The following is a 576,716-nucleotide window of genomic DNA, read 5'->3' on the forward strand; positions in this document are numbered from 1 at the left end:
CAGCTGTGGAGAGGCGGAGCCGGTTTGGTGCCTAGTGCGGCAGATGCTGGCTTATCTCTTGCGAGTTACGCCGGAGCATGTACCTGCACGCACGTTATAGTTTCTGGATGAGACATTTTACCTCAAGACTCTGACCAACTCCGTCACCTGGATACGTGGACATGGACCTCTATCGTGACGGACTCAAGAATTTACTTGACTTCTGGCTCTATTTGCAAGAAAGACATCATGCAATTTCCGGGCTTACCAGATATCGACAATGCTTCGCAAACTACCTATGGAGTGCCTTTCACAGCCCGCCGTGTAGCTGGAATGTTCCAGGCAGTGGTAGATGAGGTCAGAACGAACTGCAAACGATCATATATTGAACTATCTTCATCAGTGGGAGCAGTCGCTGGGAAGCCTAACTACGAAGTGGTAGCTTTATTTTCATATTATTTATGTTTACTATCTTCGATGGTGTCTTCATTCTGTTTTAGTTTTCCAGGCTTCATTAACTATGACTGCTCGCACATTGATCTCTCTCTCTCTCTCTCTCTCTCTCTCTATATATATATATATATATATATATATATATATATATATATATATATAAGATGGTAGAGCACTTGCCCGCAAAAGGCAAAGATCCCGAGTTCGAGTCTCGGTCCGGCACACAGTTTTAACCTGCCAGGAAGTTTCAAACGCTGCACTGAGGAATACCACAGAACTTGTCGTTTTTAATTTTAAGGAAACCTTTGGCCAAATATAAGAATATTTAAGCATAAGAACTAAACGCTGGTCCACATACAACAATCTGTCTGTGCAGATATTCATGCAGAGGTCTCTGCACTCAATATCGTCACAAATATCGGATCCTAATCTGCAATTAGGTGGTCAGAATTTGCAAATAGTCTTACAAAAAGTGCAAATCAGGTATCAGAGGTGGAAGGAATACCGTATCTAGTTGGTCAACATAGTACCTCGTTAAGCGACGGCTGTTTTCACATATTAATTTACTTCGCGAGTTCGGGGCGAACCTGTCATCTGACGAAATTATTCGCGAACGGATGTGGAGACGCACATATCTCTATTGACTCTAGCAACTCCTCACATTCCTTTTCCTCTGACACTGCTTCTCCAGTTTCGTCGTTCATGTTGGGTCTCTGCATTTTCCGATTGATCAGTAAGCGAAAAGGTCAAAACAGCACAAACTTGCATTATATATTTGGACGTCCTAAGTTCTAGATCGAATAGATTTCGTTGCTTTGCTTAACTCTTTGTGGTAAATGAAATTCTCTTTTTTTTATTATTCAGTTACAAGAAGCTATCTTTTTATCCTGATCGCTGCTCATAACTTGCACAGACGTGTGTGACTCCTACGGATTTAAGTAAATTCAGTGATGTGTTCTCTAGAGCACTAACGCGTATCAGCTATTCTGTATTCAGTGCCCACGCTAGGCAGTTTTGCTCAAACCCCCATCTTCGACTTTCAGTTTTGCGCATCAGATCTGCGCAAATTTCTGGTTCGCACTATAAAATTTGCGCAGTTGCGACGAGATCGTTGTGTGTGGACCGGCATGTGGCATAAGCAGCACGAGCGCCATCTGTTGGGGAGAGCACGAACCATTTGCCCGCAGACAGCTCTGTCTCCTGCAGTTGGCAGCAGTTTCCGGTAGTTAGCGCACACAGATATGTAGGGCGGCCGTAAATCGCGTTTAAGGGTAGAGAGTGTCTTTCAAAGTTCATTGTAGTTGTCACATTTCATCTAAGGATTTCTAATATTACCGTTTCCTTTGCGTTTACCGATAATAAACGTTTACATAATTGTTTATCGCACGAAGTACGTCTTTTTAGTTCGATGTACTGTATGACGTCTCTAGGGGGAATCACGGGTAAGCTTACCTTTTGAAGGAAGTAGTCTCTCTGTACTCTGTAGTCGTGTTCAAGATCGGTTTGTGGAATTTAGTAGTTTATGATGCTATTATTTAATGAGGCTGTTCAATGACGCCAGTGTTATTTTGCCATCAGCTTGGTCACTACTGTAGATAAGTTTCTCTTGCTTTTGTATTACCAACGTGGATTAATGTCTAGGGTGTTGCGAGTATTTGGATGGTGCTGCGTTCTTGTGTAAGGGGATCGTATTGCAAGCAGTCGTTTTTGCGACTTTGATGTGTGGTGTCGCAGTCTCAGGTGAGAGTATTGTTCAGTAAGAGGTGATCGAGCGTGTGTGTAAGTGAAGTATTTATCCGGTAAGTGTCCGTGGCGTATTCTGTGAACCATGTACGCGAACGACAACATAAGAGCACTCCACTCTGCGGTAAGAGCGGGCAGTTTGCACGATGTCATGGAAATTCTGGCGAAAGGCGCAGATGTCGAAGCTGCAGACATTTGCAAGGTACGAGCAGTTCATATTGCTGCGGAGCAAGGCCATTTGAACATTCTTAAAGCGCTTATCGCACGGGGCTGCAATGTAAATGCACAGGCGTCTTGCGTTACGCCTTTGTTTAGCGACGTGGAGCATGGTCTGACGCCGTTACATTTAGCAGCAGCAAATGCTGACCCAAACCTCGTACTCGCTTTGATCAGTGCTGGCGCTAATGTTAACGCCAAGAATAGTTCCAAAGTGTTTCCACTGCACATTGCCGCACAGCATGGACATTTGGCCGTGGTGAAGGCACTAGTTTCAGCGAATGCAGAGGTAAATGTCGAGGACGACAAAAAAGTCACCCCTTTAATTTCTGCTGCGGCGCAGAACTTTGAAGACGTAGCCAAATTTCTTGTACGTAGCGGTGCTGTTGTTAATGCTAGAAATTCAGACCGTTCGACACCATTGCATTTCGCAGCAGAAAAGGGAAACATTGACATAGCAAAGTTGCTGATCCACAACAAGGCCGCGATTAATGCAAAGAATCTGAAAGGCTTCACACCACTGCATGTGGCCATACAAAACAGACAAGCCACAGTAAGCGTGTTTTTGATTAACAGTGGAGCAGATGTGAATATGAGAGATAACGAGGGCTGGACGCCTTTGCTTACCGTGGCACAGAGCGGATATCCATCAGAAACTGCCCAACTGTTGATTGCGAAAGGTGCTAGCTTGAATGCGAGGGACAGGACTGGTAGAACACCCTTGTACCTCGCTGCAGAGAACGATTTCACTGACTTAGTGAACATCTTGATCGAAAGCAAGGCTGACGTTAATGCAACTACCGATCAAATGTGGACGTCGCTGCATAGCGCAGCTTACGAGGGCAATTTGGATGTTATAAAAATTCTTATTGCCAGTGGTGCCAAAGTGGATGCGAGGACCTACAAGCGGACTACACCACTGCATTTTGCTGCAGACTACTGGCACGTTGAAGTAGTTAAATACCTCTTGGCAAAAGGAGCTGAAGTTAATGCACCCGATCACACAAACTGGACGCCACTTCACTTTGCGGTGGATGAGAGTTCCACCCAAGTCCCTCTCAAAACGTCTGGACACTCAGGTGCACAGCCGCAGGACTCTAAACTGAATACCATAAAAGCTCTCATTGAAAACGGAGCAGACATAAACTCAAAGGGAAGCAACGATGAAACAGCACTGCTCCTAGCTATAAAGTATAGTGATTCAGCAACTGCTAGGTATCTACTAGAGAACGGTGCGTATTACGATGTGACGAACAAGACTTACCGTGGTGACATTATTACTCTTCCACAGATTGCTGTGCTAAAAAGAAATGAGAACATGATTGCTTTATTCTGTGCTACTGAAAAGCTGTTTCAAGCTGTAAAAAAAGCCAAGTTTGCAGAAATTGAAAAATGTGTTCAAGAAGGGGCACCAGTCAACAGTAGAAGTATCAAGTATGAAACACCACTTATGTATGCATCCTGGAAAGGACATTTAGCCCTTGTTAAAGTTTTGCTTCAAACTGGGGCCGATATTAATTTGAGCACCAGTAATGGAATTACTCCTCTACATTATGCAGCAAAATTTGGGCATCATGATATACTGTGTACCTTATTGCAGCATGGTGCAGTATACAATGCAAGAACCAAGAAAGGCAAAAAAACACCGTTACATTTCGCCCAAGAAGGAGGAAAGAAAGAAGTTGCAGAGACCCTAGGACTAATTGAGTGTATGTTTATTAGAATAAGTAAAAAGGATAACACAGTGCTAAAAGAGTTAAATGAATTAAAGGAAATAAAATATGCTGAATTTCTTGCCATAAAAAACTGCAAAAATGTAAATGAAGAAACTGTGATGCAAATAGCTTCCAAAAATGGATATGCAGAACTTTGTAAATTGTTTTCTAGTTTGTAATATAGTAGAGTACTTGTTTATTACTCATTTATATCAGTGAATGGTCTGACAAAAGCAGTAAACGTTACATGATGTGGTATTGATTTTCCAAGATTTTGTATACTATCAAAGGATATTTTACTGTTGTAAACAGCAAAGTAGGAATCGTCAACGGATTCACAGAAAATAAAATTGCTTCCAGTGTAATTACAAACTGTGTACATTGAAGATGTTTAAATGGTTATATTTCACTTTATTCTTGTGATGGTTCATTGATAAATAATGAAGTTAAGGTTTGCACATCTGTCACTGCTTACCAGATTGCTTTGTGTGCCACAGTGTATCAGTACCTGTACTCATATTTGAGCAAGTTGGGGTTAACTGGACCTATTTTATTCTTCCCTTCAAATCTTACTTAAAAATTGTCTTTTTTAAAATTTTTATTCATGAATTTGGTGAAAAACTTATACAAAATTTATAGGTGCTTTCATTTGTGCATTATCGCACACAGATTTTACAGAATTGGAGAAGAACTTTGACCTGTCTTTTGAACTGTTTAACCCCAGTGGCTGTGTTAACTGGACCATATGTCAGGGTTAAATAGACCTCTTGGTTAAATAAATGAATTACAGGAGCTTAAATGCAAAATGTTGCTCTGACAACATTAATAAAAATGCTATACACACAGTTATAAGTATATTAATGAAAAAAATTGTGGAAATAAAACTAGTGCTCAATTAATTTAGCACCATTAATCTGGAACCAAATCTCGTTTTCATATTGACCTGTAGAACCACGTATTGGATTGGGTAGTTTTGCAATTATTTAATTTCAAGCAATAAAGGTATCATTTTCTTCTGCAATTTCAAATATTGTAGTGGAAACAACTCTATTAAAGAAATTTACTTCACAGCCATCATTGTACATTTTAAAGACTTGAGCAACATAATTGTGACCACTTCGGCAGTTTTTTGTTCTACTTTGCCTACTATGAACTCCCCTTCTTCACTGTTATGTCATCTTCATCATCACTTGGGTAGAAGTCGGTATGGGAGGAATCAATGTACTGGACATAATCAGCAACTTCAGAGTTGCTGCTGCTCTCTTCCAATACTTGGCATTTGGCTGAATGCTTTACTTCATTTAATGTATGTATTTTGGAAGCTGCTCTGACCTGTCCTTTGCTGCTGCATCTAACTGTTGTTTAACTAGTGTATTGGTACAGACAGTTGACTTCCCATTCTTTCTACCTCTTGTTGTTGTCCTTGAACCAATCTTAGAATATGGTCAAACTATCACAGGATGTGTAATATCTGTTTGCTAAACTTGTCTGATTTCCAGTATTCTGCACACTGCCGTCTGCTGATTTGCTAGCACTGTCTGTCAGTGAGTCATTGGCTGTTTGTTGCTGACTTGGTAGAGGTCTGTTCATTGCATTCAATGACAAAAAAATCTTGGTCGGTAAATATGTTTGAATTGGAAGGTGCAATACCACTGATATTTTTCAAGATGTTAGAGACAATAAAAGCCAAAAGATATGCTATGTCTGCAAGGCTGCAATGCCTTATATGATAATTCCGGGTTCACTAGCAAGTGTTCCTATGAAGTTACTCATTATATTCATTCATCAGCAACTTTCCACAGTTAACTTAACTGTTCCATCTAACACTAAACTTTACTGGTCCAGTTAATCTCACCTTCACTTTATCAAACATCTTCAAAATAGTGGGAAAATATGTCCTTGCACAGATTATATTTCATAGAGTATCATAAAACCATTAACACTGAATTTAACTCAAAGAAAAAAATGTGTACTATTGATAATAAAAATTTTAGGAGAATTTGTTAGATGTGAGAAAAAATTTCTATCACTGGATTACACATTTTTATATATATCTGCGAATTTAACTAACATACAGCAGTTCAAATAGGTAGTACTTCCAACCAAAGGAAATAACTATATGTGACATAATTTTCCCTCTTGAATTATTAACGTGATCTTCCTGTTAACTCCAAGGTTCAGATAACCCCAACCTCTTGTAGCATTTATCACTAAGCATTCTCTAATGTGACATATTTCATAAGCTCAGTGTCTATATTTATGTGTAAATTTTCATAATATATATGTTTTTAGTAGGGGAATGATACTACCTTATCTGTCATACCTTTATGTATTTTATGTTCTCTCTTCTCTCTCACTTCACTGTTAGAAGCATGTAAAAATAATCAGTTAGTCAAATATTTCTTTGAAATCTCACAAAGCGTATGATTTTCTGAACAGTGCATGCGTTATTCATTCCGTTAACTGTGAAAAAGATGTTTATGATGTTGACATTTCAGAATGTATGATGCTTCATGTTTAAGATGTATTGCAAAAAAATAAAAATAGATTCCCTGTATTAAAATAACAATATGAGATCCTGAACAGATATATACTGTAGCTGATATTTATAAGTCATATGCATTTTATCATTCTCATTTTAAAATACAGTAGTTCAGTAAAGTCTTTCAATAATTGCTGTAAAATTTCTGTAACTTACCTGGTTTTATGATATGTGGGGAATATGTTTCAAATAGGCACAGTGTAGCCTTCAAACTATGCTGAAGCTACTAACTTTTTGTAAAGTGCAGGGTGATGGTTGTCACATCATAAAAGCAAATAAAAAATCAAATGTTTTAAATAATAAATAAGAATTAATGCTCTTTACATACGAAAAAAATTGGGACCTAAAATGACTGGTAATGCCAGTTCATAGCAAAATGAATTTGTCTTTAATGTACGCACACTGTGATTCATGTTTATAAAATCTAGTAACAGCCCCATAGCAGTTTTTGTTGTATTTGCAACATCTGCAGCATTTATTACAAAATATGAAAGTAGCAAATACTGTCCAAGTAATTTGCTCACACATCAAGGACGTGTACATAAGTAAATAAACAGCTCCTAGTCACATTAAATGTAGGTAAAGTGCTCATAAGGACCCAGTCTGAAACTATAATTCAATACATGTAGGGAAGCAGTAATGATTAAAAGTGAAATTGAAAAGAAATGATGGATATAATGGGAACATAATCCAAGTAATAGACATAATAGTACAGGGCATGGTAGCCTTTAACATTTTTAGTAGTGTCTTGTTATGTTTATTTATTACCTTTCAGTTTCATTCTCAGTATGTTCATCAAAGCAAATGTGGTTTCATGTAGTGTGGAAACATAAATGTCTACTTCTGCTGTGAATCATGGAGTCCTATTCAGACACTGGTTGGTCTGTGTGTGACAGGGTTGAGTTTGGACTCTTGATTGACATTCTTGTCATCACCCAACACAGTTGAACAGTCTTTTGAAGCTATTAGGAGGTCATTTATACAGGGTTAGACCAGCACAGAATCTTGTGGATCTCCATATCTTACACTCTCCTATTCTGAAATGAGTTTTATTCCTGTTGTGCTGTTTTGTCAATGTGATGTGCATTTTGTTTTGCGTCAACTCACTATAGATGCAGAATGGATGTTGCCATTAAAACTTGCATATTTTTGTTCATCTCTTAGAATTTTATGGTTCAAACAATCAGAGGACTTGGTGAAGTAATGGGACATACCCATAGGGTAGTTTTTGCTGTTTAAGCCTGCTGGGATTTCATTTATGGCTTTCTCTGTGGATAATCCACTATGAAAGCCAAATTGCAGAGAGCTCAACCAGGTTTGCTATGAATAAGCATTAATAAAACTGGAATGAGTGAAACAGAATTTCAGTTTGCTGATTTCTGTTGTATCTGTGTACATAGCACAGCATGCAGTATTTTACACCAAAGTCTTGTTTGTGATATTTGTATTGTGTGCTAGATTGAATCTGGTTCGGTTTATTAGCATGTGCAATATTTGCTGCTACTGTAAACAAATAGTCATTAAATTTTGTGACCAAGGATTACAGTATGTCATTTCCTTGGCTATGTGGGAGTTTATGTTCATTTGTGTAGCTGCTTTTACTTTAGTTTTGGCTACCAATGCTTCAGATTGTTTTTCTTTATTCTTGGAATATTTTATTGCTTGTGCATAAAACAGGGTTCTGCTTTTCAGATAACAGACTGGAAAACTTTACAATATTTATGGTAATGGAGTTTTCACTACAGGTTTTCCTCTTTATTAGGTTAAACTCAGGCATATGTACTGTAAATTGAAAGTATTATCCATCCTCTGTTTCATTTTAGCCTCTTTTGCTTCAAGAAAAACAGGATTCATTAGACTATAGGAATGTGTTTTAAGGGAAAATTATTTCTCATCTGAACTGTTTGCTTTACAAGTATGCTTACAGTTCTCTTACAACTTTTCCTTAACTTCATTACTGAGTTACTAGTCAAGGTTCTAGAGTCCAATATTTTACTTATGTCAAATTTTGTGTATTCTGCCTGAGTAAATTGAGTGAAATGCTTTGATATTTCAATGAGAGTGATCCCATTGTTTTCTGGAATTGGCAATTTCACGTAGCTGGAAACTTGAACTTTAATTTAATTCAACTTTAAATGCAGCAGAGTGGATGTACACCATTTGATACACTATTACTCTGCAAATAACTATTTTTTTTTCTTTTCTGTTAATCAATTCCACTTATACACTGATCAACCAGAACAGTATGACCACTAACCTACTATCAATATAAATCCGTCCTGGTGGTAGCAACATCACCTGGTGGGGAATGATTCCTAGTCACAGACACACATGAAGCATGTAGTATCAGTGTGTCCAGAATGAGGAAGGCATGCAATCTACCTGAATTTGACCAAGGACAGATTGTGATGACTTGGAGGCTTGGCATGAGCATTTCGGAAACTGCACCACTTGTTGGGTGTTGGAGTAGCGCTGCAATGAGTGTCTTCAACAAAAGGCAAAAGCAAGGTGAAACAATGTCCAGAAGTCATGGAGATGGGCGGCCACTCCTCATTACGGACGTCAGATGTTGTAAGCTGGACAGACTGGCAAAACAGAACAGGCAGCGAACTGTGGCAGAACTAACATCAGACTTCAATTCTGGGCAGAGCACAACTGTGTCTGAACACATACTGCACCAAACACTGCTAATGATGAGCCCCCACAGCTGATGATCCAAGCATGTGCCAGTGTTAACATAATGATATCGGCAATTACAACTGAAATGGGCACATGACCAATTGCACAAATCCTGATACCTTCTTCTTCATGCCAGTAGGTGGGCATGAGTCTATCATCTTCCAGGGGAACAGCTCCTTGACACCTGTACTGTGGGATGGAGACAGGCAGACGGTGGCTCCACTATGCTCTGGGGAACATTCACATGAGTTCATACAAGGCACCATGACAGCCAAGGAGTATCATACACTGGTTGCAAACCACGTACACTTCTTCATGATGTCAGATGCGGTGCCAACTCCTTCCAGCGACCTACCAAGGCCTCATTTCTGCCATGACACAACACAATGCAGCTGTTATCCATGCCAACTGTGGACATACTGGCTTTTAGATAGTTGGTCATACTGTTCTGGCTGATCAGTGAACTCTTGATGTATATACCATTGTACACTAAATTGCCAAGTTATTGTTCATGCAGTATTTTACATAACCTTAAATCCACTTTATTCTGTATAATTTGCCTATTCCAGTGATACATTTAGTTTTGCTTAAAACATTGTGAATTATGAGAAATTGTTCCAACCGAATGTTGCAGTAAAAATAGTCTAAGCTAATAACTATTTATTTACAAAATGATTGAACTCATTAGAAACCCCTAATTTCACACTTTTCAGTAACTAATGTATTTTCTCTGAAAACTCATTAACTAGGAAAATACTTGTAGCTAAAAGTTTTACCATACCCAAAAATTCTTTTGTTATTTGCGACCTTAAGCTGATTTCCCAGGTTTGTTGCAATACTTTTGTTACCCTAATTTTCCTGAATCAGATGATGCATTTGTTTACCTAAATAAGCCACTAATTGAATGTGTCATTGCAGAAAGGTACATAAATCACTTGAAGCAAATGTTGAAGAACAACAGAAAACTGTCCATCTCAATAACTAAGGAATATACAATCACAGAAAAAATGCTAGTTAATTTTCTCATAAAATGAAATAGATGTTCTATATACAAGTGCTTGATAATGACATAATATAGTCTACAAAAATAAACAAAACAGGTGACTTACGCACCTTTCTGCATTGAAAGTATTAGATGCCATTCCAAAATTAAATTATTGTCATAGATTAACTTTATTACCTGAAGAACATTGTTATTATCCACATACATTAATAGGATAACATCACAGGTAATAAAACATAATGTCAAAGAATATGAATTATTTCAGTTTGCTATACATGCAAAATCAAAAGTCTGGATAAGTTGGCCTCGCGTTTTCTTGATAATATTTTGCTTATGCTGAACCTAATAGCTGTGCTTTGTTATTTGCAAAAGATTTAAATGTAAACATGTGGCCAGGATAAAATCGCGTTTTCTTGATAATATTTTTCTTGTGCTGAACCGAATAGCTGTGCTTTGTTATTTGCAAAAGCTTTAAATGTAAACATGCGGCCAGGATAAAATTTGTTCATAAAAGTTCATATCTTACTCACAGTTTTACAGGATTTTTATCAACATTATATAATGCGTGAGTGGGAAATGTGTGTGGAACAGCTCTTCCTGACGAAGACAGATGGGAGGTGTGTTCAGTCAATTCATCAATCCAGGTGCTTGTTACAACACACCCTTTCTTTTCCAATGAATACTTGAAATAAGGAGACTAGAATACACTGAAGTGCTGTTTACTCGCTCTAGAATCATGTGATGTTTTTAGTGATACCATCATCTTCTTATAAAACTGAGGACACCATTTGCTAAAATCCTTAATATCATTTGTTTTAACAATTTTAAAAGTGAATGCACTGGTTTCTGAAGATGCGATATTCATAAGATTTGTAAATCCTGTCTCTCTTGAGAGCATGTTTTATCGTGCCAACCTTCTGATTGCACGGCATGAATGAATGTCTTCTTACTGAATAGAAGTGGATAATAATATCAAACTGACTCTTTATCACTTAAAAGCCAAGCAAAACCTTGCAAGATGGTTATTCTCATTTTGTCCACTACTGTTGGTGCTTAATAAGTTAAGTGTTCTTGGGGACAAATTTGGCAATATAATCATCAAGAAATGACACCACTTCATTTGCATCTTTTCTCCCCTGTCCTTTGTGGTACACATAGAAATGTGATTTTTATGTCTTCAGATTGTGAATGCAAAATGCATGTATGGCTAAGTGCCTCAAATAGAACATATCTTGAAGTGGTATTGCTGGCAGGTATAGGTTTTACATGAAGCCAAACACTAAGGCCACAGTATTTTTATTATTCATACACTTTCCTTGTTTTCCTTTAAAGTACTGTAAAATTTATTACTTCTCCCTTTGTGAATCATTAGTTCAGCTACTGCTGCCCATTTATCTGTTTGATTCAGATCGGGGTTTTTAATTTTATTGTTTAATTCCTTACAAATACAGCACACACCAAACTGTGGGCATCCAAACTGCAGTGCAAAGTTTTCATTGAAGTATTTGTTATAAAACTTAAACTATCTTAGTATTTGAATATTTCGCTGTAAAGATTGAATACACCTTTCTCACAGACAAGGGTGCATCTAAATAATGGCCTATATTGCCAGAGTAATGGCTTTGTTTCACTGAAAATGTTTCAATATGTTTCTGAATAAACCTTGGTTGCCCTACCTTTACCTACATTGCATCATGCGGTGATTCTCCCAAAAGCAGCAATCTGCGAAAGCTTCTTATGTGTTTATCAGACAAACTGTATAAAGAGTAGACAGATTCCCTTAAAACTTCAACAGTTTTCACATGCAACAAAACATTATATTTAAATGCTTTGTCTCTCAGACTTGTGTCTTCTTTGCATGGTTCTGTGTTGCACTGGATCCACCACTTCAATAAGTCATTGCAAATTAAGACCCTGTTCATCCTTTGTGTTTATTTTATAGAGAGTTAAGAATATTTCTTCCTGTTCCTCTTCAGTGAAAAATCTCAATACACTTCTTATGGTACCTGTAAGTTAAGAAACCAAATACAGTCCTATAAAATCATTTCATATCAAAACTGAAAATCTGTAACATGTTATTACTTGTGGCAAAGAAGTCAAATGTAGTATGATTCTAAAAAATCCTGTTGCACATTTAAGTATTGAATGCTGCCACAGCAATCAATGTAAATATTGACAATTAAACATTATTGAACAAACAAAGGCATACAAATAGGTCTACCCTTACAACGTAAAAATCAGCCCTTGAACAATGTCTCATAATTATCTATTATTGAATTTTAAATTATTTAGTTTGAGAGATAACAAACAACATGCAGCATGCTAATCGTTGCACCTACAGTTTAAAGCAATAAATCAGTAATGCAAATTTCTTGATATTTGCCTTCATTTTGAGCCTACTTCTCAGAGAGGTATTATCTTTCCACTAATGGAAATGTATGCTTCAGATCTTACGTGTGCTTAATAGCATTTATTTTGTATCTTTCACTTCTCATGACACCCTTCTTTCTTTTCATAGGAGAAACAGCATTTTAAAGCTTTGTAAAAGTTTTGACGATACTAGCACTCACGCATGGGAAAGACTAATAGCACCCCGGTCAGTGACTTAGGAACCTTTCTGCAGTACATCTTATTTTTGCATAGGATTTGTCACCCTTACGATATCAGTGATATAAGCACCTCTCCATTTAGAATGTGTGTCTGTGAGTACGGATCCCAAAATTGGTTGTATCTTAGTTCCCCCCAAAAAAGTGTCTTAGCTACCTTACTTCAACGACACATTTAGTTAAGAGCTTTGACTAAAGTAGAGAAGTTGAGAACTGGAAACTTTACTAGTTTACTTGAAAATAAATAATCCACTGTGTAGTTGTACAACTTATCAATAAAATAGCTTGAGCTTAAATACATTTCTAACTATCTATCATAACACTTTAAACAAAATTATTGTTGGAATCAGTATGTTGACATCACTCTTAAATATGACCTAAACAGCAATGTAAACTAAGATCTAATTACTACTTTCACAAAGTATTCATACACCTGTCTTTATATTCCCCTGCCAGTGAACAAGGCAGCAGTTCGTGCTTGGATCAGGACACACCAACATCACATAAGAATTCATGACCATATACTATTTAAAAGTCAGAGCTTAATTTTCACACAGCTAACAGCTCTATATTAGTGTCTACTATTATGTGTAAAAAGTAAATTAATACCACCATGTATAAAACTGCAAGTAGAATTCCTTTAAGCAACATTTCTGTGTCACTTGTGCTGAAAGTACAGGATTAGTAGTGGATTACTGAACATTTAAGTGCAGAAATCCTCTGCTCTGTTGTTTTATTTGTGAACTTCTGCTTCAGAAATGACTGTGCATTTAGTCATTAGCTCATGAGCTTTGATGGATGGATGTTTATACAGACATTTTTGAGTATGGATGCAGTACTCAGCTAATGTTAATGTGAATGAAAGTGATATGAAAAGGGATGCTTGCAATGAACTTGTTCAAGAGGGACCTCTGGATTATTATACTACTGTCCGCTATCAGTATGTAGGATGACTCACTTGGTTGACTGGTAACATTGTTTTGGAGGAAATTGCACTGATCAGATAAAGATTATTAATGTAATTCTTACTAACATATGGCTAATCATACAAGGGACTCAGATGTGATCCAAATTGAATACATTGGTACATATGCCAATAATTTAACCTTTAAATCAAAGGTATTGTGTCCATTGTTGCTCAACTTGTCCATTGTTGCTCAACTTAGTTAACAGTTCAAACTGTTTTCAGCAAGAGACTACAAGAGGAAAAATAATCTTCAATCAAGCAATTAATCTTATCAGATCACCAGAAAAGACATAAGATCATAATATTTATCTTTTTATGAAATACAACATTTTGGCCATTCAAAAACAACAACAGTTTCTGTGTTTGCTAAAACAAATTTTGTCAGGTGCAGTTGCATATATGTTTATAGAGTATTGATTTTGATTGTTACAAATAGTTTTAAGTTATATGGTGCACAGGAAGACCATGCATTTTTTTAATGATCTGGTCATGTTTTACTGTCATCATTTGGCCAGCACAGTCAGGTATAGTATTACACCAAATTACTGGAAGTATTTATGTTTAAGGACAACTTGTAGTGCCTATGCTCTTCAGTTTGCACTGGAAACTTTACTGTGGAAATAAACCAAAACTGGGCGTCAACACTATATAGATGTCCTTGATCAGTAGTATCAGACAAAAAAAACATTAAAATCTCCCCAAATAAGGAGTCAGCAGTTAAGTCTCAAAATATTTTTTAACACACTCTACACAAAATGCATGAGAGTTAATCAATAAATGAAACAGAATATTCTAAATTCTTAGGTGTTTATATTGATAAGAATGTGAACTGCAAGTCACATGTTAACAGACCTTTTTAAATGTGTAAGCTCTGTAACTTTTGTGTTATGGATAGTAACAGATTTTGGAGGGGAAGACGTCAAATAGTTTATTTACTTTTCCTGTTTTCCCCCACTACTGTAGTATGGCATTATATTGTGGGGTAACTCATCTCTGAGGAAGAAACGTTTGTTAGACAGAAGCAGGTAATAAGGATAATAAGTGTATACTCTAGAACCTTGCAGACAGGTCTTTAAAAACACAGCCTCATACTACATTAACTCATTCATGAAGTTTGTTGTTAACAGTCAATGAAAACTTGAAAATGGCCTGAGAACTAGGAAACCTGCTACACTAAGCGAGGATATTTTATGGTATTGAGTAAGCAGAAAGAGAACATGGAAGAGGATGTAAGTAAAACAGTCCATCTTAAATACCAGTGTGACAATAGTGAGAGGAATATAAACATAGGACAAAGATATGACCCAGGTTTAATGACACAAGCTGAAAAAAAAATCCCTGCATAGTAACAGAAGCAAAGGGAGCAAGTGAAGTGCTTAGTATATTACAGGAAGGGGAACTATTAAATTTAAAGCCAACTGTTAGAATACTTAACCAAAATGTTCTATACATAAACAATAAAACAGAGGAGCTAGAGGTAATATTACAGTAATATAGGCCAAACATTCTAGTAGTTACAGAACATGGGCTAAAAGAAAATCACATAAGAATGTACAATTAAAAGAATTATGTGAAAGTAGCCAGTTATTGCAGAACTTCCTATAAGGGTGGTAGGGTTGCCATTTTTTCTAACTATAAATCAACTAAAGCCATAAATATAACAAAATATACTATAGAATTGAGCTTTGAAGCTACAGCACTGGAAACTGAAATTGCTGGGAATTTATGTTGTGTATTAGGCTTGTATCGATCACCAAATGGTGTAATTAAAACCTTCTTTGAACAGCTGGAAGATATAATCCAACACCTCTCAAAACATATGCTTATTTAATCATTATAGGAGATCTGAATATAGACACAAGTAAAAATACAGACAATACTAAGACCCTACTGGACTTATTGTGCATATACAATCTAAAAATAAAAATAGATAAACCAACCAGAGTAACAAAGCGTAGTGAAACTATAATTGATCATTTAATAACAAATACTCCTACATGCTATTGTGACACACAGGTAATAAACTCCACATTAGCAGACCATTTTGCAATCATGATAGACATAAATATAAAGACTAGTGATTCAGTGCAGAAGATACGGGAGCTGAGAAGACAGAACCGCCCCCATAACATAAATCTACTAAAAAAAATGTTAGAGACAGAAAACTGGGAAACAATATATGCAGTTAAAGATGCAAACACCAAATGAAACCGGTTTTTTCTTTATTCAATTATTATTATGATGTTACATGTCCTGTTAGTAAAAGGCTTGTCAAAAGGCAACAAAAAAAGAAAAACTGGGTGACTGGAAAAGTAATCCATGCCAGAAATAATCTGAGAGTGTATTATGACCTCTCCAAACAAAAAAATACTGAGGCCTACAACACACTGTATAAAATAAAAAAGAACGAGTACTGTAGTTTTATCAGAGAAACTAAAGCATCATTCATCAGGATGTCTATAGATAAGGGAAATAACTACTCAAAAGGTTTATGGTCTTTCATTAATGAAGAGAGAGGAAAAGTAAAAAAATCAGGCAGAGGACATCTGCTCACTGATGAGTGGGAAAAGCAACGCAAACCCTCTAGAAATAGCCAATATTTTTAACAGATATTATTTTACTGTAGCAGACGAATTAATAAGACAAAATAAAACAAATGCAGTAAGTAAACTGTTAAACCCCCCACATACAAATCATACTATGGGTTTCATACCTGCAACAGATACAGAAGTGTCAATCCTAATAAAACAACTTAAAATTAAACATTCATCTGGCTTGGATGGTGGCACATCACATCTCATAAAGGAATGAAGGGGATATATATTAAAATCATTTACACACATGCTGAATGCTGCAATAGGAGAACATATATTTCCAGATTCACTGAAAGTAAGTTAAGTGAAGCCAATATTTAAGAAAGGAAACAGGGATGAATTAGGAAATTACAGGCCAATGTCATTGATCTCAACATTTGCTAAAATCTATGAAATGATAATAAAGAATAGAATTGTAAGTTTTATAACAAAGTACAGTATACTGCATTCATCACAACATGGTTTCAGAGAAGGGAAGTCAACAAAAACAGTGTCAACAGATATAATTGAGCACATTCTTAATTTACTTGACAGGCAACAAAAGACTTGTGGGATTTTTATGGACCTATCTAAGGCATTTGATTGTGTGAACCGCTCAAAATTAATGGTGAAATTATATCAGTATGGAATGAGAGGAAAATGCTATGACATACTTAAATCATACATGCCAAATAGGAAACAATGCACAGAAATTAGACATACTAGTGGGGGAAATATAACAAACTACAGATCAGAATTGCAAACAGCTAAACACGGTGTGCCGCAAGGGTCGGTGCTTGGGCCACTACTGTTTATACTCTACGTAAATGACTTCCCTAGCTATATAAATCAGAAACTTATAATGTATGCTGATGACACAATAATCATTTGCACAGCTGACACAAAGGAGGATCTTGAGAAGGAAGCACTCCTGAATATCAAAAAATGGCTCTGAGCACTATGGGACTTAACATCTGAGGTCATCAGTCCCCTAGAACTTAGAACTACTTAAACCTAACTAACCTAAGGACATCACACACATCCATGCCTGAGACAGGATTCGAACCTGCGACCGTAGCAGTGGCCTGTATTTTCTTCTGCATTGCTTATGGCCACATTTGGTTTCATTGCTCCTGCTGATCTTTTATTGGCCATCACCATAGGTTACGAGTGAAACGGGCACAGCAAGAGAAAAAAATGGTTCAAATGGCTCTGAGCACTACGGGACTTAACATCTGAGGTCATCAGTCCCCTAGAACTTAGAACTACTTAAACCTAACTAACCTAAGGACATCACACACATCCATGCCCAAAGCAGGATTCGTACCTGCAACCGTAGCGGTCGCATGGTTCCAGACTGAAGCACCTAGAACCGCTCGGCCACACCGGCCGCCTTCTGAATATCGAAAATGCAAATAAATATTTAACACAAAACAACCTGTTTATGAATCAGTCTAAATCAATGAATGTAGTATTTCAGACCAAGCATAGAGAAAATTATAATATAAATGTTAATATAAACGGTCAGACTATTAAAGAAGTAACCAGCACAAACTTTCTAGGAACTATAATAGACAAACATTTGGCATAGGGGGAGCACATAGATGCACTGTGTAAAAAGATAAACCAACAGATCATCATGCATAAAAGAGCTACGACTGTGGATGATAAAGACCTCAGATCAATGTATTATGGACTTGTCTTCCCACATTTGTCTTATTTAGTTCATATATGGGGAAGTGCACATGCTGGCTACTTAAAAAGAATATTCACAATTCAGAAAAGGGCAGTGAGATGCATTGCAAAAATACCATCAAGACAGACCTGTAGGCAAGTTTTTGTACACTATAATATTATGACTGTATATTCACTGTACATATACCAAAGCATAATGGTGGTAAGGTCAAGCAATAAACACCTCCTAAATAAAGATGTACACAAACATGGTACAAGAGGAAATGAAAATTACTACATGATAAACAGAAATATAAAACTGTCTATGACTGCCCCTGAAGAAGCAGACAAAAGGTTTTTTAATAAACTCCCCAAAATCATTAAATAGGAAACAGACCTAAAATGTTTTAAAAATCATTTGAAACTATATCTCACAGAGAAATGTATATACAGTTTGAGTGAATACTAAGATGGTGTTTAAATATGTTATATCATTACAGAAATGTACCTTTAAAAATTATCATTTGTGTATGTTTGGATTTGTGTGTATATATAATGTGAAACATGTAATACCTTTGTATGCTTATAGACTATTTCTGTTTAATTATTTATTTCATTTATATATAATGAAATCAAGTTTGATGTTAATAGCCTATTGTATGACACATCCAATACTTTCAGCTGGATTTTCAGCTAGAGTCCATGGGCAAAGAATAAATAAATAAACATTCATAAGTCTAATACTAGAAAGAGAAATAATGTGCACTATCCTTCGCTCTGCTTTAATATGACACATATTTCTTCTCATCTTATCTAGTAAGTTTCCCCTGATCAGGGGTTCTGGTTGACTTTTCTGTAACTCTTTTTCCCATTTCCTCAGCATCACTAAGCTTTTTCCTCCATCTCAACCATTCTACCAGAAGAAGGAGCCACTGGCTCTGAAAGCTTGCACATTCCCTTATCTTTTATATATGTTTTCTCCTGCTGCTACTTGGTGAGTAGTTTTTTTATCTATCCAGTTACATTCCACAAAGAGGGCCAAGAATTCCTGAAGTGGTGACAATATTGCCTTTCAGAGGGAGAGGGAGAGAAAGAAATTGAACTGATCAGTAGGTCAGCATTTTGCCATATTATAATTGTAGAACTAACTCATTCCACATCACTTTCTCATTTTTCTTTGTCCAATAATTTCTATTCTTCTCCTTCCTATTTTGTTCTATCCTTCCACTGTAATTTTCATAGCTGGTGTTACGATTCATTTTTCTTGCAGTCTGCTTTCGTTTTCTTAACCAGGTTTAGGAGAGTCCATTCTTTTTATATCTTTTCCAGTACTTCACTGTTCTTCACTTTATCCACCCATTTTATTTCCTCCATTCTTCTCCAAACCCACAACTTAAATTCTTCAATTATGTGTCTTTTTCTCTTCATCCACGTCCAGCTTTTACAACACCACAGGAAAAATTCCACACAAAGCATTGACCTTTTCCTTAACTGTAACATGAATTTGTTGCATAATAAACATTTTTTTCTGGAAAATTTGCTTTGCAATTGCAATTCTTGGTCTTATTTCTTTTCACTCATCCAGCTAAAGTAATCCCAGTCCACAAAAAAGGTGACAATAATTTGCCTAGCAATTATAGGCCAGTTTCTCTTGTACCACTTTTATCCAAGGTCATTGAGAAACTAATGAGTATTCAAATAATCAATTTTCTAGATTCTCATCAATTACTTTCAAATAGCCAGTTTGGGTTTAGGAAGAATCTATCAACATGTGATGCTGTTATGAGCTACATATGTAACTGTCTTGAAGCAAAAGAAGAAAACTTTATTGTAAGTACAAAGTTTTTTGATTTATCAAAAGCATTTGACACTGTGTGCCACAACACTCTGCTGCTGAAATTAAAAACTGTAGGTTTCTCAGTCTCTGGTGTTAAAATTATTCAGTCATACTTATCTAATAGATCTCAGACTGTTTACTTCAATAACCAATATTCTAGTTTCTTACCCGTTAACCATGGTGTTCCTCAAGGGTCAATCTTGGGCCCTCTCTTGTTCATGTTATATATGAATGACCTACCTAGCAATGTAATAGATGATACTGCAAACTGTTACTTGTATGCAGATGATATCAGTTTAAGTGTTACAGTGACTACGAACAATAACATAAGTAACTCTACCTCACTCAAGGTAGATATACTTTCTGACTGGTGCACTGCCAATAGCCTGTCTATGAAAATAAATAAAACACAGGAATTAAACATTTCTTATAACAATAGAATCACCTTAGAGACAGTTCCTGTAAAGTCTCTTGGCATTGTTTTGCAAAATAATTTAGGCTGGCAGGCACATGTGAATTATTTAACACCAAAAATTTCTAAAGGAATATTTATGCTCAGAAAATTACAAGCAACAGTAGATGAGAAAATTTTGTTTTGTGTCTATTATAGTTATATTCACTCTCATTTGACGTATGGGACAATCTTGTGGGGAAACAATTGCTACTCAAAATGCTTATTTACAGCCCAGAAAAAAGCTGTCAGACTGATATGTAAAGTACCACCTAGGACTCACTGTAGAGAATTATTTATTAAACTTAGTATTATGACCTTGCCATGTATATACGTATTTCAATGTCTCTTGTGCATTAAAAAGAACTTGTCTAGTTTTGATCTGAATTCTGATGTACATAGTTATAACACACAACACTGTAATGATGTAAGAAAAGGCTACTGCTCATATACCAAAACTCTAAACAGCTTCAAGCACTCATCTGTAAAGCTATTTAATAAACTGCCAGAGTCGATTAAGAGTCTGGAGCTGAAAAAATTTAAGATATTTGTAAGAACTTTATTAATTCAGAATTGTTTTTATACAATGGAAGATTTCTGTGAGCATTATTTCTAACATAGATTAATTATTTGTGTATTTATTGTCATTGTTGTTTGTACATTTACTGATGTTGCTTATACAAGCTTTACATCCCTGTAAATGTTTTGTTTTTGGGCAATAAAAATCAATCAATCAATCAGTTCTCAGTTAGCATTTTTCGCAAATATCTACACTGTGCAACCTATTTATTTTGGCTTTCAATTGTTTACACTTTCTTACCTTCTTTGTCGTATACTGTGACCACATTAGTTTTCTTTGTGCTGATTTTCATTCTGTATGCTTGCAATCCTTCAATAGTGTTCTTGGAAGAGATATTGCTTTATCTGCAAGCAGTACCATGTCATCAGCAAACCTGATGTAGTTGATCTTCTGGCCTCCTATGTTTACTCCCTTTTCTACTGTTATTGTCTTCACTATCAAGACTTTAATATATATGGTAAACAGATTTGATGATAGACAACTACCTTGTCTTACTCCTCTTCGAATTTTTAACCACAGTCGCACTTTTTCTTTGTTGTTTTCTGTCTTATGTGGAGCTGTTTAATTTGTCTTCTGTCCTTCCAATTCACCTTATTCGGTTTTAGAATTTCCATCTTCTTGTCCCATTTCACTCAGTTAAAGGCCTTTCCAGGATCTATGAAGCACAAACGTGTTCTGTTTGCTCTTTCTATATATCTTTCACGATCATTGTAATTAGTCCAGTAGCATCTCTTGTACCTCTCCCACTTTGAAACCAAATTGCTATTCCCCATGTTCTCTTCCATTATATGTACCAGTCTGTGATTCAATACCTTCTCCATAATTCTGGCAGCATAAGGAGCTATGCTTATTATTCTGTATTCTGTAACTGATTTTTTGATGATTGGAAACATCAGAGTCTTGACAGCCACCTGGCCATATGCCACTTTCATATATTGCATTGCACAAAGCTGTCAATTCTACTGTTCCATTCTCATCCATACGCTAAAATAATCCTATATGGAAACTATCCAATGCAGCAGATATACCTCTTGTCATTTCCTTTATTGGAGGTCAGCACTGAAACTCCTTTATCCTCTGCTTCTATCTCATCCTCCATTTCAGTGGTTAAGTGTGGTTTCTCCTTTGCTCTAAACATCTTCCATATGGTCTTTCTGCCTTTCTTATTGATTCTTCCTTGTAGAATATCTTGCCATTTTCATCCACTATTTTTCTACTCCTACAGTTCGTTGCCCATTTATCCAAAGTAACTCTGCACCTACTTATGAAGCAAGTCATATTGTCCTTTACTTTCGAGGTCCTCTATATCAACACATTCTTTTTTTAACCACTGGTGGCTCATGAAAGTCCCCTTCTCAATTGATTATTATCATCTCCTTTGTTTTTATATTGTCTTCTTTCCATCATTTTCTTTATCATCGGTGTTTTTTTTTTTTTTTTTTTGCTCTTTTTCCTTGGAAGTACCCTATTTTTCCTTCTATTATTTTGTTTACTGAGCTTTTGATAGTTGTCCATTTCTCCCTCTGGTTCTTCCTTTATTATCCTATTTTATAATTTGGGTTATCTTTTTGCCCATTGTTTTCATTCCTTCTTATTTTATTCTTTCTCTTTGTATGCTTTATTCAATTTTTTCAGTGTTTAGCTTGTTTTCATTATAAATAACACATGATCAGTTTTAATTCCAGATCCTGGTAGTCTGAGAGTATCTGGTTCTCTATCCTGATAAGATTCATATCTAGTGCTGTTTTGTGGTTAATAAACCATCTATTAGTGCCAAACATTTTCTTTTCCTTACAAAATTCAGTTAACATTTCTCCTCTCTCTCACACACACACACACACACACACACACACACACACACACACACACACACACACACATATATACCCAAAAACAAAGATGATGTGACTTACCAAATGAAAGTGCTGGCAGGTCGACAGACAGACAAACGAACACAAACATACACACAAAATTCAAGCTTTCGCAACAAACTGTAGCCTCATCAGGAAAGAGGGAAGGAGAGGGAAAGACAAAAGGATGTGGGTTTTAAGGGAGAGGGAATGGAGTCATTCCAGTCCCGGGAGTGGAAAGACTTACCTTAGGGGGAAAAAGGGACGGGTATACACTCGCGCACACACACACATATCCATCCACATGTCTGTTTGTGTCTGTATATGTGTGGATGGATATGTGTGTGTGTGCGAGTGTATACCCGTCCCTTTTTCCCCCTAAGGTAAGTCTTTCCACTCCCGGGACTGGAATGACTCCTTTCCCTCTCCCTTAAAACCCACATCCTTTCGTCTTTCCCTCTCCTTCCCTCTTTCCTGATGAGGCAACAGTTTGTTGCGAAAGCTTGAATTTTGTGTGTATGTTTGTGTTTGTTTGTGTGTCTGTCGACCTGCCAGCACTTTCATTTGGTAAGTCACATCATCTTTGTTTTTAGATATATTTTTCCTTCGTGGAATGTTTCCTTCTATTATAACCATATCATATATATATATTTCTAAAAAGAAAGATGATGAGACTTACCAAACAAAAGCGCTGGCAGGTCGATAGACACACAAACAAACACAAACATACACACAAAATTCTAGCTTTCGCAACCAACGGTTGCCTCATCAGGTTGCCTCTTTCCTGACGAGGCAACCGTTGGTTGCGAAAGCTAGAATTTTGTGTGTATGTTTGTGTTTGTTTGTGTGTCTATCGACCTGCCAGCGCTTTTGTTTGGTAAGTCTCATCATCTTTCTTTTTAGAAATATTTTTCCCACGTGGAATGTTTCCCTCTATTATATATATATATATACTACCCTTTTCCTTTTACTGATCTGCAGTAACATGATTCCAGCTTGGAATTCCAACTTGTATCCATCTAGATTCTCCTGTAAACTGCAGAGACTTCGAAAGTGACATTAGAGGTTAATAGTTTTATTTATTAGATTGCTTAGTTTTTTACAGAGACATTAAAGGAGTTTTCTTTTTGTTCTGTAACTTAGTCCAAGCTGCAATGGTTTTCTTTGTTGCTAGTTGTTTCAACAGTAACTGTATATACTCTCCAGCTCTGTCTACCTGAAGCATTCATCTTATAACAGTGGAAATCTTTTGCATGATTCTGTTTTGTCAGGTTTTATGCTTCTGGCAATTAGTCATGCAAGTAGCCCCTATCCAAAGTATTCAGATGACCACCTGTATGTTGTGACTCAGCTAAAGGCACTTCGTCAGTCATCTTCATTCATTCAATGTATTAATGAACGAATATAGACAGATGTGAACTCCCCACTTTTCTTGAGTGTTTCTATAGCAACATCTATACTCTGCAAACCACTGTGAGGTGCATGGCAGAGGGTACATCCCATTGTTCCAGTTACGAGGGATTCTTCCTATTCCATTCACGTACGGACCATTCACATATGGAGTGCACAAAAAATGATTGCTTGAATTCCTCTGTGCATGCAGTAATTATTCTAATCTCATCTTCACAAACCTTATGTGATCACATAAGGAGTTGCAGTATATTTCTAGAGTAATCACTTAAAGCTGTTTATTGAAACTTTGTTAACAGACTTTTTCGGGATAATTTATGCCATCTTCCAGCAGTCTTCCAGTTCATTCCCCACAGTATCTCTGTGACACCCTCCCACAGATTAAACATATGTGTAACCATTCCTTTTCTGTGTACTTTCAGTATCCCTTGTTAGGCCTATCTGGTACAGGACCCAGACACTAGAGCAATATTGTAGAACCTGTCACACAAGTGATTTGTAAGCAATCTCCTTTGTAGATTGATTTAAATCTACCACCTGATTAACCCTCAGCTGAACCTAAGTGATCATGCCATTTAATATCTCTACAAAGTGTTACACCCAGGTATGTATGAGTTGACAAACCCCAGCAGTGACTCATTGATATTGTAATCATACAATACTATGTTTTTTTCGTTTTGTGATGTGCAAAATTTTGCATTTCTGAACATTTTAAGCAAGTTGCCAATCTCTGTATTATTTTCAAAGCTTATCAAGGTCTAACTGAAGGGAGAACCGATAGAGGTACTGAAGGTACCCTCCGCCACACACCGTCAGGTGGCTTGCGGAGTATGGATGTAGATGTAGATGTAGAATATTCATGCAGCTTCTTTCAGACAGTACTTCACTATAGATAACTGCATCATCTGCAAAAAGCCTGATTTTACTATTAATATTGTCTGCAAGGTCATTAATGAAGAGCAAGGGTCCCAACACACTTCCCTGGGGCACAACTGAAGTTACGTCTATATCTGATGATGACTCTCCAACCAAGATTATTATTTGAGTGATAGAGAACTCTCTCTGCTTGTCAGATACTTCGGTCACATGTGTTACCTAAAGATTTCACCATTTCATCCTCTTGTTTTATTAAGGCAAAATTGGTATGAAATCTTAAACACAGCTCTGATTTGTCTTGTTGGCTACTGTATGTGAAAAACATTAAGCTTATGAGTTATGCTTTGCACCTCTATCCTTATTTCCCAGAGGTAATTCCTGTTCGTTTGTATACTACCTATGTACCTACATAAGATATGATACATAAGATGATTAGAAAATCATATTTATTTATTTAACTGTGAAATGTAAGGTATAGAAAGAAATTGGCAGGAGTAGTTCAATTTTTCGATGTGAAATAAGTTAAAAGTAGACATTAATGATTATAGTACTCCACAGTTGCTCTGCCTTAATATAAAATTATTAATCATGCTATATCAGGTATTAGATTCTTTCAGGACAGCTCTCTAAATTATTTAAATATTTTACACCACAAGGAAAAAGTGAAATGAAATAAAACCCCTTGTGTACATATTCTTGAAATATACTGTTGCTCAGTAAGCATCAAAGGGTATGGCTCCTTAGATTATCTTATGGCACACTGCATTCCCATCTTACTCTTGGTTGTGATCTTTAACAGAACAGTAACTTACTTTGAAGAGATAGTGAGTTTTAAAAAATCAAATTCTAGAAGAGATTGTAGTAAGTGACATTAGTATGAATGTAGTTTCTGATTTCTTAAACTTATTTTTAGGCTCTTCTTCACACTGAGATCGGTCATATGTAACATGTGGATAAGTAAAGAAGCTATTTTATGAAGTATTTGACTTATGTGTTTGAAAAGTAATAATAATGAAACTTTTATTGGGAAATGGACAGCACTATGAAGAAAACATATTAATAGTTTTAATATTATGTGATACTCAAAGCAGTAAATGTAAATATTTATAATTATGTGTTATTACATGTACCGTACATTGGCTGAGCATTATTATAAGAATGGTGGGGTAAGTAATGTGTGTGGCTAAGGGACAAGTTCTTGTCCTGAGAGTGAAGGCCTGTGTTTTGAGTGAAAAATGCAATTTTTTTAAAAAACATGGTTCGCTCTTTGATTAAAGCAGTTCATCTAGTGAGCAGGTTTCATTTCTGAAAAGTGAGTGGGAGGTTTGTAAATCACCCAGTATCATCTTCCATAACCTATTCACTGGACTTGAAAAGTTTTCCTACCACAAATTTCTTTAGACATTGGAACTTGTGGAAAATTCAGCATTAGGACAGATGTTCCAACAGTTTATCAGTTACAGTGTTCACTCTATTTGCAGCCATATGTGATTGCTGAACTGTTCAGAATGGCAATCAGTTCACACAACTTAACCAGTCATAGCTTGTATGGGCTAGAAGCAACCAGGGCATGTGGGTTGTGGGCTGGTCATCACTGACAGTACTCTGGTACTATGTGTGCTGTGCAAGATTCAGCAACCACTTTAAGATGTGAGTTGTGTCTTGGTAAATAGGATTCTTTGTTTCACCACATGAACTGTGACGATGGGATAAAGAACCTTTACTTCCTCAATACCTTGTTGGACAACGATGAAATATTCACTCTTCTTGTGTTACTGGTATCAGTTTACAGCCTACTAAGATAGCTTGAGAGCCCTTCATTAAAACAAACAAAAAAAAAAAACAACTGAGCTGTTATGAGGCATTACAGTGTCAAAACTACTATTATTAACAGAAGGGAGGACAGAAATGACACTTTTTGTATTCAGAAAAACATTTCCAATACCTTGAAATCTATGAAAAAACTGTACTGACACCCTTCTCATTGAGATTGTTCTGGCACAGCACACAATTAAACCATGAAGCAAGTGATAACAACCAAGTCATCTGAATTTCACATCTTAACTTACCTAAGAGTGGTGTGTCATGCTGTGATGTAATCTATGTTGATGTGAAAGAGCTACAAGAACTTTGAGGTTATGTTTGTGTCACTGGAGTGAAAAATATGAGAAAAATAATGGTGTATTAGAGAAAAGGCAACATTTGTATTAATTGTCAACAGACCCATGTTACTGGACAACAAGATAGCTGGATGAGTATGCTTTGAGGTTCAACTATTTATTCCAAGTGTCATAAGATGTTTCAATTGTAGATGGTTTAGACACACATTGTACCTTGTAAAGGCAATCTTACCCATGATAAATTTGATCATCAACCTACAATGTAGAATAAACATGAAGTGACCAAAGTATGTTAACGCCCAGCAATTGTCAGTGCGTGGAGCAGAGAATGTAATAGATATTTAGAGGAAGGGAAAATCTAGGGATGTGATATGACTAGAAACATTTCATTTGATAAATAAAAGTATAAAGCATTCTAGTCAGTGACATATGCAAGTCTCATGACTGCCTCTGCCATGGCTATTACAAAATAACAATGAAACATGAACAGAAGTCACCAAGACTGTAAAAAACATCTCCATCCTAACATAGTTAGTATTTGGCTTGCAGCAACTTGTCATTTTGTCATTCCATATTTCAACAATTTCTCTACTTGTCTTCATTTGGTGTGGACTACAAATTTTGTTCCTTGTTGTTTTGACTCCTGCCAAACTGTGAATGACGCATGCCACCCATGCCATTGCAATTGTTTTCTGGGTGTTAAACAATAACAGAGTCCAACAAAGGTTATGCAAAAATGTAAAAAGGTTTAAGTAAGGAAAGTGCAGTAAGACTAAACCTCTCGCTGAAAAGCCTCTAAACAGATTTTTGTGTATGAATAGAAAGAGATAGAGAGAGCATTCAGATGTTTCCCACCATGATTTAAATAAATTGAATCTCGGATCCCACACTAAAGCCTCTGACGTGTTGATTAAATTACCCACCACTCTTATCTCAGTTGCTTCATTTAATACACTGTCCCAGAATGCACTACAGGGCCGATATCTTTGTGTTTCATTTCATGCTTATGAATGAGACAGTATGCAGTGACATTTGATTTAGTTGGGTGATTGAGTCAGAAGTAATGCTTGTGTTCTTTATGTCTTTGTTCAGCACTTCTTATTGTCTGCACAGTATATGAATGCCTCTTCCACACTTTATATAATATTATATATGTGTCCAGTTTTAGACTCCTTGATCATCATTCAATAGCACAGTATACTTTCTAATTTTGTTTGAAACCATAATTTTGAAGTAGTCTGCTGATCTTCCCAGAAATAGATCCAGCATGCAATTTTAGCTCCTTCTTCATTGCTGTCGACTCCATCAGTAGCCAGTGCTGATTTGTGGTTTAGGGCATGCTCAATCTGTCGTTGTCAGTTCCTGGTCATCTTTAAAACTTTCATCAAGAGTCTTGAGTTCTGTGGTGATTCTTTCTTTGTCTGACAGCAAACACACTGTTTTCAGTACACATGCTGAACAATTTTACAGTACTGCTTCTAATGCCACCCTTTTACTCAGCTACATCTGTAACTTTCCGTGACCCATTTCTAAAGAAAACTGCATTCATACTGTTCTAAGAACACAAAAAAGCATTAAATTTCTCATCTACCATTTGTTCTTAGCACACTTCTACCCATTTTTCATCCTTTCAAATGGAAGCTATATGGGATAATATTTCTTAGGATTTGGCAGAAAAATAGATATGATAGAACTGGAACATTGGAAAGTGTAGAATTTGCAATGAATAGGGAGAAGTATATGAAAGGTTGTGGATCAGCCAATTCCTCCATTAAATTCACTGTGCCAGAGACACTAGGCCTAGAGTGTAATGAGGACCTATGATATTTGGAAGCTGTAGGACTGTGGAGAAACTTGAAGTTTCAAGTCAGTTTGTGAGGTGTGCTATTACATGCAGTTGGTAGGCACTGGCACTGCCTTGCATTTGTAATGAGTAGGCATGGGTCATTCTTGTCTACAGACAAATATTTTTATGGCTGACATACTGGGCACACACACTACAATACAGTGTGGCAGTGATCATCAGAGTTGATAACAGTAGCTCTGGAACTGTGAACTGCTGCTATGACTGCCATGCAGCAAAAGGACGGAGCATAGTACTTACGGGAATTGAGGCCAAATGTCAAGCAAGTACACTGCTGGCAAGTTTGTGACATGCTTGGAATTAGGATTAGTCTCCGTGCTCCAGGCTGCTCGACCAACCCCTGCATCTTGATAAGAGTTGAGGAAGTGGCAGAGAAAATATTGAGGACATGATATCAACTCTGTTACATAAAGGTTTCAACTCCTCTTGACTAAAGAACAGCATCGAAACCGCAATTGTGCTAAGGAATCAGCATACTTTCCCATAAACAGTGTGACATCCAAAAGACCCAAGATACATAATTATTATTAGTCAATGTATTTACTGTCGCACATGGCAATGGTAATGTTACTGATCTGGGTTTTCTGCTCTCCATAGCAGCATTTCCTGATGTTGTTCTTCCTGCAATTCTTTGGTGTAGTGACCATGTTTGTTAAATGAGAAACACAAGATTGTAAGAGTTGACTTGAAAGCTTTTCACATTTATTAACATTAGAGACACTACAATGATCAATTTGTATTAATGTAGTTATATCACAAATAACTTTAAGTTTATATTTTAACAACTAACTACTGACTGAATCACAAAAAAAACTGTACATTTTGGCTGATAGTGACCTGGAGCTTTGACATCTTACACAAAATGACTGTGTGTTGTGCTATCTGATACTGACACAGAAATGTTGATCAAATGAATGTGATCTACAAACAACACCAACAATTCCAGTCTTGGGTAACAGAAGAAATATTGAATTTAATTGATGAAAGGAGAAAATATAAAAATGCAGTAAATGAAGCAGGCAAAAAGGAATACAAATGTCTCAAAAATGAGATCGACAGGAAGTGTAGAATGGCTAAGCAGGGATGGCTAGAGGACAAATGTAAGGATGTAGAGGCTTATCTCACTAGGGGTAAGATAGATACTGCCTACAGGAAAATTAAAGAGACCTTTGGAGATAAGAGAACCACTTGTATGAACATCAAGAGCTCAGATGGAAACCCAGTTCTAAGTAAAGAAGGGAAAGCAGAAAGGTGGAAGGAGTATATAGAGGGTCTATACAAGGGCGATGTACTTGAGGACAATATTATGGAAATGGAAGAGGATGTAGATGAAGGTGAAATGGGAGATACGATACTGCGTGAAGAGTTTGACAGAGCACTGAAAGACCTGAGTCGAAACAAGGCCCCCGGAGTAGACAACATTCCAGTAGAACTACTGACGGCCTTGGGAGAGCCAGTCCTGACAAAACTCTACCATCTGGTGAGCAAGATGTATGAAACAGGCGAAATACCCTCAGACTTCAAGAAGAATATAATAATTCCAATCCCAAAGAAAGCAGGTGTTGACAGATGTGAAAATTACCGAACAATCAGTTTAATAAGCCACAGCTGCAAAATACTAACACGAATTCTTTACAGACGAATGGAAAAACTAGTAGAAGCCGACCTCGGGGAAGAACAGTTTGGATTCCGTAGAAATACTGGAACACGTGAGGCAATACTGACCCTACGACTTATCTTAGAAGAAAGATTAAGGAAAGACAAACCTACGTTTCTAGCATTTGTAGACTTAGAGAAATCTTTTGACAATGTTGACTGCAATACTCTCTTTCAAATTCTAAAGGTGGCAGGGGTAAAATACAGGGAGCGAAAGGCTATTTACAATTTGTACAGAAACCAGATGGCAGTTATAAGAGTCGAGGGGCATGAGAGGGAAGCAGCGGTTGGGAAGGGAGTGAGACAGGGTTGTAGCCTCTCCCCAATGTTATTCAATCTGTATATTAAGCAAGCAGTAAAGGAAACAAAAGAAAAATTTGGAGTAGGTATTAAAATCCATGGAGAAGAAATAAAAACTTTGAGGTTCGCCGATGACATTGTAATTCTGTCAGAGACAGCAAAGGACTTGGAAGAGCAGTTGAACAGAATGGATGGTGTCTTGAAGGGAGGATATAAGATGAACATCAACAAAAGCAAAACGAGGATAATGGAATGTAGTCGAATTAAGTCGGGTGATGCTGAGGGTATTAGATTAGGAAATGAGACACTTAAAGTAGTAAAGGAGTTTCGCTATTTGGGGAGCAAAATAACTGATGATGGTCGAAGTAGAGAGGATATAAAATGTAGACTGGCAATGGCAAGGAAAGCGTTTCTGAAGAAGAGAAATTTGTTAACATCGAGTATAGATTTAAGTGTAAGGAAGTCATTTCTGAAAGTATTTGTATGGAGTGTAGCCATGTATGGAAGTGAAACATGGACGGTAAATAGTTTGGACAAGAAGAGAATAGAAGCTTTTGAAATGTGGTGCTACAGAAGAATGCTGAAGATTAGATGGGTAGATCACATAACTAATGAGGAAGTATTGAATAGGATTGGGGAGAAGAGAAGTTTGTGGCACAACTTGACTAGAAGAAGGGATCGGTTGGTAGGACATGTTCTGAGGCATCAAGGGATCACCAATTTAGTATTGGAAGGCAGCGTGGAGGGTAAAAATCGTAGGGGGAGACCAAGAGATGAATACACTAAGCAGATTCAGAGGGATGTAGGTTGCAGTAGGTACTGGGAGATGAAGAAGCTTGCACAGGATAGAGTAGCATGGAGAGCTGCATCAAACCAGTCTCAGGACTGAAGACAACAACAACACAACATTACTGGTGATAAGAAATGGTGTCATTATGCTAACATAAGGATAAGAAAGTAATGGTTGAGACCAAACAAAGCAACAGCTTCCTGTGCAAAGGCCTGTACACATCCACAAAAAATAATGCAATGCACCTGGAGGAACAGCAGCAGTGTGGTGTTCCAAGAATGGCATCCCTGTGGTATAATCATCATTGCTGTTATTTATTGTCAACAACTGAGGTGTCTTGCAGATGCAATCCAAGAACAACAACCAGGAACACTGTGTGAACTGATGCTACTCCTTGATAACACCCACCCACAGTCTACTAGACTGGAAGAAAACACTATACAAGAGTTAGGCTGGGGCAGCATTCTGTACCCATATTATTCACCTGGACTTTTGTCCTCAGATTTTCACCTTTTCCATTCTCTATCAAACAACCTTCAAGGAAGTTCCTTTCTGGGTGAAAATGTGATCTGAACATGGCTCGACAAGTTCTTAGCCCGAAAATCACATTTCTATAGTCACAGAATCAAAACGTTAACCCACTGTTGGCAGACTGTTGTAAATAGTGAAGGAGAATAAATTATTGATGAGTAAAGCCTCTGTTATGTGTATCTGTTGTGTTCATTACATTTATGGAAAAACACTACGAACTTCTGCACCAACCCAATATTATGTAAAGTTCCTTGCCAGTCATCCCTCTGTACAGTCCATTGTTTGTGGTTAGTCATGGCTCGTCTTTGGTAGAGTAGTGTTATACAGTCACCACTGAATTACAGTCATGAAGTTTCATACCAACACTATGTACATAAGTAATATGGAGTTAGTTTGCAAGCTACTAAAATACACAATCACATGGACTCAATTGTTATTGATTATGAACAATGAATTACTGCCACTTGTTTGTGCAATTTAGACTCACCATAGTTGTTGTCAATTTATTAATCTCTACTGTAAAAATATGTGAAGTTTACATTATATGCAGTGATCAGCAAGCAACAATTGTGATGCTGTTGTACAAAGGAAAACTGTAATGCCAGAAATCGTCGTAAGAACATCATGCCCTGGGTGGGAGTATATAGGAAAGCTGTGGCTCAAGCTCAGTTCACCAAGCACTGGAAACGTACACAGATGGGACAAAACATTGTGACCACTGACCACCATGAGACTGAATGCCAGCTGGTGCCAATGCTGGTATGTAATGCCATAAGCCATAAATATCACAAAAATGGATGTACATATACACTCCTGGAAATGGAAAAAAGAACACATTGACACCGGTGTGTCAGACCCACCATACTTGCTCCGGACACTGCGAGAGGGCTGTACAAGCAATGATCACACGCACGGCACAGCGGACACACCAGGAACCGCGGTGTTGGCCGTCGAATGGCGCTAGCTGCGCAGCATTTGTGCACCGCCGCCGTCAGTGTCAGCCAGTTTGCCGTGGCATACGGAGCTCCATCGCAGCCTTTAACACTGGTAGCATGCCGCGACAGCATGGACGTGAACGGTATGTGCAGTTGACGGACTTTGAGCGAGGGTGTATAGTGGGCATGCGGGAGGCCGGATGGACGTACTGCCGAATTGCTCAACATGTGGGGCGTGAGGTCTCCACAGTACATCAATGTTGTCGCCAGTGGTCGGCGGAAGGTGCACGTGCCCGTCGACCTGGGACCGGACCGCAGCGACGCACGGATGCACGCCAAGACCGTAGGATCCTACGCAGTGCCGTAGGGGACCGCACCGCCACTTCCCAGCAAATTAGGGACACTGTTGCTCCTGGGGTATCGGCGAGGACCATTCGCAACCGTCTCCATGAAGCTGGGCTACGGTCCCGCACACCGTTAGGCCGTCTTCCGCTCACGCCCCAACATCGTGCAGCCCGCCTCCAGTGGTGTCGGGACAGGCGTGAATGGAGGGACGAATGGAGATGTGTCGTCTTCAGCGATGAGAGTCGCTTCTGCCTTGGTGCCAATGATGGTCGTATGCGTGTTTGGCGCCGTGCAGGTGAGCGCCACAATCAGGACTGCATACAACCGAGGCACACAGGGCCAACACCCGGCATCATGGTGTGGGGAGCGATCTCCTACACTGGCCGTACACCACTGGTGATCGTCGAGGGGACACTGAATAGTGCACGGTACATCCAAACCGTCATCGAACCCATCGTTCTACCATTCCTAGACCGGCAAGGGAACTTGCTGTTCCAACAGGACAATGCACGTCCGCATGTATCCCGTGCCACCCAACGTGCTCTAGAAGGTGTAAGTCAACTACCCTGGCCAGCAAGATCTCCGGATCTGTCCCCCATTGAGCATGTTTGGGACTGGATGAAGCGTCGTCTCACGCGGTCTGCACGTCCAGCACGAACGCTGGTCCAACTGAGGCGCCAGGTGGAAATGGCATGGCAAGCCGTTCCACAGGACTACATCCAGCATCTCTACGATCGTCTCCATGGGAGAATAGCAGTCTGCATTTCTGCGAAAGGTGGATATACACTGTACTAGTGCCGACATTGTGCATGCTCTGTTGCCTGTGTCTATGTGCCTGTGGTTCTGTCAGTGTGATCATGTGATGTATCTGACCCCAGGAATGTGTCAATAAAGTTTCCCCTTCCTGGGACAATGAATTCACGGTGTTCTTATTTCAATTTCCAGGAGTGTATATGCATGTATGTTCCACATCTTCTGCTAAAGTGCTAAACCACTGGATCAGTTTCAACCACACATGGCACACATATTGTTTACTTATTGGTTATCATTGCTGTGGGGGTAAGAACTGCCTACCTTTCAAAGGGGTGGGGGTGAAAAGCAGTATAGCCCACAATGTACGAATTCACACACTTTATTCATCCAGCATTTGAGAATGAGATCTATTAGAGACTTGCAACAAACTTTTCACACAATTTCAAACCTTTACAACATTTTCTCTTGCTGACAACCCTGACAAAATGTTAAAAGGAAAAAAGTTTGTCACTTACTAGTTACTACATGTTCGCTGTTTGTAGAGTAAAACTGCCACATCAAGCATAATGTTTCAATTTGTTAGTTCTTTACTACTAACTGTATTCAAGACATTTTTCTGAATAGTACTCATCTAAACCAGTGAATGTACCTTCAAAATTATATCATTGTATGAAACAATGTTCAGGAGTTATGACATCATATAGATTGAGCTTTGTGAAATCAAAACTGCAGGATGAAATTTACTATCAATACAAGTGAAATATATGTGAAATATGTTAATATTATGAAAAGGATAGATTGCTACTCACCATATAGTGGAGATGAGTCACAGAGGGGCACAACAAAAAGACTGATAAACAAGTAGGCTTTCAGCCAAAACGTCTTCTTTTGAATTAGACAACACACATACACATTCTAGACTATGTCTATACTCTGCAAATCACTTAGGGGTGCATGGCAGAGGCAGTTATTAATGTTTCTTCCCGCTCCATTAACTCATGGAGCACAGGAAGATGATCATCTGAATGCCTTTGTGCATGCAGTAATTATTCTAATCTTATCCTAATGATCCCCATATGAGTCATACATAGGGGTTGTAGTATACTACTAGAATTGTCAGTTAAAGCTGGTTCTTTAAACATTGTTAATAGACTTTCTCAGGATAGTTTGTGTCTCTCTTCAAGATTTTTCCATCTCAGTATCTCTGTGACATTCTCCGATGGATCAAAAAAACCTATGACCATTCATGCTGTGCCCTTCTCTGTGTAAGTTCAATATGCCCTGTTAGTCCTATTTGGTACAAGTCCCACACACTTAGCAATATTCTAGAACCAGTCACATGAGTAATTTGTAAGCAGTCGCCTTTGTAGACTGATTGCTCTTCCTGAGTATTCTGCCAAATAACTGAAGTCTACCATCTACTTTACCCGTGACTGAGCCTATCTGATGATTCCATTTCATATTCACACAAATACAACTCACACACATGACCACTGTCTCTGGTTGCTGAGGCCAGACTGCGAGCAACAGCGCGTGATGGGAAAAGCAGTCTGGGAAGTGGAGGTAAGGAGGATGCTGGAACAGGGATGGGGACGGTAGCAGGATAGGGGTGGAGGATGTTAAAGTGCTGCTTATCGGAGCATACAGGGATGAGGTGGTGGGAGGGTGGGCAGCTAGGTGCAGTCAGAGAAGTTATACAAAACGCTTGGGATGGGGGATTTGGGGGGCACCCAGAAAGGATAGAAGTGAAAATACTGTAAGTGTGTTGGTGGAGTAGAAGGCTTTGTAGTGCTGGAGTGATGGACAGTGACTAACAAAAGTTGATATCAGGAAGGTTACAGGAACATAGGATATATTGCAGGGATAGTTTTCACCTGCACAATTCAGGAAAGCAGTTGTTGGTAGGAAGGAACAGATGGCACAGGCTGTGAAGCAGTCAACAAACAAAAACATTGTGTTGGGCAGTCCACTCAGCAACTGGGTGGTCCTGTTGTTTCTTGGCCACAGTTTGTCAGTGGCCATTTATGTGAACAGACAGCTTGTTCCATAAAAATTTCTCAGTTCACTTGCTGTGTCAGATTCAGACAAATTTCCAAGTTTTTGGTGATATCCACCATAATCTTCATCAAGGACTAAAACTGACTGTCGTGAGCTGGCAACGTTCCTTCTCTTATATCCCCAGAATGGCATACAACTGGCTGAGTTACACTGTGATGGCATGTACAGAGGTGGTGCACTCTACGTCCACAGATTTTGCTTGTGCGCGCTATCTAGCGTTACACACAGTGGCATCCAATGCATCAGGCAGTGAACTGCAGGAAGTATTCCTCTGTGTTTTTTCGTTGTCAAGTGCATGCTTCCATTGCTAAGTGCATAGCTGGTGTCCATATTGAAGATGTTTTCAAAACGTCTGATTTCAACACCTTCCCTGATCACAGAAGCCCAGTAGTTCAAAGCATGAACCAGTATTCTTGTTTGTTCAAACAGATATAGTACTTAACTAACAGGCTGTGCTCTGCCACTGCTGATGTATCTAAATGCTTAAGGTGACATTGCTTGATGCAATGATTGGCAACTGTCCATATAGACTGACCAACATGACTCTTTCCCCACACACAAGGAATTTTATAAATTCCTAGCACTCTCAGGCTGAGATTATTTTTAATGGTTTTCAACATTTCATGAATTTTCATGGGTGGCAGGAAGACTGGTCTGATTTCCTGCCTGTTTAGGACTCTACTTATCTTGCTAGTTATTGCACCACAGAATGCAAGCTGTGCTATGTGTTTGTCCTCTTTGCTTGTTTGAACGGAGTTGCATCTTGGTTTTCTCAACAGCATTGACCTAATGTCACAGACAGAATAGCCATTCCTTCTGAACCAAAGTGGTGGTCCACGTCCAAAATAAGGTGCTCAGCATATATCTCTTCTGAGCTGGATGGTGAAAGCTATGCCCATTGAGATGCAGACGTTTATGCATTGGTTTTCTCTAGACAGGATGGCCAAGTCATCCATCTGATTTCCATTCAACCAACTCATCTAAGAAAGGTAACATCCGGTCCTTCTCCACCTCCGCTGTAAATGTTATGTTGTGACATATACCATCAAATGATGAATGACTCGTACAGTGCCTCACTGCCATGTGACCAGATTAAAAATGTTTCGTCAAAATATATGAAGAAACAAGATGGCTGGAAGGGAGCATTGTTCAACACTATTTCTTCAAAATCTTCCATGAAAAAGTTAGCTAAGGTGGTGATAGTTGCAAATCCATGGCTGTGCCAACAGTCATTTCATAATAATTTCCACCACACAAGAAGTATGGGGTCATCAAAATGTGGTGAATTAATTTCATAGTTCCAGGGGAGAAATGAGTGGCCAACAGTTTTAATGTGCCTTTCAGTGGTACCTGCATAAACAGGGAGACCACACCAAGGCTAACAATGACTTCATTTGGGTCAACACTCATTTGTGAGTGTTTAGTATTGATGTCTACAGATACCGACTACAGGTGCCAATAGTTTAGTCAGATACTTTACCAGCTTGTATTTAAGAGAGCTGATAGCACCAATAATTAGCAGTAATAATTGGTCTTAATGAGACACCATCTTTGTGTATTTTAGGCAGACCATAAAGCCTGTGTGACCTCTGTGCTTCTGACCTTAAATTCTTTACAAGTTCATCAGAGAGACCAGAATTCTTGTTTTCTTATGATAATCTGTAGTACTGAGGAAAACCGTAGCATTCCCCTTGTCAGCTGGTAGGACAACTAACACTTCATTCTTCTCTAATGATTTAAGTCCTTGTTTTTCTGTTCTGCTAATGTTGGACTTCACAGGTTTTGACTGTCACTAAAATCCAGCTAGTAGCAAGGCTTACTTCATCTGCCATTTCCTCACTTAGATGCCTAACAACTTGTTCTACTCCACTCATAATCTCAGCCACCGGTAGCTTTTGTGGAGCTGGAGCAAAGTTCAGCCCTTTGCTGAGAAGCAAAATAGTGGCTTCACCAATTTCTTTGTCAGAAAAGTTGACGACAGTGTGGTGAACAACACCAGGCCCAGCAGTTCCTTCACAGTTAAGGAGCTCAAATTTATTGGTCTGTTTCACAGTTGTTTTGCTTAATTTGGCTCATTGATGTACAGCCAAAGTTACGTCTACCCGTTCACAGTCCCATCATGAGAGAAAAACAGACAGAAGTAGATGGCAACTATATAAGGAGGGAGCGTTGGCATGAAGTTCATACTTTGTATAACGTATCCTCTCCTTGATGACAGCATGGGTTGTCTTCCATAAAATTCTATTTATTGCAGCATTTCTGAGGCAGTGTTTGACAACTGAGAACTTCGGTGCAACCTGCTTTTCATGACAGAATTGTAGAACAGCCAGCTTATTCAGCAGCTGAGACAGTGTGGCAAGAGTTACATGGGCCTGGCTATACAGATGGTTGCCAGTTGTTGAGTCGAGCAACAACATCACCTTAAATACAGGCATCTGGATAAACCACCAGTGGCAGAGCACTGCCTGTTAAATAAGCCCAAGATCTTGTGCTTGTGAGCCTTGAGCAGCCGCTGGTGAAGTATCAGTGCAGCAGTAGTGCAGCAGCAGTGCAGTACGGAGTCGCATATTTAGCTTTCATATTTGTTTCGTAGTTTGATTCTTAATTTCTTTCTGAGCGTTTGTGCGCTTACATATTTAATTTCATAAAATCCTTGCGTATTAGGAGTTATATTGCTTATTGATAGCTGTAAAGGATAAATTTGTGGAGTCGTTAGTCAGTTGTTTGTTTTGGACAGCCAGTGCTTTCTGTTTATTTTGTAGAGTCAGTTAGCAGCAGACAGACTTGCGTCTAGGGGACACCAAGGAATTGGGTCTGCTGATTGGTTGAGGCTCATGATGTCATCAGGGAGACAGAACGTGTGTAGCAGTGCCGCCTGGTGACAAGAAGTGTAATGAGCTCTATTGACATTAGCGGCATCGCTCACCTGTTGTTTAAAAATCCATTACATGTAGATCTGCACACAGCTGTCATTTTGGAACGTCAAATAAGTCCAGATTATTCAATGGAGCTTAACTTATGGGAATTAAATGTAAAAACCTGGTTTGAATGCAAATAATCGCGAATGCGGTGACAGACTAACCCGGTTGTAGCTGTGGCAAATGTGGAAAAGCGGACCAAATATATGTAAAAGTTACATACATATTCCTTGCATTTTCTGCAGTTTATGTGTAATATTGTTCATAATATGTATCAAAATATTCTTTGACTGCTTATTCATTAACTATATTTTCTGATTTTATGTTGTTCTTTTAGGTTTTATTGCGAGAAGTGCAATAAATATGGTACCTTCAAATATAACGCAAACGTAAATATTAGGCAATGCCATATGTCCGATTGTCAATGCAACAGTTGTTCCGCACTCAAACTTTACGAGTTCCACAACTAACAAAACTATCACCCTTCAACTAACCTAGGCTTCAGACAACATCATAGAGAAGTCCATAGATTTTCAGGGGGACGGGGGGGGGGGGGGGGGGGGGGGGGGGTTGCACCAGAATGTAAATTTCTATTCTCAATCCCAGACACAGAAACAGTATATCAAGCATTTAATTTCACAAATCCTAAATTCACACTTCCTATTAACACCAAATAAAATTAGGGGGTTAATATGTTGACATGAGAGTGTAAAACTCAAGGACAATGAGGTGGCTTCTGTAAGATGTCAATCAATAACTTTTACACAATAATCTTACTCACATGGATAAAAAGTTCTCTCATATAAGACTCCACATCAAATCTGAATAGAATCCCATGCTTTTGATCACCACCTCCATCACCATTGTCGGGAGCCAAGTCTGTCATACAATTAATGAGGTCCACACTTATGCCCGGTGGATGCAATGCAGTTGGCTAAATTACATCATGGAAAAATCAAATGCTAGAGCAACACCCTTCTGCATCCATAGGTCACATTTTCACAAGCTGTCCAGCATAGCTTGCAGTGCCATCACTTGTAACAGGTGATGAACTATGTTAAATTTTTCTCTGTAATTTTTCTTTCTGAAGTGCATGCTTCCATGCATTGCTTAATTATACTAATTAATTTGCAATTGTGTGAAAATGTTGTGTTATATTCATATATACTGCCTCATGTGCAACACGTAGTTTGGCTTTGTATTAGAAAATAGCAAATAAATAAACTGATAACTACATAGCCAGTGTGTGTATTGCTGTGATCATACAGTCTAATTTCAGCTGCTTCTGTAGAGACCCAACAGCTAGAAATATGGGCCAGATCCTCATCTGCTTAAAGGCTATCTTGCATTTACTCACTAAACAGTTCTTGGAAACTGCTGATTTACATTTTTTAATGCTTGAGGTGATGATCAAAACAGCAATTAGCAGTAGTTTGTATAGGATGTCCCATATAACTGATAACATACTCACAAGGAATATTATAACTTCCTGGTACACAGAGCCTGAGAGTATGTTTGTCAGGTCACAATCTTTCTTTAATTTACTTGGTGACAAAAAGACTCCTCTGATTCCTTGCCTGTTTACACTCTAACTTACCCATTGCAGCACAGAATGGAAGCCATGCTGTGTCTTCGTCCTCAGGAATTGGCTGATGATTTCTTCAACAGATTTGACCTAATTTCATATACAGAATGTTTGTTTGGAGGGGGGGGGGGGGGGGTTGGATTGTGCAAAGAGCAATGGCAAGGTGAGGAGGTATGGTCAAGGGTGTAAGTAAGATAAATAGTGACTAAATGGTGGTGGCAAGGTGGCGGGGGTAGTTTTGAGTCGTAATAAATACAAAACCAGAAGAGATTATGTCACAACATTATGACAAGACTATGGACTACCCGTCCTAAGGCATGATCCCAATTTATACAGCAGTGTTCTGTCTGAATTAATAGCAAACTGACTTACAACTGGGAATTTGTATAGGTAGCCAATACATATATTACAAGCCTAATACTGCAAAGAATGCAAACATTATAAACAATAACATGCTTTGCTGAATATGCAAAACACACACAACAATTCAATAATAATCATGAAGATAAAAAACATTGTTTGTAATATATAAACAAAGATGATGTGACTTACCAAAAGAAAGCGCTGGCAGGTCGATAGACACACAAACAAACACAAACATACACACAAAATTCTAGCTTTCGCAACCAATGGTTGCCTCGTCAGGAAAGAGGGAAGGAGAGGGAAAGACAAAAGGATTTGGGTTTTAAGGGAGAGGGTAAGGAGTCATTCCAATCCCGGGAGCGGAAAGACTTACCTTAGGGGGAAAAAAGGACAGGTATACACTCTCACACACACACATATACATCCGCCTTTGCCTTTACAAATGTCTGCTTGTGTCTGTGTATATGCGGATGGATATGTGTGTGTGTGAGAGTGTATACCTGTCCTTTTTTCCCCCTAAGGTAAGTCTTTCCGCTCCCGGGATTGGAATGACTCCTTACCCTCTCCCTTAAAACCCAAATCCTTTTGTCTTTCCCTCTCCTTCCCTCTTTCCTGATGAGGCAACAGTTTGTTGCGAAAGCTTGAATTTTGTGTGTATGTTTGTGTTCGTTTGTGTGTCTGTCGACCTGCCAGCACTTTCATTTGGTAAGTCACATCATCTTTGTTATTAGGTATATTTTTCCTTCGTGGAATGTTTCCTTCTATATATATAAAGAAAGATGATGAGACTTACCAAACAAAAGCGCTGGCAGGTCGATAGACACACAAACAAACACAAACATACACACAAAAATCTAATTTTCGCAACCAACGGTTGCCTCGTCAGGAAAGAGGGAAGGAGAAGGGAAGACAAAAGGATATGGGTTTTAAGGGAGAGGGTAAGGAGTCATTCCAATCCCGGGAGCGGAAAGACTTACCTTAGGGGGAAAAAAGGACAGGTATACACTCGCACACACACACATATCCATCCGCATATACACAGACACAAGCAGACATTTGTAAAGGCAAAGATGATGAGACTTACCAAACAAAAGCGCTGGCACATCGATAGACACACAAACATACACACAAAATTCAAGCTTTCGCAACAAACGGTTGCTTCGTCAGGAAAGAGAGAAGGAGAGGGAAAGACGAAAGGATGTGGGTTTTAAGGGAGAGGGTAAGGAGTCATTCCAATCCTGGGAGCGGAAAGTCTTACCTTAGGGGGAAAGAAGAACATGTATACACTCGCGCGCGCACACACACACACACACACACATATCCATCCGCACATACACAGACACAAGCAGACATTTGTAAAGGCAAAGAGTTTGGGCAGAGATGTCAGTCGAGGCGGAAGTACAGAGGCAAAGATGTTGTTGAAAGACAGGTGAGGTATGAGCGGCGGCAAATTGAAATTAGAAATTAGCGGAGATTAAGGTCTGGTGGATAGCGAGAAGAGAGGATATGCTGAAGGGCAAGTTCCCATCTCCGGAGTTCTGACAGTTGGTGTTAGTGGGAAGTATCCAGATAACCCGGACGGTGTAACACTGTGCCAAGATGTGCTGGCCGTGCATCAAGGCATGTTTAGCCACAAGGTGATCCTCATTACCAACAAACACTGTCTGCCTGTGTCCATTCATGCGAATGGACAGTTTGTTGCTGGTCATTCCCACATAGAAGGCTTCACAGTGTAGGCAGGTCAGTGTGTAAATCACGTGGGTGCTTTCACACGTGGCTCTGCCTTTGATCGTGTACAGCTTCCGGGTTACAGGACTGGAGTAGGTGGTGGTGGGAGGGTGCATGGGACAGGTTTTACACCGGGGGTGGTTACAAGGGTAGGAGCCAGAGGGTAGGGTAGGTGGTTTGGGGATTTCATAGGGATGAACTAAGAGTTTACAAAGGTTAGGTGGATGGCGGAAAGACACTCTTGGTGGAGTGGGGAGGATTTCATGAAGGATGGATCTCATTTCAGGGCAGGATTTGAGGAAGTCGTATCCCTGCTGGAGAGCCACATTCGGAGTCTGATCCAGTCCCAGAAGGTATCCTGTCACAAGTGGGGCACTTTTGGGGTTCTTCTGTGGGAGGTCCGGGTTTGAGGAGATGAGGAAGTGGCTCTGTAGTTATTTGCTTCTGTACCAGGTCGGGAGGGTAGTTGCGGGATGCAAAAGCTGTTTTCAGGTTGTTGGTGTAATGGTTCAAGGATTCTGGACTGGAGCAGATTCGCTTGCCACGAAGACCTAGGCTGTAGGGAAGGGACCGTTTGATGTGGAATGGGTGGCAGCAGTCATAATGGAGGTACTGTTGCTTGTTGGTGGGTTTGATGTGGAGGGACGTGTGAAGCTGGCCATTGGGCAGGTGGAGGTCAACGTCAAGGAAAGTGGCATGGGATTTAGAGTAGGACCAGGTGAATCTGGTGGAACCAAAGCAGTTGAGGTTGGAGAGGAAATTCTGGAGTTCTTCTTCACTGTGAGTCCAGATCATGAAAATGTCATCAATAAATCTGTACCAAACTTTGGGTTGGCAGGCCTGGGTAACCAAGAAGGCTTCCTCTAAGCGACCCATGAATAGGTTGGCATACGAGGGGGCCATCCTGGTACCCATGGCTGTTCCCTTTAATTGTTGGTATGTCTGGCCTTCGAGAGTGAAGAAGTTGTGGCTCAGGATGAAGCTGGCTAAGGTAATGAGGAAAGAGGTTTTAGGTAGGGTGGCAGGTGATCGGCGTGAAAGGAAGTGCTCCATCGCAGCGAGGCCCTGGAAATGCAGAATATTTGTGTATAAGGAAGTGGCATCAATGGTTACAAGGATGGTTTCCGGGGGTAACAGACTGGGTAGGGATTCCAGGCGTTCGAGAAAGTGGTTGGTGTGTTTGATGAAGGATGGGAGACTGCATGTAATGGGTTGAAGGTGTTGATCTACGTAGGCAGATATGCGTTCTGTGGGGGCTTGGTAACCAGCTACAATGGGACGGCCGGGATGATTGGGTTTGTGAATTTTAGGAAGAAGGTAGAAGGTAGGGGTGCGGGGTGTTGGTGGGGTCAGGAGGTTGATGGAGTCAGGTGAAAGGTTTTGTAGGGGGCCTAAGGTTCTGAGGATTCCTTGAAGCTCTGCCTGGACATCAGGAATGGGATTACCTTGGCAAACTTTGTAAGTAGTGTTGTCTGAAAGCTGACGCAGTCCCTCAGCCACATACTCCCGACGATCAAGTACCACAGTCGTGGAACCCTTGTCCGCCGGAAGAATGACGATGGATTGGTCAGCCTTCAGATCACGGATAGCCTGGGCTTCAGCAGTGGTGATGTTGGGAGTAGGATTAAGGTTTTTTAAGAAGGATTGAGAGGCAAGGCTGGAAGTCAGAAATTCCTGGAAGGTTAGGAGAGGGTGATTTTGAGGAAGAGGAGGTGGGACCCGCTATGACGGAGGACAGAACTGTTCAAGGCAGGGTTCAATTTGGATAGTGTCTTGGGGAGTTGGATCATTAAGAGTAGGATTAGGATCATTTTTCTTCGTGGCAAAGTGATATTTCCAGCAGAGAGTACGGGTGTAGGACAGTAAATCTTTGACGAGGGCTGTTTGGTTAAATCTGGGAGTGGGGCTGAAGGTGAGGCCTTTGGATAGGACAGAGGTTTTGGATTGGGAGAGAGGTTTGGAGGAAAGGTTAACTACTGAATTGGGGTGTTGTGGTTCCAGATTGTGTTGATTGGAATTTTGAGGTTTTGGAGGGAGTGGAGCTGGAAGTGGGAGATTGAGTAGATGGGAGAGACCGGGTTTGTGTGCAATGAGAGGAGGTTGAGGTTTGCTGGAAAGGTTGTGAAGGGTGAGTGAGTTGCCTTTCAGGTGGAGGGTGGCATGCTGTTCTAATTTGCAGTTGGCCTGTAGGAGGATGCTCTGAACAGCCGGTGTGGATGTGGGAGAGGAAAGATTGAGGATTTTTATTAAGGATAGGAGTTGACGGCTGTGTTGATTGGCTGAGTGGATGTGTAGGTGAAGGATTATATATATATATATATATATATATATATAAAGAAATATGATGAGACTTACCAAACAAAAGCGCTGGCAGGTCGATAGACACACAAACATACACACAAAATTCTAGCTTTCGCAACCAACGGTTGCCTGGTCAGGAAAGAGGGAAGGAGAGGGAAAGACGAAAGGATTTGGGTTTTAAGGGAGAGGGTAAGGAGTCATTCCAATCCCGGGAGTGGAAAGACTTACCTTAGGGGGAAAAAAGGACAGGTATACACTGGCACACACACACATATCCATCCACACATATACAGGCACAAGCAGACATTTGTAAAGGCAAAGAGTTTGGGCCCAAATGTCACAAAGATGCCAGCAACCATGGCAGATGGCTCTGCTGTGGCTGGTGTTGGCCTCACAGCACTTACCATGTTAAGTAATTAGCAGACATTAACTGAATTATTGGGCAAAAACATTCCATTAGTATTTTGACTGCACTTTTTAAACAAGACTTCTAGATGCATATACTTCATTCTCAAGGTCCCAAAAAGCTATTAACACATCAACTGCAGTATTGTCACTAAAAGCCACACACCTAATGCCATATGCCTGGTGACAAAACATCCATCACCAAGCATGTCATAACCAACATGTTAAATATAGAAAATTAGACCTAGGTCCCGAAAAGCTATTAACACATCAACTGCAGTATTGTCACTAAAAGCCACACACCTAATGCCATATGCCTGGTGACAAAACATCTATCACCAAGCATGTCATAACCAACATGTTAAATATAGAAAATTAGACCAACAAAGTCAGCAAAATAAATTCTTGGGGACTGTTTTAATATAAAAAATAATAACTGGAACTGAATAAACAATTTTCAGCTTGTCCAAGCAAATTTTGCTTTTTGACTTCATTCAGTTGTCAACTGGAAAACATTTGTACTGGGGGATTCTGGTGAATACCCATACTTTACCCGTGACAAATAGCAAAACCATTTGAAATGGCTATGTACATAGTCCAATTAATGTTATAGTTTAGTAGATATTTCAATTACATTTTGTTAACTATATGCAATAGGATAAATGAGTCAAAAGAAACACACAAACAGTGACATTTTCTTTATTAAGAACACTCGTATTTCCACATCACCTTGAGGTACCGAGTATGATGCGTTACTCATTTTTTTACATGGCGAGTTTCCCCAGTAGGCCTATAAACCATGATACACAAACATGCACACGCAACTGTAGGACAGATAAATTTAATTCTTAGAGTATGTGTGATCAAAGTCAACATGTACACTCAACACTTCACTGTCAGGTTGCACCAAAGCACTTGCAGCATTTGACTTTTCAGCCAGGGTTGGTTTACCAAAGACACTTTTTGGACTGAAGTTCTGTTTCTTAGATGTTCTTTGAACTGGCATCTTCTCATTGCTGGCACAGTGTTGACCTTCTTTCTTGGAGCGAGAGTTAAGAAGTGACAGCAATTTCTACCCACAGCTTCATAATTCGCTCACTATCTCCCGGTATGTCTAAATTGTTCCTTTTGCTAAGAGGAATCTGTTACACATGAAACTGGATTCCAGTCTGGGTTCCATGCCTTGAGCGAACAAAAAAAAAAAAAAAAAGTTTCTACACAATTTATGGACAGTAAAAATAAAGTTTATTAATTACCCATTGTGGATTACAACGATTGTGACTTTAATGTCTTCTAAGACTAGGCCGTTAATACAAATAAGCCTTTCATGTGAACTGAAAGAAACTTTGCAGTACGACATTGCACCAGATTACTGAATGCACAAAGCACGAAATTCTGTAGTTTTACCTGAAACATTCCTACTATTGAATAGTAAAAACTAATTATTATGCGGTGTTTCTTACCGTCCATTGACAGGAATACAATCTTTATATCCACAGTTTGAACCATGTGCTTTTTCTCCACATGTGCTCTCAAATTACCCAGTGTATTGAACGAATAGCTGCAGTCGACTTGTAGGCACTTAATCTTACCTTCTGTATTTGGCTCTACATCACGCATTTTCGTGATGTGCGCGTATAAAGTTTTTCGAAGCTGAAATGCTTTATCGCACACAAAACACATGTTGGAATCTGCAATTATAGACATAGGCCTAGAACACACAACAGTGAAGTACTATAAAGAGTTACCCACACAACGTATCGACAGACAAATGTCCTCGTTTAAAGAACAGTGCGTTTCAGAAAGCATCAACGATCTGAATTGGCTGGTGTGGGAGACGACGTCATGGCACCACGTGGCCAATCAGCAAAGTCAATTCCTCGGCGTCCCCTAGACGCAAGTATCAGACAGAGGCCAGTGCAGTTTCATCTGTGCTTGCAGAGTGACGTGTGCGAGCAGCAGTAGCAGAAACTAGTCGTATATTCAGTTTTTCGTGTTAGTTCCGCAGGTTTAATTCAAATTACTTTGTGTGCTTGCGTGGTGAAGTTTTTCGGATCTTTGCATATTTTCGAATTAGAAAGGGTAGTATCAAATTTTAATAATGGTAGAGTGTAACATCACTTAGGCGGTTGTCATTTGTACTAAGACAGGGGTAGGATCGCATTGTATTATCTGTATAGTGGCGTAGTCGTGGTCATTTGATTGCTTAGTTCGTAAGTAACTGTTCATATATCGCAGCTCAATCTGGCGCTGATGACGCAACTGTGCAGTCGCATATTGTGGTTTTATTTGTCTCAACGCTATACGTCCAGATATTAGCAGTAGGATGAATAGGGTGTGTGTGTGCTGTGTGCGGGCGCATGAGGAACTGGATGCGGTTCGCGAGCAGCTGAGCGTGCTGTTGGCCACTGTCAGCCGCCTTCAGGCTGCTGCCTCGAGGTGCAGCGATGGCGGAGGGTCTGGCGCGTCACTTGAGACACCCAAAGTGTCGCTTGCTGCGTCCGCTGACTCAGCCGCCGAGGCACCTTCTAGTTAACCCGGCGCGTTGGGGCCGCCCTCACCTCAGGGTGAATGGCGGACTGCAACCCGTTCGCGTCGTTCGAGGCGGAGGGTCAATGTGGAGGCTGGCCAGCTGGCCTCGCTCGTTCATCCTGTCAGTGGGCAGGTGGCTGCTCTTTCAGCAGGGCCCGAGCAGTCACATGGGGCAAAGGCTTGCTGGTTATTGGGAGCTCCAATGTTAGGCGAGTGATAGGGCCTCTTAGGGAAAATAGTGTACAGGGTTGGAAAGAATTCCAACATGCACTCGGTTTGTCTGCCGGGGGGCCTCATCCAAGATGTGGAGGCAGCCTTGCCTGCGGCTGTCGAGCGTACGGGGTGCAGTCGTCTGCAAGTAGTTGCTCACGTCAGCACCAATGATGCCTGTCACTTGGGTTCTGAGGCGATCCTCAGTTTGTACAGGCGGCTGGCGGATTTGGTGAAGACCGCTGACCTCGCACGTGGGGTGCAATCAGAGCTCTCTATTTGCAGCATCGTTACCAGAGTGGATCGGGGTCCTTTGGTTTGGAGCTGAGTGGAGAATCTCAACCAGAGGCTTCGTCGACTCTGTGGCGGTCATGGCTGCAGATTTATAGACTTGCGCTATTGGGTGGGGAATTGTAGGACGCCCCTAGATAGGTCAGGGGTGCACTAAACAAAGGAAGCGGCTACTCAGGTAGCAGAGTACTTGTGGCGTGCACATGGGGTTTTTTTAGGCTAGGTGGTAGTGTGAGTTGTCCTGACGAACACTCACCAGTCGACGTGTAGGCAGGGAAATCAGGATGTGCTCAGTGTAAAGACACTTCAGCTGTCAAGATATTAGCAGTAAATTTTCAGAGTGTTCGGAATAAAGTTCCTGAATTTACTGCCCTCCAGGAAGCGTGTGGCGCGCAAATTATTCTCGGGGCTGAGACCTGGCTGAACCCTGAGATAGAAAGTTCTGAAATATTAAGTGAGGGTTGGAATGTGTATCGGAAAGACAGATTAGACACCGTAGGAGGTGGTGTCTTCATTGCAGTTGACAAAAATATTGTGTCTACTGAGGTCGAAGTGGAGTATGATTGTAAAGTTATCTGGACACGCTTAACAGGGATAGGTGAAATAAAGTTAATTGTTGGGTGTTATTACTGGCCACCAGGTTCCACCGTGACAGTTGTAGACTCATTCAAAGGGAGTCTACACTCTGTATCGCAGAAGTACCCGGATCATACTATATTAGTCGGAGGCGTTCAACCTACCTAGTATAGACTGGGATGTCTATGGATTAATTACAGGTGGTACAGACAAGCCGTGAATTACTTTTGAACACATTATCCGAAAACTGTCTTGAGCAGCTGAACCAACAGCCAACGCATAATGGAAATATTTTAGACCTGGTAGCCACGAACAGACCAGACCTCATCGACGGTGTCAGTGTTGAGACAGGGATTAGTGATCATAATGTTGTCATTACAACTATGGTTATGAAAGTTAAAAAGACAGTCAATAAGGCTAGGGGAGTATTCTTACTAGAAAGAGCAGATAAGCAGTTGTTAGCATGCCACTTAGTAAATGAATCGACTTCATTTACTTCCGGTACGATGGACGTAGAAGAATTATGGGCAAATTTTAAACACATTGTAAATCACGCATTGGACAAGTATGTGCCGAAAAAGTGGGTTACGGATGCAAAAGACCCACCGTGGTTTATCAGCGCAATTCGGAGAATGCTCAGGAAGCAAAGACAGTTGCACTCGCGGTACAAGAAAGATTGGGAGAATGAGGACAGGCAAAACTTAGTAGAGATTCGTGCTGCTGTAAAAAGCTGCCTTTCCCAGTGATCGATGTTTGGTGCACTTTGATCCTGACAAAACAGTTGTGGTGCAAGCTGACGCTTTCTCTTATGGAATCGGTGCAGTGCTTTCGCACAGAATTGGTGATAAAGACAAGCCTATTGCTTTCGCATCTAAAGTGTTGTCCAGCAGCATTAGCTACTGTATATAGTGTCACTAAAGTCCACCACTATTTGTATGGCAGAAAATTCTACTTAGTAATGGATCACAAGCCATTGCAGTCCTTGTTTCATCCGATGAAGCCGGCTCCTCTAAAGACTGCCCAAAAATTGTAACGATGGGCTTTGTTGTTGTCTCAACATCAGTACGAGATTGTGTATCATCCAACAGCTAAATATGGTGGTGCGGATGCACTTTCACGTCTTCGGATTGGCCCTGATACAGACTTTGACACTTCTGCCGCATCTTGTTGTCACATCAATGGTCAGGATTTCGAATTGCTTCAGTCCTTTCCTCTGAATCATAGGAAAATTTCACAGGCCACGGAAGTTGATTCAGATTTGTGAATTCTGCTAACAAACATTCTCAGATCTTGGCCTCGCTCATTGCATAGCATAAAGAACTCTGCAGTGCGCCGATATTTTGCACGTCGGCGTAGCCTCGCTATACAGAAAGGAGTGATTCTTGTTCAAAATGACAGTGGACAGTCGCGTGTGTTGATTCCCAAAGCTTTGCAACAAGAAGTGTTGCAGTTACTGCAGCAAGGACACTGGGGGGTTTGTTCGTACAAAGCAGTTAGCGCCTCAACACTGTACTTGGCAGGAAGTGGACACCCAAATAGAACAGATGAGATCACGGTGTCACGCAGGTGTAGAAAATCAGTCCGCTCCACCACAAAAGTTCTCTGCTTGGCCTAAGTTGCAATCACCATGGCAACGTGTGCACGTAGACTTTGTGGGACCTTTTGGAACACACATTGGTTGATTGTGGTTGACTTGTCTAGCAAGTTTGTTTTTGTTGTGCCAATGAACTCAACAACATCACGTAACACAATTCAGGTGTTGCCCTCTATTTTTTGTTTCAAAGGTTTACCTGCAGTCATAGCGTCACACAACAGCTCTCAGTTCACGTCAAATGAATTTGAAACATTCTGTGACTGCAGTGGTGTGCAGCATCTAACTATTGCACTGTTCCATCCACATTCAGATGGTGAAGCGGACGTTATGTCAGAACCTTCAAGTAGCAGATGACCAAACTTCGCACCGCACACACCGAGGATGAAGAATTGCAACTATTTCTTGCCTCCTATTGTTCGCATCCATGAGACGGACCATCGCCGGTGGAATTGCTACGTGGCCCCTGCCATCGGACACAGCTCCACCTGCGCCACCCTCCTCAGCATTCGGCATCAAAGGAAGGCCGCAAGTATCACTTCGCACTGCATGATATTGTGCTTTTCAGGGTTTTTAGCGGTGGCAGACGGTGGGCACGAGGCGAGATCATTCTTCGACATGGCGGATCCATGTATCTCATTTCAGGCTCAGATGGACTGTAGCGCCAACATCACAGTGCATGGTGATCCTTCTATGTCTCTTCCCCCAGAGTCACAGATCCCGAGGACAGCGTGGCCACAGAAGCCACCAGTGGGTGTCATCACGATACCGCGGGACGACCCGATGGAGACAGAACCTTTGCCGCCTCCGCCTCCTCTCATCCTACGGATTGAGTTAAATCTGCCCACACCGCAGCAGCTAACACATTCTACATCTTGTTTTGGGCCTCAGGAGGTGGATGTGTACCGTTCTGGTCGTTTTCCAGGGGACATTTCCGCCAGAGCGAAGGTCGGATGGCGGGGTACGACCGGAAGCCTGACGTCCCCTGCGGCCACAGCGTCTTCTGGTCCAGTGCATCATCCACACTCCTGTCCCCCCTCCCCGCTTTTGTCAAGCTCCTTTTATCTTATATGACGACAGTCTGACACTTTGAGGGGGAGGAATGTTCTGGTGTAAAAGTCAAGTGCCGGCACAACAGTCAGGGATGGTAGAGCAGAGAGGGCTGTGAAGAAGACGTCAGTCAATACTACGCTGACCGACCCCTCTCTAGGATGACACCGAGACAGTAGCAGCCTCTAGGCCTGCGTGCCTGGTCACACCCAGGCGAAGACTAGCCATTCTACGAGCTCTGCAGCAGCGTCTTTAGCGCATTACTTGTGACACAACATTGTAAATCCACAAAGTTAAGTATTGTCATCTGTCTTACTGTAATAAAAATTGATTAATATGATTTGCTTGAATTATCGTCTAGTGATCCGAGAAAGCATGTTTCCTAGGCACTGCATATTCTATGAGTAGCTAGGACACAACAATGGAACTCGAGGGGAAAAAATATGCTGTTTTAAATATGGGGATACAGACAGTTGCTACAGGAGATGACCATCATTTCTTTATGAATTTGCTTCCATGTGTGAGTCGTTTGGATGACCTGGAATAGCTTCAGTTACCCTCCAAAATTCAATATTGTGTATTGCAGGCTCTAAGACAACATGAAACGAGGAAGGCACATGAGGAATATCCTTCTTCAGGAACAAACAGATTCATGAACAAAATGAAAAACTGATTATTTCCTATGGTTACTATCAAAATGGATATAAAGTGTAGACTCACAATAACAAGGAAGGCGTTTCTGAAGAAGAGAAATTTGTTAACATCGAGTATAGATTTAAGTGTCAGGAAGTCGTTTCTGAAAGTATTTGTATGGAGTGTAGCCATGTATGGAAGTGAAGCATGGATGATAAATAGTTTGGACAAGAAGAGAATAGAAGCTTTTGAGATGTGGTGCTACAGAAGAATGCTGAAGATTAGATGGGTAGATCACATAACTAATGAGGAGGTACTGAATAGGATTGGGGAGAAGAGAAGTTTGTGGCACGACGTGACTAGAAGAAGGGATCGGTTGGTAGGACATGTTCTGAGGCATCAAGGGATCACCAATTTAGTACTGTAGGGCAGTGTGGAGGGTAAAAATCGGAGATGGAGACCAAGAGATGAATACACTAAGCAGATTCAGAAGGATGTAGGTTGCAGTAGTTACTGGGAGATGAAGAAGCTTGCACAGGATAGAGTAGCGTGCAGAGCTGCATCAAACCAGTCTCAAGACTGAAGACCGCAACAACAACAACTATCAAAATATAAAATATTTCAAAACTCAACGACAATGGATTCCTCATATAACAAGAAAAAAGTATATTTAACTTGGGCTCTAACATACTTCTCTTATGAGCTACAAGAATTTCTTCATCTTTGATACAGTGAAACAAATCACTTCCATTGCAAGCTCTTCATTTTTCATATTTTGGGAGGAGGTAGTATGGAACTAAGCAAGAAAAAATTGTATAGTAAACATGGGCTTTAAAGCAGATTCCTTGAGAGAAATGGACACTTGTTCAATAGAAGAGAAGTGTTTCATAGTAGCAAAGATGAAGAAGTGCTCATTGCTATTGAGGTATGAATTTTAGATTGTATGTTTACTAGACTTATTTTTCTTCTTGTAATATGAAGATTCCATTCCTGAAGTTTTGTAATCAACTTGTTTCCAAAAGGTACCAAATCCAAATGGGAAGATCCTTGAGTAGAGCTGAAAAATTCCCTGTAGCCACAACAGTTCTCATAAGCAAATCATAGTTGATATACTGTTTGTCTTGGACTCACTGATATGTCTTTTAGAAAAATTTAAGGCACTCCTCATTATTATTGTACAGTTATTACGAATTTAATTTTGGATTTGGTATGTTTCGTCATAAAAATTATTTTAAAAGTTTACAAATTATGCTTCATGAACAAATAACACTCTCCTCACAAAATAAATACATGTATAGTCAAGTCTGGAGGCAAGTTTTTTCTTAATGGGGGCATTTTTTCCTCCCAGTGTTGTTATCTGCATTTAAAATTTGCTATGTGAACTATAATTTCATCCTGTAGTTTCTTCATATAATCACCAAGCACTGGACCACCTCTTGTTCCAGAAAATGCTGTCTCAATATTTATTTTTGTCATCAGCTGCATGCTCAACCTTCCCTCTCTCAAACTTAAAAACACTTAGGAATGTAGAGCTACAAGCAGGGATCTTCCTCTGAAGAGCAGTTTGTATCCTGTACTTTACAGTTTTCTTTTTGGTTGAACATCCTTTCTCGCCTTGATCAGGCCTGCTTCTTTTAAGGTAGTTCACATCAATACATTCCTTTAAAAAGTTTCTCTGATTCCCAGCATCTGCAGTGTTCCAGTACCTGTTATTTTCATGTATCATGTCATCTTCTGATATGCATAATGCTTTGCAAAAGTTATTATGTTTATATGTGATTTGAGGTTTTGCAATTGCAGGAGTATTATGTTTTTCATGTCTCAGAACACTCTGTTTCCATGTGTTTGAAGATATTTTACATTTCCTTGGCTTTTCTGTAAATTCAGGCATCTCAACATATTCATCAGACATATCAGAATGCATTTGAAGTGTTCACCATAAACAAACACAACAAAAAACCAAGAATATCACGTGAAATAACGTAATAACAAACTGAAGTTGACGGACTATGTTTGTGACGTCACAGCACTCAGCCATATCAGTTCAAGGGGATTTGGTACATCCTGCTACGGAAGTTCAAAGAGATTTGATATGTTTTGGTGTTAAATGCTGAATTTGACTAATTCTGTATAAGAGATTTGATACTTTTTGCAGGAAAATATTTCCTTTGTAGATCTAACAAGCTGTTAGGTAGTGGCTGTCGTTTCTAAGTAATTTTTTGTATTTGCTACCTTTTGGAAACAAGCTCCTCTTATGTATATTATAAAGTAAGACCAAATCCTTGTTAACTTAAAAATAATAGATATTGAATTGAAACTGGAAAGAAACTGATTATTTTTTTTATTTTGTAAACATTTTAAGTTAAGTATCTTTAATTTAGTAAATGTCTTTTTTGTATACTTCAGTGTTACAACGAGTTTCCCTTGTAATGATCTTTCCTTCTTGGGGGATCACAGCCACATAGATTTTTTTTTTAAAGAAATTTCTGCCATTTGATTGTTAACTGTTCATTTATTTTACACCATCGCAATTTTGGTTTTGTAGCAATTCTCAAGTGCACGTTGAAATGTTAAAATATGTCTGACCTGTCTGTGACATCTCATTGTCGTCATTACATATTTTTGGTCTTATAGACCAGTTGTTGTATTACAGGATTGGAGAATATAGAAAAGATACAAAAGAAGGCTGACATTGTGCACCATGAGAAACCATTAACAGAAAGTGTAGCGCACTTATCAGCTAATATGTTCCTGTGACCAGCATTCATCAGAATGAACAGAAGTGATGAATGCTGGCCACAGGAATATATTAGTTGTTAAATACTCAATATTAAATGTTAATGGTTTCTCATGGTTCACATTGTCAGCCAGCAAGGGTGTCACCAGCCCGGCGACTGGGGAGGGGGGCGGCAGCAGGTGAGTGGATCGGAGATATATATATATCTAATGTATGGTGTAATAATTTAAGAAACCAAATGTCTAGTTCCTTCTCTAGATTGTCGCACAGATGACAAAATGGTAGATATCGAAATAGACGACAGAGGGATAGAGAAACAATTAAAATCGCTCAAAAGAGGAAAGGCATCTGGACCTGATGGGATACCAGTTCAATTTTACACAGAGTACGCGAAGGAACTTGCCCCCCTTCTTGCAGCGGTGTACCGTAGGTCTCTAGAAGAGCGTAGCGTTCCAAAGGATTGGAAAAGGGCACAGGTCATCCCCGTTTTCAAGAAGGGACGTCGAACAGATGTGCAGAACTATAGACCTATATCTCTAACGTCGATCAGTTGTAGAATTTTGGAACACGTATTGTGTTCGAGTATAATGACTTTTCTGGAGACTAGAAATCTACTCTGTAGGAATCAGCATGGGTTTCGAAAAAGACGGTCATGTGAAACCCAGCTCGCGCTATTCGTCCACGAGACTCAGAGGGCCATAGACACGGGTTCACAGGTAGATGCCGTGTTTCTTGTCTTCCGCAAGGTGTTCGATACAGTTCCCCACAGTCGTTTATTGAACAAAGTAAGAGCATATGGACTATCAGACCAATTGTGTGATTGGATTGAGGAGTTCCTAGATAACAGGACGCAGCATGTCATTCTCAATGGAGAGAAGTCTTCCGAAGTAAGAGTGATTTCAGGTGTGCCGCAGGGGAGTGTCATAGGACCGTTGCTATTCACAATATACATAAATGACCTGGTGGATGACATCGGAAGTTCACTGAGGCTTTTTGCAGATGATGCTGTGGTGTATCGAGAGGTTGTAACAATGGGAAATTGTACTGAAATGCAGGAGGATCTCCAGCGAATTGACGCATGGTGCAGGGAATGGCAATTGAATCTCAATGTAGACAAGTGAAATGTGCTGCGAATACACAGAAAGATAGATCCTTTATCATTTAGCTACAAAATAGCAGGTCAGCAACTGGAAGCAGTTAATACCATAAATTATCTGGGAGTACGCATTAGGAGTGATTTAAAATGGAATGATCATATAATGTTGATTGTCGGTAAAGCAGATGCCAGACTGAGATTCATTGGAAGAATCCTAAGAAAATGCAATCCGAAAACAAAGGAAGTAGGTTACAGTACGCTTGTTCGCCCACTGCTTGAATACTGCTCAGCAGTGTGGGATCCGTACCAGATAGGGTTGATACAAGACATAGAGAAGATCCAACGGAGAGCAGCGCGCTTCATTACAGGATCATTTAGTAATCGCGAAAGCGTTACGGAGATGATAGATAAACTCCAGTGGAAGACTCTGCAGGAGAGACGCCCAGTAGCTCGGTACGGGCTTTTGTCAAAGTTTCGAGAACATACCTTCACCGAAGAGTCAAGCAGTATATTGCTCCCTCCTACGTATATCTCGCGAAGAGACCATGAGGATAAAATCAGAGAGATTAGAGCCCACACAGAGGCATACCGACAATCCTTCTTTCCACGAACAATACGAGACTGGAATAGAAGGGAGAACTGATAGAGGTACTGAAGGTACCCTCCGCCACACACCGTCAGGTGGCTTGCGGAGTATGGATGTAGATGTAGATGTAGAAATTTATTACAACACAGAGTTCCGGTCTCTTTTCTTCTTTCGTTTTAAAACATTTATTCATTTTCATCATGGTTTCTTAAAATAAGCTTTCTGTGAATTTTTATTTAATCTGCTTAATAACACACCACAGTACTACTGTACAGGTTAGAGCCTCAGACACCAGACCTGCGCTCCGCCTAGTGTTTTCAGTGCCCAGCCGTTCACCTGCCGTTTGTCTTACCTGATACAGACTTGAAGAGCACTATTTTAAAATGATTCGATAGCACTTCATAATGTCATGCCGTATCAGGTAGCGCATCAATTTATTGGGTGGTCAGTGTAATAGAGTGAAGCCTGCCAGTTGTGTTGTGACAACACAAAACCTACTCCAGAGGAATATGCCGTGTGTTTACCATTGTTGCAAGAAACCCTTGTGCATTGAATGCTCTACTGCATGAGTCATGACAATGTTTCTTGAACTAATTAATGTTTTTTTTTTTTTCAAACTGAAAGCTAAACCACAGATAGAGGCTAGATTGTCAATGTGTATCACGTGGATGATGTAATGACTGTATACACATCATGGTTTTTTCGCTGTCCTGTCAAGTCTCAAATTACTTATTATTCTTAAATCTCTTATCAGTTGCTGCACACCAAACAGTCGTTGTCTACACTGAGCCTCATTCAAAGCAATGGTTTGGTTTTTACTTTTTTGGGGCGTTACTATATTGTGAAACATAAGCTCAAAAATATGAAACTTTACTTCCATCTGTGATGGATCTATACTACATCGACAAACAACATTCAGTGGCCAAAATTAGTGTAATGTAGAGCTATAAAGATCAAGTAAAAGGAAACAAACCACACTACATTGCCTAACAGTGCACCTTACCAGTAGCGCCCTTTTTCAAATGTCTCCTCTTTCTTGGCTTGCAGTGAGATTTTACTTTGAGATATAGAATTATTTAATTTTAATTGGCAGCCATGACCAGGAGGTCTGAGATGTTGTGTCACCAACTGGGTGAACAGCATAAACTTTTTTTTTTTTTTTTTTTTTTTTTTTTTTTTGTAGCTTTGAATTAGCGATGCTCCTGTAGCCATATTTTGTATCTTGGATGTGAGTAGCCCAGATGCAAAAGCCGCTAAATGCATTTTTGGTCGATTCTGAAATGACCACACTGCAGTACAGATTTTTTCAGTGCCTGTATGATGGAATAGGTTTCAGGTAGTAAAACTCGCTATAAACGGATGAAAATGGCTGTAGAAACTCGTGTTCGGTTGCTAAAGCTGCTAGTTTCACGTTCTCATCCAGTGCAAAGCTCGCTAAATGTCCAGCCTTTGCAAAACCCACCAAGATCAACAGGCAGGGCGGACGTCGTTCCATGTCCAGATTCAAATCACGCCAACTGACATCAGACTTACCAATCTAGATATCCTCCGGAACAGGCCATGAAGACCGAAAGGTACCGACCGGCCGCCGTGTCATCCTCAGCCCACAAGCGTCACTAGATGCGAATATGGAGGGGCATGTCGTCAGCCCTCCCCTCTTCTGACCATATGTCAGTTTCCGAGTCCGGAGCCGCTACTTCTCAGTCAAGTAGCTCCTCAGTTCACCTCAAAAGGGCTGAGTGCTCCCTGCTTGCCAACAGCGCTCGGCAGACCGGATGGTCACCCATCCAAGTGCTAGCTCTGTCCAACAGCTCTTAACTTCGATGATCTGACAGGAACTGGTGTTACCACTCTGTCAATTCCGTTGGCCAGTCTAGATATGCAAAGCTATCTTTCAGTTTGTTGGGACTGGAAATGAAGTCCCATGCTTCTTGACTGAGCATAGGGGAACAACGCGGACCGCCATACTAGGTGAGGTCCTAATGGAGGTGGTTTGCTGTTGCCTTCCTCCGACAGTAATGGGGATGAATGATGATAATGAAGACGACACAACAACACCCAGTCATCTAGGGAAAGTGAAAATCGTTGGGTGGCCAAGCGGTTCTATGCGCTACAGTCTGGAACTGCGCGACCACTACGGTCGCAGGTTCAAATCCTGTCTCAGGCACGAATGTGTGTGATGTCCTTACATTAGTTAGGTTTAAGTAGTTCTAAGTTCTAGGGGACTGATGACCTCAGAAGTTAAGTCCCATGGTGCTCAGAGCCATTTTAACTATTTTGAAAATCGTTGACCCCACTGGGAATCAAACCCAGGACCCCATGCTCTTGAAGCGAGTTGTGGACTTTGTTGGGACTGGAAGGGATATTTTTCTTATCCAGAGTGAGGTTGGCTGCGCTGTAGCAAACGCTTACACAACAATGAAGATCTCACTGCCAATGTGTTGTCTAAATATATGCCGGAGCGGCAGTTCAGCTGATCAGTAGGATGTTTGTTGACATGTTTACGAGAATGTTTCCAAGAAAATGAGTGATTTTGTGGATGGTTGAAATGCAGAAGATGGCACAAACGAAGTGGGAGTAATAGAATTAATAGGAATTCTTCAAGAAATCGAACTCATAATAATAGTTGAAAATGACTAGAAGGAGGCAGAGGCCGATGGTCCCTCCCAGAGAAGGAGTGGCATCCTGCTCAGTGGAAAATAAATGTTTCTAAAACAGCAAGATAACAACATGAAAATTATTATTAAAGCAATGTTACACAATGCAAACTATGTTGACACTAATTGTTATGACATACACCGATGGCTTAGTGAAAGTGACTGGTAACAGGCATTTCTAGATTCAAAAAGCCAAATAAAGAAATCATTTTCACTAAAAACAAAAGCAAAAGGATTTGTCTATTTCATGGAGAGTCTTTCCACACTTCTGAAGCTGGAGAGGGTAAGAGGGGAAAAACTCGAACTCGGGACCTTTGCCTTTCATGTATAAGTGCTCTACCAACTGAGTTACCCGAGCATGTCTCACTTCCCATCCTCACAGCTTTACATCTGGCAGTTCCAATCTGCCAGGAAGTTTCATATCAGCGCACACTCCGCTGCAGAGTGAAAATTTCATTCTGGAAACATCCCCCAGGCTGTGGCAAAGTCATGTCTCTGGAATCTCCTTTATTCCAGAGTGCTAGTTCTGCAAGTTTTGCAGGAGAGCTTCTGTGAAGTTTTTAAGTAGAAGACGAGGTACTGGCGGAAATAAAACTATGAGGAGGTGTTGTGAGTCGTGCTTGGGTAGCTCAGTTGGACAGTCGGCTTTCGCCGTGACATGGCTCAGATGCATGGCATACTGAGCAGTGCTCCCCACGTGTTTGTTTACATGCTGCGCAAGGTACTGCATTCGCTGCTGTTATTTAGAGCTCTCACTAGATATGGTGTTCTCTTACCACCAGGCAATGGCGAAACTCACGTTCAACGATTTCTACGCACGTCCAAAGTTTTACTAAATCGATCGGTTTTTGAGAGACGACATGCATGTCGATCCCTACAAGCTGATAGGCATACATCTGTCTATCACTTCCAATACAGTCTATCTCAAGATGAAGAACAAAGAGGCATGTGACGATGCGCATATTCAAACTGCCATTTGAAGTCCTGGCCACACTCGTCACTGATGCGTTACAGCCATTTGGAACGATCCTAAGCTATATATAAGAGAAGTGAAACACCTTTGAAACCTATCGTGTTCTCAATGGCATCTGACAGATACACATTGAACTCCACTAACACATGCTGTCATATATGTTCATCGGAGGTTGCCAAGCCATCATTATTTATGACAGACAACTGTGGACATGTGCCAGCTGTGGACAGGAAGGCCACGTCTGATCCAACAGCCTCCAGCACCGCCTTGTCCAGGTGCCAAATGAGGAACCAGTACAGACAACTGTGCCGACCGCATCACTGCTTACGTACATGGAAGCGGTGTGGCCAGTGTGCCCATGCTGCACTCCCACATGATCATGAGCTCAGCTGCTGGCGATGCTGTGATGGCGGCGCCACATGCTGAGATGCCCTTGAAGGACACAATGCCCACCACTGCTACAACCTCAGTAATCATACCAGAGGCTTCGGTTCTGGAAGCCAGCCTCGGCCGAAGGTAGTGACCCCAGCCCTTCGACAGGAGCGGACACATGGATGTGGAAACAATGGTCACCAAAGCGTCGTAAGAAATGCTGCCTCTCGACAGAAGATGACAAACAGGGCAGAGACAGGGAACAAGCTGCCAATGCTGTTTCTAACATGTCGTTGCCCTCAGACTCTACCAGTACTGACCCAAAGCAAGCATCTTACATCACAGACAGAATGTGGCCTCACCCAGCCCAGACTTTCCCATGACAGAAGCCCCTCAGGACAAAGATCAGGTGATGGAGCCCAATGCACATGATGACATTCCATCACTTACTTCTTTCCCACTTGGTGACTGGGTTGCTGAAATGAAGGCAGAAGATGCATCAGACACCCTTGACACTCCTTTGCCACATGGGACCAGTGCCCCACAAGGGGAGAGCCTAATACCTGCAGAAGGGATGCATTAAAGATGCCTGCCACAAGGATGGGTAGCCTAGTGGCCCCATTATCACCAAGAGGCCGTCATTGGCATCTACACACTCCACATTAAGACGTCCCAAGCCTAACATGTGAGCACAGAATTAACGGCATACACTCTGTCATCTAAATGCACATGTTCCATGATATACTCTGAGCAGCCCCAGAGCTGCATCTGAACATTTATGGATACATAGCCTACAGGATCCCATCAAGCAATGGTGCCGGCGGAACCGCCATCCTATTACGTAATGCCATCGAGGGATATCGGAAGTCACGAATCTGCCATCTGCACGAGGTGTTGCCATCACAGTGGGAGCAGTCTGCATTGTCAATGTGCACACACCCTCTGGGTCATCTCGTTGCAGTGAAAAGATCACCTGTTATTCGGATGAAATTGATCCACTCCTAAATTGGAATATGCAACACTACATCATAGGCAGCGATTTTACACTACTGGCCTTTAAAATTGCTGCAACAAGAAGAAATACAGATGATAAATGAGTATTCATTGGACAAATATATTATATTAGAACTGACATGTGATTACATTTTCACGCAATTTGGGTGCATAGATCCTCTGAAATCAGTATCCAGAACAACCACCTCTGGCCGTAATAACGGCCTTGATACACCTGGGCATTGAGTCAAACAGAGCTTGGATGGCATGTACAGGTACAGCTGCCCATGCAGCTTCAACATGATACCACAGTTCATCAAGAGTAGTGACTGGCGTATTGTGATGAGCCAGTTGCTCGGCCACCACTGACCAGATGTTTTCAATTGGTGACAGATCTGGGGAATGTACTGGCCAGGGCAGCAGTCGAACATTTTCTGTATCCGGAAAGGCCCGTACAGGACCTGCAACATTCGGTCGTGCGTTATCATGCTGAAATGTAGGGTTTCGTAGGGATCGAATGAAGGGTAGAGTCAACGGGTCATAACACATCTGAAATGTAACGTCCACTGTTCAAAGTGCCGTCAATGCGAACAAGAGGTGACCGAGACGTGTAACCAATGGTACCCCATACCATCACGCCAGGTGATACGCCACTATGGCAATGACGAATACACTCTTCCAATGTGGGTTCACCGCGATGTCGCCAAACACGGATGCGACCATAATGATGCTGTAAACAGAACCTGGATTCATCCGAAAAAATGACTTTTGCCATTCATGCACCCAGGTTCGTCGTCGAGTACACCATCGCATTTGCTCCTGTCTGTGATGCAGCGTCAAGAGTAACTGCAGCCATAGTCCATGCTGCTGCAAACATCGTCGAACTGTTTGTGCAGACGGTTGTTGTCTTGAAAACGTCACCATCTTTTGACTCAGGGATCAACACGTTGCTGCACGATCCGTTACAAGCATGCGGATAAGATGGCTGTCATCCCGACTGCTAGTGATACGAGGCCATTGGGATCCAGCAAGGCATTCCGTATTACCCACCTGAACCCACCGATTCCATATTCTGCTAACAGTCATTGGATTTTGACCAACACAAGCAGCAATGTCGCGATACGATAAACTGCAATCGCGATAGGCTACAATCTGACCTATATCAAAGTCGGAAACATGATGGTACGCATTTCTCCTCCTTACACGAGGCATCACAACAGCGTTTCACTAGGCAACGCCGGTCAACTGCTGTTTGTGTATGAGAAATTGGTTGGAAACTTTCTTCATGTCAGCACGTTGTAGGTGTCGCCACTGGCGCCAACCTTGTGTGAATGCTCTGAAAAGATAATCATTTGCATATCACAGCATCTTCTTCCCGTCGGTTAAATTTCGTGTCTGTAGCACGTCATCTGCGTGGTGTAGCAATTTTAATGGCCAGTAGTGTGATAGCATCCTGGAGCCAGCAGACCAAATACCTCACTACTCTACTGCTTGGCGCTATGGGCTCTTGTGTTAGATCTGGTACCAAACAACACATGGCATGTTCTTCACGGGGACCACTGTGGATATACATATTTCACCAACCACTCTGCCAGCTGCCTCGACCAGATATATGTTTCCCAAGGACTCCGCACCACGACAAGAGATGCAGAACTGTGGCCGGCAGCTTTCACCAACCATTTGGCATACATCTGCTCAGCCACACTCCCGCAGCTGCTCACCTACCACAGCTGCGATCCATGGATGCTGAATGTTTCCTACCTGTACGAGGACGCATGTCGGTGGGAGATCGCTGCTACATGGGACCACTGCCTCCGGAGTTTGCATGCACATCCTTCTACCTTACATTGGTGGCTCGACTGCACCAAGCTGGGTCTCTGATGGACACTTACGGTTATGGCCGTGCCAGTGTGTGCTGGCATCGGGCGACGTCGGAATTTTATTACACTGTGCTGAGGGAGCTAATGACACAGCCACCATCACGAGAAAGGCACACAGTGGTTAATCGTCTGAAAGCTCACCTTCTCTGTCTCACCGTGGAACAGCTTGATGGAGCCCAAGTCTGGGCTAGGGTGCAGGATACCATACCCACTGAAATGGCGTCCATATATCACATTCTCAGAGAGAGACACCACTGCAAGCACTACCTTATAACATCAGTAGAGACAGCAGCAGGTGGATGTGTCAACTTGTAGTGTGCTATCACTGAGGTATTTGTCCAGCATTGCAGGACGTTTTATGCCGAGGACCCACAGACTGTTCGTGAGTGCGAAGACATCCTGTGCAATCTCCCTGACTCCAGAGTAGTGGTCCAGGGCGACGCCCTGCTGGCTCTCATAACTGCTGTACACATAGCAAAGGCCATGGCAGGTGGCGCCCCGAACAAGTCACTGGGCCCAAACGAATTCTACCATGCCTTCTATCCCCTGATGGGCGTTCAGTGGATTCAGATGTTTCAAGACCTCCTCCACGACGATTTTACTGTCCCCACAGATTTCCATGAAAGCATCATGATACCCGTTCCCGAATCGAGTGTTTCTCACTATTGTCACGACTATTGTCCTCTTACACTCCTGAAGGTTGCGGTATTCGCTTTTTTTCCCATTAAAATAGCAAATAGTTAACACTTTCAGCCAGAAGGCGAATACTTGTTTATAAAGAATGATTAATCTATAATAAGGCATCGCATAGCGACGGTGGAATTTCCTAAATAATATAATTCGTCGTCTTTGGGCGGCAATATAAACAGAAGAATACTGATCGATATGCGATCCTTCACTATTTTGTTCGCTGGAGAACAAATGAAGCCTTGGGCGCTAAATACTTGTACTGTTCTTCTTAAGTAAGACGGACGCAGATTTGTGGCAGTCTGATATAATTTTTACTAAATGTATAAAAAACGTGTTCTGTCTAAGTTTGAATGAAGTGTAAAAAGAAGAACTGTTATAACTTATAGTGACGACGCACGAGCGACTCAAGAGGACAATGGCTACATAAAAGAGCGCTCAATGGACATGAAACGGACATAAAAATCTACCGTCATTGTAGTACTATGCATAAGGTACAATATATGTTTTAGTTATAATAAATATTTGTTCTGGAAATATTGAATCATTTAGCAGTGCTCTTTCCTATCATCTCCTCAGTACTATTTTCATTTTAATTATGTATTTTGCAAAGATTACAAACACCAAGATCAGCAGTCCAATGTGTGTGTTACATTGACAAAAAGAAAACTGTTTTATCGTCTTCTTGCATCAGCTTTAGTATTGAATTTCCCGTTTGTGTGATGTTACAGTTGTTTTTGCTCCCTTAAGAACTTTCTGGCCCCGTAGGAAATTGTTGTGTCATAACAATAACTTCACGACCGGGTATGATCGCTCCTAAGATCATGAAGTAATTAGAAAGACGATAATGCAATTTCTTAATCAATAGCACGCTAGCTGTGACTGCTTCAAGCCACGAGAAACTACAAGTAAAGACTATTCACATTTCATAATGCAATATTTTATGACAAGGGTAAATCCATGATTCTTACGCCAATTGTGATTGATAAAACAGTAAGCGAAATCTCAAGTTCCAACTTTTCCATTGAATAACAACATCACTTTTATTTTGTTACATCACACTTGGCGCCCGAACAGGGACATGACCAAAAATTAGTTCAAATACCTGGAAAATTTTCTATGTGCTTGTGTTAATAAACGTTCTGCCGTTTCATGTACACATCATCCCTCTGAGAAAAAGACGGAAAATATGCTGGTCAATAACGCAGTTTTATTACCGAGAGAAAGGAAAAGAAAAGAGATGCGAATTTGCTGAGAGAGCATAGCGGTAATTAAGGCATCCTTAATACGTAAGAAAAATCGCAAGTGGCAACATATGTATCAAGGACCTTACCTTATTTTAAGGAAACCGCACATGGGGAGTTATTTATTAACTGACCCTGCTACGGGGAGAGTAAAAGGCTTATTTCACCACCAAGACTTAAAGAAATTTTATAATGGTAGTGGTTAAGTACTGTAGTGGAAATGAATTCTTGCGTAGTGGAAATTTCCTTGGTAACGGCTGCTACATGGAAACTTTAAGTATTAAATATTAAGTATGGAAAAATTGTTTATAGTGATGGACATGAACTGATATTTCTTCAACAAGCTGAAGCAGGAAGTTAAGGTTGCAGAAAGAATTTCAATTTAAGTTAGTATAAAAAAAAAGTGATTGCCTGGAGCTATGTAAATATGTAAAGGTGAGAAATGGAAGAGAGTTCGTAAATAAGCACTTCTCTCAAGGTACAAGAAGATTTATAGATTTATTTTTAGTTATGTAAGTACTTGAAGTTCTGTTGTAAATGCACAAATTACCTGCTTAAAAAAAATACATGTTCAAAACGTCCAGACAGTGAACAGGAGTGGAGGAAATATCTTTGGTTAAAGTTCAGTTAAAGCGTGCTGTTAAATGAGAAAACAATCGGTAACTAGGAATCTTATGTGACTTACCTGCCGAGGTCATCAGTCCCTAAGCTTACACACTGCTTATCCTAAATTATCCTAAGGACAAACACACACACCCATGCTCAAGGGGGTACTCGAACCTCCGCCGGGACCAGCCGCACAGTCCATGACTGCAGCGCCTTTTTTTTTTTTAATCCAATTGTGTTCGTTTTCGTTCGTTGTATCTGCTCGGGGCGGACGTCCCAAGACACCCGTTTCAGTTCGTCGTTGATTCATTAACTCAGTTTTTTATTACAGAGCTAACCCTCTGACTGAACACGCTGAGTTGCCGTGCCGGCGATTTAATCGTATGGCTAGGGCCCCATGTCGGGCAGACCGTTTGCCGGGTCAGACCGCTCGGCTAATCCCGCGCGGTGCGGTATCTTACATGTGTTCACGCAAGGAGACAACAAGCCGTAGTAAACTAAGTTAGTTGAAATACAGTACAAAGAGAGACAAACCATGAAGCATGAATAATGTAGCATTAAGTACGCTACGAGATCATTAAGTGCCATGAAAGTAAACTGTTTCCCTGTGATCTGAGCCCAATCTAAAGAGTGTATGAGGAATGTTAGCTGACGAATTGATTTCGGTAGAATCAAGGTACCAATTAACCACACAGCAAGCCTCCTGTATCATAAATAAGTCCAAGTAAAGATCTTCAGATGCTTTGTAGTGTAATCTAGCCACCATTCAATACCCTAATTGAAGGCTAATCTAAAGAACAAGCAATGCAGTGATATTTAAACCTAATACTGACTATAACGAGAGTAAGACGTAGAAGTTAGGGTGACCAGACGGCCGGATTAATCCGGACATGTTTTCCTTTTTAGCTCCTTGTCTGGGGTCCAGGCGGATTATTACAGTGTCCGGCTTTTTCTCAGAGTTGAGAGTAATACAGTTAAATTTACAATTCGTCCTGTTCTATTGCTCTTTTCTTAAATACTTTATCTACTATACTTTAACTATTATACATTAACTTTTATTTTGTTACATCCCGAGGTGGATTATAAACTTTTTGCCCACATCCTCTGCACATGTCTTCAGTGCACCATTGGACATACGATCCATCCTGATCAGACATCCTCTGCACATGTCTTCAGTGCACCATTGGACATACGATCCATCCTGATCAGACATACACTCCTGGAAATGGAAAAAAGAACACATTGACACCGGTGTGTCAGACCCACCATACTTGCTCCGGACACTGCGAGAGGGCTGTACAAGCAATGATCACACGCACGGCACAGCGGACACACCAGGAACCGCGGTGTTGGCCGTCGAATGGCGCTAGCTGCGCAGCATTTGTGCACCGCCGCCGTCAGTGTCAGCCAGTTTGCCGTGGCATACGGAGCTCCATCGCAGTCTTTAACACTGGTAGCATGCCGCGACAGCGTGGATGTGAACCGTATGTGCAGTTGACGGACTTTGAGCGAGGGCGTATAGTGGGCATGCGGGAGGCAGGGTGGACGTACTGCCGAATTGCTCAACACGTGGGGCGTGAGGTCTCCACAGTACATCGATGTTGTCGCCAGTGGTCGGCGGAAGGTGCACGTGCCCGTCGACCTGGGACCGGACCGCAGCGACGCACGGATGCACGCCAAGACCGTAGGATCCTACGCAGTGCCGTAGGGGACCGCACCACCACTTCCCAGCAAATTAGGGACACTGTTGCTCCTGGGGTATCGGCGAGGACCATTCGCAACCGTCTCCATGAAGCTGGGCTACGGTCCCGCACACCGTTAGGCCGTCTTCCGCTCACGCCCCAACATCGTGCAGTCCGCCTCCAGTGGTGTCGCGACAGGCGTGAATGGAGGGACGAATGGAGACGTGTCGTCTTCAGCGATGAGAGTCGCTTCTGCCTTGGTGCCAATGATGGTCGTATGCGTGTTTGGCGCCGTGCAGGTGAGCGCCACAATCAGGACTGCATACGACCGAGGCACACAGGGCCAACACCCGGCACCATGGTGTGGGGAGCGATCTCCTACACTGGCCGTACACCACTGGTGATCGTCGAGGGGACACTGAATAGTGCACGGTACATCCAAACCGTCATCGAACCCATCGTTCTACCATTCCTAGACCGGCAAGGGAACTTGCTGTTCCAACAGGACAATGCACGTCCGCATGTATCCCGTGCCACCCAACGTGCTCTAGAAGGTGTAAGTCAACTACCCTGGCCAGCAAGATCTCCGGATCTGTCCCCCATTGAGCATGTTTGGGACTGGATGAAGCGTCGTCTCATGCGGTCTGCACGTCCAGCACGAACGCTGGTCCAACTGAGGCGCCAGGTGGAAATGGCATGGCAAGCCGTTCCACAGGGCTACATCCAGCATCTCTACGATCGTCTCCATGGGAGAATAGCAGCCTGCATTGCTGCGAAAGGTGGATATACACTGTACTAGTGCCGACATTGTGCATGCTCTGTTGCCTGTGTCTATGTGCCTGTGGTTCTGTCAGTGTGATCATGTGATGTATCTGACCCCAGGAATGTGTCAATAAAGTTTCCCCTTCCTGGGACAATGAATTCACGGTGTTCTTATTTCAATTTCCAGGAGTGTATTTAGGCAGTGACAACAACATCCACAGGGTACTTGGCACCTACGGCGACATCACGGCGCTGGTAGCGGCCTGCTGCCTCCTAGGCGCCCTTGTTGCCGTCGATTTTGATCACACCGTTTCTCATATTGACCTCGGCTTCCTTCACGTCGGGCTTGAACACCTGGGCGCTGACAGACATCAGCAGGGGTGATCTTATGCTTAACCACGGGGTGCGCTCCCAGATTATGGTCAATGGCCACCAGAATGAACACATCACTCTTGGACAGTCAGTGCGACAGGGATGTCCTTTATTAGGAATCTTACTCGTGGCGGCCCTCGAGCCTGTGCTGCATGGCCATCGGCAACGACTGGAAGGCATCTGCATTTGAGACATGATCTTCCAATGAGCTGCTTTGGCTGGCCGGAGTAGCCATGCGGTTCTAGGCGCTAGAGTCTGGAGTCGAGCGACCGCTACGGTCGCAGGTTCGAATCCTGCCTCGGGCATGGATGTTTGTGATGTCCTTAGGTTAGTTAGGTTTAATTAGTTCTAAGTTCTAGGTGACTGATGACCTCAGAAGTTAAGTCGCATAGTGCTCAGAGCCATTTGAACCATTTTTGTGCTGCTTTCGCTGACGACATGATGCTCCTGGTGTCGTCTGGCGACGAAATTCACGATAAGCTTCAGTGGTTGTGTCGCTACGGCCTGGTACGAAGCAGCATCGTCAACATGTGCAATACGATGTACATGGATGTCGGGAGAGGCCTTCTCCACCCGACAGTGATCCCCTTCCAGAAGGTTCCCTCACTGAACCCACTGGGGGTGCAGTTCTCCAGTATAATTCTCCGAACTGTGGCAGCCACGTATTGCCGGCTACTTCAAAGGACATGGGCACTGGTATGTGATAGCAGATTCCACAATATGGATATGATTCTCTGAACATGTTATGTCAACACTTACATAGCATCCAAACTGAGTTATTTTGTACACATTCTTCCACTAACAGTCACCATGGCCCACAGATTCCAGGCGGCATACGGACAATTTGTGAGTGTGGCCAACACCAACTTTATGGGGCTGTTGCTATAGATCATCGCACTGTGAGATCTTCATCCATCAGTCGCCGTGGGACACATAGCTCCATCTCTTGTCCACATCTGAGATTTCCTGGTCGAACTGAGCTAGATGACCAAGGAACTACCAGCGACAAAGGCACCAAGCACGAGAGATTAGTATCGCATCTATCAGGCATGACAACCCCGTGACAATGTTGAACAACAACACCCAACCATCCATTGGACCAAGTTGTGGCGAGCCGTCCACACCCCATACCTGCCCATATATGCTCATTCCTTGTGGTATGTGGTGGTGAACGGCAAATTAACCACATGCCAGCACCTCCATTCCATCCATCTCACAAACGATTCTTTGTGCCCGCACTGCACAGTCGTCAATTTAGACATGCACCACTTGACATGTGCTGTGACAGGCAGCTGCTGGGATCTTGTACAACATATGCTAGTGCTCCTGTTGCGACACAGCCAGAATTCATCACGCCAGACGAACTCCTACACACAGATACTGTTTACTTTCCCACTACCAGAACGAACACCATCAACTGGCTGAAGGGCATGGTGCTGTATTACAGTTCACAAGCCGCGCCCGAAAGGGCTCTGGACTTGTAGGTCTGTCTGACAACGACTCATGAGGCATTCCGTCACCATACATTGTCGAATTATTTAGGTGCATTATTCGAGGATCCTCCTGCCCATTGGAGCGTTCCAAGGTACTAGAAGGCACACTTGAAAATTATCACATCACACAATTGATCCTTTGAAAATGGTTTAGAGGGAGTCCCCCTTAAATTCATTACGTGAAAATGACTTGGAATCTTCTGGTGGCAGTTGTATGATCCAGTTGAAAATAATTTAAAAAAATTAAAAAACCCAAAAATATAAAAATTAATAAATACACGAAAAAAGAATATATACATATGTATACTCATAAATAAATGAATTTGATCCAATAAAGTTCTCTTGATCCTGTCAAAGCCCTTTCCTTCCTTGGCTCTGGGAGGGCAGGAGTGGGACATTGAGTCCAGGCCTTGGAAGATGACCCCTGTCCTCTTTGCCCCCATCCCTTCTCTCAGGTCATTAAAAAAAAAGTTGGTAGAGCACTTGCCCAAAGGCAAGGGTCCCGAGTTCGAGTTTCGGTGCTAGACACAGTTTTAATCTGCCAGGAAGTTTCATATCAGCACACACTCCACTGCAAAGTGAAAAGTTCATTCTGGAAATAAGTGTTTTACTTATTTTTGAAAGAGAAATGAAGTATTTAACTTTAATAGTTTGCTGGGACGAGTTTTTCGCGATTATCAAGCAGTTAGCGCATTTTGCATCTGGGCTACTGATGTGTACTCACATCCCGTAGTACGACAATTGTTCCATAAGACCAGAAATATGTACTATCGACGATGACACATCATAGACAGGTCAGACATATTGTGACATTTCAACTAGGGATGTTAATAAGATATCGATATATGGACGTATCGATACTTTATGCAGAAATCCTCGATACAAATTGCTATACTGTTCTCATCTATATTTTGATGTCGAATTGGATATATCGAGTGCTGATATTTTTATTTTACATTTTATTTGCAATTTTCAGTAAATATTTGAAAATGTTCTTTTCAAATTGTAGTAGAAGATAATTTTACTTTCACTATGTGAAGGGGTCTTGCTACTTTATGAGTATTCATCGCATCCAGTCTTTCTCTTCGACAATATGGAACAAACATAGGTGGCACAAAGAAGTCGGATCGCACTGGGGAGCGGCGATGTAAATGGAATAACAAGATTTCCAGTGTGAAGAAATAGCACACAAAGCGTTCTTCAAAACCAGTTGCTGAAAGCAATGAACAAAAATCTAAATGATAAGATTGGTCTTTGCGGTGGGCAGAAACATGTGAGGGGAAATTCTGATGTAATCGGAGCTCCGTGCTACTGGCAGAAACTGCAAAGTTTAACTTCGGCACAAAATTTAGACATTACGACTGCTAGTCGGTGGCGTTTGCAGATAACAAAAAAAAACAAAAAAAAAGAAAAAGAAAAAAAGAAAAAAAAAGAACAGATAAGTCGACATGAAATGTCCCGGACAAAACTCATATGTGACGAAACTGAACAACAGACCCATAGAACACCTTTCATTGTGCCATTTACATGCAGTTACCAATGTTAGCAAAGTGGTTATTGTCTAATTTGAACGTGGATCGTTTTCCTTTCAATTCATGCTCTAAGAGGGATGCGCAAACTGCTAGCTTGTTGATGTAGAGAATAGCTATTAAAAAATCAGTACTTAAATATACAGCTCTAAAACTGGTAATATACTTACAATGTACAGCTGATATTTTTATAGGTCGATGCGTCGATATTTTTTCCTTCGGTATCGATACATCGATACTTCTTTCAATATCGATGGCCAATAACGATATTCTTTTAAATTCCAAACAAACAGTCCTAATTTTAACGTGCACTTGAGAATGGCTAGAAAGCCGAAATCATGGATGCGTACAATAAATAAACAATTAACAATAGTAAAATGGCGGAAATTTTTTTCAAAAAAGGAAAAAAACTGTTTCTCTCCTGGTGTCACTTGCAGTGGTAGGCCTGGCCTTCGCCAAGTGAGGAGTTATTTTCTGGAGCATGTAATCGAATGTTCAGATAGGCATTCTTGTATAACAAAAAACCCTAGTTTCATCATTTCTTAAGTCACGAAACAGATGGTTGTGTTCTTGTGAACTTTCCTACTCCTATTAATCAGATTAATTCCATGATTCCTCTTGTCCTTCAGTAACTCACGATTCCATAAAAGAGACTGGGTTCACTCAAAATGAGGAGATTAGTCAGTTCACATGATGACTCCATGCTCGGAAGTGAAGGAAAACAGCGCTCTGCCGCTTTTATCGTAGTCAGCATCTCTTGCCGCTCTACGGCTCTGTCGCTTTGACACCCGCCACTCACCGGTCGACTCATCTTATCGTAGACGAGGCATTATTCTTTCAGTGCTTTCCATTCAACATTTCTCTACAACATCGCATCTTCAGAAATAACGACATATTCGCAAATGTTCCTGAACTATTGATCGTAAAATAAGCGTTTCACTTTCCGGAGAAAGAAACGTCAAGTGGTCATCACCATAGCTTAATGTAGTTTTCCAGAGATTTCACCATAACCTGGAAAATTTCAGGGATGACGTTAGATTTCGATCCAAAGAGATACCTTGAATGGCAACTTCAGACTGATGTAACTATCCCTGGTAACAGCAATCAGAACTGTCAGGCCTAACCTAGTTGTTACTGTTATAGCATCACCTAATTTTTTTTTCCTTCCCTATCAGTGGCCCAACAGGATGAAGTTTATTAAACAGAATACTCATTGCCATCTGTATCTCTTCCACCAAGCTCACACACGCATTGGATAAAAGGCATTAAGTATCTCATTTCTTGTGCTCCTCTCTTCTATGCCGTCTTCGTCCTCTCAAAATACAGGTTACGCAAAGGGCCTCACGTAAAACGAGTGATTGTTGGACAAGAATCTTTGGGGAAACATTTGTAAGGACGTGCAGAAGAGATACAGCGAGTAAACCACTGAAGCAAACACATTCTAATTTCTGCATGAGAGAGTAACATTTGCTAATTGTGTACCACATTTGCCTTCCAGAATACAAATGTCGCTCTCTGTAACGATCATCTGCATCCACGAAAGCCCGGAACCACACTACAGATTCCCTTTTTGCTGCCTGAAACATCTCAGCTGTGGTATTGACTACCTCCCTCACTATGCTCGTCTTCAGCCTCCAACATGTGTTAGTGTCCCGTTGATAAACCCTCTCCTTCAAATACACACACATGGGAAACCACACGGCTTCAAATCTGGTGATCTTAGTGGCCACGCAGTTTGGAATTGTCTGCCGATGATTCTGTTTTCTCCAAATGTGTTGCAGTGTAACCGAATGACCTCACGAGCAGTGTGAGGTGGAGCTGCATTTTGCATTAAAACGGTTGTGTCCAAAGTTCTTTCTGAGTTCCTCAATGAAAAATGGACCAATTATGAACTGTGCCTTGAAGCCATACCATACAGTCATGCATACATTGTGCAGGAGAACTTCATGAAGCTGCTTGATCCTCGTGTTGTCCAGACCCATGTTGACTGACTGCAACTATAATGCAATATGTGATGACAGCAGGAGGCGTGAAGGCGAGGACACTAGGACACAGCGTCTACCAGAAGACAACCCACACCGATCTGTACCTTCACGCCTCCAGCTGTCATCACCCGTCGCAAAGGGAAGGAGTGCTAAATACATTGGTTCACAGAGCTCGTGTGATCTCCGACGAAGAAAGCTTAAAACTGGAACTAGACCACCTCAAGGATGTGTTCCAGAAGAACGGCTATAGTGACCGCCAAATTCGACGCGCCTTCAAGCAGAAGACCACACCACAGCCGACACCTGATGATGATCCACCGAAAGCGACAGCCTACATATCATACACGGGCAACGTATCTGGAAAAATATGCAGGATTCTAGGACGTCATAACATCAAGTGCGTCTATCACCCGCCGCCAAAGATCAAGTCCCTTGTAGGGACAGTGAAGGACGATTTAGGACTCCGGAAATCTGGAGTTTATTTCATACTGTGCGAGTGTGGGAAAGCATACGTGGGGCAAACTATTCGCACGATCGAGGAAAGGTGCGTTACGCCGTCGAAAATTCGTTCTCCAACGACCAGTCAACCCGGCTGCATGCCCGAAAGACCTTCAAGCATGTAACAATGACTTATGTTTATGTTAATGTGTAGCTGCTTAATATTTTTATGCATTTATTCATAGCAATTTCTGTAGTAGTTGCAGTCCTAGTAGAAATATGTAATTAAGTTACTTTGGCAGTGCTTCTATTATCCAAGTTTTTGTCATAAGCTTTTTTTTTCGAATTCGTAATTCTCAACCTACCCTACAAAAAATGTCACGCTTTGCGACTGTCATTTTTGCTGATCAGATCCATTTACACCACTGGCCATGAAAATCGCTACAACAAGAAGAAATGCAGATGATAAACGGGTATTCGTTGGACAAATATATTATACTAGAACTGACACGTGATTACATTTTCACGCAATATGGGTGCATAGATCCTGAGAAATCAGTACCCAGAACAACCACCTCTGGCCGTAATAACGGCCGCGATACGCCTGGGCATTTAGTCAAACAGAGCTTGGATGACGTATACCGGTACAGCTGCCCGTGCAGCTTCAACACGGTACCACAGTTCATCAAGAGTAGTGACAGGGGTATTGTGACGAGCCGGTTTCTCGGTCTCCATTGAGCAGACGTTATCAGTTGGTAAGAGATCTGGAGGATCTGCTGGCCAAGGCAAAAGTCGAACATTTTCTGTATCCAGAAAGGCCCGCCAGGACCTGTAACATGCGGTCGTGCATTATCCTGCTGAAATTTAGGGTTTCGCAGGGTTCGAATGAAGGGTAGAGCCACAAGTCGTAACACATCTGAAATGTAACGTCCACTCCCAAAGTGCTGTCAGTGCGAACAAGAGGAGATCGAGATGTGTAACGAATGGCACCCCATACCATCACACCGGGTGATACGCCAGTATGGCGAAGACGAATACACGCTTCCAATGTGCGTTCACCGCGATGTCACCAAACATGGATGCGACAATCATGATGATGTAAACAGAACCTGGATTCATCCGAAAAAATGACGTTTTGCCATTCGTGCACCCAGGTTCGTCGTTGAGTACACCATCGCAGGCGCTCCTGTCTGTGATGCAGCGTCAAGGGTAACCGCAGCCATGGTCTCCGAGATGATAGTCCATACTGCTGCAAACGTCGTCGAACTGTTCGTGCAGTTGGTTGGTGTCTTGCAAACGTCCCCATCTGTTGACTCAGGGATCGAGACGTGGCTGTACGATCCGTTACAGCCATGCGGATAAGATGCCTGTCATCTCGACTGCTAGTGATACGAGGCCGTTGGGATCCAGCACGGCGTTCCGTATTACCCTCCTGAACCCACCGATTCCATTTTCTGCTAACAGTCATTGGATCTCGACCAACTTGAGCAGCAATGTCGCGATACGATAAACCGCAATCGCGATAGGCTACAATCCGATCTTTATCAAAGTCGGAAACGTGATGGTAACCATTTCTCCTCCTTACACGAGGCATCACAACAACGTTTCACCAGGCAACGCCGGTCAACTGCTGTTTGTGTATGAGAAATCGGTTGGAAACTTTCCTCATGTCAGCACGTTGTAGGTGTCGCCACCGGCGCCAACCTTGTGTGAATGCTCTGAAAAGCTAATCATTTGCATATCACAGCATCTTCTTCCTGTCGGTTAAATTTCGCGTCTGTAGCACGTCATCTTCGTGGTGTAGCAATTTTAATGGCCAGTAGTGTAGTTGTACGATGTCTGCTCCCCAATGGCGATGCTGTACTCCCAGACGACAGAGCCTCTGTTCACACAGCTCGTATCATCCAGGAGTGGCATTGTGAGCACAAGGATGAACTGTCGACTTTCTCCTGGCCACCACAGTCACCAGACCTCAACACCATTGAACTTTTATTGTGTACGGTACTTTGGAGAGAAGGTTTCGTCACCGCAATCCACCTCCATCATCGTCACCTGAACTTGTCGCTATTTTGCAGGATGAGCGGTATAAGATTTCCTTGAAAAGCTGGATCTATCCATTACGAGACGATTGGAAACTGTTTCGAACGCCAGCGGGTTTCTTACACTGTATTAGTCATGTTGTTGTTTTGGTCTTCAGTCCTGAGACTGGTTTGATGCAGCTCTCCATGCTACTCTATCCTTTGCAAGCTTCATCTCCCAGTACCTACTGCAGCCTACATCCTTCTGAATCTGCTTAGTGTATTCATCTCTTGGTCTCCCTCTACGATTTTTACCCTCCACGCTGCCCTCCAGTATTAAAATGGTGATCGCTTGATGCCTCAGAACACGTCCTTCCAACCGATCCCTTCTTCTAGTCAAGTTGTGCCACAAGCTCCTCTTCTCCCCAATTCTATTCAGCACCTCCTCATTAGTTATGTGATCTACCCATCTAATCTTCAGCATTCTTCTGTAGCACCACATTTCGAAAGCTTCTATTCTCTTCTTGTCTAAACTATTTATCGTCCACGTTTCACTTCCATACATGGCTACACTCCATACAAATACTTTCAGAAACGACTTCCTGACACTTAAATCAATACTCGATGTTAACTAATTTCTCTTCTTCAGAAACGCCTTCCTTGCCATTGCCAGTCTACATTTTATATCTTCTCTACTTCGGCCATCATCAGTTATTTTGCTCCCCAAACAGCAGAACTCATGTACTACTTTAAGTATCTCATTTGCTAATCCAATTCCCTCAGTATCACCCGACTTAATTCGACTACATTCCATTATCCTCGTTTTGCTTTTGTTGATGTTCATCTTATACCCTCCTTTCAAGACACTGTCCATTACGTTCAATTGCTGTTGCAAGTCCTTTGCTGTCTCTGACAGAATTACAACGTCATCGGCGAACCTCAAAGTTTTTATTTCTTCTCCATGGATTTTAATGCCTTCTCCGAACTTTTCTTTTGTTTCCTGTACTGCTTGCTCAATATTCATATTGAATAGCACCAGGGAGAGGCTACAACCATGTCTCACTCCATTCCCAACCACTGCTTCCCTTTCATGTCCCTCGACTCTTATAACTGCCATCTGGTTTCTGTACAAATTGTAAATAGCCTTTCGCTCCCTGTATTTTACCCCTGCCACCTTCAGAATTTGAAAGAGAGTATTCCAGTCAACATTGTTAAAAGCTTTCTCTAAGTCTACAAATGTAAGAAACGTAGGTTTGCCTTTCCTTAATCTTTCTTCTAAGATAAGTCGTAGGGTCATGGTAATGTGTTTTAGGTGTTTCCAGATTTTTCTCCAACCTCTGTAGCTGCATCTAAGTTCAAAAGTAATAGCAGTGTGCATAGCTATAACACCAGGAGAAAGGATGATCTTCACTATGCAGGGTTAAATCTGACTTTGGCACAGAAAGGGGTAAATTATGCTGCCACGAAAGTCTTTGGTCACCTACCAGACAGCATCAAAAGCCTGACAGATAGCCAACCAACATTTAAAAATAAATTAAAAGAATTTCTAGATGACAACTCCTTCTACTCATTGGCTGAATTTTTAGATATAAAGTAAAGGAGGGGAAAAAAACCAACTTAAACATTAGTGTCATGCAATATTTTGTGTAATGTAATATCTTGTACAGATATCTTTTGTTAACCTGACACGTTCCACATCATTACGAAGTGTCGTATTCATGATCTATGGAACAAGTATTAATCTAATCTAATCTAATCTAATCTAATCTAATCTAAAGAAGCGACTACGTTTGAAGGATGTTACGATGCCCGAAGTTCACATCGACGGTCAGAAGTCGTGCCGAATTGTTGAGACAGCGGTCAAAACCCATGAATACGCGGAAATCGTATACATCTAGCAGTTGACAGCATCCCGTTCCATGTGGTGGTATCGCCACTACGGGCACTGCAATGTCTTCTTCTCCGCGCTCATCATGCACTGACAACTTTCCTGACTGGAAAATTAGTCCACTATTAAGTATGTTATACTGTCATCTTGTACAATTTTAGAAAACACAGTTCATCGCCACATGCCCAAATGCTCTTATTGACTTCAACCTTTGCTTGTCTCACTGTCCAAACATCACGGTCAGCTCTTCACAATTTTCAAACAGAGGTGAAAGTAAGTGTCCATCTGAAGATACCATTAGCATCACTGTGCAGCTGTGCGTCGTGTTAGTCACGGACTGCAGCAATGTCCTTTTTTTGGCAAGAGATCAGTCGGACGCGATTTATAAATTGAACCCCCTCTAATCGATATAATACCCATTGTTTGTTTCAGCTTTCTCCATGACAGCTCCAAGCGACAAATTCTTCATGCACAGTAAGTATGGCTGTCTTCTTAGCTAGTTTTTTGGTTGTAGTACCATGGGTTATACAGTGACGGGAAAAAATCGCAACACCAAGAAGGAGTTGTGCGACATAAAGGACAATTCGTAGGCGTGTTTCTACGTCTGAAAGTTGATGACTGTTCAGATTTCGCGCCAGCAGGATAACAGTGGCGCTAGTAGCGCCACTATGATGATGTAAATTAGTTACCGTTGAGACTGGACGCGGTGAGTTGCTGTTAGTCAAGGATGGTCTTAAGGGGACAAAGACTCCATTATCAAGAACTCACCCAGTTTGAACGAGGTCGTGTAATAGGGCTACGAGAAACTGGATGTTCCTACTGTGATATTGCAGAAAGACTTGGCAGGAATGTAGCCACTGTACATGACTGCTGCCTGCGGTGGGCACGAGAATGTACGTTCGCAAGAAGACCAGGCTCTGGAGAGGAAGCTGGCACTACCGAGAGGGAAGACCATCGTGTTTGGCGTATGGTTATGGTGCATAGTACTGCATCTGCAGCAGCAGTCTGAGCAGCAGCTGCAACCACAGTGACACAACGAACACTTATATATACACTCCTGGACATGGAAAAAAGAACACATTGACACCGGTGTGTCAGACCCACCATACTTGCTCCGGACACTGCGAGAGGGCTGTACAAGCAATGATCACACGCACGGCACAGCGGACACACCAGGAACCGTGGTGTTGGCCGTCGAATGGCGCTAGCTGCGCAGCATTTGTGCACCGCCGCCGTCAGTGTCAGCCAGTTTGCCGTGGCATACGGAGCTCCATCGCAGTCTTTAACACTGGTAGCATGCCGCGACAGCGTGGACGTGAACCGTATGTGCAGTTGACGGACTTTGAGCGAGGGCGTATAGGGGGCATGCGGGAGGCCGGGTGGACGTACCGCCGAATTGCTCAACACGTGGGGCGTGAGGTCTCCACAGTACATCGATGTTGTCGCCAGTGGTCGGCGGAAGGTGCACGTGCCCGTCGACCTGGGACCGGACGGCAGCAACGCACGGATGCACGCCAAGACCGTAGGATCCTACGCAGTGCCGCAGGGGACCGCACCGCCACTTCCCAGCAAATTAGGGACACTGTTGCTCCTGGGGTATCGGCGAGGACCATTCGCAACCGTCTCCATGAAGCTGGGCTACGGTCCCGCACACCTTTAGGCCGTCTTCCGCTCACGCCCCAACATCGTGCAGCCCGCCTCCAGTGGTGTCGCGACAGGCGTGAATGGAGGGACGAATGGAGACGTGTCGTCTTCAGCGATGAGAGTCGCTTCTGCCTTGGTGCCAATGATGGTCGTATGCGTGTTTGGCGCCGTGCAGGTGAGCGCCACAATCAGGACTGCATACGACCGAGGCACACAGGGCCAACACCCGGCATCATGGTGTGGGGAGCGATCTCCTACACTGGCCGTACACCACTGGTGATCGTCGAGGGGACACTGAATAGTGCACGGTACATCCAAACCGTCATCGAACCCATCGTTCTACCATTCCTAGACCGGCAAGGGAACTTGCTGTTCCAACAGGACAATGCACGTCCGCATGTATCCCGTGCCACCCAACGTGCTCTAGAAGGTGTGAGTCAACTACCCTGGCCAGCAAGATCTCCAGATCTGTCCCCCATTGAGCATGTTTGGGACTGGATGAAGCGTCGTCTCACGCGGTCTGCACGTCCAGCACGAACGCTGGACCAACTGAGGCATGGCATGGCAAGCCGTTCCACAGGACTACATCCAGCATCTCTACGATCGTCTCCATGGGAGAATAGCAGCCTGCATTGCTGCGAAAGGTGGCTATACACTGTACTAGTGCCGACATTGTGCATGCTCTGTTGCCTGTGTCTATGTGCCTGTGGTTCCGTCAGTGTGATCATGTGATGTATCTGACCCCAGGAATGTGTCAATAAAGTTTCCCCTTCCTGGGACAATGAATTCACGGTGTTCTTATTTCAGTTTCCAGGAGTGTACATTAGTCAATGGCAGCTCGAAGCCACCCGCTCTATAGCATGCATTCCACTGACCCCAAACCACCGCCATTTGCGACTTCAATATGTGTCAAAGTGAGCGCTCATTGGAGGGTAGGGTGGAGGTCTGTTGTGTTTTCTGATGATAGCTGGTCCTTCCTCAGTGCCAGTGATGAACATGTGTTGGTTAGAATGGGGCCAGGTGAGGCGCTGCATCCAGCCTGCCTGCATGCTAGGCAGACTGGACCTATAGCTGGATTTATAGTCTGGGTGCGATTTCATCTACATCTACATCTACATTTATACTCCGCAAGCCACCCAACGGTGTGTGGCGGAGGGCACTTTACGTGCCACTGTCATTACCTCCCTTTTCTGTTCCAGTCGCGTATGGTTCGCGGGAAGAACGACTGTCTGAAAGCCTCTGTGCGCGCTCTAATCTCTCTAATTTTACATTCGTGATCTCCTCGGGAGGTATAAGTACGGGGAAGCAATATATTCGATATCTCATCCAGAAACGCACCCTCTCGAAACCTGGCGAGCAAGCTACACCGCGATGCAGAGCGCCTCTCTTGCAAAGTCTGCCACTTGAGTTTGCTAAACATCTCCGGAACGCTATCACGGTTACCAAATAACCCTGTGACGAAACGCACCGCTCTTCTTTGAATCTTCTCTATCTCCTCCGTCAATCCGATTTGGTACGGATCCCACACTGATGAGCAATACTCAAGTATAGGTCGCACGAGTGTTTTGTAAGCCACCTCCTTTGTTGATGGACTACATTTTCTAAGGACTCTCCCAATGAATCTCAACCTGGTACCCGCCTCACCAACAATTAATTTTATACGATCATTCCACTTCAAATCGTTCCGCACGCATACTCCCAGATATTTTACAGAAGTAACTGCTACCAGTGTTTGTTCCGCTATCATATAATCATACAATAAAGGATCCTTCTGTCTATGTATTCGCAATACATTACATTTGTCTATGTTAAGGGTCAGTTTCCACTCCCTGTACCAAGTGCCTATCCGCTGCAGATCTTCCTGCATTTCGCTACAATTTTCTAATGCTGCAACTTCTCTGTATACTACAGCATCATCCGCGAAAAGCCGCATGGAACTTCCGACACTATCTACTAGGTCTCCCCTGTGGCACGCCAGAGGTTACTTTAACGTCTGTAGACGTCTCTCATTTGAGAACAACATGCTGTGTTCTGTTTGCTAAAAACTCTTCAATACAGCCACACAACTGGTCTGATATTCCGTAGGCTCTTACTTTGTTTATCAGGCGACAGTGCGGAACTGTATCGAACGCCTTCCGAAAGTCAAGGAAAATAGCATCTACCTGAGAGCCTGTATCTAATGTTTTCTGGGTCTCATGAACAAATAAAGCGAGTTGGGTCTCACACGATCGCTGTTTCCGGAATTCGTGTTGATTCCTACAGAGTAGATTCTGGGTTTCCAAAAACGACATGATACTCGAGCAAAAAACATGTTCTATAATTCTACAACAGATCGACGTCAGAGATATAGGTCTACAGTTTTGCGCATCTGCTCGACGACCCTTCTTGAAGACTGGGACTACCTGTGCTCTTTTCCAATCATTTGGAACCTTCCGTTCCTCTAGAGACTTGCGGTACACGGCTGTTAGAAGGGGGGCAAGTTCTTTTGCGTACTCTGTGTAGAATCGATTTGGTATCCCGTCAGGTCCAGTGGACTTTCCTCTGTTGAGTGATTCCAGTTGCTTTTATATTCCTTGGACACTTATTTCGATGTCAGCCATTTTTTCGTTTGTGCGAGGATTTAGAGAAGAAACTACAGTGCAGTCTTCCTCTGTGAAACAGCTTTGGAAAAAGGTGTTTAGTATTTCAGCTTTACGCGTGTCATCTTTTGTTTCAATGCCGTCATCATCCCGGAGTGTCTGGATATGCTGTTTCGAGCCACTTACTGATTTAACGTGAACCAGAACTTCCCAGGATTTTCTGTCAAGTCGGTACATAGAATTTTACTTTCGAATTCACTGAACGCTTCACGCATAGCCCTCCTTACGCTAACTTTGACATCGTTTGGCTTCTGTTTGTCTGAGAGGTTTTGGCTGCGTTTAAACTTGGAGTGAAGCTCTCTTTGCTTTTGCAGTAGTTTCCTAACTTTATTGTTGACCCACGGTGCGTTTTTCCTGTCCCTGACAGTTTTACTCGGCCCGTACCTGTCTAAAACGCATTTTACGATTGCCTTGAAATTTTTCCATAAACACTCAACATTGTCAGTGTCGGTACAGAAATTTTCGTTTTGATCTGTTAGGTAGTCTGAAATCTGCCTTCTATTATTCTTGCTAAACAGATAAACCTTCCTCTCTTTTTTTATATTCCTATTAACTTTCATATTCAGGGATGCTGCAACGGCCTTATGATCGCTGATTCCCTGTTCTGTACTTACAGAGTCGAAAAGTTCGGGTCTGTTTGTTATCAGTAGGTCCAAGATGTTATCTCCACGAGTCGGTTCTCTGTTTAATTGCTCGACGTAATTTTCGGATAGTGCACTCAATATAATGTCACTCGATGCTCTGTCCCTACCACCCGTTCTAAACATCTGAGTGTCCCAGTCTATATGTGGTAAATTGAAATCTCCACCTAAGACTACAACATGCTGAGAAAATTTATGTGAAATGTATTCCAAATTTTCTCTCAGTTGTTCTGCCACAAATCTGCTGAGTCGGGAGGTCGGTAAAAGGAGCCAATTATTAACCTAGCTCGGTTGTTGAGTGTAACCTCCACCCATAATAATTCACAGGAACTATCCACTTCTACTTCACTACAGGATAAACTGCTACTAACAGCGACAAACACGCCACCACCGGTTGCATGCAATCTATCCTTTCTAAACACCGCCTGTGCCTTTGTAAAAATTTCGGCAGAATTTATCTCTGGCTTCAGCCAGCTTTCTGTACCTATAACGATTTCAGCTTCGGCGCTTTCTATCAGCGCTTGAAGTTCCAGTACTTTACCAATGCAGCTTCGACAGTTTACAATTACAATACCGATTGCTGCTTGGTCCCCGCATGTCCTGACTTTGCCCCGCACCCTTTGAGGCTGTTGCCCTTTCTGTACTTGCCCGAGGCCATCTAACCTAAAAAACCACCCAGTCCACGCCACACAACCCCTGCTACCCGTGTAGCCGCTTGCTTTCGTATGGTAGCAGGAGCATTCTCGTGGTTATCCCACGCACCCTGACTGCCAATACGTTTGTCGGTTTAGTGATTCGAGCTGTTGCGCTATCATTCACGAACAGCACTCCAAGGGAATGTTTCCCAGCAGGATAATGCTCGCCAGGGAGTCCACATGATGCCTTAGCCTGCTCAATCATCAGATCAATCTAGCACGTATAAGACACCATCGGACAACTCGAGCGTCATCCACAACCAGCATTGATCTTCTCTGTATTGACTGACCAAGTGCAACAGGCATGGAACTACATCCCAGAAACTTACATGCAGCACTGTACAACACAAAGCATGCATGGTTGCATACCTGTCAACATTCTGGCAGTTACAGCGGCAATTAATGTGTCAGCATTTCAAATTTGCAATGACTTATCTCACGCTTGCTTTAAGCTGTGAACTTGCAATATTAATCACTTAAATAAGCAACCTAGAGAAATGTATTTGCGAAATTTCATTACTCTATATTAATTATTTTTTGGTGATGCGATTTTTTTTGTCAATTTATTTCGTAGCCCAAAACTGTTTTCATCTCGAGAGATTGCACCCACCCAGTAAGTGCTTTAAAAGCTGTTAGTCCCACTTCAGATACGGCTCACTGCCACTGCCGAGCATTAAAGTCGTAGATCGTCATCTTTTTCCTGCATGCGTATGACACTTGAAAACATCTGTTCGTGCATACCCGGTTTCAACGTATTTACTCCAAATGTACATCCCTTTTATATTTTATTAATGTAATGCTCTTCTTGATAGTCCTCAAAGATAATTTCCCTTTTTTACACTTTTCCAAAAGGCAACTCCTCGTTTCTTTTATGAACAGGGATGAAGTTTTCTCCGACAATACTACATCTACACAGTAAGCTTAATCATCACTTACTACCTCGTTTTTACATCGCCGTCCCGTTGTGCCGATAAAGCTACTCGTTAAATATGACCGTGGCGAAAGGGCAGCCTCACCGTCATCCTCATGTAAAGAAACATTGGACATCAGTTCACTTCTTTGCTCTATGTTTAGCGAGTTTTCATTCGTGATGTTGTCTACTATGTTTTATGCTACGAAACTGAATGGCACACATAATAACACGCTTTGGCTTGCCTTATATAAAAGTTACTCGAATAGCCGCATAATGATGTTTACCAGTCCTGACTTCCACTTTGAACATCGCAAGTTGACCATAATTCTGCACCCCTCCTGCAGCTGTTTGCACTATTTGTTATTGGTTCACCGACATTAAGAACGCAAACCTCTTACTCACTCAACTGGTTTTATGGTCAGGCATTAAGTGATCGCAGTGGCGTGGAGCAACTGACAAACAACTAATGTGCTAGCGTGTTTAGAACATATATGTTCAGAAGATCACAACTGTGTACTATCAAAATTACGGCCCAAATTTTTGCACGGGAGCGATTGCTATGGTTGATATCTCGGAAATGTGCTTCTTTATCCTAAAAGTATGAGATCAAATTGGTGATGCTCCCTTGTGTGTTATACTGTTCAACTCTTCTCGAGAGTACCTAGTGGTAATCTTGCTCTGAGAAGGGAGGGAAAAGAAAACAAATTACTTTACAATCCTATACAATGTTTATAATCGGCACTTGTATGCACCCTGCAGCTGAACGCTGTCTATGAACTGCTGTTGCTGGATCTACTAGTGTTGCACTGCATGGACGTCCAACACCCAAATTAGCCCCCACTGTTTCTTCTGACATAAAATGTACATGTGCAGTCTTCTCTTGTGCATGTACGAGGGAGAATAAAGACACATCCAGCTAGGTCCAGTTGATTTACATCTATTTGAGCTGTTCTGCAGTGGAGATCCAATGCTCACATCCAGCAGGTGAGGGGAGGGGGAGAGTGTCTGGTGGCCAACCCACAGTCTTTGGCGGTGGTGTATTGTCGTATAGCAGTCTGTGGCCACCTCCATCAGTGCAGCCTGGGGGCAGAGCGACCTTGCATTATAGGCGCTCCTGTAAGGGCAGTGGAGCTGCGTCAGATGCTGGCACTGCACGCAGACATGGCTATGCTATTATCAAGCGTGCTAGTAGGCTGGCAAGCAGTGGTGAAAGACAGAGGCGATGAGATGCGAGCAGCAAATCCCGACCCTGATATCTAGGTGATGGCGCCTGGCATCGGTGGATGACCAGCAGATTGGTGGCTACATGTATCTTTGTTTGACACTTGTCTCTTTGGAGCTGTTGCTAAGCCATATGTCAGGCTGTCCTTCAGGATGGCGGACAATGATGGTTGCTCCAGCTGATCGCTATAGAGTGATAATGGCTCCTCGGTCACATGGAGGTAGGCTGCTCCTGAGCAGTCGCCAGTTCTGGACCTCTTGCTGTCTGGACGGCTGGTATTTATACCTGCAAGTGTCGATCATGTTCACAAGTAGACATTCAAGGTGTCACTTAGTCCCCTTGCCACAGTGCTGCCAAAGCGTTCTGTGGTCATGCCAGCTTACTGAGGAGGGCATGATGGCAAACTGTTATGCCCGGTGATTACTTCAAGAAGCATCATTTTGGCAACAAACGCTTTCACCGACCAGGGCCCTATGTTTGGATGGGATTTTGCACTCAGCAGTGAGATGATCGTTGTAATGCAAGCACTTTCAGCAGATGTGAAACTGGGGGTGGGATATCAAGGGTTCGAATTAGTGGTGGCAATGATGTATCAAGGCTTCCTCAGTAATTAGATAACCTAAGATGGAGGCTGTTTTACTTGAAATGAAGATGAGGAAAGTGAGGCCTGACTCATTTCTGACACAGAGCTCTTTATAGATTTCTATATTTAGTTAGTGGTGTAGCTCAAATTCTACCAATTCCATGACGATATCAGTCTTGACTTCTTTCAAGACAGTGTATAGGATGGCAGAACAGTGAGTAAGTTGAGATCGGTGGTCAGTTAGGTGGTAGCGAGATGTGCTAAGGAGCCAGATGACAACGTGAGCGATTTTACAGAGGAGGTCGTCATTGAAATTGCAATGAGGATACTTGATTTAGAGCCACTTTTGGGTATCATTTGTTGTATTTAGAGGACTGAGAAATTGTTTTTAGGTTCTAGGGCTAGGGATTTTGTCACAGGATAGGACAAACGTAAGAATTACAGGGAGATAATGAAGTAATAGGAGCTGTGTCTACTGATTTAATTGGGTTCGTTATGTTTTCAGATGTAGCAGTGGAATAGTCTTGTATTTATGAATGTGGCTCATTCTTGGTGACTACGGGAGTGAAGGTGGTTCAATGTGATGTTATTGAAAGTTATATGTTGCTGGTAAAGGTTCCTCAACGTGATTTGCTTTCATGGGAGTACTGTGACTTGTTATTGGAAAGGCTGAAATTTCAGGTGTTGCCATTCTTGCTTGTTGGATCGTAATTCTTGCTGCATGGTGGATTGGTGGCTGACGGTTGTTTGCTGGCAGAAAATTAAAAGCCAGATTTTGGTAGGATGGGAAACACAGTAGATATGGAAGTGGTTGAGGAGAAACTGTTGCTGAGGGTGGATGGTGCTAAGGTAGCAGATGAGAGGACATGGGGATGTTGTAATAGTGGAAGCTGGAGACGAAGAGATGTAAATGACTGCTGTAGTGAGAATCTCCTTATTGATGATGTAGAGCTGTGATCAGTGGTGTAGAATCCTTCCAAAGCGGCGATGGGCTGTTGTGATGCTGCAGACGATGAACAAAATTAAATGATAGTGTGGTATTTTTGGCCGGGAGGCCCAGTCCAATGAAGTTCGGCCGCCAGATGCAAGTCTTATTTCAGGTGACGCCACACTGGGCGAGTTACACGTCGGTGATGATGAGATGACGATGAGGACAAGACAACAGCCAGTCCATGGGCGGAGAAAATATCCAACTGGCTTGGGAATCGAAACCAGGTGCGGTGCTTGGTAGGCAAGCACATTACCACTCAGCTAATCAGGCAGAAGGGTGGCAAGATGTTGTCTGCTCTCTGCCAAGCGGAGATGAGAGTAGTAGTTGGCGTGTTATCCACAACAGAGGCAAGCAGGCTGACGGCTTGACAAACTTTTAATGCAGTGGCAGTGAGAAACAGTAATGATGCCAGACTGCATCGATGCAGATGATGAAACAGTGGCGGCAGTGGCACCAACAGCAACAAGTGCAGAAACAAATTTTAGCTTAAAGTAGAAATACCTTATGAGTATATTTTAGCTTACAAGTAGAAAAACCTAGTGAATATACAGGGTGGTCCATTGATAGTGACCGGGAAATATTTCTCACGAAATAAGCGTCAAACGAAAAGGCTACAAAGAAGAACGAAGCTTGAAGGGGGTAACCAGATGGTGCTATGGTTTGCCCGCTAGATGGCGCTGCCATAGGTCAAACGGATATCAACTGCGTTTTTTTAAAATAGGAACCCCCATTTTTTATTACATATTCGTGTAGTACGTAAGGAAATGTGAATGTTTTAGTTGGACCACATTTTTCGCTTTGTGATAGGTGGCGCTGTAATAGTCACAAACATATGGCTCACTATTTTAGATGAACAGTTGGTAACAGGTAGGTTTTTATAAATTAAAATACAGATCGTAGGTACGTTTGAATATTTTATTTCGGTTGTTCCAGTGTGATACATGTACTTTGTGAACTTATCATTTCTGAGAACGCAGGCTGTAACAGCGTGATTACCTGTAAATACCACATTTTTGCAATAAATGCTCAAAATGATGTCCGTCAACCTCAATGCATTTGACAATACGTGTAACGACATTTCTCTCAACAGTGAGTAGTTCGCCTTCCGTAATGTTCACACATGCATTGACAATGCACTGACGCATGTTGTCAGGCGTTGTCGGTCGATCACGATAGCAAATATCCTTCAACCTTTCCCACAGAAAGAAATCTGGGGACGTCAGATCCGGTGAACGTGCTTCGACGACCAATCCACCTGTCATGAAGTATGTTATTCAATACCGCTTCAACCGCACGCGAGCTACGTGCCGGACATCCATCATGTTGGAAGTTGGTTGGTTGGTTGTTTGGGGAAGGAGACCAGACAACGTGGTCATCGGTCTAATCGGATTAGGGAAGGAAGTCGGCCGTGCCCTTTCAGAGGAACCATCCCGGCATTTGCCTGGAATGATTTAGGGAAATCACGGAAAACCTAAATCAGGATGGCCGGACGCGGGATTGAACCGTCGTCCTCCCGAACGCGAGTCCAGTGTCTAACCACTGCGCCACCTCGCTCGGTATGTTGGAAGTATATCGCCATTCTGTCATGCAGTGAAACATCTTTTAGTAACATCGGTAGAACATTACGTAGGAAATCAGCATACATTGTACCATTTAGACTGCCATCGATAAAATGGGGGCCAATTATCGTTCCTCCCATAATGCCGCACCATACATTAACCCGCCAAGGTCGCTGATGTTCCACTTGTCACAGCCAACTTGGATTTTCCGTTGCCCAATAGTGCATATTATGCCGATTTACGTTACCGCTGTTGGTGAATGACGCTTCGTCGCTAAATAGAACGCGTGCAAAAAATCTGTCATCGTCCCGTAATTTCTCTTGTGCCCAGTGGCAGAACTGTACACGACGTTCAAAGTCGTGCATAGAAATATGGTACGGGTGCAATCGATGTTGATGTAGCATTCTCAACACCGACGTTTTTGAGATTCCCGATTCTCGCGCAGTTTGTCTGCAACTGATGTGCGGATTAGCCGCGACAGCAGCTAAAACACCTACTTGGGCATCATCATTTTTTGCAGGTCGTGGTTGAAGTTTCACATGTGGCTGAACACTTCCTGTTTCCTTAAATAATGTAACTATCCGGCGAACGGTCCGGGCACTTGATGTCGTCCAGGATACCGAGCAGCATACATAGCACACGCCCGTTGGGCATTTTGATCACAATAGCCATACATCAACACGATATCGACCTTTTCCGCAATTGGTTAACGGTCCATTTTAACAAGGGTAATGTATCACGAAGCAAATACCGTCCGCACTGGCGGAATATTACGTGATACCACGTACGTATACGTTTGTGACTATTACAGCGCCATCTGTCAGAAAGCGAAAAAAGTGGCCCAACTAAAACATTCATATTTGTTTACGTACTACACGAAGATGTAATAAAAATAGGGGTTCCTATTTTTTAAAAAACGCAGTTGATATCCGTTTGACCTATGGCAGCGCCATCTAGCGGGTCTACCATAGCACCGTCTGGTTTCCCCCTTCAAGCTAGACGAGTTTCGTTCTTTGTAGATTTTTCGTTAGACGCTTAATTCGTGAGATATTTCGCCTGGTCACTATCAATGGACCACGCTGTATATATGTGGTGTCTGTTCTTTCAGACATGTCCAAAATGACAGACACCATTTTGATCCAGCAGCCATTATGAATTAACACACAGAGGAACTGCAGACAGTGGCTGCAAGTGGCCACTGATGTAAATCAGTGGGGAAGGTTGAAAATTCGTGCAGGAGTGCAAACCCAGACCTCCTGCTTACTAGGCATATGCTCTGACCACTAAGCCATTCAGACACAGTGGTCATCGCAACTGCATGGACCAACCTAACACATCATCTGCCACACCCAGATTCTCAACTTATCCACAAACTAATTATGTAGTGGCCCTTGCCCATTATCCCCACTACTCGTAGGATTTCGCCGATTTCCATGAGTTTGAGCTTGGTGTACATCCGCACTGAAGAGACCATTGGTCATCCTCACCTTAATTATACAGAAATCAACAAAACGTTTTGTATCACCTCGGTTCCGAGAGTTCCGGAACCTGTACAGGAAACTGGTACAGAGATCAACGTAAACATGATTTTCCACCCTTTTTATTTCTCATGGAAACCACACAGTGCATGTTGTTCCACCATACAGCAAGACCTTCAGAGGTGGTGGTCCAGATTACTGTACACACTGGTACCTCTAATACCCAGTAACACGTAGTCTTGCACTGATCCATGCCTCTATTCGTCGTGGCATACTATCCTCAACTTCATCAAGGCATTGTTGGTCCACATTGTCCCATTCCTCAACGGCGATTCGGCGTCGATCCCTTACAGTGGTTGATGGGTCACGTCGTCCATAAAAAAGCGCTTTTCAATCCATCCCAGGCATGTTCGATAGTGTTCATGTCAGGAGAACATGCTGGCCACTCTAGTCGAGCAATGTCGTTGTCCTGAAGAAATTCATTCACAAGATGTGCACGATGGGGGTGCGAATTATCGTCCATGAAGACGAATGTCTCGCCAATATGCTGCCAGTATGGTTGCGCTATCACACGGAGGATGGCATTCACGTATTGTACAGCCATTACGGCGCCTTCCATGACCACCAGCGGTGTACATCCGCCCCACATAATGCCATCCAAAAACAGCAGGGCACCTCCACCTTGCTGCTCTCGCTGAACAGTGTTTCTAAGGCATACAGCCTGACCAGATTGCCTCCAAACACGCCTCCTATGATTATCTGGTTGAAGGCATAGAGATCAACGTAAACATCATTTCCGCCCTTTTTATTTCTCATGAAAACCACACAGTGCATGTTGTACCACCATACAGCAAGACCTTCAGAGGTGGTGGTTACAGATTACTGTACACACTGGTACCTCTAATACCCAGTAGCACGTTGTCTTGCACTGATGCATACCTGTATTCGTCGTGGCATACTATCCTCAAGTTCATCAAGGCACCGTTGGTCCATATTGTCCCACTCCTCAACGGCAATTCGGCGTCGATCCTTTAGGTGGGTCACGTGGGTCATCGGTGAAGAGAACATGATGCCAATCCTGAGCAGTCCCATCGGTACCGTGCTGTATAGTGCCGTGGTTGCAAAGATGGACTTCGCCATGAACGTCGGGAGTAAAGTTGCACATCATGCAGCCTATTGCGCACAGTTTGAGTTGCAACACGACGTCCTGTGGCTGCACGAAAAGTGTATTCAACATGGTGGCGTTGCTGTCAGGGTTCCTCCGAGCCATAATCCGTAGGTAGCGGTCATCCACTCTAGAAGTAGCCCTTGGGCAGCCTGAGCGAGGCATGACATCGACAGTTCCTGTCTCTCTGATCTCCTCCATGTCCGAACAACATCGCTTTGGTTCACTCCGAGACGCCTGTACACTTCCCTTGTTGAGAGCCCTTCCTAGCACAAAGTAACAATGCGGACGCTATCGAACCGCGGTATTGACCATCTACGCATGGTTGAACTTCAGACAACACGAGCCGTGTACCTCCTTCCTGGTGGAATGACTGGAACTGATCGGCAGTTGGACCCCTTCCGTCTCATGGGTGCTGCTCATGCATGGTTATTTACATCTTTAGGCGAGTTTAGTGACGTCTCTAAACAGTCAAAGGGACTGTGTCTGTGATGCAATATCCACAATCAACGTCAGGAGTTTTGGGAAATGGAGTGAGACAAAACTTTTTTTGATGTGTGCGTAAGGCGAGGTGGCCAATGATCTCTTCAGTGCAGATGCACAACAGTCTCGAACTCTTACAGAATCGTCGAAATGTGGTGACTAATGAGGATAATGGGTAAGGGACACTGCATCAGTAGTTTGTGGGTAAGTAGAGAATTTGGGTCTGATGGGAGAGTAGTCAGAGCATCTGCCTAGTGAGCAAAAGATTGGGGCTCAAATCCTGGCCAGGCACAAATTTTCAACTTACCCCATTGCCTTATATCAATGCCCAGTCACATCCTACATCTGTAATTCCTTTGTGTCTTAGCCTAATGAGCAGCCTTTCCATTGTGTGTGCATGTCTCTGTTGAACCCCATCCCACAAAAGTATACTAATTTCTCTACTTCATCCAATATACTTAAGTGAGACAATATAGTGTGTGTGAGATAGCTCATGTACAGATTATTTTTCTCACAGGCAGATAATGCTCAGACACATGAGAATACTTTCCATATTATGTTTTCAATACCTTTCGACAGTGGCTGGTGAAATGAAAAAAAAATCACAAAGTGAATGTAAAACACTACTGGGAACCTTAGAACATACGGCCATCCGACATTTTCAGTTGCAAGTAGGATAGTGAGGAACAGGGAAAGACTTTTGATGTTTCACAACAAATGGCTTCAGTCACTTGCTGCATCCATGACATGTTGTAGTTTTCGTCATAATGATATCGAATGGACATGTCTGTCTATGTGGCAGTACAAGATCTGAACTTTGTTTGCAAAGATTATAATATTTTGTCTGGGAGAGGGGAGGGTGTAAATGGACTGTCTGCCTCGATAGGTTTCGTTTGCTATGCTACAATTGAAAAAGAATGGTGATGTATTACGTGAAACCTCATCAATGACGACTGCATAACTTGCAACTGGCAATGACATCGGCGCACTACACATATCCAGCAGTTCGTTGACTTTACAGTATTTTGCACATAAACCAATAGGCTCACATTAATACCAGTTTTTCGAATTTCTTTCTCAGATATTTTGCTCCAAAACTGAATTAAAAATAGTTATTATCCTCTGGTTTTGACCAAGGTTTTTGAGAGTATTCTTTGCGCACTGATTCTTCCTGACTAGTCCCATAAACCTGCCTACTCTTCATCACTACTAAATTGTGATCTGAATCTATATCTGCTCCTGGATACACCTTGCAATCCAGTATCTAATTTTGAAATCTCTGCGTGACCAATTAGTCTTTCTCCTCTGTCATTCCTAGTGTCAAGCCCACATATTATCCCATTACCTTCTCTTCTCCTCCATTCTCTACAACTGCGTTTCATCTCCCTTTACGCGCTGAATTACCCATACAATACCCTTATATAATTCTCTATCTCTTCATCTTCAGCTTGCAATGTCAGCATATATACATGAACTATTGTTGTCACTGTCGATTTGCTGTTGATTCTGATGTGAACAACTATACTGCTGAACCAATCACAGTAAGTCACTCTCTGCCTACTTCCCCATTAATAACGAATTCTACTCCCATTACACTATTTTCTGGTGCTGTTGATATTACCCTGTACTCACCAGACCAGAAACCCTTTTCTCCTTTCTATTTCACTTCACTGACACACACTATGTCTAGACTGAGCCTTAGCATTTCCCTTTCTAAATTTTCGAACTTCCCTACCACGTTCAAGCTTCTAACATTCCAAGCCCTATCATGAAGAACATTATTGTTTCGTTGTTTATTCAGTTTTTTTCTCATTGTTACCTCCTCCTTGGCAGTCCCCTCCCAGGGGTCCAAATAGGGGACAAGTCCGGATTATTTTGCCAATGGAGAGATTTTCATGACACTTTTTCAATTACAGTTATGTTATCTGAAATACAATTAATTTTTTAAATCGTAAGTTCTTTTAGCAGCTTTATTTTATTTTTAATATTTAGCATAAAAAGTAATGTAAGTTATTCAGTTTTGTAAACAATTGATCCATTTCTAAAAGGAAAAAATCAAAACAGATCTTAAAACTTTTCTGATGTTATGAAAAATTTGAAACACAAATTTAATCAACTGGAAAACTTAAATTTTAGGTAACATAAATGAGACTGATAAATACCATTAGCAAACAAGGACAGCTCAGCATAAATCATTGTTTACCTGTTAGTTGGTTGCATGAAGTACAATTACTGAATTTAATAGATCTGTGCCAAAAATATGTTGTGTAGTATTAGTGGACCAATTACCTCAGCTGAAGATTTAGATGGAAGGGAAGTTTTCTTCTATAATAGATACCAAAACAATAGATTTATATTTTGATAATGAAAGTAAGCATATGAAGACTGAATTCTGTAAAGCTCATTAAAGGTTTTCTTATATGAATAAATCAACCACTGAGACACAATCTCAACAATATACCTAATGAGAAATTGTATACAAAACTACATAATTTCAATAAATATGCAGAGTATTTTATAATTGATGTTTATGAGAGAAATACTAAAATGAATTTAAAACATCTGTGGTACTTAATGATTTGTTAGCAATTGAAGCAATACAGCACTAGAAACTATAATAACTGTATTCATAACTTTGTGGTGTTGCTGGATTGAAACATTGGTTCCACTGTGATTTGTCTGTTTCGTGACTCTGTGAATTCTTCTAATGAAAGTGGAAAGTCTGGTTTTGGGATTAGTTTAAAAAGGTTGGGTTTTGAGTTGGCAAAGCATCTAGTGGTGTTCCCAGCCAACACTACAAATGTTGTCATATTTATGGAAAATGGTGCAGTGATAGTAGCCAGTAGATGGATTGGCATGACAACAGTGTCACAGATCATATCACTAATCAGCATTTCGTTATCCAACAATTTCACCCTTGTCATGGCCTCAAGCTTTCCTTGCTCATGACAGTTTCCTATCATTACTTCAGAAGAAAATACCAAGTAAACGCAATACATGCCCACTTTCTGAAGATAGGGTGTGGCAACAGCATTTCCCTACACAACTCTGCAAATCTTTCCTGCAATCTTTGTATCTCATTTCTCACTTTGCACATATTGTAAGTCAACCTTTGTGTCTTGAATACAATACTAGTGTTTGAAGTGGCTAGATTTATAATGCGTCAGCTACTTGTTATCTGAAGAGGTGGAGAATCACCAAAATTATGACATCCATTGTGGATGCTCTTGGAGATATGCCACCTTGGAGAAATGGATTTCTGTTAATTTCTCCCCCACTTACAAAAAGTATTCATACACAAGTCACTAATGTACTCATATTGCCTAACAATATCCCATGTCCTAACCTTTAAAACCTATACAGGCCCTATCAAAACAGCCCCCCCCCCCCAAAAAAAGCAACACTTAATAACAACAAAATAAAACACTTAATATACTCTGAACACATAAAAACATAAATTAAGTTATTTAGTTATTTACCAATGTGATCAAAGTGCATAAGGCATTTTGTGTATACTTTGTTCATCAGCTTTCTCCCTTTTTTCTCTAGATTTAACGTCTTGTACTGGTGATGATCCTGATACTTGTGGCAATGCATCCATATCCCCTCTAAATAGCTTGACACATCTCACAATGAGAGTTTTCATTGGCAGTTGTGACTTGATGTTGATAGATGATGTCAACTCTATGAGCTTATATGGTCCTTGGTATTGGGTCAGCAATTTCTTTGTTTTACTCTTAGATCTATAGGGATTCATCAGCAAAACTCACTGCCTGACTCTCTACTATGGTACTGTACTAACATTCCCTCACATTTTTTCTTGTCACTCAAGTGCTTTTGTATTTGCGTTCTTCAACTTCTGTCACACATCCAATAATGTTTTTGCAAATTTCTTTATGGAGCCTCCATTTTTCCTGAGCTTAGGCATAATTACCTCAAAAGGAGAAGGCACCTTTCTACCATATACTACCTCATATAGTGTGAGCCCAGCATTGCTGGGTCATTTAGTGGCATACACTGACACAAAGTGTGGAGCATATTCCCCAATCATTGTGAAAACTGTTTCCATAATTACAAAACATTTTGGCAATTCTATGATGAACAAGTCCTGTTTTTTAACTAGACTGAGGTTAAAAATGGCTAGTCATGTGCTTCTGATTGTGTAGCGAATGGTGTAACTGTTTCATCTGTGATTACCATGCTAGGAGCACCAAACTTTAGCAGCCAGTTGTTCACCAGACCTAACACAGTCAACATGTAACAGTTATCCCCTGGTGTTTCTTTGAAAGGCTCTAGAATATCTGTTACCACAATTTCAAATAGTTTGGATGTTCCCATCAACCTTTGTAATTCAAAAAGTATTTGTACACAAATCACTAACGTGCTCATATTGTCTGACAACACCTCATGTCCTATCCTTAAAACCTATATAGTCTCTATCAAATGGCTGAGACTGGCACATTTTGCACACAGTTTACAATTTTTGACACATTCTTCAATGCCCTGTCTCCTTGTTTTCCACCAGAACTTTCTGCTGCTTATCAATCAGTTGTTCTCCAACCCACATGACCCATTAAAACGTGATCATGTGCTTGTTTTGACACCTTATCCTTGAAAGCTGCATCCACGGCATTGTGGTCTGCATTTTGTCATTCTACACAACAAGCGCTCATGTACTGTACATTGCAGCTGTGCCCTAAATACTTGGTAGACAGCAGTAGGAGTTTGTGGTTCTTGTCACTCAGCAATACTCTTACTCAGTGTTCACAAGATTCCAATGTTTCGACTCAAGCCATCAGTATTGCTATGGTTTTTGTCTGGCTTATATACCACTGCATAATCAAATTCACTTAATTTTATTGGCCATTGTATCAACCTAATCAACGGATTCATTAGTCCCAGCAACCACTTCTGGGTAGCATGGTCTGTTACAACTTTAAATTTTCTCCTGTTCTCAAAACAATGGAAATATGTAATGCCATAGATGATAGCCAACATCTCCTTCTCTGTTGTCGAAAAATTTCATTCCACTCTACTCAACTGCCTCAATAGATATGTCACTGGATGTCCATTTCCATCCATAGTTTGGCTGAGAATGCATCCAATTTGCCAGAGTTGTCATGTGATGCGATAAAAAAAGTATTTCTCAAAATTTGGGAACATCAGTACTGGACCTGCTGTCAATGCTTGCTTTAAACTCTAAAATGCAATCTGACAATCAGCAGCCCCTTGAAATTTCTCAGTTTTCCTATCAAATGGTTTAACAGCTCAGTAAGCCACTGAGATAACAAAATTCTATATATTTAAACAGTAGTTTATTATAAAAAAACTGAACACTTTACTGTTAGTAAAATACACTCTTTAATAGTGGGAGCACCGCTGACTAGCAAATAACGTGGTTAAATCCAAGAATCATCACTTCAACAAATCTAATTTTTTAAATATGTGGGGGTGCAGGATGGTAATTAAAAAAAGATCACTGCATATAACGAATCTAAAACAAAATCTCCTTCCTTTACTTACCAAACTACATTCTAAGATGAAAAAAAGACATACCATTAAGAAGTTATCCAAATGGGACGGAAATCACTAGATGTAACACATGTACAGACAACTAAATGATTACCATTTCAGAAAAGGTGGGTGATTTATTCAAGCAAAAGAGCTTCATTAGCTGAGCAAGCGAATAACTTGTTGGTCCACCTCAGGCCCTTACAAAAGCAGTTGTTAGATTTGCCATTGATTCATAGAGTTGTTGGATGTCCTCCTGAGGGATATCATGCTAAATTCTGTCCAACAGCTGAATTAGGTCTTCAAGATTCTGAGCTGGTTGGAGGGTCCAGCCAGTAAGACTCCAAACGTTTTCAGTTGAGGAGAGATTCGGCAACCTTGCTGGCCAAGGTAGTGCTTGACATGCACAAAGACAAGCAATAGCAACTCTTGCTATATGCAGTGGCCATAATCATGCTGAACTGAAAGACCAGGATGGCTTGTCATGAAGGGCAGTAAAATGGGGCGTAGAATGTTGACAACTACCACTGTCCTGTGTGGTAGCCTTGGGTAACAACCAAAGAGGTTCTGATATGAAATGAAATGGCACCCTAGACCATTACTCCTTGTTGTCAGGCCATATGACAGGTAACACTGAGGATAGTATCCCACCACTATCTAGGACTTGTGTCTTTGCTGGTCATCAGGGCTCAATTTGAAGTTGGACTTAACCCCCAAGACAGTTCTACTCCAGTCAATGAAATTCCAGGGGTACTATTTCTTTCCACAATAGGATCCCTTTGGTTGTCATCCGCAGCACCCTTACAATACAGCAGCACATTGACGATATTAAATGCCCAGTTTTGATGTCCTTCATGGCAACCCATCCTGGGCTTACTTTTTAGCAAGATAAGCCCACCCACACATGGTGAGAATTTCTACTGCTTGTCTTCGTGCTTGCCAAACCCTACCTTGGCCAGCGAGGTCGCCAGATCGTTTCCCAATTGAAAACATACAGGGCCCTCCAACCAACGCGAGGTTTTCATAACCTAACTCGACAATTTGATAGAATTTGGCACGATATTTCTTAGGAGGACATCCAAAAACACTGTCAATTAGTAGCAAGAAGAATAAGTGCTTGCATAAGGATCAGAGTTGTACCAACACGTTATTCACTGCTCAATTTATGAAGGTCTTTCTCTTGAATAAATCACCCAGTTTTTCTGAAATTGTAATTATTAATTATTTTGTACAAGTACATCACATGTGTGTATTTCTGTCCCATTTGAATAATTCCTTTATAGTGTGTTTTTTTTAATATTAGTATTCAAAGTACTAAGCAGTTGCAGTAAGAATGATTGATTGCCATACAGTGTTGTGAGTTGACAGACAATTATAGGTCAAGAAGTTCAACTGATCAAACAAATAAGTAAACTGATGGTAGATATGAGTCAATCATTGAGACACATTTGAATTGTTATATTCTTCTTAAAAACCTGGTTCATTATGCCGCTTGTCAATCTTTTTATTGATTTCCAGTATCGACAGATCTGCGCTGTCATCATAGGATTTGAAAGTTCAATAAATAGAAATTCCAAGTCAGGATGTCTAATACATACACTCCTGGAAATTGAAATAAGAACACCGTGAATTCATTGTCCCAGGAAGGGGAAACTTTATTGACACATTCCTGGGGTCAGATACATCACATGATCACACTGACAGAACCACAGGCACATAGGCACAGGCAACAGAGCATGCACAATGTCGGCACTAGTACAGTGTATATCCACCTTTCGCAGCAATGCAGGCTGCTATTCTCCCATGAAGACGATCGTAGAGATGCTGGATGTAGTCCTGTGGAACGGCTTGCCATGCCATTTCCACCTGGCGCCTCAGTTGGACCAGCGTTCGTGCTGGACGTGCAGACCGCGTGACACGACGCTTCATCCAGTCCCAAACATGCTCAATGGGGGACAGATCCGGAGATCTTGCTGGCCAGGGTAGTTGACTTACACCTTCTAGGGCATGTTGGGTGGCACGGGATACATGCGGACGTGCATTGTCCTGTTGGAACAGCAAGTTCCCTTGCCGGTCTAGGAATGGTAGAACGATGGGTTCGATGACGGTTTGGATGTACCGTGCACTATTCAGTGTCCCCTCGATGATCACCAGTGGTGTACGGCCAGTGTAGGAGATCGCTCCCCACACCATGATGCCGGGTGTTGGCCCTGTGTGCCTCGGTCGTATGCAGTCCTGATTGTGGCGCTCACCTGCACGGCGCCAAACACGCATACGACCATCATTGGCACCAAGGCAGAAGCGACTCTCATCGCTGAAGACGACACGTCTCCGTTCGCCCCTCCATTCACGCCTGTCGCGACACCACTGGAGGCGGGCTGCACGATGTTGGGGCGTGAGCGGAAGACGGCCTAACGATGTGCGGGACCGTAGCCCAGCTTCATGGAGACGGTTGCGAATGGTCCTCGCCGATACCCCAGGAGCAACAGTGTCCCTAATTTGCTGGGAAGTGGCGGTGCGGTCCCCTACGGCACTGCGTAGAATCCTACGGTCTTGGCGTGCATCCGTGCGTCGCTGCGGTCCGGTCCCAGGTCGACGGGCACGTGCACCTTCCGCCGACCACTGGCGACAACATCGATGTACTGTGGAGACCTCACGCCCCACGTGTTGAGCAATTCGGCGGTACGTCCACCCGGCCTCCCGCATGCCCACTATACGCCCTCGCTCAAAGTCCGTCAACTGCACATACGGTTCACGTCCACGCTGTCGCGGCATGCTACCAGTGTTAAAGACTGCGATGGAGCTCCGTATGCCACGGCAAACTGGCTGACACTGACGGCGGCGATGCACAAATGCTGCGCAGCTAGCGCCATTCGACGGCCAACACCGCGGTTCCTGGTGTGTCCGCTGTGCCGTGCGTGTGATCATTGCTTGTACAGCCCTCTCGCAGTGTCCGGAGCAAGTATGGTGGGTCTGACACACCGGTGTCAATGTGTTCTTTTTTCCATTTCCAGGAGTGTAGAATGCCAAAGTAAGGCAAACACATAACCACAGTCGATTACAGGCAAGCAAACAATGGCAGTTGCCAATAAAAGATGTAGAAAGAATTAGCTGAGCCTGGTGGTCAGAAATAGCAGAGAAACAAGTCACAGTGTAATTACTACACAGATAGCTAGTTTGGTAGGCAGCTATTAACATGTACAGGGTTATTACAAATGATTGAAGCGATTTCACAGCTCTACAATAACTTTATTATTTGAGATATTTTCACAATGCTTTGCACACATATACAAAAACTCAAAAAGTTTTTTTAGGCATTCACAAATGTTCGATATGTGCCCCTTTAGTGATTCGGCAGACATCAAGTCGATAATCAAGTTCCTCCCACACTCGGCGCAGCATGTCCCCATCAATGAGTTCGAAAGCATCGTTGATGCAAGCTCGCAGTTCTGGCACATTTCTTGGTTGAGGAGGTTTAAACACTGAATCTTTCACATAACCCCACAGAAAGAAATCGCATGGGGTTAAGTCGGGAGAGCGTGGAGGCCATGACATGAATTGCTGATCATGAACTCCACCACAACCGATCCATCGGTTTTCCAATCTCCTGTTTAAGAAATGCCGAACATCATGATGGAAGTGCGGTGGAGCACCATCCTGTTGAAAGATGAAGTCGGCACTGTCGGTCTCCAGTTGTATCATGAGCCAATTTTCCGTGGGCTACGCGTGAAACTTGCCCGCACGCGTTCAACCGTTGCTTCGCTCACTGCAGGCCGACCCGTTGATTTCCCCTTACAGAGGCATCCAGAAGCTTTAAACTGCGCATACGATCGCCGAATGGAGTTAGCAGTTGGTGGATCTTTGTTGAACTTCGTCCTGAAGTGTCGTTGCACTGTTATGACTGACTGATGTGAGTGCATTTCAAGCACGACATACGCTTTCTCGGCTCCTGTCGCCATTTTGTCTCACTGCGCTCTCGAGCGCTCTGACGGTAGAAACCTGAAGTGCGGCTTCAGCCGAACAAAACTTTATGAGTTTTTCTACGTATCTGTAGTGTGTCGTGACCATATGTCAATGAATGGAGCTACAGTGAATTTATGAAATCGCTTCAATCATTTGTAATAGCCCTGTATTTCGGATTTACAAAAATGATCTGGCCAGCCGTCTTACAAAAATAGATATCTTTTCCATAAATGTACAGGATATGTAAATTATCAAAAAAAGATCTGATGAAAGTCACAAGACCAACTAAAGCATGCAGCAAGAGCCGTTTCTGGATTCGCTCTTGAGTTCAATAAACAAGGCATTGAACAATGCTCAGTAACATACAAACATGAGTAGAATTAAACACTACTCTAATAAAAAATAAAACACCAATAAATGAAACAAGGTTGGCAAGCACTGAATAGGTCATACGCCAGAAAATTAGGTTACAGAAAGATTTTAACAGTAATTGCAGGCTTGTGTATACAGTCTACCAAGCCACTCAACCTAGTAACATGGTAAGTTGCAATCAAAATCCAAATTACAATTCACGTTCGCCACAAATCGCAAATATATTTCCAAAAATCGACTAAACACATCCTGGTGGACAAATACAAATGAGCACCTTTGCTCTCAAGGAATATTGGAAGAATGACCACAAGTACAAACTAGACCTAAAAGACACCAAGATGCAGCTGGTCACAAGTCAGATAGGAATATAATTAGTGCCCATTACAGAAAAGGGCTCGCCATAAAGTTCACGATACAGGCACTCAGTGGTTCCTCGAGCAGGCTTACTTCCTCCAACTGTCGAGTAACTGACAATTGAACTCCAACCAGCGTGATGATACTAATAACACTCCACAGGCTAGGCCGCCATCTTCCAGCTATGTTCAGCCCAACAGATCACTCACACTTCCTAGGTGACTCTGGACCTTCAACTCGCCTCACTGCTGGGAGCAGATCACCTCTCCTGCTTGCCACGCTTGCCCCTGTATCCTGGGCCATTGCTGCTCATGCCCTCTTGCAGGCCTGCATCCTCCACTTACCAGCAAAGGAGCGGAGACATACATAGGACAGAAACTATCCATAACTGAGCACCAAGGAAGTTGTGCAGGCACAGAACACCTCTAACTGCTTCACCCTTTCAGATAAAGCATAACTATGCATTGAATGGTTGCTTGCAGCAATGGTCTCCACTCGACCCATCCAGATCAATCTCATCTAGGATATCCAAGTTAGCAACCAATAAAACCTCTGATAGACTCGCCTTGTCCCTGCCAAATTTATCTACATTCACTGAAACCATACAGTTCCCATCCAGTTCTCCTATGTACATCCCACTTCTATGCAAACATGCAATATACCCATCTCGTCACTGCATTGCAAAGCCTCTACCATACAAAATATCTCACTTGATAGGCCAGTACCCATACTCACCCACACTATGTTCCCTGTACCTCTCAGTACTTTATCATGTGAATAGATCTTTATTGCACATGTCTGCAGTTTATTTGGTGCTAACTACATGACTAGTGAACCTTGCAGCAATGTAACACTTGTAGTGGTCGTTTCCAGCTAAAATAATAACCCACTGAGTTTGATAGTATGTTACAAAAGGCCAATTTTTGCTTGTTGTTTATCCTGAAAGTCCAGCCCTAGGACCATGCAGTACCCTTCACATGAGTATGTCTTGCTACAACACTGACTAGCTACCAACACATGAGTTGCTATGTTTACCAAAGATATTCGTTCTGTTACATTACTTGTGTCAAACAATCAGCATTTCGCCTCTACCCATGTTTTTTCAGTACTCCGTTTTTATGGGAATTCCCATTGGTATTTTAAGAAACTCTTGTCCCGATGCTGTCCATTCAGCTTCTTACACTGACAGTTTTGTGCGCAGAGCCCCATTTCTCCACATTTGTATCATTATGGTTGGTGGTATCACTTTCTAATGTGGTCCTTACAACCACATGTACAGAATTTCACCTCGGAGGTAAACACCTTCATTTATCTTGTCCTTGGGTCAAAATGTAAACTTAAACAAGTTGCATAGCAACCATAATAGTGGCAGCTAAGTCCCTCGGGTATTCTATTCTTATCCGTCTTGATATAACTATTGGAAACCCCCCTCAAAACCATGTCCAGCGTCCCGTTCTCTGCCTCCTGCAGAATAATTCTGTCTGCCTCTGAGTTTTGCAGTAACATGTTGCACAATAACTTCCATAATTATGCCCGAAAATGCTTCTACCAACTCATTCCATTTCTGTGTTAAACCATTAAGCTGTTCTCTGTAAAAACATCGTACTGTTCCGATTTACATAACGTTTGTTAAAGCCCCTTGCACGCTGTTCAAATGTCTGTGCTTTAGTTAATCACTCACGCTATGTGACACACGTTTTTGTATCAACAATTAATCTTAGCTTGATCATATGCAAGCACAGCTCATCTGACCAATTGCCTACAAGTAATTTAGCAGCTGCTTTCATGACTAACAAACACTGAAACATCCTCAATCAATTTACACAAAAAAGGATTTACTAGACTAGCTGCAATACTGTCTATGGAAGTGATAGTTACATTAAACATCGATTGCAAATACCACGACTTACATTACCTCTGAACTGAGAGAGATAAGCAGGTTATTGCGGCTTCACAAGTGCCACTTTTAAACTTGCAAATACCACGACCTACGTTACTTTTGAACTGAGAGAGATCAGCAGGCTCTTGCGGCTTTGCAAGTGCCACTTTTAAATTTCTGTGGTCATCATGCATACTGTTCATGATCCTAACAGAAAACGAAAAGGCCAAAACAAAAGAGTCACTCATCAACTCATAGTGCTGGACTGCAATCTGCAACTGAAGCTGTGATGCTGGTCTCACCTACTCTTCTAAAATCAGATGTAAGATCAGAGGAACGGATGTTGCATTTGGTGGCAATTGAAGGCCGTTCTAGGTCAGGATGATAAGGACCACCATCACAGGATGTGGATGAATAGTGGCTTGTTGAGTGAGCGCCTGTCTAATGTTAGTAAAACGGTATTAAAGAATCAACGGCAGGCAGTAGTCGCTTGTGAAGTGTGTGGAGTCGTGCTGAGTCATGCTATGGCCTCCATGGAGCAAGTGGCTTGCAGCAGTGGGGTCTGGCCGCAGAAATGGGAGGCAGGCAGTGGAGACTGCGCATCCTCCCAATGACAGAAGAGTGATTGTGCATCTGAGCCTTAAGGTAAACCACCAAGTGGCCCACTGATCAAAGGTGCCTAGGTCTTTCTAATCAGACTCGTCATGGATGGTGACACTGCTGCTAACAACTTCCAGGTCCCCAGAGTGGGACATGTTGTTCTGCAGAAGAGCAAGTGGTAGACCAACGTAGGCCTCTTTTCCCCCCTGGTCAACTGCAGACTACACAACTCCACTGAAAACCGAGCAATATTTTTATGAGACCAAGGCCTGCTTGTTACCTTACTGTACTGGTTTCTTTGTCCCAACTCACAACATTGCTGTGGCCTGCACATGGGGAAATCAGGCCATCTGAGCCATAGTTCCTCCATCTTTTTCCGGTATTGGTAGTATTCATCACAGACTATCCAGTGTGTTTCTGCTGTAAGGTAACCGGCTCGTGGTGCAGCTGTAATTTAATAATTGAAATTCCACTTGGCTGATATGGCTTGAAACCACTTTCCTCTGTTTCCTGTTTAGCCAAAGAAGGTATCTGAATTTTTACTTGGCTGTACCAAATACATTATTATTTGGCACAACAGTACCAATCTTGTTAAATTGGTTTATTAAATAATGTTTTTCTTTTGCAAATTTATTGCAACTAGATTTTCATTAATGATCGTTTCCCCTTGAAACTTGGTTTAGCTATTAATGTATATCACGATAAAAATGCCTGAAACCAGTTTTGTATCTACTCTTTTTCTTATAGTCTCCATAATTTTTTCCAAACACTGAATTATTATTCAGTTTGTAGACATCTTTCTCAACATAATTTGTTGTTTTTGTTCTGATTTGTGTATTCAAATATATATATTTTAACCAATCTCAATGACTAGTTTGTGTATTTCTGTTCATTTCGATCCACATTTTAAACATTGTTTTAAAGTTATCTGGTGAGATACATTTATGTTTCATTACGTAAAGTTTTCAGTAGTTTAGACTGATTTGCTATAGGTATTGTTTTTTGATCTGGAGCAAGTGAAAGATCTTTTGCTCATTTCATAAATCATTAGGATACACCAGTCTACTTGAAGAATCTTTCATATTAGATATTTATTTCACAAAACTAAATAGAATTTGGAATAATTAACCAATTAAATCTTCTATAAGGAAAAACGTAAACAAAACTCAGCCATCCATAAAAATAAATAGCATCAACTACCTTTGTTAGTTTGGTTCTTTGCTTTTTGAGATGTTTTTAGTATTTCTCTGGGCTTTTACATATCTCTATCAACATTGCAATATTCACCCCACTCCTCCGCGCTTCATGATTTCTTGTTCAGCCATCAAAATCAGTTCATAATAATGTAAAAAATCGAAAATTTGCTTAGACAGCTTCATTCCACCCCAGAATAAGCAAGTTGTTGTGTAGTACCAAGCTGTATTTACATAATATGTAGATATACATCATTCTCTAAGTTTACAGATATGCTTGCTAATAACAAAGCATCAGTATAAGTGCAGATTGTGATATTTCCCTGAGTTCTGCATATTTACTTTTCCCTAAATTACTTTCGCATTTCATAACCTTCATTACATACATCACTTTAATTTATTTTCCTGTAGAATTACCTTCCAGTGCAAGTTAATTTTCCTCACATCTTTACCATTATGCATGTAATCATTAGGATAAACGTAATTTTGTATGGCTAGTACTGTTTTATCTTATTAAAAAGATCTTTTTGATGATCTTCATCTTTATTCAAGTTAGATGACAAAGTATCTTACTATGATGCCACAAATCTACATGTATTTGTAATCAGTTTTCTTTTCAGAACTTACATATTTTCTTCAGTACTGGGCATTGAGTGAAATTTTTCTTTCAAGTCCTATTTCTTAGTGAAAAGATGTGTCTCATCCCTATATTAGTAGAAATTTTGCATATTTGTAATTTAAATTGTAATAACGTTTTACTTATGTTTCTACCTTTCTTCGTTATGTGTAATTTTTTCAATGCATTTTCATTTTTCTCTAGACTTTGTTTAAAGTCTACTGACATTTAAGCAGTTATTATACATATTAAACTTTGTGTTCCAAATTGTTCCATTATTATAAATCTCAGGAGTATATTTTAAATATATCAGAATGAAGGTGGTCGATACTTCTGATGTTTCATTACTTAAGAATCTTCAGGATTTGGTTTACAAGTGTGCAATTTTTCTGTTAAACACTCAAGATGAGCATGAACTGAAAATTTGTGTGGACTTTGTTAAGTCAACTGGAATATTACTAAGCAACCGAAGGTTTAATATAAGTGAATATTGTGAACCCATAAATGTTCTCTAAACACTCCAAATACGAAGTATGTTAAAAAAAGATTTGAAACATTTGTAATTTCGCGCCAGATGTGCTGGAGCGAAATGTGGTTGGCATCCCTGCACATGCCTACTGTAAATGTATAGCTGCTCGAAGTTTCATTGTTGTATGTCTGTTAGTTATTGTTCATTGCTATATTAAGTAGAACTTTGTGTCACACAGTTAGAGGAGCAATTTTGCGTGAAACTCAAGACAATCTTTACAGAGTCACCAAATGATACACAAAGTCTACAGCGATAAGTGCTTAAGCTGAACTCAATGTTACAAATGGTTCACGCTGTTTAAAATTGGGTGGAAGGAAATTAAAGTTGACCCTTATTCAGGACGTCCTTCATCGTGTACCAAACATCGATGAAATTAGTGCTACAGGGAGAAACTGTTAAGCAATGGTACTATCGGGACGTGTTGTGACGCCTGTGAGAAAATGAGAGAAGGAAACCACCTGAAATGTGGTGAGACAATTCATGGTTCTTGCATCACGAAAACGCACCTGCACATTCATCTCTGTTGGTGCATGACTATTGCACAAAAAATGAAATCTCTGTGCTGCCTCAACCTCTGTACACTCCAGACCTGGCCCCTGTGGACTTTTCTTTTATTTCCAAAGTTGAAATCCACACTGAAAGGACGAATATTTGCAACGATGAACGAGATAAAAGAAAATTCAAAGATGGTACTTCACGTGATAGCAAGAGGTATACCGAGACTGCTTCCAGAAGTGAAGCTTGTACCAATTGTGGAGGAGAGTATTTTGCAGGAGACCACACACAGTAAGCAAAAGGTAAGCGTAGAAAAATTTGTGGATGTTCCAGAATTTTTTTAACAGACCTTGTGCATTAAGTTCTTAATAGGTTAGGACAAGTGTATGATCAATTAAGCCTATAGAATTTTCTGTATTCATTGTTTGAAACCTCATTTGAAGAGTGTCTTAATATTCCTCACAGTGTTTGTAATACTTTTTTCCAGCTGTTCAAATATATCCCTATGGAATGGAAATATTTTCTTTCATTCTTTTCCTTTAGATTCATATTCATCTGCTACATCTGTATAATGAAATGGAAAATCTATTAGATTTTGTTTTATTTTTATTTATATGTTCATCTACATTTCACTTACTCTTCTTCCCACAGCTAAAGTATTTCTAAATCAAACATCTTATGTCGTTTTTCTAAAATACTTCATTTTTGTTAACACTCTTAGGTGAACCACTTTCATAGAGTTGCAATTCATTGTATTTGAAATAGCTGCCTACAACTTGTTCACTAATTTAATATAGAGAAAAAAGTATGTAAGACTGCAGTTTCGGTGGTAGCTAATTTATTCTCTAAAAATTAATCAAATCACACCAAATTTCGTTTGAGTTTATATAAAGACATAGAGACAATGATCACATCTTCATTTATAGATTTTTAAGCATAGATGTTACTATGTTTCAAATGAAATTAGCTTATAGTTAACTGAAAATTTTCATGGTACAAATCCCTTTATATAAATGTAATATTATTTCCTAGAAAATCTAAAAATTTATTACAGGATAAATGCAATGAAGAAAAAAACAGAAGAGAAGTTTAGTAAGGATTGTTAAAGAAAAGGTAAATATTGTTCACCAGTTTGTTAGATCGGAATGAGTGGGTGAATATAAATTTTGCAAAGATGTTTAATTTCCAGAAGATTATAACTTAGAAAAAAAATGGATCTGTAGAATTTTAGTAAACATGGAAAATAAATGTTATATTCTTAATGATGATAGGAATCAATATAAGCATAAGAAAATTATAATGAACAAAAAATTTAAAATCGATTTTATTAGGTTTTTTCAGGTTTTAGTAAAACATTGCATAATGTGTAGTCCATTCTCTATAAATATTTATAAGATAGCACTTTTTTAAAAGATTAATGAAAATAACAACATTAGAAAATTTAAGAGGCATATTCAAAAGTGGAAAATGTTTTGGACATGAAACCTTAAGAATATTTACAAAATCTAAAGCAATGTGAAGAAATTTTGACATAAGGCCTTAATTTAGCAAAATTTATTACATCTTCATCTGAACCATTTAAATAAGAAGTTATATTCATGTATAAATAATGATTTTTGTTAGTAAATTCAATTGTCACACTCATCTAGGAATAAAAAAATTTAATTCTTGTCTTTATTTCAGTATAACTCAATTATTTGTTTAATTTTATTAATGATTCCAGAATGAAATTTTCACTGTGCAGCGGAGTGTGTGCTATTTTGAAACTTCCTGGCAGATTAAAACTGAGTGCTGGACTGAGACTCGAAATCCAGACCTTTGCCTTTCGTGGGAAAGTGCTCTACCAACTGAGCTACCCAAGCACGACTCTTGACCTGTCCTCAAAACTTTGACTGCCCGCAAAAGGCAAAGATCCTGAGATCAAGTCTCGGTCTGGCACACAGTTTCATTTATGATGGTTAACAAATTATTAAATTATATACAAATAAAAGTAGGTCTTAACGTTTTATATATTTGTACTAATTTAGATATTTTAATTAAAATAGTTTTAACTATAGTATTGTACTTTACAACTGGGGCTAAGATGTTTTCCATATATAAATGGAGACCAATTCAGCAACAATATTTTTTAAAGAAGTATTATATTTGATGAATGACATAATCTGCGTTTTGGGGACTCTTTTGTTATGAAACTGTTAGGATACAAATAATCCAATGCTCTATATATAACCATGTAGATGGTGAAGAAAATACGTTTAGAAATTAAATGTCCAAATAAATCATGTTCACAGTTTAATTTGCAATCAAATACAATTTTTGTAACAGAATCACACACTTAATTAGTTAATATTTAGATCTAATATGCGTATTGTTGGAAGTTTTAGTACTAAATATTTCTATCTTAATTTTAGAAGCATGGAGGATAAGTAAAATATATAATTTATAAAAACTTTGGAACATAATGTACCATCTAATTGACAGTTTAACAGGAATTATTGTAAATTCAGTTAATATTATGAAAAAAAAGAAATTGTATGTGATAACTATCTGTTACCAAGTATTGCTCTAACAAATGAAAACATACAGGAGAGAAACATGTTTCTTGTCTTACGATTATTTGAGGCCACAAAAGAAAACTTCAGATATAATTATTTCTAGTATAAAATGAACATATCAAACACAAAAAATACTAAAAGTGGAGTATAATCCAAATTTAATTAATGTATAAAGTGCAAAGAAAGAACAATTGAATGCAAATGTCGTAATTTTAAGTAATTACTGTAGTTTAAATAATGAATTTATTGAGTCATCGATCTTGTGACTAGTTTGAAGCAACGACAATGAATTTCTCCATTGTGCCACCCTCTTAATCACAGAGTACCACTTGCAACTGACACATCCTGAATTATTTCTTAGACATCTTCCATTCTCAAGTTTTTATCCTATACATCACTGTCTATCACCATGGAACTTATTCCCTGGTGTCTTAACACGTCTTCTATCATCCTGTTCATGTTCTTGTCACTGTTTCCATATATTCCTTTAATCGCCGATTCTGCAGAGAACCTCCTTATTTCTCAATCAGAACAGTCCACCTGGTTTTCAACATCCTTCTATAGCACCACATCTCGTACAATCTCTTCTCCCCTGGTTTTCCCAATGACCATATTTCAGTACCATACAGACACTGATTATAAGAAATTTCCTCCTCAAGTTAAGGCTTATGATTGATACTGTGAACTTCCTTCTGCCTGGTATATCTCGTTTGTCTGTCTTAATATGCCTTTTAAATCCTCATTGCTTTATTTTTCATGTGTTACTTTGCTTCAAACGTAACAGAAATCCTTCACTGTGCCTACTTCATGGTCCCCAGTTTTCATATTAACTTTGTCACTAATTTGTGCAACTCCTCTTTACCCTTGTCTTTCTGTTATTTAGTCTCAGTCCATGCTCTTTGGTCAGTAGGCTGTTCATTCCATTCAACATGTCCTGTAACTCTTCCTCACCCTGAATGAGGTTCAAAATTTTATCAGTGAACGTCATCATTGATAAAATTTCACCCTGAATGTTAATCCCATTTTGGAACCATCCTTTTATTTCCTTCAATGCCTCTTCAATGCATAGATTTAACAGTAGGGACGAAATGCTGCATGCCTTTCTTGCAGCCTTCTTAATTCGGGCCCTTCATTCCTGGTCTTTCAGTCTTGGTTTTCCCTTTGGATTTTGAAGATTTTGTATATTACTCATCTTTCCCTATAGCTCACTCCTCACATCTCAGAATGTTGATCATCTTGAACCATTTTACATTACTGATCAGTTTTTGTAGATTGACTAATCCAATGAACATGACACATTCTTTCTTAAGTTTTGCTTTCCTTACCAAGTACAGTGTTGGAACTGCTTTTCTAGTGCCCTTCCCTTTCTGAAGTATAAACTGATCCTCATCTAAAAGTTCCTCAACTTTCTCTCCCATTCTTCTGTGTAATATTCTTTCCTCAGTTTGGATGAAATGTTGAGCTGACAGTGCAGTAGTTGTAGTATTTATCTGCACTTACTATATCCAGGAATATGTTAACGATATTTTTTCAAGAGTATGATGGTATGTCTCCAAACCCATAGATTCTATACACTAACTTAAACAGTCGTGTGGCACCCACTTCCACCAACGACTTTAGAAATGTCAGTGGAATTATCTGATCACATGTCTCCCTAGGCTCTCCTAAACTCTAATACTTGAATCTGTATGCCTTCCATTCCAACTCCTATTTCTTCTTTCATCACGCCATCAGTGAAGTCTTCAGGCTCTCTGCTCTCTCTGATCCTTTTAATAGTGGGACTCCCAGTGTGCTCTAAATCTCACGCTCTTTCTTTGAATTTCACAGAAGGTTATTTTCACGTTTCTGTATGCTGAATCAGTGCTTCTGACACCCATTTCTTTTTAGATTTCTTCACATCCTTTCTGCAACCATTTCGCCTTGGATTCCTTGTGCTTCCGATTTATTTCATTCCTAAGTGCCTAATGTTGCTGCATTCCTACATTTTCCTGAACATTTTTGCACATCCTTCTTTCATCGAAGAACTGAAGTATTTCTTCAGTCACTCAAGCGTTCTTTGCAGTTACTTTCCTTGTACATATGTTTCTCTGTCTGACATCTGTGACTGGCCTTTTTAGAGATGTTCATTGTTCTTCAACTGAACTTCCTATTGTGGTACTTATTATTGCTGTGTCTACAGCCTTAGAGAACTTCGAATTCATCTCATAAATCCTCAGTACTTCATTGTCCTGCTTCTTTCCACATGGATTCTTGTGGATGGTTCTCCAAAACTGAAGTTTAGTGTTCGTTACTAAACTGTGATCTGATCTGACATTGCTCCTGGATACACCTTAGAATACAATATCTGGTTTCAGAATCTGCCCGACCAATATGTCTTCATTCTTTTCCAAGTATACCTCCTCCTCTTGTGATTTTTGAATAGTACCTCTACTATGAATGACTGAATTTTACTGCAGAATACCCCGAGGCTCTCTCCTCTCTCATTCCTACTACTGAACCAAAATTTTCCATAATTCTGTCTTCTACTCGGTTTCGTACTACCAAATTCCTATCCCTAATGATAATTGTGTTATCATATCCCTTTACATACAGAAATATCCACTCAGTATACTCATAAATACTTTCTCTTCCTCTTCATCTTGTGCTTGTGATGTCAGCATTTATTTCCTGAGTATTATTGTTGGCACTGGTTTGCTGTCTATTCCAGTACAAAATAGACTATCACTGAAGTGTTCACAGTAACTGACACTTTGCCCCACTTTCCTATTCACAACTAATCGTACTTCTGGTATATCATTTTCAGCTGTTGTTGATCTTAACTCATACTCATCTAATTGAAAATCCTCATCTTCTCCCAGTATCGTATCATTAACTCCTCACTATATCTAAATATAGCCATTCTATTTCCGTTTTGAGAGTTTCTATCTCTGCTACCATGCTCAAGTATATTACCTTTTCCTAGTGTTTTTCTCATTGTCACCTCTGCCTTGGCAGTCTCCTGTCAGAGATATGAAAAGGGGACTAATTCAAACATTTTTGCTAATATAGAGATCATCATGACACTACTTCAGTTGCAGGCCACGTATCCTGTGAATATCATTTGTGTGTCCTTAATGATGTGGTTTTGATTACCTTTTGCATTCTTAGTCCATTGATCATTGCTGATACTTCTGCCTTTTAGGGGCAGTTTCCCACCAAAGATCATATGTTTACCCTGAAACTCTGTGCACTGCTTCATTCTATTTGGCAAGGTTGCTGGCAGAAGAAGTGTGACTTCTTATACCATTGCTGATGATTTTTATTCATAATTTAAGCACTGGCTGTTTATGAACCCAGGACTCAGGACATTTGATTACTAGTCAGAGACACCACCCTTAGATCACGGTTTTAACCATAATGAATAACTAAGTGTCGACTCTTAAGGTATGTAAAAAATGTTTCATAAAATTGAATTATCTCTTATATAATTATTTTATCAATTCACATAACTATTATTTGAATTTTCAGAATCTAGCCTTGTACTACATGCTTTCATTTACTTTCTGATTTATAACTTAATCTAGAGCTACTTCTGGATATTTTATTTTCTATTTTTTGCAATTCCAATTCATAAAAAGTACCTTCTGTATGTTTTAGTCTCTTTGTTCCTTGATTAGAGCATATGGAATGATCAGAGTCTGTAAATTTTTTTACACTTCAATCATCAACTATGAATTTACAAATATGTCTACACACACACACACACACACACACACATGTATATATATATATATATATATATATATATATATATATATATACACTATATATATATATACACTCCTGGAAATTGAAATAAGAACACCGTGAATTCATTGTCCCAGGAAGGGGAAACTTTATTGACACATTCCTGGGGTCAGATACATCACATGATCACACTGACAGAACCACAGGACCATAGACACAGGCAACAGAGCATGCACAATGTCGGCACTAGTACAGTGTATATCCACCTTTCGCAGCAATGCAGGCTGCTATCCTCCCATGGAGACGATCGTAGAGATGCTGGATGTAGTCCTGTGGAACGGCTTGCCATGCCATTTCCACCTGGCGCCTCAGTTGGACCAGCGTTCGTGCTGGACGTGCAGACTGCGTGAGACGACGCTTCATCCAGTCCCAAACATGCTCAATGGGGGACAGATCCGGAGATCTTGCTGGCCAGGGTAGTTGACTTACACCTTCTAGGGCATGTTGGGTGGCACGGGATACATGCGGACGTGCATTGTCCTGTTGGAACAGCAAGTTCCCTTGCCGGTCTAGGAATGGTAGAACGATGGGTTCGATGACGGTTTGGATGTACCGTGCACTATTCAGTGTCCCCTCGACGATCACCAGTGGTGTACGGCCAGTGTAGGAGATCGCTCCCCACACCATGATGCCGGGTGTTGGCCCTGTGTGCATCGGTCGTATGCAGTCCTGATTGTGGCGCTCACCTGCACGGCGCCAAACACGCATATGACCATCATTGGCACCAAGGCAGAAGCGACTCTCATCGCTGAAGACGACATGTCTCCACTCGTCCCTCCATTCACGCCTGTCGCGACACCACTGGAGGTGGGCTGCACGATGTTGGGGAGTGAGCGGAAGACGGCCTAACGGTGTGCGGGACCGTAGCCCAGCTTCATGGAGACGGTTGCGAATGGTTCTCGCCGATACCCCAGGAGCAACAGTGTGCCTAATTTGCTGGGAAGTGGCGGTGTGGTCCCCTACGGCACTGCGTAGGATCCTACGGTCTTGGCGTGCATCCGTGCGTCACTGCGGTCCGGTCCCAGGTCGACGGGCACGTGCACCTTCCGCCGACCACTGGCGACAACATCGATGTACTGTGGAGACCTCACGCCCCACGTGTTGAGCAATTCGGCGGTACGTCCACCCGGCCTCCCGCATGCCCACTATACGCCCTCGCTCAAAGTCCGTCAACTGCACATACGGTTCACGTCCACGCTGTCGCGGCATGCTACCAGTGTTAAAGACTGCGCTGGAGCTCCGTATGCCACGGCAAACTGGCTGTCACTGACGGCGGCGGTGCACAAATGCTGCGCAGCTAGCGCCATTTGACGGCCAACACCGCGGTTCCTGGTGTGTCCGCTGTGCCGTGCGTGTGATCATTGCTTGTACAGCCCTCTCGCAGTGTCCGGAGCAAGTATGGTGGGTCTGACACACCGGTGTCAATGTGTTCTTTTTTCCATTTCCAGGAGTGTATATATATATATATATATATATATATATATATATATATATATATATATATATATATATATATATATATATATATATATATATAGTAAGAATCCTACAGTTCTGTTTTCTTTGTCACCTTTTTCAACAGGTATTTAAATTAGAACATACACTCCTGGAAATGGAAAAAAGAACACATTGACACCGGTGTGTCAGACCCACCATACTTGCTCCGGACACTGCGAGAGGGCTGTACAAGCAATGATCACACGCACGGCACAGCGGACACACCAGGAACCGCGGTGTTGGCCGTCGAATGGCGCTAGCTGCGAAGCATTTGTGCACCGCCGCCGTCAGTGTCAGCCAGTTTGCCGTGGCATACGGAGCTCCATCGCAGTCTTTAACACTGGTAGCATGCCGCGACAGCGTGGACGTGAACCGTATGTGCAGTTGACGGACTTTGAGCGAGGGCGTATAGTGGGCATGCGGGAGGCCGGGTGGACGTACCGCCGAATTGCTCAACACGTGGGGCGTGAGGTCTCCACAGTACATCGATGTTGTCGCCAGTGGTCGGCGGAAGGTGCACGTGCCCGTCGACCTGGGACCGGACCGCAGCGACGCGCGGATGCACGCCAAGACCGTAGGATCCTACGCAGTGCCGTAGGGGACCGCACCGCCACTTCCCAGCAAATTAGGGACACTGTTTGCTCCTGGGGTATCGGCGAGGACAATTCGCAACCGTCTCCATGAAGCTGGGCTACGGTCCCGCACACCGTTAGGCCGTCTTCCGCTCACGCCCCAACATCGTGCAGCCCGCCTCCAGTGGTGTCGCGACAGGCGTGAATGGAGGGACGAATGGAGACGTGTCGTCTTCAGCGATGAGAGTCGCTTCTGCCTTGGTGCCAATGATGGTCGTATGCGTGTTTGGCGCCGTGCAGGTGAGCGCCACAATCAGGACTGCATACGACCGAGGCACACAGGGCCAACACCCGGCATCATGGTGTGGGGAGCGATCTCCTACACTGGCCGTACACCACTGGTGATCGTCGAGGGGACACTGAATAGTGCACGGTACATCCAAACCGTCATCCAACCCATCGTTCTACCATTCCTAGACCGGCAAGGGAACTTGCTGTTCCAACAGGACAATGCACGTCCGCATGTATCCCGTGCCACCCAACGTGCTCTAGAAGGTGTAAGTCAACTACCCTGGCCATCAAGATCTCCGGATATGTCCCCCATTGAGCATGTTTGGGACTGGATGAAGCGTCGTCTCACGCGGTCTGCACGTCCAGCACGAACGCTGGTCCAACTGAGGCGCCAGGTGGAAATGGCATGGCAAGCCGTGCCACAGGACTACATCCAGCATCTCTACGATCGTCTCCATGGGAGAATAGCAGCCTGCATTGCTGCGAAAGGTGGATATACACTGTACTAGTGCCGACATTGTGCATGCTCTATTGCCTGTGTCTATGTGCCTGTGGTTCTGTCAGTGTGATCATGTGATGTATCTGACCCCAGGAATGTGTCAATAAAGTTTCCCCTTTCTGGGACAATGAATTCACGGTGTTCTTATTTCAATTTCCAGGAGTGTATATGGGGGATGTGTTAACTGGTTCTTAAAGCTTTATAGTACAGAAAGTACCCAAATCTATTACTATTACTAGTGAATGACTTTCTAAATTGATTAAACTGAGTTTGTTAAGTGTTGAAATTACTGTGTAATCAAAAAAATCTAAGGAAGAAATATACTTAAACCAAAAATGCAAATTTTACAGAAATATTAGCAATCTGATTAACATATCAAGGAAATTCACTACATTCATAAACATTCCATTCTCCATATTCCTCTTACCTTCATATTTTAGGGAAATATGTTTATCAATTAGTAATTTTAAAGCACAATTAATTTCGTTACTATGTTATGTCTAGCATTTCAGAATCAGAGTTTTTTATTTCTTACTAATCTTAAGCTCAGATAGTTTAGCGTTGGAATGGTTAGATCAGATTAATACTTGTTCCATAGATCATGAATACGACACTTCATAATGATGTGGAACGTGTCAGGTTAATAAAAGATGTCTGTACAAGATATTACATTACACAAAATATTGCATGACACTAATGTTTAAGTTGGTTTTTCTTTCTTTTTTTCCCTCCCTTAATTTATATCTAAAAATTCAGCCAATGAGTAGATGGAGTTGTCATCTAGAAATTCATTTAATCTATTTTTAAATGTTGGTTGACTATTTGTCAGGCTTTTGATGCTGTTTGGTAGGTGACCAAAGACTTTTGCGGCAGCATAATTTACCCCTTTCTGTGCCAAAGTCAGATTTAACCCTGCATAGTGAAGATCATCCTTTCTCCTGGTGTTGTAGCTATGCACACTGCTATTGTTTTCGAACTGGATAGGATTATTAACAACAATTTTCATAAGTGAATATATATACTGTGAGTTTACTGTGAGGATCCCTAGATCCTTAAATAGATGTCTGCAGGATGACCGTGGGTGGGCTCCAGCAATTATTCTGATTACATGTTTTTGAGCAATGAATACTTTTCTACTCAACGATGAATTACCCCATAATATGATGCCATACGAAAGCAGTGAATGAAAGTAGGCATAGTAAGCTAATTTACTTAGATTCTTATCACCAAAATTTGCACTAACCCTAATAGCATACATAGCTGAACTCAGACGTTTCAGCAGACCATCAATGTGTAGCTTCCAGTTTAACCTCTCATCAATGGACACACCTAAAAATTTTGAGAATTCTACCTTATCTACAGACTTCTGTTCAAAGTCTATATTTATTACTGGAGTTGTGCCATTTACTGTACGGAACTGTATACACTGTGTTTTATCAAAATTTAAAGAGAGTCCGTTTGCTGAGAACCACTTAATAGTTTTGTGAAAAACATTGTTTACAATTACATCACTTAGTTCTTGGTTTCTAGATGTTATTACTATACTTGTATCATCAGCAAAAAGAACTAACTTTGCATCATCATAAATGTGGAGTGGTAAGTCATTAATGTATATCAAGAACAGTAAAGGACCTAAGGCCAAACCCTGTGGGACTCCTTACTTGATAGGCCCCCCAGTTTGAGGAATCAGCTGTTGTTTTAACATTACACGAACCACTTATTTCAACTTTCTGCATTCTTCCAGTTAAGTATGAATTAAGGCATTTGTGCACTGCCCCCCTCAAACCATAATGATTTAGCTTTTCTAAAAGAATTCCATGATTTACACAATCAAAGGCCTTTGAGAGATCATAAAAAATACCAATGGGTGATGTCCGGTTATTCAGAGCATTTAATATTTGATCAGTGAAAGCGTACATAGCATTTTCTGTTGAAAAGCCTTTCTGAAAACCAAACTGACATTTTGTTAGTACTTTATTTTTACAAATATGGGAGGCTACTCTTGAATACATTACTTTCTCAAAAATTTTTGATAGAGCTGTCAGAAGAGAGATTAGGTGAGAGTTGTTGACATCCGACGTATGTTCCTTTTTATGCAATGCTTTTACAATGTCATATTTCAGTCTATCGGGGAAAACACCCTGCTCCAAAGAGCTATTACATACGTGGCTGAGAATCCTACTTATCTGTGGGGAACAAGCTTTAAGTATCTTGCTGGAAATGCCATCAATTCCGTAAGAGCTTTTACTTTTCAGTGAGTTTATTATTTTACTGATTTCAGAGGGAGAGGTTGGTGGAAATACAGTTGTTTCAAACTGCACAGGTATAGCCTCTTCTATTAGAAGCCTTGCCTCTTCTAGTGAAGATCTATATCCTATTTTCTCCACAACATTTAAAAAATGATTATTGAAAATATTTTCAATTTCTGATTGTTTGTTAGTACACTTGTCATTCAGTATTATGGCACTAAAGTCTTCCTGTCCTCTTGGTTGCCCTGTTTCCCTTCAATAATATTCCAAATTGCTTTAATTTTATTATCAGAGTTACTGATCTCAGACATGATACACATGCTTCTGGACTTTTTAATAACTTTTCTTAGTACCGCACAATAGTTTTTATAATATTGAACAATTTCGGGGTCAGTACTCCCTCTTGCTGTTAGATACAGTTCTCTTTTACGGTTATTCCTTTAGTTACGGTTATTCCTTTAGTTAGCCAAGGTTTTTATGTTTTCTTGGAATTATGTTTAACTATTTTCTTGGGAAAACAATTTTCAAATACCCTTAAAAATGTATTAAGAAATAAGTTATATTTCAAGTTTGCATCAGGTTCCTTATACACTTCATCCCAGCCTAGCTGCTTTTAGGCTTTCCCTAAAGTTTGCAATATTTATATTGTTAATTGAACGCACTGCTTTGAAATTCTGATTTGATATACTGCATGGAGCTATGTCATGTACTGTAACTAGCTGTGCACCATGATCTGAAAGACCATTCTCAACAGGATAAACATTTATGTCCTTAAACTTATCTTGGTCTATAAAAAAGTTATCTATCAATGTCCTGCTGTTCTTTGTTATCCGAATAGGAAAATCAATGACGGAGCTCAAATTGAAAGAACTGAGTAATACTACAAGGTCATTCTTCCTATTACACTCTTTCAGGGAATCAACACTGAAATCCCCACAAATGATAATTTGCTTCCCCCTGTCTGACAGATAGCACAATAAAGCATCCAAGTTTTCTAGAAATAGCTGGAAATTCCCTGAGGGGGACCTATACACTGTTACCATTATGAAAGTGCCATCATTTAGTTTTAGTTCAGTGGCACATGCTTCCTTATGTTGCTCTACACAAAATTTTTTCGTTTGTAAATTTTTTATTCAGCTTTGTGAGCAACTGATCCATTTATATAAGGAAGAAAAATGATTTCCTACAACATTTGTAATATTTTCGATGTTCAATGCTTCTCTTGCCCTCTAGACACACCTCTACACAGAGGCTCATCTACTAAATTTAGAGAAATGCTGCATTTTTATGAAGTGCAATTCAGTATACAGGTGAGAGTGAAAATATCTTCACCAAACTGGCAGCACTACTGAGTAGAAGTGTTGCTGTCAACCCATCTTTAATATTTATAACAATCTGGTTGTTTCTTTCGAATACTCGAATTGGTTTTAATCTTTTTATTTTATGAAAACGATTGACACTCGTGGATTTCATCTCTGTTCATTTATTTAAGAATAACATATTGCATCCCGTTTCTAGAATTATACTTGTATCAGTTCTGAAAATCTCGACTGCTTTTTCATTCCCATATTTTATAATTATTATTAAATCTTGAAGTTTATCATGAATGGTACAGATAAAGATTTGTTTTGCCATACGTAACAGGAATAATAAGCTCTGCACATGACTCAAAAAGTGCAATAATATTAGTTTATCTACAGCAATGATCATATTCAACAAAGATACCAACAGCCAAACTGAAACCGATATTAATTAGTTGAGACTATTCACTGTGAATAACAGCATTGGAAATCATTTTCGTTTGGTGCAATATACTGATTAACAAAACTTAACTTGTGTTAAATGCTCTTTTATCTCCATATGTAATTGAAAATCATTCTAATTTACAGGTCTTTCTCTGAAATTTCATCTGCATTAATACTTACACTACACTGCTTTGAATAAATAAATTTTGCTACATCTACGAAACTATACTTCAGCAGTAACAATAGTCTACACCAATTTGATAAAATGCATATCGTGAGGCTAGATTCATTAGTTTTTGTTTCAGAATTGAACTCCTATCACTGCAAAGCCAAAATCTACTAGTTTACAAAGGAAAAAATTTTGTTAAGTAAATATAAAGTGACTGGCAGACTCAAAACCACCAGGTAAGAAGCAGCTTCTACAATATATTCAACAAATTGTGATCGTGATTGTGATTGTAAGTGTGATTTTTATTGCCTCTATAAATTATCATTCGTAGAGGTCTTACAGGTCATTTCCCTTACATCTAGGCAGTATACATACAATAGATTAAACAGTAAAATAGACAATAGCTTTCTCTGTATGTTCAAGATCATAAATGATTTACATTGAGTAAAAAATCCTTTTTTTGAATTTTATATTTTTAATTCTAGTTTAGTTCCTTACACTAGTTTGTAATTCACTGTCTACTGTTGTGCTAAAAACTTAAATGACGTTATTTCTTCCAGTTGTTTTTCTCCTATAAAAACATTTACATGTTCTTCCTTTTGTTTAATTCTTGGTGTTCGTTTGTAGAAAGCATGAGCCCTGTGGGATGTCTATTTCCTAGGTCCTTTACAATGACCACATGATATACCGTGTCAAAGTGCTTGAACAAGTCAAGAAAATCCCCAGACACTACCATGCTAATGTTGTAAACTATGTACATAGTTTTTTCTGAATAATAGTTAACTCATTGACCTTGAGCCATTATGCTGCTTTATTTACTGCTAAGAAAGTGTTTTTCTTAAGTGCTCCAAAATTGTTGGAAAGTTTAGCACAGTCATATCATATCTGTGCAGTATCCTTTTTTTATTGTCATATGTTTGTGATTATTTACAAATAAACTAAAGAGGGTATGTCCCATAACAGATGCTTGAGGTACTACCATTCTGTTTTCCAAGGGCTATACAGTAAATTCTGTTAATTATTCAGATGCTGTTTCAATGGATTTCCATTTCTGGTATCTGTGTTGTGCTGGAGTTAGTATATATGCATTTTCAGGTAAGCAGTTAGTCTGTTCAGCATGATGATTTCTAATATTTTGGAGAAATCTGATGCTAAAAGTAATGGTCTGTAATTATTTGGACCATAATCTTTTCCCACTTTGTAAGCAGACATTACTTTAATTAATTTAGGTTGATCACGAAATATTCGTTCTTGGAATGAAAAACGACAAAGGAACAGGTGAAGATGCAATTATTTCAGAATTGTGGAAACTTGCTGATGGAAATGTATTCCAAACATTAAACTAAATAGTGCAGAATATTTGTCTAATAGAAGAAATTCCAGATAATTGAAAGCATACATTAATTAATTTTTCACATAAAAAGGAGAAAAAAACTGATGCAGAGGACTACAGAGGAATACCACTGCCACCTCTTACATAAAAGTCCTCTCTAAAGCGCCACATAATAAGCCAGAGAAGAATAGTGATGAAAAAACTGGGGTGTGTCAAGATGGACTGCAGTAGAGAAGGTCACATGTGGAGCATATCCTGGATTTTAAGACCATGCTCCAAACAGAATAGCAAGGTTCACACCCCATGTCACTGTGTTTAAGGACTTCAAAATGGCATATGACTCTAACTGAAAATCTAAAGCTTAATTTTTAGTAGGGGGTAGCTTTCAATGTTCAGACAGGTAGTTGGACATTGAGATGATCTATTGCCTATTTTGTTCAATTGTACTGTTAAAAAGGAGATCTGATAATGGGAGGAAGAACTCAGAAAGAATAGAGGAAACAACAATAATGCAACTGGTCTTAGAATTCACTGTTTCGATTCTGCCAATGATCATGCAATCTTAATGGAGACCCAGAATTGGTAACAAGAAAAATAAATATTTCGGAAATAATTCCCTAAAAAGCAAGCAATCAATTATATTACACTAAAGCCAAATATATGACAAACACAAAATATGCTCCAAATTTCATGAACACAGATTAAGGAAAATCAAAAGAGTCAATAAATTTAAATATTGTAGCGAGGTAACACGAAGAAGCTAATAAAATCAGAACATGAAAATGAAAATGGTCTTTCAGTTACCTAAAGATGCGTACAATATTGGTATACATCTTCTAAAGGAAAGTTACTATTCTATGTTACAGTACTACAACCAGAATGTTTATACTCATCTGTATAGCTGAAACTAAGAAGAAAGAAATACAATACATGGAAGAGAAAGAGAGGAATATCCTAAGATAAATTTCTGGGCTAGTAAAACACAACAGTGGCTCCAGGAGCAGGACTGATGAAGATCTCTACAAGGAGATTAAACAACTAAATTAAATGATGAGAAAATGTGTAATAATGTTTTACAAGAAACTGATTCGAATGATTGAAAAATGGATGTGCTAGAAAAATTCTACAGATGTCAGTCACAAAAATCCCGCTGGTGTTAGTGTCTCCAAGAAATGAGAAGTGATCTAAAAGAAATGAAGACTGAAATTGACAAACATGAAAATCAGAATAGTGACACATTCCAAACGAAGGTTTTAGATACCCATCATCAGAGAAAACAAAAATATAAAATTGTAATGAAGTGATTAGAAGTTGGGAAACAACAGCACTGTGAACTTGGTCTGTAAGAGGCCCAAATTAAGTAAAAAAGGAAAATATTGTAAACCAAAAGTAAGGGTATAACAAAAGTCAGCAAAAAAGACAAACATGGTAAATTATCGCCTAATTTACAAAAATGTGCAATCATAGATCCAAGAGGACAAAACAACTTCCATTACTAATAATTATGTTTCAGCCCTAAGACAGTTCAACTGGGATAAAATAAATTGTGTGCTGGTTCATTCCAAAATTTTAGATTGACCTAATTGTCAAGAGTTAATAAAGAAGTGTAATTAGACTGATTAATAAAATTGCTACTTTTATTATAAATAATGAATATAAATATAATTCAGTTGCTTATTTGATGATTTCATTCAAGAAAAATTAGGATATAGTTACTGTACTAGGGAGTGCTTAAAAATAGATAATAGAACTCATTCAAAATTCCTAAACAACTTGTGGCACTGAAAGCTGGCTAAAGCTGGATACAAGCTCAGCCGAAATTTTTGCGAAAAACCTAATGGTGTTCCCAACACGGTTGGCGGTGGCGTGTTTGTTGCTGTTAGAAGTAGTTTAACTTGTCGCAAAATTGAAGTAGATACTTCCTGTGAGTTAGTATGGGCTGAGGTCATTGTTGGCAACTGGAATCAAATAATAATTGGATCCTTTTACCGACCTCCCAGTTCAGAAGATATAGTTGGTGAAAGGTTCAAAGAAAACCTGAGTTTGATTTCAAACACATACCCGACTCATACGATAATAGTTGGTGGTGACTTTAATTTACCCTTGATATGTTGGCTAAAATACATGTTTAATTCTGGAGGTACGAATAAAATATCATCCGAAATTGTGCTAAACGCATTGTCTGAAAATTATTTCGAGCAGTTAGTTCATGAGCCTACGTGAATAGTAAAGGGTTGTGAAAACACACTTGAACTCTTAACAACAAATAAACCTGAGTTAATAGCCAGCATCAAAACCGATATAGGTATTAGTGAAAACAGGGTTGTCATACCAAGACTGAATATTATAATCCCCAAATCCTCAAAAAATAAGCGAAAAATATACCCATTCAACAAAGCAGATAAAAATTCACTTTACTCCTTCCTGAGAGACAATCTCCACTCATTCCAAATTAGTAATGTAAGTGTAGACCAGATGTGGCTTCAATTCAAAGAATTGCATCGGCAGCAATTGAGAGGTTTATACCAATTAAACTAACAAACGACGGAGCTGATCCTCCTTAGTACACAAAACGGGTTAGAACACTGTTGCAGAAACAACGAAACAAACATGCCAAATTTAAACAGACGAAAAATCCCCAAGATTGTCGATCCTTTACAGAAGCTCGGAACTTAGCGCGGAGTTCAGTGCGAGACGCCTATGACAGTTTCACAACGGAACTTTGTCTCGAAACCTGTTAGAAAATCCAAAGAGATTCTGATCCTATGTGAAGTATGTTAGTGGCAAGAAACAATCAATGCCTTCTCTGCGCGATAACAATGGAGATACTATCGAAGATAGTACTGCCAAAGCAGATTTATTAAACACAGCCTTCACAAAAGAAGAAGAAGTAAATATTCCAGATTTAGAATCGAGAACACCCCCCCCCCCCTGCCCCCCCATGAAACATGGACCTTGCCGTTGGTTGGGAGGCTTGCATGCCTCGGTATCTGTTGAGAGGCCAGACAAATGCGTGGTTCCTGAAGAAGGGCAGCAGCCATTTCAGTAGTTGCAGGGGCAACAGTCTGGATGATTGACTGATCTGGCCTTGTAACACTAACCAAAACGGCCTTGCTGTGCTGGTACTGCGAACGGTTGAAAGCAAGGGGAAACTACAGCCGTAAGTTTTCCCGAGGGCATGCAGCTTTACTGTATGGTTAATGATGATGGCGTCCTGTTGGGTAAAATATTCCGGAGGTAAAATAGTCCCCCATTCGGATCTCCGGGTGGGGACTACTCAAGAGGAAGTCATTATCAGGAGAAAGGAAACTGGTGTGCTATGGATCGGAGCATGGAATGTCAGATCCCTTAATCGGCCAGGTAGGTTAGAAAATTTAAAAAGGGGAATGGATAGGTTAAAGTTAGGTATAGTGGGAATTGGTGAAGTTCGGTGGCAGGAAGAACAAGACTTTTGGTCAGGCGAATACAAGATTATAAATACAAAGACAAATGGGGTAATGCAGGAGTAGGTTTAATAATGAATAAAAAATAGGAATGCGGGTAAGCTACTACAAACAGCATAGTGAACGTATTAATGTGGCCAAGATAGACACGAAGCCCGCACCTACTACAGCAGTACAAGTTTATATGCCAACTAGCACTGCAGATGACGAAGAAATTGAAGAAATGTATGAAGAAATAAAAGAAATTATTCAGATAGTGAAGGGAGACGAAAATTTAATAGTCATGGGTGACTGGAATTCGGTAGTAGGAAAAGGGAGAGAAGGAAACGTAGTAGGTGAATATGGATTGGGGCTAAGAAATGAAAGAGGAAGCCGCCTGGTAGAATTTTGTGCAGAGCATAACTTAATCATAACTAACAGTTCGTTCTAGAATCATGAAAGAAGGTTGTATACATGGAAGAACCCTGGAGATACTAAAAGGTATCAGATAGATTATATAATGGTAAGACAGAGATTTAGGAACCAGGTTTTAAATTGTAAGACATTTCCAGGGGTAGATGTGGACTCTGACCACAATCTATTGGTTATGACCTGTAGATTAAGACTGAAGAAACTGCAAAAAGGTGGGAATTTAAGGAGATGGGACCTGGATAAACTAACTAAACCAGAGGTTGTACAGAGATCCAAGAAAAGCATAAGGGAACAATTAACAGGAATGGGGGAAAGAAATACGGTAGAAGAAGAATGGGTAGCTTTGAGAGATGAAGTAGTGAAGGCAGCAGAGGATCAAGTAGGTAAAAAGACGAGAGCTAGTAGAAATCCCTGGGTAACAGAAGAAATATTGAATTTAATCGATGAAAGGAGAAAATATAAAAATGCAGTAAATGAAGCTGACAAAAAGGAATACAAACGTCTCAAAAATGAGATCGACAGGAAGTGCAAAATGGCTAAGCAGGGATGGCTAGGATAAATGTAAGGATGTAGAGGCTTATCTCACTAGGGGTAAGATAGATACTGCCTACAGGAAAATTAAAGAGACCTTTGGTGAAAAGAGAACCACTTGCATGAATATCAAGAGCTCAGATGGAAACCCAGTTCTAAGCAAAGAAGGGAAAGCAGAAAGGTGGAAGGAGTATATAGAGGGTCTATACAAGGGCGATGTACTTGCGGACAATATTATGGAAATGGAAGTGGATGTGGATGAAGATGAAATGGGAGATATGATACTGCATGAAGAGTTCGACAGAGCACTGATAGACCTGAGTCGAAACAAGGCCCCGGGAGTGGACAACATTCAATTAGAACTACTGACGGCCTTGGGAGAGCCAGTCCTGACAAAACTCTACCATCTGGTGAGCAAGATGTATGAGACAAGCGAAATACCCTCAGACTTCAAGAAGAATATGATAATCCCAATCCCAAAGAAAGCAGGTGTTGACAGATGTGAAAATTACCGAACTATCAGTTTAATAAGTACGGCTGCAAAATACTAACATGAATTCTTTAATGACAAATGGAAAAACTAGTAGAAGCCGACCTTGGGGAAGATCAGTTTGGATTCCGTAGAAAAATTGCAACACGTGAGGCAATACTGACCCTATGGCTTATCTTAGAAGCTAGATTAAGGAAAGGCAAACCTACGTTTCTAGCATTTGTAGACTTAGAGAAAGCTTTTGACAATGTTGACTGGAATACTCTCTTTCAAATTCTGAAGATGGCAGGGCTAAAATATAGGAAGCGAAAGGCAATTTACAATTTGTATAGAAACCATATGGCAGTTATAAGAGTTGAGGTGCATGAAAGGGAAGCAGTGGTTGGGAAGGGAGTGAGACAGGGTTGTAGCCTCTCCCCGATGTTATTCAATCTGTATATTGAGCAAGCAGTGAAGGAAACAAAAGAAAAATTCGGAGTAGGTATTAAAATCCATGGTGAACAAATAAAAACTTTGAGGTTCGCCGATGACATTGTAATTCTGTCAGAGACAGCAAAGGACTTGGAAGAGCAGTTGACCGGAATGGACAGTGTCTTGAAAGGAGGGTATAAGATGAACATCAACAAAAGCAAAACGAGGATAATGGAATGTAGTCGAATTAAGTCAGGTGATGTTAAGGGTATTAGATTAGGAAATGAGACACTTAAAGTAGTAAAGGAGTTTTGCTATTTGGGGAGCAAAATAACTGATGATGGTCGAAGTAGAGAGGATATAAAATGTAGACCAGCAATGAGAAGGAAAGCGTTTCTGAAGAAGAGAAATTTGTTAACATCGAGTATTGATTTAAGTGTTAGGAAGTCGTTTCTGAAAGTATTCGTATGGAGTGTAGCCATGTATGGAAGTGAAACATGGAACGATAAATAGTTTAGACAAGAAGAGAATAGAAGCTTTCGAAATGTGGTACTACAGAAGAATGCTGAAGATTAAATGGGTAGATTACATAACTAATGAGGAGGTGTTGAATAGGATTGGGGAGAAGAGGAGTTTGTGGCACAACTTGACTAGAAGAAGGGATCGGTTGGTAGGACATGTTCTGAGGCATCAAGTGATCACCTATGTAGTATTGGAGGGCAGCGTGGAGGGTAAAAATCGTAGAGGGAGACCAAGAGATGAATACACCAAGCAGATTCAGAAGGATGTGGGTTGCAGTAGGTACTGGGAGATGAAGAAGCTTGCACAGGATAGAGTAGCATGGAGAGCTGCATCAAACCAGTCTCAGGACAGAAGACCACAACAACAACAACAGAATCGAGAACAGCTGCCAACATGAGTAACGTAGAAGTAAGTATCCTTGGAGTAGTGAAGGAACTAGACTCACTTAATAAAAGCAAGTCTTCTGGTTCAGACTGTATACCAATTAGGTTCCTTTCCGAGTACACTGAGGCATTAGATCCATACTTAACCATCGCTCGAAGAATGATCCGTACGCATAAGACTGTAAGGTTACATAGGTCACACCAATATTCAAAATGGGTAGCAGGAGTAATCCACTAAATTACAGGCCCATATCGTTAACGTCGATATGCAGCAGTATTTTAGAACATATATTGTGTTCGAACATTATGAATTACCTCGAAGGTAACGGTCTATTGACACACAGTCAACATGGGTTTAGATAACATCTTTCCTGTGAAACACAACTAGCTCTTTATTCACATGAAGTGCATTGCAATAATTTTCTTTATGTGGACAGTGAGACTGTTTGTGGTGAAAATTTTGTAATTTATGTGGTGCAATTTTGTACTTTGTGTATTGTAGTTCTGCAGTAGTTTTGCCTTTTATTCATACAGTTGTGTCATCTGCAAATTTTATATATTTTTGGGAATCACTAGATGATTCTAGGTCATTGATAAATATTAAGAACAACACTCGGCCCAAGATAGAACCTTGGGGCTCACGATTTTTAATTTCTTTTCTTTTAGATTGGTATGTGTATATCATGTTTTCTTCCTGATGCTTGGTTCAAATGGCTCTGAGCACTATGGGACTTAAATTCTGAGGTCATCAGTCTTCTAGAACTTAGAACTACTTAAACCTAAATAACCTAAGGACATCACACACATCCTTGCCCGAGGCAGGATTCGAACTTGTGACTGTAGTGGTCGCGCGGTTCCAGACTGTAGTGCCTAGAACTGCTCGGCCACTCCCCTGACGCATGATTTCAACTATATGCTCTCTGCTTTTCAGGTTTGATGTTGTCCACTCATGTGCCAGGCCCCTAATTCCTACATACTCCAATTTTTGAAGTAGTTAATTGTGGTCTATCACATCAAATGCTTTTGTGAGATATAGAAATATTGCTGGTACATGTTCTTTCTGGTCTACTTGAGTTGAGGCTTGATTAACAAAGAGAAATGTCGGATTCTGTTGATCTGAGTTTTCTTAACCCATTTGGGGTATTTGATACGAAATTATTTTTTTCTATGAATGAAATCAGTTTTCTGCAAAAAAACTTTTTTTTGGAATTTTAGAAACACCAGACAGCAGCGATATTGGTCTATAGTTTTTTCAATTGTCTTATCTCACTTCTTGAAATCTGGTATTTGATTTTGCGAAAATACCACTACACAATGAATAATTGCAAAGATGAGTTAGGGGATTAGTCAATACTGTAGTACATTTTTTTAAATATATAATTACGGACATTGTCTGTAGATGAATAAAATATTTATTTTAATTCCTTTACAATATTCAGTACTTTCTTTACACTTGTTGGATGCAAAAAGGTTAATTTTTTGCACACCTGTGTTTCCAGAAGCTGTTTTTCCACCATTTTGTTAGCTATTTCTGTGGAATATACATTAAATACTGGTGGTCAGAAATTTCCTCTCCATTTTCAAGCAGAGCAACGTTACAGTCTTTTCCTGTGTTTAGCCAGTTTCTCTCCTAGCAATAGCAGACTTTGGATTCCTTTTATTTGTAGCCTTTTCTGTGTATCTGTCATTTACTAGCTTTCTCGACCTTCTGATAATTTTATTTAGGATCTGTTTGCATCTTTTAAAATATGCATCAAATTCTGGAGTTGTTTTGGTTTGATTAGCTATGTTATAGAGAAGTCTCTTTCCTTCAGTGGAACTTTTATGCCTCCAACTATTTTCTGTAATTTTTCTCCTGATTTTCTTTTTTTCTGAGAGGAAAACACAGTTCAAAATAATGTTCGATGGTGCTTAGGAATTAATCAAATTTTCATTTGTATTGCTACAGCTGTATATTTCCTCACACATCTCTTTAGTTAAGCAGTTAAGAAATTTATTTATATTTTGGACACTGAAATTTCAAGCAGTAGTTACTAATGTTTTGTTAGGCTGTATAGTATGATCTATTTTCGCTGATATCATCGTGCTATATGATCTTCAAGATCTGTGGTGAAACATCTTGTACTACTTGTATTACGTTTTGTAAGAATATTAGTAATTATTTGGTCTATTGTTGTTGTTGAAGTATTTGTTACAGGTGTTTCTGTTTCTATTGTAGGTTTAAAATTAAATGTGAAGAGGAGGTTCAGTACGTCAGTTTGTTGTTTTAATTTTAAGGAAAAATCAATAGTAAAGTCACCAGAAATAATCTCTTCTTTTTTGATAAATTGAGAAGGAAGTATTCTAAATTTTGTAGTAAAGCATTCATGTCACCACTGGGAGTCCTGTACAAACAAATTATGGCCATATCTTCATTTAACAGTTCAACACCTGATATTTCCAGACTTCTTTCTCTTGGAATAACTTCTAGGAACTGAATGAGTACAAGAATGTTATCACTTCTAATGTAGATGCTACTGCCACCATAACCTTTTGCTTTCCTGTAGAAAGAACTGCCTAATATGAAGTCTGGAAGATGAACCACTTACAGTGTTTCTTGCTGCAGCCAGTGTTCAGTTATACACAGGACTGAAACAAACGTAAGTCATTCTCTAGCAGTGTTTGAATTTCACTAATCTCGTATTTGTTGGTGATTGAATATTTTGGTGACACACTACAAGGTCAGTGCTTAGTCCTGAAATTTGGAGCTTGCTTGCCCTTGTTGCTCCATTTTGGTGAGTCTTGGCTGTTATTCTGGAGTGCAGTAAAGTCCTCATACTTCATACAGGCTGCTTTCGATCTTCCACTGGGTTGCCAAACAATGGGAGATTCTTCTGTACAGATGGTGGTGTATCTTCCTTCTCTTCTGGGAGTGAACGCCTGCAGGATTGTGGTTTCCCCTTCCTTGAATTTGAATTTTTTGGCAGAGTGTTTTTCCATAAAAAAGCACACATACCTTGTTTAGGAGTTTCCCTGTGTCTTTCTCCGGTAGTTGATGCTGACGTTGGGGATGTTTACGCTTCTTCTTCAGTAGCTAATTCTAATTTTAGTGCTGTTTTCATATCTTATTTGCGTTTAGTATACACAGATTTCGTTCGATTTATTTCACATGGTTGTCGAAGATTGTGTTCTTCTGTGACTGGTTTTATGTATGTTGGTTGTAGTACAACATTCTTTCCTAATGTACATGTCTACACAGCTTTTCGTTTCCCTTCGTCACCGTGTGCAAACCATGTTTCGTATAAACACTTCACCTCCAGAACGTGTTTACATCCACGATGCTGACTCACCTGAGCTTCAGAGTCACATTTACCAAACAGCTGTTCATTTGGTGTATTTTATTGTTCCAATGTAACGCATCAAATGTATAATGAATTGTACAGAAGTTGATTCTAATATGTCTTTTTTATTTGTAGCAGGTCAGCAACAATCTCTGTGAAGTCACAAGTCTTGATTTTGATGTCATTTACTCCACTCATGACGATCAAATAGTCGTCTTTTGTGAAATTTGCAATCTTGCCTTCCACATTTTTCATGACTTCTTTAAATAGTGCATCTGATTTTATCAGAGTTGGACTGTATTTTTTGGTTTAAGAGTCTCTCACAATGCCGTCCATGATTGTCTGCTAACAGAAGAATTTTTCGTTTCAAATCTCCATTCATCTTCTCCAAATTGTTATTTGTATTTGTATTGTCCTCACCAGTTGAGCTTTGTTGATTTTTTGTGTTTTTTATCGAATAGTCACCTACTGTGAACTGTGGATTCTCGTTCTAACATGTTTCACTGGTTATTTTACATTTTTCGATCACAGTTTTGCTCCTAAATTCGCGTGTAGTATTGGTTTGTTCGTTATGTTCATTTTTCTGGATAACGATTTCAAATTAACTAACATTATATTCCAGCGTTTTGAGTTTCTTCAATAGGCCACAGTTTTCTTGTTCAAGCACATCTATAACTTCGTTTTTATTCTCGAAATCTCATGCTGGAATTCCTCAATGTTATTTGATACTTTTTCATTACCAGTATAAGCCTGTAGCTACTGGACTTACGTTTTTCAATTTAATTGCATCAGGGCTGCAAGTACTTACATCTTTTTAACACAACTTTTCGCACTTTACACACAGGATTCTCGAATTTACACAGTTTTTTGCACCCAGTGCACCGTTCATTACTTGTCACCAACTTCAGTTTCTTCTGATCGTTTCAAATGTAGTGTACTTTCAAATTTAATGAATATAATGTAATATTACCGGAATTCGATAAGCTCAAGATATAGAAAATAAATTTCTAAACTTTCAAAAATACTTTACTGAAGTGTAGTAATTTCCTAGATAGAAAACCTACTTAACATTAATTATTTGGTTGATGTGGATGTAATTAGCAAAAGATACCTACCAACAGAAGTAGATGAATCTCATGTTAAATAAACGAATCTCTTAATTACATTTATTAAATATCGTTGTGATAAATGGTGACATATTTATTGAGAGATGCCACAACTGAATGCTTTTAAAAATGTTTGTTATTTATTTTATAGTTTGAAATGTGTAACGGAATTTAATATGCGTATATATATATATATATATATATATATATATATATATATATATATATATATATATATATAATAGTAATAAATATATAATAAAAAATGATCTAGTAATAATTATTATTTGGATATTAGTAGTATTAATTCTTTCTTTCTTTGCGAGAGAGGCTACATGTACGAATTATCAATTAATTATACACTCCTGGAAATTGAAATAAGAACACCGTGAATTCATTGTCCCAGGAAGGGGAAACTTTATTGACACATTCCTGGGGTCAGATACATTACATGATCACACTGACAGAACCACAGGCACATAGGCACAGGCAACAGAGCATGCACAATGTCGGCACTAGTACAGTGTATATCCACCTTTCGCAGCAATGCAGGCTGCTATTCTCCCATGGAGACGATCGTAGAGATGCTGGATGTAGTCCTGTGGAACGGCTTGCCATGCCATTTCCACCTGGCGCCTCAGTTGGACCAGCGTTCGTGCTGGATGTGCAGACCGCGTGAGACGACGCTTCATCCAGTCCCAAACATGCTCAATGGGGGACAGATCCGGAGATCTTGCTGGCCAGGGTAGTTGACTTACACCTTCTAGAGCACGTTGGGTGGCACGGGATACATGCGGACGCGCATTGTCCTGTTGGAACAGCAAGTTCCCTTGCCGGTCTAGGAATGGTAGAACGATGAGTTCGATGACGGTTTGGATGTACCGTGCACTATTCAGTGTCCCCTCGACGATCACCAGTGGTGTACGGCCAGTGTAGGAGATCGCTCCCCACACCATGATGCCAGGTGTTGGCCCTGTGTGCCTCGGTCGTATGCAGTCCTGATTGTGGCGCTCACCTGCACGGTGCCAAACACGCATACGACCATCATTGGCACCAAGGCAGAAGCGACTCTCATCGCTGAAGACGACACGTCTCCATTCGTCCCTCCATTCACGCCTGTCGCGACACCACTGGAGGCGGGCTGCACGATGTTGGGGCATGAGCAGAAGACGGCCTAACGGTGTGCGGGACCGTAGCCCAGCTTCATGGAGACGGTTGCGAATGGTCCTCGCCGATACCCCAGGAGCAACAGTGTCCCTAATTTGTTGGGAAGTGGCGGTGCGGTCCCCTATGGCATTGTGTAGGATCCTACGGTCTTGGCGTGCATCCGTGCGTCACTGCGGTCCGGTCCCAGGTCGATGGGCACGTGCACCTTCCGCCGACCACTGGCGACAACATCGATGTACTGTGGAGACCTCACGCCCCACATGTTGAGCAATTCGGCGGTACGTCCACCCGGCCTACCGCATGCCCACTATACGCCCTCGCTCAAAGTCCGTCAACTGCACATACGGTTCACGTCCACGCTGTCGCGGCATGCTACCAGTGTTAAAGACTGCGATGGAGCTCCGTATGCCACGGCAAACTGGCTGACACTGACGGCGGCGGTGCACAAATGCTGCGCAGCTAGCGCCATTCGACGGCCAATACCGCGGTTCCTGGTGTGTCCACTGTGCCGTGCGTGTGATCATTGCTTGTACAGCCCTCTCGCAGTGTCCGGAGCAAGTATGGTGTGTCTGACACACAGGTGTCAATGTGTTCTTTTTTCCATTTCCAGGAGTGTATATTTTCTTTGAAATCAGTTTTGTAATGTGCATGAGAGTTGCTTCCCTAAGCACTTCGACTTGAAACTGTGAATATAATTTGATAGCTTTTAATAATTTGATAGCTTTTAATAATGTCTAAACAAAAGAGAAATAACTCTAATAATACTATGATTACAGTTCTGTTAGATAATTATGCAGACTGTCTCCCAATGATTAATAACACAACATTACTATTAGCCCAAAGTTGATTAGCAGTCAGCAAACTCTGTACTCAGGGTGGTTATGGGATTATAAATAATTAATTGTCCCTCTCTTGAATTATCACAGATATTCCTCAATATATAGCAAAAGTGTATTTAAAACTCATGTGCTTATAGCACCAGATAATATTTCATAGGTCAGTTCAATTCAAAGTAATAAAACCCATAACTCCAGATCGTGGTTTCATTTCGAATAATTACATAAGATAATAAGCATAATCTTTTGCAGATGATATTTTATACAAGAACTAAAATCCTATGACCAGGCCTATCTGCCTGGGAGTTTCTCGCAACCTTCAGAAAATGTAAAAGTGAAGTATATTGAATTATTCATAACCACCATGTAGCTTGTGGAATCTGAAAGAAAGTTTAGTGTCCTAACCGGTGGCATGTCTCGAACATGAGCTGAAAAAAAATTACTAATTATTTTCTAGTATTGTGCCTAACAATGGTCAATGTTCCGTTAAGGTCACGTCTACTCAGGACAAGCAAGGTTTAGGTTTGTAAATAATTATGAACCAGACACAAGTTTGAAGTGATAAACAACTATATTATTGTTTCGTTTACAACTTACATAGGTTGTTACAGCAAGATAAACCGCAGACAATCGTTCTTTCCTCTTTGAGTCCAAGAACTGAAGAAGTCAACCAGAATATAAAGTTCAGACACCAAATCTTGAATGTCCATGGAATATTCATTAAAGTATACATTGCAGCATAATGTATTTGTTTACTCTTTGGCATACATCTCCAGCTATTCATACAATAATTATCAATACATGGCATTTACAAACTTCAAATACATGACCACCCCAGGAGATACATTACAATTTTCCACAGGGATGGCTGGGATAAAATTATTTATGTGTACCAGTCATACGAAGGTACTGTTCGATTATAGTTTCAAATTTCACAATGTTGTACATGTATGTTTTTTAAAAGACCTTTTCTAATATAGTTTGTGCACAATAATAATTAACATATCTGATTTGCCTAATTCTAAGGGAGGGTAACTACAATACTTCCCAGTATGGCAGATTGTTTCAGTCCAGAAAGGTATTAACAAATCTCGCCAGAAAATAACATGAATTAACTCCCTTACCTAGGTTCGTGGGCATGGGAAAACCAGGAGTTAAAAAGCAGCCCAGGGTCGGACAGCTACCATGGTCACATTCATTCAGTGTCTCCATAAATCTTAGTTTAGATTTTGCTTCTACTTAAGGACATGTTGACTGAATATTCCCCAAGTTAAACACATCAAGGAATACAATACGAGTAAGAAAATAGAAATAAAAAACAACTTGTAGGTGATAAACTGAACATTTTTCACTTATAGTGGAACACACACTTCGAATGACGCTACAGGACCTTGTTACCACAACACATGTGCACTGATCACACGCAATACAAGTCGTCAATCACCGATTTTCAGCCGTTGTGGCGCCAGTGTGAAAAAGACATTGGTGCGACTATACTGCAGGTGACGGAGCTGCCAGGTGCCCCCACCACCTCCACCCGTGCCGACAGGCGATTGTTGGGCGGCGGCTGTTGGCTCTCCGATCAGCTGATTCACCTCTGCTCTCGCGCTGTCTCAGCATCTTGTCCGTTGTGGGCGTGTGAATCTGAAATAACCCACAATAGCCTTAATTTTAACTATTTATGTAACAGATGTTACTGGCTAGTGGGAAAAGGAAATTATTTAGTGGTGCAGTCATCCGATATTCGCACATGAATGTTCGTTTTAATGTTCTGTAATACACTCCTGGAAATGGAAAAAAGAACACATTGACACCGGTGTGTCACACCCACCATACTTGCTCCGGACACTGCGAGAGGGCTGTACAAGCAATGATCACACGCACGGCACAGCGGACACACCAGGAACCGCGGTATTGGCCGTCGAATGGCGCTAGCTGCGCAGCATTTGTGCACCGCCGCCGTCAGTGTCAGCCAGTTTGCCGTGGCATACGGAGCTCCATCGCAGTCTTTAACACTGGTAGCATGCCGCGACAGCGTGGACGTGAACCGTATGTGCAGTTGACGGACTTTGAGCGAGGGCATATAGTGGGCATGCGGGAGGCCGGGTGGACGTACCGCCGAATTGCTCAACACGTGGGGCGTGAGGTCTCCACAGTACATCGATGTTGTCGCCAGTGGTCGGCGGAAGGTGCACGTGCCCGTCGACCTGGGACCGGACGGCAGCGACGCACGGATGCACGCCAAGACCGTAGGATCCTACGCATGCCGTAGGGGACCGCACCGCCACTTCCCAGCAAATTAGGGACACTGTTGCTCCTGGGGTATCGGCGAGGACCATTCGCAACCGTCTCCATGAAGCTGGGCTACGGTCCCGCACACCGTTAGGCCGTTTTCCGCTCACGCCCCAACATCGTGCAGCCCGCCTCCAGTGGTGTCGCGACAGGCGTGAATGGAGGGACGAATGGAGACGTGTCGTCTTCAGCGATGAGATTCGCTTCTGCCTTGGTGCCAATGATGGTCGTACGCGTGTTTGGCGCCGTGCAGGTGAGCGCCACAATCAGGACTGCATACGACCGAGGCACACAGGGCCAACACCCGGCATCATGGTGTGGGGAGCGATCTCCTACACTGGCCGTACACCACTGGTGATCGTCGAGGGGACACTGAATAGTGCACGGTACATCCAAACCGTCATCGAACCCATCGTTCTACCATTCCTAGACCGGCAAGGGAACTTGCTGTTCCAACAGGACAATGCACGTCCGCATGTATCCCGTGCCACCCAACGTGCTCTAGAAGGTGTAAGTCAACTACCCTGGCCAGCAAGATCTCCGGATCTGTCCCCCATTGAGCATGTTTGGGACTGGATGAAGCGTCGTCTCACGCGGTCTGCACATCCAGCACGAACGCTGGTCCAACTGAGGCGCCAGGTGGAAATGGCATGGCAAGCCGTTCCACAGGACTACATCCAGCATCTCTACGATCGTCTCCATGGGAGAATAGCAGCCTGCATTGCTGCGAAAGGTGGATATACACTGTACTAGTGCCGACATTGTGCATGCTCTGTTGCCTGTGTCTATGTGCCTGTGGTTCTGTCAGTGTGATCATGTGATGTATCTGACCCCAGGAATGTGTCAATAAAGTTTCCCCTTCCTGGGACAATGAATTCACGGTGTTCTTATTTCAATTTCCAGGAGTGTATATTTAATTTTCTCAGTAACCTTTAGTCCAATTTTTGTGACATCATGTATTCTCTGTTTAATTCATTTGAGAATTACACAATCTATTGGTTCATGACTAGCAATGTTTCTCCCCCTTAGAGTGTCTTGTAAACTGATGCAGTCACTTTACATAAAATTACAGTTCTGTACCATTGTTGACAACATGTGCATATACAGTTGTATAACATTCACTGAGTCTATCTACATGTCATTATGGTTGGTATCCAAAGGTAGATCTACTTTTGTCAACACTCAGTATAGTGTTCACAGTGTTCGCTAACTGTAATGCATTTTAGATTGACATGATATTAATATTCACATTATTCCATGAAGTCATCTTTGCTGCACAGCCGTAATCTCAATACACTAAATACCAAAAATTTTACATGCATAAAACAAGTTACTATGCTAACCTTGACACTCAGACTTCTGAGTCTTTTTCTCTCTAAACTTTTAACTGATAAAAGTGCACATTGACAGAGTCTTTCACGTTCTTTATGCATTTGCTAGACTTTTTTTCACTTTCGTAGTACACACTGATGCTTTTCAAATTAAATTGCTTTACATATTGGTTCTATCGAAGCATTATTCAACATGTTGCTGTACATATTAGCTTTGTCGTTGACATTACAACTTTCAGTTTTACAGGTCATGACTTTAACATTTAGTCCACATTAGGATTTGATGTTATTTGCATAAATTTTATGTCATAGACTTCCCTCAACCTTTCGTGCCGAAAGTAGACTTTTGACCACTTGGGCTACCGATTCTCAGGCAGTTATGTGTGTGTTATTCAGCACTTACCATAGATCACACATTTAATTATTTGAAATTTTAACTGAGGAACTGTCTGCCTGAAAACTAGGTCTCAGTTACATGTGTGCAATTCGTGCTTATGCTCGCATCATTCCTTAATATACCGCGGCTCTAAACCTTATGCCAAGCAGTTTCTTTCTCTACACAAGAACATATATTCCTTTAATTCTCAATAGTCCCCCCCAGACACATGCAATTACATGGCTGAAGGTCAATACTGGAGCAAACAAATCTTACTTAGATCTCAACAGTGTTCTTAAGGAATTAAAAAATGCCTGTTTACATTCACTCTCCGAGAAATCAATGAACCATCATGAGAATGCATTGATACATCATATGCACTTCTGTAAGTACTTTATCATATTATTAAATCAAACCTTCTCCTACTTACTAAAACTAGTTATTCACAAAAAATGCCAAAGAAATTATCCTACTGAATACACAAAAAATTGTAATATTTCTCTCGGTTATATTTTCAGTGAAATTATTTCTTGCTAATTCTACTTTATATGACGATCTCAAATCGATGTTTGAGAGAAATTTCACGGCGTGAAATCTTTGTCTTTGTTCGTCAGGGTTTTCTGGCCTTGTTCTTACCGGTATTATAATTTTATTAATATATCTAGCATCAAGTACCGATCTGATATTCCCATTACCTTTTCCCACAGCTATTAAGGCACAACTATAGGGAGAAAGGGACGGTTCAATTATTCTCCAATACACCATTTTCTTTATTTCCTTCGACACAGCCTCGCGAAAGTTGCCTCGCTAAGCACTCTAACTTGAAACTGAATATGCTTTGATAGCTTTTAATAAAGTGATTTGAAAGCAAAAGAGAAATAACTCTAATAATGCTATGATTACAGTTCTGTTAGATAATTATGCATTCTCTCTCTCTACGGTTAATAACATAACATTACTATTGGCCCCACGCTGATCAGCAATCAGCAAACTAGCGCTATATGCAGAGTGGTTATAGGATTATAAATAATTAATGGTCTCTCTCTTGAATTATCACAGATATTCCTCAATATATACAAAAAGTATAGTTAAGAACATGAGTTATTTTCACTCAGAATATCCCATCCCAAGGTGCAAGTTGCAATTAAATTCTTAATAATGAGGAACATTGTAATATCGCACCATTTCCTACTTCTGTTCCTGCCTGCACCTGAGCTTTGACATATCGCGACTTCCCTTCATTGCTCCCGTAATTTTATAGTTTTGAACCAGTAATGTAGGTAATCTTTTATTTTTGTTAATGACATTAAAGAAATTCTCAGACTTCACCGACACAACTGCTCCTGTGTCAATTAAAACCGTTGCGAATACACCATTTACTTTTACATGTACTGCACCTTGTAGGATCTTGGTTTGTTGGTCAGAACATTTACGCGGTTCTGCGATTAATTTCTCCCCCAAATCCTGGCTGTCATTATAATTCAGCATAGGAATCTGATTATTATCGTTTTCTAGTTTGCCTTTGCTTCCATTCCTAGTGGCCGATTGCCGAATGCTTACATCGACGCCCTGTAGTTTGTTGCCTGTTTATCATCTGTAACTTCTACTATTTGCATATTGTACTGTCAGTGTATTATGTGCTGTTAACCCATGTCGACGTCGAAGCATTTGCCAGCATGGGAATGGCTTCAGAATTATTGATCTGGAGTACCTGTTCCTATCTACTTGACGGTGCAGACCAGTTAACAGCCATATACTGACCCCCCTGGCCACCTTCTTGTTTCATACTTGGGCTGAAAATTACTTCCGTAATTCTCTCCATTCGTCCTTTTCAGATTCATCATATCGCTTCTATTCTCATTGGGAGAGCAGTTACCGCTTGACATACCATTTACTCTATTTCCATTCCGTCCTTTTTGTCCATTCGATCGCTCATAGCTATTACCAACACATTTGTATTCCCAATTATTATTCCAATTTTTGTTTCCATAACCATTATTCCTATGTTTGTGGTTATTACTTGTCCCTCTCCGTTATTAATTTGTTGTTCTGCATACTCTTGTATCAGATTCAAAGAATCCATGACCGACATGAATGTCTCTAAATCATTGTGAGGTACATGTACCAATTCTTTCCGTGTTGAGATAGGCAACTTGGATTTCAATATCCTAAGCACTTTGCGTGTAGCAACCGGCTCTGACCAGTACCTCGTTTTGTTGATATACTTCTCAAAATATTTTCTGAGCGTTTCTAGCTTGAAGTTGTACATCTCAAGGTTATATACTCGTTTCTGTGGTCTTTCCTGTATACTAACTGACCAAAACTTGGCCAAAAATAGTTGCTCGAACTCTGTAAAAGAGTGACAATTCTCTGCCACCTCTAATGCCCATATGTGGCACCTTCAGTCATGTATGAGATAACAAACTGTATCTTTGCCTTTCCTGCCAAAATGCAGGTAACACATTCTTAAAACTCCTTATCAATATTACTGGATGAATAGATTTCTTTTCTTTGGAAAAAAAACCTGAAAGTGTATGTGTTTCAACAATGACTCTTCATGTTTCAGTGTAGCAAGAGTGGGTACATCATTAAGCACATCTGCCAGATTATTTCTACATGTTTTCACTGTGTATGGACTAACAGTCACATTATTTGGTGGTGAATTTCCGTATTTGTCCAGATTTGACACATTATTTCCACCTTGCTGTACATTAAATGAGCTACTGCAGCTTGGACTAAGTGTGGTACAGTTAATGATTCTATGATCATAATCACCCAATGGTTTTCTGATAATCTCAGGTCTTAAAGGTTCGTGGTTTATGCTTGTACCTTTATGACTCTTATGTCCAACATGGTCAAGCATTACTAACTTCACTTCAGCTTATACCTTTCGTTCTGTGTTTAAAGAAATCTGCTTGGCGCCCATGGTTAGTTGTTTGACTTTGGCATAGGGAGATTCCTGTACCTCTTTGGCCTCAGATACTTCTCCAGCCAAATTATTTGCCTCATCTGGTAAATCTCTCTTCTTAACTTCAGACACATCTGATTATATCTTTTCTATTTCGTTATTAACATGTTCCAATATATGTTGATCCATGTCATCTAGAGCACAATTGAGTTTCTGGACTAACGCTTGTTTGCGTTTGACTGACATCTCTTCAACTTTAGCGATTATGTTAGTCTCAACCTTCCAAAAAATTCATTTTGTCATTGGATATCTTCCTCACGCTCTCTTTTTCTATGCTGTTCCATGATTTCCAATTTCTGGAATAGTAACGCAAACACATGGCTTGGATTTGCTAGCTTTGCCTGCGTTTGTTCACTTTCGGCTGCTCTCTCGCAGCTGATTTCAACTGCGAGTCCGACAGTCTCTTGTTTCCCCCGACGATTGTAAACCCTGTTGATAAATATCAGTCTGCGATTCTACACTGTCAGGTGGGATCGTAGTTCGTTCAGCTTCACTAACTACAGTCCCTCCTATCAACGACCCAGAAATATTCTCCACTTGGTCGTCGGTTTCATAATTTTCGTGTTCCAAACGGTTACGTCTTGTACTCGGTGTAACCATGGTACTAACTGATGTAAATAGCGTCACACGCAAAAATCAGACAATAAATAAACAGCACTTTCTACACTAATAGTTACAATCGGAATGGTAAAAGGCAGCTATGTCGAAAGTTTGTTATTAATTGCATGCGCCCAGGTACTACTGACTAGCTTCAATTAGAAACCTGGGCGTGTGCTTTCAATTCCTTACCTCACAGTCTATTTTGAATGTAAGGAACAGTGAGGGTCTACGATCGTGCATCCATACATTTAATAAATGACAACAATGAAATTAGGTCTCAGGATTCTAATTTCGATTTCGGCCTCACTCTGAGCGCCAGTGTAATGTAATTTATATATATACAGTAGTGATTAATAAAAAGGAGAGAAAATGATATAGTAATAATTATTATATGACTATTAATAGTAGTAATAGTAGTAATTCTTTCTTAATTATCAATTAATTATATATTATCTTTGAAACTAGTTTTGTAATGTGCATGAGAGTTGCCTCCCTAAGCACTCTGACTTGAAACTGTGAATATGTTTTGATAGCTTTTAGTAAAGTGACTTGAAAGCAAAAGATAAGTAACTCTAATAATGCTATGATTACAGGTCTGTTAGATAATTATGCACTCTGTCTCGCTACAGTTAATGATGCAACATTACTATCAGCCCCACGCTGATCAGCAAACTAGCGCTGTACACAGGGTGGTTATGGGATTATAATTAATTAATTCTCTCTCTCTGGAATTATCACAGATATTCCTCAATATATACCAAAAGTATAGTTAAAATGCATGTGCTTATAGCACCAGATAATATTTCGTAGGTCAGTTCGGTGTGAAGTAATAAAACTCCAGATCTTGGTTTCGTCTCGAATACCTATATAAGATAACAAGCATAATCCTTTGCAGATGAAATCATGTACTAGAACTAGACTCCTGTGAAAAGCCTGTCTGCCTGTGATATTGTCTTGCAACCTTGAGAGAATCTGAAACTGAATTGAATTGAATTATTCGTAGCCGCCGCGTGGCTCGTGGAATCTGAAAGAAAGTTTAGTGTCCTGAGCAGTGGCATGTCTCGAAGAAGAGCTGAAAGAAAATTAATAAGTATTTTCTAGTATGGTGGTTTGTTAAGGCCACATCTACTCAGGACAAGCAAGGTTTAGGTTTACAAATAGTTATGTATCACAATAAGTTTGAAGTGATGAACAACTATATTGTAGTTTCGATTAAACTTACATAGACTGTTACAGCAAGATGAACCTCAGACACTCCTCTGTCCACTTCGACTCCAAGAACAGAAGAAGTCAACCAAAATACAAAGTTCAGACACCGAATCTCGAATGTTCATGGAATATCAATCAAAGTATACATTGCAACATAATGCATTTGTTTACTCTTTGGCATACATCTCCAGCTATTCATACAATAATTATCAATACATGGCATTTAGAAACTTCAGATTCATGACCACCCTAGGAGATACATTACAAATGGTCACATATTATAACTAGCTTTCATCGTTTAATTATCAACTTCTGATATGATGAATTGGTTTTTACCACCTAATGTTCATCTTCAGATCTGATAAACGACAAGTTCTGAAAAGTTATTTTGCATTAAGAATACCACTACATGTTGTTTTAAGTCTGCTGTATTGCTATTCCTCACAAATTGTGATTAAATCGATATTAAGATGATCATTAAATAATACATATTTTCAATTATTAGTAAAAAAATGAGATTTAGAAAACTGTGTCATATCATTTAATTAAAGCATATAGAATACCATATAGTACTGAAATAAATAGTTTTCAGTGAATTGAAAATTACAAGCACAATTCGCTTTTTTTTACAGGAGATGAAGAAGAGGAGCGTATTTTTCAGTATAACTTTAAGCTAGAAGAATTAACGTAGTTAGTAAAAAATTCTAATCTACCAGTATGAGTTACGTACTTTGATATTTCTCTATTGAAATAAAAAAGGAAAGTATCACTTTAATGCAGTGCAAAAAATATGCATTTTAATATTGTAGCGACTGCGATAAAAATTGCTTTATCTGCGATTGGATACTACCAACGTGATTTTTGGCGCTAAAAGCAGCTTTGTTGGTTTGCAGGTTGAAGCATTGTTACGGTGTAAGTATCTACTGTGTTCATAATGTTGTAAGTTCTGAAATGTGTCATTGTCTTTTAGGCGTGAGTAATAAATATAGAAAGTAAATTATACGCGTTATGTTGACGAATAGTCCTCTAATTTGTCACATACAGAAAATTGTTGATACCATTTTCGAAACCATGTAACTTAACTATTAACATGTATAAAGTATTGTGTAGCGGTGGATTATAATTAAGAAGTGCATATTAATTAGAAAGCTCAGCATGCAACGTTTGGTTTGAATGAGATTATTTAATTATTGTATTGTACATGGAGACCCGTTAGAACTGGTAAGGACCGATGACCACAGCAGTTTGGTCCCTTAGAACATCACAAATTTCCAGAACTGGGTAAATGGAAAGTTGATAGTTCGTTTCAGTGAAATAAGTGACTTGAAAGTAAGATTACGTTGGAAGCATATTTATTCATTGCAATCAAGGTTTAGGGGAATTAAAGTAATAAAACTTACGTATGAATCGGCAAGTTGATTATTACAATAATGGCTATTACCTTTACACTTTTAGAATAGTTATCTATTTACTTTCGCCCCTTTTCCAAAAGCCATTCCGTTCGTAGTTCTACTATTTCGGATAGTGCGACTGCATCGGTACCGGTATTGTTACAGAGTAAATTGCAAATAATTCATTACAAGAATTGCTGATGAGTTTAACCATTAGCTTTATATTGAGGGACTGGCGTTCTGCGACTGTGTTTAAATGTAAAAGTTACGTAGGGGACCCCATTTTTCCTAGTTAACGTACTCTCAACGTTAATAATACGCAGTAAAATGTTCGTCGGGTGTATGTCAATTGTAGCTATATTAGAGGTTGCCTGACTGTTCGGTTTTACTTCTTAGTGTTGAATGTGGCAAAGTGTATTTAATATAGCGCGAACATAGACATAGGCAACACGAGAATTCAGTGTGTTACCACTCCCCTTATTTTCATTCGAATTCATTGGTTTTGTCAACAAACAACCAAACGTAGGCCTTCGGCTGCGCTACATATCAGTAGACGCGCATCAAGGTTTCAGGGGTGCCGGCTATCACATTGTTTGCCTAAAGGTTGTATATACGCACTTCATGTAGTCTCATAGAAACGACGTTTGTGTTTAGCAAGAGTTAGTAAATAACAGTAATACAAGAGGATATATAAAAAAAATATTACACGAGTGTATTGATGAGCATTAAAATTGGAAAAGCTTAAATGGGTGTATTGATGAGCATTAAAATAGGAAAAGCAGTGTTTTAGAAATTCAGTTATTTATAGGTCTTCACATCCATCTCTCACTGCCTCTTTTAGTGGCCAGTATTTTCCCTCGGCATCATACCTTCCTAGTGTTATCATCTCAGTCACACATAGCATTGAATTCCTCATCACTGCCTTATAGTATTTGATCTTTGCACCTGTAGATATATCACTTCATTGTATATTTCCATGGTCATACAGATGATAGACCTTGTCCTTTTCATTCTGTCTACTATTCCATCCTTATTCCTCTTCATGTTCTGGATTCTCTCAGGTGTTTAAATTTCATGTACTGCCTTCTGGTATTTTCCACTTCTGAGTGGTTATCGATGTCTTTTTTCATGTTTTTAAGTGAGACGTAGTCCCACCCATTCAGCTGTCTGGCTTATGTTGTTGAGTTATTCCATAGTCTCTTCTTCTTTCTCACTATTGTTATGTTGTCTGCAAAGGCTATGCCATCCACTTGGGCCCTATTGTGGGTTTTTCCCCACCTGCAACTTTGGTATTACTATTTTCTTAATTTATCACCCTACACTGTCTGATCATATTATGCCCCATTTTGTTGAACAAAACTGATGACACTCCAACACCCTGTTTGACACTGTTCTTGATCTCAAACTCTTTTGTTGGTGCTTCTCTGAATCTTACCCTAGCTCTTCTGTTTGTCAGAATTTCTGTTATTAGTTATTGTACAGTAGGCTACTTTTCTTCCAAAAGTCCGTCTGTCGATGAGGATATATGTCTTTGTGCAGTTCACGAAGGTCACTACTGTCTTTTCACACTTTAAGGCCCTATATTCTATCAGATGTTTCATGGTAACTATATATTCTATGCATCCTGTTTCCTTCCTAAATTTTTCTTGATAGTCTCCAACTCTACTTTCTATCTGTTCTACTCTCCTCAGGAGGAGTTCTGACAGCACCTTGTGGCTGACCTCTAGTAGGGATAAGCCTCTGTAGTTGTTTGCATCCCTGTAGTCCCCCTTATCTACCGCCACTATGATCACATTTTTTCATCCTTCTGGTAACTTCTCCACCAGATGTGGCACAAAACCTTGTTCATGTTGTCTGTTGCCTTGTTTCCCCCACATTATCATCTCAACTGCTATCCCACCTTCTCCATTTGCTTTAAATTCTGTATTTCATTTATGGCATGTGCGACCTCACACTATGCTGGAATTTGTCACACTCTCTCTCTTCTTGTGTCTGCCCTCCTTTCCAGCTGGTTCACAGTTCAACAGGTCATGAAAGTACTATGCCAGTATCCTACAGTTCTCCTCCCCATTAATGGACAGTTCCCATGTGTTATCATAAATAATTCTCTGCCCCTATATCCAATCACAGTATTTTTGAATTTCATCAAAAGGTCTCTACCATTGTTTTTCCTAAAGTTGCCATTGATCTTGTCCAGCTCCTCCTTCATTCTCTGCTTGTGGTCTGTCTTGTTCATTTGTCCAATACTTTTCTTATTCCTAAGAAAAGCTCCAGTTTCTCTGGGTTCTTTTTGCTGTTCCAGTCTCTCCAATCTTTCCTGCAGTTCTCTGCCGTCTCTCCCCCCCCCCCCCTCTCCCCCTCCAATCCATGCTCCACCACAAGTGCTTCTTTTGCATTTCTTCCTTTTTCCATAATTCACCCTGCTTCCCCTGTTCATGCCTTGACATTCATAGTATTCTATTCTTGTGTTCTTCCTGAACTTTGTGTTCATTATCACTTCAGTATTTCTCTGACTGATTGCTACATTGCCAATCTTGAATGCCAGAAGGTGGGAGCATATCCCTTCCCATGTCTTTTCCATACTTGCTTTGGCCTGAAGTGTGTTGTCATCAGTGTAACTTTATGTTACCTTCATAGTTCAGTTCATCTTCCACCATTCTCCTTTCCCCTCTGGTGTGTTGGGTACGCCACCATTATTTCCTTATGTCGAGTCTCCCTTACAGTCTGTATTTTGTAATTACTATTAGTATCTTCACGTGTCTACATGGTATGCTTTTCAGTATGTCATCTAGCTAATCCCAGAAACTGAATCTACTTTTTGGACCTTCCTGTTCATGTCATTAGTAGGTGTGTTTCTGTTTACTATTATATACTTTTTGTTTCCTGCCCAGATCACCAGTGTAGATATCCTTTGTGATTTGTTCTTTCGTCATATGTCCTGTCTACTATGAACTCTATACCTGTGAAGGTGAGTGTCTTTCCTTTCCCACTTTGATTCTTGGTTTCGCCTTCAGCGCTGTGGGACCTTCTGACACTGTACCACTGTATCTTGTTCCTTGGATGGCTAGTTAGTATTCCAATGTTGTTGTTTTTTTTTTTTCATTTCATTTAAGGTGTTAGTTATCTTAACTTCAACAGTACATATTTTCTATCACAGAATTTATCGTAATCAGTTCAGAAGCAATAATTACAATTTTACACGAAAAAAAAACTGTTTTTAGGACTCTGTTCAGAGAGTTCAGAAAGTGATGAATAATGGTGCTACATAAATCTAATTGTTTATCTAGAGGTGTTACACACCTGATAGTAAAGCAAAATCGGAAAGTAGGAGAAGATAAACCATTTTCTTCTGAGCAACTGCTATTCTAGAGAACAACTTTTGGTTAGAAGCTTGGAGCTTGTTTAGTGCAAAAGTAATCCATACCTCCATATATTATTAAACTAAACAATATTTTCTTCAATGTGAACTCAAATGATAAGTTACTCATTACATATAGTTACAATATGTCATGTTAGTGGCCCACAGAACATGCTGCTGTATTGTGAACTGATTGTGCAAGCTTATCACATATCTGAACTGTCATTTACACTTATTTTTGGTCGTCTATGTGATGCTACATCTTAGAAAATCATTTCTAATGGTACAATATTATTGGCTTATGTTTAAATTTACAAAATTATGCATGCTTCTTTCACTTTCAGCGTAAGAAGTACACTGGAAAGGAAATATGAAAAGCAAGGCTGCCAAATACATCGAGCCTCCTAACACACTGGATTCCAAGTCTCCTCCATTACAGTGTCCAGTAACAAGGTGAGATTTTGCTGTAAGGGAAGCAGTGTTTATTAAATTGTGTATGAGAATTAATTTCTTGTGGCTTGAGGTTGTCAGGTAGTTTTGGGCTCCAAGCAAGTGATGATATGTTCATTAGGCACAGTAAAAACAGTTTTCCTGCTATAACTTCATTTTTATATGAAAGGAATGTCACAATGATCTCTAAATGCTACAAACTACTTCCCTAAAGTAACATTTTCTTTCCACATCTTCCAAATATTAAAAGTTGTAGCAAGTTTACCAGTATATCGTCTTTCCTCTCTAGTGAATTTTTTTATCAAATTGCTGGACCTGTGGTATCTCGCAGAATACTTCATTGGACATGATAACTTGAACTATAATGCATGCAGTATCCTTATCCCACAAATACGTATCCCACAACCTTTTTGTAGATTCCCCCAAGCGATTGATACACCGGCAAGGAATAAGCATCATGAATATGTGTGAAAAACGTAATCATCAATTTTTTTCTGTTGTTGAACATAAATTTGCTGCCCATTAGTATCTGACATCTCTGTATTCCATTGGTTTCTTCTCATTCCATTCACATAAGGAGTATGGGAAGAATGATTGTTTAAAAGCCTGTCTATGTGCTGTAATTAGTGTGATCCCTGTGTGAATAATATGTGGGTGGTTATAGCATATTCTTAGAGTCATCATTAAAAGCTGGTTGTAGAAACTTTGTAGGTAGATTTGCTTTGGATAGCTTATGTCTGTCTTTAAGGGTTTGCCAGTTCATTTTCTTCAGCATCTCTCAGACTCTCTGATGGGACAAACAAGCCGGGGACCATTCATGCTGCCCGTCTCTGTATACCTTCAATATTCTCAGTTAACCATATTTGGCATGGGTCCCACACCCTTGTAAAATAGATCGCATGGGTGACTTGTAAGCAATCTCCTTTGTAGATTGATTGTATTTGCCCAGTGTCTACCAATAAACCGAAGTCCACCTGCTTTACCCATAATTGAGCCTTTGTGATCACTTCATTTCATATCCCTCAAAGGTGTTATACACAGGTATCTGAATAAGTTGGCCCATTCCAACTGTGACTCTTTGACATTATAGGATACTATGTTATTTGTTTCATGAAGTGCACGGTTTCAAGTTTCGGAGCATTTAAAGCCACTTCCCTAATTTTTTGCACCACTTTCAAAACTTGTCAAGATCTGACAGAATATTTATACAGCTTCTTTCAGATATAAGACTTCATTATAGGTAACTGCATCATCTGCAAAAAGTCTGAGGCTACTATTAACATTGTCCACAAGTTTATTGATATGCAACATGAACAGCAAGGGTCCCAACACCATTCCCTGCAGAACACCTGAAGTTATTTCTGCATCTGTCATTGACTCTCCATCTAAGATAACTTGTTGCATCCTTCCTACCAGAAAATCCTCAATATAGTCACAGATTTCAAACGGTAGAAAATCCAGGATGGAATAATGACAATATTATGGTCATGTGTGCGTGAGATGTGCTTGAGTGAACGTATATGTGTGTTTTCTACATTAGAAAAATGCCTTTTGCCTGAAAGCGTGCTTATATAACAGTCTCCTTGTGCCTGTCTGTGACTCACCACCTCCTCCATGTAATGAATAGCAGTCTATTGCCGGACAGTGTGGCCGAACGGTTCTAGGCGCTTCAGTCGCGACCGCTAGGGTTGCAGGTTCGATCGAATCCTGCCTCGGGCATGGATGTGTGTGATGTCCTTAGGTTAGTTAGGTTTAAGTAGTTCTAAGTTCTAGGGAACTGATGACCTCAGATGTTAAGTCCCCTGGTGCCCAGAGCCATTTGAACCATTTAGCAGTCTATCTTTCTGGTAATATTGCAGTCACAAATTTCTCTTGATATACTGTGTGATCGAACTTTTAATAATAAGTGTTGATGTGGCACTGAATCTAGTGCTTTTTGGAAACTAAGAGTACTGCATCTACCTGTCTTCCTTGACCCAAAGCTTCTTTCAGTATGTTGTGAGAGAAGTGTGAGTTGGGTTTTGCATGATCAGTGTCTCTGAAATCGATTCTGATTGGCATGGAAGATGTCACTGTGCTTGAGATACCTCATAATATCAGAGCTCAGAAAAGTTCTAAGATTTTACTACAAATCAGTGTCAACGATGTAGGATTGTAGTTTCATGAATCATTTCTGCTACCTTCAGTGTAAACAAGTGTGACCTGTGCCTGCTTCCAACTACTGGGCACAGTTTGTTCCAGGGATCTGTGATAGATTATGCTTAGGATTGTTGCAAATTCAGTATACAATATGATGGGAATACAATTAAGCCCAGAAGCTGTGTTCAGTTTTAACAATTTCAGCTGTTTCTCAACACTACTGACAATATTATTTATTTTACTCATCTTTTCAGTGGTACAAAATCAAATTGGTGGAGTTCTCCTAGGTTTTCTTTTGTATAGGAACATTTGAAAATGGAATTAAGCAGTTCTTCAGAACTATATTTTTACAATTGATTGTTGGATGATTAAGGTCTCCACCAGTGATTACAATATGATCAGGGAACTTACATATGAGCAAACTGAGGTGTTCTCTGAAGTACACGATCTGGATGTGGGAAGGAGTGGCGTGGACAGAAGAGAGAGGGGAAAATGTAAGATGAGGCAGTGGAAATTAAGTTCACGAGCAGCTGGTGAAGTCATTAGTGTTGTGGTGGGCAGCATGTTTGACAACTGGATGGCCAACTTTCTGACTTCCACAGTTTGATGGTAACTTTTATGCAAGTGAACAGTTGCTTACTTGTCATGCTGTACGACAATTGCAGCATAGCTAATATATAACGTGGCTGCTTTCACATGTGGTCCTGCCTTTTATTTGGTAGGAGATACCTGTGACTGGACTATGGTAGGAGATAGTGGGTGGGCATATGGGATAGATGTTACACCAGAGTCGACCATGAGGGAATAACCCATGGGGTCTTGCTCCCAATCCTGCACGCATGGGTCATTTCCTTGTGGTTGACCCAGGGACAAGACCTGTTTGATACATCCAACCACCATCTCCTACTGCAGTCCAGTCAGAGGCATCTCCTACCCAATAAAATGCAAGGCCATGTGTGAAATTAGCTATGTTCTGTAACACTATATTGCTATTACTGTACAACATTCTGTGTGGACATGAGAAGTAGCCAACTATCCACTTGCATGAATTGCTTCCACAAATTGTGCCAAACCACAAACTTGACTATCCAGTTGTTGAATGTGCTGCACATCACAACACTAATGACTTCATCAGCTGCCCACGAACTTAATTCTCACTGCTTCATCTTCCTTTTTCCCTTCTTTCTTCAGTAAACACCACTCCTTTCCCATCCAGATCGTGTATGGCCTTCTCCCACCAATCCCTCTTGGAGGCACACAGACACACTATCTCCCTCTGCCCCTTTTTTCCATCTTTCTTTTACTCTCTCCCTTCCGTCTCTCACGTCATCTCCACCTTCCATTCCTTTCCTTCCCTCCCTCTCCGCATCACTCTATGCTTTGTATGCTATATCATCCAAACTTCTTGTGACTCGTGCATCTGCTGAGTCATTTGTGCATCCTTCCCTACCCCCTCCCCATCTCCATGTACACAGGCAGCTGCCTTAAATAATCGATGCATAATAGTCAAATGCGCCATTACTGTGAACATGTATGTTTGAGTGTCTGTGTGTGTGGGAATTTGTGTATTTTTACTGGAAAAAAGAGCAAGGGCTTGAAAAATATTGTTAACTGTTTTCTGTTATGTGTTTCTGTGTGTCTCACACCTGTTCTCTATAGGTAAGTGGTTGTCTTTCCCATTTATTACATAATTTTCCATGCAAGAATTTCCATTATTGTTATTAAACCATTAACCCATTTAACAACAGTATGGAAAGGATAGATTGATATTCACCACATGGAGCGGGAATTAGCTGCAGACAGGAACAAAGACAAAGAATGCTAGAAATATTTCAGTTTTCAGACAGTGTTGTTCTCCACAAGTAGAAATCACACACGCGTTCACAGAATAACTCACACATACATTGCCATTGTTCGTGGGCGCTAAGATCTGACTGCGGCTGCATCTTTTGTGAGAAGTAATCTAGTGGAGGTGGGTACAGCTGGTAAGGTGGAGGAAGTGGGCAGGAAGAAGGAGGGATAGGGATAGCAGATTAGGGATGGGGGAAAGATAGTAGCGCTGCCTGTGGGAGCATGCAGGGATGGATTGGGCGCAGGATAGATCTGCTAGATGATGCATCGGTAGGCTCTGCCGGTGAGGTGAGGGGGGGGGGGGGCAGTATGAAAGAGAAGTGGACTATGTAGGTATATTGGCATCATCGAAAGCATGTGTCCATCCCCTTCCCTGCCTCTACTCCAGTACTATTTATGCCTTCTATTGTGCTGGCATGTGTAAGTTTTATACCCCTGAAGAAGAAATTTGAAACCTGAACTGTTACTAGCATTCTTTATCTGTATGCGTGTACGCAACTCAGTGCTTCCTCTATGTGATAAATGTTGATCTATTCCTTTCCACATTATTCTTATTTGATCCTGGATTATGCCATAATATTTTAACTTTTGTCGGAGGGGTATCGTAGTTAACATGTAGTCCTAGTCAGCCAAGTCAAAAAAAAATTCCAGAGATAGTAGTTTTTGATTTATTAATTGTACTGCATCATCTGTCAAGGTAAGTATGGTCCTTCTGTTGCCAATCTCTGTTGAGAGCCAAATCATAATTTTCCTAGAAACTGTGCGGTATATACTAAGGAACTGTTTATACTTGGGTTTCCTGCTGCTAACAACAGAAGTCACTAAAAGTGTAAGCAATTTTTGATCTGATTTTGATCAGTTATTTATTTTCATGTACAGAAACCTATTCATTTTCTTAATTCTTTTTTTTTTTTTTTTTTTTTTTTTTTTCCTCATTTTTTGCTCTGTTCCAAATAGTTGGAACTTTTTTCCTTTTTGATGTTATGATTACTTTGCTTAGAATCTCACAACATAATTTGTAAAGCGATTTAACCATTTCATCTGTGTGTGTAGATGATTAAAATTTGGATGGAGAAAATGGATGTTTAGCATACTTACTGCAAGACTTAGTGTCTTGTTAAGTAGCTGCAACAAAATAAGTAAAAGGATAGTGCTGGAATTAATGTAGTGCCGACCAAAGTGGCTGCACGGTTCTGGCGCTGCAGTCTGGAACCGCGAGACCGCTACGGTCGCAGGTTCGAATCCTGCCTGGGGCATGGATGTTTGTGATGTCCTTAGGTTAGTTAGGTTTAACTAGTTCTAAGTTCTAGGGAACTAATGACCTCAGCAGTTGAGTCCCATAGTGCTCAGAGCCATTTGAACCAATTAATGTAGTATCAGGCTTTCACTCCGTTGACTGAAGGTACTAAGGTGGGAAAGGATGACCCTTCCATTAGGACTTTTGTCAAAATATGGAAATGGTCATTTGCTTAGTAATTACATGTAGCCGTGAGGTATCAATGTTACATATATTACAGGGTTTGAATGATCAGATCACAGTGTTGAAAATTTTTGAAAGTAGACCTTTTGTGTAAATAATGTAGTACATTTTTGTTAATTTACTGTTTTCTTTATGTTGTCAGCACGAACTCTGAAGGAAAGGCTTTGACATTAGGGTTTAACATCCACCAGTGAGAGAATCAATAAAAATGTAGCATGAGCTCAAATTGAAAAAAGATGGGAAGGAAATTGGGCATGTTCTTTTTAAAGAAGACATGTTGCCATTCACGTTAATTGACTGGGGGTGGGGGGGGGGGTGGGGGAGCAGAATTTGGATCACACCTCTCCTGAATGTTAGGACAACACCTAAACCACATTCCCTACTCACTGATATGTACTTCTTGTGTTAATATATTTATTTAGCATCTGTTTTATCCTTTTCAGGAACAAAGGACGCAGCAGCCAGGTAAACTCTGTGAGATCACAGTCTTCATCAATTCTAGATCAGCCGTCTTCTGAAAGGTAGGTTCACATTTCTGTGTGCTTACTGTTACTATTCTGCATGTTAGTGGAATTACTGACATAAAAAGCACAAGCGAGCCAATGTTTGTGTGCTGTGAACAACAAAAGTATGCACTAGGAAAGGAAGAAAATTAACGGTCTCTAAAATAGGGGCAATATGAACACAAGTATCAGTAATGGGATCTGCATATTGTGTGTCAGCTATACATAAAAGTATGTATTCAGTAATATGGTGAAATAACAATAAAAAGGAGAGGTATGAAACAGTGCAAAAACAGGACAGATTATTAGCAGGAGTTTGAATGTTTAAACTAGTAGTATTAAAAGGAAAATTCACCTGAAAGAATAAAAATAAAAACAAGATTGAGTTGCAGGTGAGTATTTACTTTTAGGAGGCATAATATTTAGTGCTGCTTAGATACAATAGATGAGTACTGCTCTTAGTTATAAAGAAAGTATACACACTCTCCTAGCTTTCAGAACTGTTAGTTCCTTACTTGGGGAGGAGAAAGGGATGGATAGGGCAAGGTTAAAAAGGAGGGGCAGGTCATTCAGGCCCCACGATGAGAGGGCTAACTTGAATACTGCCATTAGATATAATAAAAGCATACACACACTCGCAGCTTTTGGAACTACTAGTTCTGCTTTCAGGAAGGAGAGAGGGAGAGATTGGGGAAGGTTAAAGAGGAAGGGCAGATGATTAGGCCCTGCGTTGACCGAGACCTACTTGTTTGTGCTAAATATTTTGCTTTCTGAAGGCAATTGATGACCAGCAACTGTGGCTCAGTATAATTCTGCTAAAATACAAGGACCAAAGCTTGTCTGCAACTTGTACAGAAACTAGAGTGGGAGTTACAGGAATCAAAAACATAAATGAACTGAGACGGGGTCACTTTGTTCCCCGTCTGACTGTCTTACTGTCTGTCCAAGTGTGGAGACTCCCTTTTCTCAGGAATGGGTAGAGGCATCAAGTTGAAATGTATGTAACATTCTAATGTCACCGGTCCCTTGGCAGTGTGAAAAAATTTAAGCTTCTAGGCCAGTGCAGTCAAGACATGAGACATGACTGTTTGTGTCATGTATTTTGATACTCGCAAACTGACTCATCAAATAATCTTGATCATGTTGAGACCACAGCTGATTAATGAAAACCACTTTAGCTGTATTTTTATACATTTAGTATGTTACGACTGGTTTCATTCCTTTGAACATCTCCAGGCTGCCAAATTGTGCTAAAGTCAAGATGTATATGTGATAACCAGACCATCCATATCCTTACTTCAGCACAACTTAGCAACCTGAAGGTGTTCAAAGAAATGAAACCAATTGTACGACAATAAATATGTAAAAATACATCCGAGATGGTTTTCATTAACTGTTAATCTCACTCATCATCCTTTTGTCCTAGAATCGTGCAATTGACAGAAGCCAAGTTTCACAACATAAGTAAAGGGAAAAGTTAGAAAATTGTTAATTTATAATTGTTATCACTTTTTTTCCATTTGTTGTCCATCTGACGGTCTGTCCATCTATCAAGACCCCTTTATTTCAGGAACAGGTATAGGTATCAAGTTGAAATTTTTGTTATGTACTAAAGTCTACAGTCCCTTGGCAGTGTGAAAAATTTAAGCCTCTAAGTCAATGCAGTCAAAAGATACTACCTTTTATGTCACATGTTTGGATACTGGTAAACTCACTCTTCAAATAATCTTGATCGTGTTAAACCAACAGCTGATTAATGAAAATCATCTCAGCTTTACTTTTACACATTTATTTTGTTATGTCTGATTTTGTTTCTTTGAACATTTTCAGACTGCCGAGTTGTGTTAAAAGCAAGACATACATACGAGATCTGACTTCAGCACAATTTGCAACCTGAAGATGATCAAAGAAACGAAACCAGGGATAACGCATTAAACGTGTAAAAATACAGCTGAGGTGCTTTTCATTAATGATTAACATCACTCATCATTCTTTAGACATGGAATCATAAAGTTGACTAGAAGCAAGGTTTCACAAAACAAGTAAAAGAAAAAGTTAGAAAATTGCTAATTTATAATTATATCACTCTTTGGCTGTTTGTTGTTCGTCTGACAGTCCATCCATCTATTAAGACCTCTTTATTTCAGGAACGGGTATAGATATCAAGTATAAATTTATGTCAAAGGTCTACAGTTTCTTGGCATTGTGATAAATTTAAGCATCTAAGTCAGTGCGATCAGCAGATGTGGCAGATGTCACGTATTCTGAGACTTGTAAACCTACAGTGCACTTCCTGTTGATCTAGAATCATGAAATTTGACAAGACGTAAAATTTCACAGTCGAAGTGAAGGAAAAAAGTTAAAATTGTTAATTTGTAATTATCTAATTTTTTCCATTTGTTGTCTCTCTGTTTGTTGAGACTCCTTTTTCTTTTTGTAAGGAACGGGTGGAAGTATCAAGTTGAAATACTAAGATCATATTGTTCTTTGGCAGTGTAAAATATCTAAGCTTCTAAGTCAGAGTCCATTTTGTCAGGAATGGGTGGAGGTATCAAGTTGAAATACTAAGATCTTATTGTTCTTTAGTGGTGTAAAATATTTAAGCTTCTAAGTCGATGCAGTCAGATGATATGGCCATGTAGGTCAAATATTTTGATACTCACAAACTCAGTCATCAAATCCTATAGATGAACTATTTATACATTTCTGGTGCCTGGTGATCTTATGGTAAAGCCTGTGGCATGTACCTGGAAACTTTTATGCCTTCATTTGATCCTAGCGTTCATCTTGTCAGCGATGTGAGGAGTCACCAGAAACAACATGATTCGGATTCCACATTAAATTGTAGGTCTCCTCTTCCCCGTTGGATAAGTGGGGCAGGTTAGGGACACCTAAGTCATCAAAGTGGCATTGAGGCTCGTGAAATTACCATATAGCAGGAATGCTGAATCTCAGATAGTCACACGAAGACCGTCAAACAAAGCTTCATCAGAATTAGACAGCATACACACACACAAACTCCAACAAATGCAACTCACACAGACACATCAAGGTACACAATTGGAATTTTATTGTTGGCTAATTGCAAATTGCTAAATAATCCCACCAATACAGTTTACTGCTGAAGCAACTTTCGCATATGATGGTATCAGTAAGACTTGTAACACGTATCAGTGGTCCGCTGAAAACCTACATTATATGTGGAGACATATTTTGAGGAACACTTTTCTGTAAGTGTGTGTTGAGACATGATATATAGTCAGTTGATTGAATCTGTTGTGTTACAACATTGTCCTGCAGATCTCTGTTATGTAGATTTTCTTGAAAATGAGCCTCCAGCATTATTAAAAGGGTTTCATTTGACTACAAGGATGAGATATTGTTCCAGCATGTCAGGGCCCCTGCGCACTCCAGTTATAAGAAGATGGATCAGCAAAGTTGTCACATGTCTTTACCAACAAGGTCTCCCGTCATCACCCATTTAGAATTTTGTCAGTGGAGATGATTGAAAGGTCAAGTCTGTAAAGAAAAATTAAACACAAGACATAAATTGATCATTTGGATTATGCATCATAGGTGCAACCACAACGGAGGGGTATTTGTTGAGAGGCCAGACAAACGTGTGGTTCCTGAAGAGGGGCCAGCAGCCTTTTCAGTAGTTGCAGGGGCAACAGTCTGGATGATTGGCTGATCTGGCCTTGTAACACTAATCAAAACAGCCTTGCTGTGCTGGTGCTGCGGACGGCTGAAAGCAAGGAGAAACTACAGCCATAATTTTTCCTAAGGGCATGCAGCTTTACTGTATGGTTAAATGATGATGGCGTCCTCTTGGACTCTGACCACAATCTATTGGTTATGAACTGTAGATTAAAACTGAAGAAACTGCAAAAAGGTGGGAATTTGAGGAGATGGGACCTGGATTAACTGAAAGAACCAGAGGTTGTAGAGAGCTTCAGGGAGAGCATTAGGGAATGATTGACAAGAATGGGGGAAAGAAATACAGTGGAAGAAGAATGGGTAGCTTTGAGAGATGAAATAGTGAAGGTAGCAGAGGATCAAGTAGGTAAAAAGACGAGGGCTAATAGAAATCTTAGGGTAACGGAAGAGATATTGAATTTAATTGATGAAAGGAGAAAATATAAAAATGCAGTAAATGAAGCAGGCAAAAAGGAATACGGTAGTGGATCTGGGAGTTATGTTAATTTTTTTACCGTGTTTGTCGATACCAAATTGGAAATGTTTTCTTATTTTTTTTGTCAGGATTTATTATAATTTGTCTTATTATATGTTAATTTACTTCTGTTTTTGAGAGTAAAAGCATATTGATTACTATTAGAAAATGTATCGAAGAATAGCACAGAGACTGATTACAAGTGGAAGCTTGTGAATTGTATAAAATATCTTTGACGTTGGAGTCGTCTTTTGACTATAGTCAGTCGGCAGCTAACTCTTGGTGTGTGTTGACGGAAGAACAATGTGAAGGTCGCCGTCATAAATAATTTTGAATTATGTTACTATTATTTTTGTATTAACTAAAAAGAAGAAACTACATTTGAAGAAACTGTATTTGAAACACCAAAATGAGAGAAACATGTTGAACCACGTCTTTTCTGCAACCGACAAAGATGCATTGTGGAATCATACTTAGACAACTGAAGCCAAGACTAATATCGCCGTGTAAACATCTAACGGAAAAGGTACTGTCACGAAATATGGCAAATTTAAGTAAATAAAAAATAGTGATCATATTTTCAACTTGTGTCTTAGCTGAGAAACAATATTTCAACTGGGGACTGTAGTCGGGATGCCGTATTTCAATTGTGGGCGTCAGCCGGGATATTGTGTTCACGAGATCTTCAACAGTGCTACGAGAAAGAAAATTTTTGTGTGTTAATACCAGTTTCTTCAGAATGTGTGTTACAGTGTTTGTGTTCATCGGGAAGTAAAAGTTTTGGAGAAGAAATGTTTAGGCAAAAAATATAATTTTCGACAGAAGAAAGTACTTCATGAATTTTGGTCAACAATCACATGGATGGAAAACGTGGTTTTGCAACAGTAGAAGAGTGGCCAGATAAGTCACAAAACCCTCGTATTTTGTTAAAACAATATTTTTATCTTGCTTTATATTGTTGTGTATAAATTTTTGTTCTTCACAATGACTTACGAGATTTTCGAGAGTATTGTGCCTAAAGTAGAAAGTAGTAATTTAATAGACTTCGAACATCAGGACAGGTCAAATGAAAGAGAAAGAACCGATCAATTTGACTTAAAAAGTTTTCTTGTAAATTTCACGAAAGAAATTAAACAATCAGTTGACGACAATAAGACTTACTGGGATGAAAAAATTGATAACATTTTGTTGCAAGTCCAAGCAGTCAATACCCAAGTGGGTGATCTTTTGAACAGAGTTGGCAATGCTGAGGAAAAATTGAATCTGTGGAAGCAAAAGTAAATGAAATTGATGCTAAATTGAGCGGTGAAATTAATACTGTAAAAAATGAGTTACTGGCAGATAGGGAAATAAATTTAATTGATTTTAATTAGATAAAAGGGGAAATTAAAAATTTGGATGAGAATACAAAAATTTTATTATAAAATATAGAACAAAAAACTGACAATCGTTTGGTTACTCTAGAAGAAAAAGTAGAATGCAATGATTTAGAAAACAAAAAATCTGTCAAAGAACTTAAGTGAAAAAATTGAAAGTTTTAACATTGAATTTCAAAGCAAAAATCACAATGTCAACACATGCAATCTTGTATCTAATATTCCAGTGAAGCTCTTTTCGGTAGATGGACCCTTACATCCTGTTGATTTTATGCAGTATTGTAAGGTTTGTTTTTTACCTCACTTACCAGATGATATGAAAATTAAATTTGTGAAAAAATTCTTGGAAGGGGAAGCTTTGACTTGGGAAAACCAGATTGTAACTGTGGGGATGACCTTTTCAGAATTTGAATCAAAATTTCTGGAAAAATTTTGGGATGATCTTAAACAAACTAGAATCAAAAGTGAATTTTTGAATGGGAGAAACTATAGAGAATCAGATGGGAGCATGAAACAATTTTGCAAAAGTGAACTTCAAAAACTTATTCATTTAACAAAACCTTTGGATGACTTGATCAAAATTGATACCTTAAAGAGAAGATTGCCATCAGCAATGCAGTTGAGTTTAGTTCATTGTCCTGATAGTAATGTAGAGCAGTTTCTCAATTATATTGATAAGTTGGATAGGGTAACAACACGAACACACAGTGAGTTTACTCAGAAAGGTAATGGTCAAAATTGGGGAAATGACAACTTTCAAAATAGGGAACAAAACAATTATCATGGTGTCAGTCAAAATTCAGGACCATAATTTTTATCCAAAACAAGAACAACATTTTCGCGTTAATAATCAACAAAATAGAGAACACTTTAGGGATCAAAATCACAGAAATTTTGATAGAGGTCAGTACAGTAGAAACTACCAACAATCAGGTAATGTTTGGCATAGGAATGGCAACAGAAATGTTGATCAGAGACATTGGCAGAACCACAATCAGCAGTTCATACAGGAACCGGAAATAAAAAACGAGTAGACGCCCCCTTGAAGGTCCGCAAGGTTGAGGCAGAAGGTGAGCATGATGAAAGGACCAATGGATGTGACTATCATAAACCCAAACATGACAGTTCCAAACCTAAGCTATCACATGAGGTCATTAGTTGCTACTTATTGAAAAAAATTCAAGAGGAAAGTAATGATGATATTGATAAAGATAAAATTTTCAGTACACAAGAACATACAGTAGATAAAAGTAATTGTGATTCATTTAATTTAACAGAGTTTTACACTTGGACAGAAAAGAACAACACTTTGTCAGATGATGTAATTTGTAGTAGTTCAGAGATGTGTGGGAATGAAAGAGAGAATGCATGCTGTGAGAATGAAAATGTTGGTGAAAGGGATCTGGTGACTTTAGAAAGGGGAAATAATATTTTGGGGGATAATTTGAATGTGTATGACCTGAATATGTGTAATGATAATGATGTTGTTGATAAAGTTGATAATGATGGTAATGGCATTGATGATGTTGAGGAAAGGTATGTCATTAGTTTAAATAGGGAGTTGGGTATACACATGGTTGAAAATGGATGAAATTGTGAAAATGTTATAGGAATTCCCAGGGTTGTTACCAGGATGAATAAAGCTCACAAGCTGGATGTATGTGAAAGTGTGAATTTTGATGTTGTTGGTAAAGAATCTGACTACACAAATAATTATGACACATGTATAACTTCTAGCCTAAGTGAAACTTTTACAGATATTAATGATACACACACATTTCTTATGAATATATGGCTGAACAGTGAAACTATTTCTTTTGACAAAAACTTTAGAAAGATGCTTATTAATGTATGTGAAACTGTATGTCCTGAGTGGTGGAAAAAGATGAGATATTTTATTTTTGAAAAGCTGAAGGATAAGTACTTCAATAGTATACAATGTGGTTTGGATGAAAATTCTTGGCTATTTGAGATAATAGAGAGTACTAATGACAATTTTGTACCTTGTGCAAATTTTATAACTGTGACAAATAATACATGTAATGATATACCATATGATTCTGATAAGTATAGGTTTGGGGAAATTGAAAGTGATTTATTACATGAGGATACAGGTTCTGAGAAAAGTGATCAATTTTGCAGTCCTTATATAAAAGTTCAAATTGGGTCATGGATTGGTAAATGTTTAATTGATACAAGAAGTGAGATCTCGGGAATATCTGAAAGGTTAAGCAAGAAATTGAAAGTGGGGAAAGATTTTGTTGAAATGCCAGTTGTTGGGGTAAAGATAAAAGGTGCTACTGGGAAAAACAGTAAATTGGTAAAAAGCCAGGCTTTAGTGACATTTTTAATTGAAGGCAAATTGTTCACACATGGATGTTTTGTAATACAGGAATTTAATGAAGATTTTCTTTTGGGTATGAATTGGATAGTAAAAGTAAATACAGCATTTGATTGGGTTGGAAGAAAACTTTTGATAGAAACTAGTGAAAGGGAATACATTCAGACAAATTTTGTGAACACACTTGGTGATCAGAGTAATGGAAATTTTGACAGTATCAATTTACTAAAAGAAAATAGATTGGAGAATATTGAAATTCATAGATTTGATACTGATGAAGCTGAATTTGGGAATTTAGTAAATTTGAAAATTTCAGAAACACAAAATTTATCTGGAGAGCAAAAACAACAGTTAGAAAATCTGCTGTGGGAATACAGTGATGTTTTCAGTGACATACCTGGTAGGGTAAAGGGTTATCAGTGTGAGCTTCAGGTAAAACCTCATGAACCATTTTTCATAAAACCATACAGTATTGCAATATCAAAAAGACCTGCTGTTGAGAAAGAGCTGAAAAAGATGGAAGGATGTAATATAATAGAAAGGAGTATCAGTGCATATAATAATCCTCTAGTAGCGGTTTCGAAAAAAGATGGTGGAGTAAAACTGTATAAACAGAAATCATAATTTCAAAGTTTAAATAACCTATTATCATCTAAAACAAAAGTCCTCCACTGGAATACGCTTGTTAGAACAAAACTGCCTGTACAACCAAGTGTGTATATTTGCATGTATAAATTAATAATTTGAAGTCACATATTAATTGAAACTGATGAAAAAACACTGTTGTAACAAAGAATGAGAGAAAGATTTATTTGTACTTTTTTACAAAAAAAAAGGTCTCCATAGTGAGCATTTCTGAATTTTTCTAATTTTTGGAAGCTAAGTCTTCCCTGTGGGTGAAGGAATAAGTTTCAAAACCAATTTTAGATAAAGCCTCATGATATATGAGCAGTTTATTGTTGTTTATACTGATGTTGTGGGGAGCAAAACTACTCTTCATAAGAATGTGACTTGTAGTAATATTGTAGTAGAGAGGCAAGTGTACATAAATAATTACAAAAAATTTAGATAATACTGATGTATCTTTAGCTGTAATAAATAAAATAAAAAATTACACTCCTGGAAATTGAAATAAGAACACAGTGAATTCATTGTCCCAGGCAGGGGAAACTTTATTGACACATTCCTGGGGTCAGATACATCACATGATCACACTGACAGAACCACAGGCACATAGACACAGGCAACAGAGCATGCACAATGTCGGCACTAGTACAGTGTATATCCACCTTTCGCAGCAATGCAGGCTGCTATTCTCCCATGGAGACATTCGGAGAGATGCTGGATGTAGTCCTGTGGAACGGCTTGCCATGCCATTTCCACCTGGCGCCTCAGTTGGACCAGCGTTCGTGCTGGACGTGCAGACCGCGTGAGCCGACGCTTCATCCAGTCCCAAACATACTCAATGGGGAACAGATCCGGAGATCTTGCTGGCCAGGGTAGTTGACTTACACCTTCTAGAGCACGTTGGGTGGCACAGGATACATGCGGACGTGCATTGTCCTGTTGGAACAGCAAGTTCCCTTGCCGGTCTAGGAATGGTAGAACGATGGGTTCGATGACGGTTTGGATGTACCGTGCACTATTCAGTGTCCCCTCGACGATCGCCAGTGGTGTACGGCCAGTGTAGGAGATTGCTCCCCACACCATGATGCCGGGTGTTGGCCCTGTGTGCCTCGGTCGTATGCAGTCCTGATTGTGGCGCTCACCTGCACGGCGCCAAACACGCATACGACCATCATTGGCACCAAGGCAGAAGCGACTCTCATTGCTGAAGACGACACGTCGCCATTTGTCCCTCCATTCACGCCTGTCGCGACACCACTGGAGGCGGGCTGCACGATGTTGGGGCATGAGCGGAAGACGGCCCAACGGTGTGCGGGACTGTAGCCCAGCTTCATGGAGACGGTTGCGAATGGTCCTCGCCGATACCCCAGGAGCAACAGTGTCCCTAATTTGCTGGGAAGTGGCGGTGCGGTCCCCTACGGCACTGCGTAGGATCCTACGGTCTTGGCGTGCATCCGTGCGTCGCTGCGGTCCGGTCCCAGGTCGACGGGCACGTGCACCTTCCGCCGACCACTGGCAACATCGATGTACTGTGGAGACCTCACGCCCCACGTGTTGAGCAATTCGGCGGTACGTCCACCCGGCCTCCCGCATGCCCACTATACGCCCTCGCTCAAAGTCCGTCAACTGCACATACGGTTCACGTCCACGCTGTTGCGGCATGCTACCACTGTTAAAGACTACGATGGAGCTCCGTATGCCACGGCAAACTGGCTGACACTGACGGCGGCGGTGCACAAATGCTGCGCAGCTAGCGCCATTCGACGGCCAACACCGCGGTTCCTGGTGTGTCCGCTGTGCTGTGCGTGTGATCATTGCTTGTACAGCCCTCTCGCAGTGTCCGGAGCAAGTATGGTGGGTCTGACACACCGGTGTCAATGTGTTCTTTTTTCCATTTCCAGGAGTGTATATACAAAGAAAAAACATGAGTAAAAAAAAATTAAAAAAAGAATCAGAAGTATATATATATATATATATATATATATATATATATATATATATATATATATATATATATATATATATATAAAGAAAGATGATGAGACTTACCCAACAAAACTCTTTGCCTTTACAAATGTCTGCTTGTGTCTGTGTATGTGTGGATGGATATGTGTGTGTGTGCGAGTGTAAACCTGTCCTTTTTTCCCCCTAAGGTAAGTCTTTCCGCTCCCGGGATTGGAATGACTCCTTACCCTCTCCCTTAAAACCCAATCCTTTCGTCTTTCCTTTTCCTTCCCTCTTTCCTGACGAGGCAACCGTTGGTTGCGAAAAAAAAAAAGAGTTTTGTGTGTATGTTTGTGTTTGTTTGTGTGTCTATCGACCTGCCAGCGCTTTTGTTGGGTAAGTCTCATCATCTTTCTTTTTAAATATATTTTTCCCACGTGGAATGTTTCCCTCTATTTTATATATATATATATATATATATATATATATATATATATATAAGGCAAATATTGAGAAAAACACATTACACTATATATGTCCAGTATCATTTTTACTGTACAATATGTAAGCATAATGAAATTAACATTAATAAACAAAAATTTGAATCTTATTCTAGGAAATGAGTTTCACGTTTCTATTATTTTCAATCTGTTTGTTGTATGTTAGAATATTTCTCATGTATGTATTATACCATGTATATTTGTCATGTCAAATAATTTCTTTACTTTAATTTTTTGTGTATGAGATTGATGGGAAAGTATCATTGCAACAACAGCCAGTAACAAGTCCACAGATTCAAAGAGTCCAAATATGGAAGAGGTTATCAGACTGCATCATTAATGTACTATTTGTGTAATACAGATCCATTACTGAGTGTGGTCGGGATTTTGTTGTATATGTCCATAACAACAAAGGCCCTGGGGAGCAGTTGTAATGGATCTGGGAGTTATGTTAATTTTTTTACCGTATTTGTCGATACCAAATTGGAAATGTTTTCTTATTTTTTTGTCAGGATTTATTATAATTTGTTTTATTATATGTTAATTTACTTCTGTTTTTGAGAGTAAAAGCATATTGATTACTATTAGAAAATGTATCGAAGAATAGCAAAGAGACTGATTACAAGTGGAAGCTTGTGAATTGTGTAAAATATCTTTGACGTTGGAGTCGTCTTTGACTACAGTCAGTCGGCAGCTAATTCTTGGTGTGTGTTGACGGAAGAACAATGTGAAGGTCGCCGTCATAAATAATTTTGAATTATGTTACTATTAATTTTGTATTAACTAAAAAGAAGAAACTACATTTGAAGAAACTGTATTTGAAACACCAAAATGAGAGAAACACGTTGAACCACGTCTTTTCTGCAACCGACAAAGATGCATTGTGGAATCATACTTAGACAACTGAAGCCAAGACTAATATCGCCATGTAAACATCTAACGGAAAAGGTACTGTCACGAAATATGGCAAATTTAAGTAAATAAAAAATAGTGATCATATTTTCAACTTGTGTCTTAGCTGGGAAACAATATTTCAACTGGGGACTGTAGTCGGGATGCCGTATTTCAATACAAACGTCTCAAAAATGAGATCGACAGGAAGTGTAAAATGGCTAAGCAGTGATGGCTAGAGGACAAATGTAAGGATGTAGAGGCTTATCTCACTAGGGGTAAGATAGATACTGCCTACAGGAAAATTAGAGAGACCTTTGGAGAAAAGAGAACCACTTGCATGAATATCAAGAGCTCAGATGGAAACCCAGTTCTATGCAAAGAAGGGAAAGCAGAAAGGTGGAAGGAGTATATAGAAGGTCTATACAAGGGCAATGTTCTTGAGGACAATATTATTATAGAAATGGAAGAGAATGTAGATGAAGATGAAATAGGAGATATGATACTGTGTGAAGAGTTTGACAGAGCACTGAAAGACCCAAGTCGAAAAAAGGCCCTGGGAGTAGACAACATTCCATTAGAACTACCGACAGCTTAGAGAGAGCCGGGCCTAACAAAACTCTACCATCTGGTGAGCAAGATGTATGAGACAGGTGAAATACCTTCAGACTTCAAGAAGAATATAATAATTCCAATCCCAAAGAAAGCAGGTGTTGATACATGTGAAAATTACCAAACTATCAGTTTAATAAGCCATGGCTGCAAAATACTAACATGAATTCTTTACAGATGAATGGAAAAACTGGTAGAAGCCGACCTCGGGGAAGATCAGTTTGGATTCCGTAGAAATGTTGGAACATGCCAGTCAATACTGACCCTACGACGTATCTTAGAAAATAGATTAAGAAAAGGCAAACCTACATTTCTAGCATTTGTAAGAGAAAGCTTTTGGCGATGTTGACTGGAATACTCTCTTTCAAATTCTAAAGGTGGCAGGAGTAAAATACAGGGAGCGAAAGGGTATTTACAACTTGTACAGAAACCAGATGGCAGTCATAAGAGTCGAGGGACATGAAAGGGCAGTGGGTATAGCCTATCCCCAATGTTATTCAATCTGTATATTGAGCAAGCAGTAAAGGAAACAAAAGAAAAATTCGGAGTAGGAATTAAAATCCATGGAGAAGAAATAATAACTTTGAGGTTCGCTGATGACATTGTAATTCTGTCAGATACAGCAAAGGACCTGGAAGAGCAGCGGAACGGAATGGACAGTGTCTTGAAAGGAGGATATAAGATGAACATCTACAAAATATAAATGAGGACTGTAGTCGAATTAAATCGGGTGATGCTGCAGGAATTAGATTAGGAAATGAGACGCTTAAAGTAGTAAATGAGTTTTGCTATTTGGGGAGCAAAATAACTGATGATGGTCGAAGTAGAGAGGGTATAAAATGTAGACTGGCAATGGCAAGGAAAGTGTTTCTGAAGAAGACAAATTTGATAACATCGAGTATAGATTTAAGTGTAAGGAAGTCATTTCTCAAAGTATTTGTATGGAGTGTAGCAATGTATGGAAGTGAAACATTGACGATAAATAGTTTAGACAAGAAGAGAATAGAAGCTTTTGAAATGTGGTGCTACAGAAGAATGCTGAAGATTAGATGGGTAGATCACATAACTAATGAGGAGGTCTTGAATAGAATTGGAGAGAAGAGAAATTTGTGGCGCAACTTGACTAGAAGAAGGGATCAGTTGGTAGGGGATATTCTGAGACATCAAGGCATCACCAATTTAGTATTGGAGGGCAGTGTGGAGGGTAAAAATCGTAGAGGGAGACCAAGTGATGAATACACTAAACAGATTCAGAAGGGTGTAGTTTGCAGTAGGTAGTGGGAGATGAAGAAGCTTGCACAGGATAAAGTAGCATGGAGAGCTGCATCAAATCAGTCTCTGGGCTGAAGACCACAACAACAACAACGACAACAACACAACACATTCTGAGAGTATTTGTAAAATTTACATTCTAACAGCTGTACCTCTCTAACCAATAAAAATTGGACACATATTATGTGGAATGTTCCATTTGAATTAGCTTATACTACCATCTTCAAATATACAGCGTGACCCGAAAGTCTATTAATATTGAAAATGCGCTAATTCATGTAATAATGTAGGTAAACAGGGTTAAGACATAGGACACAAAACTGAAATGACATGCAGTTTTATTGAAACCAAAAGCAAGTGCAAAAACTGGCCAACATATGCTGCTGGACAGCAACAAGTCAGTGACACTGCGTGAGAATCACGTGTGAAATGAGATGTAGTGAAAGAGGGAGTAAGATGCAGAGAGCATTTGTGGTGTGTCACTTCAAGAACTGGGGGAAGATGATGATTGATTGTCTTAATGGGTTGTGGGCCGACGATGCCCATTTCACACTCCAAGGGTCTGTCAACAACCACAACTGCAGAATTTGGGTTACCGAAAATCCTAGAACCAGTTGGAAATCCTATTACATGATGAGAAAGTCATGGTGTGATGTAGATGTACCAATTGATCGTGGTCGGACTCTTTTTCGTGTAGGAATTGTGGTGTGCCCTTTTCAAACTGTCAGTGTGATAGGTGTGAGCTATGCCAGAATGTTATAGAATCGTATCATCCCTAACCTGCTGGAAAGTATGACTTTCATGCAGGACGGCACTCCACCCCATATTCCTCTACATGTGACAGATCTGTTGTGCACATTATTTGGTGTGGACAGTGTGCCGAGCTGCCACTTCCATTATATGTGGTCTCTCCAAGCCCCGCACTTCAGTGTTATTATTGACTATGGTGTTACCTGGAGTGGCAAGTCTACCTTGATCGTCCAACCTCATTATGGATACTAAAAGAGGACATGTAACGGCACTTTATCACATTACGTACTGGTATGCTGTGCAGTGCTGTTCACGACGTTGTCCCTCAACTTCAGGTATTGTTGAGGAATGACGGTTAACATGTTTATCATTTGTTGTAAAGAACATCAATTTTGCTAAAAATCAATTGTTATCCTAATGATTGTTATTGTGTCATATAAGGCGCTATCTGTTGGTTATTTTGTGCTTTTTTTCTTTTATTTCATTAAAATCCATGTCATTTCAAGCAAGTGCATCACATTATTGTGTGAAGTGTTGGATTTCCAAATGTTAATGGACTTTTGGGTCACCCTGTATATATTGTTCCCCCAGAAACACCCTGTAGATCTGAAATATGGGTGATAAACATTACAACAAGAGTACAAAAAGAAGCTTTTCAAATGTTTTGCTGCATTAGATTGTAGATGCAGTGACGAACAACGAGATACTGAATAGAATGAGGGCAAAAAGAGTTTTTCCCACAACTTGGCTACATGCGTGGATCAGTTGATATGACACAAGTGATGCAAGAAGGAATAGTGGGTCTGATAATTGGGGAAAACGTGTGGGGTAAACATTGTCAACGGAGGATTAAGACTTGAGTATAGTAAGGTTCAAGTAGATACATTGAAGTGCCAAAGAAACTGGTACAGGCATGCATATTCAAAATACAGAGATAGGTAAACAGGCAGAATACGGCACTGCAGTTGGCAATGCCTATATAGGACAACAAGTGTCTGGCGCAGTTGAGTCAGTTACTGCTGCTGCAATGGCAGGTTATCAAGATTTAAGTGAGTTTGAACATGATGTTCGGCACATGAGCGATGGAACACAGCATCTCCGAGGTGGCAGTGAACTGGGGATTTTCTCGTACGACCATTTCACACGTGTACCGTAAATATCAAGAATCTGGTAAAACTTCAAATGTCCGACATTTCTGCGGCCGGAAAAAGATCCTGCAAGAATGGAATCAACAGTGACTGAAAAGAATCATTCAATGTTGGAAAAAGATCCTGTAAGTACGGGATCAACAATGACTGAAAAGAATCATTCAGCATCACAGAGGTGCAACCCTCTGGCAAATTGCTGCATATTTCAGTGCTGGACCATTCAATGAAACATCATTGATATGGGCTTTCAGAGCCGAAGGGCCACTCATGTATCCTTGATGATTGCACAACACAAAACTTTATGCCTTGTGTGGGCCCGTCAACACCAACATTGGACTGTTGATGACGGGAAACATGTTGCCTGGTTGGATGAGTCTCGTTTCATATTGTATCCAACGGATGGACATGTACAGGTATGCAGACAGCCTCATGAATTCATGGACCCTGCATGTCAGCAAGGGACTGTTCAAGCTGGTGGAGGCTCTGTAATGGTATGGGGGCATGTGCAGTTGGAGTGATATGGGACCCTGATATGTTTAGATACAACTCTGACAGGTGACACGTACGTAAGTATCCTGTCTGATCTACTGCATCCATTCATGTCCATTATGAATGCCGACGGACTTGGGCAATTTCAGCATGATAATGCGACACCCCACACATCCAGAATTGCTACAGAGTGGCTCCAGGAACACTCTTCTGAGTTTAAACACTTCCACTAGCCACCAAACTTCCCAGATATGAACATTTTTGAGTATATCTGTGATGCCTTGCAACATGCTGTTCTCCACCCCCTTGTACTGTTAAAGATTTATGGACAACCCTGCAGGATTCACGGTTTCTGTGCCCTCAAGCACTACTTCAGACATTAGTCGAGTCCATGCCATGTCGTGTTGTGGCACTTAACACATGCTTGAAGAGGACCTACACTATATTAGTCAGGTGTACCAGTTTCTTTGGCTCTTCAGTGTATTAGAAGATGCAGTAATTGTACTGATATGAAAATACTTTCATATGATAGATTAGCATAGAGAAGTTCATCTAATCAATCTTTGGACTGATGACTGCATTTAGCATTTGTTTGCTTATCTCTAAAGTTGTCTCACATCATTAGTAAACAGCATGTGTGTGTATGTGTACTGAGAAGGTATTGTTAATATATGTAAATTTTTAAATAAGGGTTTGCAGTTTGCCTATGAATGGTTGTACGGCAGAGTACTGCAAGCTATTGTGTCATTAATAACTGTACAGTGATAACCTAGCTGTACAGTGATAACCTCTTGAATTGGCTTTTGTCCTTGAGGCAAACGAATTTGTAAATATGATATACTGGAATCAACAATTCGGTCGCCAGGACACTGATAGTCAATAGGGCTGTATCCAAGATAAAGTCCCAAGAAAAAACTTGAAATGATCAGTGAAACTGAGACCTTTTCTCATATGTGTTTCATAAGAAATATCTTTCTTTATCTATGCGGGGGCTCAAAAGAGAAGCAGTATGTTCTCTGTAAACTTTAGAAAATGCATTCAAGTTTAAATGTAGTTGTATCTCCAGCATCTCACACTGATAGGCAACCACATCCCCAAATGTACAGAAAAGCATGCGTACATTCGGTTTAACAGAAAGTACCCACCTAGCACAATGTTAACTATAATTGCGTACAAATATTGTACCATATGGACAAGAAAATCATAGTTTGCCCCAGGCAACTGAAATGTGCAAACTTAATTACATCCACATTCAAAGCAAACTCAGAATCCTGTACTCAACTCTCTGTAAATGAAATTTATTCAGAATAGCAGGCAGCAAAACAGGTAATAAAAATATAACTCATTCCAATAATATACAGTATATTACATTATAGAACAAACTACAAATGCCCATCTCTCTTTGTAACCTCAAACTATTTTGCAAAGTACCTCTGCTTTTTTGCAGCCGCAGGAATTCTGTGTAATTGCAATACCACTAAATCAAAGAATACTATACATTTTTATAACATCACCAATTCAGCTTAGTTAAACTGTTGCTGCATCTTTTATCTCTCTTTCAAGTTTTCTTCGCTCATGTACAATAGTACTCATGTCATCTCCTTGGTTTGTCTCTTTCTCAGTAGTGTAGAAGAGCAGTCTTCTTAGTGGCGTGATGACAACAACAACAAAAAACATTAACTTTTGCTCCCTTAATTTGTACCTTGTTTACAAAGTAAAACATTTAACTTAAATTACAATTTTTTTTGTGTACTGAGAAGATATCTACACAGATATCGCCGCCAGCAATTCCCGTGGTGGAGTACAGCCATTGCCATTGCTATCCGTGATCGCCATCGAGCTTTGCAACACCTTAAGAGGCACCCATCTGTTACCAACCTTATTACCTTTACACACCAACATGTAAAAGCCCATTACTTAATCAAACGGAGCAAACGGATGTGTTGGGAATGCTTTGTTTCTTCCTTCAGTTCTACTGTCCCTATGTCACGGGTATGGGCTACACTTCACTCTCTCCAAGGTTGCCATTGGCATTCTACCCTCCTGGGCCTTCACCTCCTGGATGGCCTTTGCAAGGACCCATTGTTCTCGGGGAACATCTTGTGACCTATTTTGCAACAGCATCAGCCTCCTATCCGGGTCAAGATGGCGGCGTGTGTAGATATCCGCGATTTTACTCCAAAAACAAGTTACAGTGAAGCCGTTAAAAATTCGTGTGTAAAGTGCAAAAGTGAATTCTTAAAGTATAATGAACGTATTGCTAGTTTACAATGTGTAATCAGCAGTCTAAGAGTAGAAATCGGCAGCCTGAAGTCCGAAAATGTGGAACTGAAGTTGAAGCGAAACATGGATCCATTGCTTCAAGACATACAGAAGGACAAAAACATGGATACATTGCTGCAAAATGCCGCTGATAAATCGTCGGAATGGATGGTAGTACACAACAAGGGTCAAACATTCAGCACTAAAACTTCGTCTACAGTTAATGTTTCGAGGTTCGAGAATGTAAACAATTTTGATGTACTTTGTTCTAGTAATAGTCTCACAGAAAGTGAAAACAATCGTAAGAAGAGTGTACCGGTAAACTGTCAGAATTAGGTTAGGTTTGATCTTCCAAAGCCACAATGTTCAGTTAACAGCAGTGAAAGTGGCAGTGGCGTGATCCAGTCTGCTGTGAGTGAAACATCAACAAATCGTCTTCACATTTTGTGGAATCGTGAAGCCAGGTGCTAAACTTCAAGAAGTTGTAGCGGGATGTGATCCTGAAAAAGTAAAAAACGAGTGTGTGATCTAAATAGGTGGCTGAAACAACATTGCTTGCAACAAAGGGAATGATGTCATACAGTCGCTCAGGAAGAAAATATCGGCCCTTCATCAGTCTAAGGTATTTGTTGTGAACATTCCAAAGAGATATGACTTAATCCCACAGTCATGTGTAAATGAGGCTATCTCACAAACGAACTCTAAGTTAGCAAAGTTGTGTAAGCATTTTAACAATACTTGTGTTGTAGATACAAGCAGTTTTGGATGAGAATTATTTACAAGACACAGTATGCACCTGGGCAGATCAGGAAAACAAACATTAGGTACCCTCTTAAAAACAAAAATAGTGGAAGAAGTCCACAAATGTACCCCAAAGTTGGAACCAATCGCACTTAAAATGGCTCCAGCCATCAAGTCAGACTCAGTTTCAAACTCAAATGTTTCAGGAAATTGTTAGTAATGAACGTATTGTGTCTGTAGCTACAGATAATTTTTTAGGGAAAAGTTTACATCTGTCTCTAATTCCAAAGAAATGACTATTTTTCACCAAAATGTGGGAGGACTTGGTAATAAAGTAAATGACATTACTGTTCTGTTTAGAGGAACCACAAGGAATAGAAGATACTGATGTATTATGTTTTAGTGAAATCATGTGAAAGATATTGAAAGGTTACAGTTAAGTGGTTACTGTCAGGCAGCGCATTACTCTAGAACCATCATGGAAAAAGGTGGAGTGGTAATTTATGTAAAAAACAACAAATCTTACAATGCGTTAGATTTAAAGAGCCATTGTACAGAGCAACAAATTGAAGTATGTGGTGTTGAGATTGCTGTAAATGACTTCACAGCTGTAGTGTTAGCACTGTATAGATCTCCCTCAGGGAATTTGAATGTATTTCTTAAGCACTTAGATTCTTTATTATCCATACTGTTCTCAAAGTCCAAGAACTTGATAATTACTGGTGACTCAAATGTTGATTTCCTAAATGAGAACAATAGTAAAGCTGATTTAGTACATTTAATGGAGTCTTATAATCTGATGGCAATAGTAGATTTCCCAACTAGGGTTACTGTTATCAGTAAAAGTCTGATAGATAATATATTTATAGATAAGTCTAAATGCAATGAGATCACTGTACATCCAATCCTTGGCCTTTCTGATCATGGTGGTCAATTGCTTAGGCTCAATTACATCAGTGTGTGCAACAGTTCCGAGTGTTCTTGGAAATCTTTTATGATAATAAATGAAGAGGGCCTTAAAAATTCAATGACAGCCTAAAAGAGATAGATTGGAGCCCAGTTTATAGGGAAACAGATGTAAACAAAAAGTACAATTCATTTTTAAATGAATTCATCTCTGTATTTGAGTCCATCTTTCCCAAAAATAGTAGTTAGAAATAGTCATATAGGCAATGCCAAGAAGTCTTCGATCACTACAGGGATCTTGTAGAACAAAGAGGATGTTATACAGTTCTCTCAGGACTTGTAATGATCCAAAGAAACGACAACACTACAAACTTTACTGTAGCATTCTCAAGAAGGTTATAAATAAATCTAAAATTATGTGCATAAAATCAGAAATTGAAAGCTCAGAAAAGGTTAGGTTTGATTTTCCAAAGCCACAATGTTCAGTTAACAGCAGTGAAAGTGGCAGTGGCGTGATCCAGTCTGCTGTGAGTGAAACATCAACAAATCGTCTTCACATTTTGTGAGATGAGTTGTGTGATGTTCTCTGGGCTTGTAGCAGGTTTTCTGGGTTAAAGATTGACTTCTTTCCATCTTCTTTGGATGGGTCTCTCATTTACATTGACCACTCAACTTGATGGAGTTGATTTTGTACTTCAACAGTAGTGTGATTTTTGTGTTGGGCGTCAAAATTGTGAGAAGTGGTAATCTCTTGTCAAAACTGCCTTAGTTTTCTTTTATAGCCTCCAGTTACCCTGTACTGTCTATGGTTATGGAAACCGAGGAAAGTGTAGTTCTCAACACTTCGGCAATGTAATACATGCTGTGGTTATCATTTGCCAAAGCAGCAGCTTTTGCAGCATATCATCAAGTCGTAATGGCGTACTCCAGGAAGTTGATTACAGTAATCACACATGTGTGATTGAAAGGACAACAATACAAGGCACAAAAAATAAGTGCTAAAGACTTGGAAAACATTACTGCCTCACCTCCAGCTATGTACAGGATGATTATAATTAAAGTTAAACTTTCAAAATGCTGTAGAAATAACACCACTGGTCAGAATGACATCAAATTGCAACGAAATATTATTGGAGAAGGGGGGTAAACGTATGGGAGAAGAAAAAAAATAGTGTGAAAATTGATCAATAGATGACGCTGCATGTGTCAGAATATGTAAATGAAAACACCTGTCATACGCACGACCCGTTGGAGTTGGTATAAACACACCAGGCACACGGCTTTCCCTCCTTTCACATCTGCAATGTTTGCCATGACTGTCTCAATGCAGTATCGCGCTCTGCTTGTAAATCTGTATTACAAGAATGACTACTGTGCATACGTCGCTCTGGAGAAGCTCCGGATACTGAAGGGTTTGAAAAAAGGCATTGGTCCGATGACTGCCGTAGGTGTGGAGAAAATGATTCGGAAATTCGAAAAGACTGGTTCCTTTGGTGTGAAACCTGGTAGAGGGAGGAAACGAATTGATTTGATGTCAGTGGAAGTAGTGGCCACAGCAATGCAGGAGACGAGTGGTGGTGTGCAAACATGTAGTGTACGGAGAATTGCCTGAACATTGGACATACCTGTGACCATAGTTTGTAAAATCCTACGAAACATCCTTCTCTGTTATCCATTCAAAATTACTCCTGTTGTCCTGCCAGCAAAAGAGACCTATGCTTTAGAATTTCTTGCTTGCATGGAAGTGGACAATGATCGGCCGTGAAGATTATGTGGACAGACGAAGCCCACTTCCACCTGACAGGATATGTCAATACACAGAATTGCCTAATATAGGCGACAGAAAATCCACACACAAATCAACCATTGCCACTTGATCCTGAAAAGATCACTGTGTGGTACAGATTTGTGGCATCATATTTTTTCGAAGAGATACGTGCTTCCGGTCCTATTACCTGTACTATCACTGGTAAGTGACATAAGTGTCTTTTGCACAACCACGTCATTCCAGCTCTCCAACATCGTGGATGTGCGGATGGTATCATTTTTATGCAAGATGGCGCACCTCTGCACATTGCAAATCCAGTTAAGTAGCTGCTGAAGCACCATTTCGGAAATGCTAGAATTATCAGCTGCCATTTCCCTACAACCTGGCCATCCCGATCACCTGATCTTAATCCGTGTGACTTCTGGCTGTGGGGCTGTCTGAAAGATGTTGTGTTCGTGACTTCTGGCTGTGGGGCTATCTGAAAGATGTTGTGTTCAGTGTTCCGATTACAAACATAGCTGCATTGAAGGCACGCATTGCGCAACACATTCTGAATGTGACCCCGGCAACACTTCGATCAGTTGTGGAACATGCTGTTTCTTGATTTCAACTTGTTGCAGAAAACGGTGGACAGCATATTGAACATGTTTTGCACCGTTCACACAGAAATTAATATTCTGATTTGATTTTGGTTGATGTTTTTTATGCGGTTTTTGGCCTCAAGACAATGAAGATTGATGCTTTTCATGCCGTTTTTGGCCTCAGGACTTGCCGTTTCTGGCCTCAGGACAATTAAAAACAGATGTGATTGATGCTTTTTATATGGTTTTTGGCCTCAGGACAATTAAAAGACGATGTGAGTGATGCTTTTTATGCATTTTTTTGGCCTCAGGACAGTTAAAAACCAATTTTTCCCATCCGATGCGATATGACCTGGCCGTTGTGGATGGGCTTACATAACTTCTGTACCACCATGCACACTAAGTAGTACAGTTTGTTTAACATCAGATGTACTCCTTTGACATCATTGTATGATTCATTTGTCATTTTTAGTCGACCACTATTAAATTATGCTGCTTACAGCGCCATCTGTTGCTACATTTTGTAACTTTTTTTTCTGCCATACATTTCCCCCCATCTCCGATAATATTCCATTGCTATTGGACGTCATTCTGACCAGAGGTGTTGTTTCTACAGTGGTTTGAATGTTTAACTTTAATTATAATCCCCCTGTATTTCTCAGGCTTCATGGGAAAAAACAATTAACACTTGTGCAATTGATGCTTTATTGTTTGCTTACACAGCAACAAATAATATGCCATCTAAAAATATAGGATGAAGATGCTACGCTGTGATTAAATAGATAATTATTCATCCTTTATGACGTGTTGTGTTTCTCGTGCTTGTGAGTATGTTACTAACTGCATGACAGAGAACTATGTTGTCTATTTTCAATTAACAAGAAGTTATCAAGAGATTTAAAAAATGCATGACAAATTTCTAAACAGGAGGAGATCTGTGCTGTGAATGCACTGTTTACATGATGCACTTATTGCAGATAGGTAATTAACCACTCAACTAGTCTAGAGAAAAAAACTCGTGAAGCCACCAAATAAGTTTCATATACAATAAAAGTGAAATTAGTAAATTTCTGTGTAGGAGATCAATGTAACACACATATGAGGGCGGTTTGAAAAGTTCTCGGAATCACTATGAGAGGTCAGCGCTAGTGCAACGAGTTGTTCCCATGATGTTTGTAGCCCTGTTGCCTGTAAACACATGCCATGTCAGTGCTCTAGAAAGAGCTGTGACGGTGACGTGGCTCTGTTGTTCCTGCATAGTGGTTTGCAAAGATGGAAAAAAAATCAAAGATTCGAGCAGTGATTAAGTACTCAGTAAAGAAAGGAATGGAAGCGAAGGACATTCATGCCAATTTCCAGAATACACTGGAGGACTTTGCTCCTTCATATTCAACTGTTGCCAAATGGACAAATGAATTTATATTTGGTTGGGAGAGCTTAGGTGACATCCGCACAGTGGTTGGCCAAGATGTGTCACTACTCCAGAAATCACTGCAAAAGTGCGCAAAATGATCGTGGAGGATCACCGATTGAAAGTGCATGAAATTGCTCATGCTTGCCAGATGTCATATGAGAGGTTATATCACATCTTAAGTGAAGAATTAGAAGTTCAAAAATTATCTGTAAGATGGGAGCCAAGACTCTTTGACGCGCGCCTGCACACATGTGCCGTCACCATGGCAAAATTACACGAACTAAAGTATGAATTGTTGCCACACCCTCCTTATTCACCTGGTACAGCTCCGTTAGACTTCTACAAATAATTCAACAGCAGCATCAGTAATTTCCTTTGAAACAAATGTTAATACAATATCCTTGGAAATTTGCTTGTTTATGAGACAGACATAAGGAAAACTGCAAATTTTTCTTGGTGGACGAAGACTCACTTCAAACGAAGAATTGATAGCTGGAGTCGACAACTATTTTGCAGGCCTCGAGGTAACTCATTTTTGAGATGGGATCAAGGCACTGGAACATCGTTGGACCAATTGCATTAATCTACAAGGAGATTACATTGAAAAATAAAAAAAGTTTCAGTGATGTAAGTACTTTTTTTCTATTCCGTTCCAAGAATTTTTAAAACTACCCTCCTACATTATATTATCTTCATCATATGAAGTAACATAATGCTTCTTATGACAAAAATACAGTAAAGAAATACTAAATCACTGATGGCCTTCATCCCCTCACATGCTCCTGCTCATCAACAGAAAGTAATCAGTGATGCGTGATCCACAAATATCTGCTTACCTGAAATCAAAATTTTTTATTCTGTACAGAAAGTAATATGAATGTGAAGATATGAAGGACCACTGAACAGTTGATGTATATTGCAAGTTGCACATAACTTTTGGAATTGGTTACCAAAAGGGGATCAGGAACTATTGATGGAAAAGTTATCCTTACACGTCTGCAGATTTGTAAGAGCCATAGATTAACAGAAGCTTCAAAGTCAGGAAGTAATTTTTACACCCACAGTGATGTTCATCTCAGTGGTGACAAATCTTAGTGTGACGGGAGACGTTGCGGAAAGCACTCCAGAAAATTTTAATATATGTCGAGAATTGAATAGAATTGGAGAAAAGAGAAATTTGTGGCACAACTTGACTAGAAGAAGGGATTGGTTGGTAGGACATATTCTGAGGCATCAAGGGATCACTAATTTAGTATTGGAGGGCAGCGTGGAGGGTAAAAATTGAAGAGGGAGACCAAAAGATGAATGCACTAAAGAGATTCAGAAGGATGTAGGTTGCAGTAGGTACTGGGAGATGAAGAAGCTTGCACAGGAGAGCTGCATCAAACCAGTCTCTGGACTGAAGGCCACAACAACATGTCAAGACAGACCCCTTGGTTAGCTATGGTTCAGGTAGAAGTCCATATACATGCTATTTATTGCAGGGAAATGCATTAGACAATAATGATGCAGTACTCAGCTTGGCATTTAGCAAGGTTGTCTCTGCAGCAGCCAGAGGGTTAAAATTATCATAATTTCCTTAATTAGAACTAATTATTGGTCTTTACTTATTACATTGAAATAACACTATAAATTAATGTGAATCTTAACTGGATACAGCTCACAAACTACCCAGACTTCATGATTTTTTATGTTAGATACAAGCTGCTAGCAAGTACCACCAAGCTCTTTGCCAGTTGCTGTAGTTTCGGCCAGTGCTGAGGCACTGCATCATGCAGCGCACCACTCATCATTGCATGTGCTCCAGCAACAACTGTTAACATACAAATAATTCAACAGCAGCATCAGTAATTTCCATTGAAACAAATGTTAATACAATATCCTAGGAAATTTGCTTGTTTATGAGACAGACATAAGGAAAATATTGTTCCCTTACAGTTATGTACTTGAATGGATGAACAGGGTGATTGTCAAATTACAGTATACTTTTCAAAGGTAATTGAAGTGTGTGTGTGTGTGTGTGTGTGTGTGTGTGTGTGTGTGTGTGTGTGTGTGTGTGTGTGTGAAAACTATCCTAACATTTCACTGTAAGTATTTCAATTCATGTGATAGAATATATGTGTTTTGCTTCCTTCAGTTGCAGATTTTTGTGAGTACATTGATTTTGCATGTGTGTCTGTATTGTGGTTGGGTATTCTATGTCAGAAAAGGACTCGTCAGTATTGTTTATGCTTGTCTGACAACTCAACATCATTACTATTCAAAGAGTTGTTGCCTTTGATCCTTAATTATTTACATTCTGTGGGGACTTTCCATTGCCATGTTAATTTTATTTCATTACCTATTAGGCAGAAGAAATTCTGAAGTGAAACCTAGATGATCATTTATTACTCTACTATATAACAGCGTATAGAAAGTATTGTAGACGAATGCGTCCGAGTGAGATAGTGAGAAGTATTTTTGTAGCTGGAGCTTGCAGCAGCAGTAGAGCTTCATGTTTTTGGCATTGAACACATCATGTGCAGTAACATGTGAGACAGTTTCTTGTATGCTTGCTGCCCAAAAGAACAGACACCAGACATATAAATATATGCATCTTGACAGCAATTAAAGGTCATTGAGTGCAGATGCACTCGTTGGCCAATCTCATGCAATAATCAGTGTGAAGCTGTGAGCAATAAGGGTAATGGACAGGAGTTGATACATATGTAGTGTGTGAGAACTAGGGAATTTGGGTTAGACGTGAAGTGTGCTATAGCCGAATGGCTAAGGCGAGCACTCGTGTAAAGTCACAGTCTGGGACAAATTTTCTCTTGTCACCATTGAATTTATTTCAGTGCTTGATTGCACCTCATGTCAGAATATCAATTTCTTAGTGTGAGACATCGTTGCCTTCTAATTTTTAAAACTGCCAGTTAGCCAGCACAGCAGTTGTCTAGTTGGTGAGCTATGGTTTCCTAATTTTGACAATCACAGCAAGACAACCTGTAGCAGACTTTTCCCATCTAGATTTTTGCATGTGCAGGAAGTTACTCTACAAAGAAGTATATTCTGCTTGATTCAGTGGCAACTAACGGAAATTAGAGTGCATCCCAAGAAGAGTGGCAACTACCAGTTAGTAGTAGGAATTACGCAGAAATTTAGTTTCAAATTTTGTATTGTTTACCAGTACATTTCATGAATCATCAGCCACTGTCCAGCATGTCACAGTGATCGGAGACTTCAGTGATGTATATTGATTGTACAGGCAGAAGCAAAACCTCTAACAGTTCCTGGAGACAGCTATATGCCAGCTCAAGACCTGAGTACCTGACGCAGCAGATATACCCTGGAACCATGAACTGACAAGAAACTCAAAACTATTAAAAAACCTTGTGTATTAATCAGCAAACATACTAATTTTATCACAAGAAAGTATAGTTGTAATAGATTTGTGTCCTATTTTGATGTTAACCAAAACGGCCTTGCTGTGCTGGTACTGCGAACGGCTGAAAGCAAGGGGAAACTACGGCCGTAATTTTTCCCGAGGGCATGCAGCTTTACTGTATGATTAAATGATGATGGCGTCCTCTTGGGTAAAATATTCCGGAGGTAAAATAGTCCCCCATTCGGATCTCCGGGCGGGGACTACTCAAGAGGACGTCGTTATCAGGAGAAAGAGAACTGGCGTTCTACGGATCGGAGCGTGGAACGTCAGAACACTTAATCGGGCAGGCAGGTTAGAAAATTTAAAAAGGGAAATGGATAGGTTAAAGTTAGATATAGTGGGAATTAGTGAAGTTCGGTGGCAGGAGGAACAAGACTTCTGGTCAGGTGACTACAGAGTTATAAACACAAAGTCAAATAGGGGTAATGCAGGAGTAGGTTTAATAATGAATAGGAAAATAGGAATGCGGGTAAGCTACTACAAACAGCATAGTGAACGCATTATTGTGGCCAAGATAGATATGCAGCCCACACCTACTACAGCAGTACAAGTTTATATGCCAACTAGCTCTGCGGATGACAAAGAAATTGAAGAAATGTATGATGAAATAAAAGGAATTATTCAGATAGTGAAGGGAGACGAAAATTTAATAGTCATGGGTGACTGGAATTCGAGTGTAGGAAAAGGGAGAGAAGGAAACGTAGTAGGTGAATATGGATTGGGGCTAAGAAATGAAAGAGGAAGCCGCCTGGTAGAATTTTGCACAGAGCACAACTTAATCATAGCTAACACTTGGTTTAAGAATCATGATAGAAGGTTGTATACATGGAAGAACCCTGGAGATACTAAAAGGTATCAGATAGATTATATAATGGTAAGACAGAGATTTAGGAACCAGGTTTTAAATTGTAAGACATTTCCAGGGGCAGATGTGGACTCTGACCACAATCTATTGGTTATGACCTGTAGATTAAGACTGAAGAAACTGCAAAAAGGTGGGAATTTAAGGAGATGGGACCTGGATAAACTAACTAAACCAGAGGTTGTACAGAGATCCAAGAAAAGCATGTAGAATGCAGTAGGTACTGGTAGATGAAGAAGCTTGCACAGGATAGAGTAGCATGGAGAGCTGCATCAAACCAGTCTCAGGACTGAAGACCACAACAACAACAAGTAAGATTCAGGTAGATTAGAATAGTTTTCAAATTGACATATTTTTTAATGTTAATTTTACTTGGTAACATGGGGGAGGGGATCATCCAGTGGAGGTGCTGCCCTCACCTGCTTGCCGGATTCATCCTTGTAAATTGAGCATAACCTCCCCAACAGCCTGAAGTGTAAAATATGAGGATCAGAAAGTTTGGTGTCACCTTTGGAGTAATAAAATACAGACAGAATAGTAACATAATTTCAGCTTAAATAGTTCAATGCAAAAAACTTAAGCCTTTCACAATACAATCCAGATAAATTATTGAATCATAGCTCAGAGATCAAACAATTGTGATTTGTGGAGAAAGAAAAGAAAACCAATACAAAAAAATTTGTAGATGTTTAAACAGACAGAAGATAGAACCTGATTCAGTACAAAAAGTGGGTATTTAAAAATACTGAGCTAGACAAGCAATGTATATGATATGAGCACACCAGTATGTGAACCTGCTTCCATAAAATATAAATTTTTCAGCACATTCAGCCATGCTGTGAATGTGTAAGATTTCATGACTCTTGTAAAATCCTGAGCATTTTGAATCACAGCTGTATTTGGTCTGGAAAGATTATGTTTTCTAGTATGGTGCTTCAGCAGGCCTCTTACACCATCACAAGGCCTCTTCCCATGACCAGAAGTGCTGTATATCCAGTCAGTTGGCACAAGCAACTTATTCAATACAAACAGCTGGTAACGATTTTTAAAATGATTAGGAGCACCGTCAGAAATAATGATGATCTTCCCTGCCCTTGTTTGCAGTTGAAGAATTTTGCGCAATGCTAGCAAAGCATGTGCTGCACCATGTCCTGTGTCATCACTTATAACTGCAACACTTCTGGTCTTGTTTCGAAAATATGTCAGTCCTGTAAAGATTGAAACCTGGTCATTACTCCAATGATACCAATGTACTTCTTGTGGGAGAATTACAGACCAGTTGTCAGCAAAATCACTGTGAAACACTAAAGATAGTTCTTCAGCCTGTACACACCCTTTCACTTCTGCATTGTGTTGTTGTTGCAATTTCTTCAGATGCTGCTGTGTTACTGCTTTCACTGCCCATTTACCAAGTTCATCAATGAAACTGTTAAAGGCAACAGTTTTCTTAGTTTATTTTCCTCCCATGTTGCGTATGTAATTTCTGCAGAGTTGTCTGCTACATCTTCCAGGCCAAGTGTCTGTAAAGACAGTCCTCCCTTTCAAGGCCAATCACCACATTCTTGAAACGAACAAGTCTCTCGCTTAATGCCACAGACTACTAATGATTTCACATGCCCAACAAAGGTTTCATATGTCATATGCTCCAGTAAGTTCTTCAAAGTTACCACACAAAGTTCAAAATTTGCACAGTACACACATAAACAAACCTCTTTAGGTGAGTGTGGAACTACTCACTGAGGTCGCAGTGCATAAAATTTTGATCTTCTAATATGTGAAGTTGTATAGTTGCTCTTATAAATTGCAAAAGTTTCTTTAATGCTGGAAGTCATGTACCTCTTCACTTTCACAACTTTTTGACCTTTTAACTGTTACAGTTATAGTGTCTTTTTTGTTGGCAGTCTGGCGACAACAGTCAGTGACTGCACTATTTGAATTTGAGCTGCTTCTACAGGATGACCCTAATAGGGATCTGGTCTTCCAAAGACTCCTTTTACAGACCTCACCTTTCTTGCTTTGTCTACCATATACTTTGATATTGATGGAATGTGATTCAAAATTGATTTCTTTGAAAATGTCTCTGGAATAATAATTATAACTTGTACCTTTTCACTGTAGGATGCACAATATTCAACAGCTGAATTGATATTTGTGAAAAATTCCTGGCAAGAGTGCTTTGGTTCATTTTCTTCTGAAGATGGAATTTTTACTTTGAAGAGTGTGATCAGTTTTGCTGTAGTGTATTAATCCATAGCTTTAGTAATTTGTCTGTGCTTTTTTCATGCATAGAGCTTATGACTCAACTGCACTGACGACGGTTTCTTAACAGGACTAACACCTACCTCTGTAGTTGACTGTTTCAGGATATTTAATTCTTCCTCTACTGATGCAAAATTTGCGTCATCTGCACCATGGGATACTATCATTGTCGTTATTCTGTCAAAACATTTAGAACACAAAAAGTCATCACTGGAAACATATTCACTTTGAAAGAGAGTCTTCAAATGAGAACACTTATTCCCAACCTGAACAAAGTCTGTTTTTTATTTGTCTTATATATCACTCTTTTTATGGATATGCAAATAGTCGGCACACTTCACTCTCCTGTGGCCCCAGTCGGAAGGCATTTCAAACCGTCCTTTTCACAAAACACATTGCAACTGTGTCAACTGGCAAATTCCTCACGAAAACACAGAACTCACTGAATGGTCTCAGATTTCTTAGACGCCTCTTCAGTAAACAAATTAGCACTGAACAACTATAATACAGAAGCCTACAATGAACAATCACGACAAAGAAACTGAAAAGAAACTAAAACAAAGTGTAAGAAATATTTGCAACAATGAAAGTGAAAAGAAATAACTGCAACAAAGACAATAGAAATAAACATTGTAAGAAAGAAATTAGTAAGAAACAACTTCAGTGAAGACATACAGTACCCTTGAAAAGTAAAAAAAAAAAAAAAAAGAATTTTTAAAATAAAACCTGTCCAACTTAAAAGTGGAAGCTCTCCTTTACAGAGAATATAGTACTACATGGTACTAATCAACAGAAAAAAATCTTTACTTTTCTGGATTGAGATTTTTGGAAAAAAAATTCTTTTTTCAATAAATTAAAAAAATCAAAAGTCAACAGTAAATGAACTTTGACAGATATGTCCGAATAGAGGATATCATTGTAATCATAAAGCAATTATCTTTCAAATAACAAAACTCTTAACAAAATATCTAGAACTGTTACATAGATACAGTGTTTTTAAAAAATTTCAGAAACGCTTTTTCAAAACACTTTTATTCTGCCATTACATTGCTTTTGAACACAAGCAGACTCATACTCAGATGGTGGAAATTTACGGATGCTTTATGTTTCATATCAAGTGCAGGTAATCACTGAAATGATGGTGACATTTTGTAATTCTCAAAATTGCAAGGAACCTTATAATAATCCATCGCCCATCAGCACGCAAAAAATGAATTAGGATGGTATTGATTTCACAACTGTGGTTTGTTTGTTGACACCCAAGCATAGTATTGAACGCATAATTTTTTTAAGAAAAAGATAATGTCATTGTGTCTCCTAGCCACACCTTAAGTAAATCAGCTTATTGTCTTGAAATTGTAAGCAAATTTTAAAAATAGAACACAGTAAATATGGGAATATACACCAAATTTCAGCAAGAAAATACAGTTTAGCTACATATAGAGTGGGACGAGGTTATGAAATAAAAACTCTGAATAACTTGCATTGATTCATGCAGATATATTACAGTAAATTTGCAAGTGGTAATACTGTTGCTTACAGAGAAAAAGCTACCATTGCTTCATTTTTGGCTACTACTGTCAAATTATCATTGAAAAAAATGGAATGGTTTTAATTAATGTACCTTTGTGCGTGTGCTGTAAAATATGCATGTGAATTACTTTCCATAGATAATGTGTTTCAGTTGTATAAAATGTATATTGTGTATGCCATGCAATCTTCCTGGTCTTGTTTGTTACTTATCAACAATAAGATGCAGGACCATTGCTCGGTATGTCTCTTACATTGGCATGTATTTTAATGTCATTACCTGGTTAAATATAATGTACATGTGAAGTTCTTTGTGCAGATATTGTTCAAAACTTGTGTAAAGGTCTGTCCACATCAAATCAACCAAAGGTTTGAACCTCACAGTGTCAGAAGGAACTAGCATCATTGTAAATGTCTTGTTAAAGTAAGAGAAAGACACGTATAGTAGACTGGTGCGTGGCACATGAAAGCACATAAGGCATAGTCCATATCAATTCAGGCAGGCTAGGAAAAAAATCTTAACTTCGTAGTCTCTGATGTTATTGTTAAAATGAAGGGCTGAGTAAGGAACAAGTATTTTTTTGTTTTCTCCAAAAATGTTTCTGCTCTGAAATATGGCCCTCCATTTTGAAGATGCAAATATTGGAAAAATTTTTAAAACGCTGTATCTCTGGAACAGTTCTCGATATTTTGTTGGTTTTTGTTTTTATTTGAAAGATAATTGCTTTATGATTACAAAGAAATCCTCCATTTGGACTTTTCTGTCAAAGTGCTTTTACTATAGTGTTCTGAACTTTTTTTATATAATTGATGGAGAATTTTCTTTAAAAAACTGCCAATCCATAAAATTTTGATTTTTGTTTTTTTCTGTTGATTAGTTATATATCGTTATACATTCACTGAAAAGGAGAGCTTCCACTTTTAGGTTCAACAGGTTTTATAAACAATAGAAATTTTTGCCATACATAAAACCTGTTTTATTACCACATTATCACATAACAGGCTCATAAAAATTGAAACCTGGCCTTATTTAACATAGTTTTAGTTTTGAAAGATGAGTAAGAGATTCATTTTTTAAGCATTTTAAACGGTTCCAAAATGTATGTGAAAGGTCCAAAGACTTAAAAGTTCCAGTTTCTACAACTTCTGTGCACTCTGTTTTGTACCGAGATTAGCCAGTCAATGAACTCAAAATATGTTCCATTGCTTCAGTATCTTCCTTCGATATAGAATGATGCCTTCCTGTCGAACCAGTAGGAACTCTGGAGCACTTACAATCTTCAAAACATTGTGAACATGAAGTGAGCACTGATGGCGTTGTTGCTGTCCTTCAGCTGGAAAACTGTATCCAGGTGGTCCATGTGGTAGCATGGTGTCCACAGTGTCATCTTTGGAGGCCTGTATCTCGGGGCAGGAATTTTTTTTGAGAAAACAAAAATAATACGTGTTTCTTACTTATTTCTGAATTTTAACGTATGCTAAATTCAGTAATATCCAAGACTATGAAGGTAACCTCCCTGCCAGAAGTGAGTCGGCCCCCTGCCAGAAATGAGTCAGATTATGCCATAAAAGAAAATAGTATTCACTCTAGTTTTCGAGCACTTGCTCCGAAAGTGCACACATTCACACACACAATCACACAGACACCCAAATGCACATGCCCTCGTCAGTGGTCAGAATGATTTTTGCTCATCAATAATTGAGGGCAGTCCACTGCAACTGTGGGAGTATGCGTTTTCGTTTCCACGTGGTTGTTATGTGTGATGTGTGTACTATTGCTAGAGAAATAGCAAGAGCTCAAAAGCTAGAGCAAATATTGTTTTCTATTGCATGTTTCTGTGTGCGGTGCATCTGTCTGCTGTATGTGAGTGGTTGTCTTTCCCTTATTTTATGTGGCAGTTTGAGGAGGTCTGGAAAGGTACATTTCAAGGAATCTGTTATACAGTCCACGGAAGTTGTTTATCAGCATACTGCATTTGCTGTTTTGCAGTGAACATGTCAGAGCTGAGTTTCTTACAGACAGTGTTTATATACTATGAATCTAGAGGGTTCTAGTTTCTCCACCCTGTTTCATTGCCTTTATATCCATATGTTCAAGACTTTTCATTGCTTCTGAAATGCCCTCGTTCATAGTCTTTTCCATAAGTGATTGTGCTGTGATGTCCACCTGCTTAGCTGTGTGGTTACGTTCATGCCTCCCATGCAGCTGGCCTGGGTTAGATTCCCAGCCGGGTAGGAGATTTTCTCCGCCCATGGACTGGGTGTTGTGTTGTCCTCGTCACCATCTCATCCTCATCGACGTGCAAGTTGCCCAATGTGGCGTCACAAGAAAAAAGACTTGCAAAACTGTAGCCGAACTTCCCTGGACGGGGCCTCCCAGCCAACAATGCCATATGATCATTTCATTTTGTGCTGTGATTTTTGCACATGTATGAGAGATAGTGATAAACTTTTAACTATCACCTTGTAAAATAAGTTACCTACATAATTGGTGTTTGATTGGTTGATGTCTGCAATCCTGGAGCCCATTTAAATCTTTGTGACACAGCTTTGTAGCACGCAACTAGAGGGGAGAAAGCAAAATGCTACAACCCATTGATGAAGTAGAGTATCGTGTGGTAATCATTTCCTTAATTTGTGGATAACAGTGGTGCAACAATCCCATGTTGTTTTGGTGGAAGCATACAGCAACAGTGCGTCATCATATGAAACAGTGATTGGGCAGTGCAGTTGCTTCCAGTGTGATCAAACCAGTCCGAATAATGAAAAATGAAGTGGCAGACCGTATCCCTGTGAAGAACTGGGGATTGCAATAGAAGTTAAGGCCCTGATCCTTGAAGAATGGTGTATCACAATGGAAATTATAGAGAACAAATGAACATCAGTCACCAACCAATTTTAATATCTTGCATGGTATTTGAACATGACAAAGGTTTCCGCAAACTGGGTTCCACAACTACTTATACCCATTCAGAAATCCTGTTAAACCGAGGCAGCAGCAGAAATGTTGCACCAGTTTCAGTGCGATCTAGATGACTTCTTTAGCCACCTGATAACTTTGGTCGAGTGTTGGGTGTATTACTCTGACGCCTACACAAAGGGGCTAAGTAAGCAATGGAATGTGGTTTCACCACCACCGAAAATGGTGAAGACTCAGCCATCATTGGGCCAGTTGACACTCAGTGTACTTTGGGACTTCCATGGTGTTGTGCATGTAAGTGGCAAACTGTCACAGAAACATAGTACTGTAACCTCCCAGAGAGGTTACGGGAGGCTCTATAGATGTGTACCACAAGAAATTCTCTATGAGTGTGTATTTGCATTGTGACAACAGGAGAAACAGTCACACCTACAGCTTCTCTGGGCTATCAAATTTTGCCTCAGCCCTTTACCATCCTTATATGGCTCACATTGACATCTTCCTCTTTCCTTTGGTGAAGAAACCATTCTATAGCAGCCATTTCCAGAATGACAGTGAAGTTAATTTTGACGTGGAACCTTTCTTAAACAGCCAGAATGCAGACTTCTATAACCATTGGCTCTGTAAAGTCATCCTTAATTGGAATAAATGTGTCACACTGAAGAATGAATATGTAAATAGGGACTAACACCTTTATCAATTTTACAGTTGCAGCTTGATTTTTTCAAGATTATAATTAAAACTTTGTGATTACCCATTGTACACTCTTTTCTGTCAGCTAGCTTCACATTTTTGTCTCACTTCAGTATTGTCATGTTATCTGCATACAATATTTTCTTCTCTTTGTCTTCCACATGTATATCATTTATAAACATTTTAAACAGCAATGTCCCCATTGTCAAACCCTTTAGTTCATTGTGTTTGATGACTTTGGTTTTGGACTGGTATGTGTTCCCTAATTGGCACGTACTGTTTACTGTTGCTTAAGTATAATTGTGTCTACTTTCCTGCTTGCCCATGAATGTATATAGCAGACCATATATATGTTTGTGTGTCCAGGATCTACTCATAAACCCCTTGATGAAATTTGGCAGAGAAACAAAAGGCCTCACAAGTGTCAGGACTGTGGGGTTTATAACCCCCTAGCTCCAGTAGGAGTGGAGATATTGATAAAAACGAGTTTTTTCCATCCTCTGGCGTATAGTCTGCCCTGTATGAGAGGAATGTTATATGGGAACAGTATCGGCCTGCCAAATCAGTCTACTTTGCAGGGCAGCCTACATGTCATGGAAAAGAACCTGTTTTCTGTGACCCAACATGTAGGTTGCCCTGCATTATGGACTTGTTGCATTGGGGAAGTATCAGCTTGTTTATCGACTTGCTTTGCGATGTAGCCTGTACATCAGGGTCAAATAAATGATTTTTGAGCCCCCAATGTGCCTGCCCTGCATAATAGGCCTGTTGTGGGAGTAGTATTGGCATGATTTATTGAACTGTATTGTGGAGGTAAATCTGCCGATGGGCATAGCTGGGGGTAGGTTGATGTGGATGGAGGAGGTGATGGACAGAATGAGGGGGAGGAGGAAATGAACAGAGAGAGGGGAGAAGGGGGAGATTATGAGGCAGGTGGAAGGTGTGGAGGGGTAGTGGCCAGGTGGAAAAGGAAGAGGGTGAGACAGAGATGGTATGACAGAAGGCAAAGAGGATACGGTCAGAAGGAGGGAGAAAGATGTGGTCAGAGAGAGGGTGGAGGAAATGGACAAAGAGAGGAAGGGAGGATGTGGTGGACGGACAGGAGGAGGAAGAGCTGAACACAGAGGGGGGGGGGGGCTGGAGATGTGTCAAAAGCACACAGAGGCAGGGCCGTGGGGAATAGGCCAAAATATATTTATTGGGGCAGATAAAAATAATCTATTCACCAAACAGCAACAGGAGGAAACGCATATTAAAATTATGGAAATGTGCAAGCTTTCAGAGCCAGTGGCTCTTCTGGCAGAAGGGGAAGGATGAAGGAGAAGGGACTGGCAAGGTTAAGGAACAAGGGAGAGTTAACATAAAGGTTACTGAGAACCCTGGGTCAGGGGAGACCGGATAATATGAGAAGGAAAGACTTAGACACACATGCACAGTTCTAAAGGGGAGGCTCCTGTACTGTGGCCTTCTGGGAAGTGGAGGGGGGAGGGGTTCAAATTAAGACTTCTTAAAATCTTATTTTCGCAATTCTTCTGTGAATTTTAAAAGTCCTTGAATTCGTAAAAAATAAAATTGTGCCACACGACAACTCAAAATCTGCAGTTCGTGTCCACACTCAACCCCCCCCACCCTTCCGAGTTACTGGTGCATACTTTGTGTGTGGGTGTGGGTGCGAGAGAGATATAGGGTGAGAGAGACTGGTGTTTGCTGAGTCTGTAGATTTATACTTTCTGAAAGCATGCTGAGCTGGTATGAGAAAGTCGTGTAAAAGAGCTGTTTCCTATGTCCAACAATGGTGTGACTGTTTATGCACTTACTAGCTGTATTATGTGATTCAATATTTCATCACCATTTGATTTCTTGGTCTTTAGTCTGTATGTAATTTTTCTTGGTTCATTGTCTGTGGGTAGTGTCAAGAATTTTTTTTTTAAATTCGTTTCGGCCATCTTCGGAACATGATGCTTGTGTTTTTGCTGTGCTGTTGTCTGCCATTTCTGGTGTTCTTGAAGTTAATATATAGTTTGTTTTTTTCCTGTTGGTTTACAATTGTCACATGTTGAGAAATTTTGTTCTGTTGTCTGTAATGTCATGAATGCTCCAGTCTAATCTCCCATAGAAAATTGTGTTTAAATACAACTTTAGCATACACTTTGGACTATTGTATTTTCAGTCCAGCTGAGAAATTGTATTTTTGAGTTACACAAATGCTGGAATTTGCTCGGACTTTGGTATGTTTTATTTAGTTTTGAAATTTAAATAGCATATTTCTTTTCAGTTCCACGATGCTCGGAGAAAATGAACAGATAACAGTTAAAACTAAAGGTACTCAAGTCAGTTACCCTAATAGACAGAACTGTGGATTTGAAGAGAAAAATGCAATTGAAAAAGCATATCAGAATGCAAGAGGGCAAAATGAAGCATGGACTTCTCTAAAATGTGATGCAACTCCCTCTCAAGTTCTGCAGAAGCCAAGAGGAGTTGAGAGGGGCACATTTTCATCAGTAAGAAATGTGACATCAGAGGTATCCTCAGAGATCAGGTGAGTGACAAATATTCTTTTCTGAGTATAAATTACATTCTGTTTCTTGACCCAGGGATCTATATTGTATCAGAAGGAAGAACACACACATAAAATGCCAGGAGAATATCCCTAAACAAAATTGAGATTATTAGTCATTGTAAATGTCTCAGCTATCATGTATGACCATTTGAAAGGGTTACACTTTTTTCCAAAAAGACTGGCAATAGATAGAAAGATACTGAAGCTTCTTTTGTGATGTATTGGCAGAATTGTTAGAGAGTGTTTCATTCCACAAACAGATGTGATATATGCATGTTCGTTTCCTTTATAATGTGCAACAGTGCTGAGAAGGTGATTGTGGCTGAACAGTAGGTCATTGAACACAACCCACTGTAGACTTCTGCAGCTACATGCCAAGTATTTTGTTTGTGCATCTCCACTGAATGGTGTAGATGATATGTGAACACAGACTGCTCATGCATTTGATACAAAATATGATGCACCTGAAGATCGGGCATGATTGGTGGAATTTCAGGCAGACACTTTGCAACATGAGCATGAAAGGTATACAGTATGGAAATCTTTTGTGTGTATCTATTTCAGAAACAGAAGGGTCATAGGCCATATTTTAATCCCAACATTTGTTCATTTCTTAATCCCAGGAACATCCTCCTGAAGTTTGTACCATTACAGACACACCCAGTTATTTGGTGAGATACATTATCAACCTGAAAATCAGTTTGTAATTATTTCTTTTATTGTTTTAGCATTAAACCAATTTAAATTATATCCCAATGGAAAATCCAGGATGGAATGGAACAATATTATGAAAAAGATAGTTGCTGCTCACTATATAGCAGAGATGATGAGTCGCAGATAGGCACAACTAAAAGATTGTCAGAAAATGAGCTTTTGGCCAACAAGGCCTTCGTTGGAGATAGAACACACACACACACACACACACACACACACACACACACACACACACGACCGCAGTCTCTGGTTGCTGAGGCCTCAGTTGTATTTGTATATGTTTAGAATTACAAAAAAATAAGTCAGATATGCACACTGTCATTGTTTTGTGACGAAAAGATCAATGTCTAGCTGCAGCCCACTTCAGATGGCAGTATAAATCATTAACACTGACCATTTACTATACTTGTAGAATGATTTTTATATGAAAGTAAAACAAAGAGTGTTTTCTAAATTGTTAAAATTATTGTGGGCAAATAGAGGTTTTTATTTTTGAAATGCAGATATATTTTAATTGAAATTTTCAGCAATTATTTCAGAATGCCTTCGCATTTGTGTATTAAACTCACGAGGAAAATATTAACGATTATTTTGGTTAGTGCCAGATACGCAGACCACAGAGAATCGCAGAACCATTGTGCAGAACCAAAGATTGCTAACCTCAGAAGAGGATTGGTTGATCAACCAATGAAAAATGGCTGTGAAATTGAATACCATAATGAAGCCAAAACCATGTTTATGGGTGTTCCAAATTCAGAATTAACACGCCAGAAACAACTACAAACTGCTGAGATCAAGCAAGCTGAAAATCTCGTCAAAGTAAACAGGTGTGTTTCTTCTTTTTGTGTGATACAGTACAGAGCATAAAAGCTCTTTGCATTTCCAGTTTATTAGTTTCTGTACAAATATTAGATTTTAGTTAAGACCAGATTTGAGATGTTCCATCTGATTAAATGCAGAGCACAACTTATTCAGTGACTGAGTCACTGTTACTGTAGCATCAAGAAGTTGGATGCATTGGTTTGCAGCTGTGCAGCAACAGTAGGCTATTTTCCTATGTTAAAAATATGGTTCGGATTTCTGTTACTCTTATTGAAAACAACATTTAAATAGCATTTACGGTCAATTTTCTCACAAAATATCTGTTATTTTTATGTAATTAAAGACTAAAAATCATAAATTATCAAGATCTGGCCACTTCTTTGAAAACACTCTTATTGGCTGATGCTCTGGTGACGTCACAGGCTAGGAGTAAGATGAAGCTGTACACTTCTTACACGAGCGTTAGCTGAAGTTACGAGGCTTTAACAGAGTTTATCTATTTAGTGACGGAAAACACAATTACAACTTTTAAGTAACAATAGAAACAAATTTTGATAGTGGAACCCTTGTGAAAGTTGACGCGTTTATGCTCCACCCATTTTGCAACATCATTAAACTCTCTCAGAACTATGGAATTATAGAACATTTGCAAATAGGTCTTTATATTATAACTAGATTGTTGACTATCAGTCAGAAGCTATCACCCAATACACAATAAAATTATTCTGGAAAAAACATAGTGCAGGTTTCCTCTGTAGAAGACACTCAGTAGACAACTTGTTTCTAGCAAGCGTTTGGTGGTGCAACGGATAATGCGTTCGAGTCACGAGAGGATGATATATTTTTAAAGATTTTACTTGAAATGTGAAAATAGCGTTAGCAGGAACTGATTGTAGCAGCTGTTTAAATTGTGGGATGTATTACATATAGCTTCACATTAGTCTTAGTCTGAGAAATGGATGATGGAGAATAAATGTATTTACTTTGTGAACAAACAATTCACTTTTTTGGAAAGTGAAGATATCACCATACGCCCACAGTATAATGAGGGATAGGACCATGTGGTTATACAGAGAGGTATAAAATTTGTACAACATGCAAGTGACATAAATATAAAGGCTGAGATGTTTGTAAGTGTATACTAATGCTGGCGTCTGAAACAGACTTACTTCATGTTTATGTAAGATGATGAAACTGCAAAAGTTTAAACACTATGGATCATAGCTGGACAGTACGAAGATAAAACATTGTTTCTCATAAAGTAAAAAGTGTGTGATCACATTAACTAGAAAATATCTCTTTGAACGTAAAGCATGTGAAGAGCAATTGCAAATGTAAGCACACGTAAACAGCAGGGAAAAATCAGTAATATTCTGTATTTGATCAGTGAGATGAAGATCTTTGATTGTGATTCGGTTAACATGCGAGAGAACTGTCGAGTTGTTTTACAAATAAGTTAAAATGTTTTTTCGGGTTAGATTCGTGCCAGTGATCTATGAACATCAAATCGTAAAATTCAATGGTCTATCGCTCTAACAACTGAGTTACTGGCCAATTGAGGGTTAGGTGGCTAAAACGACAATTTTCTCTAGGAATTTAATTTCGTTGAATGACACTATCCTTTGTAACAGTGGTAGAGCATATCTTGGAGATAAGTTAATGTTAACTTCATCGTGCAATACATTTTTAAGTTAGTGAACATGTGCATCGATGTGGTGGCAATTTGCTGGTACAGTGCAGCCACATTTTGTGCATCTTCTCATTCTTCGAAACATGCAAAAATACTTTTCAAGAGTTTTTATAGATGTATTTGTCCAGTGTGATACTACCCATGTTCTGAAACGTGAATCCCAAAACAAGACATCACCGTCTTTAGCATTATAACAATAGGCGCAGTGAGCTAGCCAGTGATGTCACAGGCATCATGTGACTCGAATGGAGCATTTTAGCAGGTGCTCGAATTATTTGAATTTCATTTCTGTTTTTATATAAGAATTCTGAAATTCAGGAGGAAAAAATGCATGTTAGGAGCATAAAATGACATAATTAATCATTTTAGACAGTTTCCAGAAAACAGTCAAATACCCTATTATTAGTTTCAGCAAGACATGCTGAACCCCTTACCATTTATATGTGTACTGAAAAGTGTTGGAGGTTGCCTTACAGATGCAACATTTTTCTTGATTTCTTCTAAATTCTTCTGAATGACAGTGCTTGATATTTGTTACTAAAACGACATTATTTTTGCTTGTGTGTAGAATACCTGAGTTTGCATAATATAATTTCTCTACTACAAAACAGAAGAGAAAAAGTTATTTCTTTTAGAACATACTGAATTATGTTTTGTTCCATACTGAAATTTGCTTCCCTCACTCATTTGCTATGTTGCATGGATTTGTATTGAGCAGACTGAATCGGATATTTGTTGAGAATTCTCTGGAATTTAGATATATTGTTACAAGAGAAATTCAAAATGTTCCCTACCTAACACAGAAAAAACATGTTTATTCAAAAGATACTCTCTTTTTTATTATTTTTTCGTCATAGCTACTTTTTTGCAGCAGTGACCTAAGCTATGGTTGAGGCTGTTATCATGATCTAAGAGAACTTTCTCCATTTTAACATGTGGGTATTTAACCTGACTAGCATATTTCACGTTTTTGAGTTGTGAAAGTGGTGATTCTGCCTTTTGTGAGGTAGTGCTTGAGTATCCCAGAAAACTGCAGCTATGACTTTTTCCTACAGATCTAACGGTTTTGGCTTTCTTTGATGGGCCTCCACCTTTTCGTCATCCACCATTTGGCTCATCCTTTCCTCCGGTGTGTGTTAATGAAAACATGTTCTGTACACTGTTATAAAAGATGAGATAAATTCACTGGAATAGCATATAAAATTCCTAAGATTTCTTGAGCAGTGTTCATTTGAATGCACTTCTGGTTACAAATTACCACATATTTTTCCCCAATAGTTAATTAGTTAGTACCACATTCCATAGCTCATATTCACAGTATAACGGTATTAAGTGCATCTGCCAGCAGTAACAGCAGTTTCTGTTGTACACAGCATTTAATTTCACTGTGCTTATTAGTTTTTTTTAAAGTGTTTGCATATTTTTTTGAGCACTAGTATAATGTGAGCTAAATTTAGAACATAGCACTCTAGCAGCAACATCTGGTGACTGCAGGGACGGTGTTATGTTACGTGCTGTATATATGACCGTAGATGGACTGACCCTGTTGTAAATGAATGCGGGTGGATTGGCTGCTGCCTGGAAACAATTGAAAGCTGTGTTAGCCAGGGTTAACAGACTTCGGCTTGGAAGCTGTGTTGGCCACAGTTAACAGGCTTCGATTGCTACCTTTGCCTGAGGTGATATAGTCGCACCTTAGACAAATGCTTTGGCCCATCTGGTGCCCATAGTGTTGCCTGGGATCCCTGATGTCGAAGTGCCTCCCAATAAAATTGACCTGATTGGTTGGCACTCACCTGAGTGTGAGTGGTAGACAGTGGCGGCATCGGCAATCTCTGGGTGGATGTCCTCTTACACCTTAAAATCAGATTTGAAGCCTGGCCTACTGCTGAAAGAATGTCTGAAACAGCAATGCACGTTAAATATGTTGGGACTGGAGCCGATCCTCCTTAACTATCCTGAGAAGCTCAGAGAAAGTGATTGCTGGTCATTGTAACTTCATTGTTATACAGTTGATAGAATTACTTAGTGAAACAGCAGGCAAGAAAGGAAGGAAGGCCAGTGTCCACTCCTTTCATTCCAGAGGGTTTTGTTCGAGACGTGGAAGAAACTCTGCTGGCAGCTGTTGATGCACTGAATGCAGCCAGCTGCAAATGGTTTCTCGTGTTGCCTTGATTGATGCCCGCTGCCTATGTTCGCAGGCCATCCTTGGTTTCTAAGGTAGCTGGCTGCATTGGTGAAGCCAGTTCACCCCATCTGCATGGTGGAAGCTGAGCTAGCATTTTGCACCATTGCTCCTAGAACTGATCACAGTTCTTTGGTGCAGGACAACGTTAAAGACTTAAACCAGAGGGCCAGATGATTTTGTGATGACTTTGGATGCAGATTTCTTGACCTCTGCTATTAGGTGAAGAATTATAGGACTCCTCTTAAGAAATTAGGCATACACTACCCAGTGGGCAGCAGATACCAGTATCCAAGTTAGTGCTGTGTTCCTTGACATCAGGAAATAGTTCAGTACAGTTCAGCGCTGTTACCTGATGAACGAAATTCAAAAGTGTGCAGAGTATCAGATTGTGAGTGGATAGAAAGTTACTAGCAAACAGAATACATGAAGCCACTCTTAATGGAAGGAAATCTTCAGGTGTAAAAGTAAATTCATTGTACAGTATTATGAGAAGGAAAGTTGCTACTCATCATACAGCAGAGATGCTGAGTTACAGATAGGCACAACAAAAAAACTCTCACAATTAAAGCTTTCAGCCATAGGCCTTCATCAACAGTACACACACACACACACACACACACACACACACACACACACACACACACACAACTTCAGTCTCAGGCAACTGAAACCTCACTGTCATGTGTGTTAGTTGCGTTAGCATGTGTGTGTGTGTGTGTGTGTGTGTGTGTGTGTGTGTGTGTGTGTGTGTGTGTGTGTGTGTGTGTGTGTATCTATTGTTGAGGAAGGTCAATGGCCGAAAGCTTTAATTGTGAGAGTCTTTTTCTTGCGCCTATCTGTGACTTAGCATCTCTGCTGTATGGTTAGTAGCAACTTTCCTTCACATAATATTGTTACATTCCATCCTGGATTTTCCATCATTAAATGCATTGTACCTGAGATAGTATTACAGGACAATTAATTTTCACAGTATATAGATCAGAATTTTCACAGTACGTATGGTGTGTCCCTGGAACAACAGGGAAATCCCAGAAAAATTTTTTGTCGTAGAGAAAACTGGCAAAAACCTGAAAATATTTAAGAATTCTGGGAATAATGAAAATGAACGCTTCAATCAGCTGCAATAAGGTTATGTAGTTCTTCAAATATTTTACGCAACAAGCCAGTTTCAGCTTACTGCCATTATGAAGTTACCTGCGAAAATAAAATTGGTAAGATGGTCTCTATGTAAATTATGACTGTTTTCTGTTTACAATTACACTTATAATGTAGTTATCAGTTCCAAAATTTTGTCTTTTTTGCTTTCTTTTTCCTCTCTTTTTTTATTGTGCAGTGATGTTTTTAAATATTTTCATTTTTGGAAATGTTTTCTTTACTACTTTGGACAATAATGTGGTTTGAGATGAATTAGTAAATTTGCCCTATATAAGTGAATCCTTTGTCGATTCCAAGGTATGCAAGTTCTGCTTTCTTATAGTGTGTGTTTGCAGTGGTTTCTTTCAGTGTTTCCATTGCTTCTTTCCTCTCTGTACTACCATGAAAAAGAAACAATTTCTTTATTGCAGCAGTACAGAAAGTAACAGCGGAATAGAAATACTACAACACACTGCTGCACGTAATTACTGCAAAAAGGTTGAAAAATAATGAATTGTGGAATCAGTAACTACAATTGACATATATTAACATGTTATTTGCCATGGAAAGCATCGAACGTATAACTAGAATGTATGTGTATAGATCAATTGTAGTTAATGTTTCCAAACATTCCATGGTTCATTATGCTCACTGTTTTGCATATATAGGTCAATTCTAGTTACCAATTTCCACCATTCTATGGTTGAATAGTTAGAACTGGTAAGTAGAACCTACTTCCTATATATGTCAGTTCTAGTCACCAATTCCAACCATTCTTTGTTCATAACGTAGGATGTTTTTGCTGCAGGTTTGTGCACTGAAATGTGATGATATTTCAGTAGTACTGCTTGCTCCATGAACTACCATGAAGAAGTTATTATTGGAATCGGTAACTAGAATTGACTACCTATATAGGTCAATTCTAGTTATCAATTCCACCTAATCGATTAATAACTAATCAGATAGTTTTTACAGCAGGTTTGTCAAATATAATAAGAGCTATGCACTTGTAATTGTTCTCTGAACTACCGCAGCAGTTGCTAATATTGGAATCGGTAACTAGAATTGATCTCATATGTAGGTCAGTTCTAGTTACCAATTCCAACTATTTGATGATTCATTAATCAGATGGTTTTTCCAGGATGTGTATTAAATATAGTACCATTTCTACACTCGTAACTGCTCTCTGTACTTCTGCGAAAAATGTATTAATATCGTAATCAATATCTAGAATTGACCTCGTATATAGGTAAGTTCTAGTTAATCAATTCCATTCCAATATTTGTTTTCTTCTCCTCCTCCTCCTCTCTCTCTCTGTCTCTCTCTCTCTCTCTCTCTCTCTCTCTCTCTCTTTATTCTTCTTCTTCCCCCTTCCCCCCAGGTGTCGGTTTCTCTATATTTTATATTAGTAATTCGTATTTGTTATCATTTGCTTTATTTTTCTGTTCTGTTGTAATTTAGTTTCTCCCTGCCAAAACTCTCAACTTCCCTGCACTTCTCCCACTTGAATGAATAAGTAATATTAAAATTAACACAGTGTGTTTCCACCATACACTAACTGTAAGGCAGTTTAACCCTTCTAATACTGAGTATTTTTTGTTACACTGAATACCATTGGGGTCTTTAGTGACCCCAACGGAATTTATTTTTTACTAAGGAGAGTTTTAATAATGGTAGAATAAAATCACATTCCTTATTTTTTCCACAATCTAAAACATGATGTCAGTGACATTACATTAAATTGAAATGCATGTTTTTTAAAATTATTTATTTACGTAAAATTTACAAACGATTCTCATGAAACTACAAACATTTTTGATTAAATTCCGATTTGACATTTATGATGCATTACACTTACAGCAATAAATTGCAGAGTGATTTTTATGCACAGACCATCCACATTTTGAACATTTATTGGTCAACTTTCTATCCTCATACCTTTTACAAAACGGACACCTTCCCCTTTTTTTGGCTGTGCTGTTGATGGAAATACTGGGGAAATAATTTTGTCTGGCTTTCTTCCGACGAGCTGCTTTCCTATGAGACATGCCCGTCTCTTGTAGTTGGTCCTTTCTGCCCAGTCTGGTGTAAGATGTAGCCATATGATAATGAATTCAGTGCACTGATATCAATCATGTTGTAAAATAATACCATTGACCACCTTCTGCTCGTCCTCTTTGTAGTGTACGTTCTACTCCTGATTTTGTTTTATTATAATCCAGAATCATTACTGGCTTGCATTCTTCACGATCTTCCACTTCCTTCCTTGAATGCATTTTACTGAGCAAAGTTACAACTTTTACCTTTTCCGGTCAATATGAAACAATTGAAGCATGCTGTTGTAATCCAAAAATAGATGAATATGTGACTCGACCTTTGGTCTGAGTGAAAGCTTATCGTAGATCTCCTTTATTTTTTCTAATTGTTCCTAAGAGTGTGAGATTGATTTTCAGAAGTTCTCTCACCAAACTAAGGCTAGTGAAAAATTTGTCTGTTGTTACATTTCTGCCAATGTTTTCTAAGCCTTTCATCATATCTAAAGCAACTCTCTTGCCTTGACCAACTTCATGAGATTCATTTTCTTGTCGACCAGTGTAACCCATAATTTCAACCAATATTTTCCTGGTTTTGAAGGAATATATTGCCGACATGGACATCTTCCATAAAATGCCACAAGTTGTTCATCAATTGTACGTTGCTGTGAGGAACATATGATTCTTGACATATGTGTACCCACATTTCAAATATTTCTCTAATGGGAGCCAGCTTGTCAGGAGCTCGGTTGTGACATCTCACATCTGCGTCTTCAAATCGAATGCACCTTGAAATTTGCGTAAAGCGATTTCTAGCCATTGCTTCCTCTCCGTTCCACAGATGTGTAACTGCTTCATTATGGGCCTTGTAAGCACCTGCTAGGATCAAGACACCGATAAAGCAGTTCAATGGCATCTACTGGTTTCCATTTACTACTGTAAACAAGACTACCCTCTCTGTTAGTCCATTTTAGAATTACATCAACAATGTTTCTCCTAAGAAACAACTGAAAAACTGATTCTATGGAGTCTACATTTTTCACGGCGAATTTTGTTGGACCTGATGTTACTCACATTATGTTCCTTCTCTCTTCTCTTCCACAAGCTCTTCTCAACTCGTGTTTGTGCCACAATTCTTCTTTGTTTTTAGACCCACACAAAATAAAAAAAATAAAAAATGAAAAATACAAAGGGTATATCTTGGCGCTAGACCCTAGCTCACATTTACAAAAATACCGCTGCATGAGACATCAGAAACTATATTGCTGATATCACTATTTGATTCTCCAGATAGAGGATTATCCTGCAGTAATATTTCAAGCACTTCGTCTTCGGAAAGGTGACGAGACATTTTCCACTAAAAGCAACACACACAGTAGTAGTCTCCACTTGTATGGAACAAGTAACTGTCTGCTTATAAAGTATTGGCAACAATCACATGTTACAACAATATTTACAAGAATAAAACAAAGAAATACAGCAACAGTTACGGATTCAATGCAGCATTATTGGATAATAATACCGCAAGAGAGAAATGGGGTTGCATTTAACCCCAATGGTATTCAGTGATTCTCTCTTGATTTTCTGCAAAACTAAATATTTTCAAAAAGTTATATTAATATATTACGAAGCCATTACTTAATTCAGGAAAAGTCTGAATTTTCATAATATTTAGGAATAGGAAATAAGGTATATTTTACAGTAAATTGCGGCCTGAGGTTATTATAGACCCTACGGAATTAGAAGGGTTAATGGTTCTCTGCGCCCCACTACTCACATAAATTATGATGATAATTCTAATCAGACATAATTTTATTCTTTCTCTTATTTATTTTCGTTATCTTCAACTTGTTTAGATGTAATTTGTGCGTAAACAACAATCATGTTAGAGATAAATGTAATTTTATTGCATGCTACATTCATTTGTTTACGAGTATGATCCGTTCCTTTCATAGATTGCCTCTATACAGCGTCTTTGCCTTAGGTATGCTGTCATTGGTCAAAACTGACGAGTGGAATCTGACACTAAAATTACAAAATGACCTGTCAAAATAAAATTGGTAAGATTATCTCTATGTAAATTGTGGCTGTTTTATGTTTACAGATGACTTATGTCTAGTTGGAAGTGATGATGTATTGCATCTATAGTAAATTTTTTTGTGTCATGTCTTGGTAAGTATATTACTGTTTGCAGTTAAGAAGAATAAAAATATGTTTTTGTCAGACATTTTGACAATTCTTTACTATGAAGCTACATGTTTACAAAGTACATACACCTTAGCAGAAATGATGTTACATTTTGTTCGTATTTTACCTTAAATTTCATCTATGTTCTATTGGTTCCTGTACTGGTGTGTTGGTATATAGGTTTGTAATTTCAAAATGGACAAATATGACATTAGGTGGAATTTGTATGTCTTTTATTGCTTTTGTTAAAGTACATTAAGTTTTTGTGGTACATTTCCTGTTGTATGTATACAGCTCTTTTAGTAGTGCATTCAAGTATTTGCTTATTAAATAACAAGGGCTATTAGGTGGATCGGAGTCTTTATTTTATGTGTCTTTGGTTGAACATGTAACATTGGTGTGTGTGGGTTCATAAAAAAACACAATTTTTTAAAAATATTCTGTTACTATTACATAGCAATTTTAATAATTTTCTTTAGTTGTGTTGTATATTTGTTTCTTGGGCTATGTGGTAGTTCTGTGATGTCGTTACTTTCAAAAAATTTGATAACTTTATTTGTGTAGCTACTGTAGTTGATTATAATGGTACAATTTCCTTTGTCCAATTTCATTACTGTTGCATCATTTGCTTGTAATTTTTGATTTATGGCTTTGAGGATGATGGATTTAGTCTTTTGTTTTTTATGTATTTTCCCTTTCTTTTCCAGAACTTTTGGTATATTAACTGTTAGTTTGTTTTGCATTGTAATTGACTGACTTGCCATATGAGCTGCTACTTTTGTAATGGCTGTTAGACATTTTATGGAATTGTTGTGTAACTTAGATTCTAAATTATATTCCAAGCCTTCTGTAAGTAGATCAGATTTGTCATCTGTGAAGTTAATATTTGTAAGATTTTTTATCCTTGTATGAAATTGGAATGGAGATTCATAATCCTCTTCCAGCTAGCTAATTAAACTTGGTATTATGTATATTTCTAGCTTGTTTACAAGAACACCTCATGAATCTATCTATAAATTTAGAAATGTAGCCAAACATCAATGGAGTTACACAGTTACTTACGTGTAGGTGTGCTGTGTACAGTTCTAAGGTTCAAAAAACCTGTGCAGTGTAATTTGCCCTTTATTTCTTGCTTCATCCACATTTTTGCTCCATGGTAACTGAAGCAAGAAATTGACGACGCAGTTGCAGTAAAATTGGACAAATGAAATTGTACCATTATAATCAACCACAATGACTACATTAATAAATTTATGAAATTTTTCGAAACTAACAACATTACTGAACTACCACAAAACCCTACAAACAAATATATAGTACAACTAAAGAAAAGTATAAAAATTTCAATGTAGTATTAATGGGATATGAAAAGAGGTGTTTTGTTATGAATCCACGCACACCAATGTTACATGTTCAACCAGAGATATATAGCATATCGACTACAATCCACCCAATTGTGAATTATAGCAATATCCCTCATGATTTGACAAGAAAAAAAATTGAATGCACTACTAACAGAGCTGCATACATACATCAAAAAATGTACCACAAAAAATTCCTGTACTTTAACCAAAGCAATAAAAAACACACAAATTCCACCTAATGCTATATTTGTCTCTTTTTTTCATTACAAATCTATATACTTTTTTTCATTACAAATCTATATACCAACACACCAGTACCAGAACCAATAGAGAATTTTATGAACGCATAAATCTCCATAAAATGACTTTTATCACAAAATTATTTTGAATTCAGTAGGAAAATCTACATCCAATCAGATGGAGTAGCTATGAGATACTGTGTAGGTGGCACAATTGCAGATATACGCAGATTGCAGATATATTTCTCAGTATATTAGAAGAAAAATTTGCCAGTTCACAATGGCCAGTGCTTAATAAGATCATCTACTATTATTGATGTGTAGATGACGTTAATACTGATTGACTCAAACAATACAGATATCAATAACACTCAGCGGGCACTGAACGGCCTCCATCCCAACATCAAATTTACTATGGAATTGGAAATAGACAGTTAATAAACCATCTTTATGTGAAAATTAGCAAAAGCAACTGCCACACATTTGACACACAAGAAAACCTACTGTTATAACGTCAAGTTTAACACATATTTCAGAACGACACAACACATATAAGTCACAGAGTAAGTTGACAAGCAAGACATGTGTACACGTTAGCATTCGAATGAGCACTGAGCCCCAGTCTAGTGGCCACTGCTCGGCTGGCCGCTTAGGTGGCGCAGCTGCTGCATGGCTGGCAGACAGCGTCGCACGTAGAGGATGTGCGTAATTGCGCGGCAGCGCTTTGAATGATCGGCGAGTCACAACACCTACCACCACAAATAATACAATAAATGCAAACTCTTGCCACCCTACAACACAAATGCATGCCTTCTTCCACCTCATGATTAATAGAGTAATCAGTTTACCTCTAGAACAACCAGCTAAACAAAAAGAAATGAAAACACTCTGTTACATAGCCTACAAAAATGAATTTGGTCCAGATATAATAACAAAAATTATAAACACACAAAACTGAAAACTATCACTATACATAATGACTTACATCCTACCAGAGAAACCTTAACATAACATAGAACAACCTATATACTTACACTATACCTAGGGCAAATATCAAATAAGATAAATGCACTATTTAAATCCATACACATGCAACTGGCTTTCCATGCAGTAACTACCTTATAATCAAATTACATTCAAGCACAACCAAAATATGCCACTTCTGGAATATACAAAATCACCTGTGTTGATTGCAACACTTTCTGTATCGGTCAAACCAGTCGAAATTTTAACATCAGATTTAAAGAACACACTAGAAACAATGATAGTAATTCATCAAGCTTATATATACATCTGAAAACTCAACACCACAAAGCCAAGAAAATCAAACTATGTTAGAAATATTACACAAAATACTGAAAGGACATAAACATTCTCGAAGAATCTTGAAAACTTTATTGATATAATATATTACAAAAAGAAATAGTCAGATGGTAAACAAAATTTACGCAGACCATAGATAAAATTTAAAGGAAGAATATTGAAATGCAACATCATCTCTGGTAAGCTGTATATAATTTGTAAACATATAGCATTGTAGTAAACAGCTATCAAAATATCTGACAAAAAACATATTTTTAAGTTTCGTAACTACAAAAAGTAATATATTTACCAAGACATTACAGAAAAAATTTACTATTGATGGATATGGTCATCACACCCAACTAGATATAAGTATGAATGCAATTGTACACTTAAAACAGCCACAATTTACATAAAGATAATCTTCCCAGTGTTATTTTCGCAAGTCACGTCGTCATGGCAATAAGCTGAAACAGGCCTGTCATTTAAAATATTTAAAGAAATATATTACCTTATTGCAGCTAGTTTGGAGAATTCATTTTTACTATGTCTTATACTATGCTGTGGGCCCAACAGAATGCAAAATACTGGAAATTTTTCATTGTTTAAGTTTTGAGTTAAATTTATGTAATTTTGACTGCTAAGAACTGATACTCTAACAAAGAATTTTACTTTAGCCTGCTACTGCAGAATAATATTGCAACAGTAAAACAAAATAGAGAAGAACACCAATATAAATCATAAGTTGCAATGAAAATGTGTCTTTGTCAACAGTAAAACCATGGATGTAAAAGAAAAGAAGGAAGTTGTCATAATGACACCAACTTGAAGCCAATGTCTGCCATCTTACATAAACACAAACATTAGTTTCTCCACATTTATACCTGCATGGGTCACGGCAGTGATATTTCGCCGTGAAGTCACTCCGACATGCCTGTGCCCAATTTTGACAGTTAGGGATACCTATCGATTTCTATGGTCATATCCCAAATGGCATCTGGTGCTTTGATGGTGTGGAGATGTACGAGGGTTGCCCAGAAAGTAATGCACCTCATCTTTTTCTTCAACAATTCTTTATTGAACATAATGTGAACACGAAAGAAGGGTGTTTTATCTACACACCCTATTTTTCCACGTAATCTCCATCCTGTTCTATGGCCTTACTCCAGCATTATACAAGGGCTTGTATGCTCTGTCGGTACCAATCCTTGTCCTAGTGATGGAGCCAGAGCTCCATTGCGTGAACTACCTTGTCATTGTCCTCAAAATGTCTTCCACGAATGGCATCCTTTAATGGCCCAAAAAAGTGGAAGTCTGAGGGGACTAGGTCAGGGCAGTAGGGTGGATGGGGTAATACTGTTCAGCCCTATTTTGCGATGTGTTCAGCAGTCCTCAGACTTGTGTGGGGCCAAGGGTTATCACGTTGCAGCAAAATATCTCCTGGCTCACTGTGCTGCCGAAGTTGCCAGAAGCACGTTTTGAATTTTGTTAATGTGTTGACGTATGCTTCTGAATTAATCGTACTGGTGTGTGGAATCACGTCTTCACAGTCCCAGAACATGGTGATCATGAGATTACCGGCAGAAGCAGTTGCTTTGAATTTTTTCTGTTGCGGGGAGGGGGAATGGCGCCATTCCACCCAACTGTCATTTTGTTTCGGGCTCAAAATGGTGAATCCAGGTTTCATTACTTGTCATATTCAGGGACAAGAAAGCCTCCCCCACAGCTTCAAATCATTGCAACAGATCAAAACAAATGTTTTTTTTCTGTGTCATTTGTGATCCACTGTTAGACACTGTGGGATCCATCTTGCACACACTTTTGATTATCCAAGAGTGTGGATAATTGCATCCACACTTCCTTTTCTGATTGACAGATTCAGCATCAACTGCCAAGTCGTAAGGCATCTGTCCTCACAAATGACAACCTCAGCTCGCTGCAACAACTCAGGTGTGACAGCAGTGGATGGCCTCCCTGACTGCTTCAAATTGTGGAGCTCTGCCAAACCGCCTTCTGATGACCTCACCCTCCGTGCCCAGTGACTAACAGTACTTCTGTCGACAGCAGGTGCTCTATAGACTTTGCACAAGCATTTGTGAATATTCCCTACAGTTTATTTCTCTGCAGTGAGAAATTTAATGATAACACGTTGCTTGTAACTTACATCACCTACAGACACCATTCTGAAACTGTTCTGCAGCTACATTATCTGTTGGAAGTGACAGAAACTTTGTGTGCTCACTCAGGATGCTTCATATAATACATACTTAATGTTTCGTATTCATAGAATAGTTTTCGGCTGTGAAAAGAAATTGCGGTGCATTACTTTCTGGGCAGCCCTGATAATTGTTTCACCAAAAAAGCTAGATTTTGTCATTTACAGGTGTACTAATCAATCCAGTCATAATTTAAAGTTTAATGAAGTTATATTTCATTCATAAGTGGAGGCCTTCAAGGAGGACCATCTTTTGTATACATGAATTATGGTTGCGCTGTTCACTTTTCTTCTTTCCTGTGTTTTCACTTTTCTTCTTTCCTGTGTTTTTCATTGCCTTCCAGACCGCAAATGTTCCAACATCCAAGTCACACTGTATCAACAGTCTTGTTCCCACACAACACATGGCTATATGACCATGCCGATTGTTGGTGCAGCATCTTACGCTCTAAATTCCTCTCGGCGATAATTATTCATTGTTCACATTTCTCCCTCTTTTTTTAAAAAAGAATCTGGTTAAAACAGCCGGAGACAGCAATCTTGTGTTTGGTTGTGGTTTGTGTGTGTGATTATATGAATTTGTGTGTGTGTGTGTGTGTGTGTGTGTGTGTGTGTGTGTGTGTGTGTGTGTGTGTTCTGCTTCCTTTCTGAAGAAAGCTTTGGCCAGAAACATATATGAACATTCTTTTTGTCATGCTTGGATGCTACTCGGTGTGCGAGTAGCAATCTGTCCACTTCACAATATAGTCATGAAGTTTGTTGTAAGTAATCAACTGCACTTCAACAGGAACAATGATGTACTTTATTACAATACCAGAATTAAGGTTGTCTGTAGCACGAGCAGGGGTTCACAATACTGCAGCCAAAAGATTTGATCACTTACCCCTTGATATAAAATGCCTGACGGACAGCAAAATAAAATTTGAAACTAAACTAAAAATGTTTTTCTTTGACAGCTTTCTCCTGCTCCACAGAAGACTATATATTATTGCAATGTATAAATGTTGAGGGGTAGGAATCACTACCATCTATCTGTCTTTGATTTACTTGAGGTATGTTTTGTTATTGGTGAAAAACTGACAGAGTCACTGATGAGAAATATTCCAGGAAAAGAAGGAAATAGACTACTGTTGCAAAGATAGGTGTATATGTCACATGTTGTGCAATCATTTATAATTTTTTTTTAAAAAGTCAGCTTTATGGGGTTGAAGCATTTACACCCAAATCCTTAATCACATTTATAGAACTGCATAGTGCTGGAACATTTTTGAAAAATCCTATCTTTTTTTACCTGGTATATTGCTATTATTAGTGTACACACACTGAAAGATGCATTGTAAATAGGATTTCAGAGTGAGAAATTGTGTAAACTACAGTGAAACTAATGCATTGACAATCTAATGAAACAAGAACTCTATTCTGGATGGAGGTATATCTCTATGCAGTTCTGTTTCTTTGACATTTCAGTGATCATTAACTTTGTTGACATGCACAAGATAATATGGTAGCATGCCTTGCTTCTTTCCTTACGTTTCCACTTTTATGAGCTAGCATTGTACATGTAGATAAATTTTTCGGAAACGTGAATATTAAATATGGTATGCATACAACTTCAACGAACAAGACAGTACCAGTAATGGGACAAGCACTGGTTTTGGAGTTCCAGCTTCATTTGCTGTCGATACAAATACAGTAAAACTGGAATTAAATGGATTACGAAAGCATGCTTTTCACATCAGTTCCTTCTCTTCTCCGTTATACAAAATATATCATCAAAAAACAAGTTACATTAATGAGACCACTAGAACAAATGCGCACTCAAGAACAGGAAAACGTTTGAACTTGCTTTCCTGACACTAAGTTATACTTATAAGCACTGTAATTTTTAGTATTTAAAACAGTTGGTGCATGCACATGACCGAAATAATGAACCAGAAGCAATTGTAAACCATAGTCCACGAATGTTCTGGGCTATTTAATATGGTGGCTGGCTCTGGCTTCAAAACAACGTACAGAATAAGTCTATAGCACCATCTCTCTTCTTTTTTTACAGCCACTAGCAAAAAACAGTGCGCACACAAGCGTCCACTGACAGCAAAATGTGTCAAAAGTTTTAGGTCGAATGCTATGCTATGCAATACTTTGTAACAACAAACTGCCTTTGATGCGCATGGCATCACAGCTGTCTAAATTTCTAACAGGTCGTAGGAAAATATTGTGAATAGTGGTTTGAGAAGCATTACTTTCAAAGTAAATTTCCTTTTATGCAAAATGAATTAAGTGTGAGAATGTGGGATGAATATCTTAAATCACAGAGCATTTGACTCTCAGTCATAACTTTACACTTTGGGGACCAGCCACTTACAAAAATTTCGGGCCCAGAAGACCAGATATTTATGTCATCACTTAAAATTTTGCTGGCATGTTTGTGTTTGACGTATCTTAAAAGGTTTTACACACAAAAAAGACTAATATTATAAGTGAAAGCTTTTCTTGTAGCTATACTATGTGTTTATTGATTTAAACCATGAACTTTTCCTGTTTGTGTGTTCTTGCTACTTAACAGTGATGTTGCTATTGGCTGGCTACATCACATGTCCTATGCTCTGAATGTCTGCTGTCGTTTGCTGGCAAGTTAATGTGATGTGAGCTATGATTAGCTTAGCTGACAAGAGTGCATCATATTCTCGATTTCGGTACTTAGGGAATCTAATGTGCTTATGTTTGGTGGAATTCATATTTATACTTTCATAATTTGAAAATATTCAGCATAGATGCTGCAGTGCATCGAAGGTCTTTCCAAAACACTTTTTTTTTTTGCTGTGTTCTGTCTCCAAAAGTGCCAGGAAGTTCTGTACTGGAGTATAAAGCTTTACCATTCAAAGGAATGATAAGTTTTACAGTTCTGAGAGAAAGTCTACTATCACTTAACATGCAAAATGTGTATTTGCACCCAGGAAAATGTGTAAGTTTTACAATTCTGAGGGGAAGTATACTGTTGCTTAATGCAGAAGATGTGTATTTTCACTTGAGAAAACGTATGTTTTCACCAGGGGAAAAGGTGTATTTCTATCTGGGAAATATGGAAACTTTTTTCCTTGTCCACGTACGGTCAGTATTCAGGGTTATAACACAAACCATCATTCGAAGCAAAAAAGTAGTAAACATGGGCTCTAAAATGCGTGCCTTAACAGGTGTGAGCACTTTTGCATCTTCGGTACTGTGCAACAAATCTCTTCTACTGCAAGATTTTTGCTTTTCATGTTTTGGGATGAGGTAGTATGGACCAAAACAAGAAATAATTGTGTAGTAAACATGGGCTGTACAATGCACACCCGAAGAGCTAAGAGCACTTGTTCACTAGAAGATATGTCTTTTACAGTAGCGTAGATGGAGAAGTACTCAGTTCTTAAAGTATGCATTTAGAATGCACATTTAGTATACTTTTTTGCTTCGATTTATTGTTCCTGACATATCCCTGAATATTGACCATTCCAGTGGGGGCAGCCTGTACAAATGACCTAGTGGATACAGTCAGAAGCTTCATGACACTCTTCGTTTTATGTACTTGGAAACTACCAAGCTGTAGAAGTGTAGTGAAATGCAGAAAGATGTGCAGGATATAGACACTTGGTACAGATGCTGACAGTTGAACTGCAACGTAGACAAATCCGACTTTTGTACATGAATAGGCAGAAAGATTCATTTTTGTTTGAAACATGATTGCAGAACCGTCATTGAAATACTAGTATAAGTTTGGAATGATTTAAGCAGAACAACCACAGAAAAGTAATTACAGGAAAGGTAGGTACTGCACTGCGATTCATTAAAAGGCTCCTCAGGAAGCGTAGCCCACCCATGAAGAAGTTAGTTTATAAAACTTTTGTTTGACTGTGTCTGTCTGGGACACATACCAGACACTTTAGATCAAAGAAATAGAGATGATCCAAAGAGGAGTAGCTTGATTCATCACAGGTTCATTGTGTAAGCTTTAAAGTGTCACAGAGATGTATTCAAGTACCAGATGCTAAAAGAGGGACATTGTGCATCATGGTGGTGTTATTGTTAGTATTTCGGGAGTGTACGTTCCTAGAGGAGTCAGCCGATGTATTCTTTTCTCGTACATATATCCCTTGATAAGGCTGTGAAGGTAAAATTAGAAAAATTCAATCTCATATGGATGCATACCAACAACTGTTCCTCTCACACACCTGTTGTGACTGGAACAGGAAAGGAGCAGAGTGGCAGTGGTATTCTTCACCACATACCATAAGATGAGTTGTGGAGTATGGATACAGCTGCAGATAAATATTATGAAATTACAGTAAATGATGATGATGATGATACAGTAAAACTTGCTCACATCGGCACATCCGTAATTTGGAAATCTGCCCAAACTGTACAAGCATTTCAGTTCGGACACATTCAGTGCATTTTTATATGCTAATTTTGTGTATAAAGCAGAAAGTGCCTAAACGCAGAAACGGAAAGCAAATCTCAGAACATACTTAATAATTAAGTGTGTAATGCGAAAAGAGCCTGTACAGTACTACTGTATTACAGTTCATTAGTTATTCACGACTCTACAATTACATTCTTTTAACACCCCTGTTAAGCAGTGCAAAACCAAGAAAAGAGGTCCAGTGCAGCACGGCACTGGTGGCGTGGACCTAAAACCTGACTGCTCTGTGCAACAATGGCTAACAAGGGGAGGTCGCCAATTGTGAAATTCAAATTCAGTTCATACTGCGCATAAGAGCTTAATGGCCAGAGGTGTAATGTGGCAAAGCACCAAGATGCACTTCTCAGCCGTTGTCGAGAAAATCGACAGTTAGTAGAAACCGTTGTGGTGAAATACTCTGTACGATTAATAATTTTCTACAGCGTCGTGGCGCAGCAGCAAGTGCTCGGGTTCCTAATCCGAAGGTCGCCGGATTGAATCTCGCGCCATGCCACTTTTTTTTTATTATTTGTTTTTTGTAATTCAAATGTACACACCCACACACACACACATAAAAATTCCCGGCAATCAGTTGCAACAATTATGCTTATAATAAGTTGTTGAAAGTCGCGTATAGTTAACGGAAGACATAGAAACAATATTCCGAAACGAATACGTATAGTGTAAATCAAACGTTCGAATTAGAATAGAGACCCCACGAACACAAATTTGCTGTGGCAGGTTTGAAATATAAACTCCATTCTCGCTCGTTACACTTGAAGGACTACGCATAACAGCGTAGTTGCCTGCTAACTTCGAAAGAAGGTAGATGCGGTCCCTAGCACAACTTATAACATCGTCGAAAATCAGTGTGTACGTGAAAGCTTTGGTACATCCTGTTAAACAAACGGAAAAATGGAGGCGGGACAATTGGAGAGCAATCTGGGCCCTTCGCATGAAAGTGATGTGATCAAAGAAGATTCTATACACAGTGAAGTGGCGAAACAACAATTGAAAGACGCGTTGGTGTATTTTGAAAGCCTCCTTCGTAACAGTAATCGCATCGCAGCAGAACCATCATCATCAATCAACAAAGAAGCCATGGTAATTGGGGAAGAAATGTTCCAGAATACGCTGCAAATACTCGCTGAAAAAGCCCTCGTTCATGATGAGGAACTGATAGACATTAATGAAATCAACGATAATAATGCCTACGAAGACGTTGAAACGAGTCCCATTGCCAACGAATCATCAGACGAATATGAGCCAGACGAGCAGAAAAAGAAAGTGTACGACTATATTTATCTGGATTACAAAATTAGAGCTGTCAATCTGGCCAAAGAACATCCAGGCTGGAGTCTCAAAACTCTACAAAAAAAAAAAAAAAGGGGTGCTCTCGTTTGACAAATATGGGCTATTTATCCAGGTGGGAAGAGCAAATTAAACGTGGCGGTAGCAAATTTCATAAATATTGTACCATCGATTCATGGGTGCATGATCGCTTCGTAGAAGCTCGACAAAACTTCCAGCAAGTTACTACCAGAAACCTGCAGCAGTGGGCCTTGGGCACTGCAAGTCAGTTCCCAGATTTCAACTATAAGCTTCAAAAACATGGGTCACCAAATTTAAAAAGAAGCATGGGATTCCGCAACGGAAAATCACAAAATTTGTTTCCTGGAAAGAGACGGCTACCCAAGACGAAATTTTGGCCGCAGCGGACACATTACAGATCCAGACGCGAATGTTTATAACTAACTTCGACAAAGATTTCATAATTAATACTGATCAAACAGGTATGTAAAGAGCTGTTCACAGATTTCATATGACATGATGATAGAATATGATAATCTGATATATGATAGACAACACAGATTTCGTATATTTCTTAGATAAACGATATTTTTATATTTTGTTTGTCAGGCTGCCAGTACCAGTCCATGTTCAACAGAACTCTCGCCGAAAAAAGGTCAAAGGCTGTCCTGGTAACCCGACACGACATGAACAAGGCGACGCATTCGTATACGGCATAATATTCAATCACGATGTCTGGACGAGTCTTGCTTCTTGTTTTCGTATGCCTCCAAGAGTCCACAGGTGCGTTTGGACCCAGAGTACAGAAGACAGTCGACGAGTACACCAAGAAGTATACCAACGTTGTTATTACATCCTCCAAATCCGGTAAACTAACAACAGGTTTGTTCATGGACTTCTTGCGTAATGCTTTGCACCCATACGTACAAAAGAAAGAATTTTTCCTTCTGATCGACTCTTGGGGTGGGCGAACGAACCCGGCATTATACGATGAGATGTTCCAGGACGATAAGAAGTTACCAACGTGCACTATAAAAGATATTCCTCCAAAGTGCACCCCTCTCGTCCAACCGTGTGACGTGTATTTTTACCGGCAGGTAAAAAATTTGATCAGGTAAAAAATTTGATCAAGCGCCTTCAAAATTGTGCTTTTTTAATCTTGCGAAACCGTGGCATCAACTCCAGAGACGATTGTATAAAAATCCAATCCATCGTCCACCACCAATTGTCTTCTCCGATTTTTGCCGATATGATACGATACGCGTGGTATGCATCAAACCTGACGAACAATAGAACAATTTTTCAGAATGTCAATCAGGTGTGTTTCCCAACAGATAATTTAAAAAAAAAAAAAACAATTGTTCTTGTAAAAATGCATCGTTTATCAGATGTGCTCGATGTCGTGCTGTTTTCTGCTTTCCATGTTTCTACGATAACTATCATTCTGGTACGTGCGATACTCCAGCTACTTCTGGTCACTAATTGTTAATTATGTGCGAGTGTATACCGAACTTTTCAATAAATTGTCTGCTTGTGTCTGTGTATGGGCGGATGGATATGTGTGTGCGCGCGCGCGCGCGAGTGTATACCTGTCCTTTTTTCCCCCTAAGGTAAGTCTTTCTGCTCCTGGGATTGGAATCGTCCTTTTTTCCCCATAAGGTAAGTCTTTCCGCTCCCGGGACTGGAATGACTTAAAACCCACATCCTTTCGTCTTTCCCTCTCCTTCCCTCTTTCCTGATGAGGCAACAGTTTGTTGCGAAAGCTTGAATTTTGTGTGTATGTTTGTGTTCGTTTGTGTGTCTGTCGACCTGCCAGCACTTTCATTTGGTAAGTCACATCATCTTTGTTTTTAGGTATATATATGTGTGTGTGATTGTGTGTGTGTGTGTGTGTGTGTGTGTGTGTGTGTGTGTGTGTGTGTGTGTGTGTGTGTGCATTTGAATTACAAAAAAACAAATTAAAAAAAAAAGTTGCATGGCACGAGATTCCATCCGGCGACCTTCGGATTACGAGCCCGAGCGCTTACCGCTGCGCCAAAACACTATAGAAAATTATTAATCGTAGAGAGTATTTCACCACAACGGTTTCTTTTAACTGTCGATTTTCTCGACAACGGCTGAGAAGTGCATCTTGGTGCACATTACACCTCTGGCCATGAGCTTTTATTACGCGTAGTATGAATCGAATCTGAATTTCACAATTGGCGGTCTCCCCTGTAAGTTACACTCAATGTCTGTACAGTACATCAAAGGAAACTGTTCGTTCATCATGCTCTATTTGTCGGCTTTCTCGTTTTCTTCATTATTGATGCACACCGGTGCATACAGGAACATTCTTGTGCGTCTGCCTACACTCTGCTGCAATGTGCACATTGAAAGAGGTGGGTATTGTTCCATTAAACAATGGTTTTACGTGGCAAAGTCATTGTTTTCTGCCAGTTTCAGTTTACTTTAAGAGATATAGTAACATAATGTCAAACAAACGGTATGTGTTGTTAACACTTACTGAAAAGAATAATGTAATCGAGGTTAGCGCGAAAGACCTATTCTCTGTGTGTGAAATTATGTTTCAAATGCGGTAAAACACAAATTAATGAGACTTTAAGAAACAAGGATAAGATTCGGGACAAATGGATGAAAGGGAACATGCAGAAGAAAAGAAAGGCGAAGAAGAATTGAAATGAAGAAATTAACAAAATAGTGTGAGAATGGTTCGTAAGTGTGCAGGCAAAACACTTACCTTTATCTGGACCCACAGTGCAGAATGAAGCTCTGAAAGTCACTAAATATCTTGGAATTTCAGAGTTTAAGGGATCCACAGGATGGCTGGACAGTTTCAAAGCTAGGCACAACATCGTGTGGAACGAAGTGTGTGGGGAAGCTAAGGATGTACAGGAAAGTGTAGCAACAGATTGGAAGACAGTACTGCCCAACTTAATTGTGAATTATGACCCGAAAGACGTGTTCAATGCTGATGAAACGGGACTGTTTTATCATGCACTGCCTCCAAAATCGCTAGCAATTCGAGGTGAAAAGTGCGTTGACAGAAAAATGTCCAAGGAAAAACTCAATGTGCTGCTGTGTGGATAAATGTTAGGTGAAATGGAGATGCCACTGATGGTTGGAAAGGTGGCAAAACTGCATTGTTTCAGAAAACATAGACATCAGTAAGCTTCCAGTCACATGGCGAAGCAATAAAAAGACATGGATGGTGAGTGGTCTTGTGGAAGAATGGCTGGGCTCTTTCAATGCCAAAATGAAAAAAAGGAAATCACCAAGTTCTCCTGTTCCTAGACAATGCAACCTGCCACCCAAAAGTATCAAACGTGTAATTGTCTTGGTTCCCTTCTGGTTCAACCAGCCTCACACAACTCATGGACCATTGGGTTATTTACATATTCAAGTGTCATTATAGGCGTTTACTGATGCAATGTCTTATTATTAGTGATGAAGAAGCCGAAAGTGCATTTGCTCTTGCACAGTCAGTTTCTGTCTTGGACGCAGTAAATTGGATAGGCTTGGCAGTAAAGGAAATAAAACCCGAAACTGTCACCAAGTGCTTCAACAAATCTGGGTTTGGAAGTCAAGAACAAGACACTTATGTAGCCATCAAAATTCAAGAAAATGCAGAGCAATTACTGGATTAATGAAAATGCAGAACATTTCATGTAGTGCAGATGATTACATTTGAAGTGATGACTTTCTGTCAACTCACTCCACTTTCACTTCTGCAACAGATTTAATAGAAATCCCCAACACAGAGGATGATGAAGAAACAAAGGAAGGGGAAGAGAAGCAAAATGAAGTCCCTAAAAAATTGAATGTGCCTGAAGAAGCCGTTGCATGCATAAACAATGTTATGCAATTTGCAGCACACACAAATTCTCCCAACTTGTTGGAACTACTGCATCTCGCAAAAAATTGCCTAGATAAAACAATTTTGAACAGTAAATTAAAACAAGTTTCCCTCCTTGATATGTAGCGAAAAAAATGAAATGTAAAGCAAATAAACAAGGGAATAATATGTATTTACATACAATAATAAAAGAATTTAAAGTTTGAGTAAAAATATAGAAATGCAGTGTTATTTATCAGTTAGTGTAATAGTCCAATGTTCTGTTGTGTCCAATGTCCTGTTGTCCAATATTCAGTAAATGAACATCAGCAGTGAAGGTACGTAAATGCAGTATATGCATAATTAAAATTTTTTACTGTATTTTTGGGCATGATACTTGACAAATTTTATGTAGCCCAGTGAGTTTCTTGTAATTTGGAAACTTGGCCAATTTGGAAAATTATTTTAGTCCCAGGCGATTCTGTTTTGAGCAAGTTTTACTGTATAAGAATTCAATTTAACAAAAGTTTGCGCAGACAATTGGAAAATTATGTTCATGCTGGCCATTTACGGATTAGTAAATGATTACGTACTTCTATTTAATGTTTTCGCTATATTACAAAGAAGTTGTTAGACACACAAACATGCACACAAAATTCAAGCTTCTATCATATGCAGTCTATTATTTGGTGCTTGTTGATCATTATCAAAGAGCCTGTTACCCCCGGAAACCATCCTTGTAACCATTGATGCCACTTCCTTATACACAAATATTCTGCATGTCCAGGGCCTCGCTGCGATGGAGCACTTCCTTTCACGCCGATCACCTGCCGCCCTACCTAAAACCTCTTTCCTCATTACCTTAGCCAGCTTCATCCTGACCCACAACTTCTTCACTTTTGAAGGCCAGACATACCAACAATTAAAGGGAACAGCCATGGGTACCAGGATGGCCCCCTCGTACGCCAACCTGTTCATGGGTCACTTAGAGGAAGCCTTCTTGGTTACCCAGGCCTGCCAACCCAAAGTTTGGTACAGATTTATTGATGACATCTTCATGATCTGGTCTCACAGTGAAGAAGAACTCAAGAATTTCCTCTCCAACCTCAACTCCTTTGGTTCCATCGGATTCACCTGGACCTACTCTAAATCCCATGCCACTTTCCTTGACGTTGACCTCCACCTGTCCAATGGCCAGCTTCACACGTCCGTCCACATCAAACCCACCAACAAGCAACAGTACCTCCATTATGACAGCTGCCACCCATTCCACATCAAACGGTCCCTTCCCTACAGCCTAGGTCTTCGTGGCAAACGAATCTGCTCCAGTCCGGAATCCTTGAACCATTACACCAACAACCTGAAAACAGCTTTTGCATCCCGTAACTACCCTCCCGACCTTGTACAGAAGCAAATAACCAGAGCCACTTCCTCATCTCCTCAAACCCGGAACCCTCCACAGAAGAACCCCAAAAGTGCCCCACTTGTGACAGGATACTTTCCGGGACTGGATCAGATTCTGAATGTGGCTCTCCAGCAGGGATACGACTTCCTCAAATCCTGCCCTGAAATGAGATCCATCCTTCATGAAATCCTCCCCACTCCACCAAGAGTGTCTTTCCGCCGTCCACCCAACCTTCGTAACCTCTTAGTTCATCCCTATGAAATCCCCAAACCACCTTCCCTACCCTCTGGCTCCTACCCTTGTAACCGTCCCCGGTGTAAAACCTGTCCCATGCACCCTCCCACCACCACCTATTCCAGTCCTGTAACCCGGAAGGTGTACACGATCAAAGGCAGAGCCACGTGTGAAAGCACCCACGTGATTTACCAACTGACCTGCCTACACTGTGAAGCGTTCTATGTGGGAATGACCAGCAACAAACTGTCCATTCGCATGAATGGACACAGGCAGACAGTGTTTGTTGGTAATGAGGATCACCCTGTGGCTAAACATGCCTTGGTGCACGGCCAGCACATCTTGGCACAGTGTTACACCGTCCGGGTTATCTGGATACTTCCCACTAACACCAACCTGTCAGAACTCCGGAGATGGGAACTTGCCCTTCAGCATATCCTCTCTTCTCGCTATCCGCCAGGCCTCAATCTCCGCTAATTCCTAATTTCAATCTGCCGCCGCTCATACCTCACCTGTCTTTCATCATCATCTTTGCCTCTGTACTTCCGTCCCGACTGACATCTCTGCTCAAACTCTTTGCCTTTACAAATGTCTGCTTGTGTCTTGTATGTATGGATGGATATGTGTGTGTGTGCGCGAGTGTATACCTGTCCTTTTTTCCCCCTAAGGTAAGTCTTTCCACTCCCGGGATTGGAATGACTCCTTACCCTCTCCCTTAAAACCCATATCCTTTTGTCTTTCCTTCTCCTTCCCTCTTTCCTGACGAGGCAACCGTTGGTTGCGAAAGCTAGATTTTGTGTGTATGTTTGTGTTTGTTTGTGTGTCTATCGACCTGCCAGCGCTTTTGTTCGGTAAGTCTCATCATCTTTCTTTTTAAATATATATATACAAAAGCGCTGGCAGGTCGATAGACACACAAACAAACACAAACATACACACAAAATTCTAGCTTTCGCAACCAACGGTTGCCTCGTCAGGAAAGAGGGAAGGAGAAGGAAAGACAAAAGGATATGGGTTTTAAGGGAGAGGGTAAGGAGTCATTCCAATCCCGGGAGCGGAAAGACTTACCTTAGGGGGAAAAAAGGACAGGTATACACTTGCACACACACCCATATCCAACTGCACATACACAGACACAAGCACAAATGTCTCCCTTAAAACCCACATCCTTTCGTCTTTCCCTCTCCTTGCCTCTTTCCTGATGACGCAACCGTTGGTTGCGAAAGCTTGAATTTTGTGTGTATGTTTGTGTTTGTTTATGTGTCTATCGACCTGCCAGCGCTTTCGTTTGGTAAGTCACATCATCTTTGTTTTTAGATATATTTTTGCCATGTGGAATTTTTCCCCCTATTATTACAAAGAAGTTGAGACGAAGCAGCTTTAATGTATATTTGGAAACCACTTGGGCTGTCAAACATTTTATTTCTATGGTAGATGGCCAGTGAGTGATGTAGCTGTATATTTTCTCTTTTCTGTACCCAAGTTAATTTCAATAGATAATTTTTTCAAATGGCTCTGAGCACTATGGGACTTAGCATCATAGGTCATCAGTCCCCTAGAACTTAGAACTACTTAAACCTAACTAACCTAAGGACAGCACACACATCCATGCCCGAGTCAGGATTCGAACCTGCAACCATAGCTGTCACGTGGTTCCAGAGTGAAGCACCTAGAACCGCTCAGTCACAATGGCTGGCGATAGTATTTTCCTTGTACCAATATGTTAGTGATTATTTCTATTATTTTCAAACTGCAATGGGTTGTAAAGGGCAAATTTTATCTGTGAATAAATGTAGTGAGGATGTTGTTAATATTCTTTGTTTCCTAAGTAGTTGCTTGCAAGATGTATATGTGTGAACTCGCACACATAATTATAATGCTCAAAAATTAATATCTTTTGCCAGCATATAGAATTTATGAGGTTTCCAATTTAAATTTTCGTTCATAAGCACACCCAAGACTTATAGCATTCTATTGTGTTATAATGTTTATTATTGCACTGCACTTGGTAATTCACACACATGCCACCTCCGTGCACTCATGTTGAAATCACTACTGCCAAGGTGGTGAGTGCACCACAGAGAATTGCGTGAGGCTCTTCCGGGAAACAGTGAGGCCACTGACCAACAATTAGAGTATACATTAAAGCAAGAAGTGTGATTTCATTCTAATATGTTTATGTAAGAATTAAAATACATAACTTTTCACTGTATGATAATTTTTGAAACTTTTCAGTGAGGTATGTTTCCCTTGTAATTTCACACAAATTGTTTACCAGTGAACGCTGTCATCATCAGAATCTCATTTTTACGTAAGACATTCCTATAAATGCTCTACAATCCCTTCCTCAGAAAGGGCTGTGTGTGAAGAACTAGCCATTTTGCACCTTAACACAGGATTCCCTATATGGTAGTACTGTGCAGCATGGATGCCTAATACAGTCAAATTTGAGAATGGACCGTGTGAGAGCTACTAAAAATCATGGCAACTAAGGCTCAACATCGGATTAGAAAACAAAATTTGCAATATCAATCATCATTTGCCGTTGTATTGGAAAGTGTTAGTGAAAGGAGGGATATTTTTGACAACACAAAACTGTACGTGCTGCTGGAAAATATCCACCTCCCCCAACCAAATTATGTTCAAAAACTTTTTTTTTTATTTTTTTTTTTTATTATTAGTGAAAAGCATCCTACAATGAATGAAATTGCATATAGACATATAAAGCTAGCTTTAAAGCTCAGAATAATGAGTTACAAATTTGTGAAGGTCACAAATTAATAAAATCTTGAGTATACTGATGCACTGAACTTTGTCTAAAGTATCCTGAAACTTGAGATCAGTTTTTGTTTTCTTTGTAGCTGTGAAGCCTAACCATGTATTTCACATTGGTTTCTTGTGAACATAGATCGTGGAGTAGCTTGCTGGAGCACAGTGGATGTATTTATATCATACCACTTGTCATTCAACGGACAAACATCATCACTTCCAGTCTTTGATGAAGTAACATCACATTCTTCTTCACTTTTTGAGCTGCTAAATTCAGTGTCGAACTCAGGATCACTGTAGCCATCTTTTTTCGAAAGCACTGCCTAAACAATACAGGACAGAGTATCCAATGCTGCATACAGTAAAGATGATATCTGCTGGCAACCACCTCAACCAAAACATGACAGCCAAACTACAAATGTAGGACTGGCTGCTCTCTTGCAACGAACACTTAGTTAGCAGTGCTGGCATTGGATACAACAAGGTTTTATTTTTTTTGAAAGGTCTATTCTTAAGCTGCCTGAGTATACCCAGGAATTTAAGTTTCTGTCAAAATAATGAGGACATAACTTGGGATTTTATGTTAAAGAGATACAGAACATTGCCAAATAAAAGCATCCTGTTGATGTTTGTTTGTTCCACTTGACAATAATGTTTGATCATCTGCAAAAAAGATTAATTCTGTCTCCTGATTCAAATAAAATGCTAGATCATAAACATAGATCAAGAACCATTGTGGGCTCATGGCTGAATCTTTCAGGAATCCCATTGGGATTTTTCCCTACTTGTGTTACTTGAACATCTTAATCAAACTTTCTGCCATCTGCTTTGTTAATAGGAACTAACCCAGTCATGCTCTAAACTATGTATGCCATTAAAATGTTGTTTCTCTAATAGATTATTATGATTTACACAATGAAATTCCTTCAGTAAGTCACAAAATATCCCTATGTGGTGATATTTTATCATTTACTAATAGTATTCTGTGTTGAGAGAAAGTGAGCAGCTCTTGCAAAAGCCAAACTATGATTAATTAAGTTTACTGTTGAAATTTTTTGGCAGATTCCAGACAAGGACTCGAACCTAGAACCTCAACTTTTTCAGGCAATGCTCTTATTGCCTGAGCTATTCAGGCACATTTCGTGACCTACCCTCAATGGTTCACTTTTATCAAAGTCCCACTCTACTTCCCAAACCTTGCAGTAGCTCTCCTGCATACCTAGCTGGACCACCACTGCTGGAAGAAAAGATATTTCTCGGAAATGGCTTAGCAACAGCCAGGAGGATTGTTGTTTAAATTAAGCATTATTGTTGCAGTGGATTTCATACTGTTTTGAAATATCCAGACATGTTAGAACTGTATACCTGGCCCAGTGTATAATTGTAATCGGCCAGGAAATTTCAAAACATTTACATTCTGCTGCAAACTGAAAGATTCATTCTAAGTATGCTTTCACCACACAGATGGTGCAATGTTCCCTCGACATTTTGAAATTTAGATTGATCTCTGGCAATGAGTGTGTGGGGCGGCGAGTGAGTACTGCAAATTGCTTGTGAAATAAAGTTTGTTATTTAAACGTGGGAAAAACACTGCACTTCCCGGCTTTTGGAATGTTGTATAATGCTGTCTTTCGCCGTTCTCAACACTGGCTCTCTCTTTGCTTTTTGGCACCCAGAAAGTGATTTAACGAAACGTGGAGCCTGTAATGAGAGTTCCTAGTGCCCACTTAACCTGAGAATATTATTATAGCTGCAGCTTATAGCTCTGAAGAAGTAGGAGATTGTTCGGGATTTCTAATCAAAAACAATTTTCCAAAATAGTTGAGTATATTCTGAAATTCACTGATAACATCACAATTATCCCAACAGCCTAACAAACAGAGCAGTTCAGAGTCTAATTCGCTGATGCAACTATAAATGTCCGAATTGAATGTCAAAAGAATGCTCGCCAAAATTTGATGAGAAAATCTCATCAAACGCCACGCTAAAATGATTGGTAGAATGTCTGTCCCGCGACGGCACGTGAAAATACAACAACACGCAAACTGAAGCTAGACAATGAAAATCATTCCAAAATAATCCTTCATTTGAAATGTTTTCACAGTTACGCGTATACATCGTAACTCAATACGGCACCCGAGGCTGTTTGTAGCAGCGCTACCGTAGCGAAGCGACTCCCGACACAGCTGACGTGCTATTCAGCGTCTGGAGAGAACTGGGGCCTTCCTTACTCGCGCAGTGCTCTTATATATATAGCCGCGGTGCGGACGGCTAAGAGAACGCCGGCTCTAACTTGGCTCTCACGACTGGCCGCTGGGCTAGTAACGCACCACTTCAAGTTACATAATAATTTATAGCTTCTTTTGCTGATGGCTTATGAAGCTGTTAATTTAATCGTGCATTTAGCACGCAGGTAAGTATTTATAATAAAATTATGACGTGGCTAAGTTAAATATCTTGGGCGAGAGAAATAATTAAGTTACGCTGCACGCAGCAGGTGAGCTCTGAACTGGTCCTTTTGAGATCCGCTATCGCTATAATTTTATAGGTATTCAAAAGAAACTTTTCACATCTTCATAGTCATAGCGGACCTCCAACCTATTTAAATCTAAACATCCTAGTCTTATTCATTAGCCTACTTAATCTATCTTGCTTCCTTCAGTTTTGAGATGAAAACCAGAAAATCATGAATTTCCACTAAAGTCTTAACCTGTGAAATCCAAAGTACTGTTTTTATTAAATCATTATGACAGATGAGTCTAAATATAAATTTTGAAGTCTCTAGCTCCTTTCTGTTGCGCCAATTATTTTTTTAGAAAAACGTCCAAATTACAAAAATGGCTGAAGTTATCGAACTGATATTTAATACACATTAATTTAGTATTATTCCTTACATGCTGGAAAAGTTTCAGATCATTTGCTTGAATTTTAAGGTATTGCGCAACATTTATGACGTCAGAGCTAGTTACAGCAGACTGGCTGGCACACAATGGAAACTGATGTGAATTTACTACAGCGTGAGTAGGCTGCTTCCCTACATCACCCTCTACTTAAATTTTTTGTTTATGAATTTTAATGAATGAGAAAAAAAATTTAATTACAAAAAGGGAAGCAAGAGTACAGTTTAACTCCCTATAAAAAATCAAAATTGAAATGTAAACATGTAGAAACATTAAAGAAAACTGATTACCTACATTAATTATTTAAATTGTGGGCATGTTCACTGCCTTTTAAACAATGTCAGTACTCAAAATTTTAAGCGAAGTCACTGAAATATTTCGGCATACATATTGCCTTAGACCAACAAACACATAATAATTGAAAAATTATGAAAATCTTAGACCCATTAAATACATTAAATACACTTTTACATACACAAATTCAAAGAAAATAACATGATACATAAACAGATGATTATCTCTTAGCAGTCTTTTCTAAACCTGAAAGAAAGTTCACAAATAATTTTTACACACGTGGTTGTAGCCGCTTTGGCTGGCGTCCTACACTTCCATTCACAAGGGTAGAGGAGGGGAAGTTGCTATGGTGTGCGTCCTTCACGTTCTCTCTAACTTACATGGGGGAAAGGGGAGGGTCACTGTGAGTTGTGTCCAAGTCACTCCACGCTTTCACGCAGCTACCAGGCTGCCATTATCTGGTTTGTCCTGTAGAACAAACAAAAGAGTGCCTCAGACTCTGTTCACTTAATATCTAAGGGTGGGTCACAATGAAATGGGGATATATACATTTTAACTTCCAATATATTACTGGAACAAAGTTAACAGAACTTTTTTTTCAACATTACTCTTGCGGTTACTTAAATGTCATAAAATCGGTAAATAAATGGCTCAAAACGCCGTTAGTCACGTACTAGAGAAAATCTATGCTCATGGCATACAATCATGAATCCTATTTAACGTCAATTTATTATTTCTGGGCCGGAACACTGAACCAATGCTCGGTACATTCCTGACATTTGTATATTAAGCACTTAACTGAATCATCTTTGATTATCTTATTCTTAGAGATAGTATGAGTATGATTAGTGGTTGTTTTCTCAGCTTCTTTGTATATGTGAGTAACTTTTGGTAATAGTACAGTCCTGAGTGTTCAAAACACACTACATTTAGTTGCCTACAAAATCCACTTATTGGTCCTCTGCTGTTGTCAGTTCCACATCTGCAATTAGGGTCTTACTTACTTTGAAGTGTATTTATGCTGAGCTAAAATTACTGTTTCACGTCTGCTATTATGTTTCTTATTTATATTGCTAGTGTATGTACTTATTTACCACTCACTCTATTAATATTTAAAGCATAGGATAGCACATTTATTTCATATTCATAGTGTATTGCGGCTGATTAGTTTGCTCACGTGGCAATCCATTTCCACTCGATCGGATGCTGAAACCTCAGGTAGTCTCTCTCGGACCTGCCACTAAAGTGCATCAAATAATTATGGACGAGTGTAATGCTAAATTCCTTAAACCTATAGGACACCATGAGCTGCTCTGTCTCATCTAACATAAGGGTACCTATGGTCGCATTCACGCTTCCAACTCATAACCTCAATACGCGTAGGTGTATCCTGTCACACACTACACTAAAATAATAGCCAGCTCCAACCTTATAAATACTTCAGGGACGTGTCCTTCACGACTCAACCACAAACACTGCTCACTTCTATTACACTGCCTTTCCTTGCTACATCAGGTGAGTTTAAACTTACAACTTATCTGCATATTTTTCATAACACTTAGCAATCTCTTTCTTATTATTTATTAGTTAGCTCTAATGTATCCACTAGGTTTCATTACCACTTCAGATTCTGCTTGTACACGAATTCATACATCTTTTTAAATTACTGTTGATGGACCATTTCCAACCAAACAACACTTTGTACTTACTATATTACCAGGGTACTATACATACTTGTTACTCAAATACATTGTATCTTAATTACATCATACTTCTCTATTGTTTGTCACTATTAGGTTTGTCACATTAGGTATTTTTCCTCACTAATCGGTGGATAGAATGGTTACATAATTCATGGCTTGATAGCCATGACAGAAAAATTTCATGTCTGAAAGAAGAGATCTAAATTTTGGTGGATAGGAAAGATGAAGAATGAGTGAGACCTGAAAGGGAAAGAAGATCTCACACAGCTGGGACTGCACAGCTGCCACACTGTGTAGAGGTTACAGAACAACCTCCTCCCTACAGCCTTCATTGGCTGAATGCTGGTTTGGTAACCATAACGGAAAATTTTGGTATTAGGAAAGAAAATGTCGAAACTTTATGGATAGAAAAGATGAAGAATGAGTGAGACCTGAAAGGGAAAGAAGATCTCACACAGCTGGGACTGCACAGCTGCCACACTGTGTAGAGGTTACAGAACAACCTCCTCCCTACAGCCTTCAGTGGCTGCCTATGAATCTGCCACCTCGATCTGAAAATACTTTATGATGCCTCTTTAGAACCTGTCTCAGTTCTTCCTTTTGATTGTCTGAAATCTTCTCGATTTCCTGCAATTTAGCTTCTATTCTGACTAAAATAATTGCTTCTTCTTCTTCTTCTTCTGTGTTCAGCTTACTGTTACTAAGATTAACACCTTCGTCCCAATACCTCCTATTTTTCAAAATTCTTGTAGGCAACTCCCAAGTTTCATGATCAGTTACTACATGCTTATCACTAAAAGGTACTATAATTACTCCGGTTATTGGTAAGACCATTTTTAATTGGCTGTTCTCAAAGTCCACAACACTCTGATATTTTGACAAGAAATCTATGCCAATTAAAACCTCAATACTGAGATTGTTTACAATTAAACATGGATGATCAATTAAATTACCATTAATGTTAAAGGGTAGTAAAGCTTCTTGCTTTACCGTTTTTGATACCTTGCCAGTAGCACCAATTATTCTTAGTCCTGATACCCTCATTACCGTAAGCTTGTCTTTACCAGGTAATGCATCAAAGAAGGACTGAGATATTGCACTCACCTCACTTCCACTGTCTAAGAGACAACGTACATTGATACCCAACATATTCACTATTATTATAGGGTGGCTTATTCTAGGTTGTACAGGTGGTTCCTCAAATTCATCTAGTAGTTCCTTTTGGATTTGTCTCCAACTAAAGTGATTGACATCTGTCTTCATTACATTTAGGTCACAGTGTGTAGGGGTTTCCTGAATTACATTTTCAGCTGCCTTTTCCAGTCGGTCTATTAATTTTAAATCGAAACACTGCACAACTTCATTACATTTAGTTTGCTGAACATAACCCAAATTACTGTAGTCTGAGCGATTCTGCGTCTCCAGACCGGGCATAACACTAGTTACAGCTAAACCACTTTTACCATTATCGTCAGTTTCCTTCTCAAGTGACAACCGGTCACAGCTACTGGGTTCATCGACCCTCAACAGCCTACCCTCTACATTCTCACTTATCTCCTGTCCTAAGTCTATTAGTACATTATCAACATCCTGCACAGGCACTTTAGATAAGAGCACATCATCCTCATCGTAAATATAAGCATGAATTTCTTCTGCTTCTTCACCTGTCAATTCAATATTTTGTAGCTCTTCCCTATTGTTACACTGCTGCGCCTTCTCTTTCTCTTCCCACTTAGAAAGCGTTTCTAACACGGTATCTATCAAATACTGTGAGTGATCTAATATTTCTGTTGTATCTTTAGATGCTACCGACTCTTCATCCACATGTTCAGTTTGAGTATTCTGATCTGTCTTACCAATTCCCTTAACTACTGGCTTAGGAAAAGTAACCGCCTGGTGAGCGCCAGTGTCCTCATAGACGGGAACTAGTTTTCCTGCCTCGGCCTATTGCTGTTTCCTTTAGTTTCATTATAATTGACTGGCACCGCATTACTTTCCGTACTGTTGTTTACGTGCATATTTCTGTTTGGAACAAAATTATTATCCCTTGGACGCCATTGTTGGTTCTGATAATTATTTCCCCGATTCCTACCTCTCTTGGGATGGCGAATACCTACTGTTCTGATGTTTACATTACCATTTTGCTCATTCCTAAAATTACTATTATTGTTAGTGGCATTTCTGTTATTACGTGCCTGCTCCTCATTGGCAGCAACCCGTTCTACACGTTCCAAATATTCAATGAAACGATCAAGATTGTCTCTAGGGGCCGATATAATTCTGGTTTGCCAATACCATGGCAGTTTGGCTTCAAGACCTAATATAATCATTTCTGGCTTTAGCTTTTCCGCCAAATGTGACAAACGTGAAATCCATGACCTAGCAAATTCTTTAATTGATTCCTTGCCTGCACTGAAGCGTTTTCCACTCCAAAATTCTCTTAACACTTCATTTTGCTTATTACTAGACCAATATTCATTAATGAAAGCTGTTTTAAACTCCGCTAAAGTTTTACACTTCAACATAACATCAGCGGACCAACGCAAGGCGTCACCTGCTAAATGGCTTTTAATAAATGAGATTTTCTCTCGTTCAGACCAATTTGGTGGAATTACATCTTCAAAATCGTTCCAGAAATCTAGCGGGTGGATATTTTTATCTGGATCAAACCGCAAGAACTGCCGACACCCGATAAATGCGGCGTTTGCAGCTACAACTTGTTGTACACTACCATTACCAGAAGTTACTGAAGCTACTTTACTCTCAATGTTAGCAATGTTAGTACTGATATTTTCTACTCTCAATTCGACATTATCTACTCTTTGTACAATATGAGTAGTATCACTTCTGATTGCATCTACGTCTGCCTGACATATGTTTACTTTTCTATTAACATCTTTAAATCTATCTGAGCACAGTTCAGATTCCGCCTCGATCTTTTCTGTTAACTTGTGCTCCAGCTTCGCATCTTCCATTTGGAAGTCTTTGCGAACCTCAGCAACTTCGGATTTAACTGTTTTATACATTTCAGAAAATTGTTGAGCAACCTTTTTCTTAATATCCTCATGGTTGTAGTCAATTTTATAATTCAAACTGTCTAGATCCTCTTTCAACTTATTGCAACCAGCCTTGAAAGTATTGTCCATTGCCTCAAACCGTTTATTAAAATTTGTTTGACTGGCAGCTATTGCTTGTAATATCACATTTAAATCAACAGCCCCAGCATCTTTGGGTTGCTCACTAGCTGGCTTTTTATCACACTCAGGTGACGAAAAACTAGCTCCAACACCAGAATCATCAAAACTAAATGAAACTCCTGATTGATCAGTCATACCTAACTTCTCCTGTTTAAACTCTACCATTTCTGATGACTGTTTCATTTTTAATTCACCAGAGAAACTGTCATCCAATAAATTTACAATTTCTACTTTCTGCTTTACTACAGGGGTCTCTATTATTGAATCATTACCCCTTCCCACACTACTGTCAGGAGATAATACTTCATATTTTACTTTAACATTACCACTTTTATGCATATTTACACTTGAACCGTTGTCTGGATTTACAGTTCCTTCAACAGACATTGGTTCTGATATAAGTTTAACCTTAGTTTCTTTTGGCGGTTCCATCGCCGACAGTCTTTTAGTGCAGGTTAGTAAAATTTTAAACAGTTTTTCACTTAACTTATTTCCTTCTGCACGACGTTGTTGTTGCCGGCGTGGCGTACCAGGAATCCTGATGCGACGTGGCACGTTGAACTGCAGACGGCACTCCGACGGCTGTGGTGTGTTTACGTGGCCCGTAACTGCAGGCGCGGCCCCCGGCTGCTGCGGCAGACGACTGCGGTACGGCGAAACTGGCTTCTCGTGATGCCGGCAGCACCGCTAGACTCAGTGCCAGCTCCGTCAATCTAGATGCGTTGTTGATTCAACTGCGTTGTCCACCTGCCTATGTAACACTTTCACTGTTCTATACTCAGTTGCGTGTCGCATTTCACTCGCGAATCCGAATAGTTAAAAATCACTTTCACTTAGTTGATTTCCCGGCCGATGCACCATATGTGGGGCGGCGAGTGAGTACTGCAAATTGCTTGTGAAATAAAGTTTGTTATTTAAACGTGGGAAAAACACTGCACTTCCCGGCTTTTGGAATGTTGTATAATGCTGTCTTTCGCCGTTCTCAACACTGGCTCTCTTTTTGCTTTTTGGCACCCAGAAAGTGATTTAACGAAACGTGGAGCCTGTAATGAGAGTTCCTAGTGCCCACTTAACCTGAGAATATTATTATAGCTGCAGCTTATAGCTCTGAAGAAGTAGGAGATTGTTCGGGATTTCTAATCAAAAACAATTTTCCAAAATAGTTGAGTATATTCTGAAATTCACTGATAACATCACAATTATCCCAACAGCCTAACAAACAGAGCAGTTCAGAGTCTAATTCGCTGATGCAACTATAAATGTCCGAATTGAATGTCAAAAGAATGCTCGCCAAAATTTGATGAGAAAATCTCATCAAACGCCACGCTAAAGGTACGTTGTCCAAGACGCGACGCACGCTAGCGACTGCGACGGGTCGCTACGTGACGTCAGAAGTTGCCTGCTGGCGCATGCGCAGTTCGAGTTTGGGATGCGACGCGCGGCAGTTGCGACAGCTGCCGCAGCACTGCACCAGTGAGCAGTGTTGCGACGGGAGTCGCACGACACAAAGACGTACGGCTGCCAGAAAGATGTCGAGCCAGTCAAGGAAAACTGAAATGAGCCACTCACAGGATGTGATGCTCTGTGAGCTGGTCTCGCAACATCCTTGCCTTTACGATTCTGAAGAACCCTAAATATAGAGACACTATGTTTAGAGACAGAATTTGGGAAGAAATTGGTGCACAGTTGAAACTGGCAGGTGAGAGAAATATATAATATTTTCCCATTAATGCAAATTTTTCAGGCCTGTTATGAAAATCAGTATAATCCATGCAGATGTAGAATTAGAATGATGAAAATGAACTTGAAGGTCAATTTTCGCATTACTCTTTTTTGTGACAATAAAATTTGAAAACGTCAAGTACATTATAAAATGAACAATCTAAAGTACAACGAGAAAGTTACATTTTACAATACCTTCACTTTGAAAGTAAACGGTAGATTGGTGTCTTGATGATACCTTCTAGTTGTGAAAAACCTCCACCAGATTGTTGTACAGCTTTCTGTAATCAATAGATGCTCGTTTTTGAGGAAGGCGTTTCTCAACAGATTGCGCAAACAGTACGCTGCAATAAGTAATTTGTCACATTCGCTTCAATTCATTGGTAGAAGATGGTGCTCAAAAAAGTGCACTACTGTTTTACAAGGCACTTCTGGTCTGACACAGTTCACAATTGAAATTCGTCTTTTGTAAATCCTGGAGTCATCTTTTGAGTGCAGCTTGGCAAGATTAAATGTTCATGTCATCCATAACGATGTATGCTGTCAGAATATATGAATATGGAAGTTCATTTGGATGGGAATAAAGACTCAGTCGGCTATGAAAGTTGCCTTAGCTTGTTCCAAAAGTTTCTGCATGGGAGAAACTGACAAGTATAATTTGAGGAAATTTTGTGAACAAGCACGGACATTATTTCTTCCACATTTCTGCCAGTGTATACTGTAGACGTTCAGAATGAAAATTCTAGAGATGTTTAAGGTGTAACCTTATCTTGTTGTCAGGAACTTGAAACAATGCAATGACGCAAGTGTGCGCTTATTGTTAATAAACTTATCTTTCATTGGAATTTTAGGTGAAATGTGCAAAAACAAGATGGAGGAATATTCGGGACTCGTATCAGAGAAATAAACGAGAAAGAAAGCTTGGAACAGGTTCAGATGCCTCAGCAAAACCACGAAAATGGGTTCTGCTTGATCACTTGGGTTTAAGAAACCTACATTTCGTGGCATTTTAAATGAAATTGTCAAGAGCATATGGAGAAATATTAGTAACTCATACCGGAGAAATATGACATAAAATGGTTTCATTAGGTCCAAATGTGTCAGCGAAACAAAACAAATGCATTCTCTATCGTGTGATGACCACACGATTCTCGTTGCGCGTCGATAGAACTGGCGGCTAGTCGCGACACTCCCGGAGATATATGAGTCCAAATCTCGGTAACGGAGTTCGATATCACTCTGATCTCAACTTTAAAAATAATTTCAATATGCTAGCTTCTTTTCATCGGCAACGATGTATGACCTAACGTAAACCATACGTAAAGTAGCCAGCGACCACATTTTTCACTGTACACAATTCAAATTTTATGCAGTAGGTTACTTGTAAATTAAGTATCGGGATAACTGTGACGAATATCGGAAAAATAGACACCTCATTATCAAGCTGTGATGTGAAACTGTAAGATACGCAAACATCAATTTTTTGTGCCTTTTACTTTCCTCACAAGTGATAGAGAAGTAATATACAGCGAAAAAAACACGCAAAACCGGAAGAGATACTTTTCAATTTTTTAAAGTAAAAGCAGAATCTGTATCGAAAAACTAACTCTGGGAGCCGATGTAACTTTGTTGCATTAACATACAGTATTTTTTACAGCAAGAAAATCGGAATTCTTATTTTTCTTATGCATTTGAATCCGCCGCCGCCGACCGCAGCTTGGGAAACGGCGACGACTCCAGTCGTCTTGCGGCCGTTTCGCCGTCTGCCAGGGTGGGAAAAGAGGAGGGGGCAGCGTCGCAGTCGCAGCCAACTGTCGCGTCTTGCACAACGTAACTTAAAATGATTGGTAGAATGTCTGTCCCGCGACGGCACGTGAAAATACAACAACACGCAAACTGAAGCTAGACAATGAAAATCATTCCAAAATAATCCTTCATTTGAAATGTTTTCACAGTTACGCGTATACATCGTAACTCAATACGGCACCCGAGGCTGTTTGTAGCAGCGCTACCGTAGCGAAGCGACTCCCGACACAGCTGACGTGCTATTCAGCGTCTGGAGAGAACTGGGGCCTTCCTTACTCGCGCAGTGCTCTTATATATATAGCCGCGGTGCGGACGGCTAAGAGAACGCCGGCTCTAACTTGGCTCTCACGACTGGCCGCTGGGCTAGTAACGCACCACTTCAAGTTACATAATAATTTATAGCTTCTTTTGCTGATGGCTTATGAAGCTGTTAATTTAATCGTGCATTTAGCACGCAGGTAAGTATTTATAATAAAATTATGACGTGGCTAAGTTAAATATCTTGGGCGAGAGAAATAATTAAGTTACGCTGCACGCAGCAGGTGAGCTCTGAACTGGTCCTTTTGAGATCCGCTATCGCTATAATTTTATAGGTATTCAAAAGAAACTTTTCACATCTTCATAGTCATAGCGGACCTCCAACCTATTTAAATCTAAACATCCTAGTCTTATTCATTAGCCTACTTAATCTATCTTGCTTCCTTCAGTTTTGAGATGAAAACCAGAAAATCATGAATTTCCACTAAAGTCTTAACCTGTGAAATCCAAAGTACTGTTTTTATTAAATCATTATGACAGATGAGTCTAAATATAAATTTTGAAGTCTCTAGCTCCTTTCTGTTGCGCCAATTATTTTTTTAGAAAAACGTCCAAATTACAAAAATGGCTGAAGTTATCGAACTGATATTTAATACACATTAATTTAGTATTATTCCTTACATGCTGGAAAAGTTTCAGATCATTTGCTTGAATTTTAAGGTATTGCGCAACATTTATGACGTCAGAGCTAGTTACAGCAGACTGGCTGGCACACAATGGAAACTGATGTGAATTTACTACAGCGTGAGTAGGCTGCTTCCCTACAAGTGTTAAATGTTATTCTACTTGCATTTAGTTGTCTGTGGATGCATCAGTTATGTGCTTCTTCACTTAATTATGCAGTATTGTCTGGAAGAGTATGGTTGATCACAATATCTATCTTTCTCGAAATAAATATGATGATAGTTCTCAAATATAGTGCCATATAGTTTTAATAGTAATACTCCGATCTTCCTACAGCAAATACTTAATTCTTAAAGAACACTTTGTAGAGAACATCGTAATTCAGAATGTGAATGTACAATTCTGATATAAAGTTGCTAATAATAGTTGCAATTCAATATTCATTTGTCTCCCAAGGTTTATATCATCATTGCTCCAGTGTGGCTTTAATCCTAGGATGACCTGCTTCTCCTATGTAGGCCAGAAATACATGGAGTGTCAGTATTGCACCCGCGCAGGTACTTCCTCTCGCAAAGTTACTGCGATCGCAATACCACCTCTAAGACACACGTCGTCTCTTGACGTGTCTTGCCATGTGAAAATAAATAATAAATTTGCCCTGTAGCTGCACTCTCCTATATAATAATTTATTATATCGTTTCATTGTTTTCGAGTATTGTTGTTGGAAAGGTAAATGTAATATGAAAAATATTTGTTTGATCGTGGGTTGAGTTCACTGCCAAAAATAGGGAATGTGGACAGCAGCAGAAGAGGGTAAGGATACAACATTACTACTTTATTGCTTTTTTACTAATCTGTAAAGTTGTATTCCACCATTTAATTGGTTAGAAGTGGCTAGAATCGACATGAGAAGAAACACAACAAATCTTTAATTGTTCCATCCTGGTAGTACACTCAGTCAAGTGGATTTTCTTCTTGACATAATATTCGGTGCTGTAGTGGCCGGTGAGGTAATAGCTGTAGACACAAAGAGGTTAGCTGCATTCACAGTGGAGAATTGGCTCGCCAATGATGCAGAGACTGCACATGGCATACAGCAGACGATGTTGGCCAGCATAGTGGAGGCTCACAGTGCTGCACAGAATGTGACTCTGAACTGCTGACTGATTTGTGGCAATGGCGAGGGATCCCCAGGAAGCAGCGGCTAGAACGGTGCTGGCTGCCTGGGCTTTGCAGACAGGCAGAGGTCCCTCCTTCGCAGCCCAGTGGTGGCAGAATTACAGTGCTGGCGCACAGCTGGCCAAACACACTGACGGGCTAGTATGGCTGCTGTTAAATACTGCTTCCATGTTCTGACAGTTGAGGAAGGTGTGACATTTTGGTGTCACTCGGAAACTTCTGGAACAGAGCAATGGCAAGAGTAATCAGCAGTGCATGTCAATGACATAAAAGTCAGTCAAAACAGAGGGGCTTCTCGAAGACCGGTTTTGGGGCATTAACGCCCAGAAGAGTGTCACGGAAGTTCAGCTGTTGAGGGGTGGTGATTAAGCATGGGCAATGGCTGGCTGTTTCCGATGTCCACGGGTTGTGGCATGGTTTCAGCACTTGTTGTCTGACAACTTAGAAGCTGGTGATACAATTCAATGACCAGAACCCGCTGTCTGCTTACAGGCTTGTTGCAGTCGTGGGCTACATCTTATGCTCCAACTTCTTCAATAGTTTTATCCATTACATAAACTTATGGTTGCACCATTGCTCTTCAGAGTGATATGTAACATCAAAGATGGTTAGGTTAGATTAGGTTGTTTGGGGGAAGAGACCAAACAGCGAGGTCATTGGTCTCATCGGATTAGGGAAGGACGGGGAAGGAAGTCGGCCGTGCCCTTTCAAACGAACCGTCCCGGCATTTGCCTGGAGCGATATAGGGAAATCACGGAAAACCTAAATCGGGATGGCCGGACGCGGGATTGAACCCTCGTCCTCCCGAATGCGAATCCAGTGTGCTAACCAATGCGCCACCTTGCTCGGTCTATCACAGATGGTGACAATCCTTGAATACATTATTTTGGGATAGTGGTATTGCCATATAGCTCTTGTTCTGTGTACACAGAACATTACCTTCTCTAAAATGTTTAAAAATGATCTAAGGAATGAGACTTACTGGTAGTTACTAGATTGGAATGCTTTTGAGCCATGTTTATCAACAGAACATTCGTTGCAAGTCTTTTGTAGCTCACAGTGGAATGTCTCACATAAAGATTTTTGTTTAATATTCATCTTTATAGAAGACCAAAAAGATGGCATATTTGATTGTTCGTGGGAAAGTATCTTGAAATAATGGTGTGTTGCACATGGAAATATTTTGTCTATCCTCAGCCTGAGAACTGAGTGACGTTCTCTTCCTTTTTGACCTTCTCTAAGCTACGAGGTGCATTCAAGTTCTAAGGCCTCCGATTTTTTTTTTTCTCTGGACTGGAAAGAGAGAGAAACATTCGCATTGTTTTAAAATGAGGCCGTGTTCATTGTCAGTACGTCCCAGAGATGGCAGCACCGTACGACAGATAGAATTTTACCACCAGCGGCGAGAATGAGAACTGTTTTAAATACTTAAAATTGCGACGTTTTCCTTACTTGAACAGCGTGCAATCATTCGTTTTCTGAATTTGCGTGGTGTAAAACCAATTGAAATTCATCGACAGTTGAAGGAGACATGTGGTGACAGAGTTATGGATGTGTCGAAAGTGCGTTCGTGGGTGCGACAGTTTAATGAAGGCAGAACATCGTGTGACAACAAACCGAAACAACCTCGGGCTCGCACAAGTCGGTCTGACGACATGATCGAGAAAGTGGAGAGAATTGTTTTGGGGGATTGCCGAATGACTGTTGAACAGATCACCTCCAGAGTTGGCATTTCTGTGGGTTCTGTGCACACAATCCTGCATGACGACCTGAAAATGCGACAAGTGTCATCCAGGTGGGTGCCACGAATGCTGACGGACGACCACACGGCTGCCCGTGTGGCATGTTGCCGAGCAATGTTGACGCGCAACGACAGCATGAATGGGACTTTCTTTTCGTCGGTTGTGACAATGGATGAGACATGGATGCCATTTTTCAATCCAGAAAAATCGCCTGGCAGCTCAATGGAAGCACACAGATTCACCGCCACCAAAAAAATTTCGGGTAACCGCCAGTGCTGAAAAAATGATGGTGTCCATGTTCTGGGACAGTGAGGGCGTAATCCTTACTCATTGCGTTCCAAAGGGCACTACGGTAACAGGCGCATCCTACGAAAATGTTTTGAAGAACAAATTCCTTCCTGCACTGCAACAAAAACGTCCGGGAAGGGCTGGGCGTGTGCTGATTCACCGAGACAACGCACCCGCACATCGAGCTAACGTTACGCAACAGTTTCTTTGTGATAACAACTTTGAAGTGATTCCTCATGCTCCCTACTCACCTGACCTGGCTCCTAGTGACTTTTGGCTTTTTCCAACAATGAAAGACACTCTCCGTGGCCGCACATTCACCAGCCGTGCTGCTATTGCCTCAGCGGTTTTCCAGTGGTCAAAACACACTCCTAAAGAAGCCTTCGCCGCTGCCATGGAATCATGGTGTCAGCGTTGTGAAAAATGTGTACGTCTGCAGGGTGATTACATCGAGAAGTAACGCCAGTTTCATTGATTTCGGGTGAGTAGTTAATTAGAAAAAAAATCGGAGGCCTTAGAACTTGAATGCACCTCGTATTTCGTCACTGAAACAGAAACTGTGAGTTCTGAAGCTAGGCAATGTGTTCTTTTCACTTTTATTTGTGTTTTTAATAGAAGAACCACACATTTTGACTCATGAAAGTTAGTGATGGCAAGCATTTATCTCTCATAATTAATTAGTTTTCATGATTGAATATCCCTCTGATATGATTGATGTTAAGTTCTAGTAGTTTGTTTGCCGATAACTAAAAATCCTTTTCTATTAGGGTAATTTAACTTCTATTTACTCCATTGAAATTTATCTGCTTTTTTACAAAAATAGCAGTACCATCATCAGTGGAGGATTTCCTACTAAGCTCAAAATTATAATTTCTGCTAGTGAAGTTAATGTGATTTAACCACTGTGTAGCAGTTTTTCAGTAATGCACATTATGTCAGTGTTTAGTTTATACTGGAGCAGTACTTCCGATGTTGCAGTCTTGTTTTTAAGAGACAGTACATATCTTTGGTACCTCAGTTGACACTCTTTCTGAAGATGTTTGTAATAAAAACACTTACAATATTCAGCATTATTCTTGTGCAAATTGCTGACCACTGCTGAGGTTTATGTTGCACAACTTCCTTCGTTTCTACAGTTAATCAGCTTAAACCAACCAATTTGTAATTTCAGTTGCGTGATTGCGTATTTATTTTTGTTGGTTTTAAGTTCTCTCCTCTCTTTATCTCTATTCAAATCAGTCTATAATTTCCTTGTGTCCGATTCATAACTTGACTTTTCAGAGGTTTCGGCTTCTCTTCTTCTTTCACCACTGTTGTTTTCATATTAAATCACTTTTTAGTTAGCATCAGACTGTCAGTTTTACTGCCTACAAATGTGTAAATATGTTTTTGGCTGGTAGCTCATTTCCTAATGCATTTAAGTTGAGTTCTTGAGCAGTATGGCAATTTATCTTAGGTATTTTATTTCAATATGTTGCATGAATACATTATCTGTCAGTTTACTACAAACTTGAGCTACTCGAGTAGTGAAGTTAAGCTACTAAAATATAAATAGCTGATAGCACCTGTAGACAATCGTTTCTTTAAGATTCTTTTAAGTAGCTTACATCAAAATCATCACAAAACAATAATCCCTTCTTTATGTCTGACGCAGAAGCTCAATAGAGCATCAACATTTTTAAGGTACATTTCCAAGTACCTACTGGGGAATTATTGATTCTAATTATGACAAGATACTGAAATTTTTTGATCACAGAATTTACTTACTACTGTGTTTTTAATTTATTTTTATTTTTTATAAATATGACAGTAAGTGAAAGGCTTTGACATACCCAACATTTCATATAATATACAGGGTGTAGCCGGTATAAGTGCAGATATTTTTATATGTGGTACCTTATTATGTACATACATGAGTTTTCTGTTTGCTTTTCTCTCCGTCGAGCGGTCTTCCCACAAACACATCACTAGCTTTACAACCTCACTTTTCTGCACAGTCATAATTGCACCACATGTCAGGAGAGACTAAACATTCTGTGTCCAGGTGGCCACATTTCTACAACTGACCTGCTGCCCGGAGGAAAATAAGCATTAATGTCTTGCTCTTGGCCCATGTACTAGGAGGTATTACCCAACCTAAAATCATAAAAGCTGTAATTATTAGTCTGCAAATGATGTAAATACCAATTTAATGTTTTCAGTACACTGTCCTCAGTCACCAATAGAAATATCTACATTTATAGCTGTTACACCCATGTATTAGTCATGCTACGGAGGCAGGTGGCGGGGGGCCTGGGCCGCTCATGGCTGGCTCGTATTGGCTGCATAGAGTATCGATTGACATGTATACCTGCTGATGGGTAGGATTCTGGCAATGTGTGATGTGCATGGCCACGGGTCAGCAAAAAAAGCAAGGGCAATACGAACTGAGTTTATACAGCACAGTTGCGATTTCAAGAGTCTGTAACTGCAATAATGGAAATTCGTAGTTGGAGCAGCATGTATAATGAGGGAAAGGCATTCATTGTGTGTATATAAACATGTAACAGGAAACAGGGTCATTCCGTGCCAAATGGTGTTTGGGTTCCCCCATGTTCATCATGGATTTTGATGAAATGTTACATGAACATTTACACATTTCCAGTTTCACCATCACCAGTTCAATACTTGCAGAGATATAGTCATATTTTTGATGTATAGTGCAGCTTTCAACAATGCCCCCTTGTGTTTTCGGCAATTTTGAGACATAATATCTCATGTAATATTTTCCTGAAAGCAATAAAACTATGCCATCTTGTACAAATTTTTGCTCTGTCTTAATCAAAGTAGTAATAAAAGCTTTTTTGAGCAATTTTGATATGGATAAGGTGAATCTTGAAAAACCTTTGGAGTTTAGCTTTTTGTATCTCTGTGAGTAATTTTAGGATAAACCAGATACTTTGCACATGACAGTACAAGGTCTTAAAATATATAATTCATTCTCATGCTGCTTGCCAATAGATTACTAAATGGGGACAAAGCTCACACTCCTTCTATAAAAGCCAAAACACGTATCTTCCGCCCACCTTCAAACCCCCCCCCCCCCCCCCCCGCCCACTCTGCAAACTCTCTTGAACCACTTTCATTAGAAAAACCATTTTCTGGACCACCTAAAAATGCCCATCTTCTTCTGGTTCTTAAATAATATCAGATATCTTTTATTATGTTCTAAAATTGTTTAGTACTTTCAGGGGAAGGTAAATCACAAGTTCTGATGACTGAAGTTGAGGCAGCATAAGTTGATCCCTCGTAGTTGCAATGTGCTGAGCACAGCAGCTTTGCGGACGTGCCTCTGTGGCAATGCCATAGTGTTGTGAAAGCTCTATGGATGGGTTCTGTCTTGGTTGATAGCCATTAGAGCTCCACATTTGAAAGCTAGCAACAGTTCTGCGAACTGTCGGAGAGGCTTCTTACACCATTTAGACTATAGGGAAGTGAGACTGGGTTAGAAGTACTCAGAAAACTTTTTAAGAAAGGAGGGTGGGTGTCATTTGTCATGACTCATCATGACGTATTTCGGCCTGTTTTTCTGCTGTAGCAACTACATAACCAAACTGGTTATAAACTTCAAGGCAATGGACATAATGGTAGTAAAACTGTTGTGTAACAGCTGCAACACACATCATATGAACTGCCTTCAAGTCTTACACCATTGTCACAGTGGTGAAGTTCATAGCAGTCTGCCAAATATCTTTTGGAAAGTATTCATATTACAGAGAATTTTGGCTGTAACTTTTTATTTTGCAATGCTGTTGATGTGATAGTTTAATAATGGTTAAAAATATAACATATTCTGTGTTTGCATAGTTTGGGGTTTATGTGGAACATTAGTATACTGATCAACAGTTGTATAAATGTCGTGCTTAACTGCTGCTGGTTTCTTTTAAAGTGAGAAAACTAGCATTCTCATTGTCATAGGGACAACGCCTAATAGTTGTGCAACAGCAGCAACGGTTGGCTTTCTTTACCAATGGTTCCCAAACCTGTAAGGGTTTCTTTAACAGGGTCCAAAGTGCTTTTAAGTGTAAGAGTCCAAAGCCATGTGTGGTATCTTTTAGTATCCTAAGCTTATGTTTACTTCAAGCTATTTGAATCTTTTACAGTTTCCATTAATTTCCTGTAGCATTTAATGAGGAAAACTATACTGCTGGCCAATGATGTCACTGAGGCTGCTGGAATAACTGCAGTAATTTGCTGTTCCGGAACCCAGCACCTGTCACTCCTGGATGGCCAATAACATGAATTTGCTGGGCCATATGGGTGGATAGAGCTTATTAAAGCATTGTTCTGTTAGCAAAAGTCTCACAGATATTTCAGCTCCACTACTTTTTTTCCATTAATGCATGAAGCATATTGTCCTGGCTGTAGGTCTGCTCTATTTTGCTTTTGCACTGAGAGCATTAATGCTATTAAATTTGCTTTCTTCAGCAAAGAAGAAATTGAACAAAATAAAGCTTTACAAGAAAAGAGGTTTTAACACGGGCAGAACAGACTTTAAATCTTCATAGTTCAGCCAGTTTGCATGTGTGATATTCGCTATTTTTGACTTCATTAAAACAGCAAATACGAGTAGTTAATACTTTCAGCCAGAAGGCAAATACTTGTTTATAAATAGTGATTAATGTATAATAAGGCATCGCATAGCGACGGTGGAATTTTGTAAATAATCTAATTCGTCGTCTTTGGGCGGCAATATAAACAGATAAATACGGGTAGATATGCGATTCTTCACTATTTTGTTCGCTGGAGAACAAATGAAGCCTTGAGCACTAAAAAGACTTGTACTGTTTTTCTCAAGTAAGACGGACACAGATTTGTGGCAGTCTGATCTAATTTTTACTAAATGTATAAAAACGTGTTATATCTAAGTTTGAGTGAAGTGTAAAGAACTGTTATAACTTACCGTGACGACGCACGAGCGACTCAAAGAAGACAATGGCTATATAAAAGAGCGCTCAATGGACATGATACGGACATAAAAATCTACCGTCATTGTAGTACTAAGCTTAAGGTACAATATAGGTTTTAGTTATAATAAATATTTGTTCTGGGAATACTGAATGATTTAGCAGTGCTCATTCCTATTATCTCCTCAGTATTATTTTCATTTTAATTATGCATTTTGCTAATATTACAGACACCAAGATCAGCAGTCCAATGTGCGTGTTACATTGATAAAAAAAGAAAACTGTTTTATCGTCTTCTTGCATCAGCTTTAATATTGAATTTCCCTTTTGTGTGATGTTACAGTTGTTTTTGCGCCCTTAAGAACTTTCTGGTCCCTTAGGAAATTGTTTTGTCATAACAATAACTTCACAACCGGGTATGATCGTATCTACGATCATGAGGTAATTAGAAAGACGATAACGCAATTTCTTAATCAATAGCACGCTAGTTGTGACTGCCTCAAGCCACGTGAAACTGCAAGTAAAAACTACTCACATCTCATAATGCAATATTTTATGACAATGGTCAATCCATGATTCTTACGCCAATTGTGATTGATAAAACAGTAAGCTAAATCTCAATTTCCAACTTTCCATTGAATAATAACATCACTTTTATTTTGTAACATCACAACTCCTGGATGGCCAATAACATGAATTTGCTGGGCCATATGTGTGGATAGAGCTTATTAAAGCATCCTTCTGTTAGCAAAAGTCTCACTGATATTTCAGATCCACTACTTTTTTCCCATAAATGCATGAAGCATATTGTCCTGGCTGTAGGTCTGCTCTATTTTGCTTTTGCACTGAGAGCATTAATACCATTAAATTTGCTTTCTTCACCAAAGAAGAAATTGAACAAAATAAAGCTTTACAAGAAGAGAGGTTTTAACATGGGCAGAACAGACTTTAAATCTTCATATACTAACAAAGAGATAGAGGGGCTGGCCAGTACTTACCTCAGCTCAGTACAGCCGATAGATACACATAAAACAGAACCGAAAATTTACGTTCCTAGCTTTCGGAACAAATGCTCCTTCATCGGGGAGGAGAGAGGGGAAAGAAAGGGAAGAAGGGAAAGGAGATTCAGTTACTCACAACCCAGGTTATGAAGCAACAGGGAAAGGAAAATAGGGAGGGTAGCAAGGATGGAGGCATGGTTGTCAGAGGGAAGCCAAAGATATTCTACTGTAAGTACTGTGCCAGCTTCAAACCAAAGAGGATGCATACAGAAGTAAAGAGGTATATAGTATAAAGATAAACACAACTATGTAGGATGAAAAGATGCGTGAATGGCTAAGAGGAAAGGGAAAGAGGAGAAGACTGAAGAGTAAATGGGAGTGAGGTTGTTTAACATAGGTTCAGTCCAGGGGGATGGCGGGATGAAAGGATGTGTTGGAGTGCAAGTTCCCATCTCCGCAGTTCAGAGGGACTGATGTTGGGTGGGAGAAGCCAAACGGCACATACGGTGTAGCAGGTTCCTAGGTCCTTAGAATTATGCTGGAGGGCATGCTCCGCTACTGGGTATTGGGCATCTCCTAGGCGGACAGTTCGTCTGTGTCCGTTCATGCGCTCAGCCAGTTTAGTTGTTGTCATGCCGATGTAAAAGGCTGTGCAGTGCAGGCATGTCAGTTGATAAATGACATGTGTAGTTTCACATGTGGCCCTACCTTGAATTGTGTACGTTTTACCAGTAGCGGGGCTGGAGTAGGTGGTTGTGGGGGGATGCATGGGGCAGGTTTTGCAGCGGGGTCGGTTACCGGTGTAGGAACCGCTGGGTAGAGAAGGTAGTCTGGGAATATTGTAGGGTTTAACATGGATGTTACGGAGGTTAGGGGGCTGACGAAAGGAAACTCTGGGTGGTGTGGGGAGAATTTTGTCAAGGGATGATCTCATTTCAGGGGTTGACTTGAGAAAATCCTATCCCTGGCGGAGTAATTTGTTGATGTTTTCGAGGCCAGGATAATATTGGGTGACAAGGGGGATGCTTCTGTGTGGTCTGGGGGTAGGAACATTGTTGTTGGACGGGGAGGAATGTATTGCTCGAGAGATCTGTTTGTGAACAAGGTCTGCAGGATAGTTGCGGGAGAGGAAAGCACTGGTCAGGTTATTGGTGTAATTGTTGAGGGTTTCGTCACTGGAGCAGATACGTTTGCCACGAATACCTAGGCTGTAGGGAAGGGAGCGTTTGATGTGGAATGGATGGCAGCTATCAAAGTGAAGGTACTGTTGTTTGTTTGTGGGTTTGATGTGGACGGAAGTGTGGATGTGAGCTTCAACAAGATGGAGGTCAATATCCAGGAAGGTGGCTTGGGTTTTGGAGAAGGACCAGGTGAAATTCAGATTCGAAAAGGAGTTGAGGTTATGGAGGAAATTAAGGAGTGTTTCTTCACCATGAGTCCAGACCACAAAGATGTCATCTATAAACCTATACCAGGCCAGGGGAAGCAGCTGTTGGGTCTTCAGGAAATCCTCCTCCATGCGGCCATTCTGTATGCATCCTTCTTTGGTTTGAAGCTGGCACAGTACTTACAGTAGAATATCTTTGGCTTCCCTCTGACAACCATGCCTCCATCCTTGCTACCCTCCCTATTTTCCTTTCCCTGTTGCTTCATAACCTGGGTTGTGAGTAACTGAATCTCCTTTCCCTTCTTCCCTTTCTTTCCCCTCTCTCCTCCCCGATGAAGGAACATTTGTTCCGAAAGCTAGGAACGTAAATTTTCGGTTCTGTTTTATGTATATCTATCGGCTGTACTGAGCTGAGGTAAGTACTGGCAAGCCCCTCTATCTCTTTGTTAGTATTTGTTTCACATCTTTATATGAGATTTTCCATTAATCATTTAGATCACCTATATGGTCCGCATCCTTCATTGTTTTGTCACTTCTGTTAGCTATCACTTACGTCTGTCATCTTAACATTTTCTCTTCTTCAGTGTTTTATATATACATAAATAAATATTTTCGTCACCAACTGTGCTAGTTTCATCTTCCTCCTATTATCTTGTTCCGTTTATAGTCCTGTTCTCTTTTTTATTTATTGATTTATTTATTCAACATTCCATAGTTTTAACGTTCGTTATTCGCTGTTTTCCAGCCAACAATCACTGCCAACAATCTCTTCCACACCTACCAGTATCATCCATTTCCGTCGATTTCTTGTTGCTGGCGATATTTTTGTGCCATTGGCTATCCTTCTCTGCCACAAGAAAATTTTTTTGGGACAGTTTTGCGGCACCCGTGAACTTTTTTGCGGCACGCGCGATCTTTTTTGCGGCACGCGCGATCGTTTTTGCGGCATGCGCGACCTTTTTGCGGCACTCGCGATCTTTTTTGCGGTACGCGCGATCTCTTTCGCAGCACGCGCGATCCTTTTTTTCGCCACTCGCTATCTCTGTTTTTGAGCAACGTGTGTTCTTTTCCCCTGATCTGGACATACTTGCTTGGTCTGGTCAACTTTTTCCGTATTTTTCTTATTTAGTGGTCTTCCTTTGGTATTGAACATTACCAACACAATTTCTTTCTTTCTCGTCCTTCCCTCCGCGTTTTATTCCTTCTTATGATTACTATTTCAATTTTAGTTATTTAATTTCCCTACCCACCAGTTACCCACTACGTACCCTAATCCTATACCACATTATTTACATTCATTCCGGAAACATGCATTCACCGTAGCCAAACTGCAATCCCACATACTTTTCCTCCGGTCCTGCTTAACCTTTGGAATTACCCCTAAAGGGCTTACCTTAAAAGTTCCCATTTCCGGGTGCAATTCCTCCTTCCACCAGTCTCTCCTGGACTTCCAGAACCTTCAATCCTTAGCCCTTACCCAACTTGTCCTGAATCTCTACACTAATTCATGTAACCACCACTCCCAACAGCTCCTATCTCTCTTCAAAGTCCTCCACCTCTCAAACCCTTGCTTGGAGAACACACTCAGGAACATCATCCTAGAAGCCAGCTGCAAACTTGAGTTCCATGCCACACACCACCTGAAAAAACTATCCACAGTGCTAGTGCAACACCTAAGAAGTGGGGTCCCTCTCCCTATCCCTCACAAACACCAACCACAACAGAACCTTCAACAAACCCCCCTCATAGCCAACAAACCTAGCCTAGCCACCCTACTCAATCTCCCCATCCCAGCACATACCCCACACAGACCAAATCTCAACTATAACCACAGTCAAATGCCACATATCACCAGTCCCAATTCAGTCCTAAACCTCTCATCCAGATCCCTCTCTCCTCCAGAGACATCTGTTCTGTCAAAAGGCTTAACCTTTAGCCCCACGCCTAAATTCAACCACACTGCCCTGGTTAAAGATCTCCTCTCATTCACCCGGAACCTCAACTGGAAATACCACTCCACTACCCAAACACAGCCCCCAAATACTAGACCCAGTGTTGAACCCTGTCTAGAACAGTTCCGACTGCCTTCTCAAAGGGATCCTCCTCCCCTCCCCCAAAACCATCCCTTGCAGACATTTCAGGAATTCCTCACATCCAGTGTTGCCTCCCAGTCCTTCTTGAAGAACATCCCGACAACCCCCAACATCACCTCAGCTGAATCCCGTGCCATTAAGGAGCTGAAAATAGACCGCTCTATTGTCATCCTCCCTGCGGATAAAGGCTCCACAACTGTCGTACTTGGCCGTGTGGAGTATGTGGCAAAAGGACTGCGTCAACTCTCCGACACCTCAACCTACAAAGCTGTTACCCAGGATCCCATTCCCTCCATCCATGCTGAGCTGCAAAAAATCGTAAGAATCCAAGGTCCCTCACAAGGCCTCACAGCGGCTTCCATAGACTTACTCACTCCATCTGAGCCACGTACCCCTACCTTCTAGCTATTACCCAAAATCCACAAAGAGAACCATCCTGGCCGTCCCATTGTAGCAGGCTTCAAAGCCCCAACCGAACGTATCTCAGCTCTGGTAGACCAGCACCCCCAACCTATCACCTGCAGACTCCCATCCTACATCAAAGACACAAACCACTTCCTAGAACGCCTCAAATCCATTCCCACTCCTCTCCCACCTGAAACCTTTCTTGTCACCGTAGATGCTACATCCCTTTACACAAACATTCCACATACCCATGGTCTCTCTGCCCTTGAGCACCACCTCTCCCAACGCCCACCCGAAGATCTTCCAAAAACCTCGTTCCTTATCACACTTACCAACTTCATCCTCACCCATAATTACTTCACTTTTGAAGTCCAGACCTACAAACAAATCAGGGGAACGGCCATGGGAACCAGGATGGCTCCGTTCTATGCCAACCTCTTCATGGGCCGCATGGAGGAGGCTTTCCTGAAGACCCAACAGCTGCTTCCCCTGGCCTGGTATAGGTTTATAGATGACATCTTTGTGGTCTGGACTCATGGTGAAGAAACACTCCTTAATTTCCTCCATAACCTCAACTCCTTTTCGAATCTGAATTTCACCTGGTCCTTCTCCAAAACCCAAGCCAACTTCCTGGATGTTGACCTTCATCTTGTTGAAGCTCACATCCACACCTCCGTCCATATCAAACCCACTAACAAACAACAGTACCTTCACTTTGATAGCTGCCATCCATTCCACATCAAACGCTCCCTTCCCTACAGCCTAGGTTTTTGTGGCAAACGTATCTGCTCCAGTGACGAATCCCTCAACAATTACACCAATAACCTGACCAGTGCTTTCCTCTCCCGCAACTATCCTGCAGACCTTGTCCACAAACAGATCTCTCGAGCAATACATTCCTCCCCGTCCAACAACAATGTTCCTACTCCAGACCACACAGAAGCATCCCCCTTGTCACCCAATATTATCCTGGCCTCGAAAACATCAACAAATTACTCCGCCAGGGATAGGATTTTCTCAAGTCAACCCCTGAAATGAGATCATCCCTTGACAAAATTCTCCCCACACCACCCAGAGTTTCCTTTCGTCGGCCCCCTAACCTCCGTAACATCCTTGTTAAACCCTACAATATTCCCAGACTACCTTCTCTACCCAGCGGTTCCTACCCCTGTAACTGACCCCGCTGCAAAACCTGCCCCATGCATCCCCCCACAACCACCTACTCCAGCCCCGCTACTGGTAAAACGTACACAATTCAAGGCAGGGCCACATCTGAAACTACACATGTCATTTATCAACTGACATGCCTGCACTGCACAGCCTTTTACATCGGCATGACAACAACTAAACTGGCTGAACGCATGAACGGATACAGATGAACTGTCCGCCTAGGAGATGCCCAATACCCAGTAGCGGAGCATGCCCTCCAGCATAATTCTAAGGACCTAGGAACCTGCTACACCGTATGTGCCATTTGGCTTCTCCCACCCAACATCAGTCCCTCTGAACTGCGGAGATGGGAACTTGCACTCCAACACATCCTTTCATCCCGCCATCCCCCTGGACTGAACCTATGTTAAACAACCTCACTCCCATTTACTCTTCAGTCTTCTCCTCTTTCCCTTTCCTCTTAGCCATTCACGCATCTTTTCATCCTACATAGTTGTGTTTATCTTTATACTATATACCTCTTTACTTCTGTATTCATCCTCTTTGGTTTGAAGCTGGCACAGTACTTACAGTAGAATATCTTTGGCTTCCCTCTGACAACCATGCCTCCATCCTTGCTACCCTCCCTATTTTCCTTTCCCTGTTGCTTCATAACCTGGGTTGTGAGTAACTGAATCTCCTTTCCCTTCTTCCCTTTCTTTCCCCTCTCTCCTCCCCGATGAAGGAACATTTGTTCCGAAAGCTAGGAACGTAAATTTTCGGTTCTGTTTTATGTGTATCTATCGGCTGTACTGAGCTGAGGTAAGTACTGGCCAGCCCCTCTATCTCTTTGTTAGTATTTGTTTCACATCTTTATATGAGATTTTCCATTAATCATTTAAATCTTCATAGTTCAGGCAGTTTGCATGAAATACTTATAAACTGTATACACAAATTTCCCTCATGAATGCAGATGAAAGTGAGCATGGAACTTCATTTTGATATATAGAGAAGTGATTTTCAACTATTGGCTTTCTCTGTGTTCAACGAAGAGTTCTTTAGTTTATGTTCTGACAGACTTTTTCATCCTTTTGCGTAACTTTCACATATTTTCGCAACCTATTTGTTCCCTGCATTTTGCCCATGATATAGGTAGGAACCATAGCTTTCATTGCCAGAATTTTAGAATTTCTATTAAACCTGCCCCAGTCGTAGTTGTGTGGATTAATATTCAAATGCTTTTATTTTATTTTATATATTGTTTATCTATTGATTTGATTGTTTAGTGAAAGAAACTTTTTGCAATGTAAAATATAATAGTTGATGTTTTACTGTAGCTCCAGGCAAATCCATGATGATGGTTCATCAAATGGTGATTTATGCCTCACGCCAGCAAAGGAAGTGGAACAAGTGTCTCAACTTGATTTGCCATCGAGTAGAACCAGTGGGTGAGTTTTGTGAATAAATATTATTTTTTGCATTATAGCATTGCTAAAAAGAAACAGTTCAGTAATCATCTTTTTCTTTATCTCCTTCAATGCACAAGTACACAAATACTTTAATGAGTGTAGTGATTCATATGCACACTTATAGAGGAATGTTGAATTTAGTACCTAACTTAATAAAGTCACATACCAAGGCAACAGAAATTGTAATCCATACAGTACGAAGTATGAGGCACAATTCCAACAACATGAAAGCCACTCAGGAGTTATACAGAGTCCAGATATGTTAACTGTTTCCCAGCCAGAAGTCCCAGTTCCATAATGTAACGAAAGGGGTAGTGAGTAAGGAGACATATTACACACTCCAGAAAAAGCTAGTAGTGGTCATTCATTTAGCTTCCAGATGTTGTCAGTTCGACAGTTTAAAATGTTTCAGACCTCTCCTGACTGTGACATGACTCACAGTGTTTATTTTGTGGTTGTAATGTAGTGTTTGCTTCATTATTTTTTCGCTCATGCTTCTTTTTCTATTGATTATGTGCTCCCTTAAGCAAATATGCTTCTGCTGCTAACTCATTTTCGTTTGTCATGTGTTGATTGCTAAGATCACCTAAAATGTGATGCTGTTTTATGTTAAAGAGCATTATCACAGTCAGAAAGCAGAAATGAAGTCTCGAGAGCAGACTGGAGATCTGTAAAGACAGGAAATTTGTGATTATTAAAGAAAGAGGAAACATTTTTGTGTAAATTGTGTTCTAAGCCCAGGAGATACTTTTCAGTCAACGTTGCGGTGAAGTGCATGATGGAGGCACCACTTGCACGCTGTTCATTGATTCTTTGTCAGAAATTGTTGTACCATCCAGGCCATGTAAAAGCTCACTCATCCCTTTGATAGACCCAAATGAGGAGTGTCAGTTAATCTCATGTTGTGGCCAGTGTGATAAGGAGAGGTTATTGTTGGAATTCCCGTCAGTTGATCCATGGTGACAGGTGGCATGGCCTCTATAGTGGAATGGGTTGGTGACTATAAAGTTTACATAACATGATTAGGAACTTCATATCAGTGTGTTCTAATCTGTGGTTTCCCAATATGTACTCCAAGACTACTCTGGGTGAGAATCTGTAGGTACAGGTCCAAACTGCCAAATGTGTACCTCATTACTGTAGCAAGTCACATTATGATATCACAAAGTACTTTTTGCAAGTGAACACGCATACTGTAAGTTTTTCACACTGAAAATTACTGTGACACCTCATACTTTTACTTACGCTGGTAAATGTCCTAGTCCTTTGATTGCATGTAAAATATAGGAAACAAGGGTAACTGTTGTTATTGTTGTGGTCTTCAGTCCTGAGACTGGTTTGATGCAGCTCTCCATGCCACTCTATCCTGTGGAAGCTTCTTCATCTCCCAGTACCTACTGCAACCTACATCCTTCTGAATCTGCTTAATGTATTCATCTCTTGGTCTCCCTCTATGATTTTTACCCTCCACCGCTGCCCTCCAATACTAAATTGGTGATTCCTTGATGCCTCAGAACATGTCCTACCAACCAGTCCCTTCTTCTAGTCAAGTTGTGCCACAAACTTCTCTTCTTCCCAGTCCTATTCAATACTTCCTCATTAGTTACGTGGTCTACCCATCTAATCTTCAGCATTCTTCTGTAGCACCACATTTCAAAAGCTTCTCTTCTCTTCTTGTCCAAACTATTTATCGTCCATGATTCACTTCCATACACTCCATACAAATACTTTCAAAAAACGACTTCCTGACACTTAAATCTATACTCGATGTTAACAAATTTCTCTTCTTCGGAAATGCTTTCCAGTCTACATTTTATATCCTCTCTACTTCGACCATCATCAGTTATTTTGCTCCCCAAATAGCAAAACTCCTTTACTACTTTAAGTGTATCATTTCCTAATCTAATTCCCTCAGCATCACCTGACTTAATTCGACTACATTCCATTATCCTCGTTTTGCTTTTGTTGATGTTCATCTTATATCCTCCCTTCAAGACACTATCCATTCCGTTCAGCTGCTGTTCCAAGTCCTTTGCTGTCTCTGACAGAATTACAATGTCATTGGTGAACCTCAAAGTTTTAATTTCTTCTCCATGGATTTTGATACTTACTCCAAATTTTTCTTTTGTTTCCTTTATTGCTTGCTCAATATACAGATTCAATAACATCTTCCCTTTCATGTCCCTCGACTCTTATAACTGCCATCTGGTTTCTGCACAAATTGTAAATAGCCTTTCGCTTCCTGTATTTTACCCCTGCCACCTTCAGAATTTGAAAGAGAGTATTCCAGTCAACATTGTCAAAAGCTTTTTCTAAGTCTACAAATGCTAGGAACATAGGTTTGCCTTTCCTTAACCTTTCTTCTAAGTCGTAGGGTCAGTATTGCCTCACGTGTTCCGATATTTCTACGGGATCCAAACTGATCTTCCCCAAGGTCGGCTACTACTAGTTTTTCCATTCGTCTGTAAAGAATTCGCGTTAGTATTTTGCAGCTGTGACTTATTAAACTGATAGTTCGGTAATTTTCACATCTGTCAACACCTGCTTTCTTTGGGATTGGAATTATTATATTCTTCTTGAAGTCTGAGGGTATTTCACCTGTCTCATACATCTTGCTCACCATTTTGTCAGGACTGGCTCTCCCACGACTGTCAGTAGTTCTAGTGTAATGTTGTCTACTCCCGTGGCCTTGTTTCGACTCAGGTCTTTCAGTGCTCTGTCAAACTCTTCACGCAGTATCGTATCTCCCATTTCATCTTCATCTACATCCTCTTCCATTTCCATAATACTGTCCTCAAGTACATCGCCCTTGTATAGACCCTCTATATACTCCTTCCACCTTTCTGCTTTCCCTTCTTTGCTTAGAGCTGGGTTTCCATCTGAGCTCTTGATATTCATACTAGTGGTTCTCTTTTCTCCAAAGTCTCTTTAAATTTCCTGTCGGCAGTGTCTATCTTACCCTTTGTGATGTGTGTCTACACCCTTACATTTGTCCTCTAGCCATCCCTGCTTAGCCATTTTGCACTTCCTGTCGATTTTATTTTTGAGACGTTTGTATTCCTTTTTGCCTGCTTCATTTACACTGCATTTTTATATTTTCTCCTTTCTTCAATTAAATTCAATATTTCTTCTGTTACCCAAGGATTTCTACTAGCCCTCGTCTTCTTACCTACTTGATCCTCTGCTGCCTTCAGTACTTCATCCCTCAAAGCTACCCATTTTTCTTCTATCGTATTTCTTTCCCCCATTCCTGTCAATTGTTCCCTTATGCTCTCCCTGAAACTCTGTACAACCTCTGGTTTAGTCACTTTATCCAGGTCCCACCTTTTTGCAGTTTCTTCAGTTTTAATCTACAGTTCATAACCGATAGATTGTGGTCAGCATCCACATCTGCCCAGGAAATGTCTTACAATTTAAAACCTGGTTCCTAAATCTCTGTCTTACCATTATATAATCTATCTAAAACCTGTCAGTATCTCCAGGCTTCTTCCACGTATACAACCTTCTTTTATGATTCTTGAACCAAGTGTTAGCTATGATTAAGTTATGCTCTGTGCAAAATTCTACCAGGCGGCTTCCTCTTTCATTTCTTACCCGCAATCCATATTCACCTACTATGTTTCCTTCTCTCCCTTTTCCTACTGCCGAATTCCAGTCACCCATGACTATTAAATTTTCGTCTCCCTTCACTATCTGAATAATTTCTTTTATTTCATCATACATTTCTTCAATGTCTTCCGTCATCTGCAGAGCTAGTTGGCATATAAACTTGTACTGCCGTGGTAGGTGTGGGCTTCATATTTATCTTGGCCACAATAATGCGTTCACTATGCTGTTTGTAGTAGCTTAAACACGGCCCTATTTTCCTATTCAAGTGTAACTATGATGTTAAAAATGCTGCGTTAATGTCTCATAATGTTTGCCGAAACTATTCTTGCTATTGTTGCCTTTATATCAAGCCCCTCTCTTTCTCCTGCTGTTGATTTTATTGTATCAGTTGCTCATGCGATTGCTGTTTCAGTGTTGTTAGGGTTCCCATAACTTCATAAACTTCTTGTATGCCCCCCTGCGGGTTCGGGGGTTAGAATAGGCCCGCGGTATTCCTGCCTGTCGTAAGAGGCGACTAAAAGGAGTCTCACATGTTTTGGCCTTATGTGATGGTCCCCTCTCGGGTTTGACCTCCATCTTTCTAAATTATTCCGAAGAGCGAGCCAATTGGGGAAGGGCGCCTTACGTGGTGCATTGTATCCGTCGTGCAATTAGACCTTTAGCCGGCTTTCACGTCGTTGCCATGGTGTCCCGCTCGTTTTCGATCTTTAGGGCGGGGATACGTCCCTGGGTGCGATTACCACGCTGCCCTCTGCAGTGTTTCTTTTAACTGCGGCGACGACCTTGGACAGTTTTGCACCTAAGATCCAGCACGGTAGCCAGTCCGTTGTGGTGGGGCCGCCATGTACCCTCTTGGTTGTAGCCCCCTGACAACACAGGGATCGCTCTACTGATGCCTGCGCCGTTAACTCCCCACGTATGCCAAGGAGTAGATGCCTATCCTCCTGGGGTATCAGGACTCCCGGCAACGGCCATCCTGCCAGGTGGCCTTTGCTGTGGCTGGGTGGCGCCCGTGGGGAGGGCCCTTGGTCGGAGTAGGTGGCATCAGGGCGGATGACCCGCAATGAAGCGTGGTACATCATCTCTCGCTGGCGGCCAGCCGCCAGCAGTCTCTAAGCGTTCTCGGGCTCAATTTAATGCTCAGAAGTACGATCCGAAAACGTTCCCCTCCCTGGCCACGCCGTGGGAAGAGCGTAAGTCCCAGGATGGAGGTAACAGTTATTCGCCCCGATTCTTAGTTTGCACGAGAGCTGATGGGGAGTCTTTTCTCTCCACAAAGCCTCAGTTCTTCGTCGAGCATTTAGAGGACAAGTTTGGGGAGGTGGAGGGCTTGTCTAAAATGCGCTCTGGCTCAGTACTGATACAAACGGCATCCTCCGCCCAGTCACGCAGGTTACTTGCTTGTGACAAGTTGGGGGATGTTAACGTTACTATTACTCCACATAAGAGTTTAAATATGGTCCAGGGTGTTATTTTCCATAGGGACCTCCTTTTGCAGTCTGATGACGAGCTGCGCGCCAACTTAGAACGTAGAGGTGTTCATTTCGTCCGGCGCGTTCATCGGGGTCCGAGGGACAATCAGGTTGCTACCGGTGCCTTCATCTTGGCCTTCGAGGGTGATACGTTACCGGAAAAGGTCAAGGTGATGGTCTACCGATGTGACGTCAAGCCCTATATCCCTCCCCCGATGCGGTGCTTCAAGTGCTGGAAGTTCGGCCATATGTCTTCCCGCTGCACTTCCAGCCTCACATGTCGAGATTGCGGACGCCCATCTCATCCCGATACTCCATGTGCCCCGCCTCCCATCTGCGTCAACTGCGGGGAGCACCATTCACCTTGCTCGCCAGACTGCAGAATATTCCAGAAAGAGCGCAAAATCATGGAATATAAGACCCTGGACCGACTGACTTATACTGAGGCCAAACGGAAATACGACCGATTACATCCAGTGAGAATGACAACTTCCTACGCCGCTGTTACAACACCTGTGCTAGCCCCATCAGTTTCGCGCCTTTCGGCCGGATCGACGAGTGGTACAACTCCTCCTGCCCCCTTGCCAGTGGGGGGCTCTACCCACCCGATTGCTCCTGTGCCACCTACCTCAGGAGCAACACCATCCCCCCCATCGGGGACGTCGGTCCCCGCTTCTACGCCGGAGAAGTGTCCAACTTCTTCGGCTTCTCACGCTCGCAAGGGGTCCCTTGGGTCCCTCCCTTCCCAGGTTTCCACCGGCGGGAAGGCTGACGATAGACAGTGGCGTAAGTGCCCACAATCTGCAGGTCGAAGGGCTTCCCGATCCTCCTCAGTCCCGGAGACTGAATCGGTGAAGCCCTCCCAGCCAGTTAAACCCAAGGAGCAGCGTGAGAAATCAAAGAAGAGCAGCTCTAAGCCCAAGGAACGCGCGGTGGTAGCCACCCCATCGCAACCTTCTAGCTCTGCGTCTGAGGACGCGGTGGAGATTCTGGCGTCCGCTGAGGACCTCGATCTCGCCGGTCCCTCAGACGCCGTGAATAGCAATAGCACTAGCACGGGTGCTCAATCGGAGGCAGCAGGTGACCCAGCGGCGTAATCTGCCGTCCCAGTCCCGGCACGCCTTTCTCAGCCATGGACAAAACCATCCTCCAGTGGAACTGCAGCGGTTTCTTCCACCATCTAACTGAGCTCCGCCAACTTATCAGCCTTCACCCTTTCCTCTGCATTGCTCTGCAGGAAACTTGGTTTCCAGCAATGCGCACCCCCGCCCTCCGTGGCTATCGGGGTTATTATAAGAACCGAGCAGCTTATGAAAGGGTGTCTGGTGGCGTCTGCATCTATGTCCTTAACTCACTTCACAGCGAGTCTGTCCCTCTCCAAACAGCTTTAGAGGCTGTCGCTGTTCGGGTGTGGACGCCACAGGCTGTTACCGTCTGCAGTCTTTACCTTCCACCGGATGGTGATGTCGCGCAGCATGTCCTGGCTGCGCTGATAGCCCAATTGCCGCCACCTTTTTTATTACTGGGCGACTTTAACGCCCATAACCCTCTGTGGGGTGGGTCAGTGGCAACAGGTCGAGGCGCCACCGTTGAGCGTTTATTGTCGCAGCTCGATATCTCGATTTTGAATGATGGTGCCTCCACACACTTCAGTGTGGCGCATGGCACCTACTCCGCCATTGACCTTTCAATCTGTAGCCCTAGCCTCTTACCATCTGTCCACTGGAGTGTGCATGACGACCTGTGTGGTAGTGACCACTTTCCGATTTTTCTGTCACTACCACAGCGTCACTCTTCTGGGCGCCCTAGCAGATGGGCTATGAATAAGGCTGACTGGGACTTGTTCTCCTCCACTGCCGCTATTGAGCCTCTCTCAACTGATGCCATTGATGTGGTGGTTACATCGGTCACCGCCGGCATCGTCACTGCCGCCGAGTCTGCCATTCCCCGTTCTTCTGGGTCCCCTCGGCGGAGGGCTGTGCCTTGGTGGTCGCCTGAGATCGCTGAAGCGATTAAGGATCGCCGGCGGGCACTCCAGCGTCACAAGCGACATCCCTCCATGGACCACCTTATCGCCTTTAAACGGCTGCGTGCGCGGGCCCGCCTCCTTATCCGCCAAGGCAAGAAGGAGTGCTGGGAGCGGTATGTGTCCACCATTGGACTCCATGTCACTCCATCGCAGGTCTGAGCCAAGATTCGACGGGTCTTCGGCTATCGGACCCCTGCCAGCGTCCCTGCGCTCTCACTGAATGGAGCAGTTTGTACTGACTCCGACGTCATTGCAAACCGCTTAGCAGAGCATTTTGCTATGAGTTCCGCTTCTGCGAATTACCCCCAGGCCTTCCGCTCCATTAAAGAGCGGATGGAACGTCGGAGCCTTTCTTTTCGCACCAACGCTTCTGAACCCTACAACGCTCCATTCAGTGAGTGGGAATTTCAGAGTGCCCTTGCCGCTTGCCCTGATACCGCTCCCGGGCCAGATCGCATCCACTGTCAGATGCTGAAACACCTTTCAGTGGACTGCAAGCGACGCCTCCTCGACCTTTACAACCGTCTCTGGGTCGAGGGTGAGTTTCCATCGCAATGGGGGGAAAGTATTGTCATCCCCATTTTGAAACCTGGAAAGAACCCTCTGGAGGTGGACAGCTACCGCCCCATTAGCCTCACCAACGTTCTTTGTAAGCTTCTCGAACGGATGGTGAGCCGGCGCTTAAATTGGGTACTGGAGTCTCGGGGCCTTCTGGCTCCGTCTCAGGGTGGGTTCCGGAAAGGCCGCTCCGCCGCCGACAATCTGGTGAGCCTGGAGTCGGCCATCCGTACTGCCTTTGCCCGCCGTCAGCACCTGGTCGCTGTCTTTTTCGACATGCGGAAGGCGTACGATACGACATGGCGTCATCACATCCTTTCTACGCTTCATGGATGGGGTCTTCGGGGCCCTCTGCCGATCTTCATCCGCAATTTCCTGTCGTATCGTACCTTCCGCGTGCAAGTCGCAGCCTCCTATAGTTCCACCCACGTCCAGGAGAACGGTGTGCCACAGGGTTCTGTTTTAAGTGTCTGTCTGTTTTTAATAGCCATTAACGGGCTCGCTGCGGCCGTGGGAAATTCTGTCTCTGCTTCCCTGTACGCTGACGACTTCTGCCTTTATTACAGCTCTACTGGCGTTGTAGCTGTTGAACGTCAGCTACAGGGCGCTATCCGTACGGCGCAGTCTTGGGCTGTAGCGCATGGGTTTCAGTTTTCGGCAGCCAAGACCCGCGTTATGCATTTCTGCCGGCGCCGAACAGTCCATCCTGAGCCGCGGCTTTATCTTGCTGACGAACTCCTTGCTGTGGTGGAGACCCACAGGTTTTTGGGGGTGGTTTTCGATGCCCGGTTGACTTGGCTGCCTCATATCCGGCAGCTTAAACAGACGTGTTGGCGGCATCTCAACGCTGTGAGATGCTTGAGCCACACCCGCTGGGGCACCGACCGCTCTACCCTGTTGCGGCTCTACCAGGCGTTAATCCAGTCCCGTCTGGATTATGGGAGCCTGGCTTATGGCTCAGCATCCCCATCTGCGTTACGGGTGCTGGACCCAATTCTCCACAGCGGGATACGCCTTGCCACTGGTGCTTTCCGCACCAGCCCTGTGGACAGTGTGCTAGTGGAGGCAGGTGTACCCCCACTGCGGTTCCGGCGCCAACGTTTGCTGGCCGCTTATGCTGCCCATGTTCTAAGCTTGCCCGGGCATCCAAATTATCGTGTCCTGTTCCCGCAGTCAGTCGTCCATCTGCCAGACCGTCGGCCCCGGTCGGGTTGTCCGATCGCCGTACGCGTCAAGGAGCTTCTCTGTGGGCTTGGGTTTTTCCCTGTTCCACCTCCTTTCCGGGCGCCTCTGCGTACACCACCGTGGTGTGTTCCTCGCCCTTGCCTTCGGCTCGACTTGGCACAGGGCTCGAAGGACTCGGTCCCTCCAGAGGCCTTCCGCCGCCGCTTTTATTCCATCCTGGCCACGTATCAGGGCTCTGGAATTGTTTACACCGACGGTTCGATGGTTGCTGGTCGTGTCGGGTATGCGCTAACTCTAGGGGACCATTCCGAACAACGGTCCTTGGCGGCTGGCTGCAGCGTTTACACTGCTGAGCTAGTCGCCATCTTTAGAGCCCTAGAGTATATCCGCTCCTGCTCAGGTGAGTCCTTCGTTATCTGTAGCGATTCCCTGAGCGGTTTACGAGCTCTCGACCAGTGTTTTCCTCGTTCTCGTCTGGTGATGGCTATCCATGAGTCCCTGCATACTCTTGCGCGTTGCGGCCGCTCTGTGGTCTTTGTGTGGACCCCCGGTCATGTCGGTATCCCGGGCAATGAACATGTTGACCGCCTGGCGAAAGAGGCCACGAATAAACCATCTCTGGATGTTGGCCTCCCAGAGGCTGATTTGCGGGCAGTCCTCCGCCGAAAAGTTTTTGCGCTTTGGGACGCTGAATGGCGCGATCGGATTGCACCCAATAAACTCCGTGCCATTAAGGAGACGACGACTGTGTGGCGGTCCTCCATGCGAGCCAACCGCAGGGACTCAGTCGTCCTTTGTCGGCTCCGCATTGGCCACTCCCGGCTAACACACAGTTATTTACTGCGCCAGGAGGACCCTCCTGTATGTCGCTGCGGGGCGGCTTTGACGGTGGCCCACATTCTGTTGGCCTGCCCCCTTTTAGCTGTGGTCAGGCAGACATTTGCGCTGCCTGATACGCTCCCTGCCGTTTTATCCGATGACCCTGTTATGACTGCCTTAGTTTTACGTTTTATTCGGGCAGGGAGTTTTTATTCTTTCCTCTGAGTGTTTCTGTTTTATTTTATTTTTTCTTTTGATTCTGGCCTTTGGACTATGATTTTACACTGATCTTTTAATGTGTTTCTAAGTGGTTGGCTTTTCCTTTTTTATTTCTATGGTCGGCCAACCACTGTCACACTCTGTGTGGTTTTAGTTCGTTTTGTCTTGTCCTTGTCTCCGTTTCTTTTGTTCTGTATCGTCTGTGTCTATTCTGTTCCTCGTTTTTATTCTCTGTGGATGTTCTTTGTCTTTGGAAAAAGGGACCGATGACCGTAGCAGTCTGGTCCCTTTCATCCCCCAAACCAACCAACCAACCAACTTCTTGTATGATTACTCTAAATTTTTCTGTTCTGAGATCACTTGGACCCATCTACAGATGAACAACCAATCTGCCACATCAGTGTTGGGCACAAAACTAACTCTACTAAAGTCACAAAGAGAGTCAACTCAAATTGTAATCCGAACATACCAAATCTAATGCATGAGTCCAATTAACAAGAAAGAAAAACCAGAGTCTGATGAGGTACACAATCTTCTTGTCAGGAACATGCTACATTTAATTGCTTCTCATTTCTAAATTCATACGTGAGAAGCATTTAAATGTAGTAGCTTCTTGAGAGGAACCTTTGAACTCACTCTTGCTAATGTCATCTTTACCTGGCTAAAAATCTACTAACACTGCTACATATTTTGCGTAGCTGCTTTTTTCTTTAATTTATTAATTTCTTGTTCCAATGGACCAAATTAAGGAGAAGTCTCCATGGTCATGGAACGAGTCAATACTTGAAATTATAACACGATAGTAGAAACAGATAAAATGAAATATAAGAAACATATTCAACCGACAGTTCGTAAGTTTAAATAAAGAAAATCAACAATGTAACACTGGAATTTGCTTAATTTTTCAGCTCTTCCAGGAGCTCCTCGACAGAATAAAAGGAGTGAGCCGTGAGGAAACTCTTCAGTTTAGACTTAAGTGTTTGGGCTACTGCTAAGATTTTTGAGTTCTTGTGGTAGGTTATTGAAAATGGATGCAGCAGAATACTGCACTCCTTTCTGCACAAGAGTCAAGGAAGTGCATTCCAGATGCAGATTTGATTTCTGCCTAGTATTAACTGAGTGAAAGCTACTGCACTCCTTTCTGCACAAGAGTCAAGGGAGTGCATTCCACATGCAGATTTGATTTCTGCCTAGTATTAACTGAGTGAAAGCTACTGCACTCCTTTCTGCACAAGAGTCAAGGAAGTGCATTCCACATGCAGATTTGATTTCTGCCTAGTATTAACTGAGTGAAAGCTGCTAACTCTTGGGAATAAGCTAATATTGCAAACGACATTAAAGAAAATATATACTGTGAGGGCAATGTCAGAATTCCCAGACTATTGAGTAGGGGTCGACAAGAGGTTCTCGAACTTACTCCACACATAGCTCGAACAGCCCGTTTTTGAGCCAAAAATATCCTTTTTGAATCAGAAGAATTACCCCAAAAAATAATACCATATGACATAAGCATATGAAAATATGTGAAGTAGACTACTTTTCGTGTTGAACTGTCACTTATTTCAGATACTGTTTTAATGGTAAATAAAGCAGCATTTAGTTTCTGAACAAGATCCTGAACATGGGCTTTCCACAACAGCTATCTATCTATCCGAACGCCTAGGAACCTGAACTGTTCCGTCTCCCTTATAATATGCCCATTCTGTCTGATCAAAATATCGGTTCTTGTTGAATTGTGAGTTATAAACTGTAAAAACTGAGTCTTACTGTGATTTAGCAACAAATTATTTTCCACAAACCATGAACTTATTTCATGAACTACATTATTTGATACTCTTTCAATATTACACACAAGATCCTTCACTACCAAGCTGGTGTCATCAGCAAAGAGAAATATTTTTGAATCACCTGTAATACTACAAGGCAAATCATGTATATAACTAAGAAACAGCAGTGGCCCCAGCACCGACCCTTGGGGAACGCCCAACTTAGCAGTGCCCCATTGGGACTGAACATCACTACCACTCTCAATATTGCAAAGAATTACCCTCTGCTCTGAGTTCTTAAAGTAAGAAGTGAACCAATTGTAAGCTACTCCCCTTACTCCATAATGGTCCAACTTCTGCTGTAATATTTTGTGGTCAACACTGTCAAAAGCCTTCATTAAATCAAAGAAAACACCTAGCGTTCGCAACCTTTTATTTAATCCATCCAAAACCTCACAGAGAAAAGAGAATGTAGCATTTTCACTTGTTAAACCATTTCTAAAACCAAACTGTACATTTGACAGCAAATTATGTGAATTGTAAATGCTCCAGTAACCTTGTATATACAACCCTCTCAATAACTTTAGCAAACACCAATGGCATAGAAATAGGTCTATAATTGTCAACATTATTCGGACATTTTTATAAAGTGGCTTCACTACCGAGTACTTTAATCGGTCAGGAAACCTACCACTCCTAAAGGAAAAGTTACAGATATGGCTAAGTACTGGGCTAACATACATAGAACAATACTTCAGTATTCTGCTAGATACCCCGTCATATCCATGAGAGTTCTTGGTCTTTAGTGATTTAATTAACTCAATCTCCCTTTTGTCAGTATCATGGAGGAGCATTTCAGGTAACAGTCTCGGAACACTTTTTTCTACAAGCGCTATATCATTCCCTGTTTGGACTAGGTTTCTATTTAGTTCACCTGCTATATTCAGAAAGTGATTATTAAATACTGTACATATATGCGACTTATCAGTAACACAGACATTCTGGAGACATGCACTGATTCTATATCCTTGACCTGTCTCCGCAGACCAGCCACTTCCTTTACGACTGACCATATGGTTTTAATTTTATCCTGAGACTTAGCTATTCTATCTGCATACCACATACTTTTTGCCTTCCCAATAACTTTTTAAAGAACCTTACAATACTGTTTGTAATGGGCTGCTGCATTTAGATTGTGACTATTTCTAACGTTTTGATATAATTGCCACTTTGTTCTACAAGATATTCTTATCCCTTTAGTCAGCCACCCAGGCTGCCTGTTTGTGCTAGTACCCTGTTTTGAACATTCTAATGGAAAGCAACTTTCAAAGAGCACGAGAAAAGTCTTGAGGAAAGTATTATGTTTATCGTCTACTGTATCAGCACTATAAACATCTTGCCACTTTTGTTCCTTGATAAGGTTTACAAAGGTCTCTACAGCAACTGGATCAGCTTTCCTAAACAGTTGAATACTATATTTAACATGTGTTGCAGCACAAAAATCTTTTTAGAGTTAAAATTTGTGCATCACGATCTGAAAGGCCAATCACCTTTCTGCTAACAGAATGCCCTTCTAGTAATGAGGAATGAACAAAAATATTGTCTATGGTTGTTCTACTGTTCCCTTGCACTCTCGTTGGAAAGAATACAGTTTGCATAAGATTATATGAATTAAGGAGGTCTGCCAGCATCCTTTTCCTTGCACAATCACTTATACAATTAATATTGAAGTCACCACATATAACTAACTTTTTGTATTTCCTATAAAGTGAACCAAGAACCTCCTCTAGCTTTAGCAAAAATGTTGTGAAATCGGAGTCTGGGGATCTATAAATAACAACAGTTAGAAGTTTAGCTCAACTAAATTTAACCACACCTGCACAACATTCAAACACCTTTTCAGTGCAGTACTTTGAAACATCAATTGACTCAAATGGGATACCATTTTTCACATACATGGCTACTCCCCCACACCACAAAGAGCTCCTAGAAAGCTGCCAGCCAACCTGTATCCTGGTAAAGGAAGCCTCTGAATTATCTCCTTATTTAAGAAGTGTTCAGATATACCAATAATTTCAGAGTCAACATCTATAAGCAGTTCACTAACTTTATCTCTAATACCTTGTATATTTTGATGAAATATACTAATTCCCTCATTAATCAGATACCTAAGCTTTGTCGAAAGTGGTTTCTTTGTTAGAGAGACTTCCCTTAGCAGGAATACCTATCAGCTGACTTCAATCTGAAAAAGGTACAGCTCTAACACCCACAACACCATGAGTGATCCCACCACCCCCACCTATTCTGTCACCTATAAGCCCCCCCATGAACCATGGACCTTGCCGTTGGTGGGGAGGCTTGCGTGCCTCAGCGATACAGATGGCCGTACCGTAGGTACAACCACAACGGAGGGGTATCTGTTGAGAGGCCAGACAAACGTGTGGTTCCTGAAGAGGGGCAGCAGCCTTTTCAGTAGTTGCAAGGGCAACAGTCTGGATGATTGACTGATCTGGCCTTGTAACAATAACCAAAACGGCATTGCTGTGCTGGTACTGCGAACGGCTGAAAGCAAGGGGAAACTACGGCCATAATTTTTCCCGAGGGCATGCAGCTTTACTGTATGATTAAATGATGATGGCGTCCTCTTGGGTAAAATATTCCGGAGGTAAAATAGTCCCCCATTCGGATCTCCGGGCGGGAACTACTCAAGAGGATGTCGTTATCAGAAGAAAGAAAACTGGCGTCCTACGGATCGGAGCGTGGAATGTCAGATCCCTTAATCGGGCAGGTAGGTTAGAAAATTTAAAAAGGGAAATGGATAGGCTAAAGTTAGATATAGTGGGAATTAGTGAAGTTCGGTGGCAGGAGGAACAAGAGTTCTGGTCAGGTGACTACAGGGTTATAAACACAAAGTGAAATAGGGGTAATGCAGGAGTAGGTTTAATAATGAATAGGAAAATAGGAATGCTGGTAAGCTACTACAAACAGCATAGTGAACGCATTATTGTGGCCAAGATAGATACGAAGCCCACACCTACTACAGTAGTACAAGTTTATATGCCAACTAGCTCTGCAGATGACGAAGAAATTGAAGAAATGTATGATGATATAAAAGAAATTATTCAGATAGTGAAGGGAGACGAAAATTTAATAGTCATGGGTGACTGGAATTCGAGTGTAGGAAAAGGGAGAGAAGGAAACGTAGTAGGTGAATATGGATTGGGGCTAAGAAATGAAAGAGGAAGCCGCCTGGTAGAATTTTGCACAGAGCACTACTTAATTATAGCGAACACTTGGTTTAAGAATCATGATAGAAGGTTGTATACATGGAAGAACCCTGGAGATACTAAAAGGTATCAGATAGATTATATAATGGTAAGACAGAGATTTAGGAACCAGGTTTTAAATTGTAAGACATTTACAGGGGCAGATGTGGACTCTGACCACAATCTATTGGTTATGACCTGTAGATTAAAACTGAAGAAACTGCAAAAAGGTGGGAAGTTAAGGAGATGGGACCTGGATAAACTGAAAGAACCAGAGGTTGTACAGAGTTTTAGGGAGAGCATAAGGGAACAATTGACAGGAATGGGGGAAAGAAATACAGTAGAAGAAGAATGGGTAGCTTTGAGGGATGCAGTAGTGGAGGCAGCAGAGGATCAAGTAGGTAAAAAGACCAGGGCTCTTAGAAATCCTTGGGTAACAGAAGAAATATTGAATTTAATTGATGAAAGGAGAAAATATAAAAATGCAGTTAATGAAGCAGGCAAAAAGGAATACAAACGTCTCAAAAATGAGATCGACAGGAAGTGCAAAATGGCTAAGCAGGGATGGCTAGAGGACAAATGTAAGGATGTAGAGGCTTATCTCACTAGGGGTAAGATAGATACTGCCTACAGGAAAATTAAAGAGACCTTTGGACATAAGAGAATTACTTGTATGAACATCAAGAGCTCAGATGGAAACCCAGTTCTAAGCAAAGAAGGGAAAGCAGAAAGGTGGAAGGAGTATATAGAGGGTCTATACAAGGGCGTTGTACTTGAGGACAATATTATGGAAATGGAAGAGGATGTAGATGAAGATGAAATGGGAGATACGATCCTGCGTGAAGAGTTTGACAGAGCACTGAAAGACCTGAGTCGAAACAAGGCCTCCGGAGTAGACAACATTCCATTGGAACTACTGACGCCCTTGGGAGAGCCAGTCCTGACAAAACTCTACCATCTGGTGAGCAAGATGTATGAAACAGGCTAAATACCCTCAGACTTCAAGAAGAATATAATAATTCCAATCCCAAAGAAAGCAGGTGTTGACAGATGTGAAAATTACCGAACAATCAGTTTAATAAGCCACAGCTGCAAAATACTAACACCAATTCTTTACAGACGAATGGAAAAACTAGTAGAAGCCGACCTCGGGGAAGATCAGTTTGGATTCCGTAGAAATACTGGAACACGTGAGGCAATACTGACCCTACGACTTATGTTAGAAGAAAGATTAAGGAAAGGCAAACCTACATTTCTAGCATTTGTAGACTTAGAGAAAGCTTTTGACAATGTTGACTGGAATACTCTCTTTCAAATTCTAAAGGTGGCAGGGGTAAAATACAAGGAGCGAAAGGCTATTTACAATTTGTACAGAAACCAGATGGCAGTTATGAGAGTCGAGGGGTATGAAAGGGAAGCAGTGGTTGGGAAGGGCGTGAGACAGGGTTGTAGCCTCTCCCCGATGTTAGTCAATCTGTATATTGAGCAAGCAGTAAAGGAAACAAAAGAAAAATTCGGAGTAGGTATTAAAATCCATGGAGAAGAAATAAAAACCTTGAGGTTTGCCGATGACGTAGTAATTCTGTCAGAGACAGCAAAGGACTTGGAAGAGCAGTTGAACGGAATGGACAGTGTCTTGAAAGGAGGATATAAGATGAACATCAACAAAAGCAAAACGAGGATAATGGAATGTAGTCGAATTAAGTCGGGTGATGCTGAGGGAATTAGATTAGGAAATGAGACACTTAAAGTAGTAAAAGAGTTTTGCTATTTGAGGAGCAAAATAACTGATGATGGTCGAAGTAGAGAGGATATAAAATGTAGACTGGCAATGGCAAGGAAAGCGTTTCTGAAGAAGAGAAATTTGTTAACATCGAGTATAGATTTAAGTGTCAGGAAGTCATTTCTGAAAGTATTTGTATGGAGTGTAGCTATGTATGGAAGTGAAACATGGACGGTAAATAGTTTGGACAAGAAGAGAATAGAAGCTTTTGAAATGTGGTGCTACAGAAGAATGCTGAAGATTAGATGGGTAGATCACATAACTAATGAGGAAGTATTGAATAGGATTGGGGAGAAGAGAAGTTTGTGGCACAACTTGACCAGAAGAAGGGATCGGTTGGTAGGACATGTTCTGAGGCATCAAGGGATCACCAATTTAATATTAGAGGGCAGCGTGGAGGGTAAAAATCGTAGGGGGAGACCAAGAGATGAATACACTAAGCAGATTCAGAAGGATGTAGGTTGCAGTAGGTACTGGGAGATGAAGAAGCTTGCACAGGATAGAGTAGCATGGAGAGCTGCATCAAACCAGTCTCAGGACTGAAGACCACAACAACAACAACATAAGCTTTGCCAACCTCCCCTTTCCATACCTGTTGAGATGCAGGCCATGTCTAGTGAAACCCGTCCTGCTGATAGACTCCACCGACACCACTGAAATGCGACTCATGCCTTCTGTCATCAGCGCATCCCCAAGTTTCATGTTATTGCGCCTGACGGCTGTATTAAGATGAGGCCGATTGTGACATTGAAACAGTTCCACGAAATGCACATTCGTGTTGCCAGTCTGAGTGGCTCTGTAATCATCATAGCTAATTTGGTAATTCTGATGCAACTTATAATCAGCTGTTTCTCACATAAGAAATTACTTGCTGTCTTGTTTTGTGTTACATGGACATCCTGCTATGTGTCCCAGAGATAGTAACAGAAAGAAGTAGATATTTAAAATATTTAAGAGTAGAATACAAGACAGAAAACATTGATGCCATATGCATATTGTTTTCCAGTGGTGTGGTGTCCAGATTTAAGTCATTAAGTTATCAGTTAATAACACCTCACATTAGGTCATGGCAAAAATATGTTGCTCGAGTTATTCTGTGGGACGAATTTTCTAATCCATGACTAGCAGTAGATGAAGACCAAAACTCATCATGAAAAGGAACAGATTACTGAAAATTATAAATTTAAGTGCTTCATTAACATTTTATGACCTAGTCATCTCAATAAACATGAAAACTGTGAGAGTGAAGAAGATATAACTTGTTTTCCTTACTGTTAAGTAAAATGCAATGATACAGACATTTATCCAAAGGGACTGTTTGCTTCAGGAGGCCTACTCTGAAAAACAAAAATGCTTCAGAGAAAGTATATATGGACGTCTAAAACACTTAGAAAGGTCTGAACGTGCAGTGCTTTCTCTTCTTCTCCTGTAGGTTGCAGGAATAGGTTTTGATCAAGTTCAAAATTCTTTTGCTATCAGTAATTCAATTGTATGTTGCCATTACCTATTTTTTTTCCTAACTAATTAAATGTTTCTGTCAAGCCTGCTTCGAACTTGTGTTGATCTCTAAGTTTGTTCTTATAACTTCTTTGCTGTATTTCTATATGTCACAGTCGATTACTTTCGTGAAAGTGGGGAAGAGTTCAGAAAATAATTTCACATTTAGCTTGAATGTCAATCAGCATGAAGTCAAGAATGGAATGACAGTGATGTGGAAAAGATAGACTGCTACTCCCCACATGGAGAACGTGTTGAGTTCCAGACAAACACAGTGAAAAAGATGGTGAATATTTTAGCTTTTGGACAAAGTATTTATTCCTAACTAGAAAAAATTCACACAAACATAACTCACATGCACATGACCAATATCTTCATGTACTAAGGTCTGACTGCATTCTTTTTCATTATTCCTGCTGCAATTCAGTGTTTCCTCTATGTGGCAAGTTGCAATCTATCCTGTCCATGTTGTTAGTTTGAATTGATATTGTCCTTTATTTTTCATTAACCAGTCTGATTTTTCTTACTTGTTTAATTTTCTTTCAATGACCACCAACAAGTTGTGTACTTGCATCAGATACCTTTCCAAGATTCATTATGTTACAGCTGATAATTGTCTGCAATATTTTCTGTTAACTTCTAAATTCATGACGTTAACTGTACCTTTTGTTCTCATAACACTATGGTTTTTGCTGCTCACGAATCTCTAATGAGCCTGTGGTCTCTGCTGATGTTGAACCTGTCCAGCACAGGAACATATTTACCATTTTAGAGTATATTTGAACTACAAAATCAGTCTTGTTTGTAAGGCTGAAATTGAGATTTCTCCATGTTCACTTTTGCTTGTGTTACTTCTTGAAGAATGTTTTCATGACATGTACATTACATTTTCAGCAAACTGAACCAGCTTTCACAGTGAATCTGTTTCACAACATAGACCTACTGCCCAGAGGAGGAGGTATCCATAACATGCAAAACTACCATCCTCTCAGCTTTCTCTCTGCTTTGTACAAAGTTTTGACCAGTATCCTCATAAGTAGAATTAGTTGTGAAACTTCCTGGCAGATTAAAACTGTGTGCAGGACCGAGTCTCGAACTCGGGACCTATGCCTTTCGCGGGCAGGTGCTCTACCACTTGGTAGAGAACTTGCCCGCGAAAGGCAAAGGTCCCGAGTTCGAGTCTCAGTCGGGCACACAGTTTTAATCTGCCAGGAAGTTTCATATCAGCGCACACTCCGCTGCAGAGTGAAAATCTCATTCTGGAAACATCCCCCAGGCTGTGGCTAAGCCATGTCTCCGCAATATCCTTTCTTTCAGGAGTGCTAGTTCTGCAAGGTTTGCAGGAGAGCTTCTGTAAAGTTTGGAAGATACGAGGCGAGGTACTGGCGGAAGTAAAGCTGTGAGGACGGGGTGTGAGTCGTGCTTGGGTAGCTCAGTTGGTAGAGCACTTGCCCACGAAAGGTAAAGGTCCCGAGTTCGAGTCTCGGTCCGGCACACAGTTTTAATCTGCCAGGAAGTTTCATATCAGCGCACACTCCACTGCAGAGTGAAAATCTCATTCCGGAATTAGTTTTACCCTTAGTCCACTGAGCAAGCTTGACACTGAAACAACTTTAGCACAGTAAACCATATTTCTGCTTTCCAAGAGATCACCAGCAACACTAGTGGATATCACATTCCTCTGTGTGTAGCATTTATAGATTTTGAGAAGGCATTTCATTAAGTCATATGTCGATCCTGCAACCCCTAAGTGAGCAAGGCACTGAGCTAGCAGTCTGTAACTGATTACTTTCAGCTGTTGTTTGTGTCAATGAACGGATGAAACATGTATGTATAGAAATACAGAGTCCCCCAGAAAAATGTATACACTGTCAGGCTCTATCGAGATAGCGATATTGTTGTTGAATTTGAGTTAAGAGTGCGTTGTATGGTCTTTAGCTCAACAGATGTTAACACTTATCTTTGTATTGAGAAAACAAGATGGCTGGAGCACGCTTGACATTCAAGCAATGAAAATGTATTGTGAAGTGGTTTTTCAAGTTTGACAATGCCGTTGAAGTGCATCGTCAGTGGAGGTGGGAGTTTGAAACAGAACCGACAGCCCACCTGACAGTTAAACGCATCATTGACAAGTTTGAATTGTATGATGGAATGATTTGTGATATTCACAAAGAGGAAGACAGCGTACAGCTACAAGTCCTCCTTCGTCTGCTCTCGTGTTGGAAACGTTCGTTAATTCTCCATGGTAGTGTGCTATGTAATGCGCATGTGAAATGGGGGTTGGCAGTATAGGTGTACGAAGAATTCTGAAAGCTGCAAAGTGAAAAGTTTACATTCCACGGTTACTGCTGATGACGAAGAATTTGTGACGAAGGTAGTGGAGTGACGAGGCCCAATTTAAAATTAATGGAACCATGAATCGGCACAACAGAGTGTAATGGGCACCAAAAAATCCGAGTGTTTATGTGGATAAAGCGGTCAATCTACCAGGGGTTCTTGTGCAGTGAGGACTATCATCTAGGGGCTTAGTAGGACCTTTTTCTTTGATGCTACTCTCACTGGAGAAGTGTACTTGGTAATGTTAAGCACATTAACTTTGTCAGGTATAAATGCACTTTATGGAGCTGATGAAAAGGTCTTCTACCAATCGGATGGGGTACCAACACACTACCATCTAGGTGTATGAGCTTTCCTGGATGACAATTTTCCAGGGCATTGGATTGGACGAAGAGGACTCATTGAATTCCCTCCACAGTTGCCAGATCTAATACCTATGGACTTCTACTTCTGAGGAACTGTGAAATATAACATCTATGGACATAAGCCACGCATGCTGGAGGAACTTTGTCAGGAGATTATGACTCGTAAGACCTGCAGCGCCACGGGCTGCCCGCCGCTCCGTGGCCTACTGGACACCGGCACGGTAGCTCCGCGTGTTCGGTCAGAGGGTTAGCACCCCCTTTGTAATAAAATAACTGAGCTAATCGATCAACAAAGAACTTACACGGATGTCTTACGACGTCCGCCCCGAGCATGTGCAGCAATCTCCACTGTGACATTGGCTGACATAATTGTGGTGACTGCCCATCATTCTGTTATGTGTATAGCCACCAACAATGAACATTTTGAACATTTAAAGTAGCTATGTGCTAAACTGAAGGTTGTACAATGTGTGATCAATTATTAAATGTAAAATAACATAAGTAATACTTCTCATTCCTTAAAGTGTGTATACATTTTCTGGTGGACTCTGTAGGACTGAAACAGTTACTCCCACTTATTGTTAATATCAATGAGTAGACGAAAAATGTATATGTAGAAATAAACAATGTGATTTTATCTAGTTTAAACTATCATATCAGTCTTCACTCTGTCCCATACAAAGTTTTTACCACAATTCTCTTAAATAGAATTGCAAAGATGACTTCATGAGTTTGGTTAAAAACAAATTTTTGTATTTTGTAAATAACTCACATTACTTCCTGGTTCGCCCTCGGCAGCTGAATGGTCAGTGTGACAGATTATCAATCCTCAGGGCTCAGGTTCGATTCCCAGCTGGGTTGGGGAATTTTCTCTGCCCAGGGACTGGGTGTTGTGCTGTCCTCATCATTATCCTATCATCTTCATCGACTGCAGGTTGCTGAAGTGTCGTCAAATTGAAAGACCGCTTCCGGCGAACGTTCTGTGAGATGGGGGGCCCTAGCCACGCGATTAAATAAATAAAATAAATAAATTACTTCCCGACTTAAATCCCCTTTGAGAAACATACACTTGGTACAACGGTCTTCCAGTTTTTCATCCCATTAGAAAAATGGGTTCTGTCAAACTCTGCAGAATACTTGTTGACTGCAACAATCACTTTTTCATTTGTTGAAAATTTCTTACCAGAAAGCTTTGTTTCAAGTTAGGAAACAGGAAAAGTCACTATTGGCTAAGTCTGGTGAACAGGATTATTCCTTGGGATTCCCAAAAAGACAGTTGCCATCACCTTACCAGGTGGCAGAATGACCAATGCCTTACACTTTCACCATCTTTGCCCATCATTTTAACTGTTGTTTTGACTCTGTTGTGTAATGATCTGTCTTGGTTTCACAGCAGTCTTAAATCAGTGTGAAAAGTCTTGCAGATTGCAATTAAACATCACCAGACATTGTGTTGAAATTTTGTGCCAGATGTGCGTTTGGTCGACTGTGAGCAATCATGGCACCCACGTCGCACACATCTTTTTCATAGTCAATTCTCTGTGCAGGGTATTATGCACTCACTCAGTTGAGGTGCCTACAGTCTCAGCAATCTTACGAATTTTTATTCAGTGTTCTTGCATTACATTGTGGATTTTGTCAATCCTTTCCTTTGCGGACGACTGGAGCATTCTTCATCTCCATTGCTTGTCTGATCACATTTAAATTCATTCATCCAAAAATAAATGGTCTTCAATGATGGTGCACAGTCCTCATGAACTTTACCCAATTCTGTTTTTCTTTGTGCAACAGTCCAACCTTTGAAATGAAAATGTTTAATAACACCACAAAGCTCAGTTTTCTCCATTTTCAATCGTAGTCGATACTCTGACCAAATCAGGCAGCTGTCAGTAATGAACTGTATGCTGTACATTGTTGAAATTCTGTAAATGATGCTTGGAATAATCAAGCTTACCAACCATAAAGGTGCAACTGGTCTTCCCCAGGACCGACAGGGAGACTTTTGCCGCCACCAAACCCATTTTTTTTGTGGAACATACTGAGGACAAGTTCAGTGAAGTTGGGTATTAAGCAAGATGAGATCTGGCTCTCTCTTTACAAAGACAACTTCTGCCAGTCAGCCAGCCTCCCTCTGTGCCTGCAACTGTTTAGGAGACAATCCCATGGCTGTTGCTCCTCATAAGTCACTCAATATGATACAGGGTGTAATTTTTCATAGGCACCTTCTCCTTCAGTCCATTGATGAACATAGGGCTAATCTGTAATGACGCCGCATTCATTTCATCTGGCGTATCCAGGAAGGCCCTAAGGAACATCATCTATACACTGGCACTTTCATCATGGCATTTGAAGGGGACACCGTGCCTGAGAAGTCGAGGTAATGGTGTACAGATGCAACCTGAAACCGTACATTCCACCTCCCATGCATTGCTTCCATTGCCCCAAGTTTGGCCACATGTCCTTGCAATGCGATGCCACTCCCATCTGTGGTGACTGTGGCTGCTCTCTTCATGTGGGGAGCCCTTGCACCCCACTGCCTAACTGTGCAAACTGCTGTGGTCTTCATTCTTCCCGAGTGTCCACTGTACATGAAGGAAAAAAGAATTCAGGAAATAAAGACCCTTGACGGTCTCAGCTACTTTGAGGCCTGGAAGAAATTTGACAGACTTAACCCTGCAAATCTCTCGTCTACCTTTTTGCCTTCCACTCCTCACTCCTCCCCCTTACCCCCATCCTGCCCCCCTTCCCTTTCCTCACCCTCTACGGCTCCCATCGCTTCCCCTCCAGGAACCACTCCTCCTCCGCCTCCTCACCGAGGAAAACGTGGCCTTCTCTGGCTCCTGCAAGGGATGGGACTCTGTCTTGGAACATCCCTCCCCAATGTTATCAGGACAGGAACTGTGAATACATTTCATGTATCATAACCTCTGTAGTAGCTGCAGAAGTTCGCATCGTACTTCTGAACAACACAGTCACAGGCAATATTGTATCACATATATAGAGAAGATGTTGACTCACAGACAGGCACACCAAAAAGATTGCTGCACATTTAATCTTGTGGTCAAAAGGCTTTAATCTAAAGTAGAATACACACGCGCACATTCCCACATTTACAACTCACTCGCATGTGACCACTGTCTCCGGTCACTGAGGCAACCTTTTTCTAAAGTAGAAAACCATGACTACTGCGTCTGGCCCTGACACCAGTCTGGCCTCAATGGCTAGAGACAGTGGTCATATGTGAGTTGTGCTTGCATGAATGTGTGTATGTTTTGTGCTTCAAAAGAAGGCCTTTTGATTGAAAGCTTCAGGCAGCCATTTTGGCAACAGGGCACAGCCAACAGCAGGTTGTGGCACACATTGGAACAAATGATGCCTGTTGTCTGGGCTCGGAGGTCATATGTGGACCATTACAGCAACTGGGAGAGAAGGTCAAGAAGACCAGCTTGTGCACGGAGTTTTAATGAAGCACACAAGTTGCAGCATTGTCCCCAGAACTGATTGTGGCCCTTCATTTCTGAGTCAAGTGGAAGGACTAAGGCAGAGACTTCCAAGGTCCAGTGGGAAGCTAGGCTCCATCCAGTCCAGATAATGATACCAGTGGGTAACCCAGGAGTATCAGCGTAAGATCGAAAGAAATGCCTCCCACAGGTGAGAGTATTAAAATCGTAGGGATTAACAGCGAAAACATTCTCAACAAAATGTCAGAGTTCAAAGTGCTCATGGAAAGAAATGAAGCTCACATAATACTAGGTACAGAAAGATGATTGAAACTTGAAATTGATAGCAGTGAGATTTTTGAGGAAAATTTAAGTGTGTATTGAAAGAACAGGAAAATGGAAAATCGAGTTGGTGTATTTATTGCAGTAGACAAGAAACTCAGATCCACCGACATAGAAATTTAAGCAGCATATGAGATTATTTATGTGAGACTCAGTTTCAGCAGTAGGCATAAAATGGTAAGTGGATGCTTCTATTGCCCACCAGAATCATCTTCTGATGTAACCGAAAACTTCAAAGAAAACCTCAGTTTGCTTGCACATAAGTTTCCCAATCATACTGTAATAATTAGTGAAGACTTTAATCATCCAACAATCAGTTGAGAAAATTGCAGTATTGTTAGTGGTGGGCATTATAGCACATCCTGTGAAACACAACTAAATCCCTTCTCTGAAAACTACCTAGAACAGGTACGAGGGAAATATATTGGATCCAACGGCAACAAATAGACTTGACCTCTTTGAGCACATCCACATTAAAACTGGGTTGTGGTTACAATGCCTAAGTACAAAGGATACCATCAACTAGAGTAATTCTAACCCCCTGGGAGTAACATTGACCACAGTGGCAATTTAACCCTTTTCTTTACACTTCTGGATAATTTTTTACATCTTCTTGAAAATAAAAATTATCATATAATCATTGGGATCTGTTAATTGAATTCACACACTTTAAAATATTTTAAAATATTATACAAGGTGTACAGATTTGCTACTGCAATTTTTTCCCCAACATTTGAGGCTTTAATGAAACAAATTGGTTACACATGTGTCATTCAAAGTATTTTCCATTGTTGGCCACTACTTGCTCCTATCTTTTGGGCAGTGTACGAATCCTGCATTGAAAAAATTGTTCATCTTTTGAAGCTATCCACGAATCGAGCCAATTTGTGACTTCTTCATGAGATCGGAAGTGTTGATCAGCCAGGCCATGTGCCATTGATCTAAGCAGGCAATAGTCAGAGGAAGCAATGTCTGGAGAATACGGCAGGTGGGGTAGGACTTCCCATTTTAACGTTTCCAAGTACCTTTTGACCTCTTTTGCAACGTGGGGCTGAGCGTTGTCATGCTGCAAAACTACTTTATCTTGCCTCTCGCTCTGTAGTGGCTGTTTGTCTTTTAATGCTCTGCTCAAATGCATTAATTGCGTTCGATAATGAGCTGTGATTGTTTCACTTGGTTTTAACGCCTCATAGTACACGACGCCAAGCTGGTTACACCAAATGCAGAGCATGATCTTTGAACCGTGAATATTCGGTTTGGCCATCGACGTGAAAGCATGGCCAGGATATCCCCATGATTTTTTGCGTTTGTGGTTATCGTAATGAACCCATTTTTTATCCCCGATCACAATGCAATGCAGAAATCCTGTCCGTTTTGGCCTCTGAAGCAACTGTTCACAAACACACAAACCGTTCAATGTCTCTTGGTTTCAGCTCACACGGGACCCAAGTTCCTTCTTTCTGAATCATGCCCACAGCACAGGACACGCTCATCTACAAGAACGGTGGTAGGAAGTGATCCACAACACTATCACTGATGTCCTCAACATTGATTTGTTGAAGGATCTTGGAACATATTTTGGGGTCAAACATAATGATGTATCTTGAACAGAATGATTTCCTCTATGGCAAGTAACATGGATTCAGAAAACATTGATCATGTGAAACACAACTCACACTTTTCTCACATAACATACTGAAAGCTTTGCGTCAAAGGTGTCAGGTAGATGGAGTCTTTATTGATTACTGGAAAACATTTGATTCAGTACAATACCTATACATGTCATCAAAAGCACAATCATAGGACGTATCAAGTGAAATTTGTGACTGGATTAAAGGCTTTTTGTTAGGGAGGGTGCAGCATGTCATCTTCAATAGAAAGTCGTCATCAGATGATTGGGGCTGTGCCCCAGGGAAGTGTGTTGGTACCCATGCTGTTCATGTTGTGTATTAATGACCTTGTAGACAATATTAATAGTAACCTCAGACTTATTGCAGATGATGCAACTATCTGTAATGAAGATATGTCTGAAAGAAGCTGCATAAATATTCAGTCAGATCTTGGTAAGATTACAACAGACATGGCAACTTGCTGTAAACGTTCAGGAATGTAAAATTATGCAGTTCACAAAACCAAAAAAAGTAGTATCCTGTGACTATTGTATAATATCTACGAAGAGAATGGGTATATAAAAAGCTGTTGTGGCTGCAACTTAACATTTCCTTTGTATGGTGAGTAGCAATCTATCCTTTTACTAATGTTGTTGGCTACAGACAGAAAGACACACTTGCTTTTATGCACACTTACTGATTTCAAAAGTTAAAAATTGTTGTTGTTGTGCTCAGTCCGAATACTGGTTTCATGCAGTCTTCGTACTACTGTGTTTTGTGCAAGTCTCTTCATCTGCATAGTTGTTGTATTGTACACCCATTTGAACCTCCTTTCTGTACTTAAGTCTTGATCTCTCACTACAGTATTTACCTCCCACATTTCCCCTCAGTGACAGATTAACTCTTCCATGATGCTTCAGAATGTGTCCTGTCAACCTTCTTTTAGTCAAATTGTGCCATAAATTTCTTTCTTTTCCATGTTTTGATCAGTACCTTGACATCAAATATCCAGTGTACCCATCTAATCTTCAGCATTCTTCAGTGGCACTACATTTTCAAAAGCTCTATTTTCTCCTTGTCTGTTTCTTTTCCAAATTGGACTACACTCCAGACAAAATACTTCAGTTTATATTACATCTTAACATATATTCCTCTTTTCTGAAAGATTTTCTTGTTATTTTGTGTTCATTTTTAATATTCTCTGTATTTCAACTGTATTTCAACTGTCAACATCACTTATCCAGTGTACCCATCTAATCTTCAGCATTCTTCAGTGGCACTACATTTTCAAAAGCTCTATTTTCTCCTTATCTTTTTCCAAATTGGACTACACTACAGACAAAATACTTCAGTTTATATTACATCTTAACATATATTCCTCTTTTCTGAAAGATTTTCTTGTTATTTTGTGTTCATTTTTAATATTCTCTATATTTCAACTGTCATAAGTTATTTTCCCACACAAGTAACAAAACTCGTGTTTTACTTTGAGGGCCTATAATATAAAAAAGCTGATTTTAAATCTACATAAATAATTAACACTGAACAAGCTGGCCTGAGAAATCTGCATTATGTTAACAGTAATCTCAAATTATTTCACTATGAAATAGAATCAACTTCGACAAGAAAAATTTCATGGATTGGGTAAATTGCAGTCATCAATTCAGTACCTAGTGATACTAGAAAAGAATGGATTTTGTTTGTTGAAATACTATTTGAAAAGAAGTAAATTATAAATAAGCAGTTGTCAGAGTGCCCCTTACTGGTGAAGTTCAAATTAATTTTTCAGTCTTTAAGTTTATGTTAAGGAGAATATCACTGGTGTAAATAATGAGTGCTGATAATAATTGCTGCTGTAAGAATTCTTGGAGGGGACTTGTATTTAATGTGAAGAGGTTTAAACAATGGAAAGTTCAGGATGGAATAACAGGAATATTATGAAAAGGATAGAGTGCTACTCACAACATGGAGGTGATGTTGAGTTGCAGAAAAGCACAACGAAAAGACTTCTACCCAAGTAAGCTTTCGGCCAAACGGCCTTCTTCCAAAGTAGAAAACACACACATATTCACACAAACGCAACACACACAAACACACATGCCCACTATCTGTGGCCACTGTGGTCAGACTAAGGACAGCAATTGTGCCTAATGCAATCTGTTGTGTGTGGTGGGGGTAAGGAAGAGACATGGGGTGGGAAGAGGAAAGATAACAGGTAGGTATGTGGGAACATGCAGGGACATGTTGGGGCAGGGTAGGGCTGCTAGGTGCAGTTGGGAAGTTTGGAGGGGGGGGGGGGGGGGGCAGAAAATGAGGAAAGTAGAGAAGAGGGGGAAAAGGACTAATGGGTATGTTGGCAGAATGGAAGGCTGTGTAGTATTGCCGTGAGTGCAGGGAAATGGGTAGTTGGGTGGAGGACAGGAGCTAGTGAAGGGTGAGGGAATGTAGGACACATTGTAGGGAGAGTTCCCACTTGTGCAGTTGGTGTTGGTAGGAAGGCACAGGCTGTGAAGCAGTCACTGAAGTTAAGCACATTGTGTTGGGCAGCATGTTCAGCGACAGAGTGATACAGCTGTCATTTGGCCACAGGTTATCAGTCAGCCTGTTAGTTGTCATGCCCATGTAGAAAACAGCACAGTGGTTGTAACTTAGTTTATAGATCACATGACTATTTTCATGGGTAGCCCTGTCTTTAACATCCGTCTGAGTGATTACCGTGCAATTCACAATTAAGTGCATAGCAGAGGGTTCATTGAACCACCTTCAAACTATTTCTCTACCGTTTCACTCTCAAACAGCGCATGGGAAAAATGAACATTTAAATCTTTTTGTGTGAGCTCTGATTTCTCATACTTTGTTATGATGATGATAATTTCTCCTATATTGGTGGGTCTCAATAAAATATTTTCCCATTTGAAGGAGAAAGTTGCTGATTAAAATTTCACGAGAAGGTCCTGCTGCAATGAAAAATGCCTTTGTTTTAATGATTGTCACACCAATTCGTGTATCATGTCTGTCTCACTCTCTCGTGTATTTCCTGATAATACAAAACAAGTTGTCCTTCTTTGAACTTTTTTGATCTACTGTATCTCATACAAGTCCCACATTTAGGCAGTCTCATTAGTAGGCCTGTTGCATTTTCTAAGTCTTCTGCCAATATATCACAATCTTTGGTTCACTTTCCAGACAACATTAGCGATTGAAGTATTCATAAATTTTGTTTCTCTGTATTTAGTTGAATTCACAGCCTTTAGATTTGTATAATTTATTATGTAACCAAAATTGAGTGCATCCCTTTAGTACCCATGTGAATGACTTCCTACTTTTCATTATTCAGATTCAATTGCAACTTTTCACACCATACAGATATTTTGTCTAAATCATTTTGCAATTGTATTTTGATCATCTGATGACTTTACAAGATGGTAAATGACAGCATCATCTGCAAACAATCTAAGAGGGCTTGTAAATCATTTATGTAGATCAGGAACAGCAGAGCGCTGGAATGCTGGACGTTAATTCTGCTTTAGTCAGTGACTTACTGTCAATTACTATGAACTGTGACCTTTCTGAATGGAAATGGTGAGTGCAGTTGCACGACTGAGACGATACTCTGAAGGCACAGAATTTGATTAGAAGTTAAGAATGATGTCAAAAGACTTTTGGAAACCTAAAAATATGTAATTAGTTTGAGATTCCCTGATGATAGCACTCATTACTTAATGTGAATATCAAGCTAGTTGTTTTTCACAAGAATTATATTTTCTGAATCTATATTATCTATTGGTGAATAAATGATTTTCTTTGAGGTAATTCATAATGTTCAAACACATATGTTCCAAAATCCTACTGCAAAGTGTCGTTAGTGACATAGGTCTGTAATTCAGTGGATTACTCTTATTTACTTTTTCGATTATTGATATGACCTGTGAAACTTCACAATTTTTGTCCACAGATGTTTCAACTTGGAAGCAGTTGTTAGGAGCCACTGTATCAGCATGCTTTGATATGAACGTAATGGGATGCAATCTGGGCCAGAGGCTTTACCTTAATTAAGTGATTTTAGGTGCTTTGTTAGACCTACCTACTTCCAACTTATTCATGTGTGCAGTTGTTCTTGATTCGTATTTTGGAATATTTGCTTTGTCTTCTTTCGTCGAGGAATTTCAGAATACCGTGTTTAGTAACTCTGTTTTAGTTGCTTTGTCATTAGTCACTGTCTTCACTATCGTGAAGTGAAGGTATCAATTACATTGTGGCACTGGTGTACTTTTCATTTGACCAGAATGTCTGTTTGGATCTTGTACCAGATTTTGAAACATTTCCATTGTGGAAATTACTGAAAGCATCTTGCATTGATGTTCGAGGTAAATGATGAGCTTCTGTAAAACTATGCAAATCTTCAGGACTTTTTCAGTCTTTTAAATTTGGTATGCTTTTTTTGTTGTTTATTCAACAGTATTCTGACATATTTTGTGTACCATGGGGGATCAGTACCGTCTGTTATTAATTTATTTGGTATATATATTTCAATTGCCGTCAGTACTATTTCTATGAATTTAAACCACTTCTGTTGTATGCTTACATAGCCAGACTGGAGGGAGTGGTGACTATTTCTTAGGAAGGCACAAGCGAATTTTTTATCTGCTGTTTAAACACATACATTTTGCATATATTTTTTGTGGATTTAGATGTTATGGTATTCAGTATTGCTATAATGACCTAATCCCTGTATCCATCGTGGTGCTACCTATTTGTTCAGGGTTATTTGTTGCTAAGAGGTCAAGTATGTTTTTGCAGCCATTCACATTTCATATTGGCTCCTGAATAATCATTCAAAATAAGTTTTGAAGAAAGCATTCAGTACGATTTTGGACAGCTTTTTATGCATACAACTGACTTCTAAATATGTATTTTCGCCAACACAGTAAGGAGAGATTGAAGGCACTCTGTGCACCCAAATCACGTAAAAATGTAGTAAGGTACTCTTCCTACCATAGTATATATGCACAATAAATAAAATTTCCTTATCTGCCATCCTTCTTGGTTAATGTGAGTAGATTAGCACTACTCATAACTAGTTGTTAGACTACTTTGTAGAAGGGGCCTGCCCAGCGGCTGCTTCTACCATTTAATGTATAATTTTATTTATTTCACATTCTCGAAGCCACTCCTTCATCAATGAATTTATGGAACACAATTTGTGAATGAATAATTTCCTTTAATTATATTAAATATAAAGAATTAATCATTCTTATGAGACTAATTAGTAGGAAATATCCAACTGATTGTTAATAAACCTCATATGTGACCTCTGATGTGAGGAAGAAAAGTAGTATTTCCTCTAGAAGATATATGTTATATGTTTGAAAATGAACGTCCAGTGACTTTCCTTTGTGGTCACATTTTCAGTTGATTTTGTTATTAAGCTATTGAATAACGTTTAAATTACTAGATGCCCCTCGTTTATTTTTGTGTTTTCATTTTCAGGTCTGTATCTGTTGGAACTAATGTAACTACTTTAACCGGAAACCGTCTTACCATCAAGAATGGAACCAAAGAAGTGGTGGTGGTTTTTATGAATTCTTCACAATCTGTGTGAGTGCTCTCAATCCATAAAGCTTTGATATTTGTAGCAAGCTCTCTCTCTTTCTCCCTCCTCCCATCCCTCCTCCTCCCTCTCTCCTCTTTTTTAGGGGACTAAGCAGATAATCTACATTGTAAATGAGACAGTCATTTGATAGATTTTAAAGTTTACTTTTCCCTTTTTTGACTCAATATTTTTGTCCACTAGAACTGACAATCTGGATTACAATGAAGGATTTTGCCAAAGACATTCTAAAGAGGCTGCATTATGTTCTTGATTGCCTAATTTTAATAGAATTAATCCGTACTGGTGATGTCGATGTCAAAATTGTTGAATAATACGAAGTATAATGAACATATTAGTGTGATATTTATACATTTCAAAAAGGTATTTGACTGATGTAACAGAAAATATAGTGTATCTGTCACTTCCATTAACTGTAGGGAAACTAATTATATGAACCCAAACTCTGACTAATGCCTTACAGTCTAGTGACGTGAGAATAATTAGAAAGAGAGGTGTTTGACTCGAATACACTATCTCCCAATCCACTGTAATGTGTACCTAGACATCTTATGTTTATAGACAAAAATATATAAAAAAATAAAAATACTGACACCAAAAGGTGAAAATAGTACATTAGAAACAGTATTTTGTACCTTAGCAATAGATATCATTAATACAAATTGAAACTTACATAAACAGATTTAACAGAGCCACCTGACTCTGCTTGATGTAAAAAAATGTGCTTCAGCTTTTTATGAATGTACATTATCAGCGTGTATGCACCCTGTAACAACTGGGAAAACCTGGGAATTTTTATTGTTTTAGTTTTCAGTTAAATTTTTGTAATTTCGGCTGGTAAGAACTGATATTTTAACAAAGAATTTGTCTTTAGCTCACTAATGCAGCAATAAAACATAGATGAGAGAATAACATCAAAATAAAACTTAAGTTGCAAAGAAAATGCACCATTTGTAACTACAAAACACAATGCAGATACAAGGTCTGCCGACAGCAGATGTATGCGAAGTCTTTAGGACGAAGACAATACAATACTTTGTAACAATAAACTGTTTTCAGTGAGTGTGACATTACAACCTTTTACATCTCTAAGGGACTGCACACAGGAGCGACAGATCGCAGGTAGATCACATGTGTGTACACAAATCGCAGCAATCACTCGCTGATCGCCAGTTGCATGAAAATCTCAATCTGATGGATCGCATGCAATTTGTGCATGCAATATGGCTACCTGGCTGGGTAGCAGCAGTATGTGGCAATATGGCAGCAACTTATTTCTCTATTTATTAGACACAGTTGTGCAGTTTTGCTTCATTCACTTTGCCCACATTGAGCTGGAAATTTATGTTAGAATTTAAAGTTATTGAGGGCAGATGAACTACTCTGCGAATTGATGTGGAACCCAGAGTTGCCATTCACCCTCTGATTTCACAGTGATTAGCATTTTGAAGCTTGTGCTACAGAAGAAGGAATAATGTGATGTTCGTTAAGAGAACATTTTAATTTAAATGTTCAAGGCAGCTCTGTTATACAGTTACACTTAGGTACTGTTATTTCGTATAATCAAAATCTCTTTCATACAATTAATAGCAAGAGGTATGGCAATTGGTTGCGCTGTTATTGACATCGTTACTACAGACACATCCAGGGAATTGTGTAAATACATGCAGATAAATTATGAGACTAATGAATAAGAACGAATTGAGAACTAATGAACATAAAACTAGTTGTGGAGGCACGCGGGAAGATGTACATAGCTAATTTGTTTTCAGCGAAAAGTGTAATACCAGCATATTCCATAAAGTAATCTACAACAGTTCCAGAGAATAGCATTTCAAAATTAGTTTAATAAATTACAGTTTTATTTTTATTTTGAATTTATGTTTTGCAAGTATTCCTGGGGATACAGAAATCAGCTGCAGCTGCTGCTAAATGTAACTGTTCATTTTCCGTAGCACAACTTCTGTACACAGTACATTCGTAATACTCATTGAAATGGCTTGGCAAATTGCTTTTATGTGGTGTGTCAAGGCAACTAGCCAATTACAGACGAAATTGCATTCAGCAGATCGCTGCAATCATCCCTCGTGTGTGGGACTCTTAAAGATCAAAGGAAAGCATTATGCATGGGGTTTGAGGAGTGTTACTTTCAAAGTAAATTTCCTGTTATGTAATATGAATGATGTTAGGGGTGAGAATGTGCAGTGAATCTCTTAAATCACATATTATTTGACTCTCATTCAGAACATGACACTTTGAGATCAGCCACATAGAAAAATTTCAGACATATTTGTGTTTAACATATCTTAAAGGGTTAAACACAATTAAAAAAGTCAATGTTAGTATATGTAGCCGAATAATTCATGTCCTCTAATAATCTGTGCACCCTGATTTTGAGGGAGGGTGTTGTGACACTGCCACGAGATTTAAAAGTGCCGCTACGTCAGTACACAAACACAGCGATAGAGGCGCTCCGCAGCTCGGCTGAGCACGGGAGCGCCACCTGGCTATGAACGGCGCCGGCTGCATGTCACGGCACGGCAGTTGAGTGAGAGATACGGAGTTGGTAGCATGAAACCCACTATTGTTTCTACGTTTGTATATCCACGCAATTTATTAGTGAATTAAAGGTTATAACACTTTTTGGCGACGAGGTCGGATATTTTTTTTCCAGCGTTGGAGTATTGCGCGTTCGTGTCTGGGCAGACATGGAACAGCTTATGCAAGCGCTCATTAAACAACAAACACAGCTGACGGCTGCTATTGAGGCGTTGTCAATGTCGCTTACTCATCGTCTGTCATCCTCTTCTCCGCCTCCATTCCCTCCTTACGACGAGGCCGCTGAAGACTGGGAGGATTATGAGAAGCGTTTGCGGCAACACTTCTTGGCTTTCGGCGTTGTTGACGCTCCGATGTGTAAGTCGTTATTTCTGTCTTGGATTTCCCCACGGATCTATCAGCTGCTATCTCAGTTAGCACCTCTGCGGGAACCTGCCTCTCTGTCCTTCCAAGAAATGTGTGACTTATTGTCTAACTATTACCAAAAAAACACCCACGTCATTGCCGCCCGCGTGGCGTTCTACCGGTGTCGTAAACAGCCCCATCAATCTTACCGGGCTTGGGCGGCGGAACTACACGGTCTGAGTAGGAAATGTCAGTTTGTCACGGACATTCATCATGAGTCTTATGCTGATTCAATGGTTAGGGATGCTATTTTACGGCTTGCTCCTGATAAAGAAGTTCGGCAACGTGCCCTACAGCTGCCAAACCCGTCATTGTCGGAAGTTCTAAGCATCGCTCAATCCTTTGAAGTGACTCACGCTGCTGGCGCGCAAATAGACGCGTGGTGTGATGTGGGCGCTGTACAGTCAACTTTTGACACGGACAATTTGCCTGTTTCCCAGGAGAACGATGATGTGGCGGCGGTTCACTCGCGTAAACAGCGTTGCGTTGGGCCGCAACGCTCGCAGCGAAAACAGCAACCACAGAAACAGGTTCGTTCTGCCCTTCCTTCTTGTTCACGTTGTTTCGTACAGCATGACAGGGCCGCGTGTCCAAAACGTTGGGCCACGTGTAATTCATGTAGGAAAAAAGGCCACATTGCTTCTGTGTGTCAGTCCCCTCACGTTCCTGTCGACGAGGGCGAGGCATCGGACATGGATGTTAACTGTGTGCTTTCTCAAACAAATAAGTTGTTTGTTACTGTTCGTGTTCTGGATAAAGACATTCGCATGCAAGTGGACACTGGCTCTGCAGTAACTCTCATTAATTCTTGCACGTATTTGGTGTTGGGCTCCCCTCCCTTGTCTCCAGTTACGCGAAATCTGAGAACTTATAATAAACAGAAAATTCCTATCGTTGGCCAGTTTGATGCTTCCACTGCTTAAGAGTCTGTTGTTCGGCCCCTCACGTTTTATGTGGTGGATCATGCGGGCACTGAAAATCTGTTCGGTTATGATGCTTTCCAGTTGTTTGGGTTCTCCATTGATGATGATGTGCACCTCATATCTGAGGATATTCCGTATCAACAGCTGGATGGATTGTGTTCTGAATTCTCGTCCGTGTTCTCTGCTGGTCTGGGTCGTGCCAAGGATTTTGAAGCCCACATTACTCTTAAACCTACAGCTCGCCCTAAGTTTTTCCGGGCACGCCCTATTCCAATGGCGTTGCGTGCACCTGTCAAGGCTGAGATAGACAGGTTAACAGCTTCAGGGATTCTCCTTCCTATTACCTCCAGCGAATGGGCATCGCCAATCGTGGTGGTTTCTACACCCAACGGGAGTCTGCGATTGTGTGGCGATTTTGTGGCGATTTTAAAGCCACTGTCAACACTCAGAGCCTCATTGACACTTATCCTCTTCCCCGTCCTGAGGAGTTATTTACCAAGCTCGCTGGGGGCCAGTTCTTTTCCAAACTTGACTTATCGGAGGCGTACCATCAGTTGCCGTTGGATGCGTCTTCCAAGGAATTTCTCGTCATCAACACTCCTTGTGGGTTGTATCAGTACCAGCGGTTACCATTTAGTGTCGCTAGTGTGCCGGCCATTTTTCAGTGGTTTTTGGAACAGTTCACGGCTTCCGTTCCTGGCTGCATCAACTACCTGGATGACATTGTTGTCACGGGGGCCTCCACTGAGGAGCACCTTCGCAATTTGCGTTCATTATTACGGGTTCTGCATTCGGCTGGGTTGAAGTGCAATCTGGACAAGTCACAGTTCTTCCAACCCTCCATTGTGTATCTTGGTTTCCACTTGTCCCGTGAAGGTATACGTCCTCTACGTCAGCACGTTGCGGCCATCACCGCTCTCCCCCGGCCGTCTACGGTCAAAGAACTTCAGGCGTTTCGGCAAGATTGCTTATTATCACAAATTCATTCCATCCGCGGCGGCGGTGGCTCATCCTCTGCATCAGCTGTTACGCAAAAACGTTCCTTTCTGTTGGTCCGACGAGTGTGAGCAGGCTTTTGTTCGCCTGAAGGCTCATTTGCGGTCGGGGCCTTGTCTTGCCACCTTTCATCCGGGTCAGCACTTGGTTCTAGCGACTGACGCGTCACAGTATAGCCTAGGGGCTGTTCTCGCCCATCGGTATGAGGATGGGTCGGAACGACCCATCGCCTATGCTTCAAAGACCCTCAACGATGCCCAACGGCGTTACTCTCAAATCGAAAAGGAGGCGCTCGCTATCATTTATGCTCTAAAAAAGTTCAGCGTTTTTTTGTATGGTTCTAAGTTTCACCTCATCACCGACCACAAGCGGCTGGTCTCTCTGTTCAGCCCATTGGCGTAGCTTCCGGATAAGGCAGCTCACCACCTGCAATGTTGGGCCTTATACTTGTCTTGTTTTCACTATGAAGCCCCACGGCCCAGCACGCCAATGCTGACGCATTGTCGCGATTGCCGATGGGTCCCGACCCGGTTTTCGATCGAGATGAACTACTCTGTTTCCACATTGATGAGGAAGAACATCGTGCGGTCGAGGGTTTTCCGCTTACAGGTTCGCAGGTCACGTCGGCTACTGCGCGGGACCCGGTCCTGCGTCAGGTGATCGGTTTTGTTCAACAGGGTTGGCCGGACAGGACCAAGGGCCGGGCATCGGATCCCCTTCACAACTACCATGCCTTGCGCCTTCGTCTGTCTGTTCGTGAGGGTGTTGTTCTTCTGGCCACGGATGGCGCATCTCCACGGGTCGTGGTGCCAGCTTCTCTTCGCAAAGATGTTCTCAAACTGTTGCATGAAGGCCATTGGGGGATTTCTCGGACTAAGTCCCTGGCCCGCAGGCATGTTTATTGGCCCGGTATCGATTCGGACATCTCCCACATGGTCGCTGCGTGTGGTCAGTGTGCTCAACAACTGGCTGCATCCCGTACAATGCCCTCTCTGTGGCCTGATCCGGCGCAGCCATGGGAACGGGTGCACGCTGACTTTGCCGGACCCTTCCTCGGCACTTATTGGCTACTGTTGATTGACGCCTTCTCGAAGTTTCTGTTTGTGGTTCGATGTCCGTCGCCCACCACTGCGGCGACGACGCTGGCTTTGTCCAAAAGCTTTGCGCTAGAAGGTCTTCCCTCCACGATTGTCACGGACAACGGCCCTCAGTTCTCTTCGCAGGCCTTCCGTGATTTTTGTACTGGACAAGGGATTCATCATGTTACAGCACCGCCCTTCCATCCCCAATCGAATGGGGAGGTCAAGCGCCTTGTCCGCACTTTCAAAAGCCAGATGAAAAAATTCCTTACTGATTTTTCTACCGATGACGCTCTGTTGCAATTTCTGAGTTCTTATCGCTTCACGCCTCTGGGTGATTGCAGCCCTGCTGAACTCTTGCATGGCCGCCAACCGCGCACTCTACTGCACCTGCTTCACCCTGTCAGGCCTGGTACTGTGTCCCCTAGTGCGGGCAACTGCTCGGTGGGCACCGAAGTGTGGGCACGAGGGTATGGATCTCGCCCTAAATGGATTCCAGGGGTGGTCAAGGCTCTTCGCGGCCGCCGGCTTTGTGAAATACGTACGGACGACGGCATGGTTGTTCATCATTATGACCAGATGCGCCCATGAGTGGTGGCCACGCCGGTGCCACCGCCCCTTCTTTCGCCTCCACCAGCCCGAGAAGCCAGTCCTGTCGCTTCTGCCGATCTCCCATGCGTGTCGTTGCAGCCACCGTCGCTGCCACTTCCAAGTACGCCGGAACCGGCCCCAGTCGCGATGCCGCCTTCTCTGGGAGCCATCTCGCTGGAGCACACCCCCAGGTCCACGACACCTATGGATGCTGCTCCGGAGTTTTCACCCATCATCTCGTCCAGGAGGCACGTTCCGCGCACAAGCTTCCGTCCTGGACATTTTCGACCATATTCTCGTGTTTCTCCGCGGGATCTTCTCGGGGTCTCCCAAGAGGCCATGGATGTCTCCGCACTGTCCGTGTCTCCACGGAAGTGAGTGTGTGTGTTTTTCTTTTTTTTTTTTTCAAGGGGGGAAAAGTGTTGTGACAGTGCCACAAGATTTAAAAGTGCTGCTACGTCAGTACTCAAACACGGCAATAGAGGCGCTCCGCAGCTCGGCTGAGCGCGGGAGCGCCACCTGGCTATGAACGGCGCCGGCCGCATGTCACGGCACGGCAGCTGAGTGAGAGATACAGAGTTGGTAGCATGAAACCCACTATTGTTTCTACGTTTGTATATCCACGCAATTTATTAGTGAATTAAAAGGTTATAACAGAGGGGTAAAAAAATTTTTTTTTATTTAATTTGTTTTATTTACAAAGCGAACTGCTGTAACATAATGATGTGTTCAAAATAACATATAATATCAATTGGTTTGAAGAAATGCATCATAATCTTCATATGCTGTTGTACAGTTTGACAAATCGTTAAAACACAACTGATTCAATAGCATGTGGCTGGCTGGCCGGCAGGCTTTCAGGCTGGTCCATCAGCCAGGCGGCCAGCTGGGGAACATTATCCCCGCCAGCTGGGATTCTAGACCTTAAAAAACAACAAATTAAGAATTTACAGAAGAATGCTGAAGATTAGATGGGTAGATCACATAACTAATGAGGAGGTATTGAATAGAATTGGGGAGAAGAGGAGCTTGTGGCACAACTTGACTAGAAGAAGGGATCGGTTGGTAGGACGTATTCTGAGACATCGAGGGATCATCAATTTAGTATTGGAGGGCAGCGTGGAGAGTAAAAATCGTAGAGGGAGACCAAGAGATGAATACACTAAGCAGATTCAGAAGGATGTAGGCTGCAGTAGGTACTGGGAGATGAAGAAGCTTGCATAGGATAGAGTAGCATGGAGAGCTGCATCAAACCAGTCTCAGGACTGAAGACCACAATATTAATATTTGCAATAAAATATTTTAGTCAATACGTATGCTCCCTTAACTTTATTCATCGCCATCAATAGCAGGAGAATAATTGTTGTCGTCTCCACCTTCTCATAGAGTGTTGTCCTCTGTTTTATGCAGGAAATTTGTGATACCACATTTTTTGAAGGATTGACCCACCATTGGTTGCGGAACGGAGTCTCATGCACTTGTCGCATGCTCATAAATCTGGGACAAATCTGGCTGTTTGATTTTTCTTCTCGGTATGAACTTTTGGTTTTCATCACCCATCCATTGCATTTAAGTGCAGCTTTGAATAGCCAATTTATACACACATCTACGCCTACATCTGCATCTACATGGTTACTCTGCAATTCACACTTAAGTGCCTGGCAGAGGGTTCCTCGAACCATTTTCATACTACTTCTCTACCATTCCACTCTCAAATGGCACGTGACAAAAAGGAACACCTAAATCTTTCTGTTTGAGCTCTGATTTCTCTTATTTTATTATGATGATCATTTCTCCCTACATAGGTGGGTGTCAACAAAATATTTTCGTATTCGGAAGAGAAAGTTGGTGATTGAAATTTCCTAAATAGATCTCGCCACAAAGAAAACTGCCTTTGTTTCAGTGACTGCCACCCCAACTCACATATCATATCAGTGACACTCTCACCCCTATTGCACGATAACACGAAACGAGCTGCCCTTCTTTGTACTTTTTCGATGTCGTCCGTCAGTCCTACCTGGTAAGGATCCCACACCGTGCAGCAATATTCCAGCAGAGGACGGACAAGTGTAATGTAGGCTGTCTCTTTAGTGGGTTTGTCCCATCTTCTAAGTGTTCTGCCAACAAAGCGCAGTCTTTGTTTCGCCTTCCCCACAGTATTATCTATGTGGTCTTTCCAATTTTAGTTGCTTGTGATTGTAATTCCTAGGTATTTAGTCGAATTGACAGCCCTTAGATTTGTGCAATTTATCATATACCCAAAGTTTATCGCATCTCTTTTAGTACCCATGTGGATGACCTCACACTTTCCTTTGTTTAATGACAATTGCCACTTTTCGTACCATACAGAAATTTTCTCTAGATCATTTTGTAATTGGAATTGATCGTCTGATGATTTTACCAGACAGTAAATTACATGTCATCTGCAAACAATCTAAGGGGGCTGCTCAGATTATAACCTAGATCATTTATGTAAATCTTGAACAGCAGACACTACCTTGCGGAACGCCAGATATCACTTCTGCTCTGCTTGATGATTTACTGTTATCACTACGAACTGTGACCACTCTGAGAGGGAATCACGAATCCAGTCACACAGCTGAGATGATACTCCATATGCATGCAATTTGATTAATAGTCACTTGTGAGGAATGGTATCAGAAGCCTTCTGGAAAACTAGGAATATGGAATCGATCTGAGATCCCTTGTCGACAGTACTCATTACTTCGTGTTGCACAAGAACGATTACTTCGTGTTGCACAAGAACGATATTTTCTGGATCTGTGTTGGTTATGTACCAATAAGCTTTTTCTTCAAGGTGATTCATAATGTTCAAGTACAGTATAGGCTCCAAAATTCTACTGCAAATTGAGGTCAGTGATATGGGTCTGTAATGCAATGGGTTACTCCTGTTTCCTTTTTTGAATATTGGTGTTACCTGTGCTACTTTCCAGTCTTTAGGAATAGACCTTTTGTCAAGTGAGCGGTTGTATATGATTGCTAAAGAACGTGGTTGTATATGATTTCTAAGAAAGGTGCTTTTGTGTCTGCATACTCTGAAAGGAACCTGATTGGTATACAATCTGCACTGGAAGACTTGCCTTTCTTAAGCGATTTGAGTTGTTTCGCAACACCTAAGATATCTACTTTTATGTCACTCATGCCAACAGCTGTTCTGGTTTCGAATTCTGGAATATTTACTTTGTGTTCTTTCATGAAGGAATTACGGAAAACTGTATTTAGTAACTCCTCTTTAGTGCCACCATCATTGGTAACATTTCCTTCCCTATTGTGCAGTTACGGTATTGACTGTTTTTTGCCACTACTTTGCATACGACCAGAATCTCTTTGGGTTTTCTACCGTATTTTGAGACAATGTTTCATTTTGAAAACTAGTAAAAGCATCTCGCATTGACATAGGCACTAAATTTCGATTTTCCGTGGAACTTAGCCAGTCATCGGGATTTTGCTTTCTCCTGAATTTTGAATTTGGCATGCTTTTTCCGTTGCTTCTGCAACAGTGTTCTGACATGTTTTGTGTACCATGGTGGATCAGTCCCGTCTCTTATTAACGTACGCAGTATGAATCTATCTACTGCTGTTGATACCGTATCTTTGAATTTGAGCCATATCTGGTCTACTCTTACGTAATTAGCTTGGAAGGAATGGAGACTCTCCCTTAGGAAGGTATCAAGCGAATTTTTATCTGCTGTTTTAAATAGATATATTTTGCGTTTATTTTTTAGTGGGTTTGGTTGATACGGTTTTGAGCCTCACTACAATGACCTTGTGTTCACTAATCCCTGTATCCGTCATGACGCTCTTTATTAGATCAGGATTATTTGTGGCTAAGAGGTCAGGTGTGTTTTTGCAACCATTTACAATTCGTGTGGGCTCATGAACTAATTGTTCAAAGTAATTTTCAGAGAAAGCATTTAGAGTACAATTTCGGAAGATTGTTTTCTGTTTACTACCGGCTTTGAACATGTATTTTTGCCAACAAATTGAGGGTACATTGAAGTCTCCACCAATTATAACTGTATGTAGTGGTTATAGGATTGATATTAGGCCTCCAGGGTTAATGACCAAGTCAGTTTTCCCTTCGTGTAATTTGTCTCGCCCTTCCTTAGTTGTATGTCCGAGGAAGCTGTCCAGGACCAACATGTTACGTAAATTCGGTAACGCACCAGGATGACGTTGCCAAACATGTGTCATCCAGTCAATCACAAGGTCATTGTCCACCCGGCCTTTCAGATTTTCTCATACTAATATGCGTTTCACTGATATTTTAGGAATAGTTCCCTTCTAAATATCCCTTAAGGTGCTAGCCTTCATCCATCACCAGTTACACACATCACTGTACACCTTTGCTTCTCACTGCTGCCAGTTCATATCTCCTTTCCTGTTCACGGTGTTGTCGAGTGACATCTCAAAATAGACTGGCATTTGATCCAGGTTGCTAATTTGCAATAATAGAGGGGACTGTTAGCATCGCAGATTAAAATGCACTATTTTTTTCCTCGTAATCGCCTTTGAAGCCGTTTTCCTCTGGAATCATAATTCATTTCGTTTGAATTATCTTGATAGCCAGCCCCAGCTAGCTTTGAAACTGGTAATGTCTAGTTCTTTGGCTAAAGTCAGTGCTTCAAGTTGGCACATTTCGCTCGTCACCGCATGTCCATATTGTGCTCTACCATCTGAGCTACCCAAGCACGACTCACGCCTCGTCCTCACAGCTTTACTTCTGCCAGTATTATTTGAGTGTATACTGTATAAGTGAAAGCTTTTCTTGTAGCTGTACCTAATTTAAACCATTGTATTTCCATGTTTATGAGTTTGCGCTACTGAACAGTGATGTTGCTATTGGCTGAGTACATCTTATGTCCTACACTCTGAATGTCTGTTGTCATTGTTTGACTAGGTCTTATGACAGAGCTTTGATTGGGTGATGAAAGAACATCATAATTTTGATTTCAGTGCTTCGTAGGCTACAGTGCTGTATTTGGTGGAAGCTGTATTTATACTTTTGTAATACGAATATGTGCAGCCTGTATGTTGCTATGTTTGAAAGATCTTTCTGAAAACACTATAATGTCTGTGCTGCTGTATAAAATCTTCGTTCAAAGGATTGATAAGTCTTACAGTTCCCACAACACAGTTCCCACAACCTGATTATGTGGAGTGAATGTCTCATAATTCCCAATATATGTCAGTGTAGTTAGGATATATATTGGATAGATAGAAATTCTACTCACCAAGCGGCGGCAGAACATACATAATGGACAGTTGTAATTGGCAAGTTTTTGAAGCCAGTGGCTCCTTATTCAGGGAGAAGGGTTGATGGGGAAGGAAGATGAGTGAAGGATAAGGACTGGAGAGGTCTAGGAAAAGGGGTAGATTTCGGAAAAGTCACCCAGAACCGTGGGTCAGGTGAGACTTACCGCATGGGATGAGAAGGAAAGTCTTTCCTTCTAGGAAAAAGAGGTCTAGGAAAAGGGATAGATTTTGGGAAAGCCACCCAGAACCATGGTCAAGGGTGACTTACCACATGGGATGAGAAGGAATAAGTTTGTGTGGAAGATTTTGGGATGGTGATTACATTTCAAACCATACTGTCTGCAGCTCATGCAAAAGTTAAGGAAAGTCTTTTATCTATTCAGTTAAATTATTTTGTCAATAATTTGATTGTTTCTATAAATTTGGTAGTAAAATGTGAAACGTCAAATAGAAAGTAGAATATAGGGTCCATTATAAATGATTAATTTGTTTTCAGAGATCTATATTTTCCAAAATATTACATGTAAAAGATATGATTGTTGCTTGAGTAGAATCATAAACTCACTGAGTTTTCCTTGCGCCCCCCCCCCCAATTGGTGTTACAAGTGCTATGCATTGACAAAATGGTGACAAAGCAGAAAAATAGTTTTTTGTGCATTGGAGTATGCAAGGTGTTTATCTGTTACAGCAGTGTAGCATGCATTCAAAAGGAATTATGGAAAAGAACCACCATGTAAAAAGAGCATTGTGTGTAGGTATCAACAGCTTAGTGACATTAGTTCTCTTTGTAAACAGAAAAGTATCAGTCGACCAAGTATGCCAGATGCAACCATGAATGGGGTGAGGGAAAATTTCTTGCGCAGTCCAAAAAAAGTCAATGGTCTGTGCATGCTACAAACTCAGGCTATTCCAGCAAACTGTGTGGAAGAGTTTGGGATGGTGATTACACTTCAAACTGTACTGTCTGCAGCTCATGCAAAAATTAAAAACCACAAGATTATGGCCAATCGTTCTATTTTTCATCACAGTACAGGAACCACTTGTGGATAAACATGCCCCCTCCAAGTTGATATAGAGCAATGAATCAACCTTCCATTTATCTGTAAAAGTTAATCAACACAGTGTGAGACTGTGGGGAAATGGAAACTGGTAATTAATTGCTTCTTGAATAATTAAAGAAAATTTAATGATGGACAGATGATGAGTGTAATTAACATAAATACGTATATAAATAAACTTGCCTTCCTAATAACCTTTATAACACTTTTTAATGTACTGTAGGAATACACGTTTTTAAACAATACTGGCACAGCGGCACTAGTCATACGTCCACCCACTACCACTTATAGGAACAAACAGGTGAAGATACCGAAATTAATCAATTGAAGAGTGTGTCTCTTCTCTTTTTTGTATAAAAACATTATCTCTGGCACAAATCAGTTCACTAATTCATGTTTGGCTTTACATCTATAAAAAGAAAAGAACAAAGAAAAAAAAGAAAAAATAATGTTTTCCATTACAGGCTGAGTAATGAATCTCTTAAATCATGGAGGGCTTGGCTCTCATGCAAAACTTAATGCTTTGGAGGACCACCCACGTAGAAAAATTTCAGGTCATGTAGATCAGCCATTTATACCCTTTATTTAAAATTTTACTGGCATGTTTGTGTTTGATATATCATGAAGGGCAACACAAGCTAAAAATAACCGATCTTCAAGATTAGTTTTTCATGCTTATTTTATTTCTTTCATAGGTTGCAAATTATGCAATAATGATGAAAAAAAGTATAATTAGCCTTTAAAAAAAAGAAAAGAAAAAAGTGCGAGGTTAGTTCTTGAGCATTTTCACACATTGTTGAAATTTTCAGTTGTGGTTGTTTCCACACCTGACTCTTGATTCTGAGAATTTCGTCTTCCAGTAACATGTGGCAGCCCCTCATATCTGAGTGTTGATGTTGTCTCTATGTGAATGATGAGTAGTGGTGAACATGATATGGCACTGTCCCCCCCCCCCCCCCCCCCCCCCCCGCCCATTTTTCCAGATCGCCTGACCTAATGCCTTGCGACTTTTTTGGGGTAAGATTAAAGACCGTGTTTATGTTTACGTACCCGCATTGCAAGGAACTCTGGAGTAGCTCAGAGAATACATACATGCTGCTGTGATGACCATTGACAGGATGTTGTTACACAAGGTATGGAACGAACTTGACTACCACTTTGATGAATTGTGTTGTGACCAGAGAGGTATTCACAGAACATTTGTAGAGTGAAAAATGGTGAGCTTGTGGTTCTGTTCTAATGTCTATCATCTTTGTACATGAGTCATTGGAAAACACATAGCTTTGAAAACAAATGAATTATTTACAGTAGACCTGTACGTTTTTTTCTTTTTTCTTGACATAATGTTACTTTTTATTAAAAATCTGATTCAGTCTTGAAACTTCCTGGCAGATTAAAACTGTGTGCCCGACCGAGACTCGAACTCGGGACCTTTGCATTTCGTGGGCAAGTGCTCTACCAACTGAGCTACCGAAGCACGACTCACGTCCGGTACTCACAGCTTTACTTCTGCCAGTACCTCGTCTCCTACCTTCCAAACTTTACAGAAGCTCTCCTGCGAAACTTGCAGAACTAGCACTCCTGAAAGAAAGGATATTGCGGAGACATGGCTTAGCCACAGCCTGGGGATGTTTCCAGAATGAGATTTTCACTCTGCAGCGGAGTGTGCGCTGATATGAAACTTCCTGGCAGATTAAAACTGTGTGCCCGACCGAGACTCGAACTCGGGACCTTTGCCTTTCGCGGGCAAGTGCTCTACCAACTGAGCTACCGAAGCACGACTCACGTCCGGTACTCACAGCTTTACTTCTGCCAGTACCTCGTCTCCTACCTTCCAAACTTTACAGAAGCTCTCCTGCGAAACTTGCAGAACTAGCACTCCTGAAAGAAAGGATATTGCGGAGACATGGCTTAGCCACAGCCTGGGGGATGTTTCCAGAATGAGATTTTCACTCTGCAGCGGAGTGTGCGCTGATATGAAACTTCCCGGCAGATTAAAACTGTGTGCCCGACCGAGACTCGAACTCGGGACCTTTGTCTTTCCGGGCAAGTGCTCTACCAACTGAGCCACCGAAGCACGACTCACGTCCGGTACTCACAGCTTTACTTCTGCCAGTACCTCGTCTCCTACCTTCCAAACTTTACAGAAGCTCTCCTGCGAAACTTGCAGAACTAGCACTCCTGAAAGAAAGGATATTGCGGAGACATGGCTTAGCCACAGCCTGGGGGATGTTTCCAGAATGAGATTTTCACTCTGCAGCGGAGTGTGCGCTGATATGAAACTTCCTGGCAGATTAAAACTGTGTGCCCGACCGAGACTCGAACTCGGGACCTTTGCCTTTCGCGGGCAAGTGCTCTACCAACTGAGCTACCCAAGCACGACTCACGTCCGGTACTCACAGCTTTACTTCTGCCAGTACCTCGTCTCCTACCTTCCAAACTTTACAGAAGCTCTCCTGCGAAACTTGCAGAACTAGCACTCCTGAAAGAAAGGATATTGCGGAGACATGGCTTAGCCACAGCCTGGGGGATGTTTCCAGAATGAGATTTTCACTCTGCAGCGGAGTGTGCGCTGATATGAAACTTCCTGGCAGATTAAAACTGTGTGCCCGACCGAGACTCGAACTCGGGACCTTTGCCTTTCGCGGGCAAGTGCTCTACCAACTGAGCTACCCAAGCACGACTCACGTCCGGTACTCACAGCTTTACTTCTGCCAGTACCTCGTCTCCTACCTTCCAAACTTTACAGAAGCTCTCCTGCGAAACTTGCAGAACTAGCACTCCTGAAAGAAAGGATATTGCGGAGACATGGCTTAGCCACAGCCTGGGGGATGTTTCCAGAATGAGATTTTCACTCTGCAGCGGAGTGTGCGCTGATACGAAACTTCCTGGCAGATTAAAACTGTGTGCCCGACCGAGACTCGAACTCGGGACCTTTGCCTTTCGCGGGCAAGTGCTCTACCAACTGAGCTACCGAAGCACGACTCACGTCCGGTACTCACAGCTTTACTTCTGCCAGTACCTCGTCTCTTACCTTCCAAACTTTACAGAAGCTCTCCTGCGAAACTTGCAGAACTAGCACTCCTGAAAGAAAGGATATTGCGGAGACATGGCTTAGCCACAGCCTGGGGGATGTTTCCAGAATGAGATTTTCACTCTGCAGCGGAGTGTGCGCTGATATGAAACTTCCCGGCAGATTAAAACTGTGTGCCCGACCGAGACTCGAACTCGGGACCTTTGTCTTTCCGGGCAAGTGCTCTACCAACTGAGCCACCGAAGCACGACTCACGTCCGGTACTCACAGCTTTACTTCTGCCAGTACCTCGTCTCCTACCTTCCAAACTTTACAGAAGCTCTCCTGCGAAACTTGCAGAACTAGCACTCCTGAAAGAAAGGATATTGTGGAGACATGGCTTAGCCACAGCCTGGGGGATGTTTCCAGAATGAGAGTTTGTCACTCTGCAGCGGAGTGTGCGCTGATATGAAACTTCCTGGCAGATTAAAACTGTGTGCCCGACCGAGACTCGAACTCGGGACCTTTGCCTTTCGCGGGCAAGTGCTCTACCAACTGAGCTACCGAAGCACGACTCACGTCCGGTACTCACAGCTTTACTTCTGCCAGTACCTCGTCTCCTACCTTCCAAACTTTACAGAAGCTCTCCTGCGAAACTTGCAGAACTAGCACTCCTGAAAGAAAGGATATTGCGGAGACATGGCTTAGCCACAGCCTGGGGATGTTTCCAGAATGAGATTTTCACTCTGCAGCGGAGTGTGCGCTGATATGAAACTTCCTGGCAGATTAAAACTGTGTGGCCGACCGAGACTCGAACTCGGGACCTTTGCCTTTCGCGGGCAAGTGCTCTACCAACTGAGCTACCGAAGCACGACTAACGTCCGGTACTCACAGCTTTACTTCTGCCAGTACCTCGTCTCCTACCTTCTAAACTTTACAGAAGCTCTCCTGCGAAATTTGCAGAACTAGCACTCCTGAAAGAAAGGATATTGCGGAGACATGGCTTAGCCACAGCCTGGGGGATGTTTCCAATATGAGATTTTCACTCTGCAGCGGAGTGTGCACTGATATGAAACTTCCTGGTAGATTAAAACTGTGTGCCCGACCGAGACTCGAACTCGGGACCTTTGCCTTTCGCGGGCAAGTGCTCTACCAACTGAATGGCAAAAGGCAAAGGTCCCGAGTTCGAGTCTCGGTCGGGCACACAGTTTTAATCTGCCAGGAAGTTTCATATCAGCCCACACTCCGCTGCAGAGTGAAAATCTCATTCTGGAAACATCCCCCAGGCTGTGGTTAAGCCATGTCTCCGCAATATCCTTTCTTTCAGGAGTGCTAGTTCTGCAAGTTTCGCAGGAGAGCTTCTGTAAAGTTTGGAAGGTAGGAGACGAGGTACTGGCAGAAGTAAAGCTGTGAGTACCGGACGTGAGTCGTGCTTCGGTAGTTCAGTTGGTAGAGCACTTGCCCGCGAAAGGCAAAGGTCCCGAGTTCGAGTCTCGGTCGGGCACACAGTTTTAATCTGCCAGGAAGTTTCATATCAGCGCCCACTCCGCTGCAGAGTGAAAATCTCATTCTGGAAACATCCCCCAGGCTGTGGCTAAGCCATGTCTCCGCAATATCCTTTCTTTCAGGAGTGCTAGTTCTGCAAGTTTCGCAGGAGAGCTTCTGTAAAGTTTGGAAGGTAGGAGACGAGGTACTGGCAGAAGTAAAGCTGTGAGTACCGGACGTGAGTCGTGCTTCGGTAGCTCAGTTGGTAGAGCACTTGCCCGCGAAAGGCAAAGGTCCCGTGTTCGAGTCTCGGTCGGGCACACAGTTTTAATCTGCCAGGAAGTTTCATATCAGCGCACACTCCGCTGCAGAGTGAAAATCTCATTCTGATTCAGTCTTCATTAATAAATATCTCAGTTTGATAATAGATAATTAATTAATTTAAACAAGGGTTGCTACTGGTGAGACTCTACCAGCGACTTTGAAAATACAAGACAAAATGCTACACACTCAGCCATAGGCAGATTTATTGAAAGTATTGTGATGTTAAATACTTTTAGGCTTAATTGCATTCGAAAATCAGTAAATTAGGGTTTTTCATGTTGTCATCCTACATGTATGTAGATAATTGAAGAGGGTGATATCAGGCAACCAGTACCAGGTCTCAACAGTATGTATATAATTCATTTGCTGTACACATTGGTATTTACTGAACCATGTTACTGGTTTGTTGGCACAAATTCATATTGAGTAGTAATTTTGTAAGTGCTGCAAGATTTCAAACAAAAGTGAATGAAGAGCCAAACATGATATATTTGTTGTCCTCTAATATGGTTGAAACATGATTTGAGCAGTCCCCTGCTGTTTAATAAATGTTTTTGCTAGCTATTTAGTAGTAAGCTGAATGCAGAATAACACTTATTCTTGAAGTGTCTTCAGTTACCTTTAAGTAGGTAATATAGAAATTATGACGTGTGGCCTTAAGTGAAAAACGTCTTCAGTTATCTTATGTTTGGGAATATATATCCATATATCGTGTATGTAGCATACATTAAGCAGAGTTGGGTGGCAGAATTCTTTTGTGTTAAAATTTATTCTCTGAGAGAGACATTAGTAACAGAGTTTATTAATGCATACATTTTTATACTTAATGTTGTTGTTATTTAGCAGTGGGTGTGGAGGACAAACAACTGAAAATGATCAAGAGCATGAAACTCGTGCAACAACAAAGTCAGTTCCAGCTGCATCAACAACAACAGCACCTAACACTGTCGATGGGCGAGTTCTTCTGTAAGTCTCCCAACAATAAATATTTAAACATTTATTATCAGTGTCAGTGCACTCAAACTTCACAGGTATATTTTGTTTTGTGTTGAAGTGTTGTTACTTTGATGACACAAAGGCCACTTCTTGTAGTAGAAGAGATATAAAAGTAAATGGACACGTGTTCATTTAAACAGTTTTTCTGGAACATTCAGTCTTATTAAATTGTAAACTGCATTCACAACAGCAGTTGTATTGTCGGTATATGATCGTTTCAAATTTTTTTGGAATTTATAACAAAGAGGTTTCTCCATTTCTCTTATTGGGGCATGGTGCAGAGGATAACCCATTCATTCTGATGAGCAGATGCACCTTCTTCAACAGGCCTCCTCCAGTGGTTTGTTTTTGCCAAACTTATCCTCCATTTGTCCTTGTGTGCCATTTCATATATCGTGCAAGGTTCTCCTTTATCGTAGTCGTGATAGACACCAAGTGTGTTCCTCTGTGGTATGGTTTTATTTTTTATACAATTTTATAAAAATAAACAAATTTGTACAGTTTATGCAACTAAATTTATACAAATAAACACCAATTTTGAAGATGGCCACTTATAATGGGCTTTCATGAATTATTGTTGCTTCTGCTTGAAATACACTCAGGGTGTATACGACCCGGGACAACTGGGAAATCCGGGAAAAACCCGGGAATTTTTCGGAATTCTGGGAATTTTTCATTGTTTTAGCTTTCATTAAAATTTTTTTTATATTTGACTGGTAAGAATTGACTCTCTAGCAAAGAATGTTACTATATCCTGCTACTGGAGAATGATAATGCAGCAATAAAATATAAACGAGAGAAAAAAAAGTAAAACTTCAGTGGCAAAGGAAATGCGCAATTTACAACAACAAAACCCTGTGCACACACAAGCGTCTGCAAATAGCAAAACTATGTCAAAGGCCATAGGGCGAAGACTATGTAAATCTTCGTAACAATAAACTGCTTGCTGTGAGCATGATGTCATAACTGTTCACATTAGGTTCGTTTGACCAGTTGCCAGCGGGCTGATTCCCGTGCGCAGTTGACCCACGTATGAGCAGTACCTTCTCCGCTTTCCGCTACTTGAAGTGTGGCTGTTAGCTGTATAGGCATTAGTAGCAAGTAGCCAGATGCTAACGAAAAATTTTTTTCTTGCGTGCCCTAGCTGCCAGATATGCTCAAGCGCAGAGTTGTCTTGAGTTGAGAGCATTAGTCTCCACGTGACCCGTGTTTACATTAAGTGATTTAATCTTTCACCTGAGGCAATCATTTTATTTGAAACGAAGTGTTTCATGCCTCAGTATTGGTTAGTTCCAACTGTTTACTGAATTTCAAGTGCACGTTATCATCTTCTGCCATGTGTCGCATTATGCCGTAATAAAGAAACAAAAATGAGCTAGTAGAATACTGGTACTCCAAGAAAATATACATCCTAAAAACCACACTGAAAAACTTAATATCAGATGGGACCTACTTCATTGTGAATCTGAAAAAAAAAAAAACAAATGTGCGCTTCAAGCCGAATTATGCACTTTAGCATGGTTTACGAAATTCCGATGCTCTTGGGAGTATCCTCTGATGCCCTGTTTCTTTTATATGGTAATCCTACACCACTGCAGCTGCTCACGCGCAATAATACCTGTTTTCTGGCGCTGTCTGGCAACTGGTAAATCGAACCTATTTCTAACAGTCTCCAGATAGTATTGCAAACAGTGGTTTGAAAAGCGTTACTTTCAAAGTAAATTTCTTTTTACGCAAGATGAATTATGTTACATGTGAGAAAGTGGGATGGATTTCTAAATCACAGAGCATTTAAAATTGAGCAGTTTGAAGACCAGCCACTTACAAGAATTTCAACCCCAGACATTTATGTCATAGTTTTAAATTTACTGGTACATTTGTGTGATTTATCTTTAAGTATAACACATGCAAAAAAGATCAATATTACATGTGAAAGCTTAGCTTATCTTTTAGCTATCCTATTAACATTAATATAAACCATTAACTTTTTCTCTTTGTGTGTTAGCACTACGTAACCAGTTATCTTGCTATTGGCTAACTATAACATGTCTTATGCTCTGAATATCTGCTGTCATCAGCTGACGAGATCATGTGGCATGAGATACTGTTTGATTGGCTTACAAAAAGACATCGCAACCTTGTCTTCAACGCTCGGGAAACTAACACGGTGTGTTTGGTGCAATTCGGATTTATACTTTTGTAATACGAAAATATGCAGTGTATGTTGCTGCAAATCAAAAGTCTTTCCAAAACTTCTCCTCCCCGTCTTCTTCTTCTTCTTCTTCTTCTTCTTCACCCCCCCCCCTCCACCTTCCCCAGGAAGTGTATAAAACGTTAACCATTCAAGGAATTGATAAGTTTTACAGGTCAGAGGGAAAGTTTATGGAAAACCTACTGTTACTTAGTATGGAAAAAGTGGATTTTTGCCCAGGAAAAAGCATATTTTTCCTAAACAGGATAGCCGGGAAAAATCCGGGAAGTTTTTTTCCTTGTCCCCCTATACAACCTGACACTGATCCATGCTAGGCGCTTAGTAGTGATTTCACTAACTTTGGTCACATAGCATCTGAACAAATCTTATTTTTTTGTTTCTATTGTATGAAAAGGAAAATTGCTCACTCACCATATAGGGGAGATGCTAAGTCGCAGATAGACACAACAAATAGACTCTCCTACGTACATCAGTTATAGTGACTGAGGCATCCACAGCAGGCCAGCTGCCATCGCCGTCATCCAGATGGTGCAAACATTGATGATGGCTCATAGTTAAAAGGCCAAAACTGGTCAGAAGTTAGCATCGGATGCAATCAAGACTGTTTTTAAATAATTTGGAATAATTAGAGGTTAGATGAAAGTATAGAATAAATTTAGAATAAACACAGTTGAAAGTGATGTGGGATTGGTCAGGGAAATAACAAAAGTAGAAAAATACAGTGAATGTGACAAACGTCTTTATAGGTAGTTTTTAGTAAAGTAAAGTGAAGGTGTGCCTGTCCTCGGCCAATTATTAAAGCTCAAGCTGCAAAATTTCAGTTTAATTTACCTGGCAGCAGAGACTTTATTGTTTCCAATGAATTGCATTCAGTTTGGAAATATCAATACGACACAGTAAATCTGCTTCAAATTTCTTGATAGTCTATACAAATTATTGATAGATGAAAATTTAAGCGACCGTCAAGTGTGTAACTATGATGAATTGTGTTTAATTATTGACTGTTTCCAGACAGAACTGTTAATGCAAAAACTACAGAATATGATGTAAATTGGGTAGCCATAAGTTGCAACCTCTTTGTATATGCAAAAGTAAATGCCCTATATGTTTAAAACACGTAAATATGTCATCATTACAGTTCACTTACAAGCATTTAAAGAATATGTGGATGACATGTGGCATATCAGTGAGAAAACATCTACAATCCCTTTAGATGAGAGAAAAGGTTCTACTAATCCTAGGTCTGTGTTCAGTTCATCCATCTGCTGATGGGTTGCATTCGTATGGTGGAAAAATGAAAACTTCATTTGATTTGGTCATCATAGGACCATTTAAGGCCCGTTACCGCTGTGAATTACTCACTTCAATAGTAAATTCAGATGAGAAAATGAAAATTTTCTTGAAATTTTTTAAGCTGAAGACCTTTGTGTATTCAGGAGGTCTGGTGTTGGCGAATTATCACTCTGGCCAGTTTTGGGAATTGCTGAAGCAAGTGTTCCATTGAAGAAAATAAAACTGATGAATAATGTAGTAACACGGGTTTCAACACTGCAGTGCAATATTGATCTTGAAGACTTGGACAACTGGGCAGCCATTAACAATGAGGAACTGTTTTCAGAGATCATAGACTACAAAGATATTATTGACGCTGTATGAAATGTCAGAATTGTAAAGTGGTTGAAGATGGGTATGAAAAAGAATAACAAGGCATAGGAGGTGTTCCCAGTACATTGGAAATTTTTCATAACATAAAAAAAGTGATTATGTGGCTGGAGAGACAAAGTGTATCAAACAATATTCAGTTCTTGTACGTGATGAATACAAAACAATACACACAAAAGAAAATACATGAAATGACCTGCCAAAATAAGCTAGCTGAGTTCTTTAAAGAGTGGAAAAATTAACTTACATTAGCTTTTGAACTGTTTTGTAAATAATCATGTACATTATGTACCATAATGAAGTACAGTATTCTGTACTGCAGTGTTATTAGTTGTTAACTGTTTCATCTACATGGATGCTCTGCAAATCGCACTTAAGTGCCTGGCAGAGGGTCATCAAACCTCCTTTACAAAAATGCTCTGTTATTCCAATCTTGAACAGCGCGCAGAAAAAATGAACGCATATATCTTTCTGTGCAATCTCTGAGTTCCCTTATTTTATTAATGTGATCATCATTTCTTATGCAGGTTGGGATCAACAAAATATTTTAGCATTCAGAGGATAAAGTTGGTGATTGAAATTTTGTGAGAAGATTCCACCGCAATGAGAAATGACATTGTTTTAATGATGTCCACCCCAAGTCCTGTACCATGTCAGTGACACTCTATCCCCTATTTCTCGATAATACAAAACTTGCTGCTCTTCTTTGAACTTTCTCAATGTTATGCATTAATCCTATCTAGTAAGGATCCCACACTGCTCAGCAGCACTTCAAAATAGGATGGACAAATGTAGTGTAGGCAGTCTCTTTAATAGATGTGTTGCATCTTGTAAGTGTTCTGCTACTAAAACACAGTCTTTACTTTGCCTTCCCCACAATGTGTTCTACATATTCATTCCACTTTAAGTTGTTTGTAATTGTAATTCCTAGGTATTCATAAAAGATAAAAATCAAAATATGCTAACACAGCTGGAAGGTATCCTAGAAGGATGAAAAGAGTATTTCTGAGAAATGTTGAATTGCAATAATGACGAATGTAGAATCGCAGAACAGGAAGTGATCCACTCCATTCAAAAGCTCAAAAACAACAAGGCAGCAGGTGAGGACCAGATATCAGCAGAGATATTAAAAGAGGGCGGAAGCAATCTACAGAAAGAAATATATAACCTTATCGCAATGACCTGGAAAACTGAAACACTGCCTGAAGATTGGAAAACTGCAATAATTTGTCCCATGCATAAGAAAGGAAACAGAATGGAATGTGTAAATTACAGAGGAATCAGTTTGCTGAACATAACATACAAAATCCTGTCAATGACCATTCTGGAAAAACTTTAACCTTATACGGGAAACATTATTCAAGATTAGCAGGCTGGATGTCGAACAAGCCGTTCCACAACTGATAATTTGTTTACTATATGACAGATCTTTGAGAAATACTGGGAATTTAACAAAAACACCCGTTTCATGTGTCCTCTTCAACCTTGCATTAGAGAAAGTGGTTCGGGTGAGTAATTTACATCTATACAGTGGTCTCAGATTCGAACACAGTGAAGTAAAACTCCTGGTGGCTTATGCATATGATATAGTGTTGCTTAGTGAAACTGAAGAAGAACTGAAAGACGTGTACAGATCTCTCAGGCACAATGCCAGCAAGATCAGGCTTTTGATTAACCAAGAGAAAACCAAATATATGGAAATAGGTTGAATCATAAACCCAAATCCTTACATTGAAATAGACCAACGTTCTAAATTCAGAAAAGTTCTCCAGTTTAAATTACTTGGATCACGTTTCAACAGTAAAAATGTCACAACAGTGGATATAAATGAAAGAATAGCCTCAGGGTCAAGATGTCTGTACTCAATAAGCAACCCACTCAAAAGTAAAGCTTTGTTGTCAATCACCACAAAGATGATAATATACAACACTAATATCTGCCCCATAGTACTGTACAGTTCAGAAAGCTGGACGCTTACAAAGAATGAAAGAGAAAAAATGAATGTTTTCGAAAGAAAAGTAATGAGAAAAATCTGGGGACCTGTGTTGGAGAATGGCGTATGGAGAATTCGAAAGAACAATGAAATTTATCAGTTAATGAAGCAACCCACTATCACCAGAAATTAAAAAGTTGGAGACTGCAATGGGCTGGACATGTGGCCAGAATGGGAGACAACAGAATGACCAAGAAAGCATTTGAAGGAACTCTCCAGGCAACAACACCATTTGGCCGACATCGTACAAGGTGGAAAGATGACATAGAGAAGGACATCGCAGAATTAGGAACTTCCGCAGGGTGGAGAGAGGCTGCGAGAGATAGAAGGCGGTGGAAGCAGATCATTGATGCAGTGTGTGGTCTGCAGGGCCTGTATCTCTGAGAAGAGAGAGAGGTATTTAGTTGATTGTGCAGTCTTTAGATTTGACTGATTTATCATGTAACTGAAGTTTAATGGATTCTTTTTAGCACTCATGAAGATGACTTCACACTTTTCATTATTTAGGGTCAGTTGCCAATTTTTGCACCATACAGATATCTTTTCTAAATTGTTTTGCATTTTGTTGTGATCTTCTGATGACATTACTGGACTATAAATGACAGCCTCATCTGTGAACAATGTAAGGCAGCTGCTCAGATTGTCTCCTAAATTGTTTATATAGATGAGGAACAGCAGACTGCCAGTAACACAACCCTGGGGAATACCCGAAATAACTTCTGTTTTCCTCGATGACTATTTGCCACTTAATACGAACTGTGACCTCTCTGATAGGAAATAAATCCAGTCACGTAACTTGAGTCAATACTCCGTAAGCACACAATTTGACTACAAGTTGCTTGTGAGTTACAGTGTCAAAAGCCTTCTGGAAATCTAGAAGTATGGAATCAATTTGAAATACCTTGTCAGAAGCACTCAACACTTTGTTTGAGTGAAGAGCTAACTCTGTATCACAAGAATGATGTTTTCTAAATCCGTGTTGAATGTGTGTCATTAGAGTGATCTCTTTGAGGTAATTCAAAATGTTCAAACACGACATATGTTCCAGAATGCTGCTGCAAATCGGTGTTAACGATGCAGGCCTGTAATTTACTGCCTTTCATAAATATACACTGAAGTGCCAAAGAAATTGATATAGGCATGTGTATTCAAATACAAAGATATGTAAATGGGCAGAATATGGCACTGTGGTTGGCAGTGCCTATATAAAATAACAAAGGTCGGGCACTGTTGTTAGATCGGTTACTGCTGCTACAGTGGCAGGTTATGAAGATTGAAGTGAGCTTGAACATAGTGTTATAGTCGGTGCACAAGCGATGGGTCACAGCATCTCTGAGGTAGCAATGAAGTGGGGATTTTGTTGTATGATCATTTCATGAGTGTGCCTTGAATATCAGGAATCTAATAAAACATCAAATGTCTGACATTACTGCGGCCGGAAGAAGATACTGCAAGAATGGGACCAATGATGACTGAAGCGAATCATTCAACATGACAGAAGTACAACCTGTCTGCAAATTGCTGCAGATTCAGTGCTGGGCCATCAACAAGTATCAGCATGCGAACCATTCAGTGAAACATCATCGATATGGGCTTTTGGAGCCCAAGGCCCACTCCTGGACCCTTGATGATTGCATGACACAAAGCTTTATGCCTCGCTTGAGCCCATCAACACTGACATTGGACTGTTGATGACTGGAAACATGTTGCCTGGTCAGTATTGTATCAAGTGGATGGACGTGTTCAGGTACAGATACAACCTCATGAATCTGTGGACCCTGCATGTCACCAGGGGACTGTTCAAGCTGGTGGAGGTTCTGTAATGGTGTGGGGCATGTACAGTTGAAGTGATATGGGACCTCTGATACATCTAGATATGACTTCGACAGGTGACACATACATAAGCAGTCCGCCTGATCATCTGCATCCATTCGTTTCCATTGTGCATTCCAACAGACTTGGGCAATTTAATAACGACAACGTAATACCCCACACGTCCAGAATTGCTACAGAGTGACTTGAGGAACACTCTTCTGAGTTTAAGCATTTCCGCTGACCACCAACGTCCCCAGACATGAACATTATTGAGCATATCTGGGATGCCTTGCAACGTGCTGTTCAGAAGAGATCACACACTCGTACTCTTGCAGATTTATGGACAATCCTGCACGATTGATGGTGTATAATTCCTTCCAGCACTACTTCAGACATTAGTTAAGTCCATGCCACATCATGTTGCGGTGCTTCTGCATGCTAGCGGGGACCCTACGTAATATTAGGCAGGTGTACCAGTCTCTTTGGCTTTTGATTGTGTGTGTAACTTATGTAACTTCCCAGTCTCTACGTACTGATCTTTCGTCAAGCGAGCAGTTGTATATGATTGGTGTGGAGCTGCTGCATCAACATACTTTGAAAAGAACCTAATGGTATAAAGTCTTGACCAGATGACATGCTTTTTGTTGTGTACATAGTTCCGCATAGTCAATGCATACACAACTTTCCCACTAGAGCGCAACCCGCTAAGCACAACAGCGCAGGCACAGTGCTCGTCCGTCTCTGCACTATGAGATGGCGCTGCCATAGAGACGGACCAAATTCTGCTTCCGCCGATCCGCGTATTAATATGTAATGCAGCCAATGAGATTGCTGCTTACATAGAACCTTTTCTCCTCGCAGATCACACTCGCGCAGTGATACATGAACATGTGAGGTATTATAACGAGTGTACAGACCTCTGATTAGTCAGTCTGCATTTGTCTGCAACAGTCTGTACGAGTTCTACATTTGTCTGTACCAGTCTATAGTCAAGTTTCAGTGTGCGCCCAATAAGATTACCATATTCCTGTACATAGCCATGAAGATAAATGTATAGACACTTTTGTCAAGTATCAGAGATATTTGTGAGAATAAGATTAACGTACCAATACCAAAGGAACTTCAGATTGTCAATTGTAAATGCATCCAGAACCAAGTTAAGTAACTTTTATGCTTGTTATTATTTTAATAAATGTGTGTGAAAATTAATCAAGTTCTGTTTAAAGTTGGTCACCGTCAATCTGCTACTCTAAGCGTGCAAGTGGCATTTCTATCGTCTGACCTAACGGCAGAAGATAAACGCGCCATGATAAGACCATGGACATATTGCTGACACTCGCCTACTTTGTTAGAGTGACAAGTCAAATAATCTGATGGTGTGTGTACTGAAGTTCTTACAGTACGCACACCACACTTTTATTGAGTGGTTTAAGTTGCTTCACTACTCCAAGGATTTCTTCTTCTAAGTTACTCATGTTTGCAGCTATTCTTGAGTCAAATTCTGGAGTATTTACTTCATCTTCTTTGGTAAAGGAATTTCGGAAGACTGTGTTTCGTAACTCTGCTTTAGCAGCACTGTTATCGATGGTGTTTACATTGCTGTCGCGTAGAGAAGGCATTACTGTGTCTTGCTGCTAGCATGCTTTACATACGACCAGAACCTCTTTGGATTTTCTTCCAGGTTTTGAGACAAAGTTTTATTGTGGAAACTACACAAACATCTCACATTGAAGTCCCTGTAAAAGGTCCTGCACTCGTTTAAATTTGGCATGTTTTTTTCATTCTTTCTGCAACAGCATCCTGATCCGTTTTATGTACCAAGGGGTATCAGCACCATTGTTTGCTAATTTATTTGGTATAAATCTCTCAATTGCTGTCAGTACTATTTGTTTGAATTTAAGCCAGTTAGGTCTACACTACCAGTACATTGTTCATTTGGAAGGAGGGGAGATTGTCTTTCAGAAAGGCATCAAGTGAATTTTTATCTGTTTTTTTGAAGAGGTATATTTTTCATTTATTGTTAGTGGATTTGGAAGTTAACAATATTCATTCTCGCAGTAGCAACCTTTTGTTCACTAATCCCTGTATCCATTTTGATGCTTGTCATTAGCTCAGGAATATTTGTTGCTAAGAGGTCCTGAGTGTTTACACAACTGTTTGCTATTCGAGCGGGCTTATGAACTAAGTGCTCGGAATAATTTTCAGAGACTGTGTTTAGCACAATTTTGGACAATGTTTTATGCATACCCTTGGATTTAAACATGTATTTTGCCAACATAACAAGTTTATCAATTGTTGTAATTCATAAGTTTTTAAATGTTTTTGATTGAATATTCCTTAAACATAACTGCTATGGAATATATAGTACATTACAACTTTACATTGTGTGCCTTTGCAAACTTCCCTTGCGTAGTTTGTCATTCCACATATCACTGTACCATGGCTATGCTACAATGCGGGAGTAAAGCATGTCTCCTGTGTTTCATTGGGGTTCCACTTCGTGTGTGTGTGTGTGTGTGTGTGTGTGTGTGTGTGTGGAGCGAGAAGTATGAAGGTGAAGTGATCTTAATGTACAGTGACAGAAACTGATGTAGACACCTATCACATTGACAGCTACAATTTTTTTTCTGTCAGCAACAATTAATGAAATTGTACTGTCAATGAAATGTGAAGATGGCATTGTCTCAATGACATCAGTTATTGCCGCCCAGAAATACTCATGACAAGCTACTTAGAAGGAGACTGAAATTTGTTCTATGCTGATGATTGGTGGTACTGTATAGGCATAACTGTCTGAAACTAAGCCACCTTCTTAGGTGATGCCCACTATTGTCTGCTGACTACTGGTCTGTGAAATGTGTTTGGCACAAAATCATCCAAAATGACAATTCATTGCAAGCACAATCTCAGTTATATTCCACTTCCTTCCTCAACAATTAAAATAAGATATCTGTTTATGTTCATGAATTATAACCTGTTTACTCTGTTTTGCCCATGGTTTTTTCTCTGTCTTTGTTAATTTCATCCTTTTCCGATGCCTATATGAAGCCTGGTAAAAGAATCCTTATCTCAGTAGCTGCGATCATTAATGGAAGCTACTGCAGTGACACTCAGTGTGAAGGAACAGGCTTGAATGTGGGCTGTATTTTCATCAACCAGTGTTTGACTAGGACACCAGGTGCACATCAATGTCCTCAGTAAAATCTCAAATTGCTCTGCAGTTAAGGAAGACCATATGCACAAGTGAGGATGTTAAGTTTTTCATTCAGTATGAAAAAGGATGAGTGTCCAGTGGTTGTGAATAAATAAAACCTTCCTGTTCCATGTAACTGAGCCCCAGAGATATCCCTGCCAATTGTGGTGCATGACATTTTGATTGATTATGAGGATTAATTGATTTTAAATTTGAACTAGAATGAGAAACTGTTTGGTTTTTTACACTTGTGTATTTTTTGTCATGTCTATGATGAATTATCTAGTGGCTGCATTTCGTCTTTTGGTATTTTCTAGACAGATATGGAATTTCCATAGTATTTCTGGCACTGTATTTCTATTAGAGGAAACACCTAGTGAGATATCACTGTTAAATGGCCTCGTGAAATTTAAATTTTCTTGTTTATTCTCATTGTTACGCCACTTGTCCTTTGACATCCTGCATCACCATGTTTTCAGACTATTGAAGCATGATGAAATTTTTACATATTGTGGAACTGTTGCCACAAGAGCATTCATGTATATTACAAAACATTTTGTCAAACTGTTGTCTGAGTTGCACAGTAAATCCTGTTCTGTTGTAAGCATGCACTGTCCATATGTTTATCGTAATTACACCAGTGAATAAAATACAACTTAACAAAATTTTCTGCTTCCTAATCTTTGTTTTCTATGGGATTTTTATTTCTTGCAGCTCCGACAGACAAGAAATGCCACTGCATTCTACATGTCATACTACAGAGAATGAAGCCAATATCATTAATGAAAGTATTTCCTGTGAAAATAATTCCACTTTTAAAATCAGGTATAATGTAGTGTAAATTAAGTTACTGGAATAACAAATAGATGTTTTTGTAATGTTGTTTCCAGTTTCTATATATCTAAAAATGTATCACATTTAAAATTCTAAAACAGAAGTAATTGGAGCTGCCTAGATACATGCATCGGTACTTCTGTACTTGTTTGGAAGGTTGTATGCAAGTTATGCTGTGCAAATTTTTCTGAAAGAAACTGCTTCAAGTGATATGTGCTGGTACATATCTAAAATGAATTTAATGATATCTCCTTTGTATAGGTTTTTTAGGAATAGTTCATAGACAGGAAGAAAGTCAGAACAACCATTTCTCAATTTTGGGAATATATAATTAAAGAGATTATTAGCATCCTACTAATGACATCACTAGGGACGTCACAGGTCACAGTTCCCCACAGGCTAGAGAAAGTTAGATTACTGAATATCCTCGCTGTGATCATTCCACTGTCATGCAACATTTGAATACAGTGGGGAAGGTTCTAAAATTGGGTATATCGGTTCTGTATGGTCTAAGCCAAAATCACAGAAATCAAAAGGTGGTCATATGTGCATCTGTGCTTACACATCATCAGTTGTCCCATAAATGATGACCATTTGCATCCTGTATCATTACTGGTTACGAGAAATGGTGTCTTTATGCTAACGTAAGGAAAAGAAAGGAATGGTTGAGTCGAAACAAAGCAGCAGTTCCCCATACAAAGACATATGTGCGCCCACAAAAGATAATGTTGTACATCTGGTGGAACATTGATGGTGTGGTGTACTACGAAATGCTTCTCTGACTATCACTGTATGACATTTATTGCCAACAACTGGAACATCTTGCAGACAAAATCCAAGAACAATGACCAGGAAGATTCCGTTGAATGGTGCTACTCCACCATAATGCCTGACTGTATTCTCCTAGACCGACAGAAAACAATATTCACAAGTTGCGTTGGGAAGTCATTCTGCACCGACCTTATTCTAAACTTGCGCCCTCAGATTTTCGCATTGTATGCTCTCTATCAAACAGTTTTCAAGGAACTTACTTTCTGGATGAAAATTGCTCTGAACATGGCCAGACAAGTTCTTCATCTCAAAACCACATGATTTCTACAGTTGCGAAATTGAAAAGTTACCCCAGCGTTTGTAGACTGTTGTAAATAATGAAGGAGAATATATTATTGATGGTGACTAAATTTTCTGTTATTAGTATGTGTTGTGTTTATCAAACTTATGGAAAAATGCTATGAACTTAAGCACCAACCCAATACAATAGACAACATTACATTTACGTCCATCATGGTGAGTGTGTTATTCACAACAGATTGAACCAATTTTGTCTCTTTCTATTCCTCCATACATGATACTCTATGTACATTGTGAGTGCATGCCACTAATAAGGAGTTTGGGACTTGAAATCAACGTAACATCTATCAGTGTAATGGAAAAGGCCCCACAGGATGTACAGATAAAGAGAATCAGAAAACTACTAGATAGATTATGATGCTCGTCTGGAGTTCACATTCTACGCGAATACGTAGTTGATGCCTATAAAGCCCAGAGTTGCTCACATTTTTTTGTATCTCATTTTCTGTACACCAACCCTACCTCCTCACTATTCTGTATGCCATGCTTATAGTTTCTTTTGCTGTCTGTATCTGTCTTTTTAAAAAAAAAAAATTATAGAAAATGTTAGTTGTCTTTCAATCGCGGCCATGCATTCATATTCTTAATTTCACTGTATGTTCCAAATGTGTTGTTGGAATTAGCCAGAATTACACATTCACCCTAGGAATTGACACTGAAGGTAACTTTGTGTGACTGCTCCATAATTGTGTATATTATCTTCAGCAATGTTGTTGGTGAGAGAATATTCTTTCCCCTTTTTGCATTGCTTCGTTTTTTTTCTCCCCATATATTAGCGACATCATATTGATGAGGAGAGGAGTCTGCAGGATTGTTGTTCACTACAGTAAGTTATGTTGTGGTAACAGGACCATTAAAATAACAATCATAACATGCTCACATGACTATTACAATAATATTTATGGCATGCTAACGTAATTTTATAATGGCTAAATTGCGGGCAAGATTTGCAGGCTACAATTTTGATATATAACTACTTCCAGGGCTGATATAGGTTGAAAACATTCAACAAGGTGGTTTAAGATAACTACTCCCAGGGCTGATATAGGTTGAAAACATTCAACAAGGTGGTTTAATTTTGTATTTCCAATACAGGAAAAGCTATTTCTGATGGGTAAGGTAAGGAGATATTGGTTGTGAACTGCGTGTTGTACCCAGTTATGTTTGCTATGGTAGATGGTAGGGTAGATGCGCCAAGGAAGACGGATCTAGATCTGCAGCAGGGTATGTGATAGCTTGGAGGATATTATGTATAGGGACTTCAGCTCTGTTGGAAAAAGGTGAAAAGTTAAGTTAAACACAAGAAAATATGTGTCTATGGAATGAGGTGTAGATAGTATAATGTAATTTTAAAAGTAAGGAAATATTTAATTTTTTATATTTAATCCAGTGTTGTGCAGAATAAAACAAGCCTGAGTAGTTGAAGATTGAGAGAGAAGAGAAAAAAATGTTAAAGAGTGTCTAATTGTGTGGCAGAAATAAAACAGGGTTCATATGTTTCTTAAAAGTACTTAATTTTTATAATGTGCAATAAAAGTCCTTATTTTGTCTCTTTTTTTAAAAATTACGGTCCTTATTTTTGTCTTGGCAATTATATTCAAACTTAAAAATCGATTAATTTGTCAAAGTTAAGAAGGTGAAGAAAGGACTGCATGTATAGGCTGAAAGCCAAAACAGTTATGAGGGTCAGCTCAGCAGCTGATGTGTAAGGCAAGAGGAGTAAGGCTTATCCCTGTCTTTAGGCATGTAGGATAAGAGTGGGGCTACGATTATAAGCAGTACTGGCAACTGACACCATTTGCTGTATGTAAACTCATTACTGCAGTGTCGGTGGTGGGAGATACTATATGTTGGCACAAATGACAAGGGGTGTGGAAACCTTAACTAATTGGTACACCTGTGACAGAGTGTCAATCTGTGATTTATCTGCTATCCCTACTTGCAACACATGTTTAGTGGAAACACTGACAACAGTAAAATCATACTGTTGGGAAAGGAATGTCTTGAGGGCTGAAGTAATTTTGGCAATGAAATGTGCATCAAATTATGATGTTGGGTTGGGTTGTTTGGGGGAAAAGACCAAACTATGAGGTCATCAGTTTCATTGGATTAGGGAAGGACGGGGAAGGAAGTCGGCTGTGCCCTTTCAAAGGAACCATCCAATCATTTCCCTGGAGCAATTTAGAGAAATCACAGAAAACTTAAATCAGGATGGCCAGAAGTGGGATTGAACCGGCGTCCTCCCGAATGCTAACCACAGCACCACCTCACTCAGTCAAATTATGAAACACTCCACTTGTGGAGAGGGGAAAAAAATGTACCTATCTAATTTGTTTTGGTATTGCACTACATGTCAAACAAAGTGTATTGCTTACATTCTGTAGATTAATAATCACTTTTATTTGGTGTAACTTTAAATACATGCTCCTAGACCAAGCAGATGGATATTTTAGTTAGATTTCTGAACACAGACTTAATTAGGTTTACACAGGATACTTTACTTCTACTTTCATGGGCTGTGCCAAAGCAGAGAATACTAAAAATTCATTCATGGTTGCTGTAGAAAGCATCAACCTTCAGAAAGTTCTAAAAGTGTCTGTGGATGGAACTGCAACAAATAAAAAAAAATCATTAATATGCTGCAGAATAATATGAAACAAGATAATGGAAATAAATTATTGGAATTAGACTCTTGCAGCTTTACAGTACATGATTCTTTCGAAAGAGGTGCTCAAACTTCTGAATGGGACATAGATATTTTCTTAAAAAGTTTGTATTATTTATTTCATGACTCATTGCAACAGTTGAAACATACACGGAACTTTCAAATTCGGAGAAAGTGGGCCTAAAATTTTGGCACTTAGAAAATCTTCTTGAAGCTCTGAGGGCTCTGAAAATATTGGATGACATTTCTCTGTTTGTTGCTAATGGAGAAAAGGGGAAAATTGCCAAGCCAGCTTTCAATTCATATAAGGTTGTTTCATCAGCAGTGAAGGACAAGTTACTAGAAATAAAAATTAAACAATGGAAAATCCAGGAAGGAATGTGACAATATTAGAGGAGGAAAGTTGCTACTTGTGATATAACAGAGGTACTGAGTTGCAGATAGGCACAACAAAAAGATTCTCACAATTATAGCTTTCGGCCATTAAGATTTTTGTCAATAATAGACACAAACACATATTGTTGTGACAGTGCCACGAGATTTAAAAGTGCCGCTACGTCAGTACGCAAACACGGCGATAGAGGCGCTCCGCAGCTCGGCTGAGCGCAGGAGCGCCACCTGGCTATGAACGGCGCCGGCCGGATGTCACGGCACGGCAGTGTAGTGACAGCTACGGAGTTGGTAGCAAGAAACCCACTATTGTTTCTATGTTTGTGTATCCACGCAGTTTATTAGTGCATTAAAGGTTATAACACTTTTTGGCGACGAGGTCGGATATTTTTTTTCCAGCGTTGGAGTATTCCGCGTTCGTGTCCGGGCAGACATGGAACAGCTTATGCAAGCGCTCATTGAACAACAAACACAGCTGACGGCTGCTATTCAGGCACAACAAACACAGCTGACGGCTGCTATTCAGGCGTTGTCGACGTCGCTTACTCATCCTCTGTCGTCCTCTTCTCCGCCTCCGTTCCCTCCGAGGCCGCTGAAGACTGGGAGGATTATGAGAAGCGTTTGCGGCAACACTTCTTGGCTTTCGGCGTTGTCGACGCCCCGATGTGTAAGTCGTTATTTCTATCTTGGATTTCCCCACGGATCTATCAGCTGCTATCTCAGTTGGCCCCTCTGCGGGAACCTGCCTCTCTGTCCTTCCAAGAAATGTGTGACTTATTGTCTAACTATTACCGAAAAAACACCCATGTCGTTGCCGCCCGCGTGGCGTTCTACCGGTGTCGTAAACAGCCCCATCAATCTTACCGGGCTTGGGCGGCGGAACTACACGGTCTGAGTAGGAAATGTCAGTTCGTCACAGACACTCATCATGAGTCTTATGCTGATTCAATGGTTAGGGATGCTATCCTACGGCTTGCTCCTGATAAAGAGGTTCGGCAACGTGCCCTACAACTGCCAAACCCGTCGTTGTCGGAAGTTCTAAGCATCGCTCAATCCTTTGAAGTGTCTCACGCTGCTGGGGCGCAAATAGACGCGTGGTGTGATGTGGGCACTGTACAGTCCACTTTCGACACGGACAATTTGCCTGTTTCCCAGGAGGACGATGATGTGGCGGCGGTTCATTCGCGTAAACAACGTCGCGTTGGGCCGCAACGCTCGCAGCGGAAACAGCACCCACAGAAACAGGTTCGTTCCGCCCTTCCTTCTTGTCCACGCTGTTTCGTACAGCATGACAGGGCCGCGTGCCCAAAACGTTGGGCCACGTGTAATTCATGTAGGAAAAAAGGCCACATTGCTTCTGTGTGTCAGTCCCCTCACGTTCCTGTCGCCGATGACGAGGCATCAGACGTGGATGTTAACTGTGTGCTTTCTCAAACAAATAAGTTGTTTGTTACTGTTCGTGTTCTGGATAAAGACATTCGCATGCAAGTGGACACTGGCTCTGCAGTAACTCTCATTAATTCTCGCACGTATTTGGAGTTGGGCTCCCCTCCCTTGTCTCCAGTTACGCGAAATCTGAGAACTTATAATAAACAGAAAATTCCTATCGTTGGCCAGTTTGATGCTTCCACTGCTTAAAAGTCTGTTGTTCGGCCCCTCACGTTTTATGTGGTGGATCATGCGGGCACTGAAAATCTGTTCGGTTATGATGCTTTCCAGTTGTTTGGGTTCTCCATTGATGATGATGTGCACCTCATATCTGAGGATATTCCGTATCAACAGCTGGATGGATTGTGTTCTGAATTCTCGTCCGTGTTCTCTGCTGGTCTGGGCCGTGCCAAGGAGTTTGAAGCCCACATTACTCTTAAACCTACAGCTCGCCCTAAGTTTTTCCGGGCACACCCTATTCCGATGGCGCTGTGTGCACCTGTCAAGGCTGAGATAGACAGGTTAACAGCTTCAGGGATTCTCCTTCCTGTTACCTCCAGCGAATGGGCATCGCCAACCGTGGTGGTTTCTAAACCCAACGGGAGTCTGCGATTGTGTGGCGATTTTGTGGCGATTTTAAAGCCACTGTCAACACTCAGAGCCTCATTGACACTTATCCTCTTCCCCGTCCTGAGGAGTTATTTACCAAGCTCGCTGGGGGACAGTTCTTTTCCAAACTTGACTTATCGGAGGCGTACCATCAGTTGCCGTTGGATGCGTCTTCCAAGGAATTTCTCGTCATCAACACTCCTTGTGGGTTGTATCAGTACCAGCGGTTACCATTTGGTGTCGCTAGCGCGCCGGCCATTTTTCAGCGGTTTTTGGAACAGCTCACGGCTTCCGTTCCTGGCTGCATCAACTACCTGGATGACATTGTTGTCATGGGGGCCTCCACTGAGGAGCACCTTGGCAATTTGCGTTCATTATTTCGGGTTCTGCATTCGGCTGGGTTGAAGTGCAATCTGGACAAGTCCCAGTTCTTCCAACCCTCCATTGTGTATCTTGGTTTCCACCTGTCCCGTGAAGGTATACGTCCTCTACGTCAGCACGTTGCGGCCATCACCGCTCTCCCCCTGCCATCTACGGTCAAAGAACTTCAGGCGTTTCTAGGCAAGATTGCTTATTATCACAAATTCATTCCATCCGCGGCGGTGGTGGCTCATCCTCTGCATCAGCTGTTACGCAAAAACGTTCCTTTCTGTTGGTCCAATGAGTGTGAGCAGGCTTTTGTTCGCCTGAAGGCTCATTTGCAGTCGGCGCCTTGTCTTGCCACCTTCCGTCCGGGTCAGCACTTGGTTCTGGCGACTGACGCGTCACAGTATGGCCTAGGGGCTGTTCTCGCCCATCGGTATGAGGATGGGTCGGAACGACCCATCGCCTATGCTTCAAAGACCCTCAACGATGCCCAACGGCGTTACTCTCAAATCGAAAAGGAGGCGCTCGCTATCATTTATGCGCTAAAAAAGTTCAGCGTTTTTTTTTATGGTTCTAAGTTTCACCTCATCACCGACCACAAGCCGCTGGTCTCTCTGTTCAGCCCTTCGGCGTCGCTTCCGGATAAGGCGGCTCACCGCCTGCAACGTTGGGCCTTATACTTGTCTCATTTCCACTATGAGATTCACTATCGCCCAGCACGCCAACGCTGACGCGTTGTCGCGTTTGCCGATGGGCCCCGACCCGGTTTTCGATCGAGATGAACTGCTCTGTTTCCACATTGATGAGGAAGAACGTCGTGCGGTTGAGGGTTTTCCGCTTACAGGTTCGCAGGTCGCGTCGGCTACTGCGCGGGACCCGGTCCTGCGTCGGGTGATCGGTTTTGTTCAACAGGGTTGGCCGGACAGGACCAAGGGCCGGGCATCGGATCCCCTTCGCAACTACCATGCCTTGCGCCTTCGTCTGTCTGTTCATGAGGGTGTTGTTCTTCTGGCCACGGATGGCGCATCTCCACGGGTCGTGGTGCCAGCTTCTCTTCGCAAAGATGTTCTCAAACTATTGCATGAAGGCCATTGGGGGATATCTCGGACTAAGTCCTTGGCCGCCGGCATGTTTATTGGCCCGGTATCGATTCGGACATCTCCCATATGGTCGCTGCATGTGGTCAGTGTGCTCAACAACTGGCTGCACCCCGTACAATGCCCTCTCCGTGGCCTGATCCGGCGCAGCCATGGGAACGGGTGCACGCTGACTTTGCCGGCCCCTTCCTAGGCACTTATTGGCTCCTGTTGATTGACGCCTTCTCGAAGTTTCTGTTTGTGGTTCGATGTCCGTCGCCCACCACTGCGGCGACGACGCTGGCTTTGTCCAAAATCTTTGCGCTAGAAGGTCTTCCCTCCACGATCGTCACGGACAACGGCCCTCAGTTCTCTTCGCAGGCCTTCCGTGATTTTTGTACTGGACAAGGGATTCATCATGTTACAGCACCGCCTTTCCATCCCCAATCGAATGGGGAGGTCGAGCGCCTTGTCCGCACTTTCAAAAGCCAGATGAAAAAATTCCTTACTGATTTTTCTACCGATGACGCTCTGTTGCAATTTCTGAGTTCTTATCGCTTCACACCTATGGGTGATTGCAGCCCTGCTGAACTCTTGCATGGCCGCCAACCGCGCACTCTACTGCACCTGCTTCACCCTGTCAGGCCTAGTCCTGTGTCTCCTAGTGCGGGAAAATACTCGGTAGGCGCCGACGTGTGGGCACGAGGGTATGGATCTCGCCCTAAATGGATTCCAGGGGTGGTCAAGGCTCTTCGCGGCCGCCGGCTTTGTGAAATACGTACGGACGACGGCACGGTTGTTCGTCATTATGACCAGATGCGCCCACGAGTGGTGGCCACGCCGGTGCCACCGCCCCTTCTTTCGCCTCCACCAGCCCGAGATGCCAGTCCTGTCGCTGCTGCCGGTCTCCCGTGCGTGTCGCTGCAGCCAACGTCGCCGCCGCTTCTGAGTACGCCGGAACCGGCCCCAGTCGCGACGCCGCCTTCTCCGGGTCCCATCTCGCTGGAGCACACCCCCAGGTCCACGACACCTATGGATGCTGCTCCGGAGTTTTCGCCCATCATCTCGTCCAGGAGGCACGTTCCACGCACAAGCTTCCGTCCTGGACATTTTCGACCATATTCCCGTGTTTCTCCGCGGGATCTTCTCGGGGTCTCCCAAGAGGCCATGGATGTCTCCGCACTGTCCGTGTCTCCAAGGAAGTGAGTGTTTTTTTTTTTTTTTTTCAGGGGGGAAAAGTGTTGTGACAGTGCCACGAGATTTAAAAGTGCCGCTACGTCAGTACGCAAACACGGCGATAGAGGCGCTCCGCAGCTCGGCTGAGCGCTGGAGCGCAACCTGGCTATGAATGGCGCTGGCCGGATGTCACGGCACGGCAGTGTAGTGACAGCTACGGAGTTGGTAGCAAGAAACCCACTATTGTTTCTATGTTTGTGTATCCACGCAGTTTATTAGTGCATTAAAGGTTATAACACATATGCAAACGCTACTTGCACACACAACTGCAGTCTCAGGCAGGTGGTTTATTGACAAAGGCCTTAATGGCCAAAAGCTATAATTATGAGAATATTTTTGTTGTGCCTATCTGCGACTCACAAGGGGAAGGCCTCAGACACGGCCAACCGATTCGACTCTAATTTGGCAGGTCGCTTGTGTACAACCTAAAACGAAAGACTCTAAGATATTTTGGGTCAGCACTCCCGCGATTTTGAGAAAATCACCTCTGAAGGTTATGACGATCAATCAACTCGAAATTGGAGGGATCGGTTGATAATTGTAAATAGAGCATTTTTCATCATCAGGTATGGGGTCCGCAAACGCAAACTTTTCCAGAAATCAAGGAAAGAAACTTTTACAACTGTCGCTTCTGTACCCACATGGTAAACGCTTTTCGCAACAGCGCCGATAGCGCAACGGCCAAGGTAAAGCTGGCACGGTAGCTCAGTGTGTTCGGTCAGAGAGCTGGTTGGCCTCTGTAATAAAAAAAAAACTTAGTGGAAGGATCAACAAACAAACTGGAATGGATGTCATGTGACTTCCGCAATGACCATACCCAACGATCAACAATGAACAAAATGGGAAAAAAAGAAACAGAAATAAAACTTAACTGTCTGGGAATCAGAAAACCCGGGTTCGAATCTCGAAGAAACCTAGCGGATGTTATTCTTTTTGTTTGTATTTTTCCATATCTCAATTGATAGGGATAGGAAGGTTATTTGCCTACCTTATTATTGTCATTCCTTATTGATTTACTTACCTTATTAACCCTCCTATACCTATCAACTGAGATATGGAAAAATACAAACGAAAAGAACATCCACTAGGTTTCTTCAAGATTCGAACCCGGGTTCTCTGATTCCCAGCCAGTTACCTTGGCCATTGCGCTATCGCTGCTGTCGGCGAAAAGCGTTTACCATGTGGGTACAGAAGCGGCAGTTGTAAAAGTTTCTTTCCTCGATTTCTGGAAAAGTTTGCATTTGCCGACCCCATACCTGATGATGAAAAATGCTCTATTTACAATTATCTATTGATCCCGCCAATTTTGAGTCAACTGCTCGTCATAACATTTAGGGATGATTTTCTCAAAAAAGGAGGGGTGTTGACCCAAAATATCTTAGATTCCTTCGTTTTAGGTTGTACACAAGCGACCTGCCAAATTTGAGCTGAATTGGTTGGCCGTGTCTGAGGCCTTCCCCTTGTCCGCATCACGCTATATGGTGAGTAGCAGCTTTCCTTCTCTAATATTGTTAAAAATAAAAATTCAATTTTATATTGCTGTGGCGTAGATTGTTCAACACTTTTTGACCATATATCAATCTGACAAACCACTCGTCTCTCTCTCTCTCTCTCTCTCTCTCTCTCTCTCTCTCTCTCTCTCTCTCTCTCTCTCTCTCTTTTTTTTTTTTTTTTTTTTACCTCACAAAATTAGTAAATCACTGTCTTCTCAATTTTCGTATGCTAAAGAAAGCGAATGTCAAGAAAACTGATTCTTCAGATAAGTTTGCTACTTATGAAGTGGAGCCATCTTCACCCAGTGAATTAAGTAGAGTAGGTTTAGGCATTATAGGAGGCAAAATTTAGTCAAACATGGTTAAGGAGCAAAAGATTACTAAGAAATATATTTTAACCTTAAAACATAAAGCACAGTCATTTTCTATGAAAATGTTTAAAAGTATTCTTGAAAAATCTCTATTACAATATTCCTTTGTACATAATTCAGCCTGTATTGATCCAAAAGTTATTGTTGAAAATAAAGATTGTTGCAAGAAAAAGATGAAATTGGTACTGAAAAGTCTGGTTGAAAGTGGCTAAGTTTTGGTGGAAAATTGTGATTCCCTCCTATTAGAGTTTGGAGATTTTGTACAGCAAATTCCATATAAAGAACATAGAGTTTTTGATATTAAAATTTCAAATTTAGATGACTTCCTGCACAAGAATTATGTATTCAAGAGATTTCATAGAAATCTGGAAAGTTTGCAACAAGTCTTTAATCTGTTCATATGGTCAGGCAACAGTCGAGAGTGAATTCTCAATCAACATGGCTTTAGAAGGAGAGAACTGGAAAGAAAGATCCTATGTTACTATGCGGCAAGTTAATGCAAAATGTACAAATTATTTAGGATTTGTTGGCATCTGCATTTTCTGCAAGAAAAGAAATACATGGCTTATATTGAGAGAAAAAAACAAGGGCAGAAGACCAAGACAGTATCAGAAAACAAGAGCAAATTGCAATTGGAGATGGAAGGTTTAAAGCAGAAAAGAATACATATAGATTTTGACATTTCTTTGTTTCACAAATCAGCTGATGAACTTTTAGAGGTTGCAGTAAAGTCAAGGATCATTTCTTACTGTCCACAATCTAGTGCATTAAGGAAAAAGGCTCATAACAAGAAAAAAGCGGTTCAACCTTTAGCCAGCCAGATTAAGGAAAAATGTGACGATCTTAAAAACATATTATGATTAACTATTTTCTATCTATATGGTGATTTTTTTAATTAATTTATTTATTTTTTAGTGCTTGTAAGCCTTATTTATTGACAATCCATTCTCAGTTTCATTAAAATTCACATATTTCAAATTACTTTTATGTGTTGTTGTATGATAGAAACTGTGGAGAGAACTATAAAAAAATTGTTGTGAAGTTTTTAAAGAATTTGCCTTGTTTCTATTAAGTTGATGCTGTTGAATATTATTATAGTGATACTATATTGAAATTATCATCTATTTATGCATGTTTATTTTATTTTTGACCTCACTGCACCATTGTATGCAACTATTGTGAATCCAATATGAACCCCGTAATACAGGGTGTCCCAGCATTTCAAAGAATTTATTTATTTATTTATCATCAGTACACCTCTACATGCGCACCGTTTGTAGCATGAAGAATATCGAGTCTATATTAAATTTCTGGCCTGGTCCTTGTAACATTTCCTCTGTTATTGTTGCAATTGCATTAGTGATACGATGTCGCAATGTACGAATATCATCCACTTCGGTCACATACACGCGATCCTTCACGAAGAACTCAAGCAATGTAATGTTGAGTGAATGCGGTGGCCAGGCAATGGGTCCTCCACGTCTGCTCCAACGATTGGGAAATTTCCGTTCCAGGAACGTGCAAACAGCTGCTGACTAATGTGGCATCTTGTTGAAAAATGAGATTTGGTTGCAAGTCTCTAATCTGAGTACACAAACTGCTCCAACATGTCCAGATACACTGACCCATTCACTGTTTGTTCCACAAAGAAGAACGGTCCAACAATCCTGTCATGCATTAGCCTGCACCAGGCTTTTAGTTTAGGGCTATCACGAACATGTTCAATGACATCGTGCGGATTTTGCGAACTCCAAATCCGAATATTATGCCTATTAACCCTTCCTCATAGATGAAATAAACCTGGCATCCTTATCAATATGCTGGAGCATATCCGCAACAAATTGTTGTCGGTGTGGTTTGTCGTTCGGCGTCAGATTTTGCAGAATTTGCACTTTGTAAGCATACATACGTAGACGCTGGTCAGCTACATGATGCAGTGTTGATCGAGGCACATCAACCTGCCGAGATGCTTGACGAATTGACTTATGTGCTTGTCAGAAATGTTTGTCTTATGTCCTCCACTGTCTCTTCTGAAACTCCATAACGTGTACCACCAGAATGTTTCAGAACACTTCCTGTTGCCAGAAACTTCCTATTATCATTCCTTAATTGTTTTCACATCAGATGGATCACATTAATACACACAACGACAATTTCTTTGCACAGTAATCGGTGATTTTGTTTCTGCAAACCACACTATTGCTTGCGCATGCTGCTGTGGAGTTGCCATTTTCATTTCATGCAACCATGCTGCACTCTGGCAATGAAACTTGGCACTTCTGATGCAAGAATATAAATTCTTTGAGATGCTCTACAATGTGACGCATTTTCCACTGTCGTACCTACTGTGGTTGTAGGTGTTCTCCCCCCCCCCCCTCTCTCTCTCTCTCTCTCTCTCTCTCTCTCTCTCTCTCTCTCTCTCACGGGTCCTTGAAATCAGGGAGGTTTGAGTGGGACTCCCTGTATTGTCAAAAAGACAAAAAAACAATATTTTAGAATAGTGGTTGCCAACCTTTTTAGATCATTACCAACTTTAGCTCCTTACTAAACTAGAATGAAAGACTTTTTCTGGAATACCTTCATTTTTAAAATGAAGAAAGATGAACAATATTTATTTTGTGTGTGTGTGTGTGTGTGTGTGTTAGAATAAATAGCAAGAAATTCGTGGTGCATCTTAAGTTCCACCCACAACTCTTTCTGGAATACTTTCATTTTTAAAATGAAGAAAGATGAACAATATTTATTTTGTGTGTGTGTGTGTGTGTGTGTGTGTGTGTGTGTGTGTGTGTGTGTGTGTATTAGAATAAATAGCAAGAAATTCGTGGTGCATCTTAAGTTCCACCCACAACTCTTTCTGGAATACTTTCATTTTTAAAATGAAGAAAGATGAACAATATTTATTTTGTGTGTGTGTGTGTGTGTGTGTGTGTGTGTGTGTGTGTGTGTGTGTGTGTGTGTATTAGAATAAATAGCAAGAAATTCGTGGTGCATCTTAAGTTCCACCCACAACTCCTTCTCAGATAAGAAAACTAGCTATCCACAGTGAGGATAGGCACTTGTTACAAAACAATCTCGCCCTGAATTACCCCTCTCCATTGTGACACTTGCTTGATCTTGTACACTGCAACCCCATTTAAAATCAACCAAGTTAAAAATTTATGCACTATACGGACTGTTCATAAATCACTTGATTGCTGCACTCCTTACTTCCGAGCTGACAGAAATTGGAAGCCTAAGTCTGTTCATGCTTTGTGTGTGACCACAGCCACTGATAGTAATAATAATAATAATAGTGTGTACAACACTATAGTAGCCCCTATGTAGTTACTGCTGTGTCGCTCTGTCAGTTAATTCATTTATCTGTTTCAAAGTTAGTAATTAAGCAATTTCTGGACTGGTGCAGGTACTGTCTACAACTTGGGGAACACATTTTCGTGAGATATTTAGCAGTTTTTACGTATATGTCTCACTTTTATCATCAGCGATGTAAAACAGTTATTTTTAACATATAGAATCAACATTAGAATCTTACAGAATTGTGGCAGTAGTAATGATCTTTTGAAAATAATTGAGTTTCATGACTGAAATAGAATTGAATCGTTTAGTTTTTACCCCTCAGAAAACTTCTTTTTACCCCTCAGAGGGTTATTACTCCCCCTGCGGGTCCGGGGATTCGAATAGGCCCGAGGTATTCCTGCCTGTCGTAAGAGGCGACTAAAAGGAGTCCATCCCCCTCACGGGGGTAGTTAGCGCCTGCGTCCGGAGACGGACGGTTCCACGACCTATAATCGTGGTCTTTTTGGTTTTTCACTTCTCGTTTCTTCCTTCCTTTTGTTGGTTCCTTTCTTTGCTCTTCTCCACCTCACTGTCTTCCTTACTCTTTCCCTTGACTTCTCCTTGCCTTCTCATTGCCTTTTTCTCCTTGCCTTCTCATTGCCTTTTTCTCCTTGCCTTCTCATTGCCTTCTTCTCCTTGACTTCTCATTGCCTTCTTCTCTTTGCTTTCTCATTGCCTTCTTCTCCTTGCCTTCTCTGGTCTCCACCTCGGCGTTTGAGACAGTCTGTCCTCTTTCTCCCTCTCTCTCTTCTTTTTCCTCTTCTTCCTTCCTCCCTGTGCGTGCCTGAAGGCCGACCCACGCGTTCGCACGCGTAGCCGGTGACGGGGTAACGCGTAAGTCCCCGCCCTGGGTAGACATGTAAGGCACGCGCGTACCCCCTGGTAAAGGCCAGGCCCGGGGAGGGGTGATTGCCTGAGCTGATACCTTCTGACCATGCCGATTGGTCCCTCCGTCTGTTTCTCGGGAGGTGTGACCTGAGGTGTAAACATTCACCTAAGGCGGGAGTGCCCTCTGAGAGGGTCCCCACAAGGAAGGAGCGCGCCATCGGAGATGCTGGCAATCATGGGGGATTCCTCCGCAATGGATTCTACTCCATCGCTTTCGACTTCTGCCCAAAAACGGAAACGTGACCAGCCACCAGTGACAAAAGTACTACCGCCTGCCCCACAGTTCCTCGTCGTTTCTCGATCTGAGGACGGAAAGGATTTTTCCTCTGTCAACCCTTTCGTTATCCAGAAGGGCGTAGATGCCATAGCCGGATCTGTCAAATCTTGTACCAGGTTGCGTAACGGTACCTTATTACTAGAAACTGAGAGTGCCTTTCAGGCACAAAAACTGCTTCGGGCCACACTCCTGTACACGTTCCCTGTCCGGGTGGAGGCCCACCGAACTTTGAATTCGTCTCGTGGTGTAGTCTATACTAGCTCCCTCGACGGATTGACTGACGAGGAGATTCAATCATTCCTCGCTGAGCAGGGCGTGACGGCTGTCCATAGGGTCATGAAAAAGGTCAACAATGACCTTGTACCGACCCGGACATTTTTCTTGACCTTCGATAGTGTTAAGCTGCCATCGCGCATCAAGGCGGGTTACGAGGTTATTTCTGTTCGCCCCTATGTCCCGACACCTACGCGCTGCTACCAGTGTCAGCGTTTCAATCACACTCGCCAGTCTTGTTCCAATGCGGCTAAATGTGTCACTTGTGGCAGGGATGCCCATGAGGGTAACTGTCCACCTCCGTCTCCTCGTTGTGTGAACTGTCAGGGTGACCATGCCGCATCCTCCCGCGACTGTCCTGTCTATAAGGAAGAACGCTGTATCCAAGAAATTCGGGTCAAAGAGAAAGTGTCCACCTCGGCTGCTCGCAAGCTATTGGCTAGTAGGAAGCCCGCGCTGCTCCCAGCGGGGAAATACAGTACTGTCCTCGCCTGTCCTTGGACTACCAGGGAGGTAGCAACCCAGACATGCGATCTGAACTTCAGCACCACGGTCGTCCGTTCGGCCAGTGCTAAGATCGCGAGGTCGACGTCTCCTCTTCCTCCCATCACCCCACAGACACCAGCCCCTTCATCAGCTTCTGCTAAGACGAAGACCCCGTGCAGACTTCCTACGTTCCTCGACCTCCCAGCCTTCGACCGGTACTTCCACCAAACGTCCTTCCAAAAAGGCTCATAGGAAGCACAGTTCTCCTTCCTCCGCCACGGCGCATTTCTTCTCCTGCGCCACCCAGCGGTTGCCGCCCCAGGCCGTCATCCGTTTCGCCTGGCCGCACCGCTGGTAGCCGTACATCTGGCCGTTCACCGGCGGAGGAAGCTCCCCCTCCCGGCCATCCTCCCGAGATGGCCAATGAACCTATGGACCCAATGGACGATGACTGTCCGCCTACTGATAGCGGCGGCGGTGCTCGCTCGAAGCCATGCCCTCAGCGGCCTTCGAGGTTACCCCTTTTTTCATCTTCCTTTTCTTACGATGGCACTTATTCACTGGAATATTCGCAGCATTCGCTCCAACCGAGAGGACTTGAAGTTGCTGCTCCGCTTGCACCGTCCGCTCGTCGTAGCCCTCCAGGAAACGAAGCTACGCCCATGCGATCAAATTGCCTTGGCACACTACACCTCTGTGCGTTTTGACCTACCCCCTGTGGTAGGTGTCCCAGCTCATGGAGGGGTTATGTTGCTGGTCCGGGATGATATTTACTACGATCCCATCACATTGCACACCGGCCTGCAGGCAGTTGCCATCCGCATTACTCTCCCCACTTTTACGTTTTCCTTTTGTACCGTTTACACTCCATCGTCATCTGCCGTTACCAGGGCAGACATGATGCAACTTATTGCTCAGCTACCTGCACCATTTTTGTTAACTGGAGACTTCAACGCCCACCATCCCCTTTGGGGCTCTCCAGCATCCTGCCCAAGGGGCTCCTTGTTGGCAGACCTTTTCAACCAGCTCAATCTTGTCTGCCTCAATACTGGCGCCCCTACTTTTCTTTCGGACACATCTCACACCTATTCCCATTTAGACCTCTCTATATGTACTCCCCAACTTGCACGCCGGTTTGAGTGGTATGCACTTGCTGATACATATTCGAGCGACCACTTCCCGTGTGTTATCCATCTCCTGCAGCATACCCCCTCTCCGTGCTCCTCTAGTTGGACCATCTCCAAGGCAGACTGGGGGCTCTTCTCTTCCAGGACGACCTTTCAGGATCAAACCTTCACAAGCTGCTATCGTCAGGTCGCACACCTCACGGAAGTCATTCTCGCTGCTGCTGAATATTCCATCCCTCACCCTACTTCTTCTCCACGTCGCGTACCGGTCCCCTGGTGGACCGCAGCATGTAGAGACGCTTTACGTGCTCATCGACGTGCTTTACGCACCTTTAAACGCCACCCTACAGTGGCGAATTGTATTAATTATAAACGATTACGTGCTCAGTGTCGTCGTATTATTAAAGAAAGCAAGAAAGCCAGCTGGGCTGCTTTCACAAGCACCTTCAACAGTTTTACTCCTTCTTCTGTTGTCTGGGGTAGCCTGCGCCGGCTATCTGGCACTAACGTCCACTCCCCAGTTTCTGGCTTGAAGGTCGCGAATGACGTCCTTGTGGCCCCTGAGGCTGTCTCCAATGCCTTTGGCCGCTTTTTCGCAGAGGTTTCGAGCTCCGCTCATTACCACCCTGCCTTCCTCCCCCGCAAACAGGCAGAGGAGGCTAGGCCACCTAACTTCCGCTCCTCGAATTGTGAAAGTTATAATGCCCCATTCACCATGCGGGAACTCGAAAACGCACTTGACCGATCACGGTCCTCCACTCCAGGGCCTGATTCTATTCATATTCAGATGCTGAAAAACCTTTCTCCTGCGGGTAAAGGTTTTCTTCTTCGTACATACAATCGCATCTGGATTGAGGGACATGTTCCCGCCTTCTGGCGCGAGTCTATTGTTGTCCCGATTCCTAAGCCGGGGAAGGACAAGCACTTGCCTTCCAGTTATCGACCTATCTCGCTTACCAGCTGTGTCTATAAAGTGATGGAGCGAATGGTTAACTCTCGATTGGTTTGGCTGCTCGAGTCTCGACGCCTACTTACCAATGTACAATGTGGATTTCGTAGGCGCCGCTCTGCTGTTGACCATCTGGTTACCTTGTCGACCTTCATTATGAATAACTTCTTGCGGAAGCGCCCGACCGCGGCTGTATTCTTTGATTTGGAGAAGGCTTACGACACCTGTTGGAGGGCGGGCATTCTCCGCACCATGCATACATGGGGCCTTCGCGGCCGCCTCGACCGCGGCTGTATTCTTTGATTTGGAGAAGGCTTACGACACCTGTTGGAGGGCGGGCATTCTCCGCACCATGCATACATGGGGCCTTCGCGGTCGCCTCCCTCTTTTTATTCGTTCCTTTTTAATGGATCGACAGTTCAGGGTACGTGTGGGTTCTGTCCTGTCCGACACCTTTCGCCAGGAGAATGGGGTGCCACAGGGCTCAGTTTTGAGCGTCGCTCTCTTCGCCATCGCGATCAATCCAATAATGGATTGCCTCCCAGCTGATGTATCAGGCTCCCTTTTTGTGGACGATTTTACCATCTATTGCAGCGCGCAGTGTACACGTGTCCTGGAGCGCTGTCTTCAGCGTTCTCTTGACCGTCTTTACTCCTGGAGTGTCGCCAATGGCTTCCGTTTTTCTGCCGAGAAGACGGTCTGTATTAACTTCTGGCGCTACAAAGAGTTTCTCCCACCGTCCTTACGACTCGATCCCATTGCTCTCCCAATCGTGGAGACAACCAAATTTTTAGGCCTTACATTTGACAGGAAACTTAGCTGGTCTCCACATGTGTCATATTTGGCCGCCCGTTGTACCCGTTCTTTAAATGTCCTCCGTGTTCTCAGTGGTATGTCGTGGGGAGCGGATCGAACTGTCCTACTTCGTCTGTATCGGTCGATCGTCCGCTCCAAGCTGGATTATGGGAGCTTCGTATACTCCTCTGCACGGCCATCCACCTTACGCCGCCTCAACTCCATACAACATCGGGGTTTACGACTTGCGATCGGAGCATTTTATACTAGTCCCGTAGAGAGTCTTCATGCTGACGCTGGCGAATTGCCACTCACCTACTGGCGCGATATACTGCTTTGTCGGTATGCCTGTCGGCTACTGCCAATGCCCGACCATCCGTCTTATCGTTCCTTTTTTGACGATTCTCTCGACCGTCAATACGGGTTGTATGTCTCTGCCCTGCTACCCCCTGGAGTTCGCTTTCGTCGCCTCCTTCAACACCTTAATTTTTCACTCCCTGCAACCTTTCGAGTGGGCGAGAGCCACACGCCACCTTGGCTCCAGGCTCAGGTCCGCGTTCACCTTGACCTCAGCTCGCTCCCAAAAGAGGTTACCCCCGGTTCGGTCTACCACTCCCGTTTTTTGGAACTTCGTTCGAAGTTCATCAACATGACTTTCATTTATACAGATGGCTCTAAGACCAATGACGGGGTCGGGTGTTCCTTTATTGTCGGGGCACAAAGTTTCAAATACCGGCTCCATGGCCATTGTTCGGTCTTCACAGCTGAGCTCTTTGCCCTCTACCAGGCTGTTCTTTACATCTGCCGCCACCGACATTCTGCTTATGTCATCTGCTCCGACTCCCTGAGTGCCATCCAGAGCCTCAGTGATCCGTACTCGGTTCACCCTTTCGTACACTGGATCCAACGCTCTCTTCAGCAGCTGGTGGACGTTGGTTCTCCGGTTAGCTTTATGTGGGTTCCTGGCCATGTCGGTATCCCTGGGAACGAAGCTGCAGATGCCGCGGCCAAGGCTGCGGTCCTCCAGCCTCGGACAGCTTCTTGTTGTGTCCCTTCGTCCGATTTTAGCATGGTCATTTGTCGGCGCATTGTGTCGCTGTGGCATGCCGATTGGGCTGCACTTACAGACAACAAGCTTCGGGCCTTAAAACCTCTTCCCGTGGCTTGGACGTCCTCCTCACGCCCTTCTCGGCGGGAGGAGGTAGTTTTGGCCCGGTTAAGAATTGGACACTGCCGGTTCAGCCATCGCCATCTGCTGACGGCTGCGCCAGCGCCGTTCTGCCCATGTGGGCACTTGCTGACGGTTCGACACATTTTAATGTCCTGTCCATATTTTAACACACTGCGTCTAGATCTTAGCCTGCCAAGTACTTTCGATGCCATTTTAGCGGATGACCCACGAGCAGTTGCTCGTGTTCTTCGTTTTATCAATTTGACAAACCTCTCTCAGGACATTTGATGATGCTGTTTTTTAATCCTATGCCTGTCAGTCTGTCTTTTATCGTGTTTTCCCTTTTAGTTGTTGTTGTCCACTTGTGCCTCGCGGTGCATTCTTAGAGTAGTCAGGGCGCTAATGACCATTGAAGTTGTGCGCCCTAAAACCACAAAAAAAAAGAAAAAAAAAAGAGGGTTATTACCCCAAGTTTAGGAACCACTGGTATTGAAACTATGTGAAAGTTTAAGATTTCTAACTCCTCAGAATGTAACTTCACCAAGATAAATTTTAAGGGGAAAATAAACCTATTACGAAATGAAATGTAGCCAGTCAGTGACTTTACTTCTGACAGATTTAGTAACTATAGCATGAAAGCACACTACTCCAACAAAACTGTTTTAACTTCCAAATGTTTACCATGATAAAGGAATGCCATCTGCAAATGTAAAGACGTATTATTCCAATTATAATGTTCTTTTACAGTGCCATGATAAAGAAATACTATGTGTAAATGCAAAGCACATTAGTTGCACTATAATGTGGTTGATATTAATTTTTAGACATGTCATCATTTATAGAGATGTGAGAGGATTGTTACAAAAAGCACATTGCGTATTCTATAGGGAAATATAGATAAGGAGATGTAACGAAGGAGCTTAATATTAACAGTTGAAGAATTTGAAATAATGCTGAATGTAAATGCCATGTAAAGTGTGGAGATACACTTAAAAGTTAGATCATTCGTCTAAGTGGGGGGATATGTGGTGAAACATATCACTCCAGAGGAATCTTGTGTCCCATCATCTTCTTACCAATGGATGATACTTGCAACAGAGAATAATAAAATAAATGTCATAGATAAAAGTGCAGATATTGTGCAGTGTTGTTATTTTTGTGTGTATGTGTTGAGCTCTATTAAGGATGACATGCATCTTCGACATGAGATGGCAATCTCAGCAACTTCCAAAGAAAAGTGCGGAGTAATAATGTGATCAATCGTTGGCCTGCATTGGAATGTGCTTTGTTCCAAAGTATTGAGAGAAACAATTGAAGCTTCAGTTTCAAAACGCTGTAGAAATAACAACTGTTCAGAATGATGTCTGATTTGAGCAGCATATTATGGACGCAGGGGGAAATGCTGTGCGCTGTAAGCTTCAGAATGTGCACACCAACAGACGCACGGCACGTGTCTGTTCCTCACTGCTCATTCAAGATGACCAACATGGATGTCTCCATGAAGCATCACATGCTGCTGGTAAAGCTCTTTTACAAGAATGGTGACTGTGCCCCACTAGTTCTACAGAAGTTCTGGATGGTCAAGGGTATGGAAAAAGACATTGGTCGGATGTCTGCTAAGAGAGTGGAGAAAAGTATCGCAAAATTGGAAAGTACAGATTCTTTTGAAGTGCATTGTGGCAGGGAAAGGAAAGCAGTTGATCTGATGTCTGTCAAAGATGAGGCCATGATGTTCCAGGATGGTGGTGTGCAAATATTCAGTGCACAGGGAATTGCCTGAACTTTGGACACATGTCAAGCATGGTGCATAATATCGTATGACACATCCTGCTTTGCTATCCATTCAAAATTACCCATGTTCAGAAGTTGCTTCCTGATGACCTGCCAGCAAGACAAAAAATTTTCTCTGGAGTTTCTTGCTTGCACAGAAAAGGACACTGAATAACGATGGAACATTCTGTGGGTGGAAAAAGCCCATTTCCATCCCCAAGGATATGTCAGTACACAGAATTGCAGAATATGGGCAATGGAAAATCTCTGTGTACTTCAACAGGTACCACTTCATCCTGCGAAGGTGACTGTGTGGTGCAGGTTGACAGCATCGTATGTCGTAAGGCTGCATTTTTTTGACGAGATGAGTCCTATGGGTCCTGTTTCCTGTACTATCACTAGTAAATGCTATGAGAATCTTCTGCACACTGTCATTCGTACCCTTCAACAGCATTGATGTGTGGATAGACCATCTGATCCAGAGGCATTTCAGAAACTCTAAAAATTATCAGCCATTATTTCCCTACAGTATGGCTGCCCAGATCACCTGATCTTAATCCATGTAACTTCTGGGTGTATGGTTATCAGCAAGACTGATTTGTTCAGTGTTCCAGTTATGAATGTAGCTGAAATGAGGCTCGCTTTGCACAACACATTCTGCCTGTTGCCCCCCCCCCCCCTCCCTCCCCAAAGACACTCTGATCTGTTGCGGAATGTGCTGTTTCTCGATTTCAAGTTGTGGCAGAAAATGTTGGCCATCTTATTGAAGATGTCTTGCACCATTCTCACGACAATTATAAACCATAATTTTGCTTTTTATGCAGTTCTTTCCCAAGGACAATTAAAAATTGATTTCATTTAGCTTTTTATGTGTCCTTGCTAACAGTGCCACAACTGCACAACTGCTGACTACCAAACTTGAACAGTACAGATGATGTGATGTGCAATTCAAACCATAGCCATCCTATTGGTATTCATCTGTCATTTGTAGCTGACCCCATTTATATTAAGATACAGCACCATCTATTGATAAAATTTTCATTTAATATTTTGTTTGCTCTCTGACATTTCGCCCTGTGCTGGTAATAAACTGTTCAAATTTGAGATCATTCTGAACAGTTATTATCTTTCTACAGTGTTCTTAAAATGGAACTTAAATTATGAACACCCTATATATTGAGTCAAGAAAATGTTAGTGTAAAATAAGTTTATGTATGTTTTGTGAAGAAAGTACACACATTAATGATACTCTTAAATTCTCACAAGCTGTTTTATAGAGATTAAAAATGTGGCGTAACAGTTTTTAACAGCAACAGAAACAGATGGCTCAGATGTCTAAGGAGCACCAAAGGCCATCATGGTCAAGAATAACTAAATTTGGGTGTGCCTCAATAAGCAGTAGTCATTAAAGTTTCTTTTCTCAACTTCTCAAAAAATAATCATTTACCGATTCCATATGTGATGATGAAAATGTTTGATCCCATCTGTTTTTCCTCCAAAATGGAGGATTCTGAGTTGTAATATCTTAAGAGTTCTTCAGTTCAGATTGTACATACGTTACCTGCCAAACATGAGCTGAGTCAGTTGGTTGTGTCTGCCACATTTCCCTTGTTAGTGTAATTACCTGCATCCATCAACTCTTGTTTGCAATATTTACTACAGAATAATATATGTTACTGTAGCATTTAGAGTGGGTATTAAGTTTAACAAAATTTCTGTTAAAATGACAAATTTTATAAATTGCAGTGCACCAGTGTATTAAAGGCAAAATACCAGTAAAGATAAAGTAATTTGATTTTGAATTGTTAAAATGTCCAACACATTGTAACAAAACCTGCAAACTAGGGGGCATTTTGTTTCTTTCTGGTGTTCTAATTTCTTATTATCTACATAACTGGATATAAACTTCTTCCAGTCCCAGTAACATTCCAAGCCATATTTTTCTGTGTATTATAAAAAGTCTGCTGATTTAAAATCCAAAAACTGTGTTAAGAGACAGCATCCCTTAGTGACATAATCACTCTCCAACTTAGATGCGTCTGAACAACAGACATGACTAACAGTTTGCAGTCAGTTTCCTCCAAGAAAATTAAATTTAAACTGATACCCATCAACAGTTTACGCAGAAGTTTTATCTTGCTCACAATTAATAAACATAGGTAAGGGCGTTTCACGTGTAAATAACCGTAATCCTTGTAGATTGTCATGCAGCATATACAAACTTGTATACAAGTTGTCATACAGATGGCAAACTATGATCTCCCCATAACATAGGAGTGACTTCCTTATTTACTGTTGTTAATTAAAATATGTTAAAGAGACATTTAGAAGAAATTATATAGTCTCATTATAAACAGAAAGTAATTGCTAGGTTTTTGCCTGTGGTTGAATATATTAAGAATTATCATGCCTAGGTTATCAGTCCTGAATAGTAGATCAAATTTGATAGGAACACTTGAAGAGCTGGTGAACAACAGTGAAGACAATGTCATGAGACAATATTCTTTGTGTTTCTTTTGTATAGACTGATTAATTACAGCATTATTGATCATAATTGCAGAGATGCAAGTGGAGATCAGACGAATGATGATAGTTATCATCATTCCTTTCAGAAACTTGAGCGACCCATGCCTATAATACTCCATGCGCACAGACCACTTTTGTAAGTATTGTCACACTTTTTTTACTGTGTGTTTTTGTTTTAATTTACTGAAAAAATTATGTGTTGCACATGTTGGCTTAGCTTGCACAACATAATGTAATGGTATAAAATAATACAGGGATTGGTGCTATTTTTGTAATTTAAAGAATAACAGGCCTACAATTTTAATACTGGAATCTGATACTAAATTTACCCTCAAATTTTCTTTAGTTTGACATTTAGTCGTTTCTGGCATATGGTAGTAAATGACTTTTCTATTGTTCTTTGTCCATTCCAGTGACCTTGAACGCGATTAAGTTTTTGAATGCAGCAATCGGAAGCCATATTTATTTTTATAATTAGTGGATTACTTAAGACCAATACAATTACGAATGTTGCCCTAGCTTAGTTCATGATAGTTTGAGTGTAGACCAATTTTGAAGTAGTGGAAGGATCTGTCACACGCTGTATCTGTATAAATAGAATTTCACTTGCCAGTTTTTAGATAAAACTGGCTGAAAAATATTCCTCTTTGAGAAGAAAAAAAAGGCAAATATGCTCCTCTTTAAAAGACTCTGACAGAAAACTGGGGCACCAGCTGTCTCATTCCACCTTTGTCACCAAAAATTTTGGCTTGCGAATATATTTGTGCTCTTATAATGCAGACTGTTCTAAATCCTTTTACGCAGTCTCTATTTGTTGTGAAGGTTTCATACTCAGCATCTACCTTTCACTGCTCACTGCCAGATCTCCCATTGTCTCCTCCTCCCTGTCTGTCTCTCCCACTATCACTGTCTTCACCCCTTTCTCTCACTCTTCTATATCACTGTCTCCTTCTCTGACACTTTCACTGTCTCTTTGTCCTACTGCCATTGGCTTTGTCCCATTGTATTTCTCTCCCTTAGCCACTGTGTCTTTTTTTCTCTCTGACCGCCATTGAGTCTTCTCCACATATGTGTCCTTGGGGATGGTTTCCAGATTAAGTCAGCTTGTGTAGGTGTGAAGTGCCCATTATACTGAGACAGCATGTCGTAAAGTTTTATTGGTGAAAAAATACAACCAAAACATAGTTTGGTGACCTCAGAAACCTTGTGATGACAACAGAGCACTTTCCATGTGTTCATTATGTAAAATAAAACTCATTTATTCATCAGACTAAATATTACATGTATAAGTACTGTAACTTTGAATCTCTGGATATCAGTATTTGATAGTGATATCAAAAAATGTTTCAAGGTACCCCAGAAACATCATCTTCAGAAAATATGGTAAAAATTTCAACGATTATATAAATTATAGAAGTGACCATCTGTACAGTTTTTACTTTTCTTGCCAAAATATTATGGTGTTTTATGTGTACCTTGATAATTGATAAAAAATTTTGAAAACAGTGTTTCTGTATAACTGTCTAAAGAGGGTATAGTTAAAATTTGAACCAATTTCTGTTATTAGTAATTTGCGGCCCAAGTCGCAAAAATGGTGAACAATCATTTTTATGCAAAAGTATGGTAACTTTGAACCTCTCGATCTCAATAATGGATACTGATATTGAAAAAATTTTTGAAGTTAGAAGTGGTCATCGCTACAATTGGAACTCGGTACCCAAAAATCATGGCCTTTTGGGGGGGTTTCTCAGCAACCGCCATGAACAAATGGTGTTTTTGTAAACCACCTAAGGCCCCCACTTTGGTCAGTTTGCCTTTGCTGGAGGAGAGTTTAAATATTGACCCCGTACTTAGGGTAGCTACAGTATGCCTGTTCTTCTAATGGGTACACTATGTGCTCGAAAGTATGCAGACACCCCCCAAAAACATATGTTTTTCATATTAGGTGCATTGTGCTGCCACTTACTGCCAGGTATTCCATATCAGCAGCCTCAGTAGTCATTAGACATCATCAGAGAGCAGAATGGGGTGCTCCGCGGAACTCACAGAATTCAAACGTGGTCAGGTGATTGGGTGTCACTTGTGTCATACGTCTGTATGTGAGATTTCCACGCTCCCTAAACATCCCTAGGTCCACTGTGTCTGATTTGATAGTGAAGTGGAAACTTGAAGAGACATAACAGCACAAAAGCGTACAGGCCGACCTCGTCTGTTGACTGATAGAGACCACTGATAGTTGAAGAGTGTTGTAATGTGTAATAGGCAATCTATATATCCAGACCATCACACAGGAATTCCAAACTCCATCAGGATCCATTGCAAGTGCTATGAGAGTTAGGTGGGAGGTGAGAAAACTTGCATTTCTTGCTCGAGTGGCTGCTCATAAGCCAGACATCACGCCAGTAAATGCCAAACAACGCCTTGCTTGGTGTGAGTAGCACAAACATTGGACAACTGAACAGTGGAAAAACGTTGTGTGAAGTGACGAATCACAGTACACAATGTGGCGATCCGATGGCATGGTGTGGATATGACGAATTCCCGGTGTGCTAGTGTGTGTAGGGCCAGCAGTAAAATTTGGAGGCAGTGGTGTTATGGTGTGGTTGTGTTTTTCATGGAGGGGGCTTGCACCCCTTGTTTTGCATGACACTCTCACAGCACAGGCCTACATTGATGTTTTAAGCGCCTTCTTGCTTCCCACTGTTGAAGAGCAATTCGGGCAAGGCGATTGCATCTTTCAACACGATCGAACACCTGTTCACAATGTAAGGCCTGTGGCGGAGTGGTTATATGACAATAACGTCCCCGTAATGGACTGGCCTGCACAGAGTCCTAACCTGAATCCTATGGAACACTTTTGGGATGTTTGGAACGACGACTTCGTGCCAGGCCTCACCGACCGACATTGATACCTCTTAGGGCAGCACTCCGTGGAGAACGGGCTGCCGTTCCCCAAGAAACCTTCCAGCACCTGATGAATGTATTCCTACAAGAGTGGAAGCTGTCATTAGGGCTAAGGGTGGGCCAACACCATATTGAATTCCAGCATTACCGATGGAAGGCGCCATGAACTTGTAAGACATTTTCAGCCAGCTGTCAGGATACTTTTGATCACATAGTGTATACAATCAGTCACTAGGCAAAGGGTTATCCAAAACACTTGACCCTTTATCTCTGCAATCAACTGAACATTGAGATATGACCGCCTGAAATATTGCATTTTCATGTGTGTCTTTTTGCACTGTATTGATACCATGCACTGATTTATTTAGAGCATCAGTTGCTATAGGGTTTGACTGAATGCTTGTTTTAAAATTTCTGAGAAGAAAGTGTGAATCATTAATTTGTGATCGTAAGGCATCCAAATTTCAGAAATGACTGTTAGTACATACCCGTGATGCCAAAGTACCTGTATTTAATGCAGTTGCGTGATGCCCAAGTATCTGTATTGAATGCAATTGTTTGGAGCTGTCTTCGCTAGTTGCATATGGCCTATTACTTCAGTTTGTTTTGTTGTAGTTAACCAATAATTAAATCTAAGAATCTTTTTCATGTTGGAGTAATTTTTGATATGCAGAAGTTAATAATGTGAATATGAACAATGTTTAGCAAGTAGAATGTAAGTTATTGATTGTTTGGTTTAAGAGAACTTCAAAAAATATTTGTTTTAAAATATTTTTTGAATCTTCGATTGATGATGTAGGAATGCTATGTGCACTTCCACACTGATTTTGACATCTTTGTTAGTTAGAATTACTCAGAAGATAATATCTGTTTGGTAGGTATAGCTTCATAATTTGTTACTCTGAAATGTTGATAATTTTTCCACTTTTAAAAATCTTAACATTAGTTCATTGTGTTTCAGAAGTGCTACTATCAATGGACCACAAACAAGTATGGCAGTTGGTGCAAATGGTGCAGTACTGGAACAAAACACAATCTCATCTGATGAAAATGCAGTTGACAATAGAAGGTGCTGTGCTATCTGCAATGGTCATTTTGTTTTCAGTTTCTTTGTGTGTCTTGTGTGCCGGTACTAAGTGTTATTCAAAACCAATTTTGATACAGGTGCACAAGCTCAGGAAAAGTTGAGAAAAAGGTAGAGATTATCAGTGGTTCTAGCCAGAGGTAGTGCCCTACATAGACTGCAGTAAGGAGGAGGAGAAACTATCACCACCTAACTTCTATGCCATTTTTTCTACTCCATAATTCTTTTCTCCACCCTGATCGAGACTTTGGAGTGACATTTGTACCACCTAATCGAAAAAATTCCCTTTTATTTTTTTCTATCTGTTGCTGCCTTTTCAACAAAACTACTATTTTTAAGCTTTGTATATCTACCTACAATCTTTATTTTGTGTGTATGGGGAGGGGAGGATGTTCTCTCTCTACTCCAAGCATTTTTGTTTCAGAAAATCATGGGTCTCTTCAAATTTTTTATGTCTACCGTTCTCACTTGTGCTAGTTTTCATGGTGACAAGTTGTCCCTAATATATCAAATGGGAACTTTTCTTGCACTTCTTTCACAAAATCTTTGTGACACCATGTGTAGAACTGATCAGCACTTGACAATAACATCTCTCTCTCTCTCTCTCTCTCTCTCTCTCTCTCTCTCACACACACACACACACACACGGTGTGTGTGTGTGTGTGTGTGTGTGTGTGTGTGTGTGTGTGTGTGTGTGTTCCCCAAACCCAAAACCATCGAATGGAAATTTTGTAGGGGTTGCTTTAAGCCAAAAATTTTGTTTATTATTCAGACATGTTTTTACGAGTAAAACAAATTTTTCATAATCATGTTTTGAAATAAAAGGACAACTTTCTCCATAGTGTCATTATGGGTGCCTACAATGTGGATCACTATTATCAGGTACTGTATACTTCACCATTAGACATCAGTTTGCCAAATCAACTGCTAGAGAAAGCACTAAGAACTACAAATCACCAAAAACTAAAAACCAATACCCCAAGAGTTACCTTACAACCTATTGATGAGTTGCTTTTGTACTGCCTAAAAGAATGAAGTATCCAATAGCAACACACATTCATAAAGATGAAGATAAGTGCGTCAGGATATTGAAACCACTCCCTGAGAGAAACAGTTTTTAACAGCAGCTCAACTTGGCTTTCGTAAATACTTCTGTACTGAGAAGGTTACGCATTTCCTCAAGAACTCACTTGTGACAGAACTAAACAATGAAAATTACCCCGTTGGCATTTTTCTATGATATGCCAAGTCTTTGTGTAGACTACGTAATTCTGCAAGGGAAATTAAAAAGGTATGGCATTTCAGAATTGTCACTTGCATGGATGGAGGCGTATTCACTGGTGTGCAAAACTTAAGGATGAAAGTAACTTTTGCATGATGTGTCACTGCCAAGTAACACAGTTGATTTGGCATTGCATGCTGTGCATTGTGATCCCACGCTAGTCTCAAGGTTTGTAAGGAGTTCTTGTGGTAGGATGTTTCATTCCTCCACCAGCACAGTCGACAACAGCTGGATAGTCATTGGTGCACGTGGATGTGCTGCAATACATCTCCCCAACCTGTGCCGCATATGCTCAGTGGGATTTAAGTTGGGGGGGAACAGGCAGGCCAGTCCATTCGCCAAATATCCTCTTGCTCCAAGAGCTCTTCCACCTGTGCTGTTTGATGCAGTTGCACGTTGTCATCCATTAAAGTGAAGTCAGGGCCAAATCCAACCATAAAAAGTTGCACTTGAGCAGGAGTACAGTATCACAATAACATTGACTAATAGCGGTACCGTGTTCAAAGATTTGGAGGACAGCACATCCTTGTGTCATTATGTCTTCCCCCACTGTAACGTGGATTGCCAATATGATTACCGTATTTACTCGAATCTAAGACGCACTCGAATCTAAGCCGCACCTCAAAAATGAGACTCGAAATCAAGGGAAAAAAAATTTCCCGAATCTAAGTCGCACCTGAAATTTGAGACTCGAAATTCAAGGGGAGAGAAAAGTTTTAGGCCGCACCTCCAAATCGAAAAAAAGTTGTTCCATTGTAATATGAGACATAATTTAGGTCGAATAAATGACGATACAGCTACAGTAGTTTGGTTCGAGTCGTAAGCTTAGCAGTTAAGCTTTACCAGATAGCCATTGCTATGCATCAGGTGCTCCGTCCGTATTTATCCGGGTACCCTCACTTTTTCACATGCTTCGTCTGGTTTGAATTGATTGCTTATTTTTCTTTGATCTGATAAGTGCCGTTCTCTTCGTTATATGTGTTTACGTCACACTAAGCTGCAAATGCATTACTGTACTGTGTCATGCACTGTTTGTCGCATTCTGATAATGAATGTTTACAGCCTGACACCGTTTGCGGCGTGACTTGCTTTTGTGCACACTACCACTGCTATTTTTCTATATTTAAAAAAAAAAAACTGCTTTCTTTGATAGTGACCAACAAGAACCAAATAATAGACTGCATATGATAGATAATGTTCTGAACGAGAGTTTAGCGAAAATTTTTCTTCGTTTGAAAATCTTTGTAGATGCCTGTTTAGTACATTACATTCTGCACATAAATTAGAGTCATCTTAGATTTAAAAATCTAGTCAATTACCGTGCTTCATTTCTGACAGTATCACCATTAGACATAAGAATAATACGAATATAAACATGACATGATATGTATATTCTTCCGCGTTTGCTGTTGTCTCACTCTAGTTTCGTAGTTTATTAGCCAGACAGGATTTAAATGAGATACCAGCAAACACGACAGAATACATGGCAAAATGTTTATAATCGTTTTATTCTTATGGTGAAGAGAATACTGCATGTGATTCACAATTCATAAAAGTTCCTATTAGCAACCATCTCTTCTAACACGTAGGAAAAAATTCAGAACGTAGAGTTGGCTGTATTGACAAATATCCCAAACAGTCTTGCCATTCGGACTTTGGTAGTACATTGAAATGCTGCTACATTCAAAGATGAACAATACGGAATTTGTATTTATTTTATTGCATAATGTATGAAAATGCAGTGGTCGAAGCTCGGAGCAGAGGAAAAAAACTCGTCTTCCACTCCCCCCCACCCCCCCAGAACTTCCGATTACTTTGCACTCGATTCTAAGCCGCAGGCGGTTTTTTGGATTACAAAAAACGGAAAAAAAAGTGCGGCTTAGATTCGAGTAAATATGGTATGTTCGACAGTGTTCCTGGATGCGTTATGTACTCCCACCTCTCGCCGTATGAGGATATGTTGAGAATTGCTACTCAGTCTGAATCTGCCCTCATCCGAGAAGAGCTTGCCACCCCACTCGTCATTAGTCCAGTCCCTATGCCCTTGTCTCCATCCCCACCGATGTTTGGGTGACAGTGCAAAACAATGTTCTGGTTGTCAGGAAGGAGACCACCCAAGTGTAGGCACTGTGCCCTTGTAGAACGTGCGAGTGTGCAGTCCTGTTAAATGTGGTTGCAAATGTACATGCTGTTTGAGGTGGATTTCTTCATGCCTTTTGCACAATGTAGCAGTCATCTTCTGCTGTAGTTGACCAGGGCTGACCACCTCATTCCGTTTGGGCAACAGTGCCTGTGGTTCGGAACACTTCCCACACACATGAAACAATGCCGTGAGCAGTACCAAACTAGTGGGCTCACTCATCCTTCTTCCAGTTTTCTGATGATTCTTCTCCATGTGAAGTCATGTAAATGTTGCCTCTGGGCCATGTTGTAATGAAAAATGCCACCACACCACACTTTCAACTACTCGCTGATCGACACATGTTGTCTTTTCCCGTTTCCTCAACTGCCTCGTGTTGCATGGCCAGCCCCATTTGGCACTACAATCGTACTGACCTCATGCCATGTGATGTCCAGCTTTCTGGACACACTTAGAAGACTTGTGGCAAAATGATTGTGCGTTTTCATCCATTTCCACCATGTTGTTGATATGTTATGTTACTTTATCAAACAATGGGAACTCCAGGTAGGATAACAAAAATGTAGGAAGAGGTAGATTGCTACTTACTGTAAAGATAACGTGCTAAGTTGCTGACAGGCACAACTAAAGAACACTTACATAAAAGGATTTGGCCTCAGTCTTTGTTGGACAAAGAGAAACACACACCATTAATTCACATGAGCAACCACACCTCGTGCACACAAGACCGCCAACTCTAGTAGCATTCTGGCCTAAGCTGCCAGAGTTGGCAGTCACATGTGCATGAGGTATGCTAGCTTGTGTGTATGAATGGTGTGTGTTTCTGTTTTGCCATTGATGGCTGAGGCCAAAAGCTTATGTGTAAGTGTCTTTTAATTGTCAGTATTATGAAAAGGATACATTACTACTAACCATATATCAGAGATGCTGAGTCATATAGAGGCACAACAACAAGACTGTCAAACAAGTAAGCTTTTGGCCAAATAAGTCTTCATCGGAATCAGTGCATGCACATTCCCACAACAAACACAAGCATGCATGCGCACACAACTCACAAATGACCATAGTCTGTAGCTGCCGAGGCCAAACTGGCGCAGCCAGAGACTGTGGTCATGTGTATGTGAGATGCATTTGCGTGATTGTGTGTGTATTTTGTCCAATTCCAAATAAGGCCTTTTTGGCCAAAAGCTTACTTGTTTGAGAGTGTTTTTGTTGTGCCTATCTGCAAATGAGCATTCCGCTATGTGGTGAGTAGTAATATATCATTTTCTTAATATTATCATTTACATTGTGGATTTTTACCATTGTGTGTCTTTTAATTGTCCCCTGTCTGCAACTAACCTAACCTTAGGTATGGTGCCCCACATGCTTCAGGGTTTGGTCCGCTCCTGTTCTAAAGGTGATAGCAGTATGTGGAGCAGGAGTGGTAAGGTACTGGACTCCAGAAAGCAAAGATATTGCAGAGCAAAAACTGGAACTTCCAAGTAAGCTTGAATAGTTTAAAAAATGTGTAAACTGTACAGCTACTAAAGCTGCAAAGCATTTTTCAAGACAATTTAACAGAATTAAAAAAAGATAAATGCTCTTCAATTAAAAGATAAAGTTGTGATACTATTTGCAAGATTCACAGACAGAATAAAACTTCAAAGATTAAAGGCAGTATCAGAATTATAATCTGCTTCTTTGTAGTAAGCCTGCTGTTTCAACAAGTGTGTGGATAATACGGAACAGTGGTGACATGGGATATCACGGTACCAAAACAAAACTTATGAAACTACCTAGGTGTGACTGTAGGGGCATTGCCACTCAACAGCACCTTCTGTGAACCAAAAGAAGAAAAAATACCTTCCAGGTGCCAAACAATATTACCAGGGGTCATCCCCCAGTTAGGGGGATATCTGTTCCTGCTCCAGGTCAGGGGAAGCATCCCCAAGTAATTGACAGACAACTTGTCCACAGGTTTCTGTTCCCAATTAGGTCTCAACAAACCTCTACTGGTATTTGTTTTAGACTGCTTCACACACTTAATAACATTCTGTACATAGAGCCACAAGCTTCCTCATGTCTAAATTCAACATGGACCATGTTAGGTGGTTCTTAATTTTTTGAATCATTTTATTAGTCTCTAAGTGTCATGTACATAATGGTCACTGGAAGTAATCAAAGACAGCCATCGCCAGCTGCTTGGGTAAACAAATCTTTTGCCTTCTGTCAAGACGGGTGTAATAGCAAAATAATCCTCCAATCAGCTGGAACTTACTGAGTTACCTTCATCAGCTGCCTCTTAATGTTCTCCAAATGCTCATCGTCATCCTATTTTTCCCGTAAGTTTTTGAATAAGCAGGGAATCTCAATCACAACATACTGTGAAAGATGCTCATCTGCTCCCTGTGGTTCAGTACCAGTTTGCTCCTCCTGAGACATACTACTTACGACATCAGCCATTTGGTTATCAGAATCTTTTATATACCTCACTGAAAGCTTAAACGCAGACATGTGAACTACACACTGGGCTATTCTCCTGGCTTTTTAGGGCCTTGCCAAAACCTAGCTCAGCCCGTGATCATAAGTCATCAGTATGCAGCATTTATGCTCGAGATAAAAGCAAAACTTCTCTAAACAAATGAATATTTGATTTCAGGAATGGACAAGTACTTGAGGCATAAGCAGTAGTCTGAAGTTCCCCGTCTTACTTTTAAAGCAGAACTGCTGCTACCCCGGCATTGGATGCGTGCATTTAAAACAGAAATTCGTTCCCAAAATCTAGGATCGCTAGTACCGGTGCATTACTTAGAGCCTGTTGGCTCTGAGACCAGCAAAAAACATCACACCTCGTCACATCCCTGGGCATTAAACTCATAATATACTCGTACATATACTAGCAATTGCTATACACAGGAGTTTCATGTAACAGTTAATAGCTAGTGCCAAGAGAGCAGAGTGCTGCTTGACCTTAAAAGTAGTCAGTTTTTGGAGTACAACACGTTGGTAGCCTTGAAGACTGTTACTCCTGTTTCATTTCGCCAAAGCATGGCCAGGGACATTACAATAGAATGGGTATCCAATGACAAAACCATCCGTTTATGTTTAACAAATGAAGTCTCACCATAATCAACGTAGTGCCAGTGCATAGATGAAATTCCAGTGAATGATCAGTAACCAGCAGCCAAGGTCCATCTGACTGTAATCTTCCATCAACAGCAACTCATCACACAATCAACTTCTAAATATCACACAATCAACTTCTAAATATTTAGATGGTATCAGTGATAACCACCTTACATTTGCTTGGTGCATAAGTTTGTAGTGTTTTTCCATAAGCTTAATAAACACTACAGATACAAATAACAGAGACTTTGGTCATCAATAATATATTCTCCTTCACTGTTTGCAACAGTCTGCCAGTGCTGGGGTAACTTTTTAATTCCACAACTATAGGAATCACATGGTTTTGAGGCAAAGAGCTCTTCGAACCATGTTTGGAATGCATTTTCATCCTGAAAGGAAATTACTTAAATATTGTCCAATAGAGAGTGGAGAAGGTGAAAATTGTGGCACAAGATCAGGTGAATAAAGTGGGTGCAGAATGACTTCCCCGCTGAGAGCCATCAGAATATTTATGAACTAACACTGCCCCCAGCCCATGCTGGGACGCATCTGTTGCTAACACTAAATATTGAAGTAGTCGGTAGGTTAAACAAGGCAAGATGCAGAATGTATCATCAGAAAGTTAATCAGAGCGGGACAAGGGATACATTTCAATGATAGACTGGGCATTGACAGAAACTTTGAAACTGCCGCAAAGGCATACCGTCCCGGCGGCTTCTTGACATTGGTTAAGGGGGTGATCTATTCACTGTATGTGATCAGTTGGACAAGTCCAGATGCCTTGAGGCAGTAGAGCTCAGCCTTGACTTGGTCACAGAGTGCCATTGGCACTGGGTGAGCCCGAAAGAAATGGGGTCTGGCCTTCATGGTGATGTGGGCTATGAAATTATTCGCACAATCCAAACCTGCAGAAAACAGGGCGGAAAATTCAGAGCATAAAGAGACGAGTTGTGTATAAGCCACTTCGTCAGAGATGAGATTAACTTTAAAGGTAATAGTAAACTCTAAAAGGTATAGGTGTTCAAACCAAACAAATTTTCGGTGTGTGCATTGTTTACCACAAGACAAGTCAATGGACAAAGCACAGATTTGTATGTGACTGGGGCCTAGAAAATACCTAATAGCTGAATGTTTTATTTTTGTAGGTGATTAATATATGTGACACTGGCACTAAAGGGGGAGAACCCAAGTTGAGTAGCGACGCAGCAGCACCAGCTTCAACTTGCATGTGCATAAACTTCCAATAAACCTTGACATAAATAAAAGGCGTATTGGGTGCAACGGAGATTGCCAATACACAATTGACATCCATGTCAGTGTCTGCTGTAAGCTGCTTTAATTTTGCATTACAAACAGGAACAGTGTAGCTAATTTTGTTGCACTTGTGTCAAACAGCCCACTGCTTAGGACAGTCCAGCCTATTGAGGGTGACAAAACATGACGGACAAAAGAGAAATGTGGATAATTTGCATTGCTGTTCACCACTGGGCTTGCTGTATTGCTGCTGTGGCCATTGCTGCCCCAATGAGTTAGGCGGGCCGCCGTGATGTTTTGCTCATACTCAGACTTCTGCCACCATATTGTCTCCCTGTGAACCATCCAACAAACGGTGGGGGGAAACTGGTTAAACTTCTGCAAACTCGCACCATGATTCAATTTGGGTATCCGCAGCCCTAAAAGCCTCAAAACGATTGTGCGATATTCAGAACGTCAAAGAGGGAGGGATATTCACATTGATGTGTCATTTTGCCATGTTGTTGGGCTCTGTCCTTCAAGGAAGAATTGCAGAACCTATTAATGGAATGATCTAATGAAAACATGCTTTGGATTGAGAGTAAACCAATAAAAGACAAAAGTATTGAGGAGTAACAAAAATGAAATTATTGATGAATTTAACATCAGTATTGGAGATCTTGGTAGCAACAGAGCAGGTGATGGACAAAGCAGGCAACATGCAAAATAGACTAGCACAGACAAAGTGGTCATTTGTAGACAAAAGAAGTCAACATTGGCCTTAATGTGAAGAAGTAATTTGTGAGAATGTCTGTCTGAAACACACCATTGTTTGGAGGGGAATAAGGGACTGTTGGGAAAACAGGAAGAGAAGAGAATCAAATCATCTGAGATGTGATGCTATGGAGCACGGGTAATCAACCTTCTTTACCACCGCCCACTTTCATATCTTTGTTAGTAGTAAAATTTTCTTACCGCCTGCTAGTTGCTGAGTAGAAGAGTAACTTTACTTTACACAATTTATAAAGCATTGTTACAGCAAGATGTCAAAATTTTATGAAAGCTATGAAAATGTTTGTAAAGCGTCTAACTGCATACCACCCATCATGGCCCCTGGAATGCCCAATAGTGAGTGGCAGACATCAGGTTGACTACCACTTTATAGAAGGATATTAGGTGGACTGATGAGATATGAGACGAGGAGGTTTTCCACAGAATCAGCGAAGAAAGGAACATACAGAGAACAACGATAAGAAGAAGAGATAGAATGATAAGAAATGTGTCAAGACATCTGGGAATAACATACCTTTCCTGGTACTTGAGGGAGCTGTAGATGATAAATTTTGTATGGAGATAGGAATGTATCCAATAAAAAATTGAGGACAATGAGCATAAGTGCCACTCTGAGATGAATACTTTGACACAGTAGAGGAAGTTTTTAGAGACCACACCAAACCAGGGCATGCAGCTTTACTGTATGGTTAAATGATGATGGCGTACTCTTGGGTTAAATAGTCCGCCATTCGGATCTCCGGGTGGGGACTACTCAAGAGGACGTCGTTATCAGGAGAAAGAAAACTGGTGTTCTACGGATCGGAGCGTCGAATGTCAGATCCATTCTTCGGGCAGGTAGGTTAGAAAATTTAAGAAGGGAAATGGATAGGTTAAAGTTAGATATAGTGGGAATTAGTGAAGTTTGGTGGCAGGAGGAACAAGACTTTTGGTCAGGTGAATACAGGGTTATAAATACAAAATCAAATAGGGGTAATACAGGAGTAGGTTTAATAATTAATAAAAAAAAAATAGGATTGTGGGAAAGCTACTTCAAACAGCATAGTGAACACATTATTGTGGCCAAGATAGACATGAAGCCCACGCCTACTACAGTAGTACAAGTTTATATGCCAACTAGCTCTACAGATGATTAAGAAATTGAAGAAATGTATCATGAGATAAAAGAAATTATTCAGGTAGTGAAGAGAGATGAAAATTTAATAGTCATGGGTGACTGGAATTCGAGAGTAGGAAAAGGGAGAGAAGGAAACATAGTAGGTGAATATGGATTGAGGGTAAGAAATGAAAGAAGAAGCCATCTGGTAGAATTTTGCACAGAGCATACCTTAATCATAGCTAACACTTGGTTCAAGAATCATAAAAGAAGGTTGTATACATGGAAGAATCCTGGAGATACTAGATGGTATCAGATAGATTATATAACAGTAAGACGGAGATTTAGGAACCAGGTTTTAAATTGTAAGACATTTCCAGGAGCAGTGGTGGACTCTGACCACAATCTATTGGTTATGAACTGCAGATTAAAACTGAAGAAACTGCAAAAAGGTGGGAATTTAAGGAGATGGGACCTAGATAAACTGACTAAACCAGAGGTTGTAGAGAGTTTGAGGGAGAGCATAAGGGAACAATTTACGGGAATGGGGGAAAGAAATATAGTAGAAGAAGAATGGGTAGCTCTGAGGGATAAAGTAGTGAAGGCAGCAGAGGATCAAGTAGGTAAAAAGACGAGGGCTAGTAGAAATCCTTGGGTAACAGAAGAAATATTTAATTTAATTGATGAAAGGAGAAAATATAAAAATGCAGTAAATGAAGCAGGCAAGAAGGAATACAAACGTCTCAAAAATGAGATCGACAGGAAGTGCAAAATGGCTAAGCAGGGATGGCTAGAGGACAGATGTAAGGATGTAGAGGCTTATCTCACTAGGGGTAAGATAGATACTGCCTACAGGAAAATTAAAGGGACCTTTGGAGATAGGAAAACCAGTTGTATGAATATCAAGAGCTCAGATGGAAACCCAGTTCTAAGCAAAGAAGGGAAAGCAGAAAGGTGGAAGGAGTATATAGAGGGTCTATACAAGGGCAATATACTGGAAGACAATGTTATGGAAATGGAAGAGGATGTAGATGAAGATGAAATGGGAGATATGATACTGCGTGAAAAGTTTGACAGAGCACTGAAAGACCTGAGTCGAAACAAGGCCCCGGGAGTAGACAATATTCCATTAGAACTACTGACGGCTTCGGGAGAGCCAGTCATGACTTAACTCTACCATATGGTGAGCAAGATGTATGAGATGGGAAATACCCTCAGACTTCATGAAGAATATAATAATTCCAATTCCAAAGAAAGCAGGTGTTGACAGATGTGAAAATAACCGAACAATCAGTTTATTAAGTCACAGCTGCAAAATACTAACACGAATTCTTTACAGACGAATGGAAAAACTGGTAGAAGCCGACCTCAGGGAAGATCAGTTTGGATTCCATAGAAAAGTTGGAACACGTGAGGCAATACTCACCTTACGACTTATCTTATAAGAAAGATTAAGGAAGGGCAAACCTACATTTCTAACATTTGTAGACTTAGAAAAAGCCTTTGATAATGTTGACTGGAATACCCTCTTTCAAATTCTAAAAGTGGCAGGGGTAAAATACAAGGAGCGAAAGGCTATTTACAATTTGTACAGTAATCAGATGGCAATTATAAGAATCGAGGGACATGAAAGGGAAGCAGTGGTTGGGAAGGGAGTGAGACAGGGTTGTAGCCTCCCCCCAATGTTATTCAATCTGTATATTGAGCAAGCAGTAAAAGAAACAAAAGAAAAATTTGGTGTAGGTATTAAAATCCACGGAGAAGAAATAAAAACTTTGAGGTTAGCCGATGACATTGTAATTCTGTCAGAGACAGCAGAGGACTTGGAAGAGCTGTTGAACGGAATGGACAGTGTCTTGAAAGGAGGATATAAGATTAACATCAACAAAAGCAAAACGAGTATTAAGGAATGTAGTCGAATTAAGTCGGGTGATGCTGCGGGAATTAGATTAGGAAATGAGACACTTAAAGTTGTAAAGGAATTTTGCTATTTTGGGAGCAAAATAACTGATGATGGTCGAAGTAGAGAGGATATAAAATGTAGACTGGCAATGGCAAGGAGAGCGTTTCTGAAGAAGAGAAATTTGTTAACATTGAGTATAGATTTAAGTGTCAGGAAGTCGTTTCTGGAAGTATTTGTATGGAGTGTATGGAAGTGAATCATGGACGATAAATAGTTTGGACCAGAAGAGAATAGAAGCTTTCGAAATGTGGTGCTACAGAACAATGCTGAAGATTCGATGGGTAGATCACATAACTAATGTGGAGGTACTGAATAGAATTGACGAGAAGAGGAGTTTATGGCACAACTTGACAAGAAGAAGGGACCGGTTGGTAGGACATGTTCTGAGGCATCGGGGGATCACAAATTTAACATTGGAGGGCAGCATGAGGGTAAAAATCGTAGAGGGATACGAAGAGATGAATACACTAGCAGATTCAGAAGGATGTAGGTTGCAGTAGGTACAGGGAGATAAAGAAGCTTTCACAGGATAGGGTAGCATGGAGAGCTGCATCAAACCAGTCTCAGGACTGAAGACTACAACAACAACAACAACAACCAAACCAGTCAAAATATTGATTTTTTTTTTTTTTTAAGGAGAGGGGGGACAGCACATGTGTGAAGACATTATTAAGCGTATTTTTACACCTTTTTCTTTCCTCTGGCTTTGGAATTTGGCTTTAGTGTGTCCTTCTAGCAGTATAATACGGCATTTTTGTTAGCATTTGCTTCATTGTTGATGTGTAAATTTTCGCAGAATTTTCATCTAGTACTTTTCACAAAAGATGCTGAGTTGCAATTGCAGTTTGTAGTCCATGTTAAAATGTAGATCTCCCTACAGGTGGCTGGGAAAGACATTCAAGAGTTCAGAGAAGGGCAACGGCATACCACCTACACTGGGGGCTATGTCTCATAAAACCTTCAGGTTGACAACAGATTTACTTTTAACTTATTGAAAGAATGTGCATGTTTTTTATTATGTAAAGCATTATATGATGCAAATAAACCTTCTAAGGCTCATTGGCCGTTAACTGTTCATTCTCACTCATTATGCACTCATCGAATCTGATCAGTTGATTGATCCACCATTATGAGAAACTCTTTGGTCAGTCTATTGTCGATTATGCTCCCAGTCTTCTGTGTGCCACTGTGTAGTCCTCATAGTTTCCTTGTGTTGTAAACAAACACCTTGCATGGCAGCCAGCATTATATCGTGTGTGTCACACAAAACATGCAATTCCAGGACAAATAAACTGAGTTTAATTTCATGTTGGTATGCTTAAAGACTGAAATAAATAAATATTGTTTCGTAGCATAGTATGATACAATTTTAAGTGAAAATTAGTATTTTTCTCTAACAGTTACTTACTGTTCACTAAATTACTTCATGTATTAATAAACCAACAGAAACAAACTCACTCTTCCTGTTCACTGAAAGTGAAGCAATTTCTATTAATGCCCATTGGGCATATCAATACAAAAGGTACCGTTGTTACAAGTTTGTCACTTGCTTATGCTATCGTTAATGACACTAGACAGTGAAATTCAAAGAGGAAACTACAGTATGCTTTACCTGCTATATGTGTGTGGAACTAACAACAAAAGAAAGCATGGAATTCATTCACTCATTAATCAGTGAATACTGAAGGGCGAATTCTATTACATATTTCAAGATGTACTACATATACAAAAACATATAATTGGTTATTGCTTGACTGGGCCATAGAAACATTATAGTATGGCTTGTGTGGACTGCAAGTCATGAGTTTGACCCCATTTTGTAAATCGATGTGTACCAAATCGTGTCTGTTGAGAGAGATTCCTAATTGCAATATCTCATCTCCACTACCTTCCACAATATATTATGATTGGGTGTAGGGGTTGACTTTGACAGTACAGAAGTCTCAAAGCATTCAACTCTGAGACTTTTTTCCATGCAGTTTTCATGTTTTGTATGGCAGTCGTGTTGATACAGGTATTTCAAAAGACAAGAATGCTGGCACTGTCAACCACTTCTCCTAGTGTCATCCTGCACACGCTTAGAGTTTGCTTGTATATGTTTATTTAATAAGTCATAAAAGATGTTAGCAGACTGGTACTTAATTAACACCTATTTATGAGCATTTAGGTTTTCTGCAAACACCATTTGTTAAAAGCTTTATGTAGTTATTTATAATTATAATGTGACTTAACTATTTTTTTTTTCACACAGGGATCTTGTTCCAATCAGAGAGAGTTCTGCTCAAGGTTTTTCAAGAAACTTTAATGCCAGTGATGCATGCAATGGTAGCACCGAGTAAGTTTTTTTTAATTTTAACTATATTGTGTGCCAGTAGTTGTACCTTACCAACTGTGATGTAACTGACCTGAATTTCGTGGTCTTTTCTCGGTAGCAATTCCTCCTGACGACTTTAAAACCTGAAAGTTCACACAGGAGTTGGATGTGGCAGCATTAAAAATGTAGACAACACCAGTAGTTAAGTTGAAATTAAACATTTTGTTCACTGTGAAGTTTAGTTAGTAAGTACGTGGCCAGTTTTTACACTATGAACAATTGTTAGTGCAAGTCTACAAGCCAGCACACACAATAACAGTGGTGTAGTTTTCAATAGTGGTCCAAACTAAACGATCCACATTTATACAAAATTGACATAGTTCTTACATAGCACAATCCTTGAGTAATTTGTTACGGATGATTACACCATGGTAGTTTATTTAAGTCAGTACACATTAGACATCACCATATCCTACAATTACTCACTTCAGTGCAATAACCTTACACGCTTCAAGTATTCACAACACAGTTCAGGCAGAACACTCATTAATTTTACACACTGAAGTCACTCAGAAGTAATTAAAACATGATAGTTTTTGAGTTCCACAGTGCCCAGAGTGTGTATTCTTGCATGAAAAAGATACATAATAGTAAAGTGAGTCGAACAATGAGGCACACCTGTCATAGGTTTTATTCATTGCCTATCAAACTGCAGACTGACAATTTTGGGTGGAGCTCAGCTACTTGTAGACAGGTGTAAGAACAGACTGATGTTTTGAAAAGGACATAATGCTTTGAAATATGGATGGAATTTACTTTTTTTGATTAAGTACAGTAGCCAATAGAGTTTTATACACAGAAAACATTGCAGGCTACAGATTTATAGAAATACATGAACAGTATTTTTCTTCAGCATTGTGAGTCTGATGATTCATATGGAGGAGTGCTTTTTCGCAAAACAAAGTGAATTACATGAAATTATTTATTAGTAACCTAATTAGTCAATGCTGTATGTCAGATGGTACAGAAAAGTTAAGGTAACAAAAGCAAGTAGTTGAAGTCCAGAATCCAACAGTGTTTTGACAACATCAGCAATAGAGAATGGTACTGGCCCAGAAATTCAAGTGTAATTATTGTAGAAGATAATCAGCTTTCGGTAAATCAAAATACTTTACAAGACAGTCTGACTGCTTAACTTTTGTATGGTGTAGGTCACTTTCTTCAAATATGGTGACTAGCTCACCAGGTTTTACACATCTCGAACTGTAGCACTTACTTCAGTTAACTATAAGGGGGGGGATTTTTGTTGGACTGTAGTTCGCAAATGGTGGTATGTTAATTACACAAACATCTTTCTCCACTCGTGCAGCATAAGTTAAGGAGTTTCATTTCAACTGTCTTTATTGAAACTGATCATCCGTCATTTTACATACCATGTCATAACTGACACACAAAGTGTATTTGACTTTCTTGTCTGATATCAACCAAATACGTTTATAACTTATGTTATCAGGATCTATAAATCTTTTATATAAAATTCAGTATATGTTAATCCTGCAGACAGTGAGAAGTGCTCATTTTTCATTCAGTTAATCTGTCTGTTTTGGCGTCCACCGTATGACAGTTTTCAATCATATGCTCCCAGTAATGAAAATTTGGGTACCACTTAACCCAGTTTTCATATGGAGACATATCTTTTTGTCATAGATATTGCAAGGGATTAACACAAAAATGCAGCAGCATCCCCAGGAATGGATTTATCTCTCCTTCTTTTCTTGTGCCTTTGCTCCACACTAGTGCAGGATCATCATGCTAATTAATAAATTTGGCATGATCAATTTAAGGTGTAACTGGATGCCCATCCTCTTGTCCACTACCAGTATTCATCTACAGGCAATAAAGGCTGACTTGCAGATTACATGTCCCATGATCATGTATCATTCCTCATACTGCCTGGTAAGGCAGCAGCCAGAAAAAAACTAACACTTTATCAGTAATGGTATATATATTTTTTACACTTACGTCACGTCTATGTATTAAGCATTGGTTGTAGTTATAATTCACTGTCTATTTGTGTTTGTGCAACTCTTCACATCTTTTTAGATACTGGTAACTGACGTCTGCATTTACATAACAATGTAGTAAATATTTCTTATTATAATAACATACATCAACATTTTGGGCTTCAGTTAAGTAGTTTATTAACACATAATATGCACAATACAATTCCAGCATAGGTTTAAGTGATGTCAAAGTTCTGTTGATAATCAAAGTATGAACAAAGCTAAAATTATCTTAAGAAGAGGAATGCGAGAAGCATTCAATGAATTTGAAAGTCAAATTTCATCAAGAAAACTGACAAATGGGTGTATCCATTAGCAACTGGTCAAAACTCTTGACTGTAGGAATTGCCTTTATTATCAAGATCTAACACGAACATGAGAACATGTTCCTTGAGTTCTGGAAGTCTTTTATTACTGTTCCACTTTCATTTTGTGAAAAAAATTTCTGTGTATTAGACCAGATTGCTCCATGAAACAGTTGGGAATAACGCCGTTGGCTATAGGAACGTTGCAACACTAGAAAACAGTAGCCAAATGCTGGAAGACCTGCGGAGGCTTGATGATTTTTGCAGGGCTGGCATTTGGCACTGAGTGTAAATAAATGCAACATATTATGCATAAATAGATAATGTAATTAATCCATGAATGATGTGTCTTACAAAGCAGTATTTCAACAGAGGATACTGCCAACAAACACCAGTAGCAGACTCCACAAGATAGATGGTGTGTACCACAGAAAGGTTTAATGTTAAATTTGTGAGAACATTTGTTATAAAAGTCTCAGGTAACTTTTCACTTTCTTCCACATATAGGCTTTTGAATTGACCATGATGAGAACATTATAAAAATTAGAGACCATTGGAGACTTCCCAACAGCCTTTCTTCCCATACAACATCTGCGAATCTGTCTGGGAAGGGGGGAAATGATAATGGTACCAGAAGTACATTCTGTCCCACACCATAAGGTGGCTTGCAGAGTACTTATCTACAAATATGCTCAGCTGTAGCCCACAGGGAAAATTGCTAGCTTCTATGAAATGAAAGTACTAGATCATACATTTTAAATAATTTAGGAATAAAGATAACAATTCACCAAAAAGTAGAAGCAATGAGTCGTCAACAGACACATAATAATGAAATCTTGTTAGCTTTTGGAAAACTGAGTCTGCACGCATGCACACACACACACACACACACACACACACACACACACACACACACACACACACCTGTTCAGCTACTCATGCTAGCTGACTACGCTATACTGGAAGTGCAGTTCTGCAAGTAAACTAGTGTGATGGGAGGAAAGAAGCAGGAGAGAGGGTTGTGAAATAGTGGCTGATGGCTTGGATCAAAGTGTATACGCCCCGGGAAATCTGGGAAAAACCCAGTAATTTTTTCATTCGAGAGAAAACCGGGAAACCCGGGAATTTTTTAAAATTCCGGGAGTTTTCATTGTTTTAGTTTTCAGTTAAATTTTTGTGGTTTTGACTGGTAAGAACTGATTCTCTAACAAAGAAGTTTATTTTAGCCCACTACTGCAAAATAATACTGCAACAATAAAACATAAATGAGGGGAAAAAACAAAATAAAACATAAGTTGCAAAGGAAACGCACCATTTACAACAACAAAACACAATGCACACACAAGTGTCTGCCTACAGCAAAACATGTCAAAGGCTTTAGGATGAAGACTATGCAATACTTCATAACAACAAACTGTTTCTGATGAGCATCACGTCACAACGGTTTACATTAGGTTCGTTTGAGCAGTTACCAGCGGGCTTATGTGCATGTGCAGTACTGTCGCGTATGAGCAGTACCTTCTCCTGCTTCTGGCTGCTTGAAGTGCAGTTTTTAGCTGTATCAGCAATAGCAACAAGCAGCCAGATACTAACCGAAAAAATTTTCTGACGCGCCCAAGCTGCCAGATTCCCGCATGCACAGAGCAGTCTTGAGTTGTAATGGGGTGAGGAGTAGTCTCTACGTGAACTGTGTTTACATTGGGTGATTTTGCTGTTTACTCTTCATTTACAGCTCTCGGGCCAAATGAAACCAAAACGTGTTTCTGTGGACGGGAGCTATAAGTGAGTTATAATACATTCACATAATTATGGAAGGCTAAAATATGTTATTAGTTCCAGTTTTCTGGTTTAATTTTATTTCCAGGTTTTTGGCAGTGGGGCATTAATTGCCTTGCAGAACAATGAAGTTATTTTTGTTGATTTGCAAAAAAAAAAAAAAAAAAAAAAAAAAATTGCGTTAATTAATCTTTTCCGCAGAGGCAATCAGTTTATTTTAAACGGTATTTGGTAGTGTCAACTGTTTGCGGAATTCCAAGTTCACGTTTTTATCTTCTGGGACATATGGCATTATACCACAATAAAGAACTAAACATGAGATAATAACAGTACTGATACTCCAACAAAATTTGCATTCTGAAAACTACACTGAAAAGGTTAATATCAGTTTGTGGACTACTTCTTTGGGAATCTGGACATATGAATGTGCCCTTTAAGCTGAATCATGCATTTTAGTATGGTTTACGAAATTCTGATGCTCTTGGAATATCCTCTGATGCCCCGTTTTGTTTATGACGTAATGTAAGATCTCTTAATGCTTTATGCATATGAACATATGGGCACCTACATCATCATAGTTGCACATGCACAGTAATGCCATTTTCTGGCACTCTCTGACAACTGCCAAAAGGAATTCTAACAGGTCGCGGGAAAATATTGTGATTGGTGGTTTGAAAAGCGTTACTTTCAAAGTACATTTCATTTTATGCAACATGAATTGTGTTATGCTTGCAAACCTGCTTTGAATTTCTTAGATCACAGAGTGTTCGATTCTCATTTAAAGCTTAACACTTGGGGGGCCAGCCACGTAGAAGAATTTTGAGCCCAGAACACCAGACATATATGTTATTCCTTAAAATTTTACTGGCATATTTGTGTAATGTGTCAAAGTGTAACACACGTAAAAACAACAGATATTGTAAGTGAAAGATTAGCTTTTCTTGTAGCTACACTATGTATGTAATTTAGACCATTAACTTTACCTATTTGTGTGTTTGCACTACTTAACAGTGATGTTGCTATAGGCTGACTACGTTACGTATCCTATGCCCTTAATCATTACGTTTACTTAAGACACATCTTCCGAAAGATAAAAATCGAATCTCGGAAACTAAAGCCAGTTCATCAGTATTAGCCAAAAATTTTTACAAACAACACAAGACCTAACAGCCTAAGTATGTTTCAATGCAGGCTGCATTTACAAGGGAGAGAAAATGGATTGCGCAATTTGAAAACCGGCAACCAGAAGTGGATTTCCAGAATTGATTTTGAAGTGTTTACATGACCACCCAGAAGCCATATTGGGAAATTGGCTTACAAAATCCAGTTTTGGGGCCCCCATGCAAACAGGGCGAATATCTGCTATCATCGGCTGGCAAGATCACATGGCATGAGCTATGATTGGCTTTCAAAAGCACATTGCAGTCTCCATTTCAATACTTTGGAAACTAACATTCTGTGTTTGGTGGAATTTGACTATATACTTTCATGATACTGAAACATGCACTGTACATCTTGCTGCTGCACTTCAAAGGCCTTTCCAAAACGCTTTTTTCCCCCTGGCCTCTTGTTTCCGAAAATGCCAGGAAGTAGTACGCCGGCATATAAAACCTTAACCATTCAATGAATTGATAGGTTTTACGGTTCCAAGGGGGGTAGTATTCTTCACTTACCATGGAAAAAGTGTATTTTCACTGAGGAGATCCGGAAATATTCCAGGAATTATTTTACCTTGACCGCGTATACACCCCTTGGAGGTTGCCAGCAGGTATACAAGATAAAAATGCCGGATGGAGAAGCAGCACAGGATAGGAAAAACAATGCACATGCACCAGTATCAGTCAGCTCATACAGCACACTATGGCGATGACATGAGGTAGTGGACTGGGAGGAGGCAACAGAACAGAGGAACGGGCAACTGTTGGGAAGAAGATGTGGGTCCAGATGGTTAGTGGGGGTTTGAAGCCAGGAGAATTAGAGGCTCGAGAAATATGTTGCAAGGACAGCTCCTCTACATAGTTCGGTTGGGGAAGAATCCAGATGGCATGAATTATAAAGCAGCCTTTGAAATTGAGTGTGTTATGCCACTGGGTGGTCAACTCTGCCCTCATATGGGTGGACAGTTAGTTGTTGATCATGCCCAGTCTCAATACCTTCTGTGCCATTTGCTTTGCCTGGTTTACCTCAGCCCAATATGCAACCTTTCTGGGTGTTGATCACCTCTCTGATGGCTCAATCTCTACTTCTGTCAATATCAAGCCCATCATCAACAGTATGTGTATCTGGCAGGTGTCATCCCTTCCACACCAAAAATTTTCTTCCATATTATCTGGCCACATGTGGATGTTGTATCACCTGTGATGAGAATTCACTTGACTAGTATGCTGAAGCTCACTAATGCTTCTGTGGACAAACTGTATCCTCCAGAACTAGTCTACTAAGAGATTTCCTGTCATATCTCCACACATTCTTAATCCTCCCACCACCCCCAAGAACCAGCTGCAAGTAACAATCCCCTCATCAAGCCCAGGAATTAAGAACATCCTTCCCACTCTTTCTAAAGTAGTATTCCACCATCCACCCAACTTACACAATATCCTGATCGATCGCATTGCAACTCTCATGCCAAACCCTTGGTCAGATGGGTTGTATCCTTGTTGGAGACCAGGTTCAAGACTTGCCTGATTCAGTACATCCTACTCCAGCCCTATCACTGGCTTATCCTATCCCTATGTCATACACCAGCTCTCCTACAATTTCTGCCAAGCATTTTGCACGGGAATGGTCATCAACTAACTGTCCAACAACATGAATGGCCACTGCCAAACTGGTGCCAAGAGCAGAGTTGACCACTGAGCAGAGGAGCATGTTGCTCAGCACAACACGCCCAGTTTCAGTGACTGGTTGACACTCATGCCAAATGGTTTCTTCCCCCATGGCACCAGATTTTCTGGACTATATAGATGGGAGTTATTTTTGCAACACTTCATCCGTGGCCTCAATCTCTTCTAAGCCCTTGCACCCACATGACCTCCCCTTCCATTGTTCTTTCACCCCCTCCCAATTTACTCCCCATTGTCACCATGTGTTGCACAAACTCACTGGCTTTGTATCCATGTGCCACACTCCTATCCCTTTGCAACTGCTGCCTCTCCCTCACACATTCCTATCTCAAACACCTGCTGCCTGTGTCTGAGCTGTGATCCACCTGCCCCAACCCTTCCTCACATTCCCCACCTCATTTCTCCTCTCACCCATTCTACCCAACACATCTCATCACTGCAGTCTACCTGCCAAATTGCAATCCCAGCGTACATGGATGTGCACTTGTGCATGTATGAGGTTCATTCAAATAAAACCTCATCAGTGCATCTACCTTTGCCTTACACATAAGGTGGCACCACGTAAGTGCAGTTATGGTGATGCCATCTACTGGTAGAGAGACTTCTTGACGCGTGCACACTGTTTGATGTTGCATAACGTCAGTGTGGTTTCACGCCAAAGAGAAGGTGGTCACACAAGTTACTGTCCACTACTGATCATGCAGGCAAGTTAGCAGGAACTACGAGGAGTGATTCAATTTTTGGTGGTGGAGGGAGTTGGGGCCTTCAACGGATGAAGGCTGTTTATAGTGAGTCGTTCAAGTGTTGTGGATGGCGCAAATGATCCCTTGAGGGATGCGAGTCTCTGGGAGACGATGCTCATCCTGTACAGGCTCATCATGTCATCACACTGGAAATGGTTGCGAAAGTGAACAAAAGTGGACAACCGCAGAATCACCTTGGGTGAGATCCATCAGTTACTGGGTATTAGCAACAGACAATGAAGTGTGTGATTGGGTCTAGGGCTGGATCCGGCAGCAGCCTACTAGCTTCTTCGAGGCTGGAATGGGCCAGCTAGTGATGCAATGGGATAAATGTGCCAACAGTTTTGGCGACTATTTTTGAGTATGTGTACTGTGTATAAATACATTTTTGACTTAATAAAATCGTTACCATTACTTTACACTAGTGACTAGGTTTCATTCGAATGCCCCTTATATATGTACTCTAGTTCTGAAAAGGATTCACCTGAGTGCTAGTGAAGATTCATTCTCTTCTGTGTGCCTGTTCATGACTAAATGCTGCTTCTGTTTGGTGAGTTGTTATCGTTACTCCTAACTTATTTGCTTGCTGCTAATGGGTGGCGACTTCACTCAAGGGCACTTTGGTCATTTTTCAGATGCTCGCAGCTAATGACTGACAATGGCCTGTGAACGTGCCGCATTACTTCCTGTTTATTAGTACCTGGTGGTAGTTGCAACAGTTTGCTGTGATAATTATAATTTATTTTTTATTTGCTCACAAATGTGACTCTTGCCATGATGAACGTGACATTTTTTTATCACACAATGATGTTTTATGCTTGTTATTATTCAGCAATTATTTACTATGCAGTACATAAAACTAAATGTACCCTTATTGTATTTTCCATTTATCTCTAAGGTTTTGTCATTGTTTGACCAGGTATTTAAATTTGGTGATGCTCTGTGGGATTGAAATGAGGATATCTTCTAGTAAATTCTTCCATTCTGCCAACATAAAAGTATTAACCTCAATTATTGTTCCACTATTTAACACTTATTTTGTACAGGTAGTCTTTCCTTCTGTAGTACCGTATTTACTCGAATTGAAGCCGCACTTTTTTTCCAGTTTATGTAATCCAAAAACCTGCCTGGGGCTTAGAATCGAGTGCAAAGCAAGTGGAAGTTCTGAAAAATGTTGGTAGCCGCCGCCACAACTAACTTCTGCCATCGAATTATGTAGCGATACACAGGCATGCTTTGCAGGCACAAAGATAAATACTGGCGACAAAACATCTGCGACGAGCTTTTTTTCTTTGCCTCGAGTTTCGACCACTGCATTTTCATATATTATCCAACGAAGTAAATACAAATTCCGTATTGTTCATCTTCGAATGTAGCAGCATTTCAACGGTCTACGAAAATCCGACTGGCAAGACTGTTTGGGATGTTTGTCAATATGGCCAACTCTACGTTCTGAATTTTTTCCTACCTGTGACAAGAGATCGTTGCTAATAATAACTTTCATGAATTGTGAATCACATGCAGTAGTCTCTTCACCATAAGAATAATACGAATATAAACATTTTGCCATGTATTCTTTCATGTTTGCTGCTATCTCATTTAAATCCTGTCTGCCTGTTATCTCGTTTAAATCCTGTCTGCCTAATAAACTGCGAAACTAGAGTGAGACAACAACAAACGTGGAATAATATACATATCATGTCATGTTTATATTCATATTATTCTTACGCCTAATAATGATACAGTCACAAATGAAGCACGGCAATCGACAAGATTTTTAAATCTAAGATGACTAATTTCTGTGCAGAATGTAATGTACTACAGAGACGTCTGCAAAGATTTTCAAACGGAGAAAATTTTTTGCTAAACTCTTGCTCAGAACATCTTCTATCATATGCAGTCTATCATTTGGTTCTTGTTGTTCATTATCAAAGAAAGCAGCAGTGTAAGTAACAACAAATAGCAGTCTCTTGCCATTGTTCTGCTAATGAGACAATTCCTCTCTTTTTTTCTTTTATTTTAAGCGGTGTTAGCGCGCACAAAAGCAAGTCATGCCGCAAGCGGTGACAGGTCATAAACACTCATTATCAGAATGCGACAAATAATGCATGACACAGCACAGTAATGCATTTTCAGCTTAGAGTGACGTAAACACCTATAACAAAGAGAATGGCGCTTACCGGATCAAAGAAAAATAAGCAATCAATTCAAACCAGACGAAGCACGTGAAAAAGGAATGGTAGCCATATAAATACGGACGGAGCACCTGACGCATAGCAATGGCGACATGGTAAAGCTTAACTGCTAAGCTTAAGACTCGAACCAAACTACCGTAGCTGTATCGTCATTCATTCGACCTAAATTGTGTCTCATATTACAGTGGACAACCTTTGTTTCGATTTGGAGGTGCGGCCTAAAACTTTTCTCTCCCCTTGAATTTCGAGTCTCAAATGTCAAGTGCGGCTTAGATTCGGGGAAAAAAAAATTTTCCTTGATTTCGAGTGTCATTTTTGAGGTGCGGCTTAGATTCGAGGAAATACGATAAATTCCCTCAAGCATAATTCCTATCATTCTTTGAAACTTTCACATCTCAGTTCCTTAATCACTGCTGTGACACTACTTGTCCTTTTATATTATCCTCCCATTATGTATCTAGATGCCTTCTTTTGCACTCGTTTTATCTGCTTTGACAGATATCTTCGCCGAGGATCCCACATCCTTATAAGGGAAACGGAAGTCTCTCTTGTACACTTGCTCACACCCTTCTGCGCCATCATGAATATGTGCAGAGTATAGTATTCCTTGTTTACTACTTCACCTCCGTGCAGTTCCCAAGTATTGATTGTCACATCCGGTATCGACATTGTTGTCCTGCTGTGATGTTACTCAGACATAGCTTGTTCTCATATTTCATAGCACTCCAGCTGTTTATAAATGTGGCCAGTTGACTCTTCTTTGCATTTGCCAACATTCCATTGCTCTGGATCCAGTTGCTGATGATTTCTAGGTCCTTCAGAGTCTTCTAAAAATTTTACTTCCAAATAGACTACTATGTTATCAGCAACCAGTCTCAGTTCTGTGTTAACTCCTTTCCCAGTATCATTGATGTGTATCAGAAACAGCAGTGGCTCTTATTTACTGCCTAGTGGTACACCTTTCTCTATCATGACTACCTTGATGGTAAGCTACTGATCCGAATCCTCTTTTTTTTCCCCTATGTTGTAGATATGCTTTCACCTAAGATACTATTCTTCCATCAAGAACAAGCCCTTGCAGTTTTGTTTTCAACCCCTTGTGATTCATCCTATCGAAAGATTTGGAGAGATCATTGGCTATACATAGGTTTTTTCCCCTGCTTGTCACTCATAATTCATTCTGTTGAAAACCAATTGCCTACTCTGGAATCATACTGGCCCCTACACCACCACCCACCATAATACAGACATTCTCTTAAATGCATTTGCCAGTAATCACTTCAGATATTTTACTTGGAATACATGTAAGACCATTATAAATTTTAATGGTCTTGATCACTGAAATAATGAAATACAATTTCATGATTACTCATTCCCCAGTATCATTGATGTGGCAGAAACAGCAGTGTCCCTTATTTACTGCTTTGTGATACATATTTCTCTATCATCACTACATTTGATGTTAAGATGCTGATCCTTGCCCTCTTTTTTGTTTCAAAATCAAAGTAAGGTTGATTGAAATACTGTAGCACTTTTGTTCAGATCAGTGGAAATAAACATAAAAATTGCATCTCAGTAAATGTGAAAACCCAACAGTATTTAAAACACGCACTTTCTTTAAAGATGTTTAATAGAACAGACCAGTCTGTTATATCTGCACATGCGTAGGGACACTTTCACCAGAAATGGCAAATGGTCTAGAAAAAGTTTAGAAAACTATTCTTGTATTTCTTTTAAGGCCACCATGAATTCTTCAAACTTCGCATTTTCCTTAACACCAGTGGACTTCAGGAGCTGGGCTATGTTTGAGAATTTGGCCCTTCTACAATGTGATTTTCTTTTTAAATGCAACCACACCAAATCAGAAATAAACTGTTTCTCACCTAGCAATGTCTTATTATGTGCAGTGTGCAGTCAAATTTGCGTAAAATATGATGTCTGCAATGCATTCTGGATGTTCTGATTTTCATTCTTGTACTTCCTTTTCCTTCATAAATTCAACAATAGCGGGTTTTAAATCAGAAAGTCATTTCAGGCATACTCATTGACTAACCAGTGTTCTTTGCAGTAATGTATAAAGTCTCCATACTCCTTGTTTAATTCCTTGGATAACTGTTGCAACCTACAGCAGTTTACTGTGTGTGACCCCAGAAAATTTGCTATTCATACCATCAATTTCTTCACACGCTCCACAACTGCAAAGCTCAGATTACTTCTTGCCATACAGAACAATGTATCCCATCTGTTGATCATTATAATTTTTTTCTCTTTCATTGTCAACTAAATCTTTTAGTTCTTTCAGCATGGTATTGTATAATCTGATTTCATAGCAAATTTGCACTACCCATCAATTTAAGATTTTTACTACAGTCTCCAGGCAAACCTTGCTTCCCTTTCCCTCCCTGCTGTTATTCCTCTGCACTCACCCTTCCTTTTTCTTATTCTCCCTGCCCTTGTGTAGTGAACTGAGTCTGACATCTGACATCTGACTTCTTGTTGAATACAATTTGTTTTGTCTTCAGATATAATCAGCTTCATTTCTAACCCCAGTAGGTCAACATCTTTTTCTGTATTTTACCACTGAGTGAGCATCTCAGCTATGTACATTTCTACTTCCCTCCGACATTCGTTGCATGATATTTAGCAACTGTTCTTCCTCCCTTTTTTTCCAGCCTTGTGCTCTCTTAGGATTCAACTACTACTGCCTTATGATCACTTATCCCCTGAATTATGTGTTTTTTACCATATATCATCAGGGTTTATCAGAAAAAAAATGGTTCAAATGGCTCTGAGCACTATGCGACTTATCTTCTAAGGTCATCAGTCGCCTAGAACTTAGAACTAATTAAACCTAACTAACCTAAGGACATCACACACATCCATGCCCGAGGCAGGATTCGAACCTTGGGTTCCAGACTGTAGCGCCTTTAACCGCTTGGCCACCACGGCCGGCTATTTATCAGAAAAAACATCCAGTAAATTACTACCCTTTGTGTTTTAAGAAACAAAGTGCTCATACCCCCTTCCCAGATCAGTCCATTTGCTACTAGTTCATTCCTGCCCTATGAGTCCATTTTTCCTTCCCATTGCATTTCTAGTATTATTAAGTCTCCACAGTTACTACAATTCTAGCTTTCTGATCATCCAGTTTCCCACAATTCAAAAAATTGTAAACTATACTGTAAACACATTCCGTATGTCCCACTCCGTATATGCCAATTGCAAACTTTTCCCACGTTCAAGTGCTGTGTTGTTCTCCTAGAATTTCATTGAAACTATTTCAGGAAGTCAGTTGCCATGCATTTGCTTCAAGCATGAAAATAAATAATCCCTCCCTCCCCCCTGTGATGCCTCTGCTCCTTCTGTAAACCTGGTATCCTATCAGAAAATGCCACTTTACCAGATACCCTTTCAGACAGGATTCTATTCCTATTATATTGACTCAGTTCCCTCGACTGATTTAATAAATTCTGTTTTCTTCCTGACTACACTCCAGCAGTTTACTGAGACAGTTCAGTGTCCTTCTGAATGCCCTCAAGTATGACTTGTATTCTGACTTTTAGTGTTGGCCCTGGTTCCATACATACATACATACATACATATAAAAAGTTTCATCCCTTCACTAAATATCAGTTTCCCATGTTCTTTATAATTTCACATGCACAGTCATAAAAAAAAATTTAAGCCTAACTTATTCAATTGTTGGCCAACCTGTGACAGACACTTATTGAGGTCGAAGAATGCTACTCCTGAAGTGAAGTATTAACAGGTCTCAAATGCAATCATTTAACTCATTTATTTACCTCTCACTCATTGTTCTTACATGTACAGTTCCACTTATCAATAGTGTGGATTGTGGAAAAACCTTTTGTGCTGGTATAATAATGTTCCTTGATTCATGTACTAGTTCACTTTCACTGTACTTGCTTAGAGAATATGTCTACACACAGATAAAGACACCATTATACTTTTCATTGCACTGTCTTGGCCTATCATCTGCTCAGCTTTGTGTGATATTCTGAATGTTTTTTAAATATTTTTCATTAGATTAGTTCTGATTTATGGACAGATATTATATGTGTTATAGCTTCCACACCAAACCAATGAGCTGACTCTGAAAGTTGGCCAAAATATCGCAGCTGTGAAATTGTGCTATTGTTTATACATCAGTCATCTTATACAAATAGGGGAGAGTAGATGTAATGTAGATGCTTGAATATTTCCACAGACACAACTACCTCAGTTCCGGGAAGAAGACATAGAAACTGTTTGAACATTATGTGGTGTTTACATTTAAATTTATGCTGAATTAAATTGTAATACTACGTTGAGAGGTGTTAACAAACTATATGAGTTGTCAGTGTGTGTCTCTCTCTCTCTCTCTCTCTCTCTCTCACACACACACACACACACACACACACACACACACACACACTTGTAGAGCATTTTAGTTTCTTGCAAATAATTTTTAAAGTATTTTAGGTGTTTGAAGTTGTAATTGAAGTGTACTGTTTTTTTTTTTCGCCCCTACAGGAACTTCTTTCCTGTCAGAGAGGTCTTAGCTCAAACTCTTCCAAGACACTGCTGTAGAGATGATACATACGCTGGGAGCTCATCGTGAGTTTATTTGTATTACTCTCTGCTTTCCTGGCTGTGCACTTCTTATTAATAGAGAAATAGCTTTTGTGGGACCACAGAGAACCACATGTGTTTAAATAATGCTTCAGTACACCATGCCTTTTAGAACTTTATCTGAAATTAATTTATGCATGTTGTTAGTGCAATAAGATCGACTAACAGACTCAGTCTGAAGTATGTCATACTGTGGTAAGAATTAGAATTAATAATCATATATGACTGGCAAGAATGATAGCTGCCTGAATCCATGCCTTTTCATTGTGTGGTTCCTGTAGCAACTTAACCATTAATTCATTTTGTAGATTTTGATCTCACTTCTCTCTTGAACAAGCATCAGGTATCACATGCCTGTAAAAAATTGTGTTCCAGCTGTTGTAGGTGATGTCTTACTGAAGAGTAATGGTATTGTGTCCGGATGCTGCTGGTGCAGTCCCATCATTTTGCATGAGATTCATATGTATAGAAATGAGACACATGCTGGATGAGAGCTGATAAGAGGTTTGAACTAGAGGTGACATCAATGATATTGTTGTAGCTAAATGTTTCGTCTCAGAGGAGAGGAAAATGGCTTGGAGGAAACTGAAGATTTAAGAAGAAAAATGGTTGTTGTGAATCTTCAGTTTCTCCCATGGCCTGTTTTGTTAAGTCATACTTGTTCATGTGGTACATAGGGACTTCAGAAAGTAAGTTATACATGTTGTCCATCTACATCTAAATCAAACTCCGCTAGCCAGCTTGTGGTGTGTGGCGAAAGGTACTTTTGTACCACTAACTCGAAAATAGCGCGTGGGAAGAATAATTGTCGGTAAGCTCTGTTTTGGCTCTGATTTCTCAAATTTTGTCCTTGTTGTCATTACATGAGACATATGCAGGGGGGGTAAGTAATATGTTGTTCAACTCTTTGCGGAAAGTGCTCCCTCCAAATTGCAATAGTAAATGCCCCTGAGATACACGAAATCTCTCTTGTAACGTCTGCCAATGCTCTCATGCCAGCTAAATGATCCCGTGGCATAATGTGCCATTCTTCGTGTTCTCTGTCTCTCTTATCAGATCCCAGATAGATGAATAATATTCAAGAATTGGTTGAACAAGCACCTTATAAGCCACTTCCTTTGTGGATGAGCTAAATTTCCTTAAGATTCTTCCTATTAATCTCAGTCTGGCATCTGCTATTCCCATTATTTGTTTTATGTGGTCATTCCATTTAAGGTCACTCTGGATAGCTATCCTAGATACTTTATAACTGATACTGTACCGAGCAGTTTGTCATCAATAGTGGATTTCTTTTCCTACGCATGTGCGATATGTCGTATTTATTTACGCTCAGGGTACTACCAGAGCTTGCACTGCTCATCAATTCTCTGGAGGTCATTCTGCGAATCATTACTATCTTCTGGTGTTGCCACTTTGTTATGGACAACCACATCATCTGCGAACAGCCTTAGAGAACATCTGATGCTTTCTACTAGATAATTTACATATATATTGTAAACAGTAATAGTTCTATCACACTTCATTGGGGTGTTGCAGAAATTTCCTTTACTTCCAGCAGTTTCGTTCTGTTAAGAGTGACATGTTGAGTCCTGTCTGCAAGGAAGTCTTTTAAGTCCAGTCACAAATCTGCTCCAATATTCAGTAAGCTTGTAATTTTTTAACTAAAAGGCAGTATGGAACAGTTTCAAATTCTTTCCTGAATCAAGGAACATGGCATCAACCTGAACGCCATTTTCTACAGTGCTGTGGATCTCATGGAGGAAAAGAGTCTCTCTTTGCAGAGTCCATGATTTTTGTAGAGGAGATTTTCCTTCCCAAGAATGTCATAATTCTTGAGCATAAATCGTGTTCCATAATTCTACAACAGATTGACATCAACAATATAGGTCAACAATTGTGTGCATCTATCCTATAGCCCTTCTTAAAAATGGGAGTGTCTTGCTGCACTTTCTTCCAGTTGCTAGGTACCCTTCGTCACTCAAGCAGTCTACAATAAATTACTTCCAGAAGGGGAGCAAGTTCTTTCGCATAATCTTTATAGAATCTTTTAGGTATCTCATCTGGTCCTGATGTCTTTTGAGTGCTAAGTGATTGTAGTTGTTTTTCAGTTCTGTTATTGGTTATCTCAATATCTGCCATTTCGACATTCATACAACAATTGAAAGTAGGGACCGTGTTCCAGTCTTCTGTGATGTCTTCCCTCTGCTATCTTGCGTTTTGCTGCCAGGATGGTCACTGAGTGAATGAATAGATCATTTTGACCCACTTACTGATTTTACATACAATCAAAACCTCATAGGGTTTTTACTCAAATCGGTTCACAAAGTTTTACTTTCAGAGTCATGAAATGCTTCTCTCATTGCTCTCCTTACGCTCATTTTCACTTCATTCAGCTCTTGTTTGTCAGCTAGGTTGTTATTTCTCTTGAATATGAGATGAATTTATCTCCTAACACGACTATTAAACTATGGTGAGTGTTTCCCTTCCCCTAAGACCTAATGGTGAGTGTTTCCCTTCCCCTAAGACCTCAACTTGGAGGAACTTACTTCTCTGGGGCATATTGCATGATTCCTTTGAATTTTTTCCATTCATTTCCCACGTCTTCACCCTCATCACTGAATATTTTATGCTGGCTGCTCAGATATGCTGAAATTTGTATCCTGTCACTCTTGCTAAGCAAAAATATTTCCTACCTTTCTTAACATTCTTTCTTTGTCAGATCCATTGTCATAGATGCTATCATAGCCTTATGATCACTGATACCTTCCTCTATATTAACTGGCTTGATAAGTTCAGCTCTGTTTGTTGCCAGGATGTCTAAGGTGTTACCCTCACTAGTTGGTTCCCTAACTACCTGCTCAAAGTATTTTTCAGACATGACATCCAGAACAATGTCACACGAGTCGCTGGCAACAGTTTTGACAACATGACGCTCCCAATCTATACCAGGCAAGTAGTAGTCACCCCCTATTACAAAAGCAAGGTCAGGAAACTTATTAATGATATTCTGCAAGTTTTGTCGGAAGCTCTCTACCTATAGGTCTCCTGACCCAGTTGGTCTATAAAGACATCTTATTACCATTTTTGACCAATCTTTGATACTTAAGTTCACCCAAATTAATTGACACTAGGAATCCATGATAACCTTGCTCGATTTTATTTAATTCTTTACTGCAATAAACACGCCACTACCACTGGTGATTAACGTATCCTTACGATAAATATTCCAATCTGAACTTAGTATTTAATTGTCATTAATGTATTGCTTCAACCAACTTTCTCCTCGTAATACTATCTATGCATTATAACCTTCTTTAAGCAGTACTAATTCTGGGACCATTCCTTGGATGCTCCTGCAGGTTACTAAAATTGTATTAACTTTTTCTTTCTCTGTTCTGCAACGAAGGATGTTCTCTGGGGACATTGTGGCTAATTTATCAGGCAAATCATCTTTGATCCCAAGGTAGGGTTTCTCTAACCTAAAAAAACCCCATGTGCACGCCACACATACCCCACTACCCTAGTAGCCATTTCCTGCGTGTAGTGCATGCCTCACCTCATAAGGGGAACCTTACAGTTCTTTACCCGATAGCAGAGGTGGAGAAATTCACATCCAATAGCTTCACAGAGTTGTTTGAGCCTGTGGTTTAGACCTTCCATTCTGTTCCAAGCCAGACAACTACAATGAACCCTGGGTAAAATGCTACAAATAGACAACTTTGTCTGCACACCGCACACAATGCTAGTAGTTTTCACCAGATAAGCCAAGGATGCCCACAGAATCTTAAGCGGGAGACATCATTCGTGCCAACATGTGCCACTATATGCAGCTGGTTGCACCCAGTGTGCTCGATAGTTGCCAGCAGGGCCTCTTCCGCATCGCAGACAAGACCCCCAGCAAACATATCGAGTGCACACTGGCATTCTTACCTGCCTTGCTTGCTATTTCCCTGAGGGGCTCCATCACCCAGCTCCCTGAGGGACTCCCAATGACAAGCATACCCATCCTCTGCACTTGTCCAGATTGGGCAGGAAAGTTGGTCATCCAGTGCTGGCTCAGAGTTATCATCAACACTGGGTAGCACCTTGTAACTGTTTATAAGGTAAAGAACCAGCCACATGACCTGCTCCCTCTTTTGTCTTCCATCCAGTGACACGCAAACCCACCACTGTCTGCCACCCACTCTCAAGTGAGGATGGACCTCCCAGATGTTGCGTATCTGAAGGATCAGTGACACCTAGGTCACCAGGGGATTCGAAGGATCACTAGGGGATTCCAGCGGTACCAAAGGTGGTGCAGGTCTTCTTCCCAGTGCCACGATGTCATCACAACTGAGCATTAGTCAGAAGCATATCGACGGTAGCCAATGCTGCTTCCAGCTGTTTACATACAGCAGCTAATTCTGTTTGTGTCTGCTCACAACATGCACAGTCCCTAACCATATTGTAGTGTGTAAAAATAGATATAAGATCACAGTTGACACTTCTGAGTTTTGAATGTACACAAAATGTAACAAGGAGAATAAAGAAACACAAAAAACTGCTCTGCAGATTTCTTACTATGCCCTGAGATGCCAAACTCTTAAACAGAAATAAATTTCCGTACAGAAATGGATGTATCTACAGTTCACTGTTACTGGAAACTCTGCTTAGCCAAAAGCTACTGCATGAGATGAGTATGAAAACTAGAATGCACTGATCTAAACTATATGTGTACCAGCATGAGATTTAAACTTAGTGGAGATCTGACGGCAGGCAAATTACATTAGGAAGCCACCTTACAGAATAATATTCACCAAGATTTAAGCAAAAATAAAAACTTACAGTAATTTGCTAACCATTAGTCTACACAGTAAAATACACATCTATAGTTCACCCCTTTGCAGAAGCACATGAAAAAAATTTAATTATTGTGTATCAGACAAGTGTTGCTCTGCTACTGCTGCTGGTGCGTCTCCTCATCTGGGCCTCTGTTGTCCCACACTAAGATCATTCCATGACAAAAGTGGTGCAGAATCATAAGAAAGTACGTGTTCAAGGTTTGGTTGGTTGGTTGGTTTGGGGAAGGAGACCAGACAGCGTGGTCATGGGTCTCATCAGATTAGGGAAGGATTGGGAAGGAAGTTGGCTGTGCCCTTTCAGAGGAACCATCCCGGCATTTGCCTGGAGTGGTTTAGGGAAATCACGGAAAACCTAAATCAGGATGGCCGGACGCGGGATTGAACCGTCGTCCTCCCGAATGCGAGTCCAGTGTCTAACCACTGCGCCACCCCGCTTGGTGTTCAAGGTTTCCTACAGACACATTTCTCCTATGTTACTGAAATAAGTGTATCGCAGTGTGTGATTAAAATAGTGCTGCAACTTGTTTTTATTTTATTTTATTTTATTAACGTCAAGTTCACATGAAATTACAACATAAAAGTAATAATAGATAAAAATAAATGTTTATGAACCCAAAAAAAGTCAGTCCATAAGCTTAAGTAAACGCAATCAACAATACAACAAGAGTCAGCCTAATTTTTCAAGGAACTCCTCGACAGAATAGAAGGAATGACCCATGAAGAAGCTCTTCAGTTTCGATTTGAAAGCACGTGGATTACTGCTAAGATTTTTGAATTCGAGTGGTAGCTTGTTGAAAATGGATGCAGCCATATACTGCACCCCTTTTTGCAAAAGAGTTAAGGAAGTCCAATCCAAATGCAGGTTTGATTTCTGCCGAATATTAACCAAGTGAAAGCTGCTTTTTCTTGGTAATAAGCTAATATTGTTAACAAGAAATGACAGTAAGTAATACACAGGGTGGTCCATTGATCGTGACCAGGCCAAATGTCTCACGAAATAAGCATCAAACAAAAAAACTACAAAGAACGAAACATGTCTAGCTTGAAGGGGGAAACCAGATGGCGCTATGGTTGGCCTGCTAGATGGCAATGCCATAGGTCAAACAGATATCAACTGCGTTTTTTTTTAATAGGAACCCCCATTTTTTATTACATATTCGTGTAGTACGTAAAGAAATAAGAATCTTTTAGTTGGACCACTTTTTTCGCTTTGTGATAGATGGCACTGTAATAGTCACAAACATATGGCTCACAATTTTAGATTAACAGTTGGTAACAGGTAGGTTTTTTAAATTAAAAACAGAATGTAGGTACATTTGAATATTATATTTCGGTTTTTCCAGTGTGATACATGTACCTTTGTGAACTTATCATTTCTGCGAATGCTTGCTGTTACAGCATGATTACCTGTAAATACCACATTAATGCAATAAATGCTCAAAATAATGTCTGTCAAACTCAGTGCATTTGGCAATATGTGTAACGACATTCCTCTCAATAGCGAGTAGTTTGCCTTCCGTAATGTTCACACATGCATTGACAATGCACTGACACATGTTGTCAGGGGTTGTCGGTGGATCACGATAGCAAATATCCCCCAACTTTCCCCACAGAAAGAAATCTGGGGACGTCAGATCTGGTGAACGTGCGGGCCATGGTATGGTATGGTGCTTCATCAACCAATCCACTTGTCATGCAATATGCTATTCAATACCACTTCAACCACACGCCAGCTATGTGCCAGACATCCATCATGTTGGAAGTACATCGTCATTCTGTCATGCAGTGAAACATCTTGTAGTAACATCGGTAGAACATTACATAGGAAATCAGCATACATCGCAACATTTAGATTGCCATCGATAAAATGGGGACCAATTATGCTTCCTCCCATAATGCTGCACCATACATTAACCCGCCCAGGTTGCTGATGTTCCACTTGTCGCAGCCATCGTGGATTTTCCGTTGCCCAATAGTGCATATTATGCCGATTTACGTTACCGCTGTTGGTGAATGACTCTTCATCGCTAAATAGAATGTGTGCAAAAAATTTGTCATCATCCCATAATTTCTCTTGTGCCCAGTGGCAGAACTGTACACGACGTTCAAAGTTGTCGCCATGCAATTCCTGGTGCATAGAAACGTGGTACAGGTGCAATCGATGTTGGTGTAGCATTCTCAACTCCCACAGTTTTGAGATTGCCGATTCTCGTGCAATTTGTCTGCTACTGATGTGCGGATTAGCCACGACAGCAGTTAAAACACCTACTTGGGCATCATCATTTGTTGCAGGTCGTGGTTGACGTTTCAGATGTGGCTGAACACTTCCTGTTTCCTTACATAATGTAAATATCTGATGAACGGTCCGGACACTTGGATGATGATGTCCAGGATATCGAGCAGGATACATAGCACACGCCCGTTGGGCATTTTGATCACAATAGCCATACATCGACACGATATTTATCTTTTCTGCAGTTGGTAAACGGTCTATTTTAACACGGTTAATGTATCACGAAGCAAATACTGTCCGCACTGGCAGAATGTTATGTGATACCATGTACCGTGGTCATGTTTCATGGTCCAGTTCCTGCTCATCGCTGGGTATGAGCTTCTTCTATCCACTGTCGAAACACAAGCATCACTGTCGCAGCAGCATGCCCTTTGCGAGCCGAAATGTGATAGTATGACACCCTGTTTCCCAGAGATTGATCATTTTGTCCCATTCGAACTCGCTCACATGCCGATATGGCTCCCTTTGTCGTCGACAAGGCATACTGGCACTCACTGTATTGTTTCCACCTTGTGTGACAGCTCTGCGCCGGCTACACTAGGTGCAACACCGACCCTGTTGGACCATCACAAGAGGGCTCTGCTTAGCCTTCATATACCCACATCTTGCTGCAAAACATACCACGTATTGCTTGCACACCCATCGCTACTTCCACCAAGTGTGGCGTTACTCGGGTAATTCCTTCTTGGTGTTGCACTTTTCACAAAGGGCAGTTTATATACGTATATACACTGTCATAAGGTAACTTTACCAGCATCCAGCATATTCTGTACGCTTGACACAGAGAACTTCTTACAAGTATATAATATATGCATACTTTTTTCAATAAAAGCAAATAATACCTATGAGCAACAGAAACAAGTAATATCTGTGAGCAAAGTAGGCCTTTGTTATGTCTTTGTGTGAAGATCTCTGCAATAAGCAACAGTTGTATAGCACTTGCTGACTGCTGGCGAAGTTTTGTTGCAACTGTGTGTGTGTGTTACTAACTGTCCATCACAATGGAAGCAGACAGATGGGTATTAACAACAAAGCCACACATACTGTCACAATACATACAAAATTAAATTTCAGATCCAAATCTGCATACGAACAGTACTCTTGGTGATACATAACAGTATGTTCCACCTTCTTGTCACAAAGCAAGCTTCCAGTATTATGCTTTGAAATAACTGTGTAACCCCCTATACAGCATCTGAAGATGACTCTGAAAAGGTTCAAAAACCACTTCAAATAACTAGCTGTTTCTAAAAAGTGACTAGTCACAGTTTTATGTTTTTATACTGAATAAACAGTCACACGTTCTCAAAACATCTGCAATGGATAAACTTAATATATGCCACATTGATTGGCAGATCACTGATACATATCAAGAAAAGTTGTAGACCCCGAACAGTGCCCTTTGATACCTACCATTAAACATGTTTCCAGTCACATTCAAATGTCTTCTCTGTTTGTTGACACTAGAGGACAATTTCTCCTTCCTATTTTCCAAATGTCAAGTGAACCGTTGTTGAGCTTTTTCCATAAGCCTTTATTGTTTTAACTTGTACCAAAGTATAGTTTGATCCCACAATCAAATGCTTTTGTTAAATCAGAGAAAATGCCTACTTTTCAGCATTACTAGTGTTACTTACAAAGAGTAAATATGATTTGTTATTGGTACTCCCTTCCTGAAGCCCATCGTAGACTCTGAGAGCACGCTATGTGTACTGAGCTATGCCAGTACTCTCCTATACATTGCTTTCTCGAAAACTTTTCAAAACACTGGTAACAAAGAAATTGGCCAGGAGTTGTCTATATTATCTCTTTCACCATTTTTGTAAAGTGGTTTCACTAATGAGTATTTCAGTCTGTTTGGAAACTGACCAGATCGGAAAGACACATTATACATGTGGCAAAAGTTCAGAACTTACGTGCACTAGTCCTCATCATAGCCATGGGAGCCTTTACTCTATAACGATGTAGTAGTTCATTCAATTTCATCCTTGGCTCGTTTCCTCTAGCTGCGTGTGATGTAGTTAGCAACCAACTTTCAAGAGTTTTGCATATCCACCTATACCAATAAAATTTTGATTTTATTTGCCAGCTATTGAGAAGAAGTGATTATTAAATATTTTACATGACTCTGGTGGATCATTAAAGTTTCATTCTCACACAAAAGAGGTGTAATCTGCTGAGCATGTATGGTATCCACTCTTTCACAAAGGACCACATAGTTTTAATTTTATTCTGGAGAATTTCTATTCTCTTGGTTTAATGTATTGTTTTAGCCTATATGATGACATTTATCAGTACTTTGCAGGGGCTTTGACTGGCTTTCATGTTAAGATATAGCTCTCGGATTCTCATTTCTTTCTACATAATAGTTTAATGCCATTAGTTAACCAAATCAGTTGCTTTTTAGTACAGCATATGTGCCTGCAAAATTTTAATGGGAAAGAGCTATTAAAGGAAGTGATGCAGATCAGAAGAAATGTATTTGTTGTTTGAGTAAACTGTATTGTAGACTTACTTTTTACATGTTTGCATTGGAAGTGCACTCATATCTCTAAATATTTTGTTCACTACTTTGGGATATGATTCTTTCTTGATTACTGTCAACATTTTTAAATTTTCTTCATGGCCAAATATTTTGTTTGTACAATCAATTACAGAACAGTTTATGAAGATATTGGTTCATATCGTGTAGTGCATTGGTCAGCATTACATTGTCAAAACAGCATAACTTTGAACTCACAGAGGCCGTCAGGAGATATGAAGGCAGTCTTGTTCAAATTCAAATGGCTCTGAGCCCTATGGGACTTAACATCTGAGGTCATCAGTCCCCTAGAACTAGACCTACTTAAACCTAACTAACCTAAGGACATCACACACATCCATGCCCGAGGCAGGATTTGAACCTGCAACCCTAGCAGTCGCGCGATTCCAGACTGAAGCGCCTAGAACCACTCGGCTACTGCGGCCAGCAGCAGTCTTGTCTTTGAGAGTATTATTTCTGCATTTCCATAGTTGAGAAATTCTTTGATACTTTCTAGCAGTCCTGAGTGTCATTAATGTGTGACAATGGATAGACATCTTTCTTTGTAATTTTGTTCAGTTGTCAGAAGTCGACGCAGAAAGACAATGTGGCATCCTTCTTCTTCACAAGGACCTCACAAGAGGGCTGAGGACTCTCTGAAAGTTCAATGGTGTCATCTTGCAGTATCTTCTCCCCTTCCTTCCAGATTATCCACCATTCAGCTGGTGACACCTTACATGAATGCTGACTAGTTGGTGGATGATTCCCAGTGGTGATTTACCATTTGCCACTTGGTGTCTCTTTCCTCCACTTTGGATTTGAAAGCACTTGAATATTGATGCTGAATGGCTACCACTTACCAGCATTATTTCTAAGTCAGGCCACATCCTATTGGCACTTCAAAAGAAGCTTCCTCCTCTGCATTGTCTTTCATTTTCAAATGAGCACACCGCCATTTGACTGTATTGTTGTTTATTTAATTACAACCCAGGTTTGGCCTTTTATGCCATTTTCAAATGATTGAGTTTACGACATTAACATATATTGCAGGACAACAAGCTCAAAATTGCCCACAATTTAAGAAAATTGTTGGCTCCCCATGAAATGCCAGATGTAAAATCACCATTTTGTAAAAAAATCAGTAAATAATAGTGGCAGCACATCATATTGATTAAAAACAGGTTTGCTTTGGTATATAAAAGATGTCCTTGAGTCGTAATGATAGTGAACTCAAGGAGTAGGAATACTAGAACGACTGTTGTTCTATTAGTCATACCCAACAACTGTTGTTTTGTTACTCATAGTGAACTGTTGGTCTGTTACTCATACTCTTTGATTTCACTATCATTATGACTCAAGAACATGTGTTCATCTTTTATATACCAAAGTAAACTTGTTTTTACTAAACATGACATGCTCCCACTATTATTTACGGATCTTTTTACAAAATGGTAATTTCACATAGTTTCACTTTCTATTCACCTTCTCCTTTTTTACCGTAATCCAGTATACAATTTTATCCCGCCGATATATACTCAATAATACGTAACCCACTTCCAAACCATAACCAAAAAATTTTTTTCCCGCTTTCAACACTACCGCTGCAATAAAATCCACCGTTTCCAGTTCGCAAACAGTTCCTTTCAGCTATTAAACAACCTTTTCGGCTAGTTTTAATAACTTTTGCTTTATTTCCATTTACGTTTTTCTCACATCACCGATCATTTTTAGCCGCTTCCCACAGGTTTTAACGTCATTATTTCTTCATCAGACAATTGTTAGCTTCATTTCCATGATCTGCCACCACCAAACCACTCCTTTTAATACATCCTCACGTAGTTTTTTCGAAATTTTCCCGTATTTCTCCACCCTTTAACGTGTTTTGGTGGCAACACAACCACCTAACCTTTATGCACATCATTAGCTACCTACACAAGTTCACCACAGGATCAACATAGCCCAGCTCTAACCAACCCTTTTTCGCCTTTTTTCACACCAGATCTCCATTTGCTTTCTAGTTTTACCCTTATCTCTCCCCATATATTTTTATATTTATTTTCATTTTCATTTCAGCCTCGTGTTCCACTTTCCACCTTCTAGTACCATGTCACCCTCACAACACCTCCACAACGACCCCATTAAGTTTTATTTACATTCCCTCCGCAAACATGCCTTCGCCCTAGCCAGATTACACTCCCATATTTTATTTTCTCAGGCTTGTCTGACATTTGGCATCACCCCCAAAGGCCTCACACTTAAAGTTCCCATCTCTGGCTGCAACCCTTCTTTCCATCAGTCCCTATACCAGTTCCAAACCGAACAATCCATTGCCCTCACCCACCTAATCCTTCACCAACACATCCACCAGCCAATCAACACACCCATCAACTCCTATCCTTAATAAAAGTCCTCAATCTTTCCTCTCCCACATCCACACCGGTTGTTCAGAGCATCCTCCTACAGGCCAACCACAAATTAGAACAGCATGCCACCCTCCACCTTAAAAAACTATCCAATCTCCTGGTTTCCCACCTCCGGAAAGGCAACTCACTCACCCTTCACAACCTTTCCAGCAAACCTCAACCTCCTCTCATTGCACACAAACCCAGTCTCTCCCATCTACTCAATCTCCCACTTCCAGCTCCACTCCCTCCAAAACCTCAAAATTCCAATCAACACAATCTGGAACCACAACACCCCAATTCAGTAGTTAACCTTTCCTCCAAACCTCTCTCCCAATCCGAAACCTCTGTCCTATCCAAAGGCCTCACCTTCAGCCCCACTCCCAGATTTAACCAAACAGCCCTCGTCAAAGATTTACTGTCCTACACCAGTACTCTCTGCTGGAAATATCACTTTGCCACGAAGAAAAATGATCCTAATCCTACTCCTAATGATCCAACTCCCCAAGACACTATCCAAATTAAACCATGCCTGGAACAGTTCCGTCCTCCGTCACAGCGGGACCCACCTCCTCTTCCTCAAAATCACCCTCTCCTAACCTTCCAGGAATTTCTGACTTCCAGCCTTGCCTCTCAATCCTTCTTAAAAAACCTTAATCCTACTCCCAACATCACCACTGCTGAAGCCCAGGCTATCCGTGATCTGAAGGCTGACCAATCCATCGTCATTCTTCCGGCGGACAAGGGTTCCACGACTGTGGTACTTGATCGTCGGGAGTATGTGGCTGAGGGACTGCGTCAGCTTTCAGACAACACTACTTACAAAGTTTGCCAAGGTAATCCCATTCCTGATGTCCAGGCGGAGCTTCAAGGAATCCTCAGAACCTTGGGCCCCCTACAAAACCTTTGACCTGACTCCATCAACCTCCTGACCCCACCAACACCCCGCACCCCTACCTTCTACCTTCTTCCAAAAATTCACAAACCCAATCATCCCGGCCATCCCATTGTAGCTGGTTACCAAGCCCCCACAGAACGCATCTCTGCCTACGTAGATCAACACCTTCAACCCATTACATGCAGTCTCCCATCCTTCATCAAAGACACCAACCACTTTCTCGAACGCCTGGAATCCCTACCCAGTCTGTTACCCCCGGAAACCATCCTTGTAACCATTGATGCCACTTCCTTATACACAAATATTCCGCATGTCCAGGGCCTCGCTGCGATGAAGCACTTCCTTTCACGCCGATCACCTGCCACCCTACCTAAAACCTCTTTCCTCATTACCTTAGCCAGCTTCATCCTGACCCACAACTTCCTCACTTTTGAAGGCCTGACATACCAACAATTAAAGGGAACAGCCATGGGTACCAGGATGGCCCCCTCGTACGCCAACCTATTCATGGGTCGCTTAGAGGAAGCGTTCTTGGTTACCCAGGCCTGCCAACCCAAAGTTTGGTACAGATTTATTGATGACATTTTCATGATCTGGACTCACAGTGAAGAAGAACTCCAGAATTTCCTCTCCAACCTCAACTGCTTTGGTTCCACCAGATTCACCTGGTCCTACTCTAAATCCCATGCCACTTTCCTTGACGTTGACCTCCACCTGTCCAATGGCCAGCTTCACACGTCCGTCCACATCAAACCCACCAACAAGCAACAGTACCTCCATTATGACAGCTGCCACCCATTCCACATCAAACGGTCCCTTCCCTACAGCCTAGGTCTTCGTGGCAAACGAATCTGCTCCAGTCCGGAATCCTTGAACCATTACACCAACAACCTGAAAACAGCTTTTGCATCCTGTAACTACCCTCCCGACCTGGTACAGAAGCAAATAACCAGAGCCACTTCTTCATCTCCTCAAACCCGGAACCTTCCACAGAAGCACCCCAAAAGTGCCCCACTTGTGACAGGATACTTTCCGGGACTGGATCAGATTCTGAATGTGGCTCTCTAGCAGGGATACGACTTCCTCAAATCCTGCCCTGAAATGAGATCCATCCTTCATGAAATCCTCCCCACTCCACCAAGAGTGTCTTTCCGCCGTCCACCTAACCTTCGTAACCTCTTAGTTCATCCCTATGAAATCCCCAAACCACCTTCCCTACCCTCTGGCTCCTACCCCTGTAACCGCCCCCGGTGTAAAACGCTGTCCCATGCACCCTCCCACCACCACCTATTCCAGTCCTGTAACCCGGAAGGTGTACACGATCAAAGGCAGAGCCACGTGTGAAGGCACCCACGTGATTTACCAACTGACCTGCCTACACTGTGAAGCGTTCTATGTGGGAATGACCAGCAACATTCGCATATATATATCGTCTCATTAGCGAAACAATGGCAAGAGACTGCTGTTTGTTGTTACTTGCACCGATGCTTTCTTCGATAATGATCAACAAGCACCAAATAATAGACTGCATATGATAGAAAATGTTCTGAACGAGAGTTTAGCGAAAATTTTTCTCTGTTTGAAAATCTTTGCAGACACCTCTTTAGTACGTTACATTCTGCACAGAAATTAGAGTCATCTTAGATTTAAAAATCTTGTCAATTGCCATGCTTCATTTCTGACAATATCACTATTAGTCATAAGAATAATACGAATATAAACATGACATACTATGTATATTCTTCCGTGTTTGCTGTTGTCTCACTCTAGTTTTGTAGTTTATTAGGCAGACAGGATTTAAATGAGATAGCAGTTGCAAAGAATACATGCCAAAATGTTTATATTCATATTATTCTTATGGTGAAGAGAATACTGCATGTGATTCACAATTCATAAAAGTTCGTATTAGCAACCATCTCTTCTCACAGGTAGGAAAAAATTCAGAACTTAGAGTTGGCCATATTGACAAACATCTCAAAGAGTCTTGCCAGTCGGATTTTCGTAGTACATTGAAATGCTGCTACTTTAGTAGATGAACAAAACGGAATTTGTATTTACTTCGTTGGATAATGTATGAAAATGCAGTGGTCAAAACTCGGGGAGGAGAAAAAAATCTCGTCTTCCACTTTTTTTTTTAATTTATTTACTGACGCAGAGGTTTTGGCGCCAGTGTTTATCTTTGTGCCTGCAAAGCATGCCTGTGTAGCGCTACATATATTCGACAGCAGAAGTTGGTTGTGGCGGTACTTACCAACATTTTTCAGAACTTCCGCTTACTTTGCACTCGATTCTAAGCCGCAGGCGGTTTTTTGGATTACAAAAACCGGAAAAAAGTGCGGCTTAGATTCAAGTAAATACGGTAATATGAAACATGCCACGATTACAATGGGCCAACTTTGTTTCGATTTGGAGATGCGACCTAAAACTTTTCTCTCCCCTTGAATTTCGAGTCTCAAATTTCAGGTGCGGCTTAGATTCGGGAAATTTTTTTCCCCTTGATTTCGAGTCTCATTTTTCAGGTGCGGCTTAGATTCTAGTAAATACGGTAGTTTAGTCCTCTCATTGATTACAAATAATGCAAGAATGATGGCAAAAGTATAAATATCCTTTAAAAGGGGGGGGGGGGGGGGTTATAGATGAGTTCTTGAGCAATCTTTTCCTGTGGAAAATTCAGAGTGCTTGACAGAACATGTATTCAGCCAGCAACACGCAAAATATTCATTACACGGGAGTGAAATTTACAACCATGCTTGTCAGAAACATTCGAATCAAGAAGAATGTTCGATATGAGTTGCCTTTTCTGAGTTGAGTAATGTTAATGGCTGCTGTCAAGTCACATCTTATGTATGTGTGGTATAGATGGTGCATAGATTCACAATTATACTGTTAGTTGGTGAAGCCAATGAATTTGAAAAGAATCTTTAGCTTAGCCCGAGGTATAAGTTAGGTTGGAAGGTAACAATATGGTTGTGAGTTGGCAAAGCCAATGATTATGATAGTGGAAAAAACTGGTAGACTGGTTTGTAGCTTTGCCAGAGGTGTAGGTTTTGTTGGAAGGCGATGGTCTGCTTGTGAGTTAGCAACCCAACAAATGTTATACTTAAAAATCTTGGTTGTGGTTACTGACTTACCTGCACCTTAGTCTGTTTGCCAAAATCACCAATAACGTCACGCTGTAGTCACCATATTGTTTACTGTGTTTGTCACATGTTTCCTATGTCACTGGTCAAAGCCAACAACTCTATCGAACACTCCCCTATATCCAAATATTCAGCAGCTTAACCACATGCTCGGGGGGGGGATTGACGATCAGTATAATATGTGAAAGCTCAGGTTTTCTTGATGAAAAATATTGTCTAGTAGTCTTATATCGCACAGCAACAATGCAGAGTATTGCAACATATTTTCCCAAATTTAAAGTTTACTATCAGGCCACTTGGTGCTCTACTATGGTCTCTGTTTTGGTGGATTCATATTTACATTTTTGTAATACCAAAGTAAGCAGTGTACATGTTGCGTGCAATAAAGATCTTTCCAAAACAGAAAAAAATGTGCTCTTGCCCGGTGTATGGTGGATTTTCATCTGGAAAAAGTGCACATTTTCGTGCAGAAAAAAGTGCATTTTTAACTGAGAAATTCGGGAATTTTATTTTTATTGTTATTATACCATTTTTTGTGATGACTAATGAGTTGTGACTGTTCGTGACAACTAGTCATCCAGAGTTCTCCTTGACAGCCTACAGTTCGATTGTTACTGGCTTGTGAATTTCTTTCCTGAGCCCAAGTAAGTTTTTGTAACTGACAAAAGCTTCACAGTTGACTGAGCTTGATTGAGAACGTTAACTCATCTTATTGATTATGGTGGGATAGAGATGTCCTCAATGGGAAATAATCATCCAGAGCAGTCTGTTATACTGGAATAGCTTTGTCGATCCAGAGCTCTGAATTTCCACCATTTGTGATTGCTTGCGACGCCCACAAGAAATCTCATTGAAGGATAATATTATGACTACATTGTGTTAAAACAACAAATTCAAATGGCTGTGTTCTGTTGCTGATATTTATTCTTGCAATATGTTTCCCTATCAGATGGACATATTTCCTGTTTGCAACTTTCAGCACAATTAGTTTCATATCACAGGACATAGTCTTCTTTAGCTGATGATGATAAGCATCTGACATTACAGAAAAGAACCCCTTTAAGTTGACTAGCGCCTGGATGAGTTGGCCATCAATGATGACATTGATGAATTTTCTGACATCCTGGAGATTATTGTCCATGAAGGATTTTCATTTGTGGTGGTCTCACCTCCACAGATAGTTGCCTCGCTTAGTTTTTCTGAATCTGATAACTGATTTCTTTCTACAGTGACAGGGAATGGCTACAGGGTGTTGGGAAGCAACCTTGTCCGAAGTACAGCGATTGGCTTCATCTCAAAGTCAACTGTAAACTACATCTATATCTAAATAGATACACCGCAAGACACCATACGTTGCGTGGTGGAGGGTACCTGTACCATTATGTGTCATAGAGCAAGGGTGAAACAACTGTCTATATGTCTCCGTATGAGCCCTAATTTCTCGTATCTAATCTCCGCGGTCCTTACACACAACGTATGTTGGCAGCAGTAGAAATATTCAGCATTCAGCTTCAAATGCTGGTTCTGTAAATTTTCTCAATAGTGTTTCTCGAAAAGAATGCCACTTTCCCTCCAGGAATTCCATATGAGTTCCCAAAGCATCTCTGTGTAACACTCTCATGTTATTCGAACCTACCAGCAACAAATCTAGCAGCCCCCTCTGAATTGTTTCGATGTCTTGCTTCAGTCCAACCTGGTATGGATCCCAAACACTTCATCACTACTCAAGAATAGGTTACACTAGCATCCCGTATGCAGTCTCCTTTACTGGTGAACCACTCTTTCCTAAAATTCTCCCAATAAACCGAAGTTGACCGTTCGCCTTCCCTACCACAGTTCTCACATGCTTGTTGCACCTCATATCACTTTGCAATGTTATACCCAGATATTTAAACGACTTGACTGTGTCAAGCAAAACACTAGTAATATTGTATCTGAATATCACAGGTTTGATCTTCCTACTAATCACATTAACTTACATTATTCCACATTTAGGGCTGGCTGCTATTCATGACACCAACTGGAAATTTTGTCAAAGTCGTCTTTTATCTTCCTACAGTCACTCAACTTCAACACCTTACCATACACCACTGCACCATCAGCAAACAACTGCAGATTGCTGCCCTCCCATCTGCTAAATCATTTATGTATACAAAGGACAAAAGTGGTTCTATCACATTCCGCTGGGGCACACCTGATGATACCCTTGTCTCTGATGAGCACTCGGCATTGAGGACAATACAAATTGTCTGCATTTGACTGGCATGAATAGGTTTGCTGTGATGCTTACTGTCTTCTCTCTCTACAGTAGCATACAATGTGTGTCGGGTGTCCACAGTAAAACCATACCTGTGTTTTGTTCTCCATCCTCCAAATGTCTGTTCTTCTGCAGGGCCATGTATTTGGTGGGAGATTTGGATGTAACAGAATTGGTCAGATGCTGTTTTGTCTTCTGATGACACTCTCTATCAGTTTTTGAGATATTTGATTAACATTCATAGCGTGTGATCAACATTCATAGCTACTATCTCTTGAGTAATCTGTCAGACATTTCTTCCTGCCATACACTGCTGTATGTCTTCTCTTAGCATCTGTTGATGTATCAGAGAGGCAAGCTTGTGGTGGTCTTCTGTAACTGTCATTGGGATCAAATCCGGCAGTCGGTCATACCTCTTTCATCTCTCTCTCTCTCTCTCTCTCTCTCTCTCTCTTTCTCTCTCCCTCCCCTCCCCCCCCCCCCACCACTCTCTCTCTCTCTCTCTCTCTCTCTCTCTCTCTCTCTCTCTCTCTCTCTCTCTCTCCCTCTCCCCCCACCCCCTGCAGTTTTCTGTCACCACCTGATGAATTCTTCTGCAACTGTAACATTCTTAATCAGAAGAGCTTGGTAGGTTGTTTCTGCAGTACCAGCTTCTATCATATTTGGATTCTCAATGCTATATAGTGGCAAATTGTTTTATATATATGACTGTGTCATTTCCCCATGAGGTTGGGCCCTGTTCTTCAGCTGTTGCTGATGCTGATTGTCATCAAGAGTGTTCTTCGGTGCAGTCTGGACTTGGTTCCAGCTATTAAGCTTCTCTTCATTGTTCTTGAACCACTTCTGCGCTGTGCATTCCAAGTGAAATACAAGTTTGCCAAGTAGATCATGTCATTTTACTTTTTGTATCGGTGGCTGTAATAAAATCATTCCAGCCATTTCATAGGGTCCTGACCAATGTCACCAGAAAACACTGTTGTATACTTGATATGCAATTGACTTGCTGCTGTTTTGGAATTCATCTGTCTCCAGAATATACCGATCTTAAGGAACAATGTACTGTTTGTATTTCTGTTCCTGTTTCTGGAGGTGATGGCTTGTATGGTGCACAGTTGAAGTCATGGTGACGTTAATGTATTGAATGTACCCGGCATCTCCACCAACCAATGTACTTTGAAACCACAAGCAAGCCCAAATCTCTGAAGTTAGGGTCGTCAGTGAAGTACAACACTTGGCACTGAAGGCACTTTTTTACTGACAACAGCATACAGCCAGAACAGAAATAAACCCCAGGACAGAGAGTGCAGCTGTTATACAAACATCCAATATTCCAGAACACGTATTAACACAAACATCAAGTATTCCAGAATACATGAACATTACAAACATAAGATATTTCAAAAACCTTCCAGAATTGTTAAATAATAAGTAACACACAATTGTCGATGGTCAGGTTTGAATTAGTGATTCTAACGACTACATACATGGCATGCACCACAGCTTGTAGCGTTTGGTGCAGATGTCTGGTATCATCCCAGTCCTAAGATTACAAAGCAGTCATACACAAAGGTGCTGACTGGCTTCAAGGAATCCGTTAGTGGAACACAACAATGTGGATGAAATCTCCATTATTGCTGCATTACATAAGATCCAGCACTGCCGGAAACCATAGAAGCCTTTAAGAAGGGGGATCTGACAAAAGGAGGATTCCAATTAATTAATGGATCACTGTGTAAGAGGAACTGTGATCCAGTATGCTGGTGATAGTGGTTCATTATATCAGATAATCTACGGCCAGCTATCCTGAGTTGGAGGAATCTTCTTAAAGAGGGCTGCTGTAGTGTGGCAAGAAGAGACAATGCACCAGCAGTGGAAAGAAGGAATATTATGCCCCATATACAAGAGGAGAGATAACTTAGAATGTGATAAATGTAGGGGGACCACATTACTACCTGGGATATAAAGTATTTTCCAATTCACTAGTTGACCATCTCTTCCCAATAATTCAGAGAGAGGTGGCAGCATATCAATGTGGATTTATTCCAGGAAATTCAGATGTAAATCAGATATATGGTCCAAATCAAATCCTAGAAAATATGATGAAATTCAGGATTGGCACACATCTCTTTATAAACATTAAAGCTGCATATGATAATATAGATAGAGAGCTAATATATCATACCGTGGCTGAATCGGAAATCCCTGAAAGGACTAGTGAGGATGGCAATGGGCGAGACACCAAACAGTCACATCGACCTCAGAATGCTTTTATAAGACGTTGGCTGATGTGCTATTGATATACATTAATGTTGAACAGAGAGATTGGGATACAGCATTGCCTGTCATGACATTTGTATACAACACAGTGAAGCAAAATACTACGGGCTTCACAAGTTCTTTGTACTCCACTGTTACGAGGCCAAAACAACAATAGATACTCTGTTTCCTTTTCAACTGAACGATAATCAGGATCACTAAGTGAAACACCTCATCACCATGTTTGAGGAAGAAAGGCAGCTGGTTTGCTTATGGGCCCTAGACACCCAGAAGAAAGTCTGAGGCCACCCTTAACACCAAGCAGCACCCAGTGAGGTATGACGCAGGAGATTAGGTATGGATTTTTACACCGGTGCTGAAAGTAGGACTATTAGAAAAATCACTAAAGTGCTACTTTGGACCACATTGTATTCTTCATCACTTTTCACACATCACATATCAAGTCAGATATTATGGACCTTCACCAAGAAGACAAAAGTGCAGAGATAGCATCTATGTCCTCTGTACAAAGCCCGCAAGGAAACTGAAAACCCACTCAATGATCACAAAACTTCTATTCAAGGGGCTGCCTTTGATGCTCATTATAGTGAAGTAGATGTAACAACACAACCACAATTGGAGGATCTGCCAGTGCCACCATATAGAAGACCACTGAGTTCAGATTTAGTGTGCTATAGTCAGCTCCAACGTGAAGTTCTTCCCTGAAAAGGGAGAAATACAGCGAGCTGTGGTGAATGCAGTGTAGTATAGTCTAGTGTAGTGCTTAATTCACTGGCTGGCATGCTGCGAGTCATCAGTTCAAACCTGTTATTTAGTATTTATTAATTCTGGGAGTTTCTTAAAATATCTTGTTTGTATATCCTGGAATATTTGATGTTTGTATAAATAGCTGCACTCTCCATCCAAGAGATCAGATTTGGTGAAGACAACCAGCATCGCACGCGGAGTGCAAGCTGAGCTTAATATCTGCAGCATAGTGCCCAGAGTCGATCGCGGTCCTCTGGTTTGGAGCCGTGTGGAGGGTCTAAACCAGAGGCTCAGACGACTCTGCGACTATAATGGTTGCAAATTCATCGACCTCCGTTATTGGGTGGAGAACTGTAGGGCCCCCCTAGACAGGTCAGGCGTGCACTACACACCGGAAGCAGCTACTAGGGTAGCAGAGTACGTGTGGCGTGCACACGGGGGTTTTTTAGGTTAGAGGGACCCGCCCTTGGGCGAAACGATAAAATACCTGACGGCTTACCAGAGAGGACATTATCATCGTTGATAAAGAACGTCCGTCCTCAGAGACCAAAAACAGGAAAAGTTAACGTAATATTGGTAAACTGCAGGAGTATCCAGGGCAAGGTTCCTGAATTAGTATCTCTTATTGAAGGAAATAGTGCGCATATAGTATTAGGAACGGAAAGTTGGTTAAAACCGGAAGTGAACAGTAACGAAATCCTAGACACAGAATGGAATATATACCGCAAGGATAGGATAAACGCCAATGGTGGAGGAGTATTTATAGCAGTAAAGAATTCAATAATATCCAGTGAAGTTATTACCGAATGCGAATGTGAAATAATCTGGGTTAAGCTAAGTATCAAAGGTGGGTCAGATATGATAGTCGGATGCTTCTATAGACCACCTGCATCAGCAACCGTAGTAGTTGAGCGCCTCAGAGAGAACCTGCAGAACGTCGTGAAGAAGTTTCCTGATCATACTATTGTAATAGGGGGAGACTTCAATCTACCAGGTATAGAATGGGATAGTCACACAATCAGAACTGGAGCCAGGGACAGAGACTCTTGTGACATTATCCTGACTGCCTTGTCCGAGAATTACTTCGAGCAGATAGTTAGAGAACCAACTCGTGAAGCTAACGTTTTAGACCTCATAGCAACAAATAGACCGGAACTTTTCGACTCCGTGAATGTAGAAGAGGGTATCAGTGATCATAAGTCAGTGGTTGCATCAATGACTACAAGTGTAATAAGAAATGCCAAGAAAGGAAGGAAAATATATTTGCTTAACAAGAGTGATAGGGCACAAATCGCAGAATATCTGAGTGACCACCATCAAACGTTCATTTCTGAGGAAGAGGATGTGGAACAAAAATGGAAAAAATTCAGAAACATCGTCCAGTACGCCTTAGATAAGTTCGTACCGACTAAGGTCCAAAGCGAGGGGAAAGATCCACCGTGGTATAACAATCATGTACGAAAGGTACTACGGAAACAAAGAAAGCTTCATCATAGGTTTAAGAGTAGTCGAATCATAGCTGATAAGGAAAAGCTGAACAAAGCGAAAAAGAGCGTAAAGAGAGCAATGAGAGAAGCATTCAACGAATTCGAACATAAAACATTGGCAAACAATCTAAACAAGAACCCTAAAAAGTTTTGGTCATATGTAAAATCGGTAAGCGGATCTAAATCCCCTATTCAGTCACTCGTTGACCACGATGGCACCGAAACAGAGGACGACCGAAGAAAGGCAGAAATACTGAATTCAGTGTTCCGAAACTGTTTCACTGCGGAAAATCGTAACACGGTCCCTGACTTCAGTCGTCGCACGGACGCCAAAATGGAAAATATTGAAATAAACGATATCGGAATTGAAAAACAACTGCTATCACTTAGTAGCGGAAAAGCATCCGGACCAGACGAGATACCCTTAAGATTCTACAGTGATTATGCTAAAGAACTTGCCCCCTTTCTATCAGCAATTTATCGTAGATTGCTGGAAGAACGTAAAGTACCTAGCGACTGGAAGAAAGCGCAGGTCGTTCCCATTTTCAAGAAGGGTCATAAATCAGATGCGAATAATTATAGGCCTATTTCGCTTACGTCAATCTGTTGTAAAATAATGGAACATGTTTTGTGTTCTCGTATTATGACGTTCTTAGATAATACAAATCTCCTTCATCATAACCAACATGGATTCCGCAAACAGAGATCATGTGAAACTCAGCTCGCCCTATTTGCCCAAGAAATTCACAGTGCCGTAGACACTGGCGAGCAGATTGATGCCGTATTCCTGGACTTCAGGAAGGCATTTGATACGGTTCCGCACTTACGTTTAATGAAAAAAATACGAGCTTACGGAATATCGGACCAGGTTTGTGATTGGATTCAGGATTTCCTAGAAGAAAGAACACAACATGTCATTCTTAACGGTTCAAAATCTGCAGATGTAGAGGTAATTTCGGGAGTACCGCAAGGAAGCGTGATAGGACCTTTATTGTTTACAATACAGTATACATAAATGACTTAGTTGACAACATCGGTAGCTCCGTGAGGCTATTTGCAGATGACACGGTTGTCTACAAGAAAGTAGCAACATCAGAAGACTCGTACGTACTCCAGGAAGACCTGCAGAGGATTAATGCATGGTGCGACAGCTGGCAGCTTTCCCTAAACGTAGATAAATGTAATATAATGCGCATACATAGGGGCAGAAATCCATTCCAGTACGATTATGCCATAGGTGGTAAATCATTGGAAGCGGTAACGACTGTAAAATACTTAGGAGTTACTATCCGGAGCGATCTGAAGTGGAATGATCACATAAAACAAATAGTGGGAAAAGCAGGCGCCAGGTTGAGATTCATAGGAAGAATTCTAAGAAAATGTGACTCATCGATGAAAGAAGTAGCTTACAAAACGCTTGTTCGTCCGATTCTTGAGTATTGCTCATCAGTATGGGACCCTTACCAGGTTGGATTAATAGAAGAGATAGACATGATCCAGCGAAAAGCAGCGCGATTCGTCATGGGGACATTTAGTCAGCGCGAGAGCGTTACGGAGATGCTGAACAAGCTCCAGTGGCGGACACTTCAAGAAAGGCGTTACGCAATACGGAGAGGTTTATTATCGAAATTACGAGAGAGCACATTCCGGGAAGAGATGGGCAACATATTACTACCGCCCACATATATCTCGCGTAATGATCACAACGAAAAGATCCGAGAAATTAGAGCAAATACGGAGACTTACAAGCAGTCGTTCTTCCCACGCACAATTCGTGAATGGAACAGGGAAAGGGGGATCAGATAGTGGTACAATAAGTACCCTCCGCCACACACCGTAAGGTGGCTCGCGGAGTATAGATGTAGATGTAGATCTTTGTGACAGTATATGGCTCTCAGAAATAAATGTGCCAAGTGTTGTACATTGACAAATTGATGACCCTGCCTTCACATTAGGATGTACTGTGGTTTCGACGTGACATTCCTGAGGACACTGCTTAAATCAAAACAAGACATTACCACGGCTCCAGTTAGACAGTTTAAAAGCTGTTGACTACATGGATAAGAACAGGAGGGGGCAAATTCATACTCTTGACGGGGGGGGGGGGGGGGGGACCTTGTTTCACAAAGCTCCTAGCATCCAGCGCACGTTAGCCTATCGATTATTCATATGGCTTTGAAACGCATCGCTGTCGGTTTTTGAACATTTTTGAACACATTCTAAGTTATACGGTCCCTAGCTAGCAACCGCTTTATGTTCTATTCTGGAAGAAGGGCGGAAAACGCGTTGTACGAACATATAGCAACACCTAGCCGGAGAATAGTCGCGGGATAACTAAACCGGTGATTCTGGCGGAGTTAGTGAAGTTAACCTGTGAATAAGCTTTGAGATTGGCAGGAATAGTTGCAGAATTAGTGATAACAAGACTGTTTGTTAGAACGAGGAAGGAGAAGAAACGGGAACATCACACAAATTATGGAAGAATATGATGATTCCGAATTTGTATAAAAATTTCATACTATTACTTTTCGATCTCATACTTGAAATACTGGAGCATATGAATAAAGTGTGAAACTATTTCCTAACGTAAAGCTTTTTGCTTGTAGTAGGCCTAATAGGCATTTGATATTTGTACTTTGTGAATTATATTCTGTCGTTACAAAAAAGACCGTTTGTGCCAAAACAGTCTCGTTTATTTCATGTGTATTACAATTGTTGCAGTATTACATTTCCTCAAACACATATGTTTTATGCATCAGACTCTTCAGAAAGATGTGTGCTACAAAATGAATATATTTTTGAAAATTCGTTGTTGTTTGATGCACAGAGTAGTCTGGGGAAGTGGGTAGTCTCCACGTGACCCGTGTTTACATTTAGTGATTTTGCTGTTTCCTCTTCGTTTACTGCTCTCACGTCAAATGAAATCAAAACAGATTTCTGTGGCTGGGAGCTATCAAGTGAATTAAATTACATTCACATAATTACGGAAGGCTAAAATGTGTTATTAGTTGCAGATTTTATTTTATTGCCACCTTTCTGACAGTCAAGCATTAATTGTGTTGCGTACAATGAAGTTTATTTTTGTCGGTTTGCTAAAGAAATTTTCTTTTATTAATCATTTCCGCTGAGGCAGACAATATATTTGAAACATCGTGTTTAATTCCACACATTGTTAGCTGCATTTCATGTGCACGTTTTCAACTTCCAGCATGTATAGCATTATGCCATAATAAAGAACCAAACATTAGATAAACAGTACTGGTACTCCAAGAAAATTTACATCCCGAAAACCACATTGAAAAGCTTAATATCAGGTCGTGGCCTACTTACCTGGGAATCTGGACATACAAATGCGCACATTAAATGTGTATATTTTAGTATGGGGCACAAAATTCCGATGCTTTTGGAGTATCCTCTGATGTCTTGTTTCTTTTATGAAAAAATCTTTTAATGTTTCACACGTACGAACATATGAGCTCCCTCAGACATCGTAGCTGCGCAAGCGCGGGGACGCCTGTCATCTGGCGCTCTCTGGCAAATGCGGAAACGAACCTATTTCTAACAGGTCAGGGGAAAATATTCCGAATGGTGGTTTTAAAAGCGTTCACCATCAAAGTAACATTCTGGCAGTTACAATGGAGCTATATGCGATAAAGTACGATGAATTTCTTAACTCACAGAGTGTTTGACTCACATTTAAAAATCAACTCTTTGATGATGAGCCATTTAGATGAATTTCGAGCCCAGAAGATCAGACATTTATGTCGTTATTAAAAATTTTACTGGAACATTTGTGTGATATCTTAAATTGTAATACGCACATAAAAGACCAAAATTGTATTTGAAAGCTTGGCTCCTCTTGCAGTGTATTAATCTTACAGACCAATATTATGTGTGAAACCTTTGAGTTTCGTGTTGCAACGCTGTTGTTGTTGTTGTTGTGGTCTTCAGTCCTGAGACTGGTTTGATGCAGCTCTCCATGCTACTCTATCCTGTGCAAGCTTCTTCATCTCCCAGTATCTACTGCAACCTACATCCTTCTGAATCTGCTTAGTGTATTCATCTCTTGGTCTCCCTCTACGATTTTTACCCTCCACACTGCCCTCCAATGCTAAATTTGTGATCCCTTGATGCCTCAAAACATGTCCTACCAACCGATCCCTTCTTCTAGTCAAGTTGTGCCACAAACTTCTCTACTCCCCAATCCTATTCAATACCTCCTCATTAGTTACGTGATCTACCCACCTTATCTTCAGCATTCTTCTGTAGCACCACATTTCGAAAGCTTCTATTCTCTTCTTGTCCAAACTAGTTATCGTCCATGTTTCACTTCCATACATGGCTACACTCCATACAAATACTTTCAGAAACGACTTTCTGACACTTGCAACACTATGTATGTTAATTTAAACCATTAACTTTTCTGTTTGTGTGTTCGCGCTACTTAAGTGCTGTTGCTATTGGCTGACTACATCACGTGTCCTAAGCTCTGAATACCCGCTGTCATCGCCTGGCGATATCACGTGACATGAGCTATGACTGGCTTACAAAAACGCATCGCAATATCGATTTCAATGCTTCGGAAGGTAACATGCGGTGTTTGATGGAATTTGAATTTATACTTTTGTAATACGAAAATATGCAGCGTACATGTTGATGCACATCAAAGATCTTTCCAAAATGCATTTTTTCCCCTATGTTTGGTTTTCTAAAGCACCGGGAAATTCTATTCCTGTGTATAAAACCATAATCATTCAAAGGACTTACAAGGTATACAGTTCCGAGAGAAAATATGCTGTCAGTTAACAGGGAAAAAGTATGTTTTCACCCGGGAGAAAGTATATTTTTAACCGAGAAATCCAGGAATTTTTTCCTTGTCCACGTATACACCCTGGAAAACACATTTTAGAACAAGATCCAATTCCCTGTAGTCTAGCTTCCTTCTTAATTCGAAAAAGAAAATTCTGAGAATATATATTGGAGCTCGGCATTGTATGGTAGTGAATCATGGACAGTGGGAAAACCAGAACAGGAGAGAATCAAAGTGTTTGAGATGTTGCGCTTCTGAAGAATGTTGAAAATCGGATGGAATGATACGGTAAGAAATGAGAACCTTCTTCGCAGAATCAGCAAAGAAAGGAACATATTCACAAAAAGAAGGAGCAGGATGATCGGACATGTGTTAAGACATAATCTTCCTGGTACTGGAGGTAACTGTAGGGGAATACAGAGATTGGATTAAATCCAGCAAAAATTAGGATGTAGTGTGCAAGTGCTGCTCAGAAATGAAACAATTGGCACAGAAAAGGAATTCGTGGTGGGGGGCATCTAACTAGTCAAAAGACTGATCACTCAAAAAAAGAGCTGCAATCTTGCTTCTTTGGTGACTTTAGCAGTAACTCCCACAGTGGAGACAATGATCCTTAATTAATGTCTTAATGAAAGCATAATAATAATCAAAGTTTTGAAAATAACTGCATAAATGCATTCCATCACTTACACTTTTTTTAAAAATAAAAGTTAAGCTAAGACCTTGCACAGTTCAGCAAAAACAATATGACCACTGCCCACCATGATGTTGGATGTCGCCTGGTGGCATTGCGGGCATGTGGTGCAGTCACAAAAGTTTCTAATCAGAGCAGGCACAGATGGAGGGTCACACCAGCAAAGATAAGGGCTGCAAATGGGCAAATCCATTGAAATAAGCAACTTTGACAAAGTGCAAATTATTGTTATGTAGAGCCCATGAATGAGTATCTCAAAAACAGTGAAGCTTGTCAAATGTTCACGTGCTGCTGTTGTGAGCATCTGTGGAAAGAGATGGGACAGTGAAACCACCACTTGACGCAAAATGGTTGGACGTCCATGACTTCACAGACTGTGGTGTTTGTAGGCTATTCTGCTCTGTAAAGTAGGATAGACGGTGACCTGTGGCAAAAGAGCACAATGCTGGTACATGTACAAGTGTTTCAGAGTACACCATTCATCGTACATTATTGAACAGTAACTCTGCAGCAGACAATCCCTACATGTTTACATGTTGAGCAATGACATTGTCAGTTATGATTGCTGTGGGCACAGGATCATCAGGATTCAACGGTCAGTCAATGGAAACTTGTCATCTTTTCAGGTGAATCACATTTTTGCTACACTAGGTCAGTTTTTGTCTCCACAAACGCTGTCATCATGGTGAATGTAGACTCAAAATGTGCGGTCGCAGGCTGGTGGAAGCATTATTATGCTGTGGGAAGCATTCTCCTGTGCTTGCATGGGACCTGTGGTAGTAAGTAATTGAAGACACGCTGACAGCTGTGAACCACCTGTATCCCTTCATGCTTGAGTCTTCCCGGACAGTGATAATTGTCCATGTCTCAGAGCCAGAACCATGCTACAGTGGCTTGACGTGCATTATAGTGAACTCACATTGATGTCTCAGCAACTAAATTTGCTTGATGTAAATCCTATGAGACCCATCTGGGTCACTATCAGGTGCCATCACTGTGTATGCTTATCAGCAGGCCATTATTTATGCGTATTACATGACCTGTGCATGGACACTTGGTGCTGCAAGCATTAAGCAGGTGGTCATAATGTTTTGTTTCAACGGTGTATGTGTAAGCACATCAGACAAAATATTAGTCATCCCCTTTAAAGAGTACACTAGTGACTTGGCAACACTTTAGATGGTGAATAACTGCTACCAGACTGTCCTGTGACACTCCACTTCTGACATACATTATGGCACCAGAGTGGTGTGAATGTGCCTGTTGGTTGTAGGGAATCAGCACAATAAAATGGATTGATGTGGCAGAATAATGTAAAGGAGCTGTGGTGTTTGGACATGCCTATGACCACTCCATGAGTGAAGTTGCCTGATTTTCTGGTGTAACAATACAGATTGTCATGTAGCACAATGTAAAAACAGTGAGGTAGGTTGAGGCAATGAATTAAAATCTGTGCCAGCTCTCGGATTTGAACCTGGGTCACATGCTTACCACGCACTATCGGTTGTGCTACACTAGTACTACTGCTACCACAGCTGTACGGTGTATCCTAGTACGTCTGCTCCATGAACTGGAATCTTTATTGGGGAGGGAGATGTACACAGCTGTATGGACTATCCTAGTACATCTCACTCCTTGAAATGTAATCTTTATCAGGGAGGGAGATTTACTGGGATAGTCCATACAGCTGTGGTAGCTGTATTGTCAGTGTGGCACATTGGTAATGCATCTTCCCAGTGAGCAAGAGAACTGGGTTTGAATCCCAGTACGGGTACAAAATTTAATTCATTGCCTCAGTCTACATCATTATCATGGATAAATGTGTGACCCAATATGTCTCAGGAACATCAACTGTGTATTATTAATATATCACCTACGTCTTAGGTACAGGCAGGATTAAAGCCATTTCGGTCATTGCTAAGATGATATTCCAATATCAGAGAGCCTCAGAAATACTGAGGTGAGTTTAGAAGGGAAACAGCAATGGGCTGAGGCATGTATTGGAATATACCTCATGGGGGGAGGCTTATGTGGCAGTTGGAATGGCACATGAGATAGAGAATCTGCCTAGTAAGCATGAGACCCAGGTTTGAGTCCTGGCATTGGTACAAATTTTAATTCATTGCTTCAGCCTACATCATTAAAATAGAGGAAGGTGAGATTCATTATGACTCAGGAACATCAACCGTATATGTTAAAAACAGTTCTTGTGATTCTGAAAGATAAAGACCAGAGATGAGTGACATCCCATGTCAGTGACAGTTTCAAACTTGACAGGAATTGCTGCACCATCTCAACCAGTCTCCAGGCGAACTGCGTGCAGTAGACGTTTTGAGTCTGATACTTTGCTAGAGGTCAATACTGACAGTAGCACAGAATGTCGTGTTTCTTCAGTGGGACATTAGCTTATTGGAGGCATTTATTGTAGTCCAGTGTGTCAAGAGTTTTGTCTCTTTTCAAGTTTCCAAATGCATAAAGTTCAACAGCAGCTTAATTAATTGGTTAATGGGCAGTGTGTGAAAGATATAGTTCAGATCAGAGCTGATTATGTGATGTTCAGGGATGCTCATCATACCATGACCTAAGTTCACTCATACAGATTACTGTGAACATGATGTAGGATGCTTGTTTCATCATTCATGGTTTCTAAGTATTGCTGTTTCTTCAAGCATTGCCTTTCTTCACCTTTGATTATGAGTACGCTGTGGATACTCTTGTTGTCCAAGATGACAGCAGGCATGTGTGTGGCTTTCTTGGTTTGACAAAAACTCAGGCACCTTATCACATTGCAACTGATCCACTATATTTCCCAATGTCATCCCCCCCCCTGCGGGTCCGGGGATTAGAATAGGCCCGAGGTATTCCTGCCTGTCGTAAGAGGCGACTAAAAGGAGTCCATCCCCCTCACGGGGGTAGTTAGCGCCTGCGCCCGGAGACGGACGGTTCCTCGACCTATTATTGTGGTCTTTTTGGTTTTTCACTTCTCGTTTCTTCCTTCCTTTTGTTGGTTCCTTTCTTTGCTCTTCTCCACCTCACTGTCTTCCTTACTCTTTCCCTTGACTTCTCCTTGCCTTCTCATTGCCTTCTTCTCCTTGCCTTCTCATTGCCTTCTTCTCCTTGCCTTCTTCTCCTTGCCTTCTCTGGTCTCCGCCTCGGCGTTTGAGACAGTCTGTCCTCTTTCTCCCTCTCTCTTCTTTTTCCTCTTCTTCCTTCCTCCCTGTGTGTGCCTGAAGGCCGACCCACGCATTCGCACGCGTAGCCGGTGACGGGGTAACGCGTAAGTCCCCGCCCTGGGTAGACATGTAAGGCACGCGCGTACCCCCTGGTAAAGGCCAGGCCCGGGGAGGGGTGATTGCCTGAGCTGATACCTTCTGACCATGCCGATTGGTCCCTCCGTCTGTTTCTCGGGAGGTGTGACCTGAGGTGTAAACATTCACCTAAGGCGGGAGTGCCCTCTGAGAGGGTCTCCACAAGGAAGGAGCGCGCCATCGGAGACGCTGGCAATCATGAGGGATTCCTCCGCAATGGATTCTACTCCATCTCTCTCGACTTCGACCCAAAAACGGAAACGTGACCAGCCAACAGTGACAAAAGTACTACCGCCTGCCCCACAGTTCCTCGTAGTTTCTCGATCTGAGGACGGAAAGGATTTTTCCTCTGTCAACCCTTTCGTTATTCAGAAGGGCGTAGATGCAATAGCCGGATCTGTCAAATCTTGTACCAGGTTGCGTAACGGCACCTTATTACTAGAAACTGAGAGTGCCTTTCAGGCACAAAAACTGCTTCGGGCCACCCTCCTGTACACGTTCCCTGTCCGGGTGGAGGCCCACCGAACTTTGAATTTGTCTCGTGGTGTAGTCTATACTAGCTCCCTCGACGGATTGACTGACGAGGAGCTTCAATCTTTCCTCGCTGAGCAGGGCGTGACGGCTGTCCATCGGGTCATGAAAAAGGTCAACAATGACCTTGTACCGACCCGGACACTTTTCTTGACCTTCGATAGTGTTAAGCTGCCATCGCGCATCAAGGCGGGCTACGAGGTTATTTCTGTTCGCCCCTATGTCCCGACACCTACGCGCTGCTACCAGTGTCAGCGTTTCAATCACACTCGACAGTCTTGTTCCAATGCGGCTAAATGTGTCACTTGTGGCAGGGATGCCCATGAGGGTGACTGTCCACCTCCGTCTCCTCGTTGTGTGAACTGTCAGGGTGACCATGCCGCATCCTCCCGCGACTGTCCTGTCTATAAGGAAGAACGCTGTATCCAAGAAATTCGGGTCAAAGAGAAAGTGTCCACCTCGGCTGCTCGCAAGCTATTGGCTAGTAGGAAGCCCACGCTGCTCCCAGCGGGGAAATACAGTACTGTCCTCGCCTCTCCTCGGACTACCCGGGAGGTAGCAACCCAGACATGCGATCTGACCTTCAGCACCACGGTCGTCCGTTCGGCCAGTGCTAAGATCGCGCGGTCGACGTCTCCTCTTCCTCCCATCACCCCACAGACACCAGCCCCTTCCTCAGCTTCTGCTAAGTCGAAGACCCCGAAGTCAGATGCACGGGCCTTCAAGAAGGAACCATCCCGTGCAGACTTCCTCCGTCCCTCGACCTCCCAGCCTTCGACCGGTACTTCCACCAAACGTCCTTCCAAAAAGGCGCATAGGAAGCACAGTTCTCCTTCTCCGCCATGGCGCATTTCTTCTCCTGCGCCACCCAGCGGTTGCCGCCCCAGGCCGTCATCCGTTTCGCCTGGCCGCACCGCTGGTAGCCGTACATCTGGCCGTTCACCGGCGGAGGAAGCTCCCCCTCCCGGCCATCCTCCCGAGATGGCCGATGACCCTATAGACCCCATGGACGATGACTGTCCGCCTACTGATAGCAGCGGCAGTGCTCGCTCGAAGCCAGGCCCTAAGTGGCCTTCGAGGTGACCCCTTCTCTCATCTTCCTTTTCTTACGATGGCACTTATTCGCTGGAATATTCGCAGCATTCGCTCCAACCGAGAGGACTTGAAGTTGCTGCTCCGCTTGCATCGTCCGCTCGTCGTAGCCCTCCAGGAAACGAAGCTACGCCCATGCGATCAAATTGCCTTGGCACACTACACCTCTGTGCGTTTTGACCTACCCCCTGTGGTAGGTGTCCCAGCTCATGGAGGGGTTATGTTGCTGGTCCGGGATGATATTTACTACGATCCCATCACTTTGCACACCGGCCTGCAGGCAGTTGCCATCCGCATTACTCTCCCCACTTTTACGTTTTCCTTTTGTACCGTTTACACTCCATCGTCATCTGCCGTTACCAGGGCAGACATGATGCAACTTATTGCTCAGCTACCTGCACCATTTTTGTTAACTGGAGACTTCAATGCCCACCATCCCCTTTGGGGCTCTCCAGCATCGTGCCCGAGGGGCTCCTTGTTAGCAGACCTTTTCAACCAGCTCAATCTTGTCTGCCTCAATACTGGCGCCCCTACTTTTCTTTCAGACACATTTCACACCTATTCCCATTTAGACCTCTCTATATGTACTCCCCAACTTGCACGCCGGTTTGAGTGGTATGCACTTGCTGATACATATTCGAGGGACCACTTCCCATGTGTTATCCATCTCCTGCAGCATACTCCCTCTCCGTGCTCCTCTAGTTGGACCATCTCCAAGGCAGACTGGGAGCTCTTCTCTTCCAGGACGACCTTTCAGGATCAAACCTTCACAAGCTGCGATCGTCAGGTCGCACACCTCACGGAAGTCATTCTCGCTGCTGCTGAATATTCCATCCCTCACCCTACTTCTTCTCCACGTCGCGTACCGGTCCCCTGGTGGACCGCAGCATGTAGAGACGCTTTACGTGCTCGTCGACGTGCTTTACGCACCTTTAAACGCCACCCTACAGTGGCGAATTGTATTAATTATAAACGATTACGTGCTCAGTGTCGTCGTATTATTAACGAAAGCAAGAAAGCCAGCTGGGCTGCTTTCACAAGCACCTTCAACAGTTTTACTCCTTCTTCTGTTGTCTGGGGTAGCCTGCGCCGGCTATCTGGCACTAAGGTCCACTCCCCAGTTTCTGGCTTGAAGGTCGCGAATGAAGTCCTTGTTGCCCCTGAGGCTGTCTCCAATGCCTTCGGCCGCTTTTTCGCAGAGGTTTCGAGCTCCGCTCATTACCACCCTGCCTTCCTCCCCCGCAAACAGGCAGAGGAGGCTAGGCCACCTGACTTCCGCTCCTCGAATTGTGAAAGTTATAATGCCCCATTCACCATGCGGGAACTCGAAAACGCACTTGGCCGATCACGGTCCTCCGCTCCAGGGCCTGATTCTATTCATATTCAGATGCTGAAGAACCTTTCTCCTGCGGGTAAAGGTTTTCTTCTTCGTACATAGAATCGCATCTGGATTGAGGGACATGTTCCCGCATGCTGGCGCGAGTCTGTTGTTGTCCCGATTCCTAAGCCGGGGAAGGACAAGCATTTGCCTTCCAGTTATCGACCTATCTCGCTTACGAGCTGTGTCTGTAAAGTGATGGAGCGAATGGTTAACTCTCGATTGGTTTGGCTGCTCGAGTCTCGACGCCTACTTACCAATGTACAATGTGGATTTCGTAGGCGCCGCTCTGCTGTTGACCATCTGGTTACCTTGTCGACCTTCATTATGAATAACTTCTTGCGGAAGCGCCCGACCGCGGCTGTATTCTTTGATTTGGAGAAGGCTTACGACACCTGTTGGAGGGCGGGCATTCTCCGCACCATGCATACATGGGGCCTTCGCGGTCGCCTCTCTCTTCTTATTCGTTCCTTTTTAATGGATCGACAGTTCAGGGTACGTGTGGGTTCTGTCCTGTCCGACACCTTTCGCCAGGAGAATGGGGTGCCACAGGGCTCAGTTTTGAGCGTCGCTCTCTTCGCCATCGCGATCACTCCAATAATGGATTGCCTCCCAGCTGATGTATCAGGCTCCCTTTTTGTGGACGATTTTACCATCTATTGCAGCGCGCAGTGTACACGTGTCCTGGAGCGCTGTCTTCAGTGTTCTCTTGACCGTCTTTACTCCTGGAGTGTCGCCAATGGCTTCCGTTTTTCTGCCGAGAAGACGGTCTGTATTAACTTCTGGCGCTACAAAGAGTTTCTCCCACCGTCCTTACGACTCGGTCCCATTGCTCTCCCAATCGTGGAGACAACCAAATTTTTAGGCCTTACATTTGGCAGGAAACTTAGCTGGTCTCCACATGTGTCATATTTGGCCGCCCGTTGTACCCGTTCTTTAAATGTCCTCCGTGTTCTCAGTGGTATGTCGTGGGGAGCGGATCGAACCGTCCTACTTCGTCTATATCGGTCGATTGTCCGCTCCAAGCTGGATTATGGGAGCTTCGTATACTCCTCTGCACGGCCATCCATCTTACGCCGCCTCAACTCCATACAACATCGGGGTTTACGACTTGTGATCGGAGCATTTTATACCAGTCCCGTCGAGAGTCTTCATGCTGACGCTGGCGAATTGCCACTCACCTACTGGCGCGATATACTGCTTTGTCGGTATGCCTGTCGGCTACTGTCAATGCCCGACCATCCGTCTTATCGTTCCTTTTCTGACGACTCTCTTGACCGTCAATACGGGTTGTATGTCTCTGCCCTGCTACCCCCTGGAGTTCGCTTTCGTCGCCTCCTTCAACACCTTGATTTTTCACTCCCTGCAACCTTTCGAGTGGGCGAGAGCCGCACGCCACCTTGGCTCCAGGCTCAGGTCCGCGTTCAACTTGACCTCAGCTCGCTCCCAAAAGAGGTCACCCCCGGTTCGGTCTACCACTCCCGTTTTTTGGAACTTCGTTCGAAGTTCATCAACATGACTTTCATTTATACAGATGGCTCTAAGACCAATGACGGGGTCGGGTGTTCCTTTATTGTCGGGGCACAAAGTTTCAAATACCGGCTCCATGGCCATTGTTCGGTCTTCACAGCTGAGCTCTTTGCCCTCTACCAGGCTGTTCTTTACATCTGCCGCCACCGACATTCTGCTTATGTCATCTGCTCAGATTCCCTGAGCGCCATCCAGAGCCTCAGTGATCCGTACCCGGTTCACCCTTTCGTACACCGGATCCAACGCTCTCTTCAGCAGCTGGTGGACGTCGGTTCTCCGGTTAGCTTTATGTGGGTTCCTGGCCATGTCGGTATCCCTGGGAACGAAGCTGCAGATGCCGCGGCCAAGGCTGCGGTCCTCCAGCCTCGGACAGCTTCTTGTTGTGTCCCTTCGTCCGATTTTAGCAGGGTCATTTGTCGGCGCATCTTACAACTGTGGCATGCCGATTGGGCTGCACTTACCGACAACAAGCTTCGGGCCTTAAAACCTCTTCCCGTGGCTTGGACGTCCTCCTCACGCCCTTCTCGGCGGGAGGAGGTCGTTTTAGCCCGGTTAAGAATTGGACACTGCCGGTTCAGCCATCGCCATCTGCTGACGGCTGCGCCGGCGCCGTTCTGCCCATGTGGGCACTTGCTGACGGTTAGACACATTTTAATGTCCTGTCCAGATCTTAACACACTGCGCCTCGATCTTAACCTGCCTAATACTTTCGATGCCATTTTAGCGGATGACCCACGAGCAGCTGCTCGTGTTCTTTGTTTTATCAATTTGACAAACCTTGCTAAGGACATTTGATGATGTTTTTTAATCCTATGCCTGCCAGTCTGTCTTTTATCGTGTTTTCCCTTTTAGTTGTTGTTGTCAACTTGTGCCTCGCGGTGCATTCTTAGAGTAGTCAGGGTGCTAATGACCATTGAAGTTGTGCGCTCTAAAACCACCAAAAAAAAAAAAAAAACCAATGTCATTCCCATATAAAGTATCTAGAACTAAATGTAACAGTAGGTAAAACATGTCAATCAATAACCCCACAATATGGTAGGTATATACGATATAATCAACAGTGATTGACTGTAGCTAGATATGGCACACCTGAGGAAACTAAGATGCTCTCTTCTTCAACAAATTAAACCCATTATTAAGACCAGAGAACTTCGTGCTACACAATATTTGGGTAATTTTGTTCACTGAATAAGTTCTATCGTGCGAACACAGGTGTAAAATAGTCAGCCATATTCATTTGTAATGATTGAGACAAGTACTTCCCTTCTTCTTCTCCTTCTTGTTTCTTTTTTGTAATAATAATTATCATTATTATTACTAGTATCATCATCATCTCTTCATCAAAGCATAGAGGCAACAAACGATTTGGTTTAAAAATTACTCAAAGATGCTATCCCAAGTGCAGAAAAGGCTGATTGATGCTGAAAAATTTTCAGTGCTGTTGCAAGTAACTTCCTTTGTAAAGTCTTTGAATTTACAAGGCTTCATTCAGAGACAGTTCAGGTGACGAACTGGCAGTGCAGTGAGGTGTGATGCCAAAAGTTCTGTTCTGTCTGTGTGTGTGTGTGTGTGTGTGTGTGTGTGTGTGTGTGTTGTGTTGTGTTAAAGAGAGAGAGTTACAACAATTTAGCATACACATTATTTGGCCATGGTCTCGCTTATAATTTTGTTCATAATCAGGAGTTTTAGAACTGAGTTCGTAATTAATTAAGATGCCAGGATCTGTACCCAATTAATGACCTCAGCTGAAGTTAGAGACCTTGTATTTTCACCAAAACTTCAGATTTGGAGCCTAGGAGGATGATACCAACAAACAGTGACTTCTTCAGAGAATAGTTAATGAACACTGGTAGTATCTTTAGATGAAAAGGACTATAATTTAGCAAAGAATGGTGATTGGTCACATCATAACTAGTAGTTCCTTCTGTCAGTGATAGTGTTGTTTTTCATGATTTAAAGAAACTATGTACAAACATTGTTAGAGTGCAGGTAATTGATAGTGAAGATCTACATCAATATTCGCAGTCCACCTTATGGCATGTGGCGTAGGTACCCTGTACCACTACTATTCTTTTCCTTTCCTGTTCCATTTGCAAATAGAACAACGAAAAAACATCTGTTTATATGCCTCTGTATGAGCCCTAATTTCTCATATAGTACCTTCGTAGTCCATACATACAATGTATGTTGAAGGTGACAGAATCATTCTGCAGTCAGCTTGAAATAGTGGTTCTCTAAATTTTCTCAATATTGTTCCTTGGAAAGAATGTCACCTTCTCTTAAGGGATTCCCATTTGAGTTCATGTGCTCATCCATCTGATGTCATGAAAGAGATTATGGAAACTATATAAATAGGCAGTGAACTGGCTCTCCTGGGAAAGGAATGAAACACTGTAACTTGTTTTGGACTTAGCATTTGTGGAAGAAATTGAAATGAGGGAAAATGATTTGTGGAAGGGATTGAAATGAGGAAAATGGTAACCCAGCTGTGAACCCATAAAATCAACTAGAAACTGAGAATGTATGAAGGACCAAATTGTTTGATGGGAAATAATGGTGGCTCTCTTGCACACAAAGGGTGAAGTACAGTTAAAGTATCATTTGAAAGGAAGATAGATTGGCTGGCAGAGAAATCAACAAAGGACGTAAATCAGGAGGTGAAACCCTTGCTGCAGAAACAATATTAGATCCAAAAGAAAATCTGTTAAGAACTGAATGAATTACTGAATACTTAAGACAAAATTTCTGGGAACATGTATAAATTAAAATGACAATCAGAAACAAAAACCAAGTTCCCACAAGATAGTGAGTGAGTGACTTTTTCGCTGAAAGTGGTCAGCATGCTGCATAAGTATTGTGCCTTGAAAGAGAAATTGGGGAGCACACAAAAACCAACTAGCACATAAGGACAAATTAGACAGGCCCTTTAGAAATTAAACTGATGGAACAGTTTCCTTAGTATGATGTATGACAGAGTAGTGTACACAGAATATGCTGTTAGAATTGCAAGATGTATGGAAAGATTTGCCAACAAAATTGTAAGGTGTCATTGATAAATAAAAGGAAATTATAACACCACCTGTCACTGTGTAACATTCATTAACAATTCAATTTCATACTGTCTTCCCACGTTCCTGAGTGAAAAAAATTAAGACAGACTTAATACCTGTAGAAAGAAGTGAACATGTGGGCATCAGAACTGCAGAAGATTGTAATAACTGCAGTGAATTAGTTTACATTTTCTTGTATCACTGCTGTTTACAAACAAAACAATGGGTTGTGAAATCAGTGTTATTAAATCCAGTAAAATATTCATGTAGCAAATGTGTAAAATGAAATTAAGCTGAAAGTGAATGTGTGGATTACCTAGTGAAGGGCATAGAGTTAGTAGAGATGTTTATTTCATGATTGCCTTTAAAAGTAAATGAAAAACTAGGAGTTCTTCTATGTGGAGATTTTGAAAATATCTTTGTACTGCCCCTGATACAACTGAATCAGTTGATCATGAGAGAAGGAACTTTTGAGAGAAAAGAATGAGGATGAGGAAGAAGACATTTGGAGCCATAGACTAGAGAAAGGTAGTGTGTCATTTCTAGTGTGATCCACTTCTGGGACAGAATATGGGTGATGGCAGAATAACCAATGAGGAAAAAGGAGATGGATGCCATCGTCATAAAATGAATCGGTATTAAGATTTGAGCTTGAGAGACCAACAGGCCTGTCCATTAGATAAATTTGGAATGTGAGGGGGAACATTTGAAAGGTATAGAAGTATATTTAAAGTAATGGACATTTTGAATAAGACCTGGCTTAGTAGGGATTGTAAAGAAGGGTCAAACTGGGCTGGATAATTTTTAAATGACTGTAGTCTCAACAAAATATTAGATCTTTTCTACAAATAAGAGGTAGTGACTCAGGAGCCACTGATGCCTCTCATGGAACATGGAGTGGTGAGAATGAAGATTGGTGACAGCAGCAATGTGTCACAATTCATAGCATCCACTTGTTAACTGAAATAGCTGTCTATAGTAAAAAGAAGTGAATAAAGAAACAAATATTGGATTTTCATTCCAGCAAGGGCATGTGGACAAAGTTTCTTTGTGGTTCTTTATGTGAATTTTCTGTGGGATAGTTGAATACAAGCAGAGCAAAAATTGATTTCCAGCAGTGTAGCTTGATGATAATCCTCAATGAGAGAAGAAAAAACATGTAAAGGACAGGCTGTGGAGTTGAGTGATATGGCGAGAGCAGTGAAAGCTATTTTGACACCATCAAATGTGAGGGGCCATGAAAGGGCTTGGCCTGCTCCTCTTCTTCTTCTTCTGGGGGTGGGGTGGGGGGTGTATTTTCTTGAGAAAGAAGGCTTTGTTCTTCTACTAGAGAATACGTAAGTGGTATTAATGTGAATTAATGGGGATCATGAACCCTTGTGCATCATACAATATCTTCTGCAAGTACTTAGTTTTCCATTGGTGTTGGCAGAACATAATAATGGTATTAAAAAGGAAAAACCCTGATGTTCTGCAAAATTGTATTTATTTTGTCACAAACTGGCTTTTAACTTCTCAGGCCATTTTCGGGAGACAACTGCATGTCACAAACACAGATAAATATGATGCGCGAGTTACACAGAAAATACAAATGTGACAAAATGTTTACATAGGCTACGTAAGAAAAATATTACATTAATTAGAGTAACTAAAAGGGTAAACAAAGTTTTTATGAGGAGATACATATAACAAATGATGAGAATTAAAATGAATTAACTTTTTGAATTTACTATATGTAATGAAAACTTAATTTCAGAAGGGAGAAAATGGAAACTGAGTCTTATCATGTACTACTAGTCTGGCAATTTGTGTCGTGTTTTTGTTGACTTTCATTATTTCCAGTAGGGTCATCTTTCTACTGTTTTGATAGAATGTAAAAGTTCACATTCTACAGCATATGGATGGTAGTCTGCTAAAAGATGATCAACAAAGGTTGAATCTTTCTTCTTTAATCGCCAGCTTCACTCATGTTCACGTAGCCAAATTGCCACAGCTCTGCCTGACTGGCCAATATACAATATTTTACACTGCCTGCAAATAATTTGATGTGTACCACTTTGTGACAAGGGTTGCATTTTGTCTTTACTATTCATTAAAAATTTTGATGTGTTATGGATCTAATTTCAGGGCATGATTTTAGGAAGACTTACACTGAAATGGATCGATTCTCTCTGAGGTTTTGCCCACCACACCCAGAATAGCTTTCCATTGCCTTCCCGATCTCTGCAATATCGTTGTCAGATCCTGTGCTCCTTCCACACCCATGTCCCTTCACTATGACTCCTACCACTTGACCATCTCCACTGCAAGACTTGACCTGTGTATGCTTCTACCGCCACATTTACCAGCCCTTTAACTGACAATATATATACCAACACACATCATATACCCACATCTTTCATGTAAACATTGTTCGGCCTTTTACATCACCCTGGCTACCACCAAGTTACCAGTGAGGATGAATGGGCATAGACAGAGAGTGTATACCACAGCCCACAATGTCCTGTTGCAGAGCATGCTCTACAACATGACAGTCCTGACCTTGATGCGTGTTTCACCACACATGCCATCTGGATTCTTTCTCCAGGTACTACAAGGTGTACAACTTTGCTTCCGCCGTTTTTTCCCCAACATTTGAGGCTTTAATGAAACAAACTGGTTACACGTGTATCATTCAAAGTATTTTCCATTGCTGGCCACTACTTTCTCCCATCTTTCGGGCAGTTTATGATTACCGCACTGAAAAGAATTACTTGTCTTTTGAAGCGATCCACAAATCTATCCAATTTGTGACTTCTCCATGAGATTGGAAGTGTTGGTCAGCCAGGCCATGTGCCATTGATGTAAACAGGTGATAGTCAGAGGGAGCAACGTCTGGAGAATATGGTGGGTAGGGGAGGTCTTCGCATTTTAAAATTTCCAAGTATATTTTGACCTCTTTTGCAACGTTTGGTTGAGCATTGTGCTGCAAAATCACTTTACCATGCCTCTCACTGTATTTTAGCCGTTTGTCTTTTGATGCTCTGCTCAAACGCATTAATTGCATTCCATAATGAGTGCCTGTGATTATTTCACTTGGTTTTAACACCTCATAGTACATGACGTCGCACTGGTCCTACCAAATGCAGAGCATTAATTCGGAGCCGTGAATATTTGATTTGGTCATCAACATGGAAGCATGGCTGGGGTATCCCCATGATTTTCTGCATTTCGGATTATCATAATGAACCCATTTTTCATCCCTGGTCATAATGTGATGCAGAAATCCCTTTCGTTTTTGCCTCTGAAGCAACTGTTCACAAACACACATACGCCGTTCAACGTCTCTTGGTTTCAGCTCACACAGGATCCAAGTTCCTTCTTTCTGAATCATGCCCATAGCCTTGAGACATTTTGAAATGGCTTTCTGTGTCACTCCCACTAATCGTGCCAATTCTTCTTGAGTCTGACGCAGGTCTTCACTCAGTGATGTCTCCAATTCTGCATCTTGGAAAACATCTCTCTTCCACCACTATGCTGATCTACAATGTTAAAACCATCGTTCTTCAAGCGTAGACACCATTCACGACATGTTCTTTCACTAGTAGCGTCCTTACCATACATACTTGAGACCATTCTATGGGACTCAGCCACTGTTTTCTTCATATTGAAGTTAAACTGTAACACCTCCCGCAAATGATGAGAATTAGGCTCATAAACTGACATTTTCTATCAAGAACAACTTTATGATGCACAGACACAAATCGACTAATGTTTGAATGAGGTTATGTTGACTAGGGTCCAAGCTAACTGCCCGATGTCTGTGATCTGTTTCATTCGACCGCTACTTACCGTTGTCGCCACCTATTGGCAGAGTTGTACACCTTGTAGTTTTTCAGAACTCTGCAAATGGAGATTAGCACCACAATATATCCTTATTTCTCACCACCCACCTCACCTTAATTTATGTTAATTTCTTCTGTTTCAACATTTCTTCACAGCAACTACTCATTTCTTCACTCTTTTTTAGTTTTCTACATCTTTCATTTTCTGACCTGTCAATTTTTTGCTGACCCTTCCCACCTCTGTTATGTACAATGTACTTAGCTTTTCACTGTTATTAACTCATGCACGATGAATTAGCAGTAATCTATTTCTTGCAAATTACCCTGTCTTATTGCATATTACCCTGTCTTCCACCTTTAAGCTCTTAGGTTTTCAAATCTTGTCCAGTGCAGTCCCCAACAATCAGTCTTTCCTTCCCATCCCATCCAGTAAGTCTCCCCTGACCCAGGGTTCTGGTTGGCTTTTCCAAACTCTGCCCCTTTTCCTAAACCTCTCTAGTTTCTTTCCCTTCACCCCTCTTCCTTCCCCTTCAACTATATTGCCAGAAGGAGGAGCCACTGGCTTCAGAAGCTTGCATAAGTAAAGCCTAAGATGATTTGACTTACCAAACAAAAGCGCTGGCACGTCGATAGACACACAAACATACACACAAAATTCTAGCTTTCGCAAACCAACGGTTGCCTCGTCAGGAAAGAGAGGGAAAGACCCACGTGGAATGTTTCCTTCTATTTTTTGTATATATATAAAGAAAGATGACGAGACTTACCAAACAAAAGCGCTGGCAGGTCGATAGACACACAAACAAACACAAACATACACACAAAATTCAAGCTTTCGCAACAAACGGTTGCTTCGTCAGGAAAGAGGGAAGGAGAGGGAAAGACGAAAGGATGTGGGTTTTAAGGGAGAGGGTAAGGAGTCATTCCAATCCCGGGAGCGGAAAGACTTACCTTAGGGGGATAAAAGGACAGGTATACACTCGCGCACACACACATATCCCAAGTACGAGTGTATACCCGTCTCTTCATCCCCCCAAGGCAAATCCCCCCGCTCCCGGGACTGGAACGACTCCCCACCCTCTCCCCCAAAACCCACATCCCTTCACCCCCCCCCCCCCCCTCGACGAAGCAACCGTCTGTTGCGAAACCTTGAACCCCGTGTGCATGCTCATGCCTGCCCGTGTGTCCATCGACCCGCCAGCGCCCCCGCTTGGCAAGTCTCATCATCTTTCCCCCCAGATATAATCCTCCCACGTGGAATGTTTCCCCCTATTTTTTATATATATATATATATATATATATATATATATATATATATATATATATATATATATATATATATATATATATATATATATATATATATTAGCTTTCGCAACCAACGGTTGCCTCGTCAGGAAAGAGGGAAGGAGAAGGAAAGACAAAAGGATATGGGTTTTAAGGGAGAGGGTAAGGAGTCATTCCAATCCCGGGAGCGGAAAGACTTACCTTAGGGGGAAAAAAGGACAGGTATACACTCGCGCACACACACACATATCCATCCGCATATACACAGACACAAGCAGACATTTGTAAATGTAATTTTGTCTTTCCCTCTCCTTCCCTCTTTCCTGACGAGGCAACCGTTGGTTGCGAAAGCTAGAATTTTTGTGTGTATGTCTGTGTTTGTTTGTGTGTCTATCGACCTGCCAGCGCTTTTGTTTGGTAAGTCTCCAGGAAACATTCCACGAAGGAAAAATATATCTAAAAACAAAGATGATGTGACTTACCAAATGAGAGTGCTGGCAGGTCGACAGACACACAAACGACCACAAACATACACACAAAATTCAAGCTTTCGCAACAAACTGTTGCCTCATCAGGAAAGAGGGAAGGAGAGGGAAAGACGAAAGGATGTGGGTTTTAAGGGAGAGGGTAAGGAGTCATTCCAGTCCCGGGAGCGGAAAGACTTACCTTAGGGGGGAAAAAAGGACGGGTACACACTCGCGCACACACACACACATATCCATCCACACATATACAGACACAAGCAGACATATTTAAAGACAAAGAGTTTGGGCAGAGATGTCAGTCGAGGCAGAAGTGCAGAGGCAAAGATGTTGTTGAATGACAGGTGAGGTATGAGTGGCGGCAACTTGAAATTAGCGGAGATTGAGGCCTGGTGGATAACGGGAAGAGAGGATATATTTAAGAGCAAGTTCCCATCTCCGGAGTTCGGATAGGTTGGTGTTAGTAGGAAGTATCCAGATAACCTGGACGGTGTAACACTGCGCCAAGATGTGCTGGTCGTGCACCAAGGCATGTTTAGCCACAGGGTGATCCTCATTACCAACAAACACTGTCTGCCTGTGTCCATTCATGCGAATGGACAGTTTGTTGCTGGTCATTCCCACATAGAATGCATCACAGTGTAGGCAGGTCAGTTGGTAGATCACGTGGGTGCTTTCACACGTGGCTCTGCCTTTGATTGTGTACACCTTCCGGGTTACAGGACTGGAGTAGGTGGTGGTGGGAGGGTGCATGGGACAGGTTTTTACACCGGGGGCGGTTACAAGGGTAGGAGCCAGAGGGTAGGGAAGGTGGTTTGGGGATTTCATAGGGATGAACTAAGAGGTTACGAAGGTTATATATATATATATATATATATATATATATATATATATATATATATATATATATATATATAGCGCTGGCAGGTCGATAGACACACAAATAAACACAAACATACACACAAAACTCTAGCTTTCGCAACCAACGGTTGCCTCGTCAGGAAAGAGGGAAGGAGAAGGAAAGACAAAAGGATTGGGTTTTAAGGGAGAGGGTAAGGAGTCATTCCAATCCCGGGAGCGGAAAGACTTACCTTAGGGGGAAAAAAGGACAGGTTTACACTCGCGCACACACACACATATCCATCCACACATACACAGACACAAGCAGAAAGCTGAAAAATGTCTGCTTGTGTCTGTGTATGTGTGGATGGATATGTGTGTGTGTGCGAGTGTAAACCTGTCCTTTTTTCCCCCTAAGGTAAGTCTTTCCGCTCCCGGGATTGGAATGACTCCTTACCCTCTCCCTTAAAACCCAATCCTTTTGTCTTTCCTTCTCCTTCCCTCTTTCCTGACGAGGCAACCGTTGGTTGCGAAAGCTAGAGTTTTGTGTGTATGTTTGTGTTTATTTGTGTGTCTATCGACCTGCCAGCGCTTTTGTTGGGTAAGTCTCATCATCTTTCTTTTTAAATATATTTTTCCCACGTGGAATGTTTCCCTCTATTATATTTATATATATATATATGTGTGTGTGTGTGTGTGTGTGTGTGTGTGTGTGTGTGTTCTCCTGCTGCCACTTGGTGACTATGATAAAGGTTTTTGAAAATGGGCAAATGACGTTTCTAGATGAATGTCTAAAGAATGTAAGTTACAATTTGAGTCATTTGCTGTGGTTAGTTATTTAGGTAATTGTGATCTAAGGTGTAAAAACAGCTAAAATGCCCCCCTCCCCCCTGCATAAACGTGGTAACTTTGAGCCCTTGAATCTTGGTAACAGAAAATGATATTAAACAAAACAAAAAATTCTTAATGCCCCAATAATAGCATCTTAAGAACATACAGTAAAAAATTTTGATGATGTGCCATGAACAGAAATTATAGAAGTGGCTGTCCCAACAACAGGTACATTTCATACCCAAAATGCATTGGTTTTCTCAAGAACTGCCAATGAACAAATTGTGCTTTAGTAAGTCACGTAAGAGCCACCTTAGACTACACCTAATGGTAAAGAACTAACTCATTGATCAATTTCCTTGGGCCGGAGGAAGATTTTAGTGTTCAAATTTTGATCATGTACCGTAGGATAGCTGCAGTGTTCCTGTTCTTCAGATGGGTATACATATGGTCACTGCGCCAAGGGATCTAAAATACTAAACCCCTTATCTCTATAATCAGTAGAACCTGAGATATGAGCCCCCAAAAAAATTGCATTTTTGCACGTGGATTTTTTGGAACATTGGTACCGTGCACAGACTTTTATATGTTTCAACATTTTATCTCCTGTAGTTGGTAATTTTTTTATTGTAATGGATTGAGCTTCAAAAAGTACATAAGAAACAAACTGGAGTGGAGAGCAGTATTTTGACACCCAGATATCATTTTTTTCTGTTGATCTGCTAGATACCAGAATAGTGGACTACAGATGCAGTTTCCTTCTTTAGTACAGTCATCTGCTTACAGAGAAGATGCAGGTGTAAATGCAAGAACTTTGCTGTTTGAAGATCCAGCAGCCTACCAGTATGGACGAGATCAATTAAGGTAATGCAAATAAAATGCTTGGGTATGTGAATTAAGTATTCTAATGTATTTATATTTTGCTTCTTTTTTCCTAGATTACATTTCACATATTCTTAACATTTTTAGTGCCAAATACAATGCTATTCTGACAATTTTCAGAAAAGAACATCATACTCCAATTATGATACCATACTCACTTTCTCACTCTCCAACCACAGTATAAAGTCAGTGGTTGATGTGTCTTGGTGTTGAGAACATGAAGGAAGGATCGATAATCATCCTTGTGTGCTTCTATGTGAAAAAATCAACTGTTATAACTTACAGACATCTCCATTGTCTTGTCTCTGAACCTCGATGTATTGCACATTCATCAGAAAATAACACTCTTTAACGAGACTTGTGATTTAGAAATTGTGGCAACAAAACACAGCATGCTGCAGCTCACTCCTCCACATCATTGTCAGACATTTGATTCACAAACATGGGTCTAAATGCTATCATTTTAAGTCTGTTTTATAATATGGTCATGGTTTGTTGACTATGATAACTTGAAGTCCAGCTGCTTTCTTGCAAATAGATTTCATTGGATAGTGCTCAATTGATTGAGCCAGGACAGCACACATTTCCTTCTATCCACTACATGGTGTTCTTTGACACTGTTGGAAACAAAAGGCTTTTATACCCATCAGCTGGGCTGCTTTACTGGGTTCGGCCTTGCCAAAGCAATCTTTGAATGCAGGTCTTATCTTAATCATTGGTTGCCCTATCCATAAGAGTTTTTGTAGCCCAACACACTCCACTAATCGCTGCTGATATTTTAGCATTCATAACTATTCATCAGGGAGTATTCACCCAACTTACAGTGATGATTCAAAATGAGCGAGAGATGTGTGGGGGGGCAAACTGTCCTGACGACAGAATAATTGGCAGTGATCAACACCATAAGGAAGCAGAAAAAAACACTGTGGTAGAATTTAACACAAGAGGTTTAAATTGTCAGTAGTATTAATATCAGGTTTATCTGTAAAAAGTCTCACAAGAAAAGAAGTATTGAATTATCCCTGATTATTGTGATAGAGACCTTGGGTTTCAAGGTTGAACTAGTATGAGAAAATACAACACAATCGTTTTTTGGGATGAAGTTAAAATTATCACTAGAACACCTCATCCGACAACTGAAATGACAAAATACATAACCAAAACAATATCGCACTGATAAAAATGATTTTTGTCAGCTTTAAAACAGGGGTTTCAATTAAACAACTATTTCTCAGATACCCTTTACTGGCAGCTATAATGCTTGTATGACAATTGAACTGGTAGTGAATTTTTAAAGATGTAGAGCATGAAATAATGCTTTTAGAACTGTGAACTTGCAAACAACTGAATGTGTGAACTAGCAAAAAAGGAATAGTGTAACTCTTGAACATTGTTATCAACTCAAAAATTGTAGACATTTGAGTCTCTTATTTGATGTTCTGCCATTAGATATTGAAATATGTTTGTGGACATTTTAGAGCAAGTAGTACTGGTAGTAGAAGGTTAACCATGTGGAGGAACAGATATATAAAGTTTTGTACCCTGTACTTTCATACATTGTGTGGTGTTTAGATTTTGAACAAATGAAGAACTATTTAATATCAACTTGCATGTGTTATGAATGTTGTCTCATGATGAAAATGAATGATCTTAAATACAACAAAATTTTTGTTGGTGGTGGTGTTGACATTTTTACATTGGTGAGACTTCTTATAAATACATAGAGCTGGAGGAAAGTGGTGAGAAAAATATTGAAAACCTAAATCTCTGTAACATCCTGTTCAATAACATACAAACTGATGGTAGTAATGATTTTTAAGTTATGAGAAAGAGCAACTGACCCTCCACTGTTTTCATTTGATTGAACTTTAATTAGGAACAGTGCAAGGCGATAGAAAAAAGAAGAGAGAAAATCTCAGAGGTAAAGATTTAATTATCCATCTATGTTTGTATGTTGTTGGTTCACATTTCCTGCTTTCTACATAACTATTGTCAAGGAGATGTTTAGTAAGGCAGCAGTTGAAGTATATTTGCATTGTCGTCATGAAAGGGTTAGGCTTTATGCTGTTAACAGCCAAGAAGCTGCAAAGTTGGATGTTGCAGTAGAATACCTACATCTACATCCATTCTCTGCAAACCACCCTGAGGTGCATGGCAGAGGGTACATATGAAGTCACTGTAGCAGTTATTATGGTTTCTTCCAGTTCCTTTCACATATAGAGTGCAGGAAGAATGATTGTTTGAATGCCTCTGTCCATGAGTAATTATCCTAATCTTATCCTCACAAATTGTAGTATATTCCTAGAATCATCATTCAAAGCCAGTTCTTGAAACTTCAGTTCCTTCAGTATCTCTGTGACACTTTCCCGTGGATCAAATAACCTGTGACCACTCATGCTACCCTTCTCCGTATATGTTCAATATCCTCTGTGAGTCCTATTTGGTATGGATCCCACACACTTGAGCAATATTCTAGAACAGGTCACACGAGTGATTTGTATGCAGACTGATTGCACTTCCTCAGTAATCTACCACTAAACCAAAGTCTGCCCCCTGCTTTATGCACAACTGAGCCTATGTGATCAGTCTATTTGACGTCGCTACAAAGTGTTCCACTCAGTTATTTGTATGAGTTGGTCGGTTCCAACAGTGACTCATTGATATTGTAGTGATAGCATAATAAGTTTTTTTCGTTTTGTGAAGTGCACAATTTCACATCTGTGAACATTTAAACCAAGTTGCCAATCTTTGCACCAGTTTGAAATCTTATTGAGATTTGACTCAATACTTATGCAGTTTCTTTATGCTGTTAACAGCCAAGAAGCTGCAAAGTTGGATGCTTCTATTAATCTTGTCTGCAAGGCCATTAATATGCAACATGAACAACAAGGATCCCATCATACTTCCCTGGGGCACACCTGAAGTTACTTTGATATCTGACTCTCCATCCAAGATAACATGTTGTATCCTCCTGGCCAGTAAGTCAATCGAGTCAAAAATTTCCTTGGTGGCAATAAGCATATGTGAGGTACTGAGTAAATTGCTTTTTGGAAATAAAAAACATACTGCATCAGTCTGATTGCCTTGATCCAAAGCTTTCAGTATGTCATGAGAAAAGGGCAAGTTGAGTTTCACATGTTCAATGTTTTGGGACTCCATGCTGATTGACATTGAGAAGGTCATTCTGTTTGAGATACCTCATTATGTTTGAGCTCAGAATATGTTCTAAGATTTTACAACAAATTGATGTCAAGGATATTGGACAGTAGTTTAGTGGACCACTTCTACTACCCTTCTTGTAGATGGGTGTGACCTGTCCTTTTTTCCAAGAACTGGGCACGGGTTTTTGTTTGAGGATCTGTGATAGATTATACAAGGGACTAACTCAGCCACAAATTCAGTATAGAATCTGACAGGGATTCCATTGTGCCTTGGAGCTTTGTTCAATTTTAACATTTTCAGCTGTATCTCAAGACTATTGACACTAATACTGATTTCATTCATTTTTTCAATAGTTCAAGAATTAAATTGGAGCAATTCTTCTGGTTTTCCTTTCTAAAGAAACATTTGAAAATGGAGTTAAGCATTTCAGCTTTTGCTTTTCCAACCTCAGTTTCAGTCCCTGTCTCATTTGCTAGGGACTGGACACTAACTTTGATGCACTAAGAGCCTTTACATTTCACCAGGATTTCTTTGGGTTTTGTGCAATATCATTTGACAGTATTCTGCTGTGGTAGTCATTGAAGGCATATGGTCTGAGGACAGAAAGTGAGAATGTCGTGACAGATTGATGTATTTCCTGTGTTAGTATAACAACTGCTGTAATTAATCTTTTTTTTTTCCGAATAGGTGAGGCAAATATGTCAAATTGCTTCTGCAACAAAGAAAAAGAGTTAAGAGTCTCTACTAACGAAGGTAAAAAATCTGAATGGCTGCATGGGCTCTTGTTTTCAACAGAGAAAAGAAAGACAAAGCTTTAGTTTTGGTGTTAGTAAAGACTACAAAGCATTATTGAGCAATTTTACTGGTTCAGCTTGTGTAAAATTCTGACAACAATATATCTTTCAAGATTAGGTTGGGCATTTCTCTCTCTCTCTCTCTCTCTCTCTCTCTCTCTCTTATAATTGGCATTTTCCCACCTTGCTCAGTAACAGATTCAGCAGTTTCATCCCCACCTTATTAGTTTCACTATAAAGCTTTAATTGTTCACCTCTTTTTGTTGTATTTGAACAAAAAGGAGCAATTCAATTTCGGAGTGTTTGATACATTGCTACTTTTCAGTAATTGAGGGGGAACAACTACTTGACTGAAGTACATTGAGATCAAGATACAGAGAATCAGACATTTTAATAGTTTTTTTTATTCATTTTAAACTCTCATACATGGACTAAATTTCAGTCAAATATAAACAAAATATTGTGGTTTCAGAATATATGAGGTGATGATTTAACATGTGAGAAGTACCGACTAATTTGGATTTCAGTTAAGTTGTCATTCTAAAGAATGCCTTAATCACACTTCTGCTGTACATTTTTAGTTTCAGTTTTTACGTTTTCTGTTAATGATTTGATAACAGTGAACCTTTTTTCTGGTAAATTTACCTTACAGCTCTGATGAAGACCCTGTATCTGAAGCTCATTTCCAAACACAAATGCCTTTAATGGGACAGCATAGTCTTTATGGAAGACTACCATCATATGGACAACATACATTACGTAATCCATACAGGTAAAGTGAAATTTATGTTTCAGCTGCATAGAATAAGGAATGTGATCTTCCTATTGCAAAATAACGTATGATAAAGGATATATTGGCAATGGCTTTTTTGTACACTCACTTTGTACTAATTAGTAATCTAAGATTGAAAGGCAGTACAGTCCTTGCAATCACCTGAAATTTGAGACTCGAAATTCAAGGGGAGAGAAAAGTTTTAGGCCACACCTCCAAATCGAAACAAAGTTAGTCCATTATAATATGAGACATAATTTAGGTCGAATGAATGACGATAACAGCTACAGTAGTTTGGTTCGAGTCGTAAGCTTAGCAGTTATGCTTTACCAGGTAGCCATTGCTATGCGTCAGGTGCTCCGTCCGTATTTATACGGGTACCCTTCCTTTTTCACGTGCTTCGTCTGGTTTGAATGGATTGCTTATTTTTCTTTGATCTGATAAGTGCCGCTCTCTTTGTTATAGGTGTTTACGTCACTCTAAGCTGAAAATGCATTACTGTATTGTGCCATGCATTGTTTGTCACTTTCTGATAATTAGTCTTTACGGCCTGTCGCCGCTCGCCGCATGGCTTGCTTTTGTGCGCTCTACTGCCGCTTCCAGTTAAAAATAAAAAAAAGAGAGAGAGAGGAATCGTCTCATTAGCGAAACAATGGCAAGAGACTGCTATTTGTTGTTACTTACACTGCTGGCTTTCTTTGATAATGATCAACAAGAACCAAATAGTAGACTGCATATGATAAAAGATGTTCTGAACCAGAGTTTAGCAAAAATTTTTCTCCATTTGAAAATCTTTGCAGACGCCTCTTTTAGTACATTACATTCTGCACCGAAATTAGAGTCATCTTAGATTTAAAAATCTAATCAATTGCCGTGCTTCATTTCTGACTGTATCACTATTAGGCATAAGAATAATACGAATATAAACATGACATGATATATGTATTCTTCCGTGTTTGCCGTTGTCTCACTCTAGTTTTGTACAGTTTATTAGGCAGACAGGATTTAAATGAGATAGCTGCAAACACGAAAGAATACATGACAAAATGTTTATATTCATATTATTCTTATGGTGAAGAGAATACTGCATGTGATTCATAATTCGTAAAAGTTCCTATTAGCAACCATCTCCTCTCACAGGTAGGAAAAAATTCAGAAAAAAGTTTCCCATATTGACCAACATCCCAAAGAGTCTTGCCAGACAGATTTTCATAGTACATTGAAATGCTGCTACATTCGAAAATGAATAATACGAAATTCGTATTTCCTTCATTGGGTAACGTACGAATATGCAGTGGTCGAAACTCGGGGCAGAGAAAAAAGCTCGTCTTCCACTTTTTTTTTTTTTTAACTGACGCAGATGTTTTGGCGCCAGTATTTATCTTTGTGCCTGCAAAGCATGCCTGTGTAGCGCTACATATATTCGACGGCAGAAGTTAGCTGTGGTGGCACCTTCCAACATTTTTCAGAACTTCCGCTTACTTTGCACTCGATTCTAAGCTGCAGGCAGTTTTTTGGATTACAAAAACAGGAAAAAAAAGTGCGGCTTAGATTCGAGTAAATACAGTACTAGATAACTCTGTGAGTGTATATTCCATATGCCTGTGTTCCAGGCCAGTAAATCCCAGGCAGATATGTTTGTGTAAATTCATAGTCATCATGACTTTATACAGAGAATGGAGAGAGTAATACTACAGTAAACAACTAATTGGTTACATTCTTGGAATGTTTGTTTCCCAGTAAGATAGTCTCTGTAGGCTGCTTCTGCAAAGTACTAACAACAAATTACGATTAGTGCTGATCTACTTACAGTTGGAAATTAGTTCTAGATTATTTTATATGTGCATATGTATACTGCCTGACAGAGAAAGTGATGCACCCAGCAGACATGGTCGGTTGTCAAGGTAACTTTCTACACATACACACCGCTGGTGGGTATGCAGTCTATGCTTCCCAACTACTACAGCTGCACTCCAAATGTAACCACGTGTGTTGTACTGTCAACAATAGCATATACATGGAATGGTAATGAGCAGCATTAGGTGTTGTGTGATCACTGTGAAGGATGCAGAGATGCCATATATTTGTGTGAGACAGTGTTGTCACCACCTGACACAGTTTTTAACGGGCCTCACTATGGGTCACCATTTGGCCAGCTGGTGAAACGTACTGCAGTGCCCAGATTTGCAGACATTTAGATGTGACATTTGCCTGATTTTTAACTGCATGCATGGACAGATGAGTGCAGACATACTCGTCTAGGTTCTAGTTGACCACTATGTCTGACTGCTACAAGGAAGGATCACTGTATTGTGGAACAAGCACATCATAAACTCCTTGCATCTATGCCGGCCATTCAAGTGCAAGTAATAGACTGCCTGTAACATTCTATGTCAACCCACACCATTGGTTAGAGACTAGCAGCAGCTGGACTAGGGAATCACCATTCCATGTATATGCCACTATTGACACCACAACACAAATGGTTACATTTGGAGTGCTGCCACAGATGGGAAGCATAGACTGCTGATAAATGTCATTGCATTGTGTTCAGTGACAAATCGTCGTTCTGCCCCACCCAGGATGACGATCATTGGTGTGTATGATGGTGATCTGGGAAGAGGTCCCATTCTTCCATTGTTTTCGAGAGACACAGCAGTGTTACTCCTGGCAACAGCTGCCACTTGTGACACATCAGGAGAGTAGCAAGTTACATAGTTAGCTTTTTCTATGTGCTTTTACAGTTTAATTTGCAAATCAGTAGTGGTTGGATGTACAGGGTGTATGCAGACACAGGTTTACCAGTTATCAGGAGTACCAGTGTTTGGCATGTAATGGAGCCTCTTAGAAAAATAATGTCCAGGGCTGGAAATAAATCCAATTTGTGCTCGTTACATATGCGAGGGTACCTCATCCAAGATGTGAAGGAGGCCCTGCCTGCAACTGTCAAGAGTACAGTCGTTTGCAGGCTGTGGTTCGTGTTGGTGCCACTTTGCTTCTGACTTTCCTCAGTTCATAACGGTGGCTGGTGAAAGTGAAGTGTGCAAGCCTCAGTGCAGGATGCAAGTGAAGCTCATGATTGTACCCATTATAGATCAGAGTCCTTTGGTTTGGAGTCGAGTGGACTCTCAACCAGAGGGTGTGACGTTTCTGTAACAGTTGTGGCTGCAGATTTCTAGGTCTGCATCATTGGTTGGAGAATTGTAGGATTCCCCTCGGGAGGTCAAGGGTGCACTACACACAGGAAGCAGCTTATCGCGTAGCAGACAGCATGTGGAGTGTACAAGGTGGGTTTGTTTTTTTTTTTTTTTTTTTTTTTAGGGATAGGTGATAATTTGAGGTTCTTTAATGAACACCCATCACTCGGTACGCACAGAGAAAATCAGATCACATAAAAGTACAAGAACTTTGGCTCTCAAAGTTTCAACAGTAAATTGATGGTGCATTCCTAATTCTGTATACACTACCCTGCAGGAAATGAATGTTCATTGCAGCTGACAAAAATATTGTCTCTAATGAGGTTGAAACTCAGTAAACTCAGAAGTTGCCTGGACACAAATACTGGCCAATGTGAACTCAAGTTAATCTTCGGATGTTTTTACTGGTCATCTGATTCTGCCGCAACCGTTGTAGAACCATTCAAACAAAGTTTTCGCTCAGTAGCACAGAAATACTCCATTATGCAACATTAGTTCGAGATGACTTTAACCTACTCAGTATAGACTGGGATATATGGATTCATTTCAGGTGGTATGGACAGGTAATCTTGTGAAGTAATTTTGAACACATTTTCCAAACTGCCTTTAGCAGCTGTTTCAACAACCCACACACAGAGGAAATATTTTAGACCTTGTACATGTAAACAGGCACTGACCTTACCATCAGTGTCTGTGATCAGTGACTAGTGATCAGGTCGTCATCAAGAAGGTTAGGAGAGTATTTATGCTAGGAAGAGCAGACAAGCAGTTGCTAGCATCCTATTAGACCACCTACAGCATTCGCCACCCACATACACTCCTGGAAATTGAAATAATAACACCGTGAATTCATTGTCCCAGGAAGGGGAAACTTTATTGACACATTCCTGGGGTCAGATACATCACATGATCACACTGACAGAACCACAGGCACATAGACACAGGCAACAGAGCATGCACAATGTCGCCACTAGTACAGTGTATATCCACCTTTCGCAGCAATGCAGGCTGCTATTCTCCCATGGAGACGATCGCAGAGATGCTGGATGTAGTCCTGGGGAACAGCTTGCCATGCCATTTCCACCTGGCGCCTCAGTTGGACCAGCGTTCGTGCTGGACGTGCAGACCGCGTGAGATGACGCTTCATCCAATCCCAAACATGCTCAATGGGGGACAGATCCGGAGATCTTGCTGGCCAGGGTAGTTGACTTACACCTTCTAGAGCACGTTGGGTGGCACGGGATACATGCGGACGTGCATTGTCCTGTTGGAACAGCAAGTTCCCTTGCTGGTCTAGGAATGGTAGAACGATGGGTTCGATGACGGTTTGGATGTACCGTGCACTATTCAGTGTCCCCTCGACGATCACCAGTGGTGTACGGCCAGTGTAGGAGATCGCTCCCCACACCATGATGCCAGGTGTTGGCCCTGTGTGCCTCGGTCGTATGCAGTCCTGATTGTGGCGCTCACCTGCACGGCGCCAAACACGCATACGACCATCATTGGCACCAAGGCAGAAGCGACTCTCATCGCTGAAGACGACACGTCTCCATTCGTCCCTCCATTCACGCCTGTCGCGACACCACTGGAGGCGGGCTGCACGATGTTGGGGCGTGAGCGGAAGACGGCCTAACGGTGTGCGGGACCGTAGCCCAGCTTCATGGAGACGGTTGCGAATGGACCTCGCCGAGCAACAGTGTCCCTAATTTGCTGGGAAGTGGCGGTGCGGTCCCCTACGGCACTGCGTAGGATCCTACGGTCTTGGCGTGCATCCGTGCGTCGCTGCGGTCCGGTCCCAGGTCGACGGGCACGTGCACCTTCCGCCGACCACTGGCGACAACATCGATGTACTGTGGAGACCTCACGCCGGCGGTACGTCCACCCGGCCTCCCGCATGCCCACTATACGCCCTCGCTCAAAGTCCGTCAACTGCACATACGGTTCACGTCCACGCTGTCGCGGCATGCTACCAGTGTTAAAGACTGCGATGGAGCTCCATATGCCACGGCAAACTGGCTGACACTGACGGCGGCGGTGCACAAATGCTGCGCAGCTAGCGCCATTCGACAGCCAACACCGCGGTTCCTGGTGTGTCCGCTGTGCCGTGCGTGTGATCATTGCTTTTACAGCCCTCTCGCAGTGTCCGGAGCAAGTATGGTGGGTCTGACACACTGGTGTCAATGTGTTCTTTTTTCCATTTCCAGGAGTGTAGCTTGTATTTATTACAAATCTCTTACCCAGCATGAAGTCCAAAGTGACTGAAAAAAAAGTGCAGGCAATTCCTGTATATAACAGGGGCAAAAGGATGGATCTGTAACATTACAGATCTGTATCCTTAACATTGGTATGCTGCAGAATACTTGAAAATATTCTATGTTCGAATGTAATAATTTCCATGAAACAGAAAACCTTCTGTCAACAAACCAGTGCAAATGTAGAAAGCGTTGCTTGTGCGAAACTCAGCTTGCACTTCTCCACACTACATACTAAGAACCATGGATGAAGGGCAACAGACGAGATTCCATATTACTAGATTTCCAGAAAGCATTTGGCACAGTAGCCACTGCAGACTGTTAATGACGGTCCAAGCATACAGAGTAGCTGCCCAGATATGTGAGTGGCTTCAAGACTTCATAACTAACAGAACCCAGCTTGTTGTCCTCAATGGCGAATGTTAATTGAAGACAAGGGTGTCGTCAGGAGTGATCCTTGGAAGTGTAATAGGAATGCTGGTTCTCTGTATACAGAACTTCTTTTCAGTGTAATGAATGGCAGCTTGCTCTATATGCAGAAAAATTTGAAGTTAATGCAGGTGAGTAGGAAAAACAATACTTTACTGTTCAAATACAGTATTAGTGGTGTGTTGCTTGACACAGTCACTTTGTTTTAATATCTGGGTGTAATGTTGCAAAGTAATATGAAATTGACCAATCGTATAAGAAAGGTAGTAGGGAAAATTAATGACTGACTTTGTTGTATTGGGAGAGTTTTAGAAAAATGTAGCTTATCTTCAATGGAGACTGCATGTACAACACTTGTATGACCCATTCTTGAGTGATGCTCCATATGAAATAGTTCATGAATTCAGATGGAAATCCCTGGAGGAAAGGCAATGTTCTTTTCGTGAAACAATGTTGAGAAATTTTAAAGGAAAGGCATTTGCAGCTGACTGCAGAACAGTTCTTCTGCCATCAGTGAACATTTCATGTAATGACCTTGAAGACAGGTTAAGAGAAATTAAGGCTTGTACATAGGCATATAGACAGTTGTTTTTGACATGACTATTAGTGGTGTATGACATATTTTGCTGTACACCATATGGTGGCTTGCGAAGCATGTATACAGATATATGTGTCAAGCTTTCACTGTACTCCATATGGTAGCTTGCGGAGTATGTATGTAGATGTATGTGTCACAGTGTGGGGAGCCTTCGGCTATGACTTGAGATTACAGCTGGTAGTGATTGAGGAGTGATGGAACAACAATACATCATGGATACTGCGTCCTCATGTGCTACCCCTTATGCAACAGTATCGTGGTGTCATGATCATTCACACAAGGCAACAGTCTATATGAATTGTCTGCATATGATGTGGTACCCCTATGGCGAGCAAGACCACCCAATCTGTCTGTAATGTAATATGCATGGGACCAGCTTGGACATCACTCTTGTGCCAGTATCCAGGATATCAAGGACCAGTTACAACAGTTGTGGGCCAGCTTGTCTCAAGAGAAGATAGAACAGCTTTATTATACCCATCCAACAGATTTGTGCACGCATCCAGGCCAAAGGGGTGCATTGTCAAACTAATAAGTTAACTTATCTTACCTAATTTGTAAATATGTCCCAATTTTGTAATTCCTTAAGTAACATCTCATACCCTCTCAACCTGTGAAGTTTCATGTTGTTTTCTTCTCCAATAGTTCAAATAAAAGCATTGTCCTGTAATTGTACTTCGATTGTCAAAATAAGAGCCTTTAATGCTGACAGTGCTGTTACCACCTTCCAACTGTGAAGTGCTGATGGCTGCTGTTGGTACTTTTATTTATTTATTTATTTATTGTTCCATGGGACCAAATTAAGGAGAAGTCTCCATGGTCATGGAACAAGTCAATACATGAAATTATAACACGATATTGGAAACAGATAAAATGAAATATAAAAAAACATATTCAGGTGACAAGTAGTAAGTTTAAATAAAGAAAATCATGAACTACATTATTTGATACTCTTTCAGTATTACACACAAGATCCTTCACTATCAAGCTGGTGTCATCAGCAAACAGAAATAGTTTTGAATTACCTGTAATACAAGAAGGCATATCATTTATATAAATAAGAAACAGCAGTGGCCCCAGCACCGACCCTTGGGGAACGCCCCACTTAACAGTGCCCCATTGGGACTGAATATCACTACCACTCTCAATATTGCGGAGAATTACCTTCTGCTTTCTGTTCTTAAAGTAAGAGGTGAACCAATTGTAAGCTACTCCCCTTACTTCATAATGGTCCAACTTCTGCAGTAATATTTTGTGGTCAACACAGTCAAAAGCCTTCGTTAAATCAAAGAAAACACCTAGCGTTCGCAACCTTTTATTTAATCCATCCAAAACCTCACAGAGAAAAGAGAATATAGCATTTTCAATTGTTAAACCATTTCTAAAACCAAACTGAACATTTGACAGCAAATTATGTGAATTTAAATGCACCAATAACCTTGTATATACAACCTACTCGATAACTTTAGCAAACACTGATGGCATAGAAATAGGTCTATACTAGAGCTATGTGACTGATAATAATAGTCATCTGTAGAGCTACAGTATCTTTTAAATGTTGTCACAGAGAAATATACAAAATAACATCTTGTGACTGGTTGTAGTAGACTTGCGAAACAACTAAAAGTCCTCTTTAACTGTGAGGGCTCTTGTTTCACCATATGGATAATAGTATAAAGTTCTTTCAACACTTTCATTTTTAAAATGACAATTAAAAGTAGTTTTTGTAGGCATTTTGTCAAACCAAGAACTATTGAATCAATGAGACAGTTGATACAATCCATTTCTAAAGAGACTTCTTTCTCAGAAAGGAAAGCTAACTATTCACATCAAGGATAGATACTTGTTGCAAAACATGATTCCTGAGCACCTCATCTGTTCCTAGTGGTACTCCCTTCACCCACACACTGCTCCTCCATTTAAAATCAGTCAAATTAAAATATGTACACTATACCTTGGCCTCCTATTTGTAAATCATTTGATTGCTGGATTCCTTACTTCTGAGGTGGCAGTAATTTGAAGACTTCAAGCTGCCAATGGTTTGTGTCTGACCACTGCCTCTAATGTAGTGAAGTGAATAACGAAGTAATTTCTGGTCTGTTGTGCAACTACCTGCAACTCGGAGAAGACATTATGATCAGATTTTTAAATGTAAGTGATATGTATGTCTCAAAATTGCTGTCATAGATGTGTGGTACTAAGTACAAAGTATGTGCATAGTGGATGGACTGTGTGAGGAATATCTATATACATTCGTTTCTTGAGCTGTTACCCCACAACATTGTGTCATGCCTTAATGATAGTATTTGAAAAACGAATGTAGTTATTGGTAACGTAAGCAAACAGTATTTCAGTCTTAGGAAATAGTGATGATTGCAATGATGTTTTAAGAATAATTTCGTGACTGAAACACAATTGAAGCCTTTTATTTTTGCCTTTCATAAAATTGTATTTTACCCCTTAGGGGGTAATTATCTCCAAGCAGGGAACCAGTGATTTTAAGGCTGCGCTCAATGCATAGTCCCATCTCTGGTTCTTTACAAAGGTAGAAACAGTTTTCAGGTAGCCAAAAGGAGATATATGGCAGAGTTTCAATTAGAGATGGTAATGTCACAAGTCATAGGCAGGTTGTACGTTAAGAACATTAGCATTTGAAATATGCTACAGAATAACCCTTTGCCAAGAAGAACTGATGTATTGATTTTTTTTAAGGGAGACTATTTGTAGAAGAACATTTGACAGTTATGCAATGGTTCTTTCTCTTCATCTTCGTCTTTGTCTTCTCACAGCCTGTTGTGACTTCACTGTAACTATTTGTTCGTAATTTTTACTACATTTCTCTTTCTTATTTGTTGGTAATTGACTGCTTATTTAACAAATCGACTGCTTGTTTAATTAATCTGTCTTCCCCCATTCATTTGATGTGTTGTTTCCATGTTATGCATCCTTGCTCTGTTACCCATTATTCTGTAGTCATTGAATGAGAGAAGCATTTTACTCACAGCCGAGGATCATGACACAGAAGGGACCTGATGATAGCCTGCGGTGGTCTCTTATCCATTTCTATAGTGACGATGTCGGTGACATCCGAGAGTCTGTATGGAGCCGGTGGTTGGCAGGCGCAGTTGATGTGGATTTGTCTAGTGCCAACCTTAGGACTATGAATCGACATGTCCAGTGTGGTGTCTGTGATGAATGACTCCACACTAAAGAAAGTGGAAAGTGTCAAGTACTGAGGAGTGTAATAGAATATTGTGGGAGGAATTATAAGGAGCTTGATGAAAATGGAAAACAAAGACATGGATTACTGCAGAGTATACAAGCCTGGTTTGGAATAATTGTGTACCACCAAAAAGCAAACAAATGTTACACAAAGTATATTATGTTCCAGTACTCTCACAAGCATCAGATATGTGGGTAAAGGATATAAGGCAGATGAGCAAGATACGGCCTGGCAAGCTGAAATTTCAAAGAAGCAGGCAGTGTAGGAATACTTTAGAATGGATAGAGTAAGGTAAGAGAGAGCGAGAGAAATAATGAAAGGGGAGCTTATGCAAGAAATCATAGAAAAAACAATATTTATTTGGTATGGACATGTTGAAAGAACGGGAGTTGGTTGGATACCGAGATAGGCTAATGAAATGACAGTAGAAGGTAAAAGATGTATAGGAAAAATGAGAGATGGATAGATCATTGAAGTAAAGGGATGCGTGGAAAAGAGAGGAGAATACTGGCAAGGTGCTGAGAGAAATGTGTTGGCAGGAAATTAAAAGAAGAGCACTATTTGAAGCAGACCCAGCCAGTAGCTGGAAACAGTAGAAGAAGATGACGGTAACAGTAATACGTAAGGAATGTTACTTAACACCAATAACATTTAATGAAATCACTTAAAGAGAGCAAATGGCATGCAGCTTAAAATTTATGAGATAATAATCACATGAAAATACATATTAAGTTCAACATGAAAAATTGGTTAACAAGGCAATGTTTATCCCCGCACCCCCTCCCCCCTTCCCTCCCTCCCCCTTGTCCAAAAAAAATTAACGTTAAAAGTAAATGTTGCGTGTGTGCGCACGCGAGGGGGGGGGGGGGGGGGGGGCCTTTTCTTCCAATATTTACGACTGTTGCTATGTTACTGCTTCTCTGGGGCTGCTGTCGTTCCCAAAACACTTCAGTCCGTTTTCAAACTAGGTGGTAGATGTGGCAGAGTCGCTGAATTGTATGTCAAAATCAGTAAATTCTGAATCAAAATAATTTTGTTTTTTTGTTTGTAAATACGGGCACTGTAAATTTATTTTTTACTCAGAGTGGCAGAGAAATGGGGAATGAAAACAAACCACTCTTTTAAATAAAACGAAGATATAGCTGCTTAAGGCAGTTGATGAGAAGTGGAAGGCAGATATGTAAACATTTTGACACTCTGAATTTAGAATAATTAAAGGTATTTGGTCCAAGCAAGATAGGTCTCTGAAAGTTACCATATCAGGCCAGTATTGCAGGACAGAGTTGTTGAGCTTGCAAAACCAGTGGGTCTTAAGTTTCCTGTAAATCTAGATTGTTGGAATGTTTCAATAAAAGGAACACCATAGTGATTGTTGTGAAGCTGACCAAGTTTTAATGATTGTGATTACAGATAGGTTAAAGACTTGTTTGCTTTCAACCTTTTATTCTTTTTTTTCCTGGTCTTATCCCATATTGTACAGGGTCAACATGTTAAACTGGGTTTGATAATGTTAGTGATGGAGGGTTGCCAAATGCCTTTCGTGACACCACCTCTGCCCCCCTGTCACAGAATTTGTGTACATCATCTTTCTATGTCTAGTGTTATCCCATGTAAAAGTGTTGAGCATGTTTCCAAAGTGTTGGCTAATCACGTAACAGATGTGGGTGCCAGCCTTGTGTTCACCTAGTCAGATATGGGAAACCACCTAAAAACAACATTCTGAGTGGCCCATACACTGACTCTCATCACTAATCAGGGTGTATATGACCCAGGACAACTGGGAGATCCGGGAAAATCCCAGGAATTTTTTCATCGGGGAGAAAACCACGAAAAACCCGGGAATTGTTTAGAATTCTGGGAATTTTTCATTGTTTTGGTTTTCAGTTAAACTTCTTTGATTTTGACTGGTAAGAACCAATACTCTAACAAAGGATGTTACTGTATCCAGCTACTGCAGAATAATACTGCAGTAAAAAAACATGGGGGGGGGGGGGGGCTGGGGGAATAAAACTTAAGTTGCAAAGGAAATGCGCCATATACAACAATAAAAGAGTGCTCATACAAGTGTCTGCCTACAGCAGTGTGTGTCAAAGGCTTTAGGAAGACTATGCAATGCTTTATAACAGATTATCTCTGATGAGCGTGATGTGACAACTGTTTAAATTAGATTCGTCTGAGCTGTTGCGGGCGGGCTCTTGAGCATGCTCAGTTGAGTCACGTATGAGTAATACGTTCTCCCACTTCCGGTTACAGAAGTGTGGCTGGGCGCCACTGCTTAATATTGCCCCGGTTTGGAAATATAGTAAATCTAGGGCCGATGCACAGAGCAGTCTGAGTCAAGGTGGGGAGTCTCCACGGGACCTGTGTTTACATTCAGTGACTTTGTTGTTTCCTCTTTGTTTATTGCTCTCACGTTAAATGATAACAAAACAGATTTTTGTGGCCAGGAGCTATCAAATGAATTAAAATACGTTCGCATAATTATGGAAGGCTAAAATATGTTATTAGTTTCAGATTTTATCTCCATCTTTCTGACGGTCGAGCATTAATCGCCTTACAGAACAATGAGGTTATTTTTGCCGGTTTGCTAAAGAGATTTGGTTTAAAATTTCACTTGTCTGCTGAGGCAGTCAATTTATTTGAAACAAAGTGTTTAATTTCACTCTATTGGCTAGTTTCAACTGTTCGTTGCATTTCAAGTGCATGTATGGCATTATGCCATAACAAAAATTTACATACGAATGTGCATTTTAAGCCGAATTATGCATTTTAGTATGGTTCACGAAATTCCGATGCTCTTGAAGTATCGTCTGATGTCTTGTTTCTTTTATGACATTTAATGTTTTACACGTACGTACATATGGGCTTCCTGCGTCATCGTAGCTGTGCAAGCATGGTGACACCTGTTATGTGGCGCTCTCTTGCAACTGCTGAAACGAACCTACTTCTGACAGGTCGCGGGAATATATTGCGAATGGTGGTTTGAAAAGCATTACATTCAAAGCAGATTTCCTTTTACTCAAGATGAACTATGTGCGAGAATGTAAGATGAATTTCTTAAATCACTAAGTGTTTGACTCTCATTTAAAAATCAACTCTTTGAGGACGACCATTTAGAAGAATTTCAAGCCCAGAAGATCAGACATTTACGTCGTTATTAAAAATTTTGCTGGCACATGTGTGTGATGTATCTTAAAGTGTAACACGCGCAAAAAAGATCAACATTATATGTGGAAGCTTAGCTTCTCTTCCAGCTTATTAATCTTCGAGACCAATATTATATGTGAATACTGTGTATATTAATTTAAACCGTTAACTTTTTTTATTTGTGTTTTCGCTACTGAAGAGTGATCTTGCTATTGGCTTACTACATCACGTGTCCTATGCTGCCATCAGCTGGCGAGATCACGTGACATGAGCTATGACTGTCTTACAAAAGTGCATCGCAATCTCGATATCAATGTTTCGGAAAGTAGCATGCGGTGTTTGGTGGAATTCAGATTTATACCTTCATAAAACGAAAATATGCAGCGTACGTGTTGCTGCACATAAAAGGTCTTTCAAAACGTGTTTTTCACCGCTGAGTTTCGTTTTCTAAAGTGCCGGGAAATTCTACTCTGGTATATAAAACCATAAACATTCAAAGGATTGATGAGTTTTACTGTGCCAAGGAAGAGTATACTGTCACTTACCACGGAAAAAGTGTATTTTCGCCAGGGAGAAAGTGTACTTTAATAGGAAAATCCGGGATTTTTTTTCCTTGTCCACGTATACATCCTGTTTATGCACCAGGAGGATTCAATCTGGGTCTGGTATGCCTCCTCAAATCCCAGAAGCAGAGTACTAACGCACATTGCTATCCAGGCATGTATGTTGCTTCTCATACTTGAAAAATATAATTGAAAGATGTATTTGATGACAAATCCAATTTATTTCACCAATGATTACCCAGTAAGACAATTGTGGTCAGATGAGGTAAATCTTTAAGTAAAGAGTTCAGTATTAGTAGAAACAATTCGGGTGGATCTGAAGAATTACTTTTATTTGTAATTTTTGGAAAGTTTAAAACTGCAGGGTTTTAAAAATGTAAGAACATTACTGGTTGAATACAGCAAACAGTAAATCGGGGATGATCACCAGGATGCTCTTCCATTAGATTCACAATTTGGATTAACAATAACAGATATTTTTTGTAGTATATACTGTACTGATATACAAGCACAAATTGGTAAAGAGTACTTTATTTGCTTTGTTGTGGTACTGGCTTATATCTTTACGTATGAAGTATCATATGGTGGGCAGTAAAGGGTCATTTTCTTGCAGTTGGTCCTACTTATTTCGGATACAAATTGGAAAAGGAGAGGGACTGAGAAGAGGTCTAAACGTCTTGTTCTTGACAGAATTAAATAATGAAACTTTGTCTGACATATCTGATACATGTCAGGAGCTTGAATTTGTACTTGTTCTGCCAAATGATGGTGAGGACACTGATAAAGATGATGTAGGTAGTGATGCGGAAGGTCAACCCACCACTGTTGCTGGTTTAGAGAAGAAGGCTCTGGGACAAACTGCAGAGATAAGATGAAAATGTTACATCTTTATCCACTCGCTCAAGAGGAAAATCCCTGCCGTTCCAAATCACAATCGCAGTCTCGAGTTATGAAAACAAGGCACTAAATAGAAGGAAGACTAGACTCTCTAGGCTCTTCACAAAAATTTGAGGTATCATGTGATCCTATAACTGATATAATAGAACATCTCTGCACATCAAACTCTTCTCCATTTATCATACCCGCCCCCGCCCCGACCCCCCCCCCCGCTGATTCGGTTGAGATTATGACGAGAGAGAGACAGTCAAATATGCTGCTCAAAAGGGACATAGCATACAAATAAGTCATGATGACATCTGCAGATACATCGCTATTTTGCTGGGTATCTGGATGCTGTAAGTTCATGCATAGATGTATGTACTGGGAGACCACACCTGACACAAACAATGCCCTTGTTTCAAATTCTATCTCCAGAAATACTTATGAGAAAATTTGTCAGTGATAATGACAGCATTGAAAAATAAGGTGAAGTTCATAAGGTTTGGCCATTAATTTCACATCTAAATAAGAAATTTCCAGACATAGAGCCTCTAGGGTCAAACTTCTCCTTAGATGAGGCAATAGAGCCTTATTATGGCCACCACTTTGTGAAACGGTTTATAAGAGGCAAGCCAGTTCGTTATGGTTTCAATTGGTGGTGTTTAGCTACATCTAATGGATATCTCATCAAATTTGTGCCATATGTTGGAGCAAGTCAAAGAGATCCCCATAAGCCACAGGACATTCTGTAGTTGAAAAGCTCTGTGTGGGCTACATCCCTCAGAACAGCGCAGTGTACATTGATAATTACTTTAACTCTTTTTCCCCTACTTGAATCTCTTACTTCAGGTGGAATCAAATGACCGCTTTGGGAAGGCACCCATGTCAGATATTAAGGTACTACTCATGTGTTACGTGATACAGAGAATTCTATGATACTTGTAAGATGGAACAGCAGTAGTCAAGTGACTCTGGGGACAAATGTATTGGATGATTGTGTATTGGCTGAAAGTACATGCTTGAGGTGGAATAGAGGATCAAGAAAGAAGGTTTCCATACCACAGCCTTTCCTTGTACGGGAATATAATCGCCACATGGAAGGGGTAGATCTTCTTGACAGTCTTCAATGTCTATACCAGATTTGAATTAGATCAAAGAAATCGTACTGGCCCAAGATCAGGTTCTGCCTAAATGATGCTATTGTGAATATGTGGCTCCTATACCGGCAGCTAAATAACAATGTAAGTGTTTTGGAATCTACCAGACATACTGTATATTCAATTCTGACTTCGCTCAACATCGAAAAGCCAAGAGGTGTGAGGCCAAGATTTCTGTCATAGGTGCAAGAAAACATAAGATTTGATAATGCTGGACACATGATTGATGAGCAGAGCATGCAAAGAAGATGTGGACAGTGAAGCAAATACACAAAATTTCACTGTGTAAAATGCAATGAGAGACTCCGTCCAAAGTGATGTTTCATTTTCTTTCACCAGCGCTGAGAAGACTAAGTTGTCTAATAAACTATTATTTTTGTTGTTTGTCCTTTATTATTACAATGTCTTACTTTATTCATGTAATGCAGTATAGTTATTTTGTTGATTCTACTACATGAATTTGCCATGTATACTTAATGTATTAATAAATAATGTAACCTTAAAATATAAATAAAATAAACATTAAAATAACTAGAAATTATTATTGTACTTCTTCTTCATTTATTCATGTAATAAATGATAATCACGTATGAAATCAACATATTGTGATAAAATTGTGTAAGGAATTCTACCCCTTACTGCCCATCGTATGATATATCATACATTAAAAAAATTAATTTAAGGCCACCATTGTAAATTAACAATCATAAATGTGGTTACTAACCCATGTGGGTTATGGATCTGAAAATTTCTCAAAATCAAAAAAAATTAATTCTGGGATATAATGGGTTAAGGAGATGGGACTTGAAAAAATTGAAATAATTTGAGGTAGTTTACAAGTTTCATAGCGAGCATTAGGTGAAGATTGCTATAAACGGGAAATAAGATAGGTGGGTAGCTTTGACAGTTGAAATAGTGAAGGCAGCAAGAGTATCAAATAGACAAAAAGGAAACACCTACAGAAACTCTTGTATAACAAAAGAGATACTGAATTTAATTGACAAAAGGAGAAAATACAAAAAATGAGGCCCTGGAGTTGACATTCCTTCAGAGTTCTTGAGAACCACCCATGACAAAACTCTTCCATCTTGTGTGTAAGATATATAGGAACTGGCAAAATATTCTCAAATATCAAGGTGAATGTAATTATTCCAATTCCTAACAAGGCAGGTGCTGACTGGTGTGAATATTTGGTTTAATAAAGCATGGTTACAAAGTAATGACACAAATTAGAAACCAACCTCAGGAAAGATCAGTTCAGGTTTCAGAGAAATGTAGGAGCACCTTAGAAGATAGATTGAGGAAATGGTAGAAAAGTTACCTAGAACTTGTACAGAAAGCAGTCTGCATTGAATGAGTCGGAAGGACATGAAAGGGAAGCAGTGGTGGAGAATGGAGTGAGACAAGGTTGAACCTGTCCTTGGATGTTGTTCAGTCTGTACATTGATTGAGAAGTAAAGGAAATCAAGAAGGAATTTGGAAAGGGGGTTTTAAGTGGAGGAAGAAGAAAGAAAAACTTTGAGTTTTTAATGACACTGTAATTCTGTCAGAGACAGCAAACGACTTGGAAGACCAGTCAACAGAATTGACAGTGTCAAAGAGAATATAAGGAGAACTTTGCCAAAACAAGGGTAACAGAATGTAGTCAGATCAAATCATGAGGTGCTGAGGAAATTATGTCGGGAAAATGAGACTCTAAAAGTGATAGATAGGACGTAAAATGCATAAGAAAATCTCAAAGTCAGTAAAGCAGTCTCATTCACAACAGAAGTTTATTTAGGTGGGCAACAGCTTTGGTCTGCAATTTAGACCATCTTCAAGCTGTAAACACCATGATGGTCTAAATTATAGACTGAAACCAGTTGCCAAAGTAAGTATATTTCTGTTGTGATCAGGACTGTTTTACTGAATTTTACTATTTTATCCTGATTATGCTCCAGTGATAAAATGCTTTCTAATATTTTAAAGTGATAAAATCATTTATTTAAAAAAGTCTGTTATTGTCAAATATAAATGTAATTGTTAGGAAATCTTCTCTGAAGGTATTAATTTGTCCTGAATGCGGCGTTGTAGAGAAGTGAAACGTTCAGACTAGAGGGGAACAGAAGCTTTTGAAATTCGGTATTACAGAAGAAAGCTGAAGATTAGGTGGATAGATCAAATTATTAATGAGGAAGTACTAAATTGAATTCAGGAAATGCAACGTAACTAAAAGGAGGGGTCGGTTGATGGGACATATCCTGAGCTATGATAAATGTCAATTTGGCATTGGGGAGAAGTGTGAAAGGTACAGTAATTATGGAGAGCTATCAAACCTTGAATACAGTAAGCAGGTTCAAATGGCCATTGGTTGCAGTAGTTAAGAGGCTTGCACAGGATAGACTGGCATAAAGAGCTACATCAAACCAGTTTTTGAACTGTAGATCACAACAGCGTACATGGGCAAAGAAATATTATAATGATATTCAGTTGTCTTACACGTCTGTGTCTTATATTTCTGTGTCAAAATATTTCACAATTATTTGTTGAAATCTTCATTGGAAGTAACTTGCCTTTATTCTCTTGTCTCTCCATATACAGTTCACAAAGACAGAAACGTGAGATATAAACCCAGCTACATTTGTAAGAACTGCATTGTGCTGTTACACACATCGTGTTTCTGGCAAAACCTACACTTTCATAGCATTGAATTTATGTCTTATTTTGATATTTTTTTCTATTGCTGTTCCTCCCATATTAGCATCTACACATCATGGAAGATGTTATCCAGTGACCACATTTACACTGACCAGCTAAAATGTTTGGGCCATCTCCAAGTAGTGTGCTTGTCCAGTTTTGGCAAATAAAATAGTAGAAAATTGGCACAGCATAGGTATGACGAGTTGTCAGTACTTCCGTCTATTTATATCAAATTTGCTGATAGGTTTGATACCTGTAATCATTAGGTACGAGGAAATTAATTGGTTCCATAGTATAGCACAATTCAATCTTTGTGGCTTGAATGACTGACCTGCCCAAAAATGCCATGTGTATTGGAGACATGTAGTGGGCAACATAAAATTTGGAGGGACATACCTGCAAATTTCCCTGTACAATAGCACTTTGTTGTTGAATTTCACTTCATAATTTGATTGCTTTCAGATTTTAAAATTCCATCTTCAGATGAACATCTACATAAATTTTGCGTAAGCAGGTCATTGCACTGGCAGAAATCAGTCATTACACTGCTGGCACAAGCAAGGGCTAGGATCAACAATCAAAAATGGAATCAGCAATTAAAACTAGAAACCGCAATGATCGACAATCAAAAATAGAATCAGCAATTAAAACTAGAAACCGCTATGCAGCCCAATTACAATGTCAGTTAAAAGTCATACTTCATAAGGAAGTCAACAGTTATTAATCTGTTACAAACCATCATACTGCAAGGTAGTTATTAGTTTAGTAATTCATTTAGTGAAGATTTTCATCCTTTACCAGAATATTTCTACCCTCTGTTCTGCTATGAAAAAGGAGGTTCAGTATCATTACTTATCATAAAGCCTCAGTAAATTGGACTAATTTAACAGATGCATATAACAAGTGCTTAGCTAATAAACTGAGAAAAGTGATTCCCCTGATGACAGCCATAACTTTCTTCTTCTTTTGGGGATACAGGATTCTTCCTTTTACTTACGTATACCAATGGTTCAAGGTACACAGAATTTGTAGGGAACATACCTACAAGTATCACAGCCGATGAAGTGACAAGTTATCTAGTTTCTGTTGAAAAGTAAAAATTATTAAATTGTTGTCTGTGTGTACTGTGAACTATCAGCTTTCTAGCATGTGTATAAACTTCTTTAACCTGATGTGAATGGAAAAACATTACAATTTATCTTAAATGGAGAAAACTTATGGCTAATAATAGGAAAATGATGCCAGTACTGATCTATGCATTGTTATAGCACAACTACATTGTTGGTTGTGTGTACATCCATCATTAGTGTGAGAGACACTTAATGTAATGGATGTGCCAGAGTTGTTGCTCTTTGCTGCGACTGCAATTTGCCCCTTGTCTGAGTGAACTCTAGAGGAGTTCATGATGTGGGGTGGTCAAAAGTACATCTTTGTGAAAGAAATGTCGTGTAGAAGTTGTTGAGCCTAGGAAGATATGCGTCGTGTTGGGATCCAGGAAATGAAGATGACTGTCACCATGATGAATTCCTTATGAACTAATAGAATGATCAAGAAATGTCCCTTCATTGTTCCAAAGACACATTTACACAGACTGCCCATCAAATCATGCTCATACAACCTGATAAATACTTGTTGTAAATGAGTAAGGTGATCCGTGTCATTGGTTGACATGATGTAGGTATTGTCAGTATGAACATATTAGAATTCTAAATCGTATATTAGTTCATCTATACAGTATATCATCTACATTTGTGCAGCATTGCAGAATCTCCAGATGACATGTGAGTGAATTTGTAAAGGTAGAGCTGGGTATTTAGTGGCTCCTACAGTTATTATTATCTTAGACAGTCAGCAGAAATACCACTGTTTATTTCAGTTGTCATGTCAGCACACCCTCTTGCTGACAACTGCTTTTGGTGGAACTCCTTTGTTTTAGTATAGTAGTAATACTCTGTTTGTTCTTATATATTTACTATGCTGAGAAAGCTCAAAACCCACTGATGACTTACAACATTGGCTTTTGAAATTTGTAATATTTGCTCCATGCACTTATAACCACATTGTGTTACTATAAGGTGAACTTGCATGGAGTGTCATAAATGTTTCTTAAAGAACAATTTTGAACTCTGTTTATATGTTTCTGCAGGTCTGAGTACTAAGTAATGATGAACTTCTTTTTCTTTTCTCTTTTAGAGATGAATTCACTGACATAGCACGTGAGCCAGCATATCATGTACATAGAGAGCCCATTGGTGTTCTTCGTTGTCGAAGGTTTGGGTCAAGGTATATATCTAACAATAAAAAATTAGTATTTTTTATTATATGGAGTATCAGTACAGTTAAATTTTTATGGTGGTTCAATTGTAATGTTCTCACCATTGTAAGCAAACAAATACTATACCTTACTTTAGCATAGATCCAGTAATCCCATAGTAAGAGCAGTGGGCTCATTGTGGCTTCTTGTAGTGTTGAACTAAGTGGGTCGTCATTGAGCAGACACAGAGGCAGATGTGGATTAATCAACTTTACAGTATTTGTTTTGTGCACAATTAGTCATATGGTCTATGTTGTATTTGACACATTGTAGGGTAGCAGTTAATAAAATAAATTTATTTATTTAATGACCTTGTAAATCTAGTATTGTACTGTGTACAACAGGCCTTCTGTTAAGTACTACAAACATTTCTGATGGAAAACACAATGTTTTAATTAGAGATAGTATTGTATTATGTTTTAGAATTATAGCATCAAAGAGTGGTAGGATGGCACACGAAAAACCAGCCCTAGTACTAGAAGCACCCGTCAATTGTCATCAGCTTAGTAAATATAGGTCTTTGTATTAGCTTATTTGTTATTTCTTTATCATCTGATTATTACATTTTTATCTATTTGTTGTTGTATCTGCTTGTGTTCTGTAACACCTCTGTTTTTATCCCGACCTGAACTGATCGAATAGCAGCCCAATATTTATTATTAACATGACCTTGAACCTAATGGGGGTGGAAATCTGAATTGACTGCTACAGAAGTTGTTACTTTCCAGTTCGTCCTGTTCAATACTATAATACTGAATGTATGGTAATAAGGAACACCAACGCAGTTTTACTAATTACGAACTTACATTCTTCTCAAAACACAAAAAGGAGACAGACACTGCCTTCATCATACATATCTAATTACGGCTAATCTCAGCACAGGCATTCTTCATTTGCCATTATCGTCACACGCTAATCCATCACTGCATCCAACACTGCAATCCAAGCTTAGGCTGGCATGGTAGACACGAAACTAAATATCGGCACTAATAACGTCACTGATCACTTTTATAAAGATACTTCATCACTTTCCCGTTATTTATTTATTATTTAGGGGTCTAACCACGGCGATGGTGACACCCTTCTCAGTTAAAAACCTTGTATTCCAATAATGGCCTCCACACACACACACCATTCCCGCCAATCACTCTGGCACATCTCGACACTCGCTCTCGCAACACGTCACAATCGATTGTTCGCCCTATCGACCTGTGCCGAGAGCAAAGTTATAGTAAGGGCCTACGGACCCCTTACAGTTGGGAACCAACTTGTGTGTAACTGGCAAGTGGTCTGCTCGGGGGCCAGTTTATTATGTGCCAACCTGTACAATTTTGCTTTTTCTAGATAGTCCTTCACAGAATAGAAGCACTGCTCAATCCATTCATCTTTTACTTATTATTTGAATGTATGCTGGTTCTTACTACAGTGGTTGCCCAGTGGAAAATGTTACATATGTATTATTTGCAGTATCCTGAGGGAGCACGTCAAGTTTCCATCAAGTCCAATAGATAGCATAGTTGCAGGACAGTTTCAAAATAGCGTCTGTAGGTGAGCAACATGTCATCATTAAATTTCTGACTGCAAAGAAAGAAAAAGTGGGGAATATTCACAAACGCTTGTGCAAAGTCTTAGGAGCATCTGCTGTCAACAGAAATACAGTTAGCCGCTGTGCACGGAGGGTGAAGTCATCAGAAGGTGGTTCGGCGGAGCTCCACGATTTGCAGTGGTCAAGGAGACCATCCACGGCTGTCACACCTGACACATAGCAGTGAGCTGATGTTGTCATCCGCAAGGACAGGCACATTACAACTCGGCAGTTGGCACTGCATCTGTCAATCAGCAAAGGAAGTGTGGATGCAATTAGCCACACTCTGGGATACCAAAAGTGTGTGCAAGATAGGTCCACGATGTCTGATGGTGGATCACAAATCACACAGAAAATACATTTGTTTAATTTGTTGCAACATTTTTAAGCTGAGGGAGAGGCCTGCTTGTCCTGGATTGTTACCAGTGATGAAACCTGGGTTCACCATTTTGAGCCCAAAACAAAACGACAGTCAATGGAATGGCGCCATTCCCATTCCCCACAGAAGAAAAAATTCAAAGCAACTGCTTCTGCCAGTAAGGTCATGATTACCATGTTCTGGGACTGTGAAGGTGTGATTCTCATTGATGTGATGCCATGAGACGGTGCCGTTGATTCAGAAGCATATGTCAACACATTAACAAAACTCAAGACGCACTTTCGGCGACTTCGACGCCACAGCAACCCAGGAGATGTTTTGATGCAATACGATTAATGTTTGGCCCCAAACAAGTTAGAGGACTGCTGAACACCTCGCAAAATAGCGTTGGACAGTGTTACCTCATCCACCCTACAGCCCTGTCCTAGCCTCCCTCAGACTTCCTCTTTGTTTTGGCCAGTAAAGGCTGCCATTCTTGGAAGACACTCTGAGGACCATGAGGAAGTGATTCACACAGTGAAGCACTGGTTCCTCCACCAGGACAAGGAATGGTACCGACAGGGCATACACGCCCTTATTTCACAGTGGAGGAAGGACATTGAATGGGATGGAGATTACATGGAAAAACACGGTGTGTAGGTAAAACACCATTCTTTCGTGTGTGTAATTCTCATTATGTTCAATAAAGAATTGTTGAAGAAAAAAATGTGGTGCATTACTTTCCGGGCAACCTACTTATTTTTATGTACCTCAGTACTGCATTATGCAGTTTACTGTTAGAATGGAGTATACGTTTCTGGAATGCAGCTGTATTTGTCTGTTGAATATGTACATCATTTGCTTGGCTTGTATAATAGCTGTGTATGGATTCATTATGAGAGAGACATTGATCATTAATGTTTAATTTTCCTCTTACAATTATTACCTTTTCTAATATGTACAGTCAGGAAAGTGGTACAATTTTCTCTTCTGTAAAGAGCTACTTGTATGATGTTCTTTGGCCTACATCTCATACTAATCCAATTATCTTTTTCTGGTGCCAAAGATAGTCTGGCTTGCTCGACAATTCCCCTGGAATACTGTACCATATTTCAGTAATGAGCAATCATATGCGAAATAAGCAACATGGGATTATTACATAAGATTCAGTTCCTTAGAGTCCTTAACTTTCTGTTCCCTGAACAGCTGTTTGTTTAATTGAAGCAAACAATGGAAATTAAATATAACTATTATTGTTCAGTATAGCATATCTACGAACTGCACAAGATAGATTACCATTGTTCCCCAAATTGTGACACTGGAGGGAGATAGGTTACCACCACTTCCCAAGTTGTGACACTGGAATGAACATGGGATAGTTTTGGTAATAAGCAGATAAAATGCATTACTGTATGCTGAGAAGTAATCTTTTGCTAAGACTGAAAGGTCAGATTTTAGACTTGCAGTTTGGCAAAATACTGAAACTGCATGTAGTTTTTTCCCAGAAAATTCTAGACTAGCTTAGAGATGAAATTTGATGCTGTTTTTAAGACTGCTGGAACTGAGGTACAAATAAAATTCTTAATGATTGAGTTACTTTGCAGAATAAAATGAAATTTTGTTGTCTGTTGTGGATAGTCATTGTCGGTCTGCAAGTTAAGAGCACAGTTCATTGTAGGTGTCACATCTGTACATAACTACATACAATGGAGACCACCTCAGCTACAGTGTTCTTCTCTATTTTCCTATGTTCATACTCACAAATATTTAATTTTGGTTAGCATTTCCATTATCAAGCATTTTCTCATAAGAAAATTAAGACAGTGAAGGGTTAATTTACATCATTCATTTGCATGCAAAAAAGTAACAAAATTTACAGTCCACAGACTGATCAACTTTGTTATAATATAGTTGCAAGTTAATTTGAGCATCCTCGTGCTTTACTAGGCATGTTCCATTTGAACTTGGTATGCTCTTGCCTTCCTCTGAATGATACCCTCCTCATACATCCCGATGGATCTAAAAACATATGACACTGTAAGTCCACAACACATTCTTTGTTCTAAGAGAAAGAGATTACCCCTTTTACACAAGGAGCTTGCAAAACTTTTTGTTGTATTCTTTAAGATCGATATATTAAATGAAATAGTGTGAGGGATGTTTAATCAGGCAGCCAACTTCAGGATATCTAGAGCCTATGATAACTCAACATTTTATTCTAATATTCAGAAAGTCTAAATATGAATTAGAAGAAAGGAATCTCTGGACTAAAAATTTGCTGAATGAATAAGACCAACTCCCTATAACTGAACAGGTATGGTCTTTGTCTTGTGTCTGAAAGAAGAAGTTACTATAATAACTCATGACTCTTGTGGGTTGGCTCTGTATTTGGGCAACATCTTCAGATCATGCTGATTAACTATGAAACATGGAATTAACACTATTCTGAGAACGAAAGTTGCTACTAACCATATTGTGGAGATGCTGAGTCACAGGTAGGCACAACAAAAAGATTTTCACACTTGAAGCTTTTGGCCATGGCCTGTGTCAACAATAGACACACATTCGTACACACACACACACACACACACACACACACACACACACACACACACACACAACTCACATACATGATTGCTGTCTCAGGCAACTGAAACCACACTGCAAGCAGCAGCACCAGTGTATGATGGGAGTGGCGACTGGGTGGGGGAAAGAAGGAGGCTGAGGCGGGGATAGTATGGTGGAGACGGTGGACAGTGTAGTGCTGCAGGTTGGGTGGCAAGCAGGATAGAGGGGGGGAGAAGTGCCGGATTTGTTTGTAGGTAATGCCTTCAAAGAAGAAGTAATTGTGGGTGAGGATATAGTTGGTCATGGCAACTAGGAAGGAGATTGTTGGTTTGGAATCCATCAGGCATTGGGAACGGTAACTTTCAATAGCAGGAAGGCCATGGGCATTAGGAATATTAGTGTACAGGGAGGTGGCTCGATAGTGACAAGCAGGGCAGTGTGTGGTAAAGGGACAGAAACTGTGGCGAGTTGGTGGAGGAAATGGTTGGTATCTTTTATATAGGAGGGTAGGTTCTGGGTAATAGGTTGAAGGTGTTGGTCTGCGAGAGCAGAGATTCTGTCAGAGGGGGGAACAGCAACAGGCCACCCCTACCACTCCTCGCACTCCTACCTTCTACATGCTTCCTGAAGTCCATAAACCTAACCACCCAGGATGCCCCATTGTGGCCAGTTACTGTGCCCCCACTTCCGGTCACTAACATCACCTATCCCATCAAAGGCAGGGTTGCCTGTCAAACCAGTCATGTGGCCTACAAGTTAAGCTGCAACCACTGTGCTGCATTCTATGTAGGCATGACAACGAACTACCTGTCTGTCCACATGAATGGCCACTGACAAACTGTGGCTAAGAAACAAGTGGACCACCCTGTTGCTGAACAAGCTGCCAAACATGATATCCTTCATTTCAATGACTGCGTCACAGCCTGTACCGTATGGATCCTTCCTACCAACACCAGTTTTTCTGAACTGCGCAGGTGGGAACTTTCTTTGCAATACATCCTATCTTCCCGTAATCCTCCTGGCCTCAACCTTCGTTAATCGCTGTCTTCACCCATCCAGCACCTTCCCTGCTCCCATTCCAGCACTACACAGCTGTCATTTCACCACCAGACCCAGTTTTTTTATTTATTTTATTTTATTTTTTATGTATTTCCCTCTATTTCTTTCCTTTCCTGCTCCCCCCCCCCTTCCACACACACACACACACACACACACACACACACACACACACACACACACTCCCCACCTCTCTCCTGCCCACCACTCCCCACCTCTCTCCTGCCCGCCACCCAACCTGCAGCACCACACTGTCCACCATCCCCACCATACTATCCCCCCCCTCCCTGCCCCAGCCTCCTCCTTTCCTCCACCCAGTCACCACTCCCGTCATGCACTGGTGCTACTGCTCGCAGTGTGGTTTCAGTTGCCTGAGACAGCAGTTGCATGTGTGAGTTGCGTTTGCATGAGTGTGTGTGTGTGTGTGTGTGTGTGTGTGTGTGTGCGTATATGTGTGTCTATTGTTGACACAGGCTACGGCCAAAAGCTTTAAGTGTGAAAATCTTTTTGTTGTGCCTATCTGCGACTCAGCATCTCTACTATATGGAAAGTAACAACTTTCCTTCTCAGCATATTGTTACAGGGTGTATACGACCCGGGAAATCTGGGAAAAACCCGGGATTTTTTCATCCGGGAGAAAACCGGGAAAACCCGGGAGTTTTTCGGAATTTCAGGAATTTTTCATTGTTTTAGCTTTCAGTTAAATTTTTGTAATTTTGACTGCAGAATTGATTCTCTAGCAAAGAATGTTATTGTATCCTGCTACTGGAGAATGATACTGCAGCAATAAAATATAAACGAGAGGGAAAAACTTTAGTGGCAAAGGAAATGTGCGATTTACAACAACAAAACACCGTGCCCGCACAAGCGTCTGCAAATAGCAAAAATATGTCAAAGGCCGTAGGGCACAGGCTGTAATTCTTCGTAATAATTAACTGCTTGCTACGAGCATGACGTCACAATTGTTCACGTTAGGTTCGTTTGACCAATTGCCAGCGGTCTGTTGCGCATGTGCATTTGACTCGCGTATAAGCAGTACCTTCTCCCGCTACTTGAAGTTTGGCTGTTAGCTGTATCGGTAGTAGCAGCCACATGCAAACGAGAAAAAATTTTCTCGCGCGCCCTAGCTGCCAGATTCACGCTGCACAGAGTTGTCTGAGTTGTAGTGGGGAGGGGGTTAACCTCCACGTGACCCATGTTTACGTTAAGTGATTTCGCTGCTTCTCTTCTTGTCAGCTCCCACGTCAAATGAAAACACAACGGATTTCTGTGATCGGGAGCTATCAAGTGAATTAAAATACATTCACATAATTATGGAGGGCAAAAATATATTATGAATTTCAATTTTCTGATTTTATTTTATTTCCAAGTTGGTAGCAGTCAAGCATTAATCACCTTGCAGAACAGTGAAGCTATTTTTGCAAGTTTGCTAAAGAAATTTGGCTTTATTAATCTTTCCGCTGAGGCAATAATTTAATTTGAAACGAAGTGTTTCATTCTACAGTATTGGCTAGTTCCAACTGTTCGCTGAATTTCAAGTGCACATTATCATCTTTTGCCATATATGGCATTATGCCATAATAAAGAACCAAAACTGAGAGTGTAGAGTACTGGTACTCCAAAAAATTTACATCCCAAAAACCACACTGAAAAGCTTAATATCAGATGGGACCTACTTCATTGTGAATCTGGAAAAAGCCAATTTGCGCTTCAAGCTGAATTATGCATTTTAGTATGGTTTACGAAATTCCGATCCTCTTTGGAGTATCTTCTGATGCCCTGTTTCTTTTATGGTGTAATGTAAGCTCTCTTAGTGCTTTATACACACGAACATATGGGCTTCCTACACCACTGCAGTTGCACACGCACAATAATGCCTGTTTTCTGGTGCTCTCTGGCAACTGGTAAATCGAACCTATTTCTAACAGTCTCCGGATAGTATTGCGAACGCTGGTTAGAAAAGTGTTACTTTCAAAGTAAATTTCTTTTTACGGAAGATGAATTATGTTACGTGTGAGAAAGTGGGATGGATATCTAAATCACAGAGCGTTCGAAACTGAAATTTGAGGACGAGCGACTTACAAGAATTTCGAGCCGAGACATTTATGTCAGAATTTGAAATTTACTGGCACATTTGTGTGATGTATCTTAAAATATAACACACGCAAAAAAAAATCAATATTACATGTGAAAGCTTAGCTTCTGTTGTAGCGTGTTAATCTTAGAGACCAATATTATATGTGAAAGCTTAGCTTTCCTTGTAGATATACGGTACTGTGTACATTAATGTAAATCATTAACTTTTCCTCTTGCGTGTTCGCGCTATGTAACCAGTGATCTTGCTATTGGCTGACTATAACACATGTCCATGGTCTGAATAGCTGCTGTCATCGGCTGGCAAGATCTCGTGGCTTGAGATATGACTCGCTTACAAAAGGACATCGCAACCTCGGTTTTAATGCTCCGGAAACTAACACGCTGTGTTTGGTGCAGTTCGAATTTATACTTTCGTAATACGAAAATATGCAGCGTATATGTTGCTGCAAATCAAAGGTCTTTCCAAAACCTTCATAGTGGAAAAAAACTTTTGTCATTGTTCATCTGCGCAGTGGAAAGTTCATAATAGTTTCTTTAAATTTTCACCCAGTCGCCACTCCCATCATACACTGGTGCTGCTGCTCGCAGTGTGGTTTCAATTGCCTGAGACAGCAATCGTGTATGTGAGTTGCATTTGTGTGTGTGTGTGTGTGTACGTATGTGTGTCTGTTGTTGACACAGACCATGGCCGAAAGCTTTAAGTGTGAAAATCTTTTTGTTGTGCCTATCTGCGACTCAGCATCTCCACAATATGGTGAGTAGCAACTTTCCTTCTCAGAATATTGTTAATTCCATGTTCCATAGTTAATCAGCATGATCTGAAGATCTATCTGTATAGGAATAAGTTAATAGCACTAACATTTCAACTTACAACTTATATTTATTATAACTTAGATGCATTACTCCACTGTATATTTTCCATTATTTGAATTTAATTTCTAAAACTTAGACACAAACAATTACATCAGAAAAGAATTAAATTCGGCCAATTCGTTGATTTGTCATATTTTTGATATATTGTGTGATTTAAATATATTCATTCATATTGTAAATAGTTTAAGTTACCAACATTGCATTTTTCCCAAAATAATTATAATACTTTTGTTGTGTGTGTGTGTGTGTGTGTGTGTGTGTATATTTATTTATTTATTTTAGTTACAGTGGGCAGTATGCCTATTCTCTTCCTCTGCGAAATCCTGAGAGAGCTCATAGAAGACCTTTCCCAGATTTGAGGTAAGACTATATTATTTAAAGTTCAAGCATAAGTCAAGCAGTGTACACTTCACTGAGTGTACAACATGAGCTCATAAATGAAACTTCCTGGCAGTTTAAAACTGTATGCAGCCCTGAGACTCAAGTCTCAGAACCTTCACCTTTTGCAGGCAAATGTCCCAAGTTTGAATCTTGGTCCAGCTTACAGTTTTAATCCAACAGAAACAGCACACTCTCCACTGCAGATTGAAAATATGATTCTGAATGAGTTCATAAATATTTAACTTGAAAGTTCTCTCATTTGTTGAGAAAGAAATTGTAGTGGACTGACAAGACAGCCAGTCCACAGTGACGGGTAACCGAAAGGCACGCGTTTACACATGCCGGCTGGCGTTAGGTCTGAAACAGGATACGTAATGAATGCTATAAAGAAAAGTACGTAGCTGCTGGAATACTTAACTTTAATCCATCATTTGTATACAGCATTCTGGATGATACAAGTGAGACTCTCTCTAGAAATGGTTAATGGCGCCTTGCTAGGTCGTAGCCATGGACTTAGCTGAAGGCTATTCTAACTGTCTCTTGGCAAATGAGAGAAAGGCTTCGTCAGTGTAGTCGCTAGCAAAGACGTCCGTACAACTGGGACGAGTCCTAGTACGTCTCTCTAGACCTGCCGTGTGGTGGCGCTTGGTCTGCAATTACTGACCGTGGCGACACGCGGGTCCGACATGTACTAATGGACCGCGGCCGATTTAAAGCTACCACCTAGCAAGTGTGGTGTCTGGTGGTGACACCACAGAAATAATAGTGTTCTTTAGAATGCAACAGTAAGAGAAATCTTTCAGGTATGGAGCTCATACATTTGTGAGTGAAGCACACACTATCAGTTCTTATGTTGCACAGTTTTTATTATTTAATGTAATCTTAATAGTTTTGCATATGTGACTAATTGAGGGAGTGTCTTGTTTCTTATATTTTTAAGTTCAATGCAGGTGGTTATACTAAGGGAACATAGCTACCAGAATATTCAACAAAAACCCACAAAATTAAATGTAGGGGAGGCTGAAGTAGCCCTTTAGGATGAGAAAAAAACCAGCGTTTGTAAAACATATCACTCAGAATGCGTTTCAAATAGGTGCCCACAGGGTACACGGCAGAAAGAAAGTTGAGAGTTAAGAGCAGCATTTTAGAGGATTAGATGTTGATAGGAACCATGGACCTTGCCATTGGAGGGGAAGCTTGCATGCCTCAATGATACAGATAGCCGTACCGTAGGTGAACAGAGGGGTATCCGTTGAGAGGCCAGACAAACGTGTGGTTTCTGAAGAGGGGCACGTGTGGTTCCTGAAGAGGGGCAGCATCCTTTTCAGTAGTTGCAGGGGCAACAGTCTGGATGATTGATCAATCTGGCCTTGTAACATTAACCAAAACGGCCTTGCTGTGCTGGTACTGCGAATGGCTGAAAGCAAGAAGAAACTACAGCTGTAATTTTTCCCGAGGGCATGCAGCTTTACTGTATGGTTAAATGATGATGGTGTCCTCTTGGGTAAAATATTCTGGAGGTAAAATAGTCCCTCATTGGGATCTCTGGGTGGGGACTACTCAGGAGGACATTGTTTTCAGGAGAAAGAAAACTGGCGTTCTATGGATTGGAGGGTGGAATTTCAGATCCCTTAATCGAGCAGGTAGGTTAGAAAATTTAAAAAGGGAAATGGATAGGTTAAAGTTAGATGTAGTGTGAATTAGTGAAGTTCAATGGCTGGAGGAACAAGACTTCTGGCCAGGTGAATACAGGATTATAAATACAAAATCAAATAGGGGTAATGCAGGAGTAGGTTTAATTATGGATTAAAAAAATAGGAATGCGGGTAAGCTGCTACAAACAGCATAGTGAACACATTATTGTGGCCAAGATAGACACGAAGCCCACGCCTACCATAGTAGTACAAGTTTATATACTGACTAGCTCCACAGACAACGAAGAGATTGATGAAATGTATGATGGGATAAAAGAAATTATTCAGATAGTGAAGGGAGATGAAAATTTAATAGTCATGGGTGACTGGAATTCGATAGTAGGAAAAGGAAGAGAAGGAAACGTAGTAGGTGAATATGGAATGGGGGTGAGGAATGAAAGAGGAAGTCGCCTGGTAGAATGTTGCACAGAGCATAACTTAATCATTGCTAACACTTGGTTCAAGAATCATAAAAGAAGGTTGTATACATGGAAGAAGCCTGGAGATACTGACAGGTTGCAGATAGATTATATAATGGTAAGACAGAGATTTAGGAACCAGGTTTTAAATTGTAATACATTTCCAGGGGCAGATGTGGACTCTGACCACAATCGATTTGTTATGAACTGTAGATTAAAACTACAGAAACTGCAAAAAGTTGGGAATTTAAGAAGATGGGACCTGGATAAACTGACAGAACCTGAGGTTGTACAGAGTTTCAGGGAGAACATTAGGGAACAATTGACAAGAATGGGGGAAAGAAATACACTAGAAGAAGAATGGGTAGCTTTGAGAGATAAAATAGTGAAGGCAGCAGAGGATCAAGTAAGTAAAAAGACAAGAGCTAATAGAAATCCTTGGGTAACAGCAGAGATATTGAATTTAATTGTTGAAAGGAGAAAATACAAAAATGGAGTAAATGGAGCAGGCAAACAGGAGTACAAACGTCTCAAAAATGAGATCGACAGGAAGTGCAAAATGGCTAAGCAGGGGTGGCTAGAGGACAAATGTAAGGATGTAGAGGTGTATATCACTAGGGGTAAGGTAGATACTGCTTACAGGAAAATTAAAAGAGACCTTTGGAGAGAAGAGAACCTCTTGCATGAATATCAAGAGCTCAGATGGAAACCCAGTTCTAAGCAAAGAAGGGAAAGCAGAAAGTTGGATGGAGTATATCGAGGCAGTATACAAGGGCGATGTTCTTGAGGACAATATTATGGAAATGGAAGAGGATGTAGATGAAGATGAAATGGTAGATATGATATTGCATGAAGAGAGTGACAGAGCGCTGAAAGACCTAAGTCGGGGTAGATATGATACTATGTGAAGAGTTTGACAGAGCACTGAAAGACCTAAGTCCAAACAAGGCACCTGGAGTAGACAGCATTCCATTAGAAGTACTGATAGCCTTGGGAGAGCCAGCCCTGAGAAAACTCTACCATCTGGTGAGCAAGATGCATGAGACAGGCGAAATGCCCTCAGACTTCATGAAGAAAATAATAATTCCAATCCCAAAGAAAGCAGGTGTTGACAGATGTGAAAATTACCAAACTATCAGGTTAGTAAGCCATGGCTGCAAAATACGAATTCTTTAGAGATGAATGGAAAAACTGGTAGAAGCCAACCTCGGGGGAGATCAGTTTTGATTCCGTAGAAATGTTGGAACACATGGGGCAATGCTGACCCTACAACTTACCTTAGAAAATAGATTAAGGAAAGGCAAACCAAAGTTTCTAGCATTTGTAGATTTAGAGAAAGCTTTTGACAATGTTGACTGGAATACTCTCTTTCAAATTCTGAAGGTGGCAGGGGTAAAATATAGGGAGCGAAAGGCTATTTACAATTTGTACAGAAGCCAGATTGCAGTTATAAGAGTTGAGGGGCATGAAAGGGAAACAGTGGTTGGGAAGTGAGTGAGCCAGGGTTGTAGCCTATCCCCAATGTTATTTAATCTGTATATTGAGCGAACAGTAAAGGAAACAAAAGAAAAATTTTGGAGTCGTAATTAAAATCCATGGAGAAGAAATTAAAACTTTGAGGTTTGTCAATGACATTGTAATTCTGTCAGAGACAGCAAGGACATGGAAGAGTAGCTAAACAGAATGGACAGTGTCTTGAAAGGAGGATATAAGATGAACATCAACAAAAGCAAAATGAGGATAATGGAATGTAGTTGAATTAAATCGGGTGATGCTGAGGGTATTAGATTAGGAAATAGCTTAAAGTAGCAAATGAGTTTTGCTATTTGGGGAGCAAAATAACTGATGATGGTTGAAGTAAAGAGGATATAAAATGTAGACTGTCAATGGCAAGGGAAGCGTTTCTGAAGAAAAGAAATTTGTTAACATCGAGTATAGATTTAAGTGTCAGGAAGTCTTTTCTGAAAGTATTTGTATGGAGTGTAGCCATGTATGGAAGTGAAATGTGGACGATAAGTAGTTTAGACAAGAAGAGAATAGAAGCTTTCGAAATGTGGTGCTACAGAAGGTTGCTGGAATTAGCTGGATAGATCACATAACTTATGAGGGTGTACTGAATAAAATTGGGGAGAAGAGAAATTTGTGGCGCAACTTGACTAGAAGAAGGGATCAGTTGTTAGGATATATGCTGAGACATCAAGGGATCACCAGTTTAGTATTGAAGGGCAGCGTGGAGGGTAAAAATCGTAGAGGGAGACCAAGAGATAAATACACTAAACAGATTCAGAAGGATGTAGGTTGCAGTAGGTACTGGGAGATGAAGAAGCTTGCACAGGATAGGAAAGCATGGAGAGCTGCATCAAACCAGTCTCTGGACTGAAGACCACAACAACAACAACAACATGGAGGGCATACATGAACCTCCACATCAGTTGTCTCTTCTAAAAAATCTGGCTGCTAACATTACATTTTTTAATATGTTACAAAAAATTTAAAGTGTTCTCAGTAAACTGGTGCATAGTTAGACAAATACTCTTTAATATTTTCACATTCTGTCAGATTTATATCAAGTTAATCAGTTTTAGAACTTTGGTTGTTTGAAGCATCAGTTTATATTTAAACTGTTTATATTTCAATGTATAATTTATTATGGATAGATAAAAAATCTACTCATTATCTGGTGGTAGGAGAAAACACATATGAAAGATAATGGAAATGCACAAGCTTTCAGAGTCAGTGGCTCCTTTTGGCAAAAGAGCTAAATCCCTGGGTCAGGAGAGATTTACTGGATGTCATACCATCCAGTAAGTCTACCCTGATCCAGGGTTATGGGCGACTTTTTCCATAACTCAATTTCTGTGGCGTGCGTACTGTAAGACCTTCGGTACACACACCATCAGATTATTTGACTTGTCGCTCTAACAAAATAGGCGAGTGTCGGCAATATATCTTGTGGTCTTATCATGGCATGTTTATCTTCTGCCGTTAGGTCAGACGATAGAAATGCGACTTGCACACTTAGAGTAGCTGATTGACGGTGACCAACTTTAAACAGAACTTGATTAATTTTCACACACATTTATTAAAATAATAACAATCATAAACCTTACTTAACTTGATTCTGGATGCTATTTACAATTGACAATCTGAAGTTCCTTTGGTCTTGGTACGTTAATCTTATTCTCACATATCTCTGATACTTGACAAAGTGTCTATACATTTACCTTCATGGCTATGTACAGGAATATGATAATCTTATTAGGCGCAGACTGAAACTTGACTACAGGCTAATGCAGACTGGTACAGACTGATGCAGACTGACTAATTGGAGGTCTGTACTCTCGTTATAATACCTCGAGCGTTCAGGTATTACTGCGCGAGTGTGATCCGTGAGGAGAAAAGGTTCTACGTTAGCAGCAATCTCATTGGCTGCGTTACATATTAATACGCGGATCGGCGGAAGCAGAATTTGGTCCGTCTCTAAGGCAGCGCCATCTCTAAGTGCGGAGACGGACAAGTGCTGTGCCTGCGCTCTTGTGCTTAGCGGGACGCGCTCTATTGGGAAAGTTGTGTACGTGCTGACTACGCGGAACTATGTACACAACAATTTCCTAAACCTTTCCAGTCCTTTTCCTAGATCACTCTTCCTTTCCTTTCAACCCTTCTCCCAGATTAAGGTGCCACAGGCTCTGAAAGCTGTGCATTTCCATATCGTTTACACTTTCTCATGCCACTGCGTGATTGAGTAGACTTTTTATCCATCCATATTATATTTTCAAACATGAATTATTTTGAAACTTCCTGGCAGATTAAAACTGTGTGCCAGACCGAGACTCGAACTCGGGACCTTTGCCTTTCGTGGGCAAGTGCTCTACCAACTGAGCTACGCAAGCACCACTCACGCTCCATCCTCACAGCTTTAATTCCGCCAGTTCCTCGTCTCCTGCCTTCCAAACTTTACAGAAGCTCTCCTGCAAACCTTGCAGAACTAGCTCTCCTGAAAGAAAGGATATTGCGGAGACATGGCTTAGCCACAGCCTGGGGGTTGTTTCTAGAATCTTGGGTAGCTCAGTTTGTAGAGCACTTGCCCGCGAAAGGCAAAGGTCCCGAGTTCAAGTCTTGGTCCGGCACACAGTTTTAATTTGCCAGGAAGTTTCATATCAGCGCACACTCCGCTGTAGAGTGAAAATTTCATTCTATGAATTATTTTCTTTAACGCATAATGTATGTACTCTTAACTTCTCTGTATGGGCTTACTGTTTCCAGGTAATGGTTTGGCCTAGCCTTTTTTATTGCTTTATCACCCGCATTACTACTTTTTGATCATTCTTAATATTGAGAAGTTGGCAAATAGCTTACCAGTTGTTTTTAGTCTAACCGTCTTTGGCCAAACACTTTGCACATCAAATGTTGTTGCAATCTATGAATACCACTCTTAGTTTATTGTATTGTTCTTTAATACTGCATTTAATTCCTTGTATACCTATCTCCTCTATATAATACCATGGATTATTAGACTAGAAGTCATGTAGAGGCTTCTGGCCTTTCAAATTACATTTCTTGTTTGATTAGTGATTCCCTCTTCACTGCTGCCTCAAAGTGAATTTTTTCCGACCTGATGAAAGCACCTTTGAAATGCATATTACATATGTACGTTGTACTTACTCTTGAATTTAGAATGTTATTGAAATGTTTATGTAATTTGTGGGTGCTGATTCCAGGCTGAACATCAGTTATTGATCTTATTAAAATGCAACATTTCAGTTATTTTCTTCATGGTGTGTACTAATTTAACTGGGGGACGGGGGTGCACAGTGTATTACATTTCCAGTGGTATCATAAAACTACTGCATGCAAAATTTTTACATTGTTTTTGCCCTAAAATACCTCTGAGTGGCGTTGGGAAAAAGGGAGGGAATATGTGGCAGACTTTTTGTGGATTACACTGCTTGCTGGAAATGGGTAACCCACTGTGAACCAGCAACAAGCTAGTGTCAGCCATGTTTTCATGCTGTTGTTGTGGATATTGGACACCCATTCTCCATGTGCTGCTCTTTAGCCTGTCATGGCAGTTCCTGATTGGCAGCTGCCCTCCAGACATACTGTGCTTCTCATACTAGGATTGGTGGCAATCAGCTCTGGGATCCTATGCTGTTTTCTCTGTTGGCATTATTAGGCTGCTTCAGGATTTCAATTGCCTCTTTGTTTTGCATGTGCACATCCATGACTATCTTGTAAGTTCTCAGGCTCCCAGAAACTTTGCAGACTGCCCATAATCAAGATGGTACTCTGCAAGTGTTGATCTGTTTTTCTGCCCCAGTAGAACATTACACTCACACTATGCTGGTACCAACAGGCTTTCCATATTCCTCAATGTAAGCAGCACCATACTCACAATGTATGTCATACATGCCTGAGGTGCCCAGGGTTTTCACTGCATCCTCAGTAAATCATACAAAATTCTGTCTGCTGCAGGCACTGTTTTGATGCCTGCTCAGCAAAACATCTTGCCTACTCAGTCGATGGCATCTTTGACATAATGTAAGTCCATCACTGGGGACTGTTCTTGTATTGCACTTACTATGTCTAGAGGCATTGGGCGGAATTTCGTATGGTGGTGATGTACTACTAGCCTAAGGTGACAGGCTACAGCTAGACTCAAAGATGATAGTTCTGATGAATGTTACAGCACCTCTAATCTGGAAGCTATGTCTCAGTTGCTGGTTGTAACAGCTTAGCTGTACACTTGAGAACTGCAGTTGAAGACGTACAGCATCAGGGACATCTCATAGGATTCGTAGTCCACACCTGGCATCTAAAGATGATATCCTTCTCACTACAGAAGAAAGTGATTGACCAAGGCATCATTTATGGAGCGGTTGTGCAACAGTTGTGACTGTAGAAAAATAAGGGTCTGCTTTTCAGGAAAGAAAACTTCAATTTAACGTCTGCCATGTTTAATGATTTCCGCAGCACTGTTACTACACTGAATCATGAAACAACCTGTCACTCATGTAAATCCCTACCACAAAACTCCAATATTGCTTGACAGCACTGTAGCCTAATCAATTTAGACACATTACATCTCATACTAATAACACTTCCAATGAAAATAATCTCGCATATGTGACCGCCGTTGACTGTGCCTGTCAAATACATGGCCATTCACTTTGATTGTCACCATCCAACTTCAATAATGCACCCTCGTAATGCAGTTAACACTTTCTATGAGTGTCTAAACAGTGACTTTACTCTTGCAACCGCACTTGGCAATGGCCACCAGACAGCTTTTACAGGGATGACAATGGAGTTGCTCTACAAAAAGTTGATACTAGTTGGTTAAGATTGGAATGTTTATAGGTGCATAAGACCGTAGTTGGTATTTTTCTTTTATACCTAGCAGCTCTTTACTGAAATGCAAATATTATATTCAAGTAGTCACCTTGTACACTTTGGATCAGGAAGCTCTGTGAGCTTATATTTTACACATTGTAATTACCGTATTTACTCGAATCCAAGCCGCACTTTTTTCTGGTTTTTGTAATCCAAAAAACCGCATGCGGCTTAGAATCGAGTGCAACGTAAGCGGAAGTTCTGAAAAATGTTGGTAGGTGCCGCCACAACTAACTTCTGCCGTCGAATATATGTAGTGCTACACAGGCATGCTTTGCAGGCACAAAGATAAATACTGGCGCCAAAACCTCTGCGGAAGACGAGCTTTTTTCTCCGCCCCGAGTTTCGACCAATGCATTTTGATACATTATCCAACGAAACAACGAAGTAAACACAAATTCCGTATTGTTCATCTTCGAATGTAGCAGCATTTCAATGTACTACGAAAATCCAACTGGCAAGACTGTTTGGGGTTTTTGTCAATATGGCTGACTCTATGTTCTGAATTTTTTCCTACCTGTGAGAAGAGATGGTTGCTAATAGGAACTTTTATGAATTGTGAATCACATGCGGTATTCTCTTCACCATAAGAATAATACGAATATAAACATTTTGCAATGTATTCTTTTGTGTTTGCTGCTATCTCATTTAAATCCTATCTGCCTAATAAACTACGAAACTGGAGTGAGACAACAGCAAACGCGGAAGATTACATATATCATGTCATGTTTATATTCGTGTTATTCTTATGGCTAATAGTGATACAGTCAGAAATGAAGCAAGGCAATTGACTAGATTTTTAAATGTAAGATGACTAATTTCTGTGCAGAATGTAATGTAATGTAACGTAATGTAATGTACTAAAGCGGCGTCTGCAAAGATTTTCAAATGGGTAAAAATTTTCACTAAACTCTCGTTCAGAAGGTCTCCTATCATACGCAGTCTATTATTTGGTTCTTGTTGATCATTATCAAAGAAAGCAGCAGTGTAAGTAACAACAAATAGCAGTCTCTTGCCATTGTTTCGCTAATGAGACGATTCCTCCCCCTTTTTTTTATTTATTGTAAGCGGTGGTAGCATGCACAAAAGCAAGCCATGCCGCGAGCGGCGACAGGCCGTAAACACAGAACGCAACAAACAATGCATGACACAGTATAGTAATACATTTTTAGCTTAGAGTGACGTAAACACCTATAACAAAGAGAACGGCACTTATCATATCAAAGAAAAATAACCAATCAATTCAAACCAGACGAAGCACGTGATAAAGGAAGGGTACCCGTATAAATACGGACGCAGTGCCTGACGCATAGCAATGGCTACCTGGTATAGCTTAACTGCTAAGCTTACGACTCGAACCAAACTACTGTAGCTGTATCGTCATTCATTCGACCTAAATTGTGTTTCATATTACAATGGACCAACAATGTTTCGATTTGGAGGTGCGGCCTAAAACTTTTCTCTCCCCTTGAATTTCGAGTCTCATTTTTCAGGTGCGGCTTAGATTCGAGTAAATACGGTATGTACTTTTGGTCTCCCCTCATATAAAATAGTTATCAGTATTAGTTCTTAACAATTTTGTACTGCTTATTTCCTGGACTGTGTCATTTTATTATAACATATACATTATAAGTTTCACTCTGTTGGATTGGAAATAGCACATACATTGTTTTACACTGATTTATGAAAGTATTGTTTTGTAGTATGTAAATACTTACGTTTTCAATATTCAAGGCTGCTTTATTTTCAAGTTCCTCCCTTTTTCTGAGTTGTACAGATAATTGCCATGTCATCAATATACGTCTCAAGTTTCTAGTTGCAGCCTCCTCCTCCTCCCCTCCCCCCCCCCCCCTTCCCCCCAAGTAAATCTAGGATTTTTACATCTCTTAATAGTGAATGTAAAACTGATATGAGATTCATAGAAAAAAGAATATGATTTGATAAACAGTCGATATAAAGATCAGCTTACAGTGCAGAAGAGTTTGAGTATGTGGTTATGCCATTTGACAGCACTTTCTTTATTAAATAAACTTTAATATTTTCGAACCCAAGTTGAATGAAAAATGGGACATTGCAGAAGCAAAGGAAAATATACCAACAAACCATGGGCAAGAAAATAAGTGACATTACCAAACCAGCAAAGTTAGGAATAAAGTATCCCACATAAATGACTGTATCATCTCACAAATGTAGTTCAAATCTAAAAATGTGTTATGACTATAATAAAGCTGTAAAACTATTGTGTGACCTGTACTACCTGATTTATCCCAAGATGGCATTCATTCTTGAATGTGAGACAGAAAAAGCTACCTCTCGTAGGAGAAAGTAAAGTGGTTAAACAAATAGCTACTAATAATGGATATGTGCCATTCAAAACTGGCCGTATCGATCAAAACGTAAAAAGAAGAGACAGTGAAAGTTAAGGTGGCTAGAAACTATTATCTTCAAGATTGGCATCATAGGTGACAAGATAGGGGATAGGTGTGTATTCTGCAGTGTGTATTCAGTTTGCAGTCAGATTGAGAACTGCAACCAGTAGAGCCAAGACTGAGGGAGGGAAGAGACACTTTACCAATAACTCAGACAGATTTTGGTAGAAGAATAAATCATATTTAATGCTTGTTTAAATTGGACATATTTTGAAATACTGCTTGTACATCTAGAGGGAAAATCAGCACATAGCACATTGACACAACACATCATAAGGTCTTTGAACCTGGCTATGTGTGTATGCAATGTGATAAATATTTGGTCTCTCAGAAGAGGCAAAGAAACACTTCAGACATTTATTTGTTTCCAAGACAGAATGAAAGCAGTGAAGCAGGTCATCAGAAAGTTTTCCATCATGAAAATGAAAACAAAAAACTTTCTTTCAATTAAAGCTATGGATGCCATAGCAAAGGATTAAATTAATAAAGACATAGAAGGAAACAAAATACAGTGGAGGAATACCAGGTGGTTCTGAATCAGCAAAGAAAATTCTCTTACAGTGTAGTTCAGGTATTCACTAAGCAGTTCAAGTATTCACTAAACTATGATCTCGAGTTTAAAAAAGTGGAGTTTATGAGACCCAATGTTGATCTCCCATCAATACCTTCAATAAGAGTGTGAAAACAAAACTTGAAAAGCAGAAAAATTTTCAGGCAATGAAGAACTACATGCCTGCACATTTATCATGAGTTCTATAACAATTTGTCACATTCCCAGACAGCTGCAATTACCATGGGTGTAAGAAGAGCGAGGGGAGAAAGAAGAGGATATTGTCGAAAAAGGGGACGAGGAAGACTTTAAAATGCAGAATACAATGGTACAGGACCACAGGAAGAATGTTCTTCAAGAGATACCACAGAAGGAAATGATTATGACTCTGTAGACACTGACTTAAAGGGAATTGTAGAAAGTGACTATGAATAATCTCTCGTATTTGTTGGAACCTCACCAGTATATTTTCACTTTGATATTTTAACTTTATTTGCTATTAACCTATTATTTTTCAGTTTCTTATATTAATTTATCTTTAATTATTCACATATTCTTATTTTATAATGAACAAGTACTATACAGGGTGAGTCACCTAACGTTACCGCTGGATATATTTCGTAAACCACATCAAATACTGACAAGCCGATTCCACAGACCGAACGTGAGGAGAGGGGCTAGTGTAATTGTTTAATACAAACCATACAAAAATGCACGGAAGTATGTTTTTTAACACAAACCTACGTTTTTTAAAATGGAACCCCGTTAGTTTTGTTAGCACATCTGAACATATAAACAAATACGTAATCAGTGCCGTTTGTTGCATTGTAAAATGTTAATTACATCCGGAGATATTGTAACCTAAAGTTGACGCTTGAGTACCACTCCTCCACTGTTCGATCGTGTGTATCGGAGAGCACAGAATTACGTAGGGATCCAAAGGGAACGGTGATGGACCTTAGGTACAGAAGAGACTGCAACAGCACATTTCGTCCACATGCTAACACCTTTTTATTGGTCTTTTTCACTGACGCACATGTACATTACCATGAGGGGTGAGGTACACGTACACATGTGGTTTCCATTTTCAATTACGGAGTGGAATAGAGTGTGTCCCGACATGTCAGGCCAATAGATGTTCAATGTGGTGGCCATCATTTGCTGCACACAATTGCAATCTCTGGCGTAATGAATGTAGCCACAGTACATCTGGTGTAATGTCGCCGCAGGCTGCCACAATACGTTGTTTCATATCCTCTGGGGTTGTAGGCACATCACGGTACACATTCTCCTTTAGCGTACCCCACAGAAAGAAGTCCAGAGGTGCAAGATCAGGAGAACGGGCTGGCCAATTTGTGCATCCTCCACGTCCTATGAAACGCCCGTCGAACATCCTGTCAAGGGTCAGCCTAGTGTTAATTGCGGAATGTGCAGGTGCACCATCATGCTGATACCACATACGTCGATGCATTTCCAGTGGGACATTTTCGAGCAATGTTGGCAGATCATTCTGTAGAAACGCGATGTATGTTGCAGTACTCTCCGATACACACGATCGAACAGCGGAGGAGTGGTACTCAAGCGTCAACTTTAGGTTACAATATCTCCGGATGTAATTAACATTTTACAATGCAACAAACGGCACTGATTACGTATTTGTTTATATGTTCAGATGTGCTAACAAAACTAACGTGGTTCCATTTAAAAAAACGTAGGTTTGTGTTAAAAAAACATACTTCTGTGCATTGTTGTATGGTTTGTATTAAACAATTACACTAGCCCCTCTCCTTACGTTTGGTCTGTGGAATCGGTTCGTCAGTATTTGATGTGGTTTACGAAATATATCCAGCGGTAACGTTAGGTGACTCACTCTGTATATATCTTGTCATGCACCAAAAACCCTGCCCCCTGCAGCTTCGGGGTTTAGAATAGGCCTGCGGTATTCCTGCCTGTCGTAAGAGGCGACTAAAAGGAGTCTCAAACGTTTCGGCCTTCTGTGATGGTCCCCTCTTGGGTTTGACCTCCTTTTTTTTTTCCAGATTTCCGTTGTTAGTGCATGCCATTTGGGGAAGGACGCCTTACGTGGTGTTTTTCTATTGGTCCATCATGCACCACCATCTTGCATGTTACCTATTGTCGTGGGGGGGGGATTACACCCAACATCTTCTGGGTTGTCTCCTTCTCGTCTTGTGCGCAATAGTCTTCTTAGCGCCCACGACAACTGTGGACCCTTTCAACACCTAAAATCCAGCATGGTAGCCAGTCCGTTGTGGTGGGGTCGTCATGTACCCTCTTGGTGGTAGCCCCCTGACCACGCAGGGATCGCACTACAGATGCCAGAGCTGTTTCCTCCATGCCAAGGAGTATGTGCCCATCTTGTCTGGGGCACGGGGACTCCGGGCAACGGGATATCGGCCAGGTACCCGTTGCTTTGGCTGGGTGGTGCCCTTGGGGAGAGCCCTCGTTCAGAGTAGGTGGCATCTGGGCGGATGTGGCGCAATGAAGCGCAATAAATCACACCAAGCTGGTGGTCGCACGGCCACCAGCGTCTCTAAGCGAGGCAGAGTTGAGTTTGATGCTGCGCAATATGACCCTCAGTCGTTCCCCTCGTTGGCTGCGCCATGGGAGGGACGCCGATCTAGTGCCAAGCGAGAGCCTTACGTACCGCAATACCTTGTCTGCAGCAGGACTGATGGTGACTCCTTTCTCACGACGAAGCCTCTGTTTTTTGTGGAACACCTGGAGGATAAGTTTGGGGAAGTGGCGGGGTTGTCTAAAATAAGGAATGGATCCATCCTCCTCAAGACATCCTCCCCAGCCCAGTCCCGAGCGTTGCTCTTGTGTGATAAGCTGGGTGACGTCCCTGTTACCGTCACTCCCCACAGTAGCTTAAATATGGTCCAGGGGATTATTTACCATCGTGACCTCTTGTTAGAATCCGATGACGAGCTGAGAGCCGACTTGGAACGACGTGATGTACATTTTGTCCGTCGTGTACATAGAGGACCCACGACTAACAGGGTGGCCACCGGTGCCTTTATCTTGGCCTTCGAGGGTGATGTCTTGCCCGAGAAGGTCAAGGTGATGGTTTACCGTTGCGACGTCAAGCCATACGTCCCTCCCCCAATGCAGTGCTTCCAGTGCTGGAAGTTTGGGCATATGTCCTCCCGTTGCCCATCCAGTGCTACATGTCGCGATTGCGGACGCCCCTCTCATCCCGATTCTCCATGTGCGCCTCCGCCTGTATGTGGGGAGCACCACTCTCCATTCTCGCCGGATTGCCCCGTTCTTCATAAGGAGCGGAAGATAATGGAATTTAAGACCCTGGACCGGCTTACTTATCGAGAGGCTAAACTGAAATATGAAACGTTGTATCCTGCTTCCATTCGAACATCTTATGCTGCAGCCACGTTATCGTCGCCCACGCGAGCGACGGTTGTCGCCTCATCTGTGCCGCCTTCAGTGGGCCCTCGGGGCCGTGCATCTCTGTCTGCCCCCCTCGTGTCTGGGGGCAAGCCTTCCTCTGTTGCCCCCTTAGCCGTTGGGGGTAAACCCTCTTCTGTCGCTCCCCCCACGCTTACTTCGGGAGTGACATCTCCACCAAAACCGGGGGGCTCGATCCCTCCCCCTCCTTCTCCACCGGCGTTGCCTCTGCCGGTTCCTCTCTCGCGGAAGGGGTCCCTCGGGGCTCTCCCTTTCTCCATTTCTTCTCCTACCCCGCCAGATGTCAGCCAGTGGCTGAAGGTTCCGCCACCTGCTGGTCGTAGGGCTTCTGCGTCGTCGTCAGCCTCCGATGCTCCTTCAGAGAAGCTCTCCCAGCTCTCTCACCCTAAGGGCCGACGCGAGAAGAAGGAACGGAATGTGTCCAAGAAGAAGGACATTCCGGCGGTTTCAGTGCCGCCTGCTGTACATAGTCCTGGCTCCGGGGATGAGGTGGAGATCCTCGCCTCTGCTGCGGATCTCGCCCTCACGGAACCCTTGGGGGCCTTTCCTATGGACACAGCTGACTCTCCCCCGGTGGCGGCAGTTGGCTCTGAGGCGCCATCTGCCTCTTAGTCGCATTCACGCCCTCCCAGTCCCTTCCTGCTTCCATTCTCCAGTGGAACTGTGGCGGTTATTTCCGCCACCTGCCTGAGCTCCAGATGCTTCTGAGTGTTTCCCCTGTTCTCTGCATTGCTCTGCAGGAAACTTGGTTTCCTGCAATGCGGACCCCCGCCCTTCGCGGTTATCGGGGATACTATAAGAACCGTGCTGCCTGTCACCGAGCGTCGGGTGGGGTTTGCCTCTTTGTTCACCACTCTGTCTGTAGCTCGTCAGTACTCCTTCAGACGCCTTTAGAGGCAGTCGTTGCCAGGGTTGAGCTCTCGCCGGCTATTACTGTTTGCTCTGTTTACATTCCTCCAGATGGGGAGCTCCCCCGCCATGTCTTGGCTGCGCTGCTGGCACAACTCCCGCCACCATTGCTGCTTCTGGGTGATTTCAATGCCCACAACCCTCTGTGGGGTGGGACTGTCTCCGATGACCGCGGTCGGGCCGTGGAGCATTTGTTGGCTCAGCTCGACCTTAGCCTCTTGAACACCGGTGCTCCCACGCATTTCAGTGTGGCCCATGGCTCGTTCTCGGCCATCGATCTCTCCCTTTGCAGTCCTGGACTTGTCCCATCCCTCCACTGGAGGGTGCATCCTGACCTGTGTGGTAGTGACCATTTTCCCATCTATTTGTCACTGCCCCAGTGTCATTCTTCTGGACGCCTGCCCCGCTGGGCTCTCCACAGGGCTGACTGGCCGAGTTTTACTTCCGCGGCAACCGTTGAGTCTCCCCCACAGGGTGACATTGACGAGGTGGTCCGTGTCTTCACCACGTCAATCATTTCGGCGGCCGAGGCTGCCATCCCCCGCTCTTCTGGACTCCCTCAGAGGAAGGCTGTACCCTGGTGGTCGCCGGAGATTGCTGAGGCTATTCGCGACCGTAGGCGGGCCCTCCAGCGTCATAGGCGGCACCCGTCTCTCGAGACTCTCATCGCCTTTAAGAGGCTCCGTGCCTTCGCCCGTTGTCTTATTACACGGCGTAAGCAGGAATGCTGGGAGCGGTATGTCTCATCCTTGGGATCCCGTGTCTCCCCCTTGCTCGTGTGGTCCCGGATACGGCGGATTTATGGACACCAGACCCCTATGGGTGTCCCTGGGATCTCCTTGGATGGCGCTGTCTGCACGGACACTGCCGCCATTGCTGAACACCTTGCTGCACACTTTGCTAAGAGCTCTGCGACTGCAACTTATTCCCCCGCCTTTCGCTCTCTAAAGGAGCGAGCTGAGCAGACGCCGTTATCATTCCACACGCGTCGTTCTGTAACATACAATGCTCCTTTCAGCGAGAGGGAATTCCTCGCTGCCCTCGCCGATTGCCCTGATACAGCACCAGGACCGGACTGCATCCACGCACAGATGCTGAAGCATCTCTCCAGGGACTGCCAGAGGCACATCCTCACCATCTTTAACCGCATTTGGAGCGAGGGTGTGTTCCCGTCGCAATGGCGAGAGGGTGTTATTGTCCCCATCTTGAAGCCCGGTGCGGACCCACTGGCGGTGGACAGCTATCGTCCCATTACCCTCACCAACGTTTTGTGCAAATTGCTCGAACGTATGGTTGGGGCGGCGTTTGTGTTGGGTCCTTGAGTCGCGCGGTCTCCTCGCTCCATCCCAGGGTGGCTTCCGTCGGGGCCGGTCTGCCACGGACAATTTGGTGCGGCTGGAATCTGCTATCCGTATGGCCTTTGCCCGACGTCAGCATCTCGTTGCTGTATTTTTCGATCTGCGGAAGGCGTATGACACCACATGGAGGCATCACATCCTCGCCACGTTGTATGAGTGGGGTCTTCGTGGTCGGCTCCCGGCTTTTTTTCAAACCTTTTTATTGCGGCGCTCTTTCCGGGTGCAAGTCGGTGCCGCCTCTAGTTCATCTTATATACAGGAAAATGGGGTCCCGCAGGGCTCGGTGTTGAGCGTCTCCTTATTTCTAGTGGCCATTAATGGTCTGGCTGCAGCCGTGGGGTTGTCGGTGTCTCCTTCTTTGTATGCCGACGACTTCTGCATCTCATTTAGCTCCACGACTACGGGAGTCACCGAACGCAGGCTGCAAGTCGCCGTTCGCAAGGCAGCATCGTGGGCTCTGACTCATGGTTTTCAGTTCTCTGCAGCCAAGACTCGAGTTATGCACTTCTGCAGGCGTCAGACGGTCCACCCTCATCCTGAACTTTACCTCGACGGCCACCTGCTTGAAGTGAAGTGGTGGACACTTGCCGCTTCTTGGGACTCGTGTTTGATGCCCGGCTCACATGGGTTCCTCATATTACTCAGCTGAAGCGAAAATGCTGGCGGCACCTCAACGCCCTCCGCTGCCTTAGCCATACGTCTTCGGGTGCAGATCGCTGCATGCTGCTGCGATTGTACAGAGCCCTTGTGCAGTCCCGGCTTGATTATGGGAGCCTGGCCTATGGGTCTGCATCACCCTCAGTGTTGAAGTTGTTAGACCCCATACACCACTGTGGGGTTCGGCTTGCAACTGGCGCTTTTCGTACCAGCCCCGTGGATAGTCTACTGGTGGAGGCCGGGGTTCCCCCGCTGCGGATTCGCCGCGATCGACTGCTCGCCGACTATGCTGTCCACGTGCATTGCTTGCCGGGCCATCCCAATCATCGCCTGCTTTTCCCTGCCATGGTCCTCCATCTGCCCGAACGGCGACCTAGGTCTGGGCTTTCCGTAGCTGTCCGCGTCCAGTCTCTGCTGTCAGAACTGGGGTCATTCCCTCTTCTGCCTCCCTTCCGGGTCCGTGCACCTACACCTCCCTAGTGTTTGTCCCGGCCGTCCCTCCGTCGCCGTTTTCTTGCGCTCCTCGCCTCATTTTCGGACTGAGATTGTCTACACTGATGGTTCCCTGGTTGATGGTCGCACTGCCTACGCTTTCGCTCACGCTGCCCATGTTGAGCAGCGCTCCTTGCCGGCTGGCTGCAGTATTTTTACTGCAGAGCTGGTGGCCATATTGTGCGCTCTTGAGCATATGCGTTTCTGCTCAGGTAGGTCCATCGTCATCTGCAGTGACTCCCTGAGCAGCCTTCAGGCCATCGACCGCTGCTATCCCTCTTCTCCTCTGGTGTCCTCTATTCAGGAGTCTGTTTCCGCCATTGCCCGTTCTGGTCGTTCGGTGGTCTTGGTTTGGCCGCCAGGTCATGTTGCCATCCCAGGGAACGAACGTGTTGACAGGCTGCCCAAAGGGGCGATCGACACCCCAGCTTTGGAAATCGGCCTCACGGCTCGCGATCAGCAGCTGGTGTTGCGTCGTAAGGTGCTTGGGATGTGGTCTGCCGAGTGGCGAGGCATGACAGCGCCTCATAAACTGCGGGCTGTCAAGGAGACGACCGATGTGTGGCGCTCCTCCCTGCGGTCGTCTCGCAGGGACTCTGTTATCCTGTGTCGGCTCCGCATTGGCCATACATACCTGACGCATGGCCATCTTTTGCATCAGGAGGATCCCCCCTTGTGTCGGTGTGGGTCCCGGCTGACGGTCGCCCACATTTTATTGGAGTGTCCCTGACTGCGCACCCTCCAGCAGTCTTTTAATCTCCCGGGAACTTTGCCTTTGGTTTTAAGCGACAATGCCTCCGTGGCTGATGACGTTTTACATTTTATCCGTGGTAGTCCTTTTTATGGTTCCATTTAGGGATGTCCTGCTCCTTTCCCTTTGTGTGTCTCTTGTCCTCGAGTCTCTCGAATTTGGTTGCAGATTTTAGTGTGTAGTCAGTTGGTTGACTCTTTCCCTTTTTTGTAGTCGTGGTCGGTCAACCAGTCTCCGGCCGTCTTCTTTTCTTCTGTTTCTCTTTGTCTGGTGTTCATCTGTATTCTTCGTGTCTGTAGTGTTCGTTACCGCATTTGTGTTCTTTTAGGGCCTGGGGGGAGTCTCCTTCCCCTTGGGGTTTTACCTGCTTCGTGCATTTATGTCTCGCCTGTTTTTGGAATGGGGGACTGATGACCTTAGCTGTTTAGTCCCCCGTAAACATCCCAACAACCACCACCACCACCACCAAAAACCCTTAAAAATGTAGTACAGTAAATAAAATGTTTTGCGCTTGTAACTGTTTTACTGTAAAAAGTTATATTATAAAAATAATGTAGGCCTCTAAAATGTCTAAACATAACTACAACTATACACAGATGAACTGACCATTAGGAGAAAGTAACTGATGTTTCAGTGGCAAACTGCACAATTTCTAAATAGCCATTTAACATTGGCAGTCATTTGCTCAGTTTATTTCAACAAGCACTCGTACTCTCTGCTCCTTGTTGGTCCTTTACTGGCAAGTTGTTACATCTGTCAGTGCTTGAAAATTCTTTTAATTCTGAAACACTTTGGAATGGCTTAGAAGGTAAAATATAGTGACACAAGTTATTTTATACATCCCATCAGTCCAAAAAGCTGCAAAGCTGGATTAATAAAAAAATAAAGAAAAGTTAAGAGGGTTTGTACAACCAAATGAAATTGTCAAAAATGTCTTCCTCTGTTGCAACGTTCAATTGACATGAATACCAGTTATGTTGTCAAGCCATTGACATATCATTTGAATTCTTATATTGTCATTATGTGGTAGATTCATATTGATAACACCAAGTCTTGCCACCCATGATGATTTTATTCCAGTTAATTCACGGCAACTGTTCACACATCGTTAATTTTGTTTGAGAATCGAGGTGCATGGGACAAACTTTGCACACACTTTTCTTTTCAGATTTTGCTTCATTGTGATTTGTGACACAACAGTGTTGTCACACTATAGCCTCACATCCACCACTTAACAATATAATTACTGCACTGATCTCACGTACATGAGGGGAATAAAATTAGTCTCTAAACTTTTTGGACAAATGGTGTGTGTGTGTGTGTGTGTGTGTGTGTGTGTGAGAGAGAAAAGTCACTTGTCACATAGTTCTTATCTTCATTTTGTTGCAGACCACACATTTATCGTCGAACAGCATATCCAGAACAACCTTTTTATGGCTATGTTGATGGTGGAAATATGTTTTTTATGAATAGATACTAAAATAATTTTCCACTCGGGAACATCATCTACAGCAAGCAATGTGAGAACTGTCTTTTCCTTTTGTGAATGAAAAGTAAAAATGTGACTGGTGCTGCTGCTGTTATCTAGTTACTTTGTTGGTTTTAATGTGTGTTAATTATTTTTGTTTATTAAAATAAAAATCTACATATTGTAAATGTTGGTAAGTTGGCATTTCTGTCTTCTCAGGTAACCCATCTGTGTCAGTTACCTACATTATATTAATTTTGACTGAATGCCAGTGCTCAACTTCTTAAATATTTTAATTATTTAATTTATACACACTTTAAGTCTAGTTGATAATTTTGTTTAATGTGCCCATTGTTATTCTGGCATATAAATTATTCCATGGAGAAATCTGAAATATTGCCCTCAACTGTAGTTCTGAAGCACTTCAGTTCCTAAATTATTTAATATTAATTTCATTTCAATAAATAGATCCTAAATGAATTTGAATGCATAGTTTTTCTATAATTTGTTCTAATTGAATGTTTACATATTTAATGGAAATGATTCAAAGAATTTTATTGTATTTACTTTTTAAAAAACTAATATATTAGTAGAAAAAATGTCTTCCAGCAGACAGTTGTGTTTTAATTTGACTTCATATGTACTTTCCTCTTGACTCTTACAATCATCCATTTAATTGATATAACATGCAAAAGAAAATTTGCAGATACACTATTGTCCTTGGCAGGACTGTATGTAGAATTATTCACAGCTACATTAGTATTTTAATACAATTTATTGTTTCATATATTCTAGAAGCTTTGCTACATGTAGCTCCATTGTTACAAGAGTGAATCCTTTTTATGTTTGTTCATCATAAGTTTTGTAATGCAATTAGATATTTTGCTTTCACAACTTGATTTTTATCTAAGCTTTATATTCCACATATACAGTCTCATTTCTACAGAAATTCATATAATATTTTGTGAAATTGATGTTGTGACTTTATTGCTAAGATATTCTTAATAAGCACTTGCATTTTTATTAGTGTACAATTTTTGCAATTTTTGTTTTATATTTGTTCTCAATAAAGGTAAAACAAGAAGAGAAGAAAGTAATGTTTTATTTCTACATTTGAAACATAATCTACATGTACACGGATACTCTGCAAATCACGTTTAAGTGCCTGGCAGAGGGTTCATTGAACCACCTTCGCAATTCTGTATTATTCCAATCTCGTATAGCGCGCATAAAGAATGAACACCTATATCTTGCCATAAGAGCTCTGATTTCCCTTATTTTATCGTGGTGATCGTTCTGTCCTATGTAGGTCGGTGTCAAAAAAATATATTCGCATTCGGAGGAGAAAGTTGGTGATCGGAATTTCATGAGAAGATTCCATCTCAACGAAAAACGCCTTTCTTTTAATGATTTCCAGCCCAAATCCTGTATCATTTCTGTGACAATCTCTTCCATATTTCGCGATAATACAAAACGCGCTGCCTTTCTTTGAACTTTTTTGATGTACTCTGTCAGTTCTATCTGGTAAGGATCACACACCGCGCAGCAGTATTCTATAAGAGGACGGACAAGCGTAGAGTAAGCAGTCTCCTTAGTAGGTTTGTTACATTTTCTAAGTGTCCCGTCAATAAAACACAGCCTTTGGTTAGCCTTCCCCACAACATTTTCTGTGTGTTATTTCCAATTTAAGTTGTTTGTAATTGTAATACCTAGGTGTTTAGTTGAATTTACGACTTTTAGATTAGAGTGATTTATCGTGTAGCTGAAGTTTTAACGAGATGGCCTCACACTTTTCGTTATTTAAGGTTAACTGCCACTTTTTGCACCATTCCGATATTTCTTCTAAATTGTTTTGCAATTTGTTTTGAACTTCTGGTGACTTTATTAGTCGATAAACGACAGCGTCATCTGCAAACAACTGAAGACAGCTGCTCAGATTGTCTCCCAAATCATTTGTATAGATAAGGAACAGCAAAGGACCTATGACACTACCTTGGGGGACGCCTGAAATCAGTTCTGTTTTACTCGATGCCTTTCCGTTAATTACTACGAACTGTGACCTCTCTGACAGGAAATCGCAAATCCAGTCACATAACTGAGACAATTTTCCATAAGCACACAATTTCATTACGAGCCACTTGTGTGGTACAGTGTCAAAAGACTTCCGGAAATCCAGGAATACGAAATCGATCTGAAATCCCTTGTCAATAGACTCAGCACTTCATGTGAATAAAGAGCTAGTTGTGCTTCACAGGAACAATGTTTTCTAAACCCATGTTGACTGTGTGTCAATAGACCGTTTCCTTCGAGGTAATTCATAATGTTCGAAGACAATATATGTTCCAAAATCTTGCTGCATATCGACATTAATGATATGGGCCTGTAATTTAGTGGATTACTTCTACTACCTTTCTTGAATATTGGTGTGACCTGTGCAACTTTCCAGTCTTTGGGTATGGATCTTTCGTCAAGTGAACGGTTGTATATGATTGTTAGGTATGGAGCTAATGCATCAGCATACTCCGAAAGGAACCTAATTGGTATACAGTCTGGACCAGAAGACTTGCTTTTATTAAGTGATTTGAGTTGCTTCCCTATTACGAGGATATTTACTTCTACTTTACTCATGTTGGCAGCTGTTCTCGATTCGATTTCTGGAATATTTACTTCGTCTTCTTTTGTGAAGGCATTTCAGAAGGCTGTGCTTAGTAAATCTGCTTTGGCAGCATTGTCTTCGATAGTAGCTCCACTGTTATCATGCTGAGAAGGCATTGTTTCTTGCCGCTAACATACTTCACATACGACCAGAATCTCTTTGGATTTTCTGCTAGGTTTCAAAACAAAGTTTCGTTGTGGAAACTGTTATAGGCGTCTCGCATTGAACTTCACGCTAAATTTCGAGCTTCTGTAAAGGATAGCCAATCTTGGGGATTTTGCGTCTGTTAAAATTTGACATGTATGTTTCGTTGTGTCTGCAACAGTGTTCTAACCCGTTTTGTGTACCAAGGAGGATCAGCTCCGTCGTTTGTTAGTTTATTTGGTATAAACCTCTCAATTGCTGGCGATACTATTTCTTTGAATTCAAGCCACATCTGGTCTACACTCATATTATTAATTCAGATGAGACAAATGCATTATGTGAAGACAAAATTTAATTTTCTCTGCTGTCATACATGTGATTATACACTTTCAGGTACAGAATGATATACTGAAGACTGTTCTTTTCTATTTAGATCACAACATGAATGATCTGACAGATAGCATGGGCAGCAATCTGCGACTGGTTGCTGATGATACTGTAATGTACAGGAGAGTGTCATCTCTAAGTGACTATGGGAGGATACAGGATGACTTGGATAGAATTTCTATTTTGTATAGTACAAGGCAGTTTTCCCTAAATGTGAAAAAAGAAATTTAATGTAGATGAGTAGTAAAAACAATTGTATATACTCGAATACTGTATTAATGGTGTGCTACTTGACACAGGCATGTCAATTACATGTCTAGGTCCAATATTGCAAAGAAACCTGAAATGAAACAAGCATATCATGTCAGTGATAGAAAAGGCAAATGATTGACTCCTATTTATTGGGAGAATTCTTGGAAAGTGTAACTTACTTGTACAGGAGATAATGTACAAAACACTTGTAAGACTACTGCTTGAGTGCTTGGGATCTTCACAAGATCACTTAAAAGGAAGATATTGAGGTCGTGATTTGCTAATGTGTTATCAGTGGGTTTGATCAAAAAAGTAAAGCTTGCATCATGTAAGAATGCGGCCCAATTTTCAGTCGTTCTGCGCATCCCCCTCTACTTTCCACTGGCAGCCAATAATATTCAGTCTCTTTCAGGGCGGCTAGCACAGAGTTACAGCTAGAGAGCAAGAATTTCGCAAGTCAGGTGACTGCAATATATGTGAATTGCTTCACATGCAGGCGAGGTGGATTATTTACCGCATTTATAACTTTTTCAAATGTGAATTTGAAAGCAGGTCTCCTACTGTTGATATTTGAAAACACAAGAATCGACTGCAGAACCATGCGGTGTTGGCAAGAAAACTGTAAAAAGAATTGTAAACAAAAGTGCCAGAGCTGTAGGAACCATAGAAACAGTTGGTTTCATGTCACCTGGAAAGCATCGAAATCGCAAGAAACCCGAAACACAAATGGATGGTTTTAACAGCGATGTGGTAAAGTCAATGATGAATGCCCGACAAGGAAGTAGTTCAGCAGTGTATTACTTTGATGAAACATGGCTCAATTAGAATCATTCAAAGAAAATCTACTGGAAAATGAGTGATGGTACTGGCAGTTTTAAAGTTCTCATAGGAATAGGTTCTCGGATAATTATTCTGCATGCTGACTTTTCTTTTGGTTTTGTTTCTGTGAATAAACTTATATTTACGTGTAAGAAAAACAGCAGTGATTACCATTTGGAAATGAACGCTGCCATTTTGTGATGTAATTCACTATACTTGCCATACCTTTGCTTCGAAGTCTGTCATTGCCAATTATAATTCAACTGTTACACAGAAAACACCAAGTACAAACACTAGAAAAGCGGATGTTTTTCCCCAGGTGAAAAATAAAAATATTAAGCACCGTATAAAGCAGACTCTGGCCAATCTCCTGCAGCTCGTTAATTTATACAAGTCACGTGACAGAACGTACAACTTCCTTGTACATGAATGGGGTCACATAGTTTCGCATTTACTCCCATGTCACTCTTAGTGTAGTCCCATAAAATTAATTTGGACAAAAGGTTTTAAGGCTATGTGGGAGAAAAAACAAAACATTCAAGATAACATACAGTAAATTGCTTGTGCATGAGACAATAGATAATGAGGCAATAGACATTTCACCTGTAGTGTGCGCACTGTCTGTGCAGCATACTGAAAACCTTCAGAAAGAAGAATTTGACAGGGAAGTGATAATGGATATAAACCTTGAACATATCATCATAAATTTACAACAGATTGTTCACAAACTGACTCAGATAGAAGTGACAATGGTATTACGATATAGACTTTGTAACAAAATAACAATATTTCTTAGTTTTAAAGACTTGTGGTTTAAAACGTGTGTGTCAACTGGTTCAAGAATTTTGCACAGAGCATAACTTAATCATAGCTGACACTTAGTTCAAGAATCATAAAAGAAGGTTATATACATGGAAGAATCCTGGAGATACTAGTTGGTATCAGATAGATTATATAATGGTAAGACAGAGATTTAGGAACCAGGTTTTAAATTGTAAGACATTTCCAGGGGCAGATGTGGACTCTGACCACAATCTATTGGTTATGAACTGTAGATTAAAACTGCAAAAAGGTGGGAATTTAAGGAGATGGGACCTGGATAAACTGAAAGAACCAGAGGTTGTACAGAGTTTCAGGGAGAGCATAAGGGAACAATTGACAGGAATGGGGGAAAGAAATACACTAGAAGAAGAATGGGTAGCTCTGAGGGATGAAGTAGTGAAGGCAGCAGAGGGTCAAGTAGCTAAAAACACGAGGGCTAGTAGAAATCGTTGGGTGACAGAAGAAATATTGAATTTAATTGATGAAAGGAGAAAATATAAAAATTCAGCAAATGAAACAGGCAAAAAGGAGTACAAATGTCTCAAAAATGAGATCGACAGGAAATGCAAAATGGCTAAGTAGGGATGGCTAGAGGACAAACGTAAGGATGTAGAGGCTTATCTCAATAGGGGCAAGATAGATACTGCCTACAGGAAAATTAAAGAGACCTTTGGAGAAAAGAGACCCATTTGTATGAATATCAAGAGCTCATATGGAAACCCAGTTCTAAGCAAAGAAGGGAAAGCAGAAAGATGGAAGGAGTATATAGAGGGTCTATACAAGGGCGATGTACTTGAGAACAGTATTATGGAAATGGAAGAGGATGTAGATGAAGACGAAATGGGAGATAAGATACTGCGTGAAGAGTTTGACAGAGCACTGAAAGACCTGAGTCGAAACAAGGCCCCGGGAGTAGACAACATTCCATTAGAACTACTGACAGTCTTGGGAGAGCCAGTCCTGACAAAATGGTGAGCAAGATGTATGAGACAGGCGAAATACCCTCAGACTTCAAGAAGAATAGAATAATTTCAATCCCAAAGAAAGCAGGTGTTGACAGATGTGAAAATTACCGAACTATCAGTTTAATAAGTCACAGCTGCAAAATACTAACGCGAATTCTTTACAGACGAATGGAAAAACTGGTAGAAGCCGACCTCAGGGAAGATCAGTTTGGATTCCGTAGAAATGTTGGAACACGCGAGGCAATACTGACCTTACGACTTATCTTAGAGGAAAGACTAAGGAAAGGCAAACCTACGTTTCTAGCATTTGTAGACTTAGAGAAAGCTTTTGACAATGTTGACTGGAATACTCTCTTTCAAATTCTGAAGGTGGCAGGGGTAAAATACAGGGAGCTAAAGGCTATTTACAATTTGTACAGAAACCAGAAGGCAGTTATAAGAGTCGAGGAGCATGAAAGGGAAGCAGTGGTTGGGAATGGAGTGAGACAGGGTTGTAGCCTATCCCCGATGTTATTCAATATGTATATTGAGCAAGCAGTAAAGGAAACAAAAGAAAAATTTGAAGTAGGAATTAAAATCCATGGAGAAGAAATAAAAACTTTGAGGTTTGTCGGTGACATTGTAATTCTGTCAGAGACAGCAAAGGACCTGGAAGAGCAGTTGAACGGAATGGACAGTGCCTTGAAAGGGGGATATAAGATGAACATCAACAAAGGCAAAATGAGGATAATAGAATGTAGTCGAATTAAATCGGGTGATGCTGAGGTAATGACATTAGGAAATGAGACACTTTAAAGTAGTAAATGAGTTTTGCTATTTGGGGAGCAAAACAACTGATGATGATCAAAGTAGAGTGGATATAAAATATAGACTGTAATGGCAAGGAAAGCGTTTATGAAGAAGAGAAATTTATTAACATCGAGTATAGATTTAAGTGTCAGGAAGTCGTTTCTGAAAGTATTTGTATGGGTATCCATGTATGGAAGTGAAACGTGGATGATAAATAGTTTAGACAAGAGGAGAATAGAAGCTTTCGAAATGTGGTGCTACAGAAGAATGCTGGAATTAGATGGATATTTCACATAACTAATGAGGAGGTACTGAATAGAATTAGGGCGGGGGGGGGGGGGGGGGTAGAGAAATTTGTGGCACAACTTGACTAGAAGAAGGGATCGGTTGGTAGGACATGTTCTGAGGCATCAAGGGATCATCAATTTAGTATTGGAGGGCAGCGTGGAGGAAGACCAAGAGATGGATACACTAAGGAGATTCAGAAGGGTGTTGGTTGCAGTAGGTACTGGGAGATGAAGCAGCTTGCACAGGATAGAGTAGTATGGAGAGCTGCATCAAACTAGTCTCTGCACTGAAGACCACAACAACAGCAACATCCTTTTAGCTATGCAGACCATAACGTTCAAAATATTGCCCAAGGAGAAGTTAAGCTTCTCCCATCATGCTGTTTGCTTTCATAACATGCAGTCGGATGAATTTGTCAGAAGTCCGATATTTCCACATGTAAACCTCTTTCATTTTCAAGGCATGAACTGGATAAGGCCATCAAATGTCAGTAACTGTTACTTGTTGAGATAATGGCGGTTTTCGATGTCGGTCAGCATTCCATCAAGTTATTCGCAGATGATGGTTAATTGTTTGCTTGTTCAGTGGATTATAAATGCGGTCCCTCCCAATGATATCAAACATGCTATGCCTGTTAACAACGAAAAGTATGACAACTTACTGACAATTTTTATTATAGTCTTTCACATTAGTCTTTTCTACCGTTAATTCTTTTTCACATGCAGTGATTACACTTAACTATAGTTAAACACATACACACCTTACACACATTTGTATTAAATTTTTTACTTATAGTGCACTTCCAATCACAATAAATGTTAATTATTTCATGCAGTTTCAGTCACCTTATTGTTAGACAATTGTCATTTTGGTAAAAATTGTGCTTCACGTCTTCACAAAGCTGTGTCAGCTGTTCTGTCTCCCAACATCATGCAGAGTAAATCTGTGGAACAGTGGATGCAATGTCGTCACAATGTGAATTAATACAGGGCTATTACAAATGATTGAAGCGATTTCATAAATTCACTGTAGCTCCATTCATTGACATATGGTCACAACACACTACAGATACGTAAAAAAACTCATAAAGTTTTGTTCGGCTGAAGCTGCACTTCAGGTTTCTGCCGCCAGAGCGCTCGAGAGTGCAGTGAGACAAAATGGCGACAGGAGCCGAGAAAGCGTATGTCGTGCTTGAAATTGCACTCACATCAGTCAGTCATAACAGTGCAACGACACTTCAGGACGAAGTTCAACAAAGTTCCACCAACTGCTAACTCCATTCGGCGATGGTATGCGCAGTTTAAAGCTTCTGGATGCCTCTGTAAGGGGAAATCAACGGGTCGGCCTGCAGTGAGCGAAGAAATGGTTGAACGCGTGCGGGCAAGTTTCACGCGTAGCCCGCGGAAGTCGACGAATAAAGCAAGCAGGGAGCTAAACGTACCACAGCTGACGGTTTGGAAAATCTTACAGAAAAGGCTAAAGCAGAAGCCTTACCGTTTACAATTCCTACAAGCCCTGACACCCGATGACAAAGTCAAACGCTTTGAATTTTCGGCGCGGTTGCAACAGCTCATGGAACAGGATGCGTTCAGTGCGAAACTTGTTTTCAGTGATGAAGCAACATTTTTTCTTAATGGTGAAGTGAACAGACACAATGTGCAAATCTGGGCGGTAGAGAATCCTCACGCATTCGTGCAGCAAATTCGCAATTCACCAAAAGTTAACGTGTTTTGTGCAATCTCACGGTTTAAAATTTATGGCCCCTTTTTCTTCTGCGAAAAAAACATACAGGACACGTGTATCTGGACATGCTGGAAAATTGGCTCATGCCACAACTGGAGACCGACAGCGCCGACTTCATCTTTCAACAGGATGGTGCTCCACCGCACTTCTATCATGGTGTTTGGCATTTCTTAAACAGGAGATTGGAAAACCGATGGATCGGTCGTGGTGGAGATCATGATCAGCAATTCATGTCATGGCCTCCACGCTCTCCTGACTTAACCCCATGCGATTTCTTTCTGTGGGGTTATGTGAAAGATTCTGTGTTTAAACCTCCTCTACCAAGAAACGTGCCAGAACTGCGAGCTCGCATCAACGATGCTTTCGAACTCATTGATGGGGACATGCTGCGCTGAGTGTGGGAGGAACTTGATTATCGGCTTAATGTCTGCCGAATCACTAAAGGGGCACATATCGAACATTTGTGAATGCCTAAAAAAACTTTTTGAGTTTTTGTATGTGTGTGCAAAGCATTGTGAAAATATCTCAAATAATAAAGTTATTGTAGAGATGTGAAATCGCTTCAATCATTTGTAATAACCCCGTATTTCTCTCATGACGATTGATCGAAATTGGTTTTAATTATTATTATTCCTGTCATAGATTTGTACATATAATAGAATGTACTGCAGGCAAACGATCTTGACTGTTGTCTGTAGCAATGCAGTTCAGCAACATGGAATTTGTTTATCCGCTCTCTTCTGCCGTGCATGTGCAGTTCTCATCCCCCCCACGCTTCCTTTCCGCTCCGCCTCTATGCACGGAAGTGCTATGCTAGGTGGTCTGCAGAATAATCCTGCTACCACCAACATAAATCTTATGTGAAGACAAGATAAGAGAAATTAGAGCTCATAGGAAACAGAGATTGTCATTTTTCCCTCATTCCATTTGTGAGTGGAACAGGAAAGTGTATCACTAGCAGTAGTACAATGTACTGTCCATCATGAACTGTATATTGGCTTGCGTAGTATATATGTAGATGTAGATAATTTTCAGTCAACTGAAGCTGATGAGCAATGAACATGTGGATTCTATAAACCTCAAATTACTCAAGAAATGTGACATATCCTCACATTCAGAAGAAATGCCAGTTCCATTTTTATTTAAATATTTTTGTTCACTGATAACAGTCATATTTCTACAAGGAGTTCATGTGTTTGTTGTCACTACAAAATCCGTAGTTGTTCAGTACAGAAGTGAAGCTTCCTCTTTTATGGATAAATGACTGCGTTCTTCTGCAGTGGAATAAGTTGTTGTGACATGTACAAACAAACTGTGTCTGTTTTCTCATTCTTCTTCTACTAATACTGCTACTACTACTACTATGCTATGTGGTATGAATACAGTCTGATTATTGATGAGTGATATTTTCTTTGTAAGAGTGGTGAAATGGCCAGTTCCATTTTTATTTAAATTTTTTTGTTCACTGATAACAGTCATATTTCTACAAGGAGTTCATGTGTTTGTTGTCACTACAAAATCCATAGTTTTTCAGTACAGAAATGAAGCTTCCTCTTTTATGGATAAATGACTGTGTTCTTCTGCAGTGGAATAAGTTGTTGTGACATGTACAAACAAACTGTGTCTGTTTTCTCATTCTTCTTCTACTAATACTGCTACTACTACTACTATGCTATGTGATATGAATACAGTCTGATTACTGATGAGTGATATTTTCTTTGTAAGAGTGGTGAAATGGGTTGGTCTACCTGTAGTATGGCATCCAGGCAAATCCCAGACATAAACAGGAGAATTTAAGCCCAAGGAGCATACTGAAATGACATATGAGATATCCATTTTTTCTGTCCTGTCAGTCAATAACAGAGATCTATGGGGATGAGCATTACTATCCCTAAATGGGAAGGACTTAATAATGCTACCACTATATGCCTGAACAAAATATCAGGTAATGTTGTCAGGATTGCTTCAAGCCATCAAAACACAATTTTGGATGATGTTATCCACATTAATGCAAATAGTGAATACTGCCCTGATCCATCTGTCCACTACAATTATAATTTATGTATTGTACACAAATGTGGAATTGTTTTGACCATTATTTCTCCATTTGTAAAGGCATTAATTGTCTGACTGGACACAAATTGTCATGTAACAGAGAACACAATTGAAATAACTGGTTGTAGTTCCATCATAAGTTGTAGTTATTTCCTGATGTTAGCTAGTTTCAGACACCTGTGTCCATTTTCAAACCATATGTATCACAATTGTGACAATGATGATAGCCTATGTACAAAAACTGCTCCTGCAGTGACGTTTGGAGGAGCACTATGGCCGACTGAACAACAGTAAATAGACAACTAGGACGTGCATTAGAGAATTCTAATGTCTGTCCTGTGTAATCTGTTTACTGTAGTTGAGTCAGCCATAGTGCCACTTCGATCCACACTGCAGGGGCAGTTTTTGTACACAGGCTGTCACCTGTAGTGTCACACTTATGATACAGATGGTTTGAAAATGGTCACAGCTATCAGAAAACAGTCACCATCAAGAAACAAAATTGAAAAAAGATACAGTGGAACCTCACATAGTGAGCATACTTTGTTCCAGAATCTTACTCATAGTACGAAATGCTTGTTACACGAAACAATGTTTCCCATATAAATTAATGTAAAATATGATGCGTTCCATGCAGAAAAAGTCCAGAAGTTTTATCTTATTCATATTATTTATTCAGATAAAATTATATATATGTAAATATGAAGGGCTTATTTCAGTAGTGGTATAAGTCCATTACCTCCACTTTTCTGCCTATAATGCTTCTGAAACTAATGATCCAAATAAACGTAAAGAAAGGTTCATCTCTAGCAAGAAGCCATATGCTTGAATATTTCTGGTATGTCAAGTGCAGATTTTTCAGCGCTCATTGAACTTTAGGACTCTGTATCTCAATATGAACAAAAATGGACTTGTACCACTATTGAAATAAGCCCTTCATATAATATGTACTTCATATTTAACCTGCTCTTTGGGACTTTGTGCTTCTTGAAGGCTTGTGGAGTTTCTGAATAGTAAACAGCCAACAGTTTAATTTCCAAATCATGGCTTGCATTGGCACAGAATAGCAGTGTGAGATATAAGGACCATCTCACACTGGACAGGTGGCTTGTGACTGGGCAATGCGTTCTCCTCTGCTGTTATGAAGGTATGCTTTGTCATCCTTTTCCAGAATAGAACTGTCTTGTCACAATTAAAAACCTGTTGCGGCAGAAAACCCTCAGAATCTACAAGCAGCTGGGAAGTTTTTTTATGTTTCATTTCTAAGGACACTTTCTTTCTCTTATGGTCATCTTCTTGCAGTTTCATCTTTGGGGACATTTCTATGAAAGTTATTAAAATTTGCACACAGGAAAACACTGTGTGGACTCAAGTTTAGAAAAATGTGTGATCACAAGCTGCACTAAGATGATAGCAGAAAGAGCACTAAACCCAGACTGCATTATATACTAAAGACACTGTTCATATGCCACTGCTAACAGTGTAAGGTGTTCATATTGTTCAACGTTCCCCCACCACACAAGAACGGCTTGCGACATCACACTAAATTGGCTGATGATGTCACACTAAATTCTCATCACTCAGTATACAAAACATCGCTCATTAAGCCAGTCCTCTCTTTTTATTTATTTATTTATTTATTTATTTTTTAATTTATTATGCGAATTGCACATTGTGGGAGGTGCTCATTAAGCTAGGCTCCACTTATGCTACTTATGATGGAGCTACAATCATGTATTTCAATTATAAAACAAGTTGTGGACATGTTTTTACCTGGAGTATGCTGCAAGTTCATAGAGATTGTTCAATCTTGTTAATTACAGTAAAAATTATCCCAGTTGAATTTGTAGAAAAGTTGAGTAATATCTGCTGTAATAATTGATGTAACTCACTCGGCAGTGTGAGATTTCTGTCAACATTGCTTTCGGCTATTAAAGATGGTAAATGGTAAGTACCACTCATGGCTCTTTATATATTAGAAGATTCCACATTTTCAAGCAACTGGAAAGAAACTATACATCAGTTATGAACTGAGGTTCATAAAAAGAAATATGTGTTACATACAAATCTCTTGAAATTTTAGGAGGGCATTATTACAAATCACAAATGCAATCACACTCATACACATAATTACAGCTGCCATTCCAATTTCAAGTGAGTGTGTACAGCATTCCATGTCACACAATAAAAAGAAATACATGAAACCATGCCAAAATCACAACACTAACATATTAAAATAGTGTTTGTATTGTCCCACTTGTCAGTTGAGCGGTACAAAGGTACCATAAGCAGAGCCAGTGCAGAGCCTCTCACATAATTTATATTTAATGTAACAAAGCACAGAATTAGTATTTCATGTAACAAAATGGAGCGGCAGTTTGACAGCAAAAGCAATAATAATAAGTATATGTTACCAGCAATAAGCAAATGGAACAAATAAAAAGTTCTGTGTTCCTTTAAAAAGTAAGCTTATTTCAATGTAAGAACTGCCAGGAAGTTTGTAGCACTGCAAATACAATATTTTTATTGTGGGGGTCATACACTATGTGATCAAAAGTATCCGGACACCCCCCAAAACATATGTTTTTCATATTAGGTGCATTGTGCTGCCACCTACTGCCAGGCAGTCCGTATCGGCGACCTCAGTAGTCTTTAGACATTGTGAGAGAGCAGAATGGGGCACTCTGGGGAACACACAGACTTTGAACATGGTCAGGTGATTGGATGTCACTTGTACCATACATCTGATTGGGTGTCACTTGTACCATACGTCTGTACACAAGGTTCCCACACTCCTAAGCATCGCTAGGTCCAATATTTCCAATGTGATAGTGAATTGGAAATGTGAAGGGACACGTACAGTGCAAAAGCGTACAGGCCAACCTCGTCTGTTGATTGACAGAGACCACCAACAGCTGAAGAGGGTTGTAATGTGTAATAGGCAGACATCTATTCAGACTACCACACAGGAATTCCAAACTGCATCAGGATCCACTGCAGGTACTATGACAGTTAGGTGAGAAAACTTGGATTTCATTGTTGAGCAACTGCTCTTAAGCCACACATTATGCCGGTAAATACCAACCGATGCCTCGCTTGGCGCAAGGAGACTGTAAACTTTGGACGATTGAACAGTGGATAAATGTTTTGTGGAGTGATGAATCACGGTACACAATGTAGCAGTCCAATGGCAGGTTGTGGGTATGGTGAAAACCCGGTGAATGGCATCTGCCAGAGTGGTGTGGTGCCAACAGTAAAATTTGGAGGTGGTGGAGTTATGGTGTGGTCGTGTTTTTCATGGAGGGGGTTTGCACCCCTTGTTTTGCGTGGCACTATCACACCATGTTTTAAGCACCTTCTTTCTTCCCACTGTTGAAGAGCAATTCAGGGATGGCGATTGCATCTTTCAACACAATCAAGCACCTGTTTATAATGCACGGCCTGTGGCAGAGTGGTTACACGACAATAACATCCCTGTAATGGACTGACCTGCGCATAGTCCTGACCTGAATCCTATAGAACACCTTTGGGGTGTTTTGGAACACCGATTTTATGCCAGATCTCACTGGCTGACATCGATACCTTTCCTCAGTGTAGCACTCTGTGAAGAATGGGCTGCCATTCCCAAAGAAACCTTCCAGCTCTTGATTGAATGTATGCCTGCAAGAGTGGAATCTGTCAGCAAGGCTAAGGGTGGGCCAACACCATATTGAATTCCATCATTACAGATGAAGGGCACCACAAACTTTTAAGTCATTTTCAGCCAGGTGTCTGGATACTTTTGATCACACAGTGTACTTTCATAGAAGTTGTCATAATGTCCTTCTGCCACGTTTTTAATAGAAACATTGACAAAACTCTTTCGTGCTCCTCACATTGATTTTGCACTATGTCAAGATTCATTTTGCAGACTAATTTCTATAGTTGGTAACAACATAAATTTGAAAAACCTGACTCAATGGTGGCAAAATCATTGAACTAGTTTTTTGGTTAGGCCTGCTCTGAAACCGTTCCACCAAATGGTTCTTCATGAATGTGACTTTGGCCTCTTCACTCATGCCTTTCTCAAAGCTGTCTCCCAGTCAGGAAGTCAAGAGCTTGATATTTGTGAATGTGAACATTCACAGCCAGAGTCCATTGCAGTAAGATTCTTGTGGATGTGTGACTGCATCTTTTATGTGAAAAACTATCAATGTTTTGGCTGCTATTGAAGGCAGAGTTCATCAATATGAACTGCATATGCAATCACCCTGCCAAAACATCCATAATTTTATTATCGTATCATGATGCAGTTACATACAGAGCAGAATTTATTGAGCCAGATCGTTTTTTCTCAAGTTTGGACATTCTAGTGCCTGGTCACTATACCATTGGAAATCCTAGCATTATAGCATTGTGCCCGCTGGTTACACAGAAACACTCTTCAAGCTCTCATATCAAATATTTATCTTTTGTTGAGCCTTTCTACCTTTTGAATCTGTTTCCCAACTTATCTCACTGTACAATTTAGTCACTTCTGTTCTCATGTCTGTGAGCCCAGCTGTTCTACTATCACTGTACCATGTTTCCTTCGAATAGTTCCGAGCAAATTTTGTTTCCTTCTCCATCTCTTCACATTTAATTCAAGTGTCTTGATTCTCTCTCCCATGTCGGTTTCTGTAGCTACCATGACATCTGCCACCCACTTTTCAACACTTGTAACCCCTATTACTTTCTTTCAGCATGGTTTAACTTTCACTAAATGTAATGTCCAGCCCATTAAATTTACCAGTTGAAAAATTTTCATATTATGTAATTCACTCATCAACATAGCAAACAATTTCTTTATCATAACCAAATGGTTTTTGATATCTCTCTTATGATTGATTCTGGGCTTGTTGATTCCCTTTACTCCTATCTGAACCATTTACTATGCTGACCAGACTTTGATGGAAGCTTAGGAATGGCTCACTGAAGTCAGGCTGACAAGCCTGGGGCATCAACAGTGGATTACGAGTGTAGAAAAACAAAAAACAGACTGAGGAAATGCCCTAGTGGAGACATCACTACAGAAATAAGTAAGTCAAATAAGTAATTCTGAGAGAGTAGCCTGAGACATAGCAAAACAGATAACCAAGAATAACATTGCATGACAACTAGCAACACAAATGTGATATGAACACACCACTGAAAGTGGAGCCCCAGCATGGCGAGCTTTATATTTCTGCCACAAGCACTGATTAGCTGGTGAGGTGGGCGTGACATTGTGGGCCATTGAGGCCAGCACTGCGGCATGACAGTGCTAGTGCTCATAGCTGTAACAATGCTGTCTACCGGCTGAGATTGAGTTCCATGCCTTCTGGTAAGCTTTCAAAGTCACCAGGTTGGGATACCATATCCCTCCCCATGAAATGGGCGCATAGGGCTGGAAGTGTCCTGGACAATGCTTCAGAAGGTGAATCTGATGTCCCAGCATTTAAGCCCACTGGCTGGTGTTAGGAACCAGGTGCATCTGACATCGTGGTGAAATGTGGCAACATGAGCATTGTTGGCCATGGCTGAAGAGTCTGCCTGTATCCTTGTAAACTGTCACTGGTGTTCTAGAGTGTAAGTTACACTGGTGCATTTGAGAAACTGGATAAGGAGGCTTTTGAGGTCAGGGTGGACCAGTGGCAGTGTTGCAGTTGGCAGGCATGGACAGAGTTGGTTGATAAGCTGGTGCTCTAAACCTCATGTGTCAACAAACATAAAATGCCATTCACATGTGTAACTACGGTAGATGGCATCCATATGTTGTGTGCCCCAAGTGGACATGTCCATGCTCTGAGCTCTGTGGATATCAGCCAGTGTGCCGGGCCTGGGGTTCCTGCTGGTGTGGGGCTAGGCAATGGAGGAGAGTTCACAGTTGTCTCCTGTGGAGGAAATCCACCAGGAATGGGAGTGGTCCAGTACAAATGCAGGGATGCTGCTATGGTGTTGGTGGTACCCACTGCTTTTAATATTTGCTGCTTAAACATCCACACCATATGTTCCATTTGCCCATTGGAGAATGGGTAAAATGGCAGATTAAAAAGGTGTTTTATGCCATGGAGATACAGAAGCATTTGAAAGGTGTCACCCTGAATTGGGTCCATTGTCTGTTACAGTGGTTCAGGGAAGCCCTTCAGTGACTAGGATGTAGACAAACATGCTTTGCTGATCACTTAGAGTCCAGAGCTATTAGCTATGTAGAGCCCAGATATGGGCCCGCCAAAGTCCAAATGAATGTGGTCTCAGGAGCATAGAACAGGTGGTTGAGGACTGGGTAGGTACTGCCTAATGCTGGGCAGAAGCAGGATAGCTGCTCCCCATAGTGTCCACATCCTTGTTTGGACCTGGCCTGTAAGTGTGTCATTGTGCTAGAGCTTTGATCTGTGACATTCTCCAGAGCACAACACATTAGCTGTAAAACTTGAGGCCACAGAGCAGCCAGTATGATGACATAGTATCTGTCTCTGTTAGAGGTGAGCCCAGACTCGGAGCCCTGATTATTGTTCTCTGCAAAGTACATGGGTCAGCCATGACACATACGGTGCATGACTCATCAGAAGATTGAGTTGTGGTGCGTGTCTGCAGCAATTTCACACATCCTTAGTGGGAAATCCATCCACAGTTCATCTCCATTCCATATCTATCTGGATTGTGAGATTTCCTGCTGATCAGATGCCAGGTCTGGTCCAGCCGGTAGACAAGATAGAGTATCCGCATTTGCGTGTTGGCTGTGGGCTTGAATTTAACGGCATAATTGTATGGCTGGGAAAAGTGCCCAATGCTGGTGGTGTTGTGCTGTCATTTCTGGAAGACTGAATCGTGACCCGAAATGTGCCACGAGTAGTTAGTTGTCCACAGTTAATGTGAGCTTAATTCCAAAGAAGATAAACATGGCAAGACAATCACTAAGGCTCCTTTTCTATCTGTGAGTAGTTGTCTTGAGTGGATGTCAGCATCTTCGATGGAAGGCAATCAGTTGCCCAGTATCATCACTGTTCCTATGCACCAGCACTTCCCCAATGCCATATGGAAGGGCATCTACAGTCGGAACCAGTGAATACAAGGTTGAAAAAGTTGTAATGCAGTCGGTTGTTGGAAAACAATCGATGCATTTGGTTGTAGTTTTACGTATCGGTTGAATTATTCACTTCTTTCAAGTGAAACCAGTCTGTGGGAGTAACTGAATGAAAACAGTTGACACTTTTCAGCACATTCAGTTATCAATGGAAACATTCAATCATTTTACCATTGTTAAAGTGTTATTGTTAACTGCGCACTGTTGTTGCCCATCATCACTGTTACTGCTGTTCTGATATTTGGTTTTTATTGAGTGCCAATAAGTAGCTTTTTGTTCAGTTTTTCAATCATGTTTAGAAATGCCATTTTCTTAATAGTCGACATATTGTCTGGACAAGAATGTCAAAATCCTCAGTGGTGTAGGAATGGAAGAAAAAAGAAAAAAGGATAAAAAGTGACCTGCAAGACAAATTCAATCCAGTGCACAGTATTGGCAAGGATGATTCATGTTATGAAACTTTATTCATTAAAGAGAATTAATGGATGATGACAAATATTTCTCACAAAAAATACCATCTTCCAACAAGTGGCAGTATATGCTTAAAAGCAAGTGTTTAAGTCATCAAAGAATTAAAAAATTGTAGCTGATATGCTTCTCATACAGTTCATTTTGCAATTTACTGAAAAAAAAATTATCCGTAATGAGTGTATGCCAGTGAGAAGATGGAGACAGAACTTCAATAAATTTAAATAAAGAAGTTATTGTTTTAAAAAATAAACATAAATGTATAACATAACACCATTTATAAACTTTTTAAAGCCAACCAAAAATCTATATTTGAAGGGTGTGGGGAAAGACAATAGTAACCCTCAAATTTGAGTTTTTCAATCCAAGTACAGTAAGACGATGGTAACCCTGATCTATACTAGGTGGTGTAACGAGTTCATCTTATTGATGACAAATGGCAGCACAATGTTGATTTGTTTCTGTGGGAACCCACATACGCTGGTGAGAAACAATGGTAACCCACAAATTCAAAATGGAGGCAGCAGCAGATTGCAGTGAGGGAAGTTATGATATCAGAAGATAAAAGAGGCAAACACAAGAATAGCCTACTCGGCTGAAGACGTACATTTAGTCAAAAAACATGTAGAAGGTATTCCAAAATACAAAAGTCACTACAATAGAAAAGATAATGGTGAAAAATTCTATGTGTTGATGAAATATTCCATACAAGTTGCTACAACCATTATAAAGATGAATACTGTCCTGATATCAAAGTAAAGCCTGTATCTTTTGACAAGTATCATCGAATTTTCATTCAAGATTTCAATATTTCATTCAAACTGCCAAAATCAGATACTTGCCCAACATGTGATTCAAATGAAATTCAACTGATAGAAGCAAAAAATGGCCTGGAAAAATTAAAAGAAATAAATGTACAGCAGGAGTTACATCTCAGAAAAGCCCAGGCAGGTCAAAATAATATAAAAGGTCAAACAGAGAAGGCAGGGTTTATACATATATATATATATATATATATATATATATATATATATATATATATATATATATATATATATATATATATATATATATATATAGTTATAATAGAAGGAAACATTCCACGAAGGAAAAATATATCTAAAAACAAAGTAGATGTGACTTACCAAATGAAAGTGCTGGCAGGTCGACAGACACACATACGAACACAAACATACACACAAAATTCAAGCTTTCGCAACAAACTGTTGCCTCATCAGGAAAGAGGGAAGGAGAGGGAAAGACGAAAGGATGTGGGTTTTAAGGGAGAGGGTAAGGAGTCATTCCAGTCCCGGGAGCGGAAAGACTTACCTTAGGGGGAAAAAAGGACGGGTATACACTCGCACACACACACATATCCATCCACACATATACAGACACAAGCAGACTTTAAATATGTCTGCTTGTGTCTGTATATGTGTGGATGGATATGTGTGTGTGTGCGAGTGTATACCCGTCCTTTTTTCCCCCTAAGGTAAGTCTTTCCGCTCCCGGGACTGGAATGACTCCTTACCCTCTCCCTTAAAACCCACATCCTTTCGTCTTTCCCTCTCCTTCCCTCTTTCCTGATGAGGCAACAGTTTGTTGCGAAAGCTTGAATTTTGTGTGTATGTTTGTGTTCGTATGTGTGTCTGTCGACCTGCCAGCACTTTCATTTGGTAAGTCACATCTACTTTGTTTTTAGATATATATATATATATATATATATATATACACTTAAAAAGAAAGATGATGAGACTTACCAAACAAAAGCGCTGGCAGGTCGATAGACACACAAACATACACACAAAAATCTAGCTTTCGCAACCAACGGTTGCCTCGTCAGGAAAGAGGGAAGGAGAAGGAAAGACAAAAGGATATGGGTTTTAAGGGGAGAGGGTAAGGAGTCATTCCAATCCCGGGAGCGGAAAGACTTACCTTAGGGGGAAAAAAGGACAGGTATACACTCGCACACACACACACATATCCATCCGCATATACACAGACACAAGCAGACATTTGTAAAGGCACGTGGAATGTTTCCCTCTAATATATATATATATATATATATATATATATATATATATATATAAATAGAAGGAAACAATCCATGAAGGAAAAATATACCTAAAAACAAAGATGATGTGACTTACCAAATGAAAGTGCTGGCAGGTCGACAGACACACAAACGAACGAACGAACGAACGACACACAAACGAATTCATTTGGTAAGTCACATCATCTTTGTTTTTAGGTATATATATATATATATATATATATATATATATATATATATATATATATATATATATATATATATATATATATATATATAATAACTTTCCATCTACAACCAGCATTGCCCACTCCTAAACTCTCCACAGGTCCAATGTTCTATAAGAGGAAACTATGTACATATAACTTCAGCATTCATCCCTGTAATTCGTCACCAGGTCATTTCTTTGTATGGGATGAAACGGTAGCATCAAGGGGTTCAGAGGAAATAAGCAGCTGCTTACCGAAGTATTTTTAAAGTCACAATGTACGAGGGAATATGTTGATTGCAATGTCAGACAGCTGCTCTGGACAAAACAAAAACTGGAACATTGTGTTTGTTCAGATGATACTTATAGCCAAAGAAGATTTTCCACCATTGAGCACCACTTCCTACTTCCTGGTCGTTATATGTTACCGAGTGATTGAGATTTTGCTGTTGTGGAGCAGTATGTTCACCGACATATGCAGTTTGTATGTGCCCCCAAGACTGGGTGGGCATCCTGTAGAAGAGTGGCCAAAAGCGAGCATTTTGTGTCCATGTTATGTCGTCAGAAGATTTTGTATGCATCAGTGACATGAGATCTACATTTAGTCAAAAGAATATCTCAGCAGAAGGGCACAAGGTGTTATTGTGAGATGCTGTACAGCTCCTCCTCAATGCAGATGACCCAGGAATCTTGTTCATATCAAATACATTCATGGGGAAGACTGGCAGAAAGTCACTTTTCACAAACGAGGTCGCCCTTCAACTTTAGAAGGAATCAATCTTCAAAAGAAGTATTCCAGGTCAGTTCGGATTGACTTGAAGAACAAACAAGACCTCATATCTGCAATGAACAGGATACTACCTGTGTATCACAAATTCTACAAAGCAATAAAAACTAAGAAGACATCTACAAATGAGGATGAGTTTGTAGATGCATCTGCAGATGAAATGTGAGAATTTTCAGCTGTCCTATGTTTGTTGCAGGAAAACAGTGGTATGCCACATAATATGTTCACCACAGCTAGGAAAAGATAGAGTTTCGGACATTATTAACTCAAAGTTTGTATTTTTTCCATTGATTTGTGTGCTTAAGATGTTGTACAATGAGTACCAGTTGCACAAATAATAAAATATTAATAACTTATGTATGAAATAGTTTTCAAAACTTTTCAAATTGAATATCTCAATTCACAGCTAATGTGGTTTACCATTATATTTCCCCATATCCTTCATTTAGTGTCTGAAGTTTGAAAGTAAATAAAAAGTTTGAAAATACTTCATTTTTAGAAATATACTTTTTATTCACCTCATTATTTGTCTCAAAAAAGTTGGCAGTCCCAGTCATGGTTCATGTATAACCAAAAAGGCTGAAAAAGTATGTAAATGAAATTACTTAAACCCAGAGAGTGAGTAAAAATATTCACATGGCTGCTGAGGCTAGTTTGATTCCGTTGTTTCACTCAACTTAAAAGTGAGTGAACAAAAAAACTGGCTGTGGTATTGACTCTTGTAAATATGAGAAAGTTACTGGAAAATATTACCATGATCTTATGACAAGTTTGTTGTAAGCTATCGGGCAAAACAGGAAACATTTAATTTGTTGCATGACATTCATCAGCATATTCTTCGTGGGAGACAGTGACAAATGCAGCTGCTTTGAGATATGAAATTTTGTCACATTCTACATACTCACTTCACCTAACACCAACTTCCTCCTTCCTCAGTGCATGACAGGTATTTCCAGACCAAGACAAGTGCTCTTGACCAGACTATCTTCTTTCTTGATGAAAATATGTTCTTTATGACTTCTCTTCATAACTTTCAAGATGTCACATTGTTGCACTGTTGTTTATTTGCACTAACAACCCTTTAACTCTGAACAATTAATATGCAGCTTCATTTTCAAAACATTTATTCTCATATCACTGTTGGCTATTCCTTAAACTGCATAAAATAAGTTCAGTATTTAGCCACAGCAAAACCAAGACAGTGGGCACATCACTAGCTGTTATTAAAATATATCTTTCCCTGTTTGAATCCAGAAAGTTTGATTGTAAATAATCTTCCATTCTAAGACGAATAGAGCTAACTCTTCTGATAATGATAGGATCATATTGAGGAGATTCTAATCCCCCAGCAGAATTTCCAAAAGCATGCCACCATACCATGAAATACTGCAATTTTTGGACACTTATTTGATAATTCTTAATATTTTGTATATACACTGGAAAGATTGAAATATCAACAATTACGAAAAAGGTACATCGGTACTTCTGCAAAGATGACACATTGAGTTGCATACAGGCACAACAAAAAGACTGTTGCACACTGAGCTTTCAACCAAAGCCTTCCTCAGAAAAGAAAGGAAAACACACACACAGGCAGGCACATCTCATGCACAGATGATCGCTATCTTCTGCCACTCTGGCCAGACAGCAGTTGTTGCGTTGAAAGAAAGCAGCCATACTGAGTGGGGCAGGGAAGGAGGAGGGTTATCAGGGTACAATTCGGGGGAGCATGCAGGAACTAGAAAGCTGCAGGAAAAGCATGCTAGACGCAGCTTTGGGTGGGGTTGGGGGAAACAGAGAGAGGAGAAGAGAAGGGAAAAGACTGGTGGATTCATTGACAGAGAGCAACACACAGTGATGCTGAGGGGACATGAATTGATAGGAGGTGAAAGGACAGAGGAGATGGAAACTGTCAGGTGGTGGGTGTGGGGAGAGAAGTTAATCATATGATGACGTGGGAATAATTTCAGGAGAGGAGCTAGTGTTGTAATGATAATACTTATCTGCACACTTCAGAAAAGTGTGTGGTGGAGGGGAGGATCCAAATGGTCTGGGTTGTAAAGCAGCCATTGAAATCAATCATGTTATGTTCAGCTGTGTATTGTGCCTCAGGGCGGTCCACTTTGCTCTTGGTCACAGTTTGGTAGTGGCCATTCACTCTGGAGGACAGCTGATTGGTGGGCATACTCATACAAGAAGCTGTGCAGTGATTGCAACAGAGGTGGTGTATGACATGGCAAGGACATCCGTGAAAGCAGTCTTCTTCCTCTCTTCTCTCTGCACCTCTCCATTTCTGCTCTCCATTACCAGCAATCCCCCACACCCTCACAGCCTCCTGACACTGTACCTGGCAGTCTTGTCCTTCCACCTTACACTCCTAGTCCGCTTCACCAGACAGCACTCACCCCCCCCCCCCCCCTGCCCCCCTCCACTCGTACCCTACTATTTCTCCATCTTCACTGCCCCACTTAGGATTGCTGTTTTCATTCAACTGAAGTTGCAGTCTGGTTAGAGCGGATGGAGGTAGCGGTCATGCGCATGTGAGACGTGCCTATATATGTGAACGTGTGCATTTTTCTTTCTTTCCTGAACAAGGCTTTGGCCAAAGCTCAGTGTGTAACAGTCTTTTTGTTGTACATGTAAGAAACTCAATGTGTCATATTTACAGTGAGTAGCAGTCTATCCTTTTCATATTTTGTACATAGGTTTAATAAAAGTAAAGTCAAATGAAACCAACTGTTTAGTGAGATTTGATACAAATGCTTATGTCAAACATTTAACAAAGTCATTAGGAGACAACATTAAGATTTTTGCTGCTTTGACATGTATCAAAATTCCATTCAAACTAGAACAACAACAAACATAATACAAAATTAAGACCCACTTTCAGTCATTTTACGATACCAGATGCTTAAGCAATGAGCTGGTGACTGATACCAGAGCCTGAGTTTGTTTGTATGATGGTTCAACATGGATGAACAGAGTACAACTCTCTATAAACACAATGACAGATAACTCCTGGCTTCTTCTTTTGTATTCATTTACACAGCAAACAGTATCAGCCAAAACCCGGGAGTAGCAAAAACACTGGCTGGAGGCACGAGGAAATTACACATCCCCTACAGCTTTTTTGCTTGCTTCCTCCATTCAGTTGTAGGAAAATGAGAAAGAATGATAGCTGAACAATAGAGACAGGGGATAAGGAATGATAGGAAAAGCCACCTGGTATAATTTTGCACAGAACACAATTTAATTATTGCAAACACTTATTTCTTACAGTTATGCGGTAATGTTGTCTATGTGGAAGAAACCTAGAGACTTCGGAATATTTCAGACAGAATTTTTGTGTATAAGATGCCACCTTTAAGATAATTAAAGAGACCTTTGTGGAAAAGAGAAGCATTTGAATAGATATTAAGAGCTCAGGTGGCAAGCCAGTACTAAGCCAAGGAGGGAAAGCTAAAAAGTGAAAGGAATATGTAGGGGGTTATGCATATGAGACAGGCAAAATACCCTTTAATAATTCAATATACAAACAAGATGGGCAAATGTTACCAAACCATCTGTTTACTAAGTCATGGATGCAAAATACTGACATGAGTGATTTGCAGAAGAATGGAAGAACTGGTACAAGCCAAGCTCAGCTAAATAAATTTGGGTTCTACTGAAATGTAGGTACATGCAGTGCAATATTTCCCATTCAGTCTGCCTTAGGAGACTGACTGAAGAAAGTCAAACTTATATGTACAACATTTGTAGATTAGAAAAAAACTTTTGACAGTATTGACTAAAATACACACTGAAGCAGGGATAAAATACAGGTGGGGAAAGGTTATCAACAACTTGTACAGAAATAAGACTGGATTTGTAAGTGTCAAAGGACATGAAAGGGAAACAGTAGTTGCGAAGGGAGTGAGCCAAGGTTGCAGCGTATCCTCAGCGTTATTCAGTCTGTGCATTGAGTAAGCAGCAAAGGAAATGAATGGGATATTTGGAAAGGGAATTAAGTTCTCGGAGAACAAATAACAACTTTGTGGTTTGCCAGTGGCATTCTAATTCTCTCAGAGATGGCAAAGGACTTGGAAGATCAGTTATACGGAATGGAACATATCTTGAAATGAGATTGTCAGATGAATGTCAGCAAGAGTAAACCATAGGTAACAGAATATAGCCTTATTAAATCAGATGATGCTAAGGAGTTACATTAGGAAATGAGACATGAGCAGGTGATGTTTACAGTTTGGACAACAAAATAACTGACATTGGCCACATTAAAGATGGTATAAAATGCACACTGGCAACAGCAAGTTAGGCATTTCTTGTAAGGAGAAATTTCTTAATATTGAGTATAAATTTAAATGTTAGGCAGTCTTTTTTGAAGATATTTATTTGTCAGGGGTGCAGTCTTGTACAGAAGTGAAACATGGATGATAAAAATTTCAGACAAGAAGAGAGCAGAAACTTTTAAAATTTGGTGCTGTAGAAGAATGCTGAACATTAGATGAGTAGATCAGATTACTAATGAGAAGGTACAGAATCCAATTGTGGAGAAAAGAAATTTATGGCACAAAGTGACTAAAAAAATGGAAGGAACTGTGAAAGCTTATAATTGCAGAGGGAGACAATGACTTGTGTACAATAAGCAAGTTGAAGTGGATATTTGCTGCACAGAAGTTACACAGAGGTGAGAATGCTTGCATGGGATAGACTAGTGTGAGGAACTGCATCAAACCTGTTTTAGGACTAAAGAACACAATATGATTTTAATGTAAATTTACTCCAAGAGTGTGATAAAAACAGCCACTGAGAGATGCTACTATCCATTCGCTGTTTTAGTTCAGTTACACATTTTCCTGCTCATAAATTGAAGTTAAATAAGTCTGTGTTTCTTTATTGGTAAATGGATTACCAGATCATGAGGCATGGTTAGCCACAATATATATATTTTTTTTTTTAGTGTAACAAAAAAATATTTAATCCGATTAATGATCCAATAAGAATAATATAGGTCATGTAAGAGGGTGTTGACTCAGTTGAAGTTTACCATGTACCTAACGCTACTACTAAATTCAAGTTACTTAAAATATCATATAACTTATTTTGGGAAAAAAATACAGTTCTGTATTAGGATAGTGAAAGCATCATACAGTCATTGCAAACAAAAATAAAACTCCTTAAATTATCTAGAATGCCCATTGATCCATAAGTAGTTTATTATTGGGATATGTATTTGTACATTTTACAAAAGTTATGCAAATGAAATCTTAGGATCTGAAATTTTTTAAAAAAGTGAGAGCTCAGAAAACAAAACAAAATCAAGAAGAGAAATAGAAAGCAGCCACAGATAATGCCATTTCTACTATGGAGAGTGGAAACAAGCAGATTACCCAGTATATGTAGATAAAAATATATGTTAATTATTATTTAAATGTAACAAATTGATTCAATCGGTTCAAAAGAGGGAACAAAATAGTTCACTGTAAGACAAAAACATAAATAATATAAAGATACTCAAATTTTCCTTGCATTCTCTGTAGGAATAAAGAAAATAATAAAGTAACAAATGTAAAAGTCATAGTTCAGTTTATGAAATTTCAAGTAAGATAATTAATTATGTGTAAAATATCATCAGTCTGGATTTTGTGGGCATTGTCCAAGGCATTATTGTAATATTTTGATAGAGAAGTAACAGTTATATAGCACTAATAGTTCATCGTACTTCTAATTTATGAAAAGGAAAGGAAAATGTTGTTTTAAAGTATTAATTAATCCAAAGATATACATCCCATCAAATGCACGGGGAGCATACGGAGGGTATGTTATCATAGTTTGTCTGCTAATCACACTACACATAAATAATGTACCATCTATCATTGTATGTATGTCTCATAAACCACTGGATCAGTTTCAACCAAACTTGTACACATTCCACTTACCATCTGAAATGATGCAGTATGGTGGTAAGAACCATCTACCTCTTATGAGGGTGATGGTGGGAATGGTGGTGAGAATATGGTGGAATAGAAGCATAACTCAGTGGGAGGTCCAGGATGGAATAACAGCAGTATTGTGAAAAGGGTAGATTACTTATCACCATATAGAGCAGACACTGACTTGAAGACAGCCACAAGAAAAAGACTGCTATACATTTAAGCTTTTGGCCAAAAGGTCTTCTACTGAATTAGAAAAGACACACATATGACCACTATCACTGGCTGCACTGCTGAGGGTGGCCTCAGGGTCCAGAGACAGTGGTCATGTGTATGCGAGTTGTGCTTGTGTGAATGTATGTGTAGTTTCTAACTGGCAAAGAGGCCTTTTGTTCAAAAGTGTAAGTGTATAGCTGTCTCTATCCTTTTCATAATACTGGACAGTGACGCATTAGTATCAGCATATCTCTGTAACACCCCTGAAGCACTTACTACCAAATTTGAGAGGCTTTACACTTGCTACTGGGAAAACATTACTGTGGCATAAAGGCACCACTAGAACGCCTGTGGCTGAGTGTAGAGGTGGAAAGGAATGACATAAAAGCATAATTCAGAAATATGTAAAGCAATTTCAAGCAAAATTTTTGTAAAAATTACTCTATTTGTGTTAACATACTTTTTGAGCAAGATATCACTAGGGCTGGGAATGAGGATGATAAGGGGTGACATGGAAAAAATGTTCAAAAATGACCTGTTGATATTTCTTTCCTGTATTTAGTTTACTTGGAATACTTTCAAAGTGTGAAGTGGGCCACCCGTTGCCCCTGGGTATGGGTGTCCTTATTTGTCAATCAAGCCTCATAAGCCATTGTTTTGATTTAGTAAGTATTTGCCTGTGGGTAAAAGAAATAACAATGGCTTTGAAAATCATTGCTCTTGCCCCAGTTCCGAACTGTATGCTGTAATTCAATTTTTATATACAAAAGGATCCACAGCTGCCCAAGTGCATCAGACATTGTACCAAGCTTATTGGCTTACAATAATGCTTGAAGGAGAAGCTAGACAATGGTGTCAAGATTGTACTGTAGAAGTAACCATACAAATGCACATGATAAGGAGCAGAGGGGCAGTCCCAGTTTCCAGATCCAATAAATTTTGCAGCAAGTGGACCAAAAATGTGTGATATTGTTGGTGACTGATGACTGGTGCTTTTGCTGATGAATTTGCTCATGCTGGATGCATCACTATTATCTTAGCTATCAAGGAAAAGCTTAGATATCTATCATAAAGTATATGCAAGTTGGGCACAGAGAATGCTTACTGAGCAAAATAAAGAATGAACATCATCAATTAATATTTTTGGATCACTATTGGCAAGATGATTTATTTCCTCACATTATAGCAGTGGTGAGATCAGGATATCCTATGACACTGCGGAATCAGAACAACTGTCATTGTAGTACCATCATTCAGCTTCACCAAAACAAAGAAAATGCAAGTAACTCAAAGTAAAAAATGATGTCTACCATTTTCTGGGGTGGAAAGTGAATTTATTTGGCTGACTTCATGGGTGTGTCAATGTAGTGCAAAATGCTCACCAAAATGAGATGTAGCTTTCACTGGAAACTTCCATCTGGGATAGTCCTCCTCAACTACAGTGCACTTCCATGCGAAGGATAAGATTTATCATTTCTGTTGGGAACTTTTGTACCTTACAAATATCAATATTTGTAAAAATGGTCATTAGGCATTTGGTAAAAGTAACTGATTCACTATGTGACCCACGAGGTTCTCAGTTTAAATTTTCAGTAACACACACATCTCTTCTTGTGCCTGGGACAATGGCCTCGTGGACCAGGGATTGAAGTTGGCAAACTTATCACCATTGGTGACAACTGGTTCAGTTGCCAGGCAGAGAGCTTGTAGGCTGAGGAGATGAAAAACTTAGCAGAACATCACCATTGGCAATTACATGGAAAAGTGATGTAATTTTCTAGGAATCTGAAATCAAGTATAAAAACTTTTTCTAAAAATACATTTCGCAGCAAAATAGGTTCAAGCACGTTCCTGATGAAAACTGTCAAAGCCGGTAAACAGACATACTCAACAAACAATGGACTAGTCCATTCGCACCTCTCACGCAGCATCCTGGTTTGGGAAAATGCTACAAATGTGCACACAAAGGGTATTAAGATTACAAAAGGGAGCCATACAATGCATTGCAAAAGTATCACCTAGAGAATCCTGCAGAAATAAATCCAGAGAACTAAAAAATTTAACAGTGGTGCCAGTATGTGTGCATGTGTGTGTGTGTGTGTGTGTGTGTGTGTGTGTGTTTGTGTGTGTGAAATGGAGAATATCATGAACATAATACAAGAAAAAAAAATGACTGTCATATAGAGAGAAATAGGCTAAAATTAAAAGACAAAGAACTTATTAATACTGGAAACATACTGTACAACAGTTTACCACAGTATATAAAGATGATAGAACGTATTTCTCTTTTTAAAAGGAAATTGAAGAGCCATCTGATCTATATTTGCCCTTACAGTGTTAAAGAATATCTTGAAGTAAAAAATGATATAGTGTGTCAGTATATATTGCAAATTGAAACGGTAACAGATTTAAAACTGAATATAGAATCACTTCCAGTATGTGGTGATGTTTGAAATAATATTTCATGTCAAAATGTCGATGCTGTTTTCCTTCCTTTTTTCTCTCTTTTCCTGGCAGTGCTGAGTGAATACCAAGGAATTACAGAAAAATGCACTACACTACTGGCCATTAAAATTGCTACACCACGAAGATGACATGCTACAGATGCGAAATTTAACCAACAGGAAGAAGATGCTGTCATATGCAAATGTATAGCTTTTCAGAGCATTCACAGAAGATTGGCGCCAGTGGCGACACCTACAACGTGCTGACATGAGGAAAGTTTCCAGCCGATTTCTCATACACAAACAGCAGTTGACCGGTGTTGCCTGGTACAATGTTGTTGTGGTGCCTCATGTAAGGAGGGGAAATGTGTATTATCACATTTCCGACTTTGATAAAGGTCGGACTGTAGCCTATCGCGATTGCGGTTTATCTTATCGCGACGTTGCTCCTCACGTTGGTCGAGATCCAATGATTGTTAGCAGAATATTGAATTGGTGGGTTCAGGAGGGTAATACGGAACGCCGTGCTGGATCTCTATGGCCTTGTATCACTAGCAGTCAAGACAACAGGCATCTTATCTGCATGGCTGTAACAGATCATGCACCCACGTCTTGATCCCTGAGTCAACAGATGGGGACGTTTGCAAGACAACGACAATCTGCAAGAACACTTCAACGACATTTGCAACAGCATGGACTATCAGCTCGGAGACCATGGCTGCGGTGCAGCAGCATGGACTATCAGCTTGGAGACCATGGCTGCGGTTACCCTTGATGCTGCATCACAGACAGGAGCATCTGCGATGGTGTACTCAACGATGAACCTGGGTGCACAAATGGCAAAACGTAATTTTTTTGGATGAATATAGGTTCTGTTTACAGCATCATGATGATCGCATCCCTGTTTGGCAACATCGCGGTGAACGCACATTGGAAGCGTGTATTCGTCATCGCCATACTGGCGTATCACCCGGCGTGATGGTAGGGGGTGCCATTGGTTACACGTCTCGGTCACCTCTTGTTTGCATTGATGGCACTTTGAACAGTGTATGTTACATTTCAGATGTGTTACGACCCGTGGCTCTACCCTTCATTCGATCCTTGCGAAACCCTACATTTCAGCAGGATAATGCATGACCACATGTTGCAGGTCCTATAGGGGCCTTTCTGGATACAGAAAATGTTCGACAGCTGCACTGGCCTGCACATTCTCCAGATCTTTCACCAATTGAAAACGTCTGGTCAATGGTGGCCGAGCAACTGGCTCGTCACAATACACCAGTCACTATTCTTGGTGAACTGTGGTATCGTGTTGAAGCTGCATGGGCAGCTGTACCTGTACACGCCATCCAAATGCTGTTTGACTCAATGCCCAAGCGTATCAAGGCCATTATTACGGCCAGAGTTGGTTGTTCTGGGTACTGATTTCTCAGGATCTATGCACCCAAATTGCGTGAAAATGAAATCACATGTCTGTTCTAGTATAATATATTTGTCTAATGAATACAAGTTTATCATTTGCATTTCTTCTTGGTTTAGTAATTTTAATGGTCAGTAGTGTATATTATTGTTGGTGCCTTTTTACTTTTAATGACATTTTTTGTGGGTTGTAAGTGTAATCATGCATTAATTTTATACCGTTATATCATTGTATTCTCTATGTATATGTAAGCTTTATGCAAACATTACATGTCCAATATCATTGTAAGAAATGATCCACAGACAAATAAAGAATGTGACAATATGACCCTTGCTTTCCAAAAATATATCTCTAGTTTTACTTTTAAAAGATTTGTTTTTGGTACACAAACACAGTCTGGACTACTACCCGCAGCCTCACGACTGATGAATTCTTCATAAGAAATTTGTTGTCCACATTGTATTGACGTTTGAGAATAATAGTGATAACACAAACACAACAGTGGAAAGAAATATTATATAAATAACCCTCTCCAGTATCTTGTTGGCTCAAGAAGTGTTGAAATATACAATTGAAAAGCTTTTTTTAAAGCAGTCAAGAGGAAAATTCCATTCAGGTATGTGTTAATTTGTAAAGACATAGATGAACTGTCCAGTACTTACCTTTGGGAGGTGCAACTATCAGAACAGCTGACAGTAGCTCAAAAAATCCTAGTTTTTGGTATCACAGGTTCTTTATTAAAGGAGAATATAGGGAATGATTGAATGAGACTGAATAGAGAGTAGGTCACTTAGAACCATGTCATGTGGGAATCACCTTCAGTTTGATCTGCATTCCTGTTCTTGAAAGGTAGTCCCTTGTGGTCTGATTCCTGAAAGACCCATCGTCCCCTTCCCCCTTTTCCTCCCAAACTGTCTCCCACTGATCCAGCCTTTTCATCTTTTCTCCTCATCAGAAAGAAACACAGGTTCTGAGTGCTGCTCTTGAAGTGTTTGTGTCAGCGGTAGTGGGAATTGGACTTCCTGATTGTAATGCTGACCAATTCAACTTTCTCTAGAAAAATGTACTCTTACTTTTGGTGGACAAATCCTTCTGTTCAGGATATGACTTCTTGGAAAGAAATAAGTAGCTGATGATATATAAGTAAATACCTTGTACCTAATTATACTGTATCTTTTAATAAATATGTATAACTGATGAAATATTGCACATTTAATGTAATATTTGTGCAGAATTAATTTATCAAAACAGTAACCAATTACCTAATAAAATTTTGAAACTGGTGACTGATACGTTTAGTGAATTTTACTGGGGAATACTTCTTTGTCCATTATACTGTCCATAATTTTGAATTTTTGATGGTCTGAAGAAAGCCTTTTGCGAACACCACATCATAGTCAGGAAATGTTTTACCTTGGTGTAATATGTAGTTGCCTCACTAACTAATCATTTTTACTTGGAGATATTCATGTTACCTTGACCCCTCAAGAGGATTATAATTTTCCATAGTTTACTTACAAGATTATCTCCAGTAACTGGACCATTTTATATTAGGCTTTTCGTAATACATAGCCTCAGCAACAGAGATTAAAGGAGGACATAACAAGAAATATGGCAGAAGCAAAATCATTTTTCCAAGTGTATATACTATTATTTCTGGTAGAATCATTTTGATGGCCATCGGTCTGCATTAGTAATTTGGAGCAAAATGACCCAGCAATCAAACTGAATAAAACTGTAAACTAATTTCAACTGCTGAGAATCACAACAAAGCACTGTAGCTGCTTCATAAATAAAGATCAGACTCTTTATGGAGTTCACAAGTTTCATTGTATTCACATGTCTATCCATCTCCTACCTGGATACATTTCACCATCTGCAGTCTCATCTGTTAAGAAGATGGGCCTAATCAGAAATAGTGCCCTCTAATTAATGTAACATTTCTCAAATGTACTTTCTGTTAGTGGACAGGAAGGCAGAGAACAAAAACTTCAAAGTAGTCCCACATAATACAGTGCTTGGATTTAAAAAGATCAATGATGTAAGCACAGCTGATATCAAGGTTTCATTGAGAGGGTGGTAAAAATACAATGAACTACACAAAGGACATTTTGTAATAGTATTCAGCTCACTCATTGCTCCTATATATAAGAAAGATCTCAATGAAAGATACTACAGTTATTATCTTGGTGCATTACCTAAATAAGATTTATTTCTCAATCAATTAGTTATGTTGAAATTCTTTGGGGAGTGAACAGGAAAAATATTCAAGCTATATACAGACTGCAAAAAAGAGAAATACATAATTACCCAGAGTGTAGCAAGGCTCGTTGCCTCGAGCTTTTTTAAATGCATTCCCTTGTGAATATATTCTTCAGAGTGTTATGCGTGTTAAAAAATGTTTACTTCTATGTTAAAAATTGTTTAGTACACTATTATGGAACTAAAAACAACTATAATTTGCACCTGAACACAAAAGATAAAGTTAAAACTCAGCAATGTTTATTGTACAATGCCATCAAATTATATAATAAATTACCACAACATATAAAAGACATAGATACTATCTGCTCTTTCAAAATAAAACTAAAAGATTATTTGCAAAGTAAAAGTTTTTTATGATACTGGCGTACCAGAATTAAAACAGGTTACTTAATTTAAGAAGTAGTATATCGTAATGCATTTCGGACTGAGACACTGAGGTAGACAGTCATGTGTGCACAAGATCTGCTTGATTGTATGTGTGAATGGTGTGTGTTTCTCTTTTGCTGATGAAGGCTGTGGCCAAAAGCTCTATGTACGTGTCTTTTAATTGTGCCTATCTGCGACTTAGCATGTCTCCTTTACAGTAAGTAGCAATCTATCTTTTCCTACATTGTTGATATTCCTACCACGAGTTTCCATTGTCCGTATTTTGATATAATTATTAGGTAAGAAAAAAATGTAATTAGATACTAGATTAAAAGAAAATTCATTAACAACTACTGCATAAGAAATTAATTTTAAGTTGTAAATTTTTCAATGATTTGAATGAAGAAATCCATACAACGTAAATTGTTACCTGAATTAATAAAGAAATCAGTCAATCCAGTGACAGAGAAATTCTATCATCCACATTTATTTCCTTAGTCAAAATAAATTATTTAGCTTTATACCTTTCTGATGTGATGGTTAGGTTTAATAATTTAAGGAGCCAATATTTATATTAAGAGTGGAATATGAGGCAATGCTTCAATCTGGCAGTGTTCACACTGTGTCATTCCTAGTGCAGCAGAAGCAACACCTGGCAGGAACTATATGGCGCAGAGAATAGCTTGACTATGGCACACAATATGTTGGATGGCAAAAATTCCTATCTGTTGCTATCAGATTGAGATTCTGGTCCCCATGTGGTAAACACTCCTGAGGCAACATGAATGTTCAACTCCATAAAATTGCCCCAAGTGTGTAATCAGTTCCTGCCTTGAAACATATCATAGGCTATCCACATATAATTCCTTATGTACTGATAATTGGTCATTGTAGAAGAGTTTCTGCAGAGGATGGATAAGAAAGAAACAAATAGAGGCAGGTTAGAGCTTCAACTCAATCTTTGGGGTATCCACCGGGTTGTTATTTAGAAAGAGTATTCTTGACTAACAGTAGGGATGTGGGTTTAAATCTTCTCTGGCAGACATTTGCAATTGTTCACAGAGGGATTTTTAAGCTGTTATCAATGGTGAAAACATATTTCCTTATAGTTGTCCATATTCATAATAAATGCAATTTTTGTTGACTGTTTACAAAATAACAAAACTAGTTTTAAAGGTGGAAGTGTAGAGTGGCTTACATAACTTTGGAAAAGTAAAAGTAAAAGGTGTTTCTTGTTGAAAACAATTAGAGAAACAATTGTACAGCCAGTGACAGCAGACTCTGGTGACACACTGAGAGCTCCACCTGTATGGAGGCAGTGACCACCCAGCTCTTACTGACTGACAGAACACAGGAGCACTTTTCCTGGCAGAACATAGCACATCTTGTCTTTCGATTTTCAAACCAGTGTCCCATTATGAGCCCAGGATGCGACCACTGCAGCCCGGCACAGTGGTAGCCACCTCACAGTTGCGGGACTCTGCATTGAAGGCGTAGCCAGGAGGACAGCCACCGACCTTGTGCGAACCATCTCGCAAGCACATAATGAACAGGCGGCAGGAGCCCGGGAACGCGTGTCGTGAGTGGTCGCCGTATGGGAATGGGTTGTTCGCAGGACACGAGAACCCTGCAACGATAAGCACTAGTTAGACAGTTACTTGTCTTATTGTACTAGGTAATTAAAAAAGATCCATCTGATTTTCAAAGACTACATCTTCTACGTGCATGAAGGTAGAAACTTGGCATGTGTTTTAACTTGCTTGTAGGGTGCCAAAGTTTTTATTTTCAAAAGTGCCACGAAATTTTACAACATTATAGCTTTTACATGTTTGCACATACGACCTTGGGGTGATTTTTAAAATTACATTTAGGACCAAAATTTTGATTTATCATTCACAAATGTTCAATGGGCCCTTCACTGAATGCATGACAAATATCCAGAATATAGCCGGACTCATTTTGTGAGCATGGCTAGAGTTACTGCATTCACTGCTGTTGCTATCCAACATTGCAATTCAGCCAGAGTTGTTGCTAGGGGAGGGACACAGACTGAGTCTGACAAACACCAACAAAAAAAGGCCCTTACATTTAATATATTATTGAGGCTGAGCTCTTGACAAAAATCATACCCATACAATTGTAACCGAACTGCACCTGTTGAAACAGAGTACATAAAATACCTTTTGTTGTTGTGTTACCATCACCTCGGCAACGGCCTTGCCGCAGTGGATACACCGGTTTCCGTGAGATCACCGAAGTTAAGCACTGTCGGGCGTGGTCGGCACTTGGATGGGTGACCATCTAGGCCACCATGTGCTGTTGCCATTTTTCGGGGTGCACTCAGCCTCGTGATGCCAACTGAGGAGCTACCCGACCGAGTAGTAGCGGCTTCGGTCAAGAGTACCATCATAACGACCGGGAGAGTGGTGTGCTGACCCCATGCCCCTCCTATCTGCATCCTCAACTGAGCATGACACGGCGGTCAGATGGTCCCGGTAGGCCACTCGTGTCCTAAAGATGGAGTGCTTTTACCATCACCTCAATTCAATGCACATTGGTTGATGAATGGGTGAGCAGGGGACCCTGCATTTTCAACTGGAGACGTGTAGCAGTTCAAATTTGCCACAAGTTTCTGTCTTCATGATTGTAGAAGCTGGATTAATCTTTTTTGGAAAACCCTGTATATCTACAGATTTGTCAGGAATGCTGCACAACCAGGAATAATCAAAACAAAAGAAACAGCTTTCTCATTATGTGCTAAAACTAAGCTGTGGGTTTGTGAACAAAACAACATTTAAGAAATAGTTTTCTGATTTTTTTTTTACCTCAAACAGTACCCTATCCTGAGCACTGCGCACAAATTAAAATATTTTTTGCAGTTTTTTAAAACATAATTATGTTGTGGACACTTACAATACTCCAGGTGAAGCAGATCAGAAAACATCACACAGATCTTACAGCTTAGTACCACGGTCTGTCATATCCCCCTGCTGCATGGCAGAAAATTTAGAGAGTTTCTCGTGTGGCTCCTGTCACTGTTATTACCTTATTACATTAATACAGTAGCATATGGCTGAAGGCAGTGTATCGAAAGCCACCTAGAGAAAGATTATTTAACCACCCAGGTTTGGTTTGCAAGTGCAAAGAGAGGTATGCAACCTCTTCCACCAGGGGCGTTTCTTCGTACTCAGCGCCTTCCGCCAAGCCCCGCGTGCTGGTGGCAGCACGGTCCTTGTCTCATCCGATGCAAACGTGGCATCTTGCGAGTAGGCGAGCGATTCCTCCTGAAGCGGTCGCACTGTTCTACATACGCAACCCAACCGCATGTCAGAAATGAGTTCTCCAAGTTTCTTGCTGTAAAAAATACTTTATGTTAATGAAACAAAGTTACATCAAACTGGTGTCAGTTTTGGGGTAAAGATCCTTCATTTCCTTTAAAAAATTAAAAACCACTTATTTACGTTAGCAGAAGAGCTTCTGTGGAGTTTGGAAGGTAGGAGAAGAGGAACTGGCGGAGGTAAAATTGTGAGGACGGGTTGTGAGTTGTGCTTGGGTAGCTCAGTGGGTAGAGCACTTGTTGCGAAAGGGAAAGGTCCCGAGTTCGAGTCTCGGTCCAGCACACAGTTTTAATCTGACAGGAAGTTTCACTTACTTGGGTGTTTTCATCGTTACATAATACTTCTCATTCAATTCTGAGGGAACTAATTGGCACACAAAATTGATTTTTTTTTCGTATCTTATAGTTTCACATGACAGCTTGATGATGAAGCGTTTAGTCTTTCGATATTGGTATTAGTTATTGTGATGAAATGAATGATAGTGTGGCACTGTTGGCCGAGAGGCACCGTGCGGGTCCTTATTGCAAGTCCTTTTTAGTTTACGCCACTTCGGCGGCTTGGGAATCAATGATAATGAAGAACACATAACACCCAGTCATGACGAGGCAGAGAAAATCCCTGACCCCGCCAGGAATCGAACCCGGACCGGGTGCGCGGGAAGCGAGAACGCTATCGCAAGACCAAGAGCTGTGTACAGTACTTCAAATCCTAAAGCCGTCGACACACGGGACGAGGCAACTAACGTTGACGTGCGCGCAGACGGGATAAGCCCATGTCGCCAGACGCAGAGCCGCCGGCACACGGTATGAGCTACTTGTGATTTTGCGCTCTCAGCGCTCTCCATCGGCGGTTGTCGGATTTGTTGGCCTGAGAATTCGTTCACAAAAAGAATGCGCGTATAATTCGTATCTTACCTCTATTAAAACGAACATTTCTTTTCCTGGCCTCACGCTAGTCATGTTGTTCTCTCTGTGGTCTAAATAAATAAAAATTTTAATAATCGTGAACGTGTAATAAGACGAGATTGGATGATAAAAGTCCACTCAGGAAAGGCAGCTTATACAAGTTCACGAAATCACACACACACACCTTCTGACAGCGTCCTCAAATTTACATAACATCAAATATTACAGAAATTACTTTTAGCAATTTCTTATGAAACTCCCACAACCTTTTAGAGAATGCGAAGGTGAAAATAATAATAATAATAATAATATAGCGGTACCCATGTCCGCTCTACTGCTCAGCCTGTGTGCAGTGCCTCAGCAAACTACGTTAAGCTGATATGAACAGGCAAATATGTCCTCCTTTACTTTATTCTCCAAAATGTTATTGATTCTTAATTATATAATACATCATAATTAGAACGACATGTTTTCATGAATCTTAAATGGGTCGTTACTTTAATACGGCTTACTCTCATTACACACGAGCTGTAACGCGAAAATAACTAAAAACAAAAATTCTTTAACCACCATCATGACTTTTCCAGTCATTTTATTACAACTCGTATCAATAACTATTCATCTCTTTGAACGTGCAGGTGCTTAAAAATAGCGTATATTCGTAGGGTGCAGCGTGTAACATAAAACCCACCGAATTTGGGCTTCTGCTGAACACAATTACAGTATGGCGTCTTGCTTTCTATTGGTTCTACTTTCGTGGTACGTTGCCGAAATATCGCAGAATTTATTTTGTTTCACGTGACGGAATGGCTTCTCAACGAGAAATAGCAGGAAGTGACGTCACAAAACTCATTGAGTGCCACGTCAGCGTTAGCTAAATCGTGCCGCGTGCCGACAGCATAAGCAGGCTATCGCACAAAATTTCTAGGATTTACAGTGAAAATGTGGTCGCTGGCCTACTTTAGGTTTTTTTTCAGTTTGAGTGTTACAATGTTGCTTATTAAATCCAGATATCATATAGAAATTGTTTTTAGAACCGGAACGAAAGCCCTATCTCACTACGGTTTGGAGAAAATAGAAGTTAAAGTGATAATTAAAAAACAGTCTTGATCGCAAATTTCTTTTAATCGGAGTGACCGGTTTCAATCCTTAAGGATCATCTTCAGACTCCAGAACGGCAGGTGGACTTCCGTGGAGCAGGCTTCGAAGATCTATGACGCTGAGCTGACTGCAGTCAGTCCACCTGCCTTTCTGGAGTCTGAAGATGATCCTTAAGGGTTGAAACCGGTGACCCCGATTAAAAGAAATTTCATATTAATATAAGATCACTGATAATGTTTTCAAGAAAAAAAAATTGTAGAAGTTAAAGTATTTTATTTTAGCACTCTGGCGCCAGGCGCACTGCCTTAGCAGCTCAATCACGAACAGATCGTGGACGTAGACGCGTTACTCCGCCGCAAGCACGCCCATCCAGGCAGCACAGTACATTCCTTATGGACAGATGAAAGACATCATTTCATCCCCATCCGGCGCGCAGGTGGCCCAATGTGGCGTCGAACGTAATAAGTCCTGCACCAAGGCGGCAGGACCTGCCCCGTAAGGGGCCTCCCAGCCAATGAAGCCAAACGCTCATTTCCATTTCCAATGGAAAACTGGTATCTTAAATATCAAACACTGAAGAAACGTTGCCTACGACAAAGGAGTAAAACTAATATTATTTGTTTTGAAAAGCACATTCATGGAGAATTTCATCGATTGTATGAAAAACTGAGGTATCAACCTTTGCTAGTCAAGAAGTATGCTCGAATGTTGCCTACTATGTTTGATTATATCGTGGACGCTATAAAACATGTTCGGCAACTAAATTCAATCAATGCACTTCCGCCAATTCGCTTTTTCTTTGAGAAAATTGAAAAACGACTGCTGTATTTCCACGATCGTTGCAGAAGTTAGTAAAGCTAAGTGGACAACATTTTTAGCAAAGTACATCCCTGAGCTAACAGAAGATAACGTTTTTGGGACAGATGGCAATTCCGTAACAGTCTTGGAAGTATTGCTGGGAAATACATTCATATTAAAAACTCCGTAAATCTGGTTCCATGCACTACAAATCCTTCATTTCTACTGGATTATTAGCTATCACTGATTCAAATTATAGGTTTATTACGGTGAATGTACGCTCCTACGGCAAAGAGATGGGCACAGATGTTTTTAATGACTGGCCCTTTCGACTTGCAATAGAAATGGGAAGACTGAAAATAAAGAAGAATTTTTGCCCGGATCCACTGTGAAGGGCTGTGTAAAATTTCCTCTAAAGGAATATTTAATGAGGCTTTTGGCAGAAAGGACAATGACTGTAGGTGACGCTAAAGATAGATACAACAATCTATTATCTTGGGCAAGAGCGTTGATGGAATGTTCTTTTGGGTCAACAGGGTGATTCCGTGATGATGCTACAAACTTTCAAGGATGGTGGGGAAGGGTAACTGTATCAATTTGAAGTAAAGGACCCTGCACAGGAAACGACCCGCCTTTTGACAATCGTCCTGATACCTCTGACATTGGGCCTTTTCTTCTGCAAGCTCCTTGGTTTCCGTTTTCTGGGAGGAGTTAGTATAGATAGAAACAAGAAAAAAAATTGTCCAGTAGGCATGGTTTCTAATATGCATATGGTATCTGAAGAGATATTAGTACTTGTTTACTAGTAGCACTGATGAGCACGTGACAGTAACCATTTTAGAGCCCATGTTCAATGGACATTTTTTTTCTTGTTTTCGTCCATATTATCTCCTCCCAGAATATTGAATTCAAAGAGCTTGCAGCAGAAGAGGTCACCGTCAAATGTACCAGAGCGATTTTCGCTCATAACTTTTGACCCAGTCGTTTCTGGACTAAGGCCCCTTACCCGAAATAGATACATTTACCTTTCTCCGTCATCCCTGAAAGCTTGTAACATCATCACCAAATCATCCTGTATAAAATAAGAATTTTGCATAAACCTTTCAAAACCATTATAGAAAATGCAGTACATATAATGAAAGCTGTAACTTTATTACACATCATCTGTGATCTAGTATCAACCAGTGAAACTCAAGTTGCACTTTTCCAGGATGTATGCCAAAATATACCAAAACCGCATGACAATTTACGAAAGATGTAATGCTTCATGGCGAGCAGCCATAAAAGTGAAGGAAAACTTTAAATTGTATTTTGAACAAAATTCTATACAAAGAGTATAAAATACGGTGCATAATAAATGTGTTATATGTACTTACATGCAGTACCAATTACTTTGGCAACTTCCTTGGATTCACAGTATGATATTAAACGATTATTATAACTTTTATTCCTTTTACCTTCACTCGATACATATATATGGTTCCATCTACACTTGATGAATTGTGATAAGTCTTGGTTGCAATTTAATTTATTGACATGTTTCGCTACATCGTCATCAGAGTGTAAGAAGTACAATATGAAATGCAACGGAACAGTTATATGCACAATGGTCAGCTGTTGCTTTCAGTATGTTATGTGCCCACTGCTGCGCAGCTGTGTGGCTCGTTCTTTGTATGTATTAATGAAATCGCTGACTGTACAGTCTGCCATCGGGTTCCCCTAAATGCAGGCAGCACCGCATAACAGCCACGCTATGAGGGAAACAAACCAACAGTCAAACAGGCGAAGACATCAGGTAAACACGCCGAAGATTCCAGTCGATTAATAGGAACCTTTCCTTGCAGAGATCGCCGCGACGTATCCGGCCACGGATTCCTACGCCGGGTTTCTATTGGCTCCAGCTCACTATATAGGCCCGGCCGGTCGAAGGCAGACCAGTCTTCGTCCGCTGCTAATGGCAACCGCTATAGCAGAGGCTCCGAGAAGATACCACCGAAACCGCTGTACTGCACCGCCGATCGAAGTACCAGCCGACCGAGACGAACCACATCTCCAGCTAGATCGACGGACGTCTACATCTATTGTACAGCCAGCTATTGTATTGTATAAGAAGTTACGTTCAATAAACTGTTGCAGAACACAACACTGACCATTGTGCATATAGTTTTTCTGAGGCATTTCATTTATAATTCTTCCTTTTCTTTTTAGCACAGCTACGTTCTAATGATGACGTACCGAAATATGTCAATGAATTAAGTTGCACCAAGACTTTCGGCAAGTCACTAAGTGCTAATTTTATTTCTCTTATCGCCGGCCGGTGTGACCGAGCGGTTCTAGGCGCTACAGTCTGGAACCGCGTGACCGCTACGGTCGCAGGTTCGAATCCTGCCTCGGGCATGGATGTGTGTGATGTCCTTAGGTTAGTTAGGTTTAAGTAGTTCTAAGTTCTAGGGGACTGATGAACTTAGAAGTTGAGTCCCATAGTGCTCAGAGCCATTTGAACCATTTATTTCTCTTATCTCTCAGTATAAAAGTTCCTGAACAGCTCTGTCAGAGTTTCATACATTGTAAGCTGAACAAAAAAGCGCAAACCGCGTCCAATCCGCGCGAAAATATGAAACCATCTGCTCGCGTCGGTGTAGTCGCATCGTGCCTCACCTGTGTCTAGCTACTTTGATGCCTCGCATGATACCCCGCACGTGTGCGCTCACATAGGACACTTAGCCGCGTGCCATTGTTTGATGTTTTCTCGCGATCTCAGCGCCGCATCAACTTCGAAACAGTTCGCTCACGTAGAACACCGGCTATAGTGATGCGATGGAGGTGAAACGAAGTGAAGCTATTAATATTCTTACTACCAGGCGACACAGCACCCGTGGTGGTGGAGCTGTGGTACTGACAGAATTGATTATAGTGCAAATGGCTTGGATCATGGGGAAGGTCGGGTAAGTTGACGATGACTCTAAGATGACGAATTTTAAGTTTCTCCGATAACCCTGCATATGGTGCTACGTGTACTATGGTGTTGCTTTCTTAGTGCGCTGTGCAGACATGTCTGTTGAACAAGACCCACTTGGATATTTTGTTTTGTTGAGAACGGACGCTTGTAAGTGGACGCTGGTTTTGTAACAATTTTTTCTGCGGTTTAAAAAAGTTTCATGTGAGTGATAGTTTTTATTAGTGAATGTTAGTTGATTCCTCTTAAGGCTTATAGATTTCCTGACGCTTTAGTAATGAGTTAATGAAATTATTCTGTAAGACTTTGTGTATGTTTAAGACTGTATCCAAAATATCAATTGCGCTTAGGATGGCGAATTATGCAAAGGCTAAGATGACGAATTCGTCGTCTTACACGCCTCTCTCTGTTGTCACGCTTGTAATTCCTTCGGTATTGTACACTTGTGTCTTTCTGATTACAGGATACGTAATAATCATGGGGAAAGTGTATATAAGGAAGACAGATCTTCAGAAATGGAACAAGAAATCAATGAAAGAGGCAATGAAACATGTAAGAAATGGAAATCATCTTAACACCGCCGCTAGAAAGGCCAACCTCCATGAAGCTACTTTACATTATTTTGAACAAAAAGCCATACTGACGACGTAAGCTCTGCTTTTATTCATATTTAAATATACAGGGTGTTCAAAAAAGTGTCAAATATTTTGAGAGGTGGTAGTACTCATGGAAACAAGAAAAATAAGTCCAATAAACATGGGTCCGGAAAAACATACATTCCATATCAAACACGTGTTTATAGGAAGGGCTGTGCGACACTTGGTTGCAGATATTAGCATAGTTGTTGCATTGACGCTCCGTCAAATGTGTTTACTATGATGTCTTACTTACAGTACTCTACCTACCATTAGGTGGCCTGCAGTCAGTTGTGTGGTTCGAGTCACGTGTAGGCTACGTTAGTTTTCGTCGTGTCTGTTTGCCTTATTGTACAGTACTTTCAACCCTTCAACGTATCGTGATGTTTCACCTTTTTCCAAATGCGGATTCACTTATGTATTTATTGTTATTGCGCTGTTTGTAAGTACAAATGGTGTAGTACATGTACAATTTCTCTCTCTCTCACCACTTGTTAGCAATGGAGTCCTACTACTTGACAAATGAAATGGTGGGTATGATATTTGGAAATTTGTGGTAAGTTCCTATGGGACCAAACTGCTGAGGTCATCGGTCCCTAGGCATATTCTAACTTAAACTCACTTACGCTAAGGACAACAACACACCCGTGCCCGAGGGAGGACTCGAACCTCAGACGGGGGTCAGCCGCGAGAACCGTGGCAAGTCGCCCCCTAGATCGCACGGCTACCCCGGGCAGCGGTATGATATTCTGTTATGGTTTGGCAAATGGATATAGCCTGCGAGCTCGTGCCCTTCTACACTAAAAAATATCCACAGCGCAGAGTGCCCTCTGATAAGCTGTTCGGTAACTTTTTCAGCGTATGAGGGACACGGATACCCTCGCACTTCGGAAGACTGACAGTAGAAGGTCTGACATGGAGGAGCGTGTGCTAAGTGTACCATAGACACGGGTTCCCAGGTAGATGTCGTGTTTCTTGACTTCCGCAAGGCGTTTGATACAGTTCCCCACAGTTGTTTAATGAACAACGTAAGAGCATATGGACTAGCAGACCAATTGTGTGATTGTATTGAAGAGTTCCTAGATAACAGAACGCAACATGTCATTCTCGCCGGCCGAAGTGGTCGTGCGGTTCTAGGCGCTGCAGTCTGGAACCGCGAGACCGCTACGGTTGCAGGTTCGAATCCTGCCTCGGGCATGGATGTGTGTGCTGTCCTTAGGTTAGTTAGGTTTAACTAGTTCTAAGTTCTAGGGGACTAATGACCTGAGAAGTTGAGTCCCATAGTGCTCAGAGCCATTTGAACCATTTTTTTGTCATTCTCAATGGAGAGAAGTCTTCCGAAGTAAGAGTGATTTCAGGTGTGCCGCAGGGGAGTGTCGTAGGACCGTTGCTATTCACAATATACATAAATGACCTTGTGGATAACATCGGAAGTTCACTGAGGCTTCTTGCGGATGATGCTGTAGTATATCGAGAGGTTGTAAGAATGGAAAAGTGTACTGAAATGCAGGGGGATCTGCAACGAATTGACGCATGGTGCAGGGAATGGCAATTGAATCTCAATGTAGACAAGTGTAATGTGCTGCGAATACATAGAAAGGAAGATCCTTTATCATTTAGCTACAATATAGCAGGTCAGCAACTGGAAGCAGTTAATTCCATAAATTATCTGGGAGTATGCATTAGGAGTGATTTTAAATGGAATGATCATATAAAGTTGATCGTCGGTAAAGCAGATGCCAGACTGAGATTCATTGGAAGAATCCTAAGGAAATGCAGTTCAAAAACAAAGGAAGTAGGTTACAGTACATTTGTTTGCCCACTGCTCGAATACTGCTCACCGGTGTGGGATCCGTACCAGATAGGGTTGATAGAAGAGATAGAGAAGATCCAACGGAGAGCAGCGCGCTTCGTTACAGGATCATTTAGTAATCGCGAAAGCGTTACGGAGATGATAGATAAACTCCAGTGGAAGACTCTGCAGGAGAGACGCTCAGTAGCTCGGAGCTCGGTACGGGCTTTTGTTGAAGTTTCGAGAACAGACCTTTACCGAGGAGTCAAGCAGTACATTACTTCCTCCTACGTATATCTCGCGAAGAGACCATTAGGATAAAATCAGAGAGATTAGAGCCCACACAGAGACATACCGACAACCTTTCTTTCGACGAACAAGACGAGACTGGAATAGAAGGGAGAACCGATACAGGTACTTAAGGTACCCTCCGCCACACACCGTCAGGTTGCTTGCGGAGTATAGATGTAGGTGTAGATGTCGATGTTCTGTGGAAGAAACCTCTGAGACCAGTGCGCGACGATTAGCAGCAGTCTCACTCTCTCACCTGGGCGGTACTTCATGAACATTCATCATTTACAGCGCGTTCAGGCCCTAAGGCCACACGATCATCATATCAGATGGCGGCTCTGTCAATGGCTGTTGCAGAAGCGTGCTACAGAGCAACTGTTCACACCCAAAATGTCATTTACCGATGAGGCAAGGTTCACAGGAGCCGGTGCTGTGAATTTCCGTAGCCAGCATGTATGGGCAGATGTAAATCCCTAAGCAATTCAGAAAAAGAGTGCATTAACACCGATTATCAATCTAAGTATAGACAAGCGTACTTGGCGTAAGATTGACAGGACCAGATGTGCTACCACAAAGGTTAACTGTGGCACGTTATGTGGACTTCCTCATTAATTTCATACGTTGCTGGCGAATGTGGTTCATGCATGACGGCGCACGTCTGACACAGACATTTCAGGACCGGTGGACAGGTCGGGGGACCCCACACCTTGGCCTGTTCGTTCCCCGGACCTGTCCTCTAGACTTTTGGTTGGTGACACTTGAACGCTGTGCAGACACTACAGGCTCGTGTCTTCAATGCATGCTACCAGGTACAATAACAACCGGGTACACTTCGAAGAGTGCGTCATTCTTTGCACCGGAGGGCAGAGGGGTGCATTTTCATGAACGGATGCCACGTTGACTATCTCCTGTAAACACATATCGCAGAATGTATGCATTTCCGGACCCATGTTTATCGGACTTATCTAAGAAAGTTTGCATTTCCTGGCCCATTTTTATTGCACTTATTTTTCTTAGTTCGATGACACTACCACCTCTAAGAGTACTTGACCCTTTTTTAACACCCTATATATTTAAATAAGAATAAAAGCAGAGCTTACGTGATCAGTATGTTTTTTTCCTTCATGTTCCCAACTAAAGATGGAAGTTTAATGGATGACAATGCGCCATATCACTAGGCCACAATAGTTCGCGACTGATTTGGAGAACATTTTGGGCAATTCGAGTGAGTGATTTGGCCACCGAGCTCGCCCGACGTGGGACATAATCGAGAGGTCGGTTCGTGCACAAAATCCTGCACCGGAAACGCTTCCGCTATTACGGACGGCTATAGAGGCAGCAGGGGAATTCCATCGATTTGCTGACTCCAAGCCGGCCGTGGTGACCGTGCGGTTCTAGGCGCTTCAGTCCGGAACCGCGCTGCTGCTACGGTCGCAGGTTCGAATCCTGCCTCGGGCATGGATGTGTGTTATGTCCTTAGGTTAGTTGGGTTTAAGTAGTTCTAAGTTCTAGGGGACTGATGACCTCAGATGTTAAGTCCCATAGTACTCAGAGCCATTTGAATTATTATTATTATTATTATTATTATTATTTTTTTTTTTTTTTTTTTTTTTTTTTTTTTTTTTTTTTTGCTGACTCCATGGCACGTCGAGTTGCTGCACTAGGCCGGTCGAAAGGATGTCCGACACGACACTAGGAGGTATCCAATCATTTTATCACCTTAGTGTAACTGGTGCCTTGAAGTAAAAGATTGTTCGTCCTTTTTCAATGTGGTAATTCCGTCCTTAGACGGCTTTTATGACGATGAGGTAGTGAAATTCCAGCTGAGAGTGTTACAAAGCATTTCTGAAATTAAAAAACACAGATAAGCCAGCAAATGCAAGTGTGGTTGATTATCCTAGCCCACCCCATGGATGGCACAAGGTAACCACTACCATGCCATAGTCCCGTTTCCAAAACATTGCAGGGACGTTTTGCTCGTCCCGTTCTGCCTCAGACCACTCCAAAATCTCATCACTTAATTCATTCAGTTTTTAACTTAAATATGTAACTTTTTTCCTCAAATGTCGTTGTTGTCTATTATAATATTATATTTTATATTATTTTTATTTTATATTATTATTATTATTATTATTTTATATTATATTTTATTATTTTATATTATATTTTATTATTTTATATTTTTTATTATATTTTATTATTTTATATTTTATATTATATTTTAATACATGAGTCTTTGGTTCTTAAATAGCTTTCAGATATATAATACTACATAATATATTAAAGTCCTTTGGAACAGGAATAGAAAAGTTACAATAAATTTAAAACTTTTCATGTTTCCTGCTTGTGAATGCCAACATATGTATAGGTCAGATACAGTCTCGGATGGTTGTGTTGCTGCTTCGGATTCAGTCCGTCATTCTTACAAGAGATCTTCGAAAGTTTGCAAGCTCATCCTAAAATAATTAAAAAATTTATCACGATCGTTCCGCAATAAGTATAAAGAATGACCCAACACTGTTTCTTCCCCTGTTGGAGAAGCCACTGCATTGTATTTCCTCTTTTCTTCAGATGTCTATAAAAGAACACGTATGCAATTAATTAATTGCGATCCGTTTGTTTAGTTCTGTGTCAAATTTTCGGAACGTCTGAAGAGCTGCTACCGGTACAGCCTGTCATGTACTGTAGGCACAGGCACGGCGCCGTTTTCATGACAGCCGTGCCGGTGGGAAAGTGCCTCGCCAGCAGCCGGAAAAATGTAAAGCTGCCCTCACTGAATTATTTTTTATGATCACATCATTTTTCAGGCATCTTTGTTGTATGTGCCAAAGCTGTCACACTTGACGAAATGTTGAAAACGTGAAAATTCTTCGGCCGCCTTCTTTTACCCTATCGCAACAATTTTGCACGGAAATGGCGACTTGTTTTGTTGTTATAAGTTGCAAGAGTTCCGCCTTCTGGATGCTTCCTTGAACTTGCACACAGTTAGACGTAAAGCACTCGAGAATGCCGGTATTTTTCGTTTTCATCATCGTAGAATTATCTTTACGGACCGAATGTTACGAAGAATGTTCTCCCATTTGTGATTCGGAAGTAATCTTCCGTTGTTGACGGGAATCCAGTGGCGGCAGGAAGAACGTTAATAGCTCAGTTCGTCGCAACTCCATCGCGCCTCAATAAGCCAGCCGTTAACGAGGAAGATTTCATAACCGAACAAGCGCGGGAAAATGATGTACCCGAGGAGTACTTCGAATAAACTGAGTACGAACGTGTGTGGAATGGAGAAAGTTCGTTAGCTACAAAATATCGATCAGAATTTACTATTAAAACAGTCTGTAGTACTTTTAACAAGTTCAGCAGCTTCAGTAGTTGGTAGACAGAATGCAAAGCATAGAAAAGAATGAATTACAGAAAGTATAATGAAAAATAAAAAAATTAAGAAGTAGGCTGAAACAAGACAACGCTGAGGAAGGACAAAGGCAATATAAAGTACTGAGGAATGAAATTAAGCGAGAATCAAAAAAAGCTAATACTGGATAGACTGCGTCAGTGTTACAAAATTAAGATTACAGTAGCATTATATTACGAAAACAAAATAACATAAGCATGCATAACAATACTAACAAATTTGCATAAGTACAGCGTAACACTTAATGACATATAGAGCGAGAAATTTTTAGCAAGTACGTGTTCACCTCATTTCATATGGCAGCACATTGTTTAGGTAGTCCAATTTGCTGTTTCACTGTCAAAGAACTCATTTAAACTGTAGATTGGTCTTTGGCGTAGATTTTGCGACATCTTTCCTAGAAATTCCACCAAGTCCAAGGAATGCATTTCCTTACAGCACGTATTATAATTGTGGAAGTCACTTCTGTTGGTGAATGTTTCATGATTTTCTTTCACATACATGAGACAGGCGAAGACATACTGACTGAAAATTGTCATCACTCCTAGGCGTGTGAAGATGGGTTTGCAGTGGTCCATTTTCTTGCTCCACGTTACGATCCTTCTTGCTTTTCTTTGTAATAGTCGAGTAACTCCATAGTAACAGACCATAGCTGATATGGTTGTGCAACAATGGGTAATTTACCGTCAGCAGATACTGATCAGTTATGACACGCTTCAGTTTTCTCAGGAGGTATATGACACGTGACAGTTTGTCACATACACGTGCAATATGTGTTTGCCAAGTGAGTTTACTGTCCACTAGGAGCCCCAGAAGCTTCACAGTTCCTGCCCTTTTCAGGTATCCTTTGCCACTGAGGCTACTTACCAATTTTGGGTTTTTTCTTGTAGCATCAAACAAAGCATCTGTTTCTTGTTGAGCCTTGCTGGCATCAGTGCCTTTCGAGTACAGAATAGTGTCATCTGCGAATTGCAGGTACTGTCCACAACACTAATTTACAAATAGTTGTCTTTTCTGCATGTTGTCACTGTCCACAACACTAATTTACAAATAGTTGTCTTTTCTGCATGTTGTCAGAGCGCCAAGCGTAAATATTGTTTCGAAGCAAGGATATTATAGGTAGTAAATTTTAAGTTTCTGCTAGTGTGTAATGGAAAGGAGTCTCTGCGCGTTTGTAAGAGTTCCTCCTTATGAAATGCACCTAATTTTCATAGATCTGGTAGCTGCACTCATTTTTTCTTCTTTGGTCCGTGGCCAGTGCCTTCGGGATGGTTAGCAGCAGCTCGTCATTCATTTCTGTTTTCGGCCCTCCTCTTGAGAATGATACAGGTAGTGCAACTGGTACCCTCCGTGGTCTGGTTGATGGATTCTAGTCTCGGTCTGCCTCTTGCATTCTTCGGTCCTTCACTCATATTTTTGACAATACCATCGCGTCTTAGCAGATGGCCAACCCATGTGCCCCTCCTGTATCTGGCGAGCTGCAGGAGGCAACACTTCTCTTCCTCCACTCTGTGGATCACCTCTTCGTTTGATATCTCGTCTGTTCAGGAAATAATGAGAAGTCCGCGGTAGCACCACATCTCGAAGACTGTTATTACATGGTCTTCTGATTCTCCCAGTGTCTATGTTTCACATCCGTAAAGCAGCACACTGCAGACAGAAGTCTTTATGAGCTCTTCCCTGAGATGTTTGTCTACGTTGTTGGACGTGAAAAGGCTCCTTCTCTTGTTAAAAGTGGCATTTGCCTGGTGGATTCTGCTTGTAATATCCTTCCTTGATCTTCCGTCTGATGTAATTTTACTCTCAGGTAGGCAATGGATTCGACGTTCTCCAGTCTCTCCCTGCTAAGTGACCATTCGGTAATGGCGTTTTGCCTACTCACAACTAATATTTGTTTTACGTTTACTAACTTTTATATTACAGGAATAGCTGAGGATCTCCATCGCTTTTAATGTTTTGCATCTTCACTTAACATGGCGATATCATCAGCATATCTCAATATGTCTATTTTCTTACCAGGACTGTTAATTCCTCCTATAGCTCCTAGTTTCCCCTTAACTTCATCTATTGTCCTCTAAATGTATCCATTGAACTAGACTGGAGAGAGTCAACAGCCCTGTCGTACACTCTGCTTGATAGCGGCTCCTTCTTGATGTTTTCCACGTCTTACCACAGCCACTTCTTCTCTATACATTCTCTGCACTAATCTTCTGTCATTATACGTCATACCAGTCTCTCTCAACATCTCAAAAAACTGTCGACAGTCTTTATTGTCAAAGGCTTTTTCTAAGTCGATGAAGGCGAAATATGTGTCTTGAGACTTCTTTAGCCTTTTTTCAAGAATTAACCGTAAGCCGAGTACTGCTTGACGTGTCCCTACTCCTCTTCTACAGCCAAACTGATCGACCATGACCAGTGAATCATCTATCCTTCCTTTGATCCGCCTTAGAATGGCAGAGGTCAAGCTCTTCGAGGCGTGTATTACCAAACTGTGGGTACTCTACTGTCCTCATCCGTTTGCAGACGCTTTCTTCGGTATTGGCACGGTGCTACATTTGTTAAACATCTGTTGTTGGGAGCTCCCCGATTTCGCACATAACTTGTATGAAGTGGAACAGTTCTTCATGTAGCTATTCTCCAGCAGCCTTGATGAGTTCTGCCGGTATATCATCAACTCCAGTGGGGTTCCCAGCTTTTAGCTGACTGACTGCAAGCTAAAAGTCATCGTGCACGATATGGTCTCCTCATTCTTCCGGAGCGACTTCCTGTGCTTCCTCCAGTTCTAGAGCATCATTATGTTCTTCTGCATACAGTTTTTCATGGTATTGTTTCCATCTTTCTGTTATTCCTCCTACTCATGTAATACTACTCCGTCTTCATTTTGGACTCCACTGCGTTCAGTTCGTCTGTTTCCAAAGAACTGGCAATAGTAATTGCGTACTGAACATGAAAACGCCGAGACGTACGTTTATCTGACTTATAACACACCAGTTCTAGTTGCCGGCCGGGATGGCCGTGCAGTTCTAGGCGCTACAGTCTGGAACCGAGCGACCGCTCCGGTCGCAGGTTCGAATCCTGCCTCGGGCATGGATGTGTGTGACGTCCTTAGGTTAGTTAGGTTTAATTAGTTCTAAGTTCTAGGCGACTGATGACCTCAGAAGTTAAGTCGCATAGTGCTCAGAGCCATGTTTGAACCAGTTCTAGTTTCATCATAATGTGCCAGTTACCCCAACAGGACACTGCCAACGAGAAGAATTAAATGATTTCAGAGAAATCATGGGAAGCTGCTGGACCTATTAAAGAATTGTCCCAGACGTTAGACATAATTTGTCTTCTGTAGTCTGTATCATTACTACTGCCGAAAACTGAAGAAAGGTGTACATGTCCATAATGTAGAACTGTCCGCTTCACAAAATGCAAAACCTAGTATCTTATGACTACAATATAAAAAGATATTAAGTGTACGTCGAGAGGCTGCAACACGTTCTTAGCGCTCCTGCCGTGCTACGCCGTACTACACACATCAGAAAAAGTTTTCCATCACCCAAGTTTCCAGAACTCCTGAAGATAGACGTTGACTGTGGATATTGTATCACAGACACAGTCCCTCTGACTATTCGGAGATGTCACTAAACTTGCCCATAGATGTAAACAACCATGCATGAGCAGCGCCTATTAGGCGGAGGGGATCCGACAGCCGATCAATTCCAGTCATTCCACCAGGAAGGAGGTACACGGTTCGTGTTGTCTGTAGTTCGAGACGGTCAATACCGCGATTGGATCGCGTTCACCTCTTTACTTTGTTCCAGGAAGGGCTCTCAACAAGGGAAGTATCCAGGCGTCTCGGAGTGAACCAAAGCGATGTTGTTCGGACATGGAGGAGATACAGAGAGACGGGAACTGTCGATGAGATGCCTCGCTCAAGTCGTCCAAGGGCTTCTACTGCAGTGCATGACCGCTCCCTACAGATTATGGCTCGGAGGAACCATGACAGCAACGCCACCTTGTTGAATAACGCTTTTCGTGCAGTCATGGGACGTCGTGTTAAGATTAAAACTGTGCGCAATAGGCTGCATGATGCGCAACCTCAATCCCCGACACCAGCCGGAGTGGCCGAGCGGTTCTAGGCGCTTCATTCTGGAACCGCGCGACCGCTACGGTCGGAGGTTCGAATCCTGCCTCGGGCATGGATGTGTGTGTGATGTCCTTAGGTTAGTTAGGTTTAAATAGTTCTAAGTTCTAGGGGACTGATGACCTCAGATGTTAAGTCCCATAGTGCTCAGAGCTATTTGAACCATTCAATCCCGACGTCCACGGTAAGGTCCATCTTTGCAACCACGACACCATGCAGTGCGGTACAGATGGGCCCTAAAACATGCCGAATGGACCGCTCAGGATTGGCATCGCGTTCTCTTTACCGATGAGTGTCGCATATGCCTTCAACCAGACAATCGTCGGAGACGTGTTTGGAGGCAACCTGGTCAGGCTGAACGCCTTAGGCACACTGTCCAGTGAGTGCAGCAAGGTGGAGGTTACCTGCTGTTTTGGGGTGGCATTATGCGGGGCCGACGTAAGCCGCTGATGGTCATGGAAGGTGCCGTAACGGCTGCACGATACGTGAATGCCATCCTCCGACCGATAGTGCAAGCATATCGGCAGCATATTGGCGAGGCATTCCTAATCATGGACGACATTTCGCGCCCACATCGTGTACATCTTGTGAATGACTTCCTTCAAGACAACGATGTCGCTCGACTAGAGTGGCCAGCATGTTCTCCAGACATGAACCTATCGAACACATTGGGGTAGATAGAAAAGGGCTGTATATGAACGACGTGACCCGCCAACCACTCTGAGGGATCTACGCCGAATCGCCGTTGAGGAGTGGGACAATCTGGACCAAGAGTGGCTTGATGAACTTGTGGATAGAATGCCACGACGAATACAGGCATGCATCAGTGCAAGAGGACGTGCTACTGGGTATTAGGGGTACTGGTGTGTACAGCAATCTGGACCAACACCTCTGAAGGTCTAGCTTTATGGTCGTACAACACGCAATATGTGGTATTCATGAGGAATAAAAAGGGCGGAAATGATGTTTATGTTAATCTGTATTCCAATTTTCTGTACAGGTTCCGGAAATCTCGGAGTGGAGGTGATGCAAAACTTTTTTTGATGTGTGCATTAGCCTTCATGTTTTGTGAAGGCCGCGGTTGATTCGAAAGCATGAACGTACGTATGTGAACTTCTAAGATAAGCAGTTTCCGAGTTTACTTTCGAGCCCGCATATCGTGGTCGTGCGGTAGCTTTCTCGCTTCCCACGCCCGGGTTCCCGGGTTCGATTCCCGGCGGGGTCAGGGATTTTCTCTGCCTCGTGATGGCTGGGTGTTGTGTGCTGTCCTTAGGTTAGTTAGGTTTAAGTAGTTCTAAGTTCTAGGGGACTGATGACCATAGATGTTAAGTCCCATAGTGCTCAGAGCCATTTGAACCATTTTTGAACCATTTATTTTCGAAATCATGCTATCATTCGTGCAGCGTATAACTGCACGCAAAAAATAATAAAACAACGATTGCTTCTGATTTCAAGTGATTACTGTTCAAAAATATTATCTGTTAGTGGTTTCTTACATTTTTCTTCTACACCAGCGGAGAAAGAACTTTCACACTTTTAACTTTAGATTAACTTTCCCATATTTAATGCACTTTTCGTCATAAAATCGGAAACAGCAAGTTAAATTCAGGAAACGTATATTAGGTAATAGACAAGTCTTCGAGCATTTTTATGTATATTATGTACATACATCGTAAATAAATTACGAAAAACGCGGTTGGGAAGGGGGCGGGGGAGGCAGTATGTGACTCTTACCAATCATTTTGTAAAATTTGGCTCTATATGCACTGCAAGAAAAAAATGCAACAACCTTAAGAACTGAAGGGTTCAAAGTGTTAGTGATTCATTTGACTCGGTCGTCAGCGATCAGATGACGCGAAGAAGGCTTGTCTGTGCACCCCCTTTTTTGAATCTGCAGGCAGTAACTGTGCTAAGTTTAGAGGTGAACAGTGTTCGCAACGTTCATTCTAGGATACTATGCCCCACAGACAAGTACATAGGTGCAGTAAACAGTGCCCGCTACATTGCACAGGCTGTTATTCTCATTTTACCGCCATTTGTTCGACAGGGAGGTGGTGTACATTTTCACCAGGACAACGCTGTGACGCAACGAGCAATTCGTTGCGTACAACAACCGTCCTGGCCAGCAAGAGTTCCAAATGGCTCAAAGCCCTATGGGACTTAACATCTGAAGTCATCAGTCCTCTAGACTTAGAACTACTTAAACCTAACTAACCCAAGGACATCACACACATCCATGCCCGAGGCAGGATTCGAACCTGCGAGTGTAGCAGCAGCGCGGTTCTGGCCTGAAGCGCCTAGAACCGCTCGGCCACAGCGGCCGGCGGCCACCAAGATCTCACTGGTTCTCTCACCTACTGAATGTGTATGGGACACGATAAAGCAGGAACTAACTCACTCTCCAGGACCTGCAAGAATCATTGCCGTATTTCAACAAAAGGCGCAGGTTGCATGTGAGAATATACATGGGCGTTGCTGCCAGAGTGGGGTATGCTTTGTAATTATACCACCGTTTTGGCACCCTTTACTATGATGTGTGTTTCATTTGATCTAAATTTGTTGTCATATACGTCTACAATGATGAATTGCCTGTCACTTCACTTGTCAATAAAGTGGCCTTTTCCTTGAGGGTGCTCGATGTTTTCCCGGCAGTATATAGAATCAGCTGGGGTAATTTGAGTATAAGGGGTAATGTGGGTGTAAATGACAATTTTTTAATAATTCTTAATCTAATCACCCTACATATTCAAATTTAATATACGAGGGGCGTTTGAAAAGTCCATGCAAAAATAAAAACTACTTTCGTGTTTGGGGTGAACCTTTTTTATTTTTCGTCAAAGTCTCTTTTTAGACTTATACATTTCATCCAACGTTGTTCTAATTTGTTGATCCCTTCTGAATAATAGGACTTGTCCAAGTCTGCAAAATAGCCATTATTTGCCGCAATACCTCCTCGTTTGAATAAAATCTTTGTCCTGCCAGCCATTTCTTCAAATTGAGTAACAAATAGTAGTCTAAGGGAGCCAAGTCTGGAGAACAGGGGGGATATGAAACGAGTTGGAATCGTATTTCCATTAATTTTGCGACCACATCTGCTGAGGTGTGTGCTGGTGCATTGTCATGATGGAAAAGGACTTTTTTGCTGTCCAATGGCCGGCGTTTTTCTTGCAGCTCGGTTTTCAAACGTTCAATAACGATGAATAATATTCACCTGTAGCAGTTTTACTCTTTTCCAGATAGTCGATGAGGATTATCCCCTGTGAATCCCAAAAGACAGTCGCCATAACCTTTCCAGCCAAAGGAATTGTCTTCGCCTTTTTTGGTGAAGATTCTCCCTTGGTAACCCATTGTTTAGATTGTTGTTTGGTCTAAGGAGTATAGCAATGTATCCATGTTTTATCCACAGTGAAGAAACGACGCTTAAAGTCCTGCAGATTATTCCTGAACAGCTGCAAACCATCCTTGCAATACTTCACACAATTCCGTTTTTGGTCTTCGTGAGCAATCGCGGAACCCATTTTGCAGATAGCTTCCTCATGTCCAAATGTTTATGCAAAATATTATGTACCCATTCATTCGAGATGCCCACAGATGCACCTTAACTCTTCTGTCACCTTCACCATATAATGGATTTTATCGATGATTTCTGGAGTCTTAGCCTCTGCAGGGCGTCCAGAACGTTCAGCATCACTTATGCCCATACGGCCACTCCAGAAATTTTGAAACCTCTTATAAACTGTTCTAATCGAAGGTGCAGAGTCACCGTAATGTTAATCAAGCTTCTCTTTAGTCTCCTGAGGCGTTTTGCCTATCATAAAGTAATGTTTAATCACCACACGTAATTCTTTTTCATCCATTTTTTGACAATCACTCGACTTCCATGACTCACACGAATATCAAACACAAAGAAATAGACAAATATGGCTGAAACTTGGTGTGCGTTCTTTCCAAAGATGCTACTAACTAAATATGACCTCGATAAGCGCCGGTGGTGCCATCTCTCGGACTTTGCACGGACTTTTCAAACGCGCCTCGTATATTCTACATTTCGCAAGTGGCTACAATATGGTGTTAATAATTTGTGTTGGCCATAGCGGTACTGCCATTTTGAAATAAATGTTTATTTTTCTTAACGATGCAGTGAAGACATGCAATTATAGTTGCAGAGGTGCTGTTGAGAAACCAGCTGTGACACAGTAACGAAACTTAAATATATGTGTACATTACATATGTTTTAAGAGTACATTTAATAAAAATTAGAAACGTATCACTAATAGTTTGTTAGTAAATTATAATTTATGAATGTGGGGTTATTTGGGTGTAATGCTCTCAGTATTTATTTCCAGATCATGTCATGTGTGTATATTAAGAAAAGGACAAGCACATATGACTCATGTGATCTTGACCCATGGAATCAGTAAAAAAGGGAAGGTCAGTGTATGCTGCTGCTAAACAATTCAACATTCCTTATACAATACGAAGCCGTTCTTTCTAGGCCTAGTGACGGAAGTGATGAAACTGAAGACGAAGAAGAAAACCTTGGTTCTACTACAAGAATTAACTCATATTCAGAAATAATAATAGGGTCATAGATTTCAGTACATTACCAGAGTTAATGTAGTAAGATAGTGAAGGAGCATAGTGGAAAGGTAAACAGCACATCCTCCAGACAAGCGAAACCAATAGTCAGTGAAGTTTTTATCCACATGTGGAGGGGATGGTCATCAGTACATGTTCTTGGAGATAGATGACATAGAACAGATTGATTTAGAGCAAATACTTCAAGTATTTTTTTGCACCTCATTTAACTGGGGAATTTCAAATTTACTTGAATAGCATGAAGCAGGATTATCTGTTTATCTCTTCATGTAATTCAGGCTATTGATTTCTCAACAAATTTTTTGGAAACTTATACATTTGTACTTGGTCGTGGGATTCATAGGCTTACTATTGTATGGAGAAATTGTAGCACTAAATGATATTAAAGTATGTTTTACTAGAATAGCATACTTTATGCCCAGATTTTCCCAGGGATAGGATAAGAGTGGGTAATCATATTTGGAAATGCAATAGAAACATTCCAGAAGGTCACACTGCTAACATGAGAAGAACTGACAGGAAAATTGTATCACAGTAATAAGCTATAAGCCATTAAACTTAAAAATGCTGCTCCTTTATTACCCCAACCGACACTAAGCAGAATAATCGGATTAATGAGGGAGACAAGGTTGTATACTGGCTATTACTTTGATAAACTTATGATCAGCCAAAAACTTAACTGCATATTCGACTGACTGGGTGATTTAGGTCGTAATATACCTGTTGTGTTGGGTGTTTTTTTTTTTTTTGTTTTTTTCTTGCAACACAGTTTTCGTTTTGAACTTGTAGTGAATGGTACATACATTGAAATCAACGTAAACTTTCTGTTTGTCTCTGAAACCTCTGTCGTTCTTCAAAAGTTGTGTGTAAAAAAGGGTGGGCTACAACACACGCAGATGGGTCCGCAAATGAATTTTCCAGCCCATGTCCTCTACTTGTAAATGTTTCATTACTGAACTCTGAGGTTACAGTATTTATATGAAAGCTGCTGACACTGTCGAGAGACGATGTGTATAAAGTGCTAGTGATCTATACTCAGAGGTTTCTGGCTATAATTGCTAAACGCCAGCAGTTGAAAGTTAGTTCGCAAATTCATTAAGCACTGAAATGTACTACGTTCCTTTCTGACCGCTGTGTTGCCTCTCGGTGGTATTTTATGTCTTTGCTTCAATATCAGTGAGACACAAATGGAAACAGTCAACTCATACCAATACCTGGATGTAACAGCTTGTGAGGATATGAAATGGAATCATGACAGTCGTAGCTGAAGCAGATGGAAGACTTCGGTTCATTGTTTTGGATACTGAACAAATGCAGTCAGTCTACCAACGAATTTGCGGCTGGTTTAACCTTTCATTTAACCATAATATACGGCACGTGTATCGAATAAAAACCCATGCCCAATATTTGGAGTAAAGCACAGACACACCCATCTACAAGAAGAGTAGCAGAAGTGATACACAAAACTACCGTCCAGTATCCTTAACATCACAGACATACATTTGCTGTAAGATCTTAGAACATGTTGTGGGCTCAAACGTAATGAGGTGTCTCGAACAGAATGACCTCTTCCACGCCAGACAGCACGAATTTCGAAACCGTCGATTACGTGAAAGCCATCTCGTTGTTTTCTCACATGACATCCTGAAAGCCGTGGATCAAGGCAGTCAGGTAAAAGCAGTATTTCTCGATTTCGGAAAAGCATTTGACTCAGTACCACACCTAAGCTCTTTATCAATACCTTGCCGGATATATTAATATCAACCCTAGATTTTTCGCAGTTGATGCAGTTATCTACAATGAAGTACTGTCGAAAAAGGCTGCGCAAATATTCAGTCAGATCCCGATGAGATTTCAAAGTGGTGCAAAGATTGGCAAATTGCTTTAAATGTTCAGAAATGTAAAACTGTCCAGTACAGAAAACGAAAAAACGGAGTAACCTATGCGTAATTTATCAATAAGTCACAGATGGAATCGGTCAGCTCACACAAATACCTGGGAGTAACACTTCGTGGGGATATGAAGTGGAACGATCACATAGCTCAGTTGTAGACACAATTGGTGGTAGACATCGACTATTGGTAGAAATGTAGTCAGTCTCTAAATGAGATTGTTTACAAATCGCTCGCATGACTCATCCTAGAATATTGTTCAGACGTGTGGCATATGTACAAAATAGGACTTAAACGGGATGTTGAACGTGTACTGAGAAGGGCAGCACAGATGGTCATAGGTTTGTTTGACCCCTAGGGCAATATCACATAGGTGCTGAAGGAACTGAACTGGTAGACACTTGAAGATAAATGCAGATTGTCCCGAGAAATAAATGAACAGAAAGGAAAGAGGATGAGAAATAGATAGGAAGAAAATAATGACTTCAAGCCACATGAGGGATTGCGGCCATGCAACTGTGAGAGTTGAAAATTTTGGGCCGGACGGGGACTCGAAGCTGGATGCTCTATTTCTCTAGTATTGTTGCCTTAACCGTGTTTTATAGTTTTATTTTTTTAAAGGAACTTTCCTGACGCCCAAAGGGAGGGATGGGGGTAAAGTGGGCAGGGGCTGCAACAAGAGTCCTGGCCACCATTTCCCGTTCCCACCCCAAAGGAAGCAAAGAAAGCATAGGGAACGCGCAACAAAATAAAAAGAACATCAATGATTTATTTATTTATTTATTTTTCCTTATTTTTAATTGCTACCACCGAGGCTAGCAAGAAACCGACGTCGCGAAGAGGAGGGAGCAGCAAGTCGGCAGACTCCGTGATACTATCAATGCATAGTTTCATGGAAAATAACATTCTGATGACCAGAGAACAACCAGTTCTAAGAGCAGAAAAGGCGTGGGTCAACTCCTCATTGGAGTCATATCACAAATCTGGGGTGTGTCAAGTAAGTCACTGCAAAGGAAATTGGAGAAAAATTGTCTGTATTTACGATTGTGGACAACCGCACAATGGCTTTCATTAAGGAAGTGCCCAAAATCAAGGGCATTTTTCTCGCCGTCAGCAAACAAATAGTGAATTGAGTGTCTACAAATCCATTTCACAGAGTTTGCCTTCGTTTGTGGGAAGAATCCCGAGTCCGGGAAGAGAAGCAAGTGAGGAGGTGCCTAATGAGAAGTCGTAGGGTAATTAGGGCCAGCGTCTGTCGCACCGAGGACCAGACACCTAAGGCAGATCCGCAGACCAGGCAATGCTCGTCCGTGTCCAGAACATCAAAGGCGACAGACAACCGGGTGTCTGCAAGGTGAATCCTGTGAAGGCGTGGCTGGCATACTTGCTTCCTATTGACTGTAAGGTACTATGCAGATTGGTTGTCAGTGCGAGATAAGGAGCACACACCAATTGCCGGACGGCACGCTTCCCCTCAACCAAATTCGGTGACCTGTACTGCTGGATATAGCCATAGATCGTCTTCGTGGCAATATAGCAGTACATACATAGCTCAGGTCGAGGAAAAAGAAGGGCAGTGGTACGTTCAAAAGCTGGATACGGCCTGAGAGAGAGTTTGGTGCAAGGGCCTCCAGCAACAAGCTGGTAAGGCACGTAGGACTGTGGCGCCACAGCACAGTTTGAGATCTGACAAAGAGGACTATCGCTTTATCAGGAACATGAGACAGGCTCACAGTATCCCTGCAACACGGGAGGGTGAGGGTCTTGTACCTTATATTGAACAGCAAGCCATGGGATACATACGAACCCAAAGCTCCTAGCATGCAGGGGGGCATGGACAGCGCAGTAAGAGGTGTCTGTGCTACATGAGGGGGGTGTTACGCCAAATATACATTTACATATTGCGTCGATTGCACAAGATCGAGAGCCCATAAGCGATGATCCAGGAGCCCAGCTCGCAGTTGGGACAGCAGGTGCCGACAGTTGAGGGCAATCGTTCGCCCCAGATCACTTGCAAAATCGATTCCTAAGCATCGGATTGTAGCAGCTACACGCAGTGGAGCAGTTCTGCTCGTAGGAAGCCCCTCATCTATAGCCATGGCGCTCGATTCACGGACGTTAAGGGAGCTACTAGTCGCTTTGCCATAGATGGAACTCATGCCAGTGACTCCCTTACCTCACAACCAATATGTAGAACGACGACGAGATTGTCTGCATAAGCATTGCAACTGGATATATGGCCACCCAGCGATATCCAGTATAGGCGTTAGTGGAGGCCACAGAGCAACGGTCTCACGGTGAAAGAATGCAGCAGTGCAGAAAGTGGGCAGGCTTGACGCACCCATTGATGGATCAAGATGGGAGGAGTGAGACGGCCATTGTAGAGAACACGGGATGTAGCTCCACGAAGGAGGCGTTTTACGACGACGATCTTAGTATCCCATAATGCGGAGCACCCATTCCAGGTAGTCGTGATCGACCTGATCGAACGCCTGGGTAAAATCATGAGCTGCCAAAAGTCCAGGCACACGACGAGCGTGAGCTAGCAATCGCGACAGAGGGCAGTGCGGATATTATTAGCGCCTCCAAAAGAAGTTTGATCAGGGGAAACAACATACCGAGCCATCCATTTAACCTGTGTACCAAACAGCTGGGTAAAGATATTCGTGTCACTGTTGAGCAACAGCAAGGGGCGGTAAGAGGATATCTGTGATGTACCCTGAGGCTTTTGGATCGGAATGAGGGGCCTGTCGTGGAAACTGTTTGGGGTAGGCTTGAGGGGCGACATAAGGTCCCGACAAATGTCGGTCCACACTGGCGCCATTAGGGGACGAAATGTCCGATGAACCTCTAGTGGGAGGCCGTCAGGGCCAGGCGAGTTGTTCGTAGAACCCACATGGACAGTATCATGGACTTCGTCCTCGGTGGCGTCAGGAAGCAGACCCGTCGTTGCATCCCCAGGAAGTGAGCCAAACGAGAATCAGAATACTGCCTTAATGCTGGCAGGGTGGTGACGTTGTGCTGTGCAGCAAAATTTAATGTGCATGGAGGGCACACCCTATATCGTGTTGGATATTTAAGCACTGCCCATCATGAGTCTTAAGAACATTAATCAAATTCCTCAAATGGTGGCACCATTGGCTATCACATGGTACACAGACAGACGCTTCTACGCTAAACTGTCGTGTGTGCATGCCCTGATCATAGCTCCTTCAAGGTGACACTGAGAGACGAATGTGGGCTGTGCTTTGGCCTGATTCACCAATGAATGAGCGCTGGTGAATACAGCATTGTAGTACATTCCCGGAGAATGATGAAGTAGAAAACCTGGGTTCATCGCAGCCACGCTGCGACCTCCCTTCTGTAACCAATCGAGGCCTTGCAGAGGGCAGGCTTTGCGCGGAGGACCCACCTCGACAGAGCAGACTGGTATGCGTTGTGGCGTTGATGACAAGCTGTCCACGTGGTCTCAACAAGCTGCAGGCAGTAAGTTGAAGTAAGGTGGATTATGTTCAGTTCCCAAGGTCCCCGGCCGCGCCACACCCTTTGGTGGCGGAGGTTGATGCCACAAGAATATGTGTCTCGATCAGAGAATGTAATGCGCCAGACTTCAGCACCCTGACCCCATCGTCAGTATCGCGGGAGACTGGAAGAATGGCTAGTGAAATGCGTAAACCCAGGACGATCACCATGAAATTGCTCCGAAGAGTCCGCAAGGTTGCGGTGCTGCAGAATTGCCGCTAGCGCCGCTCATGGAGAGAGAGGTGGCAGTTAAACTTTGGGCGCCTGGGTAGAGTTGAAGTCAGCTTTCATGATTAATGCATTCTGCTGACCCAGGAAGAGAGGCGTGACTGCCTCAGAGAAGAAAGTCGAACATTCGCGGCGGCGACCTAAACCAGATGGCGCATTGATGTTGATGATCCTGACACCATTGAATCTGTGAGCCATACCTCTGGCATCATGGAGGTAGGCAACTATATCAGCAAAGATGCCGTCACATAGGAGGGTCGCCAGCTCGCTACCAATAGGGAAAGCATGGGAGACATGTGCCATAAAGCCATAGGGAGTATCAAACGTTGCGACATGGAGCTTTTGAAGGAGTGCATTGTCAACGTCCACAGTGATATGTCTGCGTGAGCAGAAGAAACTAACGATCAAAGTCTGAAAACAATTTATTGAACTGTTCAGTTAACCAAAACAAATTCTCCAAGTATAACACCAACACAAAACAGTGATCTGTCTTCGAATCACAACTACATACAAGAATAATATAGAAAACAACTGAAATAATTTCCTACTAGTCTCCGCCAGAGACTTCTCCGATATACCAAGCCTAATCCAGAGATCAGCGAGAAGATCCAAGCCGGGCTGCCGGGGCGGCAGCTATACACATCTGCTGGCAGTCGATGAACTGCCGATGTGCAGCCGAGCGCCAGTCTTTATAGTGCTTCGGCGGATGAGCACCTCGGAACTATTTTCCATCAGTGGTTTGACGTGTGAAAATAGTTCCGGGATCTGCAGTGACCTCTTCCTTAAATTTATGTGGGCCGGTAGTGGCACCTGGTGGCCGCTTGTGTCATTGCTGTGGTGTTGTTGTTGTTGTTGTTGTTGTTGTTGTTGTGGTCGTTCATCAATATTGCCTGTCGGTTGTGTAGTGCTTCGGTGTGCCTGTGAAGTGGGCAACCCGCGGCTGCAGGCTGTCAGTTTGGATGCTGATACTCTAGGCGCCGTGATGTCTGGTGGAGAAGGCCACAGCACACAGCATGCAGGATTTCATGAAGTAAAGACAGTTTCTGGCGTGCGTGGATGGACCATGGCTGTGTGACAAGTTTGAAAAGTTGGCATCACCAGGAGGATAGACGATGTAAACACAGGATAAGCACATGGAGCTTCTTGTTAGGCTCACATGGAAGGGCACATCACTGTGACGAGGAGAGAGCTGATAACAGCAAGGGGGTTCCATCACTTTGTTCAACTCCAGATCGTCCACCTCAGCATCGACGTCATCCGCCCAGGCCAGTTCAGTTGAAACACTATCAGAGGTGTGCACACAGGTAGCATCAGACACAGAAAGGGAGGCAACTGCGGCAGAGGCAGGCGGAGGAAAGTCGGTGTCAGTAGGTTTATGCTGACTGGTGACAGAGAGGGGAGAGACGTTGCATCGTCTAGTGCCAGGGCGTCAGAGGACAACACATCAGTGGGAGGGTCGTCATCTTGTGCACACTTATGATGGAGGCAGTCATCAGAAGGGGTTTGGCTTGCGCCTGCTGACGGCCATCGTCCGTCGGTACTGCCTCTGGTGGCTGCGTAGGAGAGACACACAAAACGTCCAACGCGTCTTCAAGAGGAGTCGACACTGGTGCAAGTGATTCAGAGTGGGCGCAGCAGCAGCAGCAGGCAGCCCTGCAGAGGTACCACAGTGCGTGCTGCAAGGAGAGTGACATCTCCGATCGGCGTGTGAACCAGTCTAAGCTGGAGACATTCAGTACGGACATGGCCTTCCTCGCCACAACCTGAACAAGAGCACAGCTGGCTATCGTACATGACGGCAGCCGTGCAGCCGGCAGTAACCAAGTAAGAAGGCACGTGTTTCCTCAGTTCAGTTTTTATCTGATGGACACCATTGAGGACACGGTAGATTTCGAACGTATTCCACGTTTCAGTAACGTGACTGACTACGTTATCGTAAGGTTAAAAAGCGGCCACCACAATGTCTGATGGCACCTCAAACGGGAGTTCGAAAACCCCTCAACGTTTGGAGGCCAAAACCAGGATGATCAACCATGACAGTCTATATATGGCCGTCACAGTATCGGAACTTGAGATCATTATCATGGCACCGCACAACGTCGGCGCACAGCTCTTTATTCGCCAGCTTTATGTACACAGTAGCAATGAGGATCTAAAAAACGCCTTTGGTCATTCATGATCCAAAAGAATGATTAATTTAATGTGTGTTAGTCACACATTATTTGTTAATGTGTGTGCCAAATTTCACTATAGTGTTCCAGTGGGAACTTATTAAAATATATTTTATTTTACTGGTAGGTATTTACACCTAGTTCACAGATTGTAGAGATTTGGACTTGTTACTGACATGTGATATGTCAAAAACTAAATAAGGCCGTTAATCGTTATTTTTTATCTATTGACAAGTGTTGTGTACATAGTTCTGCATAGTCAGCGCGTACACAACTTTCCCACTAGAGCGCGTCCCGCTAAGCACAACAGCGCAGGCGCAGCGCTCGTCCGTCTCCGCACTACGAGATGGCGCTGCCATAGAGACGGACCAAATTCTGCTTCCGCTGATTCGCGTACTAATATGTAACGCACCCAATTAGATTGCTGCTAACGTAAAACCTTTTCTCCTTGTGGATCACACTCGCGCAGTGATAACTGAACGCTCGAGGTATTATAACGAGTGTACAGACCTCCGATTAGTCAGTCTGCATTTGTCTGCACCAGTCTGCATTTGTCTGCACCAGTCTATAGTCTGCGCCTAATAAGATTACCATATTCCTGTACATAGCCATGAAGATAAATGTATAGACACTTTTTTCAAGTATCAGAGATATATGTGAGAATAAGATTAACGTACCAATACCAAAGGAACTTCAGATTGTCAATTTTGGTCACCATCAATCTGCTACTCTAAGCATGCAAGTGGCATTTCTAGCGTCTGACCTAACGGCAGAAGATAAACACGCCACAATATGACCATAAGACATATTGCTGACACTCGCCTACTTCGTTAGAGCGACAGGTCAAATAATCTGATGGTGTGTGTACCAAAGGTCATACAGTACGCATACCACAACAAGCAATTTATTATACACTTAAATTCAAATTCGCATTTGGTCCTTCCCATGTTAACTTTGAAGATATCTTAACGTATGCTATAACAACACATGCTCAAAAAAGACTGTGAGTAATTTACCTAATTATATTTTTATTTTGCAAATACATTAATACTGATCGATATTATTAAAACAATGATACACCTGTTATTATTTAACAATGTGTTATTTCAGTGCCTTGAAAAGAGAATTAGTTTTACTGATCTTCAACAAGAAAGATGTTATGGTGACCCACTAACAAACTTATTAGAGTCTAAGATCATGTACTGAAGTTTTCTTTCAAATGCAAAAACCATAGTTCTCCCAAGAAATAATGATGGGTTGTTGATGTAACAACATGTTCTTTTCCAAAATAATTTGAGGCTTTTTGCAGCTCTTCATCTGTATTCTATACGCTTTTCCAGGGGCAATTGTGGGATTTAATTTACAAGATATGAAAGTTTTTCTTATTCCATTCGATTTACTTGACCTTCTTGGTTATGAAAAAAACAGGTCTGGTCCACAAGCAAAAGCGCCCATATGATGGTTTGTTAAGCGCTGTGGGGAAGAGCAATATCTGGAGGTATGGAGTGTTTTTAATATTTTCAAAGACAAATTGCGACTTTAAGCACCCATAAAAAGTTCCAGTTCCGACCCTGTGATAAACATGCATAATACTGACTTTTAGATCATTTACTTCAAAGAAAAACATCTGACGACACTATATTTTTTTTTCCTTTCACAGAGAGCTAGGGGTGGAGGCATGGCCCTCCTTGCGCCTGGTTATGGGGCCATTGTGCACAAGGACATACAAATTAAATGTTTACTTCTCCTTTTTCACCTCTTGATAGCTCAGAAGCCATCCACCATTTCTTGACATAGGCACAAGCAACAAGTCTGTAGGCTTTTCAAAAGCTGCAGCATCTGGACCCACTTGAATATTGTGGACACCAGCATGATACTACTGAATCCCTGTCACTATTGTGGCTTTATGAAATCTTTTCGCGAAGCTCCTTTTGACGTATAATCTTTAGCCCACTCAAACAATTGTAAGGTATGCAATATCTGATCACAATGCGCTTCCACAACTGATTGATATGAATGTGAAGAAAACCACTTCGACTTTTATTTTATGTGCATTTTTGAAGTCACTGTTTTCATTCAATGTGAACATCCTCAGGCGACAAAGTGGCACAAATTCTCGAGTGTCATGATTTAAAATGCTTAATTTCCCAATAAAACGATGAATGACCCTGTAGGAATACAATAACTTCGTTGGCAATCCTTGGTACCTGTCGTATTTAAACATGCGCAGTTGAACGTTTCATTGAGCGATTAAGCATTTTAAATCATGACACTGGAACATTTTTGCCACTTTACCCCCTGAGTAAAGATGCTTAGAGTACTATACATGCACACAGCAACCTGGTCCTCTTTCCCTCACAACCACTTTGCTAATTCTACCTCGACAGTTCTCTCTACTGAAGTGAATTACTGTCAGTAGAACTGATTGTTTTGTTATATATTGGTTACACATACACACACACAAATACAATCTTTTTCTACAAACATGAATTAAATTACTGTAAATTAAAAGTTATATAAAATAAAAATGCGTGCTATCTCTTACATTATTTATGTTAATTGTCATCTGGCATAGTTTAGTACAGTTTTAAAATAATAAAGTGTAGTGGCTTAAATAGGAGTCAATAATTTCATTTTAACAACAGTTTTATTAGCCAGCTTGCAAACCAAGTGCAGCTGAGATACAGCTGACCATACGAATAACAATAAAATAAAATTTATTTTCATACGTTCCCCTTGGACCACCACCATGAAATTTGGCGCACACATTAAAAAATAGTGTAAGCCTAACACACTTTTTTTAAACAAAAATATCAGCTTTTTAAATTTACAAAATTTAAAAAACTTTTGGTATGGGAAAATGTAGCATTTTGATGAATTTGGTCTAGTAGCCCATATTTCTGAATAAAATGGTGCAATTTCAGGTCTGTACGTCAAATGGTTATTGAGATATGATCATTTTTAAGTTTTGACAAGTGGCAAATTTTGGAAACTTTAAAAATTGATAACTCAAAAACGAAATGTCAAAAAAAAATCTTTAATATTGGGTTTTATATTATTTTGATAGGTGGAAGAAAATGACAAAAAATTACAAAATTCTAAATCATCACGGTTCAAATTTAATTTTTTACTAGTTGATTTCAAATGGAATAAACCTAATGTTGTTGGTGTAGCAACGAGGGCTAGGACACAGACGACTAGTTTCCCATTTAAGTGAAAACTTGCACTTGACGTGTCAGAGGAGAATGTCTCAGTAGTATGACCACTGCAACCTTAGGTTAAGTATTGATTAAGGACACCAGAGTCATTGGACACACGACACATACTTCATAGTAATGTATAACTTCATAGTAATGTATCTTAAGAATTATCTCGGAAAATAAAAATCAGTATGTGAGAAAAAACAGTATGATCATATACCTATCAGTTAAGAGATATGAAAGTGTTTTGTAGCTGATCAGCCAGAACATTGTGACTACTGACCTACTATTGGTATAAACTCGTCCAGGCGATAGCAGCGTCACCTGGCGAGGAATGTCTGCTAGTCAGACACACACACACGTGGTGCATTTAGTATCAGCGCGCGTGCTGTCCATATGTACAATGGGGGAGTCCTGCGATCCATCTGAGTTTGACTGAGGACAGATTGTGATGGCCTGGAGGCTCAGCACAAACATTTCGGAAACTCTACGACTTGTCGGATGTTCAAGGAGTGCTGTGATGAATGCCTTCGACACCTGGTGAAACCAAGGCGCACCACATCCAGACGTCGTGTGGTTGGGCAGATGTCGGATGTCGTAGGCTGGGCGAACTGGTAAAACAGGACAGGTGGTGAACTGTGGCGGAACTAACATCAGAATTTAATGCTGGGCAGAGTACAAATGTGTCTGAACACGCAGTGCAGCGAACACTCCTAACGATGGGCCTGTGCAGCTGACGTGCCCATGCTTGTGCCAATGTTAACACCACGACATCGGCAACTATGACTGAAATAGGCACGTGACCATCGGCATTGGGCACTGGTGCAGTAGTAGAGCGTTACATGGTCTGACAAATCCCGATACCTTCTTCATCACGCCGGCAACGGCCTTGCCGCAGTGGATACACCGGTTCCCGTGAGATCACCGAAGTTAAGCGCTGTCGGGTGTGGCCGGCACTTGGATGGGTGACCATCCAGCCACCATGTGCTGTTGCCATTTTTCGGGATGCACTCAGCCTCGTGATGCCAAATGAGGAGCTACTCGACCGAATAGTAGCGGCTCCGGTCAAAGAAAACCATCGTAACGACCGGGAGAGCGGTGTGCTGACCACATGCCCCTCCTATCCGCATCCTCAACTGAGGATGACACGGCGGTCGGATGGTCCCGATGGGCCACTTGTGGCCTGAAGACGGAGTGCTTTTTTTTTTTCTTCATCACGCCAATGGGAGGGCGCGATTCCGTTGCCTTCCAGGCCTCCTTGACACCTATACTGTGGGACGGAGACAAACTGCTGGCGGTTCCATTATGCTCTGCAGAACATTCACACAAGCATCCATGGGTCCACTGGACCTCATGCAAGGCACCATGACGGCCAAGGAGTATTGTACACTTTTTTGCAGACCTTGTACGACACTTCCTGACCATCAGTTTGCAATAGCAGAGATATTTTCCAACAAGATAATGCGCCATGTCACTAGGCCAGGAGTGTGGTGGAGTGGTTCGCGGAACACATGGCAAAATTTCAATTGATGTGCTGGTCCCCCAACTCGCCGGACCTGTACCTGATCGAACACAGCTGTGATGTGATTGAACGTGGCGTTAGAGTTCATTTATGGGAATTAGGTGACTTGTGTGTGTAGACGTGGCGCCAACTCCCTCCAGAGACTTACCACGACCTTGTTGCAACGCGTAGCCACTGGTATCTGTGCCAAAGGTAGACATATTGGCTATTAGGGAGGCGGTCATAATGTTCTGGTTGATCAGTTTATAATATGTGAGTAAGGGTATGTAAGAAAATAAAAACTCACACATAACATGTGTACTGGGACAGTATTCTGCATAGGACATCAGAATACAAGGCGGCGACTGGGGCATACTGGCGCAGCTATGACGACAAAATCCTAGGCTTTGAATATTGGCTCCGGCTCTGTGATGTCACAATCCAACTCAGACCTGTCGGGCTATTTATAAAGCTGCAGGGTTCATGCATACAGGTACGTCAGAGGTGTATGGTCACTGCATACTGCTTCTCCTAACTTTTAAGTTCGCGTCTCTCCACTTTATAACTTAAACAATCACTCGGGTGGGAAAGTCCCATCTGCCCCATGCCAGCTCGCTTCCCCCACCTCAAGTTCACTTGTGCCATGCTCCAACAACTCTCCACACAACCTCTGACATTACTGTACTATTGATCTAACGGACAAGATAAAAAAACTTAGCGGCGACTGACTTGTGCTGTCTTTACAGTGGGAACTATCTAAGAAATTCCGGTGAAAAAGGCCCGTTCCAGGTTAGAACCTGTAGGGAAAAGTCATAGAAATACAATTAGCTTGCTATGTGGATTGCTTTGTTACATGTCCGGTGAATGAAAAACGTGTGTGTTGACCTGAAACAATTGCGTCCTGGTGACTTATCATCTGTTGTGTTGATTTCAGACTTTTTAGTAATTCTTCTCATATTATGAGTCCCAAGAACTATCCATGTTGCCATAACACTAGATACGATTCCTCTGATTTGTGGCGTTTGACTTCTATTTTGCCCTCGTTCGAGACTGACGAACTGCAGGATCAAGTGCGTGCCTAACTGCTCATCTGAAATGACAATACAGAGAAGTGGTTGACCATAGTCAGCCGTTATAACACACTGTATTCTATTAACTAGAAGTCCCTTAAGTAAAGACTCAGAGTGTTACGAAGATGATGGTTCAGAATGCCTCAAACTTCTGTGTTCTGCACGATAGGAATTGGGTGTTGCAGATAAGATTCTGTTCCACTAATGTGTATGAGAATCGTTCTCATGTCTATAAAGTAGGTACGTCTTCTGGAGACAGATATCTCCATCAGTTACTTTCACCAGTATGGGATGATTTTGTCTTGTGATACCACGCATCGCTGCTCGCTCTGGCGTTTCCAAGAGACATGTGCAACTCAGTGGATATATATCTCTGGTTATATCTTTTGTGATTGCAAGCCAATGACACTTATCTCTGTTTCTCTCGTATGCAGCAAGGTAAGAGTTTCACCAATAAAAAAGACTACCCTTTCACATCTAGAGCTATTTATAACAGATATGTACGAGACTTTCACGTTTCTTCTGCTAAGCTACAAACGGTAATAGAAAAGTGAGTATATTGATTGTGATTGTATCTCACCTAAAACATACAGCCGGACAATTTTTTTCACTCAACACAAAATTGAAAAATCAATTTGCATTCCCTATTGAAGTTATAGTTTGCCAAACGATGAAACGAAAGGAGGTGTGTGAACTATATCGTTGTTATACCACAGCCAGTATACTTGCAAAGAGTTAAAGAATTTCTTCAGTTCCACATGCGCGATCGCTTCATATTAAATATGGGACGTGAACACGTATTTTGGACTCTGTTGATATCCCCAAGTCAACCATTTTGGATTCTGAAGTCGTCGAAGACGTCATGGATTCTAAACTTAAAACCACGTAGGTTAGTACCTGCAGTGAGACTTCATGGAAATACTGCCACCCTGCTCAGTTGTTTGATGTGCTGGAATGCCAGATGTGAATAATACATTAGAAATTCGTAGCAGAGTCTTCATTCTGAGTGGGTGGTAAGCCTGGACGGTATAGGTGAGTAGTGGATAGAAATATACTGGAAATCTTAGACGTCCTATGCACAACGTAAGGCACTTAAAAATGCAGTATCAGCCCTGACATTAGATCAAATTCAGATTTTAGGAAGGGTGGTTGGAGTTTAACATTTCATCTGCATCGATATCAAATTCTCATTACACCAAATCACGTCTAAAGTGGAAATCAGTGTCAGTTAAAAAAGTTATATGGCCACCCATCAAAATAGTGTGTGGGTGGCTGCATCACAGCTGGCTGATAATGCTACAGTTAGTTGGGAATTTGAATTCGCTTCGTAGTTGAATTTAATGAATCAATTACTATGACTACTGTTGTTACTACATATGCTAGTACAGTACTACACCAACTGAACCACATTTTCCTGTACAAGCACCTATACAAATCATCAGAAATGAGAGGTGTGATGCGAGGTTTTGTATACTCGGCGAGCCAGCATACAACACATTGTGGAGCATATCTTATGAGCTAGTTGATCCCTTTTGCTATTCCACATGCATGTGGAACAGTGGGAGACTGAATATGGGTCTCTGTCAAGTTACTTTAGGTGTTCAATTGTGCTGAACCCTTGTCGCTTGTAACCTGCAATATGGAAAGCTATGGAGGGACTCAATCTATGAAGGACAAATCTTCACTGCTTTTCGATTATGTTGCCATGTATGTGGTACAACGTAAAATTAGCGTTCCTGATTTCTGGTCGGTCTTAAGTACAGGGAGCGCTATGGTCTAGCAATTGGCGCTGGTGACTGTTTTTTGTACTGAAATGTTGTGTATAAGAAGGGAACAGTCCATCATTAGGAGGACGAATGTGCATTTCCTGATTTTCTAGACACGCACATTGAGGGAGAGGGAGAGAGAGCAGTGTTTTTGCCTCTTTTGCTGTTCCACCTGCATATGGAGTGATGGGAGACCGAATTTGTGCCTCTGTGAAGTAACCTCAAGCGTTCAATTGTACTGAATCTGTGTGACTAAGCCTGCCATATGGATTGCTACAACATTACTGCAGCATCCAGTAAGTTCGGAGGTCAAATGTTGCTGTTCTGTGCACGACTACTTCTGTCAAGGGGTTCACCTACGGCTTTTGTACAACGATAGCCACAGCTTTGGAATTTGATTATGTTATGTTCTTCATTCGTTGGATGGTGCAGAAATGTCTGACATCTGCCTGCGTCTCGCACAGCAGCGGAAAGGGGCATAGTGACAGCATCTATCATTCCAAGCTATCACACACATACATGACAAAACAGTTTTGACTACGATGATGGGTTTTGTGGCGGTTGGTGTGCATGGTTCATAGAGGCTGTATCAGTGTGCTATTCAGTGTTAACGTCAGGATTGGTGTTCTTTAGTTTGACAGCCAGCAGACTTCTCATCATTTTAAACTTGGGGTAAGTTGATTTTCTCACCATTTGAACTTATGGTAGGTGTGTGGAAAGGTAAATTGTTTAAACTGTAATGTCAGAGGGGGTGTGGAGGATTGTTGGACCATAGCGCAAGCGAACTTGGCATGGGAGAAGCGAGCTGGCACAAGTGTTTGTTTAAGATATAAAGTGGAGATGGAGACTTAGAGCTAGGAAAGCAGTATGCAGTGACCATACACTTCTGAGGAACTTGTATGTCTGAATTCTACTCTTTTATAAATAGCCTGACAGGTCTGAGCCGGTTTGTAACGTCATTATCCAAAGTCTTGGATTCTACCATCATAGCTGCATCACTATGCCCCAGTTGCCATGTTCGTCGCCATCTTGTATCCTGACGTAAGAGAGCCTGTCCCAGTATTCCAAGTCTTGGATTCCAACATCGCAGACTCCATATTCCAGGTCAGCCATCTTGTGTCGTCATCTTCAGTTCTGATGTCATAGAGTCTGTTTCACTTTTACACACTAATAAGTAAATATGCCCATATTTGAAGAACTGTCATCGAGTTGATGCAGATAACTAAAGGTCTGTTCTGTTTGTGCTGGTTGGCTGTCCAGTTTTGGAACACATCTTATATCCTTTCTAGAGACAGAATAACATACACTCTAAAAACATTGGTCACGTGTAGAACTCGGCTCAGTCTGTTATTCCGCCAGACCCAGAATAGTGAAATTGGACTGTTAGATGTGAAATTCGATTACATTGTTGCTACCATGTGTCATTTGCAGGATGGGAAATTATACTTGATTCTTCGATGTATGTGTCGAACCATAGGGGTGAGACAGATCTGAGGCAGAAATTCTCCGATTTACGTGGAAAATTTATTATTCTGTAGTATATTCGCTGATTTCAGCATGTTAAATACAATTATGAGATGTAACAACACGAGCAGAAGTTCATAAAACTACACCTTCATTATGTGGAAACTTCATCGAGTCAGTATGTTATTCGTTGATTTTACCATAAAACTAACGTGAAAAGTCAGAGACTTACTGTATGTATGGCACCTGACGTCATTTAGAAATACTATGGAGAGATCTGATGTCATGTATACACCGTAAAACATGGATTGATTCTAGTTTCGTGTGACAAATTGGAAACGTATCAGCGCCATTAGTAACATTGTCTTCTTGTGTAGCACAGAATTGAGACTGTAATGTATACCAAATGGGTATCCTGTTAGGACCATAACATTTATGTATAGCCCAGAAGGGAGTGTAGCCGCATGATACGAAGTTCACTTCTTTTGGTAAAATTTTCATCCATTTGACTTGTTTATGTGCTGGATTAGCGAAGGAGGTTTATGTTGTGTTGAACTTACCACCTATTTCTCATTAGATTCTGTAAAGTTTTTCGCGGAATAAACATCCACCACACCTCTGAATTTAGTATCTGTAAACATAATCTTGGAGAATTTGCTAACAGAGCACAGAACACATCTGTACCACAATTCTTTGTCCTCCCCCTCAGGTACACGATAATTCAGTTGTCGAATATTCAATAACAGCAAAGCATACCTACAGTGAAAATCATAGCGGTCATGCCTGCGCTGACGCCAGCCAGTGAGGGCAAGTAAGGAGAAGGAAGCAGAAGCGCACCAAGTCGTGTAAATCATATGTCCAATATGTATTTACAGATGAATGAAGCTTTCTCTATCTTGTTCTGCTAGCATGACCTACACTAAAGGACAGAACAGGTGGATGATAAGTCCCAAAGACTCGTGGCCTGGTATGCTGTGGTTGACACTACAGCCCACAGTTACCACAGGACAAGGGGATAAGTTGGGGCATGCCTGTAAGGCTCTTACCCTCCAGGTGTTTGAGTGTTTGGATTGGACTTTAAATTAGGAACAGGCATGGAGGGAACTATGGCTCTCTGATGTTGGTTATGTTACAGTCGTGAATTCCACTCACAATTTTGTGGTGATTTTTACAATCATAGTATGGCAAGCTCTTTGTTCGGATTCAGAGCCTAACTCAGTTCATGTAGAATGTGGTTGCAGTGCTGTTTGTACTCAATTTTGCATAGTTGTCTCTCTACATGTAACTGTCACTGGTGCATAGTGATGCAACTTCAGGGTGAGTGAGGCTATATGTCTTAATATGACACAGCGCTGCGCAACCTTATTGGAGCAGCACTGAAGAAATGGGAGGCACAAACATCTGCCTGCATTCCTAATAGTATGACATGATGCTTGCCATTTAGGATATGTACCTACTGTAGGTGAAAGCAGACAAGTACGTAGGACCAGACAGTGTCTATCAACCAGATGTGGATATGACACTTGCAGTGTAACTTCCAAGGTTTTCGGTAGCAAACTCCATCTTTTGGTGACAAGGAACAAGCTGCAGCACTGGCGAGATGGTTGTGGCAACAGTGTCCTGTTCCTGCTTTCTATCTACAGTGGTGCGCGACCATGGCAGTCCTGTGAGAGTTCACAGACAGTCAATAGGTGGTGCACTTTCTGGAAGAGGCACTCCCTGGTGTGGTGGTTGTTTAAATAAAGACACAATTTATCCCATCCTAACTTGGATCTAAGCACTGGTACAAAAGACAGGTTGGTGGCAGACTTCTCAACCAGTTTGGTGACTGTAAACTGTGTGATCGTGGAATAGGGAGCTGTCCCTGGCAAGGTATTTATTTAAATAAAGATGTGAGTGTTCCTACTACACAGTGCAAAGTTTGGGCTTTAACCTAGGGGAGTAAGTGAGGCTGTTGTCTGGTGGCGGGGGTGGCCTTGGGCGGGGCAACTGCAATGCTGTCCGCACATTACAGAGCAACGTGTATGACAGGCCAATGCCAACAGCAGGGTGATGCAAGTTTCCTCACAAGTACTTTTTTTTTTTAAATAAAGACGTATCCAAACTCAGAGTCTGCAGTGACTATACACCTCTGAGTGAATAGTAGGACTGAGCCAGTACCTGAAGTTTGGACAAGAATTCCAAACCATTATAAATAGATCGAAAGGTGAGGGATGACTGTGATGTAATGGAGCCACTGCCAGTATGCCACAATCGCCAACTTGTATTCCAGGTCACACATCTTGAATTATGACGTCATAATGAGGCTGGTGCTCGTACTCCAAGTCAGCCATCATGACAATGCACCATTATGAATTTCCCAGCAATTTACACTTAAGACAACAGCAACCCTTCTTTCTTAGGAAACCTACTACCACAATTGGAATATGTCTTTAATCTCCCACCGGAAGTTGAATTCCCACCATTGTATTCATAGGAGAGTTGGCCTTCCTCAGGTGGGGTGGGGGTCTGGGTGTGGAAAATCCATGACTCATCAATGAAGTCATTGGTGACATACTCTGAGCTTGAGCCTGCCCTGCATACTTACTGGCTAGTGAGGTCAGCGTGTTGGGTCGTTAGAGAATAAAGTGTGTTGGATGTTGGAGAGATTAATCCAAGCACCACCATACATACTTTCGCCTTGAACTTAAGAATGTCTCATGACAGTGTCCGGCGTATTTTGAATGCTGAATCCTTACATGCCTTTCATACCCAAAGGGTACACTTATTGCACCATAAAGACGATCTTGCATGTGTATGTTTTGCACAGTTGTTTCTGCAACAAAGTGGCCAATATGTGCATTTCCAGCTTGTGTGTTGTTCACTGATGAGGCCACATCCATTAGGGATGGCATATTCGATCACTACAAGGAGCATTTGTCAACGCCAGAAAACCCCCATGGTGTGCAGCACCACATGGTACAACACTGCTTTGCAGTAAATTTTTGGGTGGATTTGGTCAACGACTGTTTAGTCAGACAATACCTTTTACCATCCCACTTGACTGCTACATATTAACAGACCTTTCTGGAACAGGTTTTTACTGGCTTGCTTGTAGAAGTTCCACCAAATGTGAGGCATAGCAAGTGGTTCCAACATGAGGAACCTGCTCATTTTCCACTGGATATTCATAGGCATTTGCGCAGGTCATGCTGACATTGATGGACTGAGTGTGGTGGACTGGTTTCCTGGCCCCCCCAACACTTGCCAGATTTAACGAGCCTTGATTTCTTTCTGTGGGGTGCCATAAAATTTCTCATATATCGCGATCCTGTGGAGTGTCAAATGAATCTCATTGCAAGAATCGTCTGCACAGCGGCTACAGTCAAAGAAATTCCTGGTGCATTGAAATGCGTCTACTGGTGTCAGGCATGTGTGACATCTAATAGTACAAACTTTGAGCATCTGTTCTAACATAAGAACGGTATTTATGTCACACACTATGTGTGCTCATTATGTCCAACAGATGTTTCAAATGAATCATTTCTTGTTTCTTCTCCAATCTCCGGCCTCTGATAATACTTACCCCTGACATTTGTAGCCACGCGTTCCTTTGCAATTCTTAATCCTTACGAAGTTCCCCATCTTCCCTAGAAGTTTGTCACAACATTTCTCGGATGCCATGTATAGATGTCCTCAGAATTGACAGAACATCGTTGATTGCATATTTTGATCTTATGAAAGGTGAAGATAAAGTTGAGTGACCTCATACCTGGAATGGATGAGCCCTGTGCATCCGGTGTGCACGTCGTAAGCTGGCTCACAGCATTGGACTTCACTGGTGGCGGCACTGACACAGAGGACTGGACCGGATCGAGGAAGCCCGAAACTAGAATGGCCGGGCTCCGAGTCCCGATAGGGGAGGGCGTCGTAGCACAGCCAGTAGACGGGCTCAGAGAGCTGTACTGGCCCGATGTTGACAGCGGTGAGGAATACCAGTCCCCATTCTGCAGTGTAGACCAGTAGTACTGAGTCGCCGTGTCCGTGTAGTAGGGCTGTGTATAGTACAGGTAGTAGGGCTCCTGAGTGGTCGTGGGGGTTTGGTACTGGTTGTAGTACGGCTGCTGTTGGCCAGCCTGACCAGTGCTGGTGCTGTAGAAAGCGGGCTGGTTAGTGGCGTAGTAGTAGGGCAGGTAGTAGTAATAGTCCGGATAGTACGGCTGCTGTGTGTGTCCGGCAGAGGGGTTCTGGTCGCTAGGAGGTGGCGGCTGTGTCGCGGTCTCCTGGGTAGTGGCATTGCCTGCAGGCTGGGTGGAGGCAGTGGTGCTGTCTACCGGTCGCTCGCTGGAAACGGCTGGTGGAGGTGTGGTAGTGGTAGCAGCCGGCGTCGGCGTCGTGTCTGCCGCCACCTGTTGCTGGCCACCTGGCTGCGTGTCCACCTGCTGCGGGCCCTGTGCACAGTGCTGCTCTTGTGCGTTGCGCGGCCGCCGGCACGACTTGGCGGCGTTGTCGAACAGGTAGCCGTGCGCGCACGTGGCGGGCGTCGCAATGCCGGACACGCACAGCGTGTAGGCGGCCGTGCAGGCGCCCCCGTACACACCGTTGAGTCGCAGGCAGTCCCCGTGGCCGCGTGCCGGCTCTGCAACATTTTCCCAAGTGAGTCTCCGTTACCGTTCTTTCGACACCCTATTCTTGTACGGACTAACACATTCGCCGTGGTTGGACCAACTTTTTAATAGAGGGCTTTGTGGAGGTTCTTCAACCAACCACACTACTGGCCATTAAAATTGCTACACCACGAAGATGACGTGCTACAGACGCGAACTTTAACCGACAGGAAGAAGATGCTGTGATATGCAAATAACTTTTCAGAGCATTCACACAAGGTTGGCGCCGATGGTGACACCTGCAACGTGCTGACATGAGGAAAGATTCCAACCGATTTCTCATACACAAACAGCAGTTGACCGGCGTTGCCTGGTGAAACGTTGTTGTGATGCCTCGTGCAAGGAGGAGAAATGCGTACCATCACGTTTCCGACTTTGATAAAGGTCGGATTGTAGCCTATCGCGATTGTGATTTATCGTATCGCGACATTGCTGCTCGCGTTGGTCCAGATCTAATGACTGTTAGCAGAATATGGAATCGGTGGGTTCAGGTGGGTAATACGGAACGCCGTCCAGGATCCCAACGGCCTCGTATCACTAGCTGTCAAGATGACAGGCATCTTATCCTAATGGCTGTAACGAATCGTGCAGCTACGTCTCGATCCCTGAGTCAACAGATGGGGACGTTTGCAAGACAACAACGATCATCTGCACGAACAGCTCGACGACATTTGCAGCAGCATGGACTATCAGCTCGGAGACCGTGGCTGCGGTTACCCTTGCGCTGCATAACAGACAGCAGCGCCTGCGATGATGTACTCAACGACGAACCTGGGTGCACAAATGACAAAACGTCATTTTTTCAGATAATTCCAGGTTCTGTTTACAGCATCATGATGGTAGCATCCGTGTTTGGCGACATCGCGGGGAACGCACATTGGAAGCGTGCATTCATCATCGCCATACTCTCGTATCACCCGGCGTGATGGTATGGGGTGCCACTGGTTACACCTCTAGGTCACCTCTTGTTCAGACTGACGGCACTTTGAACAGTGGACGTTACATTTCAGATGTGTTACGACCCGTGGCTCTACCCTTCATTCGATCCCTGCGAAACCCTACATTTAAGCAGAATAAAACACGACTGCATGTTGCAGGTCCTGTACGGGCCTTTCTGTATACAGAAAATGTTCGACTGATGCCCTGGCCAGCAGATTCTCCAGATCTCTCACCAGCTGAAAACGTCTGGTCAATGGTGTCCGAACAACTGGCTCGTCACAATACGCCAGTCACTACTCTTGAAGAACTGCATGGGCAGCTGTACCTGTACACGCCATCCAAGCTCTGTTTGACTCAATGCCCAGGCGTATCAAGGCCTTTATTACGGCCAGACGTGGTTGTTCTGGTTACTGATGTCTCAGGATCTATGCACCCAAGGTCACAGCTGCAAAATACAAAAATTTGTTAACATCGAGTATAAATATAAGTGTCAGGAAGTCGTTTCTGAAAGTATTTGTATGGAGTGCAGCCATGTATGGAAGTGAAACATGGACGATAAATAGTTTGGACAAGAAGAGAGTAGAAGCTTTCTTTACAGACGAATGGAAAAACTGATAGAATCCGACCCCGGCGAAGATCAGTTTGGATTCCGTAGAAATGTTGGAACACGTGAGGCAATACGGACCCTATGACTTATCTTAGAAGAAAGATTAAGGAAAGGCAAACCTACGTTTCTAGATTTGTAGAATTAGAGAAAGCTTTTGACAATGTTGATTGGAATACTCTCATTCAAATTCTGAAGGTGGCAGGGGTAAAATACAGGGAGCGAAAGGCTATTTACAAGTTGTACAGAAAGCAGATGGCAGTTATAAGATTCGAGGGACATGAGAAGGAAGCAGTGGTTGGGAAGGGAGTGAGACAGGGATGTAGCCTCTCCCGATGTTATTCAATCTGTATATTGAGTAAGCAGTAAAGGAAACAAAAGAAAAGTTCGCAGTAGGTATTAAAATCCATGGAGAAGAAATAAAAATGTTGAGGTTCGCCGATGACATTGTAATTCTGTCAGAGACAGCAAAGGACTTGAAAGAGCAGTTGAACGGAATGGACCAGTGTCTTGAAAGGAGGGTATAAAATGAACATCAACAAAAGCAAAACGAGGATATTGGAATGTAGTCGAATTAAGTCGGGTGATGCTGAGGGAATTAGATTAGGAAATGAGACACTTAAAGTAGTAAAGGAGTTTTGCTATTTGGGGAGCAAAATAACTGATGATGGTCGAAGTAGAGAGGATATAAAATGGAGACTGGCAATGGCAAGGAAAGCGTTTCTGAAGAAGAGAAATTTGTTAACATCGAGTATAAATATAAGTGTCAGGAAGTCGTTTCTGAAAGTATTTGTATGGAGTGCAGCCATGTATGGAAGTGAAACATGGACGATAAATAGTTTGGACAAGAAGAGAGTAGAAGCTTTCGAAATGTGGTGCTACAGAAGAATGCTGAAGATTAGATGGGTAGATCACATAACTAATGAGGAGGTATTGAATAGAATCGAGGAGGAAGAGTTTGTGGCACAACTTGACTAGAAGAAGGGATCGGTTGGTAGGAAATGTTCTGAGGCATCAAGGAATCACAAATTTAGCATTGGAGGGCAGCGTGGAGTGCAAAAATCGTAGGAGACCAAGAGATGAATACACTAAGCAGATTCAGAAGGATGCAGGTTGCAGTAGGTACTGGGAGGTGAAGAAGCTTGCACAGGATAGAGTATCATGGAGAGCTGCATCAAACCAGTCTCAGGGCTGAAGACCACAACAATGCACCCAAATCGCGTGAAAATGTAATCACATGTCAGTTCTAGTATAATATATTTGTCCAATGAATACCCGTTTATCATCTGCATTTCTTCTTAGTGTAGCAATTTTAATGGCCAGTAGTGTACAATTTGGGGGAATGCGGACGCTACTTAAAATGATCCTTGTTGTGTGAAATTTGTTGATATCAGTGCCTGTGTTACTAAATTTATACACAAACTTTTCTGCTTCAGTTACTTTTTATTAATATTCATTAACACTGCGCATTTCAGCATCATGCTGCCATCAGCAGGTGCTTTGGTTATCTCTACGTACATTTTTAACTATCGATTCTTTTGGAGTGAAATGAGGTCCATTTACTTGATGTGCCGGTGAGGTTATGGACCAAACTTTATTCCTGCATAGAAGGATTAATTTATTTCAGTCAGTACCGTATGTCGATTGTAAAATGTAAAATAACTTTATACTACTAATTGTATATGCGTCTGACTGAATAAAAAACAATGATGCTATATTAAAAATTAATTATGATGTATTGGAATGTGCAACAGATGCCAAATTGTCAGGGTTGAACGACGATTGCCTGTTGAAATTGACAGAACATGTGAAGACTTTCTACATCTACACCTATACTCTGCAAACTATCATGAGATGCATGGCAGAGTGTGCATACCACTCTACCTGTTCTTAGAGTTTCTCCCCTTTCCATTTAGTATGGAGCATGGGAAGAATGATTCTTTGAATGCCTCTGTGCATGTTGTAACTATTCTAAACTGATCCCCACAATCCCTATGTGAGCAATACATATTGTACTGTATCCCTAGAATCATCATTTAAAGCTGGTTCTTGAAACTTTGTTAATAGACATTTGCAGAATAGTTTTCGTCTATGTTCAAGAGTCTTCCAATTCAGTTTCTTCAGTATCTCTGTGACACTCCCCCATTGATAAAACAAACCTGTGGCCATTTCTGTCGCCTTTCTCTCTATATGTTCAATACCCCTGTTAGTCCTCTCTGGTATGGTTCCTAGTCACTTGAGCAATACGCTAGAAAAGGTCACATCAGTGATTCGTAAGCAATTTCCTTTGTAGACTGATTGCACTTCCCCATCATTCTATTAATAAGGCAAAGTCTTAAAACAAACTGAACTCCGTCCGAACAGGTCTTGAAAGGCCCAGCGGTACCGACCGGCCGCCGTATCATCCTCAGCCCACAGGCTTCAGTGGATGCGGATGTGGAGGGGCATGTGGTCAGCACACCGCTCTCCCGGCCATATATCAGTTTACTAGACCAGAGCCGCTACTTCTCAGTCAAGTAGCTCCTCAGTTTGCCTCACAAGGGCTGAGCGCACCCCTTTTGCCAACAGCGCTCGGCAGACCGAATGGTCACCCATGCAACTGCTAGCCCAGCCCAACAGAACTTCGGTGATCTGACGGAAACCGGTGTTACCACTGCGGCAAGGCCGATGGCAAGGTAAGGTCTACCACCTGCTTTATCCACAACTAAGCCTATGTGATCATTTCATTTCATGTAACTACACAGTGTTACACCCAGGTATTTGTATGAGTTTGCCGATAGGATACTACATTTTTTCGTTTCTTGAAGTGTACAGTTTTACATATCTGAACATTTCAAGCAAGTTACCAATCTTAGCACCACTCTGAAATTTTATCAAGATGTGACTAAATACAGGGTTATTACAAATGATTGAAGCGATTTCACAGCCCTACAATAACTTTATTATTTGAGATATTTTCAAAACGCTTTGCACACACATACAAAATCTCAAAAAGTTTATTTAGGCATTCACAAATGTTCGACATGTGCCCCTTTAGTGATTCGGCAGACATCAAGCCGATAATCAAGTTCCTCCCACACTCGGCGCGGCATGTCCCCATCAATGAGTTCGAAAGCATCGTCGATGCGAGCTCGCAGTTCTCGCACGTTTCTTGGTAGAGGAGGTTTAAACACTGAATCTTTCACATAACCCCACAGAAAGAAATCGCATGGGGTTAAGTCGGGAGAGCGTGGAGGCCATGACATGAATTGCTGATCATGATCTCCACCATGACCGATCCATCGGTTTTCCAATCTCCTGTTTAAGAAATGCCGAACATCATGATGGAAGTGCGGTGGAGCACCATCCTGTTGAAAGATGAAGTCGGCGCTGTCGGTCTCCAGTTGTGGCATGAGCCAATTTTCCGCAGGCTACTTGCCCGCGTTCAATCGTTTCTTCGCTCACTGCAGGCCGACCCGTTGATTTCCCCTTACAGAGGCATCCAGAAGCTTTAAACTGCGCATACCATCGCCGAATGGAGTTAGCAGTTGGTGGATCTTCGTTGAACTTCGTCCTGAAGTGTCGTTGCACTGTTATGACTGACTGATGTGAGTGCATTTCAAGCACGACATACGCTTTCTCGGCTACTGTCGCCATTTTGTCTCACTGCGCTCTCGAGCGCTCTGACGGCAGAAACCTGAAGTGCGGCTTCAGCCGAACAAAACTTTATGAGTTTTTCTACGTATCTGTAGTGTGTCGTGACCATATGTCAATGAATGGAGCTACAGTGAATTTATGAAATCGCTTCAATCATTTGTAATAACCCTGTATATATGCACCTTCTTTCAGATAGTACTTCATTCTAGATAACTCCATCATCTCCAGAAAGCCTGAAGCTACTATTAATATTGTCTGCAAGGTCATTAACATATAACATGAGCAACAAGGATCCCAACACAATTACCTGGGGCACACCCGAAGTTACTTCTAGAGTTGATGAAAACTCTCCATCCAAGACCACATGCTGTGTCCTCGCTACCAAAAGTTCTCAGTCCAGTCAGAAATTTCACTTGATACCCCATACGATCGTACTTTTGACACTGGGCGTAGTCAAATGATTTTCGGAAATCAAGGGATCTACAATAGATTATAGTTAGAAGAGGGGCTAATTCATTCGCAAATTCAGTATAGAACCTGACGGGAATTCTATCGGGCCCTGGAGCTTTGTTCAATTTCGACGATTTCAACACTGAAAGTAATACTTATTTCGTTCATCTTTTCAGTGGTATGAGGATTAAATCGGGGCAATTACCCTTTGATTTCCTTTGTAAAGGAACATTTGAAAAAGGGGTTAAGCATTTTACATTTTGCTTTGCTACCCTTAATTTCCCCCCCATGAACCATGGACCTTGCCGTTGGTGGGGAGGCTTCCGTGCCTCAGCGATACAGATGGCCGTACCGTAGGTGCTACCACAACGGAGAGGCATCTGTTGAGAGGCCAGACAAACATGTGGTTCCTGAAGAGGGGCAGCAGCCTTTTCAGTAGTTGCAGGGGCAACAGTCTGGATGATTGACTGATCTGGCCTTGTAACACTAACCAAAACGGCCTTGCTGTGCTGGTACTGCGAACGCCTGAAAGCAAGGGGAAACTACGGCCGTAATTTTTCCCGAGGACATACAGCTCTACTGTATGATTAAATGATGATGGCGTCCTCTTGGGTAAAATATTCCGGAGGTAAAATAGTCCCCCATTCGGATCTCCGGGCGGGGACTACTCAGGAGGACGTCGTTATCAGGAGAAAAAACACTGGCGTTCTACGGATCGGAGCTTGGAATGTCAGATCCCTTAATCGGGCAGGTAGGTTAGGAAATTTAAAAAGGGAAATGGATAGGTTAAAGTTAGATATAGTGGGAATGAGTGAAGTTCGGTGGCAGGAGGAACAAGACTTCTGGTCAGGTGACTACAGGGTTATAAACACAAAGTCAAATAGGGGTAATGCAGGAGTAGGTTTAATAATGAATAAAAAATAGGAGTGCGGGTTAGCTACTACAAACAGCATAGTGAACGCATTATTGTGGCCAAGATAGACACAAAGCCCATGCCTACTACAGTAGTACAAGTTTATATGCCAACTACCTCTGCAGATGATGAAGAAATAGATGAAATGTATGACGAGATAAAAGAAATTATTCAGGTAGTGAAGGGAGACGAAAATTTAATAGCCATGGGTGACTGGAATTCGTCAGTAGGAAAAGTGAGAGAAGGAAACATAGTAGGTGAATATGGATTGGGGGGAAGGAATAAAAGAGGAAGCCGCCTTGTAGAATTTTGCACAGAGCATAACTTAATCATAGCCAACACTTGGTTCAAGAACCATAAAACAAGGTTGTATACCTGGAAGAATCCTGGAGATACTAGTAGGTATCAGATAGATTATATAATGGTAAGGCAGAGATTTAGGAACCAGGTTTTAAATTGTAAGACATTTCCTGGGGCAGATGTGGATTCTGACCACAATCTATTGGTTATGAACTGCAGATTGAAACTGAAGAAACTGCAAAAAGGTGGGAATTTAAGGAGATGGGACCTGGATAAACTGAAAGAACCAGAGGTTGTACAGAGCTTCAGGGAGAGCATAAGGGAACAATTGACAGGAATGGGGGAAAGAAATACAGTAGAAGAAGAATGGGTAGCTCTGAGGGATGAAGTAGTGAAGGCAGCAGAGGATCAAGTAGGTAAAAAGACGAGGGCTAATAGAAATCCTTGGGTATCAGAAGAAATATTGAATTTAATTGATGAAAGGAGAAAATATAAAAATGCAGTAAATGAAGCAGGCAAAAAGGAATACAAACGTCTCAAAAATGATATCGACAGGAAGTGCAAAATGGCTAAGCAGGGATGGCTAGAGGACAAATGTAAGGATGTAGAGGCTTGTCTCACTAGGGGTAAGATAGATACTGCCTACAGGAAAATTAAAGAGACCTTTGGAGAGAAGAGAACCACTTGTATGAATATCAAGAGCTCAGATGGAAACCCAGTTCTAAGCAAAGAAGGGAAGGCAGAAAGGTGGAAGGAGTATATAGAGGGTTTATACAAGGGCGATGTAATTGATGACAATATTATGGAAATGGAAGAGGATGTAGATGAAGACGAAATGGGAGATAAGATACTGCGTGAAGAGTTTGACAGAGCACTGAAAGACCTGAGTCGAAACAAGGCCCCTGGAGTAGACAACATTCCATTTGAACTACTGATGGCCTCGGGAGAGCCAGTCATGAAAAAACTCTACCATCTGGTGAGCACGATGTATGAGACAGGCGGAATACCCTCAGACTTCAAGAAGAATATAATAATTCCAATCCCAAAGAAAGCAGGTGTTGACAGATGTGAAAATTACCGAACTATCAGTTTAATAAGTCACAGCTGCAAAATACTAACGCGAATTCTATACAGACGAATGGAAAAACTGGTAGAAGCCGACCTCGGGGAAGATCAGTTTGGATTCCGTAGAAATGTTGGAACACGTGAGGCAATACTGACCTTACGACTTATCTTAGAAGAAAGATTAAGAAAAGGCAAACCTACGTTTCTAGCATTTGTAGACTTAGAGAAAGCTTTTGACAATGTTAACTGGAATACTCTCTTTCAAATTCTGAAGGTGGCAGGGGTAAAATACAGGGAGCGAAAGGCTATTTACAGTTTGTACAAAAACCAGATGGCAGTTATAAGAGTCGAGGGGCATGAAAGGAAAGCAGTGGTTGGGAAAGGAGTAAGACAGGGTTGTAGCCCCTCCCCGATGTTATTCAATCTGTATATTGAGCAAGCAGTAAAGGAAACAAAAGAAAAATTCGGAGTAGGTATTAAAATTCATGGAGAAGAAGTAAAAACTTTGAGGTTCGCCGATGACATTGTAATTCTGTCAGAGACAGCAAAGGACTTGGAAGAGCATTTGAACGGAATGGACAGTGTCTTGAAAGGAGGATATAAGATGAACATCAACAAAAGCAAAACGAGGATAATGGAATGTAGTCAAATTAAGTCGGGTGATGCTGAGGGAATTAGATTAGGAAATGAGACACTTAAAGTAGTAAAGGAGTTTTGCTATTTAGGGAGTAAAATAACCGATGATGGTCGAAGTAGAGAGGATATAAAATGTAGACTGGCAATGGCAAGGAAAGCGTTTCTGAAGAAGAGAAATTTGTTAACATCGAGTATAGATTTAAGTGTCAGGAAGTCGTTTCTGAAAGTATTTGTATGGAGTGTAGCCATGTATGGAAGTGAAACATGGACGATAACTAGTTTGGACAAGAAGAGAATAGAAGCTTTCGAAATGTGGTGCTACAGAAGAATGCTGAAGATAAGGTGGGTAGATCACGTAACTAATGAGGAAGTATTGAATAGGATTGGGGAGAAGAGAAGTTTGTGGCACAACTTGACTAGAAGAAGGGATCGTTTGGTAGGACATGTTTTGAGGCATCAAGGGATCACAAATTTAGCATTGGAGGGCAGTGTGGAGGGTAAAAATCGTAGAGGGAGACCAAGAGATGAATACACTAAGCAGATTCAGAAGGATGTAGGTTGCAGTAGATACTGGGAGATGAAAAAGCTTGCACAGGATAGAGTAGCATGGAGAGTTGCATCAAACCAGTCTCAGGACTGAAGACCACAACAACAACAACCCTTAATTTCAGTTCCCATCTCATTCACTAGGGACTGGACACTAACATTGGTGCCACTAACAGCCTTTGTATATGAGCAGAATTTCTTCGGGTTCTGTGAAAGATCACTTGACAATATTTTGCTTTGGTGGTCGCTGAAGACATCACGCATTGATCTGTTGACAGCTAAACGTGTTTCATTCACAGTCTCTCTATCTACAGCCGTACACTTCGTTTTACACATGTTATGCAGTAATCTATGTTTCCTAGCCAGTTTATTTACAGTGACTGTAGATATTTAATTATTTCTTTGCCTTATTTCCTACCCCCATGAACCATGGGCCTTGCGTCGGTGGGGAGGCTTGCGTGCCTCAGCGATACAGATGGCCGTACCGTAGGTGCAACCACAACGGAGGGGTATCTGTTGAGAGCCAGACAAACGTGTGGTTCCTGAAGAGGGGCAGCAGCCTTTTCAGTAGTAGCAGGGGCAACAGTCTGGATGATTGACTGATCTGGCCCTGTAACACTAACCAAAACGGCCTTGCTGTTTTGGTACTGCGAACGGCTGAAAGCAAGGGGATACTACAGCCGTAATTTTTCCCGAGGGCATGCAGCTTTACTGTATGGTTAAATGATGATGGCGTCCTATTGGGTAAAATATTCCGGAGGTAAAATAGTCCCCCATTCGGATCTCCGGGCGGGGACTACTCAAGAGGACGACGTTATCAGGAGAAAGGAAACTGCCGTTCTACGGATCGGAGCGTGGAATGTCAGATCCCTTAATCGGGCAGGTAGGTTAGAAAATTTAAAAAGGGAAATGGATAGGATAAAGTTAGATATAGTGGGAATTAGTGAAGTTCGGTGGCAGGAGGAACAAGACTTTTGGTCAGGTGAATTCAGGGTTATAAATACAAAATCAAATAGGGGTAATGCAGGAGTAGGTTTAATAATGAATAAAAAAAATAGGAGTGCGGGTAAGATACTACAAACAGCATAGTGAACGCATTATTGTGGCCAAGATAGACACGAAGCCCATGCCTACTACCGTAGTACAAGTTTATATGCCAACTGGGTCTCCAGATGATGAAGAAATTGATGAAATGTATGATGAGATAAAAGAAATTATACAGATAGTGAAGGGAGACGAAAATTTAATTGTCATTGGTGACTGGAATTCGAGAGTAGGAAAAGGGAGAGAAGGAAACATAGTAGGTGAATATGGATTGGGGGAGAGAAATGAAAGAGGAAGCCGTCAGGTATAACTTTGCACAGAGCATAACTTAATCATAGCTAACACTTGGTTCAAGAATCATAAACGAAGGTTGTATACGTGGAAGAATCCTGGAGATACTAGAAGGTATCAGATAGATTATATAATGGTAAGACAGAGACTTAGGAACCAGGTTTTAAATTGTAAGACATTTCCAGGGCAGATGTGGACTCTGACCACAATCTATTGGTTATGAACTGCAGATTAAAATTGAAGAAACTGCAAAAAGGTGGGAATTTAAGGAGATGGGACCTGGATAAACTGACTAAACCAGAGTTTGTACAGAGTTTCAGGAAGAGGATAAGGGAATAATTGACAGGAATGGGGGAAAGAAATACAGTAGAAGAAGAATGGGTAGCTCTGAGGGATGAAGTAGTGAAGGCGGCAGAGGATCAAGTAGGTAAAAAGACAAGGACTAGTAGAAATCCTTGGGTAACAGAAGAAATATTGAATTTAATTGATGAAAGGAGAAAATATAAAAACGCAGTAAATGAAGCAGGTAAAAAGGAATACAAACGTCTCAAAAATGAGATCGACAGGAAGTGAAAAATGGCTAAGCAGGGATGGCTAGAGGACAAATGTAAGGATGTAGAGGCTTATCTCACTAGGCGTAACATAGACACTGCCTTCAGGAAAATTAAAGAGACCTTTGGAGAAAAGAGAGCCACTAGTATGAATATCAAGAGCTCAGATGGAAACCCATTTCTAAGCAAAGAAGGGAAAGCAGAAAGGTGGAAGGAGTATATAGAGGGTCTATACAAGGGTGATGTACTTGAGGACAATATTATGGAAATAGGAGAGGATGTAGATGATGATGAAATGGGAGACACGATACTGCGTGAAGAGTTTGACAGAGCACTGAAAGACCTGAGTCGAAACAAGGCCCCGGGAGTAGACAACATTCCATTGGAACTACTGACGGCCTTGGGAGAGCCAGTCCTGACACAACTTTACCAGCTGGTGAGCAAGATGTATGAGACAGGTAAATACCCTCAAACTTAAAGAAGAATATAATAATTCCAATCCCAAAGAAAGCAGGTGTTGACAGATGTGAAAATTACCGAACTATCAGTTTAATAAGTCACAGCTGCAAAATACTAACGCGAATTCTATACAGACGAATGGAAAAACTGGTAGAAGCCGACCTCGGGGATGATCAGTCTGGATTCCGTAGAAATGTTGGAACACGTGAGGCAATACGGACCCTACGACTTATCTTAGAAGCTAGATTAACGAAAGGCAAACGTACGTTCTAGCATTTGTAGACTTAGAGAAAGCTTTCGACAATGTTGACTGGAATACTCTCATTCAAATTCTAAAGATTTCAGGGGTAAAATACAGGTACCGAAGGGCTATTTACAATTTGTACAGAAACCAGATGGCAGTTATAAGAGTCGAGGGGCACGAAAGGGAAGCAGTGGTTGGGAAGGGAGTGAGACAGGGTTGTAGCCTCTCCCCAATGTTATTTAATCTCTATATTGAGCAAGCAGTAAAGGAAACAAAAGAAAAGTTCGCAGTAGGTTTTAAAATCCATGGAGAAGAAATAAAAATGTTGAGGTTCACCGATGACATTGTAATTCTGTCAGAGACAGCAAAGGACTTGGAAGAGCAGTTGAACGGAATGGACAGTGTCTTGAAAGGAGGATATAAGATGAACATCAACAAAAGCAAAACGAGGATAATGGAACGTAGGGGAGCAAAATAACTGATGATGGTCGAAGTAGGGAAGAGATAATATGTAGACTGGCAATGGCAAGGAAAGCGTTTCTGAAGAAGAGAAATTTGTTAACATCGAGTATAGATTTAAGTGTCAGGAAGTCGTTTCTGAAAGTATTTATATGGAGTGTAGCCATGTATGGAAGTGAAACATGGACAATAAATAGTTTGGACAAGAAGAGAATAGAAGCTTTCGAAATGTGGTGCTACAGAAGAATGCTGAAGATTAGATGGGTAGATCACGTAACTAATGAGGAGGTATTGAATAGAATTGGGGAGAAGAGGAGTTTGTAACACAACTTGACAAGAAGAAGGGACCGGTTGGTATGACATTTTCTAAGGCATCAAGGGATCACAAATTTAGCTTTGGAGGGCAGCGTGGAGGGTAAAAATCGTAGAGGGAGGCCAAGAGATGAATACACTAAGTAGATTGAAAAGGATGTAGATTGCAGTAGTTACTGGGAGATGAAGAAGCTTGCACAGGATAGAGTAGCATGGAGAGCTGCATCAAAACAGTCTCAGGACTGAAGACAACAACAATTGACTTTGATTTTTCGACCTTGTATGTTGATAGCTTCAGATATTACTGCTCTAGCATCACAAAGTATGGCTGCTTTGTCGAATAGGTGTAAACAGTTGTTTAGCTGGCTTATTGCAATACTGATGGTTTCAATAGCACCTTCAAAAATTGAGTGATGTGGTCTTAATGTCTGACATGTAGAGAGAGCTTCGCTATATATTCATTTGTCAATGTTTCCTTTTTCTGTTAATGAGCCTACTGTGTAGATGTGGAACTACTGATCTACAAGGAATATCTTTGATCTATTGTTTCCAATGGTGTAGTTCACATTATTACTTTATCTGCTTCACTAGTGTGTAGCTATCCATTTTGTCAAGTTTGTATTGTTATCGAGGGAGCATAATTGGAGAGAGTGGGAAAATAAATTGTGATGATATGTTTTATACTTTTTGGATGAATCTAATCTGCAGTTTCAACTGTCCTCAATTATCATTATATGAATCTGTATGTTTTAGCTGTTTAATATCATTGAGTAGATGAATCAGTTTCTCTTACTGAAACAGTGCTAATCTTTGAATGCTTATTTCAATAGGTTGTAATCAAGTTAGAAGTTTCATAGATACTAAAGTTGTTGATTTTATTCTGCCAGCTGTAATTCTTAACGCATGGTTCTGGACAATTTTCTACCTGTTGCTTTTTCTGGTAGTAGTCATAATAAGTGCTTCATTACCATATGTTAAAACTGAGCTTGGGTAGGTTTTGTAGATATTGTTGATTACTCTTCTTGAACAACCCCGGTAGCTACTCTCTTCAGGACGCTGAGTCTGTTTTTGGCTTTCTCAGCAGTTTTATTTATGTGGATCTATCAGTTTAATTTTTGTTCCATATGGTCCCCCAAATATTTAGGATGTTTATACTGCTGTATATCTTCCCCACCCATTTTTGGAGTGGCATTTGAATAAGAGTGGCATAAAGAAAATATCTGATGGTAAGATATCTGGGAATTTACTTCCATAATGTTTTCATTTGACCATTCTTCAACGTGCTTTATCACTTGGTTCATTTTATTGGAAAATTAATAAATCTTATTGTTTGGTGTTGAAATCAAAATAACAAGATCATCTGCATACAGTGTGGTTTTTATTTCTTGTGTTGTAAATGCGCTGACGGAAAAAAATCACAACACCAAGAAGGAGTTATGCGACACAAACGAATGTTGGCAGGCGCGTTTCTACATCTGAAAGACGATGTCTATTTAAATTTCGCACCGGTCATATAATAGTTGCGCTAGTAGTACAACTTATGAGGATGCAGATCACGTCTGCTTTAAATACAGGCTGTAGCTGTCGTGAGCGTTATTTACCTTTGAGATTGGGTGTGGTGAGTTGATGCTAGCCAAGAATACCTTCAAGGCGACAAAGACGTCATTGTCAACATATGACTTTGAACGAGGTCGTGTAATAGGGCTTCGAGAAGCTGGACGCTCCTTCTGGGATACTGCGGAAATACTTGGCAAGCATGTAGCCACTGTACATGACTGATGGTAGGAGTGGTCACGAAAACTTACGGCCGGCCGTTGTGGCCGTGCGGTTCTAGGCGCTTCAATCTGGAACCGCGCGACAGCTAGGTCGCAGGTTCGAGTCCTGCCTCGGGCATGGATGTGTGTGATGTCCTTAGGTTAGTTAGGTTTAAGTAGTTCTAAGTTCTAGGCGACTGATGACCTCAGGTGTTAAGGGGCTCCGGAACGCCCATACTTGCAATGTTAAAATAACGCTTATAAATAACATCTTCCCTCACAAAGTATTTGAGGTAGGAAGTTGAACTTTTTACAGATTATTTATTGGAATATGGGCTACAACTTAACACAGGGATTTTACAAAATTTTTGTTCAGTTATTAAAGATGATTTTTTCAATTGTAATGAAAATTCACAACATTTTTTTGCAATTTTTTATTTATATATTCAAAAATATACAGTTTTTTGGAAAAAGGCTGTGTTAAATTATGCAGAAGGTACTGTGTAACATTTACTGAAAGTTTGAAACAAATATGTTTGGAAGAGCCTTAGAAAACATGTAATTAGTATGAGAAAATAAAAGTTTTGGGAATCGAGCGACAAAGATTGGATTAGCTTTTTAGTGCATTCCAGGTCCATAGGATGGATTATCTTCATCCTCTGCAAACTCCTCCTCCAGCTTCCTCTTGTTCCTCCTCCTGTTTACTCTTGCTTGTATTTCTAGATTCTTTACAGCCCTGTCTGCAGCCCGAAGGCGTTCCTTGTCTAAAGCAAGCATCGCTCGTACCATGTTAGAATGTTATTATTTACAGTAATAACACATACCTTTGACTTTCCAACATTTCTTCTTTTCTTAAAAGCCATCAGAGGATTTCTAATAACTTTACTTTTACTCATTATTATACTTCAACAAAACAGAGACTCAAGAAACAGAATTAATTACGAATATTTTCGAGATAACGACAGAGTAAATAAACATGAAACAATCGACAATCACACCAGCGATATATATTGAACCATCACAGGTTAGCCGCAACACATACTTTATCTCACATCACTAAAATGTACCTGATGAACACGGACGTTAATAATAACACCATTTGACAGCAGTTTAACAGCGCCACAGTGGGTCACGCCCATGTAGAACACATTTTAAAAAAAATTTAAAAATAGTTTTAGTCTTCGGAATTGAATAAATTATATATCTATTAAAAGGTAATAGTCTGCAGATTCAGAAAACGCAAAAAAGTAAAAATTGAACTTTTCATGATTTTGAGCCTTTCCGGAGCCCCTTAAGCCCCATAGTGCTCAGAGCCATTTGAACCATTTTGAAAACTTACGGTCGCAGGAAGACCTGGCCCCGGACAGGCACAGGGCACTATAGTGTTTGGCGTATGGCTCTGGCGCATTGTACCGCTACAGTAATCTGGGCAGCAGGCGGCACCACAAAGACACAACGAACTATTACAAATGGGTTACTTCAAGCGTAGCCACACGCCATGTGGCGTGCATTCCACTGACCCCAAACCACCACAGTTTGCGACATTCGTGGTGTCAAGCGAGAGCTCGTTGGAGGGTGGACTGCAAGTCTGTTGTGTTTTATGATGGAAACTGGTTTTGCCTCGGTGCCAGTGATGACAGTGGTTGGTTAGAAGTAGGCCGGTTGAGGGCGTGCAACCAACCTGTCCCGTACTAGACACATTGCACCTACACGTCGAGGTATGGTCTGTGGTGCAGTTTCTTATGACAGCAGAAGCACTTTCGTGGTTATCCGACGTACCCTGATTGCAAAACTGTACGTCAATCTCGTGATTCGACTTGTTGTGCTACCATTCATGAACAGCATTCGAGAGGGTGTTTTCCAACAGGATTACTCTCCCCCGCCAATACGTTTTTGAAATCCAACACGCTCTACAGAATGTTGACATGTTGTCCTGGCCTGATGGATCACCAGAGCTGTCTCCAATCCACTACATGTGGGACATCGTCGGGCGACAACTCCAGCGCCGTCCACAAACAGCATTAACCGTCTCTGTACTGACTAACCAAATGCGACAGGCGTGGAACGCAATTCCACAAACTGACATGCAGCATCGGTACAACACAACGCATGCACGTTTGCATGCTTGCATTCAACAGTCTGGCGGTTACATCAGTTATTATTCTACCAGCGTTTCTCACTTTGAATGGTTTTATCGTGCTTACATTAACCAGCCATCTTGCAATATTTATCACATAAATATTTTATCTAGACAAATATATTCTGAAAATTTCATTACTCTACAGTAATTATTTTTTGGTGTTGCGATTTTTCTCCGTCAGTGTAAGAGACTGGAGGAACGTTTGCGCAAGAATGAAGCTCAGCTGCAAAAATGTTACCTTCAAGAAATAAAAAAATCTCTACGTGTTCTTAAATTGCGCGTTTCTCGCTACTAAATGACGTAAATAAATTTATTTAAAAGCATTTTTCCCATAACAATATTTAATTTTTTCAATTTCCCGTTCGTCTTAATGACACCATAGTTGCACCATAGTTGCAATGTATTTCTTAAAATCGAAATATTATTTTTGCATGTTCATATTATTTGAAATATAGCTTTTCATAGCAATGATAATACACTGAGGTGACAAAAGTCATGGGATACCTCCTAATAACATCATCAGCACTAATGAGCGTCTCTTTGCCATCGGTTTAAGTGACACAAACCTCTGCAGCAAATGCAACCTCGTTGATAGTGTGCCTCATCGTTACACTTGTGGAGATAGGATTGTCAACTGGAGGTGGACCAGGGAGAAAATTGCTCAAATAACAAGAACTTCAGCAAACAATGTACCGACTAACATTTTCTTCAGACCAGAGGAAAGTTACTACCCTCAGGCAAAAAATAACGCAGTGATTTGGTTAATGGGCAAATATACAAGTTTTGTTTTTAACAATATTGGGAGCGATGAACATATTGAATACTAGATGTATATGGAAAATGAATTCGAGAAAATACTCAAATATCAGAATCACAATAAGAGATATGGTAACATGCTCCGAATTGTCTTCAACCGAATGGGTATAGGTTAGGAACTGGATTTCTAGTAGAGAGGGAATGGATTGGGTCACTTTCCCGACCCTAACCTCACCTGCAAGTCACACATGAAAAATAAATCAGCAGTACAGTAGATACAAGAATATGGCGAGAAACATATGGTGTCTGATATAAAGGAAGATCTTGAACTCCCTATAGATGCGTTTAGAAGGCTGGAACTGACAAAAATAACAAGGCAGTGAAATATTTTGTGATGTCGCTGCTCCGGACTTCTCTTCTGTCCATGTAATTTACCCTGGAAGGAACACAAATCAAGAATTTACTGAATGATTAATTTGGGTCTGGGAAATGATGATGAGGAACCGGCTGCAGAAGAAGAAAATGTGCATGCTGAACTGCCACCAGTTGAAGGTGACAGAGAAGGTGCTAAATTGTGCTACTGCTATGCTGAAATTTATGACTGCAATTATCTGTCACCTTATTTATGTCATTTCATTGTAGCCATTTTTGTTACTGTTTTTGGTGAATAAAAAAAAATATCGTGTCGGATTTTCTTTTTCCCGGCGTAGTAAAGCAACTCGACATGACATGGACTCATGAAGTCGTTGGGAGTCCCCTGAAGAAATACTGAGCCACGCTGCCGTGCATACTAAATACGAAAGCGTTGCCGGTGCAGGATTTTGTACACGGACTGATCTCTCGGTTATAGCCCGTAAATGTTTGATGGGATTGATGTAGGGCGATTTGGGTGGCCAAATTATTCAGTCGAATTGTCCAGAATGTTCTTCAAACCAGTAACAAACAACGGTGGTCCAGTGACATGGCTCATTGTCAGCCATAAAGATTCATCGTTGTTTGGGAATATGAAGTCCATGGGTGGCTCCAAGTGGTCAATGATCGGTTTAGTTGGACTAGAGGAGACAGTACATACCGTGTAAACTCATTATGGAGCCACCAACAGTTTTCGCTCCGCCTTGTTGACAACCTGGATACATGGCTTCCTGGGGTCTGCGCCTCACTCAGCCCTTACCAACTCTGGGACTCATCTGAGCAGGCCACGTTTTTCCAGTCGTCTGGGGTCCAACCGATATGGTCACGATCCCAGGAGAGGCACTGCAGACGATGCGCTGTTTGCAAAGGAAATCGCTTGCGTCTTCTGCTGCCATCGCTCATTAACACCAAATTTTGCCGTACTGTCCCAACGGATAGGCTCGTCGTACGTCCCAAGGTGATTCTGCGGTTATTTCACGCAGTGTTGCTTGTCTTTTAACAACATTACCCAATCGTCACTGCTCTCGGTCGTTAAGTGAAGGCCGTGGGCCACTACGTTGTCCGTCGTGAGACGTAATGTCTGAACTTGGTATTCTCGGCACACTCTTGATGTGGATCTCGGAATACTGAGTACCCTAACGATTCCCGACATGGAATATCGCATGCTTCTAGCGCCAACTACCAATCCGCGTTCAGAGTCAGTTAATTCCTGTCGTGCGGCCATAATCACGTCGGAAACAGTTCCATATGGGTCACCTGAGTACAGATAACAGCTTGGCCAGTGCACAGTCCTTTTATAACTAGTGTACACGATACTACCGCCACCTGTGTAACTCTATATCGCTGTCGCATGACTCTTGTCACTTCAGTGTAAATCGTGTTTAGTATCTTAACAATTTCATTCTCTCTATTTTTTATTTATTTATTTATTTTTGAAACTCATTAACTCATTAAATCAGTATAGTATAAGGAGCGTTGGAATGAAAAGCTACGAAACGTAGTAGCAACCAAACCGGTTGAAATTTACGTATGCCGCTGTGGTATAACGAAGTGAAACATCTAGTGTTGTCACCGCCCCCTATGAAATTCAAACCCGTGACCTCAGAAGGCAAGGTGACGCTCACCGTCTTTTTCGTCCGCCCCCGGTAGCTGAGTGGTCAGCGCGACAGAATGTCAGTCCTAAGGGCCCAAGAATAACGTGTGCAGTGATAGCGAACAAGTGCAACACAAGAGATAAAGTGCTTTCTCTTCTCGCAGCAAATAGTGAAGTATAGTAGTATAAAGTGTTTCTTCTTAGTGAAATCAGTGATACAAAGTGCTTCTCACCAAACATCTGTCATGCTCGCAGCCGAAACAGTGTCAAAAGTATGCACAGTAGTACTACCAGTTTTTTTTAATTAACTTTTCTTCAATTATTTGTACTATACTGAATAGGAAACAAGCATTACTTAGTGGAAGGTGCCAACTACTCATTATTATTATTATTAGATATTTTTTTTAAATGATTTCCTTTACTTTCTGCCTATAAAATTCTATTGATTACTCACACTATCCTTTCTGCTTGTCTTATGTAATATGACAAAATTTTCTCTCTTCTTCAATTTAGGTATATTCTGTAGTATATGTAAAAAAAAATTTCTTCCACTTCTGCTCCACCTATCATGGTGACGTTTCCCTCATACTGTCCCACTTAACAGTGTAACTAGAGGAAGAGATCAAACCAGAATACACAACGTGCCTGTGGCATCACAAGTGCATCACATACAGAAACATAAACTCAAAATCAATGCATCGATGCCAAATATAAACTGTTGTCCTGCAATGTCTACCCCCTAAAAAAAAAAAAAAAAAAAAAAAAAAAAAAAAAAAAAAAAAAAAAAAAAAAAAAAAAAACTACAAATGGCCATGTAAAAGGGTTTAAGGAACAACAATAAGAGAAAAACGAAAAAGGAAAATATAAAAACGAAAACATATAAAATGACAGTAATATTAACCAACACTAGGAATATAATAGATGAATAGAATAAAATGCCTTTTTTAATGTATCGTTGTTAATATATTTAAATAAATATATATGGTTACAAAAAAAAGGGCCCGGGTTCGATTAACGGCTGGGTCGGAGATTTTCTCCGCTCAGGGACTGGGTGTTGTGCTGTCCTGATCATCATTATTTCATCCCCATCGACGCGCAAGTCGCCGAAGTGGCGTCAAATCGAAAGACTTGCACCCAGTGAACGGTCTACCCGACGGGAGGTCCTAGTCACACGACATTATTACCGTCTTTTTCGATATCCGAAGTCCCATAATCATCGAATTCCTAGAGCACGGGAAAACCATTAAGTACTGTGAGAGACTCCGTAGCTAACCAAGCTCATCGAGAGTAAACGGCCTGGACTGTTCCAAGATAACGCGCGTCCACACGTCTCCCAGGTCACACAAAGTGTTATGGCCAAAATGAAGTGACGGCAGCTTGAGCGTTCGCCCTACAGCCTGGACACGTCCTGCGTCTTCCGATTGTTTGGTCCGCTAAAAAAGTCTCAAAGGGAAGCGCTATAACTCGGACGACGAACTGACGAACACAGTGGAGGAATGGCTCCTGTCACAGCCACAGGAATGCTGAGAGCAGTGAATCCTTCGACTTGTGGAACAGTGGGAAAATTGTGCTCTGGCCTTTGGTGATTACTTCTCCATAAGGACTTCAACTACACCCTCAGTGTTGTTTCGTGCCATTTCTTTTGAACACCCCTCATAAAATCTTCTTCTTGTTGTTGTGATCTTCAGTCCGAAGACTGGTTTGAACCAGCTCTCTATGCTATTCTATCCTGTGCAAGTCTCTTCATCTCCGAATAACTACTGCTACCGTACTTACATCCTTCTGAATCTGGTTGCTGTTTTTATCTCTTGGTCCCCCTCCACAATTTTTACATCCCACGCTTCCGTCCAATACTAAAGTATTGACATGTACTGTCAGAGACAGTGTTGGAGGCATTGGTGATGACTCAGAATATGTCCTGCCAACCGATTCCTCCTTCTAGTTAGGTTGCACCGCAAAATTCATTCTTCCCAATTCTACTCAGTATTTCCTCATTCGTTACGTGATCTACCCATCTAATCTGCAGCATTCTTCTGTAGCATTACATTTTAAAAGCTTCTATTCTCTTTTTGTCTAAACTGTTTAAAGTCCATATTTCACTTCCGTACATGGCTACACTCACTCCAAATACTTTCAGAAAATACTTCCTAACACTTACATCTACACTCCTGGAAATGGAAAAAAGAACTCATATTAGCTCCGGACACTGCGAGAGGGCTGTACAAGCAATGATCACACGCACGGCACAGCGGACACACCAGGAACCGCGGTGTTGGCCGTCGAATGGCGCTAGCTGCGCAGCATTTGTGCACCGCCGCCGTCAGTGTCAGCCAGTTTGCCGTGGCATACGGAGCTCCATCGCAGTCTTTAACACTGGTAGCATGCCGCGACAGCGTGGACGTGAACCGTATGTGCAGTTGACGGACTTTGAGCGAGGGCGCATAGTGGGCATGCGGGAGGCCGGGTGGACGTACCGCCGAATTGCTCAACACGTGGGGCGTGAGGTCTCCACAGTACATCGATGTTGTCGCCAGTGGTCGGCGGAAGGTGCACGTGCCCGTCGACATGGGTCCGGACCGCAGCGACGCACGGATGCACGCCAAGACCGTAGGATGCTACGCAGTGCCGTAGGGGACCGCACCGCCACTTCCCAGCAAATTAGGGACACTGTTGCTCCTGGGGTATCGGCGAGGACCATTCGCAACCGTCTCCATGAACCTGGGCTACGGTCCCGCACACCGTTAGGCCATCTTCCGCTCACGCCCCAACATCATGCAGCCCGCCTCCAGTGGTGTCGCGACAGGCTTGAATGGAGGGACGAATGGAGACGTGTCGTCTTCAGCGATGAGAGTCGCTTCTGCCTTGGTGCCAATGATGGTCGTATGCGTGTTTGGCGCCGTGCAGGTGAGCGCCACAATCAGGACTGCATACGACCGAGGCACACAGGGCCAACACCCGGCATCATGGTGTGGGGAGCGATCTCCTACACTGGCCGTACACCACTGGTGATCGTCGAGGGGACACTGAATAGTGCACGGTACATCCAAACCGTCATCGAACCCATCGTTCTACCATTCCTAGACCGGCAAGGGAACTTGCTGTTCCAACAGGACAATGCACGTCCGCATGTATCCCGTGCCACACAACGTGCTCTAGAAGGTGTAAGTCAACTACCCTGGCCAGCAAGATCTCCGGATCTGTCCCCCATTGAGCATGTTTGGGACTGGATGAAGCGTCGTCTCACGCGGTCTGCACGTGCAGCACGAACGCTGGTCCAACTGAGGCGCCAGGTGGAAATGGCATGGCAAGCCGTTCCACAGGACTACATCCAGCATCTCTACGATCGTCTCCATGGGAGAATAGCAGCCTGCATTGCTGCGAAAGGTGGATATACACTGTACTAGTGCCGACATTATGCATGCTCTGTTGCCTGTGTCTATGTGCCTGTGGTTCTGTCAGTGTGATCATGTGATGTATCTGACCCCAGGAATGTGTCAATAGAGTTTCCCCTTCCTGGGACAATGAATTCGCGGTGTTCTTATTTCAATTTCCAGGAGTGTATATTCGATGTTAACAAATTTCTCTTCTTCACAGTCGCTTTTCTTGCTATTGTCACTTTACATTTTATATCCTCTCTACTTCGTCCGTCATCAGTTATTTTACTGTCCAAATAGCAAAACTGATCTACTACTTCTAGTATGTCGTTTTCCAATCTTTTTCTAATTTAATTCCGTCAGCATCACCCGATTTCATTCGACTACATTCCATTATCATTGTTTTTCTTTTGTTGATGTTCGTCTTATATCGCCCTTTCAAGACACTGTCTATGCCGTTCAACTGCTCTCCAAGTCCTACGCTGTCTCTGGCGGAATTACAATATCGTCAGCAAATCTCAAAGTTTTTCTTCTCTCTGAACTTTAATTACTACTCCAGATTTTGGTTTTGTCTCCTTTACTGCATGTTCAATGTACAGATGGAATAACATCGGGGATAAACTGTCTGACTGCCTTTTCAGCCACAGCTGCCCTTTAATGCCCATCGACTCGTAACTGCCGTCTAGTTTCTGTAAAACTGTGAATAGCCTTTCCCTCCCTGTATTTTATTCCTGCTACATTTGTACGGAATTCAAACTGATCTTCCCCGAGGTCGTTTCTACCAGTTTTTCCATTCTTCTGCAAAGGATTCGTGTTAGAATTTTGCAACCATGACTTATTAAACTGATAATTCCGTAATATTCACACTTGTCAAACATTGCTTTCTTTGGAATTGGAATTATCACATTCATTTACATCTATATCTACATACATACCCCGCAATCCACCATACGGTGCGTGGCGGAGGGTACCTCGTACCACAACTAACATCTTCTCTCCCTGTTCCACTCCCAAACAGAACTAGGGAAAAATGACTGCCTATATGCCTCTGTACGAGACCTGATCTCTCTCATCTTATCTTTGTGGTCTTTCCGCGGAATATAAGTTGGCGGTAGTAAAATTGTACTGCAGTCAGCCTCAAATGCTGGTTCTCTAAATTTCCTCAGTAGCTATTCACGAAAAGAACGCCTCCTTTCCTCCAGAGACTCCCACCCGAGTTCCTGAAGCATTTCCGTAACACTCGCGTGATGATCAAACCTACCAGTAACAAATCTAGCAGTCCGCCTCTAAATTGCTTCTATGTCCTCCCTCAATCCGACCTGATAGGGATTCCAAACGCTCGAGCAGTACTCAAGAATAGGTCGTATTAGTGTTTTATAAGCGGTCTCCTTTACAGATGAACCACATCTTCCCAAAATTCTACCAATGAACCGAAGACGACTATCCGCCTTCCCCACAACTGCCATTACTTGCTTGTCCCACTTCATATCGCTCTGCAATGTTACGCCCAAATATTTAATCGATGTGACTGTGTCAAGCGCTACACTACTAATGGAGTATTCAAACATTACAGGATTCTTCTTCCTATTCATCTGCATTAATTTAAATTTATCTATATTTAGAGTTAGCTGCCATTCTTTACACCAATCACAAATCCTGTCCAAGTCATCTTGTATCCTCCTACAGTCACTCAACGACGGCACCTTCCCGTACACCACAGCATCATCAGCAAACAGCAGCACATTGCTATCCGCCCTGTCCAAAAGATCATTTATGTAGATAGAAAACAACAGCGGACCTACCACACTTCCCTGGGGCACTCCAGA

The 576,716-nt window shown here is 41.0% G+C and overlaps 2 protein-coding genes and 2 pseudogenes across 2 annotated transcripts; all 4 read left to right on the plus strand.

The window, feature by feature from the left end:
- The first annotated feature begins 1,868 nt into the window (after positions 1 to 1,868).
- Positions 1,869 to 10,536, plus strand: LOC126161416 (ankyrin-1-like). Its single transcript, XM_049917206.1, has one exon. The coding sequence runs from the start codon at positions 2,261 to 2,263 to the stop codon at positions 4,283 to 4,285; it is 2,025 nt and encodes a 674-aa protein (XP_049773163.1). The 5' UTR covers positions 1,869 to 2,260; the 3' UTR covers positions 4,286 to 10,536.
- Positions 10,537 to 193,242: 182,706 nt separating this feature from the next.
- On the plus strand, positions 193,243 to 472,847 carry LOC126151896 (uncharacterized). The gene is made up of 13 exons (XM_049915972.1): positions 193,243 to 193,499; positions 251,495 to 251,605; positions 283,414 to 283,521; positions 302,091 to 302,210; positions 338,347 to 338,448; positions 342,178 to 342,285; positions 356,166 to 356,249; positions 370,687 to 370,770; positions 418,032 to 418,169; positions 422,796 to 422,915; positions 443,233 to 443,322; positions 452,173 to 452,250; positions 472,757 to 472,847. Exons 1-13 carry the CDS (start codon positions 193,243 to 193,245, stop codon positions 472,845 to 472,847), a joined length of 1,491 nt encoding a protein of 496 aa, XP_049771929.1.
- A 36,356-nt stretch (positions 472,848 to 509,203) lies between these two features.
- On the plus strand, positions 509,204 to 509,321 carry LOC126164126 (5S ribosomal RNA; annotated as a pseudogene).
- A 33,523-nt stretch (positions 509,322 to 542,844) lies between these two features.
- Positions 542,845 to 542,961, plus strand: LOC126163651 (5S ribosomal RNA; annotated as a pseudogene).
- The last annotated feature ends 33,755 nt before the right edge of the window (positions 542,962 to 576,716 follow it).

This window comes from Schistocerca cancellata, chromosome 2 (assembly GCF_023864275.1).
Source record: "Schistocerca cancellata isolate TAMUIC-IGC-003103 chromosome 2, iqSchCanc2.1, whole genome shotgun sequence".
Taxonomy (NCBI): domain Eukaryota; kingdom Metazoa; phylum Arthropoda; class Insecta; order Orthoptera; family Acrididae; genus Schistocerca; species Schistocerca cancellata.

Bases quoted from the DNA above. Each gene is read 5' to 3' on its own strand.
- LOC126151896 (XM_049915972.1), top strand. From the start codon at position 193,243: ATGCTCGGAGAAAATGAACAGATAACAGTTAAAACTAAAGGTACTCAA. The intron at 302,211-338,346 runs GTAAGTCTCCCA...TCATAATTGCAG, and splicing joins GTCGATGGGCGAGTTCTTCT to AGATGCAAGTGGAGATCAGA. The intron at 422,916-443,232 runs GTAAAGTGAAAT...TTTCTCTTTTAG, and splicing joins ACATTACGTAATCCATACAG to AGATGAATTCACTGACATAG.
- LOC126161416 (XM_049917206.1), top strand. From the start codon at position 2,261: ATGTACGCGAACGACAACATAAGAGCACTCCACTCTGCGGTAAGAGCG.